Raw genomic sequence first — 547,549 nt, 5'->3', positions numbered from 1 at the left:
CTACAGTGCATAAAACTGCATGTATATACATGTATACACCTATCGTCTTTGATCTCGCTCAATAGATATCGCTCTAGGATAGCTGAAACAAAAATCCCTCTCTATTGCAAAACCACCGAGTGATATTCTATGATCCAGAGATCCGGGAACAACTGACCTGGCACACACATAGAGCACTATCCAGACACGACATCAAAGAATGAAAACTGCGGATAACGGTTTTCAACAAGGCGTAGAGAAGGTGATCCTTCGCCAACAAAGTACCTAAAGCAAGGGGAGCTCGTATTGAAAGATTCATCGACACAGCACCTAGCAAAACCATTTGATACCGCGTCAGGAGACCTACTACCAAGGCGGACAGACTACTACCCTACTACCTCAGAGCCCTCATACCCAGGTGGCGTATACTCTAGCTCTGCTCACCGTCACGAGCTCGAGTTTGAGAGTTTGATTGGGTGGTTCATGAGATATCACTCATGGCCATGTGTCTGTGTACGTATAGACTACTCTTCAAGCTCATTAATAAAAATTGTTAACGTCGATCTCAACGATTATACCCGCTATCCGCACAGAACATCAGGCCAAAACCAGCTACAACAAAGAACCCATAGACCAGCTCCCCGCTCAGTGAAACACATTCACTCAGTGAGGACTTGGCTTGCCATCCCCTCCTCTGTGTTCAAGATACGAATGGTTAGCCATAGTGGGCAGTAGTATTACTACATCAAGTTTTCATTTGTTGCTAATGCCACTCTGGTTATCACTAGCACCTCTCTAGATCTAGCCGTGAAGCGTTGTGACCTGTATCAACCTCTCCCGGGAGTCCTGATTTCCTGCTTGGGGCGATCGACAGCGCTAAAAAGCCGTGAAAATTCCGACAGTTTAAGGGATAGCTTTAAGGCTGCATGCAATTAACGAATTAAAAAAAAAAAAAAAGTGAGGACCTGGTGACGTGAGTTGCCACTAACGTTACACAGCGAGATACTTCCACGGACTGAGAAGCTGGTCTCCCAGGTTTTCACCAGAATCCCAATCTCTGAAACGCATCATCTACGGGGGTAAGAGCACCAAAGCTTAAATAGCCGCAAGAAAGCGCGCAGCTAGTCCTCATTGACAGCACTCCCGGCGATGGCAAAAGGCGACATCTACCTACCTCACATCCCCCAGCACCTCAGAAAGGTAACCCGAATTTTTCTATTCGGAGCATCCCCTGCGGCAGACACGTGTACCCAGGTCTTAGGGCATCTCGGTCGGTCGGCGCAAACCCCGCTTTTTTTTATTTTTTACACACGCCCGAATCCGGGGAAGGGCGGGGGTTGGCACATAGGGTTAGGGTTTCCATACATTGATCTACCATGCCGCGGGCCGAGATCGTGTCGATGCGGTTAACGGAGATGGGTCCCTTTGGTTCTTGCTCTGCCTTCCCCCTGAAAATCCTGGCTTCCAGAAAAAAGCGAGGGACGCACGTGGCTAGGCAGTTAAGGGTTTGTTTTGGTTGGTGAAGGGTTTTTGTTTTTTGTTTTTTGTTTTGTGGGAGTTGTATAATACGGACTCTGCGGAGCCACACTGCGAGAGGTACATGTACATGTGGCTATGTGGTAAAGTGTTAATGCTTTTGTTTATTCGTATTTGTCCCTTAATATATTGCTGTATGTATCTAATAGACAATATTGTATTTCTAGGTACATATATGGGTGTAAATATAGAAAAACCGGTAGGATTGACCATTTCCCATGGCTCCCTGACAGAACGTGCCGGTATCCGCTGTGCTGCATGCCAAGACCGTGTTCGCGTTGTTGATGGAGCGACCGTATTCGTATTCGGATGTGTGTCGTACTCGGATCCGTGCAGCTTCGTTCTGTCTCTGCTCCCTCGCTTTACTCTACCAGCTTTCTGCTTTTTTGCTTTCCTCAACATCTCATTACACGGTCACGAGTACGGCGTGGGATACGATTCGGAGAGCTCTAGCCAGCGTATACACCGTATCCAATCAGATCAACTATCTATCAGCCCGTGTAGCTAGCTGAATACTACATAAATATGCCTCCTCGACGCACACATACAAAGTCTCGGAATGGGTGCGCGAAATGCAAGAAGAGAAGAGTCAAGGTATGTAGGTCATTAGCTTCCATATAAACTACTTGCGTTCCCCACGCAGAATTTATAATCAGGGCCGGTGAATTTTTATATTCACCACCTTCTTGCTTCTTTGTTATTGTTATTGATGGTCAGCTCTGCGCAGTGCGATGAGGTCCACCCTGCCTGCGGGAACTGTATTAAGCACGCTATTGAATGCGACTTCAGCAATGGTGGAGGGAGTAGTGTCAATGATAGCAGTGCCAGCGACATTGACGCCAGTACTCCCGGCAGCACGATAACCCTCCCGAATGTCAACAACACAGGCAACAGCAGTTTACTCTCACCACCAGCCTCGACTCCAGATAGTTATATCGGGTCCCCTCCCTCCGGGACGGCGGTTCGAACCTCCCTCCCTGATATCTTCCTTCCGCCACTCCAGAACCAGCAGCATCAGCACCTGATCCCCCTCACCGGCCCTCACCTCGGCTTCACGTTCTCATGGACCACGACGGATTTAGAACTGATGTACCACTACTCCAGGGTGGCCCCATCCTTCCTGTCGAGCTCACAGAATCTCATGGACATGTGGACCCATGATGTCCCCCGCATTGCCTTCGCCGATAAGAGCGGGTGCACCATTCACGCAATGCTCGCCGTCTCCTCCCTCCACCTAGCGTTACTCGAGCCCCACAACCGCACCTCCCGTCTCATCACTGCTACAGCACACTATGACCAAGCCGTGCGCACAATGGGTGCCATGGTCCCTCATATATGCAAAGATAGCTGTGAGGCCCTCTTTATCTCCTCGTCGCTGATCGTCGTCTTCGCGACCGCGTCTCCGCTAATACCCGGGAATTCGATGGAAAACGATCCCTGGAACATCCCAGAATGGATCCCGCTTATCCGCGGTGTCCACAGCATTCTCCATGAGGTGTGGGACTGGGTAGAATCTGGCTGTCTCGGCCAAATGCTGAAAGTACAATTCTATGAGAGGACTGGGATCTCGAGTGATGAAACTGAGGCGCTTAATGCGCTGTATAGACTGTGTACGGACACGACGGAGTCAGACGCTGACGAGATTAAGGACACGGAGGTGTCGTCCACGTATTTTGGCGCGATCCATAAGCTGCGCAAGAGCTTTGTGAGCTGCACCGATCCGGACATGCAGTTCAATACGACATCGTTGATCTTCCAGTGGCCCATCTGCGTGAGCGACAAGTATGTGTTGCTGCTGAAGGAGCGGCGACCACGGGCACTGATAATTTTTGCATATTACTGCGTGCTGCTCAAGCGGATGGAGGTAGCTTGGTGGGTGGGTGGGCGGGCAGAGTATGAGCTGGGGAGAATCGAAAGGAGTATTAGGGATCTGGAGAAATGGAAGAAGTGGCTTGAATGGCCGGTGAAGATGGTGAGAGGGGGAACGCAAATCGAGCCTTTGGACGAGGCCAGGTCAACGACGGCAGCTGCCTCTACTGCTGCTTCTGCTGATTCTGCTGCTTCCGGCGCTGCTGATGTGTCGATATGAATACGTGACTATTGTTTCCATGTGGTGTGTGTGATGTGTGCCGTGTTTTTTTTTTTCCTTTCCCCTCTTTTAGATTTTGGGATTAATTGGTTATATTGAGGGTTCTAATCGTCGATATTGACTGAACCAGATGGCGTATGGTTTGTATTCCAATTGTGGCTTTTGTCTGTGTTTATTTATCTGTGTCTCTGCAATATGTAAGGTATATCGTGGGTTTCGACATTACAAACGTCAGTGTGTATCGTAAAACTTCAGAGTGTCTTTTTTTTTCCCCCGCTCGATGTTGATTAGGATTCAGGATGTTGTGTGTTGAGTGTTGAGTGTTCCTGTCTTTGCCTGCCACTCCGTCTGTACCTGCAGAATCGAAAGCTTCTTGGCGTTCCCCACCTACCGAGACGGAAAGCCAACCCGGGGGGGGACAACATTCTGTACATAGGTGAAATATCCCCGCCTCGCATCAACTGCAATCAACTCCAGAGAGCACCAAATCCCCTTCCCCGCAACCATATTTGGAACTCGCAGCAAAGCCTCAAAAATCCACCGGTACAAAATTCCGCCTGAAGTCCACTGCAGTGGTTCTTGATAGCTGTCATCTGTATGGTGGGATCGTACCTGCAGGCATGGGGAATCGGATTTAATTAACCATGTGGCTTTTTTTTTTTTCCGTCTCTTCCTCACGGGCGTCGCGAGGCCTAGACTTTGCTTCTTTTGCTGACACGCAGGGAAACCCGGATTGGGCGCATGATATGTCGGTAGAGCATATATAGGAATTGTATGGAGAGTTAAAGTCCTATGTTTGCATGTGTGCTATATTTACAAGTACAGCGACACCTCGATATAAGAAACGCCAAGGTGGCGGCGGATTTTGTTTCTTATAGCTAATATTTCTTATAGCAAGTAAGATTTTGGTGTAGAACTGTTAGCGTGTACCCTATGCGCTGTTTCTTATAGCAAGGCTTTCTTATAACAAGGTTTCTTATAGCGAGGTGTAGCTGTATCTGTCATGTTATATTCACACGGGGAATGTCGCCACCGTAGCCTCCGAAACGCTCAATGCCCGCTGCCTTATTGGGCTGAGTAGCAACACTGGCGGGGATGGGTACATAAGTATTTGGCAGCATTCCCAAACGTGATGGAAAAAATGAGATACCCTCATGACACAGCCAGCAATTGGCAATTGCAAACACCCCCCCCCCCCAAGTTGTCCAACCAGATAGGTAGGCAAGAGGGCAGGTAAGGCAGGTCATTGGCACTGGATCCCATTGATCTAGACCGGGCCAATTAAGAGCTCCATGTCCAGGGTACGCGGTAAAGTTAGAGAAAAGGGATAGGGGGATAAGACATGACCAGATATAGAGTAACGACGACCGACCGCCATCGAAGTAAAAGGGATCCATCACTTTCCACGAAATGATACGAAATAAATAAATAAAAACGCCTCCCCAATCTGATTCCGGTTTCTCCATGCGCGTCAGTAGAGTTAGACAAGGAAAAGAAAACGCAGCACAGGAAACGAATCACCCTCACCGGCGACAGGATTTCACAGGAATATGGCTTGTCCAATGGTGTTAGATGACTAAGTCTGTCTCTTATAAACGTTATGGTTGCGGACACCTGTATCCGGAGTAGGTGCGACATTGGTGTTTTTTGGCTATCACTTTTCCAAATCAAGTAATAACTTGGCGCTTTCGTGCCAAGACCTATCAATGATATTAAGAGGTAGTCCAAGAATTGCCTAATCAGGTAATTAAAATGCATAACGCAATAGGCAACTTTGGGCGACATTCATTTGGTCTCTTACCAAAAACCCAACTTTTAGAAATTCAATAACTCCACAACCATAAACAATAAATTAATTGAACTCTGTCATGATGTAGAGTGGAGGCTAAAGCATCATTTAACAGAGAGAAAATAATTTTAGATGTGGTGGTCGGAAAGTCATCACCCCCCAAAGTTTGAGGTCAAATGTCCTCCGGTTACAGGTGCCCGCAACCATAGCAAGCAAAAAAAGCCACAAAACGGATATTTGATTTTCCTGCCCCGTGCTCACGTCGGCGAACTAAGCCCTTTGTTTGGCTGTGATGATGAAGATGGCTGGATTATCATCTAGTTACTCCAGTTTAGAGTAATTACTACGTGCTGTTGGCGGCATGCATGATCGAGGTCCATACGGCCGAAAGGAGCACGGTCATTGACACTTAAGTACCCATTCGTCATTTCTAGAGCCTCAGGGTGCATGTAACTTCATGTATGTATTAGTTGTATTTAGGTCCACCGACCGGCGCCCCAAACACTTTTTGACTGGAAAGCAAGTACTACTTGTACCTACAGTCGTTCGCCGATATAACGAATGCCAAAAAAGCCACAAATTTGCTATAACGAACGGGTCTCGGTGATCCGAATCTAAATTTCACATAGAAACTTGCCTGCTATACCGAATAATTTGCTGTATCGAACGGAAAACTTTGGAATATGCACGTTCGTTATATCGGCGGACGACTGTAGTTGATATTTCGTCCCAACATGTAGAGTAGAGATAGAGTTGTATCTACCAGATCTGCACCCGGTATATTGTCCCTATTCCGTCCACGTGCATGTCGGTTTCATTTGGAGTACGTATCTGTGCTCACTGAGCCAATCACGGTGAAGAGAAAACGCCTTCTTTATCTGCAACAATCGTATGAGATCCTTGACGTTGCTCAAATCCCAGCATATGGGAACGGACAGCTACTCTACCACGCATAGGGACGTAGAGAGATACATACACCACCCTAAGAGTGCCGAAACTCGGTTCGTTACCACCTCCTCGCATGGTCTGGTCAGCTGGATAATCACAATCGCCTATCGAGATTGGATTTTCGTCGTGAGGGGCAGAGCTTCAGTGCAATTAAAGAAAAGAAAGGAATGCAAAAGAGCCGCATATGTGAGAATAAGCGTGGATCCAGGGTGCTGGATTTCTTTTTTTTCCTTTTCCCCGCCACCTGTTCACATACGTATTGTACGTAGGGATATCGGAAATAAGGTAACAAGAGAATGATAGAGAGTGGGAGGAGAGGGGGAGAGGGGGGGGAGAGAATTTCTTTTTTGGTTAATTGCATGTAGAGTAGTTAGGCAATTGGTCATTTTCTTCAGGTTTGGGATAAGTTTCCCCTTAGCTGGCATACGCCGTTACTTTTGGTCTCAACTCAAACTATTATACGACACAACACCACGCGATGCCGCCTACCGTAGGCCCTGGTAGGATTATAGCTGGAGACCATTAATCCTGAGTACCGCGCAGTCAACCAAGAGGCGCAAAAGTTCTTGTATAAGAGCTTCAGGTGGCCCCCATAGTTAGGTCCTACTAGACGAGAAGAAAAAAGAGAGCTTGAAAAGACGTTGAAATAGAAGAAGAAGCAGAAGGACGAAGCCGAAGAAGAAGATAATGAAAGGTTCTAGCAGCCCTCCTCCTCCTCCTCCTCCTCCTCCTCCTCCTCCTCCTGCTCTTCCCCCACCCAATCTACTCAATCATCCCCCCACCACAGCAACTACGGCAACCACAGCAACCACAGCAACAACCTCCCACAAGCCTCATCCTCCCACCTCTGCGCTCAGCGCTCGCAGGAGCAGTGGGAGAAGCACCCCCAGACATGGTCCGAGTATATGCGCGCCCTCAGTGTCCAGTAGCAAGGAGAGTCTCCAGCGCAGACTCCACCTCCACCTCCCGTCGGTCTCCACCAGCTGCTGATTCCACTAGCTGCGCCAGTGGCCGTAATCGCCCATCGTCATACCACTACGATTCACGGAGACCAGAGCTCGACACGTTCTACAACATCCACGACCCTCCCCCGCTGGAGATAATCTCGCAATGCATATCAGGCTTCATCCGTGGCACCAGCACGCTCATTTATATTCTCGCCGAGTACGAGGTCTTTGAGCTCATAAATGCGACGTATTATCCCATCAGCAGCCAAGCAAAGATTACTCCCGCCCAGTTCTGCGAATTGCTCGCCATCGCGGCGATCGGGTCGCAGTATGAGGATATCACTCAGGACGCGCAGCTGGCCCTGTTCAAGAGTGCGAAATGGTATCTTGATAGCGGGGCGGGAAATGAGTGGGACCCATTGAAGAGGATGAGGACTTCAATGCTTGTGGGATTGTTTTTTGTGTTTGAGAAGTCGTTCTGGGCTAGAGATTATTTGGGTATGTTCTGTTAATGCTGCGCCCCGTGTTAATAGTGTGGCTGGGGTGGGTGGTTCAGTTGCTAATGTCCAGCCAGACCAAGCGATAGAGCTTGCGCGTGCGAGAGGTCTCAATCTGATGCAGAGACACCCTGACTACAGCGAGCGAGAATGGGCCTCGTGGAAAAGAGTGTGGGGATCATTGGTTTTTCTGGACGGGTAGATATCCCTTCCAATTGAATGTTCTATTGGACGGAGCTTATGTCCGCCCGGTCCAAGTTGAGTCGAGGGTACATACTAATGCGGGAAATCACATTATTAGCTGGCTCTCTGGATCATTGGGTAATATCCCGACAATATGTGATGGGGAGGACCCGATTTATGGTGAGGTGAGTAGTTGCTTGACTTTCCTATTCAATCTCGGAGTTAACGCGGGTTGTAGGGCTATCGCACATGCACGAACGATTTGGACGCCTATCTGCACGCTGAAGTCATTAAGCTCTCAATCTTCATGGGCTCCATCACAAAAGATGTCTACACCCCTACTTTCATCGACTTCAACAAGGTGGCCGTTTATTCTGCCCGGTTGAAGGCGTGGCACTCATCGCTGCCAGAGTCACTGCGACTGCATAGAGCAGTTTCCGGGAATGACTCGAAACAGCGATCCACGATACTATTGGCGCACAGCTCCTACCTCAGCTGCATAATACTACTAACACGGCGCATCCTCCTAGAGAGGTTGGAAGGACGATTTGAGGGCCTCGACGGCCTGGCTAGGATGGCGGTAGCAGATGAATATGCTCGAATGTGTGTGTCTGCAGGCAGGCAGCTTGCAACGGTTTTACTTCCCTACTTTATTTTGTGGATTTTCCAAAGTTCTTTATGTTGGGGGAGCTAAGGCGCTGACTGTTTGGGAGGTTGTTGGATTGTTGCACTCGGAAGGTCGTATAGTTCGGAGGTGCTGGATGCTGATGTATGAAATTTCTTCCCCATCCTTGACATCTATAGGGAGAAGCGTTTTGGACTGACGGGACATTATCAAATAGACAAGCTGCATACACTGCCGGACTCATAGTCCTACTCTGCCTCTCATCTGACGGTAGCTCCCACGCCGGAAAACAAACCGAAGTCCAAGACCAAGACCTCCTCAACAAGTGCATCGGTGCCCTTGAGGTCTGCGCTGTCTATGACCTCGTTGCTCAGCGTTTTCTCGACATTCTCGTCGCGCTTCGGCGCCTCGTCGTCGTACCCGAAGACACCGCTGGCTCCTCTCCCCAATCGGCCGGCTCAAAGCGTCGCTTCGACCAGGAGAATTACACCTCCAGCGAGAGATCCCACTTCCTTCCCAGCTTCTCGCCGACTAACGAGCTAACACGACACATCCTTGACCGGTTTCGAGTGCCGTTTGGCGGGGAGTCGAAGGTCATCGGGAGGGACGAGTACACACTTTCAAAGTTCTTTCCGCAAAATTGGAGATTCCTAGTTCCGGAGCCTCCCCCCATGGGAACATTTAACCTAGATGGCAACAGCCCTTCTAATTCAACGCCAGGAGATGGTTGTGATTCGAATGAGAGGAGGGACTCGAAGAAGCCGCGGGGACCCCCGCATTTCAAGACGAAGGAGGAGTATGAGGCGTTCTTCAGACGGATCTCTTAGAGCTTGGATAGAATGTTTTTGCGACTTGTGTTCTTTCTTTTTCGTTTTTCGTTTTTTCTTAATTTTTGTTTCTTTTTTGCGTGGTTGTTGTGCGGGGTCGAGGTTTAATTTGATATTTTCATTGATACCTTTTTTGCTGCAAGTGCAGTTTTCTAATTACGATTAGTTATTGATTCGTTGGAAATGATCAGTCAGCGGAGTGCACTTCTATCAATACCTACGCGTTAAAAGATTGAAACTCCGTGTTGCAACGAGACGTGTTAATGTACAATGAAGTATTGTTCAATTCATGCACTATGATCATTTCCTGGCATTTGAGCTAGGCTCTGTGGATAGGATGCGAGACGCCGAAATTGAGCTCCATATACAACCTCCTACAACTGTTCGAGAGTCATGCTATATGGAATAATAACCAGGTGTAAATCTCGCATTACCTTATTCTTAAATAGGCCCATTCGTAGCCTTGTGTTTCCAAAAGGGACTCTTTAAGATCCGCTCCTCTAGTAAGAAACCATAATGCCTAGAAACCCGCCACTAACATACAGAAATCGTTTTCAGACAGCTCGTAGGATTCAACATTTGGCATCCCCTTCTTTAAACCTTTAGAGGAGAAGGCTATACGAAGGTGTCCCCGGGTATCGGACGATTTCTAGTAAAACCCTAACCCTGGGTAAGTATTAGCAAGACCGGGATTTCTTTCCTCCTCCCTTCCACCTAATTCATTCATTGCATGCAAAGCAAGACCGGGAGTGATCTAGGCAATATGTGGAAACCGCGGTTGAGTTTAGAGAATTTTGTGAGCGAAACAACCGGGTCCGGACCGGCGTGCTCCATAAGGGCCGAGGTGCTTCGTGCTTGGTAGTACGGCATGAAGCACTAGTCTGAAGCGTACCGGCCACACGATACAGACGCCTATATTGGACTTGGTATTTCCGATTCATGGGCCTTCCTTCAATAACTGCCGAAAAGATTCGGAGAATAGGCCCGGGGGATTGGAGCACACTGAAAAACATAAGTCAATTATTCCTGTTTTTCTTTTCTTTCCTTTTCTTTTTTTTCTCTTTTTACCGACAATTCTTGCACAAACCCACAACCTGTTTTCTATTTTGATATTATAAGGGGGTTGTCAAAATTTCGATTTAATATTCAGATTAGCATATGGATATGACTCGAGGTAATCCGAGATAGATCTCCTCTGTGTCAAAGGGTACGTAATTCGATACAACTCTCCCTCTTCTCGAGGTGCCGGAATTCCCATGTCCGTTGCGAAACCGGCGTCAGTATGTAGTCTCGTGTTTTCCCTATCCTGTTAACTAGTCGTGGTTTTTGATGCCCTAGTACCCTCATGTACCACAGATACCTCAATTCAGAAATAAACCAAGTCCAGTAGAAAGCCCTTGCTCGATAGAAAAACCGAGTGATATTGCTACAATCAAACAAATCGCGTATATCACTTCTGACCGTGATAGAGAAAAAAGTAAACCAACCCGTAACATGATCGTAGTACCATCTTCCATAATTTAAGCTCAATTCCCCAACCATCCCAGTGCACCCTTGATTCGAATGGTGTGTTCGGTCACAGCCTATCACTCGACAAAACTCTTCCGACTCAAAACGCGAATGTCACGATCAGAGATTACGCCCCCAACTGAGCAAGATCTCCGAGCAAAACATACGCCTCTGGAGGAGGAACGTCGCTGGCCAGGGCTACTCGAGGCAGTTCAAGCTGTTGGTTGGCCCGTGGTGAAAGCCTTGCCCATCGATCGGGATATCAAAACGGAGAAATCCGCCCTAGAACGGCCTGGGCACAGCTAGGGGTGGTTAATTCTCTAGATATATCTCTGAGCCTGGGTTGTGTCCATGAGAGTGGGGGATGAAGCGCAGCTGGAGAAACGGGGTCATCAGAGATCACTCGTTATCCACATCTATGTACCACGTTAGAAGGTTTTCACCAAAGAGAAACCGATATGTAAATACCTGATGGTGGTTGGAAATTAAGGGTTGAAGAAAAGGATGGAGTGGGGGAAGGCGGGGAGAGATGGCCGGTGGGACGGGAGGATTGTAATTTATAGCCACCAAGAGTTACCCGACGAACACCGGTTGGGTGGGTGGCTCATAGTATTGTGCCCAGCCCAGACTGTGCCTACAAATAGCTACACAATAAGGAGCGAGCGAGTGAGAATCAATGATAAAAGTTTGCTTTATATTACTAACCAGAGGTCCTGCCGTTTGTTACCAACCGGAGTCATTTTGTCTTTAGAAGTACTTTCCCGGGCAGAGTAAACTGAACAAGTTTTACTGAAGGGTTGTTCGGGCATATTCTAGGTACACCCTAATTAACGTTGTATGTAGGGAGCCTATGTGTAGGATTGGGCCCTAGGCCAATCATCACCTGCGAAATTTCTTTTCGTCCTGACTTTTTATATATTAGGAGATATATACGACCTTTATCTAACCGATGACTCCCACTTATCTCCAGTCATATATCTCCACAGTCTCGTTACATAGCATCTCTTATATAGTTGTGAAAACAGCAAGATATGTAACTGTGATCACAACAATTAATGAATTAAGACAAAAAAAATAATAATAACTGTGATCACGGAGGATCACTCGTGTTTGACATTCCCATTTTCTGGACTACAGTATCTATAGCTAGCTACATATGAAACATACATTGATGTATTCATCAACCATCAACCAGGCTACATGTACTTCACGGTCTTGCTCTATCTTCAACACACCTACACCAACGCCTGCACCCGGCCGGAGTACACAACAAGCCCTCAGACTATACTACTTCACATCGATATCATATCATTACAATAATAAAATTATCATTTATCCATCCCCACCAATATCCAATATCCACCGCAAGCAAAAGCAAAAAGAATAAGAATAAGAATAAGAGAAGAGCGTTCACATTCCTAATGTAACCCAGCATTAAAGCGCACTACAAAAAATATCTACAGAACCAACCACAACACAAGTTAGCTGCCAGCGCCCCCTCAACCCATTAAATCCCCCTTCCCCCTTCCCCCGCCCCCTCCCCAAGTCCCTCCCCAAATCCAAAAAAATCCAAAAAAAAGATATCTATCAAAACTAGAGTAGAGTAGAGGAGTAGTAGCAGTCCTATCTAAACACCACCCGCCGACCCCTCCCAACTAAACCAATCAAACTCCAGCGGCCCCCTCATCGCCGCCTGCTCCATCTGCATCTGGAAGCCCTCCGGCTCCTCCATCAGCGCCGTCAAGTCCATATCAAACACCGGCGCCTCATCAACCCCCATATCCATCGGCATGTGCCCATCCGGCACCCCCGCCCCGGGCCACTTCAAAAAGCTCGCCGGATGCAGATCCACCTCCCCCGCAGGCGCCCACCCCGCCGGCGGCGTCGGCGCCGCCGTGCCCGACGCAGTAGTCGACGCATCACCACCACCACCAGTGCCAGCAGACGCAGCAAGCGTCTCAGGTGTAAACACCTGCTCCACCTGGTCCCGTGGAAACGCAGTGGTGCCCCAGAACCCCTTCCCATACCCCCTCACGAAGACCTTGTGCCCGTCGCTGGCCCCCTCCTGCAACCACCCATCCTCCGGCGTGATCCCGCCGGTCTCCTCTCCGTCGCTGCCCGCGTCGCGCCGCCGCCGCTTACCGCCGTGCTCCCCACCCCGCTGCTGCTCAATCTTGCCGTAGTTCTTCAGGAACGTCCCCGCCACATGGGTGAACGCCGATGCAATCTGCAGCAGCTTCGCCGCGCCCTCGTTCTTCTCCTTCATCCTGCCCAGATAGCTCACGAGGCCCTTCATGAGCTGGAAATCCACCTCTTTCGACGTCGGCGCCGACGGGTTCCTGATGATGGCCGAGAAGAGGACGAAGAAGGCTGTGAACGGGTAGTACTGGAACAACCTATTGTTGGCCCGCCCGGCAGCCGTCAGACAAGGAAGCAGAAGCCGCAGAGAGGGGACAACAGACCACATGATCATCCCGCTGTTGGCGATATCAAAGCTGCTCTCCACAACCTCGTTAATGATGACGATACTCTCTCGCGCGCTCTCCAGACACACGCGCTCACTCGCGGCCCCGGGGCGCGCAGTGCGGTGCACTAGTGTCAAGCTGCAGAGATAGCTGAACCGCAGCTCGAGACGCGAGAACACGTCGAGTGGCTTGTCCGAGGCGCCGGTCTCGGGCGTGAAGAAGATGGCCTTCTTTTCCGCCCACCAGTTGCGCAGCTCGAGGTCGAGAGTGGCAATGTTATTGTCCCGCTCCTCGTCGGTCATGCGCGCAGCGGAGGCCGAGTACAGGCGGACGTAGATGTTGCTCTGGATCTTGGCCAGCTGGATCAGCGCGAGGAAGTTCTTAAAGTACGGGCTGGTGCCGTCGTCCTCCGGCAGCTCCGTGTCGCAATCAAAGTCCGGGAGACATGTGGAGCGCCCAAAGGTCAGCGAGAGACACTTGTCGAGCACATAGACATTCCAGAAGATGCATCGCCGCTCCTGGAGCTCCGACTTTGTGTACTGTGTGTTGCTCGGTGTGCGGCGATGAAGCCCGATCGCCTGTGAGAGCCTTGCAGCTTGCGATAGCAGCGACCAGCAGAGGCCCGGTCTCGAGATTTCAATGGCAATGACTGCGCCTGTGAGCAGTGCTTGTATATTGGCGAGTCTTGGGGCGAGGAAGACCTCGAGGTCATCGATCGCCGCCCACCCGTTCAGGAAGAAATTCCGTCCGATACCGGGCTCGACAGGCTGGCGCGAGGTCGTCCTGTTGAAGACGCCAAAGAGGAGGACGTTGTTGAAGCAGACGAGCCATGCGCGGTCTTTTGATAACTTGGGGTCGCCGGCATAGTATTTCGCCATATTCTCCAGGAAGCGGGCCTCGTCGAATATGGGGAACCAGACGTGGACTTTGCGGAAGTATTCTGTTCTCGCACCGGGCACATATCAGCTGAGATTCCTTCCTATCATCCCCTATCCATGGCATTCCTTGACCACCAGAGAGCGGTGATCAAGGGAAGATGGGCAAAAATTCTCTCCACCGATACATATCCATACCGTTCGCCAGCGCCTCTGCCTCCTCCCTCTCCGGAATCGCCATACTCGCCCCTCCCGCGCCCAGCCGTAGCTCCGCATGCCCATAATAAGGAAACCAGCTCGCCACATTCGACGATATGCTGGACAGCTTCTTGAGCGCGCCAATCGTCTCCACCTGCTCGCTGCTCTTTGCGCCCCCGGCCATTTCCTCCCCACTCGCATCCGCCTGGCCTCCCTCTCCGCTGCCTCCGCCGCCGCCGCCGCCGCCACCGCCGGCTGCAGCAGGCGACTTTTGCCGTAGCGTCTCCTCGGCGAGTGACCCAGCCTCGATCGAGATTCCGAGCATGCTCGAAGGACCGAGATACTGCATGTCGCGCCGGGGATCTGCCGGCTTCGGCAGCCGCAGGGAGTACTCGCCGGGGCGGATCCGGACAGGGTCCTTCGGGGAGCAGGCGTCCAGGCCAGGGAGGGGTGTCGGGCGGAACACGGGGGGCGTGGGCGCGGGGGTCCGGAGCGACTGGGCGGTTTCGAAAGCTGTCAGGAGACGGCTCATGGTGGACTCGATGCGGTCCAAGCGGTCGTGGACCTCTTCGAAACGTTGGGCACTGCGTTCAGGGAGGTTTCTGTTAGCTACTACTACCACCACCACCACCCGAGACCCGAGATGCCGGCCGTGAAGATGGGGGAGACGTACTTGCGGGAGGCCTCGTTATCGCGCTTCTGTCGCTCGGAGTATGTGCAGGGCGTCTTCCATGCGATGCAGTTCTGGCAGGTTGGTTTCTCGCGGCCACACCGTACCTGACGTCGTCGACCGATGCAGTTAGCACATACACACGCAACCAACCGCGGGGAATTAATTTGGGGGGTGTGTGGAGGAGAGTGATGGGGGGCGATATTGAGGGGAGGGGACAGGGACATACCTTCTTCTCGCGACACAAATCGCATGCCGGATTTCGTGCCGAGTGTCGTTCGCCCTGCTGTTTGTGAAGCACCAGCGCCTGTTAGCTACGGTCCTTCTATAGATCCCAGGTAGTTTCCCGGAGAGACGAGTGTGTCTGTCTGTCGGGGGTTTAGTAGGTAGGGTACAGCGCCGGCGATAGTACGGCGTGCTATAGATAAAGGAAGGGAGCAGCACAACGGAGAGGTCGGTACCTTTCCGGAATTCGAGTTGTTAGCGCCATCGCTATCGTCGTGATGGGAGTGTTGTGAAGTGTGGGCGCTCATAGTTATATTCAGTTTTTCTCTCTCTCTCTCTCTCTCTTTCTACTGGATATAATGGCTATGAGGGTTTGATTGTTCTTTGCTGTGTGATTATAGGTATATAGTCCAAGATCCAAAAAGATCGGGTTTGACTCGCAGTGTTATATCTCAATGACGTTGTTAGAGATCCGGGGACGGCGGGCGGGATGCGGATAAATAGACATTGGCAGATTGCCCCGAGGTGCAGCTATTGTGATGTATGTATGTATGTATGTATGTATGTATCTAAGTTGAAGTTGACTGGATGGATGGAGCCGAACCGAACGGGCGGAGAGGCCGTTGGTTGCAGAGGAAGGGATGGATGAGGAAGATCGGTCATGGGTTGGAGGGGAGGTTCACAGCTATCGTATACCCACTACTACTACTACTGTACTTACATGTACTCACTACTACTACTACTCCATTACTACATGCTCGTACTCGTTCTGCGCATGTATCGCTAGCAAGTAGAGTTAGAGTATACGGTACGGTAGATCATAGCTCTCATCATCCTCCTCCTCCTCCACAACCTGCAAAGCCTCACTCGCATTACGTACACATTCAGACATCGGGGCTGTGCTACTTTCTCGTATAGTTAATCTGTGAGCGCCGCGAAACATACGTACTCCTCACTCGCTCACTCACGATCAATCAATCCTCCCCCCTTCCTGTCATTACTGCAGCGCTCTCACTCACTTTCTCTAGATGTCTGCGTCTAATCATACTCGAACGATATGACTCCCCCAATCTACACGATTCTCGCTTAATCGCTGGATTAAGCCTGTGCAGGGGGGGGGTTTGTAATTAATAAACATTAAACAGTTGCACCTTGAAATGATCATGAGGCTTGGTACCCTCCTCCTGGTACCTCTAATTCTGCTTAATTCCACTGTTCTTCTCGTATCTAGGTAGAGCTCCCAGCGCGCGCGCAGCCCAACAAAAAAAAAAATAGCATGCAATAAACCATATCCACCAGTGTAACAAACATACGTACTCTCCCTCCTCCTCCCTTTCATTATTCCTACATCTCCACTCCTCATTCCTTCTAACCATACATAAAATACACACATACGTACGTACACCTGGAACAACATTCTGCCGAGATGACCTTAGCATTTTCGCGCAGCAAACACCTACCTACCTACCTACCTACCTGTCTCTCTCTCCACTGAAAATACGCCTTGCAAGAAGCCCAAGGTGCCGTTCCTTACATTGACGAAACATTAAAGCCTACTTACCTCCCACCTCCATTATTGGCTTCCCCGGCCAGATGCAATGTCGCACAAACAGACAAGACAAGAAAAAAACAAGCCTACCCTGGGCCCTCCGGAGCTGGCTCCGTAGGCTGGCTAGGCAGGTACGCGGGTCCGGCTGGAGCAATTAAGCTTCTGACGAACGTTGTCAGGCCTATGTATATCAAGCTTAAGGGCCAGCTAGCTATAAGCCGGGGGTCCCGTATTCGCGAAACGGCTTGGTATACATATACGATCTCAGTGCTAGTGGGGGGAAGCTTGGATTGGGGATGCATATTGGGGAATAGGAGTTATGTTGGTGCCTAGCTAGGTCTGGCTGGAGCTTATGTTATGTCATTGTTTGGTTTTGCTACGTATTAGATTGGCTGGCTGGTTAGTAGCTATGGCGATTTGTGATTGGGGAACTGTAATTGGGGAACTGTAATTGGGGAATTACAGGACTGGCATAGTTAGCTAGCTAGTAGTGAGGAGACGGAACTTAAGATTTGGTAGATCTAGAGTGCGCAGTATAGCACAGTGCAGACGTTGTGAATACATACCTAGTCCAGCTGAACGGATGGAAAGGCATGCAATGACGTGTATGGCACAGTACTGCTTCCATGCATCATCATCATCAATCGTCTCTGAAGAAATTAAACTATAGCTGTCCAGATCACTCTAGACACCTACCAACATCTAGATCTCAAGCTAGCCGTTCAACAATCATCTCATCTCATATTCGAGTACAACTCCCAACAACTAACTATAAGTATTATTACCCCTCCCCTCCAACTGCTGCGCCCAGACAAACACCTCCCTCCCTCCCCTCCAAGTACTACTAATCACATATATATATACACACGCAACGTAACGCACCGTAACGTAACGCACCATGAGTCAAAACTAAACCAAACCCCCCGATGAGGTTATTTTAAAGTTCTCACCCACCACCCGGCCGCAACGGCACCAACCACCCATCCACTCCATCCATAGTAGCTGGCCAATGCACCCGCCCATACATGCATACATTAAGCTCAGCTAGTACGTGTTTCAGAAAGCCCCGGAACGAACTTGTCCCGTAAGAAATAAATAGAACAAGGCGCACTCTTAATCTGTTTGCCGCGGTTTGTTCGGTTTGCCAGTGCGTGCTAGTCTAGCTCGGTCATGGCGTGTCACTCGGTCTTTTTTTGCGCCACACTTAAAATAAAACACACCCAAACTAGAGTGTACGCAAACTGCGACCATCCGTCCGTCTCGCCTACGAGAGGTTTAGAGTAGAGACCCGGGTTGAGTGATTGATTGATTGATTGTATTGTATTGTATCGGCATGCAGTCTAGAAAGCTGCTTTCCGGGCACTGGTTTGTGTGGCTAAATCTGTCTACATACTCCAGTTAAGTACTATACTGCACTCTACTCTACATTCCCTACCCAGGTTTGCGGGGACAGATACATATCAAGTAGTTTGTCGTATTACAAATCGCGACGGAAGGGAAAGCACGTACGAAGGGTAAAGGGTAAAAAGCTCGGGCCGGGAGGTCGGGAGGGGTGTCTGTTGCATGCAGGTCACTACCCGTTGCGTCTACCGTCCCTACCGTCCGTCCCCTGGGTCTGGTTTGGGTTTTGCATATATTTAATTTGTGTTTGCTCACCAGTACTCTACAGATATAGACAGGAAGGCCTAGGGTTAAGGAGCTAGCTGAGCTCCCTGCACGCAACGCGTCGTCTTGCTGTGTCGTGACGTACGGGGCGGTTTAGTTTAGTTTACCTGTAGAGAGAGCTACAGTCGTTCGCCGTCACTTGACGGGTCGAATATTGCGAACAGGATTCCAAGTACGGCAAGCTAGCAACAGCCCAAGCTGCGAGATCTCCAGTGCTTTTAGTTTCTATTGGCCCAAGGTTCCCTGTTCGTCATTGCAACTGGCAGTATTCGTAAGGCGACGGTGAACGACTGTATATAGCTGTTAACTTGGTAATCTACATGTAGGTGATCTAGGCATGTAATGTATGTAGCTAGCTAGGTAGCTGTTGCTAAGAGGGCTAAGCTTTCCGTGATGGCCGTTGGGGCCTGCATAGCATAGCATGCGCAGCATCCATCACATACATACATATTACATACATACCTATTCGATTAAATTCCAGCACAACGTGTGTGCATACATAACGTCGTCGGCACATCTCCCCATCTCCCCATCTCCCCATCTCCCATCCCATCCCATCCCATCCCATCCCATCCCCATCTCCCACCGCCAATCACCATCACCGGCCCGAAATCGAATTCAATAAACGCGTAATCACGCCCGCCGTGGTGGCTATGGTGGCCGGGCGCGGGCTCAACAATTAAAGATCAGCTCCATACATATATATACACATATATATATACATACCCACATAAAATATGGGGGCCATATTGGCCATATGTATGTAGCTAGCTATCCGGCTTCCGGCCCCCATGCACGCACGCATTGCACCGCATCCCCGAGACACGAGACAGGAGATCGATCCCGAGACGAATATTGGGGACAGTTGAGCTGAGGTTGCGCGCTCGCGCGGCCGGGACGTACGTGCGGGTATATCGTGTAGAGTGGGGCGATGATATTGGGGGAAAGGGGAGGGGGGGGGGGGGGGTTAGGTATTGCAAGTGTCGACCGGCCGCTATGGTCAATTCGTAATACAGGCCCATATGTTTCTACAATCTCCTGGGGTCGATGGCATGGGATGAGATGGGATGGGAATGGGGGAGGTCCGGCCGGCCACGAGGAGACTCGCAGAGAAAGTGCTACAGTACAGGGGGCGGAGGACCTCAGGGATATACAATATGGGAATTGGGAAATCTTGCTGGTTTATTACCTACCTTACACAGAGCGCCGGAGTGAGAGGCACGAGGAATTCATCTCCAGGGAGCTAGCGGCCCCAATGTATCGGTAGAAATCAAATCATGCTACAGCAGATTCCCCCCCCCCCCCCCCCAGCCCTCGTTAACATTATTATTAATTAACATTAACATTAAATACCGACCACGAGAAATGGGGGGAGAGGAAGGGGTCCGTCCGTCCGTCTGTCCTCCCCCAAAGAAAAAAAAACTACCGGAAAACCACGTTCCTACATTTGTTGTTTTCTTCTATATTTTACCTATGTCAATTCAAATTCCGGACACGTCTTTCTAGCTAGCTTCTCCGGTCCGTGTGTTGCAATTGTTGTTAATATCGTTGTTGTTGTTAAGTTCGTTAACGAGATGAGCATGAGTGATGCCCCATGAAACCTTCCTGATCTTGAATCCCAAACCGCGGCCTCTTTGACCCAAATCCCCGGGGCCACAACCACCACACACCGAAGGGAAGGGAATAGAAGGGATCTTCACCCGCAGGCCAACCAGCACCGTTGAACTTTAAGCGCATAGGTACACACATACATGTACCTACTATACTGACTCTACTGACTCTCTACTGACTCTACGGTAGACTGCGCATCCCGTCTGTCTGGCTGGACAGCTAGCTAGCCCCAGAGAGAGCAGACACCGAAAAACAGTGAAAGCGAAGCTAGCTGTGCGGTACTCTAGAGTAGAGCAGAGCAGAACAGATCAGACCACTGCGCTATCAACCGTACCTACCTCAGACAGTACTCACCTCTCTAGCTCTCCCAGCTGCACTGCTGTTCTCAGTATCATGTCGCTTCTCCAGCATTTCAAAGCTGCTTGTAGCTAACCCACCGCACACCGTACCGCCAGCGAATGTGCGTGCGTGAGGACGCCCGAAAATGGAAAACCCAGCTGGAAAGTTGAGCCCACAGACACGACGATCACCGTCAGCACCCACCTACCTACCGGCGCTGCAACCTGCATGTTCTACCTACTCTATCTACCCTCTACTCCATGTCTCTGTATTAGTTATTATACACAGAGTAGCTAGAGTAGGTACCTAGAGTAGGTACCTAGAGTAAAGAGCAATAACCCCCCCCCTAGCACCGAATCTCCGGGATTTCCCTGTGTGGGCTAGCGGGTATGCGTGTGCAGGGAGGAGGATATTTTGCTCGGGTTTTCTGTGCCTGACTAACGGATAGATGGAGGGATTGGGGGGGGGGGGGGTGGATCGGGGGGGGGGGGGGTGAAGGGGTACCCTGGATGCTGGGGGGTAGAGACAGGTAACGGGTTTTTTTTTAATTTGGAGGTTTTGTTTCGTTTCTACTAGAATGAGAGGCACAATCAACCAGTTGTGGGATCTAGGCTGTTTGGATGGCTGTTTGGCCTGGTGGTACGGTTTTATCATGAGGTGGAGAGGTAGTAGGTAGAGAAGTGGAGAGGTGCATAATTATAACTACATGTTGCTACATAAGTACTAGCTGGCTACATGTAGCTAGCTAGCCACTAACTAACTTAGGTGGCTCATCATCGGACAACATCGTTTATAAACCCAGGTAAACAAATCTTGAGCTACATACAGAACGAGATTAAAAACAGAAAACATATGTTTTGAAACGAATCTCTCTACCCCCCCTGCAAACCACCACCCCCCTGCCCTGTACCGTACCTGCTTCTGCCAGGGTGCGGTAATGCGCCATACCCCAAGTGCTAGCTAGCTAGCTCGCAAATAGCTTGACCCGTGCTTGCAGTGATATTGATATTGCGAAACGTACGGACAACTTACGGCGTAATTGGCAGTCATGTGAAGTCGAACGAGATCAAGCACAAGTTCCACAGGCACAATTAAGCACAAGCAGAAGCACAATGCAATGCATTAGTAAGTGGTATCAAAGCGAATTGGAAATGTAGCAAAGTAGAGCAAAGTAGTAGTGTAGTAGTAGAGTAGTATTCCCAGCGTCCCCCCTCCCCAGCTATCATTGCCAGCGCCCAGCTACATACATAACTATCTAACTACAACATCCAACCTTCCAGCTCTCCCCCACGCGCCCCCACCAAAAGGCATACAAGACATTAAGTGGCAGATTAAGTGTTCTAAGTAACTAAACAACACACACACACAATAAAAAAAACTCAGATGCGCCATAAACCCGTGTATAGTGTAAAACAACCTCCCCCCCCCCCCCCCTTTCCCTCGCCCCCATGAAACGAAAAAAAAAGAAGAGATTCTATGAGATGAGAAGAAAAAAAACAAACTCTGCGCCCCTGTTGTCCTGTCTATAGTGTAATTGTAAAAAAAGATGCTTTAGCCGCCCGCCGGAAAAAAAAAAATTGTAAAACTCCTGTAAAGTAATTGCTCTAATGTCCCCGAGAAATCTCCGAATGTTTTCCGTCCGTCCGTCCGTCCGTCTGTCCGTCGAGGAGGTAAAGGAGGAACCGAATCGGAAGGAGACTATGAGGTCGATCGAAGAACGAAAGAAAAAAAAAAAAGCCGGCTCGCTCGCTCTAGGCGTGATTGTAGAAAAAAAACCCCGATTGTGCGCCGAATATCAAAAAAAGGTTTGTTGTAAAAAATCGATAACTCCATGCCCGCACCCCCAATTGCAAAAAAAAAAAAGACGTGCGCCGTCCCTCAAAAGAAACAAAACCGCTTCCCGAAAGAAAAAAAACCCAGTATGAAAAAAAGAGAAGAGCCCGTCAACTTCATGATTGTCCCGCAATGATTAATTGTTGTTCCATCTAGAAGCATATTATATTACTCTACTGGTACGAGTACCCCGAGCTCGATGAGGACGACGAGGAGACCAGGTCGGGCAGGATGCCAATGCGGGCGGGCGGGCCGTGGGGGCCGTGGTTGGGCGAGTGGTGCTGGCAGGCATAGCCGACGAGGACGGTCTTCTCTTGGATGTTGTGGCCTTGTCGGCCGACGGATTGGCATTGGTCGATGCCGTGGGTGAAGTAGGTGCATTTGCAGACGGCATAGCGCTCGGTGATGCGGATACACATTTTGGAAGGTTTTTGGTTTTTTTGGTTGTGAGTTTAGTTGGGTGTGGTAATGATAGCTGGGGACGTTGAACTGTAGACAGTAGTAGTAGTACTAGTAGTTGTAGTAGTAGTGGTTGCTGGTTGCAGTAGTAACAGTAGTAGTATTAACTAGTAGTATGATGCAACTGAAGAAGCAGTAATAGCAGTAGCTAGCAGCAGGAGTTAAATAAATAAGTTGTAATGGGACGACCGATGTTGTAATGAATGAACGAAATGGACGACTGTTGAAACGAATGGATATGGGGAGAAAGGATTGGGGGGTGGGGGGGGAGAGATGCTGGTTATATGTGAGTGAGTTAGATTGACACTTGCGAATGAGATGCTTTGAGATGTTCTGATTGATCCTAAGGGGTGGGTGTCCGAGCGCCTTCTTTATATCCGAGATACACATGTACGTACCAAAAAAAAAAACCACCGTACCTATTGCTGGTGAACCGGGAGGGAGGGAAGGGAAGCTGGGAAGGGAAGGGAGATCAGGCGCAGTCTCTCAGTCTCTCTCTTTTCTCACTACTACTAACCACTACATGCATTGCACTGCACTGCGCTACGTACTGCGCTCTCACAATATCCTCTCACTCTCTCACTCTCCCACTTTCAGTCTAATTCCCCTTGCCCATGCCATTACTCTACCCACCCCCCAGACGACACCGACGCCGGACACCTCCCCCCCCCTCCCTCAACTTAGAACATAACAACCTAAAAATTTCCGAACCCAACATCCAACCATAGTCTGCCATTCCCTTCCCACCCCCACTCCCACTCTTCACCCCCCGGTCCCCCCATCTACTTCCACCCCTCCACCACCCCAGGGGTGCAAGGGGCTGGGGTCTATTCAAGAGACACAGGGTGTGTGGGAGGAACCATGGCAGCGGGAAATAGCGAGTTGTGTCAGATTTCGACTGCTGCCCTCCATGAAATCGTCATTAAGCAAAACACACCACACACGATGACCACACACGCTCAATCACTCACTCACTCACTCACTCACTCACTCACTCACTCAACCCCCCTCGCTCAAAAAGTCATCCATTCACAATACTCATGTATCCATGCTGCCGGGAACATCACACACAACTGAACCGAGAAGCAATCTCAACTCTATCAAATTCACACATTAGGGCCTGAGCCGTCGTTGCACCCCGTCGATTGTTATGCATTGGACGCAGGAACAAAGAGAAAAAAAAGGGACAGGGAGGGAGGGAGGAGAGAAAGTGCGAGAGAGGGGTGTACCATTCCAGAACGGTACTCTCCCGCCTACCCACGGTGTTGGGATACTTTTGCATGGGAGCGCATGTTTCTGGAATAAAAGAAAATATTGCATACGCATACATTACACGCTGGTGCATACTTGCATAACTATTGCAGAACCCAAACGCGCGACAGTCGATCGTATCTTGGTGAAGTTTCTGGACGCACTAGCTGGCAACTGCTATTGCATATCATACAAAAACGCGCCAAGTGGAGGATTTAGTATGGTATGCAATAGCAGTTGCGCCTAGAAAGTTGAAACGCCAGGAAGATACCAGTAGCTACAGTTCTGCGCCTACTCTATGGTATAGTATTCTATGCTATTGTGCTATGCTATGCTATGCGATGCGATGTAGGTACATGATGCTTCTTCTCCACCTACCACCCCCCCCCCCCCCCTGCCCGCCACCCCTGCGACTCGTAAGTACACGTTATGTAGGGAGTAGGTAATATCTGTAGAACTTATTCTTTGTCCGATCCCGTCTATCCGCTGAAACTGTATTCAGAAGTTCAGCAGGAAGCAGCTTTGACGAGAATTCTCATCTTTACATATGAGTATTGCAGACTTACACTAACTGTGCATGCACGAGAATGAGAGGCGGAGCCCGCCCGACGTACGAACGAGTGAGAGTAAGTGCGCGAGGGTGCGTCACAGAAGTGAGAGTGATCATAGTGAGAGGAGGGAGTAAGAGAGCGAACCAAGCCTTGGTGATGCTGATGCTGATCAGATCTCTCAGGCCCAAGAACCCGGGACGACGAATATCTTGAGATGATGATCCCCTAGCTCTCTCCTAGCTGTTTCCAATCACAACATCCCTCCCTCCCTCCCCTCTCCGACGAGAGTACAGCGTGAGGGATGATGGTGTATGGATAGCAGCTGTAGATTACAGGATCTTGGGGCTGATGCACGATCGATTATTACACACCTATTTTTTCTTTCAGCTTTGGGGGGGGGGGGGCAGAAAAAGGGTCCACTCAGGCCATAGGTGGGGTGGAAGCGAAGATGGTGGTTCAACACGCCGACAGGCAGAAAAAGGGTGCGGGAACGTGGCTGACACATGCTCGCTTTCATGGGTTGAGAGAGAGGGCATGTCAGTATGATATTTGCGTACTAACTGACAGCCGCTGGGCAGGCATGGATTTGGGGAGTAGAGGAGACATGGGGAAAAAGAAGGAAGGCATGTGGACAGGCATGAGGATGCATCGATGAGAAGGGCGGTCGTTACAATTGTGGTGGTGCTACTAGCTAGTGCTTTGAATATGGTGGAACTGGAGAGGTCGGTCGTTAAACCTCAGCGGGCACAAAAGTGTGCATCAATCAGCAGAAAGAAATTCAGACAATGAAACAAACCCATTCCAGCTGAGTACGTGTTTGGAAACAATGTAATACGATAAGGGACGGATTAGGAAAAAAAACTGTATCCCAAACTCTTCCTCAGCCACAAATTATGAAAAGAATCTCCCATAATATTTCTCCATTCACTCACGCTCCTGAGCTCCCATAGCCCGTTCTCTCACCCTATCCACAGCTCACTCGCTCGCAGCGCGGAATCAAAAATAACTCTCTGATCTCGTTTGTGAGGAAAGCGAGAATGAGGTGAGACTCGAAATCTCCCGAATATGCACCCTAGCCCGATTCTGCCTCTTGGCCGTTGTAAACCCATGTAAGGGCTGTTTTTTTTTTTTTGCCTGATTTCTGAGGGTTGCAAAATTATCTCCACACAACTAAAGCTGGGCGTGGAAAAAAAACGGTTAGTTCCACACACACACACACACACACACAAACACGCGCGCACACCAACCACACCCTTACTTACTTCTCCACTCCCAATTTGGAAGGCTTCGAGAAGCTGTCCCCATGAATTCCCCATCCATGCAAATGAACAAATTGCGGCTTCTAGGGCGCTTCTAAACGTGGGCCTCAAGCCCGGTCACCGTTCGGCCATGTCACCCTCGTGGTTAGCAGGCGTCAAGCCGGGCATCCGAAAGTTGCTTATCACGGTTGCTGTTGATTCCACGCTCCGTCTGACAAAGTGCGAACCAGGAGAGCTATGGGTGATTGAGTGGAGCCCGTAGTTAGTAATGGACCATCACGAAAATAGAACCTCACGCTACTGTGGATTTACGGGTAGCTAACGGCCCTGGACGGGCTCTAGCTAATGACAGCTTCGGAGCTCTTTCTGGATAGCTTTGCAATCTCTCAGTAGTGGCTTTCTCGCCGGACGCCAGAAACTTCCAATCGCTCCACCCTTTTCTTCCTTCCCCTTGCTTGTCTCCTCTTTCCCCCCGATTAGAGTAACCACAGATCTAAACATCGTATATTCGTACTCCCCCCGATATGGCATGCACCGTTTTGCGTCACGTCACGTCATCCCATTCAGCATACCGCAAAAGTTGGAGCGTTGCACCCGGGTGTTAAATAAGATCCTGGTAAGTTTCTCTCACCAAAAACTGGAGGATTCGCCACAGTTCGAGCAAAAATTGGTGCTTTTTACATACCAGGATCTTCTCTAACACCCGGGTGCAACGCTCCAAATCTTGCGGTAGTCGCCGTCAATCAACCTCATGCCCGAAAGGAGAAACAAGATGTAAAAAAAGCATTTGTTTGCCACGGTTGATCCCCCTTCCGTGGTCCAAAGTGGTGGGAAGTTTTGTCCAATTATCGCCTTCCCTTCCATTTGGGACCCTGAGCTGCTGTCTGCTGCTGCTATTTCGCTCAAATTAACTATGGGCATATGGATCGTATCACATTGCTGCCCTTTGCCGTTGCACAATCATCACCGCCGCTTGCTTCCCCGGGCATCGATTGTGAGCTCTTGAATATATTTAAAAATTGCACCGTGCAATCAATCACAAAGGTACATAGGTGGGGAGGAGGAGGATGCGAAACAATGCGAGGGTGGAGGTTACACATAGACAAGTGTGTAGTAGTGCAGTGTCTCTTGCTCCATGTGCTACATGCAATCCTATCATCGGATTGTTCTGGAATAACTAGCAGTGGGCGATAAAACGAAAAGTGATCAGAGAAAAGGGGGGGGTTGCTAAGTAATGGGGTCTAGAGTGGTAATACAACTAACGAGGTATTAAGAAGCTCGTCGTTGGGTCTTGGTGGTTAATTGAAACAAGGGCTTTCTACTTACTTTTGCGACTGGGGGCAAGAACTGCAAAGTGCAACTCAACCACTCCAGATCTCCCAACCTTACACACACAACACACGCACATCTTTGCGAGAACTACTGATACGTGGAGATTTCAGAAGTTCTCATGACTATGGCGCGAGAAGGCCTAGAGGGCGGGTGTGTCAACTTCAGAGGAATTTCGTTTGTATGGGAATCTGAGGAAATGTCAGGGTTAGCCTAGGCGCTAGTACCATTATGGCCAATTTCTATAAGTTTGATTGGCCGATTCTTTAAAAAAAACGCCGAACTTTACACACCTACCCCCCATAGCTTCTCGAGCTATAGATGGATCCTTGAATGATACCAAGCCCACGCCTTGTTCATCACTCATATCACATCACGTAGGTACTCACTTACAGGGAGGGAGGGTTTTCAAAACCGGCTGTCCTCGCTTGTCCCGCCCCACCCCGCTCTCCGTCCAAAGCCGAACGTTTGATCCCCCTTCGCTTGAGTGTGGATGGGGGTTTCAGTAAAGAAGGCGTTCCCACCTCCTTGCATGAAAGGTACAAAGCCGTCGAAACAGTGAGGCTTAAAAAAGAGTTCCCATGTGGCAGTGGGTGGTGCATGTAGGGACTTATGCCATGTGTATGCCATGTGCCGGCCATGTGCCTGCCATGTGGGTGGTTTTCTCCATAGGAGCACTCTTCGGGAAGCAAGGCCCGTAGGCAGTCTGACGTGCTGCAGCCAAACTTTCTGGGAACAAAAAGGCAGGAAGACAACCAGGGATCTCGCTGTCCAATGAGCGGGGGTCTTTGTTTGGCACCTTGGGGAACAATGATAATCCTAAGGCGTGGCTGGCTTGGAGCAGCGTTTATGCAACCGAATAAAGTAGATACATACTTGGGATAATACTTCACTGCGAACCTACATATGTACCTCCATGTGCATAGAGTACTCTGTTCCTCACTAAAACTTGGTCTAGATCTTGGTTCCAGACCTTTAGCCTTGCAATAGGGTACGCACCTGCAGTTTCCATGGTACAACGTCCTAGGGCAAACTCCAAAGTTCAATGCCTTTTCGCACTTTATTGGACGGCTAAATCTAAAAGTATTTTATTAGGTGAATAAAGGCTACTTAGTTATGGTTGGTGTCTAATTTTGAATCTAGGAGCCTTATTTCTGATTGTGATCAGACAAGAGGAATCTCACAATTCACCGTTGAGAGATACATAGACACATACGCATACGAACAAAGTGCATTCTGTGCCTAAATTAGGCGCTCAAGTGCACATACCATATGTATATAGAGTACATAAACAATAGCATTAAGCGTGTACTACAGTCTCAGCATATGGCTGGGACCATGTGAGCGTTGATTGAGTTCATCGATATCAATGCTGGCGCGACCAATAACATTGTGGATCCATATATAAATATTCCTAATTTATGCGATTAATGGAATGGACCGACTCTTCGGTAACCGCAAGCCTCTATTTAGCATGTCATCTTTTTATGCGTTATGAATTCTCTGTGTCCCGTCCCTATATCGAGATTGAGAGCCCAGTGGCCATTCGGTTTGTCATAGTATCTATCCTACATGAGCATCCCGAATTCGTCTGTACTGCATCCCCGTACATACCGTACCCCGAGTCACTATCAAGACTCAAGACGGATCGTATTATACTGGGTTGTATATCGTTCACCGTATGCGGACAACTATAATTATTATATCGGAATATCATCGATCTACATTATCGCGATCATCATTGCTTATTTCTTTAGCGGTGGCGGGTGATTCTCCCGGCGGCCCGCTGTTTGGTTGCTCCATCTCCGTTAAGGCCAAGCGAATAAAGCTGCTGTATGAGATTTCTCCGTTCATTTTCAGCCTTGGTCAATGATTATCTCTGTATATTTACCACACACAGTCAATGATAAGCCGACAAAATTAGGTAAGTCACGTCACTAGTAGTGTCCGCCGGCTATGCTTGATCGGTGTATCCCACGGCCGAACCACAGCAGCATGACGTTCACGATAACAATACTATTATTGTTATTATAAGCACGACAGATAAGTCATGCAGTGCAGCCCTGTTTGTTTCATGTATTTGATATATGGGTGGGTAAGGCTTGCTGTTCTGTTTCGTTTTGTGACGGATCTTGCGCAATTGAGATTGATTAATCTTCAAAGCTACGGGAGAATATCTGAGTGCCTTCCAGCCTCAGCCAGATGTAGCTCATGCAGCACATCATGCGGCTCTTACAATATCGTAAGAATGTTTCACAAACTGCAGAGCAGAAGATCGGTACTTTTTTCAGCGAAGCTGATCTACCGATTCTGTGTTCAATCTTGGGGTGTACCTAGGTACCAAGTACCAAAAACCAGGTTACGAAAGTATCGAAAATAATAGGCTTATTGTCAAACGAGGCAGTGATTGTTAACATGGATAAAAATAGTACGCACACACTCAACTGATTGATCCTTGACATCAACCGAGATAAGCGCTGGGGTTTCCAGAAGCCTTCCCTTTAGGAAACGTTACGGCGCGACTGCATACTTTGGATCATTCTGCCTTCCATATGGAGTCTGCCTTTCATGACTATCGCGAGATGTAGCTACAAATATTGATTGTACCTACAAACTGTGGCGGCTAGCGCTGGCCATGGGATTGTAACTATTCCTTTCCGGGATTCACTAATTGAACGCATAGAAACTAGGTAACTTGTGGGATGCTACATATTTCGATATCAAGGATCAGGCTAGGCTGATACGAGAGAAGGTAGTTGATTAGTTCTACATCAATGGTGCAGAAATAAGAGATTAGCTATAGAAATGCTCAGCGCAAGATATAGTTATTGTAACTAAAAAAAAATGTTTTGCGATCATCTTGAAATATTAAGCACGCCTGTTCGATTTGAACGTAGTTTGTCTCATCTGGTATAGATGGCTTGTTCTGCGTAGTTCAGGACTCTATAATGTACACGAATCATTAGTAAACCAGACCATTTACGTCTATGAAATTTGTCAAGGTAAAATATAGCAATAAGGGAGCCGGCAATCAGGGCCAAGAGCGAGTTAGGACCTAAGGGAGACATACTGTAGTACTTCTGCTGTCAATACTCATATGCCGGTTCAAGTCTCGAAGTAAGAAAGCATCACTGAATTCCTCCTTTTCTACCCAGTGTTAATAGTTGAAGTCAACATGAGATTGAATTAAACTTACGCTTGGTATCTCGAAACCTGATTGTAAATTCAGAGTTTTTTAATGGGTCTGGCCCATTTGCCCTCCCGTTCGTTGCCTGCATAAGTGTTGTGTCAAGCATTTTACCTCGCGATATTGTGCACCGTTTCATGACTATTGTCCTATCAAAGGTTGTCTCTCGACTGGCCTTGCTAAAACTATCCCTAGTGCTTCCTGAGGTAATTTAACGAGTAGTAAATAGTTAGAATTTATAGACAGTAAATTGATCTTGGGGTATCATGCCTTCAACACTAATCCATGGCAAATCCCCAGAGGAGGATGATGTGGTTTGACGAGCGACGAGTCTTTCCAAGGCCGGTGCCTCGTCGGTGCTATTCTTACGCCAGACTTGAAGATAAACTGGAATCTTCTTTAACTTTTTCATCAGATCCAGAAACCTTGGCTCCGCGTACTCGATACAGACAACTTTCCTGCAACGAGCGTAAGCAAACTAAACCATGATAAAGCCGCACAAGAACATCTGAAAAACGTACATAGACAAAATCACACTCCAACCATCCGATAGAGCAGTAAGAAATTCTTTCTCTGTGTCAAGGGCAGGTCTGTCAAGAACAACCCATCTTTCGCCCTGTAAAGTGGTGTGAGAGAGTTGAGGCTGTAGGTCTTCCGTACTTTGTGCTGCCACATCGATAGAGAAGGTAACACCCCCTAACTTAGCCTCCGTATGAGAGTATGCCACTGAAGACCCCCCGTGCGCATCTTGTGGCATATTGACGTGGTTTGATAGATAAAGAGGGGAATAGAGGTTTTCGAGCTCAATTCTGGAGTAGTTTTCATCTATTATGTAGTTGATTTCTTTCCCAACTACACATAAGCCAGTTAGTATCACCTCTAGCTTTTGAGTGAGGACCTTACAGAAATAAACCTCAGAACGCTTCCAAATCTCTTCCATGCCCATCGTCGGTACGCTTTCGCTCTTGGTGACCACCAGGTACTTGTAGGCTTCGGGACCAGTACCCTTCTTCATGTTTCTGACACGGTAAAGGTGGTATTTGAGGTCGTGATATGACCTGCGACCATTATTATTTGAGTACAAGCTTCAGGGAATCTATTTCGGTCATACCAACATCCTAACAGCTCTTTTGATGGTTTGCAGACATTTAGGCTAAGGATGATTTCACTGAACATAATTGCATCTATTCAATTTGTTATTATACCTCCAATGATGATAAATCTATCAAGATCCTACTAACCATTTTCGCTCAGAAACTTGACTCTAATACTGTGGTTGGGGCTATCAGGAACCCATTTCTATCATAACTTGTTAGTTAGGGATTCTATCTTTACTGCGAATAGGAGAAGGTGAGTATTAACGTAGGTAATTAGATGGTCGAAATTTCCGCCTGTACCGCTAAAGGTATCCTTCTGATTGCAATCAGACCATTTAAGGGTCACCTCCAAAGGTTCCAGTGGATTCACGTTAACATACACCCACGACATGGGCAGGACTATAGTACTAAATTTAGTAAAACATTACAAGTATTTAAATACGAGAATCCGTAAACCTACAAAAGCTAGTGCACTTTGGATTCTTCTCCCTCGCACAATCAGAAATAACCAAACGGCGAACCTTTTGCCAATATTGATCGGAGTTCATCTCATGGACCCGAATATCCCAATACCGGGAGTCGTGGTTGAGAATAAGCTGTGGTTGTATGCTCTGCCTTGATGAGTTTACATTTCTTTTACTGTAATCTTGCAGCACACTGTCACGGTAAATTGAAAAATATTAGAACACGCAGCATTAGTTGATGGATAGAAACTAATACCTCCGGTAAATTTCGGTCTCGGAATCGGAGGGTTCACGCTCTTTGACCGCATCAAAATAATCGTAGGCAAGAGTAGTGAATTTCTTGTAATCTTATGAAACTTAAGCTAGAGTCGTCTAAGGTAGGAATACGTTTATACACACCGTCAGAAGTTTTAAAGGTTATAGGAACCGCTCTTTTACCAAAGGGAACGACCATTTTGTTGGTTGTATCATCCGTTGAACCTTCGTTAGCCCATTGGAAGGATGAACCTGGACACAGTTAGTTTAGGCCACCAAAAAAGTATTATGGGATTAAAGGGGGTTCGACATTTACAGGAGAGGTTCATCGTTCCAGCTTGGTTCGAGAGCACCATGATAGGCTCTGTTTCCCCCGACGGGACAACTAACACAAGCAGGTAGTCTGTGTCTTCCACTAGTAATCGCATCGCTCGACAGCCAATTTGGGCTTGAACAAAACTGTAGTAAAGATGTGTCAAAAAGGAAAAGTAGCGTTGGTGTTGCGACTTTAAACAAACCTCCGATATAGGACCTCTTCGTTATCACATCCTGCATGCTCGTCTTTGATAGTAATCCAGCGCTGAGAATCAAGTGCGTGCTCGGGGGTGCTTCCGGTATCGAGTTCTTCATGAGCAATTCTTTCCCAGATAGCGAAGCTTGCCGGGTCCAGTGAAGAGACACTTGGAACTGATACTCCCCGGAAACCTTTGGTGTGATGGCCGATAGCCTGTGAAATGTTAGATCATAAATAAAAAGAATAAAGGTTTGACCGTAGCCTAAGCGACTAGTCCAAAATACCAAGGTGCTAAATGCAAAAAGTCCGGCCAACCTGTTGACCACACCAGAACACTCACGAATATCACTTACACTTGCAAGGTTTTCTAAAAGAGTCCGCTCCTCAGGTCGAAGGGATTCAATCATTTCCTGGGTTTCGGGCGATTGAGCGTCGTTCATCCCAAGCTGGCTATAAAGGATCCACGATGCCTTCAGGAGATTCACATGGTGCATAGCTGAATGGTTGCTTCCGAGAAGTTTTGAGAGTTTGATAGACTGAAGCACTATTAAGACGAGGTTTTAAAGATATGAGATGGGGAGATTCCATACTTTTAAAAGCCACCAAGTTCCAATTCTAAGCCAGGCAGCGGGTGGTGAGTTCTTGTAATCACTAAGCAGTGCCGACCTCTGGAAAAGTTCAGCGAATTCTACTGGGGGGGTGTTTTCTGGAATCTGGGGCTGACACGAGATTTGTCTATTTCGAAGTAGTAACTGGAAAATTCTGTCCTGTACGCTCTGGAGTATTGATTTGACTTCGTCTGGATAATCGGTTGCTTCGATTCCTTCTTCTTCCTCATGTGTTGTAGCTATAGAAGACGGTGCTACCGATTGCACATCAGTAGAACTCCGACTCCTCGCTCCCTGCGAACTCTCCGCCGTAGGGCTCTGGGGTTCCTGAGTAGTCTTTTCTGTATCAGAGATAACTGGTAAAGGAGGGACCACAGCCCGTAATTCGTGTCCTAGCTGCTTTATCTCACTAATTATCGCAAAATTTTGTGACCTACCTCAATATCAGCGCTAGGCCTTCCTAGAATCTAGACAACTTTACGTGTCTGGATTCACAATATCATAACTCACGTATGGATTCGTAGCATCACAATCTCCAGAAGTTTTGACTGGACGTGGATCCTATCTCTACACTGAATGAGCGATGGGTATTTCCTTGCCCACCAGATTTTCCACGATATATTTTGAGGCCGCCCCCCGAAATTCTTAAGCAGGTTGTTCCAACATGTCAGACTCTCTTTTGTAAAGGAGACCGCTTCTTCGAGATCGGCTATTATCCCCCTTCGCTCTTCCACATCAGAGTGAATCATTAGACTCCCGCCTGAACCACATTCTCTTCTAATTCCTTCGAGTGTCGATTTCAAGCTCGAAAGCTCTCGGGAAAAAAGCGCGAAATCGCGCTTCGCATTCCCGAAAATACTGATAAAGTTGTCGTACAGCTGCATTGCTAGTTTGATAACAGCGATAGCGTCCGGTATCCCGCAGCTTAACGCCATGATGAGAAACGTAGTCCAATATACTTGATAGTGAGTTGGCCGACAATCTGGAATACGGAGGCTCAAAAAAGATTTCTTATGTTGGCTAGAGCTATGTGAAGAGAACACCCCTGTAAATGTCTAGTGCAACTCGCGCCGCCGTCACTGCCGCGAATGTGGCTAGTAAACAGCTTCCGGCAGCTTCTACTTAATCGAACTAGGGTTCTGTAGAGCGAACGTTTTGGCTAGGGTATAGAAGGTTTGAAGAGTAAATACCAGGCCGATTATTGAGGATGTGGGGAGCACTGTCAATGATGTGGGGAAATGTCATTTACTTACAAGGCTGCTAGCTGTTGAGACTGGTCTCATGGAAGCGATGTGCGCACCTATAACTTAAGTGCGTAGTACGGTCTCGATCGAGGGACCATGATGTTCGGTGGGGGGGATACGGGGTGGTTCCACAGAAGCCATATCAGTACAATTATACATTCGTTGAGGGATCCGTACCACGTATCATAATGTGTAACATAAAGTGTAACCAATAACATTTAGGACCTATGATACTTCAAGTTGATATCAAATCCGGCTAGCTAGAGTGTTGAATGTGATCCAGTCAAGTCTTCGTGAGCCCCGATTCGGATCAATGACGTTGCCTAGTGAGCACCTACATATTCTACACGTAGATAGCATATATATATTCCTACTTTAGGTATATCAAGTAAGTACATGTAGATAAGTACCGCATTAATTCGTCTCGACGGCCGGTCACACAGGACGTTGAAATTCCCCTATATGGTTATTTGCCTTGAATACGCCCCCCAATCTCCCTCATGCTGGCTAGAAGAGGCAACTTAGACGTCTTGTGTGACCGGCCGCTGAGACGAATTAATGCGGTAGTACACATAGGTTCATTCGAATAACAAACACGAGCGGAGAAATCCGCGGTATTGGTCAAATGGGTGTTAATCTGCAAGCCTTAATCACACCAGCCTAGAGCGTATACATAGTGATGGAATTTCTCGGTACATTATATAGAACCCTATCAGCTTAATCTGGTTCTACGGCAACTGCCCTGGCTAACCTCTTGAAAAAGCGGGCTGAGAAGTGCCAAGATAGATCCCGTCGCCTTGAAGGGACCAGGGAGATGAAATCCCTAATTGTGCTGCACTGACCGCGCAGGTAGGTACTCTTTCCGTCTACTTGTGTACTACACAGATTCACTCCTTTGCTTTGAATGAAGTTTTCGCGGTTCTAAATCACATTACCAATCGGATTCTTTGTGAATTTACCCCCCTGAATGTAGCATACATCTAGTAAGCTACGTATAACAGTTCTCCAACTTCTCTTGCTTACCACATGCAAGCATGGCGGGTATCTAGTAATATGTCTCCGCTACATACATCATATGAGTGCAGCACCGTACTTTTCTTGGAGGCTGAAAATGTAACTTTTCCGTTAACATGGACTGTGAGTGAAAATGCGTCAGGTGGTATTCTGGAATAGTTCACGGCCAGTGCCAACCGTTTATATAGAACGTGAAATCAAGGGTCAGATATGTATTTCCGTTACTTGTTTCGGGAGATGTTCTTTTATTCGCGCGTTTAGTTCCGCTGCACTATCAGCACCTATAGAGTTGCCCTATCCAGGCACTGACTAAGTCAACACCAAGTGTTAGCTTTTTAGTCTGTACCGTACTTCATTTCTGCTATTAGTGTCTGTCTTAATTTTCTATTCTTGTTACTGCTTTCTCGGTTTTCGAGTAGTGTGACGTCTGTATTTGGGTGATAGTGAATAAATAAATCAATTGTAGGCGCTCCTTCATGAAGTATCACTCGCTGCTTACAAATATCCTCAAGGCGGGGAATTTACTCGCGCGTCTTCGCCAAGAATTTTCACCTGACTCGGTGAAGAAAGGGATTTTGGTATTCCAATTGGTCAAATGCCTTGATCTCTCAGTCACGTTAAAATCCTTGGCGAAGACGCACGAGTACATATCTCACTAGCAAAAGACAGACCCTTAATTCCTGGGTGCTGACTCCTGCTGAGTACCTATCACTCAAACAGCTGGCAATTGGTAAAAAGCTTGGTTCAAGAGGTATAAAAATTGGCCGCCCAAGATAATGTTAACTGTTCAATTATACAGAAGGTGCACGATCGACCGAGAAGGCGTCCGAGTTTTCGTTGGATCTGGGGTAGAAGTCTTAGAAGCAGTTCCCTACACGTAAAGGAGTAACATGCGGCTGAAAGAAATTGTTTCAGATCGTCTCCGGTATGATGTATATCACATGTCCTCTTGTGATACGAGTATGCAAGGCAGACTTGCAATTGCTAATTATGATCAGTGATTGATAACACTTAATCGATGAACAGATAGTTGGATTGATGAGCCTTGCGTGATCCATACATCCTCAAGTCTAATATATTTCTTGACTTTTGATTGGCCAACCAGCGTTGAAGTTCGTTTAGTCAGCACATGCTCAGAAGAGTGTAAGTATAAACCCTAACCCTAGTTAAAGATGACTTGTGGTACACGAATTTGCAGAGGTATCATTAACTCAAACGAAGGCCTTATAAACCGAACGGGGTCATTATTTGTACGTATGTTCCTACATTGTGTCCCCACCTGGTTAGAGGACATCAGAGGCCGCGTCATCTCTTCCGCTAGCGAGCTCGCGCTCTTCTGTTGATTGATATAGTACCAGTGGTCATGATTGACCAAAGTCTCGGTCTAATACTATTACTCTATTCCAAGATTAGTCATAGGATGATGATTCGACCGATGTTTATGGGCAGTCAGTATACCTAGCTGTAAGCCTTGCGTCCTAAAACCTGTGAAAAAAGAAACTCCAAACGGCGGGGGTACAGTGCAACGTGGGAGACCTTTAACTGGATTAAGGCATACTTTAAAGGAAAAGTACCCCGGATTCGTGTGGGGCATCGAAACCTTGCGTTCTGACGTAGCTGAGGTGGGGTGTATAAGTATGAATTGTCCACCGGATTAGGCCGGAAATATATCAACGCTTATGTGTTAGCTCCCATACCCTTTTTAACGATGTCTGGTATTTTGAATATTTATAAGGAGGACGTCCCAACACCCGCAGAACAAGACGCGATTAGATCTATTGCAAAGCCTTTCCATGCAAAATCTGACGACGAACTTCGGGGTTTGGCTGGCGAGTTCCTTAGGAATACGGAGTTAGATGAAAGCCTATTAGCTATATTCGAGAAGGGTGCAATGCTGGCTCAGCAGCCTACCCGCTATGAACAAAGGGGGGACGGCCTTGATCTCACGGAGACTGAAGTAAGGACCTTGAGAGATGAAAAGGAGAACAAATGGAATATATCAGGGACTCTACTCTCTCTGGTTATCGTTTGCAGTATGTCAGCAGCTGTCCAAGGCATGGACGAAACTGCCGTCAACGGGGGTGAGCAACACATCCGATTCTCAATCAAGTCCATAGCATGCTCAGCCGCATGTTATACAAAGCGCAACTGTTTTATAGTAAACATTTCGGAATCGAGGATGATGAACACCTTCTTGGCCTCTTGAACGCGGCTCCGTACCTATCATGCGCAGTGCTAGGATGCTGGTAAGTCCACAAGAAAGAAGCATTACACATAGTGCGCATTTACGCTAACAGTTCCCGGCTAGGCTCACTAAGCCCATGAATAAATATTTCGGTAGGCGAGGAACGATATTTATTGCATGCATTATCTCGTCACTTTCCTGCCTCTGGCAAGGCTTTACGCATACTTGGCAGCACATGTTCTTTGCCCGGCTAGTTTTAGGGCTTGGGATTGGTCCAAAAAGTGCCACAGTCCCTATATACGCAGCCGAAAGTAGCCCAGCATCTATAAGAGGTGCTCTAACTATGATGTGGCAGATGTGGGTGGCTTTTGGGGTCATGGTAGGGTATTTGGCGGGCGTAGCCTTTCATGATATTCATTCAGAAAAGGTGTAGTACTTCAAGTCTTCCTCTATCCAGCCATGAGCTAGTGCTGAAAGTTATTCCGTTCAGTTTCCAGGATTGAATTGGAGGTTGATGATAGCCAGTCCAATGGTTCCTCCGCTAATTGTTTGTGTTCATATATTCTTTTGTCCGGAATCTCCCCGGTTAGTTCCACTGGTCCGAGAAAGGACGTTCCACTGAACTTTTCTTAGATGGTTAATAAGCCATAAACGTTTCAAATCTGCCTTCGAAGCGCTTGAATCCCTCCGGGGAACTAAGCTTCAAGCTGCGAGAGACCTACTCCATATCCATTTCTCTCTCGAGGCCGAAAAAATTGTCCGAAGAAGGCTAGGTGTAATTCAACGTCGTAAAGAACTACTCACCGTACCCAGGAATTGGCGAGCACTTCGTGCAAGTACTATCGTTATGGCGATGCAGCAGCTTGGAGGTGTAAACGTTATCGTTTATGTGAGTTCAGTCCTTGCGAATATCATTAGGCCTAGTTGACACTTATATCAAGTATTCCTGCAACATCATTGTCGAGGCAGGAGCTTCTACTAAAAAGGCACTCCTACTCTCTATGGGATTTGGAATTATCAATTTCCTTTTTGCACTACCGGCGGTGTGGACAATTGATACATTCGGTAGAAGAAATCTTCTACTAATCACGTTTCCGATGATGGCATTGTTTATGCTGCTCACAGGGATGGCATTTTATATACCAGATGTGGATTCCAAAACTGCGGTGGTTTCTCTCGGTATTGTATGCTCTTTAGTCATACTAAATATTTACGTGGCATGAATGTGTGCTGATGATGCGCAGTTCCTTTTTGGGATGGCTTACAGTCCCGGGGAAGGACCTGTCCCCTTTGTGTACTCCGCTGAATGTTACCGTATGTGACCCCTTCCATTGTTGACCCTCGTTCTAACCGTGATATTTAGCGCTTCATCTCCGTGATATTGGCATGTCCTGGTCCACCTCCGTGACGTGGTTTTTCAACTTTTTGGTTTCTATGACACTACCTCTCTGCCTCAAACACATGGGTGAGCAGGGTACGTTTGCATACTATGCTGGCTGGAACGCCATTGGCTTCTTCCTTATCTTTATGTAAGCTTCTCTATTACAATGGCGTTAAGGCAAGAAACTTACTAATGACCTTGGTGGTGAAGGTATGTACCAGAGACAAAGGGAAAAACGCTAGAGGGTCTGGACAAAGTTTTCAGAAGGCGATCCAGCGGGGAGAATTGGAAATCTTTGAAGGCGCTGTTTCTCAGGGGCCAGGTAAGGTCAGATATCGTTGTTGATGAAGTTGAGCCCGAGCAGACGAAGAACCCGTACCTGATGTAGGCGGATGCATGAAATCGGGAGTGGTTGAGCTCATGAGAGGTGAGAGGTTGAGAGTAGTTGCGAGTTTCCCGGATCACACATGCATGGTTAAGGTGTGCCCGCTGTCGGCATCGATATCGTAGTATGCATATATACGTTTAATTAGGTGACGACAGGTCCCTCTAGATAAATATTATACTTCTGCGGATATTTTATACATGTATTTATCACCTTTTCTCAGTACTAATGCTTTAATTAAGTGTGCCAAGTAGAATTGAACAAGAGTTGAAATTTAAACAGTGTGGGCAAAATCTTGTCTGGTAGCTATTGCTAGCCACATAAATAATGTCAAGATTAATAATTTCTTCTCAAGTAGTCATTAGTATCGTTATCTATACCCTCGGCTCTATTCACTGAGGTTGTGAGATATGTTAGTGTTGCCTTCTGATATATATTTCTAAGAACTGTGGATACCGGCATACATGTAGTTTCTGTCGACCCTGCGGGAGGGAAGTGACAAACGTTAAACGCTTAGAGTGACAAATATGTACCGAGGGTCTATCTACAGGTCGCTGATAGTTTATCGTCTGTTTCATGCCTTATGGTTTTTTGGCGTTACCTATTAGGCTTGAAGAATTAGCTTTGGATCCGAAGGCGACTTTGATCAAATCCAGGCAGTAAAGTTCAGTTTGCGGATTGTGGGATGCAGCGTTGCGATGGAGAAGCGGTGGAGAAGCGGATTAGTGTCTCAGTAGCTGGCTGCCCCACCAACCACCTCACGGTACCAACCACCCCACCTAACCTTCGCCTTCTTTCACCATACCATCGTCACAATTTTTCTTTCATTACGACGTCATAAGAATTGATTAATTTTCTAGGTTGGATGTTTCTTGTAATGGCTTGCTCAACAAACCTTCTTTGGGTCTACTGCTGTCCTCCCCAGTGCAAGATATGTTCGCTCCCTCTACTTCGTACTCACCTCCACAGCATGACCCATTTACCGACAAGGGGTTCTTCTTGCGTCACTGACATTATTTTTCGGATGAGACGGTCTTATGGATGGAGGACTCGGGATACTGTTTCGGTGAATTATATCCCGCCGGAAGAGGCAACGCAAAAAAGAACTCTTGAATGATATATTACAAACTTGAGATATCAGTATGGCGTACTATATTTTATTCTGATTTCCCGGAGCGAAGACGGTCGGTAAAGTTAAACTCACTCTCAACGGCCATGTTGCAACTATGCCTGGTATACATATGCGTACATACATGACGATTTTGTAGATATCTTCACCGTCATTCGAACGGACTATCCGCGGAATTTCATGCTCATTCGTGAAAACAGAGAGCCCTATACTGCAGTCACCCGCTGAGAGACATGGATGTAGTCATTTTTAGGGAGTTTGCATCGAGTATTATGCTACATATCAAGTGGTTTCGGAATATACGACAGGTGTTTTTTTTTGCGATTACACATATTGACGCACAAGCTTATTTATGTCACGTGCATACTCTACTCTTTCTCTCAGTGGGATGTAAGTTTATGAAAATTGTATTTGGAGTTGTTGCCCTTAGTTTTATTCTAAAAAATAAAAGAATAAAATAAGGAGGTAGCGAATGGTAAGAAGTTTGGCGTCTCTGGGATCTTGCTGTCTACTTAACCACTTGAGCTCAGATATCACACGTAAGTGGCTGTCTTGGCCTTGAGTGATATGCCATGATTCGTCTTACTTTTGTTTACTAAACTAAGTGTAGGTGTAGTGCGGTGTTAGTGCTGGCATTATAGATTAGTAATTCACCGGTATAGACATACATATTACCAGGACAGCCACGAACATCAAAATGGCCCTCCAATGAGATCCAGACAACCAAGGAGGAACCGGGGTGGGTTTCTGGGGTCCGGCCTCTCAGTCGTTGAGTGCTCTTATATTGCTGTGATCCGCTCAGTTGTGTGTCGGTAACGCTGGCTGGTCGGTTTTAAGAGTATTAAGCTAGGAACATCACGAAGACTCTAGCCAGTCAATTAAGATATGGGACAAGAATCGGAGATCTAGCATAACAGAAATCTGAGTCCCTAAAGTTACTATGTTCTTTAATCTTGTGCAGCAGGCGATGACTGAGCCATCCGATATTGTCACTCGACGTTGGCATTCTCAGGAGCGTCATGTAAATGCGCCAATCGATCATTTCCCACCCGACGTATCAAGGCTTCCACATTAGAACCACTCATTATCATTGTCATCAATTAATCTCTACCATAATACACAATTTCCACCCAGAACCTCTAAACCAGAACCGTCTAAATCAACAAAGGAAAAGCATGCCAGAATGCCGTTATCCCAAAATTTTATAATATAAGAAAATTCAGTGATAAGTTCCTCATCGATGGCCGGCCCTTATGATCCAATTTCAAGCCCCGCTAACCTCCCTCACCGTAATAATAGCTTCAATATGCTCAGAATTGCGGCAACCTCTTTTCTCCTCCATAAAACTCGCTTGGCTACTTCTGGCCCCCTCATCAATCCACACGATCCCCCTACTGTCGTCACAATCGCCTAGGCCCAGGCCCACACCCCTTGCTCCTGGTCCTTTCTCTTCGTCCCGCTTCCCACACAAACTCTGTTTGGAGAGCCACGTCTTTAGTCCGCATACAGTGCGTTTTATCATCTTTTTTATCCCTTTCCTCTCGTAGGTCTTCTTTTGATTTTCCTCCAATTTTGCCTGATAACCTTGCTCCCAGGTGCTCCCATAGGTAGTTACGGGGGTTTCCGCCAGCGGACTTCCGTATATGTCTAGATTCCTGGGCTTGTAGGCAGATGCAAGAATGCCGTGGGGTGGGAAGGACTCCAAGGGAACCGCAGGAACATCGTTGTTCAAGAACTGTTTACCTCCACTTCCCATTGCGCCGGTATTACGATTAAGAAAGTATTAAGTTTTAGAAAATCACTGCGCGTGTTAGTAGGATACTCTGGAACATAGCACAAAATTGCAACACCGTGGTCCAGTAGGACTCCGGAAGAAGAATTCTTCTCGAATCCCATAGAAAACCTCGGCATGCAGGGTCCAGCAGTGCCAACTCACCTGAAATTAAAAGCGGCAACTAAATTTGAAATACGGCCCGACCCTTGCTTAGCACGAGCACCAGTGTCGTTATCCTGACGTTTCCAGAACTCCAAGGGACTGCTGTGCGGAGCTATATGTTAACATATATGTAAGACTCGATTGAATGCGAGTAACGACCCATAAACTCACCTGAGCTAGGCTAGAGCAGTGGCAGTTACCGACTGATAGCGGTCTGCGGCCAGTTACCCTATGGATACTGGTATTGGCCTGAGTTCCGAGACTATAGGTGTGTGGGGATGGTATTCGTATTGAGAGCCTCTCGAAAATAAAAAATTAAATGGAAAAATTACTGAAAATAAAAATTATAATCAAGAAGAGAAATAAGGGTGGGGAAGGCGGGGAGAAGTAAGGGCTTCGTTCCTCACCTTTTGTACTTTTAGATACAATATACGAATAAGCCTTCATGATCCAAGGCAGCCAATCCGGATCTCTCCATATGTACAAGGCTCTGGGATTAAGTGAGTGAACGGATCCACATCAGTCAACACCCCATTTGGTTCACTCACTTAATGCCAGAGCCTTGTACTTGCCCTGCCATGCAGGTAGGCGAGCTTAATCGAGTGGAGAAACATTTCCGGCACGCACCCATTACGTGGTAGCTGAGAATTCCAGAAGCGGAGTAAATCGTAGACCAGCTAGCAGCATGCGCAGCGTTGAGGCAACACACGGATTCACGGGAAAGAACACAAGAGGCTGTGGAGAAAAGCAAGGAGACAGGTATGAACCTCATTTTTTTTTACCGATTGCATGGTGTAAATGATGTTTATAAGTTACAGTTGTGGTCAGTTGGTTACAAGTGTTCAAGATCGGTTCCTAACCAATGCTTTTTGAGCATCATACTAATATTACCTAAACTCAACGTAAAAAAAAAGAAACAAAATACCCGCCAAGGTCCAACCTGACAGTTTCACGTGCTACATGAATTAAATCGTGATAAAAATTGAGAAACGCCAGATACGCCTAAACCATATGAAACAACACTTCCTAGCTATCTTATCTTTAGGTATTCCACCAATGGTCGTGCTCCAGCAACCCATCCTTATTGTGTTCTGCACTTCTATCCTCCCTCCTTGTGCCACCGTCATATCCCCAGCGCCTGCGCCCTTCCCAGATCGCCCAGCCACCGATCTTTTCGGCTTCTTCAACCCACTTCGCCGCGTCTTCTCCCCACTTGCTCGCAACAGCGTCTTTCAGCTTCTGGCCTCCCTCCCATGACTGGGAGGTATCCATCTCCATGGGATCCCGCTCGGGCCACGAAAACGTGTACGGCGAAGGCTCACAAATGGGTAAGACCAGCCTGTATGGATGAGCAGATGAAACAACTGATAGATGAGTTCCGCCGGGATTGACAACGCCGAAATTCCACTGCTGTCTTCCGAACCTGATAGGACGGAAAGGACGTATGAGCGATTGGCCCTCGTACTCGGGGAGCATGTACTTTGCGATAGCCGTTGACTCATCGTTGAGTGAGTTTGTGGAGATGAGTAAGTCCAGAACGGTGGGAAGAATCGTCATTGAAGTTGTGGTGAAGTTCAGCTGAATCCTTGGTAGTTGCGGATGGCGGAAGACTAGGGGAACTTCAAAGTTCTTGATATGTGGGTTTACATAGGTAGTTTTGGCATTCGTAGATTCTCCAAACGCGAAGCCACTATAGTGAGTAGCCTGTTAGTAAATTCCCATCTGAAATAGGCTTTGCCGAACGGATCTAACTTACTGATCTCCAACCATAACGATCAAAGTTTCATTAGCAACACCAACTTCTTCCAAAACGCCCAAAACCTCAGTGATCCATGAGTCACCCCACTTGATGCTGTTGAGGTACTTGTTCCATGCTGCTCCGCCTCCACTTGCGTGACTGCCCTCGGCACCCCAATACGGCTCCTGTTCTCCGAACTCTGGTGGTGTAGCCCATGGATGATGCGTGCTGCTTGTCAAATGCGACAAGAACACTCTATCGCCAGTAGCCTCGGCCTCCACGAACAGGTCTTTGATATATGGCTTCAGCTCCGTTTCGGAATAACCAAAGTAGTTCAGCTCGGCCTGTTTCGGTTTATATTTTGCGTCTGGTGACTGTAGCGTTTCCCGGACCACCGATCCGTCGAAACCAATCTGGTCGATGAACGGAGCTTGCCTATCGAATTTGGTCGTGGAAGCCTGCATAAAGACGGATTTCCATGTCCCATTATTCCTCCACCCCTTCTCAACTGTGCCCGGTTTTGGAAGGTTGGCGTTCATGGCCTTCAAGATATGTGCAAGACACGGCTGGTAGATGTCGGTTTCTAGCTCCTCCATGAAGTCGACTGCTAGCGGGGAAACTCCGCAATGGCTTCCAAGTAATGACTTTAGAGTGAAACTACTACCAGTTAGTGCTCCCTTGATATTGATGCCTCCAAAAGTGCTGTTAACAGATCTTCCAAAGCCACCATCTTCTCCAGTAATATCCTCGGCCATGTGACTCAGCTGAGACAGATCTGCCCATGGTTCATTTTTGGATACATCGCGCTTGGAATTTGTAAGATGGCCACGGGACTCCATAATTTTGTTGTATAGAATGCCGTCCTTGATGAGCGGGAAAACATCCTTACGGGTTGACTCGAGGGAGAGGACGATGACATGTTTGATCGAGACTGTTGAGAGGGCATCCTTCAGAGCATCCATTATCGGGAGATCGAGATTGGTAATCTTAAGCGGGTCGAGAATTGGTTCATAACCGGGCGGCGGAGGAGGCGCGAAGTCGTCCTCGTGATGTCCATGGGGATGGTGACCATGATGTGGAGGAGGGGGGCCATCATGATGTCCAAATCCAGGGGGCGGAGGCCCATGGTGACGGTGACCATAAAACCGTTCAAAACCAGGTATCTTACTTTCCGGGAGCCAGCTCGGGCGGTTTTTCGCTCTCTCTTCAGCAACCTCCCACCAAGGGCTTCCAGGCCTCCATCCCCGTCCAACACCGTCTTCAGCTCCTTCAGCGGGTATCCAAAATTCTTTCCGAAGAAGCTCTGGGAATGGAAATTCAGGGGGTCCGTCGTACGGCGAGGGTTCGCAGAAGACCGAGCGCCTGACCCAAAGACCTTCGAATAATGTGAAAGGGAGGGTTCCGGACATGTGCTGATACGGGGACAGAGGACGGACGACATGCAAAACAATGATAGTTCCAGTTACCACAAGGAGCTTAAGCCTTGCCCACCTGATAGCGCCGATAGAGTTTGAGGGGGAAGCCTTTTCCGCGATAGAGTCAGAGAGCAGCCCTTCACCATCTTCTTGGTCAGAAGCACGGCGTCTCGCAAGACCCTCCCTGAACATGATCCATTTGCTGGGGAAGATGGTAGTCACAATGGATCTAACCATGCGATGAGAAAGATTGTAGAGCAATGGGTTGAACAACCAGGCTATGCCACCAAGGATTCCGATTGTTAACGAAAGGCCATAGAAACCGCTCATAAGCATCCCAAAAAAGCCTTCTGGTTCTCTCAAGACCTTGGCCAACATATTCCAATGAATCTCACCGCCGGTTTCAATGAAGAAGCCAATCTGAGTAGCAGAGGTAGATGCGATGAGAAGCCTAGCAAGGGAATTAGAATGGCCTACCCAATAAACACCCCCCCCCCCCCGGAAGGGACTTACGAAAGAAAGATGCCAGCAACTCTCCATTTCTGAAAGATAATGCGTGAAAAGAATATTACCAAAAAATCTAAGAAAAGAAACGTCGGGAAATACAAGAGAAAGAGAAATATGGGGATTGTAGTCAGATGCGAAAAGACGTGGAGGAGCTTTGCGGATAAGAGTGAGACCACGAGTAGCGAGTAGAAATAGGCGCGGTCTGGCCATGTCAATGTAATGGAGGGCATTATTGCGGTGTATCAGAGCTATGTGTGAGCTTTGATTGTCTATTGTAGGGAGACCGATGTGTTGAACATTAGCAGCTCAGTTATTAATGATCTATGGCTTTGCCGCTGGAGACGAGGCGCAAAAAAAACCAAGTGCAAGTGTAGATGATCTGATGAGAGCGCCGATAAACTCAAATCTTATGGGGACAAACGTAAAGGAAGGAAGCGACTCTGTGTTGAACAAGGCTGAGCCGAAGGATGGAGGAAAGCTGTTGAAGAAATGAAGGGAGATAGAAAGGAGGCCGAGCGAGAGTACAGTGCCTAAGATTGAAAGCAGCGAGCGGCGGTTTAAGGAGGAAAAAGATCTTGTGAGAGGTACGGCAAGTTACGCACAGGCCGTGCAGGAGGCAGGTGACGGCTACCTATTTTAGACTATGCACTTTCAGGAGTTTAATATGTGTCGCTAGAAATCTAATTAAAATCATGTAGGTAGATGCATAAGCCTCGCTCACTAAGCGCGTCCAATGAGGATAAGATCATAATTCGACCTCACATCTGTGAACTGTGAACTTTTTGGAAGAATTGTACTATGTAGGATACATAAAAGCAGGCATCGATCGGATAATCGATGGAGAATTGACTGTTCTCAAGTTTGATAGCTGAAGACGGCTGAAGATTGGAACAAAGTTCTCCTGCATGCCAAGCGTTGGTGTGTGCTAGCTCTCTTGGAAATATTAATACATAAGACGCTCAGCCCTCATAGCCTGTAATGCTCTAGTGAGCTTCCTTCCAGAGAACCCTACCATTTGAGAGTTACATGTAGTTTCTTGTGGGAGGAACTGAAGACTGAAGACTGGCACATACAAGCACCCCCCCCCCCCCCCCTCCACTGCATATCGTTACCCCTCTCCACTAAGCCCCATTGTCCATGAAATGGTAATTGCCCCCGTGCGCCTTGCCATCGTGCAATTTTAACCCTTCCACAGCCAGAGAGAGCGCGTGTGTGGCATAACCGATGGTTTCCATTACCCCATTGGATTTCCGACTCTTGTGTACCGACCACTGATGTTGAGTCATGTTGCAATTATCTGGGTGTGCTCGCCAGGCTCCCCTGGATCCAGACACCCCTGTCAAGGCTAAGCCTTTTCGACAAGGGCTTTAATCAGTTAAGCCTTTGGATTAACAAGGGTCGTGTTCAGATCTGCATACTAGCTGCATAAATGCTATCCCGCGATGGACTTGTTTTTTAAATATCCCCGCGAGCTATGTGTTCTAGGTGCCTTCTTTTTTTGTTTCCACGCTACTATATCCGTCAAAATTTAGACCCGAGGAATTTAGGAAGGCTCACTCACCGTGGATAGAACGCCGCAAATAACATTTCCCGTAAGCTTTCAAAGTCTCCCCACGGTGAACTCCTACCACCTCGCCAAATTTAGTTTCACCGGGACCGGCACCGTGCCGAGAACCGAAAAATTCGTTAATTGCGCTGTTTCTGCAATACTGGGTTTAGCAAAGGGGAAAGAGCATGGAAGTAAAATGTCTCATCCATCGACCATTACGCTAGAAGTGACAGGAGGTGCTAATCTTTACAGCTTAGCCATAGTTTATCCGAGACTCTGAATAAGAACCTACAGCATGCTGTAGGTTGTTCGTTTGCGCGCCTAAATGAGTCTCGGGTAGGCTGGTAATTGTGATTACTGATCTTTTTTCTTATGCAGGTTGAGTGTGCTGCAGGCCCCGGCAAATTTATGGCTACATACTCGCGACCAGCAACAAGAACCCGAAAATGCACGTCCTAATCTGCAACTTCCATTGGAGTAGCAGTCACAAATACACCAAAGACTTGCAGCTGCATATTCGGGTTCTTGTTGCTGGTCGCGAGTACATGTATTGATTAGACCGTGTTGCAGATCGCGTTGAAGTATATACTGCGCCCTCAATTTCAAGTCGACTTTGGCCTCTGTTGATCATCATGAAGCTACATCCCTTCAGTGCTAATGACCGTAACCATGACTATTTCCAACGAAACAAATAGATGAATCACATTGGAAACTGAGAATTCTGGAGTTCATATCAGTCCACGATCAACAACGTTTCGAGCTCCACGTCCATTGGAATGTACTTTACCTAACTATTTATGGATAGTAGATACAAGCGCAAACATCCCTTTCCCCCCTTTCAACCTAGAAAATATGCTTATCCGAGTTTGGCCCCGAGAACTCTCCCTATCGCGGTACCTGCAGCTACTGTTCTCCGTGTAGTGCACCCTTTTCACACGTGACGGTAGGCTCCAAGATTGAAAGGAATTCGTTTTCTTCTCGACGTCGAGTCGGGGATTTATATTCTACAAGTAGTGACGCGTCATTTGGACCCTTTTATTACTCCAGTTCTCGGCGGCCGGATACTAGTATCTCCGAATTTTGTGTGCTTACTAACTACATATAGATTTTGCCAAGAATATTGTTTGGTTTGTGAAGAATGATTATTCTTACGGGACAGGGTGTCGCGTGTTGATAAAGCACATGTAGATCACAAGAAAAGGTACAACATATTAGAGGCGTTGAAGTGGAAGTACATAATCTCTTCACCACGACCCAACGTCGCTAATGAGCAGTAGCCAAACGCACCCATTCAAAGTTCATAGCTACCAAGCACTGCACTAAGTTTGATGAAAGGCAGAGGAACGACAGTTTATTTCGTTCGGGTTACAGTTACTGGATCCGAAGGTAGAGAAAAGAAAGAGAAGAATGATGGACATGAAAGAAGAGAGATGTCGAAGATTTGACTGACTACTTGTCCGTTTGAGCCCCTGCATTTTTATTAGCCCCCATATCGCACATGACTGTATATATGTACTAACGACCGATAATATAAAAGACTTGTTTTTTCACCCCGCTATTCTTCAATCCCAAATTCAAAATCGATGTCTTGTCCAACTCTAGATATCTGCGGGCTAATGTGTATCATCGATGCATCATCGACATCATTGTCATCTAAACCCCCCTAATTCATGATATACTTCCTTTTGGAGATTGTTGCACACGATTCTTTCTTCAATATGTCATGCTGCTTACTCATGGACTGTGTCCAGCTCAGGTACCCGCCGGGTCTACGCTTCTACGCCGTACGGCTAGATAGATTACTCGAACACCTTGAGAATCTTAATCAGCTGTGTTCCAGGCTATGACGCCATAAAATTAGGCATATCAAAGCTGAGAGATTGGCCATAGGCTACTTGAAAAGAGTGCGGTTACTTGCTGGGTATGGAAAACTTGCGCTATATGAAACAATCTACGCCCTGACTGTATAGCGTTTATCTACCATCGATGACCACTCACGGTCCCGGGGAAAGCAGATAACTTGACCACTAATCAGAGGATGATTGGTGCGGTCTGTGACCGTTCATAGTTTCGTGAGAACACAGAGGTGGTTAGGCCGAGTGATATCTTGTGATTAACCCCCACCCACTCCCTACGCCGTGCAGCAGCATAACCGTTATACTAAAACTTGCAGTTCATGATATATCTAGTCTTCACCTTCGGCTATATCTATCTGGTAATTTTACCAGTGTAATATAACAACGTACCATTTTGTTTACCTAAAGAGCCGGCTCCTGAATACGGCCTTACCGGCGAATATTCCTCAGCCATGAACTTTCTTGACAGGGTGTATCCAGCGGGGAAAAAATCTGCCTCGGTATTCTCATTCGCGAATTGGCAGCGTTTGTTAGAGGATAGACCCACTTACAAATAATTTAACGAGAATTTTACTCCCTCCACCGCGCCGCATTCTTAGACAAATCACGCCTGTATTCCTGTATTCTTGAATCCACCTCCATAGTATATACATGGCGATAGGGGATAAAAAAAAACATAAACGAAAGAAATATACTTGTCAGCCTCGGCGGTCGCAATTGGGACTAAGCTTTATCAAGCTTTCCAACAGGTTGGATTTTATATATTTTCTCCTGGAACCGCGATAGGGCCCACGTGCATTTCTCCCGCTTTTCTCCATTTGGGCTGTTCTAGAAAGATATAAATTTCATCTCGGACTATTTACCTAGCTTCGTCGGCCCGGGGGGGGGGGGGGGTTACAAAAATAGATATAACCATATATCGAATGGTGGAATTTTGGTAAGTTTTTCCTCGCTGGATAATGCTAGGCCTCCCATGAATGCTGCTCATTCGCGGTTAGGTGTGCCCAGCCAGATTATTCGCCGCCGGCATTGTTCACCGGGAGGCTAGGTCAGCACCTTAATATATGCATACTTCGTATACTTTCGTTTGGCCTAGTACTGCGAATACATGTATGGGAGAGAATTTAGCACTATCTTGACCTCTTTCATCGATCGCTTCATTGTTCAACTCTCTTATTTTTATGACGATCGTATCACCGTGGTTCTCAGTGCGTTGAAGTGCTTATCGGGAGATCTTACCCAGATTGATACCTTACCCTAAGTTATGCTAGGTATATCACTCAAAGGGATGAAACATACATGTTTCAGTCAGGGTTAGATGCCGAACGTACGTGAATAACCTATCAAGGGTTATTTAGGAATTAAATGTTTCTCCCTGTCAATTCGGTGCTACGTGGCAACCGAGTGATAATCTGTGATTAAATTTCGTAAAAAACTGAATATTTAACAATGTTTTGCGGTATTCCCAATTTTTGTCACAACATAGAACTCAGTCTACAGGACTTAAAAACATTCCTTAAAGATATTTAATCATTCTTCATATCACATATAATGTATCATGCCATAAAGACTCCCTACGTCGTCTGCTGCTGTCCTTGTGACGCATGTTCCCTTAGTTCCAATGCAGTGCCATCTTTATCCTCTCCTAGGGCGGCAACCTTCCTATCTAATGCCTCCTCTTCTCCTGCCTCAACAACATCAACCTGCCCAAATAACTTGTCCATCCTCTCCAGAGAGATGTTTTTCGTCTCTGGCAGGATCACATACACCGAAATCTAACATTCGTTAGTAGCCACCCCATAAGCACTATTATTCTGGAGTGGAAATGCTTTACCAAAGCGACCACGTTCAGTGAAAACAGCAACCAATAACTCTTCGCCCCCACATCCTCATTAAAGCCAGGCCACGGCTGCGTAATGGCCAGCAAAAACGATGTTTGCCCCAACATGGATAGCCCAAAGGCTTTATCTCGCACATGTTGTGGAAAAATTTCAGAGGCTACGATTGGTGCAATTGGGCCATTGGACCAGCAGTATGTCAGTCCTACAATAAACAACATTGCAACCTCTGCCACCGCTGCAGCTTTATTTCTATTCCTTGCCGTTAGCCCGTAACACCAGAGGGCGGGGGACTATCACTTACTGGTTATCAGGAAACGAAGTAGTCAACGACGATAGGATCAGCAGCGCCCCTGCCTGTATCGAGAACCCTACCAGCAGTAAGGTCTTCCTCCCAAAGCGATCCACAGTAAACGTATTAACCAATACAATGAACAGCTGAAGAACGCTCTGGATCCCGTTTATTGCCAGCGCCTGGGATCCAGAATCCCAGCCCAGTGACTGGTAGATGAGGACCGCATACATTGTCACTGCTGCAATACCACCCATCTGCTGTAGTGCCGCGGCGTAGAAGCCGTAGAGAAGCCGTTTCCGCATTGCAGGGTCTTTGAGAAGACCCCAATAGCCAGGAGTGGAGTGGCGCTGCCGGTACTCGCGAGACATGACGAGTTCGCGGAATTCCAGCTGTACATGCGGGCTGTCGGGGGTGCCAGAGCGGATTTTGGCGAGGATATTGAGGGCGGTGGTGGGGTCGTCGGGATATCTCTCGAGCTGTGCCTGATGTTTAGCTATAATTTCAAAGATGAGCAGAGAGCGGTAGTTCTCACCAGCCATCGAGGCGACTCCGGGTACCAGAATGAAAGAATGATAAAAAAGACCCCAATGGGAATCTGGATGGCATTTGAAACCCTCCATGCTATATTATTGGGGGACTTATGAAACGACATTCCGTACCCTGCCCAGAAGGCAATAAGGGTGCCGAGCTGGTAGCCAAATTGAGATACCGTGCCTACAAAGCTCCCACGAAGCTTCGTAGGTGCACACTCAGCGACATAAAGATTGGTAGCGACATATACGCAGCCAAAGCCGAGACCACTATTCTTTGTTAGTAAGAATATATTGGAACCATTCATTTAGGACCAACGAACGTTATAAGACGCCCAAGAATGAGCACTCCGAAGGTGTTTGGTACTATTTGAACGATACTATTTTGATTAGAATTATATCTACTTGAGAATATATAGCAATGGAACTTACACTCCGATAATCATTACAGCAATCGAGATTCTCAACGCCCACAACCTCCCGAGCATATTCGCCAAAGTCCCTGCCACAAACAACTGCGCAAAGCCTAGTTGCCATCCCTCTGTCAACTCTCTTATCCGCCTTTGAGGTTATGTGAAGACATACCAGTAGTAGCCCATGGAATAGTGGCAATAATTCCAGACCTATTCGCATCTACCGAATAATAGTCCTGAAATTGCTTATCTGCCAAAATCACACTCATGATACCAGCATCGTAACCGTTGAAACAGGTTGCAAAGACCATTCCATACAGCATGAGTGCCGCATGGCGATCGTCAGGTGGGAGGAATCTTTGGAGGAACCCCATTTTTCTCTTTCTTCTTTTCTGCTTGGCCGTGGAAAGTGGGAAAGCAGTGTCTTTCTACACCGTGGCCGTGGTATGTATACACACGTATATACCTGGTTTACAGAGCTCTACCTTCAGAGCATATATGGATGACATGGGTCGGGAGTTTGACCACGGAAAATCATCACCTCTTTGCGATTTAGCCGTGAGATCTGGGGTGAATGGAAGACGATTGTGAGGGGTGAATCATGTGGAGAAGAGGCATGGGGATACGGGCAGGTATGTAGGCAGATGGGGTCTGTGTATGCGAGTTTCCCCGGAATTTGACGTTGAAAATTAATGATTATTGAGCGCTAGCTGTAGATGAGTATGTGTGGTATGATTGGACTGCGGTTCCCTATGGTTTCAATGCTTGTATTGTGTGTACTCAGTTGAGTACACGCCCAAGAATATTACTACTAGTATTACTACTCATGATAACCTAAGTAAGTGGGATAAGTAGAGTACCAACTTGCTCTACTGACCCGCGTAAGTGCTCAATAGATCTAATAAAGCATATAGCAATCAATAACACATTAGCATTGCACTACCCGAGAAACGTTGACAAAGATACGCACAGTCTCAAACTAAGCCTTACAAAAGTATCTAGTATATTACTATCGGCATATATCCACACCGACAGACACCCCCTGCTCGGCGTCCCCGGTGGGGGCCCCAACTTTCGCTTAGCCGTTAGCGAGACTGAAATGCGGGGATAAAAGCTTCGGGTAAAGACCGACCGAGTGCGGTGATGTTAGGTTTGGGGCCGGTTTGTAGATGCCGTGTGGTGGTCAGTTTACATTATGGGGGTGTTTACGAACATTCTCATGGGGATCAGTACCCATAAGTACACTAAACAGTGTGTATAATATGTCACGGTACTGTTACTTCCCACAATGAGTATTTCCAGGACTGCTGCGCACGCCAAGATTTGATCCGCTATCAAGGGCCAATGATAATATTCTCACTTCCTGATCATCACACACAAGCAGCTATGTACATCTGAGAAAAGAAAACCCCGCCTTGAGAAACCCAGAAAATCTAATTCCTTTGAGATACCGGAGACAAATCTTGATATACTATTCGGACTCTGCTCTGCTTCAAACCAGGGCTTCTCCTCGGACCCTTCCTTTCTTGATATATTAAAGTTTCCTACGCAGATATACGGCCAGTTGGATATGGGGGTACCTTCAAGCCCACCCTCATATGTCCCTTTCCGCCTCTGTTCGCTCTGAAATAAAACGGGGTGAATACCAAGTCCCGCGCAACATACGAAGTATAGTATGAAGGATACTTCTCGATATCATAGACCTGCCCGCCGGAGGGCATGCTGATCTGGACATAGGTCTCGTTTGTCTTTGGGTCTGTGACGAGCTCCTCTTGGAAGGGTGCTTCCAGGTCGATGTGTGTTGTCTATGTTATGTCAGTCTAGTCCATGACGATGTGAGATACGGTGTAGACCTTGAAATGATCGGTCACCCAGCTGTTATCTACGTCTTCGACACAGTAGACGATGGGGCCTCTGGCAATACACGCAGTCTCACGGTTAGTGAATGGGTGTGCCCTTATCACCCGCGGTATCATCGGCACATCCAGCGTTATTCCCGAGCTTGAGTACGGCTCTGGTATCGAGATGTATCCGTTGACTGCTTCAGGTATACTGCTGCTACTCCCTGACGACACTGTCCATTTATCTTCAGCCCACTTAGGAATTCGGAGCTTCATATTCAGTGTCAACTCCAGCGATGTCTTGGTCACTGCAAAGGACACCTTTCCATCCCATGGCCAGTCGGTCGTCATCTGCACTGTCACCACGGCACCAGTACTCATCTTCATAGTCAGCGTTGCGGCAGTGTACAGATGTACCACCAGGTCCACGCCCGATGAGGTTTCCTCCCAGGACCAGATGTAGCCTCCCATCATTCCGAGTGTCCGAGCGATGTTCGGGGGACAGCAGGCACACTCGAACCATTCCTCGCGCTTGGAGAGGTCCTGCGGAGAGGAGGCGAGCTGGTTGAGGTATGTGAAGGACTTGCCATCGACAGACATACTAGTGAGCACTGTGTTATAGAACGCGAGCTCCATGGTGTCTGCGTATTCTGCGTTGAGGTCCACCTACTCTCCGTTAGCACCCCCCTCTCATGAGCCCATGAACAAGCATAAAAGAACTTAACTGACCTTCAAAAGCCTCTCCGCCAACATCATAATCCCAATACTCGCACACGTCTCCGCATAACACCCGCCCTCATCCGTCGCCTGCGGCAAGAAATACGCATCCCCAAACCCTTCCCACTGCCGCACGGCCCCAATGCCACCGGTCTCATACATCTTCTTCCCCACCATATCCGCCCACAGCCGTTTCACAGCAACCAAATACTCCTCCGACCCGGACCCGTCCTGCCGCACCAGGTCCGCAACCGCAGTGAGCAAATACATTGCCCTCACCGCATGACCCTTGATGGTCTGTTGCTCCAGAATCGGCTTGTGCGCCTGCTGATACCTACACCCGCATCCCTCTTTAGTCATACCAGCTCAAAAACACGTCGCGGCGATCATTGACAGCACATACCAATAGCTCTTCTTCTCCGGATAGTACCGCGGGACTTCATTCTCGCGGTCCCCGCGCCTTGCGGCCTCCTCGGTATAGAACTGCCCACCGTTGCGGCCGCGCTCGGTGATGAAGTAGCGGGCAAGGTCGTGGTGGCGCTGGTCGCCAGTGAGCGCGTAGAGGCGGAGCAGCGCTAGCTCGATCTCAGGGTGTCCGGGGTAGCCGTGGAGCTGCGAGGGGCCTGGGCCGAAGGTGTTGTAGAGAAGGTCGACGTATTTTAGGATGGGTTCGAGGAGGAGTGTGTTTTTGTAGTGGTGGTGGTGGATTAGTGCGGCTTCTATCAGGTGGCCAGCGTTGTAACTGTTGCCGTGGTTAGTTTTCTGGTTGTTTGATCATTGGTATCTAGCTAAGGAAACTTACAGCTCATGCAGGTCCCTCAAGTTCGTGAACCTTCCACCCTTATCAACCACCGTGAAGTGGATATTCAAATACCCGTCATCCTGCTGCGCGCCGCGGATCATGTCCACCAGCTCCTTCACCGCCTCATCGATATCCTTTAACTCCCCTGCCTCCTCCGGGCACTCGCTCAGAAGGTAGCATGCGCCCTCAATCCACTTCGCGAGGTCCGAGTCCCAGAAGAGGTGGTTGGGCACGGGCCAGTGCGTGGGCGGGTCCGCGTAGCTGGGGTGCGGCTGCAGCCGGAAGGCGTCGTAGCGGCCGGTGTGGTGGAGGAGCGAAAGTTGCGTGCGGAGGGTCGTGGGGAGGGTGTGGCGGAGGCGGGAGAGGAAGCTGTGTGGGGTGAAGGTGGTGTGGTGGAAGGTGGTTTGCGGGTAGGACATTGTGAGGCTGGCGGGTGGGCGGGTGCTTTGGCGGCGGGCGACCGGTGGGTGCGGGGGGAGGGAGGTTTGCGGTGGAGGGGGGTTTGCGGTGGAAGGGGGTATAGTAGTTGGTTTTTATCTCGTATATTTTATCTTATGAGTAGTTTGGATGGTATTGAATACTCAGTCAATGGGGATGGCAAGAATAGACGCAGCTGCGCAGGAGCAGATATATTCATAAACAGCTCCTCAATCACAAATCAAACAAACACCATGTACCAGCGCAGCTATCTATCTGGTCAACACAAACTGATATTCCCATCTGCAATCATTACCGTAACCTATCCCCATACATACCAATAACCCAAATCAAATCCCCAACCCCAATCCCAATCCCAGCCCGTCGGCATTCTCCACACAGGCTAATATTCACCAGCAACCGTCCATCTGCGTTCGTAGTGGGGTAATGATATCTACATCGACATCCCATCTCGAGATGAACAACCACATTAGCCTAAATTAACTACAGAAATGCTTAACCTACCTATCCCTCCCCCACCGAGTTATGCCCGACACCGGGCTATAGCCATCCATAGCCAACGAAGATCCGGCACCCCTACTTCCCTTCACACTCAATCCCAAATTAAAGCTACTGGTAAGTAAACAAAAAAAAAAGATGCCTAATATACCTACCCCACATAATATTGCGGGGAAACCCACCGCCATCTAGACCATCAGCTCATCGCTAGCTCATGGGCCCCTGACATATAACGCATCATAATATCATATCATATCCCGAACTCTCAGAAAGAAACTTAACCAGGTAAGCTAAGGCCGGTACATGCTCCATGGCGTGGCGCAACCGGCCTGCATTGTTCCGTGTGCGGGATCAGCCCGGGATGTTCCCGGGAGCGCTCGCTTTGTGGAAGCTTGGTATTATTACTGCACTAGGTAGGTTTTGGAGTTGTGGTGTAGTATGGTATGGGAATAGCGGTGAAAGAGATGTTGCGACTAATAGTAAATATAGGTGTATGTCGAGAGTAGAGTTTTAATAATACATGTTCTTCATAATATGCAATCAAGTAATGAACCAAAGCCGTATTCAATTACATGTCTCATAAATAAAATAACGAGAAACAACGAGCGTCTCTCTATTACCTCCAAAGAAAAAAAATATCCCACGGGAGTTCCAGTGAATCCAACAAGTCCAAATAGTAGTCCATAGCCCATATTGCGCATGTCTAACCACATTCATCCATTGCAATTAATTACAATTACTACCCACAACCACAACCGCAACCACAATGATCAATCTACCACATTTTCCATCCAACCCAGCCAAACATCAACCCTCGGGATTTCTCCGCCCCCCGGCCGGCTCCCGAGTACTCCAACCTAAGCTACATGAAGGTTTCCCCACAGAGCAGAGCAAGGAAGTAATATCCCATCATCTGATAATAGCCAAAAGCCAGTATTGGCACATCTTGAGGGCTAAATCGCGACTCCAAGCTATCCAGCTAGCTTCCGTAGCCTAGTATTTTTTCTTCTCCGGGCGAGATGACCCCAGAATACTAGTACCACTACTAGCTGGGCTGGGCTATGAGCTCGTCGGGAGGCCTATAAAGCTCCTAATCTCCATCTCAAACTCTTAATTCTCCTGTCTGCAGATAGCCAGAGCTCCTCGTCTTCCGCCACCATGTTGTTCAAACATCTCTCCCTCCTCGGCCTCGCTGTGTTCTCAAACGCCGCAGCTGTGTCCAAACGAGACGCCAACAAGATTGGTACGCACCTTCTATTCTTCTTCCAGACCTCAATGCAATCATACTAACCCTCCATGTACAGCCACAATCGACTTCAGCACGACCCGCGGTGCTCCGAAGCAGTACGGCAGCGGCATCCTCTACGGCATCCCCGACACCGACGCCTGGCAGATCCCGAAGCACTTCTTCACCGACATTGGCATCAACCATGGCCGCGGTGGGGGGTCGCAGGTCCCCGGGAAGGGGTGGGTCGGCGGCGAGGCAGACTATGTCGTATGTACTAGCTACTGAGCATTGTCCCTGGATCTGGTTGAACGACGGGCGCTGATATATTTGTCATTGCAGGCTCGTATTAAGTCTGTCCACTCAAACTACCTGAAGCTCCGAGAGCTCGGCGGAAACTTCTTCATGCTCAACTCGGGCCTTTGGGGCGGCGGTAAGCTCCCCCCCCCCCCCCCCCCTTTATCTTGACAGAAAGCAGCTTCACAGCGTCTAACATGTATTTACACCTGCGCAGATGGCCTCTTAGTTGCCTCCGACCCTCTTCCCGGCGACAACGACGACTGGAGCTCCTACGATGCCTTCCTCTTGCGTGTCGCCGCCGATATCAACAGTCTAGGCATGACGCAGGGCCTCATTGTCGAGCTTTGGAATGAGGCCGACTACTCGGCCTTCTGGCTTAACCGGTCGAAGGAGCAGTGGCTAAAGGCGTGGGGGTGGGCATACCACCGTCTGCGCCCGCTTCTACCGGCGAGTGTCATCATTGGCGGGCCGGCGTTTGCGACGGAGATGTCGAATGCCGGGTGGTGGCCGGACTTTTTCCAGTATGTCAAGACGAACGGGTCCGTGCCGGAGTACTGGTCGTAAGTTATTCTTCCTGTGTGGTGGCAGAGACATAGAAGGGACACTGATGTATGGGGGGTAGATACCATTGCTTGTTCCAGGCTGGGGGAATCGGAAATGATCCAGAGTGGAGCATTGCGCAGATGAACGGGCTACTCACTCAGTACGGGCTCCCGACAGGATCACCGCTGAGTATCAATGAATAGTAAGTCCACCCCCATATACCCGCGCTCCCACTTGAACACAGCTAAATATTAGCCCTCCAGCGCACCTCCCGAGGACCAAAACCCCGGTTACTCCGCATGGGTCATCTCCACCTTCGAGCGCCGTGACGTCTACGGGCTGCGCGCAAACTGGGCCGCCGGCGGCGCACTCCACGACTACATGGCGTCGCTCGTTGGGAAGCCAGACGATACCAACGGCGGCACCTACAGCAACTCGTCCGGTGGATACTGGCCGACGGGTGAGTGGCATCTGTACAAGTACTACAAGCAGTCCCAGACGGGTGTTCGTGTTGCGAGCGAGCGGTCGGTTGATGACTATTTTGATGTGTTTGCGACGTGGGATGCGAGTAAGAGGAAGGCTTCGGTGATTGCGGGGACGAATGCGGTGACTGGGACCTATGATATTCAGGTAAATGGATTGCCCGCGGGGGCGTTTTCGCGTGGTCGGGCGAGAGTCGTGGTAAAGAAGTATCCGTGGGTGAGCTTCAGGGCGCAGGTCACGGAAGCGCAGATTGTGACTGTCTCGGACACTGTGTATACCGTGACGGGTGGTGCCTTTACGATCCCGCTGACGATCACGGAGGCTACCAGCGGGTATTCGTTAGACATCACCCCTGCGTAGAAGTACTGGGTGCGCAAGCAGATGTAGTTAGTTATTAGCTCTTGTCAATTAAAAGTGGGAGAGGTTGTGCAGAGAAGGTTATGCATACAGAGATCTAGATGAATCAAAGAAGAGAGGAAGGATCAGCGCCATGTCTGTGTAAGATGGACAAAGAACACGTATCGCAAATAAGAAAGATATCCATCTTTGCTGTGTGAGTCGTACGGACGAGAGTTTAAATCATAGAATATCACTCGACATGGTCGATCCCCACCGTGCGCGGACTCCACGCGCAGCAGAACAACGCGCACGCGGGAATAGCCCTTCACCTTCTGTTCATTTCTGCGTACCCCCTCCTCCATTTTACAACATCTTTCAAGCCTGAGCTATCTACATAGTTTCTGCGTCTCTCTCTCTATTCACGGAGAATTCTTACCGTACGGGCCAATGACCTTTTGCCGGCTCCACCCTCGAGTCTAGATCTTCTTCAATCGATCCCCCTCCTCCAAATCCCGGAAAAACATATCACCACCAACACCTCCTCCTCTTCCATCTTTTCCACGCGTATGGCCACGTACCGCCACCACAAGACTGCCCGTACAAACGCCTCTAAACCCTCCTCTCTTTATATTTTCCCCACCCATGATCTCTTCCTATTCGAATTCCGACCCTACTCTTGTGCCCCACAATCCCAAAAGACGGCCACTACACAAAACCCACAACACCACCTACCAGCCTTCATCGCAACCCCACGTCTTCGTCCACCGCTTATGCCTAGCTGGCTGATATCCGGGCCAGCTGGCGCGCCAAGTAGGCCGAGTGATTAACTATGATTGGAAAAGTTGCTGCTGATTTTCTAGTGAGTGCGACTGGGTCCAATTTTGGGCCAGGAAGAATGGCAGAGTGGTTAGAGTATGGTATTTTGGCGGTGAATTTCCCCTTTTCTGCGCTGGAATTCATCCCGAACCTGTTCTGGGGAGATCGTAGTAGTTCACGCGATGGTTAGGGAGTGAAGGCTTTCAGCGGAAGAGGTGAAAGCTATGGAGAAGACTAACCATTAATCTCCAGTACCCACCCCCTACTAATATCACAGCCTGAAAAGACTTGATACCACCCCATAAGTTCAGCTCTAGCCCCTGCCCCATTGAAACCAGCAGCTAGTTGATCAAGATGTGTTCTTTCTGCGCTCCGTCGTTTGCTGTACGATAATCATCGAGGAGGCGGATATTATAATAGTCGGTCTCTAATAACACTGCAGTTAAAAAATCTCCACAGCTCACGCTCACATTACGGGTAAGTGCTCGGTTCCCGTGGTCTTGCTCGGGCCTCTGTCCCAGAGCACTCGACGCCGGCAGTCGGTCCCCATGCCCGGAGTTGTGTCCTCTCCCTTTCTAGTATTTTTTTTTTAATTACGCAGCGTTCTATACAAGAATTATGTCCCAAAGGCAAAAAACTACAATAAAAATCACCATTTATTTGTCTTCAGTGCTCCTTTGGTTCATCACCATTAAGGAAACCTCACCAGAGAAGAGCACCGCTTTGGCTCACTCCAGCCTCGTATACTTTGACGAAGCTGCTCATTATTCTTACTCGCTCTTGGCCAGAAGTTACATTGCTTATTCACCCTAGTACATGTAGTTTTCGTAGCTCGCGAGCGCTAACACAAACACTTTAACGGATATCCTCATGCTCTCTTGCTCCACGGGAAGGAGGCCTTTCTCACGAGCCCAAAAGTCGAGATCGAGACACAGTCTTATTACACTCGCACATCTCATAGGAAGCACCAGCAACCGGGCTTGACTATTCACGATAATGGTAAATACGTACGCTCCCTAGTTTTATCTCCTAACCACAACCACAGCCCTAAATACTATCGATAAAGGACACCAACGGCAGTCTGAGCGGATACCTGGTGATTTGAGGGAGCGGGCATATATGTGTCCATCCAAGTAGTTGGACGATACCTGTCTTTATTGTGGATTAGTTTAAATAGTTGACCTTTGCAATAAATCACGTCTTGCCAGTTATCAGATCCTACTCTTGATAATATACACTTCACCAGGGGGAGGGTGAAGATGAAGATGAGGATGTACTGGAAGATGCCCAGGACGGCGAGAACCTACGGTTGAGTGTGATTATTGGTCTTTAGCGCCTATGGTTCATGACCGCTAATGTAACAACTCTTACAGAAACATAATACAACGGAGAATTAACCTACGGGTGGATCATCACATTAATTAGTCTCTAGCACATACAATTCACCACCGATAAAATCACAGCAGCAATAGAAAATATCTACATGCACATAACAAGCACTACAAAGTCGACCGAGCTTACTAGCTACATAGAACCGTGGGACCAGCTAGCAGCCAGGCTTAACAAAATACTATTACCGTCCATTCTTCTTCTCATTCAATACCCCTACCCTCCAATATTTCTGGAGCCTACTCTCGCGCGACGACCGGCACGGCAAATCCTCGGTGCGAAAGACCTCAAATTTAGGAGCAGAGTATACGGAGAAGTGCTACGATCATTGACCTTCCTTTGGTGTCCATAGCTCACGATGATGACAACGTTAATAGAAAACTGAAAAAGCCCACGACTCATGGCCATAAATAGTCCCGATCGAACCTACCTACTTGCTGCCTCAATTGCTAAATCTCTCGCAATGAAACCACGAAGGCGAACCGGCAGATACTCGAGCTCGAGACCCGAGCTGCCTCGATTCAACCGAGATCTCGCGTCCATCCCACGCCCTCATTCGCCGGCCGCATTTTGTTAAGAGGCCAACTACCTTTCATCGTGCACAGGCGGTATGGAGGTGGGGTTCTTTGAAGCTTCTCCCCTAGGCTCATGGGAATTGTATCAGGTCCTTTCCCTGTGTATGTTTTGTCCGCTGACTATGGCAGGCCAATGATCACGCATCCAGTTAGAAAGCTTTACTTGGTCCAACCCTGAAACAGCTTGTACTTAATAGCTCCTGTTGTGCAATTGGACATATTTCCTTGACTGGCCGTTGCTTCCCTATACAAACAGGACCTGAGTGGACAGTGGACTAAATATCTGTACAATACAGTTCCAACCAGTTACCAAGAGACCAGTACAATTCTCTCCTAGCTATCATTTGCCAGTTTGCTTACAAGCTACACAAGCAGCTGCAACTCAAGGCCTAGAGATTCCTCAAATTATATAATTGCACACCACCTGCAGACACTCGACCTCATCAATTTAAAGTCTCAACTAACTACATAGACACAACCAAATACCACAGCTTCTACCTTGAAAATTTTCATTTCCTTCTCCCACTTCAAGAACAGAAGGTGGGAAGGAAGAAACTAAGCTGGTAGACATCGATAGTACACAGTAGCTAACAGAAAAACCAATCATCTAAATAAAAGAAATAAAAAAAAAAAAAAAAACGCAACGCCCCTTGCGGAACTAGCTGGCTGAAAAAATAAACACACATACACAACACCTGAAAAAGATTGAAGGTATACATCCAAGTGAAAAAGAAAACACAAAAATCTTAGTCCTCATATTCCTCCCCGAGTCCCACCCGCCCGCCAGTCTCTACTATAACAAAAAAAATCGACAGTGCGAAAAATAAAAAAGAGAAGAAAAAAAAGGGACATCAGAAAAAACACAACTTCATCGTGAGCAGCATCAAGTCATACGTAACCCCACCCTGCTTTCCCGGTTTCTCACCATGAGGTTTACGCCAATCCTACACATACGTAGATGACAAGATCGCCTTTCTCAATCAAAAACAGGAAGAGAACTCCGCTTTCAAAAACGCAGAAGGCCATACAACCGCAATAAGAGTGAGACACAAACTCATGAGAAAATGGGAATACTTGTCGAGAAAGATAAAAAAGAAAAGATGGAAAGAAAAAAGAACTTAAAACTATCCGTGTGAAAGAAATACGGGCCGTACCAGAAAAAGAAACAGAAAAAAAAAGATAAAACACCCACCCACGATATGTAAAACATGAAAAAAGGAGTAAAATTGATAGTGTTAATAAGCACCACCAAAGTTAGAACTAACCACCCATTCTCAATCACCAACCCAAGTTAACCAGTCCAATAATTGGGGCGCACAAAAGCTGGTCCATGCTAATGTAATATCGATGTGGTGATCTAATCGAAGCTGGTTTGATAGTGGCGGCTATGTGAAGGTGAAGTGGGGGACGGATATTGACGAGAAGGTGAAACTAAAGATTTCGATGATTTTTTGTGATTGACGTTGAGAAAAATCGACGATTAGATGTTTTTACATCCTGGTCTAGTAATTAGTCAGAATCCGGGGATGCAGGAAGCGTTTGCAAGACATACCTCTAAAGCAAGACACACTTCTTTGGCTTTTTCTGTGGAGGTGGCTCCAAAGCAGCGACAATCGCCTATTATTGCGTTAGTTAACCCTCTTGGCGAAAGAAAGGGAGATAAAGGCAAGCATACCTCGTCGAATACGTTCTTAAGACCCTTCTGGGTCAAAGCAGAACACTCAACGTACCTAAAACGTTGTCAGCATCAAACGAGACTTTCACCATTTTTGAGCGAAACCCGGAAAGAGTCGATGTAGTAAAAGAATTTAGGCCGACAAATAGAATATCGCATACTTGGTTGGAGGGGTGGGAGTATCATACTTGACGGCGGATAGATCCTTTGCAAGCTGTTCACCCTGCTTGTAGCTGATGGGTGCCTGCCGTTGTTTCGCGAGCTTCTCAATCACACCGGGATCATCGCGAAGATCGACCTGGGTGCCTGTTGTAATAATAATTCGTTAATGAGTAAATGACAAGCACAGAAATCGGATGATCGGTGGTTTATAAGCTTACCAACAATCAAGCAAGGAACCCCCGGGCAATGGTGTCTGACCTCCGGGAGCCACTTCTCCTTGACGTTCTCGAAGGACGGGGGAGAGTTGACGCTGAAGCAAATCAAGAAAACATCGGTTTGCGGGTAACTCAAGGGCCGTAGGCGATCGTAATCCTCTTGCCCAGCGGTATCGAAGAGTCCGAGGGTATATGGCTCATCTCCGATCCTATTCAGAAAAGGAATATTAGCACATATTGCACTGCGTCATCTAAAATACAACGTCACACAAAAAAGAGAGACCGCAATCGAATGGAGAAGTAAGTTGTCGCGGTCAATGGTTGGAGAATTTTGTGTTGGTCCAAAGCTCGTCAAGGTGGTGTGAAAGTTCATTGTGAGTTGACTCTTCGGCTCCCAAAGATGATGCCATTTACCCTCCTCTTGCGCGTGGCCAGGAGGTAAAAGTCCCTTGGAATAGATTCCACTCCAAATAGCTCTCCAATATTCCGCGCGCAGAAAACACACACCACAATCCCCTCCACAGCTCAACAAATGGCAATTTATGGCATGTTTCCATCCTCAAGCCGCCCCAAACAATGAAAGAAGAGAAAAAAGAGAAGAGTAGAACTTACATAACGGTAACAGCATAGTTGTCGAAAACGGTTGGGACGTATTCGCTGGGGAATTTGTTGGTCGTGTAGGAGATTAAGAGACAGGTTTTTCCGACGGCACCGTCACCGACGACAACACATCTAATATTTATAGACCGGAATGGTAAGCACCTATTTTATTATCAACCCGCTCAGGGCACCACCAGCAGTAGCAGTAGCACTAGTGACAACAGCAGTTGTAGTAGCAACGAATGGGTCATCCGCGAGCTGTGACCCCCATCAATTGTTCATCTTTGTTGATATCACTTGAGGGTCACCAAGCTCGAAACTGGGACCAACCACCAATCACAGCTCCAAGCCATCTTCAAATTAGGAGTAAACGACGATTTACTGGCGGGAAAACCTACTTGATAGTGGCAACAACCATTTTATTTTCTTTCCCACTTGGCGCCAATTTTCTAGTGGTCTTGATTTACTGGAAATTCTCGTGGGATTCCTTCGAAAGCTTATGGATCCTCGACTTGTCTGTAATGATCACGTAGTACGGGTCAATAAAAGTTTTCCTTCTGAAGAGGCCAAAGAAGCCCAGATGAAGCATAGAGATATGAAGGGGGCTAGGTGGTGATAACGACGAGTGGATGATGAAACAAAAAAGTGGGCTGTTGGGAAGCGGGAGTGTGGAGTGGACGAGGGTAGAGACATTAAAAGTTACGCAGGGGTCTGTCAAAGAACAATGAGTAGCTCGCGATCTTTTGGATTATTTCGTGGGACGTGATGAGATGCGCGTGGAGGTCCAAAGTATGGGTACTGGGAGGGTAGATTGTGTGAGTGTTCACAAGAAAGAGAAAACAAGTACGGAAGAAGGAGCTATGTGAGTGCAGGCAAGCAAGCGAATAATGAAACGCAGGTTCTCCGGGTAATCGATAGAATGGGGGATAGGAGGTAGCAGAGTGACGGAGGCGAGCCGTCAATAGTACTAGGCGGGCACCAATATAGCAAAAGAAGGAAGCTAAGTAGGTGTAGTCGAAGATACACAGGGAAACGTATGAACACACGCACCAGATACTTACAGTAATTCTAAAGCTAATAACACTGGACAACCGTACTATCTATCTTCCTGCGGGGGTGGGATACCACGTGAAAGCGGGCGGGCAGGCGGGTATAGGAGTGAGGTCGGTGATCGTTGTGCAATAGAATCGTTGGTAATTTCTAGGGCGCTGCGATGAAAGAAAGAGGAGACCGACGGTAAAAGGGGTTTGCAAAGGGTGTGAGGGGGGGTGCCTCTGAGAGATTGCTAGAAATGCGGCTTTTTTTTTCTAGTTACCCTCTATTAGATCCTTTGCGTGGGGGGGTGGTGATCGTTCGGCTGTCAATCGGCAACGGCGCAAGAAAAGGTTGGATGACGATGGAGTTGAGCTTTTTGTTGTTGTTAGCTGGACTGGGCTGACTTGTGGCTGTTATTGTTTCTGGAGTGATGGGAGGAAAGGAGATGGGGGAGGTGATGTTGAGGTGGTGAAGTAAAGTACGCTTGGACACCGGGGTTGCTCTCCTACCTTGTTGCTACCGAGAGCGTCGACCACAGGTTGATTGGAGGGAAATTGCGCGGTGAAGATTGATGGAAATAGTGTGTCAACCTCGATGGAATAAACAGAGGAATACTCAATTGTAGAAAGAAAGCTAAGTACAGTACTCTATGTACTCAGGGCACCTGCATTCACTTGTGGTTATGGTGGTCAAGAGGGAAGATGCTGATACACATATATATATTGTGTCTCTGCCCTACGGATGGTGGTTGGTATCTGCATACACACACATGTAGGCAGAGAACACACACACAATCCCTATGTCCAGTCTGTCTGTCTGTCTGTCTCTCGCTTCTCCCATAAGATGTTTCAAAGTGGCTGGTAAATGTTCTTATCGAACAGCACACATCTTCGTTGCTTCTTTAGCCACTGGTTCGGGCACTGCCAGTTGCCAAATTTGTCGCAACCGCCACCAGATAGCGTTAGCCCATCTCTGACACTCCCTCCCCCCACCGTATTTCTTTAGAACCAGTTTGCCGAATGTAAGCAAGTCTTTTCTTTTGGCCCCATCCGAGATATGTCCGTGTTGGACAGGCGACATAAACAACGGCTCACCGTGATATGATTCAGCCTCTATTTACCTACCGGTGTGCATATCGATCTCGACAATGACGAAGGTGTAACAATAGTGAGCCCGAGGGAACATGTACCGTGTAGAGTACTCCAGAGCATGTACATAGAATAGTAGAGAATTGATTATTCCGTGCAGCTGCCAAAAAAGCAAGTAACCAGAAGTAATATTTACCGACACCTAAAGTGCAGGCAGGCAGACACACACCACCACCCACACACACACTCCTCTACATATACAGTATGAATGAAATTCCAATTTCGATGGTATGATTGTCTAGATTGTACAGACACGCAGTCTCCCGCGCCGAGGAAGCTCTCTCTCAGGGAGTAATCGTCGCAGCACCGTATGATCATCCCCGGGGTTATATTATTCTTCTTTCGAATACAGTAAGTATGTAACATGATGTTCCTATTAAACTGAAAAGTATGTTTCTACCGTGCAGCTGGTACAAGGTAATACAACCAGCTTCTAGAGTACTCACACTCGCACAATGCCCGTGGGATAAACGCTACATGAATAAACAAAGTCCGATCATTAGACCGTTGCCTTCACGATAAGAGGAAGCAACAATGTAGGTACATGTATGTAACCCTCAATGCCCAGTGAAGGTACAAGATGTACGTGTACGTATGAAGTATTTGTAGGCACCTATACATTCATACATCTTACGCTTACCTGTGATAAAGAAAGAAACCGCTAAAAGCGCCGGTACTCTCCATTCCACTCCTTCTTCCTCTTCCTCTCTTCCTTTTCACGCGCGGTTCAAAGGCCGAGCCACCTCCGTTTCACAACCACCCACAAGAAACAATCCAGGGTCCAATGACGTTAAATCATGAGGCTCCGCCTTTTCCCCTTTCCACCCATCCATCATCATCCAGTCATCCAGCCATCCCTCGGTACCAAGCGAAGCGATCAAGGTGCGGAATCCGGGGTACGTACCGTCTGGCGAATCATCTCTGGACTACATTCTCGGGGGCCACCCAAACCTGCTGATAGTTCCAAACGCACAACAACCACAACCACAACTACAACCACCACCGCCGATGTATGTACCTACTCGAGAGGATGAAGGAAAGGAACATGGATATAACTGTAGGTCCAATGTATACATGTATGTATCCATCTCCTTGTAGGGCTAGGGCACTATGCACCGGATAGATACTTTACAGGTGAAAAAAATAGGCAAAGTGCTGAGAGAGGTATGTATCTTATTTTCCCTTCTCGCTCCCAGTCGCAATTCAGTGCCACCTCATCGGCAGACAGAGGAAAAGTTAATTTACTCGACATGACACGTGCAGCGAACAGTGGTGATGGGCGAGACAGAATTTGGGTGAAATGAAACTTCAACGTTCTAGTGCTTGTCTCTAATTACATTTTGCCTCCAGGAGATCCCTGCTCAACTGATAGCGTGAACGATTGAAATGAGGTTGCGGGGAAAACCATAACCTCTGCAGATTGATTGTCGACTGCTATCCCGTATGACGGGGAAAAGAAACCAGAAAAAACAATGGAGCCGTTGCGAAAATGTGACACGACCGTCGAGACTAAGAAACTCGATATATAGATTCAGTCGCCTCCAGGTGTACTCACAAGTTGCGTTATCGGCCCAGGTATCACCAACCTAACCACACACCCAGTTCCACAGACCAGACGATTGCACGTTCGACTATCTATCATGTTATGATCACACTTTAAAGATTTATGGACCGGAAAGTATAGGTACATACCCGACCCCGGTAGTAGCTGAACAGTTCTCGAATGTCCAGCTCTTCTTACCTGAATTAGATCCTCTGGTCACGCACGACGGCAAATAGTCCTGTTCGACCTGATATTTGAAAGTTTAAAAATTTCACTACGCGTTGATATTGACTGTAGGACTAAAGCATGGGGTGAGCTGAAATCATGGGGTATCACTCGCTACATTGATCGTGACGAAGTTATACAGGCCTTTGAATACGATCTCCGCCCTTTACTTGTTCATTCTCTTCGCTAGAACAGCTGTTATAGGCGGGGAAGGATCTACGCGGTAACCGGTCTCGATCACTGTACTTCTTGTGGCTTAATTCTCGTAAGCTGTCCGTGTGAAGAGGTGAAAGCCTCTATCCACTAGCTTGGGAAGCTTTCAAGACTATAAACTCATCTATTTACGAACTGATCCGGTTGGCCTTCGTCCATCAGTATATTTAGAGCAAAACGGCGATCCCCGTTTCACCAATAAAGGATGGGGTCTAAGCGCCTTTGTTATTCATGGAAATCTTTCAAGTGGGAGTGCATGTGACTGGCTCCAGCTCCGTAAAAATAGACAGAGAGAGGTGAGTTGGTGAGTTCGGAGCATTCCGAGTGATGGGATGTGATAATAGAACTTTATAAAATGAAATAGAAAAATTCAATAGGAACTATCGGACCAAAAACCTATACGAGGAGATTCTCCGCATTTCAACGGCTTTGCTGCGGTATTGGTGAAGCGGTGTACCACGAGTGGTGGAAGCAGCCGACCTAGCAACCAAAGATCTTGTGTAATCATAATCTCCTCCAGTATCCCGGCACCAGATCCGGTTACTTCAGCTCACCCACACTATATCTTTCATTTTTAATTCCAAAAGTCGGGGTTCGTTTTGTCTTCTGGTTGTTGCACCAGAAATCACTCGCTAAGGCTCCCTGAGTAGGGGAAACATCCGCTTTGATTGATTGATTAGCTCAATAAGTACATGGGGAACCTTCCGCTTTAATTAAGGCGGAAAACTAAATTTTGCCTTGTGTCCATTATCAATGCACAGCTTGGAATACAGAAAGACTATGAGAGACTAAACAGGAACAGCTTGACCCAGTAACATAAGCTGAAATTTTTGCCCCTGATTAGAGGCTGCTTGATCATTATCCAATCGTTACGTATCAGATGAAGGTTCACACCCCAAAGGCAGATTCACAGATTCTAGGAATGGTCCTAATTTCGCGTGCATATCCAACCTAGTCCACCCTTCGGCCCTATAGAACTATTTCAAAGCCACCCAAAAGAAAGAAAAAGGGCACTCAATGGGAAGAGGAGGTCTAGAAGGAACGCAATCAAGTATCACAGGAAGGCTTGTGCCCCCATACACGCAGCGCAGGAGAAGGGAGGTGGAGAGTTGACATGACATTATGGAGTAGCGAGCTCACACAGATGAGAAGACGAAGAAACCGCAAAGCAGGGGTGCGATGAAGAAAAAGACCTCAGATGAGACTGGATGAACCTTGTTAGAGGGAATTTTGTAGAGCGGAGACGGTTTTCCGGATGGTGTAGGGTGGCCTGGCTCTTGGTCTCGTGCCCACCCAGTGCGGGCAGCTTGCTGTTCCCGACTCTGTCATTGGATGGGTGTGTCGCATACCTGAGGGTGGGCACAAGACTTGCGAGACCGCACAACATTCTCGTGCCTATCCTCACGCTAGTAACCTGCGTCCTGCGTATATTTAGTGTGTAATGTACCAAAATCGGAGCTTGAATCGGGTCCAGGTGCGCATATGGTGATGTACCCCTTTCAAATCTGATTGGATAGTCAAACTTTTACTTTGAAATAATAAGATGCAACTACTGGTTGCCTAGTAGCTATTACGCTCTTGCAGTTTTGCCTTGAGTCTTTTGTGCGCAATAGAATAACGCGTGGTTGAGCTAACTCTTGACACAACTATCCTCTTTTCTGAATTTGCTACCAGCTTGTGTCTCGCTCGTTACCTCCTTACCTTCGTCCCTCCTCCTGTTTTCCCATCTCTTCTGCCCAGTTGAGACGATCATCGATGGAGCATCATATAGCGAGTGATAGTTTATGATTATGCGTACCGATAATCGCCACCGATAATAACTAGGCCGAAGTAGGTTTTATAGCTGAATAGCGGGGTTCTCATCTTGACCATATGTGATTTAAAGGCTCTGTCTAACCTGTTTAGTTATCAGGAGGGAAGGTACTGTCATAAAACAAATTTGCTAGCTACATGTAGATTGCCGCGCGCCAAAGGTGTCTTCAGATGTTGCGGTGTTCAAGTCGAAATTTAAATTTTTTATTTGTTAATGCAAGTTGTATTGTACATTCCATATCAGATTTTGATGCCATATTATATTAGTAACTTATCCTGGAAAAATCGCTTCTTGTGGTTGCCAGAATACCGTATTACTCTAACCTCAATATCGTGATCATGATATTGGTCCAAATAGGATGATATGTGCTATAGTGCAAGCCTTACTGGCCCTAGTTTTATAAATATTGTGACCCAAGTAGGGCTAGTGAGGAGGACCGATGTGCACTAAATCGAGTCATGACCTAGACCCTTTGGGTCAAACTAAGTAATTCCGTGCATATGCGTAAGCCTACTGCATGCTATTGCTTTTATTCGCTCCCTCAACCATAACGAAGCCAGGAGTTATAGAAATTCAGCTGCCGGGGTTTTGGGTCAAGCATGTACATAGAAGTACCGTGTAGTACTTAAATGTAGCCGATATTTAATATTTGATCAGAATGTTTTTCGAAACGATTATATGGCTCTAGAGCTCATATTACTTATTCCAATCTCCTGTTATACATATATAGAAGTATTCTAATTATATATAAAGATCAATGGAATCAACTTAAATCACATTCAGTACTTCCAGGTTAGTTAGATGGTTTTTGTATACGATAACGATGCTGAACGGAAATGATTGATTGAGCCTTTTTGAACACTATATTCATAGGTATACACTGCTGTCAACTTGAATACAACCCCACATTTCCCGTGAAAGCCTTATAACTGTTAATTCCTAAAATTGGAGATAGCCTTTTCTCATGGAGCTAATTTAAACGCTCACGCGTATTCGGATAGAGCCGGTGTTGTCTTTTTGATTTTCCAAGTAGCCATCCATAGAAATTGAAGGTTGTATATACTTTTACCGTCAGCAATCCTAGTTACTGGTGACATCTTAACACGTTCCAGGCGGCCATAGATGCAGGGTATGCTTTCAATCTCCTAGGTGCCAGTTAAAATTCGGAATATGGCAAGGGTAATGTTCCACCTGCACCGCTTCCCTTGTCTTGGATCGCGTGTGGTATGGTTTCTTTTGCGCGAGAGCGGAAGCACGCAAGCCCCGACCGCACGCAGGTACATGTAGTAGGGCAGATAGTACCAGCGAGTGAATGCGGGGTAGGAGAATCTGTGTAAGGTGAGGTATCCCGGCGCCTAGGCCATCGAACCATGGGAAGAGAATATCACTGCCAATGAAGGGCCTTGTTATTTGAACCAGGTATTTTGACATGCTACCCTTACTCGGGGCAGGCAATAAGAACATGAAAATGCAAGCTGCAAGCAGGGGCTCAATTTGGTGTAGCTTTTCACCAGCCGCGAATCAGAGGTCGTTACCATCAAAAGTCATTTTCAGGTTCTTCTTACCTGCCCCGAGTACTCACCCGGGTGTAGCTGGCCAATAGGAATTAAGTTTAAATTTAGCATTGATAGCTTGGCTGTTAACATATCATCTTGTCGGGTAAAAGACAGCAGTTAAATTTCTTAAAATGACAGTGAGCGCCTGCTGTGTCGATATTTCACTCAAGCGCTAGATGGTAAAGCTTGAGGTATTATACTATCTGTTCCTAACTCTAGTAGATATATATATGGTCTTTTCTTTGTCGTGAGGAATATTAGCATAGACTGTAGCGCTAGCTTAGATATACTTGTATGTACACCTTATCACGGACTTCCTGGGTTTCTATCCTCTCATCTCGAATGTTGACTGTATGTATCATAGTAAAAGATTTCTCCTAGACCTGTTAGGCCTTCGTTGTTAGGTCTGAGGGGGTGGAGGGTTGTGTCAACGAGATTGAGAATAGATTATATGCATTGCAGTTTAATTAACCCAGTCGTCGAGTTGTATGATGTGTTTTGTCTTCGGGAGGCTAACCAGCCGGCTCTAGCTTAGGGTGAAAGGTGTGGTCGATATAACCTAACACATCACGTATGTACTCAAAATGGCTGTCATAATGCAGCATCATGTCTATGTAGGTAAGTATTTACATCTTGTAAAGCACACGTAAATATCGGAATGCGTCATCAGAGACAGATAAATTGGGAACGGGCCTGGGAGAAATAATATTCACCGCGGTGGATAATAAGATACCGAATAACGACTTATGCACATGTAGATACATGTGGAGTACTTGCTTGTTGGTACTTGCATGTAAGTACTCGAGTCGGTGATAAGTGAATTGTTTGAGATACGTATCAGGATTCCCGCGTATCAAGATAACCCCGTCTTTCATTCAATAGGATTGTTCGCCTTAGTGGGTTCTAACTAGAATTGCATACGCATAGTAAGACCAGTCACGGTAACGCCTAGCGATTCGATTGTCGTGGTATACGTTTCTTCTTGAATGGATCTAAAACCATATATTCTTGCTTTCTTTTGTTACCGATAATCATCACCAACGTATAGCGCACAATTTAAACTACATAAATTTGACTCTTAGTTTACTTTTGAAAACCCCCTCAGTTTCATCCAGCTCTGTGGGTATATACATCAATTTTCGTAGGATCACCGGGCGGTTTATCTCAAAAATCATTTTCCCATGCTGACTGGGCACTCTGTGTGCAGCCTGGACCGGTGTTGGACCATGTCAGCCGAACTAATCTATTGAGGTTCGTGGTTCTAATGATAAGATAAGATAAACCAACTGATCTTAGGTACTTGCGTTTAAATTTTACAAAGGCTTTGTAATGCGAGCAACGTACCGATCGCCCTCAACTCTCTCTGCAACTAACTCTACTGCACATCTCCAGCTCCGTAGTTCGCAGGTTTCAGCCACAATACATCCAGGAGAAAAGAAGGAAGGAGAACGGAGAAGCAAAAAGATTACTTACTTACTTGACCCTTCTGCTCTAGAGAAAAACAAAGAAAACCAACTGCACGCACTGCCAGCCCTACGTTCGACACGGTTACACCTCTTTGGAGTCCTCCATCCCATCACGTTTTTAATACAAATTTAAAAGGTGCCACGTAGGCAAAAACTTGTGCCACACCCCGCGTCATATTCGTTCGATAGGACTCCACCACTTGGAAACTCGTGCGGCAGAGTAAGCGGAATAGTTAGTCCTGAGGAAGTTGGGAAGAATGAAAACGGAGATAGAATCAGATTTAGAATCAAATTAAACTGTTACAATAGCCAAGGTATGTAACTATGTTTCTTAATTGAAAGCGGATATCAAGGTGGTAGTTGTTGCTCTCTGGGGACTTTGGCTATTTTTCAGGGACCTCATCGTCCTCTTTTCTGTCCCCCTCGTGCCACGGATACAGGGAAAGGCAGCGACTATATATTTCGGGATGGGATCATCCAAATCCCTGTGACAGATCCTCAGAAATTTCGCTGCTGTTCACTGCCTACAGTCAGAGAGTCTGTCTGCCTCGATGATTGGGGGTCGCGATTTAAATATTTCCATCAGATCTCACACCAAAAGGATCTGCATACTGCACAGGCGTGGGAAAGAAAAAAAAAAAAAAAAAAAAAGGGAAAAAAAGAAAAATTACCTTCTAGTCCCATGAATTAGGGAAAGAGAAGAAGCACGCGAGATAGCTCTAACTTTCCGAACCATCACTTCTCAAGAAGGAAAAGAAAAGCACAAGAAAAAGAAAACAATCCAAATACTTCCCCGCTGACAAGTTGGCATCTTACCTATTCTAGGCCTTTATCCCCCTCTCTCTATCTACTCTATCACTTCCTTTGTCCCCCCACCTTCAACCGTATCGTCCGGTCTGTGACGAAGTCGTTCGTTCATTCATTCATTCCTGCGTATACGTAGCTATCATTACTGCTGTTTGAGGGGAGCAAGCAAGCCCACCACCAAAAGCCAACCAGTCTGTCATTTCCGGCGCGCTTCAACATTACCACCGCGGGCCGGTTTATGAGCAGGTCCCGACGTCGTCGCCGTTCTAAAGCACAACTGCCAGTAGCCAGCCAGGCTCTTGTGGATAATTTCCTGCATATTTTGCCACTTTAACCCCCTTTTCAAAAATAGATAAAAGAAGGATCGGGTCGAAAAGTCTAGAATTGTTCTGTTAGAATAATTTCCATTCATCACTATTATTACTATTTTTACTACTATTGCTACTGCGATATAGAGCAAGCAAACCGTTATGCCTCCGGACAGCTCCTCTTTCAAGTACTTCAACGCGCCTGCAAACGTTGAAGTCCCTCCCTGGCTTGGTAACTTCACTCTTAAAGCACGGTAGGATCTCTCACCACTTCTTTTAATCACCGTTGACCTAATATCCTCTAGATCCGGTACGGACCTCTGGCGTAAACCCTCCCGAGACACTTTCACCGCCCCTGTCCTCTACACCCGTTCCCCCGCCCACTTCTTTCGTGCTGAAGTAACGGTTCATCTTCGTCTCACTTCCGCCTTTGAATGGGACCAAGGCGGGCTCGTAATCTTCGCTGGCCCCACACCTACTACTACATCCGCGTCTGCAGCTCCTAATAGCGGACCCCCGCCAGCTGGTAAGTGGGTCAAGGCAGGGATTGAATACTACGATAACCGTACAACGGCATCGTCTGTATCTGCATCCTCAGATGGCGCGGATTGGTCACTAGTAGAGTTACCAGAAGGTGTGAACGAGTTGAAGGTTAGGTTCGAGAAGGTCGACCAGGCGCTGTGGGTGTGGTTTGATGATGGTTTGGAGTGGAAGAAGTTAAGGGAGGTGACGTGGTTCTTCTGGGGGGTGGACGAAAAGAGCATCAGGGTGGGAGTGTATGCAAGTCGTCCAGCAAATTTTGTGAGTGGTAGGCCATTGGAGGAGTTGGTAGTTGAGTTTGAGGGATTGGAGATCTATTAGGGGGATAAGACAGGTACTAGAAGTCATGAGTTGGATGGATTTGACATGACTTGATTGGGCTATATATTTTTGCTTTCAGGTTATTCCTCCTTTTTACTCGTCCTTAAGTTACACCGCAAGTTTGTTCTTTATGACTTTTTAGTAACCTTCTACTTTGCTTTTCTTCTTTACAACTTGATATTGGAACCGGAGCTTTCAGACGTTTGAGGGATTCCACTGGTATTTCTCTTTTTTTTCCTTTTCTCTTTTTACCTGCATGAGGAATGTTAATCTTTTCTTTCTCTCCATTCTTGCGTTGATTGATTGCTTGACTGATTTTTGGTAATTATGGTCCCCGTACTTGTTATCTTATTTACTCTTCTTGTATTGTTTCTTGATCCGTTATTTCTTTACTTTATATCCAGTCTTGCAATTGTGGAGTTGATTTGTTTGTTGGCTGGTTTGGTTATGCTTTCTCCTTCTTCTTACCAGCCTTGTTATCTTCAGTTTGAGCCCTGCTACATTGTCCTATAACGTAGCCTTAGCTTTGTTTCTAGCCAGCATTATAGAATAAGAATACCTGCGCAGACACATGTGCAGACAGCCATTTTTTTCGGGAATGTGATTAGCTTTAGAATGACAATACTACGCCATTTTAAATCTCATATATATATGCATAACGTTACGGGTTGGTATAAATCTCCTCCCTGACCTTGCCACTGACATATTCAGCTCCACGGATTCATTTTCATGTTCACTGGCGGCTAAAACAACTTGCCTAAGAGGATCACTAAAGAACACGAAATTTCATCGCATCTACGGTATATCACTGACTTATTAACGATCAACGAAGGGCAAGATTACGCTACATTGAAATCTTACTTTTAGACAATTGCAAAACCGTAAGGGTAATGGGCTGTGTGCCGCCGCTCTTCCATTGAAAATGAGTAGATTACACGATCTCCTCTCCATCGGGGCCAATCTTCCACACCTTCATCGCCTCAAAACACACCTCCAATATTGGAGACCCCTCATCCTTCGTGGGCTTTGCTACGTATACTCCCACACTAATTTCGGGCCCCTCGCTCACCAATCCACCTTCGAAAACCCAAGCCACCTCCCTCACTGCACTCCTCTCCTCTCCCTTGCCCACCATGTTCATTACCAAACTTGGCCCTTCTCTCACGATCTCCAACGTCATTGTATCCTTCTTTACTCCCTCGTCTCCCCCCGCAAGTGACCAGTCTGCCCAGGACGCCTTATCGGCAGCTACCACCGAGACCCTCGGCACCCCCCCTACGACTTCTACTCCCGCCTTAACCCACCGCTCCGGGTGTCCATCCTCACGCGGTGGAAACAAGAACACGAGCCCGGCCTGATCGTAAAGTGTGTGGAAGGCTTCCGTACGGAAGGTTGCCGTAGCACGGGCGAATGAAGAGAGCGGCATAGAGGTCGTGATACTATTGATTTCATGAGCAATATGCCCTGGTTTGCGCCAGAGGTCCGTCACGGCTGTGGCAGTGAGGGTGAAGGGGATGCTCTGTGTCCATACGGGTGTTTGGGAGGTTCCAGCGTGTAGAGTGAAGTCGCTTATGGGGACGGACGGGGTCATAATGGGGTATTTCGTTTGAATATTGCTAATTATACTACTAGTGATATTCTGCTCTGGGGATATTGAAGAAGTGGAGAAAAACAAGAGGGTAAGAGGGTATATTTATATACACATCTCCCCCTCTCCACTCCCCTCTACAGACTTCCAGCATGATCCAGTCGATGGTCAGCTCCCCCTCATCCTGTACAACACCGGAAGTTTTACGTTTCTAATCCAGGGACCGGAAAGATAAAGTGCTACAGAAACCCCATATTAGCCTTCGTTTACCCAATTTAGTTGGAGTTAGGGAACATTGTTTCCTAAAGGGTTGCTTGGGGCTCAAATAAACTTATCGATCTCGGGAATCGCCGTGTAGCTTAAACCATCAATGGAACGTTTATACCTCCGGGGGCCTATCGGGTCGAAATTGAGGGTAGGAGAATGAGCAGATGTGCAGTCTTACTCGGAGGATTGATTTCTTAAATTTGGACAAGAAACGAAGCAGCTATATCATGGATCCAGCCATGACGAGAAGTTCCTGATCCGTATCAGAACCGGGGAACCGAACTCCAGCTCGCAAAAGAAAAAAAAGAGAAAAAAAAGAAATAAACAAGAAAAAGAGGCGGAGTGCACGCGATTAAAAGGTTTGGGGAGGTACCTTGCTGCTGGATCTAGGGGTACGATGTACCCCTAACTTATTCTCACGATGAATTCTCACACCTGTTTGAATTAAGTACATAGATACTTTGAGTAAAGTTAATCTAGAGCTGCTTACATTAAAAATCAAATTATGGCTGAGATCCTGCACGCAAGCCAGCTTAGATGGCTCGAGAAGCTGTGGGTGTAAACTTCGGCGTTTGCAGCCAATCAACCTATAGAAATTGGGAGATCTACTCCCCTAATGGTACTATATGTACTAGCGCCTAGCCTAATGGTGGAATTTGTTCCTCTGAAGTTGACACACCCACCCCCTATGCCTTCTCGCGCCATATATCTATGCATGGCCAATAGACCTGAAGTACGTAGATTTTACTAATATGATATGTACCTACGTAGTATCAATCTCAACCCCCAATGTCTCGTACATCTAGAGGCTCAATTATCTGGCATGATAGCGGGGTACATTATAGCCTGACCGCAGATAGGCAAGCCCCAAAAGGAATCTACCCCGTGGCCCAGATCCAGAAATATAGTATGGTGCGAGAGGCCTTTGGGGGGGGGGGGGGGGGCGACCTTGTCATCCCTGTTCACACCAGTTCAGTATTGTAGCCCTTACAGCCATAAAGTCGAGTCAAAGGTAAGGCTCCTCAATGTTTGCTTCCCGGGGCCAATGGAGGGATTGACTGAAGTGGTGTGTATAGGATTGATGGGGTCGCCCTCTACTCCCTCTTGCACCATACATGCATTTCATAAGCAGGAGTAAAAGCTCACAAACGCCACAAGAACTTTTTTAACTACAGTATCATGAACTTTTGCATATCATGATCAGGGGGTGTCAACCAAAAATAACATGACACACTAGCTATAACTTGAGATGATCACACTATGTACATATATCTACATACATGTATTTATAAATTAATAGGGAATTTCATTTTTTGGTCCCTACTTTCTAACGGGTGCAGAACTGCGCACGAGGCTGTGGTTTTTAGCAGTGTAAATGTTTAGTTGTTTAATTTATATATGTAAGAAATACATGTATAACCTTAATTCAATTAATCGAAACTCCTCTGAGTTAACAGCCTACACATTCACTAACATTGAAAGAGATATCGTGTAAATGTCTTACGCAGAGACCGAACCGTTTTTCTGCGTCACTTTTTTTCTATCACATTTCTCCTCATCACAACCAGTCTGAATTCCGCCGTATTATTCGTTCCCTGAACGTATGTACAACCGGTCAGGCGGGAACGTATTAAATGTAGAAAGATTACCAAGAGAACAGTTGTCCGAGTACGGCCTTGCCAATGATGTTGGGCTCAAGATAACGGTAGTTGCTGATATGTCAACTGAGTCCTTCGTTCTACAAATCTCAGACAAAAGTGGTAACCCTTGACCAACTACCTACTTACCTGCCAGATAAGCGCGAACCCATCCGCGAATCTACACTCCTAAACTTGCCTTTGACAGCTTCATCTGAGACTACATATAGTCCCAGCGATTCACTAACTACTCCATTGGTAGCAGTCTCTTAATTTCCCCACACGAGTGCATCCCGTAGGGCAGGGCAAAAAAATAAATAAAGCAAAAGATATAATATCGGCACGGGCCGTGTAAACGAGACAATATTCCGACATCGGAGTACCCCTTTGATGTCGTTCTATGATCCGCATTTAGTACCGATGTCGGAATTCGAATTCAAACCTGGAAATTGGATGCCCCCATCCCTTCTCCCACTCTGCCTGAGTTTAGCTAAAGAGAAAGATCCCTTGAGGCTGTTATTGGTTCGAGGTACGTACTGGTTACACTTACCTATCGTTTTAGGAGTCTCCGTACGTCCGTCAAGAACTACCACCCGTGGCTATGGGCGCAAGATCTCAACTATATGTAATTAAAATCTGAACAGACAGCTAGAGTACGTATCTAGTGGGGATAACCCGTCCATTCCATCTACCGAAATATAAGGAGAGCGAGACATGTAAGCTTCATGGTTCATTTGCTTGCGCGGGCGGGTTTCTTTTGCTGGGGAAGCTAGGCTAACTGCCAGGGGGGCAGATAGTGGACCGGGCGCCTGGGAAATCGCATTTGGTAATGACCATAAGCCTTAAAATTGCCCACTCCATCGTTCTGAAAACTCAGGCACTGGGACATTAAGTCAGGTCCCAAGAAAATCGGCAGAACTTAATCAGCGAAATGGTTGTATCAAAAGTGAGCCTTGCAAGCTGGGAAGGGAAGAAGACCCGATGCAACTATCGCCCAAAGCAACTTACAAAGGACTGACAGCGGACTGCGGGACGAAGACGCTCAAGCTGATGAAAGAAGCCGAAGAATGTAAACCTGATATCCGATACCTAGTGGTCTTAAGCACAAAAAAAAATCAAGACTTCTGTGTTTACAATAATATTCTATGAAATATATACCCACAGAGATTCAGCTATGGGGTTTACAACTGACCGCTAGAATAGCTATTTTGGTTCCTCATCTCCGGTTCTCCCCCTCCCCCACGCAATTGGCATTTACGCGTCTATCCATATCTTTACATATTTTACTGGGTGTGTGCATGTATCCACCGCTCCATCCACGCCTACCAGGTTCTGGACCATAAATCTGAGGCTATCAAGTTTGCCGAACTTCTGAAGGGAAAAAGCCCCAGTTCTCGCTACCAGTGTGTGCCTTGCGCGGTATTTTCCATATTTGATGGATGGTATGCCTTATCTCCATCACCGAATCCGTAAAAATGGCCGGCGGGAGAGAAATGGCATCAGCCATACTATGGTCTTGAGCCATCGGTCACGATCATCTTGGGAGAGGCATCTTACGCCCTTGATTTCTGGAGCACTGGAGATGTATCCCGGGTTGGGCAATTGTAGTGGGTTTCACCTGAGCGGTGCATGCAGAGTACGGGTGAAAATATCGCTCAGCCACCATCTTGCCTCAGTGTACTTACATGATAAGCGCACTGTCCGCCTGTGTGAGACATTTAAGCGCAATATGCACTCAGTTAACAGCAGTGTTGCGTGTGTTAGCCACTGTTAGACGCGGTGCATAATAAGCGCGCAACCACATCACTGCAACTGTGTCTAGTATTTGCATACAGCACTCAGTCCGGGCCAGCGAGTGCAACCCCTCAACAAGTGTAACCACCAATAGACTTGCACTTCAATATCCAGATGTTTGACTCCCACTAGGGTCAAGTAGTCTATGCAAAGGATGTGAAGCTCGGGGTCTGTTGAGGACTTCATCAACGGAAATCCGAGAATGCCATCACGTGACCAGGTCTAAAACAGCGTGTGCTTCTTTGGGAATTTTACCAGATTCATAAAAATCAGACCTGTCATGGGCGAGTCTAAGACCAAGGATATATCGTTTCAATGCGGTAAGCGGTAGTCTGGGTGTTGCGGCACAGGGGCTTCATCCCATTTAGTTTATTCTTTTCACTTTGTTTTTTTGCTGCTTAAAGTTTTTATATCTTTTTCGTACTACAAGTAACCCACTAACCTAGGCGTCCGACAGGACATCCGCGCGGGCTACATGCACTCTCTAAGCTTCTTGCTTCCCACTATATACTACATGCACGTACATAAACCTCATGATTAGTTCGGCTCCAATCATATACAACTCTAGATCTTGATGCCTTCTATCAATTACTCCAAGATCTAGCCTGATATAAATCACATATCTTCTCAAACTCCCCGACATCTTATTTTCCATACTCTCATTCAAACTAAGCTACGACGATTATCATTCGAAGTTCCTCAAAGATCATAATATCAAATTACCGCAATAATGACCACGTCTTCCCTCAAAGCCCATAGCGACAAGTCTAAAAGGTAATATTCCACATACACCTTCCGAGTTCTTCTTACTTTCTATCTATAGCATGTTAATGGCAATGAAGCCTATACATTAATTACTAACATAATACCGTGCTAGCACCCGTAGGCCTGCCAGTCAACGAACTGACTCCCGCCAATCATCAAGAGTCTTCATTAGAGTTGAAAGATGGAAATCTAAAGAGGTTGGTTTTGGCGGTATAGTCGCTCTTACCAAATCAAGAAAAGGCTAACAATGTTAAAGGCTCCAGCAAAAGAAGGGGAATTAAACCTAGTCGATTCATCCAAATCCTCGAACCCCCTCCAAGAGTCAGAGCTCTCAAACTCCAGAGACTACACACTCTCACGAGTACTTCAAAATGCACAATTCCTAGACGATATAGACGCTTTACTGGACCCTGAGTATAAAAACAAGTTACCAGTTAAAACCCCGTTCTCGGAGGTTAAGCCTTTGGCAAGATTTTTGTCAGAGGGGCGTGAGGAACAAGCCTGTATTATTGCGTTGAAGGAGGAGGCGGGTGGGTTAAACATTTCGATGTCACCGCCCTAGTAACATGTAAACGCATCCATGCTGTTGAAATAGGACCTTTCGTTCTCATGAACCTAAAATTATCCGTCTCTGTGGTTTTTCTTTTGTGATGGAGATACGAGTTTCTTTTTTTCTTTCTCAATTAGCATACTGCTTGTCAGCCCATCAAAGAGTGTATCATGCATGGCAGTTGAACAGCTGGTCTGGGAATAGCCAGAAACATTATATTCGCGACCCGGGATAAGCTCTACTACTACAAGGACATGTAGTACTGGGATCTTGTAAAACTAGAACCTCGCAACCGACAAACTCCAAAACTTCTTAAAGTTTAGGAAGCCTTGATGAGACGCGGGCCCAGAATTAATTTTTTAGCCATTTTTCCCATCAATTAAAGGCTCGGGTAGAGCACGGTAGCGAACTGGTGAGGCCTTGTTGCGTTGCCACATGTATTTACACATGCACAGGTACCTTTTACGGCTCGAAAAGCCATAAAGCCAGTACACCGGGGGTGTCGAGATTGCATGCGCATTTTCGTAGGCATCTGTCATCCCCTATATATCCGCATCCTAAAATTTAAAAAGAAAAAGAAAAAAAGCATTCCTGATGGCCTGCTATATCACCAGAACCGGCCCCAGATGTTTGTGTCTACCTGTGCATTGCGACGTGGTGCTCCTGGTTTTGAGCGTGTACTTAGACTGCGTATTCGGTTTTTTATCCAACGCGAAGCTACTGCTTAATTAATCTATTAGGGATCGAGTGTGAATATCTGCTAGCGGAAGAATTAAGGTGAACGGTAAAAGATAGTAGATATATTATAGCCCAATAATATACATGTATGTTGGAGATAGATGCGATGGCATTATTCAGTACGTTAGCAGCCTAGTCGCGCGTGATGATAGAGTACTGTATTTCCTAATACCAGTAGTAATTATTCCTAATCTTTAAGAGTGATTCATACTATCCTGATAAGGCTTAGTGCACGAGCGCTAATTTTGTAAGCTACACGGTCTTAGTCAGTGTAGTCAATGATAATTTGAAATGTTTTGTTTGCCCATGTGCGGCGTGAGCCGCGCATTCTACTAAATACTTCGAGTAGGCTCTAGTAGAATAAGATTAAAGTTATTTCCGTGCTGGGTCATGATGGCTCCTTAATCATATGCGGCTAGCTGCACTTGAGCTTGCGCAGATATCCCTTAGGCAGTCAGTCCGAATCACAACCCGTGACCGGGTCTGATATGGTAACTGTGTTCTGTTGAGCGCACTTAGTTTACTAAGCTTCACCGGCTCGGGGATCAGTATATGAACACTAAGTGTGTTCAACAGAGCACAGTTACCATATCAGGTTCGGTCACGGTTGTGATTCGGACTGACCGCCTAAGGGATAATAGAAATACATAGTTGCATTTACAGAGTAAATCTACAGGCTTTCAGATGTATCTCAATTGTAATGGTAAATCTATGTGATGTTCTAGGGCGCAAGCGACTATAGGTTCATGAAACACTACAGGTCCAAAATCAGAGAGATAACTTTCAAAGCCACACGTACCTTTTAATCTCACAAAGTAGGCTTAACGTATATATGTATCTACTGAATAACTGGGGTGTTCTATGGTTTAGTACCTGAAAATGGAGGAATATTTCGTCTTAAGCTAGATAGATATGTATTCTATGAGTTATGTGTTTGTTTGGATTTACATTGGGTCATGATAAAGACTGGTGCCTTCCCATCATCCCCGATTCCCGCAAGCTCAACCTCTGTTTGAACCAAAACATTTTGTGCTCGTCGGCACAGGACAAAAAAGTGGGTCCACGATTCGCGAGCCATTCAATCTTCATTTTTATGCCACCGGACCAAGCGCGATATTCTGTATAGGTCGATCTAGAAAAATTCATGAATTGCACCACTGCGCCATCACGTCAATGCATAGAGTGTCGCTGTTCCCTGCCATGTCTCGCCCTGAATCGCATGAATTCAATCGCCAGCGAGATTGTATGTACATGCACCTGGGTATAGAGTACATGCGTACATGTAGGTCTCTCGGTGGTGCAGCCGCAGCCAGTACCTTGTACCTGAGTGGCCAATTGCGCAGAACCTCAACGTTAAATGAAATCCCGGGATTCGACTAAGCTACGTACCAGTTAACAGCACCTTTTACATTCAAATATGGGGCATCCGGGCGGTTCAAAATTTGCCGCGCTTTAAAGATCATTAGATTAGGCGTTTTTTCTTTTATGTGTACCCTTTTCAATCGTAGTGATCGATCTCATAATATCTAGATTCATTTGGCAAGCTCGCAGATACGCTACCTGCAGCTGGCCGTCGATATATGCTCTTTGTCTCTCTTCCCCGGAACCCTTATATTAAGATACATATATACATATGCACTCGTACTCTTATAGTATATATTCTATTTGTCTAGGCTGACAAGCTGTACTGGCTGCTGTTTTCGGCAGTATGGACACTTGAGTACTCAATGGCACTCAGGCCGGAGGAACAGATTTTGAAAAATAGCCTATTGGTATGAGGAGGCCTATGTAGTATAATATAGCATCAACCCCAATACTTTACTTCATATACTTATTAAACTAATCATGTTTTCATTCATGTAATAATTATCATCGGCCGAGAATTGTTGAGTCCACTGATACATGTACTCTTTGTATCAGGTTCCTATTGTTGGGGCTATCGGCCGGTTCATCTGATATATTATCACTCACAGGACATATCATTTGTCCCTACTATATTCCGATGCATATTAAGGCGAACTCTCCTGAGAAAAAGAAAGTAGAGGTGAAAATTTTCTCCTTGGATTGAATAATATGCCAGGGGTGTTTTAATCTTGGGGCCCCTAATTAGAAATGACCACATAAACACACAGGGCGCACTAGGGGTTTTCAGACGTTAATAAATTCACTAATTGGAACATCTAGCTAAGCCGCACGCGTACGAACTTTTCAAGAATAATGTAAAACAGGGACCACCAGTGTTCACTCCGTCCTAACTCCATTATGTGCTTGTAGTACTCCACCATATCAATTGGTATTTCTATAATTATGGGCAATTTCAGCCGGCCTACTTTGATCGAGGCCGGAGATTTTTTAAAACCTACACTTCGCCTATATTTCACCTACACTTCACTTACAACGGTGTAATGCGAAATCTAGGAAAGAAACTTGCACTAGCAATTGAAAACCAGATTTATCAAGAGGCTAGGTTTAGATACCCCATGGCTATGACCCTAGATTACTTCCGAATATAAGGAGTTGCACTTCTCACATTATAGCGATAAAATTGACCATGGGTGCTTCGGTTTGTGCCTTGAGTTCTGCTTCTCCATAGGACCCGGGCTTCATGTGAAGAATATTCACTCAATTAACATATATGTACCCTTTATGGATAGCTATAGGCCAGTATATTTAAATGTATACGTATGTATGCTTCTTCTAGATCACGATAATAGCATGCAAATCGATGAAAAGATACTAGAATCATTGTATGGAGTTCATTAGATCAATCACTAGGCTGCTTAACTAGCTCTATGCTTTGCATGCATTACAATACACATATTGCATACTTGATATCTCTCCAATGCCATACTGCGTATATTCTTTTCGAGGTGCGCGTGCCATTTGACAAGATTTTAGAAAGAAAAAAAAATTATTGACTAGCGAAACCGCCTTGTCGCTGTAGGTTTTGGGCAGTATGGGCTTTATGCGCTGGCATGTAGTCTGAATTACATCCGCAATAACCTAGGATTTACAGCCTTGTACTATAGTGTTCTGCATTCAGAGAAAGCGCTTTTAAGTCAGGTTCTTTTCCCAGAGTTTAGAGATATACTGTAAGTAAGTATAACATTCAGCAACACATCCTTGGCTATATACATCTTATATAGCATAAATAACTCAAAATGTCTTTCCCCAACAACCAAACCACCCCTCAGAATAGTATGGTGTATATTGGATGCGGAAGGTAAGCCAAACTCAGCAAAAATGATCTTTGTTACATATCTCAATTCCCTTATCTAACCGGTCTTTACAGTAGCAGTACCATGTATCAGAGCACAGTCCTCAACACTGGTGAAAACAATGATGTATGTTATAAGATTTTATTTCAATATTTCTGTAGCCCTTATTTGTACTCGTGCTAATTCAATGTAGTCAATCAAGCTCACTACCCTCAACCCCAACAAGTATGGTGCACATACTCCACAATCAAACTTGAGAGCTCCCCCACAGGGAAAGTGCTGCAATCCACGCCAGCCTCCGATGTCAACTTCCAATATGTCTTGCACGTGCTCTCCCACAATCGAATATCAATCTCGAGCCACTATATCCATTGAGGACTTTTATCGAGGGTTTGAGAGTGCGCCCAACGATACCACCTCGAACTCATTCACCCAACCCACTCCGAAAGATAAGCTTTACACTCCTATGGAAAGATTTATACTTGAATCGAACGATGTGCAGCCTGCCTTGCTCGCATTTACCCGCCCCAATGGCCACCCATATTTGAATATCACCCCCGTCCTCAGACATGAATGAACAGCCCAGACCTATTACAAGCTTAAATGTTGAAAATCGAGGGCTATTTGCAGGTTTGGATGACTTTTTTCTTTTGTTCATTTCAAACGAATCTTATGATCTTTTAATGATGACTTTTTTCGAAAGAATTCCCTGTTTTTCTTTATTTCATTTTGAGAGATTCCTCGATGCAAATTATTTCGTTTGTTGGATAGTATTGGTTTTCATAAATGCCAGTGGGGACGAACCATCTTGTATACTCTACTGGCATGTAGCTTCGGTTGTTCGGGGCCTAGAACAAGCATTATGTGTTTCCTTTTTTTTTCTTTGTAAAACGGGCTGGGCTGTGTCAGTTTTGGAAATACATTCATGATACATACATACATGACCACGATGCAGAGTATACCGTGAAACTACATAAAGCTTGCTGCCTTGTAGAGTAGTTATCTGTACGTACATACAAGCACGTCTGCCAGAAGTATAATGGCTGTGTGCCTAGGCCTCTTATGCGCTGCATCCTGCGGGCGCTGCTCGGAGAATTGATGGGAAAGCAGGGAGGGAAAAAGAAATTTTGAGATTCAGATCAGCAGCGTATGCATAAAGTATAGTTAGTTCAGCTGATGTTACTGCGGTGCAGGATAAACCTCCAAAAATCTTACCTGCAAATATAGATTTCTTTTGGATCCAGCGCATATAGCTAGGATTTAATCTTGCAGATATGTAGACGTTTTCTGATATCTAGGAATCGTGTCCGTTTCGTGTCCGTTTATATGCATTGTATGCATACTCCATTTTGCATACAACGAACTTCCTTCCAGAGCCTTGGATCCCTACACCCGCGGCTCGGCGAGGGATCTAGAAAGAAATGGTCCTATGTGAACGCAGCACACCACGCTAGACTATCGATTAGCCTCACTTCTATTTGATTCTAGATGGCTTCTCTGCCGAAAGTTGTTAAACAAAAGCAAAAATATCCTTCTGGCGTTTGGTACTCAATGCGGCGTGACTTATGAGCTAAAGTTAAGTACACCTCGGGGCTAGACGACATATAGCGCCGTGCAGATTCCAGAAACCTAATTCTCAGGGCTGTCGTGCACTTTTCCCCGAGAATATGCTATCCATGGGTTGAGGGCGGAAGTTGCCATAAAAGAAAAATCGCTTGATCATCGAAGTGATTTTCAGTAGATAACCCGATTCGGCGCGCGCTAGGCTTCCAAAGAGATGTAGAAAACTTTGACTGAGTAATTCAACAAGAATTTGGCGTAAGGTGCACAGAGAAAAACCGATGCAGTCGATTAGCAAGCATACGGACTACAATAAAAGAAATGTTACCATTTTCTAAAATAAATTAGGGCGACCAATACCTTCGTACGCAACACAATCTTGTCCAGAAGGTTCATGCTTCAGGAGGTGTCCTCGAGGCAAGTCTGCCTTGCAATTAAATGAGTATGTCGAGTGAGTTTCGTTTATTGGTAACCGTAAAGTGTAGGAAGTATCCTTCGATGTAAGAAGATTTTTTTGAGGACTGGTATTCATGTAAAAAGAGAGTTCTTTGTCGAGGCCAATTGATCACATGTAGCCTTGTATAAGGCATGTAAGGCATACATGTATACGTATCCTTGTTTGGTACTCTTGTTTGGTACTTCTCCATATTCCAATTGAGAGCTTATGATCCAAAGAGATTTGCAAACTAATGCGCGGGAAGTGCTCGTGGGTCTTGGTCCAAAAGACAATATGCATGGCATGCCACTTTCGAATTATTAGTCGATATCACAAAGAGTCAGTCAAGGGATAATAAAGAGAGTGAGTTGCGTAATAAACCTTCTCGACAAATTAGGGCTTTAAAAAATTGGATGGTGGTACGTTGTGGTAGATAGTTCAATTTAAGCCTAAATATGTTGCAGGATTTATTTCCAAGGGCACATAATGTCAGTACTGCAGTAGTTCTATTGAGAACGTTTATGTCTCCACATCCCGTCCGGCGAGTTGCCTGGTAACTAGCTATAGCCAGATCGATGATCGATCAGAGTGTTTGACCTGCAGTTGGCCACCATCAGAGACGTTTCTAACGATTTTTATTGGTCAGCCGATAGTAGTCTAATTATTGGTCAATTGATAGACGTTTGCACTCCAGCTTCCTTTCAAATTCTACCAAGATGTACGTCTATAGCGCCCTATCTTCCCCATATCTATTGCACGGACATTGCAGCCTCAAACTTTGGTAGGTAGTAATCTAGAATTACCTTGGTTATTCAAAGCAGAACGCTCAGCTGATCAGGTATATCTCTCTGGGTGGTCAATAGGATAATGTAATCATCCTGATATACGTTCAGGGTAAAAGACGCAATTGAGGAGATAGGACGAAGACCGAGCTCGATATATGCCGCTGGAAAAAAAACCTATCGCCTATGATTACGATTGTTGTGGATCATAAACCGCTAGAATCAACAGCTTGACTACTCCCTCTAGCTCTACGTCAAGCCGGTAGAATGAACGCACTAGAAAGGCAAATTTTCGTATATGAAGCTCCGTAAACCCGCTCGAATAACAATAACGACTCTTGCGCACAACCAGTCCGACCATTTGTTCTCCTCATGAGAAGTTTTTTCTCTTGTGGAATCTACCGTATTGATTGCCCCATGAAGTGTCACCATCGATCAATGATGTCGGGCGTGCTCTTATCATCGAAAAGAACCGGGATTCAATTGAACGTGGGAGAGGCAACTTGAACATCAACAGGTTTTTTGACCCAAATCTTTAGGGGCTATGCTAGGGTTGATGTCCAATCTATTGCATTCGAATCGTCATGAATCCTTTGATACACCGGCCGCGGCCCCCAATATGTTTTCGGCCGAAAAATATACACATAGACTCTGGATCTCCAATGCGAGTAGAATTTGTGATCTTGAAACCAATGTTAGGAAAGTTCTTTCTAATATAAAAGAAAATGTCATGGAACGCTTATCTTGAGTCTTTCCTTTTCCTGTGCATTTACAGCGGGCCGGTAAACTGGTACCGCGCAATTGCAATTGATCTGATCATGCACTACGGATCGTGATCTGGGATCCTAGGAACGGTGCAGTTTGCCCACGAGGGCTTGTTACTGAAAAGCCGGAGGGTAAGATCAAAGCAAGGCTGAAGATTTCAAGGCTGAAAGTTGAGCTTTTTCAAGGAAAAACAAAACTAATATTCTCGCTCTGAAACAATCGCAAAAAAGATTGGTACTCTGTTTTCCTTTGAGCTTACCGCGCTAGTTGAATATTAACCTATTCGTGATATCCGTCAACTTAATCCCAGGGTCCATGAGATGACATCTTTAGTATAGCTAGGGCGTTCCAATCAATATGGCATAAAGGCGGTATGGTGGAAGTACGAGAGATCACCGGACCTTAATGTGTAAGAGATTGTATATACGACTAGCGAATGTGGAAATTGTGATCAAATACGCAACCGGATACGATCACGAACTTGCGACCTCCGAGTGACATCCTGTGTCCGAACGCTGGCATGTTATTAATTATATTGATTGATAATTCATTTATTGGGAGTTTGAAGAAAATTCAGTGTGCTGCAGGAAACCCTCAGTATTATGTATAACAGTTCCTTATCCTTCATGGGACGTGGTCCCTATGATCGATTAATTCCTAGAAGTAAAATCATTGCTAGTGATCATGCATGCGAGGAGACCAACTACTGACAGGCCTGATTATAAATATAAACTTCTAAAACTCCCCGGGATCGAAGGATCAGGTTCGGCCACCCAAACAAAACCAGTAGTAGCCGGAGAAATTGCGAACCAAAAAACCCCTGCGGGCCATGGGCAGATTGCCTTTTTCTTTTTATTCCGGAGATCATTCGCCTTGTGGGCGTCGGGAAGACTAGCCCGGGCCATTTCTCAACCAATACTATCCAAATATATATGGCGCGAGAAGGCATAGGGGGTGGGTGTGTCAACTTCAGAGGAACTTTTTTTGTATGGGAATTAGAGAAAATTCCACCGTCAGGCTAGGCGCTAGTACCATTATGGGGGTAGATCTCCCAATTTCTATAGATTGATTGGCTGCAAACGCCAAAGTTTACACACCTACCCACCATAGCTTCTCGAGCCATAGTTAGGCAGGAATTTTCTCTAACCGGCAAGCTTCACCGCTCTAATCCGCATGGAGGGAGCGGGTACTATACTCTACTGGACATATTGCTTATCTCGTCGTCAGCCTTAGAAACGTACGCCCAAGTGATCATTCATGAAATATAGATTAATTCAAGGCGAACGTAGCGGGGTATCTCCGGCACATGTTTGTACCTGTCATCATTCTAATATCTGGAATTAAACAGTGCTTGGGATTTTCCGCTACTATGTACTCTAGATGATCTGTGGGTCGCATGGTTTAAGCTGAGCCAATAGGAATCCAAACTTTCTCCTCCCGTGGATGCAAGCCACATGTCGCACTCCCAAGCGATGGGCCCCTTCCAACACGAATTTGGAGAGGAGACTGGTAGGGTAGGTAGAGGCTAGCTCTACATGTAGGTACCGGCACAGCCAGTATCAATTTGCCGCAGCAGAGCCTGCAGGGTTCCCAGCAAACGAATTGTTAGCGGTAAATAATCGAACACATACAGCACTCAGTTACTAACGGATAAGAAGATAAAGCTTTCCTTTTTTTTTTTTTTTTTTGCAAGATAGGTATGGCGCGAGAAGGCCTAGAGGGCGGGTGTGTCAACTTCAGAGGAATTTCGTTTGTATGGGAATCTGAGAAAATGCCAGGGTTAGTCTAGGCGCTAGTACCATTATGGCCAATTTCTATAGGTTTGATTGGCCGATTCTTTAAAAAAACGCCGAAGTTTACACACCTACCCCCCCATAGCTTCTCGAGCCATATGTTTTTCTCTTGAAACTTTTTTCGTTTGAGCATCACGAACGTCTTTCCGATACGTGTAGAACGCAAACCCGGGTAAGTAAGGCGCTCAGGCACAACCGCATGATGGATGGCTCGCACATCTGATGGATCTTGCCGATCCGCGGCCGGGACCATCAAGTTGATGGGATGAAAAAACCCTGGCATAGAGTATTATGATAGTGGTGGGTGTCACAGCATGCAGCAGTAGAGGGCATGTACCAATAATGATCGAAATCATTCTAGAGGACGATACATGTAGATTTGATAAGCGATATGCGCGTGTGCACGTGTGCACTGTCTGTGAGGACAGACTACATGTATGTATGTAGGTACTCTGCTCTACTCGTATTTCTCTGACGTTTGTGGACGCGACTGATATTGCATGCCATACAAAAATACGCCAAGCTCATGATTTTGGGTGTATGCAATAATGGCCCAGTTCAAAAACGTCAAAGAAATACTAGTAGAGTACCTACTGCCTTCCACTCCCGAGGAACTGCAGCAGGCCTTACTTGCAGTTCTAGGTTGGCTGCAAGACCCAGCTGACCTGCCGTCTTTCTTGGATGGCAACGATAATTGAAGGAAGCCAGGGCAAGACTCCTCCTCTATGTAGGATTTTCTGTCTTTCACGTTGTTTCCTTCAATTATAAGGAAAAGTGTCAAATTCCAGAATATTATCGATAGTGTGCTCCAAGTGAGCCAAGAACTAACACGGAGGAACATTGAGATATTTAAACTACATGTACCCAGCGCGTAGAAATCATTGGGAACAGAGGAGAGCACAAACGATGGGGGTTTGAAAGGAGGGTATGTAGTTATTTCATTAGATTAGCTAGATTTATCTATGCCGATATTTAGGGTATCGCGCTCATCGGAATAAAAGGAAGCGTTTATACAAGTGTCAAGAAACCGAAATAGTAACATACTGATGCAGAAGCCCTATGCCAGATTAAAACAGCAAGAAGGGCAAAATACCCCACCTTTAACTCATGTTCTTAACTCCTAAAGAACATTAGCATAACCTTGAGAGAGGCGATCGATTTACCCCAGACCCCTCCAGGATCAATCTTCCATCTCGTCGCCACTAACGACCCTTCCGCCTGTAACCCTTCCACCTTCCCTGTATCCCCAGATTCCTGCCATTTTACGCCTCATATCTTCTGCTTCCGCGTCAACATCCTCATCATACTCAAGGTCAAACTCCTCTTCATCTGCAAACTTTTTCTGCTTATTCCAGCTCTTGAAGATACCCCCATCATCGGAATCATCATCGTCTCCATCATCAGCAGAATCAATGCCCAGGACACCAAATTCATCCACCTCATCAGCATCATCAGAATCGTAGGCTGGTTCTTCGGGGTAGTCGTTGGTGTGATAGTCTTCTGCATTACTATCCTCGTCATCACTGCCGTAGACATCATCACTGTCTACGTCGTCATCCCCTTCATACCACCATTCTTCGTCGTCGCTTCCGTTAATTCTATAATATTAATTACGTTAGTCTCATGTCATTGAAGAAGGATTAAATGTAATTGCCCACATAATAAGGCCATAATCTTCGCCCTCTTTCTTACTATTCTCTGGTTTGACCTCCTCACGGATATAGACGTCATAGACGAAGCCTTCTTCATCTTCTAACTCTTCATCAATCTCCTTCTTGTCAACATCTTTCCAGGTACCACCCCCCAAGCCACCTCCAATTTTGTCCTGCATCTTGCTCTTCATAGGTACCCCCCTTGGTGAATTAGTAACAACAAGGTTTCGAATACCATCATTGTTTTCTGAATTGAGATATTCAAACACCATTTTTTGCATAGCCAAAGTAAGAGGATCCAACCCCGACTGCTCCTCGAATTTAACCTTAGTATTTGTTTCTTGTTTCTTGGCCTTCTCTTCCTTTTCTTTTTCCTGCTGAAGCTTTCGCTTCTCCTCCTCAATTCTTTTTTTCTCTTCTGGATGCGTTCGCGGACGTTTCCGAATTTTGACGGGCTTCTCTTTTTGCTCGGCTAGTTTTTCCTCTTCCACTGTATGTGTTTCCATTGGAGCATCTTCGTCAATTGGCTCTGAAGACTCCCGGACAAATATGGCACTACGGCGTGTTGCAGCAGTCGAATAGGGATGTGGATGTTTTATTCGTAGTCGTTTTGCCAAATGATATCTACGTACTGCGGCCGCTGCCTTGCGCTTGCCTGCTGTCGTACTTGAGGGGGAGGACGCTGTCTTAACGCCTTTCTCAGGTGGTGGACTTGTTGACAAGGAATGTGTTTTGTCATCTCCAAACGTGCCTTTTCGAACCGGGCCCTCATTATCATCTGAGGATTTTAAATGTTCAATAGCTGGAACCTTTCCTTTCTCGCCTATGGGAGTGGTAGATGCAATAGTCGCTGGAGATTCGACATTATTTACACTTTCGTAGGAATCTGCCCTCGCAATAGCGCTCAAAGGAACCTTAAACTTCGACTTCCGTGAAGATCTTACGTCACTCGTGTCGAGCGCCAACTTTGACCCGGCTGGGAGAGGACCAATACCATGGCCTGGAGATGGAGTCCTTGAGACCAACGTTCTAGCTACACCAAGGCTTGGTGAAGCTGGCCTCGACCGCGAGGCGGGAGTGAGTGTACTCCGTACTTGGGGGATCCCGCTGAGACTATTACGTGGGCGGTGCAGTGGTTGGAAAGGCTGCGGCGTAGGATCTGTAGGTGAGGTAACGGTACGAGCAAGGCGGAAGACAAAGTCCTTCTTCACTTTTTGACGTTTTGTTTCTGAGCGGTCGACATCTATACAGAGCGGTCAGAAAAATTTAGGTCTTCTACATAAAAAAGAGGAGATAGTTACAGAGAGCTTGAACAGGGGCTTCGTCAAGCTTGCGCTTGATACGAATTGTGGATGGTGGGAGAGACATGAGGACTTTTTTCTCAAAAAGAAGCTGAGATTTGAGGTCCGGATTGATAGCTATGTATGTGTGATGGAATTAAAGTTGATGTATCTATTATTTTGTTTCATATGATATCGTAGGAAGTTTTCTCTAGGAGACGGTGTGAAAGTTGCGAAGTATCTAAACTTTCCTTGCATCGGCTCTAGCTTGACTCAGCGGCTTACATACTGTATGCAGTTACCCGCTTCACAACCCTAAACCACACGTGAAAATTTGCTAAATGTGCGCGCCAAGCCCAATGTTCTGTATGATATGCAATAGCAATCATTAGGAAATTAACACAAGTAGGTATGCCGAGTTCTTTACTCTAAGTCAGTTATTTTTACCTACGAATCGGTATCAAAACGTTCATGACATGCATGGTCCAATTGCCCAAGGAGCCCCGAGCTTGCCTCAAATGAACCCATAGCAGCTACATATATGTACATGTAGCTAGAGACCAGCCTATTGAACTCATCGAAACAGTTGCCTACCGCATGTATGTACTCTAACGGTCCTAACGAACCTGCATATTCTAAAAAAAACCCTGCTCCATACAGCAAATTATTCGGTACAGCAGATATATAATTCGCCCGATTTGGATGGAAATTGTAGATATTAGGAATCACCAAATCCCAGCTACCCGAATATAGACATATCTGCGGCTCACTTTGTATTCAGTGTATCGAGAAGAGACTGTGTCTTTACTCTCATGCCCGCACGCTAGATATAGATATCCCTTTGTCTATTGATGTTATTTATTAGCTTATTATAATAGAGGGTCGCAATTTTAGGTAAAGATTAAGTAATTGATAAGAAAAATAAAGAGATATGTGAGCAAAGTCCTTCACCCTAGGGTGAGTAGCATTCTTCGACAGACGAAGTGATAAAGCTCTTCAGGATGTCCGCGGTAAACAAAATATATTCAATCACTGACGGAAATTCCGAGCTATGTACTTGTTTTCCGATTCCGCGAAACTATTTCCTACTTTATCCTCTTTTTCATAGTCTACACCTAGTACATACTTTTTTCTCATAAATAATATTTGTTACGCTAAAATGTACAAGCCGGTATTTTTTCCAATTAGACTCATGGTGGATCACTCGGTTATTATTCTCCACCGAGGCCCCTGCCTAAACATAAATGTACCTCGCCCAATATGACTTGTAAAAACTTAGTACCAGCTACTGTATCAACGATCCATATTAGATGTCGAATAGAACCAGTATTGTAGCAAGTGCGTACAATACTATAGACCAGATACCGCAATAATATTCGTCTGTAAGGGTTAAAAGTCACACTCTAGTGCACATTATTCCCTTTGCAATATTTAAACGCATGCCTGAGACATCAACCATCCAATTAAAAAAGAAAAAACAATAAGAAACTGAGACCATAAGAAAATCAATTGCAAGTAAAAAGACGCCCTTTAAATCCCGGACGCAAATGAACCGTATACTAGCTGGACACTTAGAAAAGTAAAATTTAAAGAAAGGTATCAAGAAAAAGAACAAAAGAAATTCTCCCCGCATAGAGACGTCAAAGCACGAATGCTAGTAAAATTTAGATGAACGAAAAAGGATATAAGGAGATGCTACAAAGAAGCACACACACCCCAGTCACAAATGGACCATCATATCGCCTACTCACAGAGTTTGCGTTTAAGAAGTCGTCGCCTTAGTCGCCGCCTTGCTAGGCTTTTGTTTCTTCTGTCTTCCAAACCCGAATAAACCACCAAGGCTACCAAGCCACCCGAAAAGCATCATATTCCAGAACGCTTGCATAACATTCCGCTGATGCTTAGTTGAGAGTGTGTCATTGCCACTGCTGCCGGGCCGGCTACGTGCGTTGGATTCGGCAAGCCTTTGCCTAACACCTTCGGGGGTGTTTTCTAGAGAGTAGTGTAAGAAGGGAGAAATTGACTGGTTCCAGACCGGGTGAGAGAATATCTCACCTGCTTCTCGCTCACTTGTGCTGGCCGTCGGCGTGTCAATTGAAACGCCGGGGGTAGGCTTAATAAGCTCTACAGTACGATCATCTGCATCTTGATGCGTTTCTACAGTGGGTGAAGTTGGAGGAGATGAAATGACAATCGCTGGAGCCACTGGGGTATCCGCATCCTTCACAGCTTGCTTGACGCTCGATTCTGGAATGATAATTCCATGAACTGGCCCTGAACCAGCCTGAGGGGCCGGTTCGATGATCACCTCATCATCTTGAGCCAACGCTCCTTGCTTACCACCATCAATAGGTGCTTTGGTATCGGCCCCTGAAGATGGCCTGTCTTTGGAAGCAAGAGCAATGATTGCAGCACCGCCACCAAGAGCAGCACCGCCCGCAAGCACAGAAGCAGCAATGAGACCAGCGTTCGAATCAGAATCCTCGGGGATAATAGTTTCTCCACTCGATTTATCGACAAATATACCTGGCTCGACCACTTCCGCCTCAATATTTTTACCTATGACTGTCAGAAACATTAATTTATGGGGCACAAGGAAGTTAAACGTACCTTGATCATTTCGAGTGATCGTTTCCTTGTGTTGCTCAATATTAGAAGCCTCCTCAGTAACGTTTTGTTCAATAACAGCCTTGGTACGCCCAGCCTGTTCTAACTCCTCCATCTGAATTAGTGAAGCCTCAGCAGCGGCGAACCTTTCGGCTTCTGCCTGTCGTTCCTGTTCCTCTTTCTCTTGGATCAGTCGAAGGCGTTCAGTCTCCTCTTCCTCGGCCTGAATGCGGGTCGCCTCTATAGCAGCGATTCTCTCACGCTCCTGTTCCTCTTCGATAAGTCGTAGGCGTTCGGCTTCGGCTTCGGCTTCTGCTTTGATGCGAGCAGCTTCAGCTTCCTCCTCAGCTTTGATCCTGGCAGCCTCTGCCTCTTCTTCGGCCTTAACACGGGCGGCTTCTTCCTCTTCAGCTTTAACTCTCGCAGCTTCGATGACAGCAAGTCTCTCGTGCTCCTGCTCTTCTGCGACGAGCCTTAAGCGTTCGGCTTCGGCCTCCTCCTCTGCCTTGAGACGGGCGGCTTCAGCTTCCTGTTCTGCTTTAACGCGAGCAGCCTCCTCTTCCTCCGCCTTGATTCTAGCAGCTTCGATAGTGGCAAGTCTCTCACGCTCCTTCTCCTCTTCGATAAGCTGCAAGCGTTCGGCTTCAGCTGCTGCTTCGGCTTCTGCTTTAACACGAGCGGCTTCGGCTTCCTCCTCAGCTTTGATCCTGGCTGCCTCTGCCTCTTCTTCAGCCTTAATTCGGGCAACTTCTTCTTCGGCTTTAATCCTAGCAGCTTCGATGGCGGCAAGTCTCTGGCGTTCTTCCTCTTCCGCAATAAGTCTTAGACGTTCGGCTTCGGCTTCTTCTTCAGCCTTGATATGGGCTGCTTCTGCGGCAGCAAGCCTCTCGCGCTCTTCCCCCTCAGCCTTTAGGCGTGCTTCTTCAGCTTCTTGTTCGGCCTTGATTTTGGCTGCTTCTTCCTCTGCTTTGAGGCGGGCTGCTTCGGCTTCTTCTTTGGCCTTGATACGGGCAGCTTCCTCTTCTTCAGCTTTGATCCTAGCAGCTTCAATAGCAGCAAGCCTCTCTCGCTCCTGCTCCTCTTCGATAAGCCGCAGGCGCTCGGCTTCAGCTGCTGCTTCGGCTTCTGCTTTGACACGAGCGGCTTCGGCTTCCTGCTCAGCCTTGATGCGTGCGGCTTCCTCCTCTTCAGCTTTGATCCTAGCAGCTTCGGCGGCAGCAAGCCTCTCACGTTCCTCCTCTTCGGCTTTGATTCTGGCTGCCTCTTCCTCTTCGGCCTTAATACGGGCTGTCTCCTCCTCTTCGGCCTTGATGCGGGCTGCCTCCTCTTCCTCGGCTTTGATTCGAGCAGCTTCGGCTTCCTGTTCTGCTTTAAGGCGGGCAGCTTCCTCCTCTGCCTTGATGCGCGCAGCTTCCTCTTCTTCGGCCTTGATTCTAGCTGACTCTTCTTCTGCTTTGCGACGAGCCTCTTCGGCTTCTTCTTCTGCTTTAATTCGCGCGGCTTCCTCTTCGGCTTTAATTCTGGCTGCCTCCTCTTCCTCAGCCCTGATGCGAGCTGCTTCGGCTTCCTCTTCGGCCTTAATGCGGGCTGCTTCCTCCTCGGCTTTAATACGGGCAGCTTCTTCCTCAGCCTTGATGCGGGCTGCTTCAGCCTCCTCTTCTGCTTTTAGACGAGCTGCTTCGGCTTCCTGTTCAGCTTTGATGCGGGCGGCTTCCTCCTCCTCGGCCTTAATACGGGCGGCTTCGGCTTCCTGTTCTGCTTTCAGACGAGCAGCTTCCTCCTCGGCCTTGATTCGGGCTGCCTCTTCTTCCTCGGCCTTGATTCGGGCTGCCTCCTCTTCGGCCTTAATGCGGGCTGCTTCCTCCTCGGCTTTAATACGGGCAGCTTCTTCCTCAGCCTTGATGCGGGCGGCTTCCTCCTCCTCCTCGGCCTTAATTCGAGCGGCTTCGGCCTCCTGTTCTGCTTTGATGCGTGCTGCTTCCTCCTCTTCGGCTTTGATTCTGGCTGCCTCTTCCTCTTCGGCCTTAATACGGGCTGTCTCCTCCTCTTCGGCCTTGATTCGGGCTGCCTCTTCCTCCTCGGCTTTGATTCGAGCAGCTTCGGCCTCCTGTTCTGCTTTGAGACGAGCAGCTTCTTCCTCAGCCTTGATTCGGGCTGCCTCCTCTTCGGCCTTAATGCGGGCTGCTTCCTCCTCGGCTTTAATACGGGCAGCTTCTTCCTCAGCCTTGATGCGGGCGGCTTCCTCCTCCTCCTCGGCCTTAATTCGAGCGGCTTCGGCCTCCTGTTCTGCTTTGATGCGTGCTGCTTCTTCCTCTTCGGCTTTGATTCTGGCTGCCTCTTCCTCTTCGGCCTTAATACGGGCTGTCTCCTCCTCTTCGGCCTTGATTCGGGCTGCCTCTTCCTCCTCGGCTTTGATTCGAGCAGCTTCGGCCTCCTGTTCTGCCTTGATGCGGGCTGCCTCCTCCTCTTCGGCCTTGATGCGGGCGGCTTCCTCCTGTTCTGCCTTGATGCGGGCTGCCTCCTCCTCTTCGGCCTTGATGCGGGCGGCTTCCTCCTGCTCTGCTTTCAGATGGGCTGCCTCTTCCTCCTCGGCTTTGATGCGGGCGGCTTCCTCCTGCTCTGCTTTCAGACGGGCTGCCTCTTCCTCCTCGGCTTTGATGCGGGCGGCTTCCTCCTGCTCTGCTTTCAGACGGGCTGCCTCTTCCTCCTCGGCTTTGATGCGGGCGGCTTCGGCCTCCTCCTCAGCTTTGATGCGGGCGGCTTCGGCCTCCTGTTCTGCTTTGATGCGAGCTGCCTCCTCTTCTTCCGCCTTGATTCGGGCTGCTTCCTCTTCCTCCGCCTTGATACGGGCGGCCTCCTGTTCTGCTTTGATGCGTGCTGCTTCCTCTTCTTCAGCCTTGATTCGGGCTGCCTCTTCCTCCTCGGCTTTGATTCGAGCAGCTTCGGCCTCCTGTTCTGCCTTGATGCGGGCTGCCTCCTCCTCTTCGGCCTTGATGCGGGCGGCTTCCTCCTGCTCTGCTTTCAGACGGGCTGCCTCTTCCTCCTCGGCTTTGATGCGGGCGGCTTCGGCCTCCTGTTCTGCTTTGATGCGTGCTGCTTCCTCTTCTTCGGCCTTGATGCGGGCGGCTTCCTCCTGCTCTGCTTTCAGACGGGCTGCCTCTTCCTCCTCGGCTTTGATGCGGGCGGCTTCGGCCTCCTGTTCTGCTTTGATGCGTGCTGCTTCCTCTTCTTCGGCCTTGATGCGGGCGGCTTCCTCCTGCTCTGCTTTCAGACGGGCTGCCTCTTCCTCCTCGGCTTTGATGCGGGCGGCTTCGGCCTCCTGTTCTGCTTTGATGCGAGCTGCCTCCTCTTCTTCCGCCTTGATTCGGGCTGCTTCCTCTTCCTCCGCCTTGATACGGGCGGCCTCCTGTTCTGCTTTGATGCGTGCTGCTTCCTCTTCTTCAGCCTTGATTCGGGCTGCCTCTTCCTCCTCGGCTTTGATTCGAGCAGCTTCGGCCTCCTGTTCTGCCTTGATGTGGGCTGCCTCCTCCTCTTCCGCCTTGATGCGGGCGGCTTCCTCCTGCTCTGCTTTCAGACGGGCTGCCTCTTCCTCCTCGGCTTTGATTCGAGCAGCTTCGGCCTCCTGTTCTGCCTTGATGCGGGCTGCCTCCTCCTCTTCCGCCTTGATTCGGGCGGCTTCGGCCTCCTCCTCAGCTTTGATGCGGGCGGCTTCGGCCTCCTGTTCTGCTTTGATGCGGGCTGCTTCCTCTTCTTCGGCCTTGACGCGGGCGGCTTCTTCTTCCTCGGCCTTCACCCTGGCAGCTTCAGCCTCCTGTTCAGCTTTCACGCGAGCGGCTTCCTCTTCTGCGGCCTTAATTCGAGCTGCCTCCTCCTCCTCTTTCGCCTTAACCCGGGCGGCTTCGATCGCCGCAAGTCTTTCGCGCTCATTTTCTTCCTCGACGAGCCGCAGGCGTTCGGCTTCGGCCTGCTCTTTAGCCTTGATACTGGCTAACTCAGCAGCAGCAACTTTTTCGGCCTCCGCCTGCCTTTCTCGTTCATCCTCTTCTTCTGTGGTGGGAAGATCGCCCTTCTTCTCTGCTTCTGTCGACTCGACGGCGTTATCTTCGTTTGGAATAACTTTAGCATCTGAGGGTTCTTCGACGACAAGAGGAACATCAGCTTCGGCATCAGCTTTGCGCTTCTCGAATGCTTCCTTCTGTCCAGGTGTAGAATCTGGCCCAAGGTCGTCACCATGGCTTGGTTGATTTTCAGCGGTCAGCTCCACAACCACTTCCGGAATATCCTTCTCGCTATGTTCCCGTGTATCGACGTCGAGACTCTCAGATTTAGCATCAACTGAAAGTGGTTCCCCCTGCACCTCTGTGTTTGGAGGTTCCTCAGTTTGTGGTCGATCTGTTGTTTCTAATGGCGTCCGGGTTTCTGAGGTTTCCGGGTCTCCTTCATTGTGCTCTTTATTGCTAGAAGTTTCATCTCCAACTTCGAGGGATGACCCTGTTGTCTCTTGCTGTGACTTCTGACCCTCTTCTACCTCTACCTTTTCCAAGGCAGTTTCTTCCGGAAGAGCCTTCTCTTGAGCTTCCTTCAAGCTTATAGAGGGCGACGGTTCTACTGATGAAGATGGGGGTAGTGGCGCCTCTTCTGTCTTTGTCTCTGGGGTTTCTGTCAACCGTAATACGGAATCGGATTTAGGATCTGTTGCTGATACGGGTGTTGTAGGATAGTCATCTACGGCCGCGATCATCTGTTGCTCCTCTCCCTCAACCTCCGGCGTAGTTGTGCCAATATTCTTGGCATTATGTGATTTTGATTGGTTTTCTGTAACCTCTGTTGAATAGAAATCGGTAGATGTAGAGATTGGTTCGAGGATAGGCTTCGTGTGCATATCATGTTAGTTTTAAACAAATAAACAGGTAACGATGGAAACCAAACCTTCTCGGTGGAATCCGTGGGTTCAACGGTAGAAGACATGATTATGTAGAAGAGGTTGGAGAGATTTTGGAGATTTTGGAGATTTTGAGGTACAGATTCTGGATGAAGAGGGAAAGATGATGGAGGAGATGCCGAGATGAATTGGTGTGATTTTGTTCTTTTTTTTTCCCGCCTGGTCCCACCTGCCCTGTGACAGCGGATTCGTCGTTTCGTTTCGTTCTGTTTACTGCCTTTCTTGATGACTACTATGCCGATGCCGGTTAGTGAAATGTCCTCATTGGCAGAGCAGTGACATCAGAAATGCACGATGTATTTTGGTGGACCGTGTGCACGAGTAAGAATGTAGGGAGAGAGATGAGCTGCAAATAAATGGTCTAGTCACCACATACCTTCCAGGAGAAGCAAAGCAGCACTTGATGCCACCGTATGCAGCCTTTGAAAAGGAGGAAACTGAAAAACCAATGGGAATATGACCAGTTGAAAGAGAAGCAATGCTGCAGGCAGGAAATTCGAATAGGAGGGGGAAGAGAAGAGACTCTTGAAGAGGGGATTGGAGGAACAAGCGGAGTGGTGGGGTTGGTCCGACTGTGTTCTCTCTACCTGACCTCGTGCGTTGACAGGGGGCACAAAGTATGCAGGGTTGGGCGGTCTGACGATGCTTGGAAACTCAGTTCTCACACTCTTTCTCCCCACGCAGCAAATCGAATGTTGCGGGTTTGCGTTTTTCCCTTCTTCTGCATAGGATAGGTACATAGACTTGAAGAGTAGGTAATCTATTCTACTCCAGAAGGCATATCCAGAAGTTATTCCAAGCACCGGTAAATATCATCAGAGTGGCACTCAATGTAGGAACTACATGATCAAGTTACTACATATAGCAAACCCTACAAACATTACACATTACACATCATCTCAGAAGATATCAATAAGATGATATGTCAAAGACAGGTTCCTAGAGATTCTCATCATTTCTGCGTTTTCGTCTTCACCAGCTGATTGACTGTGGTTCCGAAGCAAGCGCATCTCACAAACCCCAATGCCACACCATCCCTACCTACGACATTGCAAATACTGTAGCTTCCCACACACGATACAGATCTTTTACTCAGTTGCATCAAGACAGGGCAACCCATCAATTCAACCCCTCTTGGAGATGCCGGAACAAGTAGGGAGGACCGAACCGGTCAACATCATGTGAGACCGTGAATCTCTCAACATAGACACGTCACTTCCTACAGCCCGAAGGAGAACCTCGGCGGCAATTCCGGGTCCGATCAAGCCAAGTACCTATACACCAGTACTTACTCGCGCAAATATCCCTCTGGTGTTGAGACTGTTGAGCAGAGTTTTCTTATTTGCTTCGTTTCCTTCCTTGCATGGACAGTTGATTTTGGGCATCAGGTACGTCTGTTGAATATAGTATCATACTTGAGGTAGATAGATACATGTATGTAGAATAGAATACTCTCGAGAGTACATCCGCCAGTTTATCAGCCTCATTTATTGGGTATTACCCGTTTCGTTTCGATGACCCATAAAGAACAAAACGGATGGCATCGGGGTTCTCCAGCCCTGCAGCGCCAAACGTGGTTGCCCCCCCGCCCAGATAGAAACCCATCTCCTCATTTCACCTGGCTCGTGCGCACCCTGTTTGAACCACCCTGTTGCTGTGGAAACAACAACTCATTTGCGGTATCGATTGGCGGGATATGCCGTGTGATTCAAAACTCAACCTGCGGGCGAGAGACAGACTCGTTTCTGCAGGTCCCAAGATGATTGATGACGATATCTAACTCAGTCTCGTTGATTGAGGCTCAAAAGCTTCGCCAGATATTCGGATCATCGAGGTACTCTCTGCTTCTTCAACCGGAGGCCAGATAAAGTCCTAGTGTATAAATATCACCTCCTTTCCAGCCTTCCTTTATACTAGCAGTGAATTGGGTTCAGCGAACACAGCAGCAGCAGGCGAACAAAGTCACCTTACATGTACACACCGGCATATATGTACATACATCACAAGCGGCCTCCGTGGAAGTGGATCAAGTTTGTTCACTCCGCTGGTGTGATATGTACCCCGCACTGCAATGTCTCTATCGATAACCGCAAGCGCCTAAATGATGCACACAGCATCTCCGGCGTACATCGCATCCTGTATGAAATGGCACGATGAGCTACTTAATTACTCGTATTTCACTGACGTTTGTGGACGCGACTGATATTGCATGCCATACAAAAATACACCAAGCTCATGATTTTGGGTGTATGCAATAATGGCCCAATTCAAAAACGTCAGTGAAATACGAGTACAGTACTCGGGGCAGGTAAAAAGTTACCGGACAATGCGAGTTTTGTCTCTGGGCTTTTTTTGCAGTAGTTCACGCCTAGCACGCGCGCCCATTGGTGAACCAAAAACCTGCATTGTCCGGTACTTTTTACCTTCCCCGAGTACAAGACTCTTGGTTGATTCATCGCCTCTCCTTGCCCATTCTTAGGCGGGTACATGCTGCAGTCGGGCTCGTACGTGCGTTGAAATGGCATGGCAATCACCCTAACTCATTGTCAACACTGATACGATATATACTTGAGGGGACAACGGCGGACCTTTTTCAACTTGGCAAATACGTTCATAAACCTATCTCTGCTATGTTTATCTGACAGTTCGTTCCTCGTATATAACCGTTGTCTCTATGTTTCGACTCCATATACATAAGCGCTAAGCGGCCTTGATGTAATATTACACAGATAAGACAGTGGCTTTGGTCAAGCGACTCTATTATCACTTTGTTTTCAATAACGCATATTATGTTTATGGTGCTCCAGCCCCACACACGCACTTTCTATTCAGCCTGAGGTATCTACATGATTCAGTACAAACTGCGGCTTATGTCTGTTGTACCCCGCATTTCTCTCATATCCCCAGAATAGTGTAGTTAATGGCCGTTCGAAACAAAAAATGTTTGGACGTACCACACATGGTAAATCAGTAATCAGCAACATGCAGAACACATCATGTGGGCTTCCAGTGGATCTTTAATTCGTTCATCTCATCCAATTCGCCAGGTAGAAGGTTCAAATCACAAATCACACACCACCATTGCACAAGCAACAAGCAAAGAAGGAAGGAGTCAAATAACTTCCGGAGCCTTGTTATCTATCAGTTTGCAAACAAGCGAGAAAATTAGTGCTCTCCTCGGCGCGGACTTCCGTTTATTTTCGGGTGGATATGCTGTACTACCAGGGCCCAACATCGGTTGTGCTCTGTGCATTAAATCAGCCATGTTGGATATATCAGATTCCGGATATTTAACGCATGCAGGATTCTACACTCCATGGAGTATGTACATGTAGGTATTGGGGTGCTCAAACCTCCGTCTCCCCCAATAACCGAGTGATATCCCGTGACGGACGCTTCTTACTGGCGTTAGGAGTACATCGCTCTGAGAGGAGGAAGGATAACAAGCAGCGGCCTGTATTGATGAATTTCTTTAAGTATAACATATCGCTAATATACAAGAACACATGTGGGCATGTGCCTGTATTTTTACTTGAATGTGTGTCGTAACCAGTCTATAGAAGAAGTCGGTCAATGATTGAATGTCAGTTAATTTCGCAGGAGAACGTATCCTTGGCGAGGGAGCGAGAGTTATGTAAGTACAGCCACTCAGCAAAAGTGTTCGTGATATAGTTTTAATGTCAGTGCGCAGTGTGGCACACCCGTAATATTGATGTTATTAAAGTTGAGATTCAAAACAACGAAAAATATATAATATAGTTTGTGACTATATATAAAAAGAAGATAGGTCATTGATCTTATTCTTCATTAATTTGGGCGCCATTGGTCACTGGGAAAGTCTTCTCTTGGGGGTTCTTGATGGTCCGCCGCGGTTACATATGGAGAAATGTCTCACTCTGAAATCGGAATCACGAACACTTTTGCAGAGTGGCTGTACATAAGTGTACAAATAAGTGAATGATGGACAACTGCGCTCTATATTCACACAACTATTAGTAGGTCAAGCGCAGGAAACACAGGCTAGACTGGCAGACATTTCGGGATCTCCTAGAGAACTAAGTTTGGTTATTTGGCATTTTATGGACCTCGACCTAGAGGTATATACATGTAATTAAGACTTTACCTTTAATTTCCTTCTGTTGCACGAGTGCAGGGGAGAAGCTTACAGGATCCAGAACGGGCCGGGGTCTAGCAGGTGCTCCATGGGTTTTAAGGTTTCTCTTGAAAAGAAGACCTTACCTGAATGACCAGAATTACTACGTATGTACTCCAGGGACAGGAGTACATTGCTGATGTTTGTATGACATCTTTACTTTAGATTGCCAAGAAAATGTTTAAGCTCTTAAGTGCCAACCTCACATGTACCTATCGCTGTAACACGAAAAAACGCGTCGACCAACCCCCTCACTAATTGCTCCAGCCAGTCGCGTCTCTTTGCAGGGCCCCCACGTCGCTGACCTACGCACACCACCACTTGTACATAGGCCACACCCATTTCTCGGTCGTCGTTGTGGCTTTCCACAATATTACTCTTCTCCTTTCGCGTGCAAATCTCGTCACTCGTACACTACGCACAAACGCGATATCGAGGATCGGGAATATGCCGCCGAAACAAGCCACTCTCGGGTACGTCAAGAAGCAACTGACACTGGGGTGTGATTAATATTTTTTCTTATCCATCTCGGTTCCGCACATTCTCCTCTGTTCTGGGGCCTTGAGTTAACATATTGTGTAGGAGATTCTTCACCTTACCTGCTGGAACAAAGCCTCCAGTACAGCAACAGACGAAGCTCAAGGTCCCTAAAAAGGATGCCGCGAAGGCGGCAGGGAAAGATGTGGCAGATAAGGGCATCGACAAGGAGACTGAACCAGCTTCGGAGGTAGCTAGAGACGATGAGGGCGATGCTGTGATGGCCGGAACCAATGAAGCTGAGGATGTGGCCCCCGAGAAAACCGATAAAACTGCTGGTTAGAAAACATTCTCCTGTGATTCGCCAGCATTGACCATTCTAACGCACATCCGCAGCTCCTAAAAAACGTAGTCGCAAATCCTCAAAAACGGCGGAAAAAGAACCAGAGTCCGCCTCCGAGAAAGAAGACTTGGAGCCAGTTTCTAAAAAACGTAGTCGCAAACCCTCAAAAGCGGCTGAAAAAGAACCAGAGTCCGCTTCCGAGAAAGAAGACTTGGAGCCAGTAACAAAACGCGGCAAACGCTCACCACCGGCAAAGGACAAGAAGCCCACCAAAGAATCTCAAAAGTCAAAAGAGAAGGAAATAAAGATAAAATCTGAGGCTGAAGATGAAGACGATGAATTGATAGCTAGGAAGAGCAAGCGACTATCTATCAAAGACCCCAAAGACGTCACACCCCAGGAGCCCAAGAAAAACACCAAAAAATCCATTAAAAAGGAGCCTAATGAAGCAGCTTCAGAAGTTGAAGAGGAAGACGATGAACCAGTGACCAAGCGGAATAAACGCTCAACCAAGACAAAAACTCCTAAAAAAGCCCCACCAACCCCCAAAGAACTGAAGATGGAGGAAGTCAGTGAAGAATCAGACCATATAATGGAAGATGCGGACGATAAACCTGCCAAAAAACCTGGGAGGAAACCGGGCAGTAAAAATTCTAATTCTCCAAAGAAGAGATCAGCATCTCCGAAGAAGAGCAAAGTAAAGTCGGAAGAAGTTGAGGAATCAGATGAAGGGTCCAAATCAGCTGTCGAGGAAGAGGTTGAAGTGGGCTCTGATGATGATATGAAGCCAGCTCTAGCAGCTAAGGCCCGGCAGGTTGTTGCAAAGCAACTTTCCGGGAAAGCTCCATCACATCCATTCCCTGACTGGGCAGCTGGTACACCAACTCCTTATGCTGCATTGGTCAAAACTTTTACCCTTGCTGAGGGAACGACTAAAAGACTTGAAAAATTATCTCATGCATCTTTATTTCTGCGTCAGGTGCTGCGATTGACCCCAGATGATTTATTGATGGTCATTCATTTGATGATTAATAAGCTGGCGGCAGACTATGAAGGAGTCGAGTTGGGAATAGGGGAGAGTCTGCTTATGAAGGCTATTGGTGAAAGTTGTGGACGGAGTATGGCCATGATTCGGGAAGACCAAAACGAAATTGGAGATCTTGGAATGGTAGCCATGAAGAGTAGGAACAAGCAGGGAACACTATTTAAGCCAAAGCCTTTGACGGTGAAAAGCGTGCATCAGGGTCTCCTTGAGATTGCAACCGTCAAAGGTGAAGGTGGGCAGGGGCGAAAAGTCGCGGGTATCAAGAAATTACTAGCGGCCGCCAGGGGCGATGAAGCAAAGTATTTGGTTCGTGGTTTGGAGGGGAAACTAAGGACTGGGTTGGCGGAGAATACAGTTATTGTTGCCCTAAGTCAGGCCGGAATTGTGCATGAAATGGAACAGAAGGGACAAAAAGCCAGCGTCTCGATGTTGACGGAGGCAGAGTTGAAACTGAGAAGTGTTTTTAGGTATGTCTGCCAATTAAGTGGTCGCAGCTACACTACTAACGAGATTGCAGTGAACTGCCGAGTTACGAGGTTATTATCCCTGCGATGATGAAATATGGCTTGATGGGCCTGAAGGATCACTGCAAGCTCCAGCCTGGTACAACTACCTTTTTCTTCAGTGGTTTTTGGGACTTATGTACTAACTCGGTACTAGGTGTCCCCTTGAAACCTATGTTGGCTAAACCTACCAAGTCCATCTCTGAGGTCCTTGACCGCTTCGAAAACAAACGTTTTACCTGTGAATACAAATATGACGGGGAGCGCGCACAAATCCACTTTGTATCTCCCGACTCTTCAATTTCGTATCCTGCGACCTCCATATCTGCTACAACATCTTCCACCAAGGGTATCACCAAGATCTTCTCACGTAGCTCTGAGGACCTGAGCAAGAAGTATCCGGATATCCTTTCGGTTCTTGACAAATGGGTAAAGCCCGGTGTTGAGAGCTTCGTGCTAGATTGTGAGGCAGTAGCATGGGATAAGGAAGAGAAGAGAGTGCTGCCGTTCCAGCAGTTGATGACTAGGAAGAGGAAGGATGTGAAGATTGAAGATGTCAAGGTGAAGGTTTGCGTTTTTGCGTTTGATCTGCTATTCCTGAACGGCAAGGTATTTATTTTAGCTCCCTACTTTCTCACTCACTGATAAATGCTGATACATCCCTCTATAGTCTCTGTGCCAGGAAACACTCGAAGAACGTCGTCGTCTTATGCACGAGTCATTCACCGAGATTGAAGGAGAATTCACATTCGCAACATACGCCGACGCCAATGATCTTGAACAGATCCAAGTCTTCCTCGAAGAGAGCGTCAAAGCATCCTGCGAAGGCCTCATGGTCAAGATGCTCGACGGCGAAGAAAGCGGCTACGAGCCCAGCAAGCGCAGTCGAAACTGGCTCAAGGTCAAAAAAGACTACCTCGCCGGCGTCGGCGACTCACTCGACCTCGTTGTCGTCGGCGCCTACTACGGCCGTGGAAAACGCACTGGAGGCTACGGCGCCTTCTTGCTGGCATGCTACAACCCCTCCTCGCAGAACTACGAAACCATGTGCAAAATCGGAACTGGGTTCTCGGAGGAGAACCTCGAGGAGTTCTACAAGCTCTTGTCGGAGCTGGAGATCGAAAGGCCGAAGCCATATTACTTGCACGACAGCGGGAACAAGCTGCAGCCCGATGTCTGGTTTGAGCCGAAGATTGTCTGGGAGGTCAAGACTGCGGATTTGTCGATCAGTCCCATCTACAAGGCCGCTGCTGGCATGGCAGACGATACGGGCAAAGGGAGGGGAATCTCGCTGCGGTTCCCACGCTTCATTAGGGTCCGCGACGATAAGAGCGCTGATGACGCGACGACTAGCTCACAGGTGGCGGAGATGTACAAGAGGCAGGAGGTGGTGACGAGCGGTAGCAAAAAGGGTGGCAAGGGCGTTGATGATGATTTTGAATACTAATTTCTTTTGATTCCCGTTTTGAGAAGGAGTTGGTGTTGTGTTAGCCTGCCATGATGGCCCCATATATGTATACATATTGGGTTATTGGAAACGCATTTATGATGATAAGCGTGGGGGAGCGATGTATCTCTAGAAAAACACAGTCGCCGATAAATACGAAATAGTTGTGCGTAGTTTTTTAGCCAGGGGGATTGTATCATAGATTATCACTCGTTCTTTGGAACTAGAGAGCGGCTCAACATGGATTTTTCATTCATAGCCTTTGGGAACCCGATATAACTACTTGCTGGTATGAGAAGCAACATTTTCACCGTGACGACCTTGGGATATCGCTAGGTTGACTAGTGTATCTATTTACCTACCTTCGGCATACAGCTCAGTCCTATCGATTCAAAGCAATAGTAAGGCTCTGGCTATTAATATTATTACTTCTCTATTAAGTGCTGTATCAAGCAATCCACACGGCGATACATCATGGCACGGCATCGGTGTCGTCTGGTTGGCTGCGCCAAGCTAGGCAGCTAAAATAGACTCTCTGGGTCTCCGCCACCTGGGAGGTCGTTACTGGGTGGAAGGGATTTCCTTTCCCCATACTCGAAAAATTGGCTATCTCCGTCCAGGGACTACCGCTTGAATAATTGGTTGGATGGCATCGATCTACATCAGAAGTATCCCATACAAGTAATTCTGATGGCGGTACTCTACTCTGGGCGCTGCTAATAAGGTATGTAAGCATAGAAGCTGTGGTAAGTATGATAGTCGGGACTTTCTTTTTCTACGTGCACGATACCGCAGTATTGGAACTGCCGTTTTAACCCATGCAGCGCATGAACAGCACCAGCGCCAGCGCCCAGCACCAGCAATTGCAATTGCAACAACATACAGCACCAACAGGAGCTGAATCCCAACAACAATGCTCTGGGGAATAACACATACATTGAAGCGAGGCGGGAAGAAAGGCGTTTGTGAAAAATTCCCCACCCGTCCCCCGGGGGGGGGGGGGGGGATTTGCGAAGTGGTAATGATCGATATGCGGGTTTTTTCTTTCCCGTCTCGGCTACCTTAGGGTGTGTGTGTGGGACTGCGTGCACGGACCATATTGACGGTGGACCGGGTTTTGGCTTTTGGGGGGTGTTGGAGCCTGAGCACCGCGGCTGGGAGGTGGGGGACATACAGGTGAAATTGGCCTGGCATTGAAGTTCTTTACGTTATGTACATGTAGAGTACTCTAGGTACAGTATGGAGGCACAGTGGTGTTTGTTTGCTTGTATCCAGATGTTCCAGATGTTGAAATAAAGATAATTGCACCTTGCTGTTGCGGGTGTGTAACGTCGCATGGCTACCTAGAGTGCATTCTTACAGACCTTCTTCTTTCTCTCTTACATAGATATCCGTTGGTTTTGTGTATGGTCGTTTCTTCTACACGCACAATCTTACTTTAATTTCATAACTCGACTCATAGCACAGCACAGCACCAGCCAATGGGGCAGAACCTTCACATCTCACAATGATCTGATCTATCTAGGCAGCAGCAACAATTAATGGATAAGATGTATGTCTGTCAATGTCAGTTGCGCGGGCCGGCCGGGAAGGGAAGGGAAGGGAAGGGAAGGGAAGCTTACTCTGCCAAGTTGCCCTGTTGCGGGCAAAAGAAAGTGCATCTCGATCTCTCTCACTCTCGCGAGGAAGAGGAAGCTGAGGGAGAGGAAGAGGGGGAGGGGGAAGAGGGCCTGTGCTTTTGTGTTTGTTGTTGGCGACGATATGAAACGATTGTGATGGCGGCGAAAATACATACTATGACGTCGTGCGTGCGCTGTCGTATATCTGAGCCCTTTTGCCAGCTTTTCTCCTTGACGGCGGCGCTCACCTGCTGCCTGCATCCGCACTGCTTGCTGCTCCTGCTCTTCACATCTGATCTGTCACCGCTCAATTCCGTCTGTGCAGCTACCTACAGAATACCAACTCGATCACCGCCAGCCAGGCAGCTATCTAGAGCACCCCCACCCCCACCCCCACCCCGCCCCCCGCACCGCAATGCCAGCACCAGACCTATCCCACCTCTCCCCCACCTTCCTGCTCCCCACGCGCCTCACCCCCGCCGCCCACGCCGCCCTCCTCGCCCAGCTCGCAGCCCACAATGTCCCGCTCACGCCTACGCCCTCCACGGCATCGCTCTTCCTGGCAGACATCAACACACCCACACGCTGCCGCTTTGAGCTGCGTACCCGCGGCATCATGACGGAGCCGGAGCCGCTGCTGACGGCCCCGCTGAGGGTCGTGAAGGTGGCGTGGTTCACGGAGTGTGTCAAGGCGGGGAGGGTCCTCCCCATAGAGCCGTGGACGGTGTATACGGCGACGGTGTGTGCGGTGGTGGTGACGCCGGGGCCGTCGCCGGAGAGGGTGAGGGTGAAGGAGACAGTGAGGGAGAAGGAGAGGAAGAGGGAGAGGGAGAGGGAGAAGGTGCAGGCGGAGGAGGAGCAGAGGAGGGGCGTCATGGAGAGGGCGCGGAGGGACGGAGTGAGAAATGCAGAGGAGGATTCGAGGTGGCGGAGTGAGAGGAGTGAGTATAAGCGCAGTGTGTATGGCACCAGGGTGACGGACGAGATCATAAAGCTGTCCAAGAGCGCGGGAAGAGGTGCGAGGCCGAGTACGCCCGAGTATGAGGAGGAGCGCATCAAGGCGAGAGGTATCGACGAGATGCCGGAGTGGGTGAGAAGGAATGTATGTAGCTACATGTAGCTATCTCAGTGCCATTGTCAGCTCAGTTATACGAATTGTGCAGGCTTACCTTTCTCTGTCTCCAGGTCAAGCTCTCATGCTGCCGCTCAACGCCCGCGGACTCGCCGAATGCAGACTTCATAGCCCACCTCCACACAATCCGCGACCACCGCACCCTCACCTCGGATGAGGTCGGCATCCGCGCCTACTCCACCGCCATCGCCACCCTCCAGGCCTACCCCTACCCGCTCATCTCCAGCAGCGAGATCGTCCTCCTCCCCGGCTGTAACGTAAAGATAGCGGCCCTATTCCACTCGTGGCTGAGCTCGCACACGGACCCGAAGCTCCGCACGGTCCCGGACGTGGAGAAGCTGAAGCTGAATGAGAACCTGGTGGGGCTGGCAATGTTGCATAGGATTTGGGGCGTGGGCCCGGAGACGGCGAGGGAGTGGTGGTTTGTGAGGGGGTGGAGGAACGTGGATGATGTGGTTGAGTATGGGTGGAAGGGACTCACCAGGGTGCAGCAGATTGGAGTCAAGTATTATGATGACTTTCAGAAGCCGATGATGCGATGGGAGGCGGAGAGAATTAGAGGTGTGTATTATGCAGTCACTATTCTTGCTGTTAGGAAGCATAATTTTATTCCATACAAGAGAAAAAAAGATATAGAAAAGAGGTATCGAAAACTCACAGACATATAAAACTAACATCCCCCAGACATCATAACCCACCACGCCACCCTCCTCCTCCCCGGCACAACAACCATCCTCGCCGGCTCCTACCGCCGCGGCAGCACATCCCTCACCGACGCCGACCTCCTCATCTCGCACCCCGACCCGACCCAGCTCGCACCCTCCTTCCTTGAGCGCCTCGTCGCCTCCCTCGAGACCGAGGGCTGCATAAACTACACGCTCCGCCTCGACCGCACCGCGCCTCCGGGCCGCACCCTCCAGACCGCAATGCTGGTCTGGCAGGAGCAGCAGTACGACGATGTACGACTGAGGACGCTGCGGCTGCCGGGGAGGAACGCGAATGTGAGGCGGAGGGTGGATCTGGTGGTGACGAGGCCTGAGACGGCCGGGATGGCGCTGATGAGGTGGACCGGGGGAGGGACGGGTGAGGGATTTGAAGACGTGGTGTGCGGAGAGGGGGTGGAGGGTTGGGGCGGAGGGCGTGTGGGAGAGGGATGGGGAGAGGGTGGGTGGGATTGATGGGGGGTTGAGGAGGGAGGGGGAGGGGTGGGAGGAGGCGGAGAGGAGGGTGTTTGTGGGGATGGGGCTGGAGTGGAGGGCGCCTGGGGAGAGGTGTACGGGGTAGGGTGGTGGGTTGTGCATGTGGGTGGTTGTGGAGAATCATGGGATCTCACTCGGTGATTTCAGGAGTTAAGGGGGTGGCTTCTACGGTTTAAGGAGTGGGTGTATGTACTGATTTTTCTTGCACTTTTGCATTACATACTGTATTTTGTAACTATATAGCTTCTTTTCTTAACATCTTGTGATACCCTCTCAATTCTCCCAACATGGCCTGTATTCTAGTCGTAGTCTTCATAGTATATTACATTGCAGTAGACACAATATACTACACCCTTCTACCTCAAGTGATACTCTTATCTGATGGTCGGTGTTCGTCTCAAGTGTATATTCAAGAAGGACTGGGCCAAGCCCCTTACAAGAAGCGGAAGTCTGATTGTCGCGCGCATCGGCGACCCGGGTTGCGGGGTTCTTTACTTAGAGTAGTTATGCCACTGTGTTATACCGGGGATATGCTGAATCCAGGAAGCTAGTTACAATATTGGGTCAATTAGTTGGAGCTCAGTTTTTTTCCACCTTCCTTTTTCAACCGCAGTATCGATCGTTCTTGTCGTTACATTAGACCACCCCTCGAGGGAAAATAAGCTGGGGAGCGGGCTGGTCTCCCTCAAGCTACTTATCGTATTAAGTTCCTCTAATGTACTGCTCTCCCCCGGATTAGTTTGCCGCTTGGGTTGTTTGGGCCTCTCCCCAATTTAATTGCTAGGTATCTAATTGACGGGCCTAATAATTGATGAACAATGGGTTACAGCGCAATAGTAAAAGTCAGCGCCCGGACATGGCGGACTAGATTCACGGTACCTAGGGCCGCGGGGGGGGGGGGGGGGGGGGGGAGGAATTAAATAAAACCCGGCCCCCAGACAAGCTTCTGTTTTGAGTTCGACAAAACTCTCATGGCATATACCGCCACTAGGTAGGTTGGGCGCCCTAACTAGGCTCCACAGACGAGAGAACTGCTCATGGTACTGATATAATATAATCCTTTGCTATTAAAAAAAAGTCACTTTAAGTACGTTGTTGCGCCGATTAGGGCTTGGAGCGCTAGATGACTTAGCTTAGGCCCCACCGAACAATTGAGCGGGAGTATGCATATGAAGAAACAGATGTGTTAGTACCTACAGAAGAAGAAGAGAAAAACGTGCCTATGCGTCGTTTCTGGCATACTAAAGATTGATTTTGGAATGGAATGTGTCCTGGAGCGACATGGATCCGCTAACTACTTGTAGTACTCGCAATGATCTGATGGGCGTTTTTTTTCTTTCTTTTTGCGCACCCTTTTTGCGCACGCTTTTTATTCGTGAGGCTTAGGTTCTGACTACATGACATGTAGCGAAGCTTCAGCTAGCTATAGCTCTAGCTCTTCTCCGTCATGTAGGTCTAGTGTGCTTGTAATAGGTGTAGGTGGGCTTAATTTATACGTCAGCCAGATCAATGGAAGCATCTGCTTATACATGCTAGCTCGATTAAACCATCGTAATAGACCCTAACTGGACGACAAAGGGTTTTGTTTTGTGTCTGGAGAGGCTACGTACTAGTATTTGCACATCGATCATTGACACAGTGCCGCTCCAACGATCCTGCGATTACGGCTGTTTTCATATTGGTTCTGGTTTGTGTGCGTTAAGTGACGGCCTGTTTGATTACAATGTACTTGTAATAGTTAGGTCACTGGGGGAGTAATGGCGCTTTCCTAGCTTGAAATCACTTTGTGTGTGTGTAATTCGGTGCGGACAGATGATACGAAAAGAGTTATAGTTTGGAGAATTACCATGCAGTATATGTGACCAATATAGGTTATACGTACATGCATCCTACATGAACTGTGGACTTATGACGGGAAACAGGTGGCATGCCAGTCTGTCCTAAGCGAGAAGTAGCTATAAATATGGAAACCTTCTTAGGCCTTCTAATCCTTCTACTAATATGTTCATCGTCTCTCTGCTTTGGACTAGCACCAGCTATTCAAAGCACGCCTGTTCTCCATGAGACGTGACATCTAGATATCTTGCGGTTTGTTGGACAGTTCGATACCAGGTGTTTTTGGCCCCGAGATCGGCCTGGGATCAGTCAAGATTAGGCTTTCTAATCCTTCTAATTAATATGCCTGTCAATCGTCTCTCTGATCTAAGCTGGTTTGGTCTGGCATCAGCTATTCGGAGCACGCCTGTTCTCCATGAGACGTGACGTCTTGATGTCTTGCGGTTTTGTTGGACAGTTCGATACTATGAGTTTTTGGCATCGAGATCGGCCTGGTGGGATCAGCCAGGATGTACCAGTGTCGTAGGTGTTGGTCACAAAATGGTTAGTAGGGGTTGTTTAGTCCTCTTGCTCCTAGCCCTTAATTAAAGACAGACACATTCACCCGAGTTTTACCTAAGTACTGACAAACCCCACCTCTAGCTTCACCATTTGTGCAGTAAGCTTGACGACGGGAGCACCATGTTTATCCATCCTGCACACTCATAAGTACGTATTCATGATAATAGAATGAGTCATAACTCTGTTGAGTTCATATAGTCATTCGAACTACTAGTGCAAGCTGACTTTAATTTCGTATAAAAGGAAAACGCATACCCAGGGGCTTGGGTCCTGGCTTCTATACTATATACTCCACCCAACAGACAGTTTATTCACAAAACTGGTCATTTCACACAGAGTTCTATCTGCCACAGATCACCAAAGACTAAAGTCTGTGCATCAATTAAGAATTCCTACCACACAACTTACGATGCATAAGCAAGAGAAAGGACAGTCCTCAAGCTCAAAGCTGCGTGTTCTCCCACGAAGAGGGACAGAGAGGAGCAGGATTCGCGCCCCATTCACCAGCGCCTTAACCATCACACCTCGCACGTCGCTTCCACACCTTCCACCGCTATCACCCGTCTTCCCAGAGCTAGAGCCAAAGTCTAAACCTCAGCTAAAATCGGATGCATGTCACTTGCACGAGTGCAAGGCAGACGGAACAGCGAGGAAAAAAGTTGAGGCAGATAGCTTGAATATAGCACTATTGGTACTGATAGCGGTTTGTGCTCTGTTGCTTCAGCTGTTTTTGTGGTTCTGTATTGGCGTGCATTGGGTGTGGTGCAGAGCGTGGGAGGTGCTAGAGGGAATGCGGTGGGTGCGAAAACGGGTGGTGGGATGGGTGAGGTGGTGGGAGAGTGACGAGGGGAGAGAAGCTCCCCTTTTTTTTGTATTTTTCTGTATTTTCCTGATACTTTTATATTCTTTATATGCTCTTTTTACTCGTTGACTAGGTGCTTCTCGTATCAAAGTTAGCGTGGCGTTTTGGTTTTCTTTTTCTTTTTCAAATCTATGCATCTGCGTATAAAGTCGGAATTTAATTGTCAGAACAGCATGGGGGGGATTTAGTGGTAGACAATTCGAAAGTGGATAAACATACTCACGTGGTTTGTAAAGAGTCCGATATGTAGATGTGGGGCTGTGTGTGATAGTATGTAGTCGACTGCTCCTGTGGAGAGCTCTCCCAAGCTCTCGCGCCAAGTGACTCGGGCTCCACACAAGCTCTGTCCAGCCAGAAATATGCAGTCTTAACATTTGGTTTCTCCCGGCCGCATGGGTTTGTGCCGAGGAGGAGAATGTTTATGTCATCAGCATTACGTTTACTCGTTTAGGATTGGACTGCTTTCCTGTTGTGCATCACTGGGTCTCACTCGGCGCGAGGATTGGCTGGCTGGCGGGGCAAGGTAAGGGCGAGGGTGAGGGTGAGTGGGCGAATAGACACTGGCAGCTATATGTAGATGGGTGAGCGAGTAGGGGTAGAGTCAGTAGAACAGAGTACTTGGCGAGGAGATTGAGAGATGTAGTGGGATGGGGAGTATGGAACACAAGAGTAGTGTCTATCCTAGCGAGTTGACAAGGACTCGTTGCTGAGAGTAGGTGGTAGATATATGTAGGGTTCTCGCTTTCTGTGTCTCTGTCTGTGTCTCTGTGTCTCTGTCTGTCTGTGTCTGTCTGTGTCTGTCTGTCTCTCTGTGTCTCTCTGTGTCTCTCTGGATGTAGACTGTCGGGGGCTTGGCGTCACTCACTGCTCCTCACGCGGTCTTGTGCTGACTCAGCAACAAAGCGTGTTGTGACAGTTGGACAGACAGAGACAGAGACAGACAGAGACAGAGACAGAGACAGACAGAGACAGACAAGAATTAAGAGGTATCTCCAACAATCAAAGGCGACTCACTCTGCACAGAAGAGAGCCCATCCACGTCTGTCTCCCGCCGAATTAATTGGTCCTGTCTGTAAATTGTAGTTGGGTGACCGACTGCTGCACACCCCTAACCCTGGCACACCCGTATCCTCGCTCGCTCACTCCCGTCCTGGCTCTGTGTCTGTGTCTGCGTCTGCGTCTGCGTCTGTTCTGGAGTGCTGCTGTGCTGCTGCTTGCTGCGTCTCTTTGCTTTCTTTCTCTCTCCGCCGTGATATCCCTCCTCTCCTCTCACACACTCACACATACTCTACTCTCACACATTCACTCACTCACTCACTTACACGATACCTTGCTGTGTGGTCCATCCAGCCTATCCCTCTTTCTCCCTCTCTCTCTGGACCAAGACCTGGACGCGCTCTCTCTGGGCCCCATCAAAGCCACCACCGCCCCCCCCCCCCCCCCGCCTCTACTCAATCAATCAATCCACACCAACCCTCCCTCACTCTCTCCCCTCCACTCCTCCTCCCCCTAACGCGTCCCCTCCCCTCCCTCCCCGCTTACCAAGGCTACCCACTATCTACCATCTACTAACCACCTAACCACCACCTCCTACAATCTTCCCCCGCACACCCACCCACCCACCCACCCCACCCCCCCACACATCACACACCCCCAACACGCGACCGATGGCCCGCTCCTCCCGCCCTCCCCCCGAGGAGGACGAAGACGAGCAGCAGCCGTCAAACGTGCTGCAATTCAGCGACGCCCTCTCGTGGAAGGCGGGAAAGCCCATCCCCACGGGCACGCTCATCACGCGCCTCAAGGCACTCAGCAAGGAGCTCATCGCGCTCGAGCAGGAGGCCGTCGACCGCGAGAGCCTGGCCACCCCCGCGCGCGAGCTCGTCAATGTCGGTCTGCTCCAGCATAAGGACCCCGGCGTCAAGGCGTATGCGGCGTGTTGTCTCGCGGATATGCTTAGGTTGCATGCGCCGGATGCGCCGTATACGGCGGTGCAGTTGAAGGTTTGTCGTTCTGTCTGTGTGTGTGAGAGCTGTGTGAGAGAGGTGTGTTGCAATTGACGGGGCTGACGGACGGTGTGTGTTGTAGGATATATTCGAGCTGTTTGTGAGGCAGCTGCGCGGGCTCGCGGACCCGGAGACGCCGTACTACCAGCAGCACCTGTACCTCCTCGAGTCGCTGGCGTCCGTAAAGTCCGTCGTGCTCATCTCAGACATCCCAAACAGCGAGGCGATCACGCTCAAGATCTTTACAAACTTCTTTGACCTCGCGCGCCCCGACGGGCCAAAGAACGTCGAGTACCAGATGACCGACATCCTCGTGCAGCTCATCGAGGAGTGCAACTCCCTCCCCTCCGAGGTGGTCGACATCATTGTCGCGCAGTTCTTCCGCGCGAACCCCGCCGCGCTCGCGGCCATCACGGCACGCGGGAAGCCCGCGGTGAAGGAGATGAAGGGAAAGAAGGACGACGGCCAGACGAAGCTCATTGCGCCCGTGCCGCCCCCGGCTTACAACATGGCCAAGGCCATCTGCAACCAGTGCGTCGACAAGATGGCACGGCAGATCTGCCAGTACTTTTCCGAGGTCATCATGGACGCCTCGCCGTCGGCGCGGCCGCGCAACAAGGGCGGCCGCCACACGTCAATGAGCCCCGACTCGGACTCGGACGACCCGGCGCTGCACGAGCCGTCGCACGAGGACCTCCAGGAACTGCACAAGGCCCACCTGCTCGTCAAGGAGCTGTGGAAGGCCTGTCCGGCTGTGCTGCAGAACGTCATCCCGCAGCTCGAGCAGGAGCTCATGGCCGAGAATGCGGAGATTAGGGTGCTCAGCACGGAGACGATTGGTGATATGGCGCTGACGGGCACGTTCGGCGCGAACGCGCCCGCGACGTGGAAGGCGTGGATCGGCCGCGCAAATGATAAGAGTAGCGCGGTCCGCGCGAAGTGGGTTGAGGCTGCGGTGAGGATCATGAAGGAGCGAAACGACTTCATGGCCGTGCAGCTCGTCGACCTCGTCGCGGTGAAACTGAACGATCTGGACGACCGCGTGCGACTGTCGGCATGCGTGTCCCTCGGCGAGCTCGACTACGCCAGCATCACAACCAAGCTCGGCGCGGACCTCTCGCCGTTCAACACCTACAACCCCGAGCTTGCCTCCGGGGCGCCGGTGGCCGCCGCGGCCACCGCCGGTCGCGGGAAGGGCAAGAGCGCCGACGGCGACGGCAAGGGGTGGGGGAAGCGGATACTGCACCACCTCGGCGAGCGCGTGCGGGACAAGAAGTTCAGCGTGCGCTGGGAGGGCATGTTCTGCCTCGCGCGCATGTGGAACATGGCGTACGCGGACATTGCGGCGGGCAACGAGATTGTCACGGCGCAGCTGGGGTGGATCCCGAGCAAGATCCTCGACACGTTCTACATCAACGACGCCGAGGTCAATGTGCTGCTCGACCATGTGCTCTTTGGCGTGCTGCTGCCCGTCAACTATCCGCCGATCGAGAAGGAGTCGAAGCTTGTCGTTTCTGCCGGGGAGAATGGTGGGGGCAGCAGCAGCAGGAAGGGGAAGGAGAAGGAGGCGGAGAAGGAGCGCGAGAGGGAGATTGCGGAGGGGGATAAGATTAGGGTCATGAGGCTGCTGGTGCTGGTGAAGGGGCTTGATGTGAAGGCGAAGAAGGCGCTGTTTGCGGTCCCGTTGAGGCAGATTAGTTATGCGAAGGTGATGGATGTGTTTTTGAAGAGCTGTGAGGATTATAATGTATTCCCCCCCCCCCCCCCACTCCACACTCCCCGCCCCCGCGCTTCTCCGCACCCTAACCCTAGGTATATATACATGTTTGATGGAAATGATAGCTGACAACAAGTTATTTTATTTTGTAGGGCGGCGTAATGGACAAGGACGTGGAAGAAGAGGGCGTCAAGCGCGCGCTCAACAAGTTTATAGAATGGCTCTCGCAGAAGCTCCCCGACACGCCCAAGGCCAAAGAAAACCTACTCAAGTTTGCGAAGCTCCACGACCGCCGCTGCTACCAACTCATCCGCTTCTGCTTCTCGCCCGACTCGGACTACCGCACGGTCGTCAAGGCGCTCAAAGAGATCAAGAAGCGCATCTCCGAAGCACCAGGCACCGCGCCCACAATAATGGAGACCCTCACACCACTGCTATACCGCGTCTCGCAGCTAATCTACAACAAGTCGCACGTCCCGCACATTGTCGAGTTCTCACGCACCGACGAGGCCTCCCTCTCCGCCGTCGCCCACGAGGTACTCAAAGAAATGTCCTCGTCCAACCCCGCAGTCTTCAAAGCAAACGTAAAGGCACTCTCCGACCTCCTCCAAGAACAGTCCTCCGCCCGCTCACCAACAGACTCCGCCGGCGCCGTAGACACCCTCAAGGCGTGCGCGGGCTTCGCAAAGAGCTACCCCGCCGACATGCCGCAAGAGCGCAAGCTCCTACAAGCCCTCGTCGGCTTCGCGCTCACGGGGCAGCCGCCCGCTGCGGCGAAACACGCGGTCAGTATCCTGATGTACTCGGCCAAGCGGCGCGACATGTACGCCGCGGACCTGATCCGGCGGTGTGTTCGCGATTTCGAGTTTGGCGGGGAGCACTTTCTGGCGAAGCTGGCGTGTCTGGCGCAGCTGGTGCTGCTGGCGCCGGCGCAGTGCGAGGAGGAGAATGATGCGATTATGGATATTGCCAAGGACGTGCTGCTGAAGGTGCGGGCGCCGGCGGGGGAGGAGGAGAGGGGTGGTGGTGGGGGGGACGGGGAGGGGGGGGGATGGAGGAGGCGGTGTGGGTGGCGGAGGAGGCGGTGGATGTGGAGTGTCGGGCGAAGATGCTGGCGTTGCGGATCACGGTGAATAGACTAAGGGCGCATGTGGGTGTGCTGGAGGGGCGAGGGAGGCGGAGGAGTTTAGGAGGACGAAGGTGCCTGAGGCGGTGCTGAAGATGTTGATGCAGTTGGTGGTGAAGGAGGGGGAGTTGAGTATTGATGAGGATACGCCGTGAGTTTTTTTCGTCTCTATGATTGATGGTGGTGGGGTAATGATTTAACTAACAACATTTTCCCAGCCGCGCTCACAAATCCCGCCTCCGCCTCTCCGCCGCACTCTCAATCCTCAAACTCGCCTCCAGCAAAATCTACGACGACCTCATCACGCCCACAGACTTCAACCGCCTCGCCTGCGTCATCCAAGACCACTGCACCGAGGTCCGCGCCCGCTTCGTCGACAAGGTGAAAAAATACCTCGCCTCCTCGCGCCTGGGCAACAGGTTCTACACAATCATCTTCCTCATGGCCTACGAGCCCGTGCCCGAGATGCGCGACGCCGCCGTCACGTGGGTCAAGGCGCGCACAGCGAGTATGCGGAAGGCGAATGCGGCGGGAAATGTCATGGAGGCGGTGTTTGCGAGGCTGTTGAGCCTGCTGGCGCATCATCCGGATTTTGGCACGCAGGTGGAGGATTTGGCGGATTTTGCGAAGTAAGTTTTGACTCTGCTTTTTTTTTTTTGCTCTCGTTTTTGTTGAAAGAGGGGAATTCCCCCCCCGGTTTGGAAAGAGATGGTGTTGGTGGAGGGGTGCTTTTATTATTATTCCCCTCTGCTATTTCCCTTTTTCCTTTTCTCTTTTGCTTGCCATAAAACACAAACACAGACACGCACCTCCCTCCCTCCCCCTCTCTCTTCCTCCACTCCTTCGTCTTGCTTTCGATTCGAGGAGGGGGCTGGGGAAGAAAAATGCGGTTTCGGGGGGGAACAGAGACAGACGGAGCTGATTGAAGTGTGCGCGCCTGGTTCTGCAGATACATCCTCTTCTACCTCACGGCTGTCGCGAGCGAGGAGAACGTCAGCCTCATCTACCACGTCGCACAGCGCGTCAAGCAGTTCCGCGACGGGCTGAGTCCGAATAACAGCGAGGTACGCTCTATCCATTCTCTGGGTGTTTTGGGCGGTGTTTGGGGGGGGGGGGGGGGGATTCTTCGGGGGTGCGGTGGTGGTGCGGGGACATAAAAACTAACAAACATACAGAACCTCTACTACCTCTCCGAGCTCGCCCAGGCCGTGATCCGCCGCTACGCCGAGCACCACCACTGGACGATCCAAACCTGGCCCGGCAAGATCCGCCTCCCCGCGGGTCTCTTCATGCCCATGCAGAGCGCCGAGCAGTCGCTCGAGGTCTCCCGCAGCACCTACCTACCCGAGGAAATCGAGCTGCGCCTCGACGCGCTCATCAAGCCCAAGAGCGCGCGCCACGGCGGCGCCCACGGCGCCGGCGGTAAGAAGCGTAAAAGCGACCCCAATGCCCCACGCGGCACCGCCAGCACCCCCGCGAAGAAGAAGTACAAAGCCGCTGCGGCCACGCCCGCGGGGGAGAGCGCCGAGAAGAGGAAGGTAGGGAGGCCGCCGAAGACGCCGAAGCAGGCGCCGTCGGATGCGGAGCGGAGGAGGAGCGGGAGGTCGACGACGAAGGTGAAGTATGTGGAGGATGACGACGATGAGGAGGAGACTGTGGAGGCAGAGAGCGATGAGGATAGTGATGTGGAGATGGGGGATGCGGGGAGCGACGGCGCCGCCGACGATGAGGAGGAGGAGGAGGAGGATGCGGCGGCGGCGGTAAAAACAAGGAAGGAGAAGCCGGCGCCGGCGAAGCGCGGGAGAAAACCTCGGGGGGAGAGGATACTGGATGAGGAGGAGGCGGCGGCGAGCGCGACGCCGGTAAGGGGGAAGAAGGCGAAAGCTACAACCGCAGCTGTTGAACCAATGCAAGAAGACGCGGCGGAGGCCGAGAAAGAGGCCGAGAAGGATGCAGAGCCCGAGAAGGAGCCGGAGACCGAAGAGGCCGATGCGCCGGCGCCCTCATCGCCGCAAAAGAAGATCACGCCGATGAAGCGCGGGCGGGGGCGGCCAAAGCGCGGTGGTGCGGCGGCGTCGTCGCCGGAGCCGACGGCGACTGTAGTGGTTGCGGAGCGGAAACTGGCGAGGGGGGGGCGCAAGACGAGGGCGTCGGGGACGGTGACGGTGGCGGCGGTTAATGGGACGAATGGGAGTGCGGGTGCGGGTGCGGGTGCGGCGGCGGCGGCGGCGGCGGCGGTGGAGCATGAGGATAGTAGTGAGCTTTCGGAGCCGCCGAGTGATGGCGAGTAGGAGGATGGGGTAGTTTAGTTAGTTAGTAGTAGTAGTTGGCATTCTTTTTCTTTTTTCTTTTTTTTGAGTGTTTCTCTATGCGTTTTGATGTGTGTGTCTGTGTGTGATGTGTGTATTTCCTTTTTCTTTTTGTGGTTTTTTGTGTGTACTGCTCTCCCTCTTTCTTTCTTTCTTTCTTTCTTCTTTTATGGGATTTGGGAATCAAGCTGTTGTTGTTTGTCATGAAAGAAAAAAAAAATTTCCATGTTTCCCTTAAATCGCGTTTGACGGCGATGTCTTCCATGGTCCTTCATTCTGGATCTTTTCTTTTCTTTTTGGATCGGCTTCTTTTTCTTTTGAGGAGGAGGAGGAGGTGGTCATCATCACCACACGCCTACCTACCTACGAATACAATGTTGTTTTCCTACCGTTATGTTTTTTTTTTCTTTTTTTCTTTCTGTCATGTTGTGTTGTGTTTTGTTTTGTTGTGGTACGCCGGTTTGTTATGTTTAGTACTACTATGTAGTGGTAACTGAGTGAGTGAGTGAGTGAGTGAGTGTACGTTACAGCAATGGCGTTTCAATCCATCTATAGTGTTAGTCTCTTTCCATTCTACGGTTTGTGACGGCGCGGGTGAGAGTCGAGGTACTTGGGGGGTGGGGCTCATCAGTACTAGGGTGTAGTGAAAAGTGACCAGAATCTGATAAGACAAATACACCGATTCACCGTAACATTCACTTATCAGATTCTGATCACTTACCCTCAACACCCGGTACATGTAGTACTATATGTAGTAGTGGCCGATGGGGGGGGGGGGGAATTCTATAGCAAGAACGAGTGGCGATGGTCATGCAATAAATGAACTAACAACAGCAGCAAAGGGTGAGCACGATCACGCAGTCCAAAACACCGAGTGATACCCCATGACTGATTGCCACGCCGCCCCCCCCCCCCCCCGATAGCCAGCGGCACGTGTTGCGGTCGCGGTCGCGGAAGGGGCTAAGCGCTGATCACGATTGCCGTGCGGCCAGATCGGGGTGCTGGCTGTGTGGGGTGCAGAGTGCATGCATATAAAGCGGGGAAGAGGGGATGGAGAGTGGGGGTGGGTGGGGGATATCTTGGTAACTAGATGTTTATGCGGATTGGTTGAAGGAGACGCGGGCCTGCACACAACCGGCGATATATGGGAGGGGAGGAAATCATGAGATATCACTTTTTTTTCTTTTCATATGACTAAGATAGGTATTACAATGGCCGCAGCACGCACATTGAATTCAGGGTCGTCCAAAAAAAAACAATAATATGAAAGAAAAAAATCAGTTTCCCGCCGGTTTTCTTTTTTTTTTAGTAAAAGGGAAACAAATGCTAACTTCCCTTACGAGGAAGAGGAGCTTGGAATGAAAGAAATGGGGAATAAAGGAAAAGAAAGAACTAATGCTACATTTATTCGGCATCTTCCTTCTTGGCGGTCTTCTTCTTCTTCTTCTTGGATGCCTTGCTCTCTGCCCTTAGCGGGAGGGCGAGCAGCTCAAGAATGGACTCGTCCTCAATCTTCTTGTCCGAAGTAATCTTCTCGAAATCAGGAGCCGGGGGAGCGGCGAGCTTTGTGATACCGTTCTTGGTGATGGCTGTTGTCTCTCGGTCAGTACACAGTTTAGCAACAATAGTAACGCGAGGGAGAACTAACCAATGGTGGTGAAGAGCCTAGAAGTGGCCGCACCGTCCTTGTCTCCCAAAACCTCAAACTGTCTAAACAGATTGCTTCTAACGCACTCCAAGATACCAGCCTTTGCTGTCCTCTCATCATCCAGCTGTCTGAGACCGAATGGGAATGTTCCAAACTTCTTAATAACCTCGTTAAGTGTAGCCCTGCTAGAGTCTCTCTTAAGACTGAACTTTGTGTCGGTCTTCCTGTGGAGAGTAGCCCTCTTTCCGGGGACCTCCTTAACCTTTCCACCGCCCTTGGACAAAGAGAGCTCAACACCCCAGGCCTCGCCAACCTCGGGGTTCCCTCACTCTTGGGGATACCCTCACCCGGGAGGATAACAAGGCGCTTCTTGCCTTCGATCTCGTTGCGGGCAAAGACGAATGAGGTGGTGGACTCGACAAGAGTGCAGCCATATGCGGCGGCAATCTTCTTCAGCTTCTCGGTGATTTCGTAAGATGAAGGTACCTTGTACGGCTTCTCGGGGGTGTTTGAGGGGTGGATATCGGCGGGGATCATTAGACGGAGAAGGGCTTCATTGCAGTAGTGGGTCGCAAGGATCAGGTCATTGCTCTCATTACTCTCTTCGCCAACGACGATGGTGTCTGAGACTATTGCGGGGAATCCATCAATTTGGGCACCGAGTCTAAGGGGCGTTAGGTTAGAAAGCAGCTTCGAGAAAGACCGGGTTTCATTTGGGGCTTACTGGATCTTGAGAACGTCGCCGTTTGAGACTGTAATTCCAGCCTCACCGGCATCGGTGGAGAGGGGCGTGTAGGGGGTGAGGATATCATTGGGAGAAACGGTGGTAGGGAAGGCAATTCCTGCATGAATAAACCTTTAGTAAAAATTCAATTTTTCACGTCTTCCCGTATTTAGTAGATTGCGCCCGCGCGTGAAAGGCATGTAGCCTCTACAAAATCTCGCATTCAATGGTGGTGGGTGAAAAGATCCGCCAAAGGAGACTGGAGGTTAAAAGTAGACGGTGAGAATTTCCATACCCTTGCTGATCTTCTTGCCCTTGTGCACTTTTGCGGTTTCCTCATCCAACATCTTGTCACCAGCCTGGCAAAGGCTCAAAATGGTTGCACCATCGACAGCCAATTTTGAAACAGCCTCGAGGACCTTGTGGGCGATTACTGCCGCATCTTTGTATTTTGTGAGAACATCGGGGTTGTTCAGTGTGTAGTCTGGGTCAACCCCACGATTAGCATTTTTGTTTCCCAACCAAATCAAACAACGAGGAATGCGGTATCGTCACATACCAACCTCCTCGGCCTGAGGCTTTGCGGTAGGTGCAGCAGCAGCAGCAGCGGAAGACTCGTCAGCCATGTTTGTATGTGATTGATGGTGATGGTATGTTGTAAAGCGGAGTGGCAGAGGTTGTAAGTAGGATTTGGGTGGGGTGGTTTGTTTCGAGTGCGGGGTTTACGTGCAGCAGCAGGAACAGCCGACGACGTTGTTGCCAAGAGTCTGACGTTATGGCCTGCAAAAGAAAACAACGAAAATGGGGCCCAAGAGATGACTTTGTCAGGGTATGCAGTCTGCAGTTTAGAACTAATTTATTCTAGAAGACTGTTCTCTTTCGAAGGCTCATCAACCATCACATACTTTGTTCAAGTCCACTTCAGCCTACAGTTTCTGGCTACTCAAGGTCCAGGCGCAAGAGACCTAACCAGTTGCTGATTTTTCCTCGCCATGAAGACCTCAAGATTTCTCCGAGTCTTTGAGACAGATATCCAACGTATTCACACCGTCATCGAGAATCACTCGCAGCCTTAGGGCTAGGGCTGAACGCAATGCTCGCTTCGTGGTCTGTGACACAATCCCGCCGTCATGACCTCATAGCAAATCATCTTTTGCCGTTAACCGCCGACGGGACCGGGAGCTCTGCCCTGCGGTGCTGTGCGAACCAGATGAGAGGAGATATGGCCTGCTGCATAAAGACCTGCCTTAGGCTTCGCAGAATCGCATAACGAGTTTTTGGCGACTACCGAATTCTATTCGCATATCTGCGGCCCTTTACTAGGCAACATGGCACAAGAACACAACGTTTGTAAAAACCATAGAATTTGGAACTTCGGGGCCTGATATCGTTGTAGCAGTGATTCACCCAATCATGGTCTCAGAAAGAAGCCCTTATAAACGACCGAGCTTCCAATCTGTTTCCACTATCATCATACGTCCTCAAGAAACATTACGATCTACTGACTATTGTGCTCGAATCCTCAAATCATCATAACGCTCATTATTCTTAAAATCTTGACTTGAACTACACTCACCGGCAAGATGCCTATGGTATACATTGGAGAGAATCGTCCAAAACCTACTTGGACATGCTGCGACTGTGGAAAAGAGGGGAATAGTCTTTATAAGGAGAGATGTCCACATAAGGTGGATGGAGTCACTTGTTTCCATGCCCGTTGTGGGTGCTGTAAAACCCATACGACTCGGTTTGACTAGTGTCCTGCGGCCAGGAGTCGTAGCAGAAGCTCTAACTAGACTACTCTGCGGCCAGGAGTTGCAGTGGAGGTTCTAATTAAACTGCTGATTTGTGATAGCGGTTTCATTCTGTTGTAACGGTTTTACGATTTTACATTTATGTCCTGTTCAGCTATGGGTACTATGTTTTCGGATTTACGTGCCTTCGGGCCCTCTTGTACTTCTTACATGCAACAATAATACACATTTTTGATCTCGTATCCAGGTAGGCGATTACTTGATGTGTCCCAGAAGCAGTGAAAAACATATCTATATGAACAATTTACATGCGCTTTGAGTCCTGGAACAAGTATATGTATACGCGTGAAAGGTATTGGAGAAAAAAACCACAAGTTCGAGTTGGTGTCGATAGGGAAGTTTTACATGGCTAGTTTATACGTGGTAGTTTAATATGCATAGGCGAGACACTATAGCATGAACAAGGGATTTAACGACACTAGAAGGTAATGCCAGAATATAGGGGGGGGGGGGGGCGTCAGGGGCAAAGTGCATGAAAAACTGATTAGATCATGAAGGGTCACTCAGCTTTCTGGGTCATGAGGTATCACGCAGTGTTCTGAATAATCAAGGATCGTAGCGTTTAGTAACATTCCCGATTCAGGGCCGTAATCTCTAGCACGTAGATAACCAATCGAGCGCCTAACTATATACGTCTTGGTGATTAGCAGATCGATATCTGAATTGTGTTCACGATTAATTGGCGTGCATTATCCTATGGCAAGATATATCCAATGTGCTGTGGCATTACAAGAATAAGCGGTTGCACAATCGGGAACTGCTCATCACTACATGTACTTGTAGATACTTCATAGATATGTGTATCAAATATATGTAGTGATTTGCTAGCTATAGGTGCATTCCGAGATCTAATGCACATGTGCGACAAGATTCTTGGCGAAGCGAGCTACAATACCGGATCATGAGTTTATTCAAAAAATCCATGTATTTCCACCATGCTGACTCTAGCAACTCGCGCTCGGTCTCAGTTTCGAGTTTTATCTCCATCAAAATCACCATGTTTTCTGTGCATCCCTGCTGTTTGCCGGTCCCCTCAATTCCGCATCAAACCGTCGCGTCCCGCAACAGCTGCTTCACCCTACTTTAAGCCTCAACCCCGCACTCTGCTGGCTATCAATCGCTCGTTCTCGACAACATCAAGAATATTTGCAAACATGACACCAATTAAGAAGGATCCCAATTCACAAGCAAACCACCTTGTCTTTACGACTACGCACACTGATATCAACCTGACCTTGTCGTTTCCCACTTCGTCGTTATCCGGGGATGTTACTTTGACATTGAAAGCTACTGAGGATACGTTGGAGGATGTGGTTTTGGATACAAGCTATTTGGATGTGAAGAGTGTGTGTGTTGATGGAGATAAAGCAACATTTGACGTCTCAGAGAGAGTGGAGCCTTACGGGAGTGCTGTGACAATCAATACTGGGAAGGAAGTGAAAGAAGGCCAATGCGTCAAAGTGAAGGTACTCATACCCCACATTCTTGGTTTAATAAACGAACCTATTTTTAAGGTCTAACACCTTGATAGATCTCTTACGGTACCACTGATAAGTGCACCGCTTTGCAATGGATGACACCTGAGCAAACATCTAATAAGAAGCACCCTTACATGTGTAACTCAACCCTTCATTATGCTCTTGAATTCTATGCTAAATTTTAGATATCAGTCTCACAATGCCAGGCAATTCATGCCCGTTCTCTGTATCCTTGCCAAGACACACCAGCTGTCAAATCCCCCTTCGATATCAAGATTCGTTCTCCCCTTCCAGTCCTTACTTCTGGTCTGCCAACGGGAACCCACGAGTTCATTGCCGGGAAATCTAAAGACGAAGCTGGAACTCTTGCGTACACATCGCACCAACCTATTCCAATTCCATCGTACCTTTTTGCCATTGCGTCAGGAGATATTGCATCAGCCTCCATTGGCCCTCGGTCATTGGTCTACACAGGTCCTGAAGAGCTTTTAGCTTGCAAGACGGAGCTTGAGGGTGACATGGAGAGGTTTATGGAAGCTGCAGAGTCACTCGTGTACCCTTACCCGTGGACTACTTACAACGTTTTGATCCTCCCTCCCAGTTTCCCGTACGGAGGTATGGAGAACCCAACACATACCTTCGCAACACCAACAATTATCTCGGGTGATAAATCTAACATCGATGTAATTGCCCATGAACTTTCCCATTCTTGGTCTGGGAACCTAGTTTCCAATGCAAGTTGGGAACATTTCTGGCTGAACGAGGGATGGACTACCTACCTCGAGAGACGTATCGGGGGTATTCTTCATGGTGACAAAGAGTTTCATTTCTCTGCGATTATCGGATGGAAGGCTTTAAAGGAAAGTGTGCAACTCTATGGAGAGGATCATGGATTTACGAAGCTGGTGGTGGACTTGGAAGGGAAGGATCCGGATGACGCCTTCTCTAGTATTCCGTATGAGAAGGGATTCAACTTCCTATTTTTCCTCGACAGAGTGGTAGGGAGGGCAAAATGGGACAAATTTATTCCACATGTTTGTGAGCCCTCTATCATTTTCGGGGCACTTAATAACCGTGAGATGAATAGTATTTCAAAAAGTTCCACCAGAAATCATTGACCTCAGAGGACTTCAAATCAACATTATTGGAGTTTTTTGCATCCGACGCTGAAGCTTCTGCGGCACTTGAAAAGGAAGTGGACTGGGAGAAATGGTTCCACGCGCCTGGCCTTCCACCAAAGCCTGACTTTGACACTTCGCTTGCCGATGTCTGCTATAACCTCGCGGATAAATGGCAGGGTCTAAATACCGATTCATCGCCATCTGGGGGCTGGACTCCCGGTCCCAAGGATATCGAATCTTGGACATCTGGACAGATCGTCGTTTTCCTTGAAAAAATCACAGACTTTGAGAAACCGCTAAAAACGGAACTTGTCGAAACGATGATAAATCAGTATGGATTCATGAAGAGTAAGAATGCGGAGATTCTGAGTCGAATGTTGATAGTCGGGCTCAAGGCAAAGGACCCAAAGTTATTTCAGCCTGCAGCAGAAGCTTTAGGTAATTGGGGAAGAATGAAGTTTGTGAGGCCTCTATATAGGCTGTTGAATGAATGTGATAGGGAATTGGCTGTTAAAACATTCAACACTCATATCAATTTCTACCATCCAATTTGCAGGGATGCCGTTAAGAAAGATCTTAAACTCGACTAAACTTGGGGAAATGTTTTTTGTAAGGTTTTTCTAGCAATATATGTATCTTATTAGTACTGGAAGCATTCATAGTAGCTATATCAAAGAGCTTTGAGATAATGTGGAATCCAGAGATTTTAGTTATCTTGCATACCAATCCGTACCCCTAACCTGATGCCCAACAGGGATAATAAACCCCGACTCTCAAGCCATGGGTAGAGAATAGTAAGCGAGTTCCTGCCAAGATAGATACCCGCGACAGGTCTAACCTTTTGTGATGTTGCAACAACAACACGCGTCGACCAGGCTCAGAGACTGACCTTTGCATCGTCTTTGTTCAATTGCCCATCCACCGAATCCTTGCTGCCGTTATCTGGTAAGTATTCGCAAATAAACGAAGGGAGAAAAAGAAATGTCAAACTCAACCAATACACCAGATCCTACTCCTACAGCCCCTGTCGCTCCATTAGCAGAAACAATGGATGTAGAAGCTTCCGATCTTACGGGCGACTTGTTCGGCGAGACACCAGCGGAGGCGGAAGAAACCGAGAAGGAAGAGAAAAAAGAGGACGAGGATGGTGATGGAGACGGCGAAGGCGACGTCGAGGAAAAGTTCGAGGAGGGGAACGAAGAGGGCGGGGAATCGAGCATGGCGCTAGCAGTCGTTGTCGACAATTCCGCAAACGAGGTTGTTCCTGAAAAGAAGGAACTGACTTTCATTGAGTAAGTCCCCATCGTTCACACTTCTACCCTTTCTTCGTCCCGCCTCACTTATACTTTCCTTATACTTTCCTTCCATTTCTCCTTCTCTATTTCTCTCACCATCAGGAATTGAGCAAACAACTCGACGTATAGCAAACCGCTAATACAATGATGATGGATGATGAACACAGCTATCTTTCTTCATCCATTGTAACCATCACCGTCGGAGATGCTGTCCTCAAGGCTCATCTTGCGCTCCTTCAGCGCAGCCCATACTTCGATAACTCCCTCACCGTCGATAGCCTCAAAGATGAGAACCTCGATGCTGTTGGTTGCTTCCTGCAGTATCTCTACACGAACGAGTACACCCCCCGTCTCGTCTTCAACAAGAACGCATCCGAGTTGGTGCTGGAGGTGGTTTCCCCGGATGAAATTGATGAAGATGGGAGCCATCTGTTGAAGCATGCGAGGGTATATACACTCGCCGATAAGCTAGGCATGGAGGAGCTCAAGACATTGGCGCACAGCAAGATTCACAGGATCAATTCTACCGCTAAGGGCGAGCTTGAGTATGCTAGGTTCGTGTATGCGAATACACCAAAGGAGGACAAGACTATTAGAAACCCTATCGCAACTTTCTGGGCCCATAGAAGTAAGTACCTATCCCTATTGTTATCTACTTAATACTAATAAATTTTTGAAAGGCCATGTCCTACGTCACGAGGCTGAGAGGGAATTCATGGGAATGATTCTTGAGTTCCCGCAATTCGCCTACGACATACTCTCCATGGTGCTTGACCAGAAGGAAAAGGCCAAGGATCATAAGGGTGGGAGGGCCATTGAGCGTGAGGAACGCGAAGGAACAACCCTAACTGAGATGGGACCGCCCGCCCCCGAGAAGAGACCAGGAAGCAGCCGCAAGAGGCCAAGGACCTCATCAGTTATGTAGTCGGCGGCCATACTTGGGACCGGGGTTTGGAGAGTACAATGGCGTAGGGGGTGCATGGGTTGAGGATCCATATGGTATTCTAGGGGCGTTTTGGTTGCCTAAATACCCTTTGCTTTATTTTTAGTATCTCGAGAACGCATGGTGTGATTTTCTTTCTCTTATCCTTTTCTCACTCATGTTTGTAACTGTTGAGCATATATTTTTCACAGCTGTTCCGAAATCTTGCGGGCCAAAAAGTATCAAAACAAAAAAATGGGATTCGTATAAAGCTAAATACGGTTGTTCTATCACCCTTCTTATTTACAGTCTTCCAACCAACTATTCCTGAGGCCTCTGGTATATTGCAGGGCACTATCAAGGGCGTGACCTCCGCCTCAGCACCTCCAAACAAGCGGGTTTCTTTATGTATTTTATCCCTTGGCGACCTGCATACCCGGGACCCAGCCCCTCCGCAATCTTCAGCTGCCCCACGGTAACTCACCGCATTCCTATACATTATATATCACACATTTTTCTTGGTCTCTTCTTATATTTCAAGCAAAGCCAAACCTTTCTCCGTCCTAGAGATCTATCTGGTATATATTCTGCTGAAAGAGCCAGCACCTATGACCACGGCCAAACTCCCATTCCGCTCTCGTACAATCCCGATACGTTGACAGGTGGGTAACCATCGCAAATCACTCTCTCCTCCACCCTTGGGCTATCGTCGACATTTTTGAGCGAAGGGTTATTCGGCTGAAACCACTTCTGTAGACCCCCTCGGTCTCGCTCCACTTTTACGACGACAGGAATCATGCCCGCCGTCTGAAGGTTATATGGACGATGTCCGAGAGCTACAAGAGTCGAGTTGATGACCCCAGAATGAGAAGTCATTGAGATGTAGGTTTCATTGGAAGCGGCGATCATGTTGTCCATGGCATATTTTATCCGGCCGTTACGGCCCTGTAGAGACTCACGGTGATAATTCCACAGTGGGTCTTCCTCCGGGAAGGAGCCATCCATGGGGAAATATACTTCTGGGTAACGCTCACGTAGCTCGGATGCTGGTGAGCGGTGGTCCCCATAATGTAGGGAAAGGGTTTCCCGAAGAAGTTCATTGACAAGAGGTCGAGGAGGGTCGAGTGCAATCGTTTTCCATGTCTCGACAAGAGTCGAGAGGGAACGCGAGAGAGGAGAGACGAAGTGGATTTGAGGGAGGGGGACACCAAAGGGGATTTGGGACTTCCAGGCATCTCGGGTACGATGTACCTCAGATATTCCTTTTTCAGTCAGGCGGGCGTCAGGTCCCTGCGGAGGTTAGTTTTCCGGAAATAATAGGGAAAAGAGTGCTTACCCAGTGGTAGGTTCCATTATTCCCTTTCATGGCCCAATAACACTACGAAGATCAGCGAGGTCCCACCCAGATATCGATTTATTTGAATACATACTTCCCAAGCCTCATTTCCAAAATGGTGTTCTAATATTATAATATCTTTTAGTAACCTTCATGTAATAAACGCCATTCTATGAGAGAAACTTGCCCGCAACGTTATGATGCCCTTGGCCATGTCTTGCCAGGTATAAAACTTTGTAGCTGACATCCACGGGGGCATTTTCATTCAAGAAAGAGATATGCTCAACAAATCTCTCCCAGCGTCGGGGTCCAGAATACTGAAGTCCGAAAGAATCCGTAAGCTTTCAATAGCATCGATTGTTAGCAAAATAGTTGATGTAAACATCAAGGCAGCGGATACTTACAGGGTCGTAGGTACGATCGTCGGTACCATCATCGCTCTGTCTGAAAAAGCCATCCAGTACCGTGTACTTAAGCGCCGAGTACACCCCGAAAGGCCTGGTTTCTTGCCTATTTTCCTGGAATGCAAGAACCTCTTCAAGTCCGAAAACCGTTGAAAAGATCGCCAATAGTACAATACTGAAGAATAGAAGACTGGATAAGAAAGTCATTTTATTTGAAAAGAAATATTCTAAGGGTTTACGTGAAAAGTAAAAAGAGTGGAAGTTTTCAGTCCGGCTGATAATGACGTTTGTTTGAAGAAGGAGAATGGGACAGGCCGGCCTACCTTATATAGTTGATGAGGGGGCGGAACACGTGGCAAGTATATTCTCCCCAAATGGACAGGTAATTCGTCGAGAGTACGTAGTTTTTGTTTTCCGTATAAGTGATCAACTCCGGAATATAATACGTCTCGCAGTAGCCAACCACCTAATCATTTCCTTACTACCTGATTCCGGACACGACTGGAATTTTACAAGCTAAAGCTTACTAATTCAGTTCAATTGGACAGGTACATCTATCTAAGAAGTGCCCTTGCATGCTAATCTGAAGAGCTACAGGGTTTGTTTACTGGACTTGTTTACACTGGCCAATCACAGTACTCCACAGAGCTGCAGCTTATCTCGGGCGAGTGACTCACCATGACTTCAGCCGTCCCCCACGTGCGCAGAAAAATAAATAAATATTTGGTCCACTTTGAAATTTAATTGCTCTTTATTTTCTTTGACTTGTTATATCTATCAAGCTCATGGATATCGATTCCTTGTGGACATGCTATCCGTCTAGATCTGTTGAAGACTGTTAATATCACTACATGTAGTGATAACTCCCATACCGACCTAGACCTAGCGAGGGTAGGATGCGGGGTATTTGAGGTTCAGTGAAATACGTAGCTAGCACGAGCGGTAGAACCCAAACCGGTCGTGTACAATAGGCTTGGCGCGGGGTAGTTATCATTGACATCCAGCCTGTACCACTACCTTAGCGCTTTTGATATTACCACATACATTCGTAACCCAGGGAAAAGATATTCTCACGTCCATCACAAAGATATGGATCGAGTAGATTAATAGCGCGGCCCTCTACTGAGATAGCTTGAGGAATATACTATACGCAGTCTATAAAACTTAATATTCTATGTATACTATACTTTTATATTAAGTATTAATTTAAAAAGTGTAATCTTTTCCGTTTTAGTCTTTGCCTACCGCTAGCGCTTGGTATGGGGGGAGGGTAGTCATATTTTACTTCGATTTTCGTTTTCAGAAACATTTTTAAAACCCAATCTAATCTACTTATATATATATAACCAGCTCGAGATATATAATCCCGGGGCGCGGCATGGCAGACCATCCTATGAGTTAGCATCAGTAGCTGTAAAATAAGTAGCTATATATAGTTATATTAATTTTGGTTATTATTTCTATAAATAAATGCATATTGACTCTCACAGTTGATATCATGATATGAGCTAGTGTTCGATCTATTTCTTTGTTTCTGTTTAGTGCCCTAAATTATGAACCCCTACCACCCAGAACCGCAATAGGAGCACATGATATGAATTGAGCTCTACAAACCGAATCTTGAAAATATTATAGCGAGCCCTAGTACTGGGCCAGATTTAAACTGAAACTATAAAATGATCACAAGCAATACAATACTAAGTGTAGTTGATAAGGTTAAAGAAGAAGATGTTACGTACGTCTAGCTATAGGTGGATGTTTCATGGAGCTAATACGTGCCACTGGCGGACCAATCTGAAACCACCCACGCCAACATCTACATACGCCTCTATTCTTTGATTCAATCAGCGTCTCGTATTCAAGAAACGATGGAGCCTGGCATTCGATTTCTTGATACAGGCCTTAAATAGGCCTACTCGCGCATCTTTTCCCAGCTTCCATAAAACCAAAAACTACCAACCCCAAAACACCCAATTACCAGAACCAGTACAAAAGAATAACAAAAACAATCTACTAAATATACTTCAAATGTTTTTCAACCTTACAAACCTAATTCTTACAGTCTCTCTCGTCTTCGGCGCCGGCGCCGTATTAGTACTGGAGAGTGATCCAATTACACATAGACGCATATTACGTACGGACCCTAAGTGCGAACCGAGCGACGGCAGCCCTTTGCTCGATGATGCGCGTAAAGTCGTCAAACAGTTTCTTGATTTAAATTTCTCTTTCGACCGTTGCAGCGGAATCTTCGGTATAGAAAACAACCCCAAAGAGCTCTGTGTTACGCTGCATTGCTTTGGAAGTGCTTGTATTTCACGATGCGCATCTAGTGAGTTCACTAAACCGAACCTGTTCGCTTGCACTATGCTTGCGGAGTCGATAATGGAGATTATTGAGAAGCCGGCGTGCTGGACCAAAGATAAATCAAAGGTTGGCGGAGTGATAAGATTAGAGGAAACGCCGACTACGGAGTGGACAGATTTGACCATCCATATTAACCCCAAATATAACATAATGCGTCATATGGTCAATAAGCGATATACGAACATGTAATGAGGGAATCTTTTTATTAAAACAAGTTATTTTCTTTCTTTTCTGTAGCTAGCTGTAGCTGGCTACATGTAGCTTACTAATAACGATAGAGACTACGAGTGATAGTTGATGAGTTTCTTATAAATTAAGGGATTTGTTCCTGCTTCTATTCTCTATCTCTTCCTCTGTATATGTATATAAATCATACTACGTGTATAGATGTTTTTCTATCCTATCACGGCAATCTAAAACTGACCCTAGTTACCGCTATCTACATGTACCTAGGGGTGCCGGAAGGTGATGCAACGATTCAATTTACTACTCACGATTTCAACCACATGCAACCTAACTTTGACTTTAACGAAGCAGCGATATATAGTATATAAAGTAAAGAGAGTATGAAGAATTCACTAAGACCTCACCCTATATTTCCAAGCCGTTGCATCACTTTTGGTACCCCTGGGTACATTGTATATGTGTATTCTCCCGGATCAATGTAATTCTGGTAGAGTGTTCCATGCAGCTCATTCCTGAAAACCATTCAACCACATTTCTTCAACGTGTGGCGCACACGGTTTCTGCAGCAGGAACCCCTCACGTGATCACTTAAGTACGTTCGCTGTCTCACAAAGGATTCAGATTAGTTGAGATTAGGGCACCCGAAATTCACAAATTATAACTTTCATCTACATAGATATCATCACCACTAACTGGACTGAATATGAATGTATCTGGTCTTAGTCATGAACTATCACTCAAATATGTTATACCTTAGTTAAGCGTACTATGGCATATTCGAGAAATATGATATGTTAGATATAAATAAATGCAATTACTCTCGTTGTTTATATCTCCTGGTATTGGCTGTCTCGACTGTCGGGGATACCCAAACTTTAGTAGGTCAAAATAATATCGAGTGCTAATCTGTGATTCAATTGAAATGAAAGATGTCATGTGTAATAAATGTAAGTGTATATGTAATCACGAGTGCCATATATACATGTACCTACCTACATGTAGACGTTGCTTAACTGGATCCATATTTCTATTGAGAGTAAAAGTCTTCGTTACGCATTGGTAGTCGATACATGCATTATGCAGGTTTGAAGAGCAGAATGTAGTACGGCGCAATATATACCAGAAGTTGATCAGACGCTTAAAACGGACTACCTCCTTTATTTAATATAACCCAGTGCCAGGATATAACGCATTGGCCACTATTGAATATCGGAGAGAACCGTAGTCTTGGAGTGTATACGCTGGGTTAGAGAGTTTTAGCTACGCCAGTTGAACAGAAAGTCGGACAGGTTGGACAGAAATTCTAGCTGTTTTAGGAAAATACCTGCAAGTATTTGTAATTTAGCCAATAAGAGGTACAGGACTTTCTGTCCAAGTGCTCGACTTTCTGTTTAACTCGTGTAGCTAAAACTCTATATTATGGAGCTCGAAGACACCCGACGAAGTTGGCTAAGACAGTCGATTACTATCTCATAAAGTATAGCTTGTATATTATTGTATGTTCTGACTATGTGGGCCCTCTCTCTGAATCACATTGACTTGGTTTAAGAACTCAACAATCCACAGATGTATGGCCTTTGTCCCCACCCTTTGAGTATCTCTATATAATATATAACGTAATAATATAGGGCTGAAGCAATCGCGACAAACAACTGAAATGTATGTATACGTATACTTGAGCATACAGCGAACTTAAAAAAAAAAAGAGCATACTCGGGTGTAGCAATAAGAACCAGAACATGCAAGTGAAGAGACTGGGATTATTTGCATGGAGTGGCGCCGCTCTGCCATACAAATAACCTCATGGCATGTTCTGGTTCTAACCCTTGTACCCGAGTACATGTACGGTACAGCGAACTTTTACTCTGTTTCATTGCGAAGGTAATAAGGTAATACGTAACCTTAGAACTGCCCTAGGACCGCTTTATATATTGATCGGCCACACGTGTCTCACCATTGCCAGAATATACTAGAATATGAACAGACCCTGCAGCCAGCCAAGGACCAAGATCCCGGGATAGCATTGGGGACATTATAATTACTAAATTCAGCTTCGGCATATATCTTTGGTGATAGTGAAACTTATTCAAGACCGGCCAGTACGGTACGAAGCTTTAGATACATGATGCATGCAGGTGCGAAATTACCAGGCCAGGTTGTTTAAAGCTCCTCCTTAATCCTACATCATAAATACATGTAAGGCTACGTGCACGCGCTTGTATAGTGAATGCATACGAAACCTCTTACAATTCCTAGGTTAGTACATGGTTATGGATCTCCGTTATCGGGCTCGTGTTAATTCAAGCAACAAAAGCCAAGATCCTAGGCTTCTCAGCTGATCAGATCCGTGCCGATTCAAAATCGACTGATAACCCGGTAGCTTTCGGGATACCCGTTGCATACCGTAGACTTGCGCCGCGCCGCTTATTGCACCATTAGCTATAGTCTACTTATACTTAAATATCAACACAGGATACATGACTAATGCATGCAACACAGCACATTATACGATTCCGGAATCTCTCATTGATCAGCTAATCTATTATGTACTGGATTATAAGTACATATACCTACATACCTATCCCTTAAACCGTCAGCCAAATTGAAACGAGTTACTCAAACCCTTTATGGTAATCGTGATATAAATATCGCTATGCTGTTGCAACCTGTCACGACTGATCTCAAGTCTCTAGGCGTTGATCTTATCACGATTACCATAAAGGGTTTGAGTAACTCGTTTCAAATTAGCCTGACGGTTTAAGGGATAGTAGTCTGCACTACGAATGAGCGGAACGTGGGATTGTCGAAGAAATAGTTGGTTTTAGAACTATGGCCCATCTTGAGTCTTAAAAGTTCAGTCTCAGCTGCCCCTGAAGAACCTGTGAAGAAAACAAAGCGAAATCGCACCCTCCACCTATCGAGTGATCCCACATGACCTGACATAACTGAGTTAATAACTTACATGATCCCTGTACACCTACCCACAAAGCTAACCCAAAGCTAACCAACAATGAAAGACTGGCAGCCGATTCGCTGGGAAGCGTCTCCGTTGTGAATGTCAAAGCAAAAGACGCTAGATACATATGGTACATTACATGTAGTACATGCCGAATCTACATGCGCTATGAACTTATTTATACCTACATGTACCGGGTGTTGAGGGTAAGTGATCAGAATCTGATAAGTGAATGTTACGGTGAATAGGTGTATTTGTCTTATCAGATTCTGATCACTTTTCGCTACACCCTAGTACTCAATACTCAAGAAACATGACCATCCGTTTGACAAGCGTCCTATGTGATAAGTTCGTCGCTGAGGAGAAGTGAAACAAAAATTTACGTGCCCGGGTGCCAATCTAGCTATTGGTGCATGTGTATTTCTTTTTCCCATTCTTGGAAGCTAACTGGAGTACCGCAAAAACTCACGAACTTTGCTAGCGGATCTGACTAAAAACTAACTTGTAGAGGAAATATCTGAAGCTGATCTCTGCCTTTCAGCCAATCATCAATGAAGAAATCCCTGCACGGAGATAATCAAGTTGGCGAGTTTCTGCGGTATTATACTAGCTCAGTACATACCCTCGCTCTTGACATGTAAGGGTTCAAACAACAAGATCGCTCATGTGCAAATGTAAGCGTGTCGATGGCAAGTCACACTACATGAAAGAAGAAAGACATGTACGAGATAACGGACCCGATGGCGATGGGAGTACGTACTCTACCTACAGGCTACTACAGTACAGTATGTACTTGCCTAGAAATCGCACAACCCTCAAATTAACCATCACTCATAGGAACTTTCCGATCTCAGATTCCCATGGCAATCAGGCAGGACCTTGGATGATAGTTTCTCCGATGAATGAAAAAGGGAAGGGAGAAAAAAAAAAAAGCTTTCCCGAACCCAATCACTGGGTATGTGATCTAGGCAGGGACAGTTATTTCTTCAGGTACATTAATCTATCTCCTGCCGCTATTGGATCGGCTAAAGGTGTACTCTACATGTAGTTATAGTATGTTATTTATCGGAAGATGCATCCCTATCAAGCCACAATTAGGCCAGTATTGAATGTTGTGAATAGTAATCTGTTAGAGAATACCGCGGTTTGGGATTCGGAGTACATACAAGGTACTTTAGATGGAGTAGAGGTTAGAATATGCTAGTTACTGGTGTCAAAATTTGTGGGACGGAACTAGATAGGTAAAGTATCATACATACCCTGGAACGCGATTTTTTAAGGGCGGGTGGGTGGTCACGGTCCGAAAGTTCGGGGGAGGCGCGGGGCACTTACGTGCAAGTCTATGAATCAGCATACAGGTACATAGGTGTAAAAAGATCTTATTTGCTGATAGCTAAAGTCTATGTAGGAGGAAGGTCGAGTACCTACCTAGATAGTTATTTGTTTTTCTTTTTCTTTCGCTTCAGGGTTTTAAATTTCTTTTCATCTAGGTCTTGGGTTGCACGCATCATCATGCAGTGTTCGCTTGAGGTGAGACTCGAATGGTTCAGGCCCCAGGGCGCGCGGGGGGACACGGCAATCTGTCTTCAGCCACAAACGGGTAAGGGGCACCTTATTTATGACGTCATCGCGCGTTTAAACATTTGGACTCTAGCATGATCGTAGAGTAAGAAAGAGGGGACCTCGACTGTGTGGGGGGAGGAAGGACACAACACTGCGGCCGCCAGTAGTTCCAGAAAATCTCTATCAGAGATGTTTGCAAGAAACTGTATGCAACTAGTCACAGTCCGGGACGGGCCAATCGTCTCATGTCTTGAGAGCTGAGCGGGAGAGGTTCTTAAATCTTTGTGGGTGACTTTTGATATAAAAGTTCCCGACATACTCTAGGTACTGGCTTGGTTGGATTTGTGACTCGTTTGGAAGAGGGCAAGAGTAAGAGTGCCTCGACTCTGTTCTTCCGGTTAGGAAGGCAAGGTTGCTTAAATATTTGAGATCCGATCTGTGGAGAAAAGCTCGATCCTTCGTTGATGAGCAGGTTATTATTCCCTTCTGGCTGTCTTTCGGTGTACCAAACGAACTTTGCCAAATGTTGCCCTCCAGCTGTGCGGCCACGAACCTCGTAGAAACCGCCGGAACGTACTTCAAGGGTTGAGGACAAGATGTCGAGTGGAGCTAGGTGGGGTTGCGTACGATACGATATCGAGCCTCACGTTCCGTCCGCAGTCCCTGGCATTCGACCCTGAGGTCTGTTCACTCCTCTCAGAATCTGTAGATCGCAGGATTAAACATGGCGATTTTACTCCCATAGTCGAATTTTTTGAGATACCGAAGCACAGACTTAATACCCATCATCGTAAGAATAGAAAAAGACAAGATTTAGCCAGCCAGGACTCTCGATCCGGCGGCCCTTGCACTGTAGTGGTACCTGTTTAAGCCCGCGTGTTCGAGGCCCACGCGTTGGTGGATTCTTCTCCACTCCCCTTTGTCACCCCTTCCCCACCCCGATCCGGTGTATCAGACGGACAGACATACACTGATCTCGTGTGATCTCGTGTGTAAAGGATAACAGAAAGACGGTCGCTCAACTCGACCGGCCAAATCGGAGAGTAGGTAGCTGGTATTGAGCTGCCTCATTCCTCACGGGAAAGTCCGACTTACTTTTGTTCTCCGACTGCTGTTCTCTCTTCTCTCCTGCCATTCCTCTCGTATCCTTCCCCAGCCAAAAAAAAAAGAGGAAAAGAGTGAGGAAACTCCAGCCACCGTTACCCCACAGAACAGCACCGAAAGTGTTATCGCCACATATCAATTTTTAGGCTCAGTGATCGTCGATATCACAGCTGCAAATCCTCACTACTCTCCTGTTATCTTTTACCTCTGCCAAGTTCATAAAAGGCATCCGAAGCCAAAAAAGGGTGTGTTCTTATCAGTTACCACTATGATTTCCGCACAAATGGTGGACGATACTCACTCAACTGCTACAGGGTCTACACATACAGCTTTCAGACAAGACTCCAATTTCTTCAGCGTCGCCGCAAATATAGTTCGGATCACGTGCAATATTTCCCAAGTGCACTACAAAGTGAATCACGGCCGAAATCTCCTTAAAAACACAAAGAATCATCATCAGAAGTGATAAGAACGCAACGGGTAGAAGGACTCTGAACGAGGAAGGGTTTGGAGAACCACTTTTCTGATTTGCAAAAGAATGTCTGGATAGCAATCCACTCACAACCCACAAAAGAAAAACATTTACCCTTGAACGGCCTATATTTAAGGATTAATAGGTAGCACCTACAGGCGGGAGAGTACCCCTCTTATTCCTGCAAGCCAGCGCTCTCGCCGCCGCGCAACTCCAAAATACGCCTCGACGCCACCGTGGTGCAAAATTCATGTCAACCGGTTCGTCCTCTTCCCATGGGTCACGCCATGGGAGCTCTCTCTTTTCCAATTCAGAAGCGCAAGCAATACCCTCAGCCTCACCCCGCATTTCTCGAGTTCTTACAATGTCGCAACAATCAGCAGCAGTAGCACCAGAAAGCTCTCCCATGGTGGCTTCCCCAGGGTCTCAGAATTCTGGATCCGGGTTAGGGATGCCAGCAGGTGCAAGTGCTGCTACACTACTCGTGGCTCAAATGTTGACGGGAAATGTTAGTAATGCTGCCACTCCGGCACCATTTGGATTGATTGTCGCTGGGCAGGCAATGGAGGGCGTTGAACAGATCGAGAGTGGGAGGAGTAGCGCTTCTGGTACGGCAACAATAGGGGGTTATCAAGACACGATCGTAGGGGATATTGGAGACCAAGAAATGGAAGCGGTTGGGACTGCTATACCACCCAAAGTTCCAGGATACGAAGATCTGAGGGTACTCTACGTTATTGTATGTGTTCCCCATATCCTATAATAGAAGATTGGTCAAAGGAGAAATCGGTGAGGCAATTCACAAATATACTCCCACCAAGAGGGCTGACTAAAGCCATTAATGTAGAACCACATACAAGTTTACAGGGCAAGGTCTGCAACAAATGGCAAGCCTGTGGTGTTAAAACTTTGCGCCTTAAATCATCTGGATACTCTAGCTCGTCTGCGACATGAGTGGAAACTTCTTTCTCATGGTCCGTCTAGCTCCTCACGCTCATCTATAAATTCCCAATCTTCTTCAACAGGGACGAACGGAACCAATCCAGCGATACAAGGCGGCCCAACAATCTTCCCTTCAAATGCGTCCTCCGTGACCCATAACCTCACATCACTTCCTTATATCGTTCGACCATTTGCTTGGGAATACCTTCCCGATGGTGGCATGGCCCTAGTATATTGCGATGAAAGCACTCACATGACAGTAAGAGAAATGTTTCTGCCCGACTTTCAGCCTTTGACTCTCGGAATCAACAATCTCGAAGGGCTAAGAAGTCCTTCACGCCCAGTTGCAAAACCTCGAACTCAATCGGATTTGATCAAGATTCTTTCGGTATTCTCGAGTGTTGTGCATGTTCTCTCAGTGGCCCACAAAGCTGGAATCACTCACAACAATGTGAATACATTTTCTATTCTCGTTGTTAAAAACCCGAGTGGTAACGCGCCGAAACATTCTGCGGCAAACTCAATCATGGGAAAGCTTGGTGGGTGGCATCTAGCATCTAGGCTAGAACGTGAGGATCCGGGAAGAGGAACGGATGGATCGATGCTGAGGGGACAAAATCCAGCCCCGTTACAATATATTGCGCCTGAATGTACAGGAAGAATGAACAGATCTATTGATTACCGCGCAGACTTCTATTCACTTGGAGTATCACTTTATGAGCTTGTAGTAGGATTTCTACCATTCCGGAGCACGGACCCATTGGAGTTGATACATCAGCATATCGCACAACCGCCAGTACCACCAACCGAGATGAATGCTTCAATCCCATTAGCTGTTTCAGCTGTAATAATGAAGCTATTGCAAAAGAATGCGGAGGATAGATATCAAATCGCATCAGGACTGAAGGCGGATATCGATACGTTGATCAGGCGGATGAGCGAAGGGCGGAGTCTAGAGGGAATGAGGGTTGGAGAATTAGATACAACAAGCCAGTTTGTCATTACTGAGAAGCTTTACGGGAGAGAAGATGCGGTGGAAAAACTTAAGGCGGCATACGAGAGGTGTTCTGTTCAGGGTTGTACCATGGTGGTGGTCAGGGGGGGTTCCGGAGTTGGAAAATCACGACTAGTCAACGAGATACAACGACCAGTGGCAGAAAACAGGGGATATTTTACCGCAGGAAAGTTCGACCAGTATCAACGGGGGTTCACCTTCTTCACATTAGTCCAAGCGCTACAAGACCTTGTGCGGCAAGTCCTCTCAGAGCCACCACAAAGTCTTTCCAGGTGGCGAACAGATACCATCAAAGCTTTAGATGGTGATGCTGCTGCTTTAGTTGACGTTATTCCGGAGCTGAAGTTACTATTGGGCGCGGATTACAAATTTGAACCATTGGCGACTCTGGGCCCAACAGAAAGAGAGAATCGATTTAGGGAAGTTATTGGTCGGTTTTTAGCAGTATTTGGGAGGAAGGGACTGGTGTTATTTTTAGATGATCTGCAGTGGTGCTCTCAGAGCGAGCTGAGTCTAATAGTGGGGATAGCAGACGAGGCGAATAGGCGGATGCGGGAATGGAGAGGCGGGGTCTACAGCACAAATTCGGGACCAAAAGGCAAATGGAACACTAAACACAAGAGGAAACCTACGGCTTGGGGTTTGACACCACTTCAAATACGTTTAACTTATGGGATGTGATGTGCTGACCGGAGGGCTTGTGAGATTTTCCGTTATTGGAATAGGTTTACTACTTATCGGTACTTACAGAGATAATGAAATCGACGAAAATCACCCTCTACCCCCGATGCTGGATTACCTCCAAGAAAACGCCGGCGTGGAGGTAGTGGATATTGAACTAGGGCCTCTCACTCAGGATTCGATTAGAAAGATTATTGGGGATACACTACATCGAGACCCTAACTCTGATAAAGTAAAGAACGATCCAGAAATGCAAACTCTTGTCGAGCTGGTGTATGCCAAGACTCATGGCAATGCATTCTTTGTAATGCAGCTGCTGAAAAGCTTACATAGAGGTGGATATATCACGTTTGATTTTGGGGGTAAAGGTGGTGGACTATGGAGATTCAACTTGACTAGTATCGAGGCGGAAGATTTGCCACCTACTGTAGTGGACTTGCTGGTTAAACAAATGCTCAAGCTGAGTGATACAACTAGAACAGCGATGGTGTTGGCAGCATGCATGGGTACGGATAAGGTCTCGTTACATTCATTGGCAGTTGCTGCTGGGAAAAAGCCGGAGGAAACTGCACAGGACCTTTGGGGCGCGCTGGATGCTGGGTTATTACTACCTACTAGTGGTAACTATAAGATTCCTTTAGCCTTAGGTCGACAACAGGACGGAAATGGAACAGAAGATGGTGGCCCAATTTGCACCCCATATGTAATGGATGAACAGTCCTACTTCCCTCCTAGGTTTTCACCATCACCTTCGGAGCAAGACGACGAAGTCACATACAGGTTTTTACATGACAGAGTCCAACAGGCGGCATATTCGTTGATTCCAGAAGGGGAGAGGCGTGGGGTTCACAGAATGATTGGTACAAGACTACTTGAAAAGGTTCCGGATGAAGATTTGGAAGGTATGCTGTACGAAATCGTCAATCAGCTGAACCATTGGTTGTCTCCATTGGAAAGGGCGGAACGACGGACACTTATGGAACTTAACCTAAGAGCTGGAAAGAAAGCAATCGCTGCTACTGCTTTTGACGCAGCTTTGTCTTACTTTTTGGTGGCAAAGAGTCTGTTGGACGACTATGAGAAAGCTGAGGACGAAATGGCTGAAGGGGGGATGAAGCTGAAGAAACGGTTTAGTATCAATCTAGAGTTGTCACAAGGGCCAACTGCGCAGGCACGTACAACCGCCGACATGGATGAGCTGGCACTTGAAGTCAACTTGTCTTTGATGGAAGGGTACTTTGCACAGAACAGATATGAGGATTCAATCAATCTCGCGGACAAAATTCTACCGCGATGTGCCAAACCTCGGGAGAAAATTCGATGTCTAGTGCACAAGATGAACTGTCTGCTTGTTCAAGGGAGGTTAAATGAATCGATCGAGGCAGGACTCCTGGGATTAAGTGTACTTAACTGGGAGGTACCGCTGGGCGACGAGGAAGCTAAGATCCATGCTACCATGTTGAAACCTAGGATTCTTATGGATATCGCTCAAATCAAGGCCATTGAAAACCTCCATCCCTTGAAGGACGAGAACCTTATCCTGCTCCAAGAGCTTATTTCAACACTACTATTACCTATTTACATGAGTCGCCCTGCACTACTCCCGGCGGTGTGCTTCACCAGTGTGGCTATCAGTCTTGAGTTCGGTATATCGACTGCCGGAGCCTACCCTATGCTGATGACGGGGATAATTCTATCTACCGAGGGTACTCATGAAGCATCTTTAAGAGGACATGCCTTCGGTAGACTGTCTATTGCCCTTGTCGATAGAGAACCTGGAATTTGTGCACTTGCTCCAGCGATTTATGAAACATATGCGGGGCATATTGGGATCTTCCACCAAAGTATGAGCGAAGTTCTTAGATGTTTGCAACAAGCCGTGAGCACAGGAATGGCTATGTTTAATGTCGACTTCACAGTTTTTGCGTTGTGAGTTTCTCCTTTACTGTACGGATACTCTTGGAGGAGGGGCTAATCATTGTGAATTATGATAGGGCGGAAATCCCATCCTTTGGGATGTTTGGTGGTGAGAATCTAGCAGCTGTACACACCAAGATGAACACTACGAAACCCGCTATTCGAAGATTTAAACAACAGACCGGAATGTGGTGGTTAAGCTTGCCATTGCAGTTCTTGCTCAATCTTAGAGGTTTAGGGAACCCAGATCCAATCTGTTTCGAAGGAGAGGAGCTGGGCGATAGTAAAGATCTTATGAAAATCATGAACAGCGAGAGTATAAGCCATATATATCTATACCACATGTACCGTCTGATTATAGCCACCATATACGGATACTACGATATCGCAGCGGATTTGGCAACACACTGCTGCGAGCCGGTGGGGGGCGCGATGGTGGGTGCGTTCTTTGGAGCCCTCACAGAATTTTATTCTTCGATAGCTTATATGGATCGCTATGAAAGAATATCAGACGAAGAGAAGGCTCTACTAGAAAGAAACTGCAAAAACATTCAGATCTGGAGCTTGACCGCAAAAGGAACTTGGTTGCATAAGAGCATTTTGCTAGAGGCAGAAATGATGAGGTGCATCGATCCTGGGAAGCAGCTTGAGATTTTAGACAAATACGACCATGCCATCTCCCTTGCTAATCAAAGTGGGTTTATTCATGATGCTGCTTTAGCGAGCGAACGCTGCGGAACGTGGCTAAAGCCCATCTCGAGAAGAAGGGCTGCGCCGTATTTAAGAGAGGCTGTCAAGGCATATACTTCCTGGGGTGCGACAAATAAAGCTATGGAGCTAAGGAAAAAATTTGCGGAAGATTTGGTATTTAAGGGCCCAGGTATGTTTCTCTAGACATCTTGTCTTATGAAGGGATTACTGAAACCTCTACTGATTTCAAATCGAAATCTCTCTTAGATAATAGGCCAGCTATGCCCAGGATAGAGAGCGACACCATGTCAGCGATAATGGCGAATAATTCAATTAATTCTCCAAGGCCTAGCCCAAGATCTTCGCGTATTTATGCACATGACTATGGATTCGATCAGAATATAATGAACCACCAATCACCCTCACTTTCATCATCAAGAGATTTCTTTGCCCCAGACCCGCACGAGGACGATGCGGCCTCTCATGCATCTTCAAATAGAAATAACGATCCTTCGTCTTTGGGCTCAGAACTGGACTTCCGGACTGTTCTTAAAGCTAGTTTGGTGATTTCCGAAGGTATACATCTCGAGGAGGTTATAGTCAAACTCATGAATAGTGTGCTCCAAACCGCCGGGGCAGATTATGGAGTTTTGATCCTGAAAGAGGATGGGAACCTCCACATAGAGACTGTTGGGTTACTCGACCAGGTGTCGATATTAGAACACGAGCCATTGGAGATGAGGCCAGATTTAGTTCCTATATCCATTGTCAATATCGTCGCCAGCTTAGGAGAACAAATCCTAAAAGATGGCGATGATCCGAAATTCGATTCGGTTTATGGAAGAGACAGTTATTTCACCTCCAAAACGGCCAAAAGTGTTCTTTGCATGCCAATTCAAAACCAACTTAAGACAATGGGAGTACTTTATCTCGAGAATAAGCTCGTAAATCATGCGTTTACAAGACAGAGACAAGAGTTGTTAAACCTTCTTTGCACCCAAGCTGCCGTTACAATTGATAAGGCACGACTTTACAGACAGATGGAGTTGGCAAAGAAGGCGGCAGAGGAAGCTACAGCTGAGAAGTCAAGTTTCTTGGCAAATATGTCGCATGAAATACGTAGGCTCCCCATTCTACAAAACACTCTAAGAGCAAATATTGATTTTTCTTAGGAACTCCATTTAACGCGCTTCTATCTTGTTCCATATTTTTACTGGACACGCCATTATCGGAGCAACAGCGAGAGTATGTAGAAACGATTCGTAATTCTGCTGTTTTAACACTCCAGATCATCGATGGAATCCTGGACTTCTCGAAGATTGAGCACGGGGCGATAGACCTACAAGTCGCGCCGTTTTCTCTACGAGACTGCATCGAAAGTGCTTTGCAACTCGTTGCTGAACCGGCTGCCACAAAGGATTTGGAGTTAGCATTCAGAAATAAGTGCACAAACATCGACATGGTTCACGGGGACCTTACTCGTTTCCGTCAATGCGTTATTAATTTGATCGGAAACGCAGTAAAGTTCACGCAAGAAGGGCATATCCTGGTAACTACGGAGGCCGAAAAGTTGCCAGATAGTGAGAAGTGGAAGTTTCGGGTTTCTGTGGAGGATACCGGGATCGGAATTCCCGAGAGTGCATTCGACCGTCTTTTTAGAGCATTTTCACAAGTGGATACGTCTACACGTCGAACTTATGGGGGCACTGGGCTAGGTTTGGCTATCTCAAAGAAATTGGCTGAGATGATGGGTGGTGATATTTGGTAAGCATTATGTCTTGTTTCCTTAGCGGGTCTTTAGGGTTTAGGCTGATAGGATTAAATTGATACAGGTTCGAGAGTCAAGAGGGGAGGGGTTCAACCTTTCACTTGACTATTATTGGAGATGCTACAGAAAGGAAAGCATGGGGACCTGATAAAAGGCTTCTCGGAAAGAAAGCGATAATTGCGGACAAACATGTTCTTTCGTCCAACATTCTTGCAGACGAGCTTGAGGTGGAAGGTTTGACACTCACTCGGGCCAATACAGCTGAAAAGACCCTCAAGTCTATCCGTGATGCTGGCGTTGGCTATTACGAATTCGCTCTTATTGATTTATCCGTAGACAAAACCTGTCTGGTAGTCGATCAAATCAACAAATTTGATAAGGGTATCAAGGTTATCATGATGTCAAGATTTGGGTTTAACCTGCCCGCTGCGGCGGCGGGTTACAATATTGTATTGACATTTGTCAGGCCAGCACCAAGGGCTCGATATGTTCAGGCTATCCACGATGCCCTAGATCCAAATAGGAAACGAGCCAGCATTCCTACAAGAACCCAGGAATCTGAATTACTGCGATCTCTTGCCAGACGACATCCACTGAATATCTTGCTAGCCGAGGACAACCCAGTAAATACGAGGGTTGCCCTGCAACACCTGAAAAGAATGGGTTATTCAGCAAAACATGCAAAGGATGGGATTGAAGTTTTAGAGATGTGCGAAGTCGCTGCTGAAGAGGGGGCGATGTTCGATGTATGTCTTCCCCAATTTAGTATTGGATTATTTACACTAGACTAACCAATCAACTTCTATTCACAGGTTATTCTGATGGACATCCAAATGCCACGAGCGGATGGAATCGAAACTAGTTTAGAACTTCAAAGAAGATATGCGGATGATGAACGACCTGTTGTCATTGCGCTCACAGCAAATGCCACTGCCAGTGACAGAGAAAAATGCCATGCCGCCGGGATGGTTAGCCATATCGCCAAGCCTATTCTACCCAATGATCTTGCAGCAGCTTTAATGTCGACAAACCCATTGGCCAAAAAATTACCACCGGCATAGGTTGGAACACGAAAATCAAATTGCTAATAGAAGCTCAAAAGTATCGATAATTCAGTCGCTAATACCTGTTTATTTTGTTTTATTCGTCTGCTTCAGTGGACCGAGATAGACTCTTTTGAGGCAGCTCATACACAGTTATGATGCAATGAGAAACTTTTATATCCTGGTTGTGATTTTTTCTTTCGGTTTTTCTCAACCAAGGCATTTTATCAATGGAGTTAATGAACCCTTTGTCGTCCTTTAATGTTTTTCTCGATTTTTATTTTTCTTGTATATGAGCTTTGGGGAGGTGGATGAATGTGTTCTTTGACGGCGTCTAGGATATCAGATGTATACCCTGGGTATTTATTCGCGATTGCATGTCTCTTGTTTTTTAGGGTACTACATGTAGTATTCTATTGTTCCCTTTGTTCTGGTAGATCCTTTGTTTCTTGTATTATTGGCTCCTACCATTTGATGTATAGTTAGTATCGCAGCATGATATCAGAATTTCGTATTTTCATAAGAATTTTCTTTGGGTCATGATGTTAATTCCCTCTCAAAACTATCGAAATTTGTAATTTCTTGGACTAAGAGCATTCCTAATCATACCCGCTCTTTCTCTAAAGTGGGGGTTTATTAGGTCTTCCTTACTCTATTAAGATAGGTGTGTGGTTCAGCATCCAAAGAAACTGACCCTGGATAACTAACGTTGAGGGGCCTTTGATCGATCAATTGACAGAAAGAAGTTGATAAGAGCGGATAAGAACTAATAGAACGCGGGCACGAAATCCCCTTCTGCATCAGCAGGTCAATGTAGTATAATGAAGCGTGAGGGGAAATCAGCCATGAATTTTAGGCGCTGAAGGATGCATGTATTCCTGCAAGTAGAATTGAGTGGTACCTACATGGAGTAGTACTACCCCGATAACGGCTCGGCCCGAGCTATTTGACCACGGGGTTTGCTATATGGAGGGAGAACCCTTGAGCCGAAGTACATAGTTTGGACATCCCAACCTTTGATCACTTATAGCTCACACATATTTTTAATTTTATTATACACCTATCGACTCAATTTCACTTGCTCCTTACTCTATCATCCTACTTAATTACTTTAAAAATCATTTCTTAATTACTGTAGTTATAAAAATATTTCGATTAGGTCTGGTAGTACCGTTCTTGGTTCAGACAGCTCTTGGCACTAAAGTGGTACCGCAAAACCTGAGAATATTCGGTGCGAGATAACAGGGTTATAGGCCTACCAGAGGCAGTCTTTGAACGTCAATACCGCCAAATCTCGAGGGTTGCCAAGGGAAAAAGCTGAGGATCTTCAGGAAAACAGCCCTCTTCTGCAGGATCTAAACAAAATATGGTTTAGCTGGTGGCCTTGGCAACCCTCCGAATAACTCGAGATTTGGCGGTATACAAGTTTTGGTGTACATAGAATATCCCTGCTGCAGCGCAACGAAATTTAAGCTCCCCCACACAGAATAACACCTGAGCACATATCAGGGTAAGGTATTTACCTACATACATGTATCTACCTACATAGAGTACTGCGGACTGCACCCTCTCCAATCCTTCACTCAAAACGCTTTGATAATATTAGAGAGTGAGAGGGGTTGCCAATTAGTTGGTCAAAGTGGCGTAGATCATACAGCACTAGTCGCAGATAATACAGCAGATCTACAGCACTAGGCATGCTGTACTCATTATGTTCGAGTCTCCGATTGTTGTCACAATGAAGCCCAGGCCTAGAACACCCACCTACATGAACTTCAGCTGGCTGCAGAGTTTTGCTGAAAAGCTCTCCGTGAAACATGACCTGTCTTTTCCTGATCAAAGGTCCGACAAGTTCAGCTCACCCGTGAATAGTAGCATGGTCGATCAACAGCTAGATTGTATGTAACTTGACTGAAATTCGGGTATATAAGATGGGAGGAAAAGCGAGTATCTAGGACCAGCATCATCAGAAAGAAAAACTCCACAAACTTCCAAAACATCAGCAATCAGTATCTGTTTAACAGAAGTCAGCGAAATCGCGGTTCAAGGTCTCCTTACCTTTGCTATAAAAAACAATTGATTTGGTAACAATTCCCCAAAATCTAATTCAACGAAAACTCACTGAATTTTGAGAATTTTGAAGTCCCGGTGGATCGATAATCTACACCCCAATTCCAAGATGGAATGTGCCCACGAAATCAATTACGTATCCGCCTCATGGCTAGGCCCCAAACCTTCCAATTCCGAAGAACCCAAAAAAACCCATCAACTTCCCGAAGAAATCTATGAAGCCAGGCTCAAAGAACTCGACAAGCTATATGAAGGAAAGGACCCGGTCCTGGCCCGTGCGGCAGACTACCAGTACTGCATGATCCTCGGTCAGTTGAAAGCCGTGCTGGGAGCATCAATGGATGCAAGCAAGCTGGTCGAGGAATTGGTCGAGAAAAAAGGCGCGAAAAGACTCGTCGTAAGCAGCAAAAACCTTCCCGAAATCTTTGCGGGTTGGGTTAGTACTATCACGGGTCTCCAGAAGCCGGAGCGTGATATACGACTCACGACTGCTGCTGGTATTGCACGCCACACGAGGACGTTCCTCAAGAGATACCTTGTGAACAGTGACACGAACGTATTTATACACCCCGACTCCAAGCCCGGGGAGTTCGAGGGTATCATCGCTGTCATTGCAATGATAGTAGAGAGCATTGAAATCATGCAGAGTCAATATAGAACGGGGAAACTAGCCACGGGTGTGAAGCCTTTCAAGTCACGATTTGTACTCGAAACCTGTACAACCTACAAAAAGGAGATGATTGCAAAAGGGTGGTGCCCTTTTGTACTTCGCAAGCTTGAAAGTATGACTGCGGTAGTATACGCCATGAACCACAAACCGGTACCTTCACTCAATGGTCATCAAAATTGCACTGAACTTCGTTGCGAGGGTAACGTAGTCATAGGGGACACTTCTGCTGAGCATTACCCCCGGGACTGTTGTTGTGGGAATATAAAACCTCCATTTAAGGAGGTACTTCAATCTCTTGATTTGAAGACAGAGAGTATTCCTGTCTTGAAACTCTATCCAGCGGCCAACGGGAACGAAGACCGCTTGAAAGTTGAGAAGGTCACGAAAGATTCGGAAGAAATTTACGTTGCGGTTTCTCATGTATGGTCAGATGGGCTTCGAGGTAGCACGAAAGACGGATTGCCGACATGTCAGCTCGAAAGGATTGACAGGCTGGTTCGTAAGATCGCACCTGAAGGGAATGGTGCGTTCTGGGTGGATGCAATTTGTATCCCCGATGATAAGAGAGACGAGGGAATCCGATTGATGGGGAAAACATATAAAGGGGCAGCAAAGGTTTTGGTAATCGACGCCGGAATACGTGGATTATCCACGAAGGCACCACACGAAAAAAAGCTGCTACGGATTTTGACGTCAGTTTGGATGCAGAGACTTTGGACTTTACAGGAAGCAATCTATGCTAAAGAAATGGTTTTTGAATTTCGGGACGGACTCGTACCAGCCTCTGAAATATTGCCTGAAAAAATGACTTGTCTCCAGGGTCACCTAGCTATCGACTTCTATCAACTCACAATGCATATGCCGGGTTCCAACCCTTACAGCAATATTTGGGATATTTCTCGAGCGCTTGCCACAAGAGCTGCTGGTAGAGTAGATGATGAGACTCTTGCTGTTATCGACTTGATCCATGATGGCGAAATCAGTTCCTACGAATTGGCAAATACCAATTACTCCGATGAAAATATACTTGCTGGAACACCCAAAAGACAGGCCCAAACGATAAAGTCTGCCTGGGCAGCCAAGGAGAGGATGAAAACTTTTTTGACCAATATTCCCAAACTTCCCAGGAATACACCTTTCTTGATAGGCCCAAAACTCCAGGACCCTGGTTTCCGCTGGGCGCCAGAGTCATTCATGACAACACAGGGAGTAATGGAGGATATAACTCCGACGAAAGAACATGTTACAGCTACAAAAGATGGACTCGATTGTAATCTCATGTGCTTCGAATTTGAGAAAACTACTATAAAAACCTCAGAGCCGAGGGGCGATGAGAAGAAGAAACGGTGGTTATTCCAAGCCAAGGATGTCAATGAAAAAGATGTCTTCTATGAGATGCTGATTAAGACATCGGATGCTCCATTCTCCTGCAATACTTTCATAATACCTTATACACTTAACCCTGGGGATAAGGCCTACTGTATTGTTGGGATGTTGGAGAAGGGTACTGGGAAGGAGAACGCCTGTGAAGACGGCTCAACGAGGTATAATTGCAGATACAAAGGATTAGTCACTGTATTAGCCTTGAGAAAACCCCCGACAGATGGACTCATCAAAGCGACCAGCGCCAAGCTCAACTTACGTCTGACGTGAGAGTCTTTAACGGTAAGCTCCCTTATCCTATTTACTCCTTTGATATAATAGATGAATACATATTGAGCTTACATTCGCCAGGCCAGGAAAAGCATGTAGCTTGGGAGTATGGGGCTAAAATCTACACATCAGATCTTGGGCTGTATTTTTGTTTGATATCATTTATGACCTTTAACGTTGTTCTGTTTTTCAATTTGTATTGTCTGATTTGAATATAAGAAGTTTGTACTGGGTCAGAGAATATGGATGTCACCGGTCCCAGGTAGTTTTGCACCTTTATTCTAAATAAGGGATTGAACCTCAATATCAATTGCCTTTAAATCTATAGTTCGTCCTTGGCTTGGTCTTTGACCACTCGCTGTACTGGTACCTCCAACCCCCTTTTCACCAAGCTGCTGATGATCTCAAAGACAACTTGTGCTGCCACCAACGCAGTGTTCTCCGCATGATCATAAGCTGGGGAAACTTCCACCATATCTACACCTACTAAATTCAACCCCTCAATACCCCGCAAAATTCTTACCAGTTCTCTCACAGTCCAACCACCCGGCTCCGGTGTTCCAGTTCCAGGCGCAAGCCCAGGATCAATAACATCAATATCAATGCTCAAATATACAGGAATCTCGGTACCAAGAGTGGTCATAATCCTCTCAATGATGCCTTTTGCGCCGATATCGTCAATATCGTCTGTGGAGATTCGCTCCCACCCCATTGAGGAATCATCTTCGTAGTCATCCCACCCGTCGCCGTTGAGGCGGGTGCGGAGGCCAGCGTGTATATTTTTGTGAACTGTGGAGTTTATGAGGAGGCCTTCTTGGTAGGCGAGATGGAACATGGAACCATGGTTGAAGGCCGACTGTTCCGAGGGCCAGTTTGATGGGTACTTTGAAGGGTGCCAAGTATCAAGGTGAGCATCAAAATGTAGGACTGCAACAGGCCCGTACACTTCTTTCAGTGCCCTTAACGCCGGAAGTGCAATTGAGTGGTCACCGCCCAACGTAATGAGTGTTGGCGGCTTTTTGCCATTGTCATTTTGAGTTGAATAGAAGCTCTGTCTGCCAAGTAACTCGCGGAACGCTTCGGTCATCTGGAGCAGCGCCAATTCGTTATCGAAAGGTGTGATAGGTACTGTTGGAGTTCTGATCAGTAAAATCATTTTAACAGATATTAAGGAGCTGTCTCATACTATCACCGCAATCAAGAATGCGGGGCCACGACATGTACTATCCCCTAATTAGACTGCGTTTATGAACTTGATCTTGGAGACCAACTGGGTTTATTCCAGCCTTTGCATTGAAGCTTCTGAACCCCACTTGTCTGGCAGATGCAGCTCTGATAGCTTTTGGCCCGAACCTCGCACCGGGACGGTATGTCACTGCCGTATCGAACGGCGCTCCAAGGATGGCAATATCGAACTTCTCGTGAGGTGTTGTGAGACACCTGACATATGGAAGATGTGCGAATGTAGATATTCCAGAGAAAGCATACTATTTATTTTAATATTTTAAATCTGAAATAGAGAAAAAATGAATTGGGTGGTCGGCACATACATCAACTCCCCATTTTCTGTGGAGCTCTTCTAATACGGAAGCTTCAGTTTCCTCATCATTAATATGACTATGACACACGCTTTGGGAGACAACCGATAGTAGGACGCTGTACTCGAGAATCCGTTTTACGAACATCTTGTGTACATAAGTATTGGAATTATGTATACGTCGTAAGGGGATCTTAATTCAACGGCAATTGATTTCGAGCGGGGTCTTAAATCAACCCCACTTCCAACTTCGCCACATATACTTATCGCTGCCGGTCTTGAAACGGGTACTTGCTTACCAGCAAAAGAACCAACTGAGCTGACGGAAACAGGGATTATTTGTATGAGAGAACGGCGCCACTCCATACAAATTATCCTTGCCCTGAGTAGCTGGTCCTTTTGCTGGTAAGCAAGCACGTCCAAACTAGAGTAGTCTAACGGTGACACTGGCACTGCCACTGCCACTGCCACTGCCAAGCAGATCTTTGGACATACTGACTTGGCACTTTTTGACTGCATGGATGGCCAAGCCAGTCCATCCAAACATTCGACTGAAGTGGACTGAATGAAGCACCTACATGTATTTAAGTTTATTATTATGATGTTTATGATACCTGAACCAAGCCGAAAATGTTTTTGGTTACTATGGTTTTAATAAACGGTAAAGGTGACCCTTGGATTTACACACATACATGTACGTACCATACGTACCATACCGCAACCTCGTGATGTTCTACCAGATGAGGTACTAAACCCACCAGATCTCTTGGTACATTAACTCAGGAAATCCCCATACCGTAGGGTAGCCATAATCGATACAGTCACGGATTATCACTCGCCCAAAAACCCTTCTGCTCAACGGAAGATCTGGATTTGAGGTGAATAATGAAGGGGGATAAAACAGTGGTCCCTCGATAATGGGTTCTAATCATCCCGCCTCCGTTTCATCTAATAACCTCCATTACTGCTGTATATATTTTCGACTAGAATCGCAGACCTGAAAGCGTGGCTTTAGTTATATCTGAATTCGCTTTCATCAAAACCTCTGAAATGCGATTTTTCCGTTCTATTGTCCCTTCGAGCTTCTGTCTACCGGGACGGAGGCTGATAGACTACGCTTAGACTCTTACATAGTACTGTGCACTTCTAGCTCCTGGTCATAGCCCTAGTTCATTCCAGATCATTCACCAGTGTTGAGAAGCCCGCAATTCCGAGAATCTCAGACTTCACCTACAGGGAAATCAATATTAACTTTGAACATTTCGCAATTTTACACCACAAGTGTACATTTGAAACCTCCAAATCACAGATAAGCACAAAATCTGCCTGTTTTTTGTCAAATTATAGTATTAGCTACTTAAGTACTTAGGTAGTTACACAATCAAAGCAGGGAAGAAAGAATTAAGTTCTCCAACACCTAGAGATACTAGTATCTTTATCTCCCTTCTTTCCCAGATAGGTTTCAAAGCGTTGCTAACAAATCAATAGTCGTAGTAGCTAAAGAGAAGTTCTTAGCACCAGAACAGCCAAAAGACCCTTGATCCAGTCTCTCAAGAGTGAGACACTAATTTTCATCTTTCTTTTGACTATTGTCGTATAAAGTAGTTTAATAAGTCACAGAATTAGGAAGTCGTCCCCTGGAAACCGTTCTCCAGAGCCCATTCAAAGGGCGGCCATTTTGGCTCTGCTGCCCTGTTTTTCAAATCAAGCCCCTCTTCACTTTCGAATGAATCTGTTGAATCTCCTAATGTAAAATGGTAGCTTTTGCTCTTCACCTTGGCTCTATATAGAGTCGTATTGGTTTTTGAATCTGGTATCCACGATGTACTAGTACTAGAGCTACCTTTTGCGGTATCAATGGGTTGCTTACGTTTTCGGAAACTAGGAGGCGCTTCCTCGGGGCTCCTTTCTAGCTTATTCTTGCTACCCGATAGATAAGTTTCCCAGGTTTGATGAAAGATTTCTGGTTCCTGATGAAACTTTGCGGAGTACTGATAGGAAGTTTTTTGTTTTCCCTTCAAATGCTCATCCTCGCCGGCAATCTTTGGCGTGGTTGCTGTTGTTGGATACTGATCATTGAGATCAGATTCGATAAGTTCGATGGGGTTGGTACACGTTCCAGAATCTTCCCACATCTCAGATGAGTGACTCTGGTCATCATTTGAACTCTCGTATTTATATGTGAGGTCGCTCTCGCTTGTGGTGGGCTCCATTCTAGTGACAGCTCCTAGTTTCATAAGCGGCAGCCATTCATTGTTGGCCTTAAGACCTATCGATTTTATGGATCGTTTCGTTTCGCTAAACTCCCCAGTCGATGAAATGTCTTCACTCTCAGAAGTATAATTGCTATGGTAAGAGGTGTCACCGGGGCCCGTGTCACCTAACTCGGGCACTTGGGAATACTTCTGAGTGCGGAACTGCGAGGATTCTACCTTTGTGATTAGTTGAGAGCGTTGTGATACAGTAAATATGATACTTACCCGATATCTTATTAGGTATAACCTTTTCTTCACGACTTGATACCCCGAGACATTCCTCCAACGTGCGACCCTTGGCGTTCTTTCTCATGTACCCGTTCCATGATTTATCCTTACAAAAATGCCAGCCTTTCTCGAGCCCCTTGCTTTCCAGTTCCTTAAGATATTGATCACGATATTCCTTTGTCTGCATTGCAAGATATTCGTGGACCTTGAGTTTTCTGGTCGAACCACTTATGATATCCATGATTTCGCCAGTAGTCCAGCCGGGATTCTTGATGCAAATCATCATTTTTTTCAAAGAATCCTCCCCCAATATACCCTTTAATGTTTTTAAATCACTAACTGGGGAGAATTTATAAAATTCATAATTCTTCTCATCGAGAAAGCCACTCGGTTCAGCTGCAACCTCCCCTTCCCAAGCAGGATAGCCCAGCCTAAATACAGCATCTTCCCTAGACAAAGATAAATAAGACTCTTGATCTGCAGCTTTCATGATTCCTAATGCGTCTTTGGAGGGAATTTTGAAATAACCATCAATTCCAAAACTGGTAAACAGTTCCTTTAGAATGTTTGGGTCCTGTCCTAGAGGACTGATGCGCTTAGATTTCATGTAATCCCGATTGTATTTTTGCGCAGATTTTTCCAAATAGAACTCCTCCATTTTGGCACCTCCAGACGCAAGTATCCCTGCAGCCTCAATAGCATCATAATGCTCATTCGTGCTAAAGTCTTCAAATCGGGCTTTGACCGAGGATTCTTTCCCAAGAAAATTGGTACGGATGTACTGAACTAGGTCCGGATAGATTGAAGTATGCAAAGTGGATTCTCTTTTATCGCCGATGCGTTGGAATTTGTAACCATCATTTCCGTGGTTATTTTTCTGATTTAAGAGCTGGTTCATAGGTGGACTTCCGGTCCTGATAACTAAATCCGTGAAGCCATGTCCAACTGGGAATGACGCAACCACATGCAGCGCTTTGATAATTCCTATTAAAAGACCCCGTTCCCATAAATGTTCCTTATTCTCTCTCCCATTATTATCATACCTACTAACACCAGAGAAGATGTTGAAGATAGACCCGGACTTGAAAAAGACACCACACCCAATATTCCCAGTCCCTTCATCATATTTAGCACAAATGTGGACGATAAGCGTCTTCGAGAGTTCTGTAAAGGTTGTATACGACCTGTAAAACATAGGGTTCCCAGAGAGCGTGAAGTCCACCTCTCCGCGGTAGTCAACACTGGGTACAAACATAAGATAAGGGTACTTTCTCAAGAAATCCATTCCTATCAAACAGACAGGATTCCCAAATGCACAGGATTGATAGGGAGGCCCTGGATCAAGCAAGACTGCAGTATCAATAGGAAACCTCCGGGCACCAGCCCCGTGAAGACCTGCATTTTTGTCATTCCGTTCAAAATCCCAAAATATGAGATCGAATTTAACGTCTTTACGATGACCAGGAACCATGCGTACACCGCCATTGGTTGGTTGAAGAAAATATCCATGTCTAGCATAATTTCTGTCTCTTTTCTCCCCAAGGCTCATGGGGATAACTGTGTAGTCCGAATCAGGAACTATAAGGCAGCGGATGATCCTCTGGTTTTTGAGAGGAACATCTTCAACCCACATATCATATGGGGCTCTTTTGTGTTGAACATGTTGAAGTAATTGATATTCCGGAGGAGTTGCGAGAACACAAGATATCCCAGTGGGGCCCTCTCTAGTGGACTTTAGGAAGCGTTCGTGAATAACGATAGATCCCTCGGGGGTACCCCTAGTGGCCACAGTGATAAAGCTTTCTGCATTGTCGATGGTTGGCTCTGGAATAGCCTTGGACGCCCTTTCGGGAGTTTCGTGAGACTCGAAACATTGTCCAGGTGTCTTTCTATGGACGATCTTGCTCATCTTCTTAGAAGCTAAATGTTACCGCGTTAGTATACTCAGTTATTCAATTTATGTTGATGGAAGATTATAGGTGTTGACATGCACATATATGCATAGGTATATATGCAGCACGTATTTAACTTACTGTTTACTGAACTGTTGGGACGATTAATCCTATTTATTAGGGCTCGGTAGATTTGGGTATCTATTCCGATCAAAGGAAGATGATGGTTCTGTATTTTTTGGTGAAGGTAATACTGGTTGAGTAGCTACGTAGAGATGGTGGGAGGTCAGGTGTAGAAAGCGAGTTATAGTGTCAGTTCACGTACATGTGCATACGTGTAAGGTTTTGTCAAACCAGAGCCACATGTAAGCTTAGAGAACACACGTACACAGGCTAATTGGCCAAACTATTAATTCAGTAATCTTAAGCCTCGGGTATGCGACATGAAATATACGCATAAGTACATGTATGTAATGTAGTTCTTGGACCAAAACCGGCCAAAATGGGCAACCTCCCTATATCTTGTAGTTATAACCTATTAATTACCACAGAACTTTTAGGATAGATAGATCTCTAAATAGTATAAACTTCTTCGTTGTAATCGCGAAGCATTTTTATTGACGAATAGAAGCACATACGTACATGCACGCAATACAACATATAGACAAATAACTACCCCCCCGAGCTAGATAGGATTCAGAAAGGGAGGGAGTTGACCTTAAACAAATACCAACAGAATTGCACGTATTCTTGTATATATATCGACCTTGAGTACCCAGATACTACATGTACAGTCGCAAGCTCACTATGCCGGGTCTCAATATCCCGGATCCCTTGCTGTCCCGTACGAAATCCTCTGGGATTTTAATTCTCTTACTGCAAAATCAATTTGCTATCCCGGATTTCTCGTGAATATTTGCTATCCCGTATGGAAATTGCCTGGTTCTTGGAATCCAGCATAGCGAGGTGCGACTGTATATATCTTTTGTGAACGACATATTGGTGTTTGCAGTTCGTGTGAGCAAGGAGGGGTCGGTGCGCGTTCCTGATTATTGTACGTGAGCTCGAGCCCATTATAATGTATATATATCTAATAAGTATATAATTATAACCTGCATATGCAATGTGCTTTTATAGTCTTCTGATTGGCTCATTGAGAGAGGTTTTGTTTCACTTGAAACATGTTGTGTTGGATATTAACATAGGGTATTAATTGTACTGAGTGGTGTTAGGTTGTTAACATGTTTTCTACTGGTTCTGGGAATCGATTAGTAGTTCGATTTTAGTGACTTGGTGGCTATTAAAGGGATATACTTGCAGCTTGAACTGCTGATATATGGGGGATATCAGAAAAGGCAAATATCGACCAGAGCAGATCTAGATATAGTGATGGACTTTGCCTGCCAGGAGGGGTCGAGGGCCACGCAGCGGCCTGAGAGCCCCGACTGACAGGCAAATAGAAAAAATAAGCCGCAAAGCGGCTTGCCTGTATATTGGACTGATTGATACACATATAGTACCGGCCGAAGGCTGGAAACTACTTGTATATATATACATGTAATTACATGTTAGGAAGAACCGATACTATATATAACTACAAGTACAGAATTACATGTACTCATGTCAGAGGTTTTAATAATCCGAGCCTGCAATAGGTATTGTAGTATAGTGCTCACATGGCCAGATTGGACCTGATATGATTCTATTATGTATTCACCTCCGCCTCGGAATAGGCTTATCAGCTGAAATGGACTATGCGCGTTTACCACGAAAAGAACTAGAAAATGCAAGTGACAGAGACAGGGATAATTTGTATGAGAGATCACCGCCACTCCATACAAATCATCCTTGCCCTGAGGAACTGCATTTTCTGGTTCTTTTCGTGGTAAACGAGTATACATACATGTAAATTTGTGGCCGGAGGCCGCATTATACTCATACACTATCATGTATTTCAAGACATCCATGTAGGCCCGTTCAGCAAATGTGTGGAGAGTTATGAGGCTTTGAACTTCAATCACCTGATTTAATATGTGGTCACAGTGCCCACCCCCCTTAAGTTCATACAGGTATACCATTTATCTAGCTGCACGTACCTTTTTTGCATAATTATAAGAACGGCCATGATCATGTACAAAATTTCTACAAGGCTGCATCTTGTATTCACTACATGTAACTTCAACGTACATGTAGGCAGTACGACTGATATCTCGATTTATGTCCACACGGGACAAATTAGCATCATTAGGGTATATACTCTCAATTACTTCTACACCAAGGAGACATGAGAGGAGAGGACAGGATGAAAATGCGGAAGAAGAAAGGAGAGAACTGGGAAATGGGTGGGGGACGTTGAAGAACGCCGGAGACGAGGAATATGCCAACATGATGTATTTTCATATATTCCTATGTCAGCCAAACGCGAGAGGAGGTGGAAGAGATCAGGTAGTTCAGGGGTCATTGCCATAACTGTAAGGTTGCATGCAATTAATGAATTAAACAAAAAAAAAAAAAAACTTCTACACCAACTTCAAAAAGTGGAAAGTAGAAAATTATCCCCATAATTTCTAAACCTTGCTTCCTCCATTGATCTCCTCTTTACCGACCTCCTCCCCCTCTCTGAGACTGGCTTTAGCGGCTGTTGTTTTCGAGGATGATCCAATAACAACCCCAGAAACACCTTGGTCAATTTGATCGAGTTTATGGTTCTCCATCAATATCCCCAACGGCAACATAGGGATACAGACGCAGACCGCAATAATCAAAAGAATCCTCATAGTCTCATCATACGCCCTGACTATTGCAACTCTCTCAGGAGTGCCCATCGCATATGTTTGTGCCACGACTGCTGAGGAAAATATGCTCTTTACATCCCCCTTCGCACTCTCCGGAAGGTATAGGCTAAGTTTCTTTTGTATGTTGTAAGTCCAGATCGCGCCACTGACTGCACTACCAACAGCACCACCCAATGACACGATTGTCAGAAATATTGCAGTAGCTGCGCCAACTTCTTGATGGAGGGATGAGGCTTGAACTCCAAGTTGCGCAGGAACGTTCAGCATACCACCGCCAATGCCAACGACGACTTGAGTCATGACAATCTGTGCCGTGTTTGCGTCGGCATTGCGGTAGCGTAGCATGAGACCAATTCCGAGCACATAAATGCAGATACCTGCGATCATAAAGTACTTGTAGTGACGGGTGTACTTTATAAAAAGAGATACAACGATTGATGAGGCAGTTGATGCGAAGGAGAAGGTCTGTACGATTGTTAATACTCAGTTTCAACAATTAGAAAGAGGCTTTATATACTCACAAGAGTTATACGACCAGCGGCAACGCTTCCTGTGTTTCTAGCCACCTGAAGATACGAATAAAAGTACGGCTGAAGCGATAGATAATAGGCCACTGGTGTTGTTAAAAACTGTTTTCATATCACCACGTGACATGGGTTGTACTTACTAAAATAGAAAAACCCTAGAGCACAGCCCGAGAGCACTGTTTTATTCTTCAATAACCTTAAAGTTAAAAGTGGTGTTGGGGCCATCTTCTTCCACATCTCCCAGATTGGGAACAAGATCAAGCAAACACCACCGACAGCTATTTAATCCAGCATATTATCAGCAAGTTGATTTCAAGTTATTGTCAGTATTACGGGAATATAGATTTTACCAATAGCAGCAACAATACTTCCATTTTTCCATCTCCCGGTCGCCGAGGCCGCAAGGGTGAACGGCACCAATAATAAACTGAATCCTACTACTAGCAACAATACTCCGAGTATATCTAGTTCTGTCCATAGACTTTTGATATAGTTAAGAGCCCCTTTTTGCTTCCAGGGATATTGTGGGATTAATCCAGCCTTTGCAGCTTTCCGCTGATTTACCCACAAAGCTATGAAAAGCGGCAACGAAAGAATAGGTGTAATTATAGCCCTAAATTATAGTAAACGCTTCAAATCACATTATCAGGTGAGTAAGCAAGCATACTTACCACATACCATATCCCCACCTCCAAAGGGGAGTTCCCAGTTTCCCAGCAATCTCTGGTCCAATCCATACAGTAACCAAGAATGGCGTATCCGGCAATGACGAGATTAATGCACGATTCAACAGATCCGAAGTATCTGCAATAAATATTTGCTGCAAAATTCTCAGTCCCGTTGAACCAGCAGCATAAAAAATCTGAGCGCTGGCATATGCCTCGATGTTTTTAGAGGCGGCTTGTTGGATATATCCCAAGACATACAAGAGCATTGAGATTCCAAAGGCTTCTTTACGGCCAAAGACATCCGCGACTTTGGCCATTGGTGGCTGAATAACAGCTAAACTTCCGTGAGCTAGCTTTTCCTAGAATCATGTAAGGAAAGTCATACCATTGAGAACATTTCCAATGACACCAACAGTAGACAATAGTGAATGTGACGCAAATGATGAAGTAGCATTGTATGCGAGTAGACTAGTAACCTGAATATCCAACGATGTACAAATCGCCATAAGAAATATTCTACACACGACCTCGATGTTAGAAAACCCTCGCAGCGATAATAGATAGCACAGTAAGCCTCATACCCAGCATATGCAAACCAAAGAGAACGTCTCGTCCATGTGCGAGCAACAGCCTCCACCCTTGCTACACCCGTCTGCATGATAACTCCCTCCGAGCTCTCTTGCGGGGTAGTCTCTCCGAGGTTTTGCAATTCCTCTCCAATTTCCGAACCATTGTTCCCCTGCGGGGCGAACATTGCAATACTGTTCGAACAAGCACGATTTTCGAGATAAACTTCAACAGTTGTTGACAATATACAGTCGCCTATACCGACTCCCTCCAGACGATAAGAGTTACCAGGGTTGGATATAAAAGTGCCAAATCAGATAAGATGAAGGGAACATTCATAGAATATATAATAGGCCATATTGATGGACGAAGGGGGGAAATCTGCACTGTTCAAATGACGATTCTCGTTTCAGGGATTCACCGTTTCAGGGATGTATACGTGTGCATGTGAAAAGGGTTTAATATCCGCTGATCTTAGTTGATTACGCAACGCTGAGAATGGAGACTGTTGAATTGTGGCTTCCTCATTAAGCAGCGGTAGTGTTCTCCACGGCACCGCTCAAGAGAGATCAAGGCACGTCCCGCCAAATGAGACTGCCAGTCTCCGCCCGATCTCGTCTTGCCCGTCCCGAGACAAGCTTGAGAAAATCGAGTGAGTAGTTGTGCACCAAGACCCAAACAAATCTTCTAAGAATAACTACTACATGTAAATTTCTCAGTGCCCGTTCCTGCTACATGTATGTACACATCATTGATTTGCTACCTCCAGGTTGATCCGTACTTTACCGCTGCAAGCCTCATCCGGGATGCACAAATTTATAGCATTGACGCGCAATCTGATAACCTTGTCCTGAGCTGCATGACCATCTGATATGATTAATAGACTGCTCGATGTAAGCATATACGTCATTCGCCAAACCCATTAGGCCTTATCTTGTGCTAGTAGCTTATCAGATCGTGCGATCAATTACGGCAACCTCTTCGGTAGGCCAGATTAGCTTTTCCTTACATAACTCTTTGGTGGAACAACCACACTTCATACTTCCGCAGTTGTTAACATGAGACCAGGAATTCGAATTTCCGAAGTTATATCTATCGAACCATGTCGGTTTTAGCGTATAAAAACTTAAGTGGGCAGGTACCTCTTTCTCGATTATCTCGGTAGGCTGACTCTATGTCCGGCTGAATTAAATTGAGAGAAGTGACATGAAAGAAATTGCGGTACCACTAGAGTACGTACATGTGGCCTAGGTATATATTTTATAAACCTGTAATCGCCGAGATTATTCAATTGGGGGAATATAGCAAGAAAAAAATTGTACATACTACTATAAAGCGTGGAGTTCTTTATGGTCAGCGCTGATCATGAGCCTTTTAATATTTTGTAGTTTCAGTTACTAAATAAGGTTACATCAATTATACTAGTATAAACCAGCAATTGGCCAGATACACCCCAAATCAATCACCAGATCCGTCGCTTTCATGGTTATGGATGTTTATCAAAATAATAAGAGCATGCCAAAGTTGTAGCAGGATTTTTGACAGCTAGTCATCCAATCAATTATCTAATATCTCCGAGGGAATATGATTAACAGTCATAATTAACAAAACATGCATATATATAGACCGTGTGCACCTGTGCCGAGAATGTACCTGTGCCGAGCATCTTATCTGATCTCTAGGGATCCGCTCCAAATGGTGGCTAAAATGCTGCCTTTATTATAAGGTGCTCGGCACAGGTACATGCTCGACACAGGTGCACACGGTCTATGCTAATTATATATATATCTTCCAGGCGCCCCGGGCGAAGTCCAGCTCCATCACTGTTAGGCAGTTAGTAATCCCATTAAATCACTAATTGCGCCTACTATTTCGTGAGAGAGGAAACTACTCCTGGCAACCGCAGTACCTGCATCACGTCGTACACCTATCGATAAGTTAAGCTATAAGACCCCTAGACCCGAGTATTCAATTAAACACGCATACTTGCGGTGAAATTAAGTATTGTCCCAATTGCACTGGCAACCATTCAACCCCACCAAACTGGATCGAGACCCTACAAAACCGCAATCAATAGCTAAAACCAAGTGTAGAGTATTAAAGTCAGAGTCATTTCTATGCTCAAGAGAAATTTTCTCTGGCTTTTACCATCGGTTATTTTGGTGGTTCATGATGGGCTTAAAGAAATGGTGAGGTTAGTGTTACTATCGCGAGAGACAATACTTAATTTCACCGCAAGTACAGTCAACCGGATTTATAATAATTACTCGATAAAAGAGATATACTTGTGTGCATATAATACAAACAAGTTTTGGTTAGAAGGAAAGATTCCAATTAATTACTAAATAGAGCTGGCAGGCTCCCGTTATAATAATCCTTCAAAACCAAGGAACAATACTAACCACTATCCCGGCCCAGTATTCAATGATTGGGTGTGTCTTTACCTCAAATTGGGAAATTCAATATATATACTTAGAGGCAATCCCTATATATATATTATACATAGCTATGATATCTGCTAGCGACAAGAAAATAAAAAGATTCTAAATCTGTAGCTTAACCTCTCAGAATGAAGTTGAAGCTAGCTATGGGGGAAAATATCTAGAGTCCATGCAGATGCAGAGGTTGTGGAGAAGGACAGATCGATTGCGGACTCTGTTGAGAGGAGGAGATTTTTTTTTTTTTGTTTAATTCATTAATTGCATGCAACTTTACAGTTATGGCGATTCCCCTGAACTGCCCCTTCTCTTCCGCCTCTTCTCACGTATTTCTGACATAGGAAATGAAAACACTAAAGCCCTCTTTTTGTTCTATTCCTCGTTTCCCGCATCTTTCAGGGTCCCCCACCCGTACCCTAGTTCCCTTCTCTCCTCTTCTGCGCTCTCGTCTTGTCCGTTTCTCTCGCATCTCCATCTCGCAAACTGTTTCCAAATTTTTGTAGCTGCTTCAATGCCACTTGCCTTGAGAGGAGGAGAGAGAAAAAAGGGAGTACATGAAGCCTCTGATGATAGAAAAGGAGTAGTCCGATATGCCTAAGGTATATTTAAAAGAGCCAATATTAGCCTTCTCGTACGATTTTTCAAGTTAATATTCCTTCAAAAAGAAGGCGTACACATGATACGTCATGTATATACATGTATACGAGATAAGGAGGTTTCACTAGAAGTAAAATAGTGGAAAAGGAAAAGTTACGAAGCAATATTGAAAGTTTGTGTAGGGGCTAGCCGCTAGTTCCACTGAGAGCATTCATATGCCATTCTTCGGGGCTGGGGATATAGTTTTTTCTACTCCAAAACCTAAGGTAATTAAATTTATATATGTGGCGGAGAAGGGGAAGCGCCGGCCGGGTGTTTACTACATCGGATGTATTATATTCTACATGACGTATTTGACCTAGTACTATTTCAGACCTAAAGACCAACAAATAAACTTCGGGGGCCAAAAGGCTCGGTAGTCATCACAACCAAATTTTGTGTCAATGATCCATTTCCCAGTCTGACACAGTACCAGGTTAAAAAATGTTATATCTACATATATTTAGGTCTTCGTCACTCTTCGCGGTGGTAACTCTGGGTCAGCCCTTCTACCTACATGTATTCATAATCTTCAAGAAACACTAGCATCCCTCAGCTACATGCATTATCCAATTATCTTTAAGCTTCTACACTCAAACCCTTCCAGAACGCCTTAAGCTCAATTGTCTCTTCCAGGTGAGACCCGATAACCCGGTTGGTTTCGTTTTATCCCTGTTCCTGGAATGTTGATTGGCTGACCCAGGCCCTCGGGATTCGCTAAGAAAAGGCCCCACGACGCGACTTTCAACAAATCAATCGCGATTTCCCAATAAACAGAGCTAAACTGAGCTTTTCTTTCATCCGGAGGCCACCATCAACATCACCATCGAACCTCAACAATACCACACATGATTTGATTGTCTCATGCCACAATGATGCCCGAAACTCCAACACAAGACCAAATTGATATCGACCACTTGCAGGGTCTCCTCAGCGTACGTAGGACATGCATGCCCGTGGCCTAAGCTCTCCTGGTCCATAGCGTTACTAACGCAGCCTACAGAAGGATGCCCAACTCGCCGAGACACAAATAATCTGCTCGCCCCCTCGCTCGCCCCCCCTCGTTCCTAGGACCCCCGCAAAGCAATCCTCCACTAAACAATCTTCCAATTCCACCTACCACACTGCCAATGATCATTCCGGAAATCTTCACCTTGCCTACTCCAACGACCTTAGCTATAGTCAGGTCGACCTCGGCGAGACGCAAGCCGACGATGGCATCTACCCTGCGTTCGCTCCTTACGATATGATCGCCGCCACCCCGCCAGCTCAGCGTCCTGCGACCACTGGTACCTTCACGACCGTTGACGAACTCGAATCTCAGCCTCCAGAGCCCTCGACACTTTTCCCGGAAGCTCACAGATTTGTCACGCCGCAGCAACTGCGGAGTAAGAGACCAGTGACGGGGGGGCATAATCCGCTCCAGACAATGACATTCGGGGGTGCAGCTCTGCAGGGACGAATGAATGCATCGCTCGCGCAGATGTTCGAAAGTGTGTCCTCGCCAATACGGCCAATCAATGCAGAGGCTAGTCTTCCACCAACACCGAGCGCGGTGGAGGCTATGGGAGTCATGGCAAAAACCCTCGAGAGGGTTAATGCGGAGAGAGACCAGAGCAGTCCTGTACCAGAAGCTCAGGCCGAGTCCGAACCGGGGCCTAAAAAGACAGCCCAAGAAGCCGAAGATGACGAATACTATGAACCAACACAGCCAGACCAGACGGTCTACATCTCAATGAAAGAGTCCCAAGAAGCTCGAGACCGGAGGGTGGCTAAGAAGAAACCACGACGCCTTCGGTCGCACTCACCAGTAGTCTTTGAGCCTTTTGCCTACATCCTTTCACAGCCCGGAAATACCCAAAAGATCCCTTCTTCTGACGAAAAAGATTGCGATGAGGATTTCTTCTCCCCCGGAGATGATTATAAACGCCGTGTTGAGAGAGCTCGGCGAAAAGGTGAAGAGGAAGTAAAGCGCCTCTTTGCTAAAAGCATACCAAAAGCTCCATCTTTCCAAGGACGTGCTAGGAGCGAAGAAGACAAGCGGCCTATAGCAAGGGGCAAATCTCTGCCTAGAGCTACGAAATCTGTGTCGCCTGTTGCTACGCTGGAGACTAGTGCTGAAGAGACTGGAGATGAGGAGGATACACAGCCTGAACCAGCGGCGAAAAAGCCACCAGCCCCTACTGCAACGGCAGAAGACGAAGACGAACCTGAGCCCGAGCTCCCATTGCACACTACCGACGACGGAAAAGAAGATAACGACATTGCACCGACATTTACATCAGATGTTCCTACGCAGATAATACCCGCTGCTGCACAAACGCAGTACACCCAGCTCCCTCCGGATGACTGGGAATCATTACATCAAATACCCGCAGCCTCGAGGTTTCGACGTCGTCCTGCGCCGCCTCTAGATCAAGAAATTTCAATGGTATCTTCATCCTTACCGTCTACTTCTGCAGTTGTGGAATATTTGCAACCCCCGCCGGTATTGGAGAGAAAAACGACATCATTGAAATCACTCGTTCCATTCAATGTACCCTCTCCGATGGCTCCTGTCTCTGAATACGTAAGGGAGACAAGCGGACTTATAGCGCCGACTAGCAGTCTTACACCCATCCCAAGTGGAATCTCGACTCCTATCGGAGGGGCCACGGTGGAGTCGTCTCCTATGGTTGGCCCAACCAATGATGATAATACACCCTTGGGGAAAAGAAAAAGGCCTGTAATAGAAGCTGATAACATGGTCCCTTGCTCAGTAGAGGAGAGTGGAATGAAGAGCTTTAAGGGGTTGGAAGAGACAGGTGGGTTTTTGAGCAGTAGACCGGAACCAGATGATATCGATATGGTGGGGATCGTGGCTGTGGGAGCAGGGCTGGAGCACGACCCAGGGGACCAACCCGCAGAAGGCACTGCCATGGGGGATAAAGGAAGTAAGAGAATACGACTCGATTTTGGGAAAGGAAAAACCCCCAAGCCGCCTAAAGAGCCATCAAAGCATAAATCCACTCGTACTCCCGCTAGCAAATCTAGGACCAAGACTCCCGCGCGAAAAACTCGCTCCTCAATAAGTGTTCATCGTAGCATGTCCTCACTTGCAGACACCGACGACGATGCCGATATACTCACCACTACTAACCCACTTTTTCACGTATCTGTACCTCCCCCTCCAGACGCACCCACCACAGTACCTTCGAGAGTTTTCGCGCTCTTCCGTGATGGTAAAACGGCCTATTACCCTGCCACAATTCTCGAGAGTAATGACCGCGAGATGAAAGTCGTCTTCGACGACGGTACCGAGGACTTACTAAGCCGAGATCATATCCGCTCACTCGATCTACGTATCGGCGACCACATCCGTGTTGATGTCACAGGAATGAAGAAGTCCTCCTGGGTAATCGACAGCTTCAAAATTTCCGAGGGGAGCGACAACAAGTACACCGACTGTCGCGGCAATCATATCGTCACAGTTAAGGGTAAAGTTGGTGAACCAATAGACGTAGCAATAACTAGTGTCTACCTAATCCAAACAATGTGGAAAAACTTCTCCACACGTACCTCTCCTACGCTCCCCCGGCAACGCACACCCAGCGAGCTCTCTCCGCCCCCCACAACACCCAGCCACCGCCGCCTCGCTACACCGCTAACGACCGGCCTCACCCGTATCGCCTCTGGTGTGTTCACAGGCATGATTTTTGCCCTCTCCTTCGGCGCGAATGAAGCCATCAAGAAGTCCACCACAAGCAAGATTCTCTCTGCTGGTGGCCGGGTTGTCGATATCGGTTTCAACGAGCTCTTCTACGATCCCGACACATCTCTGGCCCTCCGACCTGAATTCTCGACCCTCGGCTTCACCGCCGTCATAGCTGATACCCACTGCCGGCGTGCAAAATTCCTCCAAGCACTTGCACTGGGCTTGCCATGTCTTGCTAGCCGCTGGATTGATGACTGCGTCAAGAAGTCCAAGCTGCTGGACTGGGAACACTATCTTCTCCCCGCTGGCGAGAGCCGCTATCTTGGCTGTGTTTGCAGCCGCACGCTCGAGACATATGATTTGCGGCGTGCGGCCTTCAGCAGCGTTCTAGAGCGACGGAAGAGGCTACTGGACGGTATGGGAGTGATTGTAGTGGGGAGTGGAGAGAAGAGACGAAGTTACCTGTTTCTCACCTGGGCAATGGGGGCAGGGCGGGTGATCAAGGTCGGAAATCTAGAGGCTGCGGGCAGGCTCCTGGAAGGACCAGAGGAGTGGGACTACGTCTGTGTGGAGACTAAGGAGAGGGGCAAGGCTGAGAGGATGTATAGAGAGAAGGCAGGGGCGGGTGGAAGGAGGGTACAAATTGTAGACGATGAGTGGATTGTCCAGAGTTTGATTTTTGGGAGGTTAGTTGATGAGGATTAAGAGCTGGTTATCTATTTCGTTTGTCACTATTGTTTATTTTTACTTATTTTTAGCGGTATTTATCCGTTTATACCCTGGATTCTTATGTGGTCGGGCGTTATGATCGTTATGTCTATCATGTCTATTGTGTTTATTGTGTTTATTGTTATCAAAGAAAATACATATTACACAATACAGTACGAAAAAGAGGATGTCATAAGTACTGTACCAATACGGAATCGTGCAAAACTTCCGAATTAAATCGGAATCCTAACTATTATACTGTATTAATACTGTAACAATACCGTAACAATACGGTATTTTGCCAAAGTTAGTACTGGATACACCCGCTTTTTTGGTTTTCCTTGGGCTATAAATGAATCAAACTTACGAATTCCCACTTAGGTTCGCATTAATGGGTCATAAAAGGCATGTGCGGGTAAACCACATAACCACACTCCACCCTCTGATCGAGCCCAACCCATAGTCATAATCAGTGGTTATGACCTTCGGAGTCGCTCGGCATAATTAATTGATTTCTAGTCAATCAAACCCCATAGATTTAGCAACCAAAATAGAGATACCATCTTAATTCCATATGACCCAGTAACAGCAGTTAAATGCCAATACCAAAAAACATTTTATTAGGAATTAAATGGGTTCTGTCCAACGAACACATTTGTATGGCAATTATACATATCGAATTCAAAGGGTACTTACTACATGTAAGTACATACTTATCGACATTTCAAAATCAGATGGCAGTAATAACAATGCTGTAACTGACTACATACGTAGCTACAGCCAATCTAGTAAACCTCACAATAATCTCTGTGAACAAGTTACGTAGCTTGTGGTGGACTTTTTGCGCGCGTTACAGAACTAGAGCTAGTACTTTCTACCTAACGGTATCTTCATATATTATCACTCGGTACTCCAACAAACCGTAACCTCTTATTCCCCTTTCACCTACTAAGGATACAAGAATGATCATCATTTCCAGCAAGGTCTGTCACAGAATCTTAAGTCCAATATCTCACTTCCAGGATGTCAAAGCTCCCAGTCCCCTCCACTCTTCGCGACCAAGGTTACATAATGACAGCACCACCGAACTCTAACCAACTGTCAGAATAACTCGTCATCTATACTTCTCTCTAATAGAAATAAATACTTTGGGAGTCGAGCCTCGATAACCAGCTACCTTCGAGACCTGATGGCTTTTGAGTGAATGATGTAAGGTATTATACTCTCGTGATGACCCCAAAACCTAGCTATGTTACACTTTCTTACTTTATTATAGATCAGTGAATCTGACCCTCTGACAATCTCATCTGAAACGCACAGTTTCGTACCCATTTCATCAATGGAAAGTCGAATGCAATAATTGATGGTTGGTATTAGGCCACCGGCGGTGAATTGGATTCTAAGGGGAAAACCAAAACTACACTCGGAAATCTCATGCTGAATTTGAACACAAGTATGGGCCATCACCATTCGTTAACGTATCAACACTGGCCTCTAGGGTCAATCTCCACAGCAAACTTAGGTGAGAGACCCAAGAACTGATAAAATTGACCTGCAGCCGCATTTTCCACACCAAAAAAAGCAGCCAACATTCACTGATACTTTAAGTATAGTGCTCTATAATACAAACCAAAAACGCATCAAATGGCCTGCAGGCTGGATAATCACATCCCATCACTCGACCAAATTACTATAACCCTAACCCTCTCTCGATGATCTAGCTTGGCTCCATTTAAAGAGTAAACTGGAATAAAAATATACCTACATAGTTTCCCCCACCATAATAACCATTAGTACAAACACCATACATATAATCGAAGCAACCCGCATAAAATAAAATCCCCAAAATCCTAGCAGGCCCAGTACAATTCAAATCTTTTCTTTTCGTTTCCAGTCCCATTCCCGCCCTATGCAATTGAGCCACAATATAAAATTCCAAGCAAGTAAAATGAGAGGTACCAGCACCTAAGTAAAAACGAGAAAAAGACGCACGCACAAAACGAAAGTTCTCCAGGGCCGAAACTCGACCAATATCCACTTTTCATGTCCACAGAGCAACACAAGTAACAGCCTAATGCAAACCTACGCCATTTTCCACCTGCTTTTCTGCTCCTCTACCGCCACTGTCTTTCTCGAGCTTTTCAAAATGCTTCCTCGCAACTGCAATGTTCATCAAAGTCGTTGCACTCTCTGCCGCATTGGCTGGCATGACCACGAGGATATATGTATTTGGTGTCAGCACGTCAATAAAGGCGCTAAACATGTGAGCTCGCAGCTCAAAAGCCGTGAAATTAGACGCCATCTTGGTGCACGACTGCTTGAACTGTTTGACAATGTTCGAGATCTTCTCAAAGCGGTCGGGGTAGGGATTTGGCTCCGTGGAGCGCGTAACAGCAGAGATGACGAGGAAGGTAGTCCGCTCGAAGAGAATAACTTCTTCGGCTTCGGCAATCTCTGCGAAGCGTCTGAGGTGATTTTCGAGCTGTGGGAGGTTTGGTATTAAGTTATAGACGATTTGTGCCCACGCCTACGAATTGTTAGACGCAACACTCTAGTAAGTTCAACGTATCAAAACCCTTACCTTGTAAAGAGTTTCATCCCAGATACTTGTTGGATAGCAAACAATCGACATTCCCCTACTGCGCTCCTTTAACACCGCGCTCCGCTCCAAGAACAGTTTCTCTCGTAGCTCTGTTTGTACCAGATCCATCTTGTGGACTAAACAGAAGATGAGAGCATGACTGCTGTTGTCGCGCAAAGCCTCAATACACGAGCTGTAGGTGATGAGATCTCGATCAAACTCGCGCGACTCGATGTCAAAAACGTAGATGAGGACCTCGACATTCTTGAAAATGTGATCACGTTGTTGCGCCAGATAGTTCTCCATGAAAGCGTCCTGACTATATACATTTCAGAAATTGGGTTCATGTCGCACAGGAGGGAAAGGGGATACACACCCACCACAATCCCATAAGTTTAACGTCAAGTTCCCGAGGAACCTGACGTGGGAGTGTTCAACATCGATCGTGGCGCCCAACCTGCGGGTATCCTTCGCGACGTAGTTACTGAATACGATAGATCTCATGGAAGACTTTCCGGAGCCGGATTTCCCCTGTTTTCGAGCTCCATTAGCTACCTGTCGTTAACTGGCAACAAGCTCTGAGGGTGAGTGAGAGTTTACCATGAGGAGCACCTTCTTTTTTCGGCCTTTTCTTTCCTCCATTTTCTTATTTGACCGCTTGAACTTTTTTGAGACTGGTTTGAAGGCTTTCGAGTTCTGGTTGAGGTTTTCTTTGCGGGGGTGTATGCTGTTGTGAGTGGTGCGGTCGTATTTGAACTTGGGGTTGGGTTAGGGGAGTTGTGCACGGACGAACAGGAGGAAGGCGATAACTAAGGTGCGTCACGCGCTAAGCTTGTTCTCCCATGGTGCGACAAAGAGCCGCATCTTGAACTAGAAACGCCGAGATCTGTCTGTTTTGATCTGACTAAGCGGCTCAGACATAAAAGCAGGTGGTGGAAAGTTACTGCAGTGTTGAGGTATCTTTAACTTTAGTTCTACATGTACTTATCTATCGTGCTTGAGGGGAAGAGAATCATGGGGAACAGGAGTGGCATGGTATGAGTACATGTATATGTGGTGCTACATGTAGGTATGCGTATGTAGCCACACAGGTGCGGTAATAAATGTAAGTACCAGCTAGAGAATATCAATTCAGTGTCCATGAGGACGAGCGTCCTTGTGTCCTTGCCTCGAGGACAGGTCCTCGATGACACGCAAGGACATTGGTCTAACAGGACAAGGAACCTCGAGGACAATATCTGACCTCGCCTCGAGGACTCCCAAGGATAATTCTTGGCTATAATACACACTTAATATGCCCTAATCGGATGAGGTCATGAATAAAGTATACCTTCATTTTGAGAAATATCACCTTTTTGGTTTACCGGGTCATCGCTTTATCGTCCTCGAGGACAGACAAGGACAGAGTTCAACGAGGACGAGGCACCTTGGGGACACCCCCAAACCTCGCCTCGAGCGTCCTCGTGGACCACACTATATCAATTATCAACATTATATATTGTATTTATCACACCATGTATTACCCAACCCTTATGAATGAAAGATCTAAAGGTATGAATGGGTACCATTTAATTTTATGGATAATCGAAAAGGTTGTGTGCGAAGCTACATCCTACATCATATACATCGCCCGATTTGTAAGAATATATCGATATTTTTAGGCAGAGAAGACCGCCACAAAGCAAAGACAAACCCCATCGCGGTGGTTAAAGTTTCTGCTTATTACAACTCTTAAGTTGTATGGACACGACATGAAAATAAATCAACCCCCTCCACATCACATCTCTTCACTGTCGCGGTTGGGTTTACTTTTTAGTATTAAGAACCAAGTACGTACGTACGCTCCGCCATCCCCAGCACATCTGTCCCTTTTGAAGTTCCCTATTAACACAGTTCCCTTATGTCCCTGTTTTTCTGCCACTTCTGTGTCAAAACCTAGCCTGGTCACTCACATCGTTATTTTCGCGTCACAAGCCTTCAGTTGTCTACGAAGATGCATGTTCTACAATAGTATCAATTTGTAAAGCTTCATGGTCTAACCGGGATAAGTAACTAGAGTTTCTCACCCAAGGATATGATGGGTCGAGTGATTACTCATGAATCCATAGTGTTATGGTGCGTCATATGAAGTCACTCGGTATTAAAGGGGCCGCTACTGAGGCCCATTGTTTTTTTTGTTTTTTGTTTAATTCATTAATTACATTACTGAGGCCCATTCATACTAGTGTCCTAATTTACTTTTTCGTACAACCCTTTATCGGACACAAAAATACATTTTTCCAGTCAGATTGATTAAATATTATTGGGTACACTCCATTCCATTATCCAAACACACCTAACCCCGAATGTTTTGGCATTGATATCGTGATACCTGCTTTCTCTCTTTCGACGTATGAGAATAGGGCAAGGATGTCTTCTCCTATGTAACAAAATTTCTTTACAGGTTGTGGTAGGGCACCACGGTGTCTGTATCTCAGGGAGGTCGAGAAATGCTTTGTAGCTGGGCATTGAACGGCTAAAACAGAGCAGTGAAATATTTCGCCTATATTCTCATGCTTAACTCCCAGTAAAGGCTAAAATTTATCAAAATATAGTTATAAAGAAAGCATGCTTGTTTACGGGGGGAAGAATTCTCATTCAATGATATCTACATGATTCTAGACTTTCGATTTAATACCTATGATTGAAGCTCTCCAGTGCTTTCAACTCTATGGTCATGTATTAGCCATATTCTGGTGTATGACAGGGGAAGGGATACATACGGAGCACTCGGACGAATTCCAACAACCTCGGCGGCGGTCTTCTTCTCGGAGTGATCATCCTTCATGAATGCTATAGTCAATAGCGTCAGTGATTGATTGCGCCTAATTTCCTATCAGCTTTAGAAAACTCACGGAAAGCCAACACCTCCTTGATAGAGTAGTTATCGGTGATGAACATAACCATTCTATCAATACCCATACCCCAACCACCAGTTGGTGGCAACCCATACTCAAGACTCTGGCAGAAGTTCTCATCAATAAGTTGTGCCTCGTCGTCACCCTGATCCTTCTGGTTCGCCTGTTCCTCGAAACGGAGACGTTGGTCAAAGGGATCGTTCAACTCGGTGTATGCGTTCACAATCTCCTTCTTACATACGAAGGCCTCGAAACGCTCACAGAGACCCGGAATAGAACGATGGTACTTGGCAAGCGGAGACATCATCTGTGGGTGTCCAGTGATGAAGGTGGGGTTGATGCAGGTCTCTTCAATGAACTCGCCGACCATTTTGTCGAGGAGACGAGCATTGGTCTGGGGTGGTGAGCAATCAATGTTGTGTTTCTTAGCGACTTCCCTCAGGAAGTCATTGGTCTCCTTGGTGTGGAGCTGGTCTCCAGGAGGGAAAGTAGTTCCTGTAGCAGCCTCAAGGGCGGGAATCATCTCAATCCTCTTCCATGGCCTCTCCCAATTAACTTCGTAGATCTCTCCAGACACGGTTGTGAATTTAGTCTTATATGATCCTGTGATGCTCTTGACCATTTCAGAGACAAGTTCTTCAGTGATGTCCATGATGTCGTTCACATCGGCATATGCCCAATAGAACTCACAAGTTGTGAATTCGGGGTTATGAGTGAGGTCGATACCCTCGTTTCTGAACTGGCGACCAATCTCGTAGACCCTCTCGAGTCCACCAACAACCAGCATCTTCAAGTAAAGTTCTGGAGCAACACGCATGAACAAGTCCATGTTAAGATCGTTGTGGTGGGTAACAAACGGCTTAGCAGTAGCTCCTCCAGCAATCGCGTTCATCATAGGTGTCTCAACCTCGACGAAATCGCGGTTGTCGAAGAATCGGCGGATATAAGAAACGATCTTGCTTCGGGTGATGAAAATGTCACGGGATTTGTTGTTCATGATAAGATCAAGGTATCTCTGGCGGTAACGAGTCTCCTGGTCCTTCAACCCGAAGTGTTCGGTCGGCAGCATGTGCAAACATGGGGTCAATAGTACAACCTCCTTAGCAAAGATTGAGAGCTCTCCAGGGTTCTCCTTCTTGCTAGGGTTCGTCTTTCCAGGATATCCGACAATCCCAATGATATCACCACGGCGAAGGTGCTCGTGCTGAGCGAGGTAGTCACTAACGGCGTCCTGCGCCTGCGCCATGATCTGGATCTTGACTCCCTCAGCGCGGAGGTCATAGAAACGGAGCATGCTCCCCGATGCACGGATACCGTGGATACGTCCAGCGACACGGACTTCAACATCTGGCTTGGTCTCACCCTTTTGGAGAGAGCCGTATGTAGAGATGATTTCGGAGATCTTATTCTTGACATCGAACTTGTGAGGATACGGGTTTGGGCTCTTGGTCTCGCGGAGCTTATTGATGGCTCGAGAACGGATCTCAAAGTATTGCTAAGACTCACAACCACCCCGGTCAGTTGAAGAGCAATACTAGGCTTATTATAGTGAATGCAAACATTAGGCGTGAGTTCCTCCTCCTCAGCAATTTCAGATTTCTTCTTCTTATCTGCTGTGGGCTTCGGCGGGGCAGCAGCGGCTTTCTCAGCCTATGTTCAAGAAAAATTCATGTTAGCGACGAATGTTTAATGCTTTCCCAAGATCCAAAACCAACCTTTTTTGCATCTGCCTCTCTCTTCTTCTGTCTCTTCTTCAGCTCTGACTTCGAAACCATCTCACCAGTTACCTCATCCTTGTGAAGGTTTGGGACGCTCCCCTCAGCAATAGGGGCGTTATCAGCCATTGTATGTTATATTTCTTAGTGGGTATCTTCTTCACAATTTGCTCGCTGTTATAAAGGATGGAGAACAAAAACGTGTGGGGTTTGCCTATGAGTCAAGGAATCCTTTTGAGAACGGTTGCTAGCCAAGGATTTTTTTTTCTATTGATACCCCGCCAAACAAAAAGAGGGGCATGAGATGGGGAGGGATGTGGCAGCCACCACAGCCACGCCCTACAACCTATCTTGGCAATCTATTGAATTGCTTTTTACATTCGATTACAGTGGTCGATAAAAATATAACACAGGCCAAGAAGGCGAGCATCGACCGGCGCGGCACCTACACTTCTTCTTGCATAAATATATCTCGACGGCGGTGGTGGCGGTATCAGCAGAAGATCTAGAGCGGGAGCGTTACTCAGATATATCATGACCTTCTTTCCATTCTCAATCCAAGGTTAAGAGGATTGAATGTTATAACACATATGTAGGTACATTGGTAATCAGGGTCTAATTGTGCAAAATACACTACATGTAATTCGTTTAGATACGAAGCAACCCTAGTCGTGATCTCGGATCATCATCCTCTTCATGAGTACCAATTCCAGGTCAACTTAATTAAGCCGATATCTTAATAATCTCGCGAAGAACAGCTCAGCCCGCCTAAGCACTAGTATGTGATTAGTAGCTTTCTTTGGTGTAAAAATATAGCTAGGGCTACACTTGCTTGGGAGATCTTTGCATAGGGACTGGGTCATATCAGTAATTCTAAATAAGAACAGACTAAGTGGCTTGAGACCGGATATCGATATATATCTAATAAGTATATAATTATAACCTGCATATGCAATGTACTTTTATAGTCTTCTGATTGGTTCATTGAGAGATGTTTTTGTTTCACTTGAAATATGTTGTGTTGGATATTAACATAGGGTATTGTGCTGAGTGGTGTTAGAGTGTTAATAGGGTTTCTACTGGTTCTGGGAATCGATAGTGGTTTGATTTTAGCGGTTTGGTAGCTGTTAAAGGGATATACCTGTAGTTTTAACTGGAGAAATTGTCTGACTTATCCGTTGATATATGGGGATAATATATCAGAAAAGTCACATATTGACCAGATCAGATCTAGATATAGTGATGGACTTTGTCTGCCAGGAGGGGTCGAGGGCCGCGCAGTGGCCTAAGAGCCCCGACTGACAGGCAAATAGACAAATAAGCCGCAAAGCGGCTTGCCTGTATATTGGACTGATTGATATACATACATGTATAGTACCGGCCGAAGGCCGGAAACTACTTGTATATATATATAACTATCAGAATCAGATAACTACAAGCAGCGGTCACCGACCCACAATATATACATGCACAGCTTGTATAAGAGAACTCGTGCTTCTTCTATTAAGCTAAAGTTACATGTACTTAATTAAAACAAACATTGCTTCGCCATCCCTCTTAAACCTCATACTTTGGGAATGGTCAAGAATTAGAAACTGCATAGTAATCGCTGTTTATAGAAAGTTGATCACCAATGATCACTCGGGAACTACAATTTCAGCCCTAGGCTCTAAATTTCTAGATATGTCCGGTTCCCAAATTTTATACAATTACTCGCCTGTAGATCCTCCAAGATTTACTCGGTACGAATCTAGATAAACGACAATCCTCCCTACAGCCCTTGTCTTGGTCTTTATCACCAAACGGAGATTTGGTCTTCCACCGCTACCTCGTGAATTCAACTTTCAACCGCCATGTAAAAACCATACACTACATGTACCTCGTCATTAAGGCTCCCATCCGCCCAAGAAGAAGAATTCAACACAGAATGATACATATGACCACGCCACCCTAAAACAAAACTATAACGAAAGAAGGCCATAGCAAGAAAAACTAATAAGGATATTAATGGTATTAAAAAAAAGTCAATTTCTCGAGAAGAGAAAGGATGAAAGATATGGGGTTGAAAGAATGAAACGAATTATCTACCAAGTCCAGTTATGTCCTACCCATAATGCGATCGGCCTTAGACATTACCTTTATAGCAGAGGGAAGTTAGTATAGGTTGTAAATCTTTGAAGGAGATGACCTACCAAGCACGACCATGAATCTCAACCTACTATCTTTTTCTGCAGATTCCCCAACCGGACCTCCGCTCCCTTCCTCCAAGATCAGACTAGAGCTCTTCCATCCCCAACTTTGGCTGAAATTGAAGCTATCCGGCCCCGACGAGAACATACTCAATACTTTCCCCTTCCGGCTGGGAGAGAAAATCTTGAAGTAGGTTTGAATCATAGGTCTTGCGTCCACATAGTAGCTCAACGCCGGAACCGCTGTATTAGCGGAGTCTGCATTCGCTGGAAGTGATGAACGCTGTGCCGATGTATTTGCTCCGGGTCGAGAGTTAGGATTTATGCTCGCGAATGTACTAGTAGTGAGGTCTCCGTCCGTAGTCACTGTGACATCAATATCATCCGCCATGGAACTGAGAGTACTATTTCCAACGCGTTGTTGCTCCTCAACGTTGATAATCTGATTTGTATCGTCTGCACCTCTATTATGACTCGAACTTCCTCCTGCGGTTTCACGGTCCTTCGCACGGTGGAGGTAGACACCAAGCTGAACATTTTTGGAACTGCGGACCTTCTGAATATAGATATTCCAGTGGGAACCTGCATAGAAGACAGTTTTGGAGTAGACACGCTTCTTCTCCTTTAAACTTCTGACACTACGGAACTCGGCTGAGAAGCGGAAAGGTGGGAATTCGGAGTAACGGAGCTCCTGAACGATAGGGGCAGAGGTATCAGCGCCTTCTACGCCTAGATGATCAGCTCCACGCGCTACTCTCTTAGGACCTGGCCCGCCTTGGTTGGACACAATGAGGCATTGCTCAGGGCAGTCTCCTATGACGGTCGTTGTGTCTTCGGTTGGGATATAGTATTTACGCCGTGAGGATTTTCCTATCTGCGTTGTGAGGGTGTTCGATCCGTCGTTTTTATTGCGGGTTGGAGTTGATGGGTCTGAACCTGATTGTGACATCTTCTCGCCCACTCTCGGCGTTGTTGGTCTCTCTGCCAGTGGTGATTTTTTCCCTGATGGTGTGGATTGCCTAGCCATCTCTGTCTCCGTGATACCCAACTCAGGATTGCCTAAGCCCACGTTCAAAACTCTTTGTCTCAAAAGCATCTGCTGCCACAGAGCTTCCTTAATTGTACTCTCACTCACCGTCCTCCGCCCAAGTACGTCCCTATCATCTCCTATCTTCTGGAGTTCCTCGAAAGTCATATGAACGTAGTAAATTCCATTCTCCAGCAAATCTCTCAATGGCTTCAAATCCGCCTCATCCTCCTCTGCCATTGAAGCTCTCTCAGCTTCATCGTATTCCATCCCCGGAGTCCCGAAATTGCTCCCACCTACGTCGCGGTTGTATGTATAGGAGTGGTTAATTCTCCAGTCCACCATTTCCTTGACGAAGCTATATCTCAACCATTCGCTGGGAACATAAAAACCATCATAACCTATAATGTCTGCCGCAACCTCTCCGCTGATTCCATCCCAATCCTCGAAACTCATTTCCCAACCGTCTCTATATAGAAGTGCCTTTGCGCTGTCCAGCAGTCTGTCCGTAAGGGGACCGTAGAAACTGTTCGTTACAAACCTTATAACCTGTGATATGTTGCTTGTACTCAAGTTCCGTAGTAACGAGGTAACACATGATTCCGCAAGATCCTGGAGATCCAGATAACTTGCCGCAGCTAGTAATGGAAGAGCATGCTGGTCTTCTTCCGTCCGGTCAACATGCCCGTACAACCGCGCTAAAGCCATTTCGAAGGAGTGCTGTGTTATATTCGGATCTGAAATTTCTGGGGACAGTGATATCTCAGACTGTGTTGATTCTAACCAGGGCCCACCGTTGAAACAGGTTGAAAAAAACGGCGATCGATCAAGTATCAGGCGATGCAAGTTATATGTATTCCCAAATGCAAGGATGGACACGTCGCTACAAGCGCCCTCCAGAAATCCGCGAGTGTAAAGGAAATCTTCCAACTTTACAGAATCCGAGCCTAGCACTTCGATTAGCAACCTAGCCACAACAGCTTAAATACCGAAAAACAAAATTCATGGTAAAGTGAGTGTCAACCTCGGTAGCTATAAGTCCTCCCACTTGTAGCGTAAGAGCTTTGGGGCGTTGGGGTGGCAAATAACCGCGAGAATGTATTCGGCACAGCCCTATCAAAAGTGGGAGAGCTGATTGGTGTTGTTGGGTCGTCCACCTCTTTCACAGCCGGATTACTACTTCCAGAGCTATGGTTTCCTGCAGCAATTAAAGCATTAACAGCATTACTCTCGGCTGTTCTTCCTGCTGTCCCAGAGTAGCCCAGTGGTCGAGATGGGAATGACTGCAATCTCGCTGGAGCATTACTGTTAGACGTTGGAGACGTGTTAGCCCCCTCCACACCTGCACCTGATAGACTGCTAGCCCCGGGATTATTGAATATTGACGATGCTGCTGGTGGGTTGAATATCTGCGGTTGAACTTGGGGCGGAGATGGTGATGATGCTGATAATGACGGGGAAGTAAGGGGGGATGTGGGCGACATAACAGTAAGGCCGTCTACAAGCGTGTGTAAACCTCTCGTGTTGGCAGTATTTGTGTTGATAGTAGTGCCGGCCATGACAGCGTAGAGGGGGAGGGGTGAAGTCTACGGGGGTAGGAGTCGGGAAAGGTTGAGTGGATGAGGTATCTGTGTGTTGCTGGCGGGTTAAGGCAAGATAATATTCTCCTGGGCCGTTCACTTTACGCGTTGTTGCTATGGAGTGACATGCTGACAACGGGCAACAGCTTTGAGGTCTTCAACGAACAAGCTTTGGCGAGGAGAGAAAGCATGTTAAAAGCCAAGCAGAAAATTCAGCCTCAACCGCTGGCCCCGCTGCACATGCGTCCACACGTTATCAGCGGTTATTTATGTGGTTAACAGCTTCCCCTTAGTGCTAGCACCGTACCAAAAGGCTACCTAATAATCTGAAGATGTACCTACCTACCATCAAACCCACCAGAGTTTGTCCCTCCCTAGCTTGTAGTTATTGAGATCCAATATGAAAATCGGTACTTCTCTGATTTCCGGCCCAGTTGATACGATGTCGTCGGGCGAGTATTTCCAGGATGTCAATGATAAACTACCCACTTGCCCCATATCGCTAGCCAAAGCCCTTGTCTTCGGTTATTTAAAGATTTTGTGGCTGAATTAACTCATATGCATGTCACTATATGTTATATTCAAAGATTATTGTGTTTTCTAAGTTCTTCTAGACAGAAACTACATGTACTTATGACGGAAGCCCGCAACACAAAGTACCGGTTCACCCGAGGTGAAATTCGATCAAATCGCTAATAAAATACTTCTAAAACATCTCGATCCTCAGCATAAATCGGCCCGATTATTCTCCAGCTCTATATCAATAACTACATGTAGTCACGTGCACGTTACATGCAACGACTTGCCCGAGCAAACTAACCCTAAGTCTGAGCTCTGGGCGGTACTTCCCTACAAAACCGCGGGGAGATTTATCACACTCTTTTGGCTGAATCCCCTTGCAAGGTCTACTTTGTCGATCCCCAGTAGACAAGTGGGTGATGACGGACACTGGACCGTGTCAACTAGCAGGGAGTTTAAGCCAGTGATAAATAGTTTTGCTGTTTTGTTTTTCTCTTTTTGGTTGAATCCGCTAACGCCTAGTATCTATAGATGCCTAGTGAATGACTCTATAGTTAGGGTAGGTAGGTAGAATTATCATTTTTGATGGTAGCGGCCCCTACTTTGCAATATGAGGTTTTAGCACCCCTTAGAATAACCAAGTTCTTGCATACTGTAAAAACCTCCGGTGAGTATGTATATGGGAGACTATGCAGCTGTGCGGCGCAGTTGCTAATAACCTGTCTGCATATGATACACTCTACAGGTGAAGACCAGGCTTCCGCAAGTTTATGGTGAGGCTTGAGATCGTCCAGGTATGGCTTATAATTAGCTTGGTAAGAGGATATGGCCAATGTGCATTTAGTGACCTGCGACGCCCAAAATTGGTCTAGGTAGCTGTGTGTAAAGTATGTAGAGTTCCAGCTACTATATTCTAACGAGGCACAAAGGCTTAAGGAGATCCAGGGCATCGTAGAGTATGTTGTAGGTACATGTGTAAAGTAGTATCAGATTCAAGCAAGCCACGTTTGAGGCCATATCAGATTGTGCACCAGAAGAACCGCACTTCCTTCCGATTAGAGTACGTACTAGTACTATACAAGGGTGTATGTAATGCCCACAATTATTAGCTGTCACTTACGTAAGTGTCGATGTACCCGGGGGTGCCGGAAAGTGATGCAACGCTTGACCTAGCAACGCCGAAATGTACTCAGAACTTCAGCTTTTAACACAACACAATGCTTGGGCAGGATAGATATTTTAGTCATATCCATGATAAATGAGTCTCTAGAACAGAGTTTGCAACTTTTCAGGTCATTGGTTTGGGGTTTTTAGCCTGGGGAAGGTCAACTTGTGACAAGAGACAGTAATAAAAGGAGAAGCAACAGTCAACCACATCAACTCTCACCATAACTATGGTCTCCAGCTTCTAAATTACCATAGATTTGCTCCACATTCTGTTAGCTAGTTTGGTTGTTGAGAAGTATGGGCTATTTGACCGTTGCATCACTTTCCGGCACCCCTGGGTACACGCGTTCGTAATAATGGGACTCTTATTTTCCCAGTTAGGTCAAAATCGAGAAAGGGAGTTCTATGGATCAGGGCCGAATATAATAGCCAGCGTTTCTAAACGACGCAGTTGACGACCCCATGGCTTCAATACATGTACTCTATCACACACACAGAGAATGTTACGAGAAGCCCCCGTATCGGATTACCTCTAATCTCGTGCATAAAGGCACTTAACATGGGTACACTCTGATTAAGTAACTGGCTAATATCTATGTCGACACGCGTTGCGTAGATCTAGAGTATTTGCATCCCAGTGCAATCTCATTTCAACTTTCAGTCTACAATGACCATAACGTCGGCGTCGGAGCTCCGAACGAAGACGGGCTTCGGGGCATCAAATCCCGGGACTCGGAGTCCGCAACGCCGATGCCTATAAATTTTCACATATGGTGCATGTCCATACGCCAAGAGATTTGTCTTGGATCTGTTTCGACTTTCTGGTTTAGTGATTGGTTTTCTGTAGATTGGTTACAATGACAGACCTTGGAGTTGAGCTGATTGGAGCTTTAGACGACTTTGCATGTCTGATATCCAGTCCAGAGTATAGTTTTCGAATCATGTAGAGTAGACTACACAAGGCATGAGGCACACGCCGAGTAAAGCCTTGTAAGCGGCTCTTAGAGAAGAAAGCCCAGGCCAAAACACACCCCTCCTTCCCTTCGCATGCCAAGATCTTTATCTTTACACTCAGCCTTGGCCATGCCCCGGTTGGTCCATAATAATTGGTACCTGCAATTACCCAATATGTAGTTTTCTGCTATTTTACCGAAAGGTTTCCCTGGCAGAATACCATACAGCTGCGGAACGTTTGTCCGGCCTGTTAGATAACACACCTTATTTTGTGTGTGCCTGGCCAGGCAAAGTTGATTAAAGTCTGATTTTGTGCGCTCTTTGAGTCTTGGGCGAGCTCTTCTGCGGTTGGTAGTTGCAGGTTTATATCGGATGCTTGGTATCCCGGCGCCCGTTCCTCGACGTTGGGCCAATGAACAGACTAAAGCTACACGCTAGCCTAGGAGTAGTGTAGCAAACCCTAAAGGGCCATGTCCTGCATTCCTGAATTATCACCTGCGAAAAATCAGGACACGCGGCACGCGACTATTACCATCTTGAGATAAAGATTGTTATTAAGATCTAGGGTGGAACAAAAATGTTTTCCTTAGTATTGTCTTGGCTAGTTTGGATGCAAGGTTTAGTAGAATGCTCATACATTCCTTAGATGATTGCGGGAGTGGAGATCGGAACACGTTAACACGGTGCTAGAAGACGCAGTGGCGGCGGAGAAATTCACACTGGCAGGGAACGTGTATTGAAACAGCGCTATTGTCTGTATTGAGCTTGGAAGTCTCAATCCTTATTTATGCTGCACCTGTGCCTTTCCTGTACCGTACTTCCCTTCTGAACAAGGGAAAGATACACAGACTGCTTGCATCATTTCATATACTCTACATACATACCGTACATACATGTAGTAATACATATCCTTCACGTCCTGTTATTCTTCCCCTCCTGCTGCTCTTCTTCCTCTTCTTTCCTCCTCCTCCTCCTCCTCCTCCTCCTCCTCCCATTCCTATTCTACCCATCCCTTCTTCCCCTTACCTCCCCCCCCCCCTTCTTCCCGCCTCTAACCCTCAACAGTCGTTACAAATTATTCCGTATCTTTCTTTATTTACTCCAGTACTCGGGGTTTCGTAATAAAAGACATTCAACTATACTAGTGGCTGCTCACGTGTCGGCGCAACGTCGTCCATCGAGTGTAGACCATGGCTACACCAACTACCTATGTTGCCTCTACTGTGGTGTCAGTAGTAACGCCTTTGGCATCGGCCCCCCCAGAATATAATAGTGAGCCCGCCTGGAAACTTCCTGGTTGGGCTGAACCAGTGGTAAGTACAATCCAATTGCTTCTAGAGAGTACATAATTATAAACTAATCGTACCTCTCATTCAAACTAGATTGTGACTAGTATCCTCTTCTTTGCCTGTTTTTACACTCGACGGAAATATTATAGCGTCTTCAGTAGCAAAGCTCCATACAAATCCCTCCTTGACGCTCAAAGTTATGAATTCTCACCTACGTCCTCTCGATCATCTTCATCCGGCGATAGCTCTCCGTCCCGTGAAGGGCCTTGGTCATCAGATGATGAAGACGAATCAACTGGCTTCTCGACGTCTAAGAACCTACCAAAGCAGCGTAATTGTTGTGGGGTAATTATTTTAACGCCGAACTCATCACGATTTGCCGAAAATTGGCACTCTAGAGTGTTATACAAGTTTCCTTTCCTCATGGAAATGTTCTATTGGATTCTCACGTATGCCATCTACCGAGTGTCGCATATTCTCTCACAGGAGATGTTTTCAGACGATATTTGGGATACAGCCCAGGCGAACGGACTGAGTGTATTAGCGGCCGAACAGTTCACACCTTTGAGATTTATATTACCGATTCAGGAAATTACTGTACAGAAATGGTTCATGAATGGACACGAGGGGCTTTTGACATTTCTAAACAAGGCCTATGCGTTGATTCACATTCCAGGCTCTGTATTGTAAGATTACCCATGAGTTTTCTTTGTAATAGATATGTACTAAACAATTATTTTGTAGCTTTATCGCATGGTACTACTACTCTGCCCCCACCCACTCCATCTTCGCCACTGTCCGCCGCACAGTGACACTCTGCAACTTCCTCGCTTTCACAGTATTCGCTCTATTTCCCTGCATGCCTCCCCGACTGCTTCCCAAGGAGTACGGTTTCATTGACACTGTCCGTCGTGACGACGCCCAAAGTGTATGGATGAGCGGTAAATTTGTGAACCATCTTGCAGCAATGCCAAGTATGCATTTTGGCTGGTCATTTATGATCGGATGTACACTCATCTATCATTCCGGTGTCCTCGGATGCGTCGGTCTCTCCTATGGTGGAAGGAAGGGAAAATCAGTGCAGATAGTTGGAAAATGGTGGAAGATTTGGTACTGCGCGTTGGGAATTGCATACCCGACCATGATCCTAGTTACCATCATTGCAACGGCTAACCACGTATGTTTATCCCACCCTATAAGACATCCATACGAAATACTTACTGGCATTTCAAAATTCAGTACTGGCTCGATGCTATCGCTGGCGGATTAGTTGGAGCGGTTGCGTTACTGTGTAACCGCGTATTTTTAGTTCTTATACCACTTGAAGATCTGCTTTTATGGGTGCTCCGAATTGAAAAGCCGAAACCGAATTGTGGGACCAGCCGCCGCTAGTTCCTAGAGTATATCCAAAAAGATTGCTCAGAACCGATCACGTCATCATTACCACTGAATATTCTGTTACACCTACATTTTATCGTTTTTCCATACGGAGTTGGTTTGCTTTTTTTTTTTTTGACCTTGGCGCGATACGTTCTAGCTGTTAAGCTGGATTTCGTCTTGTTTTCGGTATTTATTTTAGGGTGGTCGGGTTCCTGCATTATTGCTCTTATTCGAGGTCTGTCGCGGCTGTTGGGGATAGAGGGGGAAGGGTTAAGAGGAAGAAATTATTAGAAACGATAATTTTGTATCCCTGAGCGAATGGGCTCAATTTTTTTATTTTTTTTTTCCGTTATGCGCGGTGGCCTGCAAAGGATGTTGGTTGGGGTGTTGTCACATACGAGTGAGATTTTATGATTTCATAATGCTAAATCCATGTAGGAACTATTAAAGATCAAGATATGTACTCTGGTTTACATCCACATACCTACTATTCAGTGTTTTTTTCTTCTTCTTTTCTCCTCTTCTTTTTTGCCAGTACCATACACCTGTATAAAGTTGGTGAACAAGTTAACCATCATGTGCGTGTGCCCAAATTTCAAAATCCTCCGGCAGGGTCAGAAATCTTGCCAAGAAAATGAGCGGCGGGTCGATATATGACTTATCACTCATAAATGCACCATGCATCTTTGGACTATAAGGCTATTAAACTATCTTCTCTATCGTAGCTCCATAATCCAGCCTTGTGAATTCCCCCTTCCAGTCGCGAGTACCCCAACTCAAACTCACATGGTCCCGGATGCCTTATTTACCAGTACAGTCGGCTCAGCCTCCTATGTATGTACATCGGGGATAAGAATGATGCATGGTAATTCTCAAGGATTGATGCTTGCGTTTGCCAAGAAAATAATCAATACGAGTTTCTGGCGCGGTTCCTGGTGTATCCGGGTCCGTGTTTTTCTTTTACCCGTCCTGGGAACCTCTAGTGATCTGATGACAACCTATAGTTGATGAAGATTCGAGACTAGAAAATGAGGGATTTTCGAATCCCATGAATAGCAAAGACTGAAATATATTTTGTTTTCCCCTTATATAAATGAGTACGAGTTTCGCGGATGCTATAGTACAGGAAGTCCTGCAGAGACAATCGATATATCACATCGTATCATATGGTGTCAAATGGTCGAGCCAATCTCTCTTATGATAGAGCAATCGAATCAGCCAGTGACAGCCACGGCAGTAGTCATTCTAATACACACATAGATAGAATATACCAACTATGACAACGTTTCAATTTACTCATAACACATCACTCGTAGATGAGCTGTCACTATGCATGATAATCAGCAAATGTTTGTGTTCCCGATCAGCAGGTATGTAGTTTAGGACCCCACATCTAAGCCTCAGTCTTGTTACTCATACGATAGGCTGGGTAAACTGGATTGGACCAGAATAAAGCCCTGAAGGCCCCTATTACAGTATAACATCAACCTTAATACACGTCGCGCGCCTGTAACAATAAGCGAACCCTAGCCTCCGGGACCATCTCACCCGGGATTTAAGATTCTTCTTCCTTAAAAACTAGGCCTATCCTCATCCTCATAGATCTACTTACTAAATACCACCGTCGTGTACCTTGATCTTTCTACTCGTGACTCGATTGCTGACAGAGAATCAATCTCGTCTAGTAATTACGTAAGCACTCGGTTTTCATATATATGGTGCTTGCGAAAAATAGTCACCGATGGCGTGGCTAATCGCCCCCTTTAGCTTGGTTGATTGGGCAGTATGGCTTCTATCTGGATCAGTGGTCCATCACATGCAGTGAGATCAAAATAATCAGACATTGGGATAAACATGTTTCTAACTGTATTCTTATATTCGAACCACAGGTTGTAAAGCACGGATCTTCGCTACGTACCGACAGGGTGTGCATGGAATTCAAAATCACGTAATAACTGTCACACGTGCTGGCTTGTGACGGTAGTTGACTTTGGGCAAATTATAATATTAAATAACTAACAAAAACCTACCAGAGGATTTGAAGGGAAACAATGACATTGAGGTCACCCGACCCCGAAAAGACATGACGTGAGCCAGGGCCAGGGCCAGGTCTTCCTAATATCACCAGCACGGCTCTTAAGTTGATTATAGCCTTACGCGTGTTTTCTATACCAAGCGATAATTGGTTACTTCAATATTCAGCGCTTTAAATGTTTCAAAGGTTTAGGTAGAGACCACTCTTTATTGTTAAGAACACAAGGTATCACTCGCATATCAATTCTTTGGATGGTTTGTTTAACCTCAGAATAAAGGGACAATTTCATAGCCTGGGTCACGATCTGTACCGCAGACACACCCGACAGGGCAGCGATTCACCCTCTCTAGAAAAACAAATATATCAGCTATTAGCTGCTGAAGAACGCATAGGATCTTCACCTGGAAGACTTCAACTTACGGTTGGGTCAGAGTACGCTAGGTCAGTATCCGTGCTCCTAAATCTCCAATACCGGTCACTTTCCTTACAAACTGCTTTATCCTCTCCCATATGGATTCTCTGTGTTGAATTTGGGTGTCGGGGGCATTGGGAAGAATCGGAAGTTGTTTACCCAGCAATACGTTCTCGTACATGAGTGGCTCTGAACCAACAGCCACTACCTTCTCGCCGTTGTTCGGGCTTTTGATTAATGTAACCTTTTTCGGAGTACTCGACTGGCCTCGAGAACGTTTGGATAAGGAATGAGCCGTTTTAGGGGCATCTATAGTGCAGGGGGTTATTTTATCATGACCTTGGAGGTTGTTGTGGTACTGCTCTACCCTTGGAGAGACAGCTGCTTCGCGCTGTTCACTTCTATCAAGTCGAAGGTTGGTTGGTGGATGGACGTGTTCATTGAGGATATCGGTTCTTTCGTTGCGTTTCCGAGAATCTTCCATAATCTCTTCGAAATTGTCGAAGTGAAAAAGTCCAGGGCTTGGCAGATTGAGAGGCAGGAGAGTGCCAGAACCAATAATAGTAACAGCCTCCCCGCTGTCTGACATCGCTTTCTGTTTTGTCACAGTGATGGTGATGACCCGGGGTCTCGTTGTTGGATAGAGGATCAACTGGTCAGGACGTATAATTTGGGTTCAAAGGCTGAACTTCATGTATGTGAGTACTATGAGTATGATGCAAACTTTGGAGTTGAAGTGGTGCATGTAACTGACAAGATGGTATCAACTGTAGAAATTTGAAATGACAATGTTATTTATTGCTCACAAATTTTCAAACATGCACTCAAACGAGCCATGAAATATTAGATAAAGCTCTGCGCAATCAGTAGATTGGGGTTCAGATGCTTGAGAAACATTACACAACGAAACGCAAATACTATGGCAGTATCGGGATTTGTTTGGAATTTGGCATTTATAGTCGGTGGAGTCCTTATGCCCATGCTTGTATTCTGTGAGTCTAAGAACCTGTAGAACGAGAACAGTCTAGTGACTACATGCGCATATGAGTAGAAACTCAACGTTGTATCTCGAGCACAGACGATTCTCATTCTATTCAATATTAACGCGTGGCATGGAAGACCCTGCTGTGTACGTACGTCGCTAGTATTACAAAGGAGTACTATCGATAGATGGTTCTTGATTACAAAAGATCCTATGCGACCTATACTTTTAAATCAAGCAACAAAGTCCCCGTGATATTTCTCTCCTCTCGTCTTACTTTCTTGATAAGCATGAAGGTTTTATGGCAACAGAATGAGCAAAGCTGAGCTATCGTATGTACCCGACGGAAACGTCCAGCTATACATATAGTCATTTGAAGTATCAGTTAACTACATGTACATGCGCATTGCTCATAATAGGCCAGTACCAAGCGGTAACTACATACATGTAACGATCTGGCCTCTCGACAAAAGTGTGTGTATGGCCGAAGTGTCTTAACTTATAACCATTTGATAAACATATTAGCATCGATCGATCTTCCTCTTATACGAACTCATCCTCCATATTTCACCTCTCGACACTTTTTCATCAAGTTAAATAACCCGAGTATCTCTACGGTAGTTTGCCTAAACTGCGTGGTCAACTAACACATTTCCCAGATTTCGTTGTTTATTTATACCAACTACGTCCCGATTCAATCCATCTTATGGACGGTGAAGCAGGATTTACATAATTACACTATCTAACAAGACTTCTGGATAATTATTTGAATTAATAACCTCTGCACTTTTATTTTTGGTCCTGCTTTTTTTTCCTGAAGATTTTTCGCAAGTTTATGTATTTACCAAGGCCTAAAGCTTGAAATTCTCATCACCATGAATACGGAGCTGCAAATATCATGGTCAAAAAACCACATGAATTATCTCAATTTTTTAATTATGACTATAAGACTCTAGCAGCTGTGAATATAAAAACTAGTCCATATACTACGATTTAACCCACCTGGTAAACAAAATGGTCGCCGCCGAGTCTTTTTATACCCTCTGATATGTAAACCCTACACAGACACTAATTCCTCAAACTCCATCATCGCTTCCTCCATCAGCGCTTTCTCCATCATCAAACACTTCATCATATCCAACCGTCTGATCCAGCCATGACTTCTCAAATCTCTCCAAAATCTATCCTCCTCCACAACGAGTTAAAGGAAATAATCTTTACTCTCGCCGCCTATGTCACCCGCCTCAAGGACGACCGGTCGAAAATCCGATACCTCATTGAGAAGATGAACTCCCATCTTGTCGAGTTGGGTTTTGACATCGACAACAATGCCCTCGGGGGGCGAAGCCTTCGTCGGAGCTATATGCGATCCTGCAAGATAAGGAAAGGTCTCAATTGCGCCTGGTCGGGATAGATTACGACTATGAACAGTTTGGCATCAGATTGGAGAGGCTTATCGAAGCCGAGAGAGCCTTTCAGCAGAGGCTGATCTAAGGGTGTATATATGATGTTGTGTTTGAGATCTTGATCATGCATGGTGCTGATGGTGGTGTTAGGTACAACGATCCGTGTGCGGCTATTGTGGCGATTTCGATACAACTGCATCTCATTATTATCGGTCATCCTATTTCAGTTTGTGAATTTGGGGTTTAGAATGGGGGGTTGGGGGGTTGTGTTCGGTCTTTGGGGGTGGATCTGTAGTTTCCTTAGTTCACTTCATAGACAATCACTCGGGAGCTTTAATTTCGATCAATAATAAAGCCTTATATACCCCGAACTTTACTGAATAAGATTCTGCTTTGGGTCTGCTTTAAAATTTTATCATCTCAAATCTGTGAAGATATTGATTCCGTAAATAGCCAAAAGAAAGAAATCGAAAGAAACTCCCACAACACATATTATCCCATGAACCGTAGAAGCCTGAGGTCCCAATTGGGTACTTTGCAACTAGATAAAAACACAAAAACGATATAATCCAGCCCTGTTCACTAATAACAAAGAAGCGGGAAAGTTTATCAACCGATCCCAATAAGAGCTCCTAATATAGTACTCACGAAGCTGGTGTTGCTGTGAATTTAAGAAAGGTCACTTTATTTCAAGTGGGACCCAATCGGGTCCTTAACTCGGTTGCTACGGTTGATGGGATAGCTAGTGGGAGTCACTGCCCACGAGGCCGATACACCTTGCGCGAGGTGCGATATCCTCTACACCTAGCTTAGGTGCGCGACAATTCTTGGGTACTATAAACTACCCAATTGTCTGTGTACCCGGTGCATCGCTACAGCGAGTTTCCGACATTGTGGTTGCGGTGTTGCGGCTCTGCTGCGGCTGCCTCCTGCATAAGCGAGGCGGGAGATCGGCAACCTTAAATTCTGGCCCACCTAGCGAAGCCCGGGTTATCAGGCACCACAGTGTAGGATTTCTATGCACAGTCAGAAATAAGTCTATACAGTAATAACGAAAGAGAGTTTCAACAATCGAGTCCGTATCATGGTCCCGAGTCAGAATAGATAGCCAACCGTCGTTAAGGTTAATTTCATCGCTCCCAGTGATATACCCGGCCAGGTTCGCCATTAATCCGACGCGCGTATTGCTCCTATCAGATGGCTACCACTTCATGATCGAATTGGGCGCCGATTCGCCGGTGGGCGGGGCGGTAGTGAAGAGGCCTGCAGCTGGCTAGGGTGGGCTTTATGTCATGATGTGAGCTCGAGGAGAGAACACCTGTTAATGAAGTTACATTCTATACGGTCTGCAACAGCCACGATTCAAGACAAATCACTACATGTAAATGGGGGAAGTTCAACGGTTTAAGACGAGTTTAACGCGGTATCGTATTACAGCCATAGTGCAGTGGGAACACGAAGCAGACTTCGCGGTTAATCAAAGGGAGACCCGGCCTCTGATGCTGACATCATATATCAGATGGTCAAAGGGGCATCAAAGAGGCATAAAGACAATGATTCTTTTCTTAGTATAATAAATTCTTCGACTATGTTTAAGTTACTTTATGGACAGATCAGGTCAATCTAAACCATCCAAAATTTCATCTGGGTAACCAACCTTCTGGCAAGAAACCCTGTCTACAACTAAAAAGCCCCATTGGCACGGCGGGGCAGAACTTAGGCCGCTCGTGGCCTGAATACTGGGTACGTGGATGGGTCTAATCACTTAGTTATTTCCTACCAACTTTCGTTTACTCCATCGATGCACGATTAATTCTTTATATTCATGCATAAATTAAGGAGGCATCCCTACAAAATAGCCGTTTCACTACACTCCCCCCCAAATCTATCTAAGATTCACATTAATACATAGACTGATCTACTGCAGAAGCTCCTCGAACGCCGTCAGGTTACCACATACTCTTTGACACTCTGGTTCCACCCAGAGTCTTCCGCTGCTGGCTGCATAGCCGTGTCTCAGGCATGCACTCTTCCCATAAACCATAAGGATTTTCAATCGAAGCTTGATCTAACAGAGGTATTGGTGAGATAGATAGAGCACTCTATGAGATACTGCCGCCCCCCACAAAGAAGCATACTTGGCTAACTGATAAGTCAACAGAGCTAGAACCCAACACGGCTATGAGCGCGTCGTATAATGGGGATACCAGGCAAACTTCCATGACGGCAAGAAGCCAACGGACAATATTCCAACTATGAAATCACAGCCGCCACCAGATAGCCATACCGAGAAGGTATTTCGCCACCGATATAGTTACATGTAGATTCATGGCCGGTGTAACATACATGTACGGTATGACAGCGGCACATAACGGACCTGGGGGAGCTAGGATAGGTACTACACTTTCAGCTTTGGGAGCTTATTTTCCCTATTGTGGGTGAGTACAATGCTACAAGTTCTTTTCTCCGAATGGAAATATCGGAAGTGAATATCGGTACCCAATCAATTGTTTTTTATAGTACCTAATATAATGCAGCTCATGTCTGTGCTTTCTCTCCTCCTGAGTAAGATCAGCCTCTGCTTTTCAAATGATCGAGCTGTGCCGTGTCATCCGTATTACTCGCCCCCCCCCCCCCCCTTCCGCCCTCACATGTCTTTTCCAGCTACATGTAATAACTCGGGGCCTTCAGGCGTACAGAAACCTGCATTTGCTCTACTTACTGAAAGAGAATAATACCGAGTAGATATAAAGGGATGGAAGAATCTCAGGAAGGATTCCCAGGACACCACAAAGAAACCCTAACCCTACTCTGAGTCAAGCCGGGGGATACGGAACTTACTATCAACCAAACTCTAAAGCTCGCCCTAATTCAACGGTATCCATCTATCAGTCCTTTCACAACTCCCATACCGAGTAAAAAAATAAAAAATAAAGACCGAGTGCTACCGCATGATCCAACGTTGCCCAACCACAAACCCCTGACCGTAGTAAAACAGCCCAGTTTCCTGGTACCGGGTGTGGGCCGGTCTTTTCTTTTTCTTTTTTCTTTTTTTCCCTCTTATTTCTTGAAAGGATCCGAACACCCGCGGCGTCGACGGCGCTTTTACCATAATGAAACGAAAATTGAGTGGGTAGGTAATCGTGGGTCAGCTGAGCGCCAAGGAATATGCACACCGAAGGATGGGATGGGATGGGATGGGATGGAGATCTTTGGCTTAGCACTTGTCTGCTGTCCCGTGATGGTGGAAAGGGAAGCCACAATCAATGCAAAGGAACGGACTACATGGTTATCTATCCGGCGCCCCACGGACCTTATCACTTATCAGGTAACGTTGGTGGATTTGTTGTTGGTTGGGACACCCCGGCCTGGCTGGCTCGCTTGGTCGGTTTATCCGCCGGGCAATCATACGCTATCACTCGGGGATGGAAAATCTTATCGAATAGAGAGCCAACTTGCACTTGAATGCCACGTAGGTAACTGGTTCAGTTCCTATTCGAACGAGGTGGAAAAAAAAATTAAAACTCAGGATAAGATATACGAATCAATCCACTAAATTATTCATGAACCGACCCAGAAAAAAAATGCTGGCAGCAAATTAAAGCTCCCCACGGAAATGCACAAATATAGACATGAACACAAAAAACTAGTCTGCCAAAAAAAGGTATTTTTGATCTTCCATCCCTAGTGAATCGAAAACGAAGTAGTAAAGAATGAAAGAAGAATAAGGTTAAAAAGAAAGAAAAAATGAGAAAAAAAAAGATATAGTGTAAGATCAACGTTTGGTAAGAACGCTTTATAAATCCAAATGTCAAAAAGAAAACTTGAAATACAAAGAAATAATGAAGGAGAAAAAAATAAGAAGAAATAAGAATGAAGCAAAGTTACAGTTCAATCATCACACTAAATGGTGGTAGTAATGGTTGTGAATGATTTGAAACATGAGGTATCAAAACCAAACAGACAAATTAAGAGGCCGGGCAGAAGCAAAAATGAAAATGAAACTATCATACCGAAATGCCCATTAAAAATGCTATAGGGTCTTCTCTCATCTCTTGTTTGTTCAATAATCCAAAGTCCTTTCTACGTCCCAAAATCTTACTCCCCTATGTCAAAGTAAATAAACCCTGGCTCATCAATTACATCCCTCCCACCACCCTATTTTGACCGAGAATAAAAAGTCATCTAATGCATGCCCTCATCCTGTTCAGCCCAACCACCCATACCGTTGTTCATCCCATTATTATATCCATTCATTCCAAGTCCGTTTTGTCCCTGTTGAGGACTCAAGACAGGCATACTCAAGGCACGGTTGTGCTGCCCGCCAATCCGTAGATTCTGGTTCTGCATTCCAAGGCCCGCGAGCCCGAGTCCATTGATGTTTTGACCATTCTGGCCCATGTTGTCGACGGCTTGTGTAGGCACTTGTCCAGAAGGATCCATCTGGTTTTGCTGACCATACGCCGCGGCGGCCTGAGCAGCGGCGATCTGTTGTTGCAGCGACGATGCATACATGGCATCGTTCTGCTGTTGCTGCTGCTGAACCAAGTACGCCTGAAGAGGGTTTGCAGCGACGTTGTTCATGAGCTGCTGCATGCTATTCGGGGTTGTCGGTGTTCCGAGCATGTTGGGGCTGTTTGAGCTCGGCATACCGGACGGGCTGAGCTGGGCAGGGCTTCCACCAGACCCCGACTGTGATCCAGGCTGAAGACCACCATTGACTGGGCTGGAGCTGGGCATTGGGGGGTGGGTTGCAGATGTAGGTGTGCCTGCTTGGTTACCAGTGCTTTGCCTTGGAGGGTTTCCGCATCGATCCTTCCCAAAGTTGATTTTGAATCGCTTGTACTCGTCACGGCTTCTCATTGCTTCAATCGCTTTAATTGCATTTGCGATATTGGTGAAGTTGACAAATGCGCAGCTCTTCTCCCGAAGTGCGTTGACAAGCTCAATGTCACCATACTCCTGAAAATCTTGACGGAGCCTCTCTTCGCTCCACGACTCGTCAAGATTCCCAACATAGACATTTCTGCTTGCACCCCCGGAAACAGCAAGAGCAATTGCAGGTGGAAGAGCACCTGAATGTTTACCCCAGCCAATCTTGAGACGGCGATTATGAATCATTAACCCCTGCAGATTCGACAAGGCGTAAAAGCTAGCGGCAGCAGTAGGATCGATAAATGTTACGAAGCAAATATGCTTGTCAGGAATGTACCGAATGTGGTGTAAAAGCCCCCCACGAACAACATTACAAATCTCCTCGATGGTAGTCTCCGGGTGAATATTACCAAGGTATACAGTCCTGTTTCCAAGATTGTTGGGCCCCCCAGCTGATGTAGCAACTGCAGCAGCTGCAACAGACTGTTGAGCAAGAGCAGAGGAAATCATCTCTCTATCAGCGCCATTGAGGATGTTCGAAAAGCCCGGAGCAATTCCGAGATATTGCGCGGCATTTTGCTGCTGTGTCTTTGACACGTATGCACAACGATCTTTTCCGTAGTACACTCTACGTGGTGTCTGCCATTTCAGCTCTTGGGGAAGCTGGTTTACAGCTTTGATCGCATTCCCGATGGAGAGGAAATGGACAAAGCCAATAGCTTTTTCCCGAACGAGTTTGATAGTATCAATAGGACCAAACTTTCCGAGATCTTCACGAAGTTCTTCCTCGGTAACATCCTCGGCCAAGTTACCAAGGTATACGTTACGGGAAGCACCGGACTGCTGAACAGCAAGGGCAACCGAGGTTGGAACTTGTGAAGGCTTTCCCCAGCCAACCTTGACATCCTGGCCCTTGATAGATAACTTCTTCAGAATAGCATCTGAATGGAAGTGGGCAGCAGAGGCAGGATCCAAGAAGGAAATGAAAGCACAGTTCTTGTCGGGCAAAAGGCGGACTGACTCAATCTGTCCAGACCTCACGTGACCGAGAATTTCTTCGGCGGAGGTCTCCGGTGGGATGTTTCCCAGATAAACCGTTCGGGAAGTACCAGCTACCATACCGGGGGAGGCTGCCATGGGAGAAGTAGGTGTCTGCACGCTCTGCTGGTAATAGGAGGCGAATTGTTGATTAAACCCCGTAGGTGAGCTCAGTCCACCAGGCGTCATTCCGAAGGTTGGGGAAAGGGGGCCGGGGTTGGGTTGAGTGAAGCCACCGTGCATTTGAAATTGCGGGGATGGCTGGAAAGGGGATCCAAGTAGAAGTTGAGAAGGAAGCAGAGGAGTGAACATGTCGTATCCAGTTCCCGGGGAAGCCATTCCATTATCCTGGTGCATCGCCGCCGTGTCGATTGACGGCATGTTAATACGGCGTCTGCTGTGGTTTCCCGCATCAGCACTGAAGCCGGCGGGCATCTGAACCTGATCTCCGTTCGAACGATCGGCTGTCGAAGATTTCGAGAGAGGGTGAGGAATTCGTCCGTTGGCTCCATTTGAGCCTACGGGATTCCCATTCTCATTGTGCATGATATAATGCGAGTGGACAAATCTGTCCGATTGGGATGCTGGCAAGACGGCCGTTTTGACTGATTTCAAGGACGGTCCGGTGGATTATCTCCGGACGCGTTGGGATTTTAGGGGGTGGGCTGTTGACAACCGGACTCGAACACTTGATCTTGTGAAGATAAGATTGGTGGCGAAATATATGGTCTACTATAGAAGTCCAAGGCGCGTTGAAATTATGGTAAATGAATTATGGATTATCTAGATATGTCGGGAGCTATTAGCACATTGCTAATCAGTGTCGATGGACCTCCCCGGTAAAAGTTGAAGGTTCGGGATACGGCTTGGGCATGTAAAAAGGGGCATTGTCACTCGGGATAACTCACAAGATGAAATTTAATCAACTCTACCCAAAGTATCTCACCAAATTCTTTTTTTTTTCACCGGAAAAAACGGTATTACGTGGAGTGTGCTGGGAAGATTGAATCCAAGTGAAGCAACAAGGACCAAACGAGTAAACCCGAGCTACAGACTCAAGAACAATTGACTCTATTGATTTTCCTCCAAGGACGAACTGAAGTCTGTAGGGAAGCAGAAAGCAGCCCTAAAGAGCAACGATAACGTAACAAGCTGCACTGAATAACTTTGTGAATAGGCAAAATCAAAACACAAAATGAAGGTGAAGCTTGACAGAATGCACCCAAGGAAGGAAGCAAGGAAGAAGGAAGTGAAAAGAGGAAGAGAAGTAGGGCACCAAAGAACGAATGGGAAGACCAAAGGTAAGGGAGAGAAGCGAGAGAGAGGAGAGAGAACAACGTCGAGAAAATATGGAAGGAAAGGGATAGGGAAGCCAAGGATTAGGTATGCTAGCTAGACAGGCAAGGCAAGAAAAGGGCCATCAATGGACAATTAGGTACTCCGTCTCCAGTCAGCCATCCATCCATTCATCGAGCACTTGAACCAAAAATGGGACCAGCCTGGTCATACAGACATCCAGAATAACGAAGAAGGTCTCGAGGTCACATCAGCCAGTGTCTGCTTGCGAGAGAGACCGAAAAAGGGTGCACTGGCTGAACTCAACCCACCAGATCGTGTGCGAGCCGAGGGTCTGTGAAGTGGTGGAGAGAAAGGAGAGAAGAGGCGCGCACGGCCACCAGGGATTTTGCCCAGTTTACCTTCGTTACCAACGATCCCCAAAATGCCCCCAGACCCAAAAAAAAATACTGTGCAAAAAGGAAAAATAGAAAATCATGGAAAAGGGGGAAGGGGAGAGGGTTGGTGTTGCCAGTCCAAGACTAGGCACGTCCCAATGCATCCACCGACTGGGGACATCCTAGACTTCGCTCTAAGCCCTTCTCGGTTGGACTATCAGCGTACCGTGCCAGCTTTGACCGAAATGAAATTGACCCTCGCTGCTGCTGCACAGAACTGTGAGTGGTCCCTCTTCCGTCCGTCCCTTTCTTCCATTTCTCTTTCCCTCAGCCGCCGACCCCGGCCATGATAGTGAAAATATTCCCTTTCCATAGAGGTTTTGAAAGCGGGATGTTGAAGATGTATTTGTGAATAACTTCGTGGGCCGTGTGTACTCGCCTATCACCATCAGCCCTAGACAAAAGGAAGCAACAACCTAAACCCCACAAATAATCGATGTGTTGAAACATTAATTAATCACAACTTCAAGCAATGTAACCACAATTGTGCAAACATAGACCCTCAAGCAAACTCAGCTCGTTACCAATAAGAAGCGCTTTAAGTTAGAGCTCTGGCCTATTATAATCGGCTAATACCGCATTTCTATAATCCTCTGATTTACACACGTGTATTTTGTGACCTTCAGGAGTGTAAACATAGAATATAAAACTTATATGAAAACCATATACTTACCCTATCCTTGACAGAAATCATCCAATCGCTCCTTATATCTCGAATGACTGCGGCTCAAACCACTCAATGTGTGTAGAGAACCATTCACGTTGCTATTAGTATCATTCGTTCAAACCTCATGGTCGCTCCAGGAGTATTTTTTAAGCGGTTACCCGCACCTACTCTCTCGGGAAACGAGGGCAACAAATATTATATTGCAATTCCATATTGGAGTGCTTTCGTCCTTCGTTGGGATACCTACACACACTGGTTACATAGACATTGCTCGCTACCACCACGCCCACGTGGAAGAGCCCGCCAAGACACCGAGTGATAGTTTATGAAGCCCCCATGTGTGCGTGTAACCGCACCTCAAAACCTGGGGGAAAAAGAAACAAAAGAAAAACAACACAAATTACATATTCTCAGCCAGGTTTACTGCGGCTCGCTTGTCTGCAGATGAAAATCAAACAATATCCGCGTACCCAAGGGAATATGTACTTTCGTCCAACACTTTTCCAACCGGGTTTTAACATTCAGACGATTAATATCTTGAGCCACACTAAGTGTTTATATATGTATCGCTCCACGGCACCTCTTCCCCGTTCACGCGTAGAGGTCGTGCTATGATATACATGTCGAGTGATAACCTGTGATGCAACTACCATTAACTATCTCAACAATTATATTGTCTCAGACTGGCGCAGGACCGAAATATTTCGGGGAAATCCTATCCTTGGGATGCATGGGTTTATATATGTATCTGTCCCTAAAGATTTATTGTTGGTTTGTGCCACTATTTGGATTTGCACTCCCGTGTAAGGCATCCTAGGTATATACCGAAGGGCCATCAACCGAAGGCTCTGCATAATCATGGCGATCATAATCGAACCGAAAGTTTCCTTGTTAAGCTGTAATGTGGGCGAATCCTCGCGTCAAAAAGGCTCTCGCCAAGTCATTGGTGGCATCACAATGCTCAAATGCCAAGCCATTTTAAGCCTCCATGAATCAGCATCACAGACTATCACTCATGCCTCCCCCGCCTTCCCCATGCTCGTTCGAGGTGCAAGGAGAGGCAGCACGTATTGCACAGTATCTTTACCATCTGTAATTGTTGTTGCGTCTGATAGACAGCGCTTTAGGAGCCCTAGGCTTATGCTTGTTGTCAGGGGGCGAAGCCTGGTCGCCAACCGCATTAGGGGCGGTTCGTTCGGGTGTCAGCGTTGGCGTTGGCTTCATCTGTCCAGTGCTGATAATTTTATCGGACGAAGGCCACTTGTAGGTTACGAAGAGATGAGGCTGTTGGGTGTAGTTTCATGTCTGTAAGCATTGTGTATTGACTAGAAACCATATGGAGTACGTTTGACAACCGAAACGTATTGAAAAGGGATACAGAGGCTGTGACTTGGGATAACCTTGGATACTGGGACGTGTTTTCTATGAAAGTAGGGCGGGCAAACAAAAAGGCAATGCCATGCGCAACTGTAGCTTGGGTAAGCATTTTGGATATCTTGAGGTAGGAGAAATTGAACTGAGACTAGAGTTTATGGATAGAAAAGGGAAAGGAAAACTACGTTACCTAATCTCATAAAGCAGGCCGTCTTTTGTGCTTTATCATGACTTCTACTGCAGGATATCTTTGTCAGCGAAGATTCTATAGAGCAAAGAGAGGAATGATACACTGCAACAAAGTCTCCTATAAACTGCTTTGTACGTTATATATTTTTTGAGTTGCGGTATTGTCGTCGTTCTAAATGGACTCGAAAATTTAAGTTTGTATGTTGATACGTTCAACGCCACACGGTTATGTATCAACAACGCCAAGACTGCAACAATCACCCTGGTGACGGCTTCAAGACCTTCAATCTATTAACGTACACCTTCCCCCCACAGCGCTTACCAGCTTGGACTTACTTATCCAGCGTTCATGACAGTACATTTTGCGGGGGCTCGCAAGATAGCTGCTGCGAGGTGAAGATCAGAACACCCAGCAGCACTTTATCCCCACTGCAAGCAACGAGGACGCGATCAAAGCTCCCATTCCTATACCAATTGCCTTTGCGGGGTATTTCGATTTAGATTCTCAAGTGAATAGCGCGTGGTTCTACCACGTGCCATTGTACCTATACCTATATCTAATCTTTCTCTGTAAGTGAGCTTCTTCTTGACGCAATTATTGTTTGGTTTCCAACTCTCTGGGCTCTTGCTGGAACTCCGGAAGGTGCTAACACGACAAATGCTGCAGAACAAGTCCATATCGCAAATATTGGCTGCAATGGCCCGTCTCTCGGGTTGCTTCTTATCTCATGGAGCAGCCTGGAAGTCAACAATATCGCCGTCAAAATACGAGATCCAGGATTTCGTTTTCTTTGCGGTCAAAGTCCGGTCATAATGCCGGATCGAGACATAATATTTTCCAGCGGTGGAAACTCTCCACCCTGGCTCTTGGCACTAGAATCTAGTATACATGAGCTGTGTTTCTATGCTCGTCGGATGGTTATTTCACCAACCACCCAATAATATTTACATGGCAAACATGGAGGGCAGGTGGCATTCACAGAAGTCAAAATCAAATCTGCGGTGAAACTGATATACTGGCAGAACATCCAACCTAATTGGGGTCCGTGGTAAAGATTACACACGGTATTCATCAGACTAGGTAGGTGTGCAATATCAAGGGGGCCTCTATGATATTCGTGCTCTTACTCCTCAGCCAGGATCCCGCTTGAACACTTTCCCTCACCATGGATGTTTTCTAATAGAATATTCTGTCAAGACACTTTTCTATCGCCACAAACACATATAATTGAAACCTTTTGTTCTATGATCAAGAAATTGGGCATTATTACAAAGGCTAGGATACACTGGCTTAAGGGGACGATTGGTTTATTATACTAAACCCTGCACAAAAATGGTTATTTGCATCATTTCCAGACCTCGGTCCTTCCAATACATTTCCGTCTCACCAAAAGGTATTTACGCTTTAATACCTTGGATCTATACATCGAAGACCCAGCAATCTATACACCAGAGAATGTCAAACAATTCTTGATTCTTGGTTCCCACTTGTGTTTACTGTTCGAAGGAAGGGTTTCTCCTGGATTTTTCAGATTGGATCTTGACCATTTCTGAGACGAGTCTTGCACGAAGGAGCTAAGTTTGCATCGGGAAAATTTGGATTCCGCCTTGCATCTTTATGCAGCACTACATGTATCCAAGTCGTGATACTAGTGGTTGGTTTTTGCTTCTCCCTGTCGGCATGAATAGTATTGCTGACGCCAATTCTATTTTTTAGTTCTTACTTTCCACCCATTATATTTATGCTTGCACGAGGATCAGTGGCGGAGTGAATGATCTTAAGATGCATGTATCTTTCGATGAAATGTTTCTCATGCATGGTCGATATCATTTTTTTCTGGTTTGTTTCTTGAAATTCTTTGTTCTAGCAGACGGTCTGGAAGATTTTATGTACAACAGTGGATTTGTGTCTTCAGCGGATGAATGGTGATGCGGGAATGGGTCAACGGGTTTAGGTTCGGATAGCTCTAGGGGAAGTTGGACATTGTATCGCAATAAGATGAAGGGAATGAAATGTATTTGCCTGGAAAGGTATATGTAGGGGGCAAAGTGTTGCTGGCACACCTTGCCAACTTGGAAACAAACATGTCCTTGATGATGAAGATGTTTGTATGTAGCAAGCTGCCCAATGTTTTTTCCATCGTCATTCCCAATGAGCCCATGGGTTGTATTGCGAGCGAGTGAGGATAGTTGTTTCTCACCGTGGACTTCCCTTCCGGCTCCCTTCCTCCTCCCCTCCCCTTCCTCCCCTTCCTCTTTCTACCCTCTCACATCTACCCAGAGACAACCAGCGATCCCTCCTCGGATCTGTGCCCTACATACACTTCTACACACACGCATCATCATCATCCACAACCACCACCGTCCACCCACATAGATTCATCTTGGTCCACCGAGTCTTTGTGTAGACCGTCATCGCAAGAGGAGTAGCAGCGGTTGTCTAGCGAATTTGCTAGGCAGTGGCTCGAGTCGTTGACAGCTCACCCGCACCTTTTTTGCCTTTCCCTTTCCCTTTTCCCTTTTCCCTTTCCACTCTCCTTCCTTCCTCTCCTTCCCTGTGCTTACTGCAGAGAGTTGGTAGAAGAATACTACATAGGAAAGAGAAGGAAAAAACCAACGAACGAGCGAGAGACTGTGCTTGGCCCAGCCCTCTTCTCTCTTTCTCTCTTTCTCTCTTTCTCTTTTTTCTCAGTCTATTCCCCCCGGCCTTCTTCTTTACACATAGACCGTACACTGCCTGTCACCCAGCCCTGTGTCTCCGCGCCAAACCTAACCCCCTCTACCTGGACACCACACTTCTTCAACCTGCTCACTCGATCATCTCTTTCCTTACCGGCACACGCCTCAACCACCACAACACTTAAAAATTCACGACGCGATCACTTCTGCCCTATCCTCTCCCGCCACCGTCATCCTTTTTCAATCCCCCCACTCCCCAACTCCCCCCACCACCCACATCCCCCGTTACCACCCCCAACCCTCAACCCACACCCACATATCTATCACTACCTATTAGAAACCTGGCTTCCCCTTTTTAATTGGGTTATTTTTTTATATTCATTTCAATCGTCATCTTTCTACTTTGTTCACATTTTTTTGAACTTCCTTTAGATTGCACACGGTTTTACTTTCTTGAGTTCGCTCGCATTAGCAACTCTTACTCTTTCGCGTGAAGTAGCAATCATCGTTTTGCTGTTTCATTTTTTTCATTTTGGGTTTCCCGTATCCGTTGCCGCTTGAAAGTTAACCCAAATTTCCGGGCTTATTACGCCATGCCTCCAAAAGAGTCCAAGGATGGGCGACCATCACGTTCGTCGCGACCATCGACCCGTCGCTCGACTCCTGTCAACACACCATCATCCTCCAAACCCTCCGCTCCACATACACAACCCGCCTCGGCTCCACACAAAGCGACATCCGCTTCGGCTTCGGCTTCGGGCAGCGTAAAACACGGCTCCGAGTCAGATTGGTCAGAGCCCCCGTTGGCCACTCCTAAGGCATCTTATAAGGAGTACGACGATAAGGCTTTGATGAACACTTCTACAACACACATGCTCCCGCTTGGGGAGCTACCTACACCGAAAATGCTCGAGGCAACAAAACGTCCTTATCCTGGCGGGGGAAAGAAGAAGGGGAAGCAGCCACCACAGGGAAATGGGGCATCAGGTTGGACACAGGGAGGAACTGGAGGAAATGGGGCGCCTGTAAGCAAAATAGCAAATGGCGGCCCAATAATCTCGAGTGGGATTAGAGCTGGAGTTTCCGGGGTAGGAGGAGGAGGAATTATTACTACAGGTGTGCCCCCCGGAGGAGTTGCTCAAGCAGGTGGAGGAGGAGGGGGAGGAGGAGGAGGTGCTCCAGCTGGAGTTGCCCAAGGAGGAGTGATTCCTGGAGGAGTAGTTCCTGTGGGAGTAGCCCCTGCGGGAGTTCCTACGGGAGTTCCTGCGGGGGTTCCTGCGGGAGTTCCTGGTGGAGTAGTTCCTACGGGAATTCCTGGAGGAGGAGTTCCTGTGGGAGTTCCTGGAGGAGTTGTTCATGGGGTTGTTCATGGAGTCCCTGGAGGAGTCCCCGAATCAGTTCCTGGAGGAATGATTCCTGGCGTTGCTCCTATAGTTGCTCCTGGCGCCTCTCTTGGTGTTACTTCTAGTTTTTCTCCTGGAGGCGCTGCTCCCGGAGGCGCCGCTCTTGGAGGCGCTGTTCCTGTCGGCGCTGCCACTGTGGGCGCTATTCATGGGGGAAACATTGCTGGGGGAGTTCCCGCTGGAGGGGTTTCTATCGGGGGAGGGGCTGCCGGAGGAGCTGCTTCTGGGACGGTTGTTGCTGCTGGAGGACATGGTGGCGGCGGCGTACCACCACCACTACCAGTCACACCCATGGCTGGATCCTCACGTTCTGCGCAGACGCAGACAGTTTCTACACAAACTGTTAAAGTGAAGCCTCCTGTGATAACGACACCGGCGCCCGTATCGGCACCATCACCTGGAGGAATGACGATAGGCTCTTCCGGTTCGCCGCCGGCTAATCCCTCAACTCCCTCGGGCTCAAATGGTTCCCGACCGGGTGCTGTCAACGGAGCCTGGCTGAATGGAAATGCCCCAAACAGCAAAACACCACAAGGCCGACAGCGGCTGTCTATGGTAGTTGATGCTGCGATCGAGCGCAGTGCTCAGGTTGGGAATGTTGATCTAGGACGCGCTATTAAAAAGCTCTACGATGAATCACTATCCAACTCCCTACTCGCAGATCTATTGGACGCGGTGCTTGCCCAGAAGGCTACATCGGAACAGATTCATCAGTTTCAGACATACGTACGGAATGCTCGGGATCCTAACGCAACGTCCGCAGAGCCTACATCCGCAGCAAATGGTACACAGCCTCCAGACGGAGCCCCCCCTCCAACCCCCATGGATATATCGCAGTCACAACCAGAATCGCAACCGCAACAGCAACAGCAACAGCAACAGCAACCGCAACCGCAACCGCAGCTGCAACAACAACAACAACTGCAGCCGCAACAGGAGCAGACTCAGGCCCAGAATACTGCAGCGACAAACGGCATCGTTTCTACGGGTGGCAACAGTATTGTGAAGAAGGAGAAGATGAGCAGGAAGGAGCGGAAGAAGAATGGGATCAAGAAGCACCAACACGGGGAGCAACCTGATGAGGACACGGATTCAGATTTAAGTTCAATTTGCTCAGAAACTGACGAAGATCAACAAAAGGGCGGCAAAGTTGCTGTTGCTGTTGATTCGACACCTCACCATCGTAGTCGAGTTCCTTCTCCAGTCAATAATTTTACACCAATTCAAGGCAATGACTCGGAGCATCAGGCAAAAAGAATAAAGCTTCCAACTTTCGACCAAATCAAACAAGACAGCAGCATTCGTGATCCTCCGCCCGCTGGGATTGCTTGCCGTCCAGCAAAGGGGAACGGGAACCCAAGGAAAAGGAATCGAAGCCCTAGTATCTCGACACCACCACCACAGACGTATGCCTCTTCTTCTGTCACCCCATCATCTTCAGTTGCGGCTCCTACTTCAGCGCCAATCCCAGCTCCAGCCCCCCTTCCAACCCAACCTCCAAAGAAAAAAAACAAGACAAATAAAATTAAAATTTCGTGAGTGTTCATTTAAAATTTGACTTTGTCAAATTAGAGTTCTACAACGTGAAATTTTTTTCGAGGATATAACAGCTGACCAGTGTGAGAATATTGCAAATTAGTCCGGTCAAGAAAACTGTTACGGAACCGTTTGTGGTGACCGCTGGGATTGGTGATTTGAGTGATCACAGACGTGTTCGGTACGGGTCAGAGGAGGTTTCCGTGCGTTTCCCCCGCTTTCTTTAGCGAAAAACATCACTTCTGAGATGGGCATGAAATTTCCCAATGCTAACACCCCATCAGGAGAACGAAGATGTGTGCGCTGTATGTAACGGACCTGGCCGATTTCTTTGCTGCGAACGCTGCCCCCGCTCTTTCCATTTCACGTGCTTGAATCCTCCTCTAGAAGAGATCCCGGAAGGAATGTGGTTTTGCAACAAATGCACATCTCAACACAATCCTCCAGTAAAGCCACCCAGGGGCCTTTTTTCCGAACTGATCGACGGTATCAATCGAAGAAATCCGACCTCTTTTAGATTGCCACCGGATATCCGTGGCTATTTTGTTGGGGTAGAGACAGGAGCCTTGGGTGAATACGTTGATGTCCGGGATAATAAAACGCAGAAGTTTAGGTATGTATTGAATTCTTATCAAACGAGCTTCAGTGATTATATGCTGATACAATGCCGATATGGCATATGTAGTAAGAGTGGCTTTGTAGAAGAATACGATACTCTGAAACTTAAGGATAAGGCTGGAAATGCCATCCTTTGTCACCATTGTGGGAAGTCTGCTGTTAATGGGCAGCGGATCATTTCTTGCGATTTTTGTCCACTTAGCTGGCATCTGGATTGTATCGGACCAATGCCAATGCCCAATCCTCCCCCAACCCAAAAGAAGTGGATGTGCCCAGCGCACGCAGACGGAGTAAGTTGAAAATCTTTAGACAAACCTGCTCTTTAACGTTTTATTCGATCTCCTAACCGTTTATTACTCGTAGCTACAACCTCGCCGGCCGAAAAAGGCGCCTATCGTCGATACCTCCCTTAGGCGAGGATTTAAGAACAACGGGGTTATTGAGATTGAAAACGAGGAAGAGGTGATGTTTGAGGATGTCATGGTCAGCGGAATTGTCTACAGGTTGCCGGAAAGAGGTATTAAGCTGGACTTTATCGAAAAAGTCAAGACAGAGTAAGTGTCTCATCTCTACAGGTAGACTTATGGTACTTTTGGACTGACCCCCCTCCCCCCCTCCAAAGAAGACCGCCTATCAAGGAAACGCGCAAGCTCAAGAAGAGTAAAGCAACAAACGCCACCCATCTATCTACTTCGCCTCTACTGCCTCTTGAGGACCGCCCACTTATCGACCAACAGCTTGTCCAGCATTTGTTAGAGTTTTCGGGGAATTCCGCTGTCTTATCCACCTTTAATGGGGGAGGTATTAACACCTTAATAGAAGCTTTAATCGTAAGTACAATGGATAGTTGGTTGTTTTAGTTGTTCCACGTTGACATGCTTTTCTTCATACACAGAGCGAGGCCACTCCATCTGTCAAGGCTCTTTTTGGCGAGCCTCATCCCTTGAAAAACCATACACTGTCGCCAGCCACCGCGTCACTTGACACAAATGCCAATAGCAACACCACGCTCTCCCCAGAGAGGGAGAGATCGCAACTTTTAGCGCTGCAGGAGATAATCACAAAGCGGTTACAAGCGTTACAGGCCTCTTCACTGCTTCCTTTACCACCCCCTCCGAAGTCCAGATAAGGATCTTAGCTACTGTATCAACATCGCGTTGTTCCTTTTGGTCTTTCGCTATTTATCTCTCGGGTGCAGAGTATGGGCTGGTGGAAACCATTTTCTGCATAGTACAATCGGCTAGAACCCCAAGAGGGGGTGCGAGCGGAACGGAAGGCCTAAGGCTGGAATCGGGCGAAACGGAGTGGGGCAATTGTCAGCATAGTCACGTGGTGTGATAGTCTCGGGATTTCCTTTTTTCTTTTCTTTTTTCGTACCAGCCAAGCAAAAAAAAAATAATGGTGTAAGAGAATTTGATTGGGTGTTTTTTTTATTTTCCAGCTTGTCTGAACTCAAAGGGTTTCTTCTTCTTTTCTTTATTGTTCTTCTTTCTCATTTACAAGTTTATAGTTACCACCAAATTTCTTCTCTCTCCCTCTCTCTCTTCACTAAGACCCTACAGCTCTGACCTGTCTTCTATTCTCTTATTCCTTTTCTCTTCCCTTTCCCTTCTTCGTTCATATGATAAGGGAGGGAAGGGGAGGGGTCGCGGTAGTGGTGGGGAGGGAGAGGGATATTGCCGTTTTTTTCTTTTTTCTTTTCATAGTGCTTGCTACCTTTGTTTTTCATGTTTGAGTGAGATGACATCGTTTTTCTTTTTCTCTTTCTGTTTTTTTTTGCTATGTGTTTGGTGTTTCGAAATCGTTTTTTCTTTTCATTCTGTTTCTCCAAGGGTTTAGATGGGGAGAGTCGGGTGGGGCGGGCATGCGGGTTGGGAATTGATAGTAAGAAGAGCCATCAGAATCAGATAGGACCCGGGGGGGGGGGGGGGAGGGGGATTATTACTTACTTTCCATCCTTTTTTCCCCCTCCCCTTGTTATGAAACAATGCGGGATCGATTTTCAGAAACCACTGAAATTGCCTTTTTTTTTGTTCCGCCCATGTTTTAAGATTTGGTAGAAGGCGGGGGGGAGGGTGGGCGGGCAGGTTAGGGGTTGGGTTGTAGAGTGGTGAGCTGGCGGGTGGGTTTAATTAGGGAGGGGAGGAGGGAGCGGGAGAGGCGGTGATTTATGGCATGGTGGCATTGTTTTTGTTTTTTTGATGCTTTTCCTTCTTCTTTACCTTTACCTTCCCATCAATCCGTGTAGAATACCTCCCCCCACCCCCTTTTAGTCTACGTACGGCCGGTATGATAAGATCTGCTTTTCTGCCTTTTTTTTGTTTTTGATGAAAAATGTTTGTTTTTCCCCTTTTCTATATCAATCCTGTTACCAGTTGCTCGTTTGGTTTTTTTTGGTTTTTTTGCATGTCTCTTCTTCGTCCCCCCCCCCCCCCTCTGTCGCGGGGGGATCATGGTTGTGTTGTTCTTTTCTGATTGTTTTTTCTCTTTCAGTATTTCGTTTGTGAATGTGGAGTTCTGTTCTGTTCTTTCTGCATGAGAGGGTGAGGCGAGGCGAGGAGAGCTGTGAGTAAGTACATGTTAGTTACGTCCGTAGTAAACAGAGGATGAGGACGGGGCTCGAGAGGGAGAAGGAGAGGGAGAGGGAGAGGTGGAAGAGCTACATGTACATTAAGATATATATCAACATCAACACCAGCACCAACCGCGCCCATCTAGAGTAGATCTCTTCTCTGTGGACAGACCGAAGCCCCCCCGGGCTCCGCCAGCCACCAATCACCGTGTCGTGTGCGGCTCTGCACCCGCGATGCGATTCGATGCGGGGTGGGGTGGTGGGTGAGTGATAGGCCATGACGCAACCTGGCCTTTGTTAGTAATCATCGGCATCAGCGGTGGTCCATGACGTTGTCTAAAGGCTGTTTGAAAAAGCATGTTTCAAGAGGCTACGTGGTTGGTTAGTTGGACTCGGTTAAGGATATGCGTTACTCTTTTCGTTTCGGTGGCCTATAAAGTTGAGAGCTGCGACATCGACTTGGGAAAACCGTCATTCACCATTATCATTATCTCGTCTGCCTCTGTTTGGAGAAATGGACTTTAGTCTGAAAACCTCTAGCACAGGGTGGTAAGGGGTTGGGATGGGTTGGGATGGGTTGAGTCGGGTTGGGAGAGACGTGCGGGGGTAATTCTCCTTCCAAGGCCGGCCGGGCCGATCCTTTCCCATGCCCATGCCCATGCCCATGCCCATGCCCACCACAGACAGGCACATGTGACGGACGGCCCGCAGGCCAGTCAGCAAGGTTTAGGTATACAGATGGGATGCGGCACCGTCCCGAGATCAAAGCCACATGCGAACAGACGAGTTTGCAGTCCAGGATGGGTGGTATGCAAAACACCTTCACCTCATAAAATATCAAACGGCACCCACCGGCCGCAAGTCCTCCAACACGGGAAGGGGAAAAAAAAAAAAAAAGTGGCATATCGATCATTGACCCCCCCCCCCACATATGGTTGTTGGGTACAAGGGTTGTGTTTTTTTTTTTTTTTTGCTTTTTGTGTTTGCATGCGTTTTGACGCTTGGTTGGTGCTGGTGCATATGTTGTTGGGAGGGGTGGTGGTAGAATGGTAGGGTGGTAGGGTGGTGGGGTGGTAGGTAGGGTGGTAGAGGAGTGACTTGAAGAGAGGTACAGCAACAGTGATATCTTGAAAGCGTGGAAGATGGTGATAAAGAGACCTTTACCCCCCCCCCCCCCTCCCTCTTGCCCCTCTTCTCTGATATTATACCCCCCCACCCCCATTTCCTGATATTTCCCCCCCCTCAGACACCCACCCACCCATCCCATCTCGCCACATCAAACTGTCAAACCCTCCCTCGCTCGCTTCCTTCCGCAGATCCCAACCCCGGCTGGCTGCAGACACTAACTAAGCGAAGCGAACAATCCTGACTCAGCTTCCCTCCTTCCCTTCCCTCGAAGCCACAACAACGCGTCACGTCACAATTGCCGTATTGGGGGGTTATTGCCATTTCTGTAACACTCACAGACCGAGTCCTCTCTTTCACGCTCACCATCCACACATCCCATCACACATCACACACCTCCACATCACTCTCTCACTCACACCTCCACACCTCCACGCCTCCACACCCAACCACCACCACCACCACCACCACCACCACAATCATCATCGCTATCATCAATCTCGTGATATTGAAACATCTACTCACACATACACGCACACTGCTGCCTTAGCAAACAAAAATGCCCCGCCCAATCCGCACCGTCAAGCCCCCCTCCGCACCAGCCGCGACCAGCAAGAAGACCACAACCACAGCCACAAAGAAGCCCACAAAGGCTACAACAACCACAACCACAGCTGCTACTACAAACACGAAATCGCGCACGACCCGCTCAGGCACCAAAGACTCGCCCTCGACGCTGCCCACGCCCACCTCCGACGAACCCGTCAAGAAGACCCGCACGACGCGTCGCAGGCCCTCGCCCTCCCCCTCCCCTGCCCCCGCCCCACCACCCCGCACCACGCGTCGCAAACCCACCACCACCACCGCGGACCCAGAGCCCTCCCTCCCGTCCAGAGAGTCCACACCCGCGCGCAGCACAGCATCAGCAGAAATCCAAGTCCCTGCCTCCAGCAATGCGGAGAACCACACACCCACGCCCTCCACCCCCACCCCCACCGCAACACCAACACACTTCCACTCCTCGCCCCACCCATGCCCACCACCACCACCACCACCGCTGCCACAACAAAGCGCCTAATGGTGCTCGAGTTCGGCTCCGACGCCGGCTACTCCCCGCCGCCCCCCTCGCGCCCCACGTCCGCGCAGCGCCCACGCCTGCGCGAGCTGCAGCCACTCTCCTCGGCTCCGATCGGCCCGCTCTGGCCAGGAGGGGCGAGAATCGCGACCCCCGCGCTTCGCCAACGCCTAAGCGTGGCCGCAAGAGCGGGTTTGCACCCGTGGAGCTCGAGGAGGGCGATGAGCAGCAGGGCGGCGGTGGGAGAGCAGAGGCATTCTATATCCCCGGCGCGGACGACGAGGAGGCGTTTACAATCTACTCGGACCCGAAGTCACCCGTGCGCCTGCCCGCCAACACTACCAGCGCTAACGCAGTGTTCGACGACACCATGCGCCCGCCGGAGTCGTCCCCGCCGCCGCAGGCGGCGCAGGGGCGGATGCGGAAGCGCCGCTCGTCGGGCGCTGTGGTGGATAGTGATGAGGATGCGGCTGCAGAGGCAGAGGCGGAAGACGATGCGGAGGCTGCAACAGACCGGAAGGGGAAGCGGAGGAAGGCGGCGGCTGAGAAGGTAAAGGCCGCAGCAGCAGCAAAGAACATGACGACGGCGGACCTGCGCGGGCTGCTGCCGAGACGGAAGAAAGTGGTGAGGGCGGCGGAGAGGGACGAGTTTGATGTTGTTAGCACGGAGGAGGATGTGGCGGTGGGGGAGGAGGAGGATGATGAGACGGATGAGCTGTCGCGGCCGACGAGGGCGGCTGTGGCGGCGGGGAAGAAGAAGAAGGCGCCGAAGGCGGGGGGGAAGAAGGCGGCGGCGGCTGCTGCTGCCGCGGGGGGTGGGAATGCGAAGACGAAGACCAAGGGGAAGGCGCAGAAGACGACGGGCGCGGCGGCGGCGGCGGCGGGGACGCTGTCGGGGAGGGTGGCGAAGACGTATGCGCGCAAGTCTGTCTCGTCGGAGAAGGAGAACGACTCGCCGAACAGGAGCAGGAATGCGGCGGTTGCGGTTGCGGCGGCGATGGCGGCGGCGGAGAGTAGTGGGGATGAGACGGTTGTTCCGGGAGTAGTGATGGGGGAGGCGGGGAGGAGGGGGAGGGCGGCGAGGATGAGGGAGGTGGTGGAGAAGTTTAGGGAGGTGGATAGGTGGGAGATGGAGTTTGAGGATGTGTCGCAGGGGAGTTTGGAGGTGAGTGAGGGGAGTAGGGGGGGAGATAGTGGTGGTAGGGGGTAATTGGTTTTTGCGGTTTTTGTGGTGGACTTGGGTTTTTCTGTCTTTTGTCGTGAGGTTTTTTGTCCTTTTTCTGTTTGCTTGTAGGGGTTATGGAGTCCCGTAGCTTTTTTTCTCTCCCTTTTCTCTCTCTTCTTTTTCGTCTTTTTTTTTCGACTTCTGCTTTACTCTTCTTCTTCTACGTTTTACTCTGCTACTTTTCTCTTCTCTTGTTCTTATTTAACCTTGGTTGGACTGGGTTTTGTTTGGCGGGTGGGGAACTCTGTTTTTTTTGTTTGCGTACATTGGGGGAAGGGGGTGTGTGGGAGATTGTATCATTGTTATTATTATTGTTACTATTGCTATTAGTACTGTTTTTTGAAACTTTGCGCATGTGCATGCTGTTGACGTTGATTGTGGAGAATTACATACAGTCAATCAGCTACTTACTGGCACGGATTGAATACATGTAGTGAGTATAGTAATGGCTGGTAGAATTTATTGTTGGCACTTATGTAAAGGAGTTTTTTTTGCAGTAAGCACGTACGGACAAAGCAAGAAGCCCCACTCTTTTTGCAGTGCAATCTCCTTATAAGGGTTCGGGTTGAAAGGGTATTCGCCTTATAAGGGTAAGTAGGTGTTAGTTAGGTGGTCCTCATTGGGCCTCGCAGGTACTCCTCCTATAACGAAGGGTAATCGCTCTATAAGGGGCACCAAGTTCCGGTCCCGACGTACCCTTCCTTATAAGGAGACCGCACCGCAGTCCCGACCCTGCGCAACAACCCCGCCAGACTGACTGTGTATGTGAATCGCGGGCACGAACGAAGAGTCTTGAAATCCAAGGGCTGGGGTTTCCGCACAGTGCCAACCAGGGTTAAGTATCAACTTCCCACGCAATACCAGCAAGGGCGAGCGGTCTAACGGTTTAGACCCCGGCGTCGGGTGAGACACTGTGTGTTTGCTCAGGACCGCGAGGCCCTGGGTTCGAACCTTAAAGGAGTGGGGGTAGTAGCGGGCCGCCGTTGCAGTACCTTTTGTTCTTTTTTTTTTTTTTTTTGCTCTGTATGTATGTGTGAGTGAGTGAGTGAGTGAGAGCCCGTGGGGGTTTTTTGCGCCATAGTTTCTACTGTATGCGATCATTTGTACCTAGAATCAAATTGAACATGATTTCTTTTTTTTTTTTTTAAAAAAAAAAAAAAGTGAGAACCTGTGGCTCAGCGTAAAGGTTGGACACGAGGGGATACGGCCGGGGGGAGACGAGAGTGGATGGAGGGGGTTTGGAAAACGGCGGATAGGGAATGTCGGTTGTTGTTGTAGTAGGTGGGTAGGTAGATAGGTATCGTTGGTCTGGGTTGGTGGTGGTTAAGCACAGAGAGATTTTGTACCTGTGCCTATATATCTCGGAGTTATAGGAACTCCACGTTCGAACCTCGGCGACTGCTTAGTGCCCCGCCGAGCCGCACATGGGGCAGCCCAGGGGCATGAAAGAGGGACTACATATAGTTTGCTTGGCTTGAGGTGTGGTGATTTGTTGTGGACTGTGACTGTGACTGTGGGCTGGAGGCTCTCTCACCAGGCTCGGTTTGCGGCCGTGGAGGTGTCCTAGTCCCGCACATAGATCTGTCATGTATATAAGTACCAACTACCCATCCATCCGTCCATCCGTCCAGCCTGTATCACCCGTACGCAACTCAAGAACTACAGACAGATCCCCTCCGCCCCCCCGCCCCCCCCACCCCCCAAACACACACACACACACGCACCTTTTGGGCTTTGAATTTCGTGTAGCCGGTCACGTGGGTTAACTATATTGGCGGGCATACATATAGTCGGCGTGCTGTATACTAGCTTAGCTTATGGTAGGAAAGGCCCTAGCTAGCTGGCCACAACCCAGAGTATACGTAGATAGCAATGGGGAAGTTGAGGAAGTAGCCCTCAATACCCCCCTCCGCAGCCAACCCCCCCCCCCCCCCCCAGCACCACCACCCAGCGAACGGGTCCGAGACGCTACGCGCCGCTTTATAGGTGGCCGAGTGATATTCTATGAATCAACCGTTTCTGGGGGGGCGGTGTTTGTGGGTTGGCGTGATTGGTTTGGTGGGTTGGGTTGAGTTGGGTTGCACGTTGGGTGATGGTGGGTGGTGGGTGGTGGGTGGTAGGTGGTTGTGGGAATACCAAGAAGGGTTTTAGGTGAATCGAAGAGATTGTTCATATTTTTATTTTAGAATACAAGTAGCAAACTGAGGGGAAATCCCCCACGTGAAATGGGTTATGAGCCTATATAACATACAGGTTCAACGGTCTAAATAGTACCATCTTCTTTGTACAAGTATTCATCAGGAGGTTTGTACTATCGATAATAACCCCCCCCCCCCCCCCCCCAAAAAAAAAAAAAGGCCTCCTGTGCGGAAGGGACCTAGAATCTAATCTTTGAACGAATTTTAGACCATGATCAGAAATTGCTCAATTCCTACGTATACAAGGGATACAAATCATATGTAGTTTTTTTTCTTTCCATCCCCGGGTTCGGGAATTCAAACCCAACTACAAAGACTAGAATAAAAAACTATCTACAGGAAGCCCTAGCTGCCCATCATGAATCATGCACCCCAACCATAGCTTCACCGGCCCCGATATATCTCACATGCCTGATCGCTGTTAGTTATTGGACCTGGAGTAAAAGAGTCGAACCCAATAAAAAAAAAAATCCGGCAAGTACTACTATATATGTAAATACAAGTAGTACAGAGGGAAACCGACAGCCCGGAGGCTTCGTTGCTGCGAGAAGTGCGCACATCTTTACCACGGGAAGGGGTTAACCCATAGAGTGTAGAAACCGTTCTGGCTTCGAGCCACCCTCATCTCATGCGGTATTACCATTGAAGCTAGCTTAAAAACAAGAGCCGACTCGTCCACACACCACACAGCTAAAAGCACCAACGAAATCACTGTCAGCATAGGGGTGGTTGAATGGTCTAGCGGTATAGGGGTCTTGCCTTATACAAAAAGCTACGATCGTTCGACCCCCCCTCCGGACGTAGAGTAGGAGATGTAGCAGCACTAGGCTGTGAACTCTTTTTGCTGGTATGACAAAATATTTTTTTTCTTCCCCTCCCATCCCAAAACAATATGTGGAACGGGGATCTGGTGAAGGAGCCAAGATGTGAGGAGAGCGGAGGGGGCGTGCTGCCGCTGAGGGACGTACAGTACCGGGTGGCTATGGCGACTAGAGGCCAGAGAGGCAGTACTATGGAAGTTTATAAAGAGGTATATGGGCCGGCCGGGAAGAACTTGATTGCAAATTTATAGCAAGTATGACCCTACCAAGACGAGAATAGCTTTTTTTTTTTTTTTTTGGCCGAGTGCCCTTCCCTTCCTGTTTGGCCACTTTATTTTGACCTTGGGGAATGGAAGAAATGATTCGGAATATTCCTGCTGATCAGAAACAGGTCCTGCCGGTAAGTCATACAAGACTTTCACAGTTGCACAATGGGGCACATATCCAGCCATACGTAAGTTTTGTGTAAGCAGCTGAGGTGCTACACGCTCGAGCGCTCTCTTACAATCATTTGTATACCACGCACGTGATGTGGTGATAGTTGAGTGTGGGTATGGTGGCCTTAGGCCTCCATATCATGAGTTGTAAACATAAACGCTAATGCCACAACCACGCGTCTAGCGCTTAGCTGGGGTTTGCCAACTACACCCAAACAACCCAACTCAATCTAATCTTACCCAGTCCCAGACCCAGACATAGACGGCCTAGACTTCTATAGAACCGACCACCCGCAAACCCGCGAACCTCACACACGTCCTCCATCAACCGTAACAAGGAAGCCCCAAGAACACCACAGCCGGCCCTTCCCCCACCCCCACACGCGCAGTAACAGCTCGCAAGCGACAAATCACAGCCCATCACTCGGCCCCACCGAGCACCATACTCTGACTTCCCCGCCCTAAGCGGCCGGTTTCACCGCGTACCGGCTATGAGGCCTTTCCCCGCATGTAAAACCAGCAGTTAGGAGCTAGGCGTCGGGGATGTTCTGCTACGCCTAGCTACGTGGTGGTGGACTCGCTGCATAGGGTAGCTAGCTAGGGAGTGAGAGTACCATCGACAATCAACCCCCACACGACAACCACGAGACAGCTCTATAGAAGACAAGCTGCCCCCCTGCGTGATCCGGCCGGGCCGTGCGGGTCTGGGGTGCGTCCATGGCCATGCTTCACGTATGTGTGTGTGTGACGGTTTCATGTATATGGCTGGCCTTGGCCCGACACTTTCCTCCTAGCTCAGGCAGCCGGGCTCATTCATTCGATGCTAGCTTTGACACCATGGTGGCCGGTGGTGAGCCGTAAAAGACACAACATATCCTCACGGGAGAACCAAGCCTGTTTTATACATGCCTGCTTTGCAGAGGCAAAACCGAGTGACATCCCATGACGCAGCCCTTAAAGATTTGGGGGGGGTTCCGGCGACCTACATACATACATGTACATAACTTACAAGAACCGGCCGGCTATATTCAATACCGGATAGATACGGGCTAGATGTAAGGCTTCTACATCTACACACCATGTTGCAATTGTTTACCACATACGCCTTGTTTGGGGAGCGGGTTGCAATTGGTAGCCGCGGTGCTGAAACGGCCACTTCCACCAACTAACTACACGTAACCAACCAGCCAACCAACCAACCGACATCGCGTGCACTGAGTTGATTCTCCAGGCACAATTGAATTGAATCATGTGTGTATCTACAGCCTTCTGTCTGACTTCTTCTACTCCAAGACCCACCCAGCCAGCCATTGAAAAAACCAAACACCCTGGTAGGTACATTGTAGATACATGCATGTAGGTAAAGTACCTACACTACAACGTTACAACCACCACAACCACAATTAACCCCCCCCCCCAAAAGGGAATTTATGACTCTACCGCCCCCATTTTTGCCAGCCAGCAGGAAGGGAAGGGCCGAGTCATGAAGGTTCTCCTACATACTCGTCTCGCTAGTTGCACATGACGGGCTGCAGGGATGCACCCTGCTTTTGCTGGGGGGAGATCGGATGGTGGTGGGTGTACGGGATTATGTAAGCGGGACCGGAGGGAAGGGAAGGGAAGGGAAGGTTTGAAGAACGGGTTTTAGGTTCCATGTACAGGGTAGATCAGATCAGGTTTGGAAAGCCTGGTTTTGGGTAGAGTAGATGAAGGCGCGCACAAAGGGGAAGGGGGCGGGGGGGGGACAAGACAATTGATGCAGGATGGATGTCATGTTGCTAGATGTTCAGGTTTTTTTTTTTATCCGCTGGGCCCTGACTGACTGTGATCTTCATGAGAGAAGATGGTGGTGGTGGGTGGGTGTCACGTAGAGTAGAGTGTGTACCGTACCGGGCCTGCATGATCTGCTCTGCTACATATCGCAGGATCGGCGGGCGCGGCGGGGCTTGGGATTCTACATACGATACGCGTAGCAAGAGGTCCACACACAATACAACAAAGCGTGTGAGGATTTGGGGGGCAGGCAGTTGAAATGCAACAAGCAAATCCATCCCGGGGGGGGGGGGGGCAAGGATGCGTGCAGAACACGAGCAGGAAAAGCAAAGAGAGCAGTGTGGGCTGCATTTATAAGAACCGTGGGGTATCTAGAAGAAGAAGAAAAAGTGCTGCTGAAGAGAGAGTAGCAAATCGATAATAGTAAAGAAAAAAGCACGTTATCGCCCCGTCTCGCCTTACACACTTTCACATCTAGGCTTTTCCGTGCTTTAACTCCGCGTGTTTTTTCCTGGGCACGGACGGCTAGGGTAGCTACTACATACGGTGTATTACCATTAGCTGCATACTTTCTATTTACCTCCCCCTCCCCCTCCCCCTCCCCTCCTCCTCCCACTCTTCTTCTTCTTTACCCCCACTCTCACATCTTCTTCTTCCTCTTCTTCTGTTTTTATTCTCCTCCTCCTCCTCCTGATCTCTCTCTCTCTCTCTCCATCTCTCGTTACTGCACCCGCCCCTCTCCTCCAATTCCGTTGTCACTCGCTCCAGCTCGCTACGACCAAACCCACTGCAAACAAAGCAAAAGGCTGACTCACCCCTCCCCCACCACAACGCAAAAATGACCACCTCCGACACTCCCACGTCCGCGTCTACGCCCTCGCCCACGCCCTCCCCGGCAATTGGCAGCGGCGACATGAGCAACTACAGCTTCCCCGCCGCACGGCTCCAACGCACGCTCACCGACCCCTCAAAGACCCCGCTGGTGGTCGTGGCATGCGGCTCCTTCTCCCCAATCACACACATGCACTTGCGCATGTTCGAGATGGCCGTTGACCATGTCCGCCAGAACATGAGCGACGTCTATGAGGTCGTCGGCGGGTACATGAGCCCCGTCAGCGACTACTACAACAAAGCCGGTCTTGCCAGCGCCGCGCACCGGTACGACCCTCCTCCTCCTCCTCCTCCTCCGCAACCCTATAGTAATTCATAGCATCTAATTAACCCCTCCCTTTCTTACAGTGTCCGGATGTGCGAGCTAGCATGCGAACAGACCTCCGACTGGCTCATGGTGGACCCCTGGGAAGCCATGCAATCCAGCTACCAGCCCACCGCAAAGGTCCTCGACCACATCAACCACGAGATCAACACCGTCCTCGGCGGCATCCGCACCTCCCCCACCAGCGACGAGCACCGCCCCGCGCGCGTCATGCTCCTCGGCGGCTCGGACCTGCTGCAGACCATGTCGCAGCCCGGCGTCTGGTCAAAGGAGGACCTCGACCACATCCTCGGCCTCTACGGCATCTTTGTGATTGAGCGCAGCGGCTCGGCCGTGTCGGACGCGCTGGACCCGCTGCGCGAGTGGGGCGACGAGCGCGGCCGCGATTGGGTCGGAAATATCCATATCGTCAGACAGCTCATTGCGAATGACATCTCGAGTACGAGGATCAGGCAGTTTTTGAGATGGGGAATGAGTGTCCATTATCTGCTCCCGAATGTGGTCATTGAGTACCTGAGGGAGCATGGCCTGTACAGGGAGGAGGCGCCGAAGGAGAAGGAGAAGGGCAAGGAGCGGGCGGATTCGTCGTCAGCTGCTGCCGCCGCCGCGGCGACGTCATCGTCGTGACCGCGTGGTATGAGCTTTCTGACGGGCAGGGGGGGCCGGGTGAATGTTTTGCCGGCGGTGGGGGTTAATGGGCCTGGGTGGTGTTTTTGTGTTTTTGCCGTTTCCTGGGCTCCCTAAGAAATCTTCAATCTTCCGGCTTGACAAGCTTGGCCGGCTGGTTGGATAATTGGTCGCCATCAATAATCTCCCCTACCTACCTTACCTACTTTCCTCAGGATACGTCTTCTCCCTGCTCGGTGTCTGTCCTCAATTCGGATCAAAAGGGCCTACCTGACCTACCTACCTACCTCGAAAGAAAGACCGTCTACAGTACCCGCCCGCCTGTACAGCAGGGACTAAAAAAAAGAAAAATCACGATTGGAGTTTTCTATCTTTTTTTCTCTTATTTCCTTAATTCCTTTTGTTATACTTTTTTCTTTGCGTAATAATCAACGGAGTTCTTTTGTTTTTTTTATTACACGATTTTGACGTCTTTTTTTTTTCAATTTCTTTTTTTTTATTGGCTACAGAATGTGTTTGGCTCATTATTATATCCTCGGGATGAGGTCTCCTATTTTTTTCATGTTTCTTCATGTAGACCGTGGGTTTCACCCCAACCCCCACCCCAACCACCGCCCCTTGGCTGGCTGGCTGGCTGGCTGGCTGGCTGGCTAGCTACCTACCTCCATAGCTCTAGCTGGTACCGAATATACCCCCGGCCCCAAGGGCATAGAAGGGGTGGGGAAATATATAGATACGTGTGTGCAATGGCATCTAGAGGCATCTAGATACCACCCCCCCCCCCCCCCTTCCAACCAACCAAGCAAAACCCGTTCCCGTTCCATGCAGTTCTCATACCATAGAGTACGTAGAGTAGCTGTGCTGTTGCAAATGGATGTCTCACATGCTGCGTCCGGACCGGAACGGTGCGGGCCGGCAAGGGAGGGAGGGAGGGGGGGGGGGGGCCGCGCGATTCCTCGGCCCGAAATTGGCCCGCTGGTGAATGGGGAGGGGGTGTGGGTGATAAGCTTTCTCTGCGTGCATAGGGGGAGGGGGTGCGTAGGGGTGGGGTGATTAGAATATGGGGTACATATGGAGAAGTGGGGGGGGGGGGGTTGGGTTGCGAGTTCTGGTGGTGGTACAGATATCTGGGATATCTGCGATGGATGGATAGAACGGGATGGGTTGGGTTTGGTGGGTTGGGGTTTAAGCATGGAGTGTCACTCGGTTTTGTGGTGTGGTGTGGTGTGAACTACATGTAGGTTAGGTGCATGTAACCATAACCTGTATCTGGGTGCAGGTACCTACAGTAGGTGAGGTGTTGTGTTGTGTTGTGGGCTTCTGAATGCCTGGAGTTTGGGGATAACTGGGCTGAGGAGAGGTGGGGGTTGGTTGTTTGAGTGTTGGGTGTACTCTATCTTGCAAGTGCTAGACACGTAGTTGTGTTTGACATGTAATTGGCGTTTAGAATGTGTTTACAATAATAATATGAAGGACTACAAACACCCTCCTCCATTGTCATGGCGGACTTGAGATTTTCTATCCCAAACACCGAAGCACTGGACATAGCCGGCTGGATAGAAATAGAGATGTAGATGCACACACACTCTTCCCGCTTACGCAAACCCGCTCCCAAAAACAACCCCCCCCCGCCAAGATCGCTGTCCACAAAAACACATCCCCAATACGTCATCAAGAATCACTTTTCCTTCCGATCGACCCGGGATTTCCCGGGGAGGTTTCAGAACAAAAACATAGCGAGTGATATTTCATGAACCATACCGCCAAGATACAAGTAAGAAAGCCGAGAAAAGAAAAAAAAAATCCATACCTTACTTAGTTTACATCAAACGTCGCATGTATACTTTAAACATCGCTTTTTTTGAGTTATAGTTGAGTTAGTTTCTAGTAGTTAATTACCAACCTGCTGTCCGCCCCCTCCGGTCTTTGCCTACACATACAACCCCCCCTCATCTTCACCATCCTCCTACTCTTCTTCTTCGCCTACCGATCCGGATTCGGGTTCTCGATCTCGGTTTTTTTTTTGTCCCCATAGCTCTACGTGCTTGGTAATAAAAAGGATGAAAAGAAAGAAAGAAACGAACGAAATAGAGATAAGGCCCACAGAAGTTCCAGTCAAGAGAGAAAAATAAGAAAGAAGGAATGGAAAAAAAAGGAAGACAAGAATAAAACCTCCAGAATCGAAATGATCGGAAAAAAAATACATGGGTAAAGTAAAAAGGTAAAAAGAAATAGAGGGGATAATAGTTAGGAAATACATAACATGCCACCGCCACCGCCACCGCCATAAAAGCCTCATTCATTAAGCCCTCCACTGGCTGCTACTTTTGATGCAGCCTTACTAATTCTTGCATCAACTCTCTCTCTGCGCGCCCAATGTTAGAAAACAATCCTAGTTTAGAACACAGAACGCGCCAACATACCTATGTCCTCGATTCTTCAAATGCATGAGAAAGTTTTCTACTGTCTTATCTGGTCCGGGGGTGTACAGTTTGCCTGGGCAATCGTGACATCTAATCCTGGGCATCCATCTAAATTTGACACCTGCGCCAGCCTGTGTGACCTGCTGGTCGGCTACATCATACGCAGTTTGTCGCATCATCCCTTCAAAATTATCCTGGCTGTATTGCTTTTGAAGTACAGCAAGTGCCTGAGTGAGCCATTCAGGAACGGGCTAGGTATATAATTGTCAGTGTTTATCTTCTAAATGAGATTGAATGTGGGCAGGTGGGATTTACATCGGGGTTTGATGCGTCTGGGCGAGCCGGTGTGGCAGGGGTGGTCGCGGCGGCGGGTGTTGCCGGCGCAGCTGGAGAGGGAGAGGGCGCTGCGGGTGTCGCAGGGCTTGCAGCTGGTCGAGCGGCAGAAGCATTTGCTGGGGTAGCAGGCGGCATCATCGCTGCAGCAGGTGCCGGGGTTTGCTGCTGCTGCTGGGTAATCGGTTGACGAGCTTGTTGCTGCTGGAAAGCGGCATTGGCAGCAGCGGCTTGTTGTGCGGCCTTCACTTTATCCCGGCGTTCATTTTCTACGATTAGCTTCGCAAGCTTATCTTTGTTGATCTTGAGCTTTATAAGTGCACTATCAAGATGCATAGGGACTCCCGGCCGACGAGTCATGGTTGGGTAATGGTGGGTATGGACTAGAGAGAGAGGAGTATGATGGTCTCGGTGGAATCCGGAGACTTCTGGGGTTGCCGAGCGCCCAATTGAAGACCGGAGTGCGTTTTGCGCAGCAATACGCTGACGTTTGGTCATATTGGCATACCCGGGGATTGCCTTCTCTGGGGGAGTCTCTTCCGCATCACTTTCCGAAGAATCGTCGTCGGATTCGCCATCCTTGACTACCTTGGAGGTCATGCTCCTCTTTAGTTCCGAAATTTCTTGTACCGCACCTGGCAAAACACTCGAAACAATTTGGGACCTATGTGTTTTTGGTACTTCTCGGAGATCGGGAAGCTGAGGCCCACCGCGACGGTTGACACGACGTTTCCGTCGTTGCTCTCGGGACAGTGATTTTTCAGCACGGTCCATCTCGTTATCAGAAAGCTCGTACAGCATTGGTGTAAAGTGATTTGCGAGTACAGGTTGACGAAAGATGGATGGTAGAGGAGAGGTAAGCATTGCAGAACGAATGTCCTCATCTTCAATAGGGCGTCCATCAAACGGATGTCCGGTAATGAAAAGCGATTTAGTGAATAATTGAGCTTGCTCACGAATAGAGTGTGCCACAGCTGTTGTGAATTCGCCTGATAATGAAAGGTCACGGGTAAGAAGCTGGGCAAATTCCTCGGGGGAATTAAGGGGATTGTTGATATCCCACTCGAACTGATCCACAAGTGTGTGCTGTCCAATTGTGATGTTAAGCTTGATGAGTACCCTCATATCATCATTCTTGTATGCGGTGTATGGTAGATTTACATCTAGCGGGTCGTCCACAAAGAAGATGTGGGGATGGTAGTCCGTAACCTGATCCCGTATCGAATTCGACACCATGTGCACCAACTGCGGTGTTAATGGCAGATGAAAGTCTTCCACAAGCTGCTCCGCAAACAGTTCCAGCGGTACCGTCCGATCATGCATGTTCCATGTAAATGTATCGCGCAACTTAATTTTATCATAGTCAATGTCCAGCCTGATGGGGACTAATGCTTCAAGCAAGTCGGCTTGAGATTGTAGCTGCGTCCGTGTTAGCCTCAGCTCCCGCGCCTTCCTTGCGCCTGGCCTTTTCCGTTCACACGGGTACAAAATCCGCGCCTTGCCGTTGGTTGATCCGTTCCCATAGCCTTGATATCCGTAACCAAATATCGCACCGGGGTTGTGTACGCGCTCGCGTCGCAGGGACTGATAGTATTCTGCTTCGCGTCGTTTACTACGTATCAGGTCGTGTGACGCTTCTGTCTGCGAGATGAGCGCTGCTGCGTGAAGGTGATCGCGTGTTATGTATTGCTCAAGGTGCAAGGCTGTTGTGCTGGGACGCCTCTTGAGCGACTTGCCCTTCGCTTCTGATGAGGGGGAATCGCGATCATCTTTGACCGCCTTCCCCTTCCCCTTAGGCGCGTCGGAAGATGATTTAACTGTAGTTGGTGAGGATGGAAGGCTTGATGGTGATGAGTTTTGTGAAGGGAGGGAGGAGTCTTTCAGGGACGATGCAGGCAAAGGGGTTTTCTGGCGGATATCATGCTTAGGAGAACCAGGACCCGGAAGAGAAGTATCGGGCATGATGGAGGGGGAAAGAATCGAGGGAGGCCAAGGGGTTTAGGAGGGGTATATGCAAGCGGAGCTAGCAAGTGGGTGTGTGTGTGCGTTTGTGGTGTGTAATGGACCAATCTTGCGAGCTGGGGCGGTAATAGTAGCTGTAGGCCGTGTGAGTGCGTGTCAGTGAGTGAATGAGTGAGCGAGTGTGTATATTAAGGCGTATGTGTTTGGCGCGGCGAAAGTCTGTTCACCCACGTTTGAGGATGACTGGGGGCAATATTTGATGGGAGGGGGGTGTGATAGGGAATGAGTGTTGAACGACGAAGGAGAGAATGTGTGAGGGGGTATATGAAAACGACAGAAGGTATCGCAAATAAGGTTCGCCACTACAGTAAGGGGGCTCGGATGGAAAATCGCTGGGTATGAAGAACGGGTATGGATAAAATAGATACGACAGGGCAAGACAGAATCATGGAATACGCAAGAAAACCTAATACGTGTGAGGGAAAATCAGAGAAGGGGCTCGTAGTCCATGCAAGAGAAGCCTTGGAAGCAGCCGATGGAACGCGCCCAACCACACATCACAACTCTGAATAGCCAACGAGGCAAGTGAACACAGACAACCGGAACCAGGAAACGACAAACGAGAAGATCAACAGGAACAACCTCAAACTCAGCCAGAGATAATCCGGGGAGAATAAAAGCTTAGCTCGAACAGGGGGTGGAATCACAGGAAAAGTCCGGAGGAGGCTGAAATAACTATTGAGGTTTTTCCGGGACGAACGAAGGAATCGGGAATGCGACGCGTGCCGCTAAACTGATCGGAATCTGGATTGACACCCTACCTTTGACTCTTATTGCCTCTTGGGTGGCCCCTCTTTCCCCAGGTACCCAGGCCCAGGTACCGTGCAGTGATGGCGGCGGTGCTTGGTTCCTGCTTTCTTTCTTTCTTTCTTTTCTTTTTTTTTCGCTCCTCTATTTATCGTTTTTCGCCGACGGCCCACACCGCCTGCCTACCTGCAGCTTAGGAAGCCCGTGCTTGCTTAGATGAATGGTCGGGGGGAGGGGTTGAAAGTGCTTGTCTTTTGGGTTTCTTCGTTGAGCGTGTGTTCTGAAAAAAGGTGCTACATGCTACTGAAGTGCGGGGAATTTTGCACGTCAGAGTTATGGAAAGCGACAACACTTGAGTAGGATAGGTTTGAAGCGTTGTTATTCATTGACCGGAGATCTGTTAATCTCGCCACTTGCTAAAAAAAGCTATCTTTCCTCTTTAGAAGGGTCTACGAACAACCGTCATCAGTGCTGAGATTCAATTTGCAAGGTGGGACATACATGTACTTACGGAACGGACAGATCAATTATGGGTCAGCTTGGCTGTCACGTGGCGACCTTGTTGGCGTTGTTGTGGAAATTTTTTGATATAGTTAGTATTGCCCCTGGAAGGGTGGGATTTTTTCAGACCTCATATCCTAATGATCGTACCATATGAATTGAGATTTCTGATAACTATCGGGATGTGTTTCAGTCCTTGGTGGATGTGGGTTTGTGAATGATGGTAAAGAGGTTGGATCAGGATGTGCTTATGTCCGTGGGAACTGCCCCACCTGTGAGCGTTTTCGAACTCTGTGGACCTTCGAAGCCCCAAACCTGCATTAAGTAGGTATAGGGGTGATATCGTAACTCTAATATAATGCCCATACAAAAATAGGTCCAGGGCCCAGTAAAATAACGGGAAAGAGAACACCCCATGGACCCATATGCTACACAAAAGTGTCAGTGTGCTTCAGAGTAAGCTGTAATCCGGTGTTTCAATACGTGCTATATGTTACAAACGGAATCCTCAAAAAATGAATTGGTGTATCATACTGAAGATTGTTGCAAAAATGCCAGAGAACCACGGTATTTACCGGAACGATACTGGCAATATTAATAAAGATTAGTCTGGCCTCGACGAGTTTTCTTATAGCCTTAGTAGTTTGGCGCCGAAAAAGAAAAAATCTTTTGATAATTGAAAATTGTCCATAGTCAACTGAACCAAAACATTGTGATATGCCTATGGAGATGAGCTTCTAAAACATGAAGGAAAGGATATAGAGGGAGTGCAGTATTCATGGTGGGAAAAAAAGGGGTTATTGAGAGGGTAAAGACCTATCACCTACGTAGTTGTTGGTTCATGTCATGACATCGTTGATCATGAAGTCTAAAATAGGAAGCGTGTTTTCGTTTTAAGCTAAGGGTACTGTAGCTAGCGAGCGCTCCTAAATTTACTTTTCAGCGTCGTTCCCCCATCCTCGCTCCCACTCCATTCTCAGCTCGAGAAACGCAAAAACGACCTTTCTTATCCCACACAACGTGTGTTGAGCTCTCTTAATGGATAAATACATGTATGTGCTCACTTGCCGTAAAGGCACACCCGATCGAAACTCCTAAACCTTAGTAAAGCGAGTGGTGCTGTTCGAGACACCATAAACTGTAAATATGCTCTCTGATAATAGTGTAGAATCATACTTTGGCCCGCTGTGCAGGCCTTCGAGATATCGACGCTTTTCAGGTTCTCCACCCAGTCACCTACCACATACCTTATGCTTTAGACCTTGATTACGATCAAATGTACTTCAAGTGTATCTTGCCTCTAGTAATTTATCAGCCATGAGCATACCTGAATTTAAAATTGTAGTCTACCATCGATTTAAAGCTCGTAGGATGATTATGTGGGGACTTTGGAAGTCTCCACCAATACTTTACTCCCAAACCCTAACGGATAACCATTGCCCATTCAGTTTATCATTTACAAGGCCGCCTCACAACCTGGAGGCTGATCACAGTTCCAATCAAAAATCACCGCGGACAAAGTCGATAATCTACATACATCTAACCTAATCGAGCTTCCCTGGCCTAACTTGTGCTATTGTCAATCTTGGTCTAGGAAATCTTTCTACACAGAAGCTGGAAACGGTTTAAAGAGACATAAGTTGATCGAGGTAGGACAAAAGGGAAGCGGCGGATTGTGGTGTTATGAAAGGAGGGAAGTACATTTTTCTCTATCTAGGATGTTCTGGGGTCCTACCAGTTGATAAAAGAAAACAGCTGAGCTAGTGTTCATTCAAGCCATCGTGGTTGGATAAGCTCAAGTTTTAGTCATCCTCTCAATACTTGAGTAAGAATTTGTTTGAGTTTAGAGCCGCGACGAGTGGCCTAGATCTGTCTTTTTTCAGGCTAAGTCGCCGTGGGCTTTGAGGGTCAGGGCCCTCAATAGTCAGACTGGAGCAATCTGAGCCGGGCTTGATTTTCTGGACTAAGTCTGGGGATAACCTTAACGGACCATCCCAGTCTTTATACCTACAGAAGGCTATTAAAGTGGAAATTGGCGTACGTACCCCAGGATAGTGAATGACAGGCATTCAATAGTAGGTGTTGAGAATTAGGTGCAACATTGATTTCCGCAAGCTGACTTGGGTAACACAGGCGGAGTCGACCTACTTTCCTTCTTCCCCCGAACCCTGGAGTATTCGAGTCTGAAACTTCCTGTAGAAGTGTACAAGAATTCTTTACGTGGATAACTGCATGCAGTTACCGTTTAAACAGGGGCACCCAATCTTGGAGCACCGGAATATCCAGTTGCCTTCACCAGTTACTACAACACTATGTGGCGACCGTATATAATATCTTCATAGGCTTGGAAGCCATACAGCCATACATCATATCAATAAGGAAAGCATATATCATGATATCAATAATATTGTTATGATAACCCGAGTGAGACATTATGATACAGTTTCAGCAACTGCTTTTAGGGCTGAAGATTCTTTCACTAAAGAAATCCAAGCCCAATATTGCTCACTTCTCTTTCGGAAATGACTTTTCACAATCAATGGACAAACCGAAGCCCTTAAATAAAACAAAGTAAAGTCGATAGTAGTATAACTACAGTTAAGTAATTCTAGAAGGAGCCTGCCTTCAATCCCAAGCTTGGGATCAGAAATAAAAAATGCTAAAACTCCTGCTGGCTAAATAATCAAAAGCTAACCAAAGAAAGACCATCGCTGCGCTGTCACTAGTGCTCGCTGCCAGCTTCGAGTTCTGGTGGGTTTGGATAGTACCAAGTAGTCACCCTAAAAGATCCTGTCAGCCCATCTACCTCACCATCCGAGGCTTTCTGGGAAGGGTAACTTACGAAATCATGAGGTAAAAAATACAACATAACGCTCCCTCCAGATAATTACTCTTCCCGTCTTTGATAAAGTTACCCACCACCAACACCGAAAACACCAATACTACAACCATAAAAACCTCAAAATTTAGATCCATCGGCCTTCCCGCAATCCAACCAATAATGATGACAATTGGCGCCACAAACAGTGCCGTCTGTATAGTGCTGCCTAGGATATGGGATAGTGCGAAATCCATCGCATTATCCCAGGCCTCGTCAACGGCGCTGAGATGCTCTGCAGCCTTTTCGACGAGGGGTACGAGGATGAGACCCATGAACGCATCGCTGACGTGACGGTTGCTTACGATCCAATGGATTTGCTCAACCATGAAGATAGAGTGGAGGCAGACGAGGGTCAGAGAAAAGATAACGAAAAGCAGAGACTCGGTGATGGTGAGTTTAGCACGGTTTACATTATCGCGTCGGTCCTTGTTGGCCTGATCTGCATGGTAGAGGTCGCGGTCGAATAGATGGTGGTGTGTGTGGAGTTGGAAGAAAAGGTATCTGAGAATCAAATTAGTATCATGCTAAAAATTCAAGAGCAGGAAGAGATGGCTATATCGTACAGAGCGTAAGCAACGACTAACAAAATTGACATGTATCTCGAAACACTCAAGATCCTATCTGTCAGGTCCACGGCTGTTGTCCTATTCAGTCCACTAAGGCCTTCATAGAATGCTGCTGGCAGCGTCAATGCCGCAACAGATAGCAGTAATAGCCCTCCTCCAGTCTCTGCAAGCACATCTCCAAACTCTTGCGCCTTTGTCCTGATCCCACCAATGACAAAACAGAGTCCCGTACACAACAACAGATTTGCTAGCATAGACCCAAGAAGTGCAGCCTGGATCACCTTGTATTGGTCTTTGAACAACAATAGTATGCACAGGATTATCTCAACCACTGATGCAACCGTCACTTGTAGTACTACTCCCAAGACCTATCACCAGTTGATCAATACAATTAGTCCAACTCGTAACCAATTGCAACCACACCAAAGCTAAGAATGTCTCACCCTTGGAATCTTTCGTGCCAACCCCGCACTCGAAAACGCCAATAGGTTTGCCGTGGGAACCATGGCAACATAATTCGTTACAAATACCCACAAATGCCACTCCGGCCTCACGAAATGAAGAGCGATTCCAATAGGGACAAAGGGCCATAAAACATTCGTGCATGCCCCGAGGAAACAACCACTTTTCGCAGCAATAGCCAGGGCCTGGATCGGGTGGAATCCACGACGTTTCGTGCGCTCGAGCCCTGGGTCGGGGATGGCGGCGACGTGCTCTTTGGACCTTGGGGCCCGCCGGGAAGAGGAACCAGGGAGGTCTCCGTACTCGCCCATCTGCGACGGCATTGGGTCTGGATAGGAGTTACCGGGGTGGTTCTGAGACTGGTGATGGGAGTAGTTTGACATATTGGGGGGAAATGGAGGGGGAAGGAGTTGATATTCCGACTAACTGAAGAAGAAGGACTTCACAGAAAGTTGAGGAGGAAAAGGTCCAGATAGACGTCAGTTTATAAGGGCTTGGCCCACCAGCTACCATGGAAGGTACCGAAGCAAACAACAGAGAAAGACGTGTCCCAGTACTGGATATGGGTCCTAGCTTCCGTCATGGCAGTAGCTTGTTTTACACTCCTTTCCCCATACAGCACACCCACCCATGCTGCTGCGAATCTTTTGCGCATGTTTGAGATACGACGGGGCAGTAAAGACTTGAAAACCGCACCCTACGTAGGAAGGATTTACTGGTTGTCTTACTTTCTTTTCTCACCCGGAATGATGGCAGTATTGGGATTGGAGTGACTTTTCCATGCTTGTTCCTTGGATCAGTGAGAAGTCCTGTTGTTGTCGCGCCTGGAGCGCAGTGACTTGGCACTTTATGAGGTCATCGGGGTCATGTCACGCTTGCATATTGCGTGACAATGCATATTAGTATGCACGAGGAAGCTTCACTGCTAAGAAACCCCTGGGATAGGATCAAGAAGGGGGGGTCTCCATGGTTTGTGAAAACGGGTATCGAGGTTTCTGACAGGTGCCAAGTTTTTGCCATGTTTTTTTTCTGGGCGTGGAATCCTAGCGCGAGTGATAGTTCGTGCTTGGAACTTAAAGGTCACTTACTAAGGGCCCGTTCGGACAACCCAATAATCTATCCAACATTCGGAACTCCTGATTATCCCAATAACCCGCCAAGAAAACAATCACCTTCGGAGATAATTATTCCCACACAACACAGATATCCTGAGAGCTAACGTTATCCGGACATGTAGATTATCCACTTATTATGAGTATTATGATTATCTTTTCCGCTACCTGATAATCCAGTCTGTCCAATAATCCGAAGAAATAATCTAAGGTTGTCCGAACGGGCCCTAAGTCGTTCAGGAGGTGAATACAAACACTAGGTGTTGACGGACAGGGATTCTAAGTATGGTGAGACATAGACAAGCTTTAGAACCGATTCCTTTCTAATGGCCCTTATTCGCTAAAATCCCCTCTCCGCTAGTGTCCGTCTTCATGACCACCCCGTGAACGACTGTATTGAAATCTTTGGCGATGTGGATGTTGATCGCTTTCTTCGCAGATCGGCACTCATTCTCGTCGAGCGGTTCTCCAATAAAAATGTGAGACCCGAAATATAAATGCGAATGCAGACGAATCTGAGGAAACTAGAGTCTCTAGACACAGCCCAATTGATATATCTGCAGATACATTTATCCCAACTATGTCTCACCTTTTGTGACCTTCAGGACTCTCTATTTTCGATGCTTATTTTTCTGTGCTACAGCCTACAGGAACCTTTAAAACAGCTCATCCATTTGAGACAGCCATGCGCACGCGTGGCCATTTCTAAGCCCCGCCCAGAACATTGGAATAGTCACATTTAACGAATCAACAAGTGAGTAATTATTATTATCGGGTGGGCAAATACACTTACAAGAGAGTAGGTATACGCAATCCCATTGAGGGATTACTAACTGCCACCATGCCAATGGCTGTGCTCGTCAATAAGAACTGGACATAATAAGTTCATTTATTGTACTCTACCAGCTCCCTTACGTAAATAAGCTGAGAAGGGTTGAAAATCAGAAAAAAGGCTGTGGGGTGTCCTAGGAATAAAAAAAAAATATCTATACAACGCTAGCTAAGCTTTAGCCTTGCCTGGGGCTTTCTCCGAATCTTCAGGTGCGTTTTTTCGTTTCCAGTGTTTGAGCACCTTTCTGCATTATGCGCGCAACTAGCAGTGCCTCAAGATAAGGAAGACGTACGAGCAGGGATCCTTAGTTTCCAGCGATTCCTATTTGTTCACCAGAAGCCCCATGCTCGCCTACGCCCACTAAGAATATTGGGTTTAGACCTTAGTCTGTAGCATCCCTGTAGCCTAGTTCTATATATTTGGACAACATAATATTGAACTTATGAATACAGGTAACTATTTCATGAAAGGTGCATACAAGTATCTTTACTCTATAGCTAGTCTCATAATAATACTAGGCTCAATTAATTTTCACGCACACGTAGCGTGATTTTTTAAACCTTAAAATAATAGCCTCCAAGTGAAAGATTACCTGATAAGATAATTTCAAGAGAATCATACTGTGAGTGAGAAAATCTCCTAGGCCTAGTACCTATTATGTAGCCTGCTGCATGTAAAGCACGGTTACCTGAACTTACCTCTCTCTCTCTCTCTTTGTCTAACAGGCTGATCATTTTACGTAGAATCCACAGAGAGAGACGCCAGAGAAAATCCCGACTCAGAGATGATGGCGCCAGACGAAGGGTTATATAACGTGCCCTGCCCATGCTCCATCATTCACATACAGTACAGTTCCTAGTATTACTTGAATTGTGCTAAATGGCTAATCCGCAACCGGTCTATTGTCGATCAAACAATTCTTTATTACACCACATGCGGAACCGATAGTACTCATGGCCTGTAAACATTAAACTTCAAACTTCAAATAGACGCGCTGAGTATTCTGTACACAACCTTGAGGGTACATAGTTGGCCGGAGGCTATGATGGGAATTGCGGCTTTGAATACACTTGGTTCAAGTCCTAAGACTATCCAGTGTAGCTTCCTTCACACGAGATTGGTGGAAAGATGAATACCCAATCCAGCGTCTAATCAAGATGCCTATAACGCATGTTAGAAGTCTGGGCAGCTGAGGTCGGCTCCCCGCGGTTCACTATATAATCTTTTGGAGGCCTGAGACATTATTAAAACCCTGTTTTATAGATAGGCGGCGGCGGGGGCGTCCAATTATGTAGAAACCTAGACATCCACTCGCAAGTTCGATCCGCCTATCAATCAAGTATACCTGCTCATCTGTTCCGCCGAATGCGGATTTCCGCGGCCCAAAAGACGGTATCAAATCTTGTATTTAAGCACACATCGCCCCACAAACCCTTCCCATCGTCGTCAGTACCGCACTCAAGCCTATATAGCTATCTATCCCAATTAACAAAATGTTCAATCAATTCCTCCGTCAATGGGGGATCCTCCCGTCCACAAACTTCAACATCCACACCTGCCCCTCCCTCAGCGGCAAAACCGCCGTCATCACCGGCGGTAGCGACGGCATCGGCGCCGACATCGTCAAGCACCTTCTCCTCAACGACATTGCGCAAGTCCTCGTCCTCGCCCGCAACGAATCAAAGTTCCAAAACAGCCTCACAAACGTGTGGCAGCCCGCCGCCCCGGACCGCACTGACCGCGTGCGCTTCATCGCCTGCGACACCGCCGACCTCGCCGCAATCGACCGCATTGGAAAGGAGATCCTCTCAACACTCACCCGCCTCGACTTCCTCTTCCTCAACGCGGCGAGGTCGTTTGACCCGGACTACCGCCTCTCGTACGGCGTCGAGATCACGTTCGCCACAAACCACATGGGCCATTTCCACCTCACGCAGTTGCTCACGCCGCTTCTGGTCGCCTCCGCACCCTCGCGTGTGGTTGTGACGTCATCCTCACTCCACATGGTCGTCGCCAGCAAGTTCGGCTTCGACGAGCTTGTGTCGCCGACGCCGCCCACGTCGCGGGGCCCCGCGTGGGACAGCTGGTACCGCTATGGGCGCAGCAAGCTCGCGAATATATTGTTCACGCGGGCGCTGGCGCAGCATCTGCCGGAGGGGGTGGTGCCGAACTCGTTTTTCCCGGGAAGTGTGCCGACGGAGGCGAGCGCAGGGTGGAAGTATCTGATCGGGGAGTTTGGCGGCAGTATGGTGACGGTGCTGCTGAAGCTGATGGGGCAGACGCTGGAGCAGGGGGCGGCAACGGCGATGTATTTGGCCGTAGGGGATGCGGAGGAAGTCGGGAGGGGGAATTATTTTGTGCCCGTGGCGGTGAAGGAGGAGACTAGTTTGTTGGCGGCAGATAAGGAATGGGCGGAGGAGCTGTGGATGTGGAGTGCGGAGACGGTGGAGAGGGCCTTGAGCAGCGAGGACAAGGGTGAGGGTAAGGATTTGGACGGGGGTGCTAGTGTGAATATTCCAAGCGAGCTGGGTAAGGATATGAACGGGAGCGCGAGTGTGAACGTTCCAAATGAGCTGTTGGCACATCCTGTGTGTCTTCCCCCTGCGTAGGTCGGACGGTCTGTACTTTTTTTCTTCTTTTTTCCTTTGTTCTCTGCTGGGTTTTGGTTTTTGGTTTTTGTTAGTTTTGTTAATACGCGCAGTTTATTTTTGGGAGGGAGGTCGCACTCAAGTCTGGCTATTGGGCTCTGAAACATGCCCATCTATGTGTAATATATCTAATTCTTATCTTTGTAGTTCTGAGAGTTGGCTACTCCCTAAAAACACCCCAACGCATCCCAAGAGTGATGCTACAGCTAGTATTAGTTGAGTGGCATGGAAAAACTTGAAGAATAACTTACAGTCAGACTTCTTAACCTGTTTTCTTTTGTATTATCTCAGAGATTCAAAGGATAGACTCTCCATCGACCCTCTAGCTCTTGCATCATCATTTATCACTCGCTGGAAGTAGGATGTTGGATTATTGTTGTTGTGATAGAGCAAGAGACGATGAAGTGACGCAATTGACCAGGAAGCTCGCAGTGCATCTGTCTCCCTATAGTCGCTTCAGGAAAAAGTGTTGATGTGTTTAGACACGGTTTCATCACTACATGTACTTGAAAAGCCAAGCCTAAACGGGATTAGTTATTGTGCGTATCCGAGTGATATTCTATGAACCATCATTCACATGCTTGCAGAACAATCAACGGCCCCCATTACAACTTACCGTTTGATCCTTTTTATCTGGAGAGTGAGAGATCAGATGTATCTAGTATCAACCTGGACCGCTTCCAGCCACCGCGGGTCTTCGCCCACCCTCTCGCCGGTCGGTCGGCGGGCCGCGCGGTAGCACCAAAGCAGCTCAGGCCGCCGCCAGTTTTTTCTTTGGAGCAGACCGAGGATTTCGTCTCCCAAGAGACGAAGTTGCTCGAAAAGAAGAGGTCTTGGGAATTCATGGGGCGGTAGCTATACGGAATTAAGCACTTGTGGTTCGCTGAGGTTAGTAGAGGGACGCCTGAGTCCCGTGTCCATTGCTTACGGACAGCTTGCTTTCCATCTAGGACGGCCTGACTGTAAAGAAATGACATCGAAAAACGACTGTCGTCCTGTCACTACCTGTATAGTAGTAAAACCCACACGCAGTCTAAAGCTTCAGGTCAAAAGCGAGTGATATCTCATGATTACAAAGCCGCCGACACAAAATTGAATATAACTTCTCTTATTTATTTATTGCAGCGAATCCACTAGCTATAAAAAACAATGTACGCGAGATCCTAACCAACCGCTGACAACCTAAAGGTCGTTGATCAGTTTGTACATGTCTTCCACCTCCTTGACCGTGGTGGTTAGGTTCTCATTGCCAGTTTCCGTGACGAGGATGTTATCTGGAGTTATGGATTAGTAGGTAATACCAATTAGGGAGCGGTTTAAAGCAAACCTTCGATACGAACACCGCCGACGTCCCAGTACCTATCTAGAACAGCTTTATCGATGTACTTGGAGTGCTTGGGATCTTCCAGGAAGGGGTTGATAATAAATTCACAGAAGTAGATCTACCGCGCCTAAATTAGCACTCAAAACCCTACGCTTCAGATATCACCAAGCCAATACTCACTCCCGGCTCAACCGTAATGACCTCCCCAACCCTCAACGGGCCCCTCTTCCTCAGATAACAAAACATCTTATCCTCATCATCATAGTTCGGATGCCCGCCCGTATCGTGCGTATCCATCCCCAACATATGCCCCAGCCCATGTGGCAAAAACGCGCAACTCGTCCTACTCTCCAGAATCTCGTCGACACTCCCATCCTTCAGGATCCCCAGCGCCAGCAAGCCTTCGATCGCAATCTTGTGCGCAAGGATATGGATATCATCCCACCTCGTGCCCGCCTCCGTCGCCTCGATCGTCTCCTTCTGCATCTTCAGCACCAGATCATAGATCTGCTGCGACTCCTGCGTGAACTCCCCACTGATCGGGAACGTCCGCGTCACGTCAGACGCATAGTTATTATACTCCGCGCCCGCATCCAGAAGCAAGTTCAGCTTCCCCGCCATTGTAGCATTATTCTTCACATAGTGCAGCGTCGCCGCTGAGCGCCCCGACGCAAAGATACCATGGTACGCCTGCTTCGGCGCGCCGCCCGCAATACAGCGCTCCGTAAAGACAGCCTCGAGCTCGCGCTCGTTCACAGAGCTCTTTACCAGGTTCATCGCGCGATGGTGTGCAGTCGCCGTGATCTCGTTTGCGCGGCGGATCAGCGCCACCTCGTAGGCATCTTTGATTGCGCGGCATTCCTCGATTGCGGTTTTGAGGCTGCCACTGGTGTCGATGCTGGCTGTGATCTGCTCTGGGAGCTTGGGGGAGAGCTGGCACGCGATGCCGAAGATGGGGTGTGAGTTGGCTAGGAGATCATTGTGCAGGTCCGGGGTGGTGTGCCGGACCTCATCGACGTCGTAGAGGGACTTTGCTTCAGAGATTGAGACGGGGAGGCCGGACCAAAGGACGGATGACGGGGAGATGGGAGGGATGTAGAGGGTTAGGGTCTGGCTGGAGACATTGTAGGTCAAGTACGAATCCGGGAGGTCGCATCCGGAGAGGTAGTAAAAGTATCTACGCTGGCGGAAGGGAGCTGTTCGATCCCATTTAATTAACTGCCTGTACCAATCTATCTCGCCACACCCCATCGTGGTAACTCACCCTCACTATCACAATCCTCCAGCAGCATCTCCTTTGCACTCTCCAGATACAGCAGACCCTCTTTGAGGCCCATGAACTCCGCAACCCGCTTTGCATGTGCCTTTGCTGGGTACTTTCCCTGCAGCACGATGTCTGTCTGGGGGTCCATCTTTATTGCCAACATCTTTATGATGGTCTTCTTTCGGCGCCAGTGGAACGACTTGTATGCTAGTGCTGCGTTCAGCTTTACTTTGACCTTGCGGTTGGGCGGGGTCGATGAGAATAATCGGTGAAGACGATGATGATGATGCTGATGATGCTGATACGGGGAAGCGGCAGCAGCAGCAGAGGAAGAGAGAAAAGAGGGAGCTCTCAGGCACGTGAGTATGGCGGGGTTGGGGGAGGTAGGGGTGCGCAGGAGAAGAAGGCCCGTGGATACCCGCGTATATATTAGACCAGTGAGCCTCATATTGCAGTGGGGATGGGTGACCTGCCAGAAGTATCACGCTCAAGTCAAATCAGATGGGTCACCTGGGTAACGATTATCTGCCTAGCTGCCTGCTAGCCTAGTTGCCTGCCTAATCTGCCTACCTACCTGGTACGAAGCTACATGAAAATCAGTACGGTGATGTGATGTTAATTTTCGTGATGGTGGTGGTTGTGAGGACGCTGCTTGAGCTACCCGGTCCGCTATCAGTTCTAGCATGGCTCACTACATGTAATTCTCTAGGTGTGGAGATGTTTGGAATCCTTCCAACCCTGCATAAACAGAGCATACCGGCCCGGGTTTCAATACGCAGGGCACTCGTTATGGAAGCTTCGACTTTTGCCCATCTCCAAACATTCTCATCAACGGCACTTTTCTTTTCTTTTTCTGACAGATGCGGCGCTAGTCTACTGTGGGGTAATCCGAATTCGGTGGGGAAATACTCAATTCGAGCCGGCGTAGGTCTAGGGCATGAGAGAGAGAAACAACCATTATTACGCCAACATATGAAAACAAGCTACATACGCGGGGAAAGAGGATAAACAAAGCTAGCAGTACGTTTTTCCCCTCCGGCCCCGCGCACAAAAGAAAACAAATCGGTATCAACATTGAGCGAGGGAAGGAAAGCAAGAATTAACAACGGCCAACCAATCCTCCCATCTCCTCCTCCTCCTCCTCCTCCTCCTTCTTCTTCTTCTCCTCAATGCCGTGCAAGCCCTGCAACAGCTGTATACGCAAAACAGTTCTAATCAATAAAACAAATTCGTAAAAAGCTACACAAAAGCGAACATAGATACGCCTAATCCTTCCACCTGTTGAGGAACTTCTGCATATCATCAGGCTGTGGCGCCGGTGAAGCCTAAAGCCCAACACAAAAATCCCATTAGTCTATGATCCTCCAACCCCCACTCCTCACCGCCAAACAACAAGAAGATCACATACCGAATTGACCAAACTCGTAACCTTGTAATCCCACGCCTGCGTAATGGTAGTCTGCACATTTGGCGCAGGGCCCGCCTTCTTATACACTGTATATGCACTCGTCGGGTACTGCATCCTCGGGCCCGTAGCCGTGATGCTCTTCCCTGGCTGCGTCTGCATCGGCGCATATCTCGTGGGCCCCGTCTGCATCGCATACGGCACATTCATCAAGCTGTTCGCCGCCGCCGTTCCGCTGGCCGCGGCAGCAGCATCTGCAACGGTGTCTGTCGACGCAGGGGGGTCATCATCGCCGACCTTTTGGGCAGCGAGCTGAGCTGCGGTGAAGGTGCCTGTCATGTCGGACATCGAGAACCGCGGCGTGTAGTTGGTTGTCATACCGCCAGTCTTAGCGACGGACTGCATCTTGATGAAGTAGATGTTGTCGCCATCCTCACCATATGTTGGGTCAATGGTTAGTTTTGCGGATGTAGCTTCGGCGAAAATGGAGCCGACGACACCGATCGTGTGGTCGCAGAACTATCGCATTCTATCGTTAACAAATTTTTCTTTCTCTCGCATACAATGTGTATACATAGACATTGAGGAGCAGGAGGAATGGAATGGGGAAACATACGGGGTCCTTGTTGCTTCCAACGCACAGCCACATGGTGTAAGTGCTAAAATCGGACAAACTGGGGCCATCACCTGAGTCCTCCCACTCAACAGTCACCGTGACTCCAGGCTTCCATTTGGTGCTCCGAGTCGGGCTCTTGAACTTAACGTCCGCGGAGACTAGCGAAGCCAGGAGAGAGAACGCGAGCGAAGTGAGGGAAAGGGAGGTGCGCATTGCTAAGGATTATCGACAAAACAAAAAAAGGGATTGAGGTCAAGATAGAGTTCGTACAACTCTACTAAACTACTGTCCGTCGTCGAAAATGTATGTACTTCGACTAAGAGAACGTTCGTGGGAGTGCACAGCTGGTTTGGTTGTTGCTGGCTGCCAAGAAAGGGGCTAGCTGTGACAGCCACCAGTGGGTGCGTGGCATGGGCCCTTTCGAGTTTCTCCTGTTGATCTCCAAGAGAAGGTTCCAGATAAGGGACGCAACCAGACCAGAGAAGGCAGAGAAAGATAAAAAAAGACTGGCAAAAGGAAAGATGCCCGAGACGAACTCTGGACTCAACACACGCATTAAGAGACTCCTCGGTTTTCTGTAAGACTGTAACTTTCCTGTTTCTGCGTGTGGATGCGGTTCGGTTGACTAGCTGCATACCGTATCACTCGCAAATGTGCGCAGCAGCATGAGGCAAGGAGATGAGGATGTCCAAGAGAGATAACGTTCTGGTCCACCATCCAGGATAACAGACTCTCTATCTTTATCTTAGTGCTTCTTTGCCGAAACCATAAGATGTGCTTCTGTCGTGACAGGATAGATAGCCGGGTCAGGATAAAACATGTAGTAATATCCCGAAATGTCTAGGAAGCATGTGTGAGACTTCTTCAGCTACCTACTGCATTAGTTTCGCTGCTTGCAGCGTTGGGAAAAAAGCTTGGACACAGGTCATCACAGAAAACATGTTCATTAAAATATTAAATACTAATCAAATATAGCTACGGAAGAAAAAAAGCCTCTACAGATGCCTACATACAGCTCATCGCAACCCCACGCAAGCCACCACCAAATGCCATATCGTATACACTGCCTCATTACCTATAATTCATGCAATCACCCCATCTAATGCAATGTTCAAAAGCCTCTATCTATTCCACAAGCTTCCTTCTATTCCCTCTTCTTCTAGTCCTATCCCCACCCACCCCTCCATCCGTCCCATGGATCCAATCCAGCAACTTAAACGTACCAAAGTTAACCACCACCTTCTCATGATGCCAATCATGCCTCCTAGCCAGCCCCTCCATACTCCAAATAGCATAGCCCGAGTGTACCGAACAGCTCTCGAGCGCCACCATCGCACAGAACGCCCAGAAGCTCAAGATATGGCAATCCCTGAGCACTAACATCCGAGGCAGATGCAGCGGCAGCAAATTCGACACCACAAACTCCGCTGGATGCGCATATTGCGCTGCGAGCGCTATCGGCGCTGTGAAAGCATGGTGCTTGCGGTGAATGTAGGCGTAGAACTTGCGTGTGTGGAGAAGACGGTGGGCGTAGAAGAAAATGATCTCGCAGACTATGACGGATAAGAGGACATCGGATGCGAACCTTTTGAAAGTGGGGAGCTGCCTGGATATTGGTGATGGAGGGAATAGCGTGATAAGTGCTGCGTGCACGAGGACGCCAATTGCTTGGTTCTTGAGTACTATCGCTATGCAGTGTTTTGTCTCAGTGGCCGTTGGTGGGGGCTGCGTAGGCTGTATCTTGTGCGCAGCTGAAAAGGCTGGGAATATCCACTCAAGGGACAGGTACAAGAGACTCGGAACCCAGAAGTAGAATATTTGTACTATGAGAGCTCCCGTGAGTTCTAATAACAGAGAGCTGTGGGAGGTGACGACATCAGACCATATCCTAGATAGCTGCGGAGCCATTGAATTCATATGAAGATATGAAAAACATGTCTTGCTCGCGCTCCCGCGGTCTTTGTATTTGAACACCTACATTCAGGTAAGTGACGAAATCGCTACAAACACGGGTAGCGGTATTCATCCAACAATCTTGGATATAATTGACGTCAGTCCCTAAATTAAGTAAGTATTCCACGGGACATGGGTTAGGGTTATTCTGATTAGTAAGTTCAAAGATAGCCTAGCGCACGTGCTTGTCACAAAGCTTAATTCTGCTTGGCACGCTACTTGTTGAGCCTCTCACCGTTTTGAGCGATATCAACAACAAACATTTCCACATGCCATTTCAAAAATGCTCCTCGCGCACTCCTTCGAGAAATAACTGCCGGTTCCTGACCAGACGGGTAGGGAGGACACGATTAGTATTGTGGCCCCAGAGTTAGGTCCAGGAAACACGGGTTTAGCGCCCATACGATACCGTTACAGGGGACATATCGATCGATCTATCATCGAGCGATCGATAGATTTCCCATGTGAGTGAGAGAAAAAAACAACTCTCAAAAACAAGTCCCAGCCAGTAAGCTTCTCTTTAGAAGACAGAGCTGCAACCCGAGAACTCCGGACAGTTGATCCGGTCCGGAACCACACGGGCTTAGATAGGGGAATTGGTGAAGAGGGCTGAGCTTGAAGACACAGGATAGGAGGATTAATTCAAAGTGGGGAGGAGGGGGGCGTAGATAAAAAGAGCTTGGTCCAAGAACCTGGCTCATTGCCGGTCCGGAAAAATGCCCTGCCTGCCACCTGGCCTGGCAGGTAGGTTGGTAAACAATGTCAAAACTTTATCTCCACGTCTAGAATATAGTGGGAGGAGTCGTTGTACCTACATGTACATGCCTTATGTAAAAATTCCCACTCTAGCTAGACAGACAGCTTCGCGTCTTCCTCCCTGCCTCGCGTCGTCCCACCCATTCATCCATTCCCTCATTCCTCTTGTTCTGCTCTTTCCCCTCCCCCTCCTCAGATTACCCCTCCCCCTCCCACCTGGTCCGTGCGTGCTTGAGGCTCCACAAGAGAGACAGGCGAGTGAACTTGGCTACCAGTAATTGGAGCGATCCACGTGCCAATCACATGTGAGAGTCGCCATTATCTCTCAACGTCTGTCCTGTCAGAACGTGAGTAACCATAACATCCCCAATCAACCCAATACAACCTCATGATAGCCACACGTTTATTAAAAAGGGGAATCGCCCTCTTTTCAGCCAAACGAATAAAGAGAGATGTCTGTGCCCTATGGCAGATCCTCGGGCAATCAGTACATGAGTATATTGTAGGTACGCACACCTACATATACCGTACATAGAATAGATAAGTAACCCTACCAACACTTTAAAGCACTCTATTTCAGATCTGCTACCCCTTCGTTCACAGCGCGTCTACCTCAGTGCTCTCTGGATCTGTCTTTTGCCGCACCACTCATCTCTCCTGCCCAATCGCAATCTCCAGGTGCCATACTCGACTCTGCCTAGCTCCCCCGATATCAATTTACCCGCCAGCGTCTTTTAAATTTTGCCGTTTTCAATCCGGGGAAGGGAGAGCAGGTATGTAGAGCGAATGCTAGGCCAATAGCTCGTCATTTGGCGATGATGATTAGAAAACGAATACCTACATCCTACCTATGTTCCATGCACCACATACCTACATCCTACATGCTTGTCTGCTGTTCCTCTCTACATACATGTCAATTGTCAACAGAGGGGCAGCACGTACAGTACTACATGTCTCACCTCACCGTAGATTGCAAGAATACACCATGAAGCTCAGAAGAAAAACCTCAGAGCCTCACTCCTAGTCCCACCACTCAACTGAGAAAAGCCAATTGCACTTCCTCGGGCCCCCTGTACATCACCAACGATCGCACAGATCTACCCAGAAATATACTCTGTGTCCGTCATCGTACTTTGGCAAAAAAAAAGAGATTCACCCCTCCTGAGTGAGTTGAATGCTTCCCTTACCTTACTATCCCCTCTTCCATGCCAGCCAACGAGCAGCCCCTCTCGACATGTAGCTTCCCCTCTCCTGCCACACCACCCACCACCACCTTAACCACTTGTACCCCCAACAACCACATGTACGTCCTCCCACCACACCCTCACAGGCAAAATTCACAGGGAAAAAAATAAAAATAATAAAAAGTCCCAATGGGGAAATAAGAAAAGGGACAAAATAAACAGTAAACCCAAAAACATCTGATGTCCCCTCTCTTAACCCTGAGCTCATCTCATCGCAGCTCCGGCCGGTACATACTGCATGGGCTGGGCTGGGCTGACCCAGTATTATCAAAGACTGACTGGACTGTCTTGGGGCTGGGAAACCGCTCGGACAACCAGGGCAACCAATTACTCTCCTCTAAGGTTCCTTCTTCTTCCTTCATCGCCATGGGCCAGGGCCAGTCCTGTCCGAAATATGCCGTTGAATTGCGAATCCCACCACCGGGAATCCGAACCGTATCGGCGCTGGGGAAAAGCAGCTCAGAGTCGTAAAAGTAAAACCTAGGAATAAGTACTTCTAAGGCACTCTAGAGGTGCGGTATATATTTCCCTTTGGTCTAGCGCCGTTGTAACGGGTTCGTTGAAATGTTGAATTATTACTTTTTGGGAGTAGTTTTCATCTTATCTAAAGCTACCAAACGAAGGAAAAGCAGATCAGTTACTAACTCAACCTCCAACTATCCTAATCGGGGAGCGAGCGAGGATCCCTCTTCGAGAAAACAGGATTCATGTGGATGCTTTGGCGAGCAAGTAACAACTCGGATATGGAGATTTCGATCTGCGGCTTATGTTATGTAACCCCTTCTCTACTACACACGCTGAGGTAAATATATTCCCCCCAAAAAAAACAATACCCCTGGCTGGCTGGCGTGAGAGAAATAAGGTGGTGGTTGATGTTGTGGTGATACAGCAATTAACGACATTCTGGATATAGAACAGCGCCTGTTAAAAAAAAAAAAAGAACATTCTGATCACTCTATTTAGAGTAGTATTCACTCCCTGGGGGCTTTTAGCGTCATCATCATAATTGTCAAATAACCTCGTCACAATACTTCTCGTCTCCGAACTCGTCAACCCCGCACCCGGCCGGCCCCCCCGCTGCCCTACAGTGCCTAGGAATAGCATGATATGATTATTTACCTTTAGGCCTAGTCACTCACCCCTAAGATTCATCAACCGACAGGTACTACGTAAATGACATTAACTCTTGAGTCAAAAAGCCTGTGAGTCGCAATTCACACCCGTTACACCGGATGAAGAGTCCACCCCCCTCCATTCACTTTCACGAGGAAAAGTAAAGTTGGTGCTTTTTTGCTTCTGATCTCGAATTTCTTTTTCTTACTCTGTTCTCCCCTCGCTCTCCCCCTCTACCCGACAACCAACCCCCTCCCTATCGTCACTGGCGTTCCCGCGCCTTTCCAGAAAGGTCATCATGACATCGTCATGATCGACGGGATCCAGCCGGAGGTATTTGAGGAAATTAAAATAACGGGCCGAGCGCGCGCCTCTTGGGGTATTGCGGGTTATCAGAAATATAATCATCACACATGGTCGTGAAACATGAGCAGCATGAAACAATTAGGCCGGAGTTGAGTTTCTAAATGCAATTGATCTTCGAAATTGAAAAAAGTAGTTTTGTTTCCCTTAAATTCCCATTTTCCATTTTTTCCCATTTTCCCCACCAGACATGTTATCCTCTAAAGAGAGTGGCAGAAAGAATTAAGCGAAAGAAAGAAAAGAAAGAAAGTAAGCAAAAAAGAGATGAGGAAGTAGTTCCTTTTTTTCCCTTTTAATCCTTCCCTTTTCTTTCTTTTCCCATCAACTTCCCCTCCTAATTAAGCAAATAATGTCGTCCCCGTAACAAAAAAATTAATAAGCGGTTCAACACAAGCTCGAGTTGTTGCCAGCACGTGTTGTCAAGAAGAAAAAAAGAAAAAAGCAGTTGACAAGCCCAATTGAAAAAAAGAAAACCCATCGCCCATTTGGAAGAGAAGAAGGAAAAACCAGAAGTCGCAGGAAAAAAAAGGTTTGAGACAAAGAATTCAGATAATGACCATCGGCCCGCCACCACATCTCATCAACCGAGATCCCCAAAACAGTAGAAAGGTATCATAGTTAAAAAAGATGAAGCAACGGAAATACATTTTCTTTTCCCCTCCCAAAAATGCGAATCAGCGCAAACCACGTAGGGAGTTCGCCGGGTATATGTATCGAAATGGAAAAAAACAAGATCGCATGCCTCAGGAAAAAAAGTAAATAAAAGGAAGAAAAAAAATAGCTCCAGACCATGACTTTGCCCCGTAATAACATCCCAACCCCAGACAAAAGAAAGAAAATATGAAAGAAATAGGCCCAGCGTACAACTACAATGCAATGAAGATAGGAGAGAGAAAATGGTGGCGGGCTATACATCCAGCATGGCCGGTTTCGCTGTCACCTCCTTTTCTTTGGGGCTAGGCGGTAACACCAATGCTGAAGTGCCCATAGTGACTTGTCGGTTTACTGTCTCCCTCAAGCTCGCCACCTGTTTCTCCATTGCAGCCTTGTCGACCTTCAAATCGAAGTTCATCAAAAAACAAAAGCCTATTTGTGGGAAATGAATTAGAAACTAAAATCCGAGACATTGCCTACCAAGGCGGCCGGTTTGGGGGGTAGCAGGTGACACTTACTGACTTCGAGCCTACTCAGCTCGTACTCGCTCAACCCTCCGACTTTTGCGAATCTTTTATGTGGGTAGCTAAGATCCTCCAATCCCTTGCTCGCTACTCGTAAGGCGGCAAGAAGTAATCGATGAACATTAAGGCGGGTTAAGGGAATGACGCGTTCTGTTACTGCAAGGCGATGGAGATACACTGAGGCGGCGAGATATACGGCTGTTGATAATGGGCAGAACCGATGTATCCTGGAATATCACGTTAGCTTTCAAGTAAACCAATAGCATTGAAGCAATCAGATGGATAGAATGTAAATTTTCTTTGATCCGAAAAGTTCAATCAGGTGATAAAACCACACAGGATAGAGGTACAAACCGGAAGAGGTAGTCCTCAATTGGGATCTCGGGTGCAGCTTTGCTCCAGAACTTTCGTGTAATTGAAGCATTCTGATGAATACCCTTCGCTCCAGCACCGATGATCTTGATCTCCCCTCCATTGCTCAAGAAGTCATCATCACTATCTTCATCCCTGAAATCGTGCTTGTGTTTGACATGAACACCATCCAAATCCTGGGCCATGGTCTTGCCAAAGCTGAATCCTGTTGAGACGGCAGTAGGGTGAAGCTCCTCCTCCATCTCAGGTGTAGCAGGGTCGCTTGGGGGTGGAGTAGGGGGCACATCTCCAGTCATAGAGACGAGCATCTCAATGCTCCTTGAGAGTAGTGTCAGAGCAGTTGTCGCTGGCAAGTGAAAGATATCTCTATCGTCTGCACGCATTCCTAGCGGTTTTGGTGATGATCCCCTAACTGCGCTTGTTGTTGAAGCAGCAGCAGCACCTTCTGGGTCGATTGCAGGGTGTGGTGGGGGTGGTGCCCCTACCTGGGGGATCTTCTCATGGTCGAGGATGACATGAGGATGTTCAGGCGTGTAGGGTGGTGGTGGGGAAGCAAATGGAGAACTCATTGCGATGGCAGTGTTGAAGCTTGTTGGAGAGAATTTCCTTCCTCCGTAGGTCGAAGTACGTAGTTTTGAAAGAAGGGCTTCCGCATGGCAGGCATGCTGCGAAAGAAGAGTGTCGGTGGCCGCCACGGTGAATACTGGGTTACCCGAAGGATAGAATGGCCGAAGTTGGCTGGACTGATAATTAGGGGCGTACAGGCTACGACAACACCACTAGCAACAAAAACGACACAACGAGCTGCCTGCTTTAGTTACTATTTAATATGACGGTTGATTATTGCCCCGGAGACGGATGCGCGCTTCTGCGGTGACAGGTGTAAATGAGGTATGAATGAGGTATCGTTTTCTTGGTCGTTGGATTTCTTGATTGCTTTTCAACGAAGAGCTGTCTATGTTTTATGTTGCAATGATCGAAAAGACTTAAATAGACAGATACTGTTGGGATAATATAATAGACTGGCAGATAGAGAGAGCTTTCTCTGGGGCTTGCGTATTAATGTATAATAATGTGTATAAGGTCAAGTCAGGTAAGGTGGGTAAGGTTTGATGTGGTGCAGCAGGTAAGTATGTATAGACAAACAGTGATCTGTATGTAGTACGTCTGTAGAGTAGTAGGTGGTGGTAACAGCAAATTTAGTAGGCTGTAGGCAGGTTGTATGTAGAATATATGCTATGCGGAAGTCCAAATTCAAATGAGGCGTTTGCTGTGTTATATAGTTCTCTTATGCAGATGATGCTTGAAATATGTCCTCGAGCGAGGAATCCAGGGCACTGCACTAACTAGTCGGTTGAGCGGCGGGGTGTGTGGGTAGGGGAGGTAGGTAAGTGGGTATGGATGGCATGTAGGCAGACAGCAGGTATGGTATAGTAAGTGTTTCCGTACAGAGGTAGTCAAGTATTGATTGAGTAGACACTCTACTTTAGTTAGGCATCTCCAGCTGACCTATCCATTTCGCTCTGCCACAAAAGAGAAGTGCCGTTCGGTTTTAGATTGTGAGCGAAGCTTGATCGATATTAATTCCGCTCAAATTTATCTTTCTTTTGACCTGAGACTTGACCTGCCTGCTGCCCTACCTGGCTCATGCTACCTGGACCCTTAGTGTAACTACCACTACATGATACGATACCAATGCTGTAAAGGTATTTTTTTTCTTTCTTTCTTTCTTTCTTTCTTTCTTTCCTTTACCCTTTCGCTCTCTTTAATTTTCGAAGCCCTACGATTAATTCCCTTCACTCTCTCTGTGTCTCTTCTGTGTTCTTTCCTATTGCCTGTTGTCGCTGGGTATATTTCTCGTTCGGTCGATTTCGCGATTTTTTCGATCCCGATTGATTGACAATGAAGAATAGCCCTGTTTTCCTTTTCGTGCCCTCTACCCTCCAAAAAAAAAAAAGAGACACGTCGTAAAATTCTTGAATCTTAATAGGAACGAAACGATGCAATCCTTCAATGGAGCTTAAGCTAGGAAAACACGGAAGGGGGGGGGGGGGGGTGAATTCGGAACCACAGCGGAGAAATACACATGAGACCGCACGGCCGAAAGAGACAACAGATGTGAGAGACAAATACGCCAGCCAACAGTAGCAGTTATCAGCACCGCATCTCACCCCAAACTGACAGCGCAGCAGCGAGTGAGGGTCCGTTCAACTGCTCAAGCCCGAAAAAGGGACCGGTTGCGGACTCCTTGCGGCCTCCGAACAGCTAACTAACAGGGCTCTAACTCAAGGGGCTGCTGTACATACTGCTCTTGCTGCCGCCGCGGACGTACCCACCCGCTGTTGCTTCATTTGTTCCACTTACATCTCGTACATCCACAGATAGACGTGTAATTAGGATGGAATGAATGATAGTAAATTGAAGGTACGGAGGGGAGGGGGGATGTAAGGAGGTCCAGGTTGGAGGGCCGATCTCAGCCAGATCTGTATCTATGTCAATGCTCTTCTGTTGCTGCCCTTCTGTCGGTCAGTCGTGTTTCTATTCGTTTGTTTGTTATCTGTTTGTCTATCTTGAGCTTGTTGTCTCTCCTCTCTATCTCTCTAGTCTCTTTGGCCACTTCACCCAATGTACCCTCTATGGGGCTATCGAGCTATCGAGCGTTCTATCTTCTGTCGTGGAAACGACATATGTAGTGCAGTACATGCAGCTCGTCTTTCCCTGGTCTCGATTCCAAATTTTAAACAACGTGTAGACACGGAGAAGAATCCGAGATGCCGTCCATAATCTCCTAAGCCAGGGTCTGGAGGGGGTAGTCTCTTCTTGAGCCACAAGATTAACGGTTTTGGCTATCCCTACACCGGGGCGTTATTCCAGACCCTCCTCGCCAATAGATTGCACATTACCACATGCGTTTTGAGTTAACTCTGTCTGAAGTAGGAAAGGGAAGGGGCGTATACCGTCGTCGATATCGAACCAGCCCACCGTCATCTCTTTCATCTCTCATGTCCAGTAAATGATCTTGAAAGAATTGCGGGGTGCTGCCCCACCTGGTAATGTTCAATGCTGATTAACGAGTTAGCGCAGCCGGAGGGTTGCGGGCATGGACCGGCGTTGCCCTCTCGCCCCCATAAACTGCCGCTACTACTAGCTAGCTAACAGTAACTGGTTTTTCTGGAAGGAGAGTCCCTGCATGAGAGAAACGAACCCTCGAAAACGGACCAATCACTATTACCAGGGTTTGTGATTGATTCCACCCGCCTCTTTCTCACCTCTTCCCCCTCATCCCCACAAAGCGGACGTACGAGGACGTCATAAGTTGACAACCATCGTAGGTACAATTGAGCCTCGTGACAGTTGAGAAAACAAATGTTTCTACTTTCCCATCCTTTTTTTTTCTTTTCTCACGATGATAATGATTGTCCGCTTCGTTGTTGTCCCTTGGATAGACCCTTGATCGTCATTTCAACGCTTGCTTTTGTTTGGGACACGGCTCTTGAGAGGACAATTCGAAAAATATGGCTTGCTTCGTACATTTTACAATCGCATTTCTCATCTCGCTTTGCCTTGACATCAGTTCTCGGTTACTCTCCACATGGCCCATCCCCATGCACGACTTTCTACCTATCCGCCGCCTTCAGTATGTGAATCTTTCCCCAAGCTGACTTGTCGTACGGACTGACGATGCTGCTGCAATGGCAGCTGAGTGATCATAATTCATAAATTGTTGAAAAATCCAATTACCACCCCTGGGATGGTTAGATGACTCGCCGGAAATGTATCATGTACCTATTTTTTTTTTTTTTTTCCTTTCTACTCTGGTAGGCAGCTGTCCTACGCAGGTGATGTTCCCCCAATTGAACGCAACTGCAATTGCAAGGGGCGGGATTGCGCTCACCACTAACCTCTCAGGAACTACATGTATCTACTAACAACTACGGCCCTTGTCAACCGCTACTGTCAATATGAAAATTTCCTTCGTTCCCGGACTCCCGGTATCGTGAGCTAATACTCGGATCAAGGTCCATCCAGTCCGGGGGTCCAAAATTTTCTGCCGAGGTCACGCGGGAGGTCCTGGACTCCAGGCGGCGGGAGTAAAACAACCACCATAAAGAGCAAAGAGAAGAAAACACACGATAGTAGACACACCCCTTGGAAATCCACCCTAAGCGGGGCGTGTGTGTGGGGGGATGAGGAAATCAAAGCCCAGGAAATGAGATGCGACTGCACTCTGCACTGCAACTGCAACTGCAACAATAAAGTAGAGATGCGGCGCTTCAAAGGCACCTCTTTGGAAATGGTCAGAAGATGTTAAATAAAAAAAATCCCGAATAGCCTCAAGTCCGGAGGCTAATCTTTGCTTTTCTCTACGGGTCTCTTTATGGGGATGTTTGAATCTCGAGTAGGCAATTTTTGCTTTTGAAGTCTCTCACTCGTCAATTGCAAGTCACCCATCCCGTCCAGTATCTTGTACCAGGCTGCACATGGGTTCCCTTCGTTCTTTTTTCCCGTGCTTCTACGGTTTGGTTTGAATTATTCTGCTATACCCATTAGCTAATTATCTTCTTTCTTTGCTTCCTTTTTTCCCTTCAACTCTAGGACCGTGCTCAGAGGTATGGCATCAGATGCAACTCTTGAGATTTTCCCCATCTTTTTTATTTTTCCCTTACCCTTTCGAATTATATTTTCCTTTGCTTTTGAGTCGTGGCTGACGCCTTTTCCTCCGCATTTCCGATCTGCTTCTCGCTTCCCCTTACTGAACCTCATCCATCGCATGCGCAGACATCATGTGTATGTAACGTACGAATTGTACATGAAGCACCCCGCCACACGTACATGCTCTACTCTGGTACTAGGGAGGCCTCAGTGCGGTGCAATGGAAACTAGAAAACGTCAGGACCCTATGGCATAGTAGGTAGGTTTAGCCGTTTCTTCTAAAGATTTTTTTTCTCGTCTTGTGCTGCGGTATATCCCATGAATAGATGGTTGACTTTTTTTCATTCGCCGTGCTGTAACTGTTCTGGATCTGAAATACCATCACGAGGGATGTCGGGGGTTGTGTAGACTGGGTCACTACCTACTCTAGATGTAGGAATAGTCACTTCAGGGTAGTCTAGGCGGCATATCATATCCTGTTTCAGCCGCCTGTAAACAGAAGGACCCTGCGTTTCCCGCGCTGGCTGACGACAATGATCGTGAGATTTATTTCCCGAACCCCCGAGGTGGTCGGACTTACCATTGGTGCTTTTCCTTTTGCCCTATTTTGCTGACTAGTCTCGAGGGCTACTTTAGTACCGAGTTAGTACCGAAGTTTCCGCAGGGTCTTGTTTCTAGCTTCTTAGTTTTGGCTTGTTCAGCTCCACACAGATGTTTCGCGCAATTCGATTGACAAGTTTAAACAACGGCCACGATACGAACCGTTGAACTAAACAAAGAGCACTACAAGGCCAGTGCGCTCTCGTCTCGCCCCGTACCGCAAATGGTGGTGTAGGAGGCAAAATTGAAAGGGCTGGAAAAGTTCCTTTCGAATTCAACCGGAAACCCCAGATTTTTTTGTGCCCACGGCAACACATCGCCGGTAAACCTCCCCCTTCCCATCTCCCCATGTTCCATCTTAGGCATTTACCCATCTCTCCTCATCGCTTGTGCTCATCGCATCTCTGTCCCCGCGCATAAATCTTCGCCCGGCGGCGGCTTTCGGGTTATGTTGTGTGGGGACAGGGATCGTGTATATGCACCTCCTGGGCAAGTCAAAATGTACATGGAAGCTGGAACTTTCTTCCTCTTACTCCCAACCCCCATCTAGAAACCGGGTAAGGAGTAATACATGGAGAATATACCGAAAACCCGTGATCGGTATAACCAGGGATATGACTGCAATATAGGTGCAGTATTGTCATAGTATTTCGATTTATTTGGGGATATGAAAAAAATCTGGAATGTTAAAGCCCAAGTCTTGGCTCTAGCTGCATCCCGGCGGCGCCCGGAGACGTCGTTTGGGTTAGTTGGAGGACGTTCAATACTCTTAGCCCTCTAGAAGAGGCTGGGAGAGTTAAGGAACGTCAAAACTCAATAGTTGAAATTGTTCCCTCTTAGGAAGCATATCCACAGGTCAGAAGACATGGGGCAACGAATATTGCAATCCGGACGGACAGGTGAAGATCTCCCTTCCAATGTTTCTCGGGCCTCGTTAACAGCTGTCCATCCCTCCGAGAAGCTCGAGTTGGTTGGTTTATCCTCGGTCTTGTGAACTTCCCGATGAAAGCCGTAGAGCTATATCTGACTCACTTGAAACTTAAAGGCTCGGACTTTGTGTGGGGAGGCCTAGGAGACGCACGTGTTCACGTGGTTCCAAACACAGCCGAAGAAAACCTTCATACGGACCACCCCTTTATAAGGGATCTCGATCATACCCGTACTCTAAAGATGTAGACAGCTTCCAAAACGGACTGGGTCTGCATGATGGCTCCAGCAGGCCATCTCGAAATGTAGGTACCGATGTCTCGAAGCTGTGTAGCCAGAATCTCAGATGGTTCCTTATTGGGCATATTGAAGCTCGGCGAAGTCGATCGTGCATAGGGTTGTTGCGAGCATATGGTAAGACAGACCTTAGGTATTTGGGATGAGACTTTTGCTTGTGATATTGGAAATAAGCTTTCAAATGTTTCCTCATCTAAATCTGGCAAGTCTATCACCAGGAGATTAATAGTCGGTAAAGAATAGGATTATCAGAATACCGTTGGTGTTAACAGCACAACGTCTTTGGCTGGTGTGGAGACTGCTATAGTTGCAATAAAGAATATCTCCTGAAAGGTCGAAGACTAATAAAGTGCATTTCCAAGAGATAGGAATACCTCAGTTCGTAAAGAGATATAAGGGTTGTTTGCCCTAAACACGGAGGGAGAAAACGAAGGTTGGATGTTGACGTTGACGTTGACAGACATCACGAGAACTAAACGGCTGTCAATAATGTTGCTCTTAACTCTACCTACGTAGTGCGTGTTATAGTTTCAAAAGCTATATGTGATGTTTAGATTGCTCGAGCAGTCCTGTTTTAGCTAATCCTCAAAGTGCATACTCGTGTGACCTTGCAAATTCAACCGCAAGCCACATTTTAGGCTTTTTGCCGAGAACTAAAACCAAGTACCGCTAGCGAGGCGAAACGATTGTGTTAAGATTAAGCCTTCAATGTTGGCCTAGACGTGCATACTACAAGTAGAGTAGCCCGTGGAACAAACAAAAACGAAACAAAGTGCACATCCGGATCGCCATGGCGAGTGATCGGCTATGATGCAAAGATGGTAGCGTGACCCTAGAAGAATAGGAAAAACCAAAAAAAAATCAAAAAATCAAAACCAAACTGATGATCGTCATCGAACCATGGAGTCTGCGATGAGCTGAGTTGAAGTGCATGGACAGCCAGGAAAATTTTCAATAAGAAGGCAAGGATCTTCATGTGCGAGGGCGGTTAAGTAGGCGCAAATTGATTAGCATCCCATCCCAAACTTAAGTGCAACTAGAGCGGGCAAAGTGTAGTGGAGTGGGAAACAAATTTGTTTCTTGCTGCTCTAGAAGTCACAGTATGTAGCTAACACTTCGTACAGGCTATGGTTGATCGTACCCATGTTTGTTTACAGTGGCCTGAAACAAAAGTTCTGAAATTAATAGAAAATAGCCGCAGTAAGAAGCAAAAAATTCAATCATTACCCAAATACTGGGAGAAGAAAACTCTTCATCGATGAATATATCCAAAGTTCGTCATAATATAACTTTAATTCCCAACTATCATTGTCCACTCGCCTGATCGCTTCAGTCCCGTATCCCTCCGCATGAAGTCTTGTTGCAACGCCATTACTGTAAACATAGGCTTGCCCCCAACCCGTCTGCTTCCTGCGTTGGGCAGCTTGCTGCAAGCAACGGGCTGGGTACGAGGCTACTCATGTAAACAGGATTCGAAATGACAATAACTCTATTAACTATTACCCCGAGTATATCTCTCGACACAAGCGCACATGAAATGGCGATAAAGTTACTAAAAAGCAATTAGGCGTCATTATTAGACTCGCATAGCTAGTTCAATATGCTATATACGCCACTCCCACCTGTCCCCTCCCGATGCATAGGATCTCCATATCAATTGGTAGTGCCCCGTTTGCTATTTCTTTCAGTGCCCCGCCTCGTGCCGCGGTTTCAGCACCCTGCATATGTGGAGAAGCGGGGGAGTACATTAGTTGAGTGCGCGATGAGGGAGGGGCACCGCGCACGGGGTATATCGGCCAGAATCCTTGTGCCCTATATCGAGAGCGCATATATATATATGTCGATGTCCGTTGACGTTATCATGCATGCAGATATATTATATGACCCGGAGGTTATATATACAGCTCTGGATCGATGCGCATTTCTTCTTGATGCGTACGCTTAAGCTTTGCACTGCAATTCATTGGTCCCTTGGCCTTCTCGCCGGCCGTAGCTAAGATCTAGATAAGCGCAGATATGTCTGTCCCATTTCGATACTTGTAGGTGGGTAGATAGGTGGGCATATCCGCGGCCGGTTTTGTTGGGATGAGGGTGGAACTAATGTTCACGGTCACTTGACGAATACCGCGGCCTGCCGAAGATCAGTGGAAGCTTGGGCCAATAGAAATAAAAAGAAATCTAGAAGTCCCGCAGCTTGGCTATTTCTTGCAATAATTAAAACCCCGGTTCAGAATTCTTCGAGTGATCGACCGTCAACGCCTGTAACTTCTGACACCAAGAGTTTTCATTTCGACCGCTGTCATCTAATTCAGCTGGATACCCGATTTCGACTTTAGGGAAAGAGATCGATACAGGAAGCGATATGATATCATGCTGCACCAGGAAATAACATTGACATCTACGTATACTGCACTACAAAAAAAAAAAAAAAAAATATGATGAAAAATAACGCTGCAAACTCTGGCCTTCATTCGGCGCCGGTATAGGGAGTCAATTTAGAAGAAACTGATATATAATCTCGGGTGGTAACACACGGAAGTTTTCCTATAAGTAATCCACGAATATCCCATGTTATATAAACCGCACTCGATGCTGACACCCCCTGGTTCTGCAAGACAAAAGCCGCAGTGAGATCTTAAGATCGGTGGAGGATCAGAAATTATAATAGGATCTGTTGTCTCTAATTGTGTATTACCCTAGAGAAGGATGTATCAGGTCTGTATCGACGGTTTATAGGATATCGTAGACACCCACCTTAAATAGGACTAGCTTTGATTAGTAGTGAGAATTCCGAGTGATATTTCATGACATAAACTCAGACAGGTTGTGCAACAAAGCGCGAACTTAAAGTACTTGTACAGCCCCCGGTAGAATTATTGCGGAAATGTGACGTTGGAGAATTGCCCTGTTCTCGGCGTGATCGTTGTCCCTGTTTTCCACGATTCTACCGGGAGCTGTGTTGAGATCCAGGGAGTATGTACTATGTAGGAATCTGCGCATGCGTATCAATCTACTAATAAGTACATACTATACGGCCGAGCCAATTTTAACTCTATCATGTATATCCGCTTTGCGTACTAGAAGTTCTACTCGACTTCACCTCTTCCTTCTCGAGGGGGATCAAAAGCCGAAACAGCCTCCTAATTTATCTCACTAGAAAAAAACAATAAAAAAACGGGAAAGGTCTAAAATGACACAGTTTCCGGCCGGTAGACGTGCTCTACAATAACACATGAGTGCAAGATGACACAGTTCGGTATAATCCAAAACGAATACATCAATCAGTATACGTATTGGCTAAACAATAATAATATCGAAGGGTCAGGGTCTAAGTTCGACCTCCATCCTGGCACACTGCCATCAAGTATCACTTCGGGCACAGCATCCACTATGGGCGGGTGGTCTAGTGGATAGACTGCTCGTCAGGCGAGACACCGAGAGTACCCAGGATACAACCAATCACACATAAGGTCCTGGGTTCAAACCAGGGGTGGGGGTAGCAGTCGCAAATGTCTGAATAAGTCGCTGCAGTACCTTTTGTAGTTTTGTAGAACGCTTTGCTCTCTTTTTTTACTTGTAGTGACAGCGAACTGTGTCTTTTTGCATCATGTGTTATTTCGGAGCACGTATACCGAAGACTGTGTCATCTCAGGCCTTTTCCGTAAAAAAAAAAAAAAAAAGAACAAAAGAAGTACATACACGACTTATTGCTAAGTGTTCGATGCTATCCCCACCCTTGGTTTGAGCTCAAGACCTTGCCCAAACACGCGATGTCTTACCTGTCGACGAGGAGTCTGGCCACTACATGTACCCACTAGACCACTCGCCCCATAGTGGATGCTGTGCGTGAGGTGATATTTGAGTTTGGCACTCATGTGCCAAGATGAAGCAGAACCCCTAACCCTCCATATCAAATATTCATTTCGGATTATAGCGAACTGTGACATCTTGAGTCATGTGTTATTGTAGAGCACATCCACCGAAAAACTGTGTTATTTTAGACCTCTTTCCGTTAGATATAAAATCTACCTTCATTCAGGGATTGCACGCATCATGGTCATTGCAATACGAAGCACATGTTTCATGATCACCTCTACTTTCTGCTACATACTAAGTTTCCTGAAGAGTTGAGGTGTAAACATGTATGTATGTACTTTGCATGATTCCCATTTTGATACATGTAATTATGCCAGCCCAAATCTTATGCCCAGAGCCATTACTCACGATAACCTTCGTATACGTGCATACTTGTACACATCCATATCAAACTCGAAGGGACTCTACCACAAACCCCCGCCATCTGGGTAGAAATGTAGGTTCCATTCATCTTAAGGCGACTCTCATGGTGTCTGATAGCATGTAAGTGATAAAGCACTCTCTAGCAAACTAAAAAAGCAAATATCCAAACATCCCCCGAGAGAGGGAGGAATTATTACAACGGCCGGTAGAAATTATTACGAAAGTGGGTTGGTTCCCCGTGACCCGATAGTCCTATTGGATTGGCCCTTAAAGGAATTTTTGCAGTAAGCACGGACCAAGAAGCCCACTCTTTCGCAATAATTCTACCAGACTGTGTACACCATTACGCCCCCCCCCAAATCCCACAGCCCCCCACATCAATGCCCCCCCCACCTCTCCACAAACCCCCTCTTCTCCCCCCCCCACCCACCAAGTCCCCCCCGCTCCTCTGCAACTCCTCCAGCCCCCTCCCAAGCCCCCCCATCCTGCCCGCAACACCACCAACCCGCCTCTCCACCCCCTCCAGCCCCTCCACCAGCTCCTCCGCCACAAACCCCATCACCCCGCGCCGCCTCCCCACAGGTGGAAACACATTCGCCCACACCAACGCCTGCTGCGCGGTCCTGGAGACATTCCAGAACTCGTCGACGGCGCTGCGGATCTCGGACGAGGCAGAGACGTCTGCCGACTCCTGCGTCTGCAGCTTGGTGGATTGCTGACGTATGTGGGTGGGTAGGTATGTGTATTTCGATGCTGCCGCCGGCGGCTCTTGGGAGGATGTTGCGGGGCTGCCGCCTTTGACAGGCGAGGCGAATAACGCGCTGGCAGTCTGCGCCGGGGCGGAGGGCACGGGGACGCCTAGGAGCGTGAGCATTCTCAGCTCCGGGAGCTCGTCGTCGGCGGTGACGGCTGTGGCGGCGTTTCCGCCGAGGCTTCCGCTGCGGCGGCGGTGGCTGCGGGTGGGTGGGGTGAAGATGGGCATGTTTTTGAAGGGGTGTGGGTGTGGGTTCTTGACTGGTGTTGCGGGGCGGGCGGAGGAAGAAGGGGGAGGGGTGTCGTCGTTTGCTGCTGGTGGGGGTGGGGCTGCGGAGTGCTTGGTGAGCGGTGAGTGGGACTCTTGTTCGATGGTGGCGATTATCTGCGCTATCGCGCGTGCTTTCGCGAGGTCGCGCTGCAGCTTTTGGGCGGCGGAGGCGTTGCGTTTCTGCAGGTGCGCTAGCACGTCGCAAATCTGCGGGGGGATTGACATGCGGCGTGAGTGTTTTTGCTTGGGTTTTGATACCGCGCTTGAGAAAGAGGGATACTTATACTTACATATGCGCCGCCAACTTGTAGCCCTTCACTCGCCTTCTTCTTCCCGTTCTCGACTTCCTTGATAACTGGCCGTAGGTATTCCTGCTCCGCGGCCATCTGCGCCACCGAGGGTATCTCGGAGTATAGACTTCCCAGGTCCTGCTTGAGCTCCGCAATGGCGTCTGCATCCGCTGGATTGGTGGTGGTGTTGTTTTTCGGGTTGACGATTTCGAGGAACATGCGGTCCAGCCGGGCCTTTAGTGCGGCGGCAGACAGCGTTGATAGCCTAGTGGGGTAACGGGCGATAAGATTAGAGCTTGGATTCAGGATCAAGGGAGTAGCAAAGCAAGCAAAAAAGCAAAGATCCATACATACTTCTTGACCAGCACCGTGACCCTCTCGACAACCTCGTTTCCCCCAGCTTCATCGTCCCCACTGACGATAACCCCGTCCGCCAGCCGGCCCAGCCGCCCAAGCACCCTGTCATCACTCTGCAGCATCCTCTCCACCCGCTCCACATCCACCGCCGACGCCCTCCCGTCCCGCCGAAAGTCTGCAACCTCCTCCCGCAGTATCCCCAGCAAATCATCAATCTACCCCCCTCCCTCCCCGCTTCCCTGTCAGCCATCCATCCACTCATCCTCTCTCCCCATACACACACATAAGAAAAACCCAGGGGAGAGGGCAAGCCAAACTCACAGCATTCTGCTCCCCCTCCATCTCCGCCTTCCACCTCCTCCTCCGCCGCTCCTCCATGCTCCTCCCCCTCCCCGCCTCCTCCCGCAGCTTCGTCTTCATCCCCCCACCGCCGCCCCCTGCCTGCGCAGCTGCGCCGTCTGCCGCCGCAGCAGCTCCGTCGACTGCGATAGCCGCTCTGTCTCGGCTCGTAGCTCGTCCTCGGACCGCGGACGCACGGTGTGGAGGCCTGGATGCTGCTTTTGCAGCTTTGTGAGGGCGCCGGTCTTTTTCAGGTGGTTGTAGCTGTGGGGGGGGGGGGGGGAAGGTGAGCAGGATGCTGTTGGGGGTGGGGAGGAAGGGGGGGGGGGGGGAGGGGGGATTACATCTCGGCTTCCTCGAGAGAGAGGAGGGTGTCGTGGCTTAGGTACCGCTCTACCCAGTCAATCACTGGGGCGGCGGTCTTGGGGTTGCTGAATGCCCAGGAGACGTCGTCGCTGGTGAGTGGGATGTGGTGGGACTTGAGCTCGTGGAGGAGGTGCGATTGGGCTTGGGGGGGGGGGTCCATTTTGTGTTGTTTGTCGTTGTGGGAATTAAGCTGGATTGTGGGCAATTCGTGGGGAGAGCTTCAGTTGTGTATAATCGAAGAGAGGCTCAAGGGGGGGGGGTTTATCTAATATCAACAAATGTCGTCGTTAAGCTAAGCTCACGCACGCTAAAAAGCTTACCTACATCTAGTCCCTGGTACTAACCACAAGCAGACACCGCATTATCTCTCCGAGCTCAGCCGAGGTTGGTCAATGACAAAAGATGGGGTTTCTCCGGCAATTGACTCTATTTCATTTACAGCTATACATGTAGTTTGTATTTTCCCAGGGCCACACAAACATGTCGTCGCCGTACCTGACCGCCCGCCGGCCATCCCTAGCTATAGCCGCACTATCAGACGCCTTCCTAGCGCTCTCACTGGTATGCTCCATCCGTTCCTGAGTCATTCCCAACTGGGCCACACGCTAACATTTATAGACGCTGCGCACGTCGCGGCGGCGACTGCTAGTGTCGTGGGTGTACACGCCCGCGGGGATCCTGCTGATGCTGCTCGCGTGCTGGGGCGTCGACTCGGTCATCCGGCTGACGGGCGTGTCGTTCCCCGCGAGCGTGGCGGGCATGGTGTTGTTGTTTGCGGGGCTGGTGGGGTGTCGCGCGGTGCTGGGGGAGCGGAGGACGAGGCGGGTGGTGGGGGTTGTGGATGTGCCGGTGAGTACTGACTGGTGTTTTCTTTGGGGGGAAATGATTGTGGCTGCTGGTAGATTGGGTTTGGGAAGACTGAGCCTAAAACTTGATTTGTTGGCGTAGTGACAATCGTTTTGCAATTTTTGTTATTTTGTGCTGGGGGCTTTAGTCCTCCGACTAAAGCCTTAATGCCCTCATGCCTTCATTATTAACCGCGTTTTACTTACTCTTCAATATCTACACTATATATAGACCGGCTTCGCCCTACGCTACATCAACGTCTTCTTCACCCCCAGCTTCATCCTCCTCCCTCTCAGCCCGCGCATCGGCGGCGTCGAGATCGGCAAGATAATCGCAATCTTCAGTCAGCCCCCCACATACTATCTTTAAATACCCAATACTGACCACCACACGCACGCAGTAATCGGCTTCGTCGTAATGCTCGTCATCACCGCCTACATGGTGCAAGCGCTCCAAGCGCTCTTCCACACCTCCAAGCCCGAGCACACCTCCTCCGAAAGCACCTCCGACTCGATCCCCCTCACCAACACCCCCGCTCCCCCAGCGCAGTCCACAAACACCAGCACCACCACCACACCCCAAGCCTCACTCCCAACCCTTCCCCCGCCGCAGCCCGCCGCAGAGCCAACCCACCTCCGCGGCCCCGGCCCCCAATGCGCCTTCGCAGCACAGACGCCCGCGCTGCTGTCCATCCTGCGGCAAGAGGGTGCGCCGCTAGCCCGGGCACAGCGGTGGGCCGCATTCCTAACCACCCATCTCGACACCGCCGTGTACTCGCTCCTCCTGCTGGTGGGGGTAGTGGTGTTCTACACCACCTCCTACGCCATGCCACTACACCTCGCGCTCAACGTGCTCACCTACACGCTCTCCCTCTCCCTCCCCGCCAAGGCCCGGCGCATCCTACACCCCGTGCTGACCACCTCCCTGCTCACGCTCCTCCTGCTAACCCTCCTCTCCCTCACCGCGCACCAGCCGCTCGCAGCAACGCTCAAAACCTACTCCACCTCCACGCGCTACCTCACCCTCTTCCGCAACCACCCCCACCCGCTGCCAGGCGCAGGCGACATCTTCGCCTCCCTCCTCGACGCGTCCATCGTCTCCCTCGCCCTCCCCATGTACGCCCAGCGCGCAACCCTACACACCCACCTCCCCAGCATCCTCCTCCCCAGCACCACCCTCGCCGCCGCAACCCTCTTCGCCTACCCCACGCTCTGCCATCTTCTTGGCCTCGCGCCCACCCGCTCGCTGGCCTTCGGCGCGCGCAGCCTCACGCTCGCGCTGGCGCTGCCGGCCGTGGGGAACCTGGGCGGCGACGCGAACTTGGTGGCTGTGCTGTGCATCATGAGTGGGATTGTGGGCGTGCTCGTGGGCGGCGGGGTGTTACGGGTTGTCGGCGTGAAGAGGGGGACTATGTGACGAGGGGGGTGGCGATGGGGGTGAATGGGGGGGCGATTGCGACGGCGGCGTTGGTGGGGGGCGGGGATGTGAGGGGGGCGGCGTTGGGCGGGGTGGCGATGGTGGTGTTTGGGGTGGCGGTGGTGGGGTTGACGGCTGTGCCGGTTGTTGTGGGGGCGTGTAAGTTGGCCTTTTTTGTGTTTTTTGGTAGGAGGGGATACTGATGGTGTTGTTTATAGTGAAGGGCTTGGTGGGGCTGTAGACTGAGTGGAGCAGAACCGGCTGGCGGGCGGGGAGGAGGGAGGGAGGGAGGGAGGGAGGGGGAGAGGGTGTTTATCTGCGGTGTGAGTAAGGGCGGGGGGACGTTACAGCGCAGGTATGGGGGGGGTCAATGATCGCTGGTTCACAGGCTATCACCCGCATCATATTTAGTCACAGCCCATCACTCGGCGCGTGCATTCCCCTCCACACCACAGGCTGGCGACCACGTGCACATACATACATCCACATACATACACACACAAAATGTACATACATGTAGTATGCAAGCCCGAGACAGCCCCCTGCTGCCCCAGAGTATGTGTGTGTGCATGCTGGTTACATGTATATACCGTGGCCCGAGCTAGTATATGTAGTGCTGGTTCGTGTCTGTCCCGTCTTGAACTGGGGCTTTGATCTGTAAACTTCATCTCACCTCACCTCACTTCATCTCGATCTCATCTGCCTCATTTCATATCACTCGTCCTCATCATAACCATCAAAAAATACCATCAAGAACCATCAAGAACCATCAACCCCCTCAAACCCTCATGCCACGCACCCGCACCACCACCACCACCACCACCGCCTTCACCCCCTCCACAGCACCCACCACCTCACCCCCTACCACACCACCCCCACTGCGCTCCGCAAACACCTCCACCGCCGCTTCGGCCTCCACAACGCCGGTCTCAGCGGCTTCTGGCGCGAGTGGGCGTCCGGGTGCATCGTGGCGCAGTGCGACGAGGGCGTGTTCATGTTCGCCCACGGCTTCGGGTATGCGTGTCTTGTCTCTGTGCAGGTTGACAAGGCCGTGGGTATCATTCGGGGTGGGGGTGTGAGGGATGCGGAGATGGAGGGGGCGTGGAGGAGGGGTGGGAAGGTGTATGATGGGGCGGCGGGGGGGGAGTGGCCGGGTGATGGGGGGAGCGGGGGGAAAGGGGGGAAGTAGTGGTGGGGGGTGGAATAGGGGAGGAGGGAAAGGGGGGGGGGGAGTAGTGGTGGGGGTGATAGGAAATGTATTAATTAGGCCTGGATTCGAGGGTTGTTCGGATCCGGGGCGTGGGGTCGGTGGTGTGCGTAGCTACACGTAGCTATGTAGCTAGTAGTAATTGAAGTGATCTGAATTGGCTATATTGAGACTGTAGCACGAGCCGAGTGATTATTGCTATATATCTTAGTCATTAGTCGCTGCGGATACGAACCCCCTATTATATTCTCAGGTAGCAGTTCACATCAGGAGTACTAAACACAGGTACCAATGATGGGCATTGGTACCATACCAACATCAGTACCCATCATCAGTACCGACCAGTACTATCAGTACTCCATCAGTGCCAACCATTAACACCAATCACCATCAACACCACCAATACAGATGGATATTCCGTACATACTAATCTAAATGCATGTACTAAGAGTTGAGTTACATACAAACCTTTCTTTTCATCTTGGTATTCGCGCCCCTACACTACACTACATCACTACACTACACTATACTAAACTAGCACTACAAACCCGACCGAGTGACAAGCCATGACCATACCCACAACCGCAAACCAAACTAAAGCAACACAACGCAACAAATTACGATTCTTTATTTACCATCTACCTACGCGCACCAAAAGCTTCCTCCACAAGCGGGCCCTCTACCCCCCTCTCCACCCGACTGGATATACCCGCGAACCCAACTCCACCCAATCCAATCTAAACAAAGCACTATACCTCCTCCTCCTCCTCCGCCAGCCTCTGATACCTCCCCCGGCCCCACCCCCGGCCCCGGCCCCACCACGCATCCTCATCCTCGGCGGCGTCTCATACATATTAAAATAATCCACCACCCCCCCACCCAGCAGCGCCTCGCCGCCCCCCTCCCGACTCGGCCTCAGCAGCGGCGCCGGGTCGCACCAAAAGTCCCTACAATTCGTAATCACCCCTCTCGAGAACGGGTTTCCGCGCGCGCGGGCGGCGCCGCCGCGGTCAGACGTGATGTTCACGAACGCGCCCACGCCGAGCGCCTTCTTCACCTTTGTCCAGCACGTGTCATGGCTGTGTGCGCCGCCGCGCCCGTGGCCGTGGCCGTGGTGGGCGTGGCCGTGGGCGGTGGCAGGGTCGGGCCCGCGGTGTCCGGGGTGAGCTGGGCGCCGTCCATGGACGATGAGCCGGCGGCGATGGTGGACGCGATGGTGGCGGCGACTTTGTGTTCGTTGAAGCTTGCGTGGGCGTGGGCGTGGTGGCGGCTGCCGTGCATGCTCTCGTATGTTGTCTGTGCGCGCGCGATCTGGACGAGCTGGACGACGAGCAGCATTGTGACCCATGTTGTCTGCAGGCAGCCCCAGAGGGAGATGTAGACTGTGAATGGGTCCTGCAGGATGGGTGAGCAGAAGGGTTCCGCGAGGAGGGCGCAGACGGGGTAGCCGGTGGTTGGCGGGAGGAGCGTGAAGTGCGTGATGACGAGGTTGACGAGGATGAAGATGCCGAGTTCGAGGCAGAGGACGAAGAGGAAGAACTGGCGGTGGTTTTTGACGCCGATGCAGTTGAAGACCCAGGGGCAGTGGCTGTGGTGGGGTGGTTAGTGGGGGGTTTGGGACGGGGAGAGGAGGGGGAGGAGGGGGACTGACTGGTCGTGTTTGGCGACACATCTGGCGCAGCGTTTGCAGTGCTTTGCGCGCAGGGGCATGCGTACCATGCATTGGACGCAAAAGTTCTCAGAGTCGTATTTCCAGAGGGTCAGGAGCTCCTCGATCACGGCCTTTTGCTCCGTGACGCTGGAGAGCTTCGGGATGTATCCAGGGTCATAGAGCATGCAAACTATGTAGAAGTAGACGCAGAAGCCGAAGAAAATGCCAAAGAATATATTGCTGAATGGGACGGTGCCAAACGTATCTTTTATAGCGCAAAGAGAGAAGAGAAAGTCAACTTATGCTCCCCCACATCATTTTTTTCTTTCTTTTTGTAGGAGCCATGTCTTTTTCTTTTTTTTCTTTTTTATATTCGGACAAGTAATACACAAAGGAGGGGTTATTACTAGGTAATATGTGGAAAATCCATCTCTCTGCAATCCAGAACGCCGTCGCTCCAAAGATACCTGCCAAGTAGGGTGTTTTATACATCGCCTTCTCGCCATCCCCATAATCCAGCGCCCTATCCGCAACCCAGTGCAACCCAGCCCCCACCGCGCCTGCCGCCGGAATCCCCAGAAACCACGGCAGCTGCACCAGACACATCGTGACCGCCCAGACCACGACTGTCGGCCAGCAAAAGAAGAACTTGTGCAGCACGGCCGTCTTGTCCTGCACGCGCACGCCCAGGATCGTGCCGGTGGGGTGGAGCGGATTGCCATCGCGGTCGTACCCGCACTCCTCCAGCGCATCCCACCAGACGCGCTGCGTCTTGAGCTCCTCGGCGACAAGCGCCGGCGTCTTGCCGTCATTGTTCTTGACGAAGCGGTCCGAGCCGTACTCGATGAGCTTCTGGATGCACCCGAAGTTGCCGCGCACAATCGCCCAATGCAGCGCGGTGAAGCCGTTGTCGTCAACCGCATGTATGTCCGCGCCCCAGCGCAGGAACAGATCTACGCTCGACGCATACCCCTTATACGCCGCCCACATTAGGCTTGTGTGCATCAGCGGGTCGCGCGAGTCCACGGGGATGCCCTGGTGCAGCAGCAGCACCAGCAGCAAGAGGTTCCCGTCAAATGTGGCCAGGTGCAGGATATTGTAGCCACTGCTATCGGCGAGTAGGGGGTCGGCCCCGTTCCGGAGGAGCAGGTTGACAGTGTAGTAGTGGCCGCGTTGCGCGGCCCACATGGCAGGAGTTGAGACCGAGTCGCCGCCCTTTGCGTTGACGTCGGCGCCGCGCTCTATGAGCAGCTTGCACACGGCGTAGCGATTGTTGATTGCAGCCCACTACATCTGTCAGCGGTGCGAGGGGGAGATAATTGATATAGGGAGGGAGGGGGGGGAGGGAGAGGGGGGGGAAGGGGTGTTAATCACATGTAGTGGCCCGATCCCGTCAGCGTCGGTCCAGCGTGCAGTGATCTCTCCTCTGTCGAGAAGGGCCTTGACGGCGACCTCGTCGCCCATCATGCTCAACTTGATGATGTCGTCCTTGAGCTCCAGCTCGGGCGGCGGCGAGCTCGCCATCATATCCCTTAACTCAACGGTGTCCATATCCACTGTGGGTGGCGCAACAGAGCTCTTTGAGGGCGTGGGAAACCCGGGCGGCGCATTTGAGCGTTGGTTATCATGGCGCATGGAAGAGCTGGCCATCTAAAGTGAGTAGGAAAGGGATATCTCCCTAATAGAAGTAGTGGTGGGTTAAGTTGTGGTGGATGTAGTGGCGGGTGTGTGGGGGGGGCTTGGTTTGGATGGTTTCGGGAGAGAGGGCAACAAAGCTACCAGGTAAGCAAGCAAGCAGTGCAGTGCAGAGAAGAAAGGGCAAGTAGGTAATATAATAGGGACCTTGAACTTGAAGGGGGACGAGATATGTATCGATGGGTGCCGGATAATATATATCTATAGAGCAGAACACTACGTATGTGAGGTATGTGAGGTATGTGAGGTAAAAATAATGCAGAGCAGACAAGGTATGTAGGAAATCAGCCTCGCCCGTCTGTGCTTCTCTTCCCAGGCTTTCTCTTTTTCTTTTTCTTCTTACACACACACTCTCTCTCCCTACCTGTTGCCTGCGCTGATTGCTGGTTCTTCCTTCCCTTCCCTTCCCTCCTTCCTTCTCCTTCCTTCTCCGTTAGTTACTTCTCCAGCGTCCAGTGGACCCTAACTGAACCCTTGCGCTTGCGCGGGAGCTCGGCTCGCTCGTCGCAACAACACGTTGCCAAGTCGGAGGTCGCTCTCACGTAATCCTTGGCTGCCTCTGTGTCATTGAATATCACTCGCCTCGAATGCTGGGTGTCGAGGGCCGCTAATCAACACTCTACAGGAGAGCTCGAGTGTCTGAGTCGGTGTGTTGGTGGAGACACATTATATAGAGGCCCTGGTTATAAGACACCTTGCCTGTGACTTGGCCGATATGGCAGTATGGGCAGATCTTTTCTCCCCGGACTGCTTGCGTAGTGTAGAAGCGCGTGCATGTACGTGGGCAGGGCTACATGTACGTCTTGTACGTGGATACATATATCAGATGGTATGCTATCAAATGCCTGGCTTCAGAGCTTGGCTGATGTATTGCAGTAGAAAGACCTGAAAGTAGACCACGTCCAGACACATACACGTAGTCCTAGCTAGCCCTAGCCAGCCCGCTCTACCTGCCGCCGTCTATCCTTGGCATATATTACCTTAAGTTCTCTTTCCAGGTCTGCCCTACCTCTCTCTCTTCTTCCTTCCCCTCACCGCATTCACCCACCTTCCTCCATCTATACCCATTTTATGTTCCCATCGCTACATCTTCAGCAGAACAAAGTCCGCTCCTCCCCCAGCTTACTTCTGCTTCGTGCTTCCCTTCTGTTCTGAGAAGTATATTCAATGTAAGCTCGAGCGGACATATTTCTACGAACAGAACCGAATGTAGGAATGCGGAAGTGTGGGTTGGGTGATGATTCTTGCGTATTTTTTGTTTCTCTTCTTCTCTATGCCACTTTATGCCACTTTTCGGGGAGGGGAGGCCTTTGATTCAAAAACGAGTACATGTAGTTACGGCGACGCTAGGGACGCCGGGGTGGCTGACCTCTGCGCAGCGGATCGTGGGAAGTAAAGGTAGGTGGCATTTTGTGCTCAAGAATTCAGTTCTTTCTGGAGTCGTTACTGTACTGCCCTGCCTTTTCTTTTGATGATGTAGGTTCCCCTTTGAAGCCCCCCCTAGATTGTATAGAGCTGTGCCTATGTGTGTTGTCGATAGTGGCGAGAGGCCAGTGGACTATAGCCAGAGACATGCTACTACGAGGCCTAGGGGTAGATTTAAGCTTGGGTCATAAACCATGGGAAGGTGCCCATTTTACACCAAAAATGCCACTTTTCAACCCGGTCCTCAACCACCAATTACGATGGATATTTTCTGAGAATTGGAAGACTATATATTTTGTATATGAATAATCACTCTCTTAGCTGAAAATTACAATATTACACTTCTAGCATGAGTTGTGTTGGTTTTGTTACATTGAGTTGCAAAAAAAGCCCCAAAACCCAAATCTCCAAGTCTCTCTACTTCCAGCTCATGCAACTTCTTCCACATTTGACTTCAGAGAGTGCTCTTTTAGATTTATTAAAATTGATAGCCATTATTTCATCCCCCAAAGCCTTGTTTATTATTGATGGTAATTGTGTTGTGGGGTGGTGGTTGTATTTAGGCCAATTTTTGGCGAATTTTGGTGTGGTTTGGTTGCCTTCCCATGATTTATGACCTCGCAGCTTACAAAATACCACCAGCAGGCGCAGACTCCTAAATCCATAGCACAGCTGAGTTCAAAGCCCACTTATCCATGAATGACGAGTGTGGCCATCAACCCATTATTGGCAGCAACCATAGCTATCGTATCCCGCGGCAGATTTGGCTTGATAATTTGATAAGAAGGCGAGAAGGAGCAATTGGGTACTTACGGGCCCGTCGCGGCCAGTGGGTAGGCATTTCTTCATTCTTTTTTTTCTCTTTTCCATTCGTATCTAGACTAGCTGTGGGGATAAAAGGTTTCTTTGACAACGACCTCCAAGGGCAGGGTTACCCGGGATTCCCTAGCTCTTCCTACACTCTGTGTTAAGACATATATGGCCAGATAAGTGTCTATCCCAGCCGCTGCTATTTTCTTTACACTTTCATAGCTCAACCCTCTGGAACCTCTTAGATCTTTAACTTCTATGGTCTACTTTACGGATAGGCGTTTCACCGATTTGGTCTGCGTGAAGTTCTGGGCAGAAACGTATTGTTGCTGGGGAAGAAGAGGATCTCAGGGCCAGTATCGTAACTTGCGCTACATGCATCGAGTATCAAGATTGAAAGCCAGCATCTCAAACCCGGGGCTCCGCATCTTTTGGGACAGCAGTAGCTCTCTTCTTCTAGAGAAACAAGATACATCGTCCGGAATCTTTGGGCTGCCTCACTCTCTCTAACCTTTTCCCCCCCCGCATTCTTGAATTCGATTCACTAGACTTAGGCCCTTGCCTCCTGACGTCGAGACTAGGTATTGAGAGAGCTAGAGCTAACCTGAAGCCTTTCCCTCGTTTCCTCGCCAAACCATAGCAATGGTGGACTACGAGCAGAAACCTATGTGACATCTATAACTCCCTTAACTTCCTCGACACTCAATGCCCTAATCCAGCAGACTTATCAGGCCCATGCTCCTCCGCGGTCCGGTGGTAGTACGCTATCCAGTTTCCATATCTTTTTGTTGCTTCCTTACCAGGAGCCAAGCTGTCCAACCTCTTCCAAGTCTTGCTATCTGGATTTCTACCCCGGGACCGGCAGAAGCTGACCTGCTGATTCTTCGTTGGGACTTACCTGTGGTGCTCTCTTTTGGCTTTCCATAATTTGCACGTTGTTTTCACTGTTTGTGGGTGGAGTCCTCCACCGCTTCTTTTTTTTCCAAATTTTTCCAATTTATTTTTCATTTTCTCTACTTTTATTTTCTCTAGCGCATATAGAAATTTCTTGACGGAAACGTGCTTCCAAGGTGGGGGTGAAAGGAAAGGGAAATCCTCCCTAGATCTAAGCGGTGACTGCGGCTGCGATGACAATAGGGGATTGATGGTGGCGAGTTGTTGGAAGCTGATTGTAACGATAGAGCCAGCCGAAGTGCGCCAAGAGGGCAACAGCCAACTACATGTAGTGCTAACGATATATGTAACTTTAGGCTAAGGACCTTGGAGGGCCTCTCCCGTCAGCAGCTCATCCCGATAGACTGACATTTTTTCATCCTGCGCTGGCGGGGTTTGTTTGACCCAGACTCCGTGGGTGACTTCTTCGAGTGATAATCCATGATTATACGCCTGTGGACAACAACACCGCAGGAAGCTGCACACAGAAACACACGTCGCCCTTCTGTTCCCCGATAATTGCGGTACCTACCGCACCATCTACGCTAGTACGCAGCCATGCTAAGCAAGCAGCTCGTTGGGTATGGCTACGGGTAGCTGACGACGCAATACCCAGATACTAGGGCAACTCAACCCAACGGCAAAGTCCCGGTGACTTACTAGCGTCTGTAATCTGGTTTATCTGTCAAAGGTTCGGGCTTAGCCCTTTGGCTATAAAGTCCCGTTTCTTCGCTCCCTCGTTTGCTCTTTCTCTTCTTTTTTCCCATCACTTTTTTCTCACACATTTTCAACACTACAACAACAACAACAACGCAAGTAGGCACTGGGGGCAAGATAGGAATTGGTCTGTCACTGTGGTGGTCACATAGATCATCTACAGCAGAAAACGTGGCAGTGTAGAGGAAGAAGACGAAGAGGAGACTCTTTCTCTTCGTCTACTACACGTCGTCCTCTGGCCGTCGGTGAGGGGACGATTAGAGCTGCGTGGGCACTATGGGAAAGTGGGCACTGTGGGCGAATTGGCACTGGGGCAAAATGGGCACTGGGAGAAAATGGGAATTGGTCTGTCGCTGTGGTGGTCACATAGATCATCTACAGCAGAAAGACGTGGCAGTGTAGAGGAAGAAGATAAAGAGAGGAAGAACTCTTTCTCTTCTCCTGCTACACGTCGTCCTCTGGCCGCCGGTGAGGGGACAATTAGAGCTGCGTGGGCACTGTGGGGGAGTGAACACGAGGGAATATTCGGAACTGAGGGAAAGCTGGCACTGGGGCAGCAAACAAGACTCTCGTAAAGAGTTTGTTTGGCTTGACTTTGTAACTGTGGCTGGTGATTCGCCCAGTAACAAATATAGCTACAGAGGGTGCATAGGTGTTCATTGAAGGATTCATATTTATTTTATTTTGAATTCTTCAATAAACACATCGTTCTCTGGCATCCTGCGAGGGAACGAGCAGAATAGTGGGGTTCATTGGGGCAAATTGGAACTGGGGGGAACAGACTCAGACTCTCTTTTGGTAGGGAGTCAAATGGGGCTTGACTTCTCGCTGCGGTGGTGATTCACCCAGCGGCATATTTCGGTTCAGGGCGCAGATGTGTTTAGCGGCGGATCTCGAGTTGGTTCGCAATCTCATTATGTCGACAGTGCTGCCTATTAAATACGCCGTTCTCTGGCATCTAGCGAGGGAACGGGCGCAACCGTGGGCAAAGTGGGCACTGGGGGAATGGTCATTTTTTGATCATGGATGCTTTTCGGGGTTTATTTTCGGGTATATACACACATGTCGGAATGAATCCATACCGAGCACAGCAGGTGTGGGCGAGGAAGATACTGTGATATTTGCGGTGTCTTCTTCCTTCACACTTGTCAACGAGGGTAGGGAAACTATAGCTTCGGCGGACACTGGGGGGATACAGCTTTATAAAGCGTATAGTGGGCTCAAGCGCAGTGGTGTTGTGGATAAAATTCAAGAGAGTTATCCTTGCTTCCTTTTTTTGCCGCCTTCTGGCTGCCAGCGAGGGAGCGGATAAGCTGTGCTCTAATAAGTCAGTACTACTACTGGGGGAATAGCTTATCTAGCTTATAGAGGGTTTAGATGCAGCGGTGTTAAAGTTAAAAGGTTGCGGTGTCCTGCACCGGTCAATCTTTTCTCTTTAACACATCGTCTTCTGGCTGAGAGCGAGGAAACGATCTATGGGCTGCGCTTCATCAATTGATGGGATACTACTGGGGAGATCGAGAGGGTTATTTTATTTGGCTTATGGATGTAGCGGTGTTACGGAGTAGGATTAATTGACCTCGTGCGCGATGATCGTTCTCTGGCTGGCAGCGAGGGGACGAAAAGCAAAGCTTCGTTTTAGGTGGAAGTAAAGTATGCAGTTGAACTACATACACTCTCTCTGGATCCTAAGAAAGAACCATAAGATGGTATCGTGGGACGGTGGGGCGTACGGAAAACATCTTTGCGTAGTTCGGATCGAGTGATATTTCATGAGCCAGAAGATCATTGTGAACCAAGATAGGAAACATCGTTCGTTACAAGAGGGAATTTGGGTAATATCAGTGGTTTCTGCCGAAAGAGCTCTCGGCTCAACGAAACTTTGCCGGGCTTGCAAGGAAGGTTGGGTTTGGTCGGTCGTCGGTTGCATCACAGTGTATCACTCGGCTCTTCGAGTACGCTAATTGGCCTTCTTAACGAGCCTCCTATGCCTCTTCTTGCCTACATCTTTCTTTCTCTCTTGTATTATCATCGTCGTGATTAGATAAGTATTCACCAGACTAAATAAAACATTGCTTCACACAAAACACTCCCAACATAACAATGGAAAGGCAGGAAGTCCCTCCACAAATATCGCTACTCCAACTCCCCGCCGACTCTCACACACAAGCATCCAGCACCACCGCCTCAAACGGCCTCAAAATCAGCATCCCCTGCTCCACAAACACCGTCGTCCCATACGTGCCCAACAACACATCGGGCACCACCTTCTTCGCAAACCTCCCCTCCTCTAACTTCCACCCCACACTCCTCGGCTCAAAGTTCAGCACCACCACAATCGCCGCCGTCTTCTCACTCCCCCCCACATACCCTTTCCGGCGGTACGCAATCACGCCGCCCTCACCACCCGTCAGCATCTCAAAGCCGCCATACACAACGATGTCGCAGAACTCCCTCCGGAACGTGAGCAGCCGGGCCCAGTAGCTGTAGGCGCTGTTAGGGTCGTCGGTTTGCAGGGCAGCGTTCCAGCACGTGTAGTCGTCGTTGACGCGCATCCAGGGCGTGCCGGTCGTGAACCCGCCGTGTGCGGTGTCGTTCCACTATGTGATATGGTGTTGGCCAATGGCTTCACATATATAGGGCTACATGAATGGGATGAGATGGGATACATACCTGCATGGGAGTCCTCCCGTTGTCTCTAGCCTTAAGTTGGATCTGCGCCATGACGTCTGACATGTCTGCGTCTCCGCCGCCACGCTCTTCCAGCACCCTTTAATTTGCAAGAAACCCCGTTAGCATATCTGGCGCTCACCGCATACTGTCTACAGATGAGAAGACGACACATACTTATTCCAGTAATTGATAGTCTCTATATCCTTATACTCCGCGATTGGCCACTCCTTCGGGCAGTTCCTCATGCCGAGCTCCTGGCCCTGGTATACATAGACCGTGCCGCTCTGGCAGACCAGGAACGTCGCCAGCAGCTTCGCCACCTTTGCGCGGGTCTCGTAGTCGCTGTCCGTGTACTTGCGGTCCACGAACCTCGACACGGTGCGCGGCTGGTCGTGGTTCTCGTCAAACAGCGTGTTCCACCCGTCATTCTCGATCATGAAGGTCTGCCAGCGGTTCACCACCTCCGCCAGCACCTTCGGTTGGAACTGGCGGTGCTCAAACTTGCTGCCGGAGCCCCAGTCGACGCTCACACTACGCAATATCAGCGCTACCACCACCACCACACCCACGAACCAGGAGGAAGCTCGGGATCAAAAGACTGGAAGAAAGAAAAAAGGAAAAAGGAAGAGACCATACATATCAAACTGAAACACCATATCCAACTCGCCCCTCTCCCTGCCCACCGCCTTCAACACCTCCCACTCATCCGTCACGCACGGCATCTCCCCCACCGTCAACACATCATACCCCTCCACCGCACACCTCCTCATCTCCCTCAAAAACTCATGCAACCGCGGTCCATTCGCGCAATAGTCCATCCCGCTCTGCAGTCCCTCCCCCGGCGCATCGGGGAAGCTCTGCACCTTGCTGATCAGGTTAATCACGTCCATGCGGAACCCGTCCACGCCCTTGTCCAGCCAGAAGCGCATCACGTCGTACACAGCCTCGCGCACCGCCGGAACCTCCCAGTTGAGGTCCGGCTGCCCCGGCAGGAACAGGTGTAGGTAGTACTGGCCCCGCGCGGGCACATATGTCCATGCGGGCCCGCTGAACACGGACTCCCAGTTGTTGGGCGCGCAGCGTACGCCGGAGATGTAGCGTGGCGGCCGCCAGATGTACCAGTCGGCCTTGGGGTTTGTGAGGTCCTGCTTGGACTCTTGGAACCATGGATGCTACCACACGTCAGCCCTCACCCTCACAGAAAAAAGGAACTCAACAAACCTCATCCGAAGTATGATTGACCACCAAATCCATCACCAGCCTCATACCCCTGTTATGCAGGCCCTCCAGCAACGCATCTAGATCCCTCATCTTGCCATACCTTGGGTCCACGTCGCGGTAGTCCGAGATGTCATAGCCCATGTCCTTCTGCGGCGAGCGGTATATCGGCGAGAGCCAGACGACGTCGACGTTGAGCTTGTGCAGGTAGTCCAGCTTTGCGATGATGCCCGGGAGGTCGCCGATGCCGTCGCCGTTGGTGTCAGCGAAGGAGGAGGGGTAGATCTGGTACACAGCCGCGGACTTCCACCATGCTTTGTGCGGGTGGCGGCCGTGTGTGGTGGTGGTGGTGTTGGTGGTGGTGGGGTTGATGAGGAGCGTCATGGTGGTGTTAATTGCGGTTTTGTGGTGCACTGTTGTTGAGAGATGGAGCAAGTGCGGGCGCGGGCGTGGAGTGAGCGGATGGCTGGAGACATGTTTCGCGGGGACGAGAGGGGTTGGTTATAAACACTCTGGGGAATTAATCTATGGCCCACACTTCGATCGAGGGGAAATAAGTACTTATGTAGGTAAAGTGCATGTATGTATGTATATTGACGTCATGACGTCCAATGTGTTGTCAAGAAGCCGCAAATCTCCCAAGCATCATCTCTGATCACTCGCTGTTAGTTAACTCTGAACCAGAAAGCAGCAATTTTTTTTCTCGCAATAAAAACTATTTTTATTTGAATTCTCTTGTTAATCTTTATCCCAGCAGGAAGCTCAACTCCCACTTAACATCGACAGAAAAGAAAAAAAGAAAAACCAACAAGGGAAAGACAATGACTATTTCCCGTAAAACCCAATATCCCTCCCCTCCAATAAACCCGACCTCCAAATCCTTCCCTCATAAACAGAGACCATACACCGCCCATCAACCCTCTCTCCACCACTGCCCAATATTCCAACCAACATGATAAAAAAAACAAAAACAAGAAGACTTTTTATGTTACTCACCATCATCGCAACTTCGTAAAACCTACCCACTAATCAAACCGCAACCAACTCCCAGCTCCGATTTTTCTTTTTTTTTCCCAACAAACTCCCGCGAAAATGTCCAACCAATACTTTCCGTAATTCATACAAAACAAGAAAGGGGGGAGGGGTAATTTTAAACCCCCAGACTTGTGCGTGTGCGTGATCGAAGAAAAATGCCAAGAGGAGATGTAGAGAAGAAGGAAGGGGGGTGAAGAGAAGAAGGAAGGGGGGGTGATAGGAGGGTAGAGAAAATACACAATAACAATAGAGGATCAATGGAACCCGTTAACACTATTCAAAACAAAGTTGATACATAAAGGCAACAAACAAAAACCATGACGTTCAGCCAGGTCTAAGGGGGGAAGGCAAAAGCCAATACGGTTAGAAATAGTAAGCACCCAAATAAGAAAGGAAACTTGAAAGTACAAGACTAGGGAAGAAAATAAGTATTGGCCCAGCAGAGCAGGGCAACGTTAACATTTATATCACCATAAAAAGACCAAAGGCACTGTATACATGTTTGTTACTCCATAACAAAGTGAGACGAGGGAAAATATGAAAAATTGAAATAACAAAGAATCAGGTCAAAAATGTCATCTCAAAAACCCCTAGCGCTGCTGGGAATCAGTACTCAACTTCTACCAGAGGTCGAGAAAGGGCTGGATGACTCACCCTTCCTCCCCTTCTTCCACCACCCGCACCTCCCTGTTGTTGCTGTTGCTGCTGCTGCTGCTGCTGCTGCTGCTGTTGCTGTTGTTGCTGCTGCTGCTGCTGAGAGAAAACCGGAAGTCCGTTCATCGCTCCATAAGGATAGCTGGCCATGAGTTGCTGTGCCATCAATGGGTTTATTCCACCTGGGCCCATCCCCCCCATCCCCCCAAGCATCGGACTTCCTGCCATTTGCTGCTGTTGAGGGATTGGAGAACCACCCGGGTGTCCTCCACGGAATTGATCCTGAGGACCGGGTGCACTGTTAAAATTGCCCATTGGGGGTGGCATGCCATAGAAACCTGCACCTGGACGAGCCATTGATTGTTGTAACAAGGCTTGGTATTGCAGTGGGTTATTCATCCCAGGTGGACCACCAGGGTTATAGAGTTGAGCACTGAGATTAAATTGCTCAAATGCCCTTAAGGTCGCGAGGTCAATGCCCCCATTCTGAGAGAGCTGAGCTGCAACAGCAGGATCGAAAGTTGGCTGGGCTGTTGGATAGTAGGGAGCGGATGGGACGTCACGGTTATTGTGATGATTGTTCTGGTTATTGCTTGCAGGTGCATTGTGATGTGTTCGGTTGCGGTCGTTTCCTGCGTTTGAGTTTCCGTTCGCCTCTCTAGCATGGTCTTTCTGCCCACTGTTGCTGTTGTTGTTGCTATTGGAGTTGTTGGAGACACCATTGCGAGTGGACAGACCAACTTCGTCCATCAACCTCTTGTATCCCTGAGAAGGAGTTGCCTTGAGCTTGAGAAGAACATTTCGGACGTTCTGTACAACCTCACTCCTCATTGTTTCCTCGAAGAACGGTGTAGTAAGAACTTTGAAAATAAGAGTGGCTCCGCAAGAATGGTCGCTTAGAATATCCTCCAATACCTTATCTCCGGGCGAGAAGAATAACGCCTTGAGAATAGTATCACGCGCCTCTGGCTCATTACGTTGGTTAATAACCTTTAGAACAGTCAAGTACGCTACCTTGTGGGTGCAGAGATGAACTAGGTGAGGAACCAATCTCGGTGCAAGCACAGTTCGTCGGCGGGGGAAAGTGCAAGTGTCCAAGAACCAAGTCAACAGCAATGCACCATTGGCGTTGGTAGCAAGTTGCACGCTGTGTAAGGCAATGGCAGCAGCTAGCATTCTCTGTTGGTCTTTGCTAGCATGATGGCTCTCCAAGCACGCCCTCATTGCCCTTGCACCAAACCTCCCCTGCGCAATCTCCCACATACGACCCAGCATAGTCTCAAAAATAAAGTCATTCCAAGGAGCTGCGAATCGCAAACAGCACTGGAGTACATAGTTTCCATATTGATCGAGGAATAGTGCAACGGTGTAAGGGCGAAGACAGTCGCAGATTTTGTTCATCTGTGCAGGTGTCTTTGCCACATCAATGATCTTCTGACCAGCCCAGGTACCGTTCTTGTCTATCATATCAAATTAGCAACAACACTTTAAAACTACATAATGGTGTACTTACGAATTCCGATTTCGGCCAAGTGAGGGCCAATTTCAACAAGCATCGTCTCCTTAATTTCCTCGGAGCAATATTCAAACAATTTTTGAACAACAGTGTTGCCAAGATAATCTATACGACAGTCAGCTTGCTAGAATGCAACTTCCAAGAATGGAGACAACTAACCGCTTGAAAGCTCTGCAATTTCCGGGAGCATGTTGAGAGCAATCTCTTCGATTTCAGAGTTAGAGCAGTTTCCATTATCAATCCTCTTTCTAATATCTCTAAGCTTGGGCGCGTCGTGAACCCGGTTGTGACTGGGCTCAGGGATAGAAGGAATTTCGGCTTCAAACTCATCATATTGGATTGCAAAATCAATATTCTTTGCCATCTTTGGGAGCTCAGACTTTTCAGCACCGAATTCCACAACAATGGAGAGTATATCATCCTTCATCTCAGACAGTTCGGGAACCTTAGGTACTGCCGTACTGTCGTGGCCTGTGCCTGCATCCTTGCCGTTAACACCTGAAGTTGAGTTATTGCCATCACGAGACATGGAAAGACCATTTTCGGCACCAATGGCTGTAGGGTTTTGATGGGGATCTGGGCTTGGTGTTCCATATACACCTCCACTGGGGGTGGGTGTTCCGTTGCTTCCGGCTGAGGATGGCTTGGCAAATCCAATTCTGACAGGCCCTGCACCCGGGAAAATTTCCTTTCCGTTCAACTGATTGCGAGCCTGAATTGCAGATTCCATGCGTTCGAAGTTGATGAAACCACAGTTCTTGTGTGTCAAGACTCTCGCTGATTCAACGTGTCCGAATGTACGGAAGATGTGATCAAGGGAGGTGGTAGTTGTAGAGGCAGGAATATTTCCGAGCCATAAAGATCTTGTAGGGCCCTCCAAAGAAGATTCTTCAATAGAAGCTAACCCACCTTCACCGCTAGACGGGCGAGGATGCAATGAAGCGAGTTTCAATGTGTCGGACCCACTTTGTAAATCGAAATAATCGCTCCTCATATCAGAAGCACTTGTCATAGAGTCAAGCCTTGATGGAGTAGCCAAATAACCCTTCAACCGACTGGCAGGTGGAGAGTCCAAAATACCAGCAGTCCTTGCTCGAGGTCGACTCGGTGATGCGTGGTTCGTATACGCAGCCACAGCCAAAGCATGGGCATTAGCCTGAGCTTGAGCAGCAGCCATTGCAGTCATGGAGTTCGGGGTCACGGAACCACTGTGTTGAGTCGAGTATAAATGACGAACTTCATCATCTTCATCATCCTCTTCATCTTCAGCGTACTTCTCCTTTGCATTGACCGAATAAGACCGAATACGATTGATGTTCCTCTGTACAGAGCTAAGATCTGAGACAAATGGCTGTAGGGCAGCTGCACGTTGACCTTCAATAAGCGGGTCAAGAGTCATCGGCTTTGCAAGGGTTGCCCTTGATGTCTGGGGTGTATCCACAAGCCCAAGGTAGTCTAGGGTTTTTGGTGCCATATGGGTGCCCTCGTCATCTTTCGAGAAAGACGACTGGGCTGGGGAAGGGAGATTGTTGCTTCCGGGGCGGGATTGTGACCAAGAGCTCGAAAAGATAGAAGGCCCAAAAGCACTAACATAGTTTGTGCGTTGAGGCAGGTTCAAAGATCCTGAGCGTAATCTGGAAGCTACGGAATAGGTTGAGAGACCTGCTCCAGATACAGGAGGGGTGTCTACCAAATCCAAATTTGATGGCGAGGAGGACTTGAAAGGGCTTGGCACGGGGGACGGACGACTTGTCTGCGGAAGAATTTGAGAGATAGCTGGCGGAGCGTTGGTGAGGCCGCCAGGTGAAAACTTCGAAGGGACAGTCCCTGCGCGTGCGCGGCGATACACCGGAGACGTGTAGTCGGATGCCATTGAGCCATTGTCAGCGAAGCTATTACTCGGTTGTGACTCCTGCACAGAGTCCCCGCGGTCCCGTAGAGATGATGCCGAGGTTGTTGGCATTGGCCCCCAAAGACCCGGAGGGTGTGGAGGTCCAACTCCCTCTTCGGCCTGAATTTCGCGTGCCCTTTTTGAGAACAGCCGACTACCAGAAGACGCATCATAATTAGGAGAACCTGCCCCCATTCTTACATTATTCGTCGAATTTCCAGCACTCATTGACCCGTTAGCAAAACCAGGACGCAAAGATCCAGAACCCGGGTCAGTAGGAGAAGAGTTGGCAGTATTGCCTCCGGTAGAAGAACCGGAGCCGTGATGAGTGGCGAGTGATTGAAGGTGGCTCATAGTTAGGTCAGAATTGGACGACATTAGGAATTACACCTAAAGACTTTTGCGTCAGACTTCAAGAAGCCACTTGTAAAGAAGGTCTACAAACCAGTGATGTGGGCCCGCCAATTGAAAGAGGCTTGCTCTGAGCAAATGTATATATGTCGACGACTCGACTATCGAGGGTCTGTAATGGCCAAGGCTGAAAGAACCGAAGGAAATTAAGCCCGGTGATCCGATATTCAAGTAGAAAACCGGGAGATTTATGTCCTTGTGGTCCTCTCGATTTAAGATTATTCCTCTATGTAGCGCAGCTGGAAAGGCCTCTTCGTCAGATTACAGCGGCCAGAATTAAAATGGCTATCTCGAAATATATGTAATGTGCGTATGGAAAGCACTGACACCAGATGAAAACGTGGTCAGATAAAATACCGGTTATCGACAGGAGCGGAGTCGACGTAGATAAAGCATAGAAAAAAAAAGGGTCAAGGAAGAAGGGGAGGAGGCTCTGCACGCTAAAAAATTCCGTGATGATTGGGGCTTTAACTCACATTCCGTTACAACGCGAGACGTGTGTTCCAAAAAAAGACCGATTTTCGCCGGTATAAAATAGGGATGGTGAATGTACGAAGGGACCGTGTATACGTTAATGCTGACTTTACAAAGTCACTTCAGATTAAAAGGGGGGATGGGTTGGGTGTAGTGCGAAGTAGAAGGAAAGCCCCCCGTATGTAAGGAGCAGACTACAGTGGCCGAAGCAGGGCTTCGACGAAGCGGCGGCGGGGGTGGGTGGGGTGGGGAGGGGGTGAGAATTGAGGGGCGGAGGGGGTAGCGGGCGGAGAAAGATTAGAGGCGGAGGTGAAGGAGAAGAAAAGGAGGAGAAGAAGCTGAAAAAAAGAATAGGGCACGAGGAGAAGGGGTGGTTAAGGGGTGAAGAAAAGGGTACAGGAGAGGAGTAGGGCAGTAGAGAGCGGAGTGTAGTGTGGCAGCATGCAGTTCATTCTCTTGGATGGACGAATATCTAATCCCTACATAGTACAGTGTGTACTGACTGGAAGGCACACCAATTACTCAGAACCAATGACTTAGAATGCCATACTGCTCTTCGTGATTCGTGCATCGATCCAGTTAGTCGGTCAGAAGAATCCTTTGGTTTCCAATTCGAGTCTCTGTACAGACTGTACCCGGTCAACCTACGTTACTCTAGAGCAAGTACCTGCCGGTACTCGATGAACCTTGCAATTGAATACCCGTATGGATTAGACAACTTAAATATCGCGGCTGTTATGTGGGGAGTCTCGGATTCTTCAGGAGTTAGTGTTCTTATGCAAGGGTTTTTCCCCTTCCCATGATGACTTCTGACCCCAGCTCCTAGTCATCGGAATATTACTCGCCGGTAATGGATAGGTGTACTTTACCCATCTCAATATTTTACAGGTTGGCTCAATGTTGAGACATCAACCAATACCTAATCAAGTACCCTCATGTTCTTCTTTTGGAAGCGAAACAAGTCTCCGATGTCAAAGTGTATGAGTGCCAGTACGTATAATAGATTTGATGGAATTTGTGGGGATAGCAGTGCCGCCTGGTATGATGGATCCAGTCCAGCTAGCCTTCTCAAACGCATCATGCGCTTTGCAACAAGCAACAAGCAACACGCGTACAAGGTGCCTACAGCAGACCGGCTTAATTGGGCCTACTAATTCGAATCACCAGGAACAGACATCGAAACCCAAGTGAACATTATTATCATCAACCATTATCCCCATACAAATTTCATTCCTCTCCAACCTCGATATTTGGCTCGGGAGTTAACTTTCGGTTCCCGGCTTCTCAACGGGGTAACTCCTTCTACATACGAGAATCAATCCTTGCCCTCCATCGATGATCATCGAGGTTCAGGATCAACCCCAGCTGGCATGTTTACCCGCGCACCCGAACATTCATGAAACGTGACTTCCGATAGCTAAAGTTCCAACGAACCCCTTATTTCTTAACCCAAGTCTTCTGGAAATGTTCCCGGTCAGTAATTTTGGTCCAAGATATACGGCTTTTAGAGGGATAATCGATCTTTGCTTGAATGAGATATTGAAATAATGTATATCTACCTACAAGCTTGGTCATCGGCTCTTTACTCTAGTCTCACCTAGTTCCGAGTCTCCAGATGGAAACGAAAACATCCTTCCAAAATATTACCATAGGTTTAGAATATAGCTGATCTAGCTATGTAGGTTTTATGCAGACCAAATTATTATCGTAACGTCAAAACATGGGGAATGGTCTAGGTACACACTCGCATCATGGCTCAATTGTTACGCCACAAGAGGTACTGAAATAGCATTACCGCTTTAAAACGGTTTTCCAGGGATGTCATCCTTCAGTCTGAAACATAACGCCCTAGCTAGCGTTACCCGGCCTTGGTTGCGACTACCATTAAGCAGTTGACAGGGCTTGATTCGTGTCTCCTACGCGGCCTGGATGTGGGAGGTGTTTCTTATTTATTTTCTCTGGATTTAGCACGCATGAAGTATTGACCTTCTAACTATGGACCGGACTGTGTGCTACCTACTTTCACGCGTTGTGAAGAGGCGAACGTCAGCAGCTGCAGCTTAATTAATCTCTGCAAAGCTCGAGGGATATCTGAAACAACTATTGGAAGCCTTCGATTGCAAGGGTTTCTATGAGCTACATATACTACTACACTTACAAAAATCATTAAAATACGTTATTCTCTTTCCATTTTGTTAAACAAACATGAAGTTCCTAAAGAGGGAGTTACGAATTGCTTCTAATTTTATTATATATATGCCTCTCCGAATTAAGCTTCGATCAACTTTTATAACCATCCTAGTACAGTACTTACAAGATTCTTTAGCTGGAGAATAGGCTTGAAGCTCTTCTTCAGTTGTCCCTACCCGCGCCCGAGCAAACAAAAGGATCTAGAGCAATACGATCTGTCAGCAGCACATTTATTGACCCGGCATACATGGCTTGCGACCTCGCCTCTATCTAGTCTAGACGACCATGCTAAAAACAGTCAACAAGAGGCTATCCACACTCTAAATCGAACGACAGGTTCGAGTTAAACGTCTATTCAGGGGATAACATACATGCACCAAGTCGGTTTTACAAAATAAACAAAAAAAGGTCCATCCTAATCGAGAAAAAATACTGGGGTCCTTGTAATTGCGCAATTGCATGCATGCGGTTTCAAGTTCTTCTGGAACATTTGGTTAGCTGGTCAGGCCATTCGAATTTCCCTCTGGAGCCGCGTACAAGTGAGACATGTGCATACATGGGAGCCTATACATAGTGGTTCCCTGGTATCAATATATAGTCAAAATCCACAGACGCAGACTATTTCAACCTCCATTTGTCCGTGGTAAACCGAGAACTAGTTTTCAGTACCATTAGCACTTTCTCATATTGCTATCGGCCAAGGTCCCAATCAAACATGGCTTACTCTTTGGTAGTCTCTCGCCTCAAGCATAATCAGGTGAATATCCCCAAAGCACCCTTAAGTACAGATTGATAACCGACCTCTCTATTATAACTCGCCAGCCGAGGGGGGGAAACCGCCTCTTATCCAGGCTTATTTATATCACCGTTCATTGTGAGCGACAATGCTTCTTACTTGCCAGTCCAGCCCTCCTACTCGCATTTGAGGTTTTTGGTTAAAAACACCACATACGCGTGCTAACACCCACTTCATGAGCCTAGTCGTGATAGTTACTTTAGAATCCCAACCGGGAGGGGAAAGAGCTGGGCTGCCCAAAAGATCCGGCGTTAAGTATTAAAACTTAGCCATACTCAATAAAGCCGTTGTCGTATTAAAGGTGGTCCCGATAAATTAAGGACAAAGTATCTTAAGCTTACGCCTATCGATTCAATGTCCTAATTCGTATAATATCATAAGATAACCATATATACACTTGGCCGGAGAATTATTACCAGTTAACTTTATTTCTGTCAGATCAGTTCATCTATCTATTCTATGGGACTACATAAAATTAAAACATAAGCAATTTACAAATAGTGTCAATATAAAAACCATATTGGAATGTTCCGAATGTTCCGGAAAGTCTTCTTTCGGATCCAGCTTCCGAAGATTGATTGCCTAATATTTGATTCAGTTATAGGTGGCCCACCCTAATCCATGCGATCATGATCATGGGACAAGGCGGGAATGATTAACAAGAACGAATTTTATTGAGGGAAGAAAAGAATTTAGCTGTCATTATCAACAGTATCAATTAAGCATCAAAAACTGTGCCTATGTCAAGTTCTGATTCTCTACACAGAGATATGTATTGTGGTGGCTATAGCACGGGCCTCCAGGAACACACAAACCCAGTCTTTCTACCCAATGGTCTTTGAACTTCGATTCTCTTTAACTGGTAGAAAAACATTTCACTTTTATGAATTGACAATGTTATGAATAACATTGGCTATATAGGTACAGCGACAGATATTTACTTTAACTATTAATCTTTTACAGAGTATATTCAAGCAGCACGTGTGATATAAATCGGTGGTTCCAACAGGCCCTACACCATATGTATAGTTCTCGTTCAAAAATCATGGGACAACGCAACCGCGAGTTGCTACGGGGGCTTGTCCCAGGATTTTTGACATGGAGTTATATATACAATGCGGGAAAATATAATGTAATTCACACCGTTAGCTCAGTGATATGGCATTATGTGATTATGAGAATACCGAATTAACTCCACATACTGTCAGAAATACCGTAAAAAGGCTGATCACTACTGTAGGCAGGCAGAATGCTAACGAATCCCGCTAGAACCCCGCTCGCGAATAAGTACACATACTGTCTAGTAAAAAGAAAAATTTGAAACACAAATTTCTCCTCTCTTGCCTGATTCCTCGCCGATAAACAACACTAAAACTCTTCCTGGGTCAGGTCGAGTTGGGCCTAGTTTAGGACAAACCCCGATCTGATGCCTACACCGGGTAAAACAGGAATGGCCCTACGACCCAACCCAAGTTCAGAAGATTTAGGAACAGCCCGCTATCAACTATCAGAGTATATATAAATATTTTATCAGTCCTGTGCAGCTGCCAACATCGATCGGCATATATTCGTATCTCTTTTAGATGTATAATTTATAAATACACCGCTCGAGGATACCACATCTAGAAAGTGAAGCCAGCAATTTCAATGATTTTAGAGGCTGGTCTTGGAAATATTTCACTTCAAAGAGAGTTGGCGCTCTGAAACCTGGAGAGTTCAAAGATGGCCCAAGGCTGCATGTAGCGCGTGGTGTATGTGCGTGCGAGTGATGAGTTGTGAAGCTTCCTATAGTAGTCTTCCCGTTTTTATTAGGTAATAGTTACATGTCTTGGCATTTTTTCGTTCAGAAATCACTCTAGCTTAGTAGCTACATGTACATGTAGTATGGTTAATAGGAAACTTATGTCTCAATCAGCATGTGCATGTCCTATTCCTCCTCTACGATTTGGGATAACCTTGTGAGACTGCAACGTTACTCTACTAACGTCTACAATCGACACCAAGACTCGCTTGGTTACCCTAAGATGGCCTGGTTGAACCTTGTACCTCCCCCTAACCTGAGATACAAATTAAAACACCGGAAACAACTCCATCCTGCAAGCAAACAACGTGTCCACTGCATGTTCCAGAACACCCATCAACCAAAGCGGAGTTTGTCAACGATCTGTCCCGGCCATAGATCGCCAGATTAAACCCGCAAAATCCCGAGCGTCCGAGACCCCGCGCTACATGAATGTTTATGCTCCAGTCATGGGATCCTAGAGGTTAATCATGCAACGACCGAAAGCCCAATTATCCCTGTCTTCCCGTAATATTGTGGCCTTGAAACAGCGTGTTCTGTTGTCTTTGTCGATCCACGATGGATTTATATGCGCATATGCTCGATACATCAGGTATTTAGAACATGGGGCACACGTGGGCGTGCAGACAATATAAAGGTCTAGCATATCCCGTGACAGGCACTCTTCTGTTAAAGACCTAGTATGGAGCCAGGATCGAAGTTGAGTACTCTTGGTCCCGATTTTCATCTTCCAGATGATGTTTCGAGGTTTTTTCATGACACATATATGCCTCTCAGGCTCTTTACTTCTCGGTGCGTCTCCCAGAGAAACCTCAGAGTAAAGTTGTATGGCTCGAGACATCCTAGGGTAGATCTCCCCCCCCCCCCCCAAAAAAAAAAAACGGTTTTAGTAGAAAAATCAATGTTTTCAATGTTTTCAACAGTCCTTGACCTAAGCAGCAAACATAGTCTAAGTCATAGGTCTTATGCCCTATGATCACGTGAACCGATTGGGGTTTTTTTTAGGAAGGGAGTTTGATACATCTACTATAGCAACCCAAGGTGTCTCTCGATCTCGGCCCACAAAGAAATATTCGACCCCATCATCCCGAATCTTGAGACCATTGCTCCATGTTAATCAAGTTCAAGCATCCAAGGCTTTTTGGGGCGAATTTTAACCCAGAAATATGTCACACGAACGGAGGTAGGTGATACCTACCGCAAGGACCAATTATCAAAGTAGTTTCTGCTGCTGACTTCTGCCGGCGTTCCAGGTTCTAGATCATTATATGCCAAGATTTTGTGACATATCAAACCCTAAATTAACAATCATAGTTGTTTGGCGTTGAAGGTAATATTTCGCCTACCTCCAAGCCTGTATAAAAATGCAACATACTCGTTGGCTCCGGACTTGCCACCACAACGCGATTAGTAGCCAAAAGAGATACGAAAATGAGCTGTGCACACCTGGCGGAAGTTATACAATGAGAACAGTCCTGTGCAGATAGACTCTTTGAGGATACCTAACGCCTTAGCCTTAGATAAGGCGCTGTTCCTACACATAGATGCAAGTATATTTTCCTTCGGCCGGGGCATCCTCCAACCCGGGGAAACAGCTTAATTTGAAAGAAAAATATCGAAATCGAAATTCGAGTATCAACCAACGAAAACACACCCAATGTGGGTCATTATCGTGAAGGTGGAGGCATCTATAAGAGACATAAATAATAGGTTATGTGAATTTAGAGCTAGCAGCGCTTACCTTGATTTCGTTCAACAGGCCCTAAATCCCTTTCAAGATATGACCACTAAACTTCAGAGATTTGGGATTTCCATATCGATATGAGTGGATGATCACGCTTCTGGTTCCCCGAACTCCAAACAGTCATCTCAGCTGATCAACCCAGGGTTGACAGTGGTGGTCTGTGATGGTGCCGAAGAGCTAATTTAGAGTTAACGTGCGTGTGGATGATAAAACATGTAACTTTCGATGAGGTTTGTATATTCTGGTGGAAATCCCGAGAGAGGAGAGGGGGTATATGGAGTATATTGGAGGCCGATCTCCCAAGGGTCTGAGAGCATCCAACCACCCGCAAAATGACCCTCAAAGGTCTGAGACAACCATGTACGTTCCACCTCGCTCTTAGTGAATCTTCAATCCAAAAAAACCAACAGTCACCAATTAATGAATTAAAAAAAAAAAAAAAAATCTAACAGTCATCCCCACGAGATTTCGAGTGATAATCCATGACTAAACACATCTACCACAAACCCTCGTGTGTATCCAGGAGAACGGTCCCTAGATTCTCCGTGACGGCGCTAGGACTTCTATTTAACTCTATCATTTTTTATATTAGTTCTTTATACTCCACATCTTACTGGCCATTGCTAGGGATAGACTAATTACTAGGCAGACCGATTCACAACCCAGCGCCCCACAAAGTCGAGTTTAAAATCATTGCCCACACCCAACTCCCAATGAGCATCCCACAAATACCAAGAATAGAACAGATCTAGGATTCATGGAATCGATCGGGATGACATAGACCGAGGACCGAATTGGTCCTGGAACGATCGCGGAATATTCTCGTAGCCTAGCTACCTAACCTCCACATACTTAAGAATCCCGACAACTGTCCCCTTCGCACGTTCCCCAGCTTATTTTCTCGATCTCAAGATGTTGGGTGGCATGAGCTGAGGATGTATGTGCCAACTAATGCAGGTACCGATTTTGTGGTGGAATTTAGTTGCACGGGATGTCACTCGGATTTGGGGGTGAGGTAATGATTATCATTTCCGGTTTCGGCGTGCGTGGGGGAATGGCGTGAGGTTGAATAGTTATCATACGTGAACGCATGTTTCCATTAAAATTCCCACGCGAGTGAATTGAATCAAGCATTTGCCCATAAGCGAAGGTTTCGGAACCGGATAAGATAAGTTCCCACCGATTTGGAACAGGTCCAAACTGTGGTTCTGGCCAGATTGCTCCATGATAATTGGTCTCTGAGCCAACTTGTCACGACATGTCAGAAAACAACTATGGCTTGGTATATGACGTGTAATTATAGAAATAAAGATGGAAACACCACGTACAGCTCAAGTATCATGATATTTTACTAATTGTGCAGTATATCCTAAATGTCCCGGACGCTCTCGAGAAAAATCACTGGTCTTACGGGAATATTTACCCAAGAATTAAACTTATGATGATTCGGAAATATCGGATGCTGCGTGCTTGCTGTTTCAAATCTATATTTTCTATCGGCTTCAAGCCGCTCTGAGAAACTCGAACCTCAAAATTTGTCACTTGGGTCTATTTGTCATCACATTCGGAGGTGTTCTATCACTCATCATCAATCACTCGTAAACCAGTACCCACACAGGTACATGTATGTGCCTACTATTCCCTAGGCACAGGATTTTGGATTATCGTACGTTACACGGCGCTTAAACACAGTCATCACATATGTATAGAGTATGTACCTACTAAGGTACATGTAGAGCTATAGCTATAGATCAAGCTAGGTTATGGACGAGGCCTCTAGGGCTTGCACTCGGGGCAGACAGTAAGAACCTGAAATGCAAGCTGCAAGTAGGGGCTCAATTTGGTGTAGCTTTTAGCCAGCCACGAGTCAGAAGTCGTTACCATCAAAAGTCATTTTCAGGTTCTTCTTACCTGCCCCGAGTAAAGTACAATTGCATGTACTTGGCCGAATTGTCACATCTGCGTGAAGATATTCGAAACGTAATGATAGGTCCATCTCATCAGCTTAATATGCTTGTTATTTCCTGCACCCATCGTTATTCTTATGCATATATCTTACGTCGCTCACAGATTTATGAATTTCAATACAGTAAGAGAAATATAGCTACCCCCCACCGGTGTATACAAAAGCGTCAACACGTACCTAATGTGCCTTCTGCCTTCCTGTAGATGAATACATATGTTCCACCCATGCACTCCCACTCAACATTCCACCCAATATAATTTAAGGATTCTTATCAGATTCCCACATCACCACACTCGGAAAAACCTTCTTTCCACATAAAAAAGCAAAAACTGCTCACAAAATTTCTCCGTCCCCTGATTGCAGCAGAGAAGTTGAAAATTTTCATATCACCCCTCTAAACGCACCCAGCAAAGATTTGATGTTCCCGATTAGTATACTGCATGCGGTAAACGCCGCATTACAGCACTCGCTAGAATGCATACCCGGTCACATCTTCGCTTCTGCGCCCTCCGACTTAATCGTAATAACTCCGTAAAGTCGCGCCTTCCTTGTCGAATCATGTACGATCCTCCACAAAATTGCACCTTCGTTCGAATCACCGGCTTGCGGTCCGTTGGAGGGGAAGCCTGAGCATGCGAGTACGAGTGCAAGTGTTCAGATCCAGACCACCGCCCCTCTGCACGGGAATTGGGGAATATGCCAAGTGGTATTTGCGTTTCTGCAGTGCATTGTCCTGCTACCTGTTTTTCGATTATCTGCTGTGTGAAGAGGGGTGTTCGTGAACTCTCAAGACACACAAAGCAAGTTTTTTTTTTTTTGACCGGATAATTTTCGTTTTTACTCTAGATTTATGTCGTACAAAGATGTTGTGAATATGTTCCATCTTTCTGGATCAAATTTCGAGTTACATATGACGGTGATACCTAAATGTTTATTCTTTTCTCCCCGGCATTGAGGTGGCATGTCCTGTTATTTCGGGTGAATGGCATTACCAAAGTCAGCATCGTACTCGGCCCGACAGAAGTAACACACGTACACACAAACTCACTTTGTACGTTATAATTTACACAAGGCAGAAACAATGTAGACAAATAATCTTTCGATTAAGCTCGCCGTTGCGGGCTGCATAAGGCTCAAATTACAACCCCGAAACCCCCTGTCAAGGATTAACGGAGAGTACCAGCATAGGAACTACGAGGGCAAGGGAAATGCAAAGTTCCTCACGATAGAATTGCTAATTCTACTTTATCATGGGAGTTTTTAATCAAGTGCCGACCTCAAACTTGATAAACAGCTGTATACGTGTGTCGCGAGTACTCTACACACTAGTGAACCTTTGCTGCCACCGTGACACCTGTCACTGTGAATATATTTAGCCATGTATCTATCTGTCCATAACCAATAGAACGACACACGTCCCCTTTTGATTCGAAAATTGATACTCACGATAATTCCTTAAAAGAGAGGGGCGTAACTTATAGATTGGTGAGGTTGCATGTGAAGTTGCAGAGTAGAAATCTCCAGAGTGTATAGAAGACACCTTCAAGGGTGCCCCCTGTTGTTTTCCCCCATTGGTGGACTCCAGAAAGGTTCCTAGCAAGTACATACATACATGCAATGTTGTAATCAGGCTTGAGGCAAAGACCGCCAAGGCCATGTTCCAACCACTATCTATACATGGGGTTCGTCTGCGAGAATCTAGGTAAGGGGGGATTATATTTTCTATGACATCGTTTGGAAGTCATGTCCCAAACATCGACAAATCTCCTATCAGCCAGGAATTCATTCTCTTAGCCCGATACCCAGATGATTATCAACACACCTCCAAAGTTTAATGGATGGTTGAACTCCGGTCAGGTGACAAGGACTGCGTACGATAACGACTCCGGCTCCATCAGTATGATGCATGGTTACGAGTACCCGCAGCTACATTGATGAAAGCTTGCGGCAATGGAGATAGTAGTGATTGAGGGGTGTCTATCATAGATAGAGATTTAAAGAAGGCATTGTGTGGAGCGAAGATATCGCGGGGTCTGACATAGCTGGCAGCTCGAGACCGAATTTAGCCTGATTGTGCCTCGCTACGGTACTTGCCTCCCTCCGAGTTCAAGAGCTTGATAGGAATAGATAGTCAGCCTCAATATTATGAGCTGTTGGACTGAGCCTGTGGGTATATCAATGATACGAACCGGGGCCATATCTAGATCGAGTCTCGAGAGTTTCAAGAATGGTGGATATGTAATTTTAATTGTAGATGTATACATTAATACATTAAAATAAATGGGGAGAAAATTCAATAATGGAGTCTCTAACCTATGTAGTTGAGACATGTAACTCACTGTGATGTAGGTTGTTTGCTTGGTCCTGGTGCCGCACCTTCGGGCAGTTGTTTGTGGTTGAGAGCGCGAGTTACAACCCTAACCCTAGTGATCAGCGCGTAAAGTGTCACTCGAGATCAGGTGATAGCATTATTTAAATATAGCTAGATAGATTCAAAGCCACAGGAAGCGCCACAGATGACACCAGATTTCCGATCACGTTACCCGCCAGACCCTGTTTTCGCCTCAAACCAGCCCACCTCTCTGTCGGGTTAGGCCCATTACGGCGCGTCATTTCGCCCATCATCGATTCTGGTGAGAATTTCGATCTCATCGAAGAGCATCGACAAACCACACGCCCCAGGCTATCCCTTACGAAGCACAAGACAACGTCGGTTTAAAATCGCTAAAGGGTGGCAGAGCAAGCTGTTCTTTTTTAAATACCAACCCTACCGCTCTCCAACCTCGAAATAATGTCGAATACTCGAAACGACGACGACGACGAACAACTACCCGACGCGGCCTCTCCAACAAATATTGATCACGTTACCGAGGAGGAAGAGGAGGAGGACGACTACGATGATGAGAACGAGGATAATACTGACAACGTTGAGGGTGGACCGCAGCAGTCACCTACTACAACAGTTCCCACACCGCTAATACAAGTGGAGTCGTTAGTCGCTGGACGCGCACGACGTTCTACTGCTGGAAATAGGCTTGCAAATTTACTACACCAAGAGGCTGATGCGGAGGATACTCTCTTTTTGGAAGATGAGGATGACGTTGAGTTTGCAGCCGGAGAGGTTGAGGACATGTCTGACGTTCAACTGGAATCGTCTAGCGAGGACGAGGACGACGCTGGGCCTCCTGCAATGAACGAAAATGGCGAACAAGTTGATGAGGACATGGAAGGAGAGAGAGAGTTGCAACGGATTGCGAAGGAGGCTCACGCAGTAAAGAAGCGTAGAGCTGGGGAAGCATTTCTGAAACCGAGAAAAAGAGTCACTATTAAGGATCCGTCTACAACTACATCTACAAATGCTGGCGCTTCAGCACAAGATTCTACAGAAACACCTTCTACGGACTCGTCTTTGCGACCGAGGAAAAAGTCGGAAAGAATATCATGGTTACCCCAGGACGTTTACGCTGTAAGAGCGTCAAGTCGCACATTATCTTTACAGAATAGAACAGAAACGATGAAACGTTTAGAGGAATCTGAAAAGCGACGATTACGCACCATTAAATTAATGGAAGCTGCTGCCGCGAAAAAGGATAAAACAAACCCGCGGGTGATGACGCAAGAAGATAGGCTACGGGAAGCGAAGCTTACTGAAGAAAAAAATCTAAAGAGTTTGAATAGGTGGGAACAAAACGAAGCTTACAGATTGGAGGAGCAACGGAAGAAACTTGCGGCGTTACAGAATCGCCGGTTGGTGGGGCCCGTCGTTACGTTCTGGAGTGGGACGGCAGAATGGGATGAGAAAGGGAAATTAATGAGAGTTGGTAAAGGTCTCGTTGAGATTATTGATGGCAACGACGAAGGAGAGGGGAAAAAGGGTAAAGGCAGAGATGAAAAGAGAAAGAGCAACAAAGCAGGATCGACGGCGACAAGTAAAGCCAAAGGGAAGGAGAAGGCAACCCCCGAAGGTGAAGTTGATCCTTCTTTGCAAGAGGTGCGGCAGCAGGACGCGAATATAATGCCTCACTCTGAAAAAAATTCGAACCTTCCGTCTCCACAACCACCACTTTCCACAAGCCCGTCTCGACCGACAAGTTCGACTTCGGATAATCAAAACCCCGCACTTTCGTCCGGACCTACGCTGCTAGCGCCAACCCCCCCGGACGCGGCCTCGCAATCACAGGTTATCAGGAGCAATGGCGCTTTGCCAATACTCTTAGAAGGAATACTAGAGTATGCTGCTTTGCCGGACCCTTCGGAAACTAAGGGACCACCTCCGGTAAAAACTACAGGCGAACCAGCAGGCGAATCAACAACTCCCACACCTCTTCAAGCTCAAGTCGAACCCCCGAGACCGAAAACCGAAGCATCTACTAGGAATCTAGTGGTGCTTGAGAATTTTGATGCGCCAGATGTTCAGACCAGGGAGGGGATAATTAAGGTGCTTTTTCCCAGCGAATCAAAGAGAAGTTGGCGTGAGTACTCCATATTTTCCCCTTCCACTTTGTCGTTTCAAGTTGGTATCGTCATCAAGATTTTTTTTATATTCCCTCGCTCGTTTCGTGCATTGCATGCACATTCCCAATTCCGGGTTCCTATAGTGCGATCCGGCCCGAGTCTAACAGGGTATAACTCTCCTTCGAGAATACATGGACTTTCCTGTTTTCGTTTTCATTCATTTTTGAGTTTTGTCAAAAAAATCTCTACCTTGTACTTTTTTTTTTCCCTCGATATTTTCACCTTGCACGTTACCTGTCTCGGCATGTGTTTTGTTTTTTACCAGCAATTGCTTTGACCCGGAACGTGTTCGCTTGGTGCTTTGTGCATTTCTCGGTTATCACTAAGCGATGGCATGGCCTGCTAGCTTGCTTGCATAATAACTTACTCCTGACACCTGTGTGCCTCTAGCTGCCCCCAAACAAACCTGTGTCATAACGCATCAACCGGCGAAATTTCGCGATCCGACCACGGGGATGCCATATGCATCTTTGCAGGCGTATAGAGAGGTGCAGAATATCCTACATGGCGAGATCCAATGGAGTTGCCTCTTGGGAGCATACGTTGGGAGGCCAAACACAGCTGCTAAGGGAGTCCCGGACGGATTCCTGAAAGAGTCAGTTGCGGAGTAGGGCTGTAGTGTGGTGGTGGTGGTTGTTGTGGTGGTTATGGTGGGTGGGCGATCAAGCTGCCGTGATTGGATAAGGGTGCAGAAGCCGTTGTTTGGTCAATCATTACGCTTTGCCTGTAAAGTACCTTGGTGTTTTTCTGCGTGGTGGGTGTTTTGGGACCTTCTCCTCTTTCTACATGTATGTACTGATATTGCCCATAATATGCTGCTGCTGCCTGTGCTACTCGCGTATGTACATGTATGTAGCGTCGGTCTGGTTTCCTATACGTGTACAGTGTACTTCATGTTAGAAGCGGACGCCGCCGATTGCGGGGAAAAGAGGGCATCATCAATCTATCTTGTGTAAACGGGTGTTGGGAGTTAAGGTAGCTTAGCTGTTGGGACAAGGAAATGAAAATAAAAGTTTGGATATCAAGGATTAGAATTTTTTCTTTCGCATTCTTTTATTTTTCCAAGCCGCGCCGCGGCATCGATATCTGTACTTTATGAGGCCGTACCTACAGCAAATTCGCAATGCGGGATCGGCCACTTCGAATCGATGCCGTCCGTAGTTTAAAAAAAAAAAGGTTCCCGCCAGGTTTGTTACCGGGATCTCCTGAGGCCCCAATGGCCTCCCCCCCCCCCCCCCTTTTTTTTGCTTTTGTTCCTTGCTTAAATTTCCTGCGAAAATGATATCTACTTTTGTACTAGAAACTGCTAGTATCGTAGCTAGCTGGCTGGCTGGGGGAGCTCGGGGACACGACATATCACACCAAGATTGTTCAACATACATGGCTACAGATGTTGAGAAACCTCAGCTGCCATGCCTGTAGAGTTAAGTAAGTACTCTATTTCAACGCAACATAAGCGCTAGATGCATTGCCTATCTCATGCTCATGTATCTAGGTAGAGAGTATCTAGGTATCAATTCCACCCAATTTACGTACCTAGTTACTCTAGCATGTAATCCATAAAATGGCACATATGTACCTGAAGCCCATCATCTACTCTACATACTCCACGGTAGGAAGAAATACGGGGCCATCTTTAATTTTGTGAGATGATCCAAAGCAAGGTGTGCCCTACATTAGTTTTAGCAGAGGCAAAAAAAAAGTGGAAAACTAAAAAAAAAAAAAAAAAATGTAACCAGGGAGAGGGGAAAATTGACGGAAGAATTGTATAGGCCCCAAGTGTAAGTAAAAAAGAAAAAAAATTATGTAGCTAGAAAGTCTAGAAGAGAAAGGGGGTGTTCAAGTAAACGTGGAAGAAAACCTAGGGCATGGAGCGCTCGATGATAGTATAGGTTTTTTTTTGAACGCTCCTACTAGCTAGACAGGTGAAACTTTAGCTTTGTTAGCAAAAAAGTGACAATCATGGCCCAACGTCCGGCAGCGGGTGGGAGGGAAGGGAAGGAGCGTTAGGCCAGGGAAATGGTCGGAACTCGGGAGATGTTCGTTGATGGTCAGTTTATCGATATTATTCTGGGGCTATGGAACGGTATGGGGGTGCCAACCATCCGTCCAGCCTCATAAAAAGTGATCTGCCTTTCTTCAATCCATACTGGGTGGGGGAAGAAACGAAACAAGTATGTCGTGCCTTATCTGTTTCGAAAAAGTCTGGGGGGTATAGTAAGTGATGTACATACATACCCCGAGATTTCCATGTTGAGCGCGCGACGAATGAGTGCGGAGAGACGCTGTAGATTGTAGAAGTGATCTATGTTTTTTACAGGCGGTGAAGGTGGGTGAGGTGATCTTGAGAAACAGAACCGTGGATGCGTATGAATTTCCCCTCATTCTCATAACCACTTTCTAATTCTCCTCCATGGATCCACCAGATCTTCTTTCTCCTGCCTTTCAGACACATCATGAAGCCCCCCTTCCCTTGGAGTTTTCAATGCCGGGAGTTGATCGTTTTGAAGGGAGGTAGTTGGCTCTAGCCAATACGCCAAAGAGCTTATCTTTGGGTCGTCTGGTCTTCGAAGCTAGGAGGCAACGGGGGAGGATAATTATCACATCCCATATCCAGACCACCCGTCCTATACTCCATCCAGAGAGCGACAATGCAAGTGTTCATGCGTGCGTATTCTAGTGCGTTGGCTGAGCGCTCTCTTGCCGAAGCCCGTAACCTCACTCAACTCACACTTTTGAAAGTAGTGAGAAGCCTCTTTCAAAACTATCTCTATCTTTTGCGTGCTTTGCTTGCCTGGAGAATTGGTCCTCCTAATGCGCTGCTTACTACTTTACCCCCCCAATGACCAATCATTTAATTACCTGTCATTCACACGCGTGTACGCAAGAAAAGCTTGCGTCTTTTGAGTTTGCGTCTTAGGTGCGGGCATATGTGAAGGTATTAAAAATAAATAATTTTATAATAAACCATAAAAAGTGAGGAGAGACAATTGTCGCGCGGGCGCACGGGTATGGTGGAGGTGGAGGCGGATGCGGATGTGGAGGTACTAGCTTCAAGTATATCACGGAAGAAGAAGGGGAACAAGGAGCTCTAGTATATTCATAGGAACACTATTGTCGGATGCCCAGCCTCTGAGGTTACATTTCAGCCATGAGGAGAAGGTGGAGGATTGATTTTAAACGTGATCCATGGCACAACATGCGCAGTACACAAACTCCGGGGAAGCGAAGGGGGCTGCTCAAATTGTTTGAATACGTTTTCTTTATTAATTGTTTCGCAGCATGATCTCGATGATTCCTATCGATTCTCAAGTCGCCTCTTTTATTTTTAGATGTGCCTGGTACCTTGAGATGGCCTGGCTTACTACTCTACATGTAGCTACAACATCGCGATGGGCCTCGATTCGAATTCACTAACAGAGAGGTAAACGCGTTCGCAGGGTTTTAGAGAGCTCGAGAGCCGATGAACGGGCGTTTTTTGAATGATTGGCCCAGAAGCGATCTTGTCCGCGGGATGCTGAAGCTTCAAACCTTTCTATGAATAAACGCCATTATGAAAACGGTGTGCGTTAGATCTATTAAATACCTGAAAGATCCTACCACTGGTCTAGAGTAGTCTGCTACTTCCTATTGCTCATCGTTGTTGCGCTTCTGTCTACTCGCGTACCTCACTATCCATCCCATCCACGTACTCTTGCCACTGTGACATCCCTGGAAGCTTGTTCAGAGGCGTTGAAACAGAGAAAGGCCTGGGAGGGGGAATAAAGAAGCAGAGCTAGAAACCAAGTAGGGAAATCAGAAAAAGCTGGCCTGGTAATACGATATCTCACCTTTCTCCCGTTCCCGCAATTCCTATTCACTATCACCTCTATTATCCCTTTGCTCTCACTCGCTACCGCAAACGCAAGACCGCCAGTCAGTACCAGTAATAGGAGAGTACATTCCTCGGTCACCTCCTCTCACATTTTACCTGCTACCGGCTTTTACAGAGCTCGTACATACATACCGAAGCACCAATCCAGCACGTGGGGCCGAGAACATCTGTCTCGTCTGTCCGTCCGGAGAGGGTGCGAGAAAAAAAGAAGAGTACATACATATTCTACAGACAGAATTGCCCCCCCCCCCCCCCCCCCCCCCAAGACGCAGGCGCGCTCACACACCCTCTTGGACGTCCACAATCGTCATAGGCGGCTTCTCGAGGGGTGTCAAATAATTATCTTGCCGCAGACTTGCTTGCAGAGGTTGAGCTAGATACTGCTTCTGTCTGGATCAATTCCAGAGACCACGACTGCCGAAGTCATCAATAGCACGAGCTTTTCTTAACGGCAAAGCTACCCTCCCTCTTTTTTCCCGGGATACCATCCACCCTAGTTAACTTGACCCTCAAGTAATAAAAAATATAATACTACCACCTACGGCACCACTCCTCCTCCTCCTTTCGTCATTATCACAATTGCAATTTGCAGTTTGCACACATCATATATCATCAAAGGTCTCCCACATCCCTTCCGTCTTCTCCAACAATATTATATATCGGTCCTCCTTCTTCATTCTTCACCTTCATCTTTAAGTTGGTCTACCATCTTGAAACTCTCATTCCTCCAACCAACACAACTATATTACTTTTCGTTGAAAGGCAATTGTGATCCATACGAAAGCCAATTCCACCCAAGAAAGGAAGAGGAAAAAAGACTCAGCCTCTCTACGCATTATCTTACTTCCCTGCGGCGGCGTTTCAATTATATCCCGTTTTCGGCAACGTAAGCACCAACAGCTGAACCACCAGCACCAGCGACACCACTCAGCGCACGGGACTCTCAGATCGAACACCAAAAGATAAGGGAGCACAAGGAACACTCAGACAAAAAACCCGGATCTGTATCTTCCAATAAGCGTTTTCGCTCTTCATCGAAAATAGAGAGGGAATTATCTCTACATACACACGGCGCGCGATACCTATCCCCCCGCACCCCTGCCTAGCTTTCCGAGCTTAGCTAGCAGTACGACCTGCGCCTGCGGTCGATATCACCGAAAAAGCATCAGGGGACAAGTCCTTGATTGTACCCTTACAACCTATTTTTGTTTCATTCACTATCTTGTTTTTATCTCCGTCCTCATTTATATAACCCTTTTCCCCAAGATCTGAGAAGGACTTTGTTCCCTCTCACCTTCCAACCGTCAAACTGGCTACCAAAAGTTCACGTGGTATTAAACCACCAACAGTGCGTCGCAATACTGCCCCTAAAGCAAGAGGATTAAAAGCTGGACCTCAGGCTGCACCAAATACCTCAATATCGGCGGGTTCAGATTCTGATTTGTCAATGGCGACGAGTTTTTTGCCCTTCTGGTAAGTTCCCATAACTCTTTTGATTATTTGTTATTGTTCTTGTTATTATCCGGGCTTCCGCGATATTCTCAAAGAAAGGAACATCGGGTGCTTTTCTTGTTATCATATGCATATGCCGAGATAAGGAAACGCGGGTTTTGTAACTGTTGTTGCAAATCGAACCGTGGCATTCCTCATCTTCTCCTTTGTTTTCGGCGCAAAATAATCAGTAATCGTATAAATATGTAACTTCAAAAAAGCTGACTCAGTGATTCAACAGTGCACATTGCGAACAGCAGATAATAGTTCCAAACACAGGAATTCTTTATTGCTCTGAAAAGTGCAGGCGCAAAGATCAAGCGAAACCGCCTCCAATCCCAATTGGGCCTTCGTCGCCCTCAACATGCAATTGGTCAACACCACCGTTGACGCCCTACGGCGACGAATTCTCAAACGGGCCCCCAAGAAAGAACTACGTCGAACCACTTAGCCCAACCCCGCCACGTTCAGTGCCAGAAGTTGAGCCATCATATCCCGAATATGCAGGCTCGCCACCAATTTCGATAACAGGCAGGACTACTTCGTCCGACGGGGGGTATAGCAACTATCACTATAACCACCACCGTTCAGGAACTACCTCACCAATTGATTCGCAGCCCTCATCTCCCACAAACCATAATGCGAATCTCTACAACCCCCCGCGCAGGCCGGTGCATCTGCGCAGTTTGACCGGCGGCTCCATCTCAAATTTCTCTGGAAACGCTTCAAATAACCCGCCGACACAGTACCAGCTGCATCAGCAGCGCCCTCTCCCGCCGCTCCACCATCCTGTCTCTTACAGCTCATCACCGCGCTCAATAGACCTCGTTACACCCTACCTCTTGCAGGATCACTCGCAACGCCACGGATCATCCTCTTCGCTTTCCTCCGGATCTTCATCAGGATCATCCTCATCCGAAGATCTGCAGTACGGGTACGAGAAGACCCTGCCAATCGCCGAAGTGGCGGCGCAGGTCGGAAACCTGAAGACCCTCTTTAACTTCGACGCCATTAGGGGCCGCCCGACGGCGTCGAGGAATGGAATGTACACGCCTATGGATAGGACGCCGGAGCGGAGCCCGGTAAGGGGAGTGGGGAGGCAACAGCCTCTCATGATGAGAAGCAGTGGGGGCGGATGGCCCAATTGAGGCTGTCTGCAGCCTCTTTTGGACCGGAGGATGCGGGGTTAGGAAATTTGATTTGAGCCGGATGAACCCCGTTGTTTTGGGGGGGGGGGGGTGTGTTTCTGTTCTTGACCGCAGATTTGACCCTGCTGCAGGGCTGCGAGGTTTTTATTTTTTTACAAAATTATTTTGATTTTAACTCGTGTATTGGTTTACCCTGCATGCCACTCTGCTACCATCTTCCTTTTTCTTTGTCTTCTCATTCGCATACTATCTCGCAACGCATTGGGGGAAAGTCGGCAATATTGGTGTTTTTGGTCTCGTTTTGTGGAGTTTTAGCGTTTTCATTTATTACCGTTTTTATTTTGACATATATTTTTCTATTCTCCCCACGACATATATGGTATTTTCTGGTTTTAGCTAGTTAGAGGAAAGGGCGGGTTTTCATAACTCATGATACGGTTATTATGGCATGGAGGGAGTTATAACTGCTTATTACATTTTTCCCGGTTTTTTTCGTGTATGTATGTATGTGTGTTTTTATGGTTATACTACCTCTCCGTATACATCAATCTGTATCTATAACACTTCACTCATCATGTCTTCTATTCTTTAGTGCTCTTGCTCTCACTCTCTCTTTCCCTCTGATCGTGAACCGTGGTATATTATGCATGCGCATACCCCATACAACCCGATTTTAAACATAACCAGTGAGCAGCAGCTGGTACATGTTTGCATGAAATGGCCCGGCCGACGATCAATGTAGGTATGTATGCAGCTCGCAGAGCGAAGTATCATCCTCACCTATGGGGCTACAATATAGGGATGGGTGATGTCCTTACGTCACAGTCACAGGCTAGAAGGTTTATGTATTCTCCCGTTGGAACTCCTGAGAACATGCTAGCTGTCAGAGAATGAATGGATGATTGATTATATACGGTAAACACCGCGTACAAGACAGAAAAACAAGTTCTACACATAAGTACCCGGGAGAGGCTGCTGGATGTAGCATGTAAGTGTACCTACGTAACGTACGTAGGTCCCGTACGTGGGTTCTGTACTCTACATGTAGAGAACCTTGGGATTCGGCCCTTACCTTACTCACTTCTTATCACCGCATATCATCATCATCCTCACACACAGGTAACCCTAAGGAAAGAAAGAACGTTTTGAAATTCTATCTACCACCACCACCACAACAACAACAACGCGCAATTAACCTTCTTATCGCATCGCATCCCATCATCTCTCTCAGCTGGGACTATCTTGCGCCACCAGTTCACCACCCCCTTTTTCCTCACACAGAAAAAAAGAGTACCATAATATTCAATCAATGCTCTCTCATGACTTGGCGTCGATGTGGTCGGATTCTTGTGATATTTGAAAGTCGACCGCAGCATTTAGTGGTAGACAAGTAGAATAGTGTGGTAGGAGTTTTGTAGCTACCACCCCACATGTGCTTTGCTTTAGCGAACGTTAGGTAGCTGGCTACTCCTCTTATATGGATCCAGAAGGTCCATGGCAAGGTGGTGGTTGCGATGGCTGCGTTCTTTTCAACAAAGGGTAGTTAGGAATCCGGAGGGGCCTAGGTTTTTCTACCTATTTGACCGCAAGGTGATAGTCTTACTAGTTCGGTCAAATAGAGCACGTACCACACCCACTATACACACACCCCAGAGATAGACACGTTGGCCCCACTGTCACCGGGAAATCCACTATTATTCTTATACGGCTCAAACTGGATTTTTTTTCTATTTCTATTTCTTATTTTTATTTTTCGGAACGGACTTCTTGATGGGGCGCCATTTGCGCGTTATCAAATAATCCAAATAAGCTGTTGACAGGTTCCATCTGGCCCATGCACCCATGCTTCGGGAATCGTGTGGCGCTTTCATCCCTCGGTTACAGCCCGTTTTCGGCGCTGGGTGGCTATGAAGCACTTATATGGTCTGGCTGCGATAACGTGCAGTCACACGATGTCACTCGTCTCTGAGACCGGCTGCTGTGTATTGAATTGTGAAAGCGCGGATCATGCAGTCGTTGCTGTCCTCGCTTCCACTCCTGTGTGGAATACTAACTCTGGGTTTGACACCCTTTAGCTATATATATAACGCTCACAAGGGGAACAGTGCTTCAGTGCGTGTTAAGTGTTGTGCAGGAGCTGAAGCACGTTGTTTAAGATCGGTACCTGAAAAATCCGATCCCAGAAGAAGCCTGCTAGCTAACTAGGTTGTATCGGGTCGGATCTTAGTGTAGTAAGAATACCTATCTGGGGCGCAGACCAGCAGACCAGCACCCCGATTCTGGATGCATGTACCCCTTGAAAATCATCTCGTCTGGCCGGTATCCTATTGCGTTGGTTGCTGGCGTTACTGTTGGGAATGGGAATTCTCTACTTGGCTAGAAAGACATACTAAACAGTCCGTGGTAGTATCGTTGGATACAGCTGTTAACACATGCACTCTGCTCTACTAAGTAAGCTTCCCGTTCTCACGATACCTGCTTTTGTATACATGGATACCCATGCACCCGCCACTCGGCCCGGCATTTTATGGATTTGTTCGGAGTTTCGGTTCTGGTCCGAGACTGTTTCGGTCTCTAACAAGGCTAAGATTCCAGAGTCTTAGACAATTTGTTGTTGTTGCTGATGTTGCCTGTGTTGCTGGTCGAAACATGAATTATCACTCATCGTCCGATCAAGCGCGTGTGTTGATACAACAGTAAGTCAACCACCAAGCACTTCATCGTGAAGAAAGTATAAATACAAAAATAGTACAACACAATAAGTGTTGCCGTATATATAAATATGCTGTACCGATGACTTATTACTCCCCCCCCCAGTCACAATCGTAATGCGCAAATTGCCCGAGGAGATTTTCCGTTGCGTCCGATCCGCCTTAGGCGCAAAGAGTACCATGGCCATCACCGGATCAACTCTTCTGCACGTCTGAAACGTTGCCCGAACGTGACGTGGTACTTGTGAAACACCCACTTTTCAGCTGTGGTTACCAAACCGAGTGAGAATTCATGAAGTCGCTACTGCAGCCCTCATTCGCTACAACACTTCATGCTCCCCCACTTCCCCACGTTGTGGGGTAGAGAAGGCACCGATGCGCTGGGTTGGATGCTGCGTTCACTCCCGCCGCCAAGGTTTTACATAGCTTATGTAGTCGGAGACGACTCCGTCCCCGCGGAGGGGTTTCACAGCATATCACTCGGCTCATGGCTTGTTCAACCGAGGATCTCGAGGTCTTGCTGGGATCGCGAGTATCGCTGTTGAGAAAGTATGGAAAGAGAGTAAGAATTCGATCTTCTCATTTCTCGATGATATTCGACTTTTCATTAGCAATGAATTCAACCTATCCACCGGGTTGCCCTAAATAGTACCATGCGATGATATCTAGCGGATATATTAATTATACAGCGCGTAAGTAGCCCAAAAGTGCTACGCCGTTAGACACGTGAATCTTGCGGTTGTGGTAGTACTAATATAAAATTTCTAGAGAAAGCGAAAATAGCGCATGGGCACAGAAACGGCCGATCTCGGATTGTAGTCGTTTCCTGAGCGATTTCAAAGGCGGTGTTTGAACATCACAAGATGAGAAAAATTCTCGCATTGTTGGAACCAGTATCAACGGAAGGCCGACGACGTGAATACGCTTATTCGCCCTTTGACAGATACACGGCTAGTATGTACGCTCTCTCCACTCCCGCTACACATGCAGCTGTACATGCACGTGACCTCGCCAAAGAAACTGTGGAAAAAGAAATTAAACAATCCAGTCGCGCGCAGCTGGCAGCTGCAGTGGTAGTGATGGTGGTGGTGGGCGAACCAGTAACCACGAGCTCAGCCGCGGGTATGATAAGTAAAACTTATATACATCCTCACCGGCATCCGATCGTAGTTGTTTGTTTTTTTCTCATTTATCCACAGATAACTAGCGGTGAGGTTATTGTACGAGGATCGGAGCTTTTTCTTTTGAGATGACCTTTTTTTTTCATTGCGATGGCTGGCATCCGCGGTTGGAGGGTTGGTTTTGTCCTCCGTGTTTACCGATGCAAGGTATTTCTCGTCAATCGAGTTTGTTTGAAAATAGACATCTGAATCAGTATTCTCTGCAAGGGAGGGCTTTTGTTCGATCCAAGTTTGGCTCAGTGAAGGGTGAAACATGCACGGGAGACTAGAGTAGACGCACCATATTTTCGTATCCCCGCTTGAGTAGGGTCTTAAGATGCTATGAAACACCGCATGTATGTAGCCAATAAGGCAATGTCGTACCAGCAGAACAGAAGCAAGATGTTGTATCGCAGGGCTATAGCTAGGGTTGCCGTTCTTGCGCCTGCGGGTCTTGAAAAAAAGAGCCGAGAAGCGACAGGAGCGGAGACTTGGGTCGGATTAAAGTATCCGACCCAATTATGCATATCTGTATTAATGCTTGAACTTCTTGAGTAGAATGAGAAGAACAAGAAGATGGTTCGTACCGGAAGCATGTTTACGGTCTATCCATTTTAACCTGCAGCGGAGCTGGAACTAACCGTAAATGCATGTAACTGGCGGGGTGGCTTTCATGGTTCTGGGAAATAGAGAGCTTGAACGCTGAACAGTGCGGGTAATGAGTACTGGGCATGCACGTCAGTTCAGCCCTGGGGTGGGAGTTTACCAAGTGGAATTTCCTTGATTTTTTTGCGGAGATAGCTTGTGGGATTTCCTTCATGTGGGATAAACTTTTGTGGTTGAGCTCATAACCCTGTGAATGTCAATAATCAGTAGCTGGAACTGGGACTACCCGAGGGTGTTGGTTTAGATTATAGGTAAAAATACTGATATTATAATCTGTATTCTGAAATACATATACTTAATACAGCTTGTGCGATATAAATTAAACGGACGCATGTATTCACAAAATATCACTCGACGACGAGACATGTTGAAATCTTGGATAGTGAGGAGGATAAAGATCAACAAATATGCCCAACAATGCATAACTATTTTACCCCTTATGCATGTCGATCCCGTACTCAGTGCTTGGTAGGTCATCTGAGTCCATCTATTGCCCAGTTTCAATTCAAACGCGGACAACAACAACAATTAGGCGTACCTAAACACGTGCATAATTCCCATTGAATCATGTAATCAGCTTCTCCAATACTATCCTGACAATGAAGAGTTTCAATGTAATTTTAAAGAACATTATTTATATCTACAAGTGAGAGACGTAGGTGTTTGGGGGGGGGGGGGGGTTACTGTGCTGGCTTTATTGATACGTCCTAGTTGAATGCGTTGACTTAAGAACCAATTTATGGTCCATGATGGGCAAAAAGATCTCTAAATTAAATGCCAAACTCATCTAGCCAAAGATATATCGCTACTTATCACTTTATGTTTTTGCCGTATCTCCTTCTATAGATCTGGTAATGAATGCCCAAGATCATGCACCAATGCCTAATTCCAACAATCAACTCAGCTTACTGTGTTTTTGTGAAGGTGTATAATTATATATGAGGCTTGGTTCGTTGAGTTTGAGAAGATCTATGTGTTATATTGATACAATAAGGGCTGGCATTTGAAGTGGAAGCCCTAGTAATGGATTCTGATTGCGGGGGCCGGGCGAAATGGTACAAGGTATTTTTTTCCCCTTTTCATACAGATATTGTAGTATTACCCTCGTCCCCAATCTCTAGTACTCATCTATGCCGTCAATCCCGTAGAATAATTAGGTTTATGGTCATATCAGCCGTACTGTACTCCTAAAGATGGATGATGTGATGGTTGTGTTAGTCCTAGTGCGCAGGGTTAGGGTTTCCCGCTGTTCAAAGACTTGGCGAGCATTCACCACCTCCTCTTGGCGGTGTATCTTGAACGACGAAGCATCCGATAGCGAATATACCACCACATATCTCCACTCAATTCATATCAACCACAATGTTCGCCGTCCGAAGCAGGGCCCTCGCCTGCTCATCCCGAGTTCTGCTCGCCAAACGTACCTTTGCATCCCACTCCGGCAAAGGGCCGGTTCCGGCGGGCGAGACACACCACCATGACGATCATCACCATCACCCAGCCGCTGAAGAAAGTGCGTCTTAAACTTCTGTATCCTCACCTCACTCAGTTGGTCAGGCGCTGATGGATAGATTATGAATCTAGCCTTCGGTAAGGGTTTCTACCTCTCGATCGCAGCTGTCGTGGGCTGCCTGGCCTTCTACAAACTCGAACAGTCCACCGCCGGCGCCAAGGGTGCTCCTTTGACCCGAGCGATCGAGTACTACAGTGATCTGAGTAAGGATTGGGAGGAGCGAAACGTTAGACACACATCGATGGTCGAGCGTGCTGCTGCAGACAGGAGTTTGTTCGAGGACTCAACACCCAGCAAGACAGTCAATCTGAGGTTCCCAGAGTATGTTTGTTCCGTTCTCATCAAATGGGAGATATAGTTGAGCTTCCGGTGGATTGAGACACTAATTTTCTTATTATAGGCGCTTCAATACTGGATCTCCATACATGAACGAAATCGGTTGGCAGGGTAATGATCTCTTGGCCTTGAAGGCTCACTATGAGTCTCAAAGAAAGTAGAGCGAGAAGTGTAGATATGGAACACAACATAGAGAATCAAGCGCAGAGATGGAAAACTACATCCCTGTCCTGCGCTTAAAACCGTCGCCTTGGCAAGTAACAAAAGCCAAACATTCTTATTCAATTGCTTTTAAATCCATCATAAAGTACATAGGCCCAAGGAGATATAAAAGTAAAGGTGTTTAGCTCTTGACACTCTTAGTTTTTGACTTCAGTGCAATAGCTTCCGGGGATTTGGCCGCAAGTGAGGGAATAGAGTCCTGTAAGAAGGCCTTGAATGGCTTCGCTACAAAATAACCCTTTTCGTCGAACCAATTTGTAAATGAGCTCTTTTCCTCCACGGTATGCGGCCCAGATGTCCCAGGAAGAACCGAAGTGATCTTCATGTGGTAAATTGGCGAATGTTTCTCGGTATGAGTCGAGATAGTGATCTAATAGTATTCTCCGTTAGTGAACGGTTCTGGGTGAACGGTTCTGGGTGAGCGCTTCGGGTAATAGGCATAACCGACCTTAACACCATCTTTCTCACCGACATATATCGTCCCACCCTCAACTAGCCATATCCAAAAGGTCAAAGCTGTATTGAGGATGAAATACGCAATAACTGCATAGAGTGTTCCGCCCTTTACTGCCTCGAATCCGGCAGTCCAATCGTAATAGAAGGTAACACCCGCGATGGCACACGCGGCGAATCCAATAACGAGACGGACGTCTGTCAGAGTGTGGTTTTGTTTATACCCAAGAGATTTAAGATACTATGCGCTAGTTAGTTTGTCGGTCCATTATATTGCTGGGCTCATAAAATGGGTTGCGAACAGGAGCTATCATATCATCAGTGGTATTTTTGAGCGCTGGATGCAAGTCTAGTGTTAGTATGAGGGTGGTCAAGCTTAGTTAAGGATAGTGATGTACCTGGAAGCGCATTGATATTGACCTTTGGTACTGTCTCCATATTTGCAGATGTTGATTCCGATTTTTTTTTCTTTGTTGCGGATGCTCAGATCGTTAGTGAGATTCAAAGATCGATGTTGATGTTGAAGCTGTATTTACTAAAGCGTGTCCTCTCTGCGCCGCCAAGATATCTATGTGCGCCTTACTTAAAACGTGATGAGGCTCATTCGAAGTTGTATTAACCCTAACCCTTTAATTTGGTATCTCCAGATTGATCTCTAGTTAACTTTTGTTCTTCTTTCATACAAGTACTATAGCTATTCGAGTGAGACATGGTGATCAAACCCCGCCTTTACTCACCTACACGTTTGATAAGGCCAATCAAAATTTCAGAATCTCGGAACTTTAGCTGACTTCAAATCTAGGGATTTTCTACACATACTAATCGTTTGCTACCATGACGCACCGGGAAGAGTTGAGATTTCCTGGATGACATAGTGGTCATGGACATGGAAATTTAGAATCCTGTTACTTACTTTATGGTTATTATTTGCCTTGAAATAAAACCTGTCGTAGATCATGCAAGCCGGCGGCCCATAGCCGCTGACGTGGCGAGATATGCGCCTAGGCTGTACTACTATCCACTACTATACTTATTACCGAACTCAAGGTTTGCGTTTCGTTTTAATTCTTTCGAACACAAACCCAAGGATACCTTTGAACCTATTGCAGAATCCATACTACCCCGATGGCCGAGATTGTTGGGCTTGTTTCCGGCATCGTCGCTTTAATTCAACTGGCGGGCAAATTGACATCGATTAGCTATAGCTATGCCTGCGGGGTAAAGCGAGCATCAAAGGATCTCGGGGATCTTATAGACGAACTCGGCTCTTTGAGTAAAGTCTTACTTTCCTTGCGGAGTCACCTGGAAAGAGTCAAAACAACATCATCAGTTTCAGCGCTGCAGGGGCTGAATGACTCCGATGGGCCGCTAAAGGTATGTGGTCGAGAGCTAGAAGAGCTTATATCACAAGTAGAGCCTCGAAATGGTTGGAAGGGTATGGTGGATAGCATCAAATGGCCTTTGAAAGAGAAAGATACTCTTCAATTAATTTCTAGGATAGAGAGACATAAAAGTCTCATTGTGTTTGCATTGGCGGCAGATCAGATGTAAGCTAATCTCTGCATGGGAAAGGATGCACCACTTTACGAGAGTATTGCTGAATTTATCCCTAGGTCTACGTCGAGGGAAATTGAAAAGCAAGTTCAAAATATCCAGATTGATATTAAAGAGGTCCGGGAAGATATCTTGACCGAATTTGCAGCCCAGGATGCGTGGAGACACAAGTGGGATCTCGTAGCCTCTAAACGCTTACAGTTCGAAGATTGCAATACATGTAAGTAAAATGTACCCGCCACATATGAGATACTGTCGGTGACTAACCAAGTGCGTAAATATAAAAGCCGAGAAACGTGCAAATGTACTCAATTGGGTTTGTTCAGATAATGTCGACACAAAACACAACGATGTCAGCAATAGGATGCAGGAAGGAACCGGCCAATGGCTTATAAGAGAACCAAAATTTCAAGAATGGTATACAGGAGTTTCGCACACAAAGATGTTATGGGGTTATGGCATTCGTATGTATTGACTATAAACAACATGTACTTGAAGAGTATGAAGAGAATATACTGACAAGAACTTTTTACCATAGCCGGGGCTGGGAAGACATTCATAAGGTGACTAAATACGCGCCTCTGATGACCTGATATATTTCACCACTAACTTAGGCGCTATGTTATAAGCGCTGCTGTGTTCAATTATCTTGAGGAACAATCATCGGCACTGAACTACGGAATGGCACATATATACTTCGATTATAAAGAAAGGGAACAGCAAAGACCGGAAAATGTTGTTTCCAGCCTAGTCAAGCAGTTTGCTCGCAGAATACCATACCTTCCAGCGGTCCTTGAAGAGATGCATGGTAAATTCAAGAATCATCTCAAGGGACCCACTTTGGAGGAACTCTACCCGATTCTCATTACAATAACGAGATTATTCTCTCGTTCATACATCATCTTTGACGCCCTCGATGAGTGTGATGAGAAGCAGAGGAAAGGTCTCCTCCCTTTACTGCTTCGTATGGAGAAAGACGGTATCAACCTCTTTTTAACGAGTCGACCACATCCAGAGGACATTCAAGAGTATTTTGCCAATGGAAGCTTGAAAATTGAAATTTCTGCGCACGAAGAGGATATTCGACGATATGTTGAAAATAGAATTGAAGAGAATTCTCGAGCGAAAAGACTTATTAAACAAGGGAAATGTCAAGAGAGAATCGTTACTGACTTGTTGGATTGCGCTAAAGGAATGTGAGTGATAAGGTTTTGACTTAAACACCCTTGTGGTTTTTGCTAACTAGAGGGGTGCAGGTTTTTGCTTGTTCACTTCCATATCGAGTTTCTTTGCCAGCAGACCACCGCAAAAAAGATCCTCTTAGAGCTTGGAAGGATAAAAGACTCTTCCTCTCGAGGTCTAGATCCTACGTATGACCGCGCCATGGAGAACCTCCGCGGACAGGCCAAATGCTGTGAAGAGATGGCCCTGAAGATCCTTCTGTGGCTTGTTAAAGCCAGAAGAACGCTTACGGTTGATGAGATCAGAGTAGCTATATCCATAGAAGATGATAGATATGAGCTTGATGAGCTTGATCTACCGGATATAGCAACCTTATTAGATATCTGCGCTGGCCTTGTAATAATCGACGAAGACACAAACACCATTCGATTGGCCCATTATACCGTCCAAGAATATCTTCTGAAGAAAAGCGTCTTTCAAGAAGATGCAGATTTATATCTCGCCAAAACTTGCGCAACTTATCTGTTATTCGACGCATTCACCACTTGGAGTTCTTGCGAAACCTATCGTGACGCGGTGGAACGGCTCGAAACACACCCGTTCCAGGCCTACGTAGTATCTCACTGCTTTCACCATCTCAAAGCATGCCCCGAAGAGTACACAGTGGATGTTGTTCTTAAATTTCTAAAACACGATTGCGCCCGTCGAGCTTATCTTCAATTGTACGAGATTGTCCGGGATAATATACCCGCTGTTTCACAATACTGGGGTTGGATTGATCTAATTCAAAGTCCATTGCACGTGGCATGTATTTTGGGACATCGATTAGCGGCCTTGTGGTTGATAGATTCAGGTGCTGATATCTCCGCTCTTGATTCTTGGGGTGGAACTGCACTCCATAAAGCGGCTCTCGGAGGGCACGGGGATGTTGTTGACTTATTGCTTGAAAATGGGGTCGACGTATCTTGTCAAGACTATCATGCTAGAACAGCTCTGCATACTGCAGCATCTCAAGGCCATTCTGAAGCTGTTTTGCGGCTGATCAAGGGAGGTGCTAGTGTTTTGACATTGGATCATTGGGGCTGGACGCCGATATATATGGCGGTCTGCAAAGGAAACGTGGAAATGGTCCTGTTGTTGATTACTCACGGAGCCGATCTTAGTGTTCATGACCTTGAAGGACAAACCCTTCTTCACAAGGCGGCATATCGTGGTCATTTGGAAGTAGTTAGGGCGTTAATCGAGAGAGGTGTGCCCATATTGGACCAAGGCAAAGCTAAATGGACCGCACTGCATTACGCAGCGATACAAGGGCACCAGGCAGTGGTCAAGCTTTTGCTCGAGAAAGGGGCCGATCACTCTACCCAAGACGAAGACGGTCAAACAGCATTGCATAAGGCGGTGATTTCCGGTAGCGAAGCAACTGTTCGGCTGTTGCTCGAAAAGGGTGCTAGTCCCTCGGTTCAAGACCAAGACGGAGAAACGGCTCTTCATGGAGTTGCGGAGGATGGGGGTGAAGCAGTTGGCATCTTACGTCTACTCCTTGTAAAGGGAGCTGATGCATCTGTCCAGGATAGAAAGGGCGAAACAGCACTACACAGAGCTGTAAATCATCGAAACCTAATCGCTGCTCGGTTGTTGATTGATGGAGGTGCATCTGTCTCGACGCAGTCTCACATTGGATGGACAGCATTGCACCTGGCAGCGTCCACAGGGTCGATAGATATGATGCAGTTATTATTGAACTGTGGCGCGGACTATTCGAGATGTGATAATGAGGGACAAACAGCGCTACATATAGCCGTGCTTCGATGTCACTGCGATGTTGTCCGTCTACTGCTTAAGACGGGGGCTGCACCCGGAGTTAGAGATGTAAAGGGAGAAACCCCACTACACATTGCAGTGACCCAGGAAAGCAAAGATATCGTCGAGTTACTTCTTAAGGTATCCCCTATCAGGCTCGTAAACAAGAATGGAGAGTCCGTACTGGATAAGGTGAAGGCCAAAGATATTTTCAAGATGGTTGTTGCTGAGGTCGAAAGGCGTGCCATGAAAAGATACACATTTAGGTAGTCTCGTTCCCAGACTGTTTGCGTCTGGATCAAAGTAAACACAGGCTGGGCACGAGACTAACATTTAGGACTCGGGTTTGGATGTAACCAGTTATTGTATAATATTCTTCTTTCGATTAACCGTGGTCAATTATTTAGCTGTATGATTTCTGGGAGAGGATTTAGAGATAATCAATTTTTGTAAATGTCCCCATTCGGTTTAGGAGTCATAATATATCACTCGTTGTCGCCTGACAGTTGAAGAGAGCAGGGATGGCTCGGACTAGTCATTCTCCAGAGTTTAGGCAAGACAGTGACTGCTTTGGCTCGCAATCGTCTTCTAGTAATGAGTTAATGAGTTATTGAAACTGACGGTCATATTTGACACCTGACGAAGCTTGAATCAACGATACTATCTGCTACGTTAGCTGCGGGTTCCAAAGGCAAGTCAGGTTAGAGTAACACGTTCAAGAGCTTGATATGGAGGATTCAAGTTTGTTGGTAGATAAAGTGATGAAGTTTGTTTGTGATGTTATGATGGTTGTGCATGTAGTAAATGTGTTGCTGGGGGTTGGTGGCATTAGGAGGGGGAGGCCGACGATGACAATGACGGCATTTAGCTCTACCACTTGGGTTTAAAGTTTGACTACCATTTCGAGCCGCAAGTCTGTAAAGTTAATTTTGTGCCCCAATAGCTGAAATAAACAAAAATCGCGATTATGTGTATACATGTAATTTCTCGAGATACAAATGTATATATATGAACGCTATATAGTAAATGCGGAAGAGGCCAAACTTAGGTTTCCACGGCATCATTCCCCGAGGCTCTCACCACATGCTCCATCTGCTTGGAGCCCGCCCCCATAACACCATCTCTCCCTTTCACCGCACCATTTTCCAGTCCAGCATCCCTCCGCCTCTTACGGGAAATCAATCTCAGACGTTCAGATTCGTCTCGCGTGAGATTTATCTAAGTTTTGGAGACCGGTTAACGAGCTCATTCATATGCCATCAATATAGAGCTGGGCCCGGGGTCTTACATAGATCTCAATCCCGATAGCATGCACAACTATCGCCATCCACAAGCTGCCCCCAAAGGATAGCCGAAAACAGCTCCCTATATTCTCCTCCTCCTCTAAGTGTGCCGGCACAACCACGCTGCTGCTCAGGTTCCCACATGTCGGATACACATCCGTGATCACCCTCCGAGTCGCAGTAAAAACGTCCGCGAGCTGCTCACACTTCCATACCTGCATACATGATACAACCTTTAGCAACTAATCAACCCAGATCACCGATCCACCTTCTATCTTACATTCTCATATTTGCGGTTCAACCCAATAACCACCGCACCAGCAATCAGAAACGGCCTACTCGTAATAATGCTCGACATGTACCCCATGCACCTCAGCACCCACTCACGGTGCCGATGCAGCCGCAGCACCCTCGCATTATACCAGCTCATCGCCGCCGCACCCAGCGTCATGGCGCTGAGGAATGCGCAGCTTGTCTGCGTCGCAAAGTCACCGCCGAGGGCCTCTCGCCCTAGTATCATGCCGCTGACACAGCTGAGCGGCAGCAGCAGAAGCAGGATTATGGTGCCGCTGAGACGGTGGAGACCGGGGCTTTTCTGCTGCAGGGCGGGGATGAATTGGAATATCGAGAGGAGCCCGCACGCTATGTATGGTTAGTCCAGCGTCTTGGTAGTATACGTATGGACGTGCGGGGGGTGCCCGTACGCACGATGGAGACGATGTGGAGAATCATCCCGAACCGCTGGAGGGGATGTTGTTCATTAGCCAGCGCTCGCCGGTCGTGTATTTGGTCTGGATGTAGGCGTCGAAGTTTGAGTATGCCCGTGCTCGATCTAGAACAAACATGGCCATTATGCTGCCTGTTATCAGCCCTGTTGTGAAGAAGGTTAGTGGTATACGCATTGGGATTTGATGGGTTTATATACATAGGACCATATTATGGTATCTATTGAATCCAAGACGGCGCTGGAGTGTATAGAGTCGTCTATTAGGGGCTTCGGGCGCCATCTTCAATACTAAGGGTGGTATTGATTCTCTCTATGTTACAGAGCGATAGAAGTGGGAGTATCGACTCATTTTATCTACCAGAAAAAGTAATAACAGTCTCTTCTGCAGGGCGATATGTAGGTACAGGCATTAGTACTCTGCCTATCAACGCCTGTCAGAAACGAGCTACCTACATGTACATATTATGGTCTTATTTTTTTAGGCTGAGCTTCTTGGCTGAATTCACCTGCAGCACCTTCAGGAAATACCAACTGACACTTCTCAGCTCCTATTTCTGCAGACTAAGCGTATTTACATACATATGTGTGAGGTGAATGGAAATTTATCTCGGTGCTGAGCTGGGACGAAAATGATAATTACATGAAGGATGGAAAAAGACGAAAAGAAAAGAAAGAAAGAAAGAAAGAAAGCTTTAAGTTTGCTTTGGGATTCCTGAAACATATGACGACAAGAATCTCCCTAGAGAGCCGTCGAAATCATAGGAGTTTTGTAAGAGATAGGACGCAACCGTTAGAAAGTCGACACCTGCAAGCGGGCCACACAATCTTAACTTAGTGATAACCAGCGCTTGGAGACCTTTCAACTCAAGCTTGTCTGCGAGACAATAGATCTTTGCATGCCTCAACGCTGCTAAAGCAATATCCTCACTTTTAGGAGTAGAACCAAATATGCAAGGAAGGGTCTGAAAGGTCGACTCTATAGACTGAGGAGTGCGATATTGGTCTACTATTTTCTTTACCGTCTTGGAAAAGCCCAGCCTGGGCGCATACTCTTCACTGTAGAGATATTCAAGAACCGACGAGAAGATCTCTGGTTCGTCGTCGGGAAGGAGAACCTCGCGGGTGGTGGCCTCTAAAAACTCGCCGTTCAGGGCTCTTTCGAAGAAGACCGACTTGGAAAGAATGCCTTCGTGTGCGTAGAATGTTTCCTTGCTGCCGACCTTGACCTTGACCATGGCGGTCTGGAAGTGTCTGTTTTATCCCAACGAAGTGAGTTTTATGAAGGAATTAGGATTTTGGTATGTGGTGACAAACTTTTGATAGCTGTTGGCATTGGTGAATAGTCCACCGCAACTGAGGGTTGTTGCTGTCATGGCGGCCGGTAGGTTTGTACCCATCTAGTAGCTCCTTATAATAGCAGCGGGCTGCGGACACTTGGATATGATAGAGGACCGGGTAAGACGGACGGAGGAGTTCAGAAACCACGACTGTATGGTTTGTATTGTATGCGATATACGCCTTGGTTATGGAGGGGTGGGTTGTAAGATTTTTCGAGAGATGTTATTGATGTTTGTTGAATGTGGGTTATATCTAGAGCAAGTGGGGTATTGGATGCCTAATAACTATTCGCGTATGTGCAAGGAACCAATCAAATATGGCCTTGGCATCCATTGGTCTCCGCTGCCAAAAAAGTGGTCAGATTTTACCCGAAGAGACGGCTTCCCCGGAGTTCTTCGTTGTAATCACAGAATATCACTCGGTGCAGGAACCGTCTATAATTATCATGCCAACCAATTCTGCGGTTTGAGAATCGCTAACTATAAGTTGTTCCGACCGTAGTTATGTGAGTAGAAGAAGAAGGAGAAGAAGAAGAAGAAGAAGAAGAAGAAGAAGAAGAAGAAGAAGAAGAAGTATCCCGTAACCTGGTGAGTAGCGGACTAATCACCGTGCTGGTATTCGATCGCTTCGGTGGAGCTTAGCTTCCTCGTCTAATCGGCTCAATCACTGAATGGCGGGTCGAAGTTGGTTATGGCAAGTCATTGCGCGCGGTTATTGTTGTGAATTACTTTGTTACCAACGTCTCATTATTCTGTGGTTCGTGATTTAGTTTTAATGTCAGTGCGCAGTGTGGCGCACCCGTAATACTGATGTTATTAAATTAAAGTTGAGATTCAAAACAACGAAAAATGTATAATATAGTTTGTGACTATGTATAAAAAGAAGATAGGGTCATTGGTCTTATTCTTCATTAATTTTGGGCGCCATTGGTCACTGGGAAAGTCTTCTCTTGGGGAGAGAGGGGGGGGGGGGGGGGGCGCGGGGTTCTCGGTGGTCTGCCATGGTTACATATGGAGAAACGTCTCACTCTGAAATCGGAAGTCACGAACACTTTTGCGGGGTGGCTGTACATGTACTTCATTGGCTCTCTTCCGCTTAAATGTTTTTTTTTTTTTTTTTTTTAATGAAACGAACTACGTCGCATCACATTAAAGAAGGATGCATGTACCAGAATACTAGCCCCGAAAAGAAGCCGTATATTCCCCCTCGACGGTCAGGCACAATTGGATCTGCCCAGTTAGCTGGCCGGAGAAGGCAGCTGCGATGGAAGACACTCCCAAAAATCCTAGAGATATCCTCACTATCAGCATCTTTCCGTGTTTTTGATATCACGGGTCCCATATATGGTTAATTAACCCGACAGATACTAAGTGGGCCTGACCGCCGAGGGGATATATTTTGTTTTTTTTGTTTAATTCATTAATTGCGCCGAGGGGATATATAATGGCAGAAGAAATTCTAGATCTGCTGCCATCATTCGCCCTTAGCAACAAGCTCATCTCGCTGGGGGATATAGCTCCTATCAATTGGGTGGGGATTACTACCGGTATCCTGGGCTGATCAGTTTTCGGAGACCTGCTTGGGTCATGGCCCATCACTCGCTACCACATATCACACTCCGGAAAGAGTTATATCAATAAAAGTCCAAAACCAATTGCCCGCAGATCGCTAACTGAACTATATACCTTGAATACATACATGGCCGCACCTACAGCCTCATCTCCACCCCCTCCCCTTCCCCTTCTCTATCCCACCCCTCCTCCCCCTCCACCAACAACCTCGCCCCCTCCCCACCCCCACCACCCAACCTCCCCGCCGCCTCCCCCTCCTCCTCCCCGTTCAAAACCTCAAAAACATCCTTCTTCGTCAGCAGCCCCTGCAGCACCCCATGCCGCGCAAACAAAACATACCTCAACCCCAACTTCTGGAACAGCCCCGCCACCAACAACAGACTCGCCCCGGGCGCCAGCGTGATCGGCGTCGCGTCCATCCAAGCCCTCAAATCCACCACGCCCGCATCCCCGCGCACCCTCGGCGTCATCGGGAACGGCGACCCCGCCACCGCCGCCGGTGAGCTGAAAACACACTCCGTGTCGTCGCCCGCGCCGCCCCCGCGCCGCGCCTGGTCAAGCGCAAACCGCAGCTCCGACCGCGAGATGTACCCGACGAGGACTGCGTCGCGCGTGTCGGTGACGACGGGGAAGCCCTTGTACGGCTGCGTCGCGAGCAGGGCGTCGAGTGCTGCGAGCGTGTTCCCTTGCTCGGTGATGACGATGAGGTCCTCGGTGCGGGTCATGACCTCGCTGACGGCGACGTCGGGCACGGGGTCCTCGCGGTTGTCGAGGAAGGGGTATTGCTTGAAGCGGATCCAGGACTCGTAGATGCCGCGCTTGCCGAACGCGTCGCCGACCCATTTGGACAGCATCACGGCGATCATGATGGGGAGGACGTAGGTTAGTGCGCCCGTGAGCTCGAACATGATGACGACGATGGACACGGTCATGCGTGTGACGCCGCCGAGGGCGGAGGCGGCGCCGATGATGGCGAAGACGCCCGGGGTGACGCATTCGACGTCGGGCGTGCAGGAGCTGAAGATCCAGGAGGTGGGGTGCGTGCGCTGGAAGGCTTGCAGAACCATGCCCATGCTGCGCCCGTAGAGCGCGCCGATGGCCATGCTGGGGAGGATGATGCCCGCGGGGACCTGTAGGCCGAAGGTGGCGGAGGCGAGGAGGATGCCGAGCACGGAGGAGAGCAGCAGCAGGATGATGGGCGGCGCGGTCTTGTCAACGCACAGGCCGAGCGGGTCTTCGGTGGTCTTTGAGCACTCCTGGAACAGGTCTGCGACGAGCGCAGAGGGCGACGGCCGCATGAAGATGATGGGGAAGTTGATGAGCGCCGTGATGAGCGCGACGATGGTCACCTCGGTGATGGGGTACTTGCGGATGATGGTGGTCTTGCGGTACTGCGCGATGCGCATGTTGAGGCGGATGAAGAAGGCGCCGTAGAGCCCGCCGATCACGCCCAGCACTGCGAACGGGATGATCTCAAAGTCGTGCCAGCCGCGCGTGTACTTGACCTGGTACAGCACGAGCTTGCCCGTGCGGAACGGGTTCATGAACTGCAGCGTGACGGCCGCCACCATGGCCGACACGAACGACTGCCACATGGCCTTGTCGGGGAAGTAGTAGGAGAGCTGCTCGAGCGAGAAGAGGACCCCGCCGATGGGCGAGCCGAACGCGACTGAGATGCCAGCAGCGGAGGCGGCAGAGAGGACCTCGCGCTTACGTGCCTCGTTCTTAGACAGCGAGGGGAACGGCTTCATGAGGATGTTGGCGCAGCAGCAGGCTACGTGCACGAGGGGGCCCTCCTTCCCTAGCCAGAGGCCGGAGGCGACGGCGAGGCACTGGTGGCAGATCAGATGTTAGAATGCGGGACGAGTGAGAGTGAGAGCTGGTGGGTGAGTGAGAATGTGCGATGCAGATAGGTACTAACCAGGCCGAGTGACTTTATGATGAGTGTCTGGGCGCCCATGAAGCGGCGGATCACGAAGCCGCCCAGCACGGTCTTGATCTCGGGGATGCCGGAGTGCTTTGCGTAGATGGCGTAGGTGCCGACGAGCACGCTGGCTGTGGCGGCGAAGAGGATCTGTGTGTGGCCGGAGTGGAGTAGCTGTGTTAGCATACATGTATGTAGTACTGCAAGTATATAGCTGGGGAGAGGTGCACATACGGAAAAGACAATATAGAAGAAATACTCCACCACATACCCGCTCCTCGCCGCGCCCACCGCCGCCCTCCACGGAACCCACTCCCTACACGTCTCCCCCGCTGCACACACACACACCACACCGATCAGCACCCTTCACCCCCCCCCCCCCCCCTCACCCCCTCAAGGAAAAACCTACCCTCAAGCCCCAAACAGCAAAACCTCCTACTGAGATAAAACGCGCCGCCGCAATACCCATGCTTCAAATCCCCCAACCAATTAGTCGCAATATCGATCCCCGCGGCAATCAAGCCGGCCGCAACACCCGTGCACAGCAGCACAACCCACACCTGGCTCGCGTCGAGGAGGCGGCCGAGGCCCGAGAGCGACCGCGTGCGCAGGCGCTCTTTGGCGTACTCGAAGATCCAGTCGATGGCCGTGAGGTCGTCGTAGACGCGCCGGCCGGGGGTGTCGACGTCGTCGGCGAAGTGGGCGGCGGTGGGGGAGGGGGAGGGGAGGGGGAGAGAGGGAAGGAGGAGGCGGGGTGCGTGGGTGTGTGCGTGGGTGGGAAGAGGGTGTAGCGGGTTTGGGGGACGCGGCGCTTGAATGAGAGGCTGGTGGAGGGTGTTAGCACTGGTGCTGCGGGGGAGGAAGGAGCTGTGGGAGGGGGGATTACCCGTTGCTAGAGTCTAGATAGCTTGCGCGTACAGGGTCGTTGGTGTCGGTGTCGGTGTCGGGCGCGGTGCTGGGGTCGGGGTTGGGGTTGGGGTCGGGCGGCGTGGAGGTGCGCGAGGAGGTTGTGGAGGAGGCGAAGCTGAGGAGCGGTGGGGCGGGGGCCATTGTGGCTGTGTGGTGGGGAGGGGAGGAGGGGAGGAGGGGAGGAGGGGAGGGGAGGAGGGGAGGATGGTCTGTGGGACTGAGTGTGGATTGGATTGGTTGGTTGCTATGGAGAGTTGGGACCGGGGTTGAGCTGGGCTTCTATCTACGGAGTGTAGATAGAGGTGGGTGTTTATAGCTAAGAGACTGCCCCCGACTCGGCTGAAATCCCCCCCACCACAACCACCACAGCAGAGTAACTATTCACGACTAACGACTAACGGCCATCTACCAATTAACAGCACCCACCCATCTTCTATCCATCCATCCATCCATCCATCCATCTACAGACTCCCCATACAGCATCCAACCTACACCTCTCGCCGGCCATCAATCTCCCATCCCAGTGATCAACACCAGCATGCCCCCGCCCCCCCACTAAGCTCCACACATACACCCCAACTCACCTCACCTCGCCCCCCCCCCCCCCCCCCCCCCCAATCACATCCATCAAAGTCAAAATGTCGCTCCTGCAACACCAAGAGTACCCCCTCCCCCCTCCTTCCTCCCCCGCGCCAGCCCACACAGCTAACCCCCCCCACCCCACCACAGCTTCGTGCTCTACCGCATCCGCAACCGCTACCTGCACACCATGAAAGACGGCGTCGGCGAGCGCCTCATCAGCATCAACCCCACCGCGCTCACCATCCCCGCCTTCAAGAACGCCGGCTGGGGCTCGCCCACCGAGATCCGCCGCACGTACTCACCGCCCATACCGGTCGGTGCCGAGACGGAGTATTTTGCGCTAAGGGAGGTGGGGGTTGCTGTTGCGAACGGGGCGGCGGGGGGGAATGGGGCCGGGGGAGGGGGAGGAGGGGCGAATGGTAGCCCGCCGCTGTTTGAGGTGCTGATGAGCGGGAGTGCGGGGGGGAGGGAGAGGAGGCGTGCGAGGGAGAGAGAGAGGGAGGCGCATACGCATCGGGAGGTGGATGATAGTAGTGTTAGTGAGGAGAGCGAGGAGGAGGAGGGGGGTACGGCGTATGTATTTGTGTTTGTGGCGGATATCATTGTCTTTTCATCCCCACCTCCATCCGGAGGTGGGTGGTTAGAGCCTTTGCGCAGATGGGGGGCAGCTCTGCTTCCGGGGTTCTCTCAGATACTGCGGATCTAGAGCTGCCCTCTTCTGCGCAAAGCCTCTCTCTATCTATCTACAAGCATACTACAGCGCAGACTAACACCCCCTCCAGCCCCAGCACACGCATCCAATTCGACTTTCCCAAAAAAGAAATCGCCCCGCGCCCGCGCTCCGGCAGCTCCCCCATCCGCTCCGGCCCCCAAGTCCTCGTCACCTCCCCCTCCAAATCCCGCACCCGCCGCCTGCGCGGCGGCTCCCACGGCGACGTCGACTTCGTCAAGAGCACGCTGCACACCTCCAACATCGACCGCCTCCCCGACGCCGACGAAGAGATCCTCAGCAGCGGCATCATCTCCGCCGAGAAGCTCCACGCCCGCATCACAGACCGTCTCCGCTCCTCGCCCAACTCGTCGCTCCCGCGCGACGGCGGCTTCGAGAGCCCCGAAGATAGTGATGATACGGCTAGCATTAGTTCCGACTTCCCCGAGACGGCCGACTCGAACCCGGCCGTGCTGGGCGGCATGGGGATGGGCATGGGCGGGTCCTCGTCGCTGAGCACTGCGATGCGGCGGCTGCCGCCGCAGCACCAGCAGCACCAGCACGACGCGGCAGTCCTGCACGCCCTCCCCCCGCCCATCCGCCCCGTGTCGCAGCTGCAGCCCGTGTCGGCGCTCACGCAGCTGCTCGCAGCCAAGAGCCGCGAGGCCGAGAACCCGCTCGAGAGCTACAGGCTGTTTAGCGGCAAGGGAGAGCTCACGCCGATTACGCTGCACCTGTACATCCCGTACTCGCGCAGCAAGGCGCCCATCGACGTGATCCTGAACCGGCTGCCGAAGCAGCGGGATGGGCAGAACGGCCGTGGAGAGACGACGGTCGCAGAGGCGATCGGGTTCACGCTGTACAAGTATATTGAGGACAAGCGCGAGCCGGCGCTGACGGAGGAGCTGTGCGATATTAATATGTGGACGTTTAGGATGGTGGATGATGGTGAGCCGGATGAGGACTTTCCGCCACTGGAGAGGACGCAGCCTGTGACGGCGTATATTGTGAAGAAGACGGGGCGCGGCGGGCGCGGCGCGCGCGATATGAAGATGGAGGGTGAGTTTGCGATGGTGCAGGCCACGCCAGAGCAGTATGTCGAAAACTGCCGGGCGACGCCTACAGAGCGGCGGAAACCCTCCACCACCGCCGCCTCCATCACCGCGCCCACCGCTGTAGCCACCACCGCCCCGCCCGGCGGCGCTGTCCCCACTACAACCCCCGCGACCCCCAGCACCCCAACAAACACGACCATCGGCCTCGCCGCAACCACCGACCACGCCACGCCCGCGACAAAAACAGGCCCCAGCAAGATCATCCGCATCCACATCAGCACCATCGACGAGTTCGCACAGTCCGTCTCCGTCTGCGTCACCAGCGACACCTTCATCGCCGAGGTCCTCGACCAGGTGTGCCGCAAAAAGCACCTCGACAAGTCGAAATACATCCTGCGCCTCACGGGGCACCCGAACGTCATCTGGCCGCTCGAGCGCACTGTTGCGGCGCTGGGGGACCGCGCGGAGCTAGACCTCGTGAAGAAGAAGATGTTGCCTGCGGGGGCGGTGCCGGCGGTGGCGGCAGTGCTGCCGCTGCAGACGCAGACACAGCTCCCCGCACCGGTCCAGGAGGAGGAGGAGAGCGGTAGGAGGATGCGGTATCTGCAGCCTTCGGCGGCGTGGGCGCCGGATATGCTTGGCAGTCGTGATTACCTGGTCTGTCTTCCCCCCCCCCCCCCAACAAAGCCAAAACTAACAGTAGGGCAGAAATACACCGTCTGGCGCAAAGCCGGCATGTCGTTCATGTCGCGGCACGAGCGCATCCTGGCCATCGACGGCGAGTACGTGCACATCATGCCGTCGCTCGCGCAGGACAGCAGCAAGACGACGAGCATCCACATCAGCACCATTGTCGGGTGCAAGACGTATCGCAAGCAGCCGAGCCTGTTTAAGATTGTGGTGCTGCGGCCGCAGCGGGAGATGAAGCGGTATGATTTCGAGGCGGTGAGTGCGGAGCAGGCGGTGGAGTTGGTGGCGGCGCTGAGGGAGGGGATGGGGCGGTTTGGGTTGCAGTAGGGGGTGTGAGGAGTGGGGGTGGTGGTGGTGGTGTAGTAGCAGCTCTGGACTTGTGTCCAGCCAGCGTGGTGGGCTGCCGTTCTCATGTAGCTACATAGATCATACACGCTGTCTGAATTGACGGGTATTCACATATTTACATGTGGCTGTAGTCAAGTAACGATCTCTCAATCTCATGGGTGAAAACGTAGGGCTGTAGTTTGCTTAAACATTTTGCATAGTCTACATGTATCATGTGTTCCGTACATATGCAGAGATACATACATATCATATGATCGTTACATACAAGTATGTGGTCGAAGCTAAGGTCCAACTGTATGTTTCAATGGCTGGCCTGTGGATCATGAGTTGTCACTCGGTCGTTGGAGACGTCTACATGCTGTAATTTTTTTTGGTATAGTTCATTGATTACTATACTATAAAAGAGTATGGTCTAAAAAAGGTTTCGCCAAACCGGCCTAATCCTACATCCGGGCCTGACACCAGGGAGACCGATTGGCCAAATAATGAGCAAGAAGCTGAAATAGTTTTTAATATGCGATTTTAGGCCAGTCAGAGAGAACTCCAATCGATACTTTCGCCCCCTCCAAAAAAACCGAAAATGGGGCAATAAATACACAAAAAGCAATGCTGTGACCATACGCGCCTCACTGGCTACAGGCCCAATTCGCGATATTGAACGCTGCTCCCAGTTACATGACGTACACCCCACTTTTCTAGAGCATTACTCCCACCCCCGGGGTCGAACCCATGACCTCCGGGCGGTCATGGTGGCTCAACGCACGCGGTGTAGTAACACGAGGCGTCTACCACTAGACTACCTCGCCCACATAACTGTCAGAGGGCGGGAAGTAGTACTTAAGGGAGTGAGGACAGAGCGGGATAGGGGGACACCTAACCCTAAAATCATACTCTGCATACCACGAACCCACTGGGTATACTCTTGTCGGATTGTATTATTCAATGCTGTCCGCTCGTTAATCCTCATTAGCCGGTGCTCGAATCTTTCTTTTGATGCTGGGCTGTCATGAAAAGTAAAGAAAGGGCCACATACATATCGTGGGCCCACTGGAGCGGATCCCATCTGGCCGTGGCCACGGCTGCATATTTGTGAGAAGGACAGTTGATTGGAATGTTAATATAACGTTAACTACAGCCAACATATACGTTTTGCTTGCCGTGACGCTGCCACATCTACGTGTATGTACGTAGCGGACCAGCTGTCATCTTTGTGTTCCTAGTATAAGACGCCTGAATCGAGCCCCTTTACAGGCCTTTCCGGTAAACCCACCGTCAGACAGACGTCTCCAAGACTTTCCAAAATGCTCGCACGCCCAGCCCCAACCTATATAGCCACACCTGACCGTAACGCCGACCAAGTCGACCTTGAGATTGTGGATATGGGAGTCCATCCTCCTAGCGACAGGCCGGAAGGGAAATACTTTTTTGGAGCGGCATCCTACTTTGAGTCTGTGATCACGTCTTCCCAATCGATACCCTATTCTATTGCAGCCAACTAATGCACAATTACCTACAGTAAATTCCAGAGCCCGATAGTCCCGGTCGTAGTCGGTGAAGCCGAGACTGCTCACACCTTCCTCGCGCACAAGTCAATTCTTTGCAAATCCCCCTTCTTCGACTGCGCCCTCAACGGCAGCTTTAAAGAGGCCAGGGAGAACATGGTCACGCTCCCTGAAGACGACCCCAAGGTCTTCTCGTCCATCCTTGAGTATCTGTACAGCGATGAATATTCTCCCCGGATGATTACCAGAATCGGCGCCAGACCCCAGCCACAAGCGTCGTCGTCAGCATTTGCCAACCTCTTTGGGCACCCTGTGCCATATCGCATTGGCACCGACGGTGTTTTTGAGCCGGGGTCGCCAGTGCGGTCAGCGCCTGCCCCGCGGCAGATGCAAAACTACACACCAGTGAGAGAGATTGAGGGCTACGATGGGACGGAGAACCCTGAGCAGCAGTGTGAGGCGGCGTTGAGGCATGCGATGATCTACTGTATGGCGGAAAAGTTTGGCATGAATAGGCTACAGACGTTGGTGCTGGAGAAGCTAAAGCTGTGTGGACCCGTCAAGGATGTGTTGTTTGTCAAGGTGGCTGCATACTTGGTTGAGAATGCGTCGGATGTGGATGGGCAGTTGACGGAGTTTTTGACGCCCTATATTCCGGGTATTCCGAAGCCGCAGCCAGCGGTACCGATATCAGTGTTAGAGCAGTAGCCGTCGACGGTACTATACTATATTGTCACGGCTAGTTTTATAGTTGTCAACTGCGGATATGTGTATTCATTATTTAGTTTACACTATGATTAAGATACAAGTATTACAAAATTGCACTATTACTGCTACCTTAGTGAAACTGTGCTTTCTGGTTGAGGAATGGATTTATTGACTTTAAACGTTTGCAAACATGGAAAGTGGTGATTTTCAAATCAACACAGTGTATGCAATTAATGAATTAAACAAAAAAAAAAAAATCAATACAGCGTTACATCCTCTTCACAGGATCTCACTCGTCCAACCCTGCTGACATAATCCAGAACCCCCACCAAGCCAGTTACCCGGGGCGCCTCAACCCTGCAACACCCCCGGTCCAAAAAACTCGCCCAACCCACATATTTTTTTCGCAGTATTAAAAAGTTCCACCATACACTAATTTTTCTGCGCCAACACAGCACAGACAGCTATGGCGCCCTCACAAACAATGCTCAAAACGGATTTCAAGCCGTCAAAGGTCATCCAGCCGTTCTACACGGGCGGCAAAGTCGCACTCGACCGCAACGGGCGGATACTGGTCACGACGCTGGGCGAGGATGTGCTGGTGACAGACTTTGAGACGGGCGACGAGCTGGCGAGGATCGAGGGTGTGAGTATGCGCGCCGCCGGCAGGTCTTTTTTTATGTGTGTGCTGTGTGTGACGGAGGCGCTGACTAAATGAATTGCTGGTGTGTTTGAATTGTAGGATTCGGAGCAAGTCACTACGTTAGCTCGTGAGCATTACCTACCCCATTGACCGTCAATAAGGGTACAGAAAGCTGATGTAGGTACTGTGTGATGCTGTAGTTACGCCTGACGCCTCATACTTGATCATCTGCTCCCGCTCCTACACAATGCGCATCTACACGCTGTCCATCGACTCCGACCTCGAAAAGCTCACCGTAACACCCACGCTCCAGCGCTCCATGAAGGCGCACACGTCGCCCATCATTGTCGCCGACACGGACCCGACCGGCACGCTGCTGGCCATCGGCGCGGCGGACGGCCTCGTGAAGGTCTGGGATATCAAGGGCGGGTATGTCACCCACAACCTGCACGGCCATGGCGGTGTCGTGTCAGCGCTGCGATTCTACGCGCCGGAGAGCGTTGGTGCGCCGACGCAGGCGGCGGCGGCAAAGAAGGGGGGAAAGAAGGGGAGGAGCGATGCGGGGGAGATGGGGTGGAGGCTGGCGACGGGCGCGGACGATACGAAGGTCCGGGTGTGGGATTTGGTGAAGAGCACTTGTGTGGCGGTGCTGGACTCGCATGTGAGTGTGGTGCGGGGGCTGGACTGGTCGGCGGATGGAAAGACGCTGGTGAGTGGTAGCAGAGATAAGGTTGTGTGTGTGTGGGACACAAAGAGCTGGAAGCTCAAGGGGACCATACCGGTTCTTGAGGAGCTGGAGATGGTGGGCTTTTTGGCGCCGGGGGCGCTGCGGATTCAGGGCGAGGAGGAGGAGACTATGGGAGATAGCGTTATCTACATGGGCGGACGGAGGAATCGGATACGGCTGTGGGATCTCAGGGCCGGGAAGGAGATCACACGGAGTAGTGATGATGAAGAGGCAGAAGACGATGACGAAGAGCGGGAAGCTGATGGAATTGTCGATATCATGTCAGTATCCATTTTACTCTACTCAGGAAGAAGCGTACGCTAGCTAACATCCGCGCAGCTACCACAAGTCACTGCCCTCTCTCATCTCCATTCATAACGACCAAACAATCCTCGTAAACTCCCTCACACTCCCTCCCACCACCACCACCCTCCCCGTCACCCGCCGTGTCTCAGGGCACCACGATGAAATCATAGACCTCGCATACCTCACCCCCACCGACACCCTCGTCGCCCTCGCCACAAACTCAGAAGACGTGCGCATCGTCGACCTCACCAAGGGCTTCGGCGACGTCGGCGTCCTCCGCGGCCACGGCGACATCGTCATCTGCCTCGACCGCGACTGGTCCGGTGTGTGGCTGGCCACCGGTGGAAAGGACAATGAGGCCCGTCTATGGCACATTGACGGCGACAAAAGCGAGTTTACCTGCCACTCACGGTTCGTCGGGCATGCGGAGAGCATTGGTGCCATCGCGCTCTCTAGGGCTGTGCCGCAGGCCGAAAGCAAAGCGGCAAAGAGCTTTGCGCCGCCAAAGTTTGTGATCACAGGGAGCCAGGACCGCACGATAAAGAGGTGGGATATCCCGGCGCCAGGAAAGAAGGCAAAGGCGATGTATACGAGGAAGGCGCACGAGAAGGATATCAACGCCATTGACGTGTCTCCGGATGACGAACTGTTTGCGTCGGCCTCGCAGGACAAGACAGTCAAGATCTGGTCGGTACAGGAAGGCGAAGCGCTCGGTGTCCTGCGAGGCCATCGTCGCGGTGTGTGGTCTGTCAAGTTCGGGCCCGCATCTGTGACTGGTGCCATCGTTGGCGGCGCCGAGGGCGCCAAGGGCGGCAGAATGGTGGTCACGGGAAGTGGCGACAAGACCGTGAAGCTGTGGAGCTTGACGGATTACAGCTGTCTGAAGACATTTGAGGGCCATACAAACAGCGTGCTAAAAACTGTCTGGCTGAGTGGTGGGCTGCAGGTTGGAAGTTCCGGCGGAGACGGACTAGTCAAGGTCTGGGACGTGAAATCCGGAGAGTGCAACGCTACTCTGGATAACCACGAAGACAAAGTACGTGAAAATTACCCTAACTCTTTATTCCGCGCAAACTAACACCCCGGCAGGTCTGGGCCCTAACAGTCCGTAAAGACGACCACGTCCTTGTCTCCGGTGGCGGCGACTCCGTCGTCACTTTCTGGGAAGACATCTCCGAGAGCACGCGCCAAGAAGCCTCCAAGCTCGAATCCGAGCTCATCGAGCAAGAGCAGAAGCTCCAAAACTACATCCACAACTCCGACTACCGCTCCGCCATCACGCTCGCCCTCGGCCTCAACCACCCCGGACGGCTACTCTCTCTCCTCACCGCCGTCACTACTACGTCGCCCGCCGAGCCAAACTCCATGTCCGGGCTCGCCGCGGTAGATGAGGTCCTTGCGTCGCTGGGTGATGAGCAGCTGTTTGTGCTGCTTTGCCGCGTCCGCGACTGGAACACGAATGCAAAGACGGCAAGCGTGGCGCAGAGGATTCTATATGTGATTGTCAAGAGCTACAGCCCGCAGCGGTTGATAGAGCTGAAGGGGGCAGCGCAGGTGTGGGACGCGCTGAAGAGCTATACGGAGAGGCACTACAGAAGAGTGGAAGAGCTGGTGGAGGAGAGCTATCTTGTGGAGTATACACTACGGGAGATGGAGGACGTATTTGGAGATGATGGAGTGACAGGCGATGAGATTATGGTTATGTAGCTAGGAGGTAGGGGTGCTTTAGAACTGTAAAATTAGTGAAATGTATCATAATAGTGATGAACGGAATAAAAGTTATTGGCTTTGGGGCATTAATAATTTACTGTCCTGCCACAAATGATCGGCATTACTGCTATACCAAAGGAATCCTCCGATATTCTATTCGTGCGGCTAACGCTGCGACGGATTAGTTGCGCCCAGAGGCTAGCAGCCGAGTGATATTACATGATTGGCCAATGTGGTTAGACGCACTTCCTCGTACTAACTTGGAATATTCTCAGGCTGTTGGTGATCGAAGCTTCGTTATCTGAGGTCTAGAGGCTCTATTACTCTTAATGCTCCAGTGAAGGAGGATGAGATGATTGGACTCAGTCGATACTGAAGTTTAAGTTTATCTAATTACAGGATCTCTAAACTACATGTCACACATGCTTAAACCAGCTGCCACAACCACGTATACCTATTCCTCTAACCTGTCCCGGCCTGTGTGGCCATAATGTGCACAATATTTAGACACTACTAGAACGGCCTGATCGTTCAATATTGGACGCAGCGACATTGCACCGAGATTTGCTAATCTGCTCCTGGTAGTGAGCAGGCCTAGGGGGTTATATTGTAGAGTTCTATTTGCGGAATTCTCGTCTTCTCGTGTTATTTGTGAGAATTCATTACTTGTCCATAAGTGGTAATATTCGGGCATTAGTATCTATAGGTCGCACTTTGTTTTAGGAGTACTTTCTCTCCGTCTCGTTATAAGAGGATCTCTCGACCCTAATCCTTTAGTTCAACGAGTTAACATAACCTATTCTTCGAGTCTCTTTTATCGAAGGAAAGTTAAAGCCACAATATTAAAGAGTTACGAGACCGGCTTGAGCCAAGACGCGGATAAAACTTCCCCAGATCAAAAGCCGAACAAGATTAGACGCACGTGTCCGGAGGATTCTACGGAATTATCCTAATTGCAAAGCCTCCATATATACGCCCTCCTCTTCACCTCTCCTTACCAGGTTCTGACGTGTTGCACAGAGTTGAGATCGGCGCTTCATCACAGATAACCAGCTAGATATAGGGAGCGCAACGTATTTAAATTGTGCCAAATTCGGCTTCCGCTTTGACTACTATATATCTCTTCTTCTCATATCTTAGGCCGGGAGTTTCCCCATGAACAAGGGCCCTCCGGAGCGCGGAATGTTTGCTGGGACGGGGAGGATTTAAAACTTGAGCCCCAATTATAATGTTCAGTAATCATTCCGCACTCTACATTAATGCGATACCCGGCACACCTGCCGCGCCGGTGCCGAAGATCTCAACCTACAACCCCATCTGAAAAGAGCCTAAATCACAAAGGGGAAGGTTATTTTTTGGAAAAGCCATTAGCATGACCCTCAGATCAGATATCAGCTCACGGCAGCATCGGCCTGTGGAGGCGGTCCTCGGGTTGAATACTTGCGATGGAATGCACGCTGGGATAGATGGAGGGGCATGTAAGGAATGGCATATGGGATGGAGCCTCCGAAAATGAGTAAGATGTGACCGCGGTCGTACTTGTCCATTGATGTGGAAGAAGCTAGCTGAAATCGTATCGTTGCCAATATATCAATTGCAACTACTACGAACCTAGGAGCTAGCCCAAGTAACTACATGTACATGTAGCTGCCCGCAGTGTCCATCCACGATACAAACACATCAATTCTTCCTCGCTGCGAAGAGAACCACCATGAACATTGTGTGAACATGTAGTGCCTGGCATTCAATCACATGCCAGCATCTCTCACCCAATGCGAAACCCATCGAAACTCGGCAGGCTCAATTCCCCTGTCATTCACCCCGGGAGAGTGATATATGCATGTCCACGAAAAAGGCCCTGCATGGGTACCGTCTGTCATTGCAAGGCCTTATTATAAGGCTTATTCACAAGTTAAGCTTTCAATTAGCCTATTTCCCCACATTTCGCTACTTACTCAAGTGGCTGCGATTTCCTCTCAGCCTATTTTCGCGTCCCTCCGATCAATGATGCAACGCCCGGCCGGCAGGAGACAGCTGGGCGGGCAAGCGAGATGCCCATCGGAGGCACCCCACATCATAGAGACGGGGATCAACACCATGCCCCCTGTATGCTTCAGGAAGCTGCCTAGAACAAACCTCTCAACCGCAGTTTTGCAGCAACATCTAACCGGTTAGGCTAGACTAGCCACTACAGGTACTCTACTTCATTGCTTTGGGTAATGATTTCTAGGACGAGAAAATTAACAACCACCCTTCTTTGGATCTTGAGGCCTTGAGCACGTCCCCATCTGTTCATCCTCTCTAGCTATGGATCTCGCTATTTCCGGTCGATCGACGGGGTAAATCCGGTCTCGTCCCCGGGGATGCAAGGTACAGAGCTCCCGAGGAATAACTACATGCCGTAGAACTGCCTGTAATACATATAGAGCTTTACCCAGCATAACTCTGGAGATACTCCGGGGGATGCCCCCATTACCAGCAACTTCGGGAGCAACTCAGCCGGGCTTTGATTTATGCTTTGCGGGGTACCTAGCTAGTTAGCATAGTAATGGCTCCTGGAGGGGCCGAATGGATGGGGAAGCCCCGGTGGATATCATAGCAATGCAATTCTATCATTATCAATACTTAACCCAGCGGCCCCGTCATTCAATTCGGTCCAAGCAAGCTTCAGCAGCATCTCAGTCCAGAACCTGAACAAGTAAGCCAGCTTTTCAAAATGGGCTTTACTAAAGCTTTCAAGCTCCTCATGGGCCTTGCCGCCCTCCCCACCCTCGTCCACAGTCTTGGTCTCACTGTCTCCACCACTGGTGGTAATGCCTCTAGTCCTCTCCTATACGGGTTCATGTTTGAGGTCAGTCTACCCCACCACTGCCTCCCCGCCCATCAATTAACATACTAACAAACCATAGGATATCAACCACTCTGGTGACGGTGGTATCCACGGACAGCTCCTCCGCAACAACGGTTTCCAAGGCACCACCGCCGACCTCACCGCCTACGCCGCCGTCGGCAGCGTCACCCTCGCCGTCGACACCGCCCACCCTCTCTCCTCGGCCCTCCCCAAAGTCCTGCGCATCGACGTGCCCTCCGGCACCACCGGCCAAGTTGGCTTTTCCAATGCCGGTTACTGGGGTATCCCCGTCAAGAAAGACACATACGCATGCTACTTCTGGGTCGAGGGCGCCTACACTGGAGACGTGACGGTGAAGCTACAGTCTGTGGCAACGGGAACGGTGTTCGGGAGTAAAGCTGTTGCGGTCACGAGCGTTGCTGGCACATGGAAATACTACGAGACGACTTTCACGGCGAGTGCGGCGCCGGATGGTGATAATGTCTTTGTGGCTACGGTTGATGCAGCGAAGGTGTCAGGGAGTATCTACTTTAACCTGTTCCAGCTCTTCCCTGTCACATATCACCAGAGATACAACGGGCTCAAGCCCGATATTGCGGGGGCGTTGGAGAATGTGAAGGGGTCTTTCTTGAGATTTCCCGGTAGGTGCTTGTGGAAATTGAGTTTTCGCTCCCATTGAGTTTCTCGGGGTATTGTTACTGACATAGTATCTATGTGCCTTTAGGTGGTAACAATCTGTAAGATTGCTCGATACCCTGAAGTAATCGTTCTGAAATAAATGCTGACCGAATTACAGCGAAGGTGCAACTCTCGCTAGAAGATGGAAGTGGAACGAGACGATTGGACCCGTCCACACCAGACCTGGCCGTCAAGGTTAGTGATTTCAGAAAATGTACACCTTTACTATATACAATACTAACATGTTCACCACCAGGCGATTGGACCTATGCCAATACTGATGCTCTCGGCCTCCTCGAGTACCTCTACTGGTGCGAAGACATGAAGCTCGTCCCCGTCCTCGGTGTCTGGGCCGGTCTCACTCTCGGCGGCGGCGTTACCACCGGTACTGCCCTTACTCCCTACATCGACGACGTTCTCAAGGAAATCGAGGTACCTATCCCTCTCTCCCCCCCCTCTCCCTTCACTCTCCCACTAACAAACCCACTCAAGTACATCACCGGCTCCACCAGCACCACCTACGGCGCTCTTCGCGCCAGCCACGGCCGCACCGAGCCCTTCGCACTAACACACGTCGAGATCGGCAACGAAGACTTCCTTCAAGGCGGTCTCGCCAGCTACGCCGCCCGCTTCACCGCCTTCCACGATGCCATCAAGGCAAAGTACCCCGATATCATCATCATCGCCAGCACCGACCAGGGCCTGCCAAGCCCCAAGCCCGCCGGCATGTGGATCGACATCCACTACTATCTACGCCCCGACCAGTTCGTCGCCCTCTTCAACACATACGACAACTACGACCGCAACTACGGCATCTTTGTCGGCGAGTACGCCTGCACAAAGTCAAATACCGGCGCCACAAATTGGTGGGCAACACTCATCGGCGCCGTGTCCGAGGCCGTGTTTATGATTGGTATGGAGCGCAACAGTGATGTGGTCAAGATGGCGGCCTATGCACCGCTGATGCAGCATTTCAACTCCACGCAGTGGGCGGTAAGCCCGATCCCCCTTTCCCAATGGTAATAGTAGCAACAGCTAATCCCGCTCTGTAGCCTGATCTCATTGGATACACATCCGACCCCAGTTTCCTCACCCTCTCCACCAGCTACTACGTTCAACAGGTTAGTCTCACCCTTCATAGAGAATCACTCGATGACCAACCCTAACCCTAACTAACATCACACACAGATGTTTTCCGTCAACCGCGGAACCACGATCCTGCCCGTCACCTCAGACACCGGCTTTGGACCTGGTATGTATCCTTCCTCTTGATTACATCTTGTCCTTGTAGCCAGTTTTCTAATACATACAAACAGCCTACTGGGTCGCGTCCAAGAACGACAATACCGGAATCTACTACGTCAAGCTGGCCAACTACGGAGCCACCGCGGTCTCTACGACCATCACGATCCCGGGCACGACGTCAGGATCGGTCACGACGTTGACGGGGCCGGCATCCGACTCGATTAATCTGCCAAAGAACGCGCTTGTGGTGCCGGTTACAACGGCGATTACGGGCAGCGCGGGTCAGTTTACGATCTCCTTGCCGGCTTGGTCGGTGGTTGTTGTTGCGGTAAAATAAGCGCTGGATTAGGGGTTTTTGAGTGCATATATGTATGTAGAAGTGAGCTGGTAGTGGTGGTGGGGGCGGAGGCGGAGGCGGAATAAAATGTGTTGCAGATATGGTGCCCGTGATCTGTAGAAGCCGTGATGCGTTTGTGAGAGGGTTGAAAGAGATGGATGTCGGATGGAGGTCTATACAGTGACATGTTCTGTCGGTTATATCACATAAGTGCCCTGGTGCTTTTTCATATATTTACCGGAAATCAGTAAGGGCACACTGCCTCTAGGATCCAAGGTAAGACATTCTCGATGGAAAAATTCCAGCAATCACTCCTAGCTTTTAAGTGACAGGACCGAAATCGAGTTTGGTTCCGACTACTAATATGTGGCCCACATTATCATAACTTCGCTAGAATAAGCAAGATCCAATATATATCATGTTATTGAGCTAGAAATACATGGTAAAACTAGTTGCTTTACTCCAAAAGAAACTCACCGCCAGATACCATAAATATTTTGTTACCATATATAACTCTTATTCAGCGTATTCAATATATGAGAAAGCACGGATAAGAGGCCCTGTGTTCCCCGACTACCCAAGCTCGTCAACCACCAATTTTCCGTCGACAATTTTCGGTCCGTTCTCACTCATCAAGCACCGTACGTAGTAGCTTTCGGCGCCTGCAAAGACCAGCACATGCACATCTCTCCTTCATTGGTAATCACCACAGTAACGCAAAATTGTAAATTTACCATCGTCACAAAGTTATATAACCCAATGGCAACGAAAAGGGCAGGTTGAAATGATCTTGGTAATCCTTAGTGCCACTCGTCGTACAATATTCGACAACCCAACTGAGTCATCGAAAATCATTCGATGATTGACACCAACGATCCCAAGGCGCTTTTCTTTGGACTATGGAAGTAGGGTGGAAATCTGTGTTGAGACAAGGCGCATCCGCTTGTTTTGGGGCAACCCTTCTTGAAGCCCTTGGGCTGGAAAGGATGGTTGCAGGAATCACTGGAAAAGGCAGCAGAGTGCAGCCTGACCTCTGCAGATCCGGGCGTATGCTGACCACGTTGCCGAGATCCTCCGTTCAGAGACTTGGGGGGGAAATCTTCAGAAAAACCAGAAGCAACTCTTCCAGAGGAATACGCCGAATTCGCCGACGTATTCAACATGGACTAAGCCGCTGCCCCTGCGCCCCCGCCCACGGAGTCGAGATCCCCGTGACGCCGATCCCGATGTCTCCTGAGCAGCGCGAGCTTGAGAAAAAGCAGTTGACCGAATGGAAGTCTCACGGCTGGATCGAACCATCGTCCAGCAGCACCGCCGCCGCCCCGTTCTCCGTCAAGAAGCAATGCACGGTCTGCCACCAGATCCGCTGCACCTGCGGACAGAAGAAGAACGAGCACCGCTACATGATCGACTTCAGGCCACTCAACGCCTTGACACCGCAGGACGCCTACCCGCTCCCGTCCAAGGCGGAGCTGATGTCCCTCGCCGCCGGTCACCGTTGGTACACCAAGCTCGACATCGGCGCGGCGTTTCACTTGGCTCCGTTGCCGCCGCCAGCCGCGCAGCCACCGCCTTCATCACATCGGAAAGGCTGTACCAATGGAAGGTCATGCCGTTTGGCCTCAAGAACGCGCCCGCCACCTTCCAAGTGGGTGGTCGACGTCGTCTTCTCTCCGTGCCGCCCCTTCTCCCGCGCCTTCCTCGACGCCGTCCTCATCCGGGGCGACTCGAAGGAGGAAGTGGTCGAACGCACCCGCCTGGTTCTTGCTCGCTTCCGTGACACCGGTCTCCGTGACAATCTCCAGAAATGCCGCTTCCACGTCCATGAGCTTGACTACCTCGGTCATGTAATCTCGGAAAAAGGCATTGCCGCCGACCCCGCCAGGACTCAGGCTATTCGTGACTTCGAGGTCCCCCGACATCCGTGCCTTTCTAGGCCTTACTGGCTACTACAGGGAGTATGTAAAGGATTACGCTCGCCTCGCCCTACCGCTTGCGGACCTGACAAAGAACGACGCCCCGGCCACGCACCAGTCCCTGCCTCAGGAAGCCTTTGCCGCGTTTCGGGCCCTGCAACGCGCCTTCTGAGTATGTACTTGTAGCCCTAACAAGGGTGACTGTTATATGGGGCAAAAGGCTATGCTGATTTTCGGGAGTGTGTTCAGCACAGGTAGAACTAGAATAATTTAACTGTGTAACTTAATTTAGCTTACCCGCACATGCTAGCGTGGGCCCTTTTTTTGTTTAATTTATTAATTGCGTGCTGGCGTGGGCCCTAGTGACATTAATTACATACACCACGTACTCTACGTGTATACGTACAATATGTAGGTACATGTGGTCTGCGAAGTTTCTTAAGCATGATAGATGTTCACCTGTACGTAGCCGTAATCTATAACAAGCCCATGCTTTGCCACAACAAGAAGCTTGTCAACTTAACTTCGAATTCGCCAACATTTTCATCAGTTCGTTCCTGAGATAGATGAAAGAACAAAGCTACACGCACCTCACACTCACGACCTTCGATATGTTGGTGTACTTAACGTTATGGAAGAGATAACGTATATATAACGAAAGAGTACTAGTGCACCCAGAAGAATGTGACGGGTTGTGGCAGAGTTGATTGCTTAGGGGAATTTTCTTACCCGTATGCGCGTAGGTCTTGCTTGACCCTCGAGCCCTCTAGGTCTAGGGCTATTAATTGATTGAAGGTGAGAAAGTAATGTATGTTCTTAATTTTGGGATCGGACATCATGGAGAAAGGGCCCGTAATTTCATGTATTTACATATATGCATGGTATATACTCAATGTTCTCCACATGTAGTAATGCCCGCACGATGGCTACATGCACATGCATGTAGCTTTCAATTTGAAGTTCACCTCCGGGCCAGCGCGGCGCCAGGAATATGACCCTCGCAAAAACCTGCACCTCTATCATTACCCCATCCTGGGCGCCACATGGCCCAAGCGCCCAACGTCCACCCCGGGTAACCTGAGCTCTCGGCCACGCCAACCGGGTAACTAGCCCTCCTCGGCTATCCCGCCAATCAGTGACATAAGCCCGTACCACCACACCGCACCCACACCCACCCCCAGACTAACCTCGTGGGTGTGACAGAAGCTCTATCATGTTGTAGAGCCGCAACTCCACGGCCAACGCATCATAGCTTGTGGGAGCTTCGATAAACAACAACAAATCGTCTCACAACCCAACAAACAAAAACCAGCAATGGCGTCCGCAGACACCCAGAGAGAGCAGGAGGCGCAGAATAGATTACCCACTGAAGAGGAGGAGGAGGAAGAGGAGGATCAAGAAAGCGATGACGAGGAAGAAGAGCCAAGACTTAAGTATACGCGCTTGACCAGAAACCTTGGTGGCGTGTATAGGAATGGTGATGCGGTCTCGGCCAGTGTGGTTTTTGGAGAGAGAATGGTATGACCGCATCAACGACATGTCACATTGACGTTTGGAGCTTCGAGAGCGCAATCTCTAACCCGTGCGTAATAGATAACAGGGACGCATAACGGAAATATCGTGAGCATTTATACCTGTCTACCCTCCACCACCTGTCCAGGTCGACTATTGACACCATCTAGCATATCTTAACGCTCCCATCGCTCTCGACCCTCCGCGTCTACCACGCTCACTCCGCCTCTATAACCAGTGTCTCGATATCCCCACCTCCTTCACCCCCCCTCCCACCGAACATCCGCGCCCAGCTCCCACCAACACACGACCGGCACACACATGTCGCAACAGCCTCCATTGATGGCCTCGTATGCATTGTCCCGCTCCTCCCAGCTAACCCGGGCTCAAATCCTACAACCACCCCCTACGCCAAATCTGAAATCATCCTCAAGAACTTCAAGCGACCCATCACTGCTGTGGCCCTCTCGCCCAACTTTCGCACAGATCGTACTTTCCTCTCGGGTGGTCTCGCTGGGAACCTTATCCTTAGCGTCGCGCCCCCGGCCGGCGGTGGCGGGTGGATGGGACTTGGCGGTAGTAGTGGAAAAGATACAATTCTGCACTCGGGAGAGGGCGCGATTAGCGCAATTGCATGGAGCAAAGAGTCGCCGCGGTTTGTTGCGTGGGCCAATGAGCGTGGTATTAAGCTGATGCGCTCACATATCATCCCACCGGAGATCAAGAAGGAGGCACCCGAAGAGGGAACAGCAACGGGGGCGGGCACAGGGGCTGCGGCGGCTGCGGCTGCGGGGTTGGGGGATGTGGTTGGTATAGCCAATGGCCTGATTACGGCTGGATATCCAGGTGTGACGAGCTGGATTCCGGGTTTGGGAGTCACTGGGAAGCCTGTTGGTGATGTGGCGTGGAAGCGCATTTCGGCGATTGAGCGCCCGGAAACTATCCCGGAGGATATGGCTGCGGTTTATAAGCCCAGACTCGAGTGGATTGATCGCAGGAATCTGACACAGAACGATGTGGACGGGCTAGACACGCACAGTACAGCGGACGACGTTAGTCCTACAGCGGTCAAAGGAAAGCCTTCGCTAGGCATTGACTGGGGCCAGAAAGAGAAGCTAGTCATTGGTTGGGGAGGTACAATCTGGGTTGTAGATGTATTTGCGGGGGATAGCAACAGCGAGGAAGAAGAACGGGGCGCTGGATGGGCAGAAATTGTGCATATGTGGGTTTTCTATCATTGACATTTTATTCACTGGACAGTGCTAACAATTATTTACAGTTTACAAACTGACTGTACAATCTCCGGCCTCACTCTATACACGCCCTCACTTCTCCTTCTTCTCGCACATCTCACATCCGATGTCTCTCCGCCCGGCACTCCTCCGTCAGAACCCTCCTCTGCTAAAATCGGCCCTCACGCCCGCCGCGGCCGCTCCAACGCCCTGACCCCCGAGCTCCGTTTCATAGACCTCAATACTTCTGAAGAGCTCTCTGCCGATGAGCTCATGATGAACCGATTCGAAGGGCTCTCTGCCGGCGACTACCACCTTGGTGTTCTCCCTGCGACGCCTGCCCCACTCCTCACAGCTCCAACAGACGAAAACAACGACTTCTCCGGTGCTATAGCACTTGCGGGCGGTCTCTGGAACGCGGGCGTAAACGCAACCCAGATTCTCTCCAGCGCAACCAGTGTCCGTAGCTTCAGCACCAGTGTCTCTCGTCGGGAAAGCTTCAGCGCCTCGTCATTCATCGGTATGGGTATTGGGCGCGGGCCCCCAGTGGCCGGGCGCGTAGTAAAGGTAGAGGATAATGGTTGGGGCGAAGAATTCCCCGGGAAAAAAATCTATATTACAAGTCCCTACGATGTGGTTTTTGCAACTGAACGCAGTCTAAGAGACCATTTGGGCTGGCTCCTTGAGAAAGAGAAATACCAAGATGCCTGGGAACTCGTAGACAGGAACCCAGACGTGATCGCATCGGATAGCAGCGCCATTAGCGAGTCCGGAGAGGATGAGGTCGTGCGCCGTGTGGTCTCCGAGGACGATCCCAGCTACGACTCCGACTCAACCGTCAGCGGCGGGCGCGGGCAACGGCGCACGACGAACTATAGCGCCACAGAGAAGGAGAAGCGCCGTATTGGAGAGTTGTGGCTACAGAAGTTGATTAATGCTGGTGAGTGGACGGCATCAGCTGAGGTGTGTGGGAGGGTTTTGGGTTTATCGGGGCGTTGGGAGCACTGGGTGTGGGTGTTTGAGGCCGCGGGAAAGATTACGGAGATTACGCCGTATATACCAACCACGCCGCTGTCACCGCCGCTGCCGAGTGTCATCTATGAGATTGTTCTCGCGCATTATCTCTCACACGATGTCACTAGGTTCCGGGAGCTGCTACTGGAGAACTGGAAGCCCGAAGGTACACGAACGCTTTACGACCCCCGCACGATCATTGACGCCGTCACGCGCAAGCTCAAGAACCACGAGGACTCCGTGCACTCCGGTGACGCTGAATGGCGCGCCTTGCAAGAATGCCTCGCAAAGCTCTACATGACGATATTGGAGCCCGCGAGCTCATTACGCCACTACATGATCCTGAAAGACGCAGACGCGGCCTTCTCCCTCATCCGTGAATACCGCCTTATCGACGCTATCAAAACCAATATCTACGATCTCCTCTTGCTACGCGTATCCCCCGAGCAACTCTCCACTACCCCTATTTCCACCCTCGAAGAAAACACCTCTGAAGCTATCTCTCTCCTGGTTGCGGAGGCCAACCGTGGTATTGTTGGCCCGTCCACAGTTGTCTCTCAGCTCTCGCCAGATTCCGTCCGTGCGGGAAAACTCTTCCTGTTCTTCTACCTCCGCCGCCTCTGGAGCGGCAGTGACAGCGCCGCAGGCACCCTCGTCGAGTTCGGGGACCTGATGGTCACGCTGTTCGCCGAGTACGACCGCCCACTGTTGATGGACTTCTTAGTCAACAGCCACACTTACAGCCTGGAAAAGGCCTCCGCCGTGTGTGAGAAACGTGCCTACATTCCAGAGCTGGTTCATCTGCTTTCTAAGACCGGACAGACAAAGCGTGCGCTCTTCCTCATCATTGATAAGCTCCATGACGTCGGTCAGGCCATTGCATTCGCAAAGAATCAAGACGACCCCGACCTCTGGAACGACTTGCTCGAGTACAGTATGGACAAACCTCGCTTCATTCGGGGGCTGCTAGAGAATGTCGGCACTGCCATCGACCCGATCACACTGGTGCGACGTATACCTGCCGGTCTGCAAATTGAAGGGCTGAAGCCGGCACTAGGAAAGATACTCAAGGAGTATGGTGTCCAGTGGAGCGTGTGTGAGGGGGTCGCAAAGGTCCTTCGCAGCGAGGTAGCCAGGGGCATGGAAGAGCTACGTGGGGGGCAAAGGAGGGCTGTCAGGTTCGAGGTTAAGAGGGATGTGGAGATAGAGGAAGGCGGCGGCGAGGAGAGGCCACAGAAGAGGCGTGTGGACGCGTGTGGTGATTGCGGGGATGTGTTCTTGCCCACTGGTTTGTATATCCCTTTCCTCCTTCTTTGGACTAGCATGCTAATGGTGTGGTGATGTAGAGAAAGAAACGCTGATCGGCTTCGCATGCGGTCATGTTTTCCACCTTGGTTGTCTGCTCGGACACGGGCACGAGCGGGAACGGGAGCGTCCCGCTGCAGTCAGTGATGACGCAGATGAGGCCGAGGAGGAAATCATGGCAAGCTTAGGCATGGCGAGTCGCAATGTGGGGTCAAAGGTCACACATGCGGCGCTGATTCGGCAGAAGGTGTCTAAGGGGTGTGTGCTGTGTGCGCATGAGAAGGGGGATGATGATTGTTTTTAGTGTAGAGCTGCGGAAGGTTTCTTTTTCTTTTTTCCTTTTCTTTTTATTATTTTCATTATCATTTTTTTCTTTCTTTCTTGGCTCCAGCCTTATTATTTTTCTATTGACTACGACGATTCTTGTTTTTTTGTGGGCGTGGACTTCTGGATTTTTTTAATTCGGGGATGGAGGATTGAGTGAATGGCTTACTACATATGTAACCAAATGGACTGAACGTGAGCTGATTATTTGTGTTTCGTCTTGTGTTTTGTGTCTTGTTTCATATAAATTTTTTCTGACATAGTTACAGTGTCAATGATCATGAGACCATGTTAATAGATCTTATTACAGCGAAAGCTTGCTATAACGGTACGCTCGGGACCGGAATTTGGTACCGTCATAGAGAGACTACCCTTATATAAGAGGTGCTGGTGCTGAAAGCCAGGCAAAAAGGACCGAGAAGTGCTACCGTTATAGAGAGATTACCCTTATAGAAAGTACCGTTATAGCAAGCTTTCGCTGTATTTATTTTTCACAACTCTACAAAAACGGGAAGCGCGAATTCCTGTCTTTGTTGTTTTTGTTTAGGAATACCGGATTTTAGAGACCTAAGAACGCGTTTTCCACATGGTACCGTCCCTTGGATTTGTTCTTACACTTGACATTTCTGAAATCTGGACTTACTCTATTGCTGGCAGGTGTGCACTTATCTACATACACCTTATCTACATATCGTGCCAAGCGCATTGGCATGCAGTTGAAAACCACTGTTACACTCACTGCCAAGTAGTTTCGACCTTACATATCGAGTACTTATGATTATTACAGGCATCCTTGTAGCTACCAATCCGCGCGCCTAGAAGGACATGAATTTGAGTCCTTTTGCACAGCCCCAGCCCCACATACGTGTAGGTACATGCCTTGCAGCGCTTACACACATTTGGGGAGGGTAGAGTCTAAATAGCTAGGGCTCGCCCAGTTGACGGTACCCCGGAGTAATATCCCTAAATCATCTCCCTCTTTCTCGCTATTACTCAAACAATAATAAAACAAAGATCTTCAATATGTCGACCCTACGAATTAGAAGGATCCCAGAAACAATCACCAAGGATTACCTTTCTGAGTTATACCCAGGCTGTGCCATATCCTTATGCAGAACCGGGTGTGGGAAAGTCGACAAAACTCAGACTGCTACAGTGACCTTCAAAAATGAAAGCGCCGTGAAGGATATAATCCGAAACAAACCACTTTTTATCGACAAAAAGAAGGTTGTGGTTGATGATGAATTTAACGCGCTGACGGTGTTGCATTCGGACCCTAAAGCTTGCGTTGAGTTGCGTATCCGTTTCACTACACCCGTTATAACGTTATTGACTCTAATCTAACTTCAAACCTTATGCATAGCATAATCGCGGTTCATGGACTTGGAGGCCATGCATTTCGTTCTTGGACATTCAGGGGCCCGGGGAGTAATGGTGCTGGCGCCATGTGGCTTCGCGATTTTCTCCCAGATGAAATCTCGCAATCTCGCATCATGACCTACGGATATAATTCAGATATTTTAGACACAGACAGTGTCGCGGGCATCCGGGCTTACGGTTTATCACTACTTAATATCATCAATGACATGAGGACCACGTCGAAGGTAACTTTTGATTCACATCGTAACATAGATATAGTGAATATTTATATATTATAATAATCTAACATTTATATTTATCCAGGAAAAGAAGAGACCGATCATATTCATATGCCACAGTCTGGGAGGTATAGTTGTAAAGGAGGTATGGTGCATTCATCGTACTATTGGTTTATGCCTTAGCACAAGTAAATGCGCTAAACACATCGCTTTCTCATATATAAGGCCCTAAATAGGGCTAGAGTGCATAATTATCAAGACATTGTTGGCCCAACAATAGGTATCGTGTTTTTGTCTACACCACACCAAGGGACCTCACTTGCACAATATGGATCGATCATAGGCGTGATTGCAGCAATCCAGGGTTTAAATCGAAAACTCATCTCGGATCTCGAACAGAACTCAGATCGTCTTACTGAGATAGCCGAGGATTTTATCAGGTACCAGTCCTCGATTTTATTCGCCTCGTTTTATGAGAGAAGAAAAACTAGTCTTTTTGGTGGTTTTTGGGGATATTGGTATGGGAGTAAATTGGTATGTCGGCATAGACCCTTCCAACGGCATACTATCTAGTATTAAGACATTGAGCTCTAATAAATTGTCAACCTGCTAGCTGGTGGATCAACTATCTTCAACCCTGGGTGTTCTTGGCGAGAAACGTGACCCACTAGATAAGGATCACATGTCGATCTGTAAATTCGAGCACCAGGAAGATATTGGATATAGGACAGTTGTTAAGCGCATCCGAGAAATAATGGGTGGACGGACGAAGATGCAAATGGAAGGGAGCTATCAAGTTTCATCCTCCAAGGATCTAAAGGAGGGGTTGTTGCCACGACAAGAGACCACCAAGTCGCCCAACGAATTACAGAGTATAGATCTTGAAATAAGCGTACAGAAAATGACCTACGAAGAAACGAATTAGCTGCAAAACTCCTCAAACTTATCGCGTTTCTGGATCTCTAGGAAATTCCAGAAAAACTTCTGAAGACGTCAAGTGACTTTGAGGGCGCTAATGACCAGATGGGTTTCGCTGATGCTCTGCAAAAGCTAACGGAATTCTCGCTCGTCACATGTTCCAGAGAGGTAACTTATGAGGCCCATCGTCTTGTGCAGTTAGCAACATACGAAAGTATCTCAGGAGAGGAAAAGGCTATGTGGAGGAGAACATTGTATATACTTTCGTCAATATTTCCACAAAAGCCGGACGTTACGAAAATTAGCACCAGCAAAATCTACCAAGCTCACGCCCTTCACGTCTTGGATAGATGGTATATATATAAAAGCTCCAATAACTGCGTTAATGATCCCAAATTGCAAGGCACGAAATCCATAGTAAATAAACGGTAGTTTAAATTACAGTTAGGTATTTACATAACTTATGTACAAACATAGTATTCCAACCCAGGGTACATCGTGGGTTACCACCCGGGTCCTTTCCAAAATTTTGTTTCTATCTTTCTGAGTCTACGTCTTCGACTCGGCCCTACCGGCTCTGGCCCTGCCTTTTATTGTATTTAGAGTCCGGTCGGCCGTTCAGTGGTGAGGCGCCAGGTGTAAGGCTAGGGTTGTCGAAGGTTCTGTTGTTTGTGTATAAATTGGGGTTACCTTTTGGAATTGCACGTCAGGATGATTCATGAAAGCGCTAAACCTGGGTAGCCTTTAAATTTCTTTCTTGAATTGTGCAGAACCTTGGGCTCAATGACCCAGCCCGGTTTTGGGATGCAAATATCAGACAACGCTCGAGCACCCCTCCGAGCTCCTCCAGGACATAAGGTCACAATAGTCTAACTAATATATGTACATACATAAAGCGCAAATGCGGAAATCAGTGTAGATATCGAACCCAGTTTTGGGTATAAGTAGTCGATCCGCGCTGCAGTGGCAGATATTGCGGCCCGCCAACATCATCGATGATTTTATGGATGGTAGGAGCTAGTGTACTTGATATCTGACATATATGTACGTACACTATATACAATATCCATCGACCGTATAAAACTTCTAGCCCCAAAGTGGTATCTTCATAGCCGAAATAGCCACATCAGTATCCCCTACTAGTACTCGCACTGTGAGCGGCTGACACTACGTACTCTAGTGGATTTATGATCCATCAGGATTTAAGAAGTTGATATATACTCTAGATGAATACTGCCAAGACACACATGGGTTCCCCTAGTTTGGCTCAGTTGGGAGGCTATCGGTTCTCAATTAACAAGTCACAACGCGTACATGTAATATTGCATCGCTGTACGTATATATACGCAGCTGATTCCGAGCGGAAGTTCCTGGGAGGTGAACGTTAGCGGTTTATTCTATATTTGTATGTACCTAGTACATGTATCTATAAATTAAATAGACTCCATCGGTCTAGATTTTTTTTTATCTTTAGGCCAGGCTTCAAGCAGCGCAACAGCAATTGCGCAAGTTAGTGAATTAATGAATCAAAAAAAAGCTCAAGCTAATGTGACAAGAGTGAGATCTCATGATCCACTGTTACCCGGCCCCCTATATGATGCATGATGCGGCCCCTGGACCATTCGCCCAAGCAAGCAAGCCCCCAGATAGCTCCCGCCCTCACTCATACCCCCACCACACTCATATACAGCCATGGGGAACAACAGCAGCACCCACCGCGTCACCGCACAAGACCGGTATACCCTCTCATCCTCCCCCCCGCTCCTCCCCGCTAACACGCCGACTCCACCAGGGCAATCCTGGACATGAAGATCCAACGTGACAAGCTACGCCAGTACCAGAAGAAGATCCAGACCGTGCTGGATCGCGAGCACGAGATTGCAAAGGAGATGCTCGCAAAGGGCGACAAACAGCGCGCGCTGTTGGCACTTAGGAAAAGGAAGTACCAAGAACAGCTGTTGATCAAGACGGATGGACAGCTGCAGGCGCTGGAAGAACTGGTTCGGCCCCCTGATATGGACTGCGGGCATGGTCGTGGCACTTGTAAGGAGAGAGAGCTGGTTTTAATGTTGGTTGTGCATTAGACATCGACGATCGAGTTCTCGCTCGTACAGAAATCTGTGCTCTATGGGCTCCGGCAAGGGAACCAAGTACTCAAAGAAATCCATAAGGAGATGTCCTTGGAGAGTGTCGAGAAGTTAATGGAAGAAACAGCAGACGGCATCGCATACCAGCGGGAGATCAGCAATATGCTGGCGGGCCGGATGTCCAACGAGGAGGAAGATGAAGTCGAAGATGAGCTAGAGCAGATGGAGAAGGAAGAGAGGGCGAAGAGCATGGCGGCGCAGATGCCGAATGCGCCAACCACTACGCCAGTCGCTGCTACCAAGGAGCAAGAAGAAGGGGAAGTAGAGGAAACAGAAACGCAGAGGAGAGCTAGGAGAGCGAAAGAGAGGGCAAGACAGAGGAGAGAGGAGTTGGCGGCGGGACCTGTACCGATGTTAGCGTAGTATTGGCGTTTTGTTTCCTTTTTGTTAGTAACTTTTGTGGCGTTGTGTGTTTTCTTCTGGGATTCTCTTTCTTGTTATATAGTTATTTATCGCCTTTTCTTCTTAATCCGTATACTAGCCATGGGAATATCAAAATAATGGCTTATGAGCTCATCATGATATGTAGTAACAATTCTCACGATTTTCTCTTTATTTATGATAACTATGGTACATGAACTAAGAAATTACAGCGTCAATAACAGTGAGCAGGGAATAAGGAAACAAATTACATCTGATTAGCACCCAGATACCTTCTCAGACTCGCATCCTGCAAGACACCAGCATCAGTTCCTCCCTTCTCCCTCAGCTCGCGTTCATATCTCGCCTGTAGTCCTTCTTCATCCTCATCCATGGCACCCTCATCCTCGTCCCTCTCCTGCATGCCCTGGCCAGCTTCCTCGTCGCTTGACTCCATATCGCTGAGAAGATCCTGCTCCTCCTCTTCTTTGGGCATGGATTTCTTCCTACCACTCTTGCTGCTCACGCCTCCGTCGACGTCCATGTCTTTCATGAGCCTATCGAGCTCCTTCTCCTTCTCCTTGATCCTCTGCTCATCTCTCTTCTTTCTGGCCTTCTCCATCTCCGGCCTATAGTCTCTTTCGTATTCTTCACATTTGCCTTTTACAGCCACCATGAAGTCCTCGATCCCGGCTCCAGTCATCGCACTCACTGCTACGAGGTCTAGGTGCTTGTAGAACTCATCGAGCATCAAGCTCATGGAATTGAGCAGACTAGCCATATAACCACTTCCACCTACGCCCTCATCATTGCCCTCTTCGCTCTCTCTTAGAGCTCTCTGAAACGCCTCGAAGTCCGTCATCCATTCCTTTGCAAATGCTGCATCCTGCGCATCTGTCTTATTGAACACCAAGATCATCGGCAGCTTCGTCTTGTACAGGATCGAGCACGCATACAGCATATTGCTCATAAACGTTGCAGGGGAAGTCGTCCTTGGCGTATCTATGATATACGCAATGACCGTCGGGAAAGCCGATGCCAACGCATCTGTTATTATGGCGCCGGAAGCAGACCATACGAAGCACTCGATCTGCCCAGGGGTGTCCACGAGCACGCAGTCGATGCTGCCCGCATCCTTGCGCTTCTCGAGGATGCCAATGACTTGGTCGACTTTTGTTGCAAAGAGGTTCAGGCAGGTCATGATGCCGCCGTTGGGGCCGAGGTTGTACTGCTTCATGACTTCTTTGTAGTTGACCGAGTCGCGGATGTCGATGTTGCGCTCGAAGGGGACATTCTTGACGGCTGGGTCGAGGTTGACGATGTAGGGTGGTGTTTTCTGCGCATGTAGGTGGGCGTTGAGGCGTTGCATGAACGTGGTTTTACCAGAACCTACGGGGGGAGGTCAGCTTGGGGTTAGGTCGAGAAGGAAGAGGAAGAGGTACCGGCCATGCCAATACAAATGATTGCAGGCGGAGGGGTTTTGGTGGCGGAAGTATCTGAAGTGGCCATTGCGGGGGTGTCTGTGGGGGCGGTCGAGGAGGTGTCCATGGTGGAATCTTTGGACGGGGTCAAGGTGTGGATTCGAAAAAGGTGTTTGGTTTTGGCGGGGATGGATTAACTGCTTCCTATCGGAGGTGGTTACATAGTGGGGGATAAGTGGCTTGGCAATATTGAGCCGCATGAGGCGTCATTGATGGTCACTCGGCCCTTTCTTTGTATCAGTGCTCTTGGAACAAGTTGTTATATAGGTTCTCATAGGGTTTATTGAAGGGTATATATCTATGATCACATATTATATATCCGTGGAACAGGTGTAAAAGACAAGAGTTGAGCCAATTACTGTGTGCTCAAGCGACGAGTGAGCTGCTGTGATGCACAGATCAGTGCTAGGCCTAAAAACTAGCGCTGGTGTAGCTTTCCAAAGTCATTGACACCCCAAGCAGGGACCATTTCTTCGTTGCCCAACTCCATTATCCACAGAAGACTGCTTGAACGCACTCCGGCTATTTCCTAAATACAAACCCGGCAAAAAATGAAATAAAAAAAGACCCAAATATGTTCAATGTCTAATAATATACACTTACTGATCCAAATTATCTTTACGCCTGGGTCGCCCCCGCCTTAGCCTGCTTCAGCGACTTCGGAACCTTGGGTCCAGCCTCCGGATTCATTTGTTGAATCCTTGCTACTGGCCACTTAGGTTCCAACAATCCAAACTATCCATTGTATTACATTAGCTTTCAATTCGCCAAGCTATCCACCACCCTATACACTCTTTCGTCCAACGAGAACATACCATAGCGAGTAGGCGCCACACAGTATCTGTCGGCTGTGCGCCAACACCGATCCAGTATTTTGCTCGGGCAGTGTCGAGTTGTATGTCCTTCACCGGCCTGCCAATTCCGTCTGCTGGGGGTTTCGGAATAGGATCATAAGTTCCTTTCATGTCTTATTAGCTCCTCGTCCACCAGCGGGATAAAGTGGTGGGCTACCAATAACTTCGAGAGGCCGTGAGTCGCGTGCAGTTCTAATTTGCACTATTAGTCGGAGGATAGCAGCAGGAGGCTTTGGAGACGTACCGGGCATGTGCGACGACAATGTTGTAGACCGGAGCATGACGAACGCCGAAGCGGGCAAGACGGAGTTTTACTACCATTTTGCGGGGATATGGGAGCGGCGATGGTCGGTGGGGGGTTGAGTAGTGGGGGTGGAGAGTGTGATGCCGAAAGCAAAAGCTTCGATTGGCTTGGCTTGGCTCTGTGTGATGCAGTGCCTGGGGGCAAAGAAAGTAAATGTATAAATATATACAAAAATAGATTCATCCTCAGAGTAACAGTCAGATAATAATAGGATAGATGAATTAAAATACCTGGTGGGAATATTTTCATAACTTGTAACTTTTCCCTTGTGACTCTGTTTGTGCTCACCACTGCACCCCTCCATGCAAAAAACCTGCCCACACAAATCCCCACAAACGAACAACCCCACCAAAAGGAAAAAAAAATAGGGCGGATTATTCTCACCAACTGCCACCACCGAGATAGATAATAATAATCAAATATGGCGCCTTTCAAACTATCGGCGCTCATCGCCGCCCTTCCAGAACACGAAACTGGCGCTTGGGGACCTCCGTCGGGTGTCGATTCTTCATTAAACGAAGTACCATACGCACCATACTCCAAGGGTGATAAACTAGGCCGTATGGCCGATTGGACCTCTGACAATGCCAAAGATGGTGGGAATCAACGAGGAGGACGTGGAGGCTATAACAGAAATTATAGAGGTATTTAGGTACTTTATCTTACTCGATTAAACTTCATTATTAACAATAGAGTTTAGATCAGCAGGTCTATGGTGCTGGAACCTCGTCTCTATTTTCATACCAGCACGCCGAGGACGAAGCTTCTTTCTCCGTTGTTGATAACCAGCGTACCTCCAGCAAGCCAAGAGGTTCTTTCGGCCGTGGCGGTGGTACAATCTTCAGAGGCCGTGGCGGTCGCGGTGCGGCTGGCCAGACGAGCGGTCGTGGTGGAGCGCAACAACAGGCCACAGGGCGTGGAGGTTATGGTGCCCGTGGAGGTCGTGGGGGTCGTGATGAAGGCCGCTTTGATGCCCGGGGAGGTCGTGGGGGTAGAGGGAGGCGATTTGGCTGGAAGGATTACGACAAGCCGCAGCGTAACCGCGATGCTTCGGTCAATATCAAGCCAGATTGGAAAATGCTCGAGGAAATTGATTTCAACCGTTTGGCGAAGTTGAACTTGGAAACTGATGAAGGAGAAGATGTGGATAGCTACGGATTCCTTTACTACTACGACCGCCAGTATGATAAACCTGCCGGCACCAAGGCCGCAGAGAAGAAGCTCATCGTTCAGGATCGCGTTTTCTTCAACCCCACCACCAGCGAGGACCCTGTGATCCAGCAACTTGCCGAGAAGGACGAAGCCACTATCTTCGCCACCGACTCAGTTCTGTCTATGCTTATGTGTGCTCCCAGATCCATCTACCCATGGGATATTGTCATCATCCGTGAAGGAAACAAGCTTTATATCGACAAAAGGGAGGGCTCCCAGCTCGACTTCGTCTCTGTCAATGAGAACGCCGCTGACCCACCACTTGAGGTAGCGGAGGGTAACAAGGACTCGATTAACTCTCCTCAGGCCCTCTCTATGGAAGCCACCTTCATCAACCAGAATTTCGCTATTCAGACCGTCAACGAGGAATCGAAATTCGAGTTTGACAACGAGAACCCATTCTATAGCCCTGAGGAAGAGAGCGAGCCACTGGGCTCAAAGGCATACAAGTACCGCCGTTTTGACTTGTCATTGAACGACGAGGAGCCAGTATTCCTTATCGTCAGGACCGAGCTTGACGCAGTCATGAAGTCACCCAACGGCGAGGACCTCTTCCTTACCGTCAAGGCTCTCAACGAGTTTGATGACCGTGCACAAGGCAGTGGTGGTGCGTTGAACTGGCGCACTAAGCTCAGCTCTCAGAGAGGTGCTGTTGTGGCCACCGAAATGAAGAACAACTCCTGCAAGCTCGCAAGATGGACCGCACAGAGTATTCTTGCCAAGGCCGATCTAATGAAGCTTGGGTATGTTACAATCTCTCTTTCTCAAGAAAAAGTATATTAACACTCCAACCAGATTCGTATCACGTGCCAACCCTAAGGACTCGAACAAGCACGTCATCCTTGGAGTCGTTGGATACAAGCCTCGTGAATTCGCGAACCAAATGAACTTGAACTTGTCCAACGGATGGGGTATTGTGCGTACGATTGTGGATATGTGCTTGCACATGCCAGAGGGCAAGTACGTGCTTGTGAAGGACCCGAACAAGCCGGTGTTGAGGCTGTACGAGGTCCCATTGAATACCTTCGACGAGGAACCCGAGCAGGAGGCAATCAGAGAGGAAGAGGAGGAATAAGGGGAAAGCATCTTGCTGGTGGGAATATTGGAGAAATAAAAATAAAGTCTTTTTTCGGCGCTGTGGTGCGTGAATGTTAGGAGGTTCATGTCTAAAAGTCATTGGTTGAATGAGGTATTGAAAGAGCCCCGGCTTCTGTGTCAGATATATCATATCAAGTCTGGACCTTTCAATATATAATAGTGAAAGAAGTGGATATCTCGAAGGCCTTCTCCTATTAGGACATGTAGCGATATCAAGCCAATCGACCTAAGTAGATTAAAGGACCAAATAACTATACACAAACACTTTAATTTTTCTGTAGACTTTAGAGCGTTATGGCTTTTGTTCCTACACTTAGCCTCAACTGTCTATTTGTTTAATATACGAGTATTAAAGGCGATGGTTACCCATATGGCAGAATATGTGGTTTGCGCAAAGGACTAGGTGTTAGACGGACCAAGGGTGGTTGGAAAGAAAATCCCTTCATTTAAATATATATACAAATGTTTATTATCTATTCAATACGGTCATCCCTACCATTGAAGAACCTCAAAATCGCTCCCGCAACCACCTCTCCATCATGCTCCATCCCCGCCCTCTCCTTTGCATCTTCTGCATGTTCCGTCTCCACCGATCCGTTCTTGTGTCTCGCATCAATATTCCTCTTCACCATCTCCTCGTCGTATCCCAAATGCCCCTGCGAGGTGAATATCCGCTTCGGTATATAAAGCCCCTGGATCTTACAGTCCTTACTCTCCCCCCACACATGCACCCTGTTGTGCTCCTTCAACAGTCCATTCGAGGTCGAATGATGCGGCGGATCAACGACATGGTCTTGGTGCATTTGGTGGAGGTATATCGACCCCTTGTCTCCAGTCGAGAACAGGGCCTGTCCCAGTGGGGTCAACGAGATGTGAGTGTGCGCGAGCTCCCAGCTGTTTGGGTTCTGCGAGACCTGGGCCCCAAGGGAGCGGGATATTATTTGGTGCCCAAAGCAGACGCCAGAGAAGCGTATATGTGGATGAGATTCCCATGCAGCTGCGTTCAGAAGTTAATGACTGGGGCCTCTAATGGTTGGGACATAAACACTAAAATACTAACTTCTAATCCATTCAATCAACCTATGGATCCAAGGGTCGTCGCCATGGGCGTCATATTTACTTCCCGTAATAAGAATGCCGTCGTATTCCTCGACCTCTTTGATATCCGGCAATTCGCCGGTTTCTTTAGATGTGGGGTCCTCGTGTCCCACTACGTAGCAGGGCACTGTTTCCACGTCGATTGGAGGGTCGAGTTCCGAGCCAACTTTGGAAAAGAGCTTTCCGAATATCTCGCCGTAACTGCCTCTGGTGGAGTGGATGGGGGCGAGAGGGTAATCGGTTTCGAGCACCAGGATTCGTACCGAAGACTTCATTCTGAATTGGATTTTGGGTTGGATTCGTGGCGTAGGATGTATGTGCTAGAAAAGTAACAGTTGTAGCTTTTTAGTTGCCCCATTTGCACCCTGAGCGGTTTTTCCCCCGGCTTTATACCTGAGGGTTCGTGGGGTTCGATATGAAACCTGTAAACTCTACCATTTAGCTCTTAGCGGACTAGGGCGGCGATGACATACGCCAATGTTAGTAGTTTCTCGGCATGGCATGCGTCAATGGTATGCCGTTAATGACGTTTTCTATCGCGGTTTGATTTATCGAGCATGGTTGTTGAGCCAAATTCGTGAGTGTCTAAGACAAGATATCGCAACGTGTGTGTCTAGACGTTGTTATGTCTCAAAGCGACGAGTGACTGCTGGTGAGTAAAAAGAGCAACCCAACCAATCAACCCAGGGCTTCCACGGTAACAAGATACTGCGATAATAGATTCTGCATAACCATTGCTCTCGCGGCACATTCATTGGTGAAAGCTATCGGCATCCTACCAGTCATAATGGCCTTCCATGAACACTTCCGTCTTTAATAACCCAGTCTACGTAAGTAAATACGATCATTTCCTATTCACTCAACTTCTGTATCACATGGTGGTGATTATTAATGATATTTGGTACTAAAGCCTTGGCACATCAACTAGATTTGTAAAGTTCTAGAGGTGCCACTCGTGTACTTTATTTTACCTAATACTCAGAGTTTTCCTGTCGTGATAGGCCTGACAATTACGTGCTGCCATTTTTGTGCCCGAAGTCCCTTTGATTCAACATCGATGTAAGTCTTATGCAGATCAGGAGTTAAACCCCGAACAACCTCCTGCGAGGGTGATACTAACACCCGCCAAGACCGCGCCTCTAAGAGTTCCTCATAAAAAAAACTCAAGCTGTACTCTAGATACTATGTATTCCTTGCGCCAAGGAAGGGGCACCGAGTGATTTCCTATGAATCTAATCACTAGGCTATGACATCATTTGCTGTTTTTCGAGAAGTTTATCATGACGCGGCTTCATGTCTCGGCTTATGCCAGTTGTCCAATGTGTCGCATAGTTTGAAGAAAAGCTGTAGTTACATGTATTTAGGATAACTTGACACTCTTGGAATATTGTTCAATGCCAGTTGCAGTGATTCTTAGGGGATGAGTCTATGGCAAAAGCTCAGGCACTAAGCTTAATTCTCCCGGCGGTCGTGAATTTCAGCTTTCTTTAGCGGTCTAGTCTTTATATAGATTTCTGTAATACATTACTACCCAAAAGGTAGATTGTCGGGGCATTTTGAGGTAAAGAGGGGGGAGGGGACTAGGAGAAGGAGGCATACATTAAGATGTTTTACCTTAAGTATGTTCTGCCCTGTGGTTTCTCAATATTTTAACCGGAAGACCAACCTGATAAATTATCCCCTAGAAGAAGGGATTCTACCTATGTGCAGCCGGCCGCGCACCCGGGACGTTACTGCAACGGGAGTTGGCCTCTTACCCGGGTGCTCGGCTGGCTACTCGAGGTAATGCGGGAGAACAAGAGACTTCTCAGTCTCGCTCTTCTATATCAGCCGAACGCATATCGGTGGTGTGGCCTATGACTCACACTGGGAGGATGTTGACGCTGCTTTCCCGTCGGGTATGCAGTAGTAGCTCTTTGGTAACCCCTAAACCTACCAACGGTGTCATCAGAGCGAAGTAAAATTGTTAGAAGTTGGGTATATAGTTCACTAGCTCAGAGAGCCGACACGAGCATCAAATCCCCGACCTTGTATTCCTACTACTATATATCCGGCTCGGTCCTGGTCCTGAGCTTTAAAGCCACATGTTAACTGAATTTAAACGTTTCATGCCCTATCTGTAACCTCATTGCACCCTTACGTTCCCGCGCGCGTTTGAGCTACTAGCTGGCTGTGTCTTTCTTCATTCGAACCTACTAGTGGAGAGGCCATGTGTCCTGACTCCCGATAGAATAAACTCAGGTCGACACTATATGTAGCTCAGCCCCTCATGGAAGGTCTCCGTGGCTCTTCTTAGGGGGTTTGATACCAGATCTAAGTGCTTTAATATCACTAAGGTTCATTATTAGCGAGATGTCACATAGACCTTATATATCACCAAGCTTTATGGTTTTATGGTTACATCTACGTGGAAAGGAGCGAGTGACGCACCATGACCCATGCCAATAAAACAACGCAAAATGAAGTCAGAAAAAAAAAGTCGAAAAAAAGAAACCGAGAAACAAAATGTGATATCATGTAATGCAATGTACGTTCTAGACCCCTTCTCTTGCTCTATAATGAAAATACCATAAATCTTTAGCACAGCAACGTTAACTCCCACGAAAGAAAACAAAAACCGAATTCCCAACTTTTAAACACCTCACGCAGACTTTCCTTCCTCAACCTGCTTGGTACCACGGCGGTTTTCCGCCAGTCTCTGTGAAGGTGTATATTAGTATCAGTGTCTGGATAGAATGTCAAAAGTGACTTACAAGAATATTTCTGAGAAGCACAGTGATTGTGACCTTTCCAATGGCAGGGACGTAGATTGACGCCTTCTCCTTAACACTGGGGTCAAAGTTCTTCTCAGACGAGAAATTGATGCAAATAGCTCCCCTACCAAATCACATTAGCGCAATCCTGGAGTTATGGCGACTTTCTAGACAAGAGGGGCTCACTCTTTCAGCAAATGCGTTGGGAACTTATAGTCCTTGCTCGGCACACCCGTGATCACCACATCACTTCTAGGGACCACATCCTCGAGCTTCAGCTCAGTACTATGCACCTGGTGCTGCCTCTTCCTGATTCCCTCTCCTCTGGTAAAGTGTTCAATCCCTGTGATATCAACACTGTACACGCTCGCACCATCATTCGCCAACAGCGCTGCCAAAGGACGGCCGACAATCTCAGAGCGGTTAACGACAGTGATAGTCTTTCCAAACAAGCGGTTTCCGTACGGGAGGATAGAGTTGTAGACTCTAATGTGCTCAAGGATCTTGATGACCGCAAGAGGTGTGCATGGGAGAATAGACTTTTGCGTTTGCGCAGCGTCCAGGAAGCGGATGTTTTGGTACATGTTGAAGAGGTATTTGTGGGAAAGACCTTCGACATCTTTGTTCATGGCAGTCACCTGCTGGAGGTATTGGTCCTTGCAAGAATATTAGATTTGGGACTTCGATATGAGGATGTGCCGTAGAGCTCACCTGGCGATTGCCGAACACAGGGAAGTAGACAATGATACCATCAACATTGTCGTCCACATTTGCTGCAAGAATATTGTCCTCCAGATCCTCCTTGTCCACCTCGCGCAGCTCAAATTTGAACCCACTGCATCGCACAGAAAGAAAAAAAATTAACCTTCTCTCCCACACAAAATGCGCGAAAACCTAGCAGGAAACAACTAACTTTTGCGTACAAGTCTTCTCTGTCCAATTCGCATACATCCTCGCAGCCGGGTCATTATTTGCCAAAAACCCCACCAACAGCGGCGCCCTATCAAACTTCTGCAGCGAGCTCTTCACCTCCTGGAGGAGTTTGTCCGCGACAGTCGCGGCGGAGACGACCTTGCACGTGGCCGGGGCCGGGCCGGTGGGTTCGACAAAGCCAGGGTTGCTGTCACTCATTTTGGCGAGAATCGAGGAATATGAGTTGTAGGTATTTTGGCTGGTGCTGAATTGTTTGGTGGTGCAAATCCTTGTGGAGAGTTTGGAGGGGCCCGTAGGTGGGGCTTGCATGTTCTTGGCGTAAAAAAAAGACCCTGCCCAGATACGGCGGGCGGACTGGATGCGGATGAGCATCGCGAGAATTGAATTCCAAATCCTATGCTTCTTAACAGAGGCCTCAAGGATTCGAAGCACGAGAGCCTCGTACGGGGTTAAGTAGGATTGATCAGGCAATAAGCAGCTCCACCTCCTCAAAAGGTCATGTTCGTTTAGTCACGTGACGCTTTTTGTTCCACAAAAAAAAAATACTACTTACCTTCGTAGAAACAATAGAGGTTTACCATCCGTATTCTAGCCGCGGTACATTGTCTCCGAGGCTAACTAATCGCTTGAGATTTCTAAATCATCTGTCTGATCATAGACTATCATTCGGACCTTGGGTGCAAAGAGTACCTACATTCGAATTTCTTGACGTGATATACTCACAAGCTAATATGTACGTATTAAGATGTATATACACGTTTCACCTGAATATATCTATCGTGGACTGATCTAGATCTAATGCAATTGCTAACCTAATAGAAATATTCAGGGAGGTACAAATTGAGCCTTTACGAAAATAGTCCCGCGTTCAAAATCCCAATTGTCTGATTGACCTTCATCGATCAGGTTACCAGAACGTTGAACTACATGTAGTGTCTTTTAGATTTTCGCAAAGGTACAAATAGGCTTTAGCTTGTAGACAAATTGTAAAACAAACCAAACCACATACTTATAGACAAGGGTATATATATTAGTTCCTTCGGGATTATATAGAGTTCACTGTGTTTTTGGTCGGGCATGACCGTGCAAAAAATACTATCATTGCAAGCCAGGATGTTAGAAATTCAAAAGAGAGTTTCTCAGTTATACTGAAACCATTATAACCGAGTTCATAGAGTATCCAATATAAAAAGTGTCTTTAATTCAGTTTGTGGTATCCGGGATCCGGAGCGCTAGTAGACCTTGACAGTTATTTAATTGCTTGATACATGTAGTATTTTTCATCAGTCGCCATTCACTGTACCAAGTGCAAGCTTCTAGTACACACAGCTAAGTAATATACTAGAGCCATATGGATGAATACATGTATATAGCTAACCCATCCGGATAACCCCCAGCTAATTAAGTGCAGCAATGTTTCACCAAATCAGTCTCGCTGACTAATCAGATCTAAAGTTGAGGCTTACAATTTCATTCGTGATTTCTAGATCTGTCCTTTAAGCTTCTCATCACGTTAACTTCAACTCCTTTTAACTCAAACTATGGGCCGGCGGAGTCTCGTAGTCATTATTGTCGCCGTCGCCCTCAGGCTGGTTTTGTTCGCGGCCTTTCCATCACTGCCGGATCTACTAACCAACCGCGTCGAGATCTCAACACCCGTTACAAGCTTCAAGCGACTGCAGGAGGGCCTGTTTCTCTACACCCATGGAGTGTCGCCATATGATGGCGGAGTTTTCCATCAAGTACTTATTCCTTGCATATTGTAATGGTCTCTACGTAACTGACTTTTAATTAGGCTCCGCTACTGCTCGCGTTCTTCACTACTCTCCCGTCCTCCGCGACAGCTACAAACCTCATTTATATACTACTAGATGTCTTCTCAGCATACGCCCTCATTAATATTTCCACCTCCGGCATCTCTGTCGCAACATCAAATCGCAAGGATGCCCAATTCCCTCCGTGGGCCGTCTCCGCTGCTTTCCTCTTCAACCCCTTTACTGTCGCAACCTGTCTAGCTCGACCAACTATCGTTTTCACCAATACGGTCATTCTTACAGCTATCTCAAAAGCTGTCCAGGGTCATGGCGCTGCTGCGGTGTTAGCCTTAGCTATGAGCGCATATCTATCGTTGTACCCAATTCTTCTGCTTCCGCCGATGATACTGCTGAGCTACGATGGGCTTAAGGTACCGAGTGGAGGCCTGGGCGTTTATGCAGCTAAGATGACGGGTGTATTCATAGCTGCTGCGGCAGGACTACTGGGACTAAGCTACCTAATTACTGGTGGCAGCTGGGAGTTTTTAGCATCGACCTATGGGGTACATCTCCTGCTACCAGACCTGACACCGAACGTAGGCCTGTGGTGGTATTTCTTTATTGAAATGTTCGACAGCTTCCGTAACTTTTTTTTATGCGTGTTTCAACTACACCTAGCGGTTTATGTAGGCGGTCTATGTATACGACTCCGGTGATTACCCATCTTTCTCTTGATCCATTCCGTATCCTAACTGAATGTCCTAACAAATTTATTATAGAAAACAACCTCTTTTCGTAATCACAACCCTTCTCGGGATCTTTAGCATCTTCAAATCGTACCCGTCGATTGGCGACACAGCGCTTTATCTATCCCTCCTCGCTCTTTACCGCCATATCTTCCCCTGTACGTTTTCCTTTCACGCTTCCCTCTTCAACCATCCTCTTCCAGCCCGCTGACATAGTAATAGTAATGCGATACGCCTTCTTCGCAACCTCGACCCTACTCTATGCCACTCTTCTTGGTCCAGCATTCTACTATTTGTGGATATATGCAGGCTCAGGTAATGCAAACTTTTTCTACGCTATTACACTCGTGTGGAGTCTTGCCGTCACGGTCATTGTTACGGATGCATTATTTGCGGTGTTGAGAGATGAATGGGAGACTGAGAGACCTGAGATGAGGGGAAAGGATGTAATACGGATATAAGGAGTGCGCTGTTTTCTAGGCACTGTGAGGGCAATATTTCTCTGTAGGTACTTATATCTTCTATAAGCTGCAATAAACCGCCCATGGAACAAATTATCTTCAAAAGCAAATATTTTTAATATATCGTTCCACATTCGAAGATATTACTATCCGGCCACCATCATCACTGATACTTGACCCTAGTTTGGATCCTCTTTTACATGGTGGGATCGAGCTGTATGGGTAGTCTAGTACTATGAATAACTCACTGGACGTTTTTTTTTTTTTTTCTTTTTTTTTTTTGATGTATCGTCAGTGCCATATCACAGACTTTTGATAACCTCATAAAACGAGTTTAAAGTGGCTAGTCACTGCGTATTTTGAACTAAGTATGTTTAATTATAATCGGAAGATACACGTACTCGGTGCATAGCATTAGTATCACCAGCTTGATTAGCAAATCATAAAATACTATAAATTAAAATCCAAGGATAAATCTTGATTCAATAGTTTATATTAGAGTACATTACGAAATTCCGTATAATACTAGAACATCAAAATGATCCCTAATCCGTGGATTATCAGAGTACTGTTTATTGCATGTACCCTCAAGTTTTCATCAATTTCAAACTTTCCGTTAATTTTAGGTAGGCGTAAAGTGTTTATGGCATGAATTACTGGTCATTCAATTAGGGGAAGTATGAATAGACAGACTAATGATAATAATAGAACTACAGTCGACTCTTGCTATAAGGGTACCTTCTATAAGCATACTCGCCCTATAAGAATACGACTTCTCGCTCCTTATTGGGCTTTTTGAGTACAAATTGACCCTTGCTATACGGGTACACGCCCTATAAGGGTACCGATTTCCGGTCTAGAGCGTACCCTTATATTGAGAGTCGACTGTGCAGCGGTAGGTACAGTCGCTCACCTACTGACGGTGGATCCTGTCTGATGGTTCTGTTTGCAGTAATTTGCCCTTGGCTTCCATAACCTAACTCTTTTATTGGCCTCAAATCCCTGACCGCCATCAGACAGGATCCACCTTCACCCCGTGAGTGAGTGTAATAAGCGATGGAATGCCCTGAGATACAGGTATACCTGCAAACACCGTACGTTGGTGGCGTTTTACCCAAAACGGGTATCACTGTGTCTCAGGGCGTCTCATCACTTATTACCTACCGCTATACAAGCATTGGGTCATCTAGGAAGGGGGTGGGGGCCAGTCTACAGCTCTCGATACAGGTATGTAGAACGACTACATCAGAAGTTTATCCACTAACAAACTTCGTGTTAACTATATTTACTGCTGAACTATAAGAAACTAATTACTATGTATTCAACCACTCTTCTAATCCTAGTACTTCATCATGATTGAAGTACAATCAATACAGTGTTAATAATATATCAACTATCATCCCTACTGAGCTAAATACATGAGGTAAGAAATACAAAGATTATTTTATCAGTTTAGAGCTAGTTTTTGGAACGTTTAGCAGAAATAATCTGCTTTTCTTCAACATCAGCTGTCCCTTTACGCTTTCTTGAAAGATTTTGCGTATTACCACCTTGGCCACAAGCCCTATTACTCCAGGTCCCAACCTTCTTTCCGTCATTGCGCTCCTGTTTCTGTACACCGAGATCCTGCGGTCTCTTTTGGCTTTTATTCACCTTTACTTCCTTATCCCCCCCCAAAAGACGTCTTTTCTGGCGTTTATTTGCTTTTTTTTCCTTGTTCTCCTTTGAATGGCGTCTTTTTGACTGAAGTTTTTGATTATTGCTGCTAGGTGATTGATCTTGTTCACGATTATCGCTTCGACCGGGGCCATCACCGTCCTGACTACCTCCTCTCCGCCCTGTTGCTGTCGATTTCTTCTCACTGCTAGACCCACCAGTTAGCAGTCGAATTTCAATATAATCAACTAGTCTTCTCTGGTAAAAACATACCATTTAACTTCGAGTCCGCCCTCAGATTCATAGTCTTGTACTTCCGTCTGGGGTTCTAACTTGAACTCTTGTTTAATTCTTCTTTCGTTCCCATCGCTCTCGCTTTGGTGATCACTGATGGCAATGACTGAGGGCTGGTGTTCGTCAGGGCGTGTATCCAGCTGCGGCCTATGATCGTCGTCTGGAATATGCGAAACACTTTCGTGGGGGTGTTGGAGGGCAGGGCCGTGTGGACCATCATGATAAGGGCTTTGGGTAAATTGAAATAACTGTTCCAGTCTTTCTCTGCAGTCCTCTTGTTTTTTGTGTTCCCACGGGTGGAAAAACAACGCCGCGGATTTAAAATATCCTTGTCTTGATATCGAATCATAGTGATCGCAAGAACTTGCGATAGCTATCTCGAGATCCTCCTGGTCTTTGAGAAGTATACCTTTCCTCAAGATACCTTGGCGTCGGATGAGTGCATTATCTATGACTCCAAACGGGGGTGTATAAAAATCGCTCTGAGGACACGAAGAGGGCCCATGAAGATATATGCGATCTTGACATTCCAGATAATAGTTATGGAATATGGTTTTAAGGCGATCATAGGACCTTTTACGATCCTCGGAGTCCCATGGACAGAAAAACATAGTTACAGAATGAAAAAATCCTGCTCTTGTAATAGAGTCTGAACAGAAACAAACGCTCCTTGCGGCTAAATCTTCGAAGTATTCCTGAGTATTGGCGTCAAAAGCTGTCTTGAGATAGTAACGCATGTCGATGGGAGTGCTAGCAAGGCTTTTTTGCTGAAATGTTCGGAGATCTCTCTGAAATTTACTCTCTAATCCTACTTGCAAGTGAAGGTTCTGGCTCTGATAGACGCCAGATATAGGCTGGGGATCATTGCCCCGGCTCTGATCGACGCCTGATATAGACTGTGGATCTTTGTCCTGGCTCTGATTGACGTCGGATACAGACTGGAGATCTTTGTCCTTGCTTTGATCCACGCCAGATACCGACTGGGGATCATCGTCCTGGCTCTGGTTGACCATGGGTATAGATAACGGTCGAGAGAAATGGTGCTGCTTTCGCTCAACTCGGGATGGGGGTATCGATTTGGGATTGTGAATCTGGATACTTGCTGGGTTTCGGTGAGCTGGCTGGGCTCGTAGGGCTGTCTCTAGGCTCCCTTTTGATAACTTAAAATGGTACCGGGTGCATTCAGTGTGAAGTATTTTGTAAATTGCCGATGGGCCTTTGCGCTCTAATAGTTCAACAACATTTTTAAATAGAGTAAAATACTCTGAATGGTCGTATCCATCATCATTAAAATGCTCCCTGATTTTCGTTTCGGCAGCAGAGTCGACCAAGCTACAAACCGAATCAAGATCACCAAGCCTAACAGCAAGTTCTAGTGGTGTTTGATCTCCATTGTCCGGGCAATCCATACTTTCCCTCTCCTTCCCAGCCAAAAAACCGATCAATGATGAATGTCCATATTTCACAGCCAAGTGAAATAGTGAGCGGCCTTTATGATCACGGTATCCCATTTCAATACAGCTGTCCAATAAAAGATGTATAACACTGTGCGAGTCCTCCAACCCTTCGGTTTCTCGTCGCTCTATTTTTTTCGATGCATAGAGGGAATGTTCCAGAGCGTTAAAGCCTTTGTTGCACCTCTGGTTTGGATCGGCCCCAAATCCGAGTAATAACTTCACTGCATCGGCTATCGAACATTGGGCAGCTTTGATTAGTGGGGTGGCCCCCTCTTCGTCCTTGCCGTTCAGAGTTGAGTTAGATGATGATCCGACTGCTGTTTGGAAGTGCTTGGCGATATGGGGCGACCAGAGTTTTAATAACAAATGTAGGGTGGGAATTTTGCAGCCATAGGTATGAAAAATTATTTTCTCGCAATTCTCGTGAATCCAGCCAGACATATTTGTTAGATAAGCGTCGCTCGGGTCGTGGACTCCGACAGCCCAGACTGAGGAAGGGTTATCATCTGCGTAAATCTTGCAGCTGAAAGTAGAATCGAGTTTGTTATCCAACGCAAATCTAATACGTTTAATATCCTTAGTAGCAATACCCAGAGTAAGCTCCTCCAAAAAGTTTTTTTGAAGAACCTTTTCGTGAGGGTCGTAACATCCTTGAGGATAAAAAATCTCATTAGGGTGAGCATTAGGGTGAGGGGTGTTGGGGGAGGGGTGATTCTCTCGAGGCGCTTCTTGATTCATAGTAAGATAGAGGATTCTTAGAACGGGATAAGTGGGTTTAAGTGAGGTTAAATAATACCGCCGGCAGCGTGAGAGGTTGATAAGGATGATTTACGGGTGAGAGTTGATGGATGTTGGTAAGTTGATGATGACTGAGGTGAATTCAAATGATGGGCAGGGAGAGACAATACAAGGCAGAGGGCTATGACGAAGGTATGAGGTGCTGGGTAGAAAGATGGGAGAATGGGGAGAAACTTTATAACTGAGGTGATATAGTCGAGTAGAGCCGTTTGATGGAATGGGTGGAGGGAATGGAGTTGATGGAGTTGATGGAGTTGGTGGAGTTGGCGGAATTGGCTGACTTGGTGGACTTGATGCAGCCTATGGGCTCGAGTTGATGGAGTTGGTGGAGTTGGCGGGGTTGATGGAGTTGAGTTGAGAGTTGAGATGACAGAGTTGAGATGAGTCAACCGGGATTATGGTATTGAATGGGTGAAAGGGGAGTAGAGGGAAGCTTAAATACATGTACCAGGTGGTAGAGAGTCATGCGATATCACTCGGTCGAGTTTCACACTAACCTACTATTACTTCAACTTGCCAAGCCAATACTACAGTTTATGGCACCACGCCAAGACTACAGTCTCATTCCTAACACTCTACGATATTCAGGATATTGAATATTTTTTCTAGTGCTAGTGTTCTGGCAACCACAAAATGACAACATCCTCGATCTGCCATCTGCCCAATATCGCAAACAATATTCTTTTCCAGCCTAAATATTTGAAATAGCACCACTAGAAATATTACTCCAGTAGCATAGAATAAATGACTCGGTCCTTTAGTAGAGTCCTTTAAAATCGTCCTTTATACGACCACCGTTAATAACGGACGAAGTCATCTAGAGATATGTGACCAGGTCATTTTATAGCTAAGTGACCTTTTATTATTATAATTTTATTTCTAAATTATATTATTTACTAGTGTAGCTACGGCACCTCTGTTCGTCATTACCTCTATCGTACCTACTGCTGCTGCTGCCACCACCGCTGCTGCCACACCGCTACTACCACACCATTGCTGCTGCTGCTGCTGCTGCTAGTAGTGCTTGTACCAATTTAGCACGATGGATCTGACCTACTTTGGTACTTACTGGTGATGGCGATAATGGTGATGGCGATGACGAAGTGTTTAAGAGCAGAGAGCCGCTCGTGGTGGCGATTTTATAGTACTGGAGGCATGGAAATAAGGTTTAGTGCCAGGACTGACATACGTAAGTCAGTCCTTCAGTAAAGGTCATTTAACTAGGAGAGTCCTTTAGCCATTCGCCCTTTATCGGGCTCACTAAAGGACGAAGGCATTTATAGTTGTCTTCTACTAGAGATAATTAGCGGCTCAACCCACCAAGTACACCCCAACGTCCCAGTTGTGGTTGTAAACCGATCGACGTGCCATTTTGCTCGCAATTAAGTACGTAATTTACTACATGGGTACTACCATAGCTGCAACCATCATGAATTGCGACGAGATAGAAGTCCTGCGTCCACAGCTCTTATTGGCTATATACGTGATCTTTGCAAGCTATAAGACTTTACAGGCCATAAATTAAACCGCTAGAATTCTTCTCCGACCAGACGTCGACCCGACTTTCTGCCCGGCTGGTACAGCTAGCTCTCTATTTTTGAAACTCTGTACTAATGTAGCTATTTTGGTTTACATAAACTGCCTTGATACATGTACGCACATGTATGTACATGTAGGTATATCCCTTAGCTTAGACGGCTACTCCGAATTGGAATTATAAGATGCCGCTATATGCGTACGTGTACGTGTGGTCATGTAGTGCGCGTGGTTATTCGCTAAATTGGATGCTTCCCGGCCATGGGTGTGATTGAATCTCTCATTAAATCTGTAGTACATCCTGTGGGGGATCCGAGGGGCTACATGTACATGTATATACTACATGTAGCAACAACCATCAGAATTTGGCTCTTCATCTTCCATACCCATTTCTTTTTTCTCCGGCCTTCGGGTTAATGACCATTTGTGCTATTTGACCTCCAATTGACAAAAGTGGTCAGAAGAACCCAAACATCCAAACTCTTAACACTGACTACATGTATGTATTTCTAAGTATAGTGTCTTCTCTCATTCTGGGCGTGTATATAACTGGCCACAAATGCAATGCCGGGCCGACAGTATCTAACTCAGGATTTTCCGCCGGAGCTCGAATATATACAGACACGAAACGTGTTATATATATACATGTACATGTTCCTATTCGATCGTAACATCGATCTCTTCGATTCATTTCAGTACATGTATTTTCATGATCAACTAGACAACGATTCCATAAGATTAATGAGTAGATTATAGAGAGTTCAATACTATATTAAGTTAATTATAAACTTTACTACAAATCGGTGAGTGGAGATAAACTATATACTCATGAAGTATTACAATGGCGCATAACCTATTACAACAATAGGAAGAATGAAACCCAAGTCCCAGAATCTAATACGTGTCTAAATAACCCCGCAACCCAATAAAAGAATCTCTCATCGCACCATCTTACTTCTCAACATGTCCACAGCAAGGCGATTGTCATCAATCATATCCGCGCCCTTCGCAACATCCAATGCTGTTTGTTTGTGCACATCCCGTGCCAAATAGTCGGCTCCTCTTCTCAAAAGCATCCTTACCGCATCTGGACGCCAATTTCCCGCTGCCAGATGTAGTGGGGTCTTTCCAGTACGCTCTGTTGCATCGATTTTTGCCCCTCTATTGACTAGTAACGTGATCATCTTCACATCGCCGCTCTCTGCCGCCAGGTGAAGCGATGTGTAGCCCACCAAGGTCTCTGAATTTATATCTTCGCCGCCATCGAGCAGCATCTCTGCAACGCCAACTGCGCAGTTACTAGCTGCACAGTGGAGAGGCCTCGCGCCAAGTGCATTTTCCACGTGAATGTTCGCACCATGCGACATCAGCGTTTTTACTACAGCTTCATGCCCATAATAAGCAGCTTGGTGAAGTGCGCTCGTACCACCGATATTCGGCCCAGTTGTTGCTGCAGTAATGTCTGCACCTTTCTCTAGTAAAAGTCTAACAACATCGTCTTGTCCCTGTGATACGGCATCCGAGAGTGCTGACGCGCTGTTGATGTCCACACAGGATAGATCTGCTCCCTTCTCAAGCAGCAGTTCACATACTTTTGTACTCCCACTATATGCCGCCCAATGCAGTGGAGTTCTCCCGCTGCTGCATTTTACTCCAACATCAGCGCCAAGATTAACAAGCAATTCACTGATGTTTTCAGCGTTGTTACGCGCGGCTATGTGGAGCGCTGTACCGTAGCGTTGACCACGGCCGACATTAATATCGCTGCCGTGAGAGATAAGAAGCCGGACTAGTGGCTCATGACCCTTGGAGGCTGCCCATTGGAGGGCGTCGAGCTCGTATCCTCGCTTTTCGTGGGCGAGGCGGTGGAGGAGTGGTGTGAGAATTGAGTGAAGATCGTGGCAGGTGCGTATTAGATGGGATAAGTCTTTGGAGTTAAGTTCGGAAGAGAGGGATTGTATAAGCTCGTTAGGTAGATCGAGGAACGGCATTGCTAGGGTAGTTTGTAATTGGTGCCCGGAAGAAATATAACTATAGGTGTTGCTTATGATGCGATAGCTAGCTAGAGCTCTTGAGATCTAGTTAGTGAAAAGGATTTAGAAGTAGGTAATCTGAAAAGAGGGTTCGTTGACTACATCCATACCTATTACTAGGGCTGTAGTTATGCTTTAAAGATCGTGTAAAGTATCAATGGGAAAGCTGAAAAGCGAAAAGGAGATGTGTTTGGAAGCTCAATCAGCATCTTATTTACTGATAGCTCCTATGATGTATGTATGTAAGTTATTACTCAGGCACTATAGGCAACCGCACCTCACACGACCAATCGTTGGGTCGTTGCTATGGCAAGTCTCTTAGATATCGGGACTTGCCGGGGGAAAAGGGGGAGGTAAATATTGGAGGTGCATATGTATGTATGTATGGATGTACTTATCTATTCGGGCTATTGGTTGATCGTCCCGTAAATTCCCTATTGTCTGCTGTCAGTCTAGATTAGTAACAGTCGGGTTGCGACATTTTGAACGATAACCAGGAATAATTTTAAACAAGGGTACTCCCAGAGAGGATTTGTAGTGGTGTGACAAGAGTCGCGTGACAGTATGCTGTTTCATGGTTTATGGCTGAATTTTTAAGAATCAAGTATTGCCTTAACGTGCTACTCAAGGAATAATTAATGTCATCCAAGGAAACCGGTGATGTTGTACGTTCTATGGTACGTGTAACTGGGTAAGTTCGCTTTGATATTGAGAGATAGGTACATGTAATTACTAGAGTTTCATCTAGGAATATATATATACATGTATGTACTCAATATATGTTTAATCTACATACATGTAGTTTTCTACATATATATGTCTATTGAGTAATATAAAATCAGTGTTCCTGATACATCTACATTTAATTAATATACACACATGTTGACCACAATATACATGTAATAATTGCAATACAAGTAAATTATTTACAGTACATATATATACGTACTAGTACACGCACATACTCGGTGGGACCTTAACGTAGCGCATAAATTTGATGTTATGTCACGTCACGCGTGAATGAAGTGTCACGGCTACACATGTGATGAGATAGGATGATCTACAAATCGGTTACCATAATCGCTCAACCACAAGTTATCACTCGCGACTTCAGAGATCATCTCCTACTTTGGTATAGTCAATCACCACTACCCGAATAGGTCTGCAGCTGCGGACGAGACTAAGACCGTGTAGGTACAGCACCAGAACCAAAGAACCAAAATAAGCCGTCCACTGAATCAAATTTCATTGCCATCTCAACTATAAACGGGATCAAGCCAAATACATGTAACTACATGTACTACTCACAATACATGTGCCTCGTGAAAATAACACAACCTAAAACACATTCCTCACAAGCCCAAACACTAACTGCCGACCGAACCTAGAATCCACATGGACCAGGGTACACAATTCCCTTCGAGCTTGGCTTCCCAAAACTATAATTCTCCAAGCCCAACGGACACATATCAGAAACTGATTCATATGGTACCGTCTTCACGTTGACCAAGTGCTGGCAAATCCCAACTATACCCAGATACGCACTAGCCACACAATTTAACTTATTCTGGCACTTTTGACAGCAATCCAAATGACCGCTAGCCTTTACGTTCTCGATATGGTTTCCTGAACCGTTTCCAGAGGTTGCATAGGCGACCTCGCATTTGCTGCGGGGGTCTACAGTCACGGTAGCTGTGCTAGTGGCAGTCTATATATGAGAGTTAATCTAGTCAGCATGCGGCTTTCCGATGATACAGAGGGAGGCATACTGCAGTGGGTGCGGTGGAGGTGACAGATGTAGTGGCGGTCACAATCGGCATACAAGAGCAAGCGCTCGAAATACGAGACGCAGGGTACTCAGACACGAAGGATGGAATTGCGATTTCGCGGCGCTCAATAACACCTGCTCCTTCCTCCAGTGCGAATATCACACTCTCCGCCGCTACTTCGACTTCCTCGCGAGCAGCAAGGGTAGCTGCAGCACGCCTGTTCACCACCGGAGAGGTTATTGTAGCATAGCTGGTGACAGTTCTGTGCGGGCCTTTGGGTAAGTAATTATTAAGCTCCCAGCTTTAGGGAAATTAAGATTGGCTTACATAACAGGAGTAGTAGTAGCTACAACAGTAGTAATGACGGGCACCGAGATATAAGCACTGCAGAAGGGGATGGCTTCCACACTAAACCTGCGAAGGGCTCGAAGACAATTATCTGCGTTGCATCCGGTACCGTCGGTCCTCTCCTCGAGCAGAGGGCTGCAATTGATGGCAGAAGAGAACAAAAGGAGGGCAACGGATGAAGTAAGAGTCTTGAAATGCATTGCTAGAATCGAAGCTCTGAAGGTATATGTTGATACTTTGTCGTGAGTACTAGAGTGATCGAATATCCAACTAGGGGGATTGCTGCCTGTATTTATACTAATCGGCTTAGAATTTCCCCTCTTTATTTTCATTCATCAAGTATTACATGTACAGATGATGATTCCAAATCAAAAGCAGCTGAAAAAGAAAAAAAAAGAGAGAGAGAGATAGAGAAAGCCACGATACTAGTAACTAAGCTCAGCCCTTTGCCAGCATATACATGGACATACATATCGTGACGAAAACAGAAAATAGCAATCTAAATAACCATGCGCTGCGGCTTCTGTACAACGATCGTTCAATATTTCTCAATTGGAGAGGTGTGCATTCACATGGTATAAATCCCATCTCAGAGGAATATGGGGCAAGAACCCTGCTTAAACCTTCCTACCCCCAGAGGCACAGATAAGGCCATAACCCTAATATATACATATACTTACAGGCTATTTGCGCTGGGAGTTCGATCTTTAGGCATACGATTCGTGTTCTGTGTGCGTAACACAACAGCACGAGCCCATCTTGTACAACCGTTCAGCCTGTGGTATGGGTCCGGCCTGCTCGCCGGCTCCCTGTAGCTGGATAACTGGCGAATTTCTCACGTTGTGAAGACAGTCCCCATGGGTATGGAATATATCGTTTGGATTGAATTTCTGGGGACTGTAAGCCTAGGTAAACGGATATTTGGATGGATTGGAACGTGGGCCTTCAATTATGGCTTAATGACTATAATATTTCCGAACCCAAATCAAAGGGCTTTGCATAAAGAATTAAGTATGTGAGTTCCCGAAAGATCGTATTGTTGGTAGCTGAAATAGTTATAACCCGGCGCATATATCTACAGAGATACCTGAATTAAGATATATATCGCACCCACATGTATAGCTTTTTTATAAACACAACATGTAGGTAATTATAAACACCACTTCAATACAAGTATCTATAACATGCAATTAGATATCTCTATTGATACACGTGGGTATATTATACAAGACTTCACTGGGCCACACTAATATATAATGCGGCTCTCCATAATGTGTAAACCTATCCGTCAACATCTTGAAATTAATCACTGATAAGCGCGATCATAACATAGATCGAGTGCTTAAGCTTCCAGCCATGAACAGCACAATCAACGTATGTTATAAGTAATATCGTATGATCTGGAATTGCAAGCGATTTTATCATTGACTTATACATACAGGGATTACGCTGGGTCTATACATGTACTTACGTGTAGATTACTCATAGGAGTAGTGACTCTTCTCTATATATTGCGCCTAAAATACATGTATCTAGGCATGAATATTCTGAGATGTGGAAACCTACATGTAGACAGATAGAATGCCAAGAAGATCGGAGGAAGCGAGAGTGAGACATGTCTCAGCTCAACTATCTACACTCTTTGCATATTTGTACATACATACTTCCTACCTACTGTCGTTCACGGGGTATTGACGGGCACTGGGTGTTGACGAACAAACCAAAAAAGAGACAGCCAAGCCAAGGTTTGCCTGCAATCCGTCAGCACCCAGTGTCCGCCAATACCCCGTGAACGACAGTACCTATGTACTTTATCTAATAGCTTTACCGTACCTACATGTACCACAAGCATGCACAGACGCCGATGGCACGTGCACGCTAAAAAGCTAAATCCTTTGTTTCCATGGACCATGGATCCAGGAGCCTGGATAGATCATTGGTTCAATTGACTTTGAAAAACGTCGGCCACGAAAGTTTCAATTGCTCATATAGCCATGGATGGTTCTTGTTTGATTCATACAAGCTCAATTTTTCAGCCGCTTGCCCATATTAACGATCCTGTAGGCTATGCCTAAACAACATGCACTTACTTAAATGCCTATATACTTTACCACCCACGAGTAGACGGTCGAAAACGTGCGGGGTATTTCTGTCATGACCTATGGGTACCCACAAAGCGCTACTAGCCCAGATCAAGTGGAGTACCTGCATTTGCATCTGCATGGGCATACCCTCCTACCTGCACGCGAGCCTGTAAGGCTAAATAAATCTCCTGCTTATCAAAGTTTGTGGCACCTGAAAATTTGCCACCAACTTCTTAGGTATCCTATCGGTGTCACCTAACTTCTTCTTTCCTTCTTCTTTTTTTCCTTTCTTCTTTTTTGAGCACACTGCCGAGCTCGCACAGACAGGGCCGGGGGAGCTAGTCCTATTAATATTAGAGGATGCTCCTTTGAGGCACCCACTATCTATTTAGGCATATCATACAATCACAGTTTATCAATATTCTGGAAAGCATGGCTATTCTGGGAATGGACCTCGCCGTACCATGATGGTTAAGGAAGCTCAGCGATTCTAGCGCATTAGCCCCACCACCCCCCGGGTCCTACTCTCTCTCTGGGCAAAAGTTTAATTAGCGAGAAGGAGATTTTCGTTGCGGCCCTAGATTATGGACATGGTACATATGCCACGTCAAGAGATATTGAGGCGGCTTCGTCGTCAACAGGCCTGTCGTTGTATATCTCGATCAAGTAATGAATCGCAGCTGGCGGAAGAGCTGTGACTGTGGCTTGCGCTCATGGTGCAGTGTGGTGTGTAACGAAGGTAGGTACATGTAGCCATCTATAATATCCGGAAACTTCTCGATTTTCTCGTAATTACCACTCAAGCACTTGCACGAGAACAGAAAGACAGTGGTCAATGATATCTCGAACCGGGTCTAAGTCATGATGTTATGACATGGGATGGGTAGGTGGTAGGTACTTGTTGGATATCTACCCATATTGCTACATACAGTACTAGCCACCACTAGGAGAAGAGCTCTTAGCACTTTGGGTCCGGGGGGGGGGGGGGGGGGGGGGCTAACGATCCTAGCTGTAACAATGAGAGTACTAGGTGATTACATGTAGTAATGCTTGATACGAATATGTGTATTGTGTGTACTGTAACCAATATGCCACGTCAATATTGTTTCGACGATGGTGAAGATGAGCTGCCAGTTGAAGAGAAACGGAGAGTCTGATAAGACAGGAAGGGAGTTAGGTGAGCTGTGATTCAGATTCCAAAATGATAAACGCTTAGAGGCGTTAATTTCAAGGTGGACGGTCTCGAAGGCCTCCGCGGAAATAGTCACAACTCTCCTAAAGTCATTGACCGCTTCAAAGACCAGTGGTTTTTTTTTTCTTTTGCTGATATCCATGCAAACTTCATGGACCAATCTCCACTTTTAATAATATCCATAAGCCACATCAACTTGAAAAAATAATCGAAAATAAATCGTTCATGAGGTTTGCGTTCACGAAAGGCTAGGCCTATAGCTCTTGCTGTATTCAGGCAGCATTTCTTGCACGTGTTATATAATCTAGATTCCTGCAGAAGAGGAGTCTGTGCCTGTAAATTTTCAGCCCATGGGAACCTCCGGCCAAATAACAGGACCAGATGATAGTCCAAGTGAGAAAATGAAAGAAATGTATATTCTGTAGTTACGCCTAAAGTGAATAACCATAGCTATCGCAAAAAAGGAAAAAAAGAAGAACCCAATCCATGCGCCACATACTATCCTTTTAGTTCAAGCCGCAAGCTCTTGTGGTTTGTTTATGCATAGTACCTATAACCCGTCAGCACTGGTTCCCGAAAAAAGACTTGTAACTAGGCCGTACATTTCCAACGAGGATCCATTTCCAATCTCGTAGTCGGCAAGTGTGATATGGTCCTTAAACGTCGAATACCACTTCTTAAGAATAATCTGCACGCCAAGGTCAGTCTCTCGTCCACTCTCCCTTCTTGACAGGTGCCTACCTTCTCCGGAGCAGTTCCGATCTGGGCCGCGACAAGCTTCTTAAAGTCCCCGATGGTATCGTCAGGGTCGCATTTCACGCGGATTTTCTTCCCGAGACGATCGTTGCTAGGCGTGACATTAGCAGGATAGTATCTGTGTGGAAATCGCAAAGAGACTTACCAAGTGACTTCAATCATAGCTGCTGTTGCTGTTGAGACTTAATTTTTGGTGGGGTTGTGGGGTTGATCTGATCTGATCTGAGACGCGATGGAGTAATCAAGATCAAGAGGTGACGTTCTTGGCGCCGATGACGATCTAGGCAGAACTGTAGCTAGGAATCGCGCTAAACCCTACCTTAACATCATATCAACAACAGTTAACTATGGCGTCCAGCTGGATCTATCTCGCCATCGGCAGCGGACTCGCAGCTGGCCTCAATGGGCTCTTTGCAAAGCTTGTTACAACGACGTTAACGACCTCATTTGCGTCTGCAATCGCGCGGGCGTTTTCGTTACCGGAGGATGAGAAGGTGGTTGAGTATATTGTTCGAGGGGTACGCGCTCTGAGTTCCTAGTACTTGTAAGCTACACATGTTACATATATTAGGTATTGACTTGGACTTTTCTATAGCTCTTCTTTGGACTGAATTTGTTGTTCAATGCTATCGTGAGTCTGAATTCTTTTAGTTTACACCACATATAGATTATATCTAACCTTTTGTACTCGTAGATGTGGGGTTTATTTACTGGTTAGTTAGGACCTAGCTCAGTTGATATTTAGAGCACCATTTCTTCAATTATGCCAAAGATTGCTCCTATCTATTCAGGGATAATTCATTGCCGAAACCAAACAGTCAACGCCTTTTACTATTACTATCTACACATACTAACAAATCATTCATCTCCAGCTGCACTAGCCAAAGGCTCCTCCGCCACAAAAGTCAGCATCGTCAACACCTCCTCAAATTTCATGGTACGCCTTCACTGCCTTATCCCCAATATCAAAGCTAATACACATAGATCACCGCCATCCTTGGCTGGCTCGTCTTCTCCGAGTCCCTACCGGGCACATGGTGGCTAGGAGCTAGTCTACTAGTTGCCGGGAACGTGGTCATCGGCATGCGAGATGATGGGTCCGCTGCTAACACGGGATACGAGGCCGTTAGGACCGAGGAGCCGGAAGAAGAGGAACTGCAGTCTAGGCGCAATAGTGAGAGCGAGAGTGAGAGTGAGAGTGAAGAGTCCCGGGAACCCAGATGATTGGTCGAAGTTCTTGTTTATTGACATTTTTTATTCCCGGTTTCTCGTGTCAGAGAAGGATCGATAGATGAATGATGAGTATTTGATGCTATTCTGTGGCGGCATATAAGGTGGTGTCATTATTGTATGCTAGATAATATACTGTGTTTTCAATCATTGACAACCGGTTCGGGCCGCGCGGGCCTGAACCAAATTGTAAAGAACTTAAGCTCAAGCTCGGCGGGTCCCGCCCCCAAGCTATAAAAAGCCGGGCCGGGTCGAGTTTACGGTTCCATGGACACGTATACCTGACCCGATCCATGAATTAGAGCTGAGATGCCAAGGGGGACATCGATATCTCTAAGTACATCTATGTAGCGCCCAGCCAGCACCGCCATGGAAATACCAGCTACTGTAGTGTACGGCTTCCCTGCGTGAAGCACTACATGTGCTCTACATCCCGTACTGGCTAGCAGTTCTACTCAAATCTACGCCCCCATCACGCTCACCCGGCGGATAGAACCTCCCACCACTCTATATGTATGTACTTTAATCTCACCTGTTATATTATACTTGTATACTCTTGGGTACGGCTGCCGCTCTTGACTAGACCCAGCGGTTCTATTAGAATGCTCTCTCCGTCAACAGGTGTTGTTGGCCCGGAACGTCTAGATTTTGGCCTTGTCGTACCTCATGTAGTTTACAATGCCGGTATGTCGACCTTCTTATACTCATACATGTAGCGTAGCTCAAGAGGCGCGTCATCCCACCCAGTCCATCCTTGTATTGTATGTACAGCGGGATGCCATAAATCATCGGAAGGTGAGGTCGCAACGCCGCAACGCCTGACTGCAATGCCTGACCACAAATTTTTTCCATAACCACCGATGGCGCCCAGAGACAGTGTACCCCATTCTCCTACAACTATTAAGTTTGTAAAGGTATACACCACAACCCTTACAACTCAGCGGTTGGAGGAGTGTGGGGTAGATGTTCTGGAGGACTAGCTTACCTATTCCCCTGACTTAAATCCCATTGAACATGTTTGAGTACATCTCAAGAAGCTTTACCATCAACACTACCCCCATTTGGGATATGATACTAGATCACCTTAAGTATTGAAGCCCCTTATGGAGGAAGGTCTAATTCATTGCTGGGAACTGTTACCTGATGATTTATTCTCTAGAGATTTGGTAGCTAGTTGAAAGCATGCCTAGGAGAATAGAGCTGTTATAAAGGCAAGGGGTTGGTATGCAAGATATTAAATGTCCAATTATCTTTATTTAGCTACTATTGAACAACTATACAAAAAAACAGCTCTCCAAAGGGTCAATTGTGGTTGCTGGGTGGTAGTCATGATGGGGCGGGAGGTGTCGAAACCCGTTGCTACGCCGCCCCATACGATGATTTATGTCCTAGAACTATACCTAGCTATGGCTGACGTTCAGAATAGACACTTCGTTTAAACAGATAATTTAGCTATATCTGTTCCGCGCTTTTTATTATCGTCATCCCCAAACCCCCGTTAAATACGCGTAGGGGTTATCTCGAGTAGATAAAAGAGAAAGTACATAATTTATATTACAAACCCGCACTCCAAACCATAAAAGAGAAGTAAAAAGTAAATCATTGTCAATTAGAAGGAAACCTAAGAAGACCCATATGCCTGCGTGAACTTTACAACTTCAACCCACTGCTTCCATTCCCTCTCGCTTTTTCCTTCGCAAGTCCCCCGTCAATATTTCTTTGCTCGCCTTGCTTCCCGATCACCTTAACACCGCCCTTCCTGAGGCTATCCATAACATCCTTCTTACTACCTTCCTTTGCATTGGCACCACCCTTGTTGCCCTCTATAGCATTCTTCTTCCTGATCTTCTCCTTCTCCCTGCGGCGTCTTCGTTGCTTATCGTCCCGAGTCATCTCTCTTGTCGAAATAGCTGCACCACCCTTGGTAACGATTTCGCGTCCAGAACCTCCGCCAACCGAAAGAATAGCTTTGCCCTTGTGAGGCGCATAAACCTCCTGGGGCGCAAGCATAGATATATTCGCGGCCAGCATGCCCCCGGCCGCAGCTGTAGGTTGCGCTTCTTCCATTGAAATAGCAGCGACATCTGCGACAATTGATAGCGAGGCCTTCGGCGGCTTGGGGGTGTAGTGCCAACTTGTCAGGGAATCCAGTTTTCTGTTCACGTCCGCGAATAGTTCCTCGATTTCAGCGTGTTCCTTCGATAGCTTCTCATCTTTGGCTGTTGGGTTATTTTCCGGGTCGATGGCCCTGAGATGCTCCTTCTCATATATTTCCGCAAGTCCCTCTGTCGCCTTGGAATCATCAAGCTCGATACGGCCTCTGCGGACCTTCCCAGAAACATCATCCGGGCGACGACGAATCACTTCGTCGAAGTCGGATGCAAGAATCCGACGCTTGATCATGTCTTCGAGGCCTTCCGTCACTTCCTGAGTAATTACTGGTACTGGCTTCCCGGATCGCTCGAACTCAAGATCTTCCTCAAGGAGGGAATTGAGGGGCCGGTTATTAGCACGGGCTTCACCGGAAAGTGTCCATTCACGTTTCGCAACGTTTGCTGCTTCGAGGGCGCGAATCTGTTCAATGAGAGTAGCCTGGCGTTTCTCATGGGAAGACCGACGTGAGAGAGGGTCAGAAGGGTCAGCGGCCATATCAACATCAGAACCATCCTCCTCTTCATCGTCAAAGAGGTCACGGCGGACACGGTCCATGTCGTTCTCAATGGCAGTAAAATCATCATCTTCATCACCCGCAGATCTCTTAACAGGTGCTTGCTTCCAGGACTTTTTCTCGTGGGGCGTGTGATTCCTATTTGAAGCTTTACGGGGAGGAGGGGCAAAAAAGTCTTCATACATTAGATCATTGGCATTTTCTTGATCGTCACCGTCGAGATCGTCGGATTCTTCGTAATCGTCCTTAGAGACTTTTTCCTTTAGGGGCGCATCTTCTTCATCTTCTTCGTCACCCCCGAGAGTGGCTGGGTCTTGGTTATAGTCGATGCCTTCTTCCTCATCGTCCGAGTTTTCTGGTCCTCCACGCATGTCTTGGAGCTCTAGTAATTCTGTTTGACGATTGAAGTCGTCAATGGAGAAGAAACCATCATTTAGGCCGTGAACATCTTCTGTGTATTCTTCAGCCTCTTCATCTTCCTCCGCTCCCTCGTCCGTCTCTTCAGTGCCGGACCCAACGTCCATTTGGTCGTATTCGTCGCGGAATTGGACACCACCCTCATCTTCATCGTCACTATCGCTGTCGCTGTCGGGCACTTCCTGGTCCAATTCTTCCTCGGGAACTTCTTCATATTCTAATGAATCTTCGGCGTCGCTCTCAGCCGAACTCTCACTGTTTTCCTCCTCCTCATCAAAGTGCGCCGCTTTTCGCTTTTTTCCGTTCACAACCGCTTCGTCATGAACGGGACCAATGGCCTTTCTCTCACCTACCCCACTCTCAACAGCATCCACCACAATTTTAACCTGCTCCCACACCTGGTCCACGTCAAAGCCTTCCAGATAAATCTTCTCCAATACATCCGGCTTCTTCCCACTCTGATTCTGTTTCTCCTTCCCCGCGAACACTGCCGCTAGCGGGTCAAGGTACTGCTTTGCCATGACGAGCGCAGCATTGTGTAGATTTGCCCCTGGCTGCAAAAACTCGTGCGGGCTCGCAGAGAGTGCTTGCAGCAGCAATGGGGAGGGACCGCCGCTGCCTCCGTTCATGGTGGATTTTCTGGTATTGTCGGCGGAAAGAGTTCTGGAGGAATCGGAAGCGAGAGAACCGGCCATGCGTAGAAGTGCTGAGAGGCACTTAAAGGGGGCTATTTTATAGAGAGGGGGGGGGTTTGGTTGCAATTGCTTGTTTTCTCTTCGCGATGCAGTGCAGCTGCAAGAAAGGAAAAAAAAATCAAAGTGAAGTAAATCATAATTTTTGCCGAGGGGTGCTAACGCTAGTATGCTTCTGGTAAGTGGGGAGCTATACAGCCCTAACCCTGGTCACCTGAGTGACGTACAGCGGTGGGTATTAAGTCATCGGACGGCCTAGCCACAATTTTGCCTGCAAACGCGTATTTTGGTGGCGTTCTGTCTGATCACTTATTACCCACCGCTGTACAAGCAGTAAAGAAGATATCTGCGAAGATGATGGCTCGCATCGCCTGTATGAGGTTACAAGAAACTCCGTCAGTCATAGACTATTTTGAAGGCTGTTCGGTGGCAAGATTTCTCTCCAAACCCATTTACCTACTACATGCATATCTCAAATTCAATTCCCCGCAGAGCTACAAATTAATTGATGCCGTGTTCTTTCTTGGCTTTGAATGGCGAACAAGCCCGATATAAGTATTTGGCAATGACCGGAGTCAAGAAAGAGATTCTATGAATGTGTATCGACGTTTAAGTTAGACATTCATAAATGGGTTAGGGTTTAATTCTATTCGTTAACTGAGTCAGCGCAGATCTTTGTCATCACATTGTGATTCACCCTCACCTTTTTTCTTTCTCTTCTTTCCCCTACCTGTTGTTTCAACTTCGACTTGATATCAAAAATCTGCTGTCATACCCAGCCTCATCACTTAGGTACTTTTATCTATCACATCCTTAGACCTTCCTGAGGTTTTTTTTTTCCATCAAAACTTAGCCTTTGTATCTCTTCACCTTATCTCGACCCCTCACCAACACCCCACTACACCCCGCAATATGGAGGAAACGAATGGCGACAAGCTAGGAAACGACGTCTTTGACAATACAGACAAGCTTGGAAATGATCTTCCTGACGATGGGAACGACTCAGCTCCTGGGTCTCCTGGACTAGATGCCCAATCTGATTCTGAACTTGACGAAGTCCCGAGCAAAGACCTCAAGTCAGCACTAAAAAACACTGGAAAGATCCAAGAGATTGTGGCACCTAGACCACCGCTTCCCCCCCAACCCGACCCATCAACTCTTGATCTTTCTACGCTTTCCCCATTGTCTCCCGAAATCATTTCCCGACAGGCAACAATAAATATTGGTACCATCGGGCATGTCGCTCACGGGAAAAGTACCGTTGTAAAGGCCATCTCCGGTGTTCAGACAGTCAGGTTTAAGAACGAGTTGGAGAGAAATATTACCATCAAACTTGGATACGCCAATGCCAAAGTATACAAGTGTAATAATGCAGATTGTCCTAGACCTGGTAACTACAGGAGTTTCAAAAGTGACAAGGAGGTTGATCCCGATTGTGAGAGAGAAGGATGTGGTGGAAAATACGAACTTCTACGACATGTTTCGTGAGCCTACCCTCCTTAGATTTTTTAAAACCTCCGACTGACTTTGAAACTAGCTTCGTTGACTGCCCGGGGCACGACATTCTTATGAGTACCATGTTGTCTGGTGCCGCTGTAATGGACGCCGCTCTTCTTCTCATTGCCGGAAATGAATCTTGCCCTCAGCCTCAGACATCAGAGCATTTGGCTGCGATTGAGATCATGAAGCTAAACCACATCATCATTCTTCAGAACAAGGTCGACTTGATGCGTGAGGCCTCTGCGGAGGAGCATTACCAGTCTATCCTAAAGTTCATTCGTGGAACTGTCGCAGATGGCTCCCCTATCATTCCTATTTCTGCCCAACTGAAATACAACATCGATGCTATCAATGAGGCGCTTGTGTCGAAGATTCCTGTCCCTATCAGAGACTTCACCGCCACCCCCCACATGATTGTTATTCGATCTTTTGATGTCAACAAACCTGGTGCTGAGATTGAGGACCTGAAGGGAGGTGTTGCTGGTGGCTCAATCTTGACCGGTGTATTAAAGTTGGGAGATGAGATTGAAATCAGGCCTGGAATCGTTACTAGGACCGACGAGGGCATCAAGTGCAAGCCCATTTTCTCCAGGATTGTTTCGCTCTTTGCCGAGAACAACGACTTGAAGTTCGCTGTCCCTGGCGGTCTTATTGGTATAATCTCTACGAAATGCATGGTTATATAGCTACTAACACAGTGAACAGGTGTTGGAACCCGTGTCGACCCCACCCTTTGCCGTGCTGATCGTCTTGTTGGTTTCGTTCTTGGTCTCAAAGGACGATTGCCTTCAATCTATTGCGACCTTGAGGTTAACTACTTCTTGCTTCGCCGTCTCCTCGGTGTCAAGACTGCCGACGGCAAACAAGCCAAGGTTGCCAAGCTTACCAAGAACGAAGTTCTCATGGTTAACATTGGTTCAACCGCTACTGGAGCTAAAGTCATTGCTGTTAAAGCTGATGTTGCCAAGCTCCAGCTGACATCCCCAGCGTGTACCCAAGATGGAGAAAAGATCGCGCTCTCCAGAAGAATTGAGAAGCACTGGAGATTGATTGGATGGGCAACGATTGTCAGGAGCGGAACCTCCCTAGATCCGGTCGAGGATTAGAGAGTGTTTTCTCAAGAGTGCTTTTTCTATTGTTTGGGGTTGGGGCAAGGGTTACATGGGGAGTTACCTTCCTACTCGGTTTTTCTTTACTCTGTAAAACCGGAGTTCTTTTCTTCGTGCTTCTATTTTTTCTTCTTTCCTTCTCGGCTTGGAGGTGGCCCCTTGTCATAATCTTGATATGGTATGAGGAATGAACAAAAGTTGGGAGTCGCCAGGTGGGTTGTACTCAGTGAACATAGTTCGTTTTTTGTAAGAGGAATAGAAAATATACAAAAGTTTCTTGGCGTAAACACCTCCATGCAAGTAGATGGGGGTTAGAGAATACGGCTTACCAAATTTCTATTTTGGTTTATATTCTTAGGAGTCTACCTACTTTATTTAAATTCATGATTTGAACTCGAATGTCGTATCTAGATCTACATGTAGTCAGTTAACGTAGTTTTCATATGCAGAGTTCATCTCGAGAGTTGTTAAACGCGGCATAGACCTGGAAGCTACGTGGCTGCGCTGTTACAGATCAACCGCCATAGTTTATCACTCGATATTATGGTTTAGCCTACGGTTTTTTTTTTTGTTTGTTTAATTCATTATGCCTACCTACGGCTGCTAATATAATCGGGGCAGGTAAAAGTACCGGACAATGCAGGTTTTTAGTTCACCAATGGACACGCGTGCTAGGCGTGAACTACTACAAAAAAAGCCCAGAGACAAAACTTGCATTGTCCGGTACTTTTTACCTGCCCCGAGTATACATGTAGGTACATATACTCTAGAGCGGAGTCAGCAGGATAAGATTAGGATCAAACAAAACAAATTACAGCTGTGTATGATAAGTTTATTGTGGTACCCAGCCCGAATTACAATAGATGTAGTCTAACACAATAGGTCAAAAGTGGAGTTTTTGGTCTCAGGTATGCATACTAGTATGTAGGTACAGCCACTCTGCAAAAGTGTTCGTGATTCCGATTTCGGAGTGAGATATTTCTCCATATGTAACCGTGGCGGATCACCGAGAACCCCCCAAGAGAAGATTTTCCCAGTGACCAATGGCGCCTAAATTAATGAAGAATAAGATCAATGACCTATCTTCTTTTTATATATATAGTCACAAACTATATTATATATTTTTTCGTTGTTTTGAATCTCAACTTTAATAACATAAGTATTACGGGTGCGCCACAGTGCGCACTGACATTAAAACTATATCACGAACACTTTTGCTGAGTGGCTGTATATACATAGCTGGACTGTTTCATTTCTCGATTACGAAATCTTGCGCACATTTCGCCTTGTGCTACCGCACTTAGTTCCCTGAGCCTTGATGATGATAACGAGCAAAACTGCTTAAGCTGTGTGCTCAAAAACATCATATCCGTGCTAGAGCACCACGCCTTCCCGGATCGTCTAACTATGCCCAAACTCGTTTTCCGCGTTACGGGTATTCCACTCTGGGCTACCGCAACCGACATCGAGGAGGTACTCCTGTTGAGGGAAGAGGTCAGAGTAGAGCGCATGACAATCACTCCTTCCTGTTACGGTGATAATACCCAAACGGCTATCGTCCAATTCGAACCAAGCCCTCCGAAATATTTGGAGGAAGTCGTTTCTGGTTCTTTACGGGACCGCCAGCTATCAATGTGTGGCTCGGACATAAACATCGACAAGAATTTCTACGGCTTTACTCAGCTTTACCGCATAGAGGACGATGCAAAGATTGCAGCAGAGTAAATTCCCATCTAGAATTCGGCCGGATTATACTTGATATATGCGTGCTTATATATACACCCCTAGCATTGTGGCGGTAACAGGGCTCGCAGGCCATGCATTTGGATCTTGGAGAGGGAAGGGCGATTTCAACAGGATGTGGCTTCAAGATTTCCTCTCGGAAGATCTTCCAAATTGTAGGACAATGATATATGGCCATAACTCGGCACTTTTAAATAATGGATTATACCAAATAAAAGACTACACCCTGGGATTTATAAGCGAACTCATGAGAGTGAGGTCATCAATCTTGAGTAAAGTAAGCAAACACCTTTCTTTACCCGCATTCAGCTACCCCGTTTTCCGGGGATTAAGCTTTTTTCATCAAACTTCTGAGATCTTTGATAATTATTATCTGTTATCAATTCCGAGCGTTCCTCTGAGATCTCCAAAAGCCCTTAAGTGTTACTTATATTGTAGGTGTCTATCTTGCTTATAATCTATGTTATGCCGACTTCTAGGGGAAAGTAAGACCAATAATCCTTATTGGCCATAGTTTTGGTGGTATCATAATTACCCAGGTACTCTTCAAAATTTCATAGCTTTCCAAATCGTATTACAATTCCATATACGATATCATATATACATGTACTAATGTATCACACTGGCAAAATGCATCAATGCTAACCATTCAATGTGGGCGTGGAAAGTCTCTTGTAAAATGCAAAGAGCTCTCCGGCAGTGATCTAGCTGCAAGTAATATATTCAAGTCGACATTTGCCACAGCCTTCTTCGGCACACCGCATCGTGGGCTCCTCGGTGACGACATCCTTAAAATGGCCAGTAAAATGGAAAAGGAGAGAATAGAGCTTGTTAAGTCGATTAGTGAAGATAACTTGTGTGATGAACTAAAGAAGTTTATCAGACTTGCACCGGGGCTAAAGATTCTAAGTTTTTACGAACAATTGAAAGGGAAAGGGCTGGAAGAGGTATTGCACATGATTGATTTCCGTTTTATATACGTGTATGTGCACGCATGTGCTCAAGCTTAAACAAACCTAGGACATGGAAGGGCGTTTTTCCAGAACCGGCCAATATGTTATGGCAGTCAGCCGCGAGTCTGCATTACTAAATCTGGCCCCCGATATCGAGACTAGTATACCCGTGGATTCCGATCACACGAATCTGGTGAAGTTTAATACGAAGGAAGATGCGGCCTACAGAGAAATCAAATCCCGGCTCGGGCTTTTTCTGGAGCAATATTATAAGAAAGGCGGTATGTTAATATATTTATCATTCACGATAACGAGAGTTTCAGTTAATCTGACCATAATCCAATATCCTAGGAGAGAATAATAATATTAATAAGATTCATGGTCAACCCACGCACTCTTTAGGTTAATTAGCCCGTTTGTATTTTATTATTAAACTGATAAGACTCAATTTAGAAATTGGGACTAATCTTACATGTATACTACCTAAATAGTTAGCGATATCCCGCCGGAACTCAACGCCTCAAAACAGCCCACTAGACACCGCACAATACCTCACTGTGCCAGTCCAATTTTTACGGGGAGAGATGACATTCTCGAGTATCTGAAAAACTATTTCTTCCCGTCAGATCCACCCGATTCAGACCAAAGGCTTGTCTTCGTTTTGCACGGGATGGGGGGTTCCGGGAAAACCCAAATCAGTTTGGAGTTCATTCGAAAATATGGCAGCAGGTATTTCGCACCCCCTATACGTGCAGTTGCCATCTCATGAAGATGTATATTTATGTAGTGGTCTAAAATTTCATGTATCAATAGATTCTGGGGAATTTTCTGGATAGACGCCAGCACGCCAGAAATGACTGAGCAAAGCTTTTGCGACATCGCACGAGAATTTCATCTTGATGAATGTACATCGAAGGCTGCAAAACTATATTTAGCCAACTGCAAAAAGGAAAACCAGTGGCTGCTCGTCATCGACAACGCGGACGACCCTGATATCGATCTTGAGGGGTTTTTCCCTAGAGAGGATATGGGTAACATTTTAGTCACAACGAGAAACGCTGAATGTCGATCCTTCTTCTCAGAAAACGGCTACTTCGAAGTGGATGCGATGGACCCCGAAGATGCCGTCAAGTTATTGCTTAAGATTACAAAATTAGATGGGCCATCGTGCGATTCTAAGAAACCACTGGCAACTAAGATCGTACAAGAACTGGGCTGCCTGGCTCTTGCGATAACTCATGCTGGAGCGTTTATTGCAAATGGCTCTACAATGGATACATATCTAGAGCATCTTCGAGAAAACCCCAAAGACTTGTTCAATATCCGCTTCGCTCAAGGCTCTGGAGCCTACAAAAGAACTGTTTTTACAACGTGGGAGTTGTCGTTCGATTCCCTGAAGGATCCATCCGCATCACAAATCTTACAGATCTTTGCATTCTTCCACTATGATAGAATTCCTAAAGACATATTCAGGCACGCATCTGGAAGTCGCCAGACAGAAGAGCTGCCGCAATCATTGTCTAGGCTTCTAATACGGAGACCTGGTGGCACTTGGAATTCTCTAGATTTCGAGGCGTCAATTCGCAATCTCCTCTCTTTCTCTCTCATAAAGCAAGACACATATAGAGAGAAGGTTATCTACTCTATTCATCCTCTTGTGCATACCTGGTGCCGCGAAAGGCTGGAGCATAGCGACCAAGCTAGTTTTCGAAAGTTAGCTAGTACTCTTCTTGAACGCTCGGTAGACGGAATCACCGATCGGGATAGGGCATCTCTCATACCGCTGTTGCCCCACATTGAATCATGCAAAAGGACCGTCCCTGGTTTAGCCCTATTTATACAGCCTTCGTGTTTTTGGAGTGTATATCATGCTGCAGGAAAATGGAAAGAAGCGGAAGAAATTACTATAGAAATGCTGAATAATAACAAAAAGCTGGGCGAGGAGCACCCAGACACCTTGACATCGATGGGCAACCTTGCATCGACGTATTGGAACCAGGGAAAGTGGAAGGAGGCAGAGGCCCTTGAGGTTGTGGTGCTGGAGGCCAGAAAGAGAGTGCTGGGCGAGGAGCACCCATTTACATTACAGTCGGAGAGAAATCTTGTACATATTCGGGAAGGGATTATGCGTTAAGAAGCAGCAGAAGTCAATTCAGTTGCAGTGTGGAAAGCGAAAGCACGGAAATTTTTCGGTATGGGAGATGTACGAAGGACTCGGTTTCAAAGTCGCAAGCAGAATATTATCGCGGGAGGATAACTTAGAGACATGACTCTACCTTTCTCATATATATATGCATGATTCATCTCGATCTTATATATATTCTCATTTGGCTGTGACTCACGAGTGAGAGCGTGTGATGCGTTACCGCTATAGCTAGAGTGAATGCGCATACCATAGCCACACGATCAAGGAAAGAACGCTCGAGTTGCGTTAAAAGGAGTTGTCTTATGCAGATACTTGGGAGTTTGTATGCTGTCGATCAAGAAAGGGAGTAAAGGAATGGGGGAGCAGCAACCATAAGATATGCAGATAAACCTGAGTTCTGTGGCCGTAGTACCTTATATAACCCGGCTCACCATTAATTCATCACAACTTCTGTGGACGTAGATATGCTTAGAGCATGCAAAATACCTACATATATATGTATGCATAGCCAGGGGCGTCCGAGAAAGTCCGAGGTAACGAGTACCCCGATTCCAAGTCTGCGGGTCCCGGGAATTTATTTAGTACCCTCGCAACTATTAACGACCAATTAAAAAGAGTCTGTAGTGTGTGCAATTCAGTGGACTTCAGGCCTAGGTGTAATGTCAGTATCTAATATAAGTAGATGGAGGTTCTGCTCCTAAGTTTAAAACCTTTGGCAATACGATATGCTTACCGGTATAGTTATGGATTTGCCCTTAAGCTTATCATATCCGGTTTATCTGTGTTCTTGTTTTCAAAATATCATGTGAGTGATTAATTAAACAAAGATGGAGGAGGTATTACATATGTATTAATTGATCGGGTGTGATTCATTAATTATTTCTTAAGGATGAGGTGTTAAGAAGATTAATGGGACCGGGCCATCCTATCCTTATATCCTTATAGCTAATATCCTTATAGCGAGAGATTGCTGTAGACGCAAATATCCCCAAGGATCATAAGTAGAAGAACCCCACAGTGCCCACAAAACTAGCACTAGAATATTAACCAATCTTCAATCATGCACACCACAAACACCCACCCACCTCACCCCCTCCTAGCAACAACAACACACCCCCTCACAACCCCATCCCTCCCCACCACCCCACCACCCTCCCAGCCGCCGCAAACCCACCCCACCCCTTCAAAACCCCCACATCCCTCACCACCTCCCCACGCACACCGATAAACCGCTCCAGCCCCGGAAACACCTCCGCCGACACATCACACACCGTGATGTCCTCGCGCGCATACCCCGCCGAAACCAGCATACCGCGGTACTCCTCCTCCGTGAGCATGTTCGCGTACGGGATCTGCGTGACCACACACACAAGCCTCAGCAGCACCCGCTGCAGCGCCGTGGCCGACCCGGGCCGCAGCAGGTCGAACGCAACGGGCGACGACCCGAGTTCGCGCGAGACGTGCTGCAGCGCTGGCGCGCGCGTAGGCTAGGAGTGGTATAGTGAGTCGAGCACGATGGTCTAGCGGGCTGCAGTGGCACTGCTGGTGTCTGTGGGCCATAGTGCGGGCTTGGAGGCGTCAGCGAGGTGTAGCTCTATGGTGTCTTCCTTGTTGTGGGCTGCGCCCAGATATGGGTGGGCTTCGATGTGTGCCTGGAGGCGTACTTAGGCGTGTAGGAACTGGGGGCGGTTTATGGTGAGGCCGTCGTATTTGCAGAGGGTCAGACCCGCGCGGGAGAGCTCGGTGCAGAGCGCTATGGTCTGGTCGCCGTAGCCAAAGCCGAGGCCCCAGGGCCTAATTGGGCGTGAGGACGGTGTTTTGAGGATTTCGGACTTTTCGAGGAGAAGCTGGAGTAGGTTGTTGCAGGCGATGGGGAAGTCGGATGTGTTCTATATACGCAGTGGGATTAATATATGAGTATATATGTTTGGATGAATTTGTAGCTAGCTAGCTAGGGCTATTCTCTTTTAGTGGAAGGAAATACCTTCCACTAGCCCATGTTCATCCACATTGTAGTTTCATGTTAAGAAGCGCATGCTCCAGACCGTATATATCTCTACGCGGTGGAAGCCCATAATTGAACAGCCTACGGATGGCGCCCAGGAGCCGCGGAGCAAGAATGAACGTCAGAAGGCCAAGGACATAGGCAACAATTGAAGTATTAGAAAACATGGCGATACTGGCGTGGAAGTACGAACGGACGTCTAGCTGCGACGACGTCAACCAACCCACAAGCGCCAAGGCAAATAATACCTGGACTCCCTGAAACACAGCCCATCACTCGTCCCATCCATTCCGCGGCTGTGGCGGCAGCGGCGGCACACGCACGAGCCACACGGAGCTGGTGCATGACTCAGCACACGCCGAAACCTCACCAACCGTTCAAAGAAATCTTTCTTGGGAGTCCCCGCGGCGCACATCTCATCCCACCCGCCTTTCCCCCCCACCACCCCACCAAACCAATCCACACTCCGGGGAAAGAAGCAGGCCCCCTTTCTACATACCGGAAAGAAAGTACATACGCAATTGACAATCTGCAGCAGCGACACAATGGCGACGAAGCCCGTCCACCCGGTGGTCGCAAATCTGGGCAGGAATCTGTTCATCTATAACAACATCCAGACCAAGCAGGTCGTGTACTCGTTAACGAGATCGTTAAAGGTGCTCCGCCTGTTCACCCCTTTCTCCGAGCCCCTGCCTGTACATTGCGCCTACTAGTCCTCCTTTTCCTCTTACCATTACTACATTACTACCACTACCATTACCACCACCGCTATAGTTACTACCACTACTACATACCATACTAACACCCCACAGAACAATAAAATGCTCAAACAAATCACCTTCGTCGGCAAAAAGTCCGTCCCCGCCGCCCTGCGCAAAGACGTGTGGACACCGCTCCTCTCCGTCTCCTTCCCCTTCCCCGCGGTGGGTCTCAAAACGTTCAAGAAGCTGCGCGAGTTCAAGAAGCTGCACGAGACGGCGTACCCGCGCGAGCTCGTGGCCGGAAAGACAAAGAAGGAGAAGAAGAAGATCCTCATGGACCAGAAGGCCAACTCCATCGCCGACCTGGCCGCCTCGCTCGAGTGGGAGATTGCAAAGGCCAACCGCGAGCACGACGAGATGGCGGGCAAGAAGGACCAGCCGCCGAGGATTGGCAGGGATGAGGTTGTCGTGAGGTGGCAGGATATCTATGATGCGCAGTATGCGAGGGATTGGCCGGAGCTAGTAGTGCATGAGGTAGCAGAGAGAGCGAGGCATACGGCGCCGAAGGCTGTGGAGGAGAAGGGGGTGCAGGAGGGGAAGAGGGAGGTTGAGGTTCTGGCGGCATAAGGGGTGGGTTGGCGCGGATGTGGTGGGGTGGGGTGAGGTGGGTGGCGTGTGGCTTTTGGTCGCACGGGGTGTGTTCTGATGTTCGTGCGGGTAGCGCGCTTTCTTGTAGAATTCATGTACAAATATTAGGGACATGTCCTGAGCGGACGCGCAAACGTATTGTGCATACTCCACATTGGTTCTTTAATTTCTCTGGCTCACACGAGGTTCTATATGATGCTATGTTTCATATAAACTATCTTTATTTTGAGCTACACACTAAGCATGTATCACAAGACCCAATAAGTCCCCCAAGCATCTTGAGTATGCTAGTAAACATATACCAAGAAAGAGCAGGCCAATTGAGTTACTCGACCCATTCCCCTAACCCCCTCGCCGTCAGCATTACTACCCACACTACCCAGTGCCAGAACCAAAATGTAACCTACCATTCTCTTTATGCCACTCCTCCAACGACAGATTATTATAGTCCTCATGGACCTGCTTCTTCCCCTCCGGCCACCGCACCTACGCCCCCCACCACCATCAGCACCATTCCCACTACCACCACCACCATCACACGAAAACAAAAAAGGACTAAAACTCACATATGCAGGCTTGCTATTATTCTTGATACACACCATCTCCGCGGGCTCCTTCAACGGCGTATCAATCGCCGGCGCAAACGGGTGCACCAGCTCCGGCCTATCCTCCCATATCATGCACACACACGCCATATCAATTAATAACCCCCCCACCACCACCATTCGCCCCCCCTGGGGACAGGCACCACTCACCAATGACTATCCCACACCCACAACATCGTCGAGCACTTTGAGCAGAAGCTGCGCTCGCTATTCGCCAGTTTCTCCTCTGGCGTATCGCGGTTCAGCACCGCCTTGTACTTACTACATGTATATAAAAACCAACAGTGAGCAGTTATCTTGCTGCGCAATTAATTGGGGTTTTTGGCTACCTGATGACATCGGCCCCCTGCGAGATCTTGAGCGTGTTGAACCAGCCGCCGAGATTGACGGAGCCCAAGTAGCCGCCGGTCTTGCGGCAGATGGAGCAGGCGCAGAGTTGGTAGGGGACGGGGGTGCTGCTGTCGAGCGAGAAGCGGACGGCGCCGCAGTGGCAGGAGCCGTGCAGGGTGCTGCGGGTCGGGGGTTAGTGGGTGTGGGGAGGAGGGGATGGGGGAAGGAGGAGGGGGCGTACACTGGCATTATGACCGGTTGTGATATGGGGTTGTGTATGTGGTTTAATTGTGGGGTTGTAGTTTATTGTAGCTGAGGCCCTGGAATTGGTACCTACTTGTATTGCAGGTACTATTGCGGGATATATAGCTTGAGACAAGCTCGGTGGTAAGGTGTGGGGTAGGTACTTTATCGCCGAGAAGGGAGGGTGCGGGTGTGATGTCATTGGCTGGGGGCGATCACGTGCAGTGCTGCTGCTGGATGTCACGGATTTGCGTGGGTTTGTAAGGATTACAATTATTATTGTTGATCGACACGGCCGGGGGGATTACAATTGTTACTCTGCTTGACATGGGACGTGGGGCCATGGGTGGGCTGGTGAGTCATGGTGTATCACTCGGGGTGGAGTGTCGTAGCGAGGGTCTGGCTGGGTGGTTGGTGGGTTCATTGAGTTGCTGCAGAGAGACAAGATTGCAGAGACAGGAGTATGTGTGGTGTTTTGTGGCCTTGGTCAACCAGGGGCGCTGTAGGTTCCCATACCGTTCTGAGTATTGCATCAATTACGGCCACATCTCAAGACCAAAGCACAACCACAAGCTGTCTTTACAAAAAGCCACGAATGCATACATACACGGCCCGGGGCGTATATCTACCACCCAACCTCCACCACATCCTAGATCCGCAAACAGCATCTACAATCCCTAGCCTACAACCACTCCACACCACACCAATCCATAATCACCACAACCACCATAAACACACCACAAAAACCCAAAATGTGCTCCTGGATCCGCTTCATCTACGAGTGCCGCTGCATCGGGCAGTATATGGCGACGCGGTACTGCCAGCGCGGGCCCTGCCCCACGGGCATGGGCGAGGTGGTGCTGCTCATCATTCACCGCTTTGTGTGCGGCCCGTGCGGCGATCTGAGGATGCAGGTGGCCAGGAGCGAGGCGGCGAATAAGAAGTAAGCACGAGAGTAGCGGTGCGGCAGACTTTTGCTGTGAGAGCATGGGGGCTATGAAGCTTTTGATTCGGTGGATGCGGTTTTTATTTATTATTGCGGTTATATTGGCTAATAGCGGGGCGTTGTTATTGCGAATGACCGGCGCGGCCGAATGAGAGGTAGGAGGTTGTGGGGAGGCTAGGTAGTAATAAATATGGGGATTGATAATACATGACGTTCGTTAGGGCCTGCATGTTGGTTTTGATGTTTCACCTCCAAAGACACCTAAAATACCACGCACAGTACTATTCTGTTGGGCTGCAATATCATGGTATTTGTGTCCATCCAATGGATCAAACAGGCCCGTAATTCATATTCCTTTTTTCTTCTTATTATCCAAACTTTTCACTGCATGTACTTTCTTGTAGTTATGAATGAGCACACATGATGGGGTTGTAAACATGAACTATCACTCGCATCCGCCAAGACTTGGTTGATACTATGTGATTGGGACATGGCATGGTGCTACAAGGTTAAAGTAGACTGGCAGTTTCCCGATAGTCTTTTTTATGCCAGTTAGAAGCGCCAGCCCGACCCAACCTGGCGACACTCAACGTTCAGCATTTATCAACAATCGTGTTACGCCAGACGGTCGTTCCAATTTTATTCTATGTCACGCAACGCCCGCCATTTCCAAAAGCTAGCAAGCCAAGTCGCATTTTGTAGTGTACATAAGGTAATATTAAGATCTAGCAACCATCAGAACCTCTCATCCGCACACACACAAAAATAGGAGCGCAAAGCACAAACCATTCAAAATCACTGAGACGAAAAAAACGAAGAAAAGCCGCTACAGTTCCCAATCCTTCCCACCCTAACTCCTCGGCGCCAGCCCCGGCACCCCCGCATACCGCTCCTCCCTCTCCGTCTTAAAAAACAGCTGCAAAAAGAACTCCTTGCTATCCGCATCAAAATGCGTCCAAAACCTCCCGGGACTCCTATCCACCTCTCTCGCCTGCAACTTAAAGCTAACCGTCTCATACGGCTCCGCCGCCACAAGCAGATACTGAAAATTCTTATCCGCGGGCACCTCCACGCGCTGCTCAAACGCCGACATGAAGCGGTACCTTGGTTTAATCTCCGTGCCGATCTCGGGGTACTGCAGCTGGAAGAGCAGGCCCAGCTGCCGCGTCACGGGGTCGCGCAGCTTGGTGATCTTGTAGCCGGGCCGCCCGATCTTGATGAGGTTCTTGCGCGGCGCGATGAGCTGCTGGCCGATCATGCCTTGCGGGAGGCCCGTGATGGGGTCGAGGTTGCGGCCTTCTTTGGCTTCGCGCGCGGCGCGGCGGGCGAGGTTGGTTTGGTGCTTGCGGCCTTGGGTGTGCGCGAGGTAGGAGCCGTCGTTTTGGTGTACGGTCAGGCAGAGGCGGCATTCGAAGGAGCCGACGTGGTTCTTGAAGCTACGCGTGTGTTAGTGGGGAGGTGGCCCGGGGGGGGGGGGGGTAGAGACAGTGGGGGAGGGGAGGGGGCTTACAAGTAGGGGTCTTTGTCGAGGTCAATGGTCTCAAGTGCGAGCTTGCGGAGACGCTCGCGGCGGTCCTGGTTGGAGGCGGAGTGCGAGGCGACACCGCCGCCGCCGAAGCGGGAGCCGACACGGCCTTCGTATGCCATTGCTTATGGGAGTAGTAGTGGTTTTACGGTGGTGGTGAGAAGGTTCTTGGTGTTGTTGTTGTAGTGGCGCTGGACTTGGTCGTGGAAGGTAGAGTCGATAGTTGAGAGCCGGGTGTGTGATAGTTGTTGTCCCAGACTCCCAGCTGCAAAATATCCGGCTGCTGTAGCGCGCCGTCCGGGTAACCGTCGCTGCCCTTGTAATCCCTGCAACGCAAGACCAGCTGCCAAGACTCGGTTGCCAAGCAGCACAGCAACGACGGGCCATGGTGGGGGACAACTGCATGATGGAGGAGTAAGTAGTTGGAGAGCTCAGTCAATCAGCACCTCAACCCACAATCAACTCCATCAACCACCAACAACCCCCCCTCCATCACCACCCATCAAGAAAAAATAGATATCCAGAATGCCCGGCTTCGACTTCTCAAACCACACCCGTAATGCCGCCCTCCATGCGAGAGGCATGCCGCTGCCCAAAGCTACGTCCACGGGTACCACCATTGTCGGGTGCATATACGATGGAGGGGTTGTCATAGCTGCTGGTTGGAACACCCCCCTTCCTTCTTGATAGAGATAGAGATGCGGATAGAGATGGTGATGGTGATGGAGCTTGGTGCTGATGGATGTGCGGTGGAACAGATACGAGAGCTACCAGCGGCCCGATTGTGGCTGATAAGAACTGTGAGAAGTTGCACTACATCGCTCCGCAGATATGGTGTGCCGGTTCGTCTCTTCCTTCTTCAAACTATACAACGATATAAAGCTAACATCCCCCAGGAGCCGGAACCGCCGCCGAGTAACCCCCCCCCCCCCCTCTCCCCGCCTGACTGCAAGCACCCCCACTAACCCCACCACAGCACCGAATTCACCACCTCCCTCATCTCCTCCTCCCTCGAGCTGCACTCCCTCAGCACGGGCCGCAAGCCCCGCGTCGTCACCTGCATGACGCTCCTCAAGCAGCACCTGTTCCGCCACCAGGGCCACATCGGCGCATACCTCGTCGTGGCCGGCGTCGACCCCACCGGCGTGCACCTGTTCACCGTGCACGCCCACGGGTCCACGGATAAGCTGCCGTATGTCACCATGGGCTCGGGATCGCTGGCCGCGATGGCGATCTTTGAGACGATGTGGAAGAAGAACCTCACCAGGGAGGAGGCCATAGAGCTATGCAGTCAGGCGATTCAGGCGGGTATCTTTAATGATTTGGGGTCTGGGAGTAATGTGGATGTGTGTGTGATTACGGAGGAGAAGGTAAGCAACAACAACACCCCTCTGCCTCCCCACCCCGCGGCTTGGGTGTGGTGTGTGTGACTAACAGCGGGTGCGTAGGCGACACTCATGCGCAACTACCTCACCCCCAACGAACGTATGCCGAAGGAGCAGTCGTACAAGTTTGCGCGCGGCACCACAGCGTACCTGAAGGAGGTTGTCATCGAGAAGAAGGATCTGAAAAAGTACGTCACGATTGTGGATCTGGCGGCGTCTGGGGCTGCGGCGGATAGCATGGAGATTGATGCTTAGAGATTCTTTGTGTGGCTACTGCAATTAAGATCTCCTGTAGTAGGGTGAATTGAAAATTAGCAATTGATATCGTGGCTTTGTGGTTTTGTGTTTGGGATGTGGTGTGAGACTTGGTGATACTTGGTGGGGCAGGGGGCCGGGGGGGGGGGGGGGGGGTAGGGTGTGCAGGTGGTGATGACGAGTGACGCTGATTGATATACGTGGCCTACATAACTAGCTGTGAGATATGTATAGCCGACTCCCACTATAAGGGTACCCTCCGTAGGAACACTCGCCCCATAAGGAGCCCGGTGCGCAAGCTAGCCACCAAAAGTGAACTTCCCACTCTACCAAATTCAGTAGTTGCGAACCCTTCATCCCCAAAAGCGAATTTCCTACTCCGCCAAATCTATCTAACCCTGAGATATCTAGAAGGGCAACTGTTCTATAAAGGTTAGTACAATCTCGTGGTATTTCCGTACTCTTATTGGGAGTGTCGGTTGTATTACTACATGTCCTTATGTAGTACTGTGCATCCCCTGCCCTTTGCTCAAGGTGTGGTCGCTTCCGGTAATGTCAATGATCGAAAAGATATAATTTGTGGATACCTACGCAAGTACGAAGAGGTCAGAGAAGAAACATAGCTGCAGTAAGTAGGTTTTGTAAAACTGTATCCGTTGATTGGTGTACATTGGTGAGTAGGTTGTGATGTTATAGTGGGGATGTGATAGGCGTTAGGGGTGGGGGTGGATGCTGAGTGGGTGTGTTGGTGTGGTTTTCGGTGGGGTTGCAATGTTGATATGACCTTGGTATCGAAAGGGGGGGGTAAAGAATTTGGTGGATGATATGTTAATTGTTACTTTAATTCACGGAGGTGAATGAGAAGGGGGGGGGGGGGGGGATGGAGCATTGGCTCTGCATCAGTACTCACGCTGCGGTATTTATACAGGCAGACTCAAGATTATATCTGCTAGTTTGGAGTGTCGAATGAATCTGCACCTTAACCCGTGCGGCGCGTGAAGGCATTCAGGCATATTGGGTCAGGGAGTGGGCTAGTCTGACAGAGCCACTAAGTTACTGTCGATTTCGTTTACTAAATGCGGTCCCCTGAACGCCGATATAATCGATTTCTGTTGAAGAGTTCAAGTATTGGCCATATGGAACAATTATAGGATAGTAACGAAGGGGTCTGGGGGGGGGGCCCTCTTCTCTGACGTCGGCCTGGGCCGCATATTTAAAGTTCACGCTAAGAAACCCAGTCCATGCCCTCAAGACTATCAAAAAGACAATGATAAGCACATGGGTTGGATGGCCTAGCGGTATTTGAGCCATTGTCTCTTTACCTGCTGTGTCTTGAGTGCGCGCGTTCAACCCATGCCCGGACCGAGGAATAAAGATTACCAGCTTGAAACCCCGCTGCAGGGGATGAGGGTTGGGAACTTTTTTTCTTTCTTTTATTGTCTTTTGGAAGATCCCGAGATTATTGTGTTTTCTGGTTAGAATTGTGGCAACATAGGCATGACAGGACTATGCTATAAGTCTTCTACTCCGCAGATCGCCTTGCTAATTCCATTTCCATCGTGAAGATATCACTTCGTATGGAGGTAGAATTTACGTCATATATTATCACTCGTGTGCTTACGACAACGCACATCTAACGCTGATTGGCTGGGTTTATGCGAGTGATCATTCATGATCAAATCCAGGCTTTTTCTTCTCAAGTAGCCACTTGGTTTGAAATTAGTTATATCTCAGTTTATTCCCACTTTGTGAAGATTTGATTGGTTGGGCAAGTTCTCAGGGTGATGCTGACTAGACAACGTACGTACTCCGTGCAAGTGTAATGCGGTCAACATGCGTGTGCTTCGGTCTTGTCGTGAATCGTGCATATCATGGGGGTTGCAACATAAAAAGAGAGCAAACACGAGTGTGATCCCACCCAGTTACCCTGGAGAATTCAGTCGGGCCACTCACTTACCTGATGATTGAGTCTTTCGTTATAGCAAGCAACTGCATCGATGGCTGCTATTCATTTTCCACAACAAAAGACTTACGTGCCCTCTGATATGGGTACTGCTTTGGCGAGATGGTATATATATACATTGTGATACCGGGGGGGGGGGGGTACGAACGATGGCCCCATGTTGAATGACCTCTACTAGGAGTGGTATACGAGCAGTTTTAGACTGACTCGTTCCCACTAGGCCATCGCGACCCCCATAACTCTGGTTCTGATTTTAGCGTATTTGAGCTGGAGTCTGGTTTATTTGATGTTTTGGCGGCACTTGGTGCGAAATGACACCCAGCGTATTAGCGTTTAACTCAATCGAACCCAGGTCCTCGACGCCGTACTTTTTTTTACACATCAGCGCATTACCATTACCGGATTGAAGCTGAAAGAAATAAGTGCGGGGGAGACCGTAGTGATGGCTTTAAGCTTTTCTCTCCAGATGTCTTCACAAGAATATATCTGGGGTGCTAAGTGTCGCTGGACACTGTGAGATCTCTCCAAGTATCGTCCCCCGTTAGAGTTTACATTTATCATATCGTACAAGGTGATGAGACATGCATTGGCGGTTCTACGACGCCGGAGAGATATTATTCTAGTGTTTGTGATCATGGATTATCACTCGGATATACTGTGTCTTCTTTGGAGCAAATATATGTATTCTATTGGGGAAAGCCTAGCCTCGCACTAGAATATAAAGAGTTTTTATCTAGAGCTTAGTAGATTCTAGGTGAGTAAGATATTTGACATCTATTCAAGAAGCCATTACTTCGGTAGTCATTCTCAATATCTCGAAGATGATATTAAAAATCCTACCAATAGCACAACGTCTTCATTTGGTATGTAGTTTTTTTTTATTGAGTGGGCGTGTATGAAACTCCTTTATACGAGATGTTCAGTGGTAATGGGATGTGGTCGATTTTGTCCCATATGCGTGCTCCTAAAGTGCAATTGAGCCGGGCGATTGCAGAGCTCAACCTTCTTCTCAAGGTGCCAAACTATCAGTTCAGATATCTTTTTTCATGACTGAGATAGAAAGCCGTGTCTATATGGAATTATGAGAATAATGGATTGTGCAAAGGGGACGTGCGATTAAGATATATAAGGCCGTTTTCGATCTAAAAAACATGCAGAGTTTTTGTGCCAGGTTACAAAGGATTTCCGCTTCAATACTCAATTAGGCTACAGTCTCTGCCCTCGACATATGACAACATATCACTGACGCCATTGAGGGGCAATACTTTTTTTTAATTGAGCAAGTTCTCTGTTGGGTATTTCTTTTCATCTCTATAATTAGATGGGGATGTATTTTCCTGGTTTACCCACTGTTCTCTCCATCTCTGAGTCCGTGGTCTCCTTTTCCATTCTAGTGAGTTAGAAACCACGGAGGAGCTGTACAATAATGTTTCTCCCAGTAAGCTTCTAGGCAAGAGCTACATAGCTACTGGAGATGAGTTATAGTCACGACACAACAATAAATTCTGAAACACTGGGCAGAGTCTACGCATAAACAACGATTTCTATTAAAACAACCGTGCCATGCATCCCGGGAATGGTATCGCAAAAAACCTGTAGATATGTCGATATGACTCCGCCAAAGCTATCCGGGACCCATTTTAGTGTTTCTCAACGCACACGAAAACAATTTACACAAATACACACCTTGGCAGCAATAAAAGAAAAAGGGATAAGAGGCTAGATAAAATGCAAGGTAAAAAGGGGGGCAATAAAATAATGATTTTTCGATGATTACCATCACGCCTGTCTACGGTATCTATCTTGGTCCCAGCTTCTCGAGCGCACGCGTCCCCTGCTCCTCCCACTCCGCCTTGGAGATCCACATAGCTTCTTGCTCTGCCATGATGTTTGCGAGCACAGCTCCACCAAGGAAGACCATGTGGCGTCTTCGCGGGGGGTCTTCGATACGGACTTTAAATTTCTGATAAATTGAATCTGGTCAGTAATTAATCCACCGAATACTAGAACTAGGAAACTCACGCTCAATCTGGTTGGGTCGCCGTTGAGGACCCTGGTAAGCCATAGCTGCTTCAGTTCCTTCTCCAGTCTGCTTGGCAGACCGGGGTACATGCTAGAACCACCCGAAAGCACGATAGCCTTGTACAAAGAGGTCCTGACATCGACATCGGCAGTTTGAATGGTGTTGAACAGCATCTCTGCGATTCCGGGCTGCTCACAGTCGACAAGGTGAGGCTGGAACATACATTCCGGCGCTTCGAAACGTTCACTGCCCACGCGGATCACACGACCGTCAGGGAGCGTATAGTTTTCAACAAGGACAGTAGTTTCCTCGGCAAGCTTGTTGTCAAGCTCAAGGTCGTAACTGACATAGCAGAGCTTCTCCTTCATCTGGCGCACAGTCTCAAAATCAGCTGTGCGGTTGAAGGCATAACCGCGGCGAAGCAGCAAACTAATAAGCTGGCGGGTGACGTCACGACCTGCAACGTTAAGTCGTGCTGTAAGATGGTTGAGAACGACACTCTCGTAGACAGGGACAATATGGGTTACACCATCCCCAGAATCGACAACAACACCAGAGCTAAGACCTAGAGATCAAGCTGTTATTTGGAGCTCAGGGCCAAGTAAACACGGGGAGCTACCGCGTACCTTGAGCGTATAGAGCAAGTACAGCCTGGATGGCAACATATACACCACCAAAATTGTATCGTTCAAACATAACTTCACACATCTTCTCCCTGTTGGCGAGAGGGTTCATCGGGGGCTCGGTAAGAAGGATTTTGCGACCAGTGGGGTCGATCTGGAGCTTCTCGGCGAAGGTGTAGTCCCAGACGTGCAGCATGTCGTCCCATCGTTTAATGATACCGTTATCCATCTACGATGGAGTTAGTAACTTGGCCGAGGTGTACTGCAGTTCAAGTATAGAGCTCACCGGATACGTGATCTGCAGCATTGACCTCGCAGCAGCAGCTTCATCTCCACACATGATGTCTTTCACCACCTACACGCCAGTATCTAGGTCAATTATATGTCCTCGTGCTTCCAATTCCTTCCCTCGTGCCTCCCTTGCACTGCCAAGAATAAGACCCAATGGGGAGGTATCCGTACTATGTCTCCCTGACGTTCCTCCGCTCGCAGAATCGGACGTCCAACAATGGATGGGTACTGATGCTCGGGGAAGTTCTGACCGGCATATCCGACCTTGAGGCTTTAAGAATTGGTATTCTGCGTCAGTCTGGAGCTCTTGCCAAAAACAGGGAGCTTCCGGAGAACCTACAAACCAGTTCCACCATCAAGAACTACCCCAAGAGAGAGTTCCAAGTTAGCCGGCAAAAACACATACCATTGAGGTTGAAGATAGGGGAAAGTGTACCGATAGGTGCTTCTGACATATTTGAAGATTAACAAAGATTATAGGGGATATATTGGTGGCTGTTGTTGACAGGTGAGCTGACGTTGTAATGAGCGGGGGAGAGCCTCTCCACGGGGCGTTGCCGGTGGTACAGCCACTAATGAGGCTCAAGTCTAGTGATGACGGGTACGCTGTTGGCGGGAAGACGCGGGAACCCCCTCAACCCAGACTAAACCAGACCCCACCAAACCATCAGAGCTTAGGTCGAGAAGTTACACAGGGAGACCCATAACTTCAACTTACGAAGCCATGGACATCATTTCGTTCGTATCAAACCTCCGCCAGGAGGCTCTCCTGCTGGGCGACTACAATGCCGTTCGAGGGATGTGCTCACGTCGGCTAGCAACTCTCCGGAAACGCCTTGGACGTGCAAACAAGAAAAAGTTCGCGCAGCAGCCTCCATTGACTGCTGAAGATGTCGGAAATGATCATACGTATATTACCCAAGTTATATTTACATGTTTTTGAAGTTTATACTGAGCTATCATGAGAATTCTAGGCATATTCATTTACTATTGTATTCCTCTGAACGGGCATACTCCCACGCAATGCACTTGAAATCACTACTCGCCGACGATGCCTCTACAGCTACCCCAGCAATGCGCGCCCACTCTGTTTCTCGCCTCCATAAGGCCTATACCCATGCAACAGCATTGTGCACCCTCCTCTCAGACCCCGTCTCAAAAGCCACAGAGAAGGACGTACTAGAGGCACACGCCTATGCTGCTTCTCTGCGCGGTTCAGAAGCTTTCGAGAAATCCCATTGGGAAGCTTCAATAGTAGCCTTTTCTGAAGCTAGGATCATCTACTCTGTACTACTCAACAGCAACAAGAACGAGCTATATAGAGACCAGTTGACCAGCACTATCGACCCAAGCATAAGGTACTCCGCTTACCAGCTACAGCTTCCAAGGAACATGGGTGTTGCCACCATCTCCCGAAAGTATTTCCCGCGCGAACAAGCTGAGAAGGTGGTAACTGTAATTGAAGCATTGGACCCCAGCATCTTCTCTGAGTCCGATGAGGACACGCCAATGGCAGGCACTGCGGGCTCTGTCTCGTCAGTGACTTGGCGCTCCCATTCTGCTCCGGTGGATAATGCGGAAATATCAGTCGCTTTGGCAGGTGCACAAGCTGTGGAAAATGCGTATTACGCTAAAACACCTGGAGAGGCAGCTTCTACTGAGGCATTTGATGATGTTTTGGCTGCATGGCAGGAAGCGGTTGACGCTACGAAGAAGGCGATTGATGATCTGCAGGCAGAAAATGTCAAAATGGAAGATCAAAGGATGCAGAACCTGCAGCTGACCTCGACTGTTGTCAACTACTCTTTGATCTGCTGGAGGGTTGCGAGGAATCGTGTCATGATACAGGGAATCGCGCAGGGTGGAAAGAAAGGGAAAAAAGGTGGACCTGAAATTAGAGTTAAGAAGCTTGGGCACTTGAAAGAGGAGGTAGCTCTGTACGATGCTATCTTGCAGGTAGGATTCGATAACTCCCAGCCTGAAGCGTTAAACTCACAGCACCTTCTAGAGTCTTGAACAAGTCTACGACCTTCCAGGTGTCGCTCGTGATGAAGAATTCACTAAAGAGCTTGACAGCAAAAAGGCATATTTTTCAGCCTCCAAATGTGCAATAATCGCACAATCGCACGCCCTCCTCTCCAACCGTAGAAACGCACTGGCCCTCCTTAACCGTGCCCTGTCCTATGTCTCCACACCCCATGTTTCCTCTGCTTCTATCCCCTCCCACAAAGGGCTCGAGATTGATTCAGAAACTGCTTCTGAAATACGAACACGTCTCAAAGGCGAAGTTTCGCGATTCCAAGCACTAGTAGAGATGGACAATATTGCCGCCAAAACAGCCACGAAAGGGGGTAACAGCGGGGTTGTATTGGAAAGGCTAGACAAGTACCCTGAGGGTAAAGACTTTGATTTTGAAAATGGAATTGTGCAATGGCCACCAAAAGTTTCACCGGTCCCGGTAAAGCCAGTGTTCTTGGATGTTGCGTGGAACTTTATCGAGTACCCGGGTGATGGTGGACCAAGGGCTGTTGTAGAAACCAAGGAAAAGGAGAGCAAGGCAGAGACGAAGAAGGGTGGCTTCTTGGGCAGCTTGTGGGGAAGGTAGTTTGTGCAGCAATTCGGATATCGGGGCTGTAACATACAAAAGCACTTTAGTAAAAATTTATGTAGTTCACGGCCGATCATTGACCTTATCAGGGTTGGTATTTTTTTTCTTTTATTTACTGAATATGATATTGGTGAGGTTTAATCTTGAAGCGGTCGAATATGTGTAATATCTCAATGGTTAATTTTATGCCCTTTTAACTTTATATATGTTGGATGATAGGAAAGACACGGTAGTAATGGATATCGGTGCTGAGTCTCAGCTGCAGGCACCAGTTAACTAACCGCCAAGTCAATTAACGCGTCCACCAAACGACGCGTCTCCCACAAACCTCACACCTCATAACGATCCCACCATATTATTTCACATTTATTTCACATATATATACCACGATCGCAATGCCTTCCTCTAAAGAATCCTCTGTCGACATAGAAGACTACGATCTCCCTGATGCCCCCGAAACGCCATCTAACTTTCTTGAAGTTCCTCTATCTAAAGTAGAGGCCACTTCTGAACCCGACATCCAGGGCCTCCACCTCAAAAGAGATGAAGAAGACGACGATGACGAAAACTCACCCGTCAAACTCGAAGACATATTCTCAGACGATGAAGAAGATTTCCTTGGCGACGCCGATGATGCCGACTTTCTCATATCAGAGACCCCCGTGAAATCCGAGCCTGAGTCTGCCGCCGCAGAGTAAGCCCGCCCTTCTCCTCCGAGTCGGGGTCAAACTAATGATCCAACAGCACCCCCGTATTCAAGCCTACATTGCGTCCCTCCGACCCGGAGGTAATGATCGCGTTCTACCAGCGCCTCTTCCCTTTCCGTACGCTCTTCCAATGGCTCAACCACTCGCCAGTACCCAGCAATGACTTTGGACACCGTGAGTTCGCATTCACACTCCAAAATGATATATACCTACGTTATCAGGCATTTCCGACCGCTGACTCGCAAGTCTACTTCTTACCTCTTGTGATACCCAAATACTAACCTTTTGTAGGATGCGCAAAGAGGTCCTTCGTCTGAACCCTTCACGTTTCGAGATTGGCCCTGTATATAGCGCAAACCCGCGTGACCGAAAAGTATTGCGAAAGTCGGCGTTGCGCCCGCTTACGAAGGAGCTGGTATTCGATATCGATCTGACGGATTATGATGAGGTGCGCACGTGCTGTGATAAAGCAAATATTTGCATCAAGTGCTGGCAGTTCATCACTGTTGCAATAAAGATCGTGGATGCCGCGCTGAGGGATGATCTTGGGTTTAAACACATCATGTGGGTCTATTCAGGTAGAAGAGGAGCGCACGCCTGGGTGTGTGATCGCAGAGCGAGGGCATTGGATGATATGAAGAGGAGGGCGGTAATATCTTATTTAGAAGTCATTAAGGGTGGTAATCAGGCGGGCAAGAAGGTCAATGTTAGGAGGCCGCTGCACCCACATTTGGCGTGGGTTTACCTCTATCCCCTTTAGTAGTACACGTGTGGGCTAACTTGGATTTTAGGCGGAGTCTGGGAATCCTACGAGATCCATTCAAGAAAGACGTTCTTCGCAATCAAGATCCTTGGAGAGAAACCGAGCGCGCCGAGCACTTGCTCTCTCTCCTCCCTGATAAAGGCATGCCCGCTCATACCTCTATCTCTTCCGCCATCCTAAATAATAAACTAACTTACTAAACCAGAGCTCAACGACGCCCTCCGCAAAAAGTGGGATAGCCACGACAACCGCCCAAGCACTAGTAAATGGGATGACATAGACGCACTCGCCGGCGCCGGCGTATCATCAACTATTGACCCAAAGAAGCTTCGAGACTCGAAACAAGACGTCATCCTCGAATATATGTATCCGAGGTTGGATGTAGAGGTGTCCAAACATTTAAACCATTTGCTTAAAAGCCCATTTTGCGTGCATCCAGGAACCGGTATGTATACTGATACTACCTACGCGGTTGGGTAAATGTGTGCTAATGAGTATGCCCAGGTCGTGTGTGTGTACCCATCGATTCTTCGAGACCCGAGGAGTTTAACCCAGCCGATGTTCCAACAGTGTCACAACTGTTGGGCGAAATTGATTCGTGGAATAAAGAAAATCCCGGAGCCGGTGCTGCGGATGGGGAGAAGGTCGATGGTGTGTATTATTCATACCTACCCTCTCGTCTTCTGTTCTTTGCTAATCAGTGTGAGTAGATTGTGATAAAACCTCTTTAAAGCCATACGTAGACTTTTTCAAGAACTTTGTTGCAGGCCTACTAAGGGACGAAAACAGGATCAAGAGAGAAAGAGATGAGGGCGCTGGGGATGCCATGGAGTTCTAATAGGACGGTTTGATTTGTAGTAACGCGGTCAGCGAGTGGGATACCATAGTGATTAATAGAGGATTTCAGCGGGAAAGTGTGACATTTAGTTCCTTGTAAATCTATTCCATAATATCGAGGAACATCTCGAAGATTCCTCGTAAACGCTGGAGTATCCTGCCGCCTGTTTGTCAAAAGGAGGAAAATACACTTCTAACTAGGTGCCCTCGAGAAACAGAACCTAGCTAAATCCATAAGCCATCTCCTCGTTAGAGGAAGGCTTTGGTCTATGATAGAAGAATGCTTTCTTCCATCAGAACTAAGAGCTCTTCAGTTCCTGGCATATCAGGCTAGTTAGTTGGGTATAGCGGAGAAGTCCCGGGCGACAAGAGACTTGCGTGGTCTGTATCGTCTCTCGAGAGCGTCGCTCCCACACCGGGCATTCTCAGCCGGTAAGCATTATTCACTCCATGATGTCTACCATACTGCACTTTCGATAGATACATGTAAGTGTGGGCAACTAACGAACTGCATCCATAGCAGGATGGCTTACGTACCCATCCTCGACCCTAACGTACTAAACCTTGAATCTGGCACATCTTTGCTGATCACAACGCGGAGCGACCCAAATGATCTTTGTAATAGAAATGAATTTCATTATAAATTTTTGCACGTTGATTTCGATGAGGGTCACTGATTCAACCAGCGAGGCTGCCAAGATATTTCTGCATGGATTATCACTCGGGCGTCACGCTTAATTCCTCCGAGCTAAACAAGGTGGGAAACCACACGGAACACTGAACTTTCGACCTGTAACTTGTTTCTGCAGATATATTATCGATGGGGGTGTGGAAAGTAGACGCAAAATGGGTATTTTGAACGATTGGTTTCGAAGGAGAAAAACAGTAAGGACTGAATTGATTCGGAACTTGGGTTTTGTTATCTTCTAGCTCTTCATCGCCTTCTGGCTTTAAGTGAAGGGGAGTTATTGTAGTTTCTTCTTCTCTGGTCTGTGGGCCACCTTCTGATGCGCCCACTGTATCTATTACAAGGCCCTGGGTCGCATTTCGGTTTCTATGTCGTTCCCCCAACCCCGGCAACTTCTTCTTTCCTCGTGGGTTCGTCACCCACGGTTTCTCACCATTGCGTAGGTAGGCGAGATCTCGAGAGTCATCTTCATTTACGTCGTAAGCGGGAAACTCCAGGTTTCTTCGTGGGGAAAGAAGGTCTGGTTGACAGCCATGAATCTAGAAAGCCACCCCCGAGGGCTCCGCTCTTTTCTTTTCCTCGGGCTGATGGCCTTTTGATAGGAGTTGCGGGGGCTAATTAGATGTGCTTCTCAAGAGAGTGGTCAAGCTCTTAGGAAACAAAGGTGTGGTGGATGGTGGATTGTAGAGAATTGCTTCTACGTGTGAGAGGCAAAAACAAGACGTTTGGGCTTCAGTGAGGGAATTATCAACGTCAAGTGGTATACTAAAAGTATGTAGGTTTCTTAATTCTGCACTGCACGTACATGTACGGTCATAGAGCGGCGTAGGTATTAAGTTGGCTGCGTGTGTGGGACAACACGATGTGTTTGTCTATTCTATGTTTCCGTGTGTAGAAGGGGTGCAAGATGGGGCGAACTCATACAGTGTTACATCTTGGATGGGGTACTGCACCTCTGGGGGCCAGAAGGGGAACATCAGCAATAGAAAGGGAGGAGCCTACATGTATGTACGTACGCAATCTAAACCTCACTCACCAGCAGCGCACGAGCAGAAGACCCAACATATACGATATACGTACGTACCCTAAACCTAACCTTTTAGGTGCCAAGATTGCGAGGTCGGCGGAAAGAAAATGGAGCAAGCTTTATAAGGCCTGCTTCCCCCACTCCCATCTTTCTTCTCTAGAGCACACGTTAGCCTACCTAGCCTGTCTAGTTGGGGTCTCACTCTTCCTTCGGGAATTGTGGGTTCCTTTCGAGATGGTGCAGCCCAAGGTTCTGAAAGGTGTGTGCTCTGTGCAAAAAAAAGCGTGGTCCCTTTACCTGGGGGGCCCCTATTTTTGGGGAGTGCTTGCGCTTCTTTTTCATTGTTTTCCTGGCTGTTGCGAGGAAATGATGAAAAAAAAAATTGGTTCCATTTGGCTTTGTGGGGTTCTTTTGGCTTTTTTTTTTTTTGGGAGAGGGGGTTCCTGTTGGCTCTTTTTTTGATTCCTTTTGGCTTTGTAGATTTTTTATGGGTTTTTTTTTATCCTTACCTTTATTTTGGCTCTTTTGGTTCCTTTTGGCTTTGTGGGTCTTTTTCGGCTTTTTTGGGCGGGGAGTTCCTATTGTGTTCCTTTTGGCTTTTTTTGGTTCTGTTCCTTTTGGCTCTCCTCCTGTTCCCCTGGCTCCCCCTTCTCGCCCCTTCCTGGCTGTTGCGAGGGGATGACAAAAAAATATTTGCTCCACCCGGCTCTCCTTCGGCTCCTGTTGGCTTTGGCTCTTTGGCTCTTTGGCTCTTTGGCTCTCTTCGGCACTCGTTGGCTCTCAGCGGCTGAATTCTCGCATCTTTTTATGCCTTTCTCGCCCTCTTTTTGTAAGCATGTAAGCTCCGTTCCCTTCCCCCTGGCCCCCAAATTTTAGATATCATCAATGTACATAGTTCTCCGTAGTTCCCCCGTAGAAACAAAACCGTGCTCTTCGTGACGCCGTGTGAAACTAACCAAAACGCTCGAGTCCTCCCTCACCCACTGTAGACTGATAATCCCAAGAGCTGACTGTTTGCAGCAATTAGATCTCTCCCCAGTCACGCAATGTGCTACGAGCGATGTAGTACACGTACTACGATTCCGCCCTTTCTCTGCTCTTTTCCGGAAGCGAGTTCCGTCTCCTCTCCCCCCCCACAGATACGGAATCCTACTCTTCGTGATCCAGCAGGAAACTTCAAACAAAAATCTCGAGTCTTCCACCTCCGTAGACAATTAGTCTCCCCCAAGTACATACATGTCGGAACTGCGAGTGACATGTCATGACCTTGATCATCCTAAAACTAAGACCGAGCCAAGCCAAGGATTGAGCCCTTTGGTTTAGTTGATAGGGTGTACATAGGTTTAGTTTCCATATCTATCTTTTAGTAAAGAAATCGTACTACTCCTGAATCTTCCCGTAAGATTTTAAACCTTGTTGTAAGAAATATATTCATGAATTATCACTCGAGACTTGATGGTCCTCATAAACTATGGTCATGGCCGCCTAGAGAACCTCGTATGTGGTGGATAGTACACTATGACTAGACTAGCTCAAAACCTTTCCAATAAGTCGATAAGTACATGTAGTTCACGATTCCCCACCAAAGTTTAACAAAGAACAAAAAGTTCACAACACTGCTTTGGTTGCTACGTCTTTTCTACGTCCGGAGGGGGTTGAACGCTCACTTTTTCGATACAGAGTGTGACCTCTATACCGCTAGGCCACGTCCAACCCATGTTCATCTTGATTCCTTTGGTGCTGTTAGCTGCATGGGGGGCTCGTACGTACGCTAGCTTAGTACATCTAGCTAGCCACAAACCCAAACCTACTAATTATCTCGTCCACGATCACCACAGTCCCGGAAACGTAACTATAGTAATATATATCAATCTATTGAGCCCGTATATTCATTCCAGTTCCAGCCGTGAAATCCTGACTTTTGAAGAAAGAGGTTTGATTCCTAGATCCTCCCTGTGGCAATATTTTCTTTTTTCACGGGGGCCGAAAGATTCGCCAGTACTAACAAATCATTACAAATCATTGGATCCGAGTAAATCTCTGCAGCTGTCCAATCTCTCGCCCCGGCCGGCCTTTTAGCCCCATGGGAAAGGCCGGTCAACTGTGACGGACCATACACCGGGCTTGGGCTTCCCTTGTTCTTTCTCGCCTCCCAGTAATGACAGTCTCCCCCTCCTCGGGCCTACCTCGATCCCATCTTTCGGAGCTTCTCAAATCTCCTCAAGACATGTAGATGCGGGAATGGGGCTGGGGTGCTGTGATACTGGTAGCTACATATGTAGAAGCTCTGTTATCAAAAAGTCAGATCAACACCAACACCGCGTGTAATGCCGGTGGGGAATGAAGTTGCGCTGCGTCTAAAAGTACCAAACCGAATGAAATCATAGACGTTAATCTACTGGAGGCAAGAGATTTAGTGTCGATCTCGACCTGAAGGGGTGTAGGCTAGCTAGGTTGGTTCGAGGGTATGACTGGTCATAGGTTATCACTCGCTGCATGTCGAGACTCTTGTTACATGAACAGTGCTCGAATTCCGGCCGTTTCGACAATTTATAGCACCCGGGGAGTAGTTAAAAGAATTCTCCGACTAAGTGGCTATGATATCAATTAGCCAACGACTATAACTAAGAGCTGGACCTCCGTCTGTCCTGGTTACTCAACCAAAAGGGCTTTTACTCAATTGATCATCCGGCCGGGCACCTCACGACCCCGCCCCATTCCCAAAGACCCAACGATTCGAAAACCAAAACCTTTAATTACTAATTAATTTCTATTTTACATGTTAATTAATTAATCCAGCCCCTTGAAGGAGGTTGCGACCGGCTGTCTTCCCACACTCCTCGCCTTCCCCTTGCCGCCCTTCCTCTTCTTGTTCTTCCTCTTCCTTGATACCCTCTCCTCGTCGCTGCTGTCCTCCTCTTCATCCTCGTCACTGTCGTCGCTATCACTCCCAGTCCTCTTCTTCGAGCCCTCCTCCTCCTCCTCCTCCACTGCATCCTCCCACTGCCACACCTTGACAATATTTCCACCCCCAGAGACGATCCTACCCTCACAGTCGACTCCCAGCGCCAACACCCCCTCCTCCACCCTCTCCTCGCCCGTCCCCTCCCCCTCCCGCACCTCCTCCACCGTCCACGAGTGCGCCATTGTCGCCACAACCCCATTACTCCCCATCTTCACAACCTTCACCTTTCCATCCCCCGCCCCAAACGCCACAAAGCGGCCCCACCCCGCCTCGCTCCCCAGCTGCCACCCCTCCGGCAGCACACACACCGCATCAACACTATCCCCCGACGCCTTCGCCACATTGACACGATTATCATGATCCGCCCACTCCCCCTGGTTCCACAGCGTCGCAACCCCGCTCGCCATCCCAGTAACAACCTTCTCCCCCCCGCGCCCGTTCCTGCGCGGCAGCCCCGAGACGAAGGCCGAGCACAGCAGCTCGTCCTCCTGGTCCTCGGAGGTGAAGAGCGTGGCGCCCGTCTTGCGCACGTCGAGATGGGTCAGTGTTGTTGCGCCCGTCGAGACGAACTGGCGCGAGAAGCCGGTGGTGGATGCGGCGGTGGAGGGCAGCGCCGTGAGCGAGGAGACGTAGTCCTCGTGGACGGCCCTCCATGTTGCGGAGGGGGGCGCGAGCGTGGGGGTGCGCGTGTCGTAGAGGTGGACGGCGCCGGTGTCGGTGCCGACGAGGAGGTGCTGCGGCGAGAGGACGAGGAGCGCGGTGGGGGCGTCGGGCGCGCCGCTGCGTGGGGGGGGGATGAAGGATTTGGCTGCTACGCGGCCGGTCTCGGAGGAGGCGGCTTTGAGGAGGGTGTCGGTGCCGATTGAGTAGAGCGCTGCAGCAGCAAATTGCCAGTCAGTCGGGGAGATCCAGGGCAGTTACCGGGGGGGGGGAGAGTGGTACTGTCGCCGTCGCCGCTGAAGGCTACTTGTCTGCAGCTTCCTTTGTGTCTGCGCGTCTTCCAGGCGACTTCGAATCCGCCATCTGCGGCTTTGGGTTCGTGGGCGACAGAGTCTTCGTCATCTCCAGAGTCGTTGTCCGAGTCGTCGTCTTCAGGCCATTTGTATGTGTAGACATGGCCGGAGGAGAGACCGGTGGCCAGTAAGGGCTTGCTCGGGTGGAGGGCGAGCGAGAAGACGTCTGAGGGAGGGTGAGCGAGTGGGCTTTGTAGGGCATAGCTGGTTATTGTTTTGTGAAGATTCAGATGTATCTATCTAACATCAATGATATTTCAATATTACATGTAGCTGCAGATATAGCGACTGTGGTTACCCTGCATGCAAAACACCCAAAACACCCCGCCTTCGCCCCACCAACCAACCATTCTCTCCACAGACCCGCAGCAGCAGCAGCAATGACAACTCCCCCACCCCCACCACCACCACCACCGCAACAAACAACTACCGCTGCACCAGCCCTCTACACGCCCGACGACCACCTCTTCACCGACCCCGCAAGCACCGCCAAAGAGCAGAACAACTACTCAAACCTCCCAGAAGATGAGTTCACGCAGGTCTACGAGATCGACTCCACGGTGAAGCAGATCCTCGAGAAGGGCTATCGCCGCATCGCTCTCCAATTCCCAGACGAGCTTTTGGGCGACAGCACAAAGGTCTACGAGCTCATTTCCAAGGGCATCAACGAGGGCGTAGCAGACCCCCGGAAGAGCACAGAGGTCAAGGCCACCGCCGCCCCGGAAAAAGAAGAGCCGCAGAACGGATGCTGCGGCCAAAAGTCGGGTGGCTGCTGTGGCGGCAGCGGTAAAGGCTCTGAAAACGCCTGTGCTCCCAAAGAGTCGCAGAGTGGCTGCTGCAAGAACAGTGGGAGTGTGAAGACCCCCGACGGCACCTCCGGAGAGAGGAAGAAAGTGTTCATCCTCGCCGACACATCCTACTCGGCCTGCTGCATTGACGAGGTCGCCGCCGAGCACTGTTCCACCGACGTTGTGGTGCACTATGGCCGCTCCTGTCTCTCGCCCACGACCCGCCTCCCCGTCATCTACGTCTTCACCACGCGGCCACTCGCTCTCCCGCAAGTGATGTCCAGCTTCACCGCCACCTTCCCCGACCGCGCCTCGCCGGTGATCCTCATGGCCGACGTCACCTACACCGCGCACATCCCCGCGCTGCACACCGCGCTCCTCGCAGAAGGCTACACGCACCTCTTCGCCACAGACATCGTCCACGACCCGTCCTCCCCGTTGCCAAACCGAACGCACCCCCCACCAGAGCAGATGCGCGAGTCCACCCTCTTCCACATCGCCGAGCCCCTCCCCTCACTCCTCCTCGTCCTCGCAGCCCGCGTCGCCCAGATCCACACCTACACGCCCAACACCACCGCCGCCGCCGCCACCACCCCCACCTCCACGGCACTGCTGCTCCGCCGCCGCTACGCCCTCCTCTCGCACGCGCGCACAGCAACCATAATCGGCATCCTCATCAACACCCTCAACGTGCGCAACTACCTCCCCATGATCACGCACACAAAGGCGGCCATCGCCGCCGCCGGCCGCAAGCCCTACCTCGTCGTCGTCGGAAAGGTCAACGTCGCAAAGATCGCAAACTTCGACGAGATCCAGGTCTGGGTCGGCATCGGCTGCTGGGAGCAGGGCATCGTGGGGAGCGCCGCAGGCCGCGAGTTCTACCGCCCCGTCGTCACGCCGTTTGAGCTTGGCATTGCGCTCGATCGCAGCCGCGTGTGGGGGGGCGAGTGGATCGTGGATTTCGAGACGCTCTTGAGTGCGCCTGTGAAGCCGGAAGAGGAGGAGGAGGAGGGGAGCGATGAGGATGATGAGGATGATGAGGCGCCAGAGTTCGACTTGAGGACGGGGAGATATGTAGCTGCTGCCCGGGCGCCACGGAAGCGGAAGGAGAAGAAGACGCCCGGGGAGCCGCGGGCGGGAGCACTCATCCGTAATGACGATGGTAGGAAGCAGGTGCTCGCTGGCGGCGTCGTGTCGCCTGCGGCGGAGTTCTTGAGGGATAAGAGGTCGTGGAGAGGCCTTGGGTCGGACTTTGTCGTCGAGTATGAGAAGGAGGAGGGGGCGAAAGAGGAGGAGAAGAAGGGTGCCATTGTGGAGGTTGGCAGAAGCGGTGTGGCGAGGGGGTATACGGTTGGTGGTGGGGAGAGACACTGAGGTGTGATATAGGCTTCTGTTTGTGGCTTTTGGGTTTGGTTGTGGGGCGTTTGTGGTAAAAGTCTTTTTTTCTTTTTAAGGGGGAAGTGTCCTTTTTTTTTTTTGGTTTTTGTTTCTCGTGTTTGTATTTAGATAGTGCTGTAGATAGAGACATAGGTAGAGAAATACCACTATGGATAGACGGGTTTGAGGGTGTTTTATTATTATTATTATTATTGTACAGTGGATATGGGCCTATGACTGTGAATCGATGGAACTTCTCTTCCCACGGATTGAGACCAGCTACGAAAGGCGGCTCTTAAGACCGATATCTACACCTTTTTCCACACGAGTGATACCTTGTGATCTAATAGTAACTAGCTTACATGTAATCAATGCAGAACAACAGCGTCATGGCCTAGTCTGGGAAAGGGGAGAGCAAACCTCAACAACATATTCTCCTTTCTATAGTCTATAGAGCCACTGGTTTTCACAATTTGAAAAACGAAACTCGAGCTTTTCTCAGAATAAATAATCAGTAAATATGCTGGAAGCTTCACAGCTAGCTAGATAGACTTAATGTGGCCCTTATATATGTTACTGCGCCTGCGTTTCCGGGCTGGATGGAGGAGACGCTGTGAAGAAGTATTATAGACAACGGGTACGACACCGTTAACCTCTACTGAACACATAACTACATGTATAGCCTCTAATGGCTTCCTACTCTGGGGTACTGGGCTCTCACGAGTTTGATGGAAGTACACGCAGCGGACCCCCCCCGAAAGTATTACATGTAGGGTCGGCATGCATAGAGAAAACTGGGAATACGGTATATGGTGTCTACATGTAGCCTGATATAGTGTGGCGTTTAGGTTGTAGGTTTAACTGAGCCCTCACCAAGGACAGCATGTTCGTTTTTAATTTAGGGGCGCATGCTACATCTACATGTATGTAGTGATAGAATACCATCAGGTTATTTACGTCCTGTTTTATAGCTATATCATACTGTGCATAGCTAGTCAGTGGGTAGGAAGAAGATGGCTATTTCTTCATAGGTTGTCACTCGACCGATTTGCACTCATGATAGATTGATCTATTCGCAACCACATGCAGCCCCCCAAACCCGCTCGCATGATCAGTCATCTAGGGGGGGGGGGGGGGAACAGAAACCACTGGGAACCGGCCAGTAAAAATAGAAATACTCCATAATGAACCAAGATGACAACATCTATACCGCATGCGCATCTTCCTTCTCTGCTCCCGCCGCAACCTCGAAGAACGCGAGATTATCTCTGAACGCAACATACTCCGAATCTACACCTCATGTCAGCACGTCTCAACGGAAGAAAAAAGGAGCTGGATAAACTGAAACCTACCTGCATAGCCCAGCAGCTCCTGGATCTTCCCACTTCTCTCGCCCTTAATCCTCGCGATCTCAGCGCTGGAATAGTTTACGAGCGCCCTTCCAACTTCCTTCCCGAGCACTTCATAACCGCCTTCCTCTCCTGCCCGTCTCTTGACCACAACGACCGACACTGCGTCTTGCTGCGCAAAATGACCAGAAACGTCGACAACCCCTACTGGGAGCAACCCAGCTTTATCCGACCTCGTGAGAGCGCGGTGCGCGCCTTCGTCGATGTAAATCGTGCCATGGGGAGCCAAACCGTGTAGGATCCAGAAGTATCTATCACGCAGCGCGCGCGGCTTGGGTAGGAAGCGGGTATGAAGCGGTGGCGGGGTAGTAATCGCTGGTGGCGCAGGAGTGGTAGACCGCAGAGGTGTGACAGGCGCAGAGGCAGAAACAGTCAAGGGTGGGTTAATGGAGGTGTCGGGGGTGCCAGGGCGGGTATTGGTAGCAGACTCGGTCTTGAGCGATTGGATGTAGCGCACAATGTGGAAGATGTTTGAGGGGGTGGAGGAGCGCGTGATAATTGTAGTTACGCCGGCGGAAGTGGCAAGGCGAGCGGCAGTGAGCTTGGTGGACATGCCACCGGTACCAAGAGAAGAGCCAGCGGTAGAGACTGCAAAAAGTTGTTAGTAGGGGTTATTAGGGCAGGGAAGGGATTGCACCATCAACATCAAGTGACGATATGTCGTCGACCACCTCGATTGGTTTGGCATCGGGGTGGGTACGTGGGTTGTTGGTGTAGAGGCAGTCGACATCCGTCATAAGGAATAGGTAGTCTGCATTTACCATTCCTGCAGTGATGGCTGAGAGGGTATCGTTATCACCAAATTTGATTTCCTGTGTTTTGGCCTCATGTCAATCCCAATGCTTACGGTTTTGGAGAAGGCGAGGCCAGTACATTTACAGAAAGAGTGTCGTTCTCGTTCACAATGGGAATAATCCCCATGTTGAGCAGCTCAGACAGTGTATTCACGGCATTGAGGTATTGTGTTCTCTACCCACGGTCAGTAAACATCACAGCGGTAAAACTTCGCCAACATACATCTGCGATATCATTCCTTGTCAGGAGAATCTGCGCAACGGGTTGTCGCAGCTGCTTGAACAGCTCATCCCACAGCGCAATAAGCCTGCACTGACCCACTGCCGCGATTGCCTACTCTCACCCAAATTAGCATTCCCTCCCTCCCTATAAAAAAAAGAAATCCCTCAAAGCGACTAACCTGCACAACCGCGAGATGTTTTGGTCTCTTCTCAATATCCAGTCTTCTCATTCCGATACCAATTGCGCCGGAGCTGACAAGAATCACTCGGTGTCCCTCTCGCCGGAGCCGGCATGATGTCTCGACGAGTAGGGAGAGATTGGATAGTAAAGGTTCGTGGGTTTTCTCATCGCAGATTGACGATGTTCCTGGTGGTGGTCAGTTACTTGTAACATTTAGCAATAGCACCTAGGCGTTCAGTAAAGGGCTGTGAAATCCGCGCGCAACGGGGCCGAACAAAAATTAGACTTAATGCGAACCCGACCTCAACTCAAAGAGGTACCAAAGATATTACAATGGTATCGGTCGGGTCTACAGTCCTGGGGACCAGCTTATTGTGCCTTGTGTTTGGTTTAACTAGTGGATCGAATTCTGTTCTTCGCCGGGTTGCGCTGGCCTCACAACCTATTTACTGAAAGCCTAAGTAGTTTAGTAACCGCAATAGTAGAAGGGGAACAAACCAAGCTTTATGACAATTGTCAGGGGACGTGGGCCCTTCATATTTGACTGCGAATTTGAGGACTCGCGAAGTTTACTGATGTGTTCGTTTGCTAGAGTCATTGTGTTGCAGGGGATGGTAATTAGTGGAGTCGGGGCGTGCAAGGATAAAGAAATGTCTATACCACGGAGGGGTTGGTGGGGTGAATCGAATAACCGTCCGGGTAACGTTGCGCTGGTGAGATTTCTAAATTGATAAAGCTAGAATAAATTCGAAGCTGGCAGTCTCACAACAACGAAACAAAAGTAACAAAAACATATTTTCAAAAGGATGACTGGTAAACGAGCTGTATAGTCATTGGCGCAAAATCATGTATCTCCAAAACACTCTGGCCTAGTCTACTAACTGTCATGAGCTCTTCGAGACCAATTATAAGACAACAGACGATACCACTAGTTTATGAATATATATCTCACATTAGAGCTCTAGGGTCTGACTCGCCGATCGGGCCACCCAACATAGAAATTACGGTCCGATCCGGAAGAAGTCGTAGTTTGGTGAACCCAACCCAACCAGAATTGAAACCTTAGATTCGACCTTGACCTGTGCTATATAATAGCGCTCGCAGTCTTGATATGACAATAACTTGACTGAGCCGCTCAGCTTTAAAGCTTAAAGGCCCTTTAATTCCTTTCTATTTGTCATCTCGACCCTAATACCTATAGATGTAGCCCATAGAGGGTTAGGGTTTTCGAATTTAGCTCTTTTTTTTCCTTTCAGTTTCTGTGTACTAATTGGGCAGATTCTCTTAAGCCTGGATATAGCACCTCCGTGAGTTATATCTAATGTCCATTATGAACAAAACCTCGTCTAATCATGCCACATTTTCAAACCACAGAGTGATACCCCATGATTCCGAGTGATATCGTATGATCTCCGGGTAAGTGCTCTCTCTTCACACCCCCGAACCCCACGCTCCAGTACCAGCACGCCGCAAGAAAATGTCGACCCCTCAAACACCCAGCGCGCCCATTCGCGGTCCCGAGTTCTGGCGCCGCACCTTCTGCTATGTGACCGGTCTCGGACTGTCACCTGAGGACCGCGCAGCCTACGAGGCCGACAATGAGCTCCGCAAAGAGCAGGATGAGTGCCGGAGGTGTGAGAAGAACCGGGATTACCTCCTTCGATACAGTATGCGCCACCGGTATGGATTGGTCGAGGTGGGAGCGTGCTAACCAGGATGTGGAATAGGTCCAATTGTGAGGTTCATGCTCAAGAGCGTACAGCAGGTGGGCGGCGACTTGTCGGCGGAGAATATCAAGTGTCTTCCGTGCGATGGGGCGCTGCGCACAGGCGGATTCTCACCGCAGTATGGGATTATGCTGTGCCAGAATAGACTGGACAGAGGGAGAATGGAGGATACGCTGGCGCACGAGATGGTGCATGCGTATGATCATCTCAGGTTTAATGTCAATTGGGATGATTTAAAGCATCATGCTTGCTCAGAGGTGTGTCCAATACGTAGAGCGTGTTGATATAGCGAAGAGTGTAGTTATGGCTGACCGTAAAGATAGATTAGGGCATCAAGCTTGAGTGGTGAGTGTAGATGGACTAGAGAGGCGTTTACAAGAGGAGTATGGGATTTTACGCAGCAACATCAAGCTTGTGTGAGAAGGAGAGCTACGATATCGGTCTCCCTTCATCCAAAGTGTAAGGATGATGCAGAGGCGGCCAAGATTGTCGACATGGTATTTGACTCATGCTTCGCCGACACAAGACCATTTTCGGATATCTATCGATAGAAATCCCGTATAACGCACAACACTTGTATAATGTCTGTCGATACCTTGTAATTATAGCAATAGAAATATCATACTCCCTGCTCTCATCTGTAGAAAAAAATGTAATAAACAAAAAAATAAAAATAAAGGAGGGAGAAAGAAAATTAAAGTCCATCCAAAACACCAAACCGCGCCGAAAAAGAAAAAAAAGAAAAGAAAAAAGAATACTCTCAACAGATACATTTATAAGTGTAAAACGAAAGAAGCCTGTGGTCCCTAAAAAAACAGAAACGCCCTTAAAATGTATCTAACTTTCTGATGTGATGCTCCCTCTTGCAATTGGTCAAGTTATGGAGGTTCAGTAAGAACAAATAAAGGGCACTTCAAAGAAACAATTCGACAGAAGATTAATTTTTGGTCGAAGCTCCCGAAGCTCCCGGGGCTCCCGAAGCCCCAGAAGCCCCAGAATTGTTGCTGCTACCTGAACGTTTTGTAAATTGAGGTTTGTTGATGCAGTGTTTGAGAATCCAAGGGTGCTTTACGACATCTTCGAGTGGAATCCTCTGATCAGGTTTGATGACGAGAAGCTAGAAAGGTTAGTATCATCTTTATACGGGTCAATGATTTTTTTTTTTGAGTATACTTTTTTGATAAGATCTCCAGCCTCGGGGCTGACAAAATCTGGGATTTTCATATCTGCTCTGACAATCCTCCTTTGAGTCTCAATAGGACTATCTTCAAATGGCGCAGCTCCTACAAGGAACTCATAGGTTAAGACGCCCAGGGACCAGAGATCCACTTTTTCGTTGTGATAGTGACTGCCATTCAACATCTCTGGGGGAAGATAGTCGAGAGTTCCGCACATGGTTGTTCGCCTATTAATTACGAAGTTAGTTTACGTACAAAATTTATCGACCTTGAAAAACTGACCTTTGGTTTGGGGCATGCACACTCCAACCAAAATCCGAGATTTTTATTTCGCCGTGAATTCCGACGAGGATATTCTCAGGCTTAATATCGCGATGGATAACGTGTTTCTTGTGTAAATACATCAATGCGGCAGCCATTTGTGCAATATACTAAATAAAACATCTTATTAATTCAAAGTCCAATATAATATAATTGCGTAAGAACTCTAGGAAGAGCATACCTCTGCAGCGCGTGGCTCCGGGAACCTGCCCACCTTCCTTAACATCTTATACAGCTCTCCTTGGCCGGCAAACTCCAGAATTAGAAATACTCGCTTTGAGTCGTGAAAATGGCCGAAGAGCCTTAGAATATTAGGATGTCTTAGATTAGACTGGATCTCAATCTCTCTCCTGAGTTGTTTTTCGACTTTTCCACTCTGTAGTTCACTCTTGTGGAGAACCTTCAAAGCACAAACAAAGCCGTTCTTGCGTTCCTTGGCTAGGTAAACTCGTCCAAACTTCCCTTTCCCTAGTGGGCGGCCGATTTCGAACATTCCCAAGTGAAATTCTCGAGGAGTGAGAGCTGCTGGAATGCTCTGTGAGCCGGTTGAGCTATTAGAGCGCCTAGCCTCTGAAGACTCGATAGCTTTCTTTGGAGGCGATGGGGGTGGGGGCATATCTGAAGGGACCCATTTGTTGTTCGCATTGTTTTGGTTATGGACAGCGATCTTAAGAAGTGGGTGTCTAGCAGTTTCTTGTCGCTGGGCTGCTTGTTGTTTATCCTGTAGTGATGCGAGCGCTGCCGCTGCCGCGCCAGATGGTATGATAGCTGTCTAATGAGGTTTAGTTTGTTTCATCGTTTTTGTTTAATCCATTTGTAGGGGTACCTTAGATTTGTGGTTAGCGCTAGGGTTCACGTTTTCCCCGTTGTCGGCCATAGAGATCCCAGCGAGGCGAGCCTCGATTCCACGGAGCGCCATTATCACTGCACTGTCTGGTGATATGGTTAGTCGGGTGAGGTTCTTGAGTGACGGTGGAGAACGGTAGAGGTGAGGTAAGAAGGGAGAAGGGGTCGAGGCGGGATGTCGAAGTTTAAGAGGCAACAAATAAACCACCACCTGGCGGCTGTTGGTTGCCACGGCAACGACTTTTGTGTGTTTGTAAACGTTTCGCATCTAGCGCCAATCATACGCGATCAATATGACTTGCAGATCCGGCTGTCTAAGGAATGTTAAACTGGGCGGTAACGAGATACTATGCGTTTCGATTCAGATATCATTGATTTTTAGATGTACCCAGAGATTTATAGTGTCCACAGCCGCTATAGCGCTACTTAACATTGGTGGGTTCAAAAGTACTCAATTCATCGCGACCACACGAATAAGATGCAGCCCGCAAGTCAATAAACCGACCCGATGCGGCTCCACGAAGAGAATACAGCAGTACAGGATCTCTAGAGTTATGTACATACATACATGCTCTAAAGTACAGCGCCGGACAGTCAAAATCAACCCTCATGTTCTTTTCAAGCCAGAAACTAGTCCTAATCGGGTAATATGATCTAATTATCCCAATATGGTAAGAATTATCCCAAATTAATGTGGCCGCCTTGGCATAAAGCTATTAAAGTTATTATTTCACATCTATGTTTTTTTCGGGCAGATTGCACCAAATGTTTGAGAGGTCATAGTGCAGCCAGTTCTTAATTATTTTAAATCCCCTTTTATGGGGATGTTTACAACCATGATTAAACCCATTTTACAAAAGAACATTATTTCTGGACAAGTGTTGCGTTGTTGAAAGTCGATGGGGTGAAGGGGAGTCGGTGGTTGCTCTGGCCGGCTGGTTTTGGCTGTCCGACACCGTACATACATTCCATCTCTGTGTGCTCCAGGTATCTTCTTATGCAGATCCCCCGATCCTATCGGCGTCGAAGCCGAGTAACTGGATTCCGGTTGTACCGCAAACAAAGTTACACCAGCGAGCCAGCACGCTTCATAGGATATCACTCCGACGCATCCTGAAGTCAGCTGTTCTATTTGAGCAAATATGTCGAGCGCCAATCAACCAGATCCGTTTTCAAGGGGTGGGTCGATCGATGCCAGTTAAATATCTAGTGGCCAGAGGATACAATACCAATGAATAAGAAGCAGTGGCTAGGTGGTATTCCGCTGATAATCGGGATCTTTAACAAACCAAACCTGCGAAGGTTCGTGTCTTTGGTCGATTCCAGCCACACTCAACTATAGCCCTATAGAGTCTAGATCGTTCGGCTACAGGGCTGAGGCTCAGCAAAAGTCAACAAAAATATCGGACCGTTTCAAGCACCCCATCCGCTGTTTAACATTTCGTCAGACCGGACGGGTGGGTCTCAGGCCTCGAGTATCGCGATCCATGGCATATCATGTCAATCCTCTCCCTAGGTGGACATTGTGTCGAACTTCAGATGTTCAGACATCGCGAATTAAAGTTTTGGTGGAGATCCTAAACTCGATCCACTTGGAGGATATAATTTTTTTTTTTGTCGGAGAAGTAGAAAGAGGTGTGGGGGGGGGGGGGTTAGTGGGGAGAAGGGGCGCAATCGCGGCAATGGAAGACGTGGCGGTAGTGTCATCAGAAGGAGGAGGAGGAGGAGGAGGAGGAGGAGGAGGAGGGCGATTTTGGTGGGAGTTACCTCGCCGCGGTCGGCGGTAGAGAATTGGGTTGGGAGGAGTAGCCGGGCAAACAGTCTCCCCCCCCTCCAGTTTTTGGAGAGCTTGCATGCAGTAAGTAAGGATTGTCTGTCCTGACGAGCAGCTGCGAAGAAGCAACGACAACGAGAAGACGATGAGGCTGGGAAATAGCTAACCGCTTACACGACATGCAGTAAAATGCTGTGCTGAAGACAACCGCAATGGCCGAGCCTGAACCGCCATTTTTTGTTGCGAGTTAAGAGATAAAACGACGACGACAAGGTCTTCTATTCAGGTCGGGCTCTCTGCGGGAGGAAAAAGTCGTTTGGGTTTCCCAACTCGAGGGGGAGCTTCTTGGCGGACTTGGCAAATGTCTTAGGAAGAACTTCGGTACACGCCCTGTTCAAGACGGTGCAGCATCCTCCCACACACTTGGAAGCCCCCCAGTAGTGGTAGGCCCTCCTCGAAAAAGATGGACTCCCCAGTGTCCGCCCTTCCGCGTTTTCTTACCCCCCCCCTCCCTCGTCCTCCTGCTCCACACAACCACACCCTCCACACCCTCCACCTCAACCACCACGCTCATCCTCCTCCTCCGCCTCCTCTTCGTCAGTCCTCCTCCTCACGGCCACTAAAAGCGACAACTCCTCCTCCTCCTCAACCGCCTGGACTACCCGCATCTCCGTGGTTTTAATCGCCGAGACGACAACAAGCCCGCGCCGTACCGCACAACGATCACAGGCACTAACATATAAGTACTCTTCTACTTTTTTAACTTGTTAGGTACGCATCGCCTCCCACCCCCGTCCCGGTACGCTGGGTCCGTGCTTCTCTATTGCGTGAAATATTTTCCCTGACCCCTCCCTCGTCGTCCTCCTCCTCATATCACTCTCCCAACCTCCCTTCACTCCACTCCTCCCCTCCCACATTCTATCTGCGCGCTATCCTCCACTCCATTCAACCCTCCCCCTCCCCCTTCAAAAAGTACCACAACTACCCCAAATCACCACTCTATCACCACTCATCACTCATCACTCAACCTCCCAAATATATCAAGTATATCAAATATATCTTCCTTTTCTTGTTAGTTTCTTATTTCCAATTTCAGTATTGGTGAAACCTGCTCACACCTCACTCAACCGCCCAGACCCTCATCCTATCTCCCCCGGTGGTTCTTAGATATACCCACTTGGCTTGATTATCGACCACCATGGTAAGCATACTCAACTAACTATAGATATCGCGTACCTTAATTGGTCGATATTGTAGAAGTTCAAGGATATCAATTTAACATATCATATCGTTATAGGTGCTATACAAGCGTAAGCCTGTCCAATACGTGCCAAACCCCGATATTGATGACGAGTCCCAAGAAGTATGCTTAACATCTTTGCGGCGGAGATCTAAGGTTTATAGCTAACGATAAATCCAGGTTTGGCAAATTTCACAAACAGGGGAAGTCTTTGTTGATTATCAAGACTATCTTGATAGGTAGCTATGCCTCGGGTTTTGCATTAGTGGTGTTCTATTAAGCTAACAATCTATTAGGCTAGATTTCTATAAGACGGTATGCTCCAAGCATTGGAAAGCGCTGAATAACAAAAAGATTCCGTGCGCATATCTTACTAACTCTTTTGGGAAATTGAAGAAACAGTTTAGCTGTGAAATTACCGGCCATATGAATCTCAGTTTCTTCGAAGCGCTGATAAGCGAAGTGCGAACCCTCAGATAGTCTTGCGCTCGAATGGATCAGGATTAACGTGAAAAATAGACTGTCAGCTCGCAAGATGTCGACCAAACATTTCCAGAGGCATTAAAAGATCCTGTACTGAGGAAGGTGCAATTTTCCGTTGTTCCGAGAATCGACTCTTTAGGTAAGCAAAATAACTTAACCTTAAAAATAAAGTTTCTCAGTACTAATTTGGGTATTACCATTCTATAGTGGATCAGATGCATGACGTAAGTGGATATGCGTAATCATCTGATGATTTGTTTCAGTGATCTAACGCCTATTTCTAGTCCTTCAAGAACGATTTCTACCCCGGCGAGCACGTAACAGCAATCCTATCGAACGGAGATAGAGTAGAGGCATTAGTCCGCGAAAAGACGATGTTTCCAGAGCTCCGCTATGCGAGTGGCGATATTCAAAGAAAAGGCTTTTCACGTTACACAGTGAAATTAATCAACCGGAACGATGAGGAAGCGCAGGTGGACAATGAACATCTTGTTAGGGACAAGAAGTCGTTTACTAAGGCTATGCTACGCTCATTCATCAAAAACACAGTGTCTCGGGAGCCTTGGAACGGCGCGCCATGGATAGTTAAGGACGAATTTGCAGTGAAGTATAAAATTCCTCAGGTTATCCCACCAGAACTCCGGAAAGCGTCTTCAACAGAGAGAAAAGCAGCGCACGCTCGAAGGAAGCAAGGATCAACTCAAGGGCTTGCTACAACCGCACTAGCTAGTGTTAGCTCTTCGCCTATAACAACAACTCCGGTAGATATCAAACCAGCGCCGAAATCCCACAAAAGCAAAAGCCAACAAGCTGCTATGAAGATGACAAAGTTGGGGCAGAACGGGGAGGTTGGAAGCGGATCTATTAGTGTTGCTAGATCCTCGTGGAGTGGCAGTCCAGTTGGAACTCCCGATGTTGGTGGAACCAAGATCAGTCTTAAAACTATCATCAAAGAGGAAACACCCCCGCCACCCCCGCCACCACCTAAGGCAATCAAATATCCCATCGAAGACCTGGACCTTCCTATTCAAGAGGGTACTCACAGGCCCACGCTACATTTCCTTTCAGCTGCAGGAATGCCTGGAAAGCTGGAACCTAATGAGACTGGGGTTAATCGTAGAATATCAAGATCATCAACACGCAATTCTTTAGTAGCCTCGGCGTCTCCGGCGCCCGTGGACAACGGGATTGATGAGGAGAAAGTTGGATATTATCTCAGCACATGGGTATTCCTTAACATTTATTGCGAGCCGCTAGTACTCGACTCATTCACCTTCGACGACTACATACAGGCATTGGAATACAGTAGCGATGAAATGGAATGCGAGCTGTTCGTCGAAATTCATTGTTCATTGTTGAAATCAATTGTAAATGAGCAGGGGGTAATACAGGCACAGCTCCCGGATTTCGACGAGGATGAAGATGAGGAAGACAACGAAGATGAGGAAGGAAGCGAGGCTGGATCAACGGGGCGAACGGCTCAGGTAAATGGAGAAGGGGAAGGGGAAGGAGGCAATGAAGAAGGGAAGATGGAAGTTGAGGGAAGTGAAAGCGGCCGGAAATCAAGAGGAAGATCTGAAGAGGGCAGGAAACATCGAGCAGATGAACTTTTTGAGCACAGCGACTCATGGGTCCAGCGGCTCAAAGTAAGGGATTTCAAGAATGGTGGATGGCAGTCCATTATTGTTGGGTTGCTTTATCAACTCTCGATGGATACCAGATACTCCAAGGATTGTGAAGAAATACTGGCGTATCTCACCCCGGTAGACACAGAACCAACGCCAGAAACCGTGTCACAGCAGTATCTAACTCTCAACCCGAACCTAAGGGTTATGGTACTACATTTATTATCGAGATTGACGCACGAGACAAGATCTGTTAGGGATTACATGGAAGAGTGCGCCGAAGAGATGACCAAACACCGCAAGGAAAAAATTGAGGAACAGAGAACTAGAAAGGCCTAGTGAGTAACACTAAATGATATCTAATATGTACAGTACTAACTCACGTATAACACGATTAGCCTTGAGGAGTTGAAATTGCTTGAAGATGAGAGGAAGGTTCTCCTACCAGACAACAGACCTAGGTCTCCTTCGCCTGTATCTCGACAAGCCTCCACCGACGCAGATGGGGATTCCAAGATGATGGGGGCCGACGATGACGAGGATATAGAGGACGATGAGGATGACGAAGGAGATGACACTGATCGTGGTCGATCTCTTCGTCGTGGAAACGAGCGCGCCAACGCCCGAAAACGGAAGCGGGAGGAAGAAAAAGTGAAGGCAGACGCAGCAGCAAAAATGCCAAAGACTTCAAAGCAATTCCAGAAAGTTCTTAAAGCTATCGAAACTATCAAGGCGAAAATCGTCAAACAAGAAGAGAAGATTACCTCCTTCGACGAGGATCTTCGACAGGCGGACTGCGCAAGGTTCAAGATGATGGGAAGGGATCGATTTTGGAATAAGTACTGGTGGTTTGAGAGGAATGGTATGCCATTTGGTGGGCTCCCTTCATCCTCGACGGCCGATTCCGGTTATGCGAATGCCATGATCTGGGTGCAAGGCCCTGATCCAAGTGAGAGAGAAGGCTTTTTGGTTGAGGAGGCAGGGACAAAGAGGGCATTGGATGGAGATGGAGATGCACCGATGAATGGGACCACTGATGGTAACATGACTGTCCTTGAACGACAAACTCGCGAGGAAGGATCTACGACACTCACGTCACCTACTCGTTATGGATATATCGAAACGGTTGAGGAATTCGAGCAATTGATGTCCTGGCTGGATATCAAAGGTGTACGAGAAAAGAAGCTGAAAATCTCTCTGGAGGAGTATAGGAAGCACATTGAACAGGGGATGCGCAATCGCCTGGGATATCTTTCCGGTGCTACTGATACCGCGGACAAAGAAAACGGCAGAGCGGCTGCTAGGGTCAAGTCAAACTGTGATCCTAATGTCTGGAGATGTCTGAGATGGAGAAACAGCACCATGGTCGAGGATAGCGGCCATACTCATTTCGACCAACCCTTGCCAAGGAAAACAAAAAAGAAGGGGGCGCAGGACAAGGGAGTACCGTTAAATAGGCAAGGGAAGCCGGTTAGCAGACAGGGCGATCGATACAATTTTTAAAGACGAGCACCATGTATAGACGAAGTACATGATAGATTAATACCGGTGTAACGATATCAGCAGTTGTCCAGGCGTTCCAGTGTGCGATCTGCGGGATGTGAGGATTGACCAAAGTGATCGCAGTCCCCCTCCTCCTCAAGTGATTTAGTGTGGCAAGGGATCAGCAGACAGCCGTTTAAGCACAGAGGATGAGCAGATATTTTTCTTTTTGGTTACATTATGTTCCTGGCTTTTCTTTTCTCTCTTTTTTTTTTTCCTTTGGCGCATGGTGAAATTTGGATTTCGTTCCCTAATTGGTGTTTTGCATAGTGATTTTTCTTTACCCTCGTGGGTTTGTTTTATTATACCTACTTGTACTTTCAATAAACTTGGCCTTCTGAGCTGATATGATACTTTTTGTTTGATTTGTATTTAACTTGAATTTGAACCAAAACCTGGCTATGTAGCAGAGATCTTTTTTATTTTTGTAGTATTTTTGGGACTTTTGAAATTTCTTTAGTTGGGCTCATAACCATTTCCTTTATTTCCTTTCTAGAACGAAACGAGCATATGACTTTCTGGGCACGGAAAACAAGAATAGCACGCACACCCAAGCAGCGATCTTTCCGTATTTTACTAGCATAAGTTTTTCGATATGTGGCTTGAATTATCACTACTCATTATTAACTACATGATGTATCGACTTAGAACTAGTACCACCCTGTACCTTTAGCACAATTAGACGTATTAGTAGAATATCTTATATCGCCCCCTACGTTCCGATCCTAGTTTGCATGAGCGGTTTTCGTCTTGTCAATTGACTAAGAAAATATTACTGCAGGCAGGAATTAAATATCAGTACGGGTCATCACATCAAACACTTGGAAGATGAAAATGATATTACGGAAGGTGCCGATAAGCGATAAGACCTCCTCCGACTCCCCCGCATGAAGATCTTTCTTGGGCCGGCCGGTCACACGGGGTGGATGGAGGAGGGTATTTAATATCGCGAGGGGCACCCCATCGATTGAGCTTATTTTCTCCTCCTCCTTCTTTTTCTTCAGCCGAGGGAAGCTTTTGAGGTGAAATTAAGGGAAACACTGCTCCGGGTATGCAATTGGCTTCTTTCTTGGCAATAACTGGGATTGACTGACTGGCTGACTGGCATGCCCGAATATTTGATTAGATATACAAAATAAATATGCCTTCTTCCCACTTGACGAAGGCAAAAGCCGCTGCCCAGCGGTACCATGGTAAAGTACCGTATATCAGGAAGTTGCCGGTGCCCGTGGTTGGGATTATTGTGGCCGTTGTCATCGCAAACATCATTTGCTGGGCTGGTGCCGCGGTTTTGCTAGTTTGATTCCCAAGCCAATTGCTATTCTTGGATCATAACTAATTAATATCTGGTTGTATGGCATAGCATTTCCACAGGTCTCGTTATAATATACCAAACCGCAAAAACAAGGCTCTATACTAACTAATATTGCGTCCCAAAGGCCATTACTAGGGACCGCCATCTTAGCATATACCCTGGGTCTTCGCCATGCCCTGGACGCAGACCACATCTCGGTATATCTACTCCACACCGGTTTCTAGTGCCTGATCTAATAATATTAGGCGATCGACCTCATGACTCGTCGTCTAATCGCTGCTGGTCAACGACCTGTCTCAGTGGGGATGTTTTTCTCGCTCGGCCATTCCACGTTTGTTTCTCCATCCATCCATCCTCACTCGAAAATAGCCGGTGCAACCCTAACCCTACCAAACATGTAATTCAGAATAGTAGTAATTACGTCCATCGTTGTCGCAGCGACGGCAGCATCCTTCAGCGAGCGCTTTGATAGTTTTCGACGTGTAGGAGGAATCATTGGAACATCGGTGTCTGCAGCTTTTCTATTGATATTGGCGCTGATGAATGCGTGGATCTTGTATAAGCTTATTAAGGAGATGAAGAGGTTGATTTCTCGGAGTAGTGAGGACGAGGAGGTGGATATGTGGAATGTGCAAGGTGCGGGGTGCTTGATGGGTGTGTTTAAGGGTGCCTTTAAGATGATTGATAGGCCGTGGAAAATGTATCCGTTGGGTGTACTCTGTGAGTAGGCCTTTTTGGACTTCTTCCATCTTCTCCGGTTGCGAGATGCTGATACGATGTAGTTGGGTTGGGATTTGATACTTCTTCTGAGGTAAAGTTTATGACCTTTGAGAAATAATTAGTAGACGAGTTTTCTGATCCTAAGCGTTGCAGATTGCACTTCTCGGAATAGCATCAATCCAAGCAGCCCAAGGAACCAGCATTTGGCTAATCCTAATATTCCCCGTTCTTTTCACCGGTAAGTATAGAAACACCATAGCATAACTCTTAGAGACTAATAGCTCGCCAAATGATAGCCGGAATGTGTCTCCTCGATACCACTGACGGTGCGCTCATGTCCGCTCTCTACACGTCTCCCTCATTCGCGCAAGACAACATCGCAATCCTCTACTACTCCATCGTGCTCACCATCATCACCATCATCGTTGCCGTCGTAATCGGGACAATCCAGCTTCTCTCCCTCATTCTAAATGTCGCAGAGCCTACAGGCCACTTCTGGGAGGGTGTGGAGAAGGCGGGTGATATGTATGACGTTATCGGAGGGTGTATTGCCGGATTGTTTGTGGTGGTGGGGGTTGCGAGCGTGCTTGCCTATAAGCCTTGGAGGAGACGGATTGATAGGGGTATGTTGAGGGTTGGTGATGGTGATGAAGGGTGTGGGGATGATGTTGAGCAGGATGTTGAGCAGGATGTGGGGAGGACCGCCGGGGATAGTAAAGGAGCGTTGAGAGAGGACGTGGTAGGAGTTCCTAGCGAGATATTGGGAGAAAGGTCAGGGTGAAGACGTATCTTGACATCTATCACTCTAAATTAGAATGCCTCCTCGGCTATTGCAACTAGCTAGATTACTGGACGTACGTTTTCTCGAGAAATATAGTTAAATGGCCGGCTGGGTAACATTTTAATTTTACCGCCCTGACTTGGTTTGAATGACCAGTTTCACCTCTTATTGCCGTACAAAACCACCAGCGATATCTTGGTAGCTTTATCCTCCATAAGCACCGCGATAGATGAGCCTGGCTTGAATTTTTAAACAATCTTGGTAATATCGATTGGGCGTTGAAAAGTTTGACTCTTCTTCCTAGAGGTGTATAATCATATTCAACTCAACTATATGCCCGGGTGATACCATCAATGCTCAGGAATTTGGATTTGAATTAATGAAGGCCTAAATCCGCTCTCTAAATCACAAACACTTTGAAGGACCTTGCGCTGTAATTGTAGTCATAAAGAATTATGTACCTACTAGCCCTCCTAGAAAATGCAATCTACGGTGAGTTTGATACTTTTTCTTACTTCCGATATCAAACAATGTTTGTTGTCTGTATAATATGTGGCTACTATTATCTTGTTAGTATAAAATGACAGCTACAACAATACGGTCTTATACTCCCTGCGTGTATGCATGCTCGTATCCATGACTCTACAAACCGACAACCTGTCTAGAGGAAAACCCCAATAAACCCCAACTTAACCCAACCCCTCCCATAAAAATAAATATTTCAGCTCAACACCCACTACAAGAATGAGTTTATTTGAGTTATAAGCCCTGACCTCTAGACACTGTTTAGATATACCCCTTCCCCAATTGGTACTGGACGAGAGAAATGCTGCCAACGAGAGCAGGGAAACTCCCACGGAAGCCCAACGAGCTCTACCCTACCCCTCGAAACTTGCAGCCAGTGCCAGGAACGTCTCAATCGACGGAGGTGGGCTCGAAACTTCATAAATCCCACACCTGAGTCTTAGTTAAAATTAAACCCAAGTTTATATCCTCGTAGGCCCTAGAATTACAGTAGCTAGAGAGCCCAGAGATATGTTACCTCCAGGCATCATGAAGGGACATACGGCCTACTCTCTACCGTACCGTTTCCCCGAAGCTGAGCTAGAATAAAGCGCTGATCCCCAAACCTACATATTCTATTCCTTTGCTCAGCCAGCCCCCAAGGTGTCAACAGAAAGCCCACCACACGGCATATCCCGGAATTACTTCCTATAGCAGCCCGACAGTAAAAAGTGGCTAGTGTATGTATCTATAAGTTACACATAGTTTCAAAGCTGGTACAATACATTTTTCTTAAAGAAATTGGCACGAACCATACCCCCAACCTAGGACCAGTAGTTTATGTACATAGCAGCCCACCAATATAATCACCATCCATCACTCGCTGCAATATCGGCAGCCTCCGCCCGGCAGATCCCGGGCCGGGCCGGGCGGCCAAGCACCAGCTTCCTCTCGCTCCAGCAGGGGAATCCCCGGAACGCAGAGCAGAGAGATAACGGGTTGCGGGAGAGCCCCGCATACAAGAGAAAAAAACTTCTCCAACCCAGCGATTCTTTGGGTTAGGGTTACACGCGTTGCGACGAGAAAATGCAGGCACCAGTGACCACCAGGGTTCACGCCGGCGGGAGAGGGGTTTTTAGCTAATAATACGCTAGGCAGTGGGGTACCAGAGAAAAAAAATACACTCCCCACAGTAAATATAAACAAGCTCCTCTACCCCCTCTCCCCATTCCACCAAAACAACCCAAAAACTCAAAGAAAATTAAAAATGGATCTTAACAACGTCGGCCCCGAAGAGCTCCACCTGCTCACCACAAAACTCCGCGCCTCCCTGCGCCAATACCCCAACTTCCCCCAGCCTGGCATCCTCTTCGAAGACATTCTCCCCATCTTCGCCTCACCCTCCCTGCACGCTACGCTCCTCCGCGCCCTCGAGCTCCACGTCCAGGCCACCCACCCACCCACCCTCACCCCACCCTTCGCCGGCGTCGATGTCGTCGTCGGCCTTGAAGCCCGTGGTTTCCTCTTCGGCCCCTCACTCGCGCTCAAGCTCGGCGCGGCCTTTGTCCCCGTGCGAAAGAGCGGAAAGCTCCCTGGCGAGTGCGTCAAGGTGGGCTACGAGAAGGAGTACGGCACCGACTTCTTCGAGATGCAGAAGGACGCCATCAAGCCTGGCCAGCGTGTTCTGGTCGTGGACGACATCATTGCCACAGGAGGCTCGGCGAAGGCTGCGGGTGACCTGGTGAAGATGCTGGGCGGTGATTTGGTCGAGTATGTGTTTATCTTAGAGCTGGACTTTTTGAAGGGGAGGGAGAAGCTGGACGCCCCGGTCTACACGCTGCTGACGGGGCAGGAGGAGGCATTGAAGGATGAGTAGAGATGGAGAAGGCGGGGCTCTGAGAGGATAAAATATACCTTTCTGTAGAATAGACTAATGTCAGCTGGCTTTATCTGACAATAAAAATTCAGTTATAGACTATCTTTTTCCTCGGGTTTCATTGAACCTTTCATGCTCATCCCAGGCACCACCCACTCTATCAAATTACCTCGCTCGAAAGAACTGCTGTGCTGGATCTGCCCCCGCCCCCCGCCCCCAAACAACAAAAAAAACAAATAACAGCCAGCCGAACGAGTCCCCCAATGAATGTTATGAGCTAAGCCTAGCTACAGTACATATAGTCACTCCTGTGAGTATATTTCAGAACGGTCTGATATATAGCTTTTTAACTCGATTGGGAGAAATCTGTTTTAGGGTTTGTATTGGATTCATGGATCAAGAATTAACCGACTGTGCCTTGTCTATGACTCGCTCTACATGTATGTAGGTACATGTAGCTACCACCAGCCACGAGCGAGTGATGACTCATGAAGCAAACTTCACTCTCACTAGGCACCATGTTTTCATGAAGAAGTCGCACAGGAAATATGGCCGAAAATGATCGAAATATTCCCTCCATTACTCTTCCATTGTGTGTATATTTTTGAGGCTTTAATTCATGGCCCTCGTTCTCGCCCCTGGCACTAACTGGCTTTGGCGTTTTAAGGGCGGCCCCGGGAACGGCGCTACCACCGCTCTTCACTATACGCATGCACGCCGCTGCCAGAAAAGAAGAGAAGAAGAGAGAATGGATCTAGTCTGAGAGGCACGCTGGTACCGGCCAGATATTCAGACCGACCAGTCGTGCTGCCCTGGCCGCTAAGCTATTCTCCTCCGGACTTCCGGACAGGAACCCCCCCAAACCTAGGACCAGAACATTGCAAGAACTACTCGCCTACAAGAAAACATGCAGCACTGATTAGACCCATGACACGGTGAGATTAGGCCCTTCTCTTTTGCTAGCTACATACTCTACGCTCTACACAATATTAATCACCTCGTAGCACGTACCGCCGAGTTATGAATGAATACCCGCACCACGAGGAGTCGTCATGGCCCGGCCTCCAAAACCGCCCAGGCGACGATTTAGTCGACTAAACCCCGTCTATATCCAACGTGGGAGGAAATACTAGACAGGTTAACCCATTTGCTCACTAAACTCAACTTCTCGCACAAGATAAGTGCTGTAATGGGAGCGTGACGTCTGGATCACAGATAATCACTCGCGCCAAGAAATCTCTCACAATACCCGCAACTCTAGATGCTTAATCCCCCCGCTTACCCCTCTGCTCATTTCAGGCCCTCGGTATCACCCAGGACCCAACAGGAACAGTACCAGGGACGGCGGGAGCCTAACGTAAAATAGCCCCCCCTTACGTGAAGAGGGCAGGCAGGCAACCAAAACGACCGAACGTAAAAAAGGCCCCCTCTCCTTCAGAAGAAGGAGAGAGGGCAAACACACAGGGTGCGGCTCGCTCCTGCTGGGCCCTCGGTGCTACCCAGAGCCCAGCAGGAACAGCGCCGGAGACCTAACGCAAAATAGCCCCCTCCCCTTCTTACGAAGAGGAGAGGGCAGCAGGGGACATAACGCAAAACAGCCCCCTCCCCTTCTTACGAAGAGGAGAGGGCAGCAGGGGACATAACGCAAAACAGCCCCCTCCCCTTCTTACGAAGAGGAGAGGGCAGCAGGGGACATAACGCAAAACAGCCCCCTCCTCTTCAAAAGAAGAGGAGAGGGCAGGCACACACGCGTACAGGGCCAACGACCCAACGTAAAATAGCCCCCTCTCCTTCTTCTGAAGGAGAGGGGGCAGGAGCGCGGGGGGGCTGCGGCCAGCGGCGGAATTACCCCCTCCCACACGGGGAGGGAGCGGACAAAACGTTGACCCGTTCATCCCAGCGGGGACGAACGGGTCAATTATTTATATGTCCCCTCTCCTTCTGGTGAAGAAAAAGGGACAGGTCCCCCGAGCCACCGGGGCACCGCAGCGCACCGGGGCACACACACCCACCAGGCCACAAGGGCCACCAAACAGGCCACCAGGGCCGCACCGACCACCAGGGCACAGCACCCCCAACGGCCAGGCCCCAACGGCCACCACCACCACAGCCACCAGGGCCACCAGGGCCAGCCACCAGGCCACCAGGGCCAGCCACCAGGCCACCAGGGCCAGCCACCAGGCCACCAGGGCCAACACTAGAGCAATATTTCCCCCTCCCACCACAAGGTGGGAGGGGGAAGGGATCGACCCTCCAGCACTCCAGGTGCTGGAGGGCGATTGGAATCCCCTCCCTTCTACAGGGAGGGGTGAGCGCTGGCAAAAGCCAGACCACTCATCTCTGGCCCAAGAGGGGACAGAGAGATCCTTATGTTTTTTTTGCAGAAGGTGGGGCGGTGGAGGTGTTTATAAAGGAATGAGGATTATTTTTCGCCGACTGGGGCTTGGCATTTGTTTTGTGGTTTAAGTTACATTTAGGTCGGTACTTGGAGTGGGTTGGCGATCGATAGCTGAGGGTGAGTCTTGACGTGGCAAAACCCATCATAGTAACAAATGGTGAAGTTTTGTAGTGAATAGCAGGTTCGTAGCAGATGGTAAGTTTACGGCAGACAGCGTGTACGCAGATGTGACTAGATGACGTGACATGAACGGTGAAAGAAAGACAAGAGATAAAACAGATTTGACTGCTTACATGCATTAACTAGAACTACATCAACGAGTCTTTCCTGTGCTACGGACGTGGATGATACTAACCGCAACCGATGACCATCACCTATTCTCCATTTCAAGAGTATAGGCGAGTGCGGACATCGGCGGCCAGATATAAAAACATGGACTGAGGAATCTTTTAATCACAGTAGATGACAGACAGAAACTATATATGGCCAAATGCACAGTACACTGACTTATGGCTAAGTGTTCAGTGCTATCCCCACTCAAGACCTTGTCCAAACACGCGGTATCTAACCCGACGAGGAGTCTAGCCGCTACCCACTAGACCACTCGCCCATAGTCAATGCTGCGATGGAAGTAATACTTCAGCTAGCTTGGCGCTGTGCTAAGATAAAAGCAAAACTCCAACCCTTCGGTGTCAATGCTCAGCCATCCATAATATATTTACTCATTTTGGATCATATGATCATTTGTTATTATAGGGCACGTCTACAGAAAACTGTGTACGTGTTTTTCCGGAGTTTAGTTTGAAACTTGAGGAGGGGGATATATACATGTAGTCATACTCCTAAAGAATCAAGCCGTAACCGTGCATTCGACACTCTATCTGGTGCCACGAAGGAGAGTTATTGGTATGAGACAGTGCTTCTTTGCGTTTCGCACGGCGGCCAAAGAGTGATCGGTTCTCAACGAGTACTCTTCATGAAAATAAAAATACCATTAAGAACCAAATAAGCGTTAATCTTAGAGGGCACAGAGATTGGTATGTAGGGGGTTTCTAAATTTGGAGGGCGGACGGTAGCCAGTATCAGTAGAGAGAATTCTTAGAGTATAGTAGACCACACGAAATGTGGTGTGTGGACAACCGAGTGATAATACATGATTGTAAACTCACCTGCACGAGCAGGCATCACAATCTCAGCGTGCGCCTTCTAAGTCGGTAAATTACCGCCTAAATACAGTTAGAGAGAGCTATGTAACTACATAGCTAGGTACATAAACTCGATCAACAAATTCCCTACTATGCCGCCTATTGTTGGGTGTTTGTGATTCAGACATTGGCTCCGATTCCTATGTAGGCCAAGTTTCTTCGATCCCTCTTACTGTGTACCAGCCAAAATGTAGCGAGACATAGCTGGAGAAGATGTCATGAGAGAAGTAAAATCCAATGGTTCTATGTTATGTATATGCAGCAGGTGGCCGATATGATTTCAAATATTGCACTGTTTTGTCATTTCATCCAGCATTTATCTTTAATCACCAAATATTTGAATTCGTCCAAGCCCTTCTCCTCTGCATGATGCGAGTGAAGTACTAAACATCCAGTCTCGTGGCATTGTCTTGGTACTTCCTCTCTGTGGTTTGGTTAGCCGCTGGTGCCTTTTAAGGCCCGGAGGTGGGAGCACCTAGTGATGAGAAAGACTCTCAGCAAGTAGATCTTTAATCCCCTCATTTATTCCCTTCCCTCCTTCCCTCCTGAGGGAGTGAGTATACCACCATGTCTTGCGCAAATCCATACCCTATATCCATATCTAGTCGTTTGGTCCAAACCACATACACACCCAGTACAGGATCCACTTTGGTGAGGGGTCATATTATGTATCGTTTTGTAGTTAGTAGTGTCAAGATTACCCAGCCAGAAGTCCACTACCGGTGCGCATTCACTGGTCAGGGGCAGCTAACTACTAGTTCTTCTGGGACATGGGCCTGTTTTTCAGTCGGAAAGTGGGGTCGGTAGATAGTTAGATAAAAGCCGCAATATATAGAAGCTCGTGATCAAGTTTTACGCCGATGCGGGAGCGGGTAGCGAATGAGGCTTGTCCGTACTAGTGTGTTTCTCGCTGGCCCTATCGTCAGCTTAGGAGTGCTGTATCACATCTAGAAGTGCTGTTCGCTTCGGCCAGTGTAATTGTTCATTTGCATATGGTGCGCACCTCATCTTAATTAATCGCCCAGGCAGAGCCTTGGTTCCCAACAACTTACCTCATGCATGGTGGGGCGCGCGCATAGCTAGGTGCTACTAGAGGATCACTGTATCTTTGAGAGAAGAGGATGCATATATAAGTGAAGCGTCGTATATCAGTAAGGTGAAGTCGACGGATGTGTAATCGGAGGTGGGGGTGGTAGAGAATTAGATACGTGGTGTCCAAGCCGATGTCAGGCGCCGCGTGCCTTCCGGCTCCCCAGCCATCCACAAGACAGCCTATACATCAACAACAAATATGAGTTCATACCAGAACTCCGGCCGATCCAGCACTCATTATCACCAGAATTTAGATTCAAAGCTCCCTTTCCCCGCACGAATCGCCCTGGTGATCTCCTGCGCGAGTGATATTCTGTGATTGAGTATATAGTAGGAATTCGAAGCCTTTACCGGCGTTTGTTAATCATGTAGGGGTCGACGTCGAATTAGGCTCCGAGCATAAAGCCCGTAGCACTAGTGTAAACCTCATGGACCACACCTATGGAAGGACACCTATATACGTACATATACATGTAAATATACCTCCCTCTCATCGTTCTCCCTGCCTCCACCATCTCAGATAATTCCAGATCCCCCACACCACTCCTCCCCGGATCATTTCGTTATCTTTCTCAAAATCCGTCTTCAGACAACTCACGAGCTCTGAAATCATGTCAACGACCATCCATGATTCATAGAGATCCATGCACGCGGCCTGGGTATATGTAATAACTGCATGTAGGCACACTATTACCATTTAACTAGATAACCAGTCCCAGAGTGTTTCTATTATATGATATAATACCATCTAATGGAAGATTAGTGCCAAGCAGACTCTATGAAGTATCAAGTCAGTGAAGTACCGAATCAGAATCCTTGAAGTAACGCTAAATTATATACCGGAACGATACAATTCTATGGGTTATTTCACGGAGGCTCCGCACTGGATACACAAGGCTCCACGTCAATATAGGATCGCATCATTCATAGAATTATCAGCCAGTACTGAACTAAACATATATCGGAACCACGATGTGCTCTACCCAAGAAACTCTCCTAACTGAAACTTTATACGTACAATTCTACAGACGACCCCTCTCTCCGAAATTCGTGGCACAGTGACGGCACTCCCAGCTAGGAACAACAATACACTGATGTTTTGGGTAAACCTCACTCCTTCTGTACATGTAGTTAGTATTATAGATATATCCTTGGACGTTAGATAGAAACCAGTTAATGCAATACCAAACCCCGACTAAGAGGATAACCCCATGGCGGTATTCTGTTAGGTTTGAACAGAAACTACATGTGCTATGCATTTGTGAATGTCAGGAAATAGCGCATGGATTCGTTGTCTCTATATCTCCAATCGTAATGATGATGTATGATTGGGTAGCCGCAAAAGTGTACGTACATGTTTAGTGCTATCGGAGTCTTCATTAAAATCTCTATTAGAAAAATTGGGCGTGCTAACTAGTAACGAACCTCGGGCCAGGCCACCAGAACGGAAACAAATCTCCACTGCGTGTTTGGCCAAGAAATTGCACATCTGTATCGGTGACGTATGTGGCTTACCTGCAAAGCTAGAGCATGTAAATTTTCAGCGCTAGGGTTTCTGTTTAGCCCTGGCGTACCTACATGTACAAATATGTATGTACAATTACGTGCTGCCGGCCCGGCCAGGTTGAAGGGCATTTATACTCACATCGTTCCCCTGGCGAGATATTATGCGAGACGAGTGATTTATTGTGATGACAACTACAGAATTGTAAATCGGGTATCCCTATTATCTTCCTTCTTATAGACACAAAGAGAAAAGTGAGAAAGAGAAAACTACCCAGCCAGAACCCGTTAATTCCTGAGACCCCACCGACAAAAAGAAAAATCTCCTATATAACCCAGACTAATGGGTAAATTGAGAACAAAGGAAAAACGAAAACAATATTACACAAATACCCACATTACCATAATGTGATACCGAGAGAGAGGTAAATGAACAAAATGAAAAAAAAAAAATTATGAAAGCAAGGGACAACCGATCTCCTTGCAATCCATCCAAAGAAATGAACAACCCAAACCTACCCGGTACCTATGAAGGAAAAAATGAAAAAATGAGAACCAAACACCCCCCCCCCCCCCGTCACTTTCTTACTGAACGTTGTGCTCGTTCTGCCCGCCAGGCCACCCGTTCAGAGTCCACAATGGCATCGTATTCTTTTAGCTGGGCTTCCTTGTGGAGCAAATCCCTCTTTAAGTTCTGAACTTCCGCCTTCAGCCCTTTTTGTTTCTTGATTGCTTGGATTCTTCCTTCTAGGTGGCCTAATAGTTCATCGACCATTTCATCGCCAGATTCCTTGTCTCCCTCTTCCGAAAGACCCAGCGGAGCAATATTTTTACCACCTAGTTCTGGTGTTGATGAGACTTTTTCTTTCAACAGCTCGGGTTGTTGGTTTGTCAGCCTATGTGCCTCTCGCTCCAACATTTGCGCCATTTCCTCTGTATAAAGTACAGTGTAAATATCTTCCTGCAGCTTGCGGTTGTTACGTGAGGACTCGATCAACCGAACTGTTCGACGAAGCCATGGCCAGAATAGGGCGTGGTTATCACCACTCTCTTCATCGCCATCTTCCTCTTCCATTGCAACCACGACATTGCCCGATATTCTTCTTGGCTGGTCGCTGTAAACGACAACCGGCATTCTGCCATGCGGATCCATACTGACGACAGCTGTTTGTGTAGCCGGTGTCTCCGTTCCCGATGATGCCGCGATGCCCTGCATCTCATGGTGATGGACCGGATGTAGCTGCATCGGTGCAATCCCGGGAACAACGACCGGCGGCGGTTGTGGTGCAACCTCAACAACACCCCTTCCCCTCGGTTCCCCACGACTTCTAATAACGGCCTCAGCATCAGCACCTCCTGCTCCTCCTGCTCCTCCTATCCCTCCTATCCCCCCACCTCCACCTCCTCCTCCCCCAGCCGATGAGGAGCCGTTCTGTCGGGCATGCCGTTCTGATCCTGCAGCCTCCAGACCTCTGAACGCCGGTTCCTCGTCGTCGTTAAGCTCGTCATCCGTTCCCCCGTCCTGGTTGAGGCTATGCTCCCCCGACTCGCTTCTTCCCCCTCCTCCTCCTGCTGCTCCTATGTCGCCCGAGTCCAGGTCCATCCCGGAGCCCAGCGAGTCGCGACCCAAGCTCTGGCGCTCCCGGTCGCGCGCTCTCTTGCGGGCCTGCCGTAGACGGGCCATTTCTCGCTTGCGCTGGAGACGCTCCTGGTCGGTGAACATGGCTGGTCTTCCGCGCTGCCGTTTATCTGCGCTCATTTACTAGTTATGATTTTCGCCTTCTCTTTTATTTTTTGAAGGTCTCCTCCCCACGAACGAGCAAGGCGTGGATTTCTTTTCTTGCTTTCTTTCTTGTAAAGGTTTTAAAGTATAAAGATAAAATAAGAAATCCCGAGGAGAGTGCGCGATGCAAAAAAGAGGAGAAGAGCGGGTGCTTTCCTGAGAGCAAGGTTTTGAAGATGTTAGTAATAGCACTCACTCAATCACTCTACATTGCATGATATGATAGAGTGTATCAAAAAGTACCATGCAGCGAAGGAAGTTGAGGTGTAGAAAAAAGAGAGAAAGAAGAAGAGGAGATTACCGACCCCAGTGGTATAATTTTGCCCAGCCACAAGGCTTCGCAGGTATCGCGAAGTCACCCGGCGGGCAGGCAGGCAGCGCGCGCAGCAGCTGGATGTGGCGGTCTTGAGCACGGTTAACCCAGCAGACAGAGCTTGTTATTTTTTATATTTTTATATTTTATATTTTGCGCTCTTGCACTCTTTTTATTTTTTCGAAGACGAAGGATGCGTAGGATAGGAAAGAATGAAAGAAGAAGAAAAAAAAACGAGAGGGGGCGGCGGCGAGCAAAAGTAGGGCCGAACACACTGTTAATAAGTGAAAAGAGAGCGACGGGTTTCTGTTCCTATAAACAGACCACAAGAGTCACGTTCGCCAAGGGTGTTCGCATCAAAGTGACGGACGGAGATCCTTGCGCGCAGAGGTGGGTTTGAGAAAGAGGTAGAAAGAAAAAGTGCGGGTGCTTTTTTTAAACACTCACAGCTAGTACTGCTGCTGCTGCACGCAAGGGGAGAAAAAAGCGGAGGGAGAAGAGGGGGGGGGGGGGTTACGTTGTGGAAGGAAAAGCCTAAGGTAGGATGTAGGGGAGGAAAGGGTATGAAACGTGCACTGGAAACAAAACGACCCGCTTTGGGCGTGACAGATAAATTGTGATCGAAGAAGGGTTGGTGATGCTGATTGCTCACCTCACTACAAGTTTTTTTTTTTTTTTTTTTTTTTTTTTTTTTAATTCCCTCGCAAGCAGGCACGCACGGAGGTCTACAAGGGAAGCTTGTGAGAGATCAAGAAAGAGAGACGAGTGGGGCTGAGCATGCGTGAACGTGACACCATTTTATTCTAGATCTAGAGAGGAACTAGACACACAACACCTCCTTTTTTTTTCGTTCTTGCAGAGTTTCTGGAAGAAAAAAAAAAAGGGCGTGACTCATTGCATTTGTTTGGGGAAGGGGGGGGCGAGGAAAGGAATTGCCAATGTTACACCGGCTAGCAAAGAAAACATGAGCTGCTGCTAGAACAGTAAAGCTTGCTGCTGGTGAGTTTCTTAGGTAACCTCCAGACCCTTTAGGGACCCTACTTGCCCACTTTATAATTTACTTGGAACTGCCAGGTTATATAGACATACCAACCGGGTACGTTAGGTATCTACTTCGGTATAATAGCAGGTATGATCATTCTACTCGAGCTCTTCTCTAGAGTACTGAGCTCTCATTCTGGTCACTTCTACTTTTACTCACCTTAAACAAGCTGTAGATAGCCACATGCATCATAAACTCACCCACCCCGGCCCTCTGCCGCCGCCCGTGATGTGATATTTATTTTTTCCTACACTTTCTGACAGCTGCAAAACCTCGGATATGGCGACGTACCTACATACATCCTGTAACCAGACTCTAGCTACATAACACGAGGGCGTGGCGTCATGTGTGTTCCAGTACGTTGCAGTCCTAGAATCGATCCTGGGTTAAGGTTTACTAGCTTGGCGGGGATAGCTAGATCATGTAGGTATTTCTGTCTCTATCTTGAGTGAACTCAATAGGATCAGTCAATCCTAGAAGGGGACTAAGCTGGTCTGAGCAGATACGAGTACATACATGTACTCATGTTCCATGTGGGTGTGTGGTTCAGATGGATTGATAGACGAAGGGTGGCCATGTGTGCCATAGTACTCTACCTAACTTGACTTACTGGTGGTTACAGGCCAATGGGTGCTACCTGTGTAGGTACTTACTCACACCGTATCGTTCGGCACGGCTCCGGCATGGTATGAGCCAGACCCTCGCCCAAGATCCTCGCCTATTCGCTCATTCATTCGCAGCTTCCGAGTAGAGTACAGTAGATACTGACTGTTCTGATACCAAAGTACTCATCCAGGAGTAACAACTACATAGGTACTTTACTCCTGTAGGTCCGTGTACCTAACATATAATAGGTGCATATTACATGTAAGTAAGCTGGCTGTCACGCTTTGTATGACATCTCATACCCACTCATTCACTCAATTACTCCCCACTTTGTTTCCATTCTTCTACCCCGTTCACCTGCATGAGTACCTACATATACATTCCTTCGTCCCGTCACAGTCATGTCACACTACATACTCGAGGCGAGCGAGGGTTTCGGATTAAAACCCCGTGCCGTCGGGAGCGCAGACTGTGCTACATCCGCCCGGATAAGATGGCGGTCCGGGGTGGACGGTGGCTGAGGGTGATTGATTAGTAGAGCAGTGGTGGTGGATTGGTATTTAGCTATGTTGGGGGCAGTGGTTTTTCCGAATGGCCAGGGGTGAAGAGAGTGTGCTTTGAAGGGACGCAGGTATTCAACTAGACTTCATCGATCAAACCCCAGAATCCATCAACTGAACCCATCGACTAGGACTGCATCACCGGTGTTAGTGAGACGCGCTCGACTTGATCCTAGATACAGACATCGATATTAGAGCACATGACACAGAAACGTGGTGAGCAGAGAACTCTAAACAATCCTCCGAGTAACTCCATCCCGGTAAACGTTATTGCAGCCTTGTTGTCAGATCTAGTGAGTGAGTACATGTAGTTCAGATAGTTGTTGGTCTGGAGAGACGCTTTTTGACGCAAAGGGGGAGAGGGACGCAGGGAGGGAGGGAGGGACAGGATCTGGAGGTTTATTAACGCATGTAGGACGCACACAAGATCAGCACAGGCAAGCAGCCCTGCCGGCGTGGGCGTCCGGATCATCCATACATCTGGCGGTGTATCCGCGACTACGCGCGGTGAGCTGCGCGCGTGTGGGGATGTAGTTATTGAGCGGCAGTGAGTGGACCTCGGACCGGAGGCTTCCGCATAATAACCCCTGCCCGCATCTCCGGTGCATGTGCGTATGTATGTACGGGTGGATCATTTCCCTGCCCATATTAACAACCTTTGGATCTGGATCGCCGTGGAGAGATAGCTACCTAGATACATGTAGCTACCTGCTCCCTCATGCTCGTTCAGCCGTTTGATACCCATCCATACCCACATTCCACCTTCTAGTTCTGCTTGCCGACCCAGGCTCGAATATTTTTAATCTTCACCCCGCTTCGTCCCCTCCGATTCCGCTTGAATCCATGAAGGCGAGTAATAGCTACAATAGCTAGCTTGAATTGCCGGGACTGAGCTAATTAGGAGGCGGGCAGGCCTAGCCACCTACGCATGGCGGGAGACAGCCGCCATGGTGGGGCTGGTAGGGATCGACTCATTCTCCTACAAATCCTCTCACCATCCCAGGCCCCACTAGCACACCGCACGCCCCTCATGTTTCAGCAAAACCAGTAGCCTGGCAGTGTTTCCAATCACACACTATCACTCGGGGAGGATCCTTGTGCCTTTTACTCATCGAGTGGATCGCCAGCCGTTCCTTCCTCCTGCAATTTGGCACTCCTTATGCAGTCCCTCGGACAGAAGCTGGGGTCTCTGTAGTCGACGAGTCCGCTGAATATATTGCATTAATGCAGTCAAAAATGTGAGTATGGAACGATTGCGGTGATCGACTAGATGGGATATATTCTTATCACGCGTACGTACTACGTCACCAAGATGCGCCGTACCCCGCCCCCGCACTGCCCATATGCACCAGAAAGTGGGGGAAATCAGCTTGTAATTGTCCACCCCATACCTTACCCCTCTATATATAAGCCACGGTGTAGTAGCCCGCCCGACCCACGAGGCACGCACAAAGATCATGGCAATATAGATATCTTGCCAGTTGTAATTGGCTGTCCATATTATAATTTATTGTAAAAGTACGTAGGACAAGACCGTTAAATGACTCGATTCTTTGATTGATTCAGAGCCCCGCTATTTATGTACATGTATCCAGGAATATATAGGTGTCGACTTTCTAGTAACAGGTGTCGACATGACGCGTTCAAAAAGACCATCTATAATTCGAGTCAGGTTCGACATCATTTGAAAGGCCAGAGTTCAGCACGCACAGCCGAGTGAGAGTCCATGATGCAAATTTGGTTTATGGGCGGGTGCACTGGTCCGTCGGTTTTGCCTAAGTGATCGTAAGGTTGGTGAAAGATATATTAGGTGATAAAAAAGATAAAGAGACCTAGATCTATGAGCAAGAAAGCCACTCATTCTCTTGGCACCAGCTTCAGGCGGGCAGCACTTGTCGGCAGACGAAGAGATGCAAGTATTTTCCAAATATCAGCCAATCTCAAGCTCGGACGGGGATATGGTTATCTCTATTAATACCTTTTATTTTTCAGGTCTGTGTCTATAGTGGCTTCGATCAGGTTTTGGAAGTTGTGCTTAGAGTACACGTACACCGCGCCGCATACACTTTATCTAGTTCTTAGTGACTGAAGACATTTTCGACTATAGGGCCCGGTGGCAAATATACAAGGCTCTAGCTCGTATACCACAGAAAACGACTAACCATCTCATTTGGCGGAAACGCCCCCGGAGCCATTAGCATATATCAAAGATAACTATCCTAACCACTGGATCCTCCCGCCCGCCTACTATACGCAGGGCCGTAGTTATAATTACATATAGTTCATAGTGACTTTTATGTTGAGTAATACCCCCCTGTCAGCCGGGGTACGAGGGGAGTAGCTATGACTAAGTGCATGTAGATGATTCGCAGTAGGGGATATCGAACCACACATTATCCGCCGGTGTTTCATGGTTTTGTGCTTCTTGTACGTTCAGTATACGTATGTTGCCTCTAGCTTTGGACGGGGCTACATTTTCAGCTAAGTGTTGTTATAAGTGATATATAGAAAGCCTCGCAGTCTGACTGAGTATCTGTTCCTGTGCCTGTGTGTGTTCGCGGGGTGGCGGGGGGTACGGTTACGTAACACCCACCACCTATGAGCATGGCTGCTGCCTACTACTCACTCTAATAGAATACCCCATTACACTGTTACACACTCGAATACTCTACTGTACCGTTACACAAATACCCAACCCAAGCCACCACAAAATCTAAGATAGGCCACAAAATACCCCGGCCTGCAAAGGCTGGAGCTCGGGCCTGGAGATGGATATATGTAGAAGAATGTATTTGCAACTACCAAACCGGAAGCAAGAAAACTTAAGAACGAAGAGGCAAAAATGACAAAAGACATACGTGGTAAAAAGCCTTCTATGGCTTTCTATCTCAGTGTTATACAGGCGTTGCTGTTGGGACGAAGTCGTTGGCCGGAAATTAAATACTTAGGAATGTCAACTACATACTACCATCACTTGGTGGTGTGTGGTAAGGGGGGGCTTCGAGAAGAGTTATAGTCATATAGTGGCGTAGAGGTGTGGTATTTGTTGATTTTGCTTGGTGGCTATGTTGGCGGGTACCGGTATCGTGGGATGGAAGTGGCGTTATCAACTTGCGATTAATTTCAATCATATTCTCTCACTCGGTCGTTATTACTCGTTACTATCACCACCACTCATCACTCACCATTTCAACAACGCCAGCATAATACTCTAACACAGGAACCATAAAATAAACCAAGATAAAAAAAAGAGTAGTTGGATGCAGAAAGCTCTTGTATCGTATCCCTGGTATCACTAGCTAACTATCTATTTCTAGGTCTAGGTCTACTCCAATTAACCCCCCTCTACGCAAAGCTCACAAACCCCTCATACCCCTCCAACGGCTCCCTTCTAACGCCCTCCTGCTCCTCCCTCGTTTCCAACGCCTTAACACTCTCCCCCGTCACGCCCTTCCCCTGCGCCGTGCCACCATTCCACCTCCCCAACGCTGCCTTCAACTCCCCCACCGTCTCCGGATGATCCACCAGTAGGAACGCTACAGCATCATACCCTCCCGCGCCCGGTACCACCCCACCAAGCACCCCATTCACCTCCCCCTCCACCGCATCCAACAGCTTCGTCTGCGCCTCTGGCTCAATCGGCACCCCTGCCGCCTCCCCCATCCCACGGATTATCACCCGGATTGCCGCAATCTGTCCTCCAATCTCTCGTAGCGTGGTGAGGCAGCGCTCATGTGGGTGCGGGTGCGCCCACCCATGCTTCCGGATTGCATCCAGCGCGCCAGAATATGCGCCGGGCTCCTCCTCGGACGAGATGCGCAGCGACTCCAGCAGGTCAATCAGCCCGCGGTTCAGCATCTCCAGCTCATCCCACATCTTCTTCGCGACGGCGGGGTGCGCTGTGCGCCAGGCAAGAAGCTTCTTGACCATCCCGGGCGTGCTAGACCCGCAGTCGACGTCTCCCATGACAACGCGGATGCCACGCGGGACTCGAGTCTTCGAGATCTGCAGGTCCCAGGGGGAGTCAACGGTCTCTTTGAGTGAGCGGGCGAAGCCCTTTGTGTTTGCTTCTGGGATTGCCTCGAGGAGGGAGGGGGAGAAGCGCTGGTAGACGCAGGAGCCGAAGACGGCGGCGGCAACATCAAAGCCGCTGCCGACCTTGCCTTGGGCGGCGCAATGGGAGGCCTGTGCGAGGTTGTGGATGAGTTGCTGTTTGAGAATTGTACGGAGCTCTGGAGCTGAGGCCGGGGGTGGGATGTAGGTTGCGAGAAGGCAGGCGGTGAGGGAGGTGACGAGGGCGGCGCTGGAGCCGAGGCCGGTCTTGTGCGATGCGGAGAGGGGCGTGTTGAGGTGGTTGAAGCGCGGGGCGGGGTAGGTGGGCTGCGAGTAGTAGTCGTTGTCCGCGAGAATGGTGATAGTTTTTGACTCGAAGTCGGTGATCAGCGTTGTGGACGAGATGTAAGTCAGGGCATAACGAAGAGTCGTCTCCACAAAGAGGTTTTTGGAGGACCTAGAGATAGCAGATGTCTCATTAGCTACATAGACATTATAGAAATATACAAATGTGAAAATATGTACTCTTCCTCCATGACCTGTGTCACGACCACTCCCTTGTCCGAGTCTGGACAGCTGATCTTATACTTCCACACCGCATTCGTGAATTGCGGCGACTTGACCGTGATGACGCCTGGGCCCGCCGCCTCAGGGTCGGGTGTTGAAATCGAGTGGATCCTCGCCGAGAGTCCAAACACAAGGCCCGAGTAGTCTTTATCGAGGACGAGATATCCACCAGCCAGGAGGACCTTCCCGGGAGCTGATATGGCGACAGGCATTATATTAGGTGATAGTTATTACTGATTATATATGATCTGTGATTCTCTGGTATGTTTACCGATGGCTAATGTTGATGATAGTACTGATGGATGGAGCAGTAATACTTTTATATGTAGTTCTTCAATTCCGATTTCCAAGAGCTCGCGGGTGTCGAAACAAAAAGCACAGGCACAGGAACAGAAAGAGTGGTTGCGCAGAGGGGTGATTCTCGCGGGTGCGTGGTGTGTCCGTGGTGTGCTTAACCCAGCAAGGGTCCTTGGCGGCGGGCTGAGCGAGCTAGCTAGCTGCGGGGCGCCCGGCGAATCACAGGAAAGCACTCGTGGGGCAACGGCTGGTGATGCATTTAATATTGCAGAGCACCTGATTAATCGATTATTATTCCTATATAGACCACTCCATATAGCCAGACGGCTGTGCAATGACATCGTGATTAGTAGTACGTAGGCGCTTCATAGCCGCAACTGGTGATACAGCTCGATCATTGGCACCGGTCGGGCCTGCCGAGGGAGAACCAGGCAAAGAGAGGCCCGGGCCGCAGCGGGGTGTTTAAGAGCGTGTTCGATGGGCATTAGTAGGATGGCGGCGGGCATGATACCTATCCAAAGTCTCAAGTTTTAGGCTTTCGTACAGGTCAGAAGACACCCTGAGAAACAGAAGATCTCCGGTGAGCCCTCTTATTTAACGGTGTCAGGATTCAACGGAATTGATGGCGTCGCGATAGTTATCTGTGGCCCTCAGCACCGCAAAACACACAACGCGAGACCTCCAAACCACCTTCCCGGCCATCTTGTGTAGAGGGAGACATCTGTAATCACCCGGCCACTGCGGCATCCGCGCAGAAGTGAGCTAACTGTCTTGGAGAAATGTAGCAGTTAATAATGTAGCAGTAGTAGATCCTTGGCATCTGTTAAGTTTTACCAGCAATAATGCTAGGCTTGATTGATATTGAGTGAGCTCCCGTCTAAATACATTTTTTTAAACAACACTAGAAGTGTCGAGTAGATAGAAACCAAAGAAGTGTTCGATTATGTAGACACTGTGCGATATCTCAACGGGCGCTCAGAGTCAATCCCGTTTTCGGACTGTTGATGTTCGAGTTCTTTCTATCTGAGGTCTGAGTTGGTCGCAGGAAGATTATTCTGGCTCTTTTACTCTGTTGATTAGATGAAGAAGGATGAGAGCCATAATGGATTACATGTACTTTATAGATATCGAAGCTAACACATATGCTTAATGTGTAGCTATTGTAAATTGCGTTGTTCAAAGCTCTACAAGACCTAGCTTCAAACACTGAGAACACCAAAGTTAATAACCGTGTCCCAACCACCACGACGCACACGCCCTCCTGCACAGTGCACCCACAGACCACCTATCCACTCCCCTTAAACCCCAAACCCGCAGCCCTAATAACCACCTCTGCCCCACCCCCCCTTCGGCCAAATCTCCCCTCGGCGCCAAGTCCTCCTCTACTATATAACGGCCCCTCCCCCTCGTCCCTCTTACTTCCCCAGCTCTCTTTGCCTTTGTAAGTCTACCCCCAACATTTGCCTTTACTCTACCATCTCGAGCATCAGCTAACCCCCTCACAGTGGCTTAGATCAAGTGTAGTATCTGTTCTTTTCAGTTTAATCTCTGAAACGGTTCTATGGAACCATTTATTGATTATACTTATTTTTGTTTGCCCCGGGACCGTGGCTCTGTGCTTGCACATCGACGTGTCCCACTGTGTCACTGGTATTACACTGCCTCCAGTTGACGCGAAATGCTTCTTTTTTCGTTGCGTTCCTGGCTGCTATGCGAGGGCGTGATGAAAGAAGATTGTGTTTTTGTGAGTTTTTATTTGGTTGTCGGATTTGGGTTGCGTGAACGGGTGATGATGGGTGATGAAGGATCATAGACGTAGACTTGGGTGAGCACTTGTGCTTCACGTTCATAGATTATTGAAATTGTGTATCAGATAGACATTATGCTTCAATTGCTTTGAATCCAAGGTAAACATTATAAGACTGTATAGAATCAATCCTATGACTCAGTATTCCATTGTAATCATTGTGGACCATCGCTCACGCGAATTGAAACTGGTTTAAAATCATCGTGGTAAGTTCAGCGTGTGAACACCACGTGCGTATGTGATGTCTTAAACTACGGTACTTGTATGTAGATAACCGTAGTCTGGTGGGAGCCTTTACCGTTCTTCTGAACCATTTTGTTTCTGAGATTTTGTTTCTGAGATATGGAGGCGTGGAGATTGGAATTATAGAGGAAGGGTTTCGTTCTATCGTCACCTTTGGCACTTAACACCGGAGCTTATCACTCACAGCACACTACAAAACACAATTCACAGCATAATTCACGATCCACAATTCACAATGCAAAACCAAAACCAAAGCCAAAGGCCAGAAGCCAAAAAAAACTGCCGAAGAACTAGAATCCCATTAATCGTAATTCTATATACCCCTTATTTCTTTTAATTTTTTTTATCCCATTTCCCATCCCACGTCAATTCCATTTAAGCGTTGGAAGACAAGATGTCGGAGTCACCCTGGTCGAGAATGGCCATGGTGGAGCACCTGAAGAGCTTACCGCAAGCAGTTCCGAGCTCAATCTGTAACACGCAAAAGAGTTCTGTCAGCAATCTTTCACCGTTTCCCTCCGAAGCAGAGAGTGGGTTTGCTTCTTCTCAGGGAGCAGAGAGCGCCACAAGGACGTTGGTCCTTGTGTATGCCTCTCCGCGCATTGCACCGCGGGGGAGAGTGGGAGGTGGAGGTAGAGGGTGGAATCTAGTAGGGTCACCACGACCACCATGTGCATTCCCCTTTAAGATACTGTCACATCGGCACCATGGACATCATGCCACTCTACTCCCCAATCCCATCCCACCACAACACCCCCCCACCGTGCAACAAGAGTCGTCCCAAAGCTACCAAAAAACAGAGGAATGGCTGCTTACGTTGTTTCCAGCAAAGTGGTGGACGTTGCACTTGCCCAACATGGAGTAGTACTCGAGCTCGGACTTCCTGAGGGGAGGAGTGTTTCCTACAAAACCCATCAGTCCCACTTCCCCAAGCACGAAACGGTGGGGGAAACATACCGGCAATGATGACGAGCTTGGCCTTTCCAGAACGGAGGGTCTTGAGGGTGGACTTGTATCCGAGCACGTACTTTCCGGACTTCATCACAAGCGCCAAGCGCGAGTTGATGGAGTCGGTGGTCTTCTTAGTCTTCTTTGTGGGGGCTTCATCGCGGGGAGGTCTGTCAGCATTTCCCTTCACTCTTCCCGCATTTCTGGAAAGGAGGACGACATACCCATCTCTGCACTTTTTTTTGTTGATAAAGTACTCCGGTTGGGGATTGTTGTTGGGTGGATTTAAAGGGTATGGGGTGGGGGTGGGAATCGCTGCGTCGTGAGTGTGAGGTGTGAAATTTCGTAGAAATTGTAAATGTTCGGGTTGCAAATAGCATTGTGGGACAGGTGACCGGTGGTTAGGGCTAGGCCCCGATATCTTGGCACTTACAGGCGCTAAGCCGTAAGGGGGGAGTAATGACCTTCAGCACCGGTTTACAGCAGAGAGGCATATGAGATCGGTCTTAAAGGTCAATCTTGAGAAAAACAGACAATAAACATAGTCTCTAACCGCCATTACAAATTTACGTTACGCGAAACCAATATTCTAAGCCTCTACGATAACCAATTCCGTTTAGACGAGCTGCTCCTTTATTTTATATAAATGGTGGTAGCCAGAATCATCACCGTCTATTATACACAAGTTCAAGATGAATGGTCGGAGAGTTTATTTCGCCTTGCCTTTGCCCTTTTTAGGTGCGATATTCGCCATCATTTCCTCCTATTTCCCCAGTTAGTTACTATAAGAGAATCCCAAATGAAGGAAGAATGAATTTACCTTCGTGATTAGATGGTCAATCCGTTCCAAAAGACCCAGAAGACTCTTCATATTCGCACTCCATTCATTCAACGCATCGTCTGCGTCTCTTGGCTGGGCGAACGATATGACCCTCGCCGGTCTATCAATCTTCGCATATACCGTCTTCTGAGTAACAAGCTTACTCAGATAGCTTTCTGCTTCATCTTCATCGAGATCCAAGAGCATCTTTAATCTATCCATCTTGATTCTGGTGTAGTACTTGGCGACAACCCTAACATTGTGCTCAATAACCCGTTTCCTGAGGTCTTCCCAGCGCTTTTCGGCTTTAGAATCACCAATAGCAAAAACATCAGTTGCGCGAAGATCAGGGCCGTAAACTTCGGCAATAAGAGGCCAACGCATCAGCTCAGAAATAGTAAAGAATTTGAGGAGGCTAGCTGTCTTTGGGACAAGCTTGAGTTTAGTATCGGCATTAATTCGGTGAAGGAGGTCAGATTGTTCATTATCGTATGGCGCAAGACACACGTAGAAAATGATTCTTTCAAGGACCTAGGATGGTTTGTAAGGATCAATGTCTCTTTTACTCGGGGCTGGTAGGTACTTACACTCTTCAGCTTTAGCGGGTCCTCTACTACACTGGGCGTATCATACACAGCTCTATAATGCTTGCAGACATCCAAGTACTTCTCATCTTGTTTCGCCAATTGAATCTGCTGATCGTAGAATTTCAATTTCAAGTCCGAGACCTCGGGATTGTTGAGATACTTTGTCGATATCTTTCTCCCAAGGATCGCCGCTTGTGTGAAATCTCCACGTTCGATACAAAGCTCGACCTGTTCGAGGATAAACTCGGTCTTTTCCCGCCGATCCATGGATCCGAAGGTCTCAACCTGGAGCTCGCACAGGACATCGGTGGCGCCAGCAAGATCGCCTCTTTCCTTCCTGATGTTCGCAAGGATACGGGTTATACGGGCTCGTTCGACTTCGACAAAGATCTAGGTATCCACGTAAGTTGTTACATCATCAGTGAGGTTTGCATGCGTCACTAACCTTGCCCTCAGTAACGTTCCTCAGCGTTTCGATGACGGAAAGCTTTGTGTCAATGTTCGGAGTCTCGTCCAAGAAACCCATCACAACCTGTACCATCTTAGTAGTGGCCTGTTTGAGCTGTCCGTGCTTCTTTGAAAGCATTTGGACATGCTCGTTCATAAGTTTCCAGTCACCGGAATCTTTGCATAGCGTTACTATGGTGATGAGGAGTCGAGAGGTAGAGGCTAAGTCATTGGACTGGGGCCGAACACTGTTAGTATTTGTTGGTGCATAAATGGCGACTGGTTTTGAGATGGGATAGTACCTGTCTAGTTTGTTTCTCCAACGCTAGGAGCTTTTCAATAGCCGCTGGGAGGTTTGTCTATAAACATGTAAGCTCCGAGTTCAACTCCGTCTCCGCCATAACATATACAGAATCACACCTTTGCAAGTTCCAAACACCCCGGGAGCTGGGCATCAAGAATGTCGGTATCTATCGCATGTCAGTAGCTGGATCATCAGATAACAGAGCGGCTGCGGCAGAAAGAGGGCTCTCACAATCCTTGTCGGCCTTGAGCACTGCTTCCTCCGACATTTTGCGAATTCGATTATGGGTTTGCCGTAAAAGAGCGGGGATGATGGTAAGTGGGGGTATGGTACGGCGGATGATGATGGAGTTGGATGCTATGGATGGATCTCTGTTGATGGGACCCTCTATCATGAAGCTTGTGGTGAGTGGCTGGCGGGGCTTCTCAATTACTAAGCCTCCCCTCCATCACTCACCAGCCACAGAGACAAACCCTATTGTGCTCTAGGCACAAAATCATCAGACCTCGCATATGACGTGGTACCGCCTATCCTACTTTACTTCCGGGTAACCCCTGTAGAGTTCTAACGGCCCGTTGGGTTCACACATTTCTCTCGGAAGCTCTCGTCTACTTCCAGCCCCAGCCATTAAAAGGAGCTTTTTAAACTTTAAAACAACCCACCACCACCACATCAATCATCCCGTAAACCCACGGTTCTCACAAAGACACCAATGGCCACTGTAGTAATACCTCAACCTTCTCCCTCAATAATGGGTACCTCAGCTCCTACCGAAACCGCATCCTCAACGGCTAACTACCGCCGAACACCTGCTACCCAAACATCACCACCTACAATTAAGGGCCGACGTCGCTCGGCTTCAATACACGGAACCCCGTCATCCTCATTTCAGGCTCCACCAAGCAAAATTGGTCCCCAGCGTACAAGTAAAGTTTCGCAAAAGTTAAAGATTCTCCCAAGTCCCGCAGACCAGGATGAGGAGAGCGGACGCGATGTGTATTCTCAAGTTACGCGAATCAAAGATACTACAGCTCGTCGAGATGCGGAGCGGCTTGGAAAAGCTGAGAGAGCACATTTGCCCAGAGTAACAGCTTATGCGACAGCAAATGCTTACAAAATGGATAACTTACTCAAATTCTTAAAAAGTCGTCAGAGTACACGGGGAACAAATCCGAAGCAGTTTGACGAGTGTATATACACACCATATAGCTATAACTATGATCGACCACCACAACCACCTACAATCCCAGAGGATGATCTGATTGACTTGGTCAGTGATCAACACTCAAGAAACAGCGCAACGGACGATACAGGTAGTACAGAGAGTGAGATTATGGAAGACGATAGAGACGATAGATCGCTTCTAAATTTCGTGATGGAGCAGAATAAATCGGTAGTGTCAAGCGAGGTGTTTCTTTACCAATACGGGGTAGTTGTAATTTGGGGAATGACAGTGGGCGAGGAGCAGAGGTTTTTGAAGGACATCGCAAAATTCGAGAGTGAGAAGCTGGCGGATGACGACGTACAGGTCGAAAACTTCAATTTTTACGTCACAAGCTCGTACCAGCCAAGAATCTATAACGACTTCATCACGCTGAAGGATGGGGGGAATTACATGATCAAGCTCAGTATCAGCCATGCTATAGCCCAGTCAGTGAAGGTATAATTCCTTTCCCATTCGTTGAAATGTTTTATCCAGGAGGATATAATTACTGATAGATCACGTTTTGCAGATCTCGCTATTTGAGGACCTCGTCGATAATACAATCGAGGATACAAAATCTATTCCACAGGATGTTGCTACAACGGGGAAAGTAAATATGAGTAGGCGTGATATCATGAAGCATATAGGCGAACTATTTATTCTCCGAATAAATATAAACCTTCAAGGTAGCGTGTTAGATAGTCCAGAACTCATGTGGGCAGTAAGTTTACATTCTTCTACTTCAATATTTGAACAATATGTTGATAGGTTTGGTTACAGGAACCGCAACTAGACCCAGTCTATCAAGCCGCACGAAGTTATCTAGAAATCAATCAAAGAGTTTCGCTTTTAAATCAACGATTAGATGTGATTGGAGACTTGGTAAGCTTTCGTCCTAATTATTTTTACACAATATGTAGCTATTTGGCTAACAATTTGTGACGTAGCTCCAAATGCTCAAAGAGCAAATGTCCCATTCACAGGGAGAACATCTGGAATGGATCGTTATCGTATTGATTGCAGCAGAAATCCTTGTAGCCGTCGTCAACGTTGTTGTAGATCTTTTTGCCGGGGCAGATTAATTCTACTTCCCTCTCCACAGGTTCGGGTTGTGTGATGTAGATACGAACTTCCTTGGGAGGTCTTCTTTTTTTGCTTGTTTTTGTTTCTTCGTTTCTTAGCATAATAATGTTGGGTTGTTGTACGAGTAGATGGAGGTGCCGCATTTGTGTATTTGCTACCCGGCGTCTTGAGAAAGGGGGTAATTGTACTGGGATAATCGCAGAACCTTTTGCCAACAGATCGATGTTTCCTTTTAGAGAGTTAGAATAGGTAGGGCGAAGAATACATGTATGTATGTACAGCTGTACTGGGTATTGGTAGATATTGATTAGGAAACTCCAGATTAATACACTGTAATCATGTAGTTTAGTCCGAAAAGTGCCTTCATAACATTTGTAATCTATAACTACATAACAAAGAGGGGGGCCACGAGATACTTTCGCAAACGGGGAGATCATATACATATAGCTGGTTGGAGCCATACACTGGGGCGTAATGATGAGAGATTCCAATTTTTTCTTTCTCTTTTCTTTTCCTTGGTAAACGTTCAAATGGCTAATGGCTAATCTACAACCTATGCAGAAACGCGACTTGAAATAACTAAACTACAGCTACCCCAGACTGCTCTAAAGCTTAGACTTGGAAGGTACAATCAAAGAGCTTATTCTATTGATAGAGTCCTCTGCCTCCTTCTCTATCCTCTTCAACAGGACTTCACACGTTGGAATGTCATGAATAAGACCCATGACTGGACCAGCAGTCCATACCTAAAAACCAGACCAGTCAGTATCGATCACTCATCATATATAACTACCGATATCCCCCAGAGAGAGAAACTTACACCCTCGTCGACATCCCCTGTAATAAACACTTGTCTTCCCCTCTTCCCACTCACATACGGCGCAATCTCCTCGAACTTTCCAGTTGTACTCTCAAGCTCAATCTTCTTCGCCGCGACTGCGACCTTGTTCTTATACAATCGACTAGTATTTCTCCACCTCCTGAGCAATAGCTCGGTCTGATCCTCGCTCGCATCAACGATAGCTTGTTTAATGTTGTTGTGGATTGGCGCTTCGACGGTACACATAAACCGGGTCCCCATATTTATCCCGCAAGCTCCCAGTGCCAACGCGCCAGCAAGACCTTCACCATCCGCGAATCCACCAGAAGCAATAAATGGAGTTTTAAGAGACTGCATAGCACGTCGGAGCAGGACAAAGTTGGTAATGTCTGTTTCGCCAACATGGCCGGCACACTCGAAACCATCAATGGAAAGGAAGTCGACCCCAAGCTTTTCCGCAGAGAGAGCGTGACGAATAGTTGTACATTTATGAAGAATTTTGATTCCTGCGGTCTTGAGTTGCTTGATTATCGGCCCCGGGCTATTGCCCGCGGTCTCGACTATTCTTTGTTAGCGAGATACTTGCAGTAATAGTAGTTTCAGCTCCGTTGGCATACCGATTTTAATGCCCTCATCAATAACGACCTGCGCGTATGCGCCATAATCTGGGGGAACCAAGCTAGGTAGAAGGGTGATATTAACGGCGAACGGCTTGGTTGTCATTTTTCGACATCTATTAATCTCCTTTCGGAGATCTTCAGGCGTGGGCTGAGTGAGCGCCGTTAATATCCCAAGCCCTCCAGCGTTAGAGACAGCCGATGCGAGCTCTGCGTAGCCAACCCATTGCATTCCCCCTTGGACCACCGGGACTAACGATACTTGTTAGTAACTTATAGAGCTGGTGGTGTAGCGACGAGCTTACTAGCGATCCCAAGAGCTTCTGTCAAGGCTGTTCTAAAAACCATCGTTCGTTCGTGTGTGAGGTATATAGTAATCACGAGAAAGCAGACGTGATGGTATCAATCTGGGGAAGTAGGTAGAGTACAGTACTTATGTTGATTGTCGCCCCGAGGTGTAACCAGCCCTGAGCTCGTGATAGATGCTGTAAGGCCAAGACCCAAGGGTCTGGGAATCATGGGGAGCCGAGGTTGTTCGCCTTGGCGGCGGCCGGTGATATTACATATATTAGACGAGTGCTTTCTCATGATCTTAATCATGCACCGAGTAGGTAGTAGCGTCGCATGTAGCTCGGAGGGAATACTAGCAGTCTAGCACCGGAGCAGTATTCCTTTCGACTGCTCCCGCGAATCACGGCCTATATACTTGCCGGATTTAGAGTAAAGAGTCGGACCCGATAAAAGTTCTGGCCAGTATAGTGGAAAAGTCGTTGGGGTCAACGATGACATTTAAAGCACGCGTTGCCCTGATGTAAACAACCCACCACCGCCTCTACAGGCACCGCGTTCACCTCCACGCCGCGTTCACCTCCGCGTCTGCCTCTATCTCCACCTCCAATCCACGTGCTTCGCAATCAAATGCCTCGAGTCCACGCCGCTTCCACCTCCATATCGAGCTCCAGCCCCACCTTAAATGTATCCGTGATACACTTAAGTGTTGCTAAAAAGTTAGCAGCCGGCCGATCGTATACGGGGGTCCCACCATTGGGTCCGTTGGTATTACCACCATATATATCTTATGACATAGTGGACGACTCACCAGGGCTACCCCTTGAGATCAAGCCTGACGAGCTATACGCGACAGTTGGGGGCCCGGGGGAGCCCAGACTGAAGAAGATCAGGCTGATTGCAGACTGCGAGGAGGGAGAGAAATGGAAGGAGGCCGCAGAGAGATTTCAAGGTGGAAATAAGCAGGGCACTATGCCTGCCGCCTACATCAAGATAGAGGAGGAGGGGGAGGAGGAGGATCAAGATATTAAAAAGCTGAAAAGGTATGGCAGCTTGAGGGGCGCTGTTACGGGTTCGAACGAAACCAAGAAGAGGAAGACGACCAAGAATGATTCGAATGAAACTAAGAGGAGGATCAAGAAGAGCCCGCCGGCGGTTTCCAACCTTCCCTCGGATTTCGTGCTTCCCGATTTAACCCCCGAAGAGGTCCAGCCAAGAAGGATGGAAGCTGCACTGAAAAACGAGGCTCTAAAGCGTGGTCTGGGCCTCAAGAGCTTGTCATTTCATCATTCTGAAACGGTATACAAGCGTGTTGAGATGGTAGACAAGGGGACGCAAACACATACACAAGCACTGGCAGTACTCACGGTCCCGAGAAAGATTGTCCAATTCACAGAGCGATTGGTGAGGTTTTTAAGAATACTTCGTAAGGCTATCGAAGTACTCCCCGAGTCGCACCTTGTACAAATTGAGGCGTACTTTGAGGTGGATTGGATGGTGGAGGACATTGAGATTGCAATTAGGGGCGTGATTAGCCGCAAAAACCTTGCCGATGGTGCGAAGAAGGGCTACAAGGGCTACAAGGGCTTGACTACAATTGCCGATAGATTGCCATTCTCGAAAAACAAAACAATTATCGAATTTGCGGAGAGGCTGATGTCACTGGTGAAGACACTCTATCAGGCGATTGAGATGCTCAGTGAGCCCTACCTCATAGAAATCGAGACACTGTTTGATGTTGATTGGATGATAGAGGATATTAAAAGGATAGTCAAAGGTGTAATTAGCTGCAAGGCCGTTCATGATGCGCAGTTGGAGAGCTGTTGAGTAAATGGGGGCATGTACATCGCTGAATCACGAAAAACAAAGATCCTTAACTCTAACCTAAGCACTTTTGCTGGCGATGGCGACGCTTGCCCGGATTGAACCTATCTAGAGTCCTACCGGGTGTCTAAAACTACTACGCAGGCACTGCACCCTATCTCCTCCCGGGTCTCGCCGGCCTTTTAAAGCTCGCCTTCTGTTCCACCTTCGGATGGAACTCCTCCAACAGCTGGGCCTCACCAATCTCAGTTGCGCTCGCAGCCTCAAGTTTTTTCTCGATGTTTAGGTGCGCCTCGTTGATTGCTGCGTTGACGACGCTGGAGCGGCAAGAGGCATATAGCATTTTTTCGCGGATTTTAGACGAGGTGGGGCAGGTGTATATGAAGACTGGTTTTGTCAGTTTAATTATAGGTGAAATAAGGAGAGCCAGTTAGGGTTGAGAGTGAGAGTGCAGACCGATGGGGGATTCTTGCTGCCCTTCATGCGTGTGGTTGAACCGGAAGAAGGAATAACGTGGGGCGTCATCAGGGATAACGTGTGTGAAGTCATTTATGGCGGAGGAGCTAGCATTTGCGAGCTCAATAGTCTCTTTTTCATTATTGATCGCCTGTGCCCTGTTAGCCGACATTTATAAGTGGTGGAAGGACAACTTACAAGTTGCACCAGGGTGATGAAGCCTCCCGGGAGATTGGTTAACGCCTCAATTGCCTCCTGGCTCACAGGAAACTTGATCCCGCTACTAACGTGAGATTTTCTCGCACTGGTGCTAGTAGATGCTTCATACTCGGCCTCTTTGACAGCGGCCATCGTCATTTCCTCCTCCGTCAACGGCGCAGGCCTGTGCTCATTAGCTCCTCGAAACTCGAAGAACGTTACAAAGAGAGCTTTACTTTGCCTCATGCGCATCATGCCTCTTGAATCCCTCTGCAGTAAGCTCCTCCTTTACCGTGGCAAAAATACTCTCTCCAAATCTTTCTGTCCCCAGTTCCCGTAGCAAGGTGTTCCTTGTGCTGGCGAAAAGCATCTTCTGCCGCACATTGGCACTATCGGGCACGTATGCAATTGAGATGAAAGGAGCTGGGTCTGGGTCCTCTCGGCGCCGTAGAATAATATATGCAGCTTCATTGTCTTTAAGGAGCGCGTCGAGCTGGGAGAGGTCGGATTCGAAGCTGCCAGTAGAGAGGAGCAACTCTCGCGGGACAAGAGTCTCTTTTTCGATGGAGACTATGAGGCCCCGGAGAGAAGGAGTTGAGACAATGTTTTGAAAGGTCGAGAGGAGCTCGGCAGAGGCTATGGAGATAGGTGGTTAGTTAGGGGTTTCTAGTTCTGGTCTAGGTCTACGTAGTAGACCTGAAGGGAAACTAGGGGACAGTATTCAAACCTGTGATTCCGGACTGCATTTTAGAGTATTTTTTTTAAGAAAAGAATGGTGCTGCACAATTTATATAGAGGAAGATTTGGATTCAGAGCTGTAGTTCGGGCTCAGGAGCTGATCTACCCACTGCGTGTTTGTTGGCGCGGGGTGTACTAGCTAGATATATCTACATGTATGTCTTGGCCCCTGCCCCCACTATCACGTGATACACATGTAAGATACTTGCTGTACGGGCAATTTACGGGCAATTTACCGGCTATTATATTATTTAGATTTCTATTTTCCATTAAAAACATGCAAATACGTATCTGTAGGTATTTACGTTAGATTTACCTTGCTTTATGCCAGAGGGGAAGGTTTTCATGGGATTCGGTCAACCTTATTTGAATACATAATCTCACATGACCTGCACTCTTTTCTGATATTTGTGACCATCTCCCAAACAGATATATCTTATCAACCTCTCCACTACTCCAATATGCCAGTTACTATCGATACTAGAATCCCCGCAACTAGCACATTCTATACAGTGCCTAAACTCGGTAAGGCCTCGATAAAGAGCAACGGCCCTGACCTTTCAGATCTAGTAATCCCACCGCTGCGGTTCTCGGTCGTGGAGAATAAGCTCTACCGTGGATCTTACCCGCGCCATCTCAACTTTAGGTTTCTGGAGTCACTGAACCTGAAGACAATACTGTCTGTCACTCCGGAACCATTAGTGGGGGAGGCTGCGGATTGGTGCAAAGCAAATGGTGTGGTAATGCTGCATATCAAACCTGAAGTGGACGGGAAGAAGGGCGCGCCGTTGAGGCATACTGAGGCCTGTCAGATCTTATCTGTACGATCCAATCCACATATATGCCCCATGTACTAACCATTACAATAGGTGGTCCTTGAGGCTAAAAATTCACCGCTTTACGTTCATTGCCTTAATGGGTCCGAGATTACGGGACTTGCAATGACAGCTCTACGGAAGGTGCAGTGTTGGGCGACCCCGTCAATCATCTCGGAGCGCATGAGGTACTCGGAAACCCATCATTCGTTTGATCGCTTCTTGGAAGAGTTCTCGGGAGAGGTTACAATTCCGAGGGAATGTGTGGAGTGGTTATGGGCAGGGCTGAGGGATGATGACGGACTTCCGCCGCTAGGTTGTGGGGTCACAATTAATTTTATAGATGAGAGGTTGGGGGAGAAACATAGAGCGAGGATCGAGAAGGCTATCAGTTCACGATAAGAGGTAGATTAATTTCACTGATAATGCCACGAACAAGGAAATGAAAGGGCAGATTTGAGAATTTGCTTTTGAGGATTATGGTCACGGCGTGAGCTGAAATAAATTGTATTTATTTATATATTTTGTAAATACGGTACGTAACGTACGGTACGGCAAATCAATGTATGTCCGCAAGACTACTATCTGTAGATCCCACGAAAATATAGTTAGCAATTGCGCTTTTAGGACCGGTCTACAACTGGGGAAAATTTAAACGTACCAAACTTATATCTTTTGGATGAATTTAAGATATTGTTAGCGAAATTTTGCGAGGCAATGGCCCTAGATCTAGGCAACCTATTAATGGTTCTAATCGAGTGGAAGAAAACACGAGAAGGACGATAAGGATTGGCGCCTGGAGAAGAAAGGAAAAAAAGAAGAGAAGATTTTGTGAGGGGATGCTTTATATACTTACCCATGCCAAGGAGCCAAGAGACTAACTACATGGGCAATTTGGGAGCTTGAGATGGCGTATGTAATCAACTTAAAATACATGTACATAAAGACATAGGACATCTTACATTTCGTAAACCTATCCAGCCGAATTGTGTCGTTGGCAATGAAATGAATGTCATTTAGATATTTGATGTCGATAATTTGCTGGCTACGGCCATGGCGATCTCCATGACATTTTCCTTTGAGGCTTTGACTCGAGTTTCATGCAGGGTCAAGTCGCCTGGATACCCGTGACCGTGAAATTCCCAATCCCCTTTTTTCTTGGCTTGGACGTTACAGAGTGACCGAGACCCCGATGTCTGGGTAGCGATCCTATAACATATGCAAATATTAGTTGAGGCTCTCAAAAAAGCTATCTGAGGAATTTGGGGCCTGTTATTTGGAACAATCGACCTCAAAGCTCAGGTGTTATACCTACTTTACTTAGAAAACTGCTCATAATAATATCAGCATACCGATCAACAAGCAGGCCTATTAACCTATGCGCAGGTGGGCACTGCGTTGTGTCTGCTGTCAGCGGACCAAAAATAGACAAGCGGCTCGCTGCCTCAGCCACAATCAGTCCCAAACGGACTATGCAGAGCAGCGGTGCAGGTTCGAGGGAATTTATGATTTGATAGAATAGGGCGAGCTGATGAGAAATAAGAAACAGATGTCTACCAAGGTAGGATGCGTGTTCTATCTAGGTTTCTATCACGATAGGTATGATATGAGATAGAGCACGGTTCTTGAGAGAAAAGCGAAGGCCCCTTAGGCTAGAAAAAGCAAGAAAGGTCAGAGCTGAAAGAGAGCTTCACCGTGGCGCACACAGACAGACAATTCAAACCTACATGCTCTTACAAGTTTATTAGACTCTCCCGTCAAACCGCATCCAGGAATAAGCAGCAACGAGTAACAGCCTCTGCATCTTCTTAGAGACTTCCATTTCCAATTCTCTGCGACTACCTACCTCCTTCACCATCAGCCCCCAGTCCACAATATCACCCTTCCCCCTATCGCTCTGTCTTGACATTTATCCACTTTACCATTATTTTAGCTGTTCTTCCTAAGTTTCAAAAGGCATCCCTCAATCACCTCGTCATCATCCCTTCGCCGCTGTCACCAACGTCTCACCCCAGAAAAAAGTTGCCCTGCGATGAGATTCACCCTCAACCCTACGTCCTCATCAACTGAAATCTGCTACTAAATTAGTACACCCCAAAACAGCGTCCCAGCTTCCTGCGCCTCCGACACACCAACCATCTCCCCTCTGTACCCTTTCCCTTTGTGCAGCATCAAGCGATCCGCAATTCACAAACCACCTTAACTATACAAATACACCAAATACCCCACCTTACATCATCCTTCTCGCACGGTTCGTCCGGGGCAAAAACGCCATTAGATGGCGGGTAGTTCGAGCAATAACGACCTGCTTCTTGATCTAGACGATCACGGTCGTAATTATGGCAACCCAGGTCGGCCAGCAATCGACACAAATGTTGAATATCAGTCGCGACCTTCGGTCTCGTACGACGATTTTGTAAATGGGAATACGGCGGGATCTTCGGCGGTGTACTCGCAATCCGTTGCTAGTCAGCTGAGTCCTGCTACAAGAACATATAGCCAGACCAGGGAGTTGGGTCACTATCAGCCTTACTATGATGAAGCCGACGATTTGGGTCACGATAGTGGGAGCCGTCCGGCAAGTGGATATCAATATGCGAGTGCGACTGACGACCATAGTGATGTCGGGGGTGCAAATCGGCAGAGCGCGTACGGAGGAGTGGTCGGAAGGGTCAAGAGCGCCTTTGGAATGAACCAGGAGTACAGTGAGATGGATCTGCCGTTAACGGAGGCTACGCCTATTGGCAGTTCGCCAGCTCCGGGTGGAGCTCCAAGTACAAGAAAGAGACGGAATAGCGGAAGCAAGTTCACATTTGGGTTTGGGAGGAAGAAAGTAGATCCATCGACACTCGGGCCTAGGGTTATTCATCTCAATAATCCTCCTGCAAATGCAGTCAACAAATACGTCGACAACCACGTTTCAACTGCAAAGTACAATATTGCTACATTTATTCCAAAGTTTCTTTACGAACAGTTTAGCAAGTATGCAAACTTGTTCTTCTTATTCACTGCCGGATTACAGCAAATTCCAAACATTTCTCCAACGAATAGATATACGACTATTGGGCCACTGATTGTTGTGCTTATAGTGTCAGCGGGAAAGGAGCTGATTGAAGATTGGAAACGTAAAACTCAGGATACAGAACTGAATCGCTCGAAAGCTAGAGTTTTAATAGGAACGACGTTTGAAACCCAGCGCTGGATCAACGTCCGTGTGGGAGATATCGTTCGAGTGGAGTCTGAAGAGCCATTCCCAGCAGATTTAGTACTCATGGCCTCCTCCGAGCCCGAAGGATTGTGTTATATCGAAACTGCCAATCTCGACGGTGAAACTAACTTGAAAATTAAGCAAGCAATCCCGGAAACTGCTGGTTTTGTGTCTCCAGGCGATTTGAGTAGACTGTCAGGAAGAATCAGGTCTGAACAACCTAATTCTAGTTTATACACCTATGAAGCAACACTCACCATTGATGTTGGAGGTGGTGAGAAGGAACTCCCTTTAAGTCCTGAACAATTGCTGCTCAGAGGAGCTACATTGAGAAACACACCATGGGTTCATGGGGTTGTTGTGTTCACGGGTCATGAAACGAAGCTTATGAGGAACGCGACTGCTACACCAATTAAGAGAACGGCTGTGGAGAGAACATTAAACGTTCAGATTATTATGCTGGTTTCTATTCTTTTGATACTTTCTTTAGTTTCTTCTACTGGTGATGTTATCAAACAGGTGAGTTGTGGAGGATTCAATACCCCTTTCATTTGGGTGTGGAGGCTAAGGGTCTCTGGCAGTCTACTGCGAGCTCAACAATGTCTTATCTATATCTTGAAAACAACAACAGAGTAAAACAATTCTTCGCCGATATCCTCACGTATTGGGTCCTATACTCTAATTTAGTCCCTATCAGGTAAATCCCTAATATCATACTCCCGAGACTCAACTGATGATCTTGTAGTTTGTTCGTCACAGTTGAAGTCGTCAAATACTACCATGCCTTCCTGATAAACTCTGATCTCGACATCTACTATGCTGAAACCGACACCCCCGCCGTATGCCGCACCTCAAGTTTAGTTGAAGAACTTGGCCAAATCGAATACATCTTCTCTGACAAAACTGGAACCCTTACTTGCAATATGATGGAATTCAAGCAATGTTCAATCGGGGGTATTTGTTATGCCGACGAGGTCCCGGAAGACCGTCGTGCCACAGTTCAAGATGGCGTTGAAGTTGGAATTCACGATTTTGCTAGGCTTGCTGAGAATCTAAAGACTCACTCGAGTCGTGAAGTCATGCATCATTTTCTCGCGCTCCTTGCAACCTGCCACACTGTCATTCCGGAGAGAAAGGAAGATAAGCCCAACGAAATCAAGTATCAGGCCGCGTCTCCCGACGAAGGTGCATTGGTTGAGGGCGCTGTTCAGCTAGGATATCAGTTCATTGCACGAAAACCTCGTTCTGTTGCGATCATGGTCGGCGGCAAGGAATACGAGTATGAGATGCTTAATATCTGCGAGTTCAACTCTACTCGGAAGCGCATGTCAACGGTTCTTCGTTGCCCTGATGGGAAGATTCGGATCTACTGCAAAGGTGCTGATACGGTCATCATGGAAAGACTGCACAAGGACAACCCAATGGTTGAGGTTACACTCCAACATCTTGAAGATTATGCTACTGAAGGTCTTAGAACGCTTTGTTTGGCAATGAGGGAAATTCCAGATGAAGAATATCGCCAATGGAGCGCAATCTACGATAAAGCTGCCACAACAATCAACAATCGAGGAGATGAACTTGATAAAGCTGCGGAGCTTATCGAAAAAGACCTTTACCTATTAGGTGCCACGGCTATTGAGGATAAGTTACAGGATGGTGTACCTGATACTATTCATACCCTTCAAACCGCTGGAATCAAAATTTGGTATGAAATCTTAGACTAATAACTGAAGGATGAAGCTGACTATTTTTTTTGTGCAGGGTCTTGACTGGTGACCGACAGGAGACTGCTATCAATATTGGAATGAGTTGTAAGCTTATTAGCGAGGATATGACATTGATAATCGTCAATGAGGACAACATGCAGGACACGCGAGACTCTTTGACGAAGAAGCTAAATGCTGTTAAATCGCAAAAGGATGCCGGCGGTGAGCTAGAAGCGTTGGCACTAGTTATCGATGGTCGCTCTCTCACTTTTGCACTTGAACGGGAACTTGAAAAGGTTTTCCTCGATTTGGCGGTTATGTGTAAGGCTGTCATCTGTTGGTGAGTAGAAGCCTCTACCCAACCATATTCTCGGGGTTATTTTAATTATTGGTTTAGTCGCGTGTCCCCTCTCCAAAAGGCTCTTGTTGTTAAGCTCGTAAAACGCCATCTGAAGGCTATCCTGCTTGCAATCGGCGATGGCGCAAATGACGTCTCTATGATCCAGGCTGCCCATGTTGGTGTTGGTATCAGTGGTGTAGAAGGTCTTCAAGCAGCTCGCAGCGCAGATGTTGCAATTGGCCAATTTAGGTTCCTAAGGAAACTATTACTTGTTCATGGAGCTTGGAGTTATCAGAGGATTAGTAAGGTTATCTTGTATTCTTTCTATAAGAATATTACGCTTTACATGACACAATTTTGGGTAAGTCAAAGGAAGAAATCGTACAACATGGAGGCTAGAACTGACTATAGTTGGGTGGGTAGTTTTCGTTTCAAAATGCATTTTCTGGACAGGTTATCTACGAGTCGTGGACTTTATCTTTCTATAACGTGTTTTTCACAGTGTTGCCGCCATTGGTAATGGGTATCTTCGATCAATTCATAAGTGCTAGATTATTGGATCGGTACCCGCAGTTGTATCAACTTGGGCAAAAAGGGCAATTTGTAAGTTGGAATTTAGATGATAAGAAATGGTCTAGTGTGCTGATTAGATGTGTAGTTCAAAACAAGTAGCTTCTGGGCTTGGTTGGTCAACGGTTTCTATCATTCCCTTATCCTCTACATCTTCTCTGAATTGATCTTCCTTTACGATCTTCCTATGGGTGATGGCCAGACTGCTGGGCATTGGCTTTGGGGTACGGCATTATACACTGCAGTTCTTGCAACCGTGCTCGGAAAAGCTGCTTTAGTCACAAATCTCTGGACAAAATATACCGTGATGGCGATTCCTGGGTCTATGCTCATTTGGATGGGCTTCATGCCCGCCTATGCGACAGTCGCCCCGATGCTTGGTTTCTCAACAGAGTATCAAGGTATTCTGGCAAAACTAATTACATCCCCGGTCTTCTGGGCTATGGTTATTATTCTTCCGGCCCTGTGTTTAACTAGGGATTTCGCCTGGAAATAGTAAGCTTCTCTTCTTTGATTTTCAATTATCCTACGCTAACATAAGAGGAAACAGTGCAAAACGGATGTACTATCCACAAACATACCACCATATCCAAGAGATTCAGAAATACAATATTCAAGATTACAGACCACGTATGGAACAGTTCCAAAAGGCTATCCGCAAAGTACGACAAGTACAACGGATGCGAAAACAGCGCGGATATGCGTTCTCGCAGGCCGACGAGGGTCAATCAAGGGTAATTCAGGCATACGATACCACGAAGGAAAGAGGGAAATACGGAGAGATGAAGAGCGTGAGGCCAGAGGATCGGCCGCTTCGCTAGTGATGATAATGAAACTTAATGTTTTGTTTTGAAATTTGGGGGATCGTCGCAGGACTGCTCAATAAAGGATAGTTGTAGCTGTAAGGCAGTTCAAAAAATCTTAAGCTGTCGTTTATACTTAGTTTTTATTAGTTTCTTGCCGTATTGTAGCTTTTTGTTCTGTGGTCTGGTCACTTTTGTATCTTTTCATTTTTATATTACCTACCTCTACCTCTTCTCTGTAGTGTTTCTTACCTATTTCCTCCTCTTCTGTGATACTTTTTATTGGCGCTGTGTAACTTGCGCCCCCCCCCCCCCCCCCTTTGCGGTTTGTGTTTAGCGGAAAGCAAAAAAGGATTTCTCTCTCTCACTCTCTTTCCATCCGTTGTCTGTCGAGCACGGGGCTACTGAGTAACCAGTGCTGTTACGTAGGTGGTTCTGTTCCGGGATCTTTGGGGGTTCACGTCCACTTTTGAAAATGGCTGTCAATTTATTACCTTTTATTATTTTTACCCTTTGCCAACGTGTAATATAAACATACTAGTTATTACACCAGGCTAGGAAAGACCTTTATAGCAGATCTTCAAATCGGCCTCGAGCTCTGATCTGCGGGAAAGCCATTACATCTACGGCGAGTGATCTATGTTCAGTTCGATGGAGCTATTCTGCCGTAATGGGGCTGTTCAGGGGAGAAAAGGCGTTGGTGAAAGGCACGGAACGTAAGCACGAGTGTGGTTATTCCTGGAACCTAAGAGCACAGATTCTGGGCAACTCACTCAAGAGATTTATTCTACAGGTGTGATATTTCTGCTACCGAAAGTGACTCTATCATGAGGATCCTGGAAGGCTCTTCCCTTTACTGGTGACCCGGACATGTGAAGTGTTCGCAATATCCGTGCTACTTGACGTTTGAGGCAGAAGACACCTCTTATGCCTGAGTGACTATTCCAATACAGCCTTATGACGCTTATCATGATAAGTTCGGGCCCTTACTTTGCATGCCCCACCAAACCAAGACCCTATGTACCCCGCCAGACCCATTAGCTTCGTTGCCTATCTTCTTTTGCGAGTCACAGGGCTCTCGTCTCTTTAAAGTTTGAGGATGCAGGTTATAAGGCTCCCGTTGCTACCTGGAGTATTGTACTAGGTAGTGCCCACGTAGCACCTACATGTATGTAGACTACATGTACCTACATACGTTTTCATCTGGTCTTTGTCCATAACTTCTATGCGTGAGAAGAACCTCTGCATCCTTATTGACTTTTGTCCTATTTTTTTTTTTTTTTTCGTCACCTGGTTGTCGACTATTTTTATTTTAAAAGAGCACCGGTTCCGACTGAGCCGTCGGTTTGCAGCAGCAGTAGCCTAAGAATAAAAACCTTTCGTTGCCGGGGATGGATGGGTCGGAGAGCACAAGAATAACATTTTCTGAACCTCATGTCAGCCATTCTCAGAAGATCTGCACAAGGATAGGGTCGAGTTTTAACTACTCGGTGCTATTCGCTCCTGAAGTTAAACTAAAACCGGGATAAGGTCATGGACTAATTAACCAACTAGTTAACGTACCTGCAGCTCGATAACTGGATTCGCTTGAGGCTGAAGCTTTATTTACAGTGCCTAGTTCTCAAGAGCTATTGCTTGGGCTTGGCTTGTTTGTAGGGCAGGTAAGAGCCATGAAGATATGGCGGTTGAGGAAACGGTGTGGCGTGCAATTTTGTTTACACTTCTCCGTTGAGCTTAAGCGTGTAGGGATGTTTCGGGTGGCCTCGGTGGTTGTGGTTTCTAGCTCACGGCAATTATTATTCTCTATGGATTTCGAGATCTTCTTTGTCTGTAATAAGCTAGGACTAATTCTCGATAGGGCTTGAGTGCGTGTTTATCGGTTAAATAAACAGCTGTATGTACTTATATGTAGGTTCATTAGGTACATTTACCTCCGGGCATGTCAATGTCCAAGTGACCGGAATATGCAAACCTATCATATTTGGTCTCTTGAAGAACGTGTGAAGCGGGGGCCGAGGAGTTCGTTTTAATCAAAAGAAAATCGAATATGCCCCACATTATCTCATTCTCCGCTGGCGCTGCGTCAATTCTGAAAAAATACAATGCTATGTTCAAACGTTCGTACTTACGTGCCTAGAATAAGTACTCTACATAACCTTTAGGAGATAACGTGCACAATCTCGCTCTCAACGCCAGTCCCCAAAGTGGCTGTACAAAGGAGCACAGGTAGTGGTAAGCTCAAGAACCAGAGCTTTGGGATGAAGTCAAATCACTAATGAGGATGTAAATGGTGAGTGGGTGGTTCCAAGCCCCTACTGTCGGAACAGGAGTGGTGTAGGAAGCAAAACGACCCCTTGCTGTGTGAGGTGCCCAATATCAGCCGCGACAAAATGCTCTCTTCAATCAGTGGCAATCCACCCCTCCCACCATCGTCAGCTTGCTTGCTTGATCTCGTCACAGTATATTTCCTTTTTTCCCCTTTTATTTTATTCACTACTTCTTGTGTGTGCAGTTTATTTCTTGTAGTATCACATCAGACCACTTCATTGCTTTCTATCAAATAAACTTCAAATATTGCAGCTACTGGCTCTACGTATTTTATCGATAGGTACAATTTGTGCCTTGTTAAAGACCGAGGGAAATCATCCACCGCCCCACACACGCCTTCACAGCATCTCAGACACCCCCCCAAGACCGGTCGATATCTCCCCGCTCTCCCCTCCCCTTTTTTTATCTTAAAAATACAGTTTTCTTTTCTTTTTCTCTCACTTTTTTGTGCTGGGGTTCTTCATCATTCTGCCCAGGTTCATTTCTGCAAGCTTCCACGTTCCCCTCCCAAAGGTGTATGTATATACGTCGATACCATACAAGACCAAATACCTTCAGCACAAGATAGAAAGAGAGATCTTGGGGTATTCATCGTCTACTTATCACAACACTTCCAGTTGTTCCAGCAGGTACATCCGCAGACCCCGCCAGCCAGTAAACGCTGATTACCGGTCTGCTGCCCTACCGCCCTTGCCCTCTCCCTGGTCTGGTGCCTTTGTGCTGCCGCTGCTAGTTGCGCCGCCCTTTTCTTTCCTCTGACCTTTGTTCTGCTCTTCCTTCGTCTATTCCCCTCTTCTGCCGCTCGCCATCGAAACTTGCCTAGATCCTGCTGCATCGTCTACTACCACCCATCCAACTATTCATCCTTCCATCCACACCCAATCCAGCCAGCCAGCCAGCTAGCCATCCACCGCCCATCCACACCCCACTGTTCCCCTTAAGTACTCCCCATCTGCACCCGCTCGCTCATCGAGTCCATCTGTCTCTCGAGTTCATCGTCTGTCGCTTTTCGCATCCGCGACTGTTGAGTTCTTATCGCCATCCCCCACAAGCGAAATAAATACCCATATTCTATTTACTCATCTAACAACCCTTCGTCGTTCCCATTGCAAATTCGGCGAAACAACATTGTCGGAATTAACATTCTTGCCGCCACCACCTGGAAGACCAGTTTGAAATACAACAGAAAAACGCGAGAAAAGAGAGAAAAAGAAAAAAGATTGTTGAAAGATATCAGTTAGGATTGGATATATTCTGAGTTTATCAGCGGCCACAGAAATGGAAGGGGGTGATTACAGGAGATCTCTCGGCTTTGGCGTTCGGCGAACGTCTGATTCAGATAATGGTGAGGTGGATGGAAGTAATATCCCGACTATCAATATGCGTCCAGGTCGTTTGTCCGGCCTCAACAGGAGGCCGGAGGCTGTTACCCACTCGCATCCACGACCTTTACCGACTCCAACAAGACCTATAGTTTCCCCTCTTCAGAACCTTCTCCCCTCTGCACCGGCTAGCCCCCAACCCCTGCACCCTCTCCTACACCCCAGCTCCATCGGTTACCTACGTGGTCCACGGCGAACGAGAACGAGGATGCTATCCTCAAGGATGTTAGACCTCACTTCAGCAGATTAGATTCACAAGAGCGTCAGCGCTTTCTAGCTGAGATCCTAAATCTTTGCGACTCGCAACAATTGAGCTTCGTGCTGAACTACGTGTCCCCGCGACTTAAGAAGGATCCTTTCAAGTCGTTACCGAATGAGCTTTGTCTTAGGGTATGAGTTTCCGTACCTACTCGAATAATCCTAAGCATATATTGATATCCTATAGGTAATTTCATTTATTGATGACCCGAAAACTTTGGCCCGAGCCTCGCAGGTGTCAAAGCACTGGCACGGGCTTTTGAGTGACGACCTTACTTGGAAAAAGCTTTGTGAAAAGCATAGTTACAGGCGCCTAAGTGGGACAGCAGCTTACGGCTCGATGCATCATTCGCATCATGATCCATCACTCTTTAGTACCACTAACCCGATCTCCCCCAAGGATACAGGATTTTCAAACCCGGTATCATCACCTTCTGGATTTACCTCAGAGATTTCACCCCAGTTTACTCGCTCGAAAAGGAGAAGGCCAAAAGCTACCTCATACAAGTCCCATTTCAAGCAAAGATACATGGTCGAGACTGCGTGGAGGACTGGAGGGAATGCGATTGCAAGGCACATCACGCCTGATCAGGGTGTTGTTACATCTCTTCACCTTACTCCCGATTACATCGTCATCGCCTTGGATAATGCCAAGATACATGTTTTTGATGCAGATGGTAAAATTTTGAGGACCCTGACTGGGCATGTGATGGGAGTTTGGGCTATGGTTCCTTGGGGTAACACATTGGTCAGCGGCGGTTGCGACAGGGACGTTAGAGTGTGGGATATGGAGAAGGGGTAAGAACAAGAATCCCTGTTATGCACATGACGCTGGGCCAGACTAATAAATTTGTCAGAGAATGCAAAGCGATTTTGCGAGGTCACACTTCAACTGTCAGGTGCCTAAAAATGAGTGACCACAAGACGGCCATCTCTGGGTCCAGGGACACAACTTTGAGAATTTGGGATATCGAGAAGGGTGTTTGCTTGAATGTCCTTGTTGGACATCAAGCAAGCGTCCGTTGCTTGGAAATTCACGGAGACTTGGTTGTGAGCGGTAGTTATGATACAACTGCTAAAGTCTGGAGTATCTCACAAGGCACTTGTCTTCGAACATTGACAGGACATCTTAGCCAAATTTATGCCATTGCCTTTGACGGAAACAGGATTGCCACTGGATCACTTGATACCTCCGTTCGGATATGGGACCCCGCGACTGGGTAATTATTTATTCTCTTGGTTAAAATATTGTCTTCAAATCTAACCTGCATTAGAAATTGCCTTGCTGTTCTTCAGGGCCATACATCACTTGTAGGGCAGCTCCAGATGCGCGGAAACACTCTTGTTACCGGAGGATCTGATGGATCGGTCCGTGTTTGGAGTCTGGATAAATATGCCTGTGTGCATAGGCTTGCCGCCCATGATAATAGCGTCACCTCGTTACAGTTCGATGAAACAAGGATCGTTAGCGGGGGAAGCGATGGTAGGGTTAAGATTTGGGATCTGAGGTCTGGCCAACTAGTTCGGGAGCTATCGAACCCTGCGGATGCGGTCTGGAGGGTTGCTTTTGAAGAGGAGAAAGCTGTTATTTTAGCTTTAAGGTCTAGCAGGACGATAATGGAGGTAAGATTTGACTCTGCCCTTTCCTTTCTTTGAGTACATATACTAACGTTGAACTCAGGTATTTTCATTTTCACCACCACCCGAAGCACTGAGTGAATACTACCGGGCCTCGAGCGCTGCATCGGAAGAATCATCTGGAGTGTTTGAACACGAAAACGACGACGCAACCATGGACGACGACGGCGTTCTCTGCTCGGAGATGGAATCATAATAAACCAGAAACAATCCGGGGCTGATAAGTATAAATGATTTTTTATTATTCCCTTAGGTTTCTTATTTCTTCCCTCTAATATTTTGATTGGAAAGACGGGTGGGGCGTCAATTGTTTTTATCTTTTCCTTCTTTTATTTTGCTTTGGATTGTTCGAATACGGGGTTATTTCATCTCTTTTATTATTTTGGACAAAGTGTGAAGTGGATGGGATACTCACGCGGGATCATCATGGATTGGAGGGGTTTTATTTTCTTTATTTTATTGTTCGAATTCATGGGCGGGTGTTCGAGTGATTGATTGATTGATTGTATTGTGCTTTGAGACCTCTTTCATCAGTTGGTCAGTACAGTCTGGAGCCGGGAAAAATAAATTTGTTAGTTGTCTTAACGTTAGTTACTCTTTCCTCCTCTTGTTATTCTAAACTTTTGTTATGGCCTGTGGACTATCTTCTTGTATGGAAACTACTTTGTCGTCGAGTCTTTCTCTTTTTTTTTTTTTTACTGTTGAAACCGCTTTATACCGCTTAAACACTTTTTCTAGTCAGTCATTCATTTTTCTATATCTATTTATTGGCCGGTGAATGGGGAAATGATGGTGGGAGGGGGATGTCTAAGGGGATCGAACGCATGAAGATGTATGTCAAATATTCGGAGTTGTGTGGGTATAGTTACTAAAGCTATGCCCAGCAATTCAAGGGAAAGGGAAGATCGGGAAGACGCTTCAATTGTAGTGTAGACATAAGGAAAAAAATTAAAATACATTTTTTCAGGTTACTTACCATACACCCCAAATTCTAGAATTAATAATCTAGAAACCCCCTTAGTTTTTTTTTTAAATTCTGCCTAATGTGGAACTAGTAAGAATGCTAGACATGCACCTTCTCCCGGCTCGCCGGATCTCATCCGCCGGCGAGAAATAGAGCAAGGAAATGCACCTATCCTCTTCCCGGGGATCGCAAAATAGTGTAGTACATGGGGAAAGGGGGCGATGAGGGAAAGGATACATGTGTGTAATCCTAGTCTCAGATCAAATCCTGATGCGAACGATAAACAGACCCCCGCATTTACCACCACTCTAAATGGGTACATGTAGGTACATACCTAGAGTACACATGGTATGTATGTATCCCGTGCATGTGCCTTTCCGCTCTGTGTCGGGTCCCGCTTCCAGGCTTTTTTTCAATTCCTATTTTTTTGTGGAAGTCTAAGTTCAGGTGTATGTATATTGGGCGCGTTTTAAATGGAACCCAAGTCCGGGAGATAAGATACTGTTATGTGCTACCTGTATGTAGATGGATAGTGGTAATACTCAGGGTTGGGGATAGCTACACGTGTGGTACGGAGCCTTATCGATATTACCTGCTGTGCGAACATGGAATGACTGAGTGATAATCTATGATGCATCAAGTCGACTTTTGAAACGCGCAATCAGAATGGCGCATCAAACAGGCGTGGCTACAAAAACACACTGCAGAGCTTCACTGGGCATACTAAGATGAGGTTTTCCTAGTCGAGATCAGTACGTGTCCTATCCTACTGGATGCTTCGAACGATGACCTTGACTTGGCCGCTTGCAGCTATAACGGGATCCCATTTTGAGCGAGGTCTACATCGAGGCCGATAGACACTTCCGTTATCGTGTGGGAGTGGACATAAGCCAAGCTAGCTCAAGCTCTAGGCTCGGACAAGTCCAACACTCAATACATGTACTCGTAAATTCATGACGTTTCCGAACACGACCAATATTGCATACCATACAAAAAAGCGCCAAATCCACCTTTTTGTATGTCATGCAATATTGGTCATGTTCGGAAACGCTATGAAGTTACGAGTAGTCAGAGCTCAGTGGAGCACTATTTTGAAAGCTCGACAAACCCAAGGATTCTATCAAGTCACATATACAAATAATGCAGGTACCTCCAATAATTAGTTTTCGATAACAGAACCACATATCGTTTAGAATACCGACGACCCCCAAGCAGTGCTTTTAAGGACCTAACACACCCTTAAACCATATGAGATTCCTCCATACAATCCAAGCTCTTCTCAACGTGGATCATACCCACCGCTATAGTCCCCATGTCGGGAAAGTCCTTCCCCGATCATGGACATGGGCGCTCTTATCCACCCCAAATCATGCACCTCGCCAATCCGCACCAGATATCACTCGCTGCACATGGGATTACTCCACCACACCCCTGTGCTGCTTTTATTGATTGCATGCAAACCCCTGTGTATTATATGCTCTATAAGCATTATATAGTGCAATCATTGCCGCTAGTAAAGGATTTCCCTTGTACAGCGGTGGGTAATAAGTCATTAGACGGAACGCCACCAAAATACGCGTTTGCAGGCAAAATTGTGGCTAGGTCGTCCGATGACTTATTACCCACCGCTGTAAATATCCAGAAACCATTTACACAGTATTTTGTTATGAAATTGGTGGGTGGGATCCGGGAGACACGGATTCTTGTGTGATTATACGCAATAGAATTGTGCAATAGGAATTAACACTTTATTGTATTTTATATATATGTAGACCTGTGTAAAGATTTTCTACATAATATCCATTGTGGATAAATGCACGTTGATAAGGGATGAGGCTACTAGGAGTATCAAGGAAGTGTTATTAAGCTTTTAACTAGAGGCGCACATTGTGTAAGGTATATAGAGTACACAGTGGAGCTGTAACTTCGGTTCATGGTGATACGCCCACATGGACACAAGGTTACGGGTGCCTGTAGGTCAGTAGAGGCTCACTTAAGGTCTTTTTTGAATGGCTGAAACATTTACCGAGTAAACACCGGGGGTCTAGAAGGTTATGTCATAGAATGAAAGGCAATCACTCTTTTTTTATCGATAATATCCGATTTAGTGAATATCCTCACTTTTGATTTTCTGCAACAAAAAAAAATGAAGTTGGTTGCTTCATAGAATATCACTCGCTGAAACAGAGAATGCGCTGGTTTATAAAAAGGTATCTAACACAACGGGACTTTTACCCAGACCCTAAAGAAAAACCAACAGTTATTCCCTTTTAAAGAGTAAAGTAGAAATGCCACGACGGTTAAAAGAAGACGCAAAACAAGAAAAATCTTCCACCACCCTTCACTTGAGAATGAATTCGGACTCGGCAGTTCCGTTCACCCTCAGTTTATTGCACCAGCTCGCCCAAAAACCGCCAAAACCATTCTTGCCAAACGGCGGAAGGAATCCCTCGTCCTCAATGTGCTTGGACTCCTCACTCATGAGCTCAGTGTAGTAGATATGCTCCATAAGCTTGGCAGCGGCCATCTCCTCCGCATTGCTCTCACCTTCCTTTTTGAAAGCCTGCAAGTAGCTGTTGTATCTACCTGCAGCCTTGAGCAGGACGTATGCGGTGATGTAGGCGTCGTATCCCGCTTCGTGGGCACAGTCTCGGAGACTATAACTGGTGTGACCGATTGCAAGCTCGGCGGTGGGGAGTTTCTGCAATGCAAAGGATTCAAAGAGGCCTTGCAGATTGGAGCTGTTGTGGAGTGTATCGCCGACACAAGTGGCGACGTACTTTGTGTCTAGTACACTTTTCTGTTGCATTAGCAATGATATTCCGTAAAAGAACTTCTAGGAGAAGGAAACGCACACAGGGAACGCCGCATGGATGATTGCAGCAAACTCTTTTTCTGTGTCAGGCAGATTGCCAATGAAGCACTGATAAAGATATACAAGATCAGTGATGAGATTGTGACCCACAAGCGGCTTCTTGCTCTTGAACAGTGCGTCAATGAGATGCCTGAGGCTAATAGCCTTCTGCAGGTCCTTGTCAAACTTCGCACGTCGCTCTTCCCTCTTGAACTTATCGGCGGCAGGGTCATTCTTGACGACCTGCACAAAGGTTGGCTTTCCAATTGTAGCCAAGCTAGGGAACTCGGCACGGACAATCTGGTGGACCAGGCGCTTTTGGTATCCGTTCATGCACTGGCTTGGAGTAGTGATATTGAGAAAGTCATATAGCGGCTGCATCGGGCTAGGCATTAGTGAGAGCATGCAGAGAGCATAAAGCTAGAGGGGAAGGGGTACATTTGGGTCGTCTAGCCATTCCTGGATGTTTTGCTTAAAGTCTGCAACCTGCATATCAATATAGGTGATACAATTAGCTTGCTGCAAGGACCACAATATCTCTGGATTTTCCCCATCAACCTCATACAAACTGCTTCGATTGCTCGTCGACACTGATATCCTCCTTTGGCTCACTGGCTAGACGATCTTCACGGTCGATGATTTGCTTCTCTTCGTCATGGCTCAAATAGCGCACTCCGCTGATAAGTTGCGTATTGAAGTTGAAGTTGTGCTCGGCGAGAAATTCGAGGGCACTGGCTTGAACTGTATATTCACGATTAAGGCCGAACTTGTTTTCACTGATGGGCGAGACATTGAAGTTGTAGGGACGCAAGATATATTTGTCTTAAGAGGGAGTTAGTAGTTACAACTGGAGCTGGGGGCAGGGGGGGGGGGGGTGTGCGTGTGATTACTCTCGTTTTTGTCCACACTGACGATACAAATTCCGAATTGAATGACTTGAAAGCGTTCGGCAGCTTCTTTAATCTCTTTGTATCGTTCTTGGAGGGTCTGTCGTCGTCCCTGGACTGAGTTCTTTGAGCCCGTATGAATCCCAGATAGTTCAAGATCAAATGTCACTAATTTTGGTTAGGTTGTGAGGCCTTACAGAATAGTGGGCTAATACGAACCAAAGTATGACTTATTTATTTGATCGACAATCTCGGGGAGATTATCCGCAAAGTTGGACCTTGAAATATTCATAGCTAGTTGAGCGTGGGTGGGAAGTATTGTAGTTGGTTGCTGAGAGCGGGATGACGTTGGTCGCCAGGCCCTATCGTAGTGAGATTGCTACAACGAAAAACACGGGCACGAACCTACTTCAAGCGGGGTTTCGAGGGTGTCGTGTCGCGGGGTATTGGGGAAGGGTCAATTGCAGGAGGTGGACGCGTTGAGTTCTCCTTGGCACACGGGTTCGTCACGCACAGTTAAAGTGCTTTTGAAGACAATTAATCAAGCTTCCTCTGCAAGCATGTGAATCGTGCAGAACAGCAGAGCAAGATACATATAAGTCAAGAGCATGAGATTCATAGATACGTGCGGCTTCTTACATGATTAGGATAGCATTGAGTTAATCCATTGTAGAAACGACGGTGGGAAACAAAAAAAAAAAAAAAAAAAAAAAAAAAAAAACTACTATATGCGTCACCAGATATCACCACTCTCCTATCGCGGCTTCTACCCTATTCCGTAATACGTGCAGGGTAACACATGCCCTTGTGGTGGTGGCTGACGTAAGGTGAACCCCCGACCTCGGCCCGGGCAAGTAAGATCTCCAGACGCCGTACTCTACCCTCCTTTTTTTTTTTTTCTTCCCAGGGAAGGCTGGTTGGGTGGTTGGCTGGGAGAGTGCCGAAAGCGAGCTTAAGTTTCTCCAACGAGTCAAGTTCAAGGCTGGGGAGGGAGTGAAAGTACGGATCGGATCTCTATGCTACATACATACAAACCAATATAATCCCACTGCTTCTGCTTTGATTTCTCACTTACCACTCGTGTTTACCCACCGCACTGCCCCGGAGTTCTCTTCTCGCCCACTGCTTGCATGATCATTGTTTGGAAGCATCCCGAGGTTAAAATATTTCTCCACGAGTAGGATCAATCCCTCACGAAAGAAAGAAAAGCCCCCCATATCATATCACAATATCTGCTGGATCAACAGCACAGCACAACATCTCCTGTACCCACCCACACGCAAAGCACCCTGCAGCTTCTCAGCTCTGTTCCACCCCATCTGTCTCTTCCTTGATCTATCGCGTGCCAGAGCCAAAAACCCTCGATCTCTCCCCAGCCTTTTCCTTCCTTCTTTCCTTCTTTACTCCCTTCCCTCCTCGGTTGCTTCCTCACAAGCAGATCACAACCACCAGCAGTAACAAGCAACCTTCCTGCTGCACGAGTACAACATTCTCGCTGCACACTACACAACCACCTTCCCTACTTTCCCATCGGGTATTCACTAAAGAGACTAGAGCAGCATAAAAATAAGCACAACCCCACACCCTTCCCGCGAGCCCTATCCACCACCATCACCACCACCACCTCCCCATCCTTGGCTCCGCAATCCCCACAGTAGTAAACACCAGTATATATAACACCCCCCTACACCCACGCCAACCGGCCCACCCAGCAGCACCACCGCCATGCTCCGCGTCATCCCATTCCCACCACCCCCCCGCTCCATGGTCCAGACTGACAGAATGAACGGGCACCACCCGCTGCACACCCCGTCCGCCCCTGCAGCAAACGCCCAAAAAGCACCGCAGCAGCAGCAACCCCTCGCGACCCCCGCAACCGTAGCACGTGTCTATCGCACCTGTACCAACCTCTTTCTCACGCGGCGGCTGCCCGATGCCCTCGCGACCCTGCAACCCATCATCGCGGACTCGGTATCTCCGCGCGTAAAGTGCTCGCGCGCGCTACGGACAAAGGTGTGGAGTCTGTACTTTGCGATTCTCGATGCGGCCGCAAAGATGGGCGCCGAGGAGGGGAAGAAGGTTTGGGGCGCTGCTGAGTGGAGGAAGATTCTTGCGAGAGTGCGCAGTGGTGCCGTGTGGGACGAAGCCATTGCGACATATGGCGGGGAGGGACGGGTCGATGCTGAGGTGGTGAACGCGCTGTATGTATTGCGGGAGAGGAAATGATTATATTGGCAGGATTTTTAATTACTAACGGGTATTTATAGAGTAACTCTACTATTGGCACACTCACAGGACCAATCGGTAACCCAGAAGAAGATCGAGGCCTATCTCTCCGCTGCCCCCAACACTATTGGCACGGATGACGATCCAAAGGGCATCTCGCAGCGTGTCAAGCTCGTAGAGCTCTATATTCTACATGTCATTCCACGAGTCGGAGACTGGGACTACGCTCGGGAATTCACAAACACCTCACCAGATCTCGATGATGAACAAAAAGATGTAATATAATCATTACCACTTCACTACCGAGGCCCAAGCTAACAACTATATACAGCTATTCCAAGCAACCCTAGACCAGCTCCAAAAAGATTCTGAAGAAGCCGAACGCTACTCCCAAGAGCTCGCTGCACGGCGTGAGGCACAATGGGAGCACGATCGCCAACAAGAACTCGCCGATGAGGCTATCAGCGTCCACTCGCCAGCCCCCTCTGTAGCAGGGTCTCGCGCCGGATCTGTAGTTACAACAACTAGGCGTACCTCTACAACTACTGTTCGCCCACCAAGGAGAGAAGGCAAGCGAAAGACTGCTTCAGTCAACGGCACCACTAAGGAGGGCAAGGTTACTGCCAATAACAGCAAGGTTACGGCAGCGGCTAAAGCAGACTCAAAGAATCTCTTTGCGACAACAACGGCGCTACTAAACAGGCTCCAGGCGCAGATGAACACCGCGCAAGGACGGTTTACCTTATTGCGAACGGTCATCATGCTGGCGATGGTCGTGTGGATGACTAGTAAGCGGAGGGTCAGGGAGAGAGTCAGGAGGCTGCTGTTGTTGGCGTGGATCAAGACCACGAGGACAGTAGGCATGGGCATGAAGGTTACTTATATTTAGGTCTAGGATGGGCAAGAGAAAATATGTTATTTTGTCGGGTCTGTTCTGTTCTGTTCTGCTAATGGGTCGAAGTCTCGAGGGTGTTGGGAGTTCTCGTCCTTCATTCTTATTTCGATTTTTTTATATTTTTTTTACTATTATGTTCTTCTAGTGTGATTTACTTGACTTGACTTTGACTCTGGTAGTGGTTGGTTGGCTGTTTTATTAGCTTAGCTTTACGAGTTTTATTAGCGTTACCTTTTCTCTTACTCTTGGAGTTTTCTAGCTGCTATTTTTCAGTACATAATATTGTTCAACTTGTTGTGTACTTGTTGCACTCTCTTTCTCGTATCATGATGCCCTATATTTCCTCGTCTGTTATTTTGTGGTAGTAGAGTAGTAGTAAATGGGCTCAAGCCTTATCATTGGGGTAATAAACAAAGCCCCCTCCTTCTTTCACTGCCAAGAATATAGCCTCCCCACGTTCTCATGTGGGCTCTAGTTACCCCGTCTTTTCCAATCAAATCCTTCCAATCACAGCTTACCTGGTAAAACGAAACACACCATCCGGGACGGAGGAGAGGTCTAAAAAGTCAATCTCATCACCTCACATGTATGATGTCATCACAGCCCTTAGCGTATGTAGCTCTACATAACTTAGCCCCATTCACCAGCAACTCACAAAGCCCCCTTTTATTTGCATTTATCCTCACTCACCTCACGCAGTCGAGTTGCGAACCCGCACAGCAACAACATCCGAATATTCTTCTCTCACGTGACCGAGCTTGGCACAGCCCCGACGCAACGCAGCTTGGAAGATTTTCGACGGACGGCATCTGCAACTGCAACCACCTCCCTTCCTCGAGGAAAGTTCCCTATCAACAGCCCACCCAACCCAACCCAACCCGCCCACCAACCCCACGATCACCCCCCACCATCTAAGACGACGGCCGGCCTCATATAGCCTAGCAAGCTACCCGACCCCCCCCCCCCCAAACACCCTACACAGCTAAACAGCTAACAGCTCGCAATGACGCGCTCCAGCGACGCGGTTCTAAAGCTCTTTAGCGACCAAGAGCGCACAGCAACAACCATCAAGCTCAAGAACCCGCCGTCAAAGAAAGTCGGAAAGAACCATCAGAACTGGAAACAACGCGCCGACCAGCTGGAGCAGCAAGGTACATACATGCCTGCCTAATGCCGCCCTCGACTCACCCCATCGCTCCCTCTCAATGCCTAACAATGCTCAATGCGCAACACCCCCCAAACTAACAAGCCTATAGATGCTACGCCCTCTGCGAAATCCCCCGGTATCACCCAACTCGACGACCACGATCTCATCACTTTCCCTACCCTCCGCCCGCTCGAAGACAACCCGGAATACGGCCTGTGCCGTGTCTGCAAGAAGCCCGTCATCAAGAGCGTCGCGGCACAGCATCTCAAGGCATGCCAAAAGGCAAAGAATGACAAGGCAAAAGAGCGCAAGAAGGCCAAGGAGGCCGCGGCGAGAGAGGAGGGTCGCAAGGATGCCGGCGGGGACGATGAGGGGAGTGTAGTTGGCGATCTCCCGCCGCCGCCGCAGGCGACGCAGAAGAAGGGTGCCAAGAAAATGGCGAAGAAAGAGGGAGATGGGGCCAAGAGCAAGAAGAGGAAGGCTGATGGTGGGTTTATATGTTTGTTTTTAGTTGGGTTAGGGCTACGAGCGGGGACGCTGATATGAGGGATTGTGTGTTGTAGAACCAAAGCTGCCGAAAGAACCAAAGGCCAAAAAGAAGAAGGAGAAGCCGGCAAAGACGGAGAAGCCAAAGGGTAATGATTGCCTACTTTATTATCATGATATTATTAAAAACTAACATCACAAACAGCTCCCGTCGACGTCGAAAAGCAATGCGGTGTCCAACTGCCCAACGGTGCCCTCTGCGCCCGCTCGCTGACTTGTAAATCCCATTCTATGGGCGCCAAGCGTTCCGTCCTCGGCCGTTCCCAGCCATACGACGTCCTGCTTGCTGCCTACCAGAAGAAGAACCAAGCCAAACAACAAAGTACGTCTCCTCCGCTTTCCCCGCTTCCGCCCCCTCTTTCACCACTAACCTCTATATATAGAAGCGGCAATCAACGCCGGGGCCCCACCGCCCGACGAGATTGAAGCCAACGCCATCCCCGTCGACTCCGACGAAGAAACCGAGCTCGTCATGGCCGCCGTGGCACGCTCATGCCCGCAGCCCATCGAGCGTCACATCCTCGTCCCCGTCAAGAGAAAGTACCAGTACGTCCGCATGCGTGAGATGCTCGCCGGGGCACTTAGGCCCCTCGGTGGGTACAACAGCACCAACGGGGACGGCGGCGGGCTCTTTGGCGGCGGAGGCACGCCCCAGGCAGTGGCTGGTGGGCAGCAGCCGCCACGGGGATTCCCGCCCGGCGCTGGACTGCAGAGGAAGGGGAGTGTCAATATCGGCGGGGCCGCTTAGTTTTTTTAAGAAAAGTGGCCTTCTCTACTCTCTGCGTGGTAGTCCTTCTTTCGTCTTTCGTTTTTTGGGGGGTTGCGTTTCCCTTTTGTGAGTTTTTATCCTTTTACACTTACGGCATGGTTACGATCTGGGACTTGGGGTTGGGTTGGGCGTTCTATATCATTTGTCTCTTCTTTTTCCTTTCCTTGCCTTTTCTTTTATATCTCTCTTCTTCTTTTCCCCTCTTTTTTTTCTCTCTTCGTTTATTCCCCATCTGTTATTTGGGCTTTCTTGTTTTTGTTTTGGGCAGGGTCTCATCTCATTCGCTCTTCTTTCTTTTTCTGCATCGTTTTCTTGTATGATTTTTGGGAGGGACCTTTTTTTTGTGTTTGGGTTGTTTATATATATCAACTTATAGCGGTGCGTGTACAAGTTTAAAAAGTTACTACCCCTTAAATATTAGGAAAAAGAGGTTGTTAGAAGTATCTGGACATTCCGAGTGTGGGGTGATGTAGAGTACGGAAAAGGAAAATGAGATGACTGCGGTGGTGGTGGTGGTGGTGGTGTTGTACGATAATCAGCAGACTAACTACATGTACCTACATAGTAGTAATAACACATGTAGTAATAGTAGCATTGGTAGTAGCATCAATAGCAGCAGCAGACGCAGTAGTAGTAACACTGACTCAATAGATTCCCTTTACGGTACGAAATAGTAATACCTAGTGTAATAATCTACACCTGCACTTTGCATGATTGGCTGTGCATCTGTAAGTGCAGGGTACTAGCCACGTCCCTAAAGTGCAACTCTATCGTAGCTAGTGTCGATGGGGGGAAACCTTATTTTCACGATCCAGATTGCATTAGTTCAGGGTTTTTTGGTTTCCAATTAATAGGGCTACCAGTTATAGTTGCAGAAAAAATATATAAAGAACTCATGGTTTCAATTAGTCTACTTAGTTATGATAGAGCAGAGTAGAGCAGACGAATTTCATATCTCTCCAACTAACTAAAAGGCCATGGATTGTAATTGCCCAGCAACACTGCTTGAAAGACCATAAAGCCCCCGGCTCCCACAAACATAGAGAGTAAAAACAAAAACACAAAAAACACCCACTCCTCATCAAGGTCATCACGACAATTAAGATTTATACCATCACCACCTAGGGGCCGAAGGGGGGGTATGCCACCACTACATGTACTTGTATTAACCCCAGGCTAGAGCTAGACTAGCTAGCTATCCATCCACATCCATCGCCTCCGGCGCGTCCCTGAGTCCCTCGCTCTCGCGCCTAAGCTCTTTGATTACAGTCTATCCACTATCAGCCTCTATCACCACAACGCAACCAGAGAGAGAGAGAGAGGGGGGGGGGGGGGGGTTGGGAAAGAATTCACCTACAGCCAACGCCTCAGGATTAACCCCATTCTCAACAAGCGATACGCACAGCGAGAGAGCGTTCCTGTCGAGGTGTGTATTCTGCCACCTCGCACTCCCAATCAGCCTCCTTCCTCCTCTCTTCCCAGAGGCTGGGAGAGGGGTGAGAGGGACTTACGAGCAGCGTCGAGATCTCGTGTAGGATATCGACGACCTCTCTCGCGGCCTGTTGGCGCTTCGACGGTGCGCGTTCGGCGGGGGCAGACGACGACATGCGGAGCTTCTTCTTGGGTGGGGGGCAAGCTTGAAGGGTTTCTGGTTGTAGAGTTGGGGTTGTGGTTGGGGGAGGAAGGTTGGTGAGGGGGTGCGGTGGTAGCGTGAGGGTGAGGTGGTTCGGGGTGGGAAGATTGTTGCCATTTGGACGGTTTTGTGTGTTTTGGGGGAATTGGGGATGTGGGAAAAATGGATTTTTTTTTTTTTTTTTGTTTTGAAAATTGGTTTTCGCCTGGCTAGCAGTGCGTATAGATAGAAATAAAAGGGATATTAAGAATAGAGAGAAATAGAATTAAACAAGCAAGCAAAACAAACAAGACAAGACAAAGATTTCAGACGGACGCGATGCGAAGCACTGTAGCTATATAGATACCAGATCAGCCGCGCATGGACACCAGGCAGTGGGTGTGGTGGGGAGAAACGAGGGTCTTTAAATAACCACAGTCCCCTCCCATCCCTCCCTCTTTCCCCCTTCACACTCATTGCCCTGTAACAGCTGCAATTGGAGGGGACTGAGGATTGCCGCAGCCGCCGGGAGAGGGGAGGGGGGAGGGGGGAGGGAAGGGTTAATTCACGAGACTCCCGGAACATGTCTGTGGGTTGCAAGACATTCTTTGCTACTCTGGGACGGGGAGGGCTGGGTGGTGGGTGTTATGATGCTGTGGTGTGGCACGCATTGGGCAGCTTTAGCGCCCAGGAAGCTCTCTATTCCCTTCCTCATGTTGGTTCACTTATTCACTCCACTTCCGAGTGCTTCTACTCTATCTTCCTAGACAGGCATGAGAACCAACTATCTACAATTACAAACAATTACAATTACAAATGTCTACACAGCTACCTCAGCTACCTCAGCTTCGAGAAACAGAGACTGGCGTTCGTGCCGCCAAAGCCAAAGCTGTTTGAGATGGCCACATTGACGGTCTTCCACTGGGCCACGTTGGGCACGTAATTGCAGTCAAATTCATCCGCTGCTGCTGCGTCTTCTGTGTCGGCGGGGTTTCCCGGGTTCCCGAGGTTGAGCGTCGGCGGGAGGATGTCCTGTTTTGTTTTCAAGCATGAGTTTGTCCAAGCTCTCTGTGTACTAGCTCCCACCACGCTCAAGAGATATGAAAACGGAAATAAAAACAAAAAGCCAAGGTAAAAAAGAGTAGAAATAATAGAAAGATGAAGGGGGAATAAACACACCTCATGCACCGCCAATATCGTAAAAATGGCCTCCACTGCCCCCGCCGCGCCCAACAGATGCCCCGTAGCCCCCTTCGTACTCGACATACACACCTCCCCCGCCCTCCCCCACCCCTCCTCCCCCAGCAACAACCCCCTCACCGCTCTATTCTCCGCCGCATCCCCCAACACCGTCGACGTTGCATGCGCATTCACATAATCCACCTCCCGCGGCCTGACCCCCGCCTGCACCAACCCCTTCCTCATCGCCATCCTCGCGCCCCTCCCGCTCTCCGGCGGTGCCGTCATATGGTGCGCATCCGCACTGAGCCCATACCCTCTCACCTCCGCATACACCCTCGCCCCTCGCCTCTTGGCATGTTCCAGTTCCTCGAGCACGACGATGCCTGCGCCCTCACCAATCACGAAGCCGGCGCGGTCGCGGTCGAAGGGGCGCGAGGCGGCAGCGGGGTCGTCGTTCCAGGCAGTGGCGAGGGACTTGACGCGGCAGAAGCCGGAGAGGGCGAGCGGGTGGATGCAGGATTCGGAGCCGCCGGCGAGCATGATGTTGGCGTCGCCGTGCTGGATGAAGCGGGTGGCGTCGCCAATGGAGTGGGCGCCGGTTGTGCAGGCGGTGGAGACGGCGTGGTTGGGGCCCTAGAGGGGGTCAATGGTTTGTAGAGTGGGGGGTGGAGGGGGGGGGGGTTTGTGTACGAGGAAGCCGTAGCGCATGCTGACGTGCCCGGCGGCGAGGTTGACGAGGAGCCGCGGGATGAAAATGGGGGGAACTTTCTTGTAGCCCTGCATATCTCCCGCTCGTAGTGTCAATGATATTCCCACCCACAAAATGAGCCAACTCATAACTAAACCCCAACGTCCCAAAACCCATAATACCAAAAGCCCATAATATCAAAATAGTAAAGAAGAAAAGAACCCACCCCCGCCGCATAACTCATCGCCGTATTAAACACATCGTCCAACGAGCCAATGCCCGAGCCAATACACACACCCTACATCCCCACACCACACCGCACATTAGCCCCCACCCGCACACCCACTCCCACCCGCACTCCCCAAGAGAAAACCATACCGCCATGCTCCTCTCCTCCTCACTCTCCGGCCTCCACCCCGCATCGCCGAGCGCCTCCTCCGCCGCCGCAACCGCATACTGCGTAAACGTCGCCATCTTTGCCTTTTCCTATCCCCCTCGCACACCCCACAATCAGCACAAACCCCCCCCCCCCCCCCACAACCCAAACCCCACCCCAACGCCCCACAAAGACACGAGAACCTACCGCGCCCGAAACCCACACCCCCGCATCCCACCCTGGCACCAGCGCCGCCACCTGACTAGGGATCTCCGTGCTGCCCACGGTCGCGAAGCGGCCGCGGATGGAGACCACGCCGCTGCGGCCCGCGAGAAGGTTTGTCCATGAGCGCTTCACGCCTGTTGTGTGTGCTTGTTAGTGGGGTGCTCGAGGCGGGGTGTAGACCGGGGCAGGCGCGGCGAGGGGGGAGGAGGGGGCAGACTGACCGACGCCGAGGGGGGTCACGGCGCCGAGGCCGGTTACTACTACGCGCCGCATTTTAGTTGTGATGAGGTGGGAGGTGATGTGGTAGTGGGGGCGGGGTGTGATGTGATAGGATAGGTGTTAAGGTTGCATGGATTGGTGGCCCTGGCTTTGGCTTTACTGGCGACGTGGGGTTTGATATAAGCTTGCTTTATATACCAGGTTTTGAGTATCGTGAAGCAGGAGCCGCCAAGGTTCCACCTATTGTAGAGCTATGTACTCCGCCAATACATGTAGTTATCTCACTCGAGTATTATTGCATCACAAGACCGCACTCGGCTAGTTGGAGAGTTGCCATAAAGAAAGCAGCAAAGATAAATTTATACCACGTCCTCCATATGCGTATACCAAAAACAAACCGCAAGCCAAAAACCCTTTCAAGTCCTCCAAAACCAAAACTAAGTGCTGAAAAATCCAAAAAAAACAACAAACTGCAAAGCAAACCCGCAAATCCTCCAGTGACAAATTGTAAATCCAAAACCACTCTCATCCCCCAGCATAACAAATTGTAAGACGAAACCCTTAAATCCCCAAAGCATCCCAAACAAGAGTACTCTCCTCCGAGACAACCAAATTGCAAACCAAAGCTGCAAATCTTCCCTTCTCCCCAAAGCCACGACAACAAAACAAAACAAGGAATAGAAATGGCGAGACGGCGTAGAGACTTGCATCAAAGTAACCATCCCAAACCCACAACCCCCCCCCCCCCCCCAAAAAAAAAAAAAAAAAAAAAAAAAAGCGCAACCAAAAACCACACATAAAAATACACTCTCCCCAAAGCTCTCCTCTGATCCATACCCTCCAACTCGTTCACGGCCAAACACAAGGGATAAGGGATTCTACCCCCTCCTCAACCTTGCACATAGGAGACTATACAAGAAGCAGTCTAGAGGAATTACTAGTTCCCCCTCCGCGCCTGCACAAACATATCCAAGCCGACCAGAAATCAAAATAGAGAAAAGGAACAAGGAAACAATCCCCACAACAGCAAAACCGAGCACACGTAAAATACAGAAATTATGAGAGAGGTGTGTGTACGCGGTGGCACTTGGCGTATGACCGAGTACCAGGTGCCAGACATCGCCAGTGCGATGAGTGCATGGGAGATACAGGACTCATATTTTCCAGTAGCCTAGGATATCGAAAGATCAAATTGAATATTTTTCAATTTGATCTTTAGATACCGCTAAAACCACTATCAGATATTTCTACTAGTAGATATGGGTCCTGTATCTCACATGCGCTCATCGCACCGGCGATGTCTGGCACCTGGTACTCGGTCATGCGCCAAGTGCCACCGCGTATTAGCACCACTCTAGAACAGGATATTTGTCGAAAGCTCCAACCAGGAACAAAAGGATAACATGATATAGGTGTATTGTCGTATATGTGTATCTGTTTGTTCCTGGTTGACGCTCTGGACTGCGGATTCTTTCGCTAATAATTTATTTAAAGCCAAAACAGGATGGGTAAGTTCCCATCCAGGCCTTGATGATGATGATGATGATGGCGAGTTCGAATAAGCGACCGACTAGCAGTTGCTTGCTTTTCAAATTCAGAAGGAGCAATTTGAAAACCATGTAGCCATGCTTCTCGACGACCTTCTCTGGGGATGTGGGCCCCTCCGGATGATGCGCCTAGAATATAAGGTTAGCAAAGCCTCCATTTTAATCCTGAGGTGCGGGCTTGAGGAAGGTATATCACAATACATACATCGGCATCTCCAGAAATTGCTTGGTTCAGGTAGGGAATACTTTCAGAATCCCCGAATTTGTCTTGCTGTAATTGGAGCTGTGGCTCCGGTTCAGATGGTGGTAGACTGAGCTCAAATATACTACCATCCCCGTCTCCTTCTTTCCCTCCTCCTAGCATCTTTCTTAGCGTTTCATACCGACTTTGGCTCCTAAAGTTCGGGTTTCCCTTGAAGGAGACAAGAGTTTGTTGAAGCGCTTTCTCGGAACAATATGTAATCGTTCCATCGTCGGCGGTGGTTTCGAGTATTACTGCATTCAGAGTATGGGTTTCTTCAACTGTGAGGGTCGAAACCTCAAACTCCATAGTGTCATCCTCTCTGGTGTGAGATTTTGACTCGAACTCTAGGAACTCCTCATCGCTCATGATATCCGGTGGTTCAACGGCATGCGTCACTTTTGGGCGGCTATGCTTTGCACCCCGAAGTACCGAGTTCTGACAACGAGCTTTGATTTCCGGGTCGCAATTGTAGCTCGGGTCAAGGCCGACAGAACAAATGACAATTGCAACATGTGGGGATATGACATAGAACCTGTGGATCGGGCCCCAAGAGCTCTTCTTGCCCTCGAGAATACCAAAAGAGTCGTTCGAGATGATGAACTCCTCCCCTTCGGCGGCCCTCCAAATAGCCAAGAAACACCCGTCCGCCTCCTCCATGTATCCTTCTTCCAATGACTCAAGATCTTTGCCCAATTCCGACCATCTTCTATGCGGAAATTTCAAATCCAGCTCTGCCTTTTTTCTCTTTGCCTTGCGTCCATGCTCAACAATCTCCCAATGTGGTGTGTCGAGAATATAGCGTAGTTGCTGAAGCCACTGGTCGTTGGGAGCTTGGGTGCGATATTCCAGACGTGCCTCCCCAGGGGGGTCGTCGGGGTCTGGTTGCCGATAAATGTTTGCGACTGATGGTTTGCGGTAGCCCATGACGTACAAGAATTTATGCAGGAGATTGAGGTTCCCACGCGTCATCTTGTATATGGTAGGTATTTCATCCTTCTCCAAAGTGTTGAAAAGCCTTGACATGATATTGCTAACAGTGTTTTCCAAATCACCAAGCTTATTTTCTAACTCGTATGATGGGTTTTTGGAATTTTGTGTCACATAAAGGTCTTTGACGTAGTAGGATTTTGCAATCTCACGCGTTGGAAGCTTGGATGGGTGGGAAAGCGAATAGCGGTTTATCGAACCTCCCCAGTGACCTGTCTTGTGGAGCCTACTCCAAGCACCTTTTGCTCTATATTGTATATATTTTTTGTAAGTATATAAAATCTACGTACATGTGCTTCTGTAATGATTTATCTAACCTTAAACTCTGCGGTACGAATCGTTTCAATAGAAATCTGGGGATATAATGAAGCCGTCTAGGCTTATGAACTGTAGCTGTAACTTTGTCGATATCAGGATTCTCCTGCACTGGCTTGCCTAGCGCGTTGGGAGCGCCTAGGCTTAGCCGAGACTTTGGCTGAATTGACGTTAACAATGGCAAATACTTGTTGTGTGGTATGTAAGCTATGGAAGGTATAACGTGGGACGAATTGTCCTTGCTCTGAATCTCGCGGGGAATTGTATCAAGATGAGAAATTTTGGGGTCTAGCATGAATGAATTGAAAAGGATGATAGATTGATATTTCTTTAGAAATGTGCCAAATATCAGTGTTATATTACCATTACACATAGGCCTAGGGTGCGGGGTGTTACACCTAATTACCCTGCCGACGTTGTAATGGCCGCCTTATTTTTTATTTGTAGGTACAGCAGAAATAGGTACATACATACAGCCTAACGCATCGTACTAGGATAGAGAAATGTAGGTATGATTCGTTGAAAACTGCCAAGCCTCGCCATCCATCTCGCCCAACCCTACACCGCTCTATCTTTAAATTTCTATCTATTTCGATACAGTTACCGATCCAGCGTTATGCGTTCCTACAACGTGTCCAACGACCGTTTGGGAATGCTCCATGGTCTGACACAGAACGATGCACCTTCACATCCTCTCACTCGGGACCCCCAAGAGCCAGATCCATCACAACAACCGCGGTCTCCTCCAAACGCTAGTAGGGGCAGCGATGGTGAGAAGTCTCGTGCCACATCTGTAGAAGAATCTAGGGAAGAAGAAAGGCATAGAAAGAATAAATTCCGCTTCAAAAAGAAGCGCCGATCGGGCGGGGACGAGGAGAAACGAGAACGTCGTCACCGTCACCATCATCATCACCGTGAAAGTGAGAGCTCTAGCCGTCCGTCAAAACGTCGAAGGCACTCTCACGAGCGCAAGAAAACCGGGGATGACCCATCAGCCTATGACGATACCTATCTTCCCAACGTGTCATCCACTCAATATGCAGATCCAGACGAGGCATTCCGTCAATCGTTATTTGACGCGATGGCAGACGATGAGGGCGCGGCTTTTTGGGAAGGTGTTTATGGGGAGCCCATCAATAACTATCCTCGACCTCAGGTGAAGAATGAGCGGGGTATGCTTGAACAGATGGATGACGAGGAGTACGCCGCCTATGTCCGTGAGAAAATGTGGGAGAAAAGCCATCAACATATCGTTGAGGAACGTGAAAGGAGAGGGCGTGAAAAGGAGGAGAAAAAGCGACGTGAGCGTGAGGAACGAATTGCTTGGGAGCATGCAGAAAAGGAAATACAAAGAGAAGATAAACAAAGGAGACAAAGAAAGCATAGAAGTGACTTGCAGAAACGGTGGGATGAGTATCTACACAACTGGGCGAGAATTGCAGATGAGAGCCGGGTTGATGTCGATAACGATGGTGGTGAAAGAAAGGTGCCTCTTGACAATATCCCATGGCCTACTAGGTCTGGGAAGCTATTAGACCTTTCTCAAGACGCCATCGAAGAATTTTTCTTATCAGCACCTACTGGCACAGCACCTAACAGGGAAGGGTTTACTGATATGCTGAAGCTAGAAAGGGTACGATGGCATCCAGATAAAGCTCAGCAGAGGTGGGGGAAATCTGGGCTCAGCGAGGAGGAGCTTAAAGGAATCACGGCCGTCTTTCAGGCGATAGATTCCTTGTGGATCAAGAATAGGAAGAACAAGTCGACTGAGTAGTGTGCAAATTCGTTTTTTAGAAAGTAACTATTATATAAATATTTCTTCTGGCTACCTCTATCTGCGGTGAATACGAGATACTTGCATCAGACAGGTACCTATCTGAGAAAATCCTATAACTATATGTACATAGATAGACATGGACATAGCCCTTGTGGGGTTTCTGTTACTCTCATCATCGATCCGGTTTGATATTGACTGTGTATCTAGAGAAGCTCTAAGATTGCATACGCGTGCAGAGCACTCATACTCTTTGCCACGACTTCTCTTCTCTCTGCATCACATCACTCTCTTCGTTGCCGATTGGGTCGTGAATGGCGTTTCCCAGGCACAAACCAGGTCGTCTCGCTTCCTGCCTCTTTTTGGCAGGAGATTAACTTTGTGATGTTGGTTTTCCATATCGAATCGGGAGAACTAACAGCTTAACTGTATGTAGTGATAGCGAAAGGCAGTTGTAAATTACCTTGCAAAATGCTAGTATATATGGACACGCATCCTAGCTTGTGGCTGACCGGGACGCGTATGTCCGAAGCCTACAACATTAGAGATGACCTACAGAACTGCAGTGCTGGGGAACATAATCTGATTTGTGGCTAGGAGAAGGCAAGGCTGACTTGTTGTAGGAAGGGAAATATCGAAGCATACATCTAGATGTACAGTGCCTACATGTACATATACATATACCTTAAGTGCGTATGTGACCGTGATATGAGAAGTGCTCGTTTTTGTTGATCAACTGAGAGGTCCAACCGAAGGATAAAATGTGGTAGTGAAGAGTAAACCTCCAAATCTTAGCCGCACTTATAATCTCGCTTCGAGGAATGGGTTTTTCAAATATGATAATTAGAGTACATAGTCAATAATATTTGATCCACAATCCGAAGTTTAACTAGAGCTATGGATAAAGCTGCGATATCGGTGAACCCCTTGTTTAATGAGGATGCTTGTGGCAGTAAAAATGAAATAGATACTGTATGTACCTACAGGAAATCCAATATACACGGCTATGGTTAAATAATACATACAGGGCCTTGGTAAACTCACTAATGAAATTATTCTTCTACTAGCGCTCATCCAAGTTTGAGCGGACACTAATACGGTGATCCAAAAACGAGATGATATTATCATTGGCGAAGGGTAACCTGCATAGCTACACGTATGTACAAGGTGCATGTAACCAGGATTATAACCAATCATTGACGCTTGTGATCGAGAGCTGGATCAACCCTTCTACATACAATTCGTTGCATGTATTTAATACAATATATCTTGAACCTCAGTCACTTCACACTGGCTAAGTAAAATATAGGGTGTACAGTACATACATACCTATGACCTACATGGAGGACTCTGGGTGTTTGGTTTCCTAACAGTTTTGCTGCCGAATGATGGCGCCTGGCTCACAAGCATGTACCTACATATCGGTACACATAGCTTGCAGCTTGTCTACTCGTAGCTTCATAGCGTTTCCGAACACGACCAATATTGCATGACATACAAAAAGGTGGATTTGACGTTTTTTTTGTATGGCATGCAATAGCAATCGTGTTCGGAAACGTCATGAAATTGGTAGTACAGGTACGTATATCGTGTACCATTTTTAATCGATTGAAGTTGTGAATAAGCAGTGGAATTGATGCAGGACAGAAGCTAAGCTATCCAATGTCGGTTTCCGGGTAGGCACATCGGGTAGGGATAATGGATTCCTGGGAAAGCAGGAATAGGCTTGGGATAAGCTTCTACATATGCTATTGTCTGGAACACGAATGACGTCCAGTGCTGTCGATTGCCGTGTTTAGAAATAGACCGCGGGCGGGGGGTTGTGGAAGTAGCAACATCTGGCCGCGGCGGACTTTTGGAAACAGACCTCGAGAAACTCCCACTATTTATGTAAGTCGATGGGGCTGTCGATCTTTATCTATGACTGATTCTCGCTCTTACATAGATAGCTTTCATAATGTGTTTCATACTCTTTTTGCGAGTAGAGAGTATGTAGGTATTCTGTAAATGCTCAAACTCCTCGGAAAATGATCAGCATATGGTGGAGAGACAGTAGAATGATCTACATAAGTAGATACCTCAAACCTATGAGGATTTTCAGAAAAACCTGCACCGCATCCACTTTGTTTCTGTGCCGTCTCCTTTAACCTACCGTTGTTCCCGGTCAGCCAACGTTCCTCATCCCCTCATCCCCCACCCTGCCCCTCCAAAGCGGTCAGGAAAGCCCCCCTCTGCTACTTCCCGAATGAGGCAGTTTTATTCGTCGATCATCCCAGGATAGCCGCCGCTTCCCATCACCTTTTTGCGATCGAGTCTGGAGAGAGTAGCCTGGAGGTATCTGAAGCGAGTCCTCTTCCGTTCATGCAAGAATCTGAGAAGTGGATACTGTAGGTAAGGTTATAGGTACATGTAGGTAGGTAATCTACCGGTACCCAAGTAAGCCAGAGATTTGTAGCAAGCAGAACGGACGAAACCACTGATCTGAGGAGGAAAGACAAGGGCCCAAGGATTCGATCAAAAGGATAACAGATTATAAAAACTCTCAAAAGAAAACCGGGGTAAGGCGAGGACGCCAAACAGCGGACGAGGGATAGAAAGCATAGCAGAGTACACACACTTCAGAGAAATCAATACATACTCCTCATCCATCCACCTTACTCCACTCCACGTACTGCTCTCTGCTCCTGGGGGGGATACATAGGAAGAAACGAATCGGCTGCTGTCCGCATTGCTTATTCGATTCTGGTAGCAGCACTGTCACTCTTCCCCAGTTCGTTTGGATCGCTCTCAAGCATCACCGTTCCATACATACATATCCATTACATACCCTAGCCTTGTCTATTCCGCCTTCACTTGCTCCCCCCCCCCCCCCCCCCCCGCGTCCTCGTCTTCATTTTCATCCCCACCCCCTCAAAATCTACAATCTTCCTGTCCTCATCCTCATCGTCGTCGTCGTGCTTTTCGCTGTTGTCCTGGCACTTACCCCCGCCCATTGACAGCGTTTCCACGGCTCGACTCGGCAAAGGCATAGTAACAATAGCAGGAGGGGAAAGAAAATAGGTAATTGAAGCTCTACGTACTCATTTCCTCCCCTCCTCCTCCGCCGCTGCCCGCCGCTTTCCCGCAGCTCTTTATCATTCCAGGGCTTCTGGGTTCCGCCGCCGAAGCGAAATCAGCCCGCTCGAAACAGACAAAGGGATTGGAGGAGGCCACCAGCAGGTGTCTTCCCTTCTCGACATATTCCCGGTCATCTTGCGCATGCCGACTCTCGGGTTTTTGAAGAAGAAGAAGAAAGATAAAGATTCCTTGCATGCGAGAAAGGACAGCTCCCAGTCCGAAATTCGAGAATCAGAGCCGCCAACCCCGACCTCCGCGACCGCAACTACTCCAATAACCTCGCACCACAACTCGCTCAAGCCTTCGATTGAGTCCGCTTCCTCGGTCTCAACTGCTCCGCTCCAAAACCCCTCCAACCCCTCCGTTCCCGTTGAATCCATGGCACTGGTCTCCGATCATCGGCCAATGATACCGGAACACCAACAGCAGTATCCCCACTCTCATACCTCCCAACAGCAACACCAGAATCAGCCTCATCAGAGTAACATCAACAGTATCATAAACCCTCCACAGCCTGGCGACTATGCGAGACCTTATGACAATAGCAGCTCACAACAAAATACTCCAGCTCATTCTGATATGATACAATCCCAAAGCGCAGGGACTAATGCGGGCAACGCTGGGACGCAGGAGCGAAAGCCGGATGAACAGCCGCAACAGAGTTCCACCGTACGCACAACCAAAGGAAAATATTCACTAGGTGACTTTGCTATCCAAAGGACTCTAGGAACTGGAAGCTTTGGAAGAGTTCACCTTGTTCAGTCACGACATAACCTTAGGTTTTATGCAGTGAAGGTCTTGAAGAAAGCTCAGGTGGTCAAGATGAAACAGGTTGAGCACACCAATGATGAAAGGCGGATGTTGCAGAAAGTAAAGCATCCGTTCTTGATAACTCTATGGGGGACTTTCCAAGACGCCAAAAACTTATATATGGTGATGGACTTTATCGAGGGGGGGGAGCTCTTTAGTCTGCTACGAAAATCCCAGGTATGACATGCATCCTAATCCAATTGATTAAGGGGAAATACTCAAGGCTGCTTCGACCTCACTGTAGCGGTTTCCGAATCCCGTTGCAAAGTTCTACGCAGCTGAAGTTGCGCTTGCCTTGGATTATCTTCATTCGCATCATATCATCTATAGAGATCTCAAACCCGAGAATCTGCTTTTAGATCGTCACGGTCACTTAAAGATAACAGATTTCGGTTTTGCGAAAGAAGTTCCCGACATTACGTGGACATTGTGTGGCACCCCGGATTACTTGGCGCCCGAGGTTGTCGCTTCTAAAGGTTACAACAAATCTGTAGATTGGTGAGTATTTCCGTATTGGTTCTTCTTTTCTTTCTCCCTTAATAGGATATTTCTTTCTTTTTTAAGTCATACGGCGGCGGCAGGCAATCATTAACAGAATTTTCTTTCGAACTAGGTGGTCGCTGGGTATTTTAATCTTTGAGATGCTTTGTGGTTATACACCCTTCTGGGATGGTGGAAGTCCTATGAAGATTTACGAAAACATTCTGAAAGGGCGTGTCAAATATCCGGCTTACATTCATCCCGATGCCCAGGACCTACTTCAGCAGCTTATAACGCCAGATTTGACGAAGCGGCTGGGGAATTTACTCCACGGCAGCAGCGACATCAAGCAACATCAGTGGTTTGCAGAGGTTAACTGGGAGCGTTTAGCCAGAAAGGATATTGAGGCACCTTATGTACCGCCAGTTAGAGGTGGTGTCGGTGATTCAAGTCAATTCGACCGCTACCCAGAAGAGCAGGAGGAGTACGGGACCGGTGACAACTACGATCAATACGGACATTTGTTTGAGGAGTTCTGATGATTTTCTTCCTTTACATTTCATTTTCTTCCTACTGGTTTTTCCCTCTTTGCTCACGTTTTGCTTCAGACTTCCTTGACGCGCGTCTTGGTTTGCAGACTTTTTTTCTCACGTTTATCTCTTTCTTTGAAACTGGGTTCTTTTTCTCGGATGTCAGTATGATGAAACTCGACTGACTGCAACTGCTGCTGGTCATGGTGCATGGGTCTGGGGTGGACGTGGGCGTGATGGAATATTCTTTGTAAGAAAAAACGTTGTGCGTTTTGGGCATGACACCGCTGTTCCAGAGGAGTAGTTAGGTTTCGTATCGTAGGATTTCCCATCCTAGGGCAAGATGGGGTTCGAGAGAGGATGAGGAATGTGGGGTTGTATGGTGTATGTTGTCAATGACAAAAGGGTATGGGCGTTGCCGTTGATTTGAATATAAAAATACGGCATTAGAAAGGCTGCTATCTCCTTAACTTGCCGGCACCAGTTCAAGATTGAGCGAAACAATGAGGCATGTGCAAGATTTAGAATTCTTTCAAGTTCTCCTTTTCCCTTGTTTCTCCACCATTAGATAAATCATAATCACAGGATCCTTCAACCGCATCACTCGGAATCACTCGCTTATGAATGTGTTTCTCAAAAACGATCCTCACCATGAAAAGTACCTAGAGGTTCTTTTTCCCATCCTATTGTCTTTACAATTGAAATCCATGACTTCGCTTTGTCCCTCTTAGGTAGCGAGATGAATAAAGATAAACACACCGTAATATCGCGAGCCTATCACCTACCAAAGGGGGAGAAAGGGTAGAGGTATAAGAAACATAAGGCAGGGCAAAAGAGATCCGCTTAAAAAAGAGAAGAAATGGGAGAGGAGAAGAGGAAAAGCATAAATCCGATGCGCCCCAACTCCTCACAGTACACCCAATCCCTCCCCCCATCCCTCCCCCCAATCCCTCCCATCAATCCCGGCTGTTTTCGTGCTCGCAATGAAAAGAAAAGTAAAAAATTGAAACTTGAAATAAAAAACAAACAAAACAAAACAAGAAAATTGGAAGAAATGAAAGAGATGAGAAGGAATGTAAAGAGCCTACACAGTTAAACACCTCCGCTTTATGTCATACCCATGGAATTGGTGATCCTAAGAATATAACGCCCCGCTGGAAAGAAATCTAATTCAAAGACCCATCCTTTATCAAACTCTTGACTATTGGCTTCTACTAGGTGCTGTTGTATTCGTCGAGTTGCACTTCCATCTCATGCGTATCGCTTCCGATTTCAGAGCCACCCCATTCATCTTCAGAAAGTGCTTGGGTCAGTCGTGTCGCGCACGAGAGGACCATTCGGCCTTACCGGAGGCTAGATCAGCATCCTCTTCTTCCTCAAGAATGATCTTTTCAATTAACAATCTCAACGCTATAGTTTTTTTAGTTTTTTTTTTAGTTAATGAGATATTGTCAAGGAATTTATGTAATAGATTAATACTAACCATTACTCCTTGCCCTGAAGGTTTCTTCGTCGTCTTGATATTCACCGCACTTTTCGAGAACTCGAAGGACATTCTCGAAAGTTTTCTCGTCGCACGGCTGACGTAACCTGGGGAGTTTCGATTCAATGAACGTGAAACATCCATTCATAAGATCTTCAACACCTTTCCGCGCTTTTGGGCGGTCTCCGTCTTGAAGACTATCAAATAAAATATCATCAAGAAGCTTTTCAGTGTTTTCTCGTACGGTTGCATCGCAATAGGTTAACAGCGGCGGTGCCCAAAGTGCAACATAGTCAATCATACGCCATTTGATGAGGTATGGCTTGAGGTGAAGATTTTTAAGGACTGCCAGCTCTTGGAAAAAAAGCAGATGCTCTGATCCCCCATCAGTACCAATGGTGGGCACCTCATCTGACACTCTTCGTATGATTTCTCTGACGTAGTTCGGAGATTTGGTTACCGAGACAAAGTACAGAAGACACATAAGGAAAGGCTCGGCCTCTTGTGCAGGGTCCACAGGAACTCCAGCAAGCAAAGTGTTCTTAATCTGCTCAAGAAGAGGGCCTTCAACTGGTGCAACTTCGGATTTGACGATGTTTGCGACTAGGCGCGCCATGCTTTCTGTTGTAGTCTGAGATTCAAGCAGCCTTGATAGTATCTGCATCTGACTTTTTGTAGAAAAAGAGAAATAGTCATATTCTGTAGCATTCAAGGGAAATTTCGAAAGATGGCGGAAATGTGTTCGGTTTTCATCATCCCTACACGGCGTTAGGTGAGGATCGCATAAGCTCATTAGTTCGCCCATGACTGATCCTAGATTCCCGAGCGATGGTCGGCGTTTTGCCCATATCTTCGCGAAGTTTTCAAACAGATATTCCATCTTTCTCGGCGCCTGTAGGTGATCCATTAACAGTAACTCCATTATTTTCTTCAAAAACCCCATATCCAGCATAACAACTTTCTCGGTCTCACCCAATGCTGAAATACTCGCCAATAGACCAAAGTAGTCGCCCCACGTCTTGATAGACCATTGCAAACCATTCCATGAGCGCATTAATGAGGTGCAAAGCTTGTATAATACAGTATCTTCATATTCAATGTCGTGGTCACCGCTTTCGTCAATTGGCCCATACACTTCGGGTCTTTTTCGCCGAACCTGGTTAAGTGCAAACATCACTAGTCTCAAAAAATTTGCCCGTGCCTTGCCGTACGGGTTGCAGACTAGTAAATTGGTGATTGCTTCTTCCTTCTGGCATAACCAGTCGAAGAATTCCAGACAGCATTCAGGACAGTTGATTAGATAGATGTTCAAAATATTGAAAAGTGCCTCTCCCTCCGTGGAGTCTTTGAACCTTGTAGCAATTTGTTCAAGGGTATCCAACCCAAGTATTAATGCTCTCTTCTCGTGGATGTGGTCGTAGGGTATAGAGTTTTTGAACAAACGCTGCTGCTGATCTAATAGTTTTCTGATAAATTCGATATGGTTGTTGTCGAACATGCAATATTTTCTGATGAAATACTCGTTCTCACTATGTATCTCCAGCTCAAGTTCCCGAGGTATAGATAGTCTTGTCTGAACCGCTGAATCCTGATTTACTGTCGACGAACTCAACAATGAAGAACGTTCATAAAATAGCATGTATGCGCTATAAGGCTTGCTCAAAGCATATGTTTGCCCCATTGCATCTCTGGTTACTCCATCAGTACCCCCATAACAGGCAGCTGGAATTGTCGAAGGATCAAAAGCTGAAACCTCCGAGTCGTTGAATTCAAACCATTCTGGTGCCCCTGATGGCGAGAGGCGGTTCCTGATATACGAATAATAATGACCGGACTCGGCAGTACCGCTGTGTACTAGTACACCGACCAGCTCGAACATATCCCTTGACGAATTCTCACCGTTTTTCTCATCTCCACTCAAGTATTCTATTGTATAAGGTTTCATGTCAATAGAAGTTGGAAACTCAAAAGAGTCGTTGATTTTGCTACGGTGCATAGTTTGTAGGTCGAACTCGAATCTTTTCAAGTGAAAAATGAGGTGATTCGGAATATCCTTGAGGCAGGTTCTGAAGACGCCGGTTGTCAGCCAAATTGAGTTTTACTTGCCTTACATACCTAGTTCAATAAACGGAATTGAATTACCTTTTTACTGCGTCAACGTGGCGGTCACATGTCGTGCAGGAATACTTGTTGTCTGTAACACTGCTCAGTTGCATTCTTGATTGGTGTGAAAATAGGAGGTAACACTTACCACCATCCATGATCTCCCCTTCGACGTAAGCCTTTAAGCTCTCTTGAAGAGTTGACTTTCCTTTAATGTCGCACTGAATTGCTGAGAATGGTTCAGTGCGCTCCGATATATGGGGGCACTCATTTGACTTAACCTGCTGGACTAATTGACCACCATAGTGCGACCTGAAAGATGATTTCAGCTCCATTGATGGCATTTGACCTTCTAGTCTGTCAAAGATAAGATTGAAGAATTCATCAACATCCATCTGAACTGCGATGTCAATTTGTTCTCCCTCATAATCTGTTATGGCCTCAACAAAGTCTTTTGGTTCTACTGCCTTCGTGTAGCTATTCTGCATTCTCGCAAATAAGACTTTCAGAAAATGGATTAGTTTCTGAGACTCATCCGCTTGGTCGATAGGCATCTCCAGGATGAAGGCTCTGAACGTTCGGTTCATAAAAAGCTGAGTCATCAATGAATTGAGATAGCATGTGTTTGACATGTTCTGTAATCCGACGTGGCCGGCTACTGACCTCGCCCACCTGCCTCGATCGGCATGGAATCCATCATGTAGGGACTGATCTTTTGTTTTGTGAGCCCATGAATTAAATCATGTCAGGGGTACCATATGTACCTTTGGGGAAAAGATGTAGATTGTGCTTAACCATCTTGACACAATTCTCGGGATCATTGACTAGTTGGATAACCAGGGTGTATATCTCCGAACGACTGGGTCCGTGGAGACACGGCAGACTCTCGATGGGCTGAGAATTTTCAGTATATGTAGCCATTGGGCGGAAAAGTAAATTCTGAAAGATATCTTCGGCCACGCTTTAAATTCTCTATTAGTATACGATTATGTACTTCGCTTGAGGAGGGATAGAATACTCGTTATAAACATGGATACCTCGACTTCTAGCCAGGGATACACATCTTGTAAGGAGTCTTGTAAAGCCTGTAATCACGAAGTCTTCGTTCGAACAACCAACGACCTATTTACAATTAATAAAAGGCATCCTAAGAAGAAAAAATAAGAAGAGACGATGCTTACCTCGTTCACTTCATATTTTATCAAACGCGAGCTCCACGTTTTAAAACACGTCTCTATATCTAACGATTCCGGGCTTACTTCGCTAAGAAATCTAGGACTGTTAGAAGGATTGAGGGAACATCAAGGATCCTGGAAACATACTTAAAATTCAATAGAGCAGTTTGGAACATCTCTGCAGAAGATTTTGGGTCCAACCAAGGTTGATCCAACATGTCCTTCAAAATGCTCCAAAAGAATCTCGCGAAGTCATGACTTGTCGGTTTAATGGTTCTAACTAAATGAGATATTGCATATATTTAACTCGAGTTAAGAGGACTTACGAAAGATATCGATTGAGGGTTGCTATAATAGCCTCTCCAGTGCCTAGCCTAACCGTTTGTCGTTTATCTTTCAGGAGAAATCTGTTCACATGATGTATCAATTCTGATTTTTGAGTCAGAGATGACCATACTTTTGAATCGATTTTCGATGCGATGAGCAACACATTGAATGCATTGGCAACACAAGACTCGGATCCTGGGCACTGTGAATACTCCTTTTGAGAGCAAACACGTAAAATTTCAAAAATCCTTTCAACAAAATCATCTGGGTTAGGAAATGACGGCGAAAAGCCGTACTCTGTAATGGATTCTGAAAACTATTAGTAATGGAAGTCAGACAGTTGCTCGATTCCTAACCTTGAAGAAACAAACGTAGACAATCAAGAATCTCGTTTGTAACCTGCGCTCGAGTCTTCATTGCATAGGATTCTTTGGATTCGTGATTGTTATTCATTAGGGTTTTGAGTAAAGAAGAAGTTGCTTCGTTGATGAACGTTGATTTTTCGTCGCTCTAGATACAGTTAGTGCCTTTTAAACTAAAAGTATGACTTAAAACATACATTTTGTTGCTGTCTTTGTTCCTCAAAACATGTTCGCAAAGCGTGCAAAGAATAAAGAGTTTTATAAGGATAATCCGCTGGAAATGTCTCTGACCAAGATGGCCCCGAAATCATGCTTGACTTGATGTGTTCATCGACTGGGAAATTTCTCAAAAAGAACCATATCTATTGGGACCTTAGCAAAAGCACAACCATTTAATATTCTCAATATTCTCATACCTTCGTCGCCTGTGGCTCTGGGAGAGAAAGCAATTCAAAAAGTGAATCAAAATGTCTCATGATCTCAATCTGAAGAGCATTAAGATTGGAAGGCACGCTCGAGCTGGCAGTAACCGTCCCTTGGTCTGGTGATTTTTGGACTATCAAGACAGAATTATCTGGAATACAAAAATCCTTGAGGGTTTTGAGTGGCTCATGCGATGGTTTGAATTCCTGTCCAGAAATTATTACGCGATATTTGTCCCCTCCCACAATTTTGGCGATACGATCATGCAGATCCTGACCTGTGTCTAGATTGCCGATTTGGAAGCTATGGATCTACAGATTCTAGGTGAGAACACTATCGATGTTACCCGGATTGAGGAATGTACTTACAGGCGATTGGAAATTTGAAGCATGCCACCGCAGGCGCAGTGTTAGGGGCACACCTGTGATCATATCGACAGCGGAAGATTGGTTAGCCTCTTGAGAGCCTTGATTATATTTTGGCCGTGATTTGTAGCCCTTGACGAAGTGGTCAAGAAGGTCCAATGATCGAAAGAACTCCTGTGTATCACTGTTCCCATGGAAGGTATCCAAGAACATTGCATTCTCGTCTCTGGAATTGACAGTCGGAACTGTATTGTCAATGTTAGAGGCTGTGGATGTCAGCTGATTTATACATCGTTCTACGATCATAAAATGCGTGTTCTCGATGACCTTTGCAGGTTTCGAATAGACAGCAGGAGTCTAGGCTACAATTAGTAAACATAATCAACCATGGGGAATAGAATGAGATTCACGTCTAGGTAAAGATTCATAAAGTATGATGTGGCCTCAGCAGCCAGCCTATCGTCGGGTGCCTTGAGAATTATCCGCCATAACTGTTCAACGCCCTCGAAGTTTACACGATCCTCTTCGAAATTATCCTCAAGCTAACCCATTGTAAGTCCCGAAATACTTGTAATAAACTAGTGTGGAAGTACACTTACCCCTGTTGGTTTGTTAAGATATTCTATAGATTTCATGCAAAAAGGTAGAACATTAGGTGAGAAACAAGCAGGATCAAGTGCTGGAAAGTAGGTCTTGAATACACTTTCTAGAATAGGGTCCGCTTGCTGTTGATCCGTTAGCGAGACATGGGCCTGAGGAGGGGCATTGGTAACACATACGACTGTAATTTTCAAGTAATGGTTAATGTAGAATTCAAACCCATCATCCCTCTCAGATGTTCCTAACGCCTTTACCCCAACTAAGTATGTCCAAAGCTTTTCGCCTAGATGAGCTGTCAAACATTCAGGCGAATTATATAGAATAAACTGAAGTAACTCTAATCTCGCTTTCAACCGGCGTAGTGTAGAATACTGGTCGTGCTTGCTGTGGGAATCCACAAACCTAGCTATCTCGTTGACAAGTAGTTCAGCTAGGTTCAGATTTTTGATAAGAAATTCGATGTCCTCGACGTAACCGGGGCTGCCTGGCCTGACGTTACGAGGTCTTTGCTCTAATAATAGTTAGGTCAATTGCGTTTATAATTCTTAGGTGTGACATACGTAAGAATGCCTGGATGACATTGATACTACCCGTCGCGCTTGACGTCATTTGTTTAATGTCGCTGATACAGTCAAGATAAATTTTTCTGCGTAGTTCTACAGCTGGACCATATTCAGCCAGTGCCATTAGTTCCTTTCCGGCAAACTCAAAAATCGTGGATGGTGGAAGTCCACCGCTCGGAGTGGTATTTTCTTCTTCGCGGGATGCCATCCGAATAAGCTGGATCAACATTTCATAGGGTGGAGGATCTAAATGCACGACCTATATCCAAATAAGTCAGCATTTATTCAGATTCTCTGGGTTGCCTGATCACAACCTGTTGCTGGTAAAAGTTAGTCCTGATAGTCTCTAGCAGACGGCTCACAAGCTCCATCATGTGAGAATCAAAGGATGAGAATGGTATGTCCTTGATCCGCTTGCTCAATTCAACAAGAAGTGGGATAGACATATTTCCTATCATCTCCTGATGCATGGCAAGTGTAGCTTGCACTATTCGTGGATCCTTGTTGTTAACGACTGGTTGCCATAGGGCGTGTCGAATATCCACCGTAGTTGTATTGGTTACTATCAGAAAGCCAGTTATATTTGCGCTTCGGCGAATAAGTTCATGGTGTGATTCAGGCCCCATAATATATTCGACGATTTTATTTTCGATGATGAAATGTGCCAGAAACCTATGATAGAGTTAAGATACGTATTTAACTAAAATCATAAGAACTCTTCAAACCAGGAATGCTAGAAAGATACCTCAATAAAACACTATCATGCCAGTCGGTAGCATTCCCATAGCTTTCTCTCCAGGCGCTGACAAGAAGCTCCGTAGCCCTTACCAGTCCTTGTAGTCGAAAGTCCATACGATTACTGGTAAGCATTTTGAAGAGAAAAGGAAACCTGCAAGACCATTCTGCAAGACTAGGATATTCATTGGCCTCAATAACCCCATATTCATTCCCGATTTTTTCCTCAATTAGTTTCCGTATCCTAGCCTCTGCAGAACTCATACCATAAAATGCTGTTACTAGCGAACATAATGTATTCAACACCACGTTAAAGTCCTTGATGATCAGCAATTGAAGGTGCGTTTCAAAAAGGCCCGCAAGTAAGCTTTCCACAGATGTCATAACCATAAAGGCACTATCTGAAACAGCTATCTGGATTTCTGCCAAATCTTCTGACATAGCGCCTTCTTTTATCACAACCTCGAGACATCGAATGAGTTTTGCGTATATTTCCAACGGGAGTGACGCATAAAATAGAAGTTTGGGCTGTAGTGGTATTCGTTGCAGGATTAACTCATCGTATTTCCTCAATGTCCCTAACCCGTCATGGGTGTCGATAAAAGCTCTCATTACTCGTGGTAGAATTGTGACCATATTGAAGTTGTAGACACGCTGCATAAGGCTAGAAAGTTGATTTGGTCTCATAATGATTGATAGGGTTCTCTGATACCCCCATGATAGAAGAGTAGCATCTCTATCCGGGAGAGCATGTTCTAAGCTCCAAGCATCATAGCGAAGAAAGAGTGCTGTCAATCGTGCAAACTCCACGAGGGCTAATATAATAGCTTCTAGCCCTGGCGTTGATTTATCCACCCTGCGAAAATAGCTTTGCCCAAAGGGTTCACTTTTATTATGAATTAGTAACTGGGTACAGCTATGGAGTCTCAGAATGTCTCACCTTCGTTTAAGTAAGGCCTCCATCATGTTTGGTAAGTTGGGCCAAACGTCTTGGTTTACAAGATAAAGCTTATAAAAGCTATCGATCTGGTCGCCCACAACGTTGACAAAACTCGACATGGTAAGCGCAAGTTCTTCCAATTGTCGTAATGGAATAGGATCTGTACCAGAGTTAGTCAGAAAGCAGTTCCAAAAAGGTCCTGTAAAGACAAACCTCTCTCGAGCTTCGATGTAACCCCATCCATAACATCTTTGATCACAGCGGAACCTCCAGTAATGATGGGGCTATTGATGTATTGATCGACATCCGCAATATGACCAGCCAGATCCTCATCTTCTTCCATGTCCTCAACTTCTTCAACCTCAATCTCCGGGCTACATAGCGAACCATTTGGAGATTCACCCTGTAAGGAGCCCACACTCCTAGGAGGCCCAGAAGATGTAGGTGTCAGCTGGCTTAGTCCATCGTTTTCATCATCATCAATAGTAGGCTCTTCAAACCCATCCTCTTTTGTATCTGGGAGACGTGTGGTACGGAGATGAATTGTAACCTTGTTGCCAATTCCTTTGACTGCTACAGGTGATGAGAAAGTTCCATCTTCCAGAGATGCTTTATCAGGTTTGCTGGTCGTCCCGTTATAGTTTTTGTGTTCCATCGCTTGATCTGATTGCCGGGGGTCGTTCTCGGATTCTCCGTAGGGCACCTTATCCTTAGCCGGGAGAGCCTGTTTTGTATTGTCTGCATTATCATGGATAAGCATAGCAGCTAGTCGCTTACGAGGCCGGGTAGGATCGTTGTCGTCGATGGAATTTCTACGAGGTGCGGCGGGTTCGTCTGAAACTTCTTTAGAGTTACTGCTAGCTGGGCTGACTGGATCGACCGCCATAAAGTTCGAGTCCGACTCCCCATTCTTCTCCATGCAATAAACACAGGTTGCCCGGTCGCTGGGGCAAAAGGTACCGTAAAAAGTTTGGGGATGATTCCTGGGGAATATGAAAGCTATGGTGCCGCGGCTGTCGTGGTTTGAGACAGGAGGGGATGGTGGGGGGTTGAGTTGGAGGGGGAGGGAAAGTGGGAGTGTTTGTGGCTCTCGCGTCAGTCAGACAATAGAGCTTACCTACATTACATGTGTGTAGTTCAGGCAGACATGTACGCATGTGTTACTCTAGTATTATTTCCTTTACTACCAGTTACCTACCAACTGCTGTGCAAGTGTGCGGCTGCGTGCCTGTTGCTATGAGCAGGCTTGCTTGCAGTCAGTTGGTTCACTACATACAGGCAGTGACGAAAGGACCCAAGCGTATTGTGCAGGGATTATTCTATTGATTCGATAAGAGATCGGCTGACATGACGAGGAAACGTTGAGCTTGACTCGTGTGTCTTCAGAACCAACTGAAACAAAGACAATAATGATTCCTGGACGAGGAAATGCGAGTCTGGGAATTGATTCGCGTCCTTCAAATTCCGGTTTCAGTTTTAGAAAACATCAGGCATTGGAACTTATGTATGTTCAAAGGATAAAATTGCATTGTATGTATTTACAGTTGAGTTATGAAATGGTAGAATAGTTACCTGCAAGGATTGTGCGGAGTAGTCAGATGCGCTTTAGCGAGCCTCCCGCCCCAAGAAATCTGCACAGCTCGCCCTGTGGACTGTGCAGCTCCCATCAAGATCAGCCTCCAACATCTTCACGTATCGTCACCCATTATTTCTACGTATACCGCCATAATCCGCCTACTTTCCGAGAGCCATCTCGGTTCATCGGTTCATCGGTTCATCGGTTACACTATTGACTGTGGCTGTCATGGCACAATTTATCAAAGGCCAAGACCCAAAGAAAAAAATCACATTCTCCCTCGATTCGCCAAACACCACTGTTGGATGGTGAGTTCATTCCAGATCCAAAACTTTGCTTGAAACCCGGGCTGATTTAGTTCGCTCCAGGCCGGAAGTTAGTAGCGCAAACCAGGATACAATTTTAGATCTACTATGCAGGTACAAGACGCCACAATACTTTCTTCAATTCCGGATCTTACAATCCAAATCCCTGGTTATTATACAACCATTCTAACAACTCTTTGCTTCCAGTTTGCTGGAACCCATAGGTCAACATCGAAATCTCTACATTCAGCCCTCCAAAGGCAAGCGCTCTCGTAAACGAAAGCGCGAATTCCTTTCCAATCCCTTAGCCGCATCAGTGTTACCCATACCACCACCGTCACCCCCGGAACTCAATTCATTCATAACAATTGGACTCAACTCAACTACCAGGCACCTTGAATCTTTGGCTAAGGCACTACCAACCGAAACCACAACGCCCAGGCCCCGCCTCGCCGTCTTTGTCTGCCGTTCCGACTCGCAGCCTTCGCAACTTCATTCTCATCTTCCTTTATTATGTGGTATTGTCTCTAAGGCATCTCCGGGACTCCCTATCAGACTTGTTCAACTCCCCAAAGGGGCGCAGGCGCGGTTGGAAACCTCTCTTGCAATCCCACAAGCCGGGTTTCTTGGGTTGATGGAAGGTGCTCCAGGGTCCACCGTGTTGCTGCAATTTCTTGATGGGAATGTCCCAGCAATCAAGATTCCGTGGCTGGAAGGGTTTCCGGGTTATCAAACCACTATGATTAAGGCGATGACGACTACGGCCCCCCAGTTAAAAAAGGCTCAAAAGGAATATGCGGTCAAGAAAGTTGTACGAGTTGATAGAAGCGGCAAACCCGGCGTATAAATAAGGCACTTTATTGGATTCTCAGTAACTAGTAAAAGGTATTTTTGATAAAGAAAACACAATCCGCTAAACAAAACTATGTACTAAGATTTGAGCCCTCTGGGCTCATTTGCGCTGCAAAAATATGCTCCTGCCCACCCTAATATATGGAAAAGAAACAAAGGAAACACTCGATTCTCAAAATCAGTACAGTGTATCGTCACTTCTCTCTTTCCTCCTCTTTTCAAAAAATCCACTTAAAGAAAAATAAAACCAAAATCGCTCACTAATTGCAACGCTCCCAACACTCCATGCGATTAAAAGAGATATTACCCACTACAAATGAGATTAAGACGTAAAGGAAAACAAGATCAACAATAGGAAAGATAAAACCTGCAGCAGTAATACACCAAAGAAACCCTAAGATATCATGGAAGCGTAGAAAATACAGGGGAAATATGAGAAAAGATAAGCATGAAAATGCAGTCAGTGACTTATTGTCACGAGGTAAACCCATTTTGGTGGTGTCGCAAATGATAGGCGTGAGTATCATTATCGCGTTGAAACAACTGTCACTATCGGTATAGGTGTGCAGGTGGGGGTCGACGGTTTGATCTTGGGGGCTGAGCAGGTTGAGGTCTTGACTGTTGTGGCATCGGTGGTGTTTGGCGCATCTGAGTTTGCGCCTTAACTCGAGCTACAGCTGCCTGTGTCTTTTCCTTCTCTGCCCTCTCTTTGGATTCCTTGGATATAACCATGTCGCACCAACCACGCTTGTCGGGGATGCGACCTATGGTCTCGCTGAGGACTTTGACCCACCCTTCTTTATCTTCTGCAGAATCTGCATAAAAATCGATTACTTCGCCGTTGGCGAAGCGAATACGAAAACCCTCCTCAACAAACATGTAGCCCTCCTCGTCTTCAGAGAATCCAGATTTGCGACGGGACTTCCCAGGACCGTTAACGTTTGGATCAAGAAGGGTATTCCTGTCATTGATGAGCCTTGATGCCTTGCTAAGGTTGATAGTGGCACGAGGCTGGCGTGTTGCTTCATGATATGCGGTCAGCCTTGGGCCAACAAGTTTGAAATATCTTCGGCGCCAGTACTTGACATTCAAAGTTAGTTTAAATGCTAGGGTAATGTTTAAATAAACGTAAGAAGACTTACAGGACAATCGCCCCCTTGCTGAGACAGAGTGCCCTCCCAGGTCTTATTCATAGTAGCTTCGGCGTCGCGCAACTCACGAATAGCAGCGTTCATACTTTTTGGAAGATCCTTCTACTAGCTCTTAGCATCTGGTTTGTAGTATTATAATTGGCTGACTCACCTCCGAGGCCCCTGGGGGCTTTGGGACGAATAGGAGTTGGACTTCTAATTTCCCGATTTTGTAAGGTGCTTTCCTGGCAGGCTGCAGAGCACCTTGCAAGCCTTTCTTGCTCTTCACACTAGCAGTATCCACCGCCCACTCGTTGAAGCAATTGATATCCGTGGTGAATGGCCGTCCATATGCCCTAGTCTCAAAATCTGTAAGACAGACATACGAACGAGCAAACGAGCCATCTCGTGCAACTAAACCGTGAAGGAGATCCCATGCAGTAGCAGGAGGTGGCGTTTCTTGCCTCTGCTGCTGCATTTGCTGCTGCTCTAGTTGTTGCATTTGCTGCATTTGCTGCTCTAGTTGTTTTCGTTTCTTAGGGGTGGTAAAAACTCTGCTAAAAGTAGATTGTTTTGGCTTGGGTGGAAGAGCCTTAACTACTGCTTTAGGTGGGGCAGGCGGTGGTTGCTCCAACTTTGTTTGAAGAGTGAGCTGGAATTCGAGGTCATTTAAAACAACCCTGCAATTGTTAGCACTCTGGTAACAATCTAAACCGATTTTTAATGTCTTACAACTCGAATTCTTGGCCGATTGGCGCGTTCTTGCCCAATTCTAACCACGATGTTGTCACACAGTGGAGTCCATTATCCAATGTCAGGCAAAAATATGTTGGTTGACCTATAGATACCAAGATTAGTAAGTTAAATATTTACTTGAATTATAGAGTGGGATGTCTTGCCTTGAGGCAGCGGGAGAGTTAAGTCCTTGACGCCAAGAACTTTAACAAATAATCTACCCCTCTCTGCACCATCCTCGGCCTGCGAATCCGTACTAGCTGCCTCATTCTCATCCACAATGGGCAATACGTTTCCATTCTTATCTGGTAGAGGAATTGGTGGGACATTTGATGGCCGTTTTCTTGGAGATGTACTGGTGGCACCAATTGAGTCACGTTGACTCTTTCTCCGTGTGGAGTTTCTCCACGGCTCTACAGACCAAGATTGAGTGCGTGAGTGACCAGGACGAGGGGCAGGCTCTGCTTCATCCTCTTCGGGATCCCGACTAGACGCATGAATGATGCGTGTGTTCTGGCGCATAAGGTATCCCCTCTATGTATTGTTAGGCTTTTAAGATAGAAACCAAATTTTGCATGAACACATACCTTTTGTGTCTCAATAACACGATCAAACTCCTCTGTGAGATCATCTACCTTGAAATCAAACTCAATATCACCAAGTGCTGGGAGGCCGATAGACTTCCTCTGCTTGTCGGAGACCTTTCTCTTAGATATTTCCGAATCTGAACTGGCAGCCGCAATTTCTTCCTCGTCGTCGCTCAAGTCATCATTGTCAAACCCGTCTGGAATTCGGGGGACTGGTGGCGGAGCCCTGTGTTCTCCGCTGATGTGTCTACGGGCTGCAGCCATCGCCGCCATATCAGCTGGTGTTGCGCTTGCCCTCGTCTTCAACTTCCCACTTGGTACTCTGATCGTTGCAATTGACTCTGCGACTGGTGAAGGCGATCTAGTCGCTTGGATGGTACCGGTATCGCTGAGCTCTCCATCATCTATCTCTTCCCCGCTATTATAATCCTCATCATCCTCCTCAATATCAGAGTCATAAATCTTATGCCTGATGACCGACCCAGTATCCTCTTCCTCATCATAAACAGATTCGTCTAAATCATGCTCGACTTGATCTTTGGGGGACTCGATTCGCTGTGTTGATTGCTCATGAACAACATGATTGGATGGCGTAAGCTCCAATGGTTCCGGCGTAGGTGCATCAACAGGTGGTAAAGGCGGAGAAGGGGTCATGTATGAGCTAAGCCCGAGACCATCATCGCTTTCGAACATTGTTCCAAACTCTGGAAGGCTCATCCTAGGGTTCTCAGGTGAAGTTCTGGCTTCTATGTTTTCACTTACCAGTCCTTCATTTAAAACCTGTTTATCTACAGCCCCATGCTCTACCTTTTCGATAGCTATTGCTGTCTCGAAGTTTGTCGGGGTAGGAGTAGACTCTTCTCTCGAGGGGATGACAGGGGTGGCCAACACAGAACTATCATCGTCTTCAAATTCACTGTATCTGGATTCATTATCATCATCGTATCGTGAAGCTTCTGACTCAGTTATCTGCGATGGATCTGGTGATCGAGTATTGAAGCGTGAGGCCGGACGCTCTGGAACATGATACATTTCAGGGATTGCATAGATATCGACCGATTCGTCATCAGACTGTTCTTGCTTGATATGAGATTCTATTTCGTCTGCTGAAACATCTTGATCATATGTGTAAGAGCTCTCCGTGGTGTAACCTTCCTCATCCAGTTGCTGTGAATCGATTGAATTTTCACGGCGTGCTTCAACCTGGCGCCTAATTGATTCCCGTGATAAACGTGGAGGAGGCTCGTATTCGGAAGTTGACTCGAACTGACTCGAAGAACTATTTTCCTCCTCGGGTTCTCTATTCGAATTTGGCGAAGTCTCTTCTTTATCCGAGATATCACCTTCCTCTATCTGTGCCGGGCTCATTCTTTCATGGGATGCCTCGTGCTTCCCATTTCCCATCTCCTCTTCCTCGCTTTCTCGCTCTCTACCGTCTAGGGACATATTGTCCAACATGATACCTAAACCGCCAGATTCTTCGCCGTCATGTTCTTGGGTGGACTCAGTGGAGCGTCGTCGAGATGAATGATCATTTTCATCCAAATCCTCCTGCATCATTAGTCTTACCCGTTCCTCCAGTGGTACCTTTTCTAAATTCTCTAAATCGGCCTTGGTCACCGGAATGCTAGGTAGAGGTCGGCTTCCGGAGGGACTGCTACTATCTCTTCGGGAATTAGGTCCTGGAATTGGTGGGAGTGGCCGTGCACTTGGCGAAGGCGTCGAACGGAAGGACTCCTCAAAGGCTGCGGCCGCGGCCTCTGGTGTCATACTTTCCCATTGATCAGGCTCGATAACTGGAGTATATTCCAGCTCGTCTTCATCCTCTTCATCCTCATCCGAATCATATCCCAATGCCGGTGAGCCTTCCACAGATGGATCTGGAGTAACCATTTCATAGTGCAAAACATCTGGAGGTTCTTTGTCAAATGTGACAGATTTTGGTCGACGGTTAGGACTCCTATTAGTCTGTTCATGTCCATCTGCCTCTTCTAAGTATGATCCGCCTTCGCCTTCATAAGTGTTCGTTCTGTACGAGGATACCAAAGATGGTCTTGGCATTTTAGGGCCGCTAGGGGTTGAAAGAATAGAAGTTAGCTTGGGTTTGGGTGGGGTTTCTGGACGAATCGAATCCTCCGGCTTTTTGGGCATTAATAATGGAAGTCTCGAATTATGTATCACAGAATTATTTCGCGCTATTTGGGAGATCTGGGGGTGATAAATGGCGATGATAAACCATTAGGACCATGATAACTCATGGGTCGGGGTGGTGGAGCTGTGTCATTTGGCTTTTGGAAGATTTTGGTATTATTCTGCACCCGAGAAGCCCGCTTCAATTTCTCCAGAGATGATTTACGCCCAGGGGCGGAACCGCCTGGGCGATTATTCTCTTGACTCTTTGTTTCCCAAAACGCTCGGTTTGCTCGAGGAGTTGTTGTCCTGATAGAGCCTGTGATGGAACCTGGGAATGGTGAGGACAAAGGGACATCTTCGTTGGTCGGTGACTAAGATGGAGGAAAAAATGTCAGCTCGGAAAAAAAGATCGTAGCTGGTAGAAATGCGCACCTTTGATCCCTCTTTGTTGGAAGGGCTATTCCTCCTTCGCTCCATTGGGCTGATATCTGAAAGTGGCTGTGTTGATGGTAAAATATTTCTAGGAGATGGTGTTTCCGATTCCGAGGAAGCTGGTTGTTTCTGTATGCGAAGGGGGGTGACCTACAGTTTTGTATCAGAAGCCAAACGTTAGGTACAAGCGATGATAGGGGGTTTTACCACTGGCCCTGTTGCCATGACAGATCGGCTTCCACCGATAAACAGACAAGGTAGATGTTGAGAGCACCAGTATTCCCAAACAATCAAATGTAAGAACAAACTAAAGAGATGTTGAAACCGAATGTTGACAGAGGGGGGGGGTGGGGGGGGTATGCGAAGGGAAACAAAAGGAACGAACAAAATAAAGAGTATCAGTGAGAATAGAGAGGGGCGTGGGTGAGCGAGAGTCAGAGAGTGGGAATGGGAATGAGAATGGGAGTGATGGGAGGGAGTGAGAGTGGAAGTGGGAGTGGGAGTGAAATGATAGAAGAGTGAGTAATGGATGGACGATGGGTGGATGGACGGAGGGTGGATGGATGGAAGAGGATGGAGGTATGGGTGGTATGTAGGTGACGGAGGGATATGTAAGTGACGGAACCTTAGTGGATACAATAAGGGTGGAGCAGGGAGATCACAACAGAGGGAATGCGAGTGTGTCGTGCAGTTGGATGCTGTTTACTCTACTCGAGCGCCCAAATCATGCAAGATGTGGAACAAGATGCGTGAATGGGAAGAGGGGGACAGAGATGGGTAGGCAGAAGGCGAGTGCGGTACCTGCGAGTTGCTGTGGAGCTATGCCAGACTGTGTGTACATTATACACTGTGTACACATGGAACGTAGTCGGAGGTGCGGTGTCGGTGTGAAAACAAACAGCGGAGGCGAGAGGGGGGACCGACGTTGCTGCGACAACCAATCACCGCGGTGGACGGATCGACAGCACTTACACCACTCTAGGCACCCTCAGCACTTGCTTTCTCCCTGCACGCCCTCCCAGCTGTGTTCATCCCGGCGCCGATAAATTTGCATGCGTGAGAATCACTGCGCAAGCATGGGGCATGGTACTTGTCTTGGTGGATTGATTGGCCTAATTGGTCTTTCCTTTTTTTCGTGTTGACTTTAGCCAATCATAAATTCCCCTCGGGTAACTAGCTCCTGCTCATAGTCTCATTCACATAATTTTTTTTTTCCTTTCATTCTTCCCCCTCCATCCTGAGACGTCAGGCATCGTTCTCCTTCTTTACCCCTCCACAAGCATCGCTATAATGTTCCGAGTACAGTCAATAAAAACAATAGCATGCCTACGATGTCTACACCGCTTAGGTTACCCAGCCTTTCCGACTAGGCTAACATCCCCCCAATTTCTTTCACGAGGTATGGCCGGCGGTAAAAGAGACCGCCCTTCTCGCTTGGTACTTTCTACTCGTGTTGCCAACAGGAAGCAAAAACCGAGCGCCGGCGGGTTAAATCTCCGAGAGGCAAACCTTCCACCCCCGCGCCCTGGATCTCTTCGTGATAGGCGACCTGGAAAACGACCTGACTCGAATACCTTGGGTGACCGACAACAGACACAAGCGCAGGTACAAGACCGAACTCGAAAATCCAAACCTAATTTCAAACACATGAAAATGGCACAGTCCCTGTCTCCAGTTTCATGGACCCAAAGAACAAATGTTGGATCAACTATCGAGCCTTGGAGCTCATTTGATGACTTCGAATTACTAGATTGCGTCAAAGAGGCCATTTCTAAAGAGGCTTTAGGCGATTTGGCGACTATTCAACCCACTGCCGTTCAGAGACTTGTCATTCCGGCCCTGACAGGCATGGGTCTAAAGGCTAGGCAAAAGGCCGTATCCCAAAGTCGATTTGAATCGTTCCTCATTGCAGCCGAGACTGGCTCAGGGAAGACTTTGTCATATATTATTCCTGTGATGGATTTCCTGAAGCGTGAGGAGGAGATTCTGAAGAAGGAGGAGGAGGAGGAGGAGGAGGGGAGGGGGAAAAAGCTGCTTCAAGAGCAACGGAAAAAACCGGATGCATTATTCGAGCTTGAAGGGCCAATCGTGGAAAATAGAGAAAACAATGGCAAACCCCAAGTTGTCATACTTGTTCCCACTTCAGAATTGGTTAACCAAGTTGGTGGGGTTATCAAATCCATGTCACATGTCGTCAAATTACGTTCCGCTCTAATATCTCGAGACTTCTCTGGTGTTGTCATTAGAAGACGACTATTCTCGGGACCGGTTGATATTCTTGTTTCTACCCCACACCTTCTATCCAGCCTAGCTGAAGACGACCCTAGAATTCTATCGAAATGCAGTCATATTATCGTCGATGAGGCAGATTCTCTCTATGATCGTACTTTTTCTCCTTTGACTTCTGCAATTATAACAAGAGCCGAGAATCTAAAACGTCTTGTTCTTTGTTCCGCAACTATCCCGAAGTCTCTCGATCGAAGTCTCCGCAAACTCTATCCCGAAATGACGCGACTTGTTACTCCACATCTCCATGCAATTCCTCGGCGTGTTCAGCTATCTATTGTAGATGCTGATGCCGAGCCGTACAAAGGCAATAAGCCCCTTGCATGTGCAGATACACTTCACAAAATCTCCAAGGACGAAAGTGAAGTGGGATTCATCAAGAAGGTCATCGTGTTTGTCAACGAACGGGAATCAACAGCAACATTGACGTCTTATCTCCAATCAAAGGGATTTGATGCCATTAGTTTAGAGAGAGACACGTCAAACCGCAAAGAAGCTTCGGTTCTAGAATACTTTACGGGCCCTAAAACAGCTGTTGGTCCCGAGGTTCAAGCGAAAGACAGAATGTCAGTGCTAGTAACTACGGATATTTCAAGCAGAGGAATAGATACAAAGACCGTAAAGAACGTTGTTCTTTACGATGTTCCATTCAGCACAATAGACTTCATTCATCGGTTAGGAAGAACTGGAAGGATGGGCCGGAGAGGACAAGCTGTTATTTTGGTGGATAAAAACACCAATAAAGCTTGGGTCAAAGATATCAAAAAGTATGCTTCTCACCCCTATCTATTTTTGTTGAAAGATAGCTCTAACGTGTTGGCGAAATCAGGTCTATGTTCTTGGGGGGACCACTGGTGTAGAAGCTTCTTATACCTAAAGTACCCGCGTACTAAACTGTTCCGGATACTGTTTATTCTAATCTCCCCAACAACTATCTTATTTTTTTCGAGATAAAAGGAAGAAGAAAAAAAACCTGGCAATAGCGAGTGATTTCCAGTGACTCTATTCGAATCTTGGCTATCCAACCACCCACCTACTGAAACTAACTCAAAAGATGGTCTAAACTACCAGAACAGTATAAATTAACTATAGAATAGCGGAATCGTCAGTTTTTTGGTTACTTGCTCCGCTCTTTCAATTCAAGCTGACAGCTCCTATGAATGAAACTTAATTGTTTCTTTCAATAGGCCACCATTTTACTCTTTGGAGGAAATTCTAAAATATTAGTATACGAAAGATCAACTCCAACAACTTCTTTTATAGCGACTATATACATAAATTCATCTATACATACACCTCCTTGACTCTGTATGCACCTGTATTGTTTTGAAAGGAGCATGTGATAACTGTATACATAACCTAAAGTAAGAAAGGACTCAAAGCGCAGCCTATAATGGGTTCTAAAATTTGAGCCTTCTTATCCTCTTTTGACGATAAAACGTCAGCGCTATAGTACGTTAATATTGAGAACTATTTTGTGGATAACATTTAATTTTGATAAATTTGAAGCCAGTAACACCCCCGGCTTATTATTTCGGAACTAAATTTTGACAATACGGAGAAATCCATTTGTTTTTTGGTGCCCGCGAGCGTGCGGTTCCCCCCTCATTCCCCCGGAACTTGGGGTTATCAATGCCCTGGACATTTTAATAATTCTGTACAATGCGTAAGTTCTATCGCGTTAAAATATACAGGGAAGTAATCGTAGCTATGGCCTACTCACGAATTTTGCAATTGTCCTCAGTACATCTCACATACAAGTCTATTACTGCACGATCTTCATAAAGACCTAGATAGTTTCTCGGCTATGGTTTCAGAACTCTTAACTTTGTGCATTCTGGTATTTCCTTCTATCAAGCTATCCCTCTGCTAAGGTCCTGGAACTATGCTCGGTGATTGATGAGTATTACAGTGGTCTTGAGCCGAATGTGATTAGCACCATAATTATCGGAACGAAAATCTGTGAAGACCCAGCCTATGAAGTACAGCGACAGGTAATAAGTGATGGAACGCCCTGAGGGTACAAACACCAAATGTTAGTAGCGTTTTACCAAAACAAGTATTGCTCTGTTCCATCACTTATTACCTACCGCTGTACAATGGTAATTTTCGAAAGAGAATTGATGTCTATTATATTGAAATAGGTGGTAAGGTTACCAGGGTTCCGGGGATCTCGGGATGATAGTTGAATGGAATGTAAAACTAGGGCCAAGTGGCAAATAGTAGAATCAGGCATAATAATAGTGTTATGCAACCAGCGGAAGCTACATACATGTACATAGCGTAAGCTTGAATGCGGGAGGTTTTTTTGTTCTTTGAGGCCATTGACAGCAAGTCATGATATTTGTATTGATATCACCAAAATCGATAATCCAAGCCTGCTAATCGCGTGCATTCATTCCAGGATATGCAACCTGCTATTGACGGAAATAATGTCTAAAGTATATACACTAGTGAGAACACTCTCGGCCATTAGAGTTTGGGAAGACTGGCGTTATGGTTCGTGGCTATAACATTTGGATATCATAAATCAAGATCTCCAAACTCCTCGCTCATATCTCTCCAAGGTGGGATCCAATCCATATTCAAAAAAAAAGAGAAGGTTCGTATCCGCACTGTGCCGGTTCAAAGCAAAAGAAAAGGTGAATAAATTGTAAGAACAAAAAAAACCGAGTTGAAAATTTTGATGATTCCAACCCCTTTCCTCCGGAACCACAGCCCAATACCCTGCTCCTTCCCCAGATGAACAAAGAAATTTATTTTTTCCCCAAATTTTTATTTTTTTAAACTTTGGACATATTATCGTTCTACTTCCTCCTGAAAGAGCAACCCTCGGTAAGGCGAGCCTTACCACCGGTAGGCTGGCAGAGAACGGTGGCGCAAGAACCGCAGATGACGACTGTCTGGGCGTGCGAGAAGACAGTGGTGATGTTAAAGCATCCAGGGCACTTAACATCCATGAAGAAGGAGCGCGGGGCAGGGACCAAGGTCTGTTAAATTGGAAAAAAACCCATTAGATTTCGGAATCCGATGATAAAGTTGATAAGATGTAGGGAAAGTACCTTAAGCTTGTGCTTCCTGGCCTCGGCGGCGGGAGCAGGGTTAAGGAGATCTTCAGCGAGAACCTATACGATACAATAATTCCAATTAGCTTCAAATTACCGCGAAGGAGGATATTTCATCCAGAGCTCGGTGACATCTGGAAGGGAAATTGCCGCTTTGGCCCGGGCCTATGTCCGCCAACTCCTAACGCATGGCAAATCCCAATATCGTCGAGCCCCAGAAAATGGTAAAAGGAGCAAACGTACCATTTTGACGATTTATCGGTGTTCTTTTGATGTTGACTTCTTGCGTGAATATCTTAGTTCGGCGTGGAGGTTGTTTGAACGCTGGGCTGATCGGTTATTTGGCGATAGGGTCAGTTGCAGGACCTTCTGGGGAGAATTGCCAAGATCTGAGTGGCGGGTTTCAGAATTGCGTGCGCATTAGGGTTTACCCGTGACTGCTAACATTCAAATTTTATCGAAAGCAGGGTAACCAAGAGGAATGGCCGAAAAAGCATGTGCATGTTTTTTAATCATTTCATTGATTATAGTGCAGGGTTAGGGTTGCTAAGCCTGTCGTTAAGTCTACCAACGATACATGTATGTACCTACATATCTAACAACCTATTTACATCAACAGAATTGAGAAACAATGGGCTTTTCCAGGGCCGGATTTTAAACAATGGCTACGGTTGAGCAGGCATAAATCTCATGTAAATATTTGAAACTGGATGCTTATATCTAAAACCAGGAGACCGGATGGATCGTTCGGGATTCTGGTTCATTCAGCAGATCAGGCACCCAAACATCTTTCCTCACTCGACTGTGGATAATAATACGCGTATGCCAGTTCATGAGAGCTAAGATTCACCGATAACTTAACACCGAGGAAAACTATGTTTCGATAGTTGATAGAATAACATAAGGGGCGTGCTGGCGTATCTGTCAGAAGCATAAAGACTTGTTCAATGACATTAAGTGTAAATGATCTTGTCTGGTGTCTGTCGGTAGAGCAAATACATGTATACAGGTACGCAAAGGGGATAGAAGAAGTTACAGGCCGATCCTATCACGTCCAATTCTTCGAAGTTTCTGCAATAAAAGCTTTCCTGGAAGTCCTCCATCCTACCCTCCATCCTTACTACAGGCAAATCCCCACCGTCTGAAGTGACAACAAAAGCTGGTTACAGGGATACAAAATTTTATAGGCTTTACTGTATTGTATAAGTACACACAGGAAGTATGTAGCTGTATTGCCTTATGCAAATATGGTTCGAGCAATATTTATATAATGATTCATGTGTATCTCGTTTTCGCGATACCAGAATCCGATATAACGAGATGACAAAAAGCAATGCCAATACCGCTGATCACGCGTTCCGCGACACTACTCCAGACTTTAGTGACGCGGCGACAACTGGCTGGCATTGCAACGTCATACAACTCGCTTAGCTTCTCATTCCTAACAGCTTTAACAACCTCCTTCGTTCTCCAGCTGGGGACGTCTTTCATAAGCTGTGCTTTCCCTCCCTCTTGATCTTTTCATGACAATGGATACCTTATTACCACAACTAGGGACATTATCTGTCCAAATACCTGTTATCTGGGCAAGCGCCGGTGTCGTCTTATCACTTCTTGTCATATCTGCCGCAGTATTTGTTAGCTTTCTCTTGCCTTGTTATGAAATTTATTGCTAATTCTCGAATCAGGTTAGAATCTTCCAGGACCGCCATGACCGCGACGCATTCGTAACTATTGTCTGTGTTCTCGCCCTATCATCGCTTCTCGCAACTGTTTGTCTACTTCCGGTTGATATCGCGCTTGTTTCAATAACTACGAATAATGCCACGGGCCTCAAGAAAGAATGGGCAGATGTTGAAACTGTAGCCAGGATTGTACAACAATTGAAGATAGTTTACTACAGCCTTTATTCACTCGATGCAGCTATGTGTCTACTTATCATTCCGTTCGCCTATTTTTGGTACAGTCTTTCTATATCTTTCCTCGCAGAATTAATTAGCTTATTAGCGTGAACTTAGGTACGAGGAGTGGGATGTTGATACAAGTGCTTGGCAAAGGATAAAAGGCGCGCTCAAGTATAGCCTTTGTTTTGTTGCGTTTATTTTTATCTTAATGACCGTGGGTCTTTTTATTCCTGTCGCAAATGATACTAAAGGACACTGGGACCTTGATTATTTCAAGAAACTTCTTTTGGCCAACAGTAAGTGAAATCCCATTATTTGGTTCTGTTTTTTTGTATGCTGATGGAGAAAAAAACTCAAAAGATGGGGAGCGCATTTTGACTTTTATTGTTGGCGCTCTTCTCTGTGTTGGAATACTCCCTTACGTTTGCTATACTGCCCCCGGCCTGGCGCTCACTCCTATGGTCTATATAAAATCCATTCCTGGAGCATCAACCGCCTCTAGCTCCGCATCAGTCCACGAGGATCTCATTTTCAACCGCGAGAGACAAAGAATGATTGAAGCAAAGTATGGAGGCAGTACTACTGCTAATTTTACATCTAAAGATAGACGTGAAATGGAAAGTCTACAAAGGGAAGAAAGAACTTTAGTGCGTCGGGAGAGGATCGCTGAAGAAGGTGGCAGAAAGGGTCGTAGATTCTTGGGAAAGCTGAAAGCACTTGGGAGGCCCCTCGAGATTATCTTCGGCATTTTCGTCCTAGTCGTTTCACTCTCGGTTGTTACTTCAATGCTGTTAACGTCTGTGGACAAGTCCAAGAACTCTGTCTGTGGAAATCGCTGTGGGTACATTTTGGCCAAGATCAATTTATTTAACCCCATCAACTGGTTGTTTGTGACTGCCAGCAACTTTTTCCCAGCAGATTATGTATTAGCTCTGTTGTTGGTATTACTTCTTTTTGTTGGCAGTGTTGTTGGGGCAGCATTCGTTGGTATCAGATTCTTGTGGGTATCGTTGTTCAAAATTCAAACTGGACACACGAAACCTCAAGGAATGCTCCTAGCTACCGTTATCTTAACGCTCATGGTTTTGGCAATCAATTACGCCATTACAATGATCATAGCCCCGCAGTACGCTCATTATGGAGGCCAGAAGTTTTGCAACAACACTGTAATAATTCTCCAGATTTTCCTACCGAATAATCCTCTTCTTTCCTCTTTTTTCGAAAACGGCTAACATTAAACGTTACAGTTAACTGGTGATCTGTTTCTTGACTGCAGTCAAAACCCAGAGCTCATCGTGTTCTGCTCAGAATCTGCCCCGCAATACATCTGTACGCCAACTGTTGTTTCCACTTTTATTAACCGTGTGACATTGAATTTTCCCTTCTTTGGCGCGTTCGCTTTCTGGGGACAGTTTGCATTCATTGGGGTTTACACTACCACTCTCTTAATCGGGCTTATTAAGACACCCCGCCTTCGCAATATGTCGGATGATGAAGATGACGAAATTGACGAGGAGGAGAGCTTACTCAGGGAAAGTTCTCGAGGTGCTGATTGGGAAAATATTAGAGGTCAATCTGGAAGGTCTACCACCTATGGTATAAACGGAAGGGGATCTAGGGAAGATGTTTAGTTTGGATGTTTACTCACATTTCAGGATGGGACTCTGTTATGGATGAATGGGGGTTTTTTTTTGTCTTTTTGCAGTTACTTCTAGCGACGGCACAAATTGCATAGGTTTCTAGGGATGCTTGGGATAATGTTTGGTCGGGTAGGTTAGTTTAGGCCAGGAGAGTGTACGAGGACTTTTTTATGTTTTATAACGTGATATCCGCGCTTTGTTAGTTGAAATGTTAGTTGAAATGTTAGTTGAAATGTTCATTTACAGTTTTAGCACGTACTAGCACTTTCTTCCTTTTTTCCCTTTCGCTTAACACTATGGGAATAACAAAGTTCCTATTGAATTTTATGTTTGAGGGTAGCATGTAGTCTTGCGCCAGACTGCAGGCAGTAGAGGATTAATTCCGGGGCAGGTCGATGTAGGGTTTATAAGCCAGGGAGCTGTATGTACCCCAATTTGAAATTTAACTAATTTCGGATCACCCGGGTATTAATTGGCCACTTATTGGGGAACCCGCTCAAGGTCTGAGTTTATCGAGACTAGGTTCTTTTGCCCATACTATAGAGATTCAGGCGACAGATCGCCAGCAAGAGGTAGGCAAAAATGGGTTTTCCAGTTTATAGCGAAAATTTTAACTTCGTGACATGCATTCTTTTCTAATAAGGCACTCGGTAGTTAAATCATGTAATATCACTCGTAAATAAATCCAAATTCCATTATGATTATGCAGTAATGGCCATTACATTAGCAAATACACTAATTCGGATGTTTTTGTATGGGTTTAGTTAGAACCGCATTTGACAACTTGGTCAACATGGATGCGATGCCATGCGCTAGGCCTGACACATAATCGAGTGATTATCTATGACGATGTCTTTTTCAATTATGTATAAACATGTGATAAAATAATGCTAGGGATGATTCGAACTATAATGATATAATATGCACAGAAAGCACGTATAGTAACAAAAGTAACGGAAATTCCCAAGAGCAAATCGAGAAAAAGACATCTCTAAAAAAAAAAGTAAAAGCCACCGCTAGCATGAATTCGCTTGTAGTTTATATTTCTAAACTTCAAGAAAACTTAACCGCTAAAAGCATTCGCCAGGAACCCTTGCACTGCTTTCAACGCTTCATACCTCACCTCAGCATCGCTATCTCCCATCAGCTCCATAACCCTGCTCTTGACGCCAAGCTCTTCCCATTTCTTCCTACCCCCTGAAACCTCTCTTACAAGAGCACCGACATCGTTTGCAGCAACAGCAAGGACTGTTTTATCTTGGCTGGTGCTTAAAACTCTCGCGAGCGCCTTCACAAGTTCGGAATCTTCGAGAATTTCCCGACTGTGCTTCTTCCAAAAACCTTCATTACGGTGCGGAGGCGACCAGCGAAGATGACCAGACAAAATTTCGAGACGGTACGAAGAAAGGGTTGTTTGTGAGGACTGGAAATTTTCTAAGGAGTCTATCAGGGTTGAGAGGTCGGCTGTGAGATCTGGGTCTGAGGAGGACGTAAATCGTGTTGAGATTGTCTGCAAGTGTGGAAGGACATTTGAAAGAAGAAGTGGGGGAAGGTTTAACGAAGGCGATTTTGTAGCGAGATTAGACAGGGTTGCAAGACATAAACGCGTTATCTTTTCTTTGAAGGCCGATCTGAGGATGTCTGTTATGGGTGGAATAATGTCGTACTTACTGTAAATATCGTTTTATCAATTAGCTATGGTTCTCACGATGGCAAACGGAGGTTTTTATTCCTCATTGTAGAAGGTGCGACACACGCGTTGATCTCCTCCGCAACCACCTCTTCAAATGTTAACTCCCAGATCACGAGTAAAACATGATATAATAACTGCAAAGCAACACCGCCTTGTGCGGTTGCAGGGTTGCCCAAAACACTTCCTCTATCACTCGAATTTCCGTTTTGACTTCCAGCACTCTCTAAGATTCTTACAATCGGTGCAACTGTCTCCTCTTTGAGTTCCCAGAAGGTAATTCTAGCATATGAACTTCTCAGAAGGGAAACATATGACTGGATAGCTATATCTTGAAGATGAACATCTGGGGATTTAGTCAAGCCCGCGAGATAGCGATATAGTTGAGGGAGAGCAGCTTCGGTATCAGAGGTGGGTTTGGAAGAGGATTTCAAGGATGCTGTAAGCATTGCGGTGAGAACCGAAGAACTGAGAAGAGGTACAGCTTCATCGGTGTGTGATAGGAGCGATAACAGGTGAGAAAAAGGCGAAGGGAGTGCCAAAAGGGATTCCGTAAACGCAGGAACGCCTGGTCTAGAAGTCAGCAGAAGCTCGACCCTAGTGAATAAAGGTAAACACACTCTCTAACAAGTCTCCCAGCAAGACTAACATATACGTCACGACATCGACTCTTTTGCCATCAGTTGCCTTTTTCAATCCACCTTGTGGCCCTAGAACAAGTGAGGCATAACCGTCCACATCTTTCTCAACAACGCTGACTTGCTTCTCCTTTGAGACTTTATCGATGGCCTTTATCTTCTTGACATCCGATTCGGTAATGAGACCAGCCCTCACATGAGCATCCCAAGCGATAGAACGTCCTCTGATGTTAGAGAACAGCTCCACAAGGTATTTAGGAGTATCGAGGGACATCTTTGTTGTGGTAGAGGAGATAATAACTCCTTGAGCTGGGGGAGGGGAAGCTGTAGGTACGTCACTCAATTACCCGGTCATCAACGTGTGAGCTCTTGAGCTGTCATGTGATCTGGTTACAGTTTACTAGAGTATTAGCAGTTACATGTATCATAACCATAGTTAAAACCCAAGCATACAGTAGAGTACTAGTACATGTGCTATTTACTTAAACCATATAAATGCATTTGTATCTAGCTAATTATAAAACTATACAAGTAACCACAGGAATGTTGGTTCAATTCATGTATGGTTCCCCCAGTCTTAAAGGTAACATGAGAAAACGCCAAGTCTCGAATAACTTTTCAACCACGATTGATATTAAAAATCTGGAAAGAGAAAAGCTGGATACCATGATGAAGAAGAGTTTGTCTTTCCAGATTTTTAATATCAATCGTGGTTGAAAAGTTATTCGAGACTTGGCGTTTTTCTCATGTACCTTTAAGACTGGGGGAACCATACGTTATAGCATTATTTGATCCTTAACCAAGGAAACAACTTGGGGAAGGCAACACGCACTTGGGCTGATCATCGGGGGTATTGGAGGAGACCTATTATATAGAGGCATGAACCATTGGAAAGGTATCATGTGATTTTCACTTGGTACAATACATACATGACGAGTAACGCTCCACCAGCTAGAGCTTGTTAACCCGACGAACGTTTGGCCCGGTCTAGTTTTTCAAATCGGAGACAACCAAAACAAGCACGAATATGTTAAAGACGAAGAATAAGAAGAACAAAAAGGTGACGAAACAAAACCGCTCCGTAGTATGATGCACTACAAATTACTACTATAAAATTGACGAACGTAATGCAGCTAATGATCACCTATTAACCGCAGTGAAGCCCCCTCCACCTCCAGGTTGCTGTGGAGGTTCATCTTGTTCATCGTTCGTGCTCCCTGGAGCAGGACTTAGTGGTGCATCATAATTAGAAGCAGGTACAATAGAAGAAGCCGCAGAGAGCGCTCTCAATGCTCGTTTCCCAGCACCCCCATTACCACTCATGGTAGCCCTCTCGGCATCGCTTTTAAGGTCATTAACTTTCTCCAGGTATTTTTCGCGATTTTTTTCGTACTCGTTAAAATATGGTTTCTGGCCGTCTGCCTTTAGATCGCGCCATGCCTGAGCTAAAGCCTTGTGCATGTCGAATCCTTCTTTTTTGGACTCGCGTTCACGGACTGCGTCTCGCTCCTTTTCACAGAAGCTTGCATCTCGTTAGCGAAAGTTGTGCTTTGGCAGGAATACACTGTTTTATACGAAACTTACATCATGTAAGCATTTGGTGGTCTTTTTGGCCCACCTTTGCTCCGAGAGCCTTTCCCCGTCTTTGGGACAGCAACAGGTAGAGTAGTCATGGTGCCAGGACCCGGAGAGTCGGTCTCACCCGGGTGGGTTTGATTGAATGTAGTGGAGATAACGAAGTTGTATCCCTCCCCGTCGTCCCTCGAAGGTCCTGGAGATGGAGAAACCTGTCGCATTGGAGAATCCAGAGGAGGGGGATCCTTCCGGGCGCGTTTGATACGGAGCGGTTTTTCTTTGGGCTATAATTCAATGGAAGTTAGCATGGGAATGTATGTATTTTCCGTTTTCCCAACATTTCAACATAGTAACATGTTTTAAGGCGTTTATACCGTAGGAGGCGGGCTTGGACTACCGTCGGAATCCTCTACTCGGGGATCCGTACGATGCTCGAGTTGCTGAAGCAAAAATGCTCGTTCGAGCCTCATCCGCTGAATCCCGCGTCTTGCTCTTTGAATACGTACGACCAAGATGTCGTTCGACGACTCGATTTCATTGATTCTTTTCTTTAGTTCGATACATTTTTGACGGTATGATTGTTCGACAGAGTTTGGAAGAGTAGGGGTGGGGCCGACAGGAGATTTGGCTGGCCATAGATGTTAGCTATAATAGGTGCTAGAGAAATCGCGAGATCCTACGTTTATGTTCCTTAGGCATACTGAAAGAAAGAAGGCAGCAGGGCGTTGAATGCTGCTGTGGAAGGGATGGAGCTGTTGTGGTGGTGAAAGAAAGAAAGGGTAAGCTTCGTGATTGATGTAATAACGAGTAAGCGAATGTAAGGAAGAGAGAGAGAGAGAGGAGGGTTGACAGGAGAATGGGTGGGTCGGTTGCTCGATCGGTCTTTGGCTTTTGTGTTGCTTTGGGGTTGTTTGGATAAGCGCGTATACTTGACCAAATGTCACAGAGCGTTTCGATCGCCCTCACACACCCATTGAAAGCGCGGCTAATAATCAAAATAGAGCGCAGAAATAACGTCCAAGCGCCCAAATACTATTTGTGGACAGGAGCTACATAGGGATGCGCTCTACATAGTATGTGTATCTACATGTACTTTATAATCGATTGTACTGATAAATGAACTGGATTAGTCGATAATTTCGATCTTACTGCTAGGTACTGGTAGGCTACACTCTGAAATGGGAAATAATAATGGGATATTCAATAATTGAATCCAGCACACCGTGAATATGTCCCGGAAGAAGAGAGTTTCTCGCAAGAATTAACAAAGAAAATTAACCTCACCGATCATCTCGACGAGTAAAGAAGCGAGATAACCATGCCTTAATGCGCCAAATAACCATCATCTCCCCGCTTGTTGACAAATGATATATAGAGAACCGGCCATAGTGCTCTAGAGATAAAATCAAAAACCCCCCAAAACTTTTTTTGAAAAGAAAATATAGTGAATAGGGCCCTATTATTTCCGTTCAGATTACTAACCCCTCCAGGGTCTTTAATTCTGGCCGTTTATCGTCCATGCTCATCCTTGGAGAATTTGTGGAAGTGTGCTCTAGTGCAGGGGATGAGGGCTCGGAGGAATGCATATCCAACGATTCGGCCTGTGTTGCTGATACTGATTCATGATCATCGTCATCTTCAACCTCAGGAAATATCAGGTCGGTGTGCGTAATCCAGATCTTAACCATTGTTTGATACAGCCCAAGATCCGGTGAAACTCCTAAGGGCATATTTGGGTTGCTAGGAGAAAGGCCCATCCCAAAGACAATAGCGAGATTCACGGCGTGCATCTTATTAATAGTAGCGTTGCTAGCAATTCTATGTGTATGAAGTCGATTCGTTAGGAAATTATAGTATATAAATAAAAGAGAAAGTGTGTGTACCTGTTGAAATGCACATAGACACGGCGAAGGAAGTGATAATTGCAAGGAGGTAAACGAACCATCACTTCTCGATAGGCTGCTGCTCTTTCATCCTCATTTGTGATGTTGACTATTTAGGTTAGGATACCGAATAAGTAGCAGTATTGAGAAGTCTGTAGCTGTGCCTACCAGTGACATTTTTAAGCTGTTCAAGGGCTTCGGCCCCCAAGGCTCGATCTGGAAGCTCACGCATAAACATTTTAAAGGCCCCGGCGATGGCATTTATGTCATACCAACGATCGTCATCCATTTGAACATATTCTCCAGAATCGAGGGCTAATTTCAATGCGTTTATGCTCGAAAGTGAACCTGGTACACGATAAATCCCAACCTCATTGATTCCTATGAAAGGTTAGCTTTTATTTACAAAGAGGGCTTGGAAAATCCTGGTGTAATTACCTCGCAATTCAATTTCCCCTAATAGCATTTCAACTACAACCGGCACTTTGACATTGTCACGTCTGCAGAGATCTTCTAAGGAGACTCCAAAGACTGGTTGAGGGGTACGGTTTTGGGATGTCATAGTAAGGCCATCGACGGACTCTCCACCATCACTCGTGGCAATTCCACGGATAACTTCAATCGTTTTCAACCATTCTTCCAACTCTTTCTCTGAAACGGCTTGAAACAGGTATGAGATACCATGGTCGGTTCTAACTCTCCACATATAATGATCACGGGTGGTCTTAGGGCAGGACACAGATGCCACAGTTGTAAGGTCTATCGTCGAAGAAGGCTTTTTACCATGTTCAACGCCTTTTAGCGTAGGTAGATCTCCAGGGGCCACTATTCGTGCAGAAGATTGAGGTGGCGTCCATCCACCCGTAAAAGCCATCGATATGGGCCGCACAGCTTTGAATATAGAGTTTACACCAAGTCGCCTTCCACTCCGTTTATCAGCAGGATCAATTTTGATTGCTGTAGGTTGGCGGCGATGTTCCGCCCTCTGCTGCTGCCGTTGTAACCTTTCAATGGCATCTTTTTGTTTTGCATCACGCCTAACTTTCTCCTGCTCATGGTGTAGAAGTCGCCAGAAAATCTTTGTACGAGTATTCTTGATCGGCGCGTTTTCCCTGTTGGAATATTCCTTGATAGCCCGCATATCAAAGCCACGCGGAGCTGGGAGCGAAATAGGTGTTAGTTGCGAGGGAAAGTTTTCTTGAAGCGGCGATTGAGAACTGATATTGGTGAAATTATGAATAAAATTATAAACATAGCGGCGTTTGTCGAAGTTGATGAGGCGATTGTTTTCCACGACCATGTTGGGTACGTAACAAACAATTTCCAACAGACGCTCCATAATCCACCCAGCGCAGGGAGTCATAGGTTGTGTACATTGCGCTCCTTTGATCTCCTTCGGAATGACAGCCTCTAAGGAGTCAACCTGTTGGGTTGGTGCGAAAGCCATTCGCACAGCCATTAGCCAGGCATAACTAAAACACCTACTCTCTGGACGAACAAGCGCGGCCGCTATGGCACCAGCAACGAAAGAAGGCACATGTTGACGGGTTGCCCCAGACTGATAGTCTTCAATCAAGTCCATCCCAGACATACGTTTTCGCGATATTGCCAAGCATTTCAGAAGTGTAGATATCCGGTGAGCTCGCCGTTCGGCGTTAAGTCCAGGATCCACAATCTGTGCAAGAACCCAGTTCATTATATCTGTCCGCAATCCACATAATTCTTTTAGAGACTTCGGGAGAGTGTCTAATACTGGAATCGACGAGTTACCCTGGCGTATGCTGCTTAATAGGGAAAAGATATCTTGGAGAACTTCATCATCATCGTGTGACATAGTCGAAGCTTTTGAGGCGAAGAATCCAAGAGGCTCAGAGCTCTGTGTTTCAAAAATCTCAAAGGCCACCATCCAATCGACCAGTTTAACCATACGAAACAAGTCGCGGACCTTTCGCTCAAGCTTTTCCACAAAATCCTCGATTACAGAAATATCATTCGTGTGACGGATTTCTAGCTCTTCCGGTGTTTGAGGTGGTGTTGGTTGGATTGGGTACCGCAGAGGCGTAAAACTGAGTTTTGCAAACTTGGCCCGGATATCATACCAAAGGTCATTTATCTGATCGGCTTGTCTTTGAAGATAGCCATGTTCAGGCCCAAGATCTCTCCAGTTTGATAACTCCTTCGAAGCAATGCTTAGGAAGGAGACAAAGGAATCCCCCAGAGTTTGGTCAGAATGAAAATCTATATAGAATTCAGATATCCAGATGTTCATCGCCTCCAGAATCCCGATATGAATCCTTGCGACAAGGTTCCAATCTATACGCTCATCACTGACATTATCCGGGCCAGTCCAATCTGGAAACACGACATCATCACTCTCGTCGTTAGATAAGGTTGCAGCTGATTTTGACCCGAGAAGACGCTTCTTTAAATAATCAATAAGGACTATGGGCGAACAGTAACTGCTTTTGATTAGTACGATCAAGGCGAGAATATACGTCGCAAAGCGGAAGGGAAAGGGGCCTTACCTCCGAAACGTGGCAAAGAAAGTTATTGTAAAAACATCCATGTTCATTTTTAATAGAGGTGGCCTTTCTGGCGGCGGTGAATTGCTCTCAGAAGCGTTCATCCGTTTACTAAAATCTTCCACACCTAAGACCAGAATGTCCACTAATCTTTCCAGGGTCCCTCCTTTAGACACCACAGGCATGAAGCTTTCGAGTTCAAAACCGTCACGAACAGGCGTTTGTGGTACGCTTATATCTCCATGGGCCGATATACGAGGTGACGTACTGTTACTGTAAACCTGTGCTGATATTCTTCTAGATGAACCACTCACTCTTTTGTTAGTAGTTTCAATGACGCTTGAAGGCCTTGACGAATATGCATCCTCAGTAATCGATTTCAACACCAATTCACCATCTTTTGAATAAAACAATTGTTGGCCCACTCCAGCAACATCTCGAATTGCACGTAACATTGCATTATCCCCACCGTGTAGCCCTGCAGTCCTCTCTCGTGTTGTATAGTCCAGGTCATCATATCCAGTTGTTTGTGATGTGTCATTTGACGGCGGGAAAGATCGTGTGCGCCTAATAATTTGTTGACCTGAGGAGGTTGGTGGTCTCAGGTTCTGATTGGATTGAGAAGGCCCGGATTGCTGCTGGGACTGTACCCCAGGGCCGTAACTTGGTGATGCTAACCCAGAGCTTGGTGTCTTTTTGTGAAGGGAGCCTGAAATTGCTAAGGTATCTTCTCTATCAAATAAAGAGAAGCTGGGAAGAACATCCGTGAAGACGAGAGGCACATGGGCGCCGGTACTAAGAGGAAGGCGCTGGTGATAATGCGAATGGAGATACATCCCAGTTGAGGAGGGTTCGCATGCCAAAGACATATCGAAAAAAGTTGTAGAGTTTGTAGAAGGGGGGGTTTTGTTGTTGAGATTCAAAGTAAAAAGACATTTTTGTATCTGCTCGACCTCCCGAGGTGTCTTCTTCTCCACACGATCGAGGCCCAAACCAGCGTCAACCCATTCTTCTCTCCATTTCTCTAATGAATTGAAAATGGCTTCCATTCCTTGAATAAATTTAGGATAGTCGACATTCCGAACACGGCTCGCATATGCTTCATCCATGCAGTGACATAAGTCTCCAAAATACGGCACAACCTCCGACAAGAACAATCCCTCTTCCGATAAATCTGGAACTAGTACGCGGCCATGATCGTAGCTATCACTTTCTTCAAGGCGTCGTCTCTCCAAGATCCTCATAAGTTTTGCACCATTCTCTATGTCTTCAATTAAGGAATTATCGAGTAAACTCCATGTCTCACGCAACCGAAGAATGGGGGGAGACAATACTGCCATAACTATAGCCAAGTATCCAACCATATCGGCCTTTTTCCGTAGCAGACTTCCGACCTTGAGCCATTGGGACAAGATAGAAGCACGTCGATCGACTGAATTGGCCGTTGAATCTCCAGATAATACATGGCTAAGTACTCGCTCACCAAGGAAATGTATATTAGTTGATGTGAATATTAAAGGGTTTCTGTGTGTGGGCGGAGGTAGGTGAGGTGACGCGAGAAGCAGTGAGAGATCATTTTCTGGGTTCCACGCTTGAAGGTACTTGAGGTGAAAAAGATGGACTTGAGTGGCAAAGGTTTCAGGATTTAGTCGCATAAATTCTTCCGTGGGGAGTGATGTTGATAGTGTACTGAATATATCAGTGGAGCTAGGCGTTGAGGGCTCTATCATAACATCAGCAAGTTAAATTCAATATATGCAATATGCGGGGGCAATCACCTTTCATTGGGTCAGCAGGAGCGCTTAATTCTTCTTGTAAACGACTGGCCCTAGCCTCTATCCCAGCCCTCAGGTCTTTTGCAAGGTTAGGGTTATGTGGAGTTATTCCTTTCTCAAGTAAAAGCCGTGCAGAGTTGTAGCAACCAGGTTCTAGTAGCATTCCGGGAGCGGACTCAATGAACAAAGTAAGAACCCATGCAACCCTAGCCGACAAGTCTCTCAAGGTTGTAAGTTCTATAAAAATCGACAGAGCAGTTTCCGGGCTTGTCCAACCAGCTAAAGTTCGAGTTGCGCCTTGGACAAACTGGTCATTCTCGTTATCCGTAAACATCAGTTCATGGCAAAGGGCTTCAACTGTTCCACCTAGAATTGCACCATCTGCACCAAGGACTAGTTCTGGATGCCTGCTGGTGCTTTTGTGCCGGAGAGTCGAGACATTAAACGAGGCTGCAGCTGTGGCAGGGGCACTTTGAGGCCTCGGTGGACTTGATGGAGCTGCACTGATATCGAAAGATCTTATCTGTAGACTAGATGATGGTTTGTAGAGCATGAGATACCCGCCAGTGATAATAATGTGCTGGAGCTTCCACGCCTCGCGCAAGGGACCTTTCTTGACTGAATTTGAATCTATCATATTCACCCAACCTTCCTTCACAATCGATTCTCGGGAGACATATTCCCCGTGTTGCATTACTGATATCGAGGGAACACTTCTACTTTCTATAGTCCTTAATCTAGGAGAGTCAGGCTTGTCCTTCCGTCTTCCTTCTGGAAGCGTATTCAATGGTCCACCACCAGCACGCCGTGGAGAAGGTTCTCGATTTGGAGGAGATCGGCCGCGTGAGAAGATGTTCCCCAAATCATTCATAGATCGCGAAATTGTCCGGTAATGAGAGTTAAATGTATTAGGCGCGAGCTTCTTTGGCCGGTTTGATGCGACGCTTGGAGATTGTGGGATACCGATAGGCTCTGATCTCATCTCGCTGCTTTCCACATCTTCACCACCACCTTGTCTGTTGCTATAGCCTCTCATCTGAATCGTAGGTGATGGGAATGTAGGACTTCTCGCCTCTCCAGATTTTTTTGACTTTGCGAAGAAGGTTGTTGTCAGGGCATGAGGGACCTTTCGGTTACTGGGCGACTTCCGCCCATCTGAGGGTGAAGAGTGTTTCGGTGGGGTGGCCATTGTGATTTAATCTGACTGGGGTCAGCAGGAAGTCGGGGTTTATTTGGCACAGTAGGGAGCAAGTTTGGGTGCAATGGCACCATTGAATGGAAAGTGCAAGCATGGGGTATACCAGACAAGAACAAATTCAACGTGCCCTGACGTTCAAAGCAGCCTCCATGCGGACCAGGTAGGCCAGGATGATGTCGTGGAGGAGCGCGTGTGGAACGAGTTCAATGGTCCTGCGGAGATCTTTCAAAGCCGATAGTCTTTATATTTCTTGCGCCCTCTCTTCAATGATTTTTAATTTGGATTATTTTCTTGTCTTTAAGAAAGATTTAGCGGGGGTTTGGAGGAGCCACAATAAGAGCGGATAATCCGAATGAGGGGTTCAACCGGCCAACTACGCGGAAGCTCTCTCGTTGGACGTTTTGTCCCAGATGGAAGAACAAAGGGGTGGGGGTGGATTGAGACGGAAACACTTACATCTTCCTAACTCACCACCGGGGGAGCACAGCTACAAGAGAACAGAATTCCCGAAAGCACCGCTGTTGTAGCGATGCAGCAGAAGGAAATAAATACGAGGTATGGTTGTTATGGGGATACAAGATACGGATGAGAATGAGTACTTCGGTGCTCAACTGATAGCGGGGGGGATATGATGCACGTACTCTACTCTAGGGCGAATGACTTCTGTATGCGTGCACATCCATACATAGAACAGCAGTTTGACGAACAGCAGCAGTGGGCTGTCTAAGACCCCATTACAAGGATGGTGGCACTGGTAGGTACATGTAGTAGAGCAGAGTAAAGAGCACTGGCTACATGTACCCATGAGGACCGAGCTTCCCTCTGACAGGTCGGCAAAAATCGAGGGTTTTCAATTCGGTGTGCTTATCAGGTGTAGGGCCAACCGCATGCACTCCGGCACCAACCGCTCCGCTGCCTACCCAGGCCTAAAGCACAACAAAATGACATTGGCGATTCCCGTTTAAACTACACAATACGATCTTTAGTGGTTGTAGTGGTATTCAACGCCTATAGTGTTTCTAGGCACGTACCTGTACGACCCGATACTCTACAACATACTGTTAGAGGCTTCATAATTATACGCGTAAGTAGCATACATTTACAGTGAAATAGGTACATTCTATGATGTACTTACATGTACTCAATACGAATATGACATGTGTGTATTTTACATACCACTGCTCAAGGCTACCTGAGTTACTAATTTATAACCTGAAGACTTTTACCCAGAGATGAGCTCCACTAGTTATGTACATGATATTTGTTCTCTCGAGGCACCTTCTCGCGGTTTGCGCAATTGCATCATGTCCATTATCTAAACCCCGAACTAGCTGACCAGCTTGCTAAGATCTCGGTAACACTACTTGAGATGGTTCTAACCCCACAGTACTACGGAAATAGGGATCTAGGCTTACTAGCTACTGAGTACTTAAAAGGCCGTAGAGCACCGATTTAAGGACTGAGATTACATACTCTACTCTACGAGTACGAGTAGGTGCTTACTCTATAGTACATATACATACATGTAGAGTGGGCACCTAAATTTTCCATAATTAACTATCGATACAGCAGTGTCTCATTTTGCCATGTCTAAGACTTTTGAAACATGTGGGGAATTAATTCGAGCCCTTTGGGCCCTAAGACCTATTTATTTGCACTTTTTTTTATAGCTTCGTCCCGAAAACCTTATATTTTCGCAGTTCGGTTTGTGTGGTTGTAATTGGTGCAGCTGTTTGATATGACGCGCGCGCGTATCTTCAAGACGGCCATATAAACCTTTTTCTCCTTTAAATTCAATACTGCAGACATGTACGTTTTGTATCCAGTTAAACAAAGCCACAAATCAAAGCAAAACTGCCCGAATGGAAAGAAGATAGTAGTTAATTCAATATTTACAGCTAGCATAGCCGTCATTTTGGTTCTGAATCATAAATGGTCACTCGTTTTCCTTAATTCCCTTGGTGAATAGCTTTTTTTTTTTGTTTAATTCATTGGTGAATAGCTGCTATAGATATCCAACTGATAAAGGTGATAACTTTACAATTTGAGGGTCGAATCAGGGGTCTACATACATGTAGATTCCGGTGATCAGCTGGCAGCTTGCTATATACAGTAGGATGTACTTTTTATTATATTCAGCATCCTAGGCCTTATTAATTGGGGCTTAAGTGTTATGTTTTGATAATCTGTCCCTTGGGTTCCATCCTTGATTTACAGATCCTAAAAGCCCCATGTGTTTTGTCACACCAGCATCCAACACATCCCCTAGATCCACTAGCTTAAACGCTGCTTCGCTGCTGGCCGTTCCGTTGGATTCCTCATTCACATCATCATGAACCACAATCAACCCCCTTGGGAAGATGCTTCCCAGTGATGTGCCAACTGCTGTTATTCCATCTGTGTTGGTGACCCCATCCACTGAACCGGCGATAATTGAGAAAGTCATCACATACTCGTTCGGGTGTGCACGTTGATATACGTTATATGCACTAACCCCCTGGCAGGAAACGAAAATGTAGCCATCAGTTGATGTTTCCCCGTATATCAGAGTCACACCTTCAACATCAGCAATCAAGTTCCCTCCAGTATTGACATGGTCGATGAGATATCCTTCATCTGTACCGTTTGGTTCTGCGTCGTACCGCCAAAGGCCATAGGGCTCTTCGCCGAGTATCAAAAAACCATTCTCATCATCGGCAACGCATCCTTCAACTTGTCCGCCATTTCCACCCATGAAAGTTCGAACCAGTGTAGTATTGAGAGTACCATCAACCGTGGAGGTTAATTCAAATTGAAGGTATTCGGAGGTCTTTGAATTAACGAAGAGATACTGTTTTCCAGAGATATATGAACGGTAGACGCACGAACCGTAGACATCAAAGTCCTCGACCGTAGTGGGTTGGGTACCTCCAGGGATGGATATTAATTCACCGGAAGATGTGATTTCGCAGAGACTAGAAATTCAATTAGAAGGGTATTATGGAGATGGAAAGTTGGATGCGCTTACCAGAGGGTGTTGTCACCTCGACAGGCAGCGAAAACCAGGTCGGCCGTCCTGTTTCCTACAGGGAAGTCATAAATGACATCGACGTTATTTGGCTCTTCTGCAGCCATAGTCTGCAATTTCTTTCCCGTCAAATCAAAAACACCAAACCCAGCGCCAAGTTCACTCTTGGTCGTTGTGATGATTCTGGAATTTTCCGTGCTGTTCCCAGGGGCAATCCAGATTGCCGGATCATCACCATCACTGCCATTTGGATCTGTCTCATATTTTGCTTGGACAAGTAGGAACGAACAATCGGGTCCACCCCAAGGTTCGATACATGAACAACCCCCCCCAGAAACACATGTTCCATGTGAAGAACAGGAGTTTGGGCATGTTATAGACTCACATGAAGTTCCATTGAATCCGTTGAAACAGTCGCAAGTGGTAAGACTTGTACAAAAACCATGTAGGAAACAATTCTGTGCCTGAGGACAAGTACTCAGGGTTGTGACAGGTGTACAATACTTGCAGGTTTCCTTCCTTGGTTCAAAGGATTTGTTTGGCTTCAAAGAAAGGCTAGTGAACAATTCACTGATTGAACTCATACGAAACGCTTTTCCCGTGTCCGTTTCGGCAGTGAATGCGAGTATTCCATCTGGATAAGCTGTACCGAATGCTGGTTGATATAATGCAATATCGCCTAGCTCAAGTTCGTCTGAGAATGTAGCACTTCCTAAGAGAGTGAAATTCGATGCGGAGTATATATTGAGGGACTCTTTGAGAGCGACAAGCAGATAATCGTTGGAAAGATTGCCAGAATATATCGCCAGGCCATTAATTTCATCAGGGGCTTTCCCTAGCTCAGCTATATTTTCTGGGATCGTTATGGACTCGAGCGCCGGAAAGGTATATAGGATCCCGCTATCACCCCCAAAATACACAAAGGACGTCTTGTAGGAAACTATACAAGTCTTTGCTTCAATCGGGACGGGGAATGATTGAATCTATATGGGTTTCCGACAATCAGCGCTCTTGTGTATTTATTTATTGCATACCTGGACACCCAAACCTCTAAAACCTCAATCCCGGACTTTTGCCCCTCCCTGATCAAAAACAAAGACACGATTTTCTTTCCAAAAAGATAAAAATATTGGTGCCCCTCTGCCGATTTCCAGAAACACCAGCTAGAAAAATCTCCCCAGATCTTTTTCCTCCCTCCCATGACTGGTAATTCGCTGACTGATACTGAGTCAAAAAACCGCAGTAATGAATCAGACTGACTCAAAGTCACGATCACATCTTTACCACCGAGATTGTATACAAATTCGACTAATTTTGTTCTTCCAGTATATTTGAAATTTAGCTCGGTCATCTGAGACGGACTTGAATCAGAGGGAAAACTCCACGTATGAAAGCCACCAGCCGGTGATCCGTCATTTCCGAGAACAATCGGAGTGGAATTCGACGTATTTGGGTAGTAGATTGCGGCCTTGTCAGATTCGACCGAAGAGGTGAATGCAGAGAGTGGTAATGTTATTGTTGGTGCTGCATGCGCAGAAGTTGCAGTCCAGAAAATGGTAAACACAGCCGTGGTAAGTCTACCGTTATAATAAAACTTCATTGTAAACTTGGCAATTGTTTGTGACTTAGAGAAAATACCCTTTTTCAGGCGAGATAATGCTTGTACTTTATACGCTGTCTGTGTCGGCAGATATTCCCCCGACTTGTTACGTTTATGGCCAGCTAGATAATCACAAGTACATGTACCATAGTACCAAGGATACCCACGTACAGATTTCTAGGAATGAGTCGTCAGCAAAGTCCACGAGATGGATTTACATACGGCATGTATCCTCCGCGATTGAAAAGCTTAGTGGGTGCATCTACATATGCATACATACCCGGGTGCAGATTGGAGCACGAGGGGCATTGATTGGCTTTAAAATTGTCTCTTATCAATATCTGTAAGGTATATAGCCGCCCCCGATGAAAATACTAATTAATTGGATGTGACATACATGGGTCATGTAGCATCACTCACGTATTCTAACGAGCCCTATTTTTTTTAAATCATATGAATTGTTTCTAGGTACAATAACTGCATGCAGGCATAGCCTATGGCATAATTCTAACGAGCCCTAACCTTGCTGCATAATATAGCGAGGTCACGTGCCTTGCATTTCCCTTGACTGGCTGCTCTACTCTAGGCTTGTTCCCGCCCCCTGCTGTTTAGGAGAGGGTTTCTTGGCGTCTTGGATGTCTTCGGGCATCCCATGTATTGTGTGGGGTATTATTATTACATACATTACAAGCACATGTAGTTAAAGGTGATAAGATATTACAGATTTACATTTATCTTGTGATTACTGGGCCATATAAAGAAATCAGTCAAATTGAGCCCACATTCTAGGAATTTAATCTCATTCGAGTGATACTCTGTGACGAACTACATTCTCTGTCTAACCAAACAAGTACTAAGCGCTTATCGATCTTTAGAATCGACTCGTCTCAATTACATATAAGGATTGATTCAATATTGTGTTGGAATTGTTTCTTCACCAACAGCATGATCAGATTTACATGATTTACATGATTTACATGATATCTAGCTACTCTATTACTAGGCAATTGAATTAAATACGGTCGAGACCGTAGGATAGATATTCATGCAACTGGTGTTTCTAGAATCTAGATCTTTAAGCTTTGTTGTCAATTTGAGCACAGGCACTCCTGTCATGATCATGCTGTCTCAGGCTGGTCTCATTCAGTATGGCTAATTTTAGATGGCATCTCAAGTAAGGACCTGGCTTTTGTTTTGAAGCTCAGACTTTCAGATGTTCCCATAGAAATCCACTGACGTATTGTTGGCTCATTTCGATATGGAAACCAGATGGGTATATAGTATCCATGACGCCTAGGTTTCTCAATGCTTATGACAGGCGGTCGGGGCATTGTAGGAAACGGTGGATGTATTTTCGTCAATACTGATGAAGACGCGGGAATTTGCCTATATCCAGAACTAAAGGTTTAGATGTAAACAATTTACTCATCATTTGTCACATATTGTCTTGTCGGCCACCTGCGAGATAAGTGGCAATGTTTCGCTTTGGCCATTGGTGGTGAGTGTCTAGGGAGAATTCCGAGTTGCAAGGCATGTTATACCAACATGCACATAAGGCTCGAGGCAAGGCGCTAGAATGACTTGCAACAGTGAATCCGATCGATTTCAAACATATAACTCGCCGGGTCGAGATGATAACATATCCATCTGAAAATGTAAGACATTTACACCCCTGATCCGAGTGCACTTTGTGTGTCGGGCTGAGACATAGGCATCCCATAGAATATTTGTTTCGACATCCTCATCGAATACCGAGAGTTTATCAAATTAAGGACACCTAACTGGATGGAATAGCTATATAGGGGAAGTGGGCCAGTCGCATAAAGTGCATTAACACGGGCCATCTGCCAGGGACTGGGGGTAACTCTGGCTAGACTTCCGTGAGACATGAACCTAGCAGAATACGGCTCTGACAGCTGTCGTTGGAAGTTGCGATCAGCAGACTCATCCAATTGCCTAGATGGGATATTGTAGATCATTTACTCTCATAAACGCTGGGAGTACATAGCATTTTTCTTTTGACATAGGCCCAAGATCTGGCTTCAATCTCTTCTTTCCAATCCAATTTCTCCAGGATCTGGCCCCATTGTTTTTTTCTTAGTATTCCTTTTCACAGAAAGGTCGCGTGAGCTTTAATGTTCTAGAGCAATATCTCTGCAGAGTAGCACTCTATTTATACCAATTATGTACTTGAGTTCTCCTCAGATTCATTAAGGCAAGTCTGTGTAGCCCGGCCAGGCGTGACACCCTGATCTGGTAAAGATAGAAGAGTGGTCTTGGATAAGATATGCACACGCATATCGCATATCCACAAGGTGCATAATCATAAACTGTATGCCGTGACTGTATTTACTTTGTTTAGGGCTTCGGGATAATTGAGGGTATCGCAACGGCTACCCTGTTGTTTAGTCTCCTCCAAACTGATCAGCACTCGATATCCAAACTCAGCCACGGCTATCGATGCGGGGGGAGCGAGCTTCCCATTTTATAATGGGTAAATCGGTCAACGGGTCGGTACACATCTGGCAAACCCCCGATGCCCCGAGCAAGTGATTCCCGAGCACACGGCGAGCCTCTGGCTCTTAGGGTTACGAAGGTTGAGTAATATATATAGGTGCAGCAAGATAAGCAGCAGGAAAGGGTTCGCTTTGGGAGCCATTAACGGCCAATTGGCCAAACTTAAGGTGATGTCACAAACTGAATGGAAATAAAAGGAGAACCAGATGGATACAGTAATCTGCACTGTTCTGATGTTTGTAGAGTAGGTGGACCGGCAGATGATAGTTGTTGTGCTAATTTGTTGATCGCCCAAGTGCATGGACCCGTCTGGTTGCTCGGCCGGAAATAAGGGATGTTGATCTGTTTTCAAGTATGCCGTCCGTGTTCTTCGGGAGGTACTTACTCCAGGAAAGTCACCCACTGCATCTGCTGAGAGGTTCACAACAGAGTGGGGCCGGCAAGTTATATATAAGTGATACAGTCGAGATCACATGTTATCACTCGGCGATGTTGTAGAACAGATGACACTAGTACTGCTATTGGATGGAGTACATCTCCGTTCTGAGTATCACCCAACGGCCGGTGAAAGATATCCTGTCGTTTCTCAAAGCTTGGGCACAATTCTAGCTTGAGACTAGGCAAGATCGGAATCGAGGTGTCTTGGATGGAGAGATTCACTAGTCCAGTATCCCGTTTTCTAACGAAGGCACGTTTAGATCAGATCACAAACGCGACGTTCTTCAACGATCTATGTATATGTAATGCCAAAGGAGACGTGGATATTCCATACATGTGTACTTGAGACCGCAACTGATATCTAGATCTTCAGGGGCACACTTTTACTAAGAAAGACACAATGGCAAACTGCGAGAATGAACGTGAATGTGCAATTGGGCTTCTCAGGACAATTGCGCTGCATATAATGGGGCTTTTAAAAGTCTATAGGGGATTCATCATCGTGCACTACATTTGGGTACATGTACATGCAGTACTTCCCATTGCATTCATGTACAATACATGTACTTAATGTAGCACGAGAGGGAGCCAGGAAACCCCCGCTTGGTGGTAGCTGTCAAACAGCTGTCTTTCTCCGGATTTTCATGTGTCCCAACTTACTAGGATGTTGATACAAATAGTGTAATGCAACCCGGTGATTTTCGGGCCTAACCTTGGTTTTGGTTCACCTCTGCTGGGCAGCTACATGTGTCAAAATGGAGAAGAGAACCCCATTAACGTGTCAAGTTACCAATGCTGAGCTAGCTCGCCAATCTACCTAGAGTATTAATTCCATCAAAGACGTGTCTTGTTTTATCTATGGAAGATAAACGACTGGCCAGATTATTTCGACCTAGCATTGGGCATGAAATTGTGGCCCGTTGGTTGTTGTGATGGGGTGTGGATTCGGCGAAACCTCACAGTCAACATGTTGGAAGGATCCGAAAGGTCGATCAGTGTCAAGGGTTTCGCCGGGCGGGCCGGGACAACTTCAATTTGAGCCCGGAGTCCACATGTGGTTTTACGGAAAAAAACAACCAGCCTCCTTCCCGTTCCCACCTGAGCCGCTGTGGGGGTATCTACTCTAGAGTGCCTTCAAGGGAGTTATGTAGTTGGAACTTGGAAGGTCACAGACCAATGTATGTATTTACTGATCTGTCGTCCATTTGTGACCATGAATCAAACCAGTATGTTGTGCAGGGTCCACACCGGAAGTCCCAAATATTACAGTCACAACTCGATATGCCGGATCTCAATACGCCGGATCCCTTGCTATCCCGTACGAAATCCTCTGGGGTTTTGGTTTTTTTTACTGCAAAATCAATTTGCTACCCCGGATTTTTTGCTATCCCGTATGAAATCCTTCGAATCTTGGCAATCCGGCATATCGAGTTGCGACTGTACTCTATTGTTATGGGAACTGCCGAGTTATTATGTCAAGCATGACATGCGATTATTACAGTTGTGTATAAACTTCGCAATGACTTGCCGCGATAATATACCTACTACACGACACCCGTGGACCCAAAGGAACATGGCGCGGAGAGGCGCGGAGATAAGCGAGGAAGGTTTGATAAAACTATGTAGCAAGGAGCTGGAACACACAATTCTATATGAACCCCGCTCTGTAAAAGAATTACCGATATTTCTGGGATATACGCCCATGGGCTTAAAGCAAAGTGGTGGGAGGAAAACTGGTGGTGTATGCATATTCCCGTGACTTAAGCCAATCAGCAAGCACTTTTCTACCAGTACTTTGCTTTAAGCCCATGGGCGTATATCCCAGAAATATCGGTATTCAATCCCATACCAGTATTCTGCGTCTTCATACCCTCCATCTCCGGAGGTTTCCTAAACCTGGAGTTTTGTATGACCTGCGTACCTATATAGGTGTTTGGAGTTCCAATGGGTTGATGTAAGTGGTAAACTCGAAATCGTGGGTATTCCAACACGGATCCATCTTGCTGGGTTTCGGCTCCTGCTTTTCATTGATATTTCCGGTTATAGGGATACAATAGTCAAGGTATCATTTAAAACTAGACCAGGTTCCTGGTGCTACTTTTTCTTTTGTCAGGTGCCTTTGATATTCGCAGTGTTGCACCACCAGCTTTTACAATGAGGAGGTGGTATCTTTCGAAATCCAGGGTGCTAAAAGCCCTACTATTTGGTATCAATTGTGCGGCATAGTACTCGCTGCTCAAACAGATACATGGTACTCCTGGTAATCCTTTTTTCCTGGGTCACCATGAAGTTTTCGGTAAAAAGGCTGTATAACACGCCACATTTTGTGCCCAGGTTAGATGTGCCGCTTCGTCTATAATTTTGCCGCAGATGAATTCACAGAATCCGAATGTTGATACACACCTGCAGCTGTATGTATGAAAAGTAAAGTCTCTGTTCTGTAGCTACTAATTCCCATGGAGGAAGTGCTGTACGCTTCTTGAAACGGTTCTTGTCCAAAAAGACGCAATTACAATTTCCACCTACTTAGTAGTTGGGCGAGAGGGCCACTTAAGGATCTTACGTTTCTCAGGAGATTGGTGCCTGGCTCATT

At 47.6% G+C, this 547,549-nt stretch overlaps 147 protein-coding genes across 147 annotated transcripts; 67 read left to right on the top strand and 80 right to left on the bottom strand.

The window, feature by feature from the left end:
• Positions 1-2,040: 2,040 nt before the first annotated feature.
• LAJ45_05690 (uncharacterized protein) lies at positions 2,041-3,604 on the top strand (the record flags this gene model as incomplete). The annotated part of the gene is made up of 2 exons (XM_046115259.1): positions 2,041-2,109; positions 2,243-3,604. The coding sequence occupies 2 exons, from the start codon at positions 2,041-2,043 to the stop codon at positions 3,602-3,604; spliced, it is 1,431 nt and encodes a 476-aa protein (XP_045971781.1).
• Positions 3,605-6,819: 3,215 nt separating this feature from the next.
• On the top strand, positions 6,820-9,420 carry LAJ45_05689 (uncharacterized protein; the record flags this gene model as incomplete). The annotated part of the gene is made up of 7 exons (XM_046115258.1): positions 6,820-6,841; positions 7,043-7,786; positions 7,863-7,956; positions 8,087-8,153; positions 8,207-8,602; positions 8,682-8,737; positions 8,811-9,420. The coding sequence occupies 7 exons, from the start codon at positions 6,820-6,822 to the stop codon at positions 9,418-9,420; spliced, it is 1,989 nt and encodes a 662-aa protein (XP_045971780.1).
• A 3,136-nt stretch (positions 9,421-12,556) lies between these two features.
• On the bottom strand, positions 12,557-15,670 carry LAJ45_05688 (uncharacterized protein; the record flags this gene model as incomplete). Its single annotated transcript, XM_046115257.1, has 6 exons — positions 12,557-13,325; positions 13,392-14,334; positions 14,468-15,051; positions 15,141-15,244; positions 15,367-15,420; positions 15,599-15,670. 6 exons carry the CDS (start codon positions 15,668-15,670, stop codon positions 12,557-12,559), a joined length of 2,526 nt encoding a protein of 841 aa, XP_045971779.1.
• A 6,862-nt stretch (positions 15,671-22,532) lies between these two features.
• LAJ45_05687 (uncharacterized protein) lies at positions 22,533-22,778 on the bottom strand (the record flags this gene model as incomplete). Its single annotated transcript, XM_046115256.1, has 1 exon — positions 22,533-22,778. The coding sequence occupies one exon, from the start codon at positions 22,776-22,778 to the stop codon at positions 22,533-22,535; it is 246 nt and encodes an 81-aa protein (XP_045971778.1).
• A 7,298-nt stretch (positions 22,779-30,076) lies between these two features.
• Positions 30,077-34,268, bottom strand: LAJ45_05686 (uncharacterized protein; the record flags this gene model as incomplete). Its single annotated transcript, XM_046115255.1, has 17 exons — positions 30,077-30,151; positions 30,279-30,355; positions 30,405-30,596; positions 30,666-30,853; positions 30,917-31,247; positions 31,299-31,453; positions 31,507-31,579; positions 31,637-31,694; positions 31,758-31,891; positions 31,953-32,149; positions 32,213-32,303; positions 32,356-32,463; positions 32,522-32,670; positions 32,730-32,938; positions 33,079-33,261; positions 33,316-33,766; positions 33,844-34,268. 17 exons carry the CDS (start codon positions 34,266-34,268, stop codon positions 30,077-30,079), a joined length of 3,096 nt encoding a protein of 1,031 aa, XP_045971777.1.
• Positions 34,269-37,299: 3,031 nt separating this feature from the next.
• LAJ45_05685 (uncharacterized protein) lies at positions 37,300-39,545 on the top strand (the record flags this gene model as incomplete). The annotated part of the gene is made up of 9 exons (XM_046115254.1): positions 37,300-37,672; positions 37,735-37,837; positions 37,900-38,203; positions 38,267-38,361; positions 38,410-38,665; positions 38,718-38,960; positions 39,021-39,090; positions 39,140-39,305; positions 39,368-39,545. 9 exons carry the CDS (start codon positions 37,300-37,302, stop codon positions 39,543-39,545), a joined length of 1,788 nt encoding a protein of 595 aa, XP_045971776.1.
• A 2,390-nt stretch (positions 39,546-41,935) lies between these two features.
• LAJ45_05684 (uncharacterized protein) lies at positions 41,936-42,427 on the bottom strand (the record flags this gene model as incomplete). Its single annotated transcript, XM_046115253.1, has 1 exon — positions 41,936-42,427. The coding sequence occupies one exon, from the start codon at positions 42,425-42,427 to the stop codon at positions 41,936-41,938; it is 492 nt and encodes a 163-aa protein (XP_045971775.1).
• A 1,221-nt stretch (positions 42,428-43,648) lies between these two features.
• LAJ45_05683 (uncharacterized protein) lies at positions 43,649-46,497 on the bottom strand (the record flags this gene model as incomplete). The annotated part of the gene is made up of 3 exons (XM_046115252.1): positions 43,649-44,297; positions 44,364-46,211; positions 46,274-46,497. 3 exons carry the CDS (start codon positions 46,495-46,497, stop codon positions 43,649-43,651), a joined length of 2,721 nt encoding a protein of 906 aa, XP_045971774.1.
• A 4,749-nt stretch (positions 46,498-51,246) lies between these two features.
• LAJ45_05682 (uncharacterized protein) lies at positions 51,247-53,122 on the bottom strand (the record flags this gene model as incomplete). Its single annotated transcript, XM_046115251.1, has 7 exons — positions 51,247-51,447; positions 51,507-51,762; positions 51,815-52,281; positions 52,338-52,605; positions 52,659-52,715; positions 52,768-52,861; positions 52,921-53,122. 7 exons carry the CDS (start codon positions 53,120-53,122, stop codon positions 51,247-51,249), a joined length of 1,545 nt encoding a protein of 514 aa, XP_045971773.1.
• Positions 53,123-53,553: 431 nt separating this feature from the next.
• Positions 53,554-56,527, bottom strand: LAJ45_05681 (uncharacterized protein; the record flags this gene model as incomplete). Its single annotated transcript, XM_046115250.1, has 8 exons — positions 53,554-53,556; positions 53,613-53,646; positions 53,719-53,819; positions 54,329-54,553; positions 54,602-55,255; positions 55,319-55,640; positions 55,710-56,048; positions 56,109-56,527. 8 exons carry the CDS (start codon positions 56,525-56,527, stop codon positions 53,554-53,556), a joined length of 2,097 nt encoding a protein of 698 aa, XP_045971772.1.
• Positions 56,528-58,202: 1,675 nt separating this feature from the next.
• Positions 58,203-59,955, top strand: LAJ45_05680 (uncharacterized protein; the record flags this gene model as incomplete). Its single annotated transcript, XM_046115249.1, has 6 exons — positions 58,203-58,287; positions 58,349-58,539; positions 58,612-58,702; positions 58,784-59,129; positions 59,192-59,314; positions 59,376-59,955. 6 exons carry the CDS (start codon positions 58,203-58,205, stop codon positions 59,953-59,955), a joined length of 1,416 nt encoding a protein of 471 aa, XP_045971771.1.
• Positions 59,956-64,204: 4,249 nt separating this feature from the next.
• LAJ45_05679 (uncharacterized protein) lies at positions 64,205-65,784 on the bottom strand (the record flags this gene model as incomplete). The annotated part of the gene is made up of 8 exons (XM_046115248.1): positions 64,205-64,211; positions 64,267-64,268; positions 64,326-64,331; positions 64,390-64,444; positions 64,578-64,695; positions 64,770-64,975; positions 65,379-65,498; positions 65,765-65,784. The coding sequence occupies 8 exons, from the start codon at positions 65,782-65,784 to the stop codon at positions 64,205-64,207; spliced, it is 534 nt and encodes a 177-aa protein (XP_045971770.1).
• A 3,614-nt stretch (positions 65,785-69,398) lies between these two features.
• On the top strand, positions 69,399-70,014 carry LAJ45_05678 (uncharacterized protein; the record flags this gene model as incomplete). The annotated part of the gene is made up of 4 exons (XM_046115247.1): positions 69,399-69,403; positions 69,460-69,540; positions 69,817-69,826; positions 69,895-70,014. 4 exons carry the CDS (start codon positions 69,399-69,401, stop codon positions 70,012-70,014), a joined length of 216 nt encoding a protein of 71 aa, XP_045971769.1.
• A 533-nt stretch (positions 70,015-70,547) lies between these two features.
• On the top strand, positions 70,548-70,965 carry LAJ45_05677 (uncharacterized protein; the record flags this gene model as incomplete). Its single annotated transcript, XM_046115246.1, has 3 exons — positions 70,548-70,594; positions 70,662-70,704; positions 70,795-70,965. The coding sequence occupies 3 exons, from the start codon at positions 70,548-70,550 to the stop codon at positions 70,963-70,965; spliced, it is 261 nt and encodes an 86-aa protein (XP_045971768.1).
• A 4,677-nt stretch (positions 70,966-75,642) lies between these two features.
• On the top strand, positions 75,643-76,341 carry LAJ45_05676 (uncharacterized protein; the record flags this gene model as incomplete). Its single annotated transcript, XM_046115245.1, has 2 exons — positions 75,643-75,734; positions 75,786-76,341. The coding sequence occupies 2 exons, from the start codon at positions 75,643-75,645 to the stop codon at positions 76,339-76,341; spliced, it is 648 nt and encodes a 215-aa protein (XP_045971767.1).
• Positions 76,342-77,272: 931 nt separating this feature from the next.
• On the bottom strand, positions 77,273-77,932 carry LAJ45_05675 (uncharacterized protein; the record flags this gene model as incomplete). The annotated part of the gene is made up of 1 exon (XM_046115244.1): positions 77,273-77,932. One exon carries the CDS (start codon positions 77,930-77,932, stop codon positions 77,273-77,275), a length of 660 nt encoding a protein of 219 aa, XP_045971766.1.
• Positions 77,933-81,187: 3,255 nt separating this feature from the next.
• Positions 81,188-81,464, bottom strand: LAJ45_05674 (uncharacterized protein; the record flags this gene model as incomplete). Its single annotated transcript, XM_046115243.1, has 2 exons — positions 81,188-81,341; positions 81,391-81,464. 2 exons carry the CDS (start codon positions 81,462-81,464, stop codon positions 81,188-81,190), a joined length of 228 nt encoding a protein of 75 aa, XP_045971765.1.
• An 893-nt stretch (positions 81,465-82,357) lies between these two features.
• Positions 82,358-82,954, top strand: LAJ45_05673 (uncharacterized protein; the record flags this gene model as incomplete). Its single annotated transcript, XM_046115242.1, has 3 exons — positions 82,358-82,401; positions 82,505-82,589; positions 82,649-82,954. The coding sequence occupies 3 exons, from the start codon at positions 82,358-82,360 to the stop codon at positions 82,952-82,954; spliced, it is 435 nt and encodes a 144-aa protein (XP_045971764.1).
• Positions 82,955-86,841: 3,887 nt separating this feature from the next.
• LAJ45_05672 (uncharacterized protein) lies at positions 86,842-87,475 on the top strand (the record flags this gene model as incomplete). The annotated part of the gene is made up of 3 exons (XM_046115241.1): positions 86,842-86,903; positions 86,973-87,024; positions 87,092-87,475. The coding sequence occupies 3 exons, from the start codon at positions 86,842-86,844 to the stop codon at positions 87,473-87,475; spliced, it is 498 nt and encodes a 165-aa protein (XP_045971763.1).
• Positions 87,476-93,414: 5,939 nt separating this feature from the next.
• On the bottom strand, positions 93,415-95,254 carry LAJ45_05671 (uncharacterized protein; the record flags this gene model as incomplete). Its single annotated transcript, XM_046115240.1, has 3 exons — positions 93,415-93,832; positions 93,893-95,129; positions 95,188-95,254. The coding sequence occupies 3 exons, from the start codon at positions 95,252-95,254 to the stop codon at positions 93,415-93,417; spliced, it is 1,722 nt and encodes a 573-aa protein (XP_045971762.1).
• Positions 95,255-96,928: 1,674 nt separating this feature from the next.
• LAJ45_05670 (uncharacterized protein) lies at positions 96,929-103,455 on the bottom strand (the record flags this gene model as incomplete). Its single annotated transcript, XM_046115239.1, has 5 exons — positions 96,929-97,158; positions 97,222-97,725; positions 97,777-102,643; positions 102,703-102,944; positions 103,092-103,455. 5 exons carry the CDS (start codon positions 103,453-103,455, stop codon positions 96,929-96,931), a joined length of 6,207 nt encoding a protein of 2,068 aa, XP_045971761.1.
• Positions 103,456-107,315: 3,860 nt separating this feature from the next.
• On the top strand, positions 107,316-110,683 carry LAJ45_05669 (uncharacterized protein; the record flags this gene model as incomplete). The annotated part of the gene is made up of 6 exons (XM_046115238.1): positions 107,316-107,341; positions 107,451-107,683; positions 107,742-109,200; positions 109,251-109,336; positions 109,394-109,845; positions 109,907-110,683. The coding sequence occupies 6 exons, from the start codon at positions 107,316-107,318 to the stop codon at positions 110,681-110,683; spliced, it is 3,033 nt and encodes a 1,010-aa protein (XP_045971760.1).
• Positions 110,684-112,178: 1,495 nt separating this feature from the next.
• LAJ45_05668 (uncharacterized protein) lies at positions 112,179-112,563 on the bottom strand (the record flags this gene model as incomplete). The annotated part of the gene is made up of 4 exons (XM_046115237.1): positions 112,179-112,241; positions 112,306-112,418; positions 112,479-112,496; positions 112,551-112,563. 4 exons carry the CDS (start codon positions 112,561-112,563, stop codon positions 112,179-112,181), a joined length of 207 nt encoding a protein of 68 aa, XP_045971759.1.
• A 154-nt stretch (positions 112,564-112,717) lies between these two features.
• LAJ45_05667 (uncharacterized protein) lies at positions 112,718-114,612 on the top strand (the record flags this gene model as incomplete). The annotated part of the gene is made up of 3 exons (XM_046115236.1): positions 112,718-113,404; positions 113,488-113,995; positions 114,119-114,612. 3 exons carry the CDS (start codon positions 112,718-112,720, stop codon positions 114,610-114,612), a joined length of 1,689 nt encoding a protein of 562 aa, XP_045971758.1.
• A 4,947-nt stretch (positions 114,613-119,559) lies between these two features.
• Positions 119,560-125,032, top strand: LAJ45_05665 (uncharacterized protein; the record flags this gene model as incomplete). The annotated part of the gene is made up of 7 exons (XM_046115234.1): positions 119,560-119,895; positions 119,981-121,645; positions 121,768-122,680; positions 122,781-122,892; positions 122,960-123,370; positions 123,691-123,805; positions 123,917-125,032. The coding sequence occupies 7 exons, from the start codon at positions 119,560-119,562 to the stop codon at positions 125,030-125,032; spliced, it is 4,668 nt and encodes a 1,555-aa protein (XP_045971756.1).
• Positions 121,030-121,239, bottom strand: LAJ45_05666 (uncharacterized protein; the record flags this gene model as incomplete). Its single annotated transcript, XM_046115235.1, has 1 exon — positions 121,030-121,239. One exon carries the CDS (start codon positions 121,237-121,239, stop codon positions 121,030-121,032), a length of 210 nt encoding a protein of 69 aa, XP_045971757.1.
• A 1,422-nt stretch (positions 125,033-126,454) lies between the features above and the next one.
• On the bottom strand, positions 126,455-128,048 carry LAJ45_05664 (uncharacterized protein; the record flags this gene model as incomplete). The annotated part of the gene is made up of 6 exons (XM_046115233.1): positions 126,455-126,639; positions 126,699-126,922; positions 127,012-127,362; positions 127,423-127,540; positions 127,718-127,906; positions 127,982-128,048. 6 exons carry the CDS (start codon positions 128,046-128,048, stop codon positions 126,455-126,457), a joined length of 1,134 nt encoding a protein of 377 aa, XP_045971755.1.
• Positions 128,049-130,390: 2,342 nt separating this feature from the next.
• LAJ45_05663 (uncharacterized protein) lies at positions 130,391-134,055 on the top strand (the record flags this gene model as incomplete). Its single annotated transcript, XM_046115232.1, has 8 exons — positions 130,391-130,702; positions 130,768-130,852; positions 130,907-131,748; positions 131,802-132,273; positions 132,667-132,780; positions 132,842-133,127; positions 133,298-133,758; positions 133,811-134,055. 8 exons carry the CDS (start codon positions 130,391-130,393, stop codon positions 134,053-134,055), a joined length of 2,817 nt encoding a protein of 938 aa, XP_045971754.1.
• A 603-nt stretch (positions 134,056-134,658) lies between these two features.
• Positions 134,659-135,999, bottom strand: LAJ45_05662 (uncharacterized protein; the record flags this gene model as incomplete). Its single annotated transcript, XM_046115231.1, has 5 exons — positions 134,659-135,342; positions 135,389-135,430; positions 135,483-135,511; positions 135,576-135,729; positions 135,793-135,999. The coding sequence occupies 5 exons, from the start codon at positions 135,997-135,999 to the stop codon at positions 134,659-134,661; spliced, it is 1,116 nt and encodes a 371-aa protein (XP_045971753.1).
• Positions 136,000-144,801: 8,802 nt separating this feature from the next.
• LAJ45_05661 (uncharacterized protein) lies at positions 144,802-152,511 on the top strand (the record flags this gene model as incomplete). The annotated part of the gene is made up of 8 exons (XM_046115230.1): positions 144,802-145,176; positions 145,285-147,034; positions 147,120-149,004; positions 149,070-149,872; positions 149,950-150,801; positions 150,855-151,446; positions 151,515-152,196; positions 152,263-152,511. 8 exons carry the CDS (start codon positions 144,802-144,804, stop codon positions 152,509-152,511), a joined length of 7,188 nt encoding a protein of 2,395 aa, XP_045971752.1.
• Positions 152,512-154,204: 1,693 nt separating this feature from the next.
• Positions 154,205-157,098, top strand: LAJ45_05660 (uncharacterized protein; the record flags this gene model as incomplete). Its single annotated transcript, XM_046115229.1, has 6 exons — positions 154,205-154,395; positions 154,449-154,577; positions 154,637-154,699; positions 154,789-156,777; positions 156,837-156,898; positions 156,968-157,098. The coding sequence occupies 6 exons, from the start codon at positions 154,205-154,207 to the stop codon at positions 157,096-157,098; spliced, it is 2,565 nt and encodes an 854-aa protein (XP_045971751.1).
• A 110-nt stretch (positions 157,099-157,208) lies between these two features.
• LAJ45_05659 (uncharacterized protein) lies at positions 157,209-158,571 on the bottom strand (the record flags this gene model as incomplete). The annotated part of the gene is made up of 4 exons (XM_046115228.1): positions 157,209-158,014; positions 158,073-158,109; positions 158,158-158,373; positions 158,437-158,571. 4 exons carry the CDS (start codon positions 158,569-158,571, stop codon positions 157,209-157,211), a joined length of 1,194 nt encoding a protein of 397 aa, XP_045971750.1.
• Positions 158,572-160,045: 1,474 nt separating this feature from the next.
• On the bottom strand, positions 160,046-162,815 carry LAJ45_05658 (uncharacterized protein; the record flags this gene model as incomplete). The annotated part of the gene is made up of 2 exons (XM_046115227.1): positions 160,046-160,851; positions 160,904-162,815. The coding sequence occupies 2 exons, from the start codon at positions 162,813-162,815 to the stop codon at positions 160,046-160,048; spliced, it is 2,718 nt and encodes a 905-aa protein (XP_045971749.1).
• Positions 162,816-165,365: 2,550 nt separating this feature from the next.
• LAJ45_05657 (uncharacterized protein) lies at positions 165,366-167,542 on the bottom strand (the record flags this gene model as incomplete). The annotated part of the gene is made up of 7 exons (XM_046115226.1): positions 165,366-166,058; positions 166,115-166,206; positions 166,261-166,398; positions 166,471-166,733; positions 166,792-167,122; positions 167,174-167,304; positions 167,370-167,542. The coding sequence occupies 7 exons, from the start codon at positions 167,540-167,542 to the stop codon at positions 165,366-165,368; spliced, it is 1,821 nt and encodes a 606-aa protein (XP_045971748.1).
• Positions 167,543-171,301: 3,759 nt separating this feature from the next.
• Positions 171,302-174,828, top strand: LAJ45_05656 (uncharacterized protein; the record flags this gene model as incomplete). The annotated part of the gene is made up of 2 exons (XM_046115225.1): positions 171,302-171,364; positions 171,433-174,828. 2 exons carry the CDS (start codon positions 171,302-171,304, stop codon positions 174,826-174,828), a joined length of 3,459 nt encoding a protein of 1,152 aa, XP_045971747.1.
• Positions 174,829-176,902: 2,074 nt separating this feature from the next.
• LAJ45_05655 (uncharacterized protein) lies at positions 176,903-178,054 on the bottom strand (the record flags this gene model as incomplete). Its single annotated transcript, XM_046115224.1, has 4 exons — positions 176,903-177,358; positions 177,413-177,731; positions 177,789-177,943; positions 178,013-178,054. 4 exons carry the CDS (start codon positions 178,052-178,054, stop codon positions 176,903-176,905), a joined length of 972 nt encoding a protein of 323 aa, XP_045971746.1.
• A 2,035-nt stretch (positions 178,055-180,089) lies between these two features.
• Positions 180,090-182,153, bottom strand: LAJ45_05654 (uncharacterized protein; the record flags this gene model as incomplete). The annotated part of the gene is made up of 5 exons (XM_046115223.1): positions 180,090-180,120; positions 180,175-180,244; positions 180,307-181,804; positions 181,870-181,959; positions 182,025-182,153. 5 exons carry the CDS (start codon positions 182,151-182,153, stop codon positions 180,090-180,092), a joined length of 1,818 nt encoding a protein of 605 aa, XP_045971745.1.
• Positions 182,154-184,149: 1,996 nt separating this feature from the next.
• On the bottom strand, positions 184,150-186,799 carry LAJ45_05653 (uncharacterized protein; the record flags this gene model as incomplete). The annotated part of the gene is made up of 3 exons (XM_046115222.1): positions 184,150-184,160; positions 184,217-186,187; positions 186,265-186,799. The coding sequence occupies 3 exons, from the start codon at positions 186,797-186,799 to the stop codon at positions 184,150-184,152; spliced, it is 2,517 nt and encodes an 838-aa protein (XP_045971744.1).
• Positions 186,800-189,163: 2,364 nt separating this feature from the next.
• Positions 189,164-189,449, bottom strand: LAJ45_05652 (uncharacterized protein; the record flags this gene model as incomplete). The annotated part of the gene is made up of 2 exons (XM_046115221.1): positions 189,164-189,314; positions 189,373-189,449. The coding sequence occupies 2 exons, from the start codon at positions 189,447-189,449 to the stop codon at positions 189,164-189,166; spliced, it is 228 nt and encodes a 75-aa protein (XP_045971743.1).
• A 1,201-nt stretch (positions 189,450-190,650) lies between these two features.
• LAJ45_05651 (uncharacterized protein) lies at positions 190,651-192,141 on the top strand (the record flags this gene model as incomplete). The annotated part of the gene is made up of 4 exons (XM_046115220.1): positions 190,651-190,773; positions 190,843-191,435; positions 191,494-191,926; positions 191,989-192,141. 4 exons carry the CDS (start codon positions 190,651-190,653, stop codon positions 192,139-192,141), a joined length of 1,302 nt encoding a protein of 433 aa, XP_045971742.1.
• Positions 192,142-194,601: 2,460 nt separating this feature from the next.
• On the bottom strand, positions 194,602-195,165 carry LAJ45_05650 (uncharacterized protein; the record flags this gene model as incomplete). The annotated part of the gene is made up of 1 exon (XM_046115219.1): positions 194,602-195,165. The coding sequence occupies one exon, from the start codon at positions 195,163-195,165 to the stop codon at positions 194,602-194,604; it is 564 nt and encodes a 187-aa protein (XP_045971741.1).
• On the top strand, positions 194,911-195,415 carry LAJ45_05649 (uncharacterized protein; the record flags this gene model as incomplete). The annotated part of the gene is made up of 3 exons (XM_046115218.1): positions 194,911-195,139; positions 195,221-195,270; positions 195,350-195,415. The coding sequence occupies 3 exons, from the start codon at positions 194,911-194,913 to the stop codon at positions 195,413-195,415; spliced, it is 345 nt and encodes a 114-aa protein (XP_045971740.1).
• Positions 195,416-196,714: 1,299 nt separating this feature from the next.
• Positions 196,715-196,972, top strand: LAJ45_05648 (uncharacterized protein; the record flags this gene model as incomplete). Its single annotated transcript, XM_046115217.1, has 1 exon — positions 196,715-196,972. One exon carries the CDS (start codon positions 196,715-196,717, stop codon positions 196,970-196,972), a length of 258 nt encoding a protein of 85 aa, XP_045971739.1.
• Positions 196,973-201,149: 4,177 nt separating this feature from the next.
• Positions 201,150-203,423, bottom strand: LAJ45_05647 (uncharacterized protein; the record flags this gene model as incomplete). The annotated part of the gene is made up of 1 exon (XM_046115216.1): positions 201,150-203,423. The coding sequence occupies one exon, from the start codon at positions 203,421-203,423 to the stop codon at positions 201,150-201,152; it is 2,274 nt and encodes a 757-aa protein (XP_045971738.1).
• Positions 203,424-204,327: 904 nt separating this feature from the next.
• LAJ45_05646 (uncharacterized protein) lies at positions 204,328-204,866 on the bottom strand (the record flags this gene model as incomplete). The annotated part of the gene is made up of 3 exons (XM_046115215.1): positions 204,328-204,411; positions 204,485-204,622; positions 204,777-204,866. 3 exons carry the CDS (start codon positions 204,864-204,866, stop codon positions 204,328-204,330), a joined length of 312 nt encoding a protein of 103 aa, XP_045971737.1.
• Positions 204,867-210,112: 5,246 nt separating this feature from the next.
• Positions 210,113-214,205, top strand: LAJ45_05644 (uncharacterized protein; the record flags this gene model as incomplete). The annotated part of the gene is made up of 7 exons (XM_046115214.1): positions 210,113-212,457; positions 212,562-212,661; positions 212,743-213,071; positions 213,144-213,366; positions 213,440-213,630; positions 213,699-213,906; positions 213,972-214,205. 7 exons carry the CDS (start codon positions 210,113-210,115, stop codon positions 214,203-214,205), a joined length of 3,630 nt encoding a protein of 1,209 aa, XP_045971736.1.
• Positions 214,206-217,332: 3,127 nt separating this feature from the next.
• Positions 217,333-219,058, top strand: LAJ45_05642 (uncharacterized protein; the record flags this gene model as incomplete). Its single annotated transcript, XM_046115212.1, has 2 exons — positions 217,333-217,615; positions 217,668-219,058. 2 exons carry the CDS (start codon positions 217,333-217,335, stop codon positions 219,056-219,058), a joined length of 1,674 nt encoding a protein of 557 aa, XP_045971734.1.
• LAJ45_05643 (uncharacterized protein) lies at positions 217,880-218,427 on the bottom strand (the record flags this gene model as incomplete). The annotated part of the gene is made up of 2 exons (XM_046115213.1): positions 217,880-218,106; positions 218,166-218,427. 2 exons carry the CDS (start codon positions 218,425-218,427, stop codon positions 217,880-217,882), a joined length of 489 nt encoding a protein of 162 aa, XP_045971735.1.
• Positions 219,059-225,140: 6,082 nt separating the features above from the next.
• LAJ45_05641 (uncharacterized protein) lies at positions 225,141-226,145 on the top strand (the record flags this gene model as incomplete). The annotated part of the gene is made up of 2 exons (XM_046115211.1): positions 225,141-225,460; positions 225,542-226,145. The coding sequence occupies 2 exons, from the start codon at positions 225,141-225,143 to the stop codon at positions 226,143-226,145; spliced, it is 924 nt and encodes a 307-aa protein (XP_045971733.1).
• A 2,295-nt stretch (positions 226,146-228,440) lies between these two features.
• LAJ45_05640 (uncharacterized protein) lies at positions 228,441-230,863 on the bottom strand (the record flags this gene model as incomplete). The annotated part of the gene is made up of 3 exons (XM_046115210.1): positions 228,441-228,510; positions 228,569-228,819; positions 228,884-230,863. The coding sequence occupies 3 exons, from the start codon at positions 230,861-230,863 to the stop codon at positions 228,441-228,443; spliced, it is 2,301 nt and encodes a 766-aa protein (XP_045971732.1).
• A 4,030-nt stretch (positions 230,864-234,893) lies between these two features.
• Positions 234,894-236,463, bottom strand: LAJ45_05639 (uncharacterized protein; the record flags this gene model as incomplete). The annotated part of the gene is made up of 5 exons (XM_046115209.1): positions 234,894-234,951; positions 235,014-235,553; positions 235,616-235,890; positions 235,948-235,986; positions 236,062-236,463. The coding sequence occupies 5 exons, from the start codon at positions 236,461-236,463 to the stop codon at positions 234,894-234,896; spliced, it is 1,314 nt and encodes a 437-aa protein (XP_045971731.1).
• A 1,140-nt stretch (positions 236,464-237,603) lies between these two features.
• Positions 237,604-237,935, top strand: LAJ45_05638 (uncharacterized protein; the record flags this gene model as incomplete). Its single annotated transcript, XM_046115208.1, has 3 exons — positions 237,604-237,671; positions 237,721-237,774; positions 237,836-237,935. The coding sequence occupies 3 exons, from the start codon at positions 237,604-237,606 to the stop codon at positions 237,933-237,935; spliced, it is 222 nt and encodes a 73-aa protein (XP_045971730.1).
• A 1,582-nt stretch (positions 237,936-239,517) lies between these two features.
• LAJ45_05637 (uncharacterized protein) lies at positions 239,518-240,633 on the top strand (the record flags this gene model as incomplete). Its single annotated transcript, XM_046115207.1, has 2 exons — positions 239,518-239,679; positions 239,740-240,633. 2 exons carry the CDS (start codon positions 239,518-239,520, stop codon positions 240,631-240,633), a joined length of 1,056 nt encoding a protein of 351 aa, XP_045971729.1.
• Positions 240,634-241,854: 1,221 nt separating this feature from the next.
• On the bottom strand, positions 241,855-243,708 carry LAJ45_05636 (uncharacterized protein; the record flags this gene model as incomplete). Its single annotated transcript, XM_046115206.1, has 4 exons — positions 241,855-241,946; positions 242,000-242,114; positions 242,177-243,192; positions 243,261-243,708. 4 exons carry the CDS (start codon positions 243,706-243,708, stop codon positions 241,855-241,857), a joined length of 1,671 nt encoding a protein of 556 aa, XP_045971728.1.
• Positions 243,709-244,525: 817 nt separating this feature from the next.
• LAJ45_05635 (uncharacterized protein) lies at positions 244,526-245,494 on the bottom strand (the record flags this gene model as incomplete). Its single annotated transcript, XM_046115205.1, has 3 exons — positions 244,526-244,585; positions 244,669-245,184; positions 245,282-245,494. 3 exons carry the CDS (start codon positions 245,492-245,494, stop codon positions 244,526-244,528), a joined length of 789 nt encoding a protein of 262 aa, XP_045971727.1.
• Positions 245,495-246,406: 912 nt separating this feature from the next.
• Positions 246,407-247,189, bottom strand: LAJ45_05634 (uncharacterized protein; the record flags this gene model as incomplete). The annotated part of the gene is made up of 1 exon (XM_046115204.1): positions 246,407-247,189. The coding sequence occupies one exon, from the start codon at positions 247,187-247,189 to the stop codon at positions 246,407-246,409; it is 783 nt and encodes a 260-aa protein (XP_045971726.1).
• Positions 247,190-251,617: 4,428 nt separating this feature from the next.
• On the bottom strand, positions 251,618-252,829 carry LAJ45_05633 (uncharacterized protein; the record flags this gene model as incomplete). The annotated part of the gene is made up of 3 exons (XM_046115203.1): positions 251,618-251,796; positions 251,883-252,115; positions 252,243-252,829. The coding sequence occupies 3 exons, from the start codon at positions 252,827-252,829 to the stop codon at positions 251,618-251,620; spliced, it is 999 nt and encodes a 332-aa protein (XP_045971725.1).
• Positions 252,830-257,098: 4,269 nt separating this feature from the next.
• Positions 257,099-257,870, bottom strand: LAJ45_05632 (uncharacterized protein; the record flags this gene model as incomplete). Its single annotated transcript, XM_046115202.1, has 3 exons — positions 257,395-257,433; positions 257,494-257,540; positions 257,732-257,870. 3 exons carry the CDS (start codon positions 257,868-257,870, stop codon positions 257,395-257,397), a joined length of 225 nt encoding a protein of 74 aa, XP_045971724.1.
• A 5,449-nt stretch (positions 257,871-263,319) lies between these two features.
• LAJ45_05631 (uncharacterized protein) lies at positions 263,320-265,512 on the bottom strand (the record flags this gene model as incomplete). The annotated part of the gene is made up of 6 exons (XM_046115201.1): positions 263,320-264,207; positions 264,291-264,555; positions 264,645-264,862; positions 264,969-265,129; positions 265,180-265,250; positions 265,331-265,512. 6 exons carry the CDS (start codon positions 265,510-265,512, stop codon positions 263,320-263,322), a joined length of 1,785 nt encoding a protein of 594 aa, XP_045971723.1.
• Positions 265,513-265,832: 320 nt separating this feature from the next.
• LAJ45_05630 (uncharacterized protein) lies at positions 265,833-267,614 on the top strand (the record flags this gene model as incomplete). Its single annotated transcript, XM_046115200.1, has 4 exons — positions 265,833-265,913; positions 265,971-266,201; positions 266,430-266,541; positions 266,599-267,614. 4 exons carry the CDS (start codon positions 265,833-265,835, stop codon positions 267,612-267,614), a joined length of 1,440 nt encoding a protein of 479 aa, XP_045971722.1.
• Positions 267,615-269,874: 2,260 nt separating this feature from the next.
• LAJ45_05629 (uncharacterized protein) lies at positions 269,875-272,107 on the bottom strand (the record flags this gene model as incomplete). The annotated part of the gene is made up of 4 exons (XM_046115199.1): positions 269,875-270,409; positions 270,473-270,737; positions 270,880-271,759; positions 271,847-272,107. The coding sequence occupies 4 exons, from the start codon at positions 272,105-272,107 to the stop codon at positions 269,875-269,877; spliced, it is 1,941 nt and encodes a 646-aa protein (XP_045971721.1).
• Positions 272,108-278,211: 6,104 nt separating this feature from the next.
• LAJ45_05628 (uncharacterized protein) lies at positions 278,212-280,327 on the bottom strand (the record flags this gene model as incomplete). The annotated part of the gene is made up of 5 exons (XM_046115198.1): positions 278,212-278,652; positions 278,726-278,822; positions 278,900-279,256; positions 279,362-279,897; positions 279,947-280,327. The coding sequence occupies 5 exons, from the start codon at positions 280,325-280,327 to the stop codon at positions 278,212-278,214; spliced, it is 1,812 nt and encodes a 603-aa protein (XP_045971720.1).
• A 1,241-nt stretch (positions 280,328-281,568) lies between these two features.
• Positions 281,569-285,393, bottom strand: LAJ45_05627 (uncharacterized protein; the record flags this gene model as incomplete). The annotated part of the gene is made up of 5 exons (XM_046115197.1): positions 281,569-281,574; positions 281,633-283,092; positions 283,146-283,253; positions 283,308-283,625; positions 283,686-285,393. The coding sequence occupies 5 exons, from the start codon at positions 285,391-285,393 to the stop codon at positions 281,569-281,571; spliced, it is 3,600 nt and encodes a 1,199-aa protein (XP_045971719.1).
• Positions 285,394-297,212: 11,819 nt separating this feature from the next.
• Positions 297,213-299,547, top strand: LAJ45_05625 (uncharacterized protein; the record flags this gene model as incomplete). Its single annotated transcript, XM_046115196.1, has 2 exons — positions 297,213-298,893; positions 299,327-299,547. 2 exons carry the CDS (start codon positions 297,213-297,215, stop codon positions 299,545-299,547), a joined length of 1,902 nt encoding a protein of 633 aa, XP_045971718.1.
• A 2,768-nt stretch (positions 299,548-302,315) lies between these two features.
• LAJ45_05624 (uncharacterized protein) lies at positions 302,316-302,645 on the bottom strand (the record flags this gene model as incomplete). The annotated part of the gene is made up of 3 exons (XM_046115195.1): positions 302,316-302,459; positions 302,523-302,543; positions 302,604-302,645. 3 exons carry the CDS (start codon positions 302,643-302,645, stop codon positions 302,316-302,318), a joined length of 207 nt encoding a protein of 68 aa, XP_045971717.1.
• Positions 302,646-304,257: 1,612 nt separating this feature from the next.
• LAJ45_05623 (uncharacterized protein) lies at positions 304,258-305,449 on the top strand (the record flags this gene model as incomplete). Its single annotated transcript, XM_046115194.1, has 2 exons — positions 304,258-304,283; positions 304,543-305,449. The coding sequence occupies 2 exons, from the start codon at positions 304,258-304,260 to the stop codon at positions 305,447-305,449; spliced, it is 933 nt and encodes a 310-aa protein (XP_045971716.1).
• Positions 305,450-308,818: 3,369 nt separating this feature from the next.
• Positions 308,819-309,295, top strand: LAJ45_05622 (uncharacterized protein; the record flags this gene model as incomplete). Its single annotated transcript, XM_046115193.1, has 4 exons — positions 308,819-308,852; positions 308,929-308,978; positions 309,055-309,114; positions 309,209-309,295. The coding sequence occupies 4 exons, from the start codon at positions 308,819-308,821 to the stop codon at positions 309,293-309,295; spliced, it is 231 nt and encodes a 76-aa protein (XP_045971715.1).
• A 2,053-nt stretch (positions 309,296-311,348) lies between these two features.
• On the top strand, positions 311,349-311,996 carry LAJ45_05621 (uncharacterized protein; the record flags this gene model as incomplete). Its single annotated transcript, XM_046115192.1, has 3 exons — positions 311,349-311,499; positions 311,571-311,820; positions 311,900-311,996. 3 exons carry the CDS (start codon positions 311,349-311,351, stop codon positions 311,994-311,996), a joined length of 498 nt encoding a protein of 165 aa, XP_045971714.1.
• A 182-nt stretch (positions 311,997-312,178) lies between these two features.
• LAJ45_05620 (uncharacterized protein) lies at positions 312,179-312,948 on the bottom strand (the record flags this gene model as incomplete). Its single annotated transcript, XM_046115191.1, has 4 exons — positions 312,179-312,427; positions 312,506-312,751; positions 312,813-312,847; positions 312,909-312,948. The coding sequence occupies 4 exons, from the start codon at positions 312,946-312,948 to the stop codon at positions 312,179-312,181; spliced, it is 570 nt and encodes a 189-aa protein (XP_045971713.1).
• Positions 312,949-313,635: 687 nt separating this feature from the next.
• Positions 313,636-317,319, top strand: LAJ45_05619 (uncharacterized protein; the record flags this gene model as incomplete). The annotated part of the gene is made up of 7 exons (XM_046115190.1): positions 313,636-314,057; positions 314,124-314,284; positions 314,352-314,528; positions 314,603-314,627; positions 314,694-314,872; positions 315,257-315,260; positions 315,321-317,319. 7 exons carry the CDS (start codon positions 313,636-313,638, stop codon positions 317,317-317,319), a joined length of 2,967 nt encoding a protein of 988 aa, XP_045971712.1.
• Positions 317,320-318,093: 774 nt separating this feature from the next.
• LAJ45_05618 (uncharacterized protein) lies at positions 318,094-319,339 on the bottom strand (the record flags this gene model as incomplete). The annotated part of the gene is made up of 6 exons (XM_046115189.1): positions 318,094-318,267; positions 318,338-318,547; positions 318,613-318,974; positions 319,037-319,073; positions 319,172-319,203; positions 319,258-319,339. 6 exons carry the CDS (start codon positions 319,337-319,339, stop codon positions 318,094-318,096), a joined length of 897 nt encoding a protein of 298 aa, XP_045971711.1.
• Positions 319,340-319,751: 412 nt separating this feature from the next.
• LAJ45_05617 (uncharacterized protein) lies at positions 319,752-320,432 on the bottom strand (the record flags this gene model as incomplete). The annotated part of the gene is made up of 2 exons (XM_046115188.1): positions 319,752-320,310; positions 320,374-320,432. The coding sequence occupies 2 exons, from the start codon at positions 320,430-320,432 to the stop codon at positions 319,752-319,754; spliced, it is 618 nt and encodes a 205-aa protein (XP_045971710.1).
• A 1,673-nt stretch (positions 320,433-322,105) lies between these two features.
• Positions 322,106-324,942, bottom strand: LAJ45_05616 (uncharacterized protein; the record flags this gene model as incomplete). Its single annotated transcript, XM_046115187.1, has 6 exons — positions 322,106-322,472; positions 322,536-323,800; positions 323,890-324,042; positions 324,127-324,224; positions 324,302-324,716; positions 324,811-324,942. The coding sequence occupies 6 exons, from the start codon at positions 324,940-324,942 to the stop codon at positions 322,106-322,108; spliced, it is 2,430 nt and encodes an 809-aa protein (XP_045971709.1).
• Positions 324,943-325,439: 497 nt separating this feature from the next.
• LAJ45_05615 (uncharacterized protein) lies at positions 325,440-328,164 on the top strand (the record flags this gene model as incomplete). Its single annotated transcript, XM_046115186.1, has 4 exons — positions 325,440-325,462; positions 325,531-325,956; positions 326,166-327,804; positions 327,856-328,164. The coding sequence occupies 4 exons, from the start codon at positions 325,440-325,442 to the stop codon at positions 328,162-328,164; spliced, it is 2,397 nt and encodes a 798-aa protein (XP_045971708.1).
• Positions 328,165-329,486: 1,322 nt separating this feature from the next.
• Positions 329,487-330,395, top strand: LAJ45_05614 (uncharacterized protein; the record flags this gene model as incomplete). The annotated part of the gene is made up of 2 exons (XM_046115185.1): positions 329,487-329,632; positions 329,702-330,395. The coding sequence occupies 2 exons, from the start codon at positions 329,487-329,489 to the stop codon at positions 330,393-330,395; spliced, it is 840 nt and encodes a 279-aa protein (XP_045971707.1).
• A 484-nt stretch (positions 330,396-330,879) lies between these two features.
• LAJ45_05613 (uncharacterized protein) lies at positions 330,880-333,778 on the top strand (the record flags this gene model as incomplete). The annotated part of the gene is made up of 5 exons (XM_046115184.1): positions 330,880-331,041; positions 331,138-331,165; positions 331,239-332,046; positions 332,105-333,107; positions 333,161-333,778. The coding sequence occupies 5 exons, from the start codon at positions 330,880-330,882 to the stop codon at positions 333,776-333,778; spliced, it is 2,619 nt and encodes an 872-aa protein (XP_045971706.1).
• Positions 333,779-336,497: 2,719 nt separating this feature from the next.
• Positions 336,498-338,892, top strand: LAJ45_05612 (uncharacterized protein; the record flags this gene model as incomplete). Its single annotated transcript, XM_046115183.1, has 9 exons — positions 336,498-336,632; positions 336,691-337,273; positions 337,357-337,369; positions 337,429-337,505; positions 337,567-337,742; positions 337,803-338,303; positions 338,363-338,431; positions 338,499-338,562; positions 338,627-338,892. The coding sequence occupies 9 exons, from the start codon at positions 336,498-336,500 to the stop codon at positions 338,890-338,892; spliced, it is 1,884 nt and encodes a 627-aa protein (XP_045971705.1).
• An 899-nt stretch (positions 338,893-339,791) lies between these two features.
• On the top strand, positions 339,792-340,980 carry LAJ45_05611 (uncharacterized protein; the record flags this gene model as incomplete). Its single annotated transcript, XM_046115182.1, has 2 exons — positions 339,792-340,802; positions 340,861-340,980. 2 exons carry the CDS (start codon positions 339,792-339,794, stop codon positions 340,978-340,980), a joined length of 1,131 nt encoding a protein of 376 aa, XP_045971704.1.
• A 1,142-nt stretch (positions 340,981-342,122) lies between these two features.
• Positions 342,123-346,490, top strand: LAJ45_05610 (uncharacterized protein; the record flags this gene model as incomplete). The annotated part of the gene is made up of 7 exons (XM_046115181.1): positions 342,123-342,326; positions 342,402-342,428; positions 342,491-343,542; positions 343,600-345,854; positions 345,913-346,129; positions 346,353-346,390; positions 346,465-346,490. The coding sequence occupies 7 exons, from the start codon at positions 342,123-342,125 to the stop codon at positions 346,488-346,490; spliced, it is 3,819 nt and encodes a 1,272-aa protein (XP_045971703.1).
• A 728-nt stretch (positions 346,491-347,218) lies between these two features.
• Positions 347,219-348,718, top strand: LAJ45_05609 (uncharacterized protein; the record flags this gene model as incomplete). The annotated part of the gene is made up of 5 exons (XM_046115180.1): positions 347,219-347,487; positions 347,559-347,799; positions 347,879-347,938; positions 348,019-348,327; positions 348,407-348,718. The coding sequence occupies 5 exons, from the start codon at positions 347,219-347,221 to the stop codon at positions 348,716-348,718; spliced, it is 1,191 nt and encodes a 396-aa protein (XP_045971702.1).
• A 1,685-nt stretch (positions 348,719-350,403) lies between these two features.
• LAJ45_05608 (uncharacterized protein) lies at positions 350,404-351,221 on the top strand (the record flags this gene model as incomplete). The annotated part of the gene is made up of 3 exons (XM_046115179.1): positions 350,404-350,447; positions 350,504-350,711; positions 350,796-351,221. The coding sequence occupies 3 exons, from the start codon at positions 350,404-350,406 to the stop codon at positions 351,219-351,221; spliced, it is 678 nt and encodes a 225-aa protein (XP_045971701.1).
• Positions 351,222-351,307: 86 nt separating this feature from the next.
• Positions 351,308-352,766, bottom strand: LAJ45_05607 (uncharacterized protein; the record flags this gene model as incomplete). Its single annotated transcript, XM_046115178.1, has 3 exons — positions 351,308-351,437; positions 351,512-352,607; positions 352,661-352,766. 3 exons carry the CDS (start codon positions 352,764-352,766, stop codon positions 351,308-351,310), a joined length of 1,332 nt encoding a protein of 443 aa, XP_045971700.1.
• Positions 352,767-353,317: 551 nt separating this feature from the next.
• LAJ45_05606 (uncharacterized protein) lies at positions 353,318-353,874 on the bottom strand (the record flags this gene model as incomplete). Its single annotated transcript, XM_046115177.1, has 4 exons — positions 353,318-353,434; positions 353,515-353,657; positions 353,711-353,745; positions 353,798-353,874. 4 exons carry the CDS (start codon positions 353,872-353,874, stop codon positions 353,318-353,320), a joined length of 372 nt encoding a protein of 123 aa, XP_045971699.1.
• A 404-nt stretch (positions 353,875-354,278) lies between these two features.
• Positions 354,279-356,144, top strand: LAJ45_05605 (uncharacterized protein; the record flags this gene model as incomplete). The annotated part of the gene is made up of 3 exons (XM_046115176.1): positions 354,279-354,501; positions 354,558-355,812; positions 355,865-356,144. The coding sequence occupies 3 exons, from the start codon at positions 354,279-354,281 to the stop codon at positions 356,142-356,144; spliced, it is 1,758 nt and encodes a 585-aa protein (XP_045971698.1).
• A 496-nt stretch (positions 356,145-356,640) lies between these two features.
• Positions 356,641-357,540, bottom strand: LAJ45_05604 (uncharacterized protein; the record flags this gene model as incomplete). The annotated part of the gene is made up of 2 exons (XM_046115175.1): positions 356,641-357,164; positions 357,228-357,540. The coding sequence occupies 2 exons, from the start codon at positions 357,538-357,540 to the stop codon at positions 356,641-356,643; spliced, it is 837 nt and encodes a 278-aa protein (XP_045971697.1).
• A 2,366-nt stretch (positions 357,541-359,906) lies between these two features.
• Positions 359,907-361,323, bottom strand: LAJ45_05603 (uncharacterized protein; the record flags this gene model as incomplete). The annotated part of the gene is made up of 5 exons (XM_046115174.1): positions 359,907-359,963; positions 360,019-360,142; positions 360,205-360,674; positions 360,730-360,853; positions 360,932-361,323. The coding sequence occupies 5 exons, from the start codon at positions 361,321-361,323 to the stop codon at positions 359,907-359,909; spliced, it is 1,167 nt and encodes a 388-aa protein (XP_045971696.1).
• A 1,169-nt stretch (positions 361,324-362,492) lies between these two features.
• LAJ45_05602 (uncharacterized protein) lies at positions 362,493-363,912 on the top strand (the record flags this gene model as incomplete). The annotated part of the gene is made up of 4 exons (XM_046115173.1): positions 362,493-362,693; positions 362,747-363,417; positions 363,485-363,609; positions 363,674-363,912. 4 exons carry the CDS (start codon positions 362,493-362,495, stop codon positions 363,910-363,912), a joined length of 1,236 nt encoding a protein of 411 aa, XP_045971695.1.
• A 1,458-nt stretch (positions 363,913-365,370) lies between these two features.
• On the bottom strand, positions 365,371-368,057 carry LAJ45_05601 (uncharacterized protein; the record flags this gene model as incomplete). The annotated part of the gene is made up of 2 exons (XM_046115172.1): positions 365,371-365,773; positions 365,842-368,057. The coding sequence occupies 2 exons, from the start codon at positions 368,055-368,057 to the stop codon at positions 365,371-365,373; spliced, it is 2,619 nt and encodes an 872-aa protein (XP_045971694.1).
• Positions 368,058-370,591: 2,534 nt separating this feature from the next.
• LAJ45_05600 (uncharacterized protein) lies at positions 370,592-371,644 on the bottom strand (the record flags this gene model as incomplete). Its single annotated transcript, XM_046115171.1, has 1 exon — positions 370,592-371,644. One exon carries the CDS (start codon positions 371,642-371,644, stop codon positions 370,592-370,594), a length of 1,053 nt encoding a protein of 350 aa, XP_045971693.1.
• A 1,426-nt stretch (positions 371,645-373,070) lies between these two features.
• On the bottom strand, positions 373,071-374,003 carry LAJ45_05599 (uncharacterized protein; the record flags this gene model as incomplete). Its single annotated transcript, XM_046115170.1, has 3 exons — positions 373,071-373,394; positions 373,456-373,717; positions 373,783-374,003. The coding sequence occupies 3 exons, from the start codon at positions 374,001-374,003 to the stop codon at positions 373,071-373,073; spliced, it is 807 nt and encodes a 268-aa protein (XP_045971692.1).
• A 3,613-nt stretch (positions 374,004-377,616) lies between these two features.
• LAJ45_05598 (uncharacterized protein) lies at positions 377,617-377,997 on the bottom strand (the record flags this gene model as incomplete). Its single annotated transcript, XM_046115169.1, has 4 exons — positions 377,617-377,629; positions 377,682-377,767; positions 377,821-377,926; positions 377,981-377,997. 4 exons carry the CDS (start codon positions 377,995-377,997, stop codon positions 377,617-377,619), a joined length of 222 nt encoding a protein of 73 aa, XP_045971691.1.
• A 185-nt stretch (positions 377,998-378,182) lies between these two features.
• Positions 378,183-379,059, top strand: LAJ45_05597 (uncharacterized protein; the record flags this gene model as incomplete). The annotated part of the gene is made up of 5 exons (XM_046115168.1): positions 378,183-378,353; positions 378,431-378,466; positions 378,530-378,548; positions 378,708-378,772; positions 378,820-379,059. The coding sequence occupies 5 exons, from the start codon at positions 378,183-378,185 to the stop codon at positions 379,057-379,059; spliced, it is 531 nt and encodes a 176-aa protein (XP_045971690.1).
• A 1,656-nt stretch (positions 379,060-380,715) lies between these two features.
• Positions 380,716-382,779, bottom strand: LAJ45_05596 (uncharacterized protein; the record flags this gene model as incomplete). The annotated part of the gene is made up of 1 exon (XM_046115167.1): positions 380,716-382,779. One exon carries the CDS (start codon positions 382,777-382,779, stop codon positions 380,716-380,718), a length of 2,064 nt encoding a protein of 687 aa, XP_045971689.1.
• A 975-nt stretch (positions 382,780-383,754) lies between these two features.
• LAJ45_05595 (uncharacterized protein) lies at positions 383,755-385,448 on the top strand (the record flags this gene model as incomplete). The annotated part of the gene is made up of 3 exons (XM_046115166.1): positions 383,755-384,326; positions 384,380-384,996; positions 385,048-385,448. 3 exons carry the CDS (start codon positions 383,755-383,757, stop codon positions 385,446-385,448), a joined length of 1,590 nt encoding a protein of 529 aa, XP_045971688.1.
• A 1,410-nt stretch (positions 385,449-386,858) lies between these two features.
• On the top strand, positions 386,859-390,281 carry LAJ45_05594 (uncharacterized protein; the record flags this gene model as incomplete). The annotated part of the gene is made up of 8 exons (XM_046115165.1): positions 386,859-387,172; positions 387,240-387,471; positions 387,674-387,733; positions 387,863-388,141; positions 388,215-388,428; positions 388,499-388,549; positions 388,639-388,876; positions 388,961-390,281. 8 exons carry the CDS (start codon positions 386,859-386,861, stop codon positions 390,279-390,281), a joined length of 2,709 nt encoding a protein of 902 aa, XP_045971687.1.
• A 1,130-nt stretch (positions 390,282-391,411) lies between these two features.
• LAJ45_05593 (uncharacterized protein) lies at positions 391,412-392,368 on the bottom strand (the record flags this gene model as incomplete). The annotated part of the gene is made up of 4 exons (XM_046115164.1): positions 391,412-391,764; positions 392,020-392,182; positions 392,278-392,283; positions 392,339-392,368. 4 exons carry the CDS (start codon positions 392,366-392,368, stop codon positions 391,412-391,414), a joined length of 552 nt encoding a protein of 183 aa, XP_045971686.1.
• A 475-nt stretch (positions 392,369-392,843) lies between these two features.
• Positions 392,844-393,626, top strand: LAJ45_05592 (uncharacterized protein; the record flags this gene model as incomplete). The annotated part of the gene is made up of 2 exons (XM_046115163.1): positions 392,844-392,954; positions 393,111-393,626. 2 exons carry the CDS (start codon positions 392,844-392,846, stop codon positions 393,624-393,626), a joined length of 627 nt encoding a protein of 208 aa, XP_045971685.1.
• Positions 393,627-393,972: 346 nt separating this feature from the next.
• On the bottom strand, positions 393,973-394,831 carry LAJ45_05591 (uncharacterized protein; the record flags this gene model as incomplete). Its single annotated transcript, XM_046115162.1, has 6 exons — positions 393,973-393,989; positions 394,055-394,133; positions 394,214-394,310; positions 394,403-394,513; positions 394,582-394,761; positions 394,824-394,831. The coding sequence occupies 6 exons, from the start codon at positions 394,829-394,831 to the stop codon at positions 393,973-393,975; spliced, it is 492 nt and encodes a 163-aa protein (XP_045971684.1).
• Positions 394,832-395,502: 671 nt separating this feature from the next.
• Positions 395,503-395,814, bottom strand: LAJ45_05590 (uncharacterized protein; the record flags this gene model as incomplete). Its single annotated transcript, XM_046115161.1, has 1 exon — positions 395,503-395,814. The coding sequence occupies one exon, from the start codon at positions 395,812-395,814 to the stop codon at positions 395,503-395,505; it is 312 nt and encodes a 103-aa protein (XP_045971683.1).
• Positions 395,578-395,923, top strand: LAJ45_05589 (uncharacterized protein; the record flags this gene model as incomplete). Its single annotated transcript, XM_046115160.1, has 2 exons — positions 395,578-395,768; positions 395,884-395,923. The coding sequence occupies 2 exons, from the start codon at positions 395,578-395,580 to the stop codon at positions 395,921-395,923; spliced, it is 231 nt and encodes a 76-aa protein (XP_045971682.1).
• A 698-nt stretch (positions 395,924-396,621) lies between these two features.
• LAJ45_05588 (uncharacterized protein) lies at positions 396,622-397,418 on the bottom strand (the record flags this gene model as incomplete). The annotated part of the gene is made up of 2 exons (XM_046115159.1): positions 396,622-397,207; positions 397,282-397,418. The coding sequence occupies 2 exons, from the start codon at positions 397,416-397,418 to the stop codon at positions 396,622-396,624; spliced, it is 723 nt and encodes a 240-aa protein (XP_045971681.1).
• Positions 397,419-397,821: 403 nt separating this feature from the next.
• On the top strand, positions 397,822-398,936 carry LAJ45_05587 (uncharacterized protein; the record flags this gene model as incomplete). The annotated part of the gene is made up of 5 exons (XM_046115158.1): positions 397,822-397,957; positions 398,055-398,138; positions 398,193-398,211; positions 398,273-398,666; positions 398,745-398,936. The coding sequence occupies 5 exons, from the start codon at positions 397,822-397,824 to the stop codon at positions 398,934-398,936; spliced, it is 825 nt and encodes a 274-aa protein (XP_045971680.1).
• A 3,510-nt stretch (positions 398,937-402,446) lies between these two features.
• Positions 402,447-404,291, bottom strand: LAJ45_05586 (uncharacterized protein; the record flags this gene model as incomplete). Its single annotated transcript, XM_046115157.1, has 9 exons — positions 402,447-402,523; positions 402,586-402,618; positions 402,727-402,862; positions 402,922-403,487; positions 403,549-403,774; positions 403,832-403,900; positions 404,008-404,107; positions 404,177-404,198; positions 404,273-404,291. 9 exons carry the CDS (start codon positions 404,289-404,291, stop codon positions 402,447-402,449), a joined length of 1,248 nt encoding a protein of 415 aa, XP_045971679.1.
• Positions 404,292-404,560: 269 nt separating this feature from the next.
• LAJ45_05585 (uncharacterized protein) lies at positions 404,561-406,441 on the top strand (the record flags this gene model as incomplete). The annotated part of the gene is made up of 3 exons (XM_046115156.1): positions 404,561-404,745; positions 404,811-405,792; positions 405,845-406,441. 3 exons carry the CDS (start codon positions 404,561-404,563, stop codon positions 406,439-406,441), a joined length of 1,764 nt encoding a protein of 587 aa, XP_045971678.1.
• A 398-nt stretch (positions 406,442-406,839) lies between these two features.
• On the top strand, positions 406,840-408,752 carry LAJ45_05584 (uncharacterized protein; the record flags this gene model as incomplete). Its single annotated transcript, XM_046115155.1, has 7 exons — positions 406,840-407,138; positions 407,189-407,392; positions 407,443-407,886; positions 407,943-408,055; positions 408,120-408,359; positions 408,419-408,565; positions 408,625-408,752. 7 exons carry the CDS (start codon positions 406,840-406,842, stop codon positions 408,750-408,752), a joined length of 1,575 nt encoding a protein of 524 aa, XP_045971677.1.
• Positions 408,753-413,256: 4,504 nt separating this feature from the next.
• On the bottom strand, positions 413,257-414,794 carry LAJ45_05583 (uncharacterized protein; the record flags this gene model as incomplete). Its single annotated transcript, XM_046115154.1, has 3 exons — positions 413,257-414,305; positions 414,374-414,610; positions 414,743-414,794. The coding sequence occupies 3 exons, from the start codon at positions 414,792-414,794 to the stop codon at positions 413,257-413,259; spliced, it is 1,338 nt and encodes a 445-aa protein (XP_045971676.1).
• Positions 414,795-414,824: 30 nt separating this feature from the next.
• LAJ45_05582 (uncharacterized protein) lies at positions 414,825-416,606 on the top strand (the record flags this gene model as incomplete). Its single annotated transcript, XM_046115153.1, has 1 exon — positions 414,825-416,606. The coding sequence occupies one exon, from the start codon at positions 414,825-414,827 to the stop codon at positions 416,604-416,606; it is 1,782 nt and encodes a 593-aa protein (XP_045971675.1).
• A 1,207-nt stretch (positions 416,607-417,813) lies between these two features.
• On the bottom strand, positions 417,814-419,813 carry LAJ45_05581 (uncharacterized protein; the record flags this gene model as incomplete). The annotated part of the gene is made up of 7 exons (XM_046115152.1): positions 417,814-417,899; positions 417,962-418,606; positions 418,656-418,830; positions 418,892-418,987; positions 419,036-419,146; positions 419,214-419,401; positions 419,714-419,813. The coding sequence occupies 7 exons, from the start codon at positions 419,811-419,813 to the stop codon at positions 417,814-417,816; spliced, it is 1,401 nt and encodes a 466-aa protein (XP_045971674.1).
• An 879-nt stretch (positions 419,814-420,692) lies between these two features.
• On the top strand, positions 420,693-421,493 carry LAJ45_05580 (uncharacterized protein; the record flags this gene model as incomplete). Its single annotated transcript, XM_046115151.1, has 3 exons — positions 420,693-420,882; positions 420,943-421,199; positions 421,266-421,493. The coding sequence occupies 3 exons, from the start codon at positions 420,693-420,695 to the stop codon at positions 421,491-421,493; spliced, it is 675 nt and encodes a 224-aa protein (XP_045971673.1).
• A 386-nt stretch (positions 421,494-421,879) lies between these two features.
• On the bottom strand, positions 421,880-423,360 carry LAJ45_05579 (uncharacterized protein; the record flags this gene model as incomplete). Its single annotated transcript, XM_046115150.1, has 5 exons — positions 421,880-422,059; positions 422,116-422,347; positions 422,403-422,551; positions 422,623-423,213; positions 423,268-423,360. The coding sequence occupies 5 exons, from the start codon at positions 423,358-423,360 to the stop codon at positions 421,880-421,882; spliced, it is 1,245 nt and encodes a 414-aa protein (XP_045971672.1).
• Positions 423,361-424,518: 1,158 nt separating this feature from the next.
• Positions 424,519-425,287, top strand: LAJ45_05578 (uncharacterized protein; the record flags this gene model as incomplete). The annotated part of the gene is made up of 3 exons (XM_046115149.1): positions 424,519-424,589; positions 424,944-425,149; positions 425,247-425,287. 3 exons carry the CDS (start codon positions 424,519-424,521, stop codon positions 425,285-425,287), a joined length of 318 nt encoding a protein of 105 aa, XP_045971671.1.
• A 972-nt stretch (positions 425,288-426,259) lies between these two features.
• Positions 426,260-429,912, top strand: LAJ45_05577 (uncharacterized protein; the record flags this gene model as incomplete). The annotated part of the gene is made up of 9 exons (XM_046115148.1): positions 426,260-426,262; positions 426,359-426,424; positions 426,482-426,540; positions 426,598-426,616; positions 426,698-426,763; positions 426,821-426,923; positions 426,992-427,008; positions 427,069-428,747; positions 428,808-429,912. 9 exons carry the CDS (start codon positions 426,260-426,262, stop codon positions 429,910-429,912), a joined length of 3,117 nt encoding a protein of 1,038 aa, XP_045971670.1.
• Positions 429,913-430,785: 873 nt separating this feature from the next.
• Positions 430,786-433,000, top strand: LAJ45_05576 (uncharacterized protein; the record flags this gene model as incomplete). The annotated part of the gene is made up of 13 exons (XM_046115147.1): positions 430,786-430,800; positions 430,956-431,000; positions 431,078-431,248; positions 431,315-431,325; positions 431,391-431,463; positions 431,512-431,597; positions 431,673-431,986; positions 432,049-432,077; positions 432,140-432,224; positions 432,283-432,609; positions 432,706-432,725; positions 432,831-432,840; positions 432,924-433,000. The coding sequence occupies 13 exons, from the start codon at positions 430,786-430,788 to the stop codon at positions 432,998-433,000; spliced, it is 1,263 nt and encodes a 420-aa protein (XP_045971669.1).
• Positions 433,001-434,538: 1,538 nt separating this feature from the next.
• Positions 434,539-435,147, top strand: LAJ45_05575 (uncharacterized protein; the record flags this gene model as incomplete). The annotated part of the gene is made up of 1 exon (XM_046115146.1): positions 434,539-435,147. The coding sequence occupies one exon, from the start codon at positions 434,539-434,541 to the stop codon at positions 435,145-435,147; it is 609 nt and encodes a 202-aa protein (XP_045971668.1).
• Positions 435,148-441,922: 6,775 nt separating this feature from the next.
• LAJ45_05574 (uncharacterized protein) lies at positions 441,923-443,068 on the bottom strand (the record flags this gene model as incomplete). Its single annotated transcript, XM_046115145.1, has 1 exon — positions 441,923-443,068. One exon carries the CDS (start codon positions 443,066-443,068, stop codon positions 441,923-441,925), a length of 1,146 nt encoding a protein of 381 aa, XP_045971667.1.
• Positions 443,069-444,827: 1,759 nt separating this feature from the next.
• On the top strand, positions 444,828-445,819 carry LAJ45_05573 (uncharacterized protein; the record flags this gene model as incomplete). The annotated part of the gene is made up of 7 exons (XM_046115144.1): positions 444,828-444,906; positions 444,986-445,020; positions 445,106-445,169; positions 445,224-445,230; positions 445,338-445,350; positions 445,628-445,720; positions 445,781-445,819. 7 exons carry the CDS (start codon positions 444,828-444,830, stop codon positions 445,817-445,819), a joined length of 330 nt encoding a protein of 109 aa, XP_045971666.1.
• A 3,175-nt stretch (positions 445,820-448,994) lies between these two features.
• Positions 448,995-450,481, bottom strand: LAJ45_05572 (uncharacterized protein; the record flags this gene model as incomplete). Its single annotated transcript, XM_046115143.1, has 2 exons — positions 448,995-450,159; positions 450,228-450,481. The coding sequence occupies 2 exons, from the start codon at positions 450,479-450,481 to the stop codon at positions 448,995-448,997; spliced, it is 1,419 nt and encodes a 472-aa protein (XP_045971665.1).
• Positions 450,482-452,991: 2,510 nt separating this feature from the next.
• On the bottom strand, positions 452,992-453,792 carry LAJ45_05571 (uncharacterized protein; the record flags this gene model as incomplete). The annotated part of the gene is made up of 4 exons (XM_046115142.1): positions 452,992-453,087; positions 453,433-453,518; positions 453,574-453,717; positions 453,789-453,792. 4 exons carry the CDS (start codon positions 453,790-453,792, stop codon positions 452,992-452,994), a joined length of 330 nt encoding a protein of 109 aa, XP_045971664.1.
• A 481-nt stretch (positions 453,793-454,273) lies between these two features.
• Positions 454,274-455,990, bottom strand: LAJ45_05570 (uncharacterized protein; the record flags this gene model as incomplete). The annotated part of the gene is made up of 7 exons (XM_046115141.1): positions 454,274-454,327; positions 454,385-454,915; positions 454,972-455,361; positions 455,417-455,653; positions 455,721-455,777; positions 455,839-455,888; positions 455,954-455,990. 7 exons carry the CDS (start codon positions 455,988-455,990, stop codon positions 454,274-454,276), a joined length of 1,356 nt encoding a protein of 451 aa, XP_045971663.1.
• A 483-nt stretch (positions 455,991-456,473) lies between these two features.
• On the top strand, positions 456,474-458,008 carry LAJ45_05569 (uncharacterized protein; the record flags this gene model as incomplete). The annotated part of the gene is made up of 6 exons (XM_046115140.1): positions 456,474-456,806; positions 456,869-456,876; positions 456,932-457,382; positions 457,456-457,647; positions 457,707-457,808; positions 457,874-458,008. 6 exons carry the CDS (start codon positions 456,474-456,476, stop codon positions 458,006-458,008), a joined length of 1,221 nt encoding a protein of 406 aa, XP_045971662.1.
• Positions 458,009-458,614: 606 nt separating this feature from the next.
• Positions 458,615-459,794, bottom strand: LAJ45_05568 (uncharacterized protein; the record flags this gene model as incomplete). The annotated part of the gene is made up of 4 exons (XM_046115139.1): positions 458,615-458,755; positions 458,830-459,389; positions 459,447-459,698; positions 459,752-459,794. 4 exons carry the CDS (start codon positions 459,792-459,794, stop codon positions 458,615-458,617), a joined length of 996 nt encoding a protein of 331 aa, XP_045971661.1.
• A 570-nt stretch (positions 459,795-460,364) lies between these two features.
• Positions 460,365-461,561, top strand: LAJ45_05567 (uncharacterized protein; the record flags this gene model as incomplete). The annotated part of the gene is made up of 1 exon (XM_046115138.1): positions 460,365-461,561. The coding sequence occupies one exon, from the start codon at positions 460,365-460,367 to the stop codon at positions 461,559-461,561; it is 1,197 nt and encodes a 398-aa protein (XP_045971660.1).
• Positions 461,562-461,712: 151 nt separating this feature from the next.
• LAJ45_05566 (uncharacterized protein) lies at positions 461,713-462,958 on the bottom strand (the record flags this gene model as incomplete). Its single annotated transcript, XM_046115137.1, has 5 exons — positions 461,713-461,945; positions 462,015-462,165; positions 462,213-462,396; positions 462,449-462,848; positions 462,940-462,958. The coding sequence occupies 5 exons, from the start codon at positions 462,956-462,958 to the stop codon at positions 461,713-461,715; spliced, it is 987 nt and encodes a 328-aa protein (XP_045971659.1).
• Positions 462,959-463,411: 453 nt separating this feature from the next.
• On the top strand, positions 463,412-464,167 carry LAJ45_05565 (uncharacterized protein; the record flags this gene model as incomplete). Its single annotated transcript, XM_046115136.1, has 2 exons — positions 463,412-463,771; positions 463,820-464,167. 2 exons carry the CDS (start codon positions 463,412-463,414, stop codon positions 464,165-464,167), a joined length of 708 nt encoding a protein of 235 aa, XP_045971658.1.
• Positions 464,168-464,324: 157 nt separating this feature from the next.
• LAJ45_05564 (uncharacterized protein) lies at positions 464,325-465,674 on the bottom strand (the record flags this gene model as incomplete). The annotated part of the gene is made up of 7 exons (XM_046115135.1): positions 464,325-464,350; positions 464,427-464,494; positions 464,622-464,666; positions 464,728-464,738; positions 464,815-464,974; positions 465,529-465,563; positions 465,612-465,674. The coding sequence occupies 7 exons, from the start codon at positions 465,672-465,674 to the stop codon at positions 464,325-464,327; spliced, it is 408 nt and encodes a 135-aa protein (XP_045971657.1).
• Positions 465,675-466,043: 369 nt separating this feature from the next.
• Positions 466,044-470,410, top strand: LAJ45_05563 (uncharacterized protein; the record flags this gene model as incomplete). The annotated part of the gene is made up of 8 exons (XM_046115134.1): positions 466,044-467,492; positions 467,555-467,670; positions 467,719-468,678; positions 468,735-469,019; positions 469,077-469,380; positions 469,443-469,622; positions 469,678-470,084; positions 470,140-470,410. The coding sequence occupies 8 exons, from the start codon at positions 466,044-466,046 to the stop codon at positions 470,408-470,410; spliced, it is 3,972 nt and encodes a 1,323-aa protein (XP_045971656.1).
• Positions 470,411-473,998: 3,588 nt separating this feature from the next.
• On the top strand, positions 473,999-476,194 carry LAJ45_05562 (uncharacterized protein; the record flags this gene model as incomplete). The annotated part of the gene is made up of 6 exons (XM_046115133.1): positions 473,999-474,145; positions 474,235-474,492; positions 474,548-475,158; positions 475,218-475,580; positions 475,635-475,983; positions 476,042-476,194. The coding sequence occupies 6 exons, from the start codon at positions 473,999-474,001 to the stop codon at positions 476,192-476,194; spliced, it is 1,881 nt and encodes a 626-aa protein (XP_045971655.1).
• Positions 476,195-479,303: 3,109 nt separating this feature from the next.
• On the bottom strand, positions 479,304-480,995 carry LAJ45_05561 (uncharacterized protein; the record flags this gene model as incomplete). The annotated part of the gene is made up of 6 exons (XM_046115132.1): positions 479,304-479,757; positions 479,818-480,191; positions 480,255-480,302; positions 480,382-480,638; positions 480,707-480,871; positions 480,923-480,995. 6 exons carry the CDS (start codon positions 480,993-480,995, stop codon positions 479,304-479,306), a joined length of 1,371 nt encoding a protein of 456 aa, XP_045971654.1.
• Positions 480,996-482,428: 1,433 nt separating this feature from the next.
• On the top strand, positions 482,429-483,818 carry LAJ45_05560 (uncharacterized protein; the record flags this gene model as incomplete). The annotated part of the gene is made up of 3 exons (XM_046115131.1): positions 482,429-482,904; positions 482,971-483,205; positions 483,261-483,818. The coding sequence occupies 3 exons, from the start codon at positions 482,429-482,431 to the stop codon at positions 483,816-483,818; spliced, it is 1,269 nt and encodes a 422-aa protein (XP_045971653.1).
• A 1,009-nt stretch (positions 483,819-484,827) lies between these two features.
• LAJ45_05559 (uncharacterized protein) lies at positions 484,828-486,265 on the top strand (the record flags this gene model as incomplete). Its single annotated transcript, XM_046115130.1, has 5 exons — positions 484,828-484,975; positions 485,081-485,458; positions 485,535-485,606; positions 485,663-485,839; positions 485,901-486,265. The coding sequence occupies 5 exons, from the start codon at positions 484,828-484,830 to the stop codon at positions 486,263-486,265; spliced, it is 1,140 nt and encodes a 379-aa protein (XP_045971652.1).
• Positions 486,266-487,481: 1,216 nt separating this feature from the next.
• On the bottom strand, positions 487,482-487,893 carry LAJ45_05558 (uncharacterized protein; the record flags this gene model as incomplete). Its single annotated transcript, XM_046115129.1, has 3 exons — positions 487,482-487,556; positions 487,644-487,721; positions 487,798-487,893. 3 exons carry the CDS (start codon positions 487,891-487,893, stop codon positions 487,482-487,484), a joined length of 249 nt encoding a protein of 82 aa, XP_045971651.1.
• An 842-nt stretch (positions 487,894-488,735) lies between these two features.
• Positions 488,736-490,642, bottom strand: LAJ45_05557 (uncharacterized protein; the record flags this gene model as incomplete). Its single annotated transcript, XM_046115128.1, has 7 exons — positions 488,736-488,930; positions 489,078-489,713; positions 489,771-489,857; positions 489,995-490,066; positions 490,147-490,254; positions 490,352-490,503; positions 490,591-490,642. 7 exons carry the CDS (start codon positions 490,640-490,642, stop codon positions 488,736-488,738), a joined length of 1,302 nt encoding a protein of 433 aa, XP_045971650.1.
• A 1,430-nt stretch (positions 490,643-492,072) lies between these two features.
• Positions 492,073-493,976, bottom strand: LAJ45_05556 (uncharacterized protein; the record flags this gene model as incomplete). The annotated part of the gene is made up of 3 exons (XM_046115127.1): positions 492,073-492,264; positions 492,341-493,613; positions 493,684-493,976. The coding sequence occupies 3 exons, from the start codon at positions 493,974-493,976 to the stop codon at positions 492,073-492,075; spliced, it is 1,758 nt and encodes a 585-aa protein (XP_045971649.1).
• Positions 493,977-494,297: 321 nt separating this feature from the next.
• On the top strand, positions 494,298-495,455 carry LAJ45_05555 (uncharacterized protein; the record flags this gene model as incomplete). Its single annotated transcript, XM_046115126.1, has 1 exon — positions 494,763-495,455. The coding sequence occupies one exon, from the start codon at positions 494,763-494,765 to the stop codon at positions 495,453-495,455; it is 693 nt and encodes a 230-aa protein (XP_045971648.1).
• A 3,258-nt stretch (positions 495,456-498,713) lies between these two features.
• LAJ45_05554 (uncharacterized protein) lies at positions 498,714-500,401 on the top strand (the record flags this gene model as incomplete). Its single annotated transcript, XM_046115125.1, has 3 exons — positions 498,714-499,559; positions 499,627-499,880; positions 499,996-500,401. 3 exons carry the CDS (start codon positions 498,714-498,716, stop codon positions 500,399-500,401), a joined length of 1,506 nt encoding a protein of 501 aa, XP_045971647.1.
• Positions 500,402-501,606: 1,205 nt separating this feature from the next.
• LAJ45_05553 (uncharacterized protein) lies at positions 501,607-510,387 on the bottom strand (the record flags this gene model as incomplete). The annotated part of the gene is made up of 25 exons (XM_046115124.1): positions 501,607-501,683; positions 501,740-501,802; positions 501,876-503,941; positions 504,018-504,069; positions 504,127-504,548; positions 504,642-504,690; positions 504,743-504,939; positions 504,997-505,100; positions 505,160-505,250; positions 505,301-505,429; positions 505,480-505,789; positions 505,837-505,990; positions 506,040-506,204; positions 506,259-506,576; positions 506,634-506,814; positions 506,877-506,896; positions 506,958-506,987; positions 507,041-507,172; positions 507,230-507,355; positions 507,410-507,741; positions 507,791-508,052; positions 508,108-508,465; positions 508,539-509,414; positions 509,469-509,628; positions 509,682-510,387. The coding sequence occupies 25 exons, from the start codon at positions 510,385-510,387 to the stop codon at positions 501,607-501,609; spliced, it is 7,380 nt and encodes a 2,459-aa protein (XP_045971646.1).
• Positions 510,388-511,272: 885 nt separating this feature from the next.
• On the top strand, positions 511,273-512,027 carry LAJ45_05552 (uncharacterized protein; the record flags this gene model as incomplete). Its single annotated transcript, XM_046115123.1, has 4 exons — positions 511,273-511,352; positions 511,413-511,463; positions 511,557-511,937; positions 512,000-512,027. The coding sequence occupies 4 exons, from the start codon at positions 511,273-511,275 to the stop codon at positions 512,025-512,027; spliced, it is 540 nt and encodes a 179-aa protein (XP_045971645.1).
• Positions 512,028-512,750: 723 nt separating this feature from the next.
• On the bottom strand, positions 512,751-516,714 carry LAJ45_05551 (uncharacterized protein; the record flags this gene model as incomplete). The annotated part of the gene is made up of 6 exons (XM_046115122.1): positions 512,751-513,281; positions 513,344-513,454; positions 513,504-514,011; positions 514,064-514,169; positions 514,231-514,600; positions 514,654-516,714. 6 exons carry the CDS (start codon positions 516,712-516,714, stop codon positions 512,751-512,753), a joined length of 3,687 nt encoding a protein of 1,228 aa, XP_045971644.1.
• Positions 516,715-516,848: 134 nt separating this feature from the next.
• Positions 516,849-517,443, bottom strand: LAJ45_05550 (uncharacterized protein; the record flags this gene model as incomplete). Its single annotated transcript, XM_046115121.1, has 3 exons — positions 516,849-517,157; positions 517,219-517,368; positions 517,426-517,443. 3 exons carry the CDS (start codon positions 517,441-517,443, stop codon positions 516,849-516,851), a joined length of 477 nt encoding a protein of 158 aa, XP_045971643.1.
• A 1,176-nt stretch (positions 517,444-518,619) lies between these two features.
• LAJ45_05549 (uncharacterized protein) lies at positions 518,620-520,364 on the top strand (the record flags this gene model as incomplete). The annotated part of the gene is made up of 3 exons (XM_046115120.1): positions 518,620-519,382; positions 519,443-520,271; positions 520,334-520,364. 3 exons carry the CDS (start codon positions 518,620-518,622, stop codon positions 520,362-520,364), a joined length of 1,623 nt encoding a protein of 540 aa, XP_045971642.1.
• Positions 520,365-521,133: 769 nt separating this feature from the next.
• On the bottom strand, positions 521,134-521,740 carry LAJ45_05548 (uncharacterized protein; the record flags this gene model as incomplete). The annotated part of the gene is made up of 4 exons (XM_046115119.1): positions 521,134-521,159; positions 521,228-521,309; positions 521,491-521,518; positions 521,595-521,740. 4 exons carry the CDS (start codon positions 521,738-521,740, stop codon positions 521,134-521,136), a joined length of 282 nt encoding a protein of 93 aa, XP_045971641.1.
• Positions 521,741-522,311: 571 nt separating this feature from the next.
• LAJ45_05547 (uncharacterized protein) lies at positions 522,312-522,815 on the bottom strand (the record flags this gene model as incomplete). Its single annotated transcript, XM_046115118.1, has 3 exons — positions 522,312-522,494; positions 522,567-522,629; positions 522,813-522,815. 3 exons carry the CDS (start codon positions 522,813-522,815, stop codon positions 522,312-522,314), a joined length of 249 nt encoding a protein of 82 aa, XP_045971640.1.
• A 1,283-nt stretch (positions 522,816-524,098) lies between these two features.
• Positions 524,099-526,104, top strand: LAJ45_05546 (uncharacterized protein; the record flags this gene model as incomplete). Its single annotated transcript, XM_046115117.1, has 5 exons — positions 524,099-524,206; positions 524,258-524,529; positions 524,588-524,769; positions 524,834-525,639; positions 525,721-526,104. 5 exons carry the CDS (start codon positions 524,099-524,101, stop codon positions 526,102-526,104), a joined length of 1,752 nt encoding a protein of 583 aa, XP_045971639.1.
• A 1,072-nt stretch (positions 526,105-527,176) lies between these two features.
• On the bottom strand, positions 527,177-528,715 carry LAJ45_05545 (uncharacterized protein; the record flags this gene model as incomplete). The annotated part of the gene is made up of 3 exons (XM_046115116.1): positions 527,177-527,783; positions 527,870-528,371; positions 528,424-528,715. The coding sequence occupies 3 exons, from the start codon at positions 528,713-528,715 to the stop codon at positions 527,177-527,179; spliced, it is 1,401 nt and encodes a 466-aa protein (XP_045971638.1).
• Positions 528,716-529,581: 866 nt separating this feature from the next.
• Positions 529,582-530,715, bottom strand: LAJ45_05544 (uncharacterized protein; the record flags this gene model as incomplete). The annotated part of the gene is made up of 5 exons (XM_046115115.1): positions 529,582-529,783; positions 529,835-529,963; positions 530,026-530,300; positions 530,391-530,644; positions 530,697-530,715. 5 exons carry the CDS (start codon positions 530,713-530,715, stop codon positions 529,582-529,584), a joined length of 879 nt encoding a protein of 292 aa, XP_045971637.1.
• Positions 530,716-531,485: 770 nt separating this feature from the next.
• LAJ45_05543 (uncharacterized protein) lies at positions 531,486-537,385 on the bottom strand (the record flags this gene model as incomplete). Its single annotated transcript, XM_046115114.1, has 7 exons — positions 531,486-531,834; positions 531,900-532,008; positions 532,068-532,280; positions 532,338-533,600; positions 533,670-534,358; positions 534,425-536,144; positions 536,200-537,385. 7 exons carry the CDS (start codon positions 537,383-537,385, stop codon positions 531,486-531,488), a joined length of 5,529 nt encoding a protein of 1,842 aa, XP_045971636.1.
• Positions 537,386-539,558: 2,173 nt separating this feature from the next.
• Positions 539,559-542,001, bottom strand: LAJ45_05542 (uncharacterized protein; the record flags this gene model as incomplete). Its single annotated transcript, XM_046115113.1, has 4 exons — positions 539,559-540,348; positions 540,402-540,669; positions 540,988-541,384; positions 541,450-542,001. The coding sequence occupies 4 exons, from the start codon at positions 541,999-542,001 to the stop codon at positions 539,559-539,561; spliced, it is 2,007 nt and encodes a 668-aa protein (XP_045971635.1).
• Positions 542,002-547,549: the final 5,548 nt, after the last annotated feature.

Source organism: Morchella importuna, assembly GCF_003444635.1.
Source record: "Morchella importuna strain M04M26 chromosome Unknown Morimp01GS015, whole genome shotgun sequence".
NCBI classification, from domain to species: domain Eukaryota; kingdom Fungi; phylum Ascomycota; class Pezizomycetes; order Pezizales; family Morchellaceae; genus Morchella; species Morchella importuna.
Note: the sequence above shows the minus strand (reverse complement) of the source record. Positions and strands in the feature narration are given on the sequence as shown.